Source organism: Pongo abelii, chromosome 4 (assembly GCF_028885655.2).
Source record: "Pongo abelii isolate AG06213 chromosome 4, NHGRI_mPonAbe1-v2.0_pri, whole genome shotgun sequence".
NCBI lineage: Eukaryota > Metazoa > Chordata > Mammalia > Primates > Hominidae > Pongo > Pongo abelii.
In genome coordinates, this window is record NC_071989.2 from 74,194,663 (window position 1) to 74,674,675 (window position 480,013).

At 37.7% G+C, this 480,013-nt stretch overlaps 1 protein-coding gene across 13 annotated transcripts; it reads right to left on the reverse strand.

Moving 5' to 3' along the window:
- Nucleotides 1-130,713: 130,713 nt before the first annotated feature.
- On the reverse strand, nt 130,714-462,398 carry ADAMTS6 (ADAM metallopeptidase with thrombospondin type 1 motif 6). Of its 13 annotated transcripts, none has more exons than XM_063724116.1 (25): nt 460,849-461,522; nt 453,851-454,225; nt 451,053-451,417; nt 440,397-440,565; nt 432,978-433,123; nt 432,405-432,488; nt 431,745-431,890; nt 314,406-314,449; nt 309,766-309,871; nt 280,540-280,686; nt 271,894-272,035; nt 253,873-253,980; nt 243,372-243,517; nt 241,151-241,214; nt 221,934-222,036; nt 202,616-202,749; nt 201,452-201,575; nt 200,847-200,927; nt 191,794-191,957; nt 191,263-191,401; nt 173,836-173,965; nt 165,531-165,735; nt 150,372-150,548; nt 146,502-146,658; nt 130,714-133,915 (listed from the first exon to the last, which is right to left on the reverse strand). In XM_063724116.1, exons 2-25 carry the CDS (start codon nt 453,945-453,947, stop codon nt 133,806-133,808), a joined length of 3,288 nt encoding a protein of 1,095 aa, XP_063580186.1. In that variant the 5' UTR covers nt 453,948-454,225; nt 460,849-461,522; the 3' UTR covers nt 130,714-133,805. The 13 variants fall into 13 exon arrangements, 10 of the variants coding, with proteins under 10 accessions (XP_063580186.1, XP_054412382.2, XP_024103073.2 ...); XM_054556407.2 differs by having other exon boundaries at nt 432,978-433,189; XM_024247305.3 differs by having other exon boundaries at nt 432,978-433,189; nt 461,043-461,520.
- Nucleotides 462,399-480,013: the final 17,615 nt, after the last annotated feature.

The window sequence follows — 480,013 nt, forward strand, 5'->3', positions numbered from 1 at the left end:
ATAATGTGGAAAAAAAGGAAACTGCCTATATAAAAATTAAGACACACAATTCATTATGATATATTGTTTATGAATGTACACATATGTAGAAAAGTATAAAAACACATGTGGAAATAGTGTTTGCCTCTGAGAAGGAATTCACAGGGAGCTCACTTGTGTTTGTAATGTTTTATTTTTTAAGTGCTGGATGGTAGATACTCAGTTCTCATTTTCTGTACATTTTGGAATACCTGAAATATTTCACAATTTTTTTATGATTATATCTGGAACCTGAGGTGAGAACACAGAAGGACCCCCAGTGCTAACAAGAACCCTTTCTATTTTGCTTCAGGAAGAAGGAGAGAGCTTCAAAGAGGAGGAGAGGGCTATGATTGAGGTGTTCTGGGAAAATGTCAACCCACTCAAATGCAGAGTGGTCAGACTCAAAGCCACCCCAAAATAAGCCAGTGCTTGGAAGTGTGTCCCATCTTCCCCTCACCATAAAGGTTATAATATTGGTTTTATTTCAGATAAAACAGAATTTTGTCTTCCGAACTCACAAAGTCTCTGTTGGTTATTCTGAAACGTATTACCACTAAATCTGTCTGTGTTGAAGTACCCTATGGTTTCTCTACCATTCCTCCTGGATTGTGTCCACCTTAACCAGTGCAGTGTTATCCTGGAACAGGAAACCACAGACCTCCAGGGCACACACTAGAGAATACTATTTGCAGGTTTAAAAAGATAACTGAATGACAAAATTAAAACCAGTTTGGTTGAATGTTTCTCATCCTGTTTTAACCACAAGGAGCAGAAAGATCTGAAATTCCACAGAGATTAGAATTTTGTCAGAAGAACTTCAACATGATAATAAAATTCACCATAAACTTAACTGAATAATAGCAATAATAATTTTTAAAAAGCTTAAAAATGTAGTTGAATTACCTGTTCCATATTGTATGAAATGTGTTCATAGTTAAACCTTTTGCAAATGTCACAGGAATGTGTGGGAGCCAAATAAATTCCCAAAACAAAAAACAAATTCAAAAAACATGTTAGAAAATAAGTCTTTTAATTTTAATTTCATATTTGGGATTTTTATTTTATGTGTCTTACCCTAGGGATGTTATCCTAAGACAAGGAAGTATGTTAGCATTGGTTTTTTGTTTGTTTGTTTTGTTTTTTACATTTCTTCCTTGCTATATGAGTTAGCATTCTTATTCATTGTCTGTGACAATGCTGCACGTTCTGGAGAGCAAAGAAAAAAGCAACTCCCAGCAATTTTTTTTTCTCATTTTATGACAAATCAGTTTTTCTCATGGTTGAAGTCATTGGCAAGGTGAAAGTTTAACCCTAGACCTCTCCATTCTCAATAGGTAATTGAGGCAAATGCAGATCTCTCTAGAATTTTTAATGATATAATACAAAATGCAAGGCTTGATGAAATTTGAATTCCAAGGGAAATAATGAAACACCAAATCTTACTATTAGAAGTCCTGGGTTTGTAGAAAGAAACATTTATTCATTTATTCCCCAAAATCACTACCACCACCATCAAAGCCATAGGTGAATACTAAATGGTGTAATAATACACATGCCCTCAGCACTCTGTATCCTCTGAGGCCACACAGTAATGCATCTGCTGCATCTAAAAATGGGGCTACCATAGAACAAGGTCATTAAAAAGTGTGAGGAGATGAGTGGTTTGCTGCTGTTTTTAGCACAAGTTCAATAAGCTATGATGTCCTTATCAAGCTGTCACTACCAAGTTCCTTGATAAGATCTGACGTGTGAGGTACATAAACCTGTTCTGTTGTAGCACTGTGGCCTGTATGGAAAAGGTTAGATAAATGCAAAATAATGCCCAAACATGCTGTTTAATCTTGGTGATAACAAGAAAGAAAATGGAGGTGTGAAGTGAGTTACCATTGAGGGTTGTATCAGTATAAGCAATTTGTCTGTAATGGGTGTAGAGAAGTTAAGAGAGGTTACATTCTTTAACACTGTCATTCACACACACACACACACACACACACACACACAAAAGCAGGTCTAGTTTCTCTATGGCTTTGTCTCTGTTCCAATAACTCTAAACAGTTTATCAGGTGGTATCATTTCTGCTTACTAGAAAGCAGGAAGTTTAACTGTCCCAAGTATATTTTATCTCCTTTCTTCTTTTAGCTTTTACTGAAGACAAGTGAAACAGGAACCATATTGTAGAGAAATCCTTTCTAATAAAGCCTTGATGAAATTTGAATTCTGAGAGAAATAATGAAACACCAAATCTTACTAGGATGGGCATTAGAAGTCCTGTGTTTGTAGAAATAAACATTTAGTCATTCCCTAAAATCACTACCACCACTACCAAAGCCATAGGGGACGATCTTTGTTACAGGTGCTAAGCGTTTCATTATTCCCTGTGGAAATCCCTGTGAAAGTTGTTTTCATTGGTAGGCTGGTAAACCAGCTTTCCTTAATAAAGGAAAGAAGAGCCCTCATTTGCAGCATGTACTGATTTCCACAACATAAGTCCTCTCACCATGGCTGATTTCAAGCCACCAAAAGTAGCTCCAGTAAACTGGTTATTTTTCCCATTCTGTTTTATTCTAGCTAAAAGCTTATACAGCAACTCTTGCATTGGCACTAAAGAACTTACACAAAGGTTTGAACCCTTTGCCAGGATCACAGTCTTCATGCATATTTCTATTTTATGTAATTACTTCACACCGTCCTAAGTTCTAGCAATACCTGTACCCTACATTTTTATGGCAGTTTATATCTTTAGATTCTCTCTTGACGGAGTTTTCCAAAACCACTTGCCTCACATTTATTTTTCCCCTGCTTCTTGTGTTTTTTGCCCCAATTAGTCATATGTCCAATTCAAGAAGCAACCAAATTTTACAGGGGGGAAAAAAAAACAGCGTTGGGTGGGGAAAGGAAAGAAATGTAATTATAGTTATTTGAATTATTCCAGGTAAGTGATAATGTATAAATTCATTATTTAATTTATTTTAAACTATTTTGGGTTAGGGGGTGAGAAATCCTACCTGAAAAGGAAAGATGACTGGCTTCTAAATGAAATGCAGACGGGAGTCTGGTCTCTGTCTTTTCCACATCTGCTGGGAATTATTTCCTTAAGATTAGATCATGGTGCTAATTCATGTTAAACATCTTCTGGAGGCTTTCTTCACAGCAGCAGTCAGAAAGAAGGTGTTCTTGGTCTTTTAGGAAATTATTATTTTCTCATTCTCGTGATGCCAAAAATGATGTCATTGCTAAAGTTATGGCACTTTTTAAAAGTAATCAGGATAATTTTAAAAGCAGGACACTCAAATGACTTTCCTATTTATTTTCTGAATTTACTCTAGAGACTTATTATGATATTCAAACACTTTAATAAAAATATATTTGAGGCCAGAAGCGGTGGCTCACGCCTGTAATCCCAACACTTTGGGAGACTGAGGCGGAAGGATCACCTGAGGTCAGGGGTTCGAGACCAGCCTGGCCAACATGGTGAAACCCCCTCTCTACTAAAAATACAAAAATGAGCCAGGTGCAGTGGCTCACATCTGTAATCCCAGCACTTTGGGAGGCCAAGGCGGGTGGATCACGTGAGGTCAGCAGTTCGAGACCAGCCTGAACAACACAGAGAAACCCCATCTCTACTAAAAATCCAAAATTAGCCGAGCGTGGTGGCACATACCTGTAATCTCAGCTATTCGGGAGGCTGAGGCAGGAGAATGGCTTGAACCCGGGAGGCAGAGGTTGTGGTGAGCCGAGATCATGCCATTGCACTCCAGCCTGGGCAACAGGAGCGAAACTCTGTCTCAAAAAAAAAAAAAAAGGAGCCAGGCCTGGTGGCACGCACCTGTAGTCCCAGGTACTCAGGAGGCTGAGGCAGGAGAATCCCTTGAACGTGGGAGGCGGAGGTTGCAGCAAGCCGAGATCGTGCCACTGCACTCCAGCCTGGGCAACAGAGCGAGAATCTGTTTCAAAAAAAATAAAAATTAATTAATTAATTAATTAATTAATTAAAAGGGCCAGGCGCGGTGGCTCATGCCTGTAATCCCAGCACTTTGGGAGGCCGAGGCGGGCGGATCACGAGTTCAGGAGATCCAGACCATCCTGGCTAATGCGGTGAAGCCCCATCTCTACTAAAAATACAAAAAATTAGCCGGGCGTGGTGGCGGGCACCTGTAGTCCCAGTTACTCGGGAGGCTGAGGCAAGAGAATGGCGTGAACCCGGGAGGCGGAGCTTGCAGTGAGCCGAGATCGCGCCACTGCACTCCAGCCTGGGCGACAGAGCGAGACTCCGTCTCAAAAAAAAAAAAAAGAATATATTTGAAATGAAGCATACCATGTATGGAAAATAAATGACTAAAGTATATGTTGTATGGTTCATTCTCAACAGCTATGAGTAAACTTACAATTTGAAGGTTTCCTTCTTTTTCTGTGGTGTGTATTATTTTTTAATTTCAATTTTAAGGAAATATTTTATTTAGAATAAGAGGAATATGACCATTTTATTTCTATTACAAAACTTTGTAATAATACTATATTATTGGCGTAAGTGAATAGACTAATTAAGAATGGGATACTATTTCCCAAGGAACAAAAGAGTTCAACAAGTGATTTTTAAATTAATTCGGAAAAGTTATACATGATATTATGTGAGGACTAGATCCATTTCAGAGTGAAATTCCATAATGTCCATCAAACCTAACATGTCCAAAATGTAACTGTCATCTACACTTCCCAGCCCTGCCTCCACCAAACCTGCTTCCTCTGTAATTTTCCCATCTCCATTATGGGCAACGCCATAATTGCATTGCCCATAATGCAATTTCCAGTTGCTCAGGCCAAATAGCTTGGATTCCAGTCTTTATCTCACACATTCAGTCTGTTATGATATTCTGTTGACTCCACCTTCAAAATATTTCCAGAATTTTACCATTATTTGCTACTTCCCACTGCTACCACCCTAGTCAAAGGGACCATCAACTGTCATGTGGACTGCTATAATAAACTTTCACCCTTTTTTTCCTATAATTTATTATTAACATAGAAGCCAGTTAAACTTTTTAAAACAAGTCATGTTGTTATACTTATCTGTTCAAAACCCTTCAACGGTTCCCCATTTAATTCGGAGTAAAAGCCTAAGTCCTTACAAAGGCCTAAGGCTCTTTGTAGTTACCACCTCTCCCTCTCAGTCTCTCTGACTTTCTCTCTTACTACCTTCTCCATCACTTATTCTGCACCAGCCACACTATCCTTCCTGCTGTTCATCAAGTAAGCTAGGTGTGTTCCATCTCAGGGCCTCTGCAATGGCTGTTCCCTCTACCCGGAATACTGCCCCCAGGATGTCCACATGGCCAACTCCCTCAGTTCCTTCAAGTCTTTAGTCAAATGGCACCTTCTCAATGAGGCCTACAATAATCACTCTACTTTAAAATTCCAGCCACCCCTCCCACATGCTCAGTCTCTCAATCTCCCTGTTTAGTTGTATTCAATAGCGCGATTAACTCCCACGTACTTTGCCTTAATTTGCTTAATTCTTACAAACAACCCCATGAAGTAGGGACTCTTGCTATCAATTGTACAGATGAGGAAACTGAGCCTTAAAGAGGTTAATGTATTCTTCATCATCCCTCTCCCGCCCTAGAATGACCTCCATGAAGGAAAGGATTTCTGTCAGTTTTGTTCACTGTTGTCCCAGTGCCTAGAGCCCTGCCTAACAAATAGTAGACACTTAATAAATATTTGTTGGATTAATGACTAAACCCCTCAGGATCCAATGTAGGGTTATTACATATATTATAGTTTAATGTCACCATCATTTCATAAAGACAGGACACGTTTACACTAAAAATGAAGGAAGGATACAACCTCACTTCAGGGACTGCTCTAACAATTGAATAAATGTAACTTTAGGGAAATATCACCACAGTCTTTTTCTCATTTAACATAAGACACTTTGTCACAGATGGGCTGTAAGTCCTGAGATTACGAAGAATTGAGGGCCAGCATGTGATGTATAGAAAGCAAGACTGTAAGCCTTCAGACCTGCAACTGATTTAATAGGCAAATGATACAACCTCTTGACATCTGTTTCCTCCTGTCTCAGATGGGAACAGTCACAGCTGCCTTACCTACCTGTCAAGGTGTTGTTACAGTGAAAAGAAAGAATAGACAAGAAAACCAAGCTTTTACAAAGGTAAAGCCCCTGTAGTGGTAAGTGCTAATGTTTAATGGATATTTACTTGATGCCAGACTCTTGTCTAAGCACTTTATCAACTCATTTAATCCCTATAAACAACTCTAGGAAGTAGGCTCTATTACTGTTTCCATATCACAAATGAGGAAGAGACTTGAGGCTTACAGAAGTTAAATAATTTGTCCAAGTCACATGGTAAGCAGAGGAGCTGGAGTACAAAACAAGACTAACTTCCAGAGTTTCTGCCCTTTGTCACTGGACTGCTGAGCCTCTCACTACACAAGCCCAGTTGTTTTCATTATATACCTTGGATTCACCTCTGGAGTTTAGGATCTAATGGGGTTGAGGAGGAGGACAATGCCCAAAAATAAAAAGACAAAACACAGTGATTTCAGTTGAAAAGTATTATACATGTAGAAACTAAGTGAATGCCAGAATGAAGCAAGAGATGGGTTTAGTGGGATTAATCTAGAACTGCTTTGTGGCAGACAGAATTCTGAACATAATTTGAAAGAAAGGGAAAACATGGCATTGAGGAGACAGGTCATGTTCCAGGTGGGGAGAAGGTTGTGCAGACAAGTTATTAAGACAAATGTCGGAGACAGCAATGTGTCTACATGATGCCAAAACATCTGGTCAACTCAGTTTAAAAAAAAAAAAAACCTCCATTAATGCAGCGAATTTCTTCAGTCAATCCAGATGTTTGGCATCTTGTAGACAAAACATCCAGATGATTAACTGAAGATTTGACAGAATTGACTGGATTAACCAGATGTTATAGCATTGTATAGACATAGTGTCAGGCCGTTTGCTTGGCTGAAGCAGAGTCCAGCTGTAGAGGAGATAGAAGGCCCAAGCAGAGAGGCGGGATTTGGAGGAGAGGACCTGGAGATTGGATTTGATGAAATTGGTAGCTGCTGGAAGAGGAGGGTGATGGAAATGATGCTTAAGGAAGAGAATTCTGTGTGAAGAGGGGAAAAAAATGCTGAAAGGAAAAGTTGTAGACAGGAAAAAGGATATTAGAAGAGTGCAGGTGTGTGTGAGGTAATTAAAGCCTGGACCAGACCTGGCCTGGGAAGGCAACAGGAAGAAGCAGATCTGAAAAACATTACAGAAAAAGAACAGGAAGTCATGATGGGCTAGACGAGGGAGTGAAACTGCACATCACCCCAAGGCTGGAAACTCTGAGGCCTGGGAAAGCAGTCGCCGTCAGCCTCATCACAGTAACGAACCAAGGGACCCCTCCCCACAGCCTCCCATCCAAGGGCTACAGCCAGGCCTACAGCCAGAGGGAACTCGGAGACCACAACACAACCCTCATATTCAGGTTCCTTAATTATTTTAATGCTACCTAAATTGATTTCCCTTTAAGCCCAGTTTCATGAAGTGATCAAGAATGCTAGATTAGGATTATCAGGTAGAAACAATTTCAGTGAAAAGTCTTAAAAAACTAAGATGTATAAGTAAATTAGATAAAATGAGATTATGAGAAATTGCACATCACCTGTTACCTGACAGATTAGCATTAGAGAAGCCTATTAACAGGCAGGAATAAAAGGCTGAATTCAAGAATTTATGATACTTTTTAAATCCCTAATTTATGAAACTTTAGAAGGTACAAGTCTTGGTTTAGATATTTCACAGAACTTTTTAAAATTCCAAATATCGTATTTGATAAGAATCAAGTTGATCTTGTAGTCACAAATTCCACTTTATTAGGATTTAAACTGTAATAGTTATATGATAGAGTATACTCCATCTTATTTTTTAAAATTCTCAATATCCATACACTTGACGGTTTTGCAATTTTGCAGTTTCAAATATTTTTAGCCCCAGGCCTATCAGCCCACACAGCCAGTTGTGTGCCCTTTATAAATACACCCAGATTTTCTCAAACTACTCCTTTGTTTATTTCAACAGAGAAAGAACCTTCAATAGAGACTAATCTCTCTTTGTTCATGGATTGGTACTACATTGAGAATCTTTCTCCATCCTGCTCCCGACAACACAGAATGTGAAATCGTAAATGTATTAATGTGCTTCAGAATCACCCTGCAGGAAGTGGAGGGGCAGGAATCTTGTCAAAATCAGTTTCCCAGGCCTCAGAAATGACAAGTCCGTTGATCTGGGTAGGGGTCCAGGAATCTGTTGCGTTTGTTTCTTTTTGAATAAGCTTACTCAACTAATTCTGATGCCTATTTTCTGAAAATCAGAAATCAGACTTAGACACTGCCCTAGAGCAGAAAGCTAAAAGAATGAAAAACATCGAATGGACATGAGAATCTTAGATGGCAAAAATAGGCTTTTTTTTTTTAATCAAAGACTCACATTCTTTTAGGTATTTCTTTATGTAATGAGCCCCTATGTAAACTTACCATATTCTTTGATATGCAAAATTTTTCACAGAAACTGCATAACATCAAATACACCTATACAATCAGAGAAGCCAAGGAGACAAGTAGGACAGCTTGTCTGTTCCCAATTCCCAGAACTGCCTACTACACCCCTTCCTGAACATAATGTTTACATGATGGGAAAATGCAATTAATGATCTTGGTAAGTCTTTCTAGTGCTCCAAGTTTAAGTCAGTCACTTATTTATAAGACAGAAAATAAAAAAAGTTCGGTTCACTGAAACAATGAGTGATTTCTCCAGGTATTTAAATATAGCCTTCCAATAGCAATTATTTTATAATAAAGACCTCAAACTTAGTAGACAGCAACTAGTTATTCGAAAAGCTAATCAGTGAAATGTCCCCTATCAAAGCATCAAGATTAGAGTATTTGTTTTCTACCTATAATCATCTAACTGCCTCTTTTTTGTCAACACAAACTATACCTACAAGAAAGATTAGTGGATTTTTTTCTGGTACTATAGCTCCATTTTCCTTAAACCTGACTCATTTTCCTAAACTTCTTTTTCCCAAAGATATAGGAAAGAAAATAAGAAATTTGGAGAATTTTACTAGAGACTCTTCATTACCTACGATGTCACAATTAAAAGTCTAATTTATCAACTTGCTTTGAATGATTCTTCTGAAACACATCAAGAATTTTATATGTAAGCCAAGTGGTTTTGACTTGAGTAGTAATTCTTTCCCACTTATCCATTCTCCTGCTACCTTCAAATCACATCTAGCAACCACAGAAAATGGTCTCATGCCTAGTGGGAGGGAGTTAGGACCAGATAGGATTGCAAAAGAAAACCCTTAGGAATTTTCAGAACATATACAACATCAGTACCTGTGTTCTGATACAGGTTAAAACAGAGAGAAAGATTCACTTCCACTGATCTTTCTTATCCCCCACATAAAAATATTAACCTTCAATATCTCCATCTGAACCATAATATTGATCAGGGAAAGAAATAAACAGAAGATTCTTCTTTCACAAATTTCATTGATTCTACTACTTTAGTAGAATCATAGAATGCCTTTTGAGGCTTTTGAGCTTTTTCGCATCAGGAGTATTGCTAGTCCATAGGCTGTCTTTGTATGAATTGGAAAACGGTAGCTGGTCCCCAAGGCATTTTACTTCTATATGTCAGAAAATTGTGATAATATACATACTTTGTTAAAAAGAAACACTACTAAATCTGCAAGAAAAAAATCATCATACTAAATATCAAAGCTATGTTGTTTGTGATGTGAATTATGTTTTTTAGACATGGCACCCTTATGCAGTGCTTACCTGTACAGCTCTTCCTCCCTCCCCCTTCACTGTCAGTCTTCTGCATTTGCTAGCCAGCCCAAATGCTCCTTAGACTCATACTGAAATTCTGTTAAACGGCTCTCACGAAAACCACTCATGCTGTTCTTCCTGCCAAATCCAAGTCTACCTTCTTGGAATTATTTGCCTTCTCTTAATCCTGATTCTCTTCCTCCCTTTCCTACCAGCAATTCTTGTCCTGCACCTGTTTTCTGTGGACTCCATTCTTAGACTTCAGTTCTGAGGAATCTGGTCAGTCCTCCCTGAGATAAAATGGTCCTCAGAGCTAACAGGTTTAGCATAGTGGAAGCTTCGGATGCTGTCTTTTCCACATGCCTTAACTTGTACCACTTCACTGTTTCCCACAGTGAAGATTCCAGTCAAATGCCTTCCTGTAAAAACTTACGGCACAGCCCTCCAGACTTAGTGACATAGTCTGTGACTGGAGCCATATGTTGTTCCATGTCATCTGCAGAGGCCCATGGCTTGTTCATAAAAAAGACCTAGAAGTCAGACTCCATAGGAACTAGAGTCTTCAGTGCAATTGAGAGACAGGACTAGCTGGATTTTCTAGGCCAACTAAGAATCCCTAAGCCTAGCTGGGAAGGTGACCACATCCACCTTTAAACACGGGGCTTGCCAACTTAGCTCACACCCAACCAATCAGGTAGTAAAGAGAGCTCACTAAAAAGCTAATTAGGCAAAAACAGGAGGTAAAGAAATAGCCAATCATCTGTTGCCTGAGAGTACAGCAGGAGGGACAACGATCAGGATATAAACCCAGGCATTCGAGCCAGCAACAGCTACCCTCTTTGGGTCCCTCCCTTTGTATGGGAGCTCTGCTTTCACTCTATTAAATCTTGCAACTGCACTCTCTTCTGGTCCGTGTTTGTTAGGGCTGGAACTGAGCTTTCGCTCGCCATCCACCACTGCTGTTTGTGGCCATTGCAGACCCGCCACTGACTTCCATCCCTCCAGATCCAGCAGGGAGTCCGCTGTGCTCCTGATCCAGTGAGGCGCCCATTGCCGCTCCTGATCAGGCTAAAGGCTTGCCCTTGTTCCTGCACAGCTAAGTGCCTGGGTTCGCCCTAATCGAGCTGAACACTAGTCACTGGGTTCCACGGTTCTCTTCCGTGACCCATGCCTTCTCATAGAGCTGTAACACTCACCGCATGGCCCAAGATTCCATTCCTTGGAATCCGTGAGGCCAAGAACCCCAGGTCAGAGAACACAAGGCTTGCCACCATCTTGGAAGTGGCCCGTGGCCATTTTGGAAGCAGCCCGCCACCATCTTGGCAGCTCTGGGAGCAAGGACCCCCTGGTCACACAATCGCTGAACTACAGCCATCTGCTTCTGGCTCCCAACTTTCTGAAGCACTCTGGGGAAGATGGTTCTTCACCAATCCTGCAATCCAACAACCACCCAGTAAAATGAGGAACAGACATTCTTCCCAGCCCTGTGGGCTAGTCAACTAGCTAGTGTCTCTTCTATTGGTTGGTAATGGTTCCAGGTTGTAGAATGAGGTCTTCATGACTTACTGGGCAGTGGCATCATTGGTTTCCTGGATGACATTCTAATATGGTCCATGACCTGCCTCAAGCTCCTGGGTAAACCCTCTCCGCATGCATAATGTGGATAATGTATTTAGCTTCTTTCTCCAAAGAAAATCTCTATGCTAACAAGGGTTAGTAGTGTGCTGGAATGGTACACTCACCTCTCTTGCGCATGGTAGCTCACCCCCTACTCCCTTTAACTATCCAAAACACTCGATGTCTCCTGAGGCTTGTTTAATAATAGGGCCTTTTTTCCCTCCTGACAATCCCATCAAGAACCACCTAAAAAAAAGACAGCTATTTAAACATCTGTGACACTCAAAAAAGCCTTCCAACATATGAATGCCAGATCTTTTTGTCTTTAATCCTCTATTTTTCTTACTGTTGGTAAGTAAAACTTATGGGGAGGGGAGGGGGGTTTGGTTTTATTTTATTTTTTTATAAGTGCACTTTTTCTTCAACCACCTTATATGCAGGAAGTGAAGTAAATATTGACCTAAAAACATTAAAGCACCTTCAAAAACCAAGTAGTTTTTCCCCTAGAATTACTGTAGAACTAGAAAATGGCCTTGGTTGTCATTGACCTTGGTTTAATGCCTGGTTAAACCCTAAGGAAACTGCTTCCAAGACAGGATTTAGATGCTCCAGAAGTTGTTGGAATGTGGTGCACAAAAAATATTTCATATCCTGGTTTACTTGCCTGAAGAACCTCCATGAAGTAGACTCTATACAGGAAACAATTCCATCTTCCAGAGTGAATATTCACTCATTTGCTTTTCCAGCCAGGAGACTGGAAGAAGCCAGCAGGCAATGTAGTCATTTGGTAATGTTCTTCCTACTGCCAAGATGGATTAATGCTGGGAGACCTTACAACGGGTGAGTAATCGGTAGTGCGTGCAGGCCCTCCAAGATCCCTGAGGTGTGATTATTTTCATGCATACATTTCTGTCATCATCCTCCAAAGGGTGCTTTGTCATTTCCTTCACTCTTTCCTCACTGGACTCTCAAGTCTGTATTACAAGGATGACATGATTTCCAAGTCATTGCCAATCTCCTCAAACTGAGTTGGTGAGCACTTTAAGGACATTGCTAAAATGTGAGGGTTGTACTAACAAGATTACTCTGGTTTCCCTTTAAATGATTCTGGAAAAGTATGAATAGTTGTTTATTAAAATATGATTTAGAACGTAATCATCCCCTAGGTCCACTGCCTTGTTTACTATGTTCCTACCTAATCCTCAGGTTGACATTAAGATGGCATGGACCTACTAAGATCTCAGACTATGAGCAACTACATTGAAATAACAATGTAAATATGTAAGATGTGAGTTTTAAAATTGCACTTTGCATTTTTTAGCATTACTATCATTTACTCCCTGCGCTGCTCTCACCGCCACCATTCCAACTCTTCAACTTGTGTTCAACTTCCTTCTGGAAGTAAACAGGCCTGTGAAATGGGAAATCAGACATCAAAAGAGCTCACACTCTAACCTTTTGTTCAAGTTCTGTCCCTGCCACCAACTAGCTGGGAGTCCTTAGAGGATAAACCTAAACTTTCTGAGTTTAAAGTATAAAATGATTAGCACAATGATCAATAAATGCTAACCACGACAGCATTAGTTTAGTAATGTCTATTATTATTTCCTCCTTCAGCCAAAGCTTGAGTAGTATAGAATCCTTGTCTAATATTGGGTTCCAGACTCCTATAAGCTTTACCTCACATCTCTTCTTTGCTGGCTGAGCAGGTAACCAAATGGATATATGCTAAGCAGAGCTGTGCAGCCATCTTGGATCCTCCTGTTATTCTCGCCACTGGTGGTTCTTGGACCAGAGCCAAAAACCCTCTCTCTGTGTTTTAGGTACCTGCTAAGCTTTTTCCTACTGGTTACTCAGGAGGTTAGATGCTTCTGTCCTCTTTCCAGATCCCTTCTGCTCTAAGTCCCAGGTATTAAGGCTATCTCCAATAGAAGGGCTAGAATTTTAGAAGACTGGGCCAAACGTATCTCTGAAACCTGGGAAGCTCTTAGCTTGATCCCTCAGAGGGCTCCCTAGGGATCAGTCTTCTACAGTTCTAAAAGCAACCCCAACCCCACGTATGTTGTGTCGCCTAAGCTGGGTGCTGCTGCTGATTTGAGGTGGTCCAAGCCATAAGCCAGAGTCCCTGCTCTGGCTGATGTTAGAATCACTCAAAAACTTCGAAAAACACAGATGTCTGTCCCACTCCCAACTCTGGCACTCGATATTTTTTAAAGTTTCCTGGGTAATTCTGATGATAAATGCCAGTTTGAGAAGCTCTGATTTGAGCAGCTACCAAACATCCCTATCTATTCCTCCCATGTCTTGGAACTGGACTATCTTTCTGAGCTACATAAACCTGCTGCTGTTTCTCCTAAATCCAGTTAGTTGTTGACTCTGGTTACCATGAGCTCCAAACAGGTGATAGGGAATCAAGCTGCTGATTCTGGCTTAGGAGTCTCTTCTCCCCACACTTAGACCCTTGAGCCCAAAAAACATTAAAGATATCATATTTCATCCAAAGAAATATAATCAAGTGAGAACAGGGGTTGTAGAATCAGTAGCAGCTAGTGTGGAACAATGGATGTGAGTTCAAAAGATTTAAAGGCCTGAGACTCCAACAGTGATCAAAAGCAGATAAAAGGCCCTTCTTCCTGCCAAGGCAATCTAACATGCTGTAGCATTTACTGTACTGGTGAACTTCATGAAGCAACCCTAGTGAGACCTTTGTTTTGCAAGGGAAAAGAAAACAGAAAGATTGTGACAAGACTTGATGTGATTAAAACCAATGAGCAGAGCAATATGTTTGTAATTATTGTTGAGAGGTGCCGGTGCTGCCCACCTGGCCCAAACTCCAGCTCTATCTCCGTCCATCTCTGTGTTCCGGGTACTTTCTTACACCCTGCCCACTGGACCATGGGCCTCTGTGGTTCACTGGTTAACACTTGCCTAATCAACTAGACAAACACAGGACGGGACAGCTGGGCGCTGAGCTGCCAGGACACATGTGGGAGCTGCTTCAAGACTGACCACGAGGCCAAATTAATCTAAGAACCTGTTGCAAGAGCAAATGCTGTGAAGGCAAGATGGAGGTGTCCCTCGGGGCCCAGTGGCTTCTCAGTGAATGGGCTTCCATTCTTCTTTTCTGCTGGACCAGCCTAAAAACAAGAGGCTGGCCTCACAGAAGATTCTTCTTAGAAGATATTGCAGAGCCACTTATAAGACCAACGTATTTCACAGCCCAATATCTTTACTGACATCTCAGACCACCCCTCTCCCCACCTTCTTTTAATCACTTCCTTTTCTCCTCCAGGGCACAAACAGCTTTTATGCAAATTATCTCTCAGGACAGGTGTGAGGGCTTTCCGCAAAGAAAGACTGATCGCATCCAAGGTCCTTTATCCCTTAGAGGGCTCCCCAGGGATAAGCAACCTATTCTGCCCCAGGGCTTCCAGACGCCCAGTTTTCCCTGCTGTCTCTCAACACAGGGGCGGTGGGGCGCGCCCGCCTCCAGCCTGGCTCCGGACCCGGGGCTCCGCCACCTCCCAGCAGCGGGCGCAGAGAGCCTTCCGGTTACCCCCAAAGCTGCGGATTGCAGTGTTCTAGCAATGGATAAAATCCTTTTTAACCGACTGTAATAAAAACAAGATTGTGAATAACATGTGACTGTAGTATAGACCTCCATAAAACTAGCGGCTGTGAAACCCATACTTTAAGAAGCATGGCCTCTCTCTCGAAGTGGCTTCCAGTGATGGTCCAGGATCTAATTCACCCTTTTTGGCTCGGGTACTGGAACAGGTCTCGGCCAAACTACTGTCTCACCGCCATAGTGATAATCATCTTTAAAAGCACAGCTAGTCGGTGCGCGACCACTGCGCGGTACAATACGAACCTGTCGGGGTAGGGACCACGGCAGGCGACTGGGACCTTGCGGGCTGCCAGGGTCTGGAGCGGGCCCGGCCAGCCCGCCGCTGCGCATGCGCCACCCACGCCGCTGGCCGGAGAAACCTCGGGGAGGCGGGAGGCTGGAGGCGGGAGGCTGGGAGTACGCGCGGGAAGCGGGAAGCGGGAAGCGGGGAGACGCGAGGTGGGGGCGGGGCGGGGCGGGGTGGGCCAGACATTGGGGGCGGGGCGGGCCAGACATTGGGGGCGGGGCGCACCGGCTTCCCGGCTGGGCGTGACCGGCCAGACCCCAGCCCGGTCGCGGCGTCTGAGATTGCAATCTCGTCTGGGGCACTCTCGCGCCTCGCCCCGACCCGACTTCTTTTCAGGGATTAGTTCTGACTTCATGATTAATCAGCACTTTCTGGCTTCCTTAGGGTGACGTCATCTCTGCTCAGAGATAAAACAGGCTCCTCTTTGAGGGCTGCGGGCCGCCTGTGGGCCCGGGTCCGGGAGGCTGTCCCAGGGACCGCGCCCCGCCCACAGGCGACAGCCAGATCGCTCTGCCGGCCCCTCGAACGCTGGGTTCCTTGGCCACAGCGCGTCTTGTTTATTGCTTTTGCGGACTGGTTAAATGCAAAAGCTCAAGGTTTTCTTTCTTTTTTCCGTAATTATAAAAGTAGGACATGCTCTTTTAAAGGGTGGAAAATTACAAAGAAAAAAGTAATCACCCAAAGCCCCACCCTCTAGACTCAACCTCTGTTAACGTTGATGCATTTCCTTCCTGTCTCCCCCCACAACCCCCTTTCTTTGCAGCAGATCTTCAGGTTTTTAACATCATTTAGTCATGATATATCATTTTGTAGCCTACCTTTTTCACTTATATTGTGGCAGAAACTTTTTTGTGCTTTTTTCAAACATTGCTTTAAAGATCATAAAGAGTCTCTTTAGTGGAGGTATCATCAAGTACTTAAATACTATTTCCGTTTATGAGCATCTAAGGTGTTCCCAGTTTTTACTAGTGTATGAGGTAGACCATCCCTTCACCCTTACTTACGTTTGCCAGGGTTTGATGATTGGTGGAGCATACAAGCCCAAACTAAAAATTTGATCAAATATATGTCAAATTGTGAGCAAAACTTGAAAGCTTCTGCCCTTTTCTATATTGCTAATGATAGAGAACCTGGGCAGAAGCTGATTATTTGCAGGATGAGCTTTTGTGCCTGTGAAGGAAGGCCCTGACCTGAATGGGACGTGGAGAGTTTTGCAGTGGAGATGGAAGCTGGTGGCAGAAGGCAGAATGAGAAAGAGGGGCCAAAGAAAAGAGAGTCAGCTGGCGCCTAAAGGAAAAACTCCCCATGAAGATAAATGGCTGATGATTTTTGGAACACTGATGTTGAACATGCTAATTCTGTGAGTCCAAGCTCCAGTCTCCTTGTTTCTTTTACTAAAAAACTAGAGAAGTACAGGAGAAAGATCTGGGCCTAAATGAAGAGAGAGTCACACTATTTAGTGCCTTTTCTGCCTTCTGATCTCTCCCCCTTCTCCAAAGTCCTTTTCCCATTTCATGAAAGGGTAATATAAGGTTTATGTAAGATTCTAGATATCCAGGATAAGCAGAGGACATGAACCACCCAGATCTTCTCTCTCTGTCTTTTTTAAGATGGGATCTTGCTCTGTCACCCAGGCTGGAATGCAGTGGCAATCTGGGCTCACTGTAGCCTTGACCTCCTATGCTCAAGAAATCCTCCCGCCTCAGCCCGCAAGTAGCTTGGACTACAGGCACACACCACCATGCCCGGCTAATTTTTATGCTTCTTGTAGAGATGGGGTTTCACCATGTTGCCCAGGCTGGTCTTGAACTCCTCCTGACCCCAGGCAAGCTGCCCACCTCAACCTCCAAAAGTGCTGGGATTACAGGCATGAGCCACCATGCTGGGCCCATCTAGAACTTCTCTGTGAGGTCTGGCATGAGCCTACTTCTATTTATCCCCTGCAAATCACTTTAACTGAATGCTGTTCACTTCTAAAATGAGGTTACAGGAAAAAAAAAAAAAAAAAAAAAAGTAAGTATGTTTTGGTAACTGAAGGTGATGGTGGGAGAAAGGCTGGTGGTTTGAGAATAAACTCAGCCTCCCAGGGCCTTTTGCCTAGAAGGTCTTACACACTCTTCCATTGGTTAGCCTGGTTAGTAAAGGGCATGCAACTCTACTGCTTCTAAGAACACTGTAGGTCCTTCCTGTGCTCAGAGTTGTGTGACCATCTGTAACTCAAGGGAGAAGCTGGAACAGCCAGCTTTTGACATCTCCCTTGTTGCTTGGTCTGGAGCAACTTTCCCTTTATGAGAAAAAGTGTGACACAAACTCTGTCTCCAACCAAGCCAGTTTTCTCCATGCTGAGTATCTGTAAGAAAAGCCAGATTGATCAAGAGGCATTCTCTGCTTGGTTTAAATTCGCATGACAAAGTAGGCAATTTTGTGTAATTGGCATGTGCTTTGCAAAGTAGCCGTCCATTCTTGAGCCACCTGAGAACTGGCAGTGAAGCAGTGATTTAACTTCAAAAGGGAGAAACTGGCTGTGGCGGCTTTCTTTTCCCTCTTAAGGCGGAAGAGGTGTCTGTCTCCCTCTCTCCTTCCCAGAACAGCTCCCTCTACTGACGGTACGGCTGTCATCCTCCCTCTAACCCACTTCCTCACCTCTGTGGTCTCCAACTAGAATGCAGGTGACTGTGTCTCCATAGGGTGAGATTTGCTCAAAGAGTAGAGAAAATCCGGCGTCCTGAGGGCAACACTCTAGACCTGGCTGCCAGCCACAAACCCACTAGCTCCTAGATCTCCAAATCTACTCCTTTGTTTTGTACCCAAGGATTCTCACTGTTTCCATTACTGGAGGAAGGTTCCCTTCTAGTCATCCAGTTCACATAGGATGGGGAAGAAGCTAGCTCCATTCTCATCGTAACCGGTGAGATCAGTCCCTCCAGGCTTGGGCTCCCAGCATCCTTTCTCCGAGTCACAACATTCTCTAGACACTTGCTGACCCTGCTATGTTCTGCCTGTTAAAAGGTCATCTGCTTTTTGAATTCTTTCCACTCTCCTCCCAGTTATTTGTGATAGTCTCTTAGAAGGTTAAAAATAACATTTATTTCCCCAGTGGTTTTGTATATTTCCATTTGGCAAACTTTATTTTGTTCCATGTGTTTCTAAGGGAACAGAAATGAAAATGGTTTATGTCCTACTTCCTACACTGGGCTCAATGATGTTGTCAGAAATGGAATTGTCCTTTGGTCCAAAGTGGGTACACCCAACCGTAAGCTAGGCTTTAATGCAGAAACTATATAAACTACAAAGACAATGGACATTGTTTGGCTATTGGAAAATCTACTGCGTTATATACTTCCTTTAATCAAGCCGTGAATTTTTTAATAGATTCAAGCCACTTTGCACGGGCATGATAACAGTATAAAACTGGGTCACATTATAAGCATGAACCATGACACTGTGTCCCATTACTGAAATAAAACTAGAGGCAACATAAGAAGTCAAGATGGAGGGCGGTTGTTACTGGAAGGAGCACATGGAGGGGCTTCTGTGATGCAGGAAATGTTCTATTTGAAATCCAGGTGATAATTACATGAGTATGTTCAGATTGTGAAAAATCACTGAGCTCTACATTTATAATCACATTTTTCTGTATTTATGTTCCACTTACACAAAACACTTAAACAGAGATTTTGTTGAGGTAGACAATTAAGGCAATGGGAGCAGTTGTTCTTTCATTCAACAAACATTGTTTTAGTTCCCACTTGGTGCTCAATGGTAAGCAAAGACTTTGTACATATTATAGAAATGAGTAAACTAAGGGCCACACAGCCTGATTTCAAGGATTTTACAGTAAATAGTCAGTTACAACGTAAGTTACAAGTGTTCAGTGTGTATACCAATATTAGATTCTTAGTTGGGACAAATGGACCATAGTAATATAAGATGTGAACGTTGGGGGAAACTTGCTAAGGAGTACGTGGGAAATCTCTGTGCAATCTTTGCAAGTTTTCTGTAAATGTAGCCCTCTTCTAAATTTGAAATTGTTTAAAAAATAGTCAATTTCATGAGCATGACTGTGAGGGAGACATTATTTTTGGACCAAGGAAATCAGAAGTGACTTTGTAGAAGAAAAGAATGATTGAACTGGACCTTAAAGGAAGAATGAGATTATAATAAAGGGAAATGGAAAAGAAGTTTTTTAGATAGGGGAAACATGATACAAGAAACTGCGGAATGTGTGAAAGGACAGGACAGGGACTGATAAATTGGGAGCATGAAAAGGGTTGTGTGCAATAGGACCCAAAGGGCAGAGGGCCTTGAAAGCAAATCGCGAAAGGCTTCAATTTTGTAAGTTAGCTAACAGACAAAAATTAAGCTCTGAATTGCTATAGAAATCCATTGTTTTACAATGAAAAGTAAATATATTAATTACAAAACAGGCCAGGTGCGGTGGCTCACGCCTGTAATCCCAGCAATTTGGGAGGCTGAGGCAGGTGGATCACATGAGGTCAGGAGTTCGAGACCAGCCTGGCCAACATGGTGAAACCCCATCTCTACTAAAAATACAAAAAAATTAGTCGGGTGTGGTGGCGCATGCCTGTAATCCCAGCTACTAGGGAGACTGAGGCAGGAGAATCGCTTGAATCTGGGAGGCAGAGGTTGCAGTGAGCCGAGATCACACCACTGCACTCCAGCCTGGGCAACAAGAGAGAAACTGCTATCTCAAAAAAAAAAAAAAAAGATAAAAATTAATATACTTAAATCATCTCCCCAAATCTCTGTATGTCTACCATAGAGCTAAAGGAATTAAGTCATAATATTTATAGAACACTTACTATATGACCACTACTTTATGTCTATTATCTTATTTAATTATCCTAAGATTCTTGTGAAGCAGTTCTTGTTTTATTTTACAAATAGAAGATTGAGAACTTTTTATTTCCAATAAGTACAAAAGAGTCATAATATAAAAAAACAGATACAGCCACCTGAGAACTTGTTTCCAACAAACACAAAGTCATAAACGTCAAAAAATAATAAAGGACTTAGTGCTAGGATGTGCTTCAGTGGTTGAAATGGAACTCTGAGTTGGAAATATGTTTACATTTACACTTTGTTTAAATTCATTTTTTAACTGAAAAGATAGTCATCTGGGACTAATATGAGTTATTCAAGATATAATGGTATTGATAAGCCCATTAATCAAGTGTGTTTTAGGGAATAATTCTGACAAGTGTGTTTGGCAAGGGTAATTATCACAGAGTACCAAAAACTGATAAAGTCTGGCCTACACAGACTAGACACAGTACAGGAGAACTCTCTTCCAGTTCAGTTAGAAACTCGTGTTTTCTGGAGTCAGAGACAACACGGCTAACTCCGTGGACAATAGAATGGACATCTCAGCTCCAAGCTATGAATGTTTCCAAATAGTTCAAAGAGAATGAAAAGAATTTAATCTTCCCATCTTGGGGTTTCCTAGAAGCATTGTGACTTGCCTTCAAAGCCAAGTTACTATGTGTTTGAGAGTCAAATGGCTCAATAGTCGCTAATGTCATTTTTCTCCCTACTAAATACTTGGATAAGACACAGTAAGAAGAAAATAGGTTTTATTTTGGCTTTTAATAATTCTCTAATCATGCAGAAATGAAAAGTTCATCAAAGATCCATAGTTTCCATTGAGAATTTCCTTCTTTTGTTTTTTCTAAGAGTTCTCTTCCCCACAATAAACCACAAAACAATTTTTCCTCTCTTTATATTTGTTGAAAGAATTCAATTCTTGAGTGGAAATTTTGTTTTCCTTTAATTCCCAACAAACTGCATCCCATACCTGACAGCCTCAAGGTAGGAAGGCAGCCGAGTTATTCAAAGAAGCATTTTGTTCTTGGTCTTGCCATTCAATATCACAGGGTGTGATGAAAACTGGAACAAATATGGAAATCACAGAGGTGCCAGAACATTACATTTAAAAAATGGAATTATTTGAGTCAATCTGGAATGTCTGGTTCTTTTGGTTTGGGCCTCATGGGTAGCATTGTGCTTCAAAAACAACTTGAATTGGCTACCAGGATTCCAGAAGGGTAACATAATCCTGTACCTTTGAGGAGAGATGCTTATCTTTATGTCTACTCTTAGCAGAAAGAGGCTGGATTCTTCCACCTTTTCAAGTTTCAAAACAAAAATTGTTCAAAAAGTTCCAAACCTGAATGGAATTTGGAAACAAGAGTGGGAGGAGGTACTTCCTCAAGTCTTTTTGGTTTGTGCTCTTTTTTATTTGAAATAAATGCTCCACCATGAGTCAATATCCTCTAGAGCTACAGAAATGTGGGGTTTGGGGAAGGTTCATCCTCACCACTTCCCCTTATGTGATTTGGAATTTAGAGAAAAGGTCCCAGAAAAGATTAGTAATTCTGAATACAGTGCTCATATCTGCCCAGGAGACAGAGACACTTAAAGGAGCAGGAGCTGGCAATAACTCAACTCCTGGCAAATGTAGCCCACAGCCCAGTGACCTCCACCCCTTGGAGTGATGGGGTGGAGGTCAGTGACCTCCACCTCTTGGAGCCCTGCAAAGGGCTCCACAGAGGGCTGTGAACACAAGGCAGGTCTCACTTTTCTCTTGTCAACAACACACAAAGTTGTAGGGGTGTGTCTGACCTTGATAAAGGGCTGGAGAGAACCAAAGGGAATTACAGCATATGAAGAAAGGAATTTTAAACTGTGTCATCCAACAAGAGGGAAAAAAATCCCCACCGAGTTTAGGGAACACACCCGAACTCCTAACCTGTTGACTTGCTGTCCCATAGTGGGAATGAATCCCTAGATATCTTCAGGACTCAAGGGCCTTATCCCTTGCGGGTTTGTCTACCTCCAGCATTTTTCTTCTTCCTAACGTAGTACACATCTCCATCCTGGTATATCCAGCCTAGAAGATTCTAATGGTTTCCACAGGACAATCCATGGTGCTACCCAAGAGTCTTGAATCCAGTTCCCTTGAAGGCCTCACCTTCAGGGTGTGGATTGCAGACTGAATTCTCCCACTTGGAAGGTGTATGTATATACACACACACACACACACACATTCATCACACAAGGACATTATCCTGCCATACCATTCGCACATACCAGAAATGTAACATCCACACAGTAATATTGTCTGATATAATATTTCTCAATCTTCAATGCGCGGATAAATCACTTGGATGGGGCTGGAATTATTCAGTTCCAACAAGCTCCCAGGTGACACTGCCACCACTGCTGGGCCACAACGCATACTCCAAGTAGCACTGATGTAATATACAATCCATATTCAACTTTCTTCAATTGTCTCAAAATATCTCCTACAATTCTTTTCTTCCCTCCCCATTCAGGATCCAGGCAGGAATGGTGTGTTGTATTTGGCTGTCACGTCTCTTTAGGCAGAGGACGTGAACTTTTTATTGGCTGCTCTCTTACTTATACAAAGACCCAGGAAGAGTGTGCAGATTTCCCCTTGTGAGACCCCCTCCTCCCAGTTACACTTAGAAAAGGACCACCCTCCTCACAGTCTCAGTAAATGAAGGGCAGAGAGAGAGTGGAAGGAAGCACCTGGAGATGACACTGTGAAGTGCTGAGAGGCTCTATGATGGCTGGGCTCTATGATATGTTTTTTTTTGCACATCACACACATTGACCACCAGGGATATGAGGCCTACCGCAGAATAACAGCACAACATTCAAAAATAGCTTCAAAGATGTTTTGCTATTCTTAGTCCCAGACTTAAAGGGTTGATTCCGTCTCTCCAGAGAAATTAGAGTCCAACACTATCAACAAGCATGATGCACTCCTGCGAGGTGGACAAATGTCATTTCCTATTTTCTAGGGTTTAGAGTCTAGATAGACATAATCCCTTCTAGAAGAACCCTCCAAAGGACTCCAAGCAGGATGGGCCATGGGGACCTGTAACTGTCCAAATCCCACTGCTCTCTACAGTGTGGGCGGCAGTCCTCTCTCGCTTAGTGTGCCCATAACCACTGAGCCCTGCTACCTCTTCACAGTGGCCTCTGTTAAAAGCAAATGTTGCCTTGAAAGAAGTATGCTAGATTAGTCCTTCTAGTCAGCTAGCTGATGGAGACTCTCACCTGAAGAATTGGGAACCACGATAGGTTATTTTTCAAGTTGACGGGGAGGAGTGTGTTATGTGGCATAAGGACTTCTCCAAATAGGAGTGGAGGGGCAGAGGGAACTTAGATAGCAGGAAGCACAGCAGATCACTGGGCATCTGCAACAAGAATAAACCTCTCAAGAAAAGAGATGGCACTGAATGGGGACTGAAGTTCCCTGTTCATCAGCCTCACACTTTATCCTTAGGTCAACACGTTGCACTCCCATGCAGCAGAGGGATTTTTTCATAGAATAAAAAAAGAATCCAAGATTAGGTGCTAGATCCAGCACCCCACTTTCACCACAATACGATATTCTACTCTCCCTACAACATTTTAAAAGAGTATTTTAGTCTCTTCTTGAGCATTTCCTCTGTGGGGTCCAAAATGTGCCTGCACTCTTACAGAACTTGTAACACTAACAGCTATCAGTTATTGACTGCTTTCAACACAAGCACCATTCTAAGGGCTTTACACACATTCAGTCATTTAATCTCCACAATAGTCCTAAGAGGGTAGTGCTGTTACAATTCCCATTTCACAGATGAGGACACTAAGACACTGAGAGATTTAGTAGCTAGCCCAAGATTACTTATTTCTATTCTGGGCCCAAGAAGTGGAGTTCCAAGGTCACTTCTCTAAACTACCTTCTAAGGAGACACAAAACGAAAACAACTGCTGCCTTACAGAAGTTTCTATACTAAAATAGGTAGCACATATCTATTAAGTACTCATTCAACTTATAATTTTTATTTTATTTTATTTCTGAGACAGAGTCTCGCTCTGTTGCCCAGGCTGAAGTGCAGTGGCACAATCTCGGCTCACTGCAACCTTCACCTCCCGGGTTCAAGCAATTCTCGTGCCTCAGCCTCCTGAATAGCTGGGATTACAGGCGTGTGCCACAATGCCCAGCAACCATTCAACTTATAATTTTTAAATTTATAATTCATTGCAATGTACTTGTCTTTAAAATTTCTTGCCTTGGTTTTCTGCTTTTTCTATTTTCTAAGTTTTGCTTGTGGTGGGCTCAGTACAGGCCTCCTGGGGAAAAACTTGTGCCAGAGAGGAAAGATAAAGGTTTCTTCCACAACTCACCCTGACAGGAAGCTTCCCCACAGCTGCAGGTGGGATTTGAGAAGGGATTTATGGGGGAAGGAAAAGGGAGGGAGACGGAGTTGGGAGGTTTGCTGGGACAGAGAGACAAACACCAAAACGTTAGGTAGATAATGGTATTTGTGAACACACTGAGGTAGCACCCTTGAAGCTCTCTTTTCCACATCCTTCTTATTACCCCCACCCCATCCCACTGCCATCCCCCACCCCAGCACCCACCACTATCACTGAATCTTGCCTCCTACTTCAGGGAGAACATAGAGGCCATCAAGTAAGAAATTCCTGCCTCTTGGGCCATTATGTGCATCTCTTTCCATCTTTGCCTCCTTCCTCTTACCTTGAAAGAGTTGTCCCTCCTTCAGGGTGAGTCCTCCACCCTGTGCTCTAAACCCTCCCTCTTCCATCCACCATCACCCTTTACTCCTGCACTTCCATCTGCTCCTTCCTCTCAACATATGTTTATGCTGAAATCCCTCTTCCTGAAAAATAAAAATTTACCTCAGCTGTGGCTCCTTATAGCAGTTTTCTCTTCTTCCTTCTCAAAGAGTGGCCTGAGTTTATTCTTTCCATTCCTCATCTCTGTTCCTTCCCCATAGAACACACCCTGGCCTCTACCTTTGCCACCATTGAAATCACCTCTGTTAAGATCACCAAGAACTTCTTAACAGCTAACTCCAGAAGTCCTTTTTATCTGGGCTACCTGCAACATATGACTTTGCTGACCACCTCCTCCTTACAACCTCTCCTCTCTTGGTTTCTGGGCCATGGTACTTTCCTGCTTCTCCTATCTCAATCTATCTTCTGAGGAAATTGTCTCCATTTCTTGATGTTTCCTAAGGTTCTATCTCCAACTCTCTTCTCATTGCAATCTACACATTTTCTCTGGGCAATCTCAACTGTGCCCCCCATTTCAGATACTGCCTTAACCATTTGTCTCCACCCATTGCATTGCCTCTTGTTAGAGCTCTGTTCTCACTGACCCCACTCTTATACTATCTACTCATTCTTATTTATTTATTTATTTATTTTTTGAGATGGAGTCTCGCTCTGTTGCCCAGGCTGGAGTGCAGAGGCGTGATCTCGGCTCACTGCAACCTCCACTTCCCGGGTTCAAGCCGTTGTCCTGGTTCAGCCTCCCGAGTAGCTGGGATTACAGGTGCCCACCACCACACCCGGCTAATTTTTGTATTTTGATCAGAGATGGGGTTTCACCATGTTGGCCAGGCTGATCTTGAACTCCTGACCTCGTGATCCACCCACCTTGGCCTTCCAAAGTCCTGGGATTACAGGCGCCAGCCACCGCACCCGGCCCTACTCACTCTTGAACCCACTCTAATTAGTCTGTCATCCCTACCACACCATCTAAACTGCACTTGTCAAGGTCCCAGCAGCAACCTCCACGTTCCAGTGGTCAGTTCTTAGAATCTTTCTTTACTCAATCTCTTAGCAAGATAAGAAATGATTGGTTACTCCTGGCTGGGCGCGGTGGCTCATGCCTGTAATCCCAGCACTTTGGGAGGCCGAGGCAGGTGGATCACAAGGTCAGGAGTTCAAGACCAGCCTGGCCAAGATGGTGAAACCCCATCTCTACTAAAAATACAAAAAATTAACCGGGCACAGTGGCAGGCGCCTGTAATCCCAGCTACTTGGGAGGCTGAGGTAGGAGAATCACTTGAACTCGGAGGGTGGCGGTTACAGTGAGCCGAGATCGCACCACTGCACTCCAGCCTGGGTGACAGTGTGAGACTCCGTCTCAAAAAAAAAGAAAAAAGAAATGATTGGTTACTCCTTCTGTTTTGAAACTACTTTTTTTTTTTGACTCGTGAAACACCACAGTCTCCACAGAAGGAGCTAGTTTTTATCAGTGAGTAAAAGAATACCAGGAGACTTGGTATTCTTTTATTCATTAATAGAAATTAGTTCCTTCTCATCTGTTCAAATGCTACCCATGGGCATGACTAAAAGGCTCAGTCCTAAGTCTTCTTCTCTATTCACATTTACTGTCTGGAGATTTCATCCAGTTCTGTGGATGGGTGTTCCCATCCTGTCCTCCAGTGACCTCACCTGGTTCTGTTTCTGAATACTGTTTCTGAATGAATGATTTCCAAATTGATAACTCCAGTCCTAGCTTTTCAATTTTGGTGTCTCATAGTCATTTTCAATTAATATTCAAGCCAAAATATTTGATTTCCACTACCAAGCCCCAGTCCTGCCCTCACCCACCTCATTAAATCACACCACTGGTCACCTAGTTCTTAGGCCAAAAACATGGGAGTCATCCTAGATTTCTCTCTCTCTAATACTCACAGTAATTCCATTGGCAATCCTGTTGGTTGCACCTTCTAAAGATATTTAGCATTCAACGATTTCTCACCACACCACTGTTTTCATCACCTTCTTAGTCTAAGCCACCATCATCTTCTGCCTAGATTAAGGTACTAGCTTCCTGACTGATCTACCTTCTTCCACTCTTGCGACCCCCAAAGACCCCACAAGACAGCTGTGAGAGTTAAAAGAATAAGTCACCTCATTTCTGTTCCTGCTCAGAGCCCCCTTATGGCTTCTTACCAAACTTAGAATGAAATGAAAATTGCTCATGCTGATTAACTATATAGACTCTGTGTCATCCGGTCCCTGCCCACTTCTCCAAGATTATCTTCTACCACTATCCTCTTACTCCACTCTGGCCACATTAGCCTTCTTGCTCTTCCTTAAACACCCTCAGCTTATTTTTCTCTTTGCATTTGCTGTTCCCTTTGCTTAGAATGTTTTCCCATGTCCTCAAAACTTGGCAGGGCTCACTCCCTAATTCTGTTTAAATGTCACCTCCTCAGAGAGGGATTCCCATGGACACTCTTTCTAAAACAGCTGTTTTAACCATCACCCTTTATCTCTTTATTCTGCTCTGCTTGTTTGTTTGGTAGCACTTATCACTCTCCAGATCATTCTTTTAAATTGTTTACTTATTTCTGATTTATCCCATTAGATCGTAAGTTTTATGTGAGCAGGGATCTTGTCTTACTGTTGTTTCCTCAGTGTCTGGACCATTATAAGTACTCAATTAATGTTAATTAATAGGTAAATATATTCTGACAAGTCCAAAATCTGATTTTAGCCCTCCTTGCAGATATCAAGGTTCATATTTTCACCACTTTTGACTCATAAGTTCCCAAAGAAATTCAAACTCAGTATTTCGAAAACTGAGTTTTCCCACTCTCTCCCCTAAGCTGCTCCCATTCTCTCTCCTAAGCTGCTCTTTCCCACTCATTCCCAAGCCTACTTAGCAGCGCTGTCATGCACCTAGGTACCTGAGAAAGATATGGATGTTCTAAATTTCACCCTCTTTCTTACTCCCAGTTTATCTCCAAATGCCATCATTTCTACTTGTATCAGATCATGTTCTAAGTTGCAGAAAACAAAAGTCATTCTAGCTAACTTAAGAAAAAAAAAGAAATGTATTAATTTATTAGGCAGCATGTAGAATCTTCAGGAAAGTCCAAGGGCCTGACTTGGATACTTTGCAGAGAGGAACAATGCCGAAGTCACCCTGCCAGGCTATCCAGTAGAAATCCTGCTGCTGCCACAGACTGCTATGCCAACTCTGGGGTGAAAAGTGACTGCTAAGACTATTGTGCCTCAAAACTCACACTCACAAGGATGGTCGTGTCTCACGACCATCCTTGTTCAGAATGAATTCCATGCAATATCTTCTTCACATCCTTCTCTTCCAAATCAAAGTCCTGATGGCATCTGATGGGCAGAGCTCAGGTCACACGCTTGCACCCTCCTGCCAGGGGTGAGAAAATGAGTTTCTCACTTCTTCCTTGAGGAGGACAGACTGTAATTGGGAAATTCCCTAATCACAGGAAGGGTGTTCAAGAAATACCCAACAGTTACAAAGCATCACAGATGTCAACTAACACTATGTTCTATTTACCAAGTCCACCCATGCCCCCACCACTGACTCAGTTCTAGTCTTTATAGTTCGTCGTCTTGACTAATGTGGTGACCATCTCCTATCTGGTTCCTCTGCCTCTTTTCTCCCCTCCACACCAATGCTAGAGCAGTATGTCTAAAAGCAAATCTTCCCGTGTCACTCCCTTCCTTGCCACACATTATTGTAAAACAAAAGTCCCTTAAAAGCTATTCATTGCCAATAGATGATGTCAAACTTACTCAAATTGGCATATAAGACTTCTTACAATGTGGCCCTGGCCCATCTTTCCAGGATCCTCTCCTCTCTCAGGATCCTGTGCTTCTGCTGCACTAAATTATTTGCCCTCTGCAAGTGTTGCCCATACTCTCTGGCTTCCGTTCCCTTGTTCATACTCCTTCCTGCTTGTTGGAATGGCCCTTTCCTCAACAAACTCTTACTCAGCCTTCAAAACTCATCTCAAGCATTACCTCTTCTCTGCATCTACCCTAATCCTTCATTCAAGATGTGAAACCCCCAACTAGGTTGACACTTCTCTCCGTATTTATTCTATTTTTAAAATAATTGTTAGCTTCCACCTCTGTCTTCAGTACAGGAAGGAACTAGACTGTAAGCTCCGTGTAGGCAAAAACCATTGCCTTGTTTTTTTGATTGTTTGTTTGTTGTTGTTTTTGTTTTTGTTTTGAAATGGAGTCTCATTCTGTCACCCAGCCTGGAGTGCAGTGGCATGATCTCAGCTCACTGCAACCTCCACCTCCCGGGTTCAAGAGATTCTCCTGCCTCAGCCTCCTGAGTAGCTGGGATTACAGGCGTGTGCCACCATGCCCAGCTAATATTTTATATTCTTAGTAGAGATGGGCTTTGCCATGTTGGCAGGGCTGGTCTCCAACTCCTGACCTCAAGTGATCTGCCCACCTCGGCCTCCCAAACTGCTGGGATTACAAGTGTGAGCCATTGAACCTGGCCCATTGCCTTGTTTTTGTATCCTGAGCATGGCGTCTGGCTCAAAGGCAGACACAATAACCTTGTATTGGATGAATAGTGATGCTGCTGCTTCTGGCGGCAGCAGCTCCATTTTTGGAATACTTATGTGTTATGAACTGTATTAAGCTATATATGTATATATATGACTATATATTCCAACACGTTATGTTACTTAGTCTATATAATGATTCCGCAAGATAGGAATGATTATCCTCATCTTATAAATGGAGAAAATGAGCCCTAATGAAAATATATAACATTCCTGGTATCACATGACGAGAAACCAACTGAGCTAAAATTTGAACTTGGATTTATTTGACTTCAAAGCCAATGTATTCTTAACCACTTAACCAATACATTCTACAGTCCCCTGTGAATAAATGAATATGTGAAAGAAAAATCAATAAATGTAAAGTGTCATATGATACTCTATAGTGAGAATTATGAATTCTGTAGCCTGCACAGCCAGAGTGCTTCCTTTACTTTTTGTTATTTTACTTATTTCATTCTGCTTGAAATACAGCTGTTTCTTTCCAGGCCTTAGGAAACAGTAAGCTCCTTGGGGGCAGGAAGTCATATTTTTTCTATGTCTTTGCCCATTTTTATCAGTTTCTGAGGGTTGCCAAAATAAAGTGCCACAAACTGGGTGTCTTAAGCAACAGAAATTTATTGTCTCTCAGTTCAGAAGTCTCAGATCAAGGTGTGAGCAGGGCCACACTCCCACTGAAGGTATGAGGGGACAATCTGTCTCAGGTTTCTGTCTTAGTCCACTCAGGCTGCTATAACAAAATGCTATAGGCTGTGTGGCTTATGAATAGCAGAAATGTGTTTCTCACAGTCCTGGAGGCAGGGAAATCTAAGACCAAGGTGCTCACAGATTTGGTGGCCAGTGAGGGCTCACTTTCTGGTTCACAGATGGTCATTTTCTTGCTGTGTCCTTACATGGCAAAAGGGGTGAGGGAGCTCTCTGAGATCCCTTTTATAAGGGCTCAGATCCCATTTGTGATGGCTTTGCCCGCATGATCTAACCCCTCCCAAAGGCCCCACCTCCTAATACCATCACTTTGGGAGTTAGGATTTCAGCATATGAATTTTGTGGTGATACAAACATTCCATCTGTAGCAGGCTGTCTCTTAGCTTCTGGAAGTTCTTTGACTTGTGGCACCATACCTCTAATCTTCCCATGGCATTCTCCCCATGTACTTGTCTCTGTGTCCAAACTTCCCATTTTTATAGGGACACCATTTATATTAGGGCTCACGCTAACGACCTCGTCTTACCGTGGTCATCAGCAAAGATCTTTCCAAATACGGTCACATTCACAGGTACTGGGGATTAGGACCTCAACAGCTTTTAGGGGGACACAATTCAACCCATAACGTCATGTGTCTAGCAAAATGTCCTGCACTTATCAGGTGCTCAGTTAAGGTTTGTTAAGAGACCTTGAGAGCCACCAGTGAGGCATGGCTTTCAGCCAGTGTGTTTGAGACCCGTGGGCAGGGGTGAGGTGAATGAGCTTTGCCTAGTGGCCGCATCACTTCCTGCTAAGTTTCTGCAGGGCTGATGGGTGGGGAGGGGACACAGTGAAGCAGTTCATCTTCTTTTAAAAAACAGTATTTTCTCCCATGAAGAATATAATGTCCTCGGGCTCATTAGTACCTAAGAAGAAAGGGATTTGGGCTGGCTGCCTTTATGGCAGCGGTGTCAGGCCAAGAGGTTGTAAACATGCCATCCTCTGGAATGCATCTGCTTGCTTCGCTTGGCAGATTCCTCAAGAGTTGGATGAACTCTAGTCAATGTCTGAGTCTCTGCATCCCGTGTGGGGCCCCATGAGAATATGTCCTGGTGTCTCCAGCCCACCCCTCTGTGCCCTACTGTCCCAACCCTAGTACTGGCCTGAGGTAAACATTATTTTATTCTATTTTTTAAATTTAGACACTTCATATTGAGCACTTCTTAGATGCTTGGCACTTTATGTGTCTTGTGTCATTCAGTCTTGGCCACAATATTACAAAGCTGACTTTTCATTTAATTGGGGGAATATATCATATATAAAAATGAATAAATGTTATCTGGAGAGTATTAAAAAAATAACGAAATGTGCAGCAATTACCCAGGATAAGAAACAGAACATTACCAGTACCTTAAAGACCTCTGTGTACCTCTCTCAAATTATAGTGCCCTCTCCTCCCTGCAAGAAAAACAGCATCTGAATTTTGTATTAATCATACCCCTGCTTTTCTTTATAGTTTACTAAGTATGCCTGTATCTCTTAGAATTTAATACTTAGTTTGGCTAGTTTTTGTTCTTAATGTAAATGAAACCATACTGCCTGAGTTTTAGTAGTTTATTTCTGTTGATCATCATTCATCTATGTTTTTGAGATTCATCCATGTTGATACATGTTGTAGTCATTTGTACTTTTTCTCTGCTGTGTAATATTCCATTATATAAATATACCAAATTTATCTATTCTACTTTTTATGGACATTTGAAGAGTTACCAATCATAGCTGTTACGCATAATACTGCTAGAGCATTCTTATGCATGATTTTTAACACACATATGCGATTTCTTTAAGCTACATACTTAGAGGGATAAGGGATGGGTTTCAGATATGCATGTATTAACTTTACTAGGTAATGCCAAAGTGTTTTTGAAAATGCTTACACCAGATTATATTCCTGCTAACAATGAGTTAGAGATCTTATTACTCCACATCCTTGCTAACATTTGGATTTATCATAATTAAATTTTTGCCTATTCGGTGGGCATGAAATTATAATTTTATTATGCATTTCCCTGATTACTAAAAAAGATGAGCACTAATGAAGTTGAACCCTCTTTCATGAAATGCCTATTTTTGATCATTTTTCTATTGGAATGCATGTTTTTCTCTTATAGAATTATAGGAATTTTTAATATACTCTGGATACTAGTTGTTTGTATATCTGTTGAAATATTGTCTTCATCTTTGTGATTTCTCTTTTTATTCTCTAGATAATGTCTTTCAATAGCAGACATCTAACAGAATTAGATTTTCCCATTTTTATTTTATGGTTTAGGTTTTTATATCTTGCTTAAAGAATTCCTTCTTTACATTAGAATATCATAACTATATTGTCCTAATTTATCTTCTAAAAGTATTATATCTTTGCCTTTCATATTTAAGTCTTAACTCCAGTTAGACATGGTGTTTGTGTATGATGTAAAGAGAGACCTAACTTTAGATTTCTCTATGTGGGTAACCAATTGTCCCAATACTATTTCTTTCTTTCTATGCTGATCTATTAATACAGTGGCAATTCAGTGTTTTTCTTGGTACAAACTTATGGGATACATGTGAAATTTTGTTACATGTATATAATGCATACTGATCAAGTCAGAATATCAAGGGTGTCCATCACCCAAGTGCAATATATTTTTGTTAGCTATAGTCATCCTGCTCTGCCATCAAACACTGAATTTATTCTTTATACTTTACTATATGTTTGTACCCTTTAACCCACTTCTCTTCACCCCCCTGCCAAATCACCCTTCCTGGTCTCTGTTATCTATCTTTTCACTCCCTACCTCCATGTGATCAAATTTTTTAGCTCCTACATAGGAGTGAAAAAATGTCTTATCTGTCTTTTTGTGCCTGGCTTATTTCACTTAACATAATAACCTCCAGTTCCATCTATCCTGCTGCACATGACATGATTTCATTCTTTATTATGGCTAAAGAATATTCCATTGTGTGTGTATATATACACACACATACATATATACACACATACATATATATGTATATATATGTATGTGTGTGTGTGTATATATATGTATATATATATATATATACACATATACACCATACTTTCTTTACTCATTCATCTTTTGATGGACACTTAGATTAATTCCATAGTTTTGCTATTGTGAATAATGCTGCAATAAAAGTGCAAGTGCAGGTATCCCTTAGATATAGTGACTTCTTTTCATTTGGGTAGATTCCAAGAGTGGGATTGCTGGATCAAATGGTAATTCTATTTTGGTTTTCTGAGAAAATTCTATACTGTTTTCTATAGTGGCTGTACTAGTTTATATTCCCACCAACAGTGTATAAGAATTCCCTTCTCTCTGTATCCTCACCAAACATGTTATTTTTTATTTAATAATAGCCATTAGGATAAGGTAATATGTCATTGTGGTATTAATTTTCATTTCTCTGATTATTAGTGATGCTGAACATTTTTTTCATATACCTGTTGGCCATCTGTATGTTTTCTTTTGAGAAATGTCTACTTATATCCTTTGCCTATTTTTAAGGGGAGTATTTGTTGTTGTTGTTGTTTTTCCTGTTGAATTGCTAGAGTTCTTGTAAATTCTGGATATTAGTCCCCTGATAAATGAATAATTTGCAAATATTTTCTCCCATTCAACAGGTTATCTTTTCTCTGTTGATTATTTCTTTACTGTGCAGAAGCTTTTTTGTTTAATTAAGTTCCATTTTTCTATTTTTGTTCTGTTGCCTGTGCTTTTGAGGACTTAGTCATAAATTGTTTGCCTAGACCAATGTCTAGGAGAGTTTTCCCTAGGTTTTCTTCTAGTATTTTAATAGTTTTGGGTCTTATGTTTAAGTCTTTAATTCATTTTGAGTTGATTTTTGTAAATGCTGAGATAGGGGTCCAGTTTCATTCTTCTGCATATGAATATCCAATTTTCCCAGCACAGTTTTTTGAAGAGAGTGCCCTTTATCCAATGTATGTTTTTGGCAGCTTTTTTGAAGATCAGTTGGCTGTAAGTATGTGGCTTTATTTCTGGATTCTCAATTCTGTTCCATTGGTCTATATATTTTTATACCAATACTACAATACTATAGCCTTGCAATTTTTTTTTTTTTTTTTTTTTTTTTTTTTTTTTTTTTTTTTTTTTGGGAGACAAGGTCTCACTCTGTCATCCAGGCTGGAGTGTAGTCTCAATCTTTTGGGCTCAAGTGATCCTCCCACCTCAGCCTCCCAAGTAGCTGGGACTACAGGCATGTGCCACCACACCACACCCAGCTGCTTTTTTTTTTTTTTAAGTAGAAACGAACTATCACTATGTTGCCCAGGCTGGTCTTAAACTCCTGAGCTCAAGCAATCCTCCTGCCTTGGCCTCACAAAGTGCTGAGATTGCAGGTGTGAGCCATCACACCTGGTGCCTTGTAATATATTTTGAAGTCGAGTAATGTAATGTATCCAGCTTTGTTCTTTTTGCTTAGGATTGCTTTGGCTATTTGAGTCCTTTTTGGGTTTCATATGAATTTTAGGATTTTTTTTTTCTGATTTTGTGAAGAATGACATTGATATCTTGATAAGGACTGCACCGACTCTGTAGATTGCTTTGGGTGATATGATCCTTTTAATGCTATTTATTCTTCCAATCCATGAGCATGGGATGTTTTCCATTTGTTGATGTCCTCTTTAATTTCTTTCATCAGTGTCTTATAGTTTTCCTTATAGAGATCTTTCACCTCCTTGGTTAAATTCATCACTAAGTATTTTACTTTTTGTGCCTATTATAAATTGTTCGGCCTTCTTGATTTTTTTCTCAGCTAGATAATTACTGGTGTATAGAAACACTACTGGGTTTTGTACATTGATTTTGTACCCTGTAACTTTACTGAATTCATTTATGAAAGCTAATAGTTTTTTGATGGAGTCTTTAGTTTTTTTTTAGGTAGAAGATCATATCACAAAGAGGAACAATTTGACTTCCTCTTTTCTAATTTGGATGCCTGTTATTTCTTTCTCTTGCCTTATTGCTCTGGCAGAACTTCCAGTACAATGTTGAATAGGAATGGTGAAAGTGGGCATCTTTGTCTTATTTCAGTTCTTTTTTTTTTTTTGAGACAGAGTTTTTGCTCCTGTTGCCCAGGCTGGAGTGCAATGGCACAATCTTGGCTCACTGCAACCCCTGCCTCCTGGGTTCAAGCAATTCTCCCACTTCAGCCTCCTGAGTAGCTGGGATTACAGGCATGTACCACCACACCCAGATAATTTTGTATTTTTAGTAGAGATGGGATTTACCATGTTGGTCAGGCTGGTCTCGAACTCCTGACCTTGTGATCCACCCTCCTCAGCCTCCCAAAGTGCTGGGATTACAGACATGAGCCACCGTGCCCAGCCTCAGTTCTTAAAGGAAAGGTTTTCACCTCTTCCCCATTCATAAAGACATTAGGTGTGTGTTTGTCATATATGTCCTTTATTATTTTGAGGTATGTTTCTTCTATTCCTAGTTTGTCCAGAGTTTTCATTATGAAGAAATGTTGAATTCTATCAAATAACTTTTCTGCTTCTATTGAATTTTATCAAATGAATTTTCTGCTTCTATGATCACACAGTGTTTTTTCTTGATTCTGTTGATGTGATGTATCATGTTTGTTGATTTGCATATGTCGAACCATCCCTTGCATCCCTATTATAAATCTCACTTGATTATACTCTATTATCTTTTTGATGTGCTGCTACATTTGGTTTGTTAGTGTTTTGTTGAGGATTTTTGTTTTGGTGTTCATTGTGGATATTGGCCTGTGGTTTTCTTTTCTGTTTTGTCCTTGTCTGGTTTTGGTATTAAGCTGGTGTTGGCCGCATAGAATGAGTTAGGGAACATTCCCTCCTCTGGAATGGTTCCAGGAGGATAAGTATTAGTACTTCTTTGTACATTTGGTAGAATTCAGCTGTGAATCCATCCAGTCCTGGACTTTTCTTTCTGGGAGACTTTTTATTATCACTTCAAACTTGCTACTAGTTATTGTTTTGTTCTAGTTTTCTATTCCCTCCTGACTCAATCTTGGTAGGTTATATTTATGCATTTCTGCTAGGTTTTCTAGTTTGTCAGCTTGTAGTTGTGCCTAACAGTTTCTGATGACCCTTTGTGTTTCTGTGATATCAGTTGTAATGTTTCCTTTTTCATTTGTGATTTTGCTTATGTCTTTTGCTTTCTTGGTTATCTAGCTATGGTGTCAATTTGTTTATATTTTCAAAGAACCAATTTTTGTTTCATTGATCTTTTGTATTGTTTTATTAGTCCCTATTTCATTTAGCTCTGCTCTGATCTTTATTATTTCTTTTCTTCTGCTAATTTGGGGTTGGGTTTGTTCTTGCTTTTCTGGCTGCTTGAGGTGCATTGTTAGACTGTTTATTTGTAATCTTTCTCCTTTTCTGATGTAGGCATTTATTGCTATAAACTTCTCTCTTAGCACTGTTTTTGTAACGCGCAGGTTTTTGTGTGTTATTTCCATTTTCAGTCATTTTAAGACCTTTTTTGATTTTAATCTTAATTTCTTTGTTGACTCAGTGGTCATTCAGTAGTATGTTAATTTCCATATAATTGTATAGTTTCCAAGGCTCCTCTTGGTATTGATTTCTAGGTCTATTCCCTTATGATCTGAGGAGATATTTGGTATGATTTTGATATTTAAAAATTGTTGAGACTTGCTTTGTGGCCTAACATATGGTATATCTTGGAGAATGTTCTATGCGCTGATGAAAAGAATGTATATTCTGCAGTTGTTGGATAGAAATTTCTGTAAATGTCTGTTAGGTTCATTTTGGTCTAAAATGCAGTTTAAATCCAATGTTTCTTTGTTGATTTTCTGTTTACAATCAATCTAATGCTGAGAGTGCGATATACTGTAGAAGTTCCCCACTATTATTGCATTGCAGTCAATCTCCCTATTTAGATCTAGCAATATTTGCTTTATGAATCTGGGTGCTCTGATGTTGGGTGCATATACATTTAGAATTGTATCCTCTTGCTGGATTGATCCCTTTATCATGATACAATCACCTTCTTTGTTTTTCTTTTTTTTACTGTTATTGACATAAAGTCTGTTTATCTGATATAAGGGTAGCTATTCCTGCTCCTTTTTGGTTTCTGTTTACATGGAATATTTTTTTTCATTTCTTTACTTTCACTCTAATTGTGTGTTTACTGGTAAGGTGAGTCACTTGTAAGCAGCATATAATTAGAGCATGTGGGTTTAAAAAAAAATTTTCATTTAGCCATTCTACATGTTTTTGTTTTGTGTTTTATAACTTTTAATTTAAAGGCTATGTGTGCATGTTTGTTATATAGGTAAACTCATGTCACAGGTGTTTGTTGTACAGATTATTTCATCACCCAGGTATTAAGTCTAGTTCCCATTAGTTATTTTTCCTGATCCTCTCCCTCCTTCCACCCTACCTCTTCCAGTAGGCTGCAGTGTTTGTTGCTCCCCTCTATGTGTCCATGTGTTCTCATCATTTAGCTCTCACTTATAAGTGAAAACATACAGTATTTGGTTTTCTGCTCCTGTGCTAGTTTGCTAAGGATAATGGCCTCTAGCTCCATCCATTTTCCTGTAAAAGACATGATCTCATTCATTCAACATGTTTTCAGTGGAAATTTTAATTCATGTTTCTGTAATAGTGTTCATTGTTTTCTGGTTGTTTTATGTATTCTTTGTTCCTCTCCATTTATTTTATTGATTGTTTTTGTGGTTAGGTCAATTTCAGTAGTGATACAATTTGAGTCCTTTCCCTTCCTGTTTTGTGTGATTGCTTTACCAGTGAATTTTATATTTTCATGTGTTTTCATGATGGTAGAGGGTCCCAAGAAACTGTTCACCTTCCCAGACCACTGTGGTCACTACCAGCATCCATGAAAGCTATCTGGAGTTCCAAAAATTGGTAACTACCAACATACACCAGCATATACCACCCTAGAACACAAAGATAAACATACTCAGTCCACTGTTGCCACCAATGGGGACTGAAGAATGGCTAATACAGTTTGTATCTGTGTCCCCTCCTAAATCTCATTTTCCATTGTAATCCCCAATGTTGGAGGTGGGACCTAGTTGGGGGATGATTGGCTCATGGGGTGGTTTCAAATGAATGGTTTAGCACCATTTCCTTGGTGCTGTTCTCATGATAGTGAGTGAATTCTCATGAGATCTGATTTTTTGAAAGTGTGTAGCACTGCCCCCTTCTTTCTTGCTCCTGCTCCCACCATGTGAGATGCCTCAATTCCCTTTGCCTTCCACCATGATTGTAAGTTTCCTGAGGCCTCCTCAGAAGCCAAGCAAATGTCAGAATCATGCTTCTTCTATAGCCTGTGGAACTGTGAGTCAATTAAACTTCTCTTTATAAATTATCCAGTCTCAGGTATTTTTTATAGCAGGGCAAGAGCTGGCTAAAACAGATTTTGTCTCAGAAGTGGGGTAGAGCTGTAAAGATACCTGAAAATGTGGAAGGGAAGCAGCTTTGAGATTAGGTAACAGGCAGAGGTTGGAAGTCTGTAAAAACTTAGAAGAAGACAGGAAGATGAAAAAGTTTGGAACATCCTAGAAACTTGCTAAATGTTTGTGACCAAAATGCTGATAGAAATGTAGACAGTGAAGTCCAGGCTGAGAAGGTCTCAGGTGGAAATGAAAAATTTATTGGGAACTGGAGCAAAAGTCACTTCTATTATATCCTAGCAAAGAACTTGGCTGCATTGTGCCTCTGCCTTAGGGATCTGTGGAACTTCGAACTTGAACATAATGATTTAGGATATCTGGTAGAAGACATTTCTAAGCAGTAAAGCATTCAAGATGTAGCCTGGCTGCTACTAACAACATATTACGTGAGCAAAAAAATGACCTAAATTTGAAGCTTATATTTATATTTATATATATATATTTTTTTGAGAAAGAGTCTCACTCTTGCCCAGACTACAGTGCAGTGGAACAATCTCTGCTCATTGCAACCTCCACCTCCCAGGTTCAAGTGGTTCTCCTGTCTCAGCCTCCTGAGTAGCTGGGATTACAGGTGCCTGCCATCACACCTGGCTAATTTCTGTATTTTTAGTAGAGATGGGTTTTCACCATGTTGGTCAGGCTGACCAACTCAAACTCCTGACCTCAAGTGATACACTCGCCTCGGCCTCCCAAAGTGCTGGGATAACAGGCACGAACCATCATGGTCAGCCCAGAACTTATATTCAAAGGGGAAGTAGAGCATAAAACTTTGGGAAATTTGCAGCCTGGCCGTGTGGTAGAAAAGAAAAGCCCATTTTCAGGAGAGAAATTCAAGCAGGCTGCAGAAATTTGCATAAGTGAAAAGGAGCCAAGTGCTGATAGCCAAGACAACGGAGAAGAGGCCTCCAAGGCATTTCAGAGATCTTTGTGTGGCAGCCCCTCCCATCACAGGCCCGGAGGCCTAGGTGGACTGAATGGTTTCATGGGCCAGGCCTATGGCCATGCTGCCCTGCACAGCCTTGTTGCACTCTAGGCACTTGAGCTCTGCCATGATTTTGTGTTTCCTGAGGCCTTTCAGCCATACTTCCTGTACAGTCTGTGGAACTGTGAGTCAGTTAAACCTCTTTCTTCATAAATACCCAGTCTCAGGTAGTTATTTATAGCAGTGTGAGAACAGACTCATACAGAGGACTTCCTGATGTAAGTCACATCTAAGATGAGGCTGAAGGCTAGCAGGGAGAATGAGTCTACAATGTTTCACACACAGAAACCAACTGCAGAACAGCCCAGGCTTTGAGGGGAAGGGTCGCAAGAGTCAAGGCTGGAAGGTGGGCAAGAGCAGACAGGAAAAGGGCTTATCAGTGTCTAAAGATATTGGAATTCTGTTTAGAGTATATTAGGGAGCAGTGGAAGTTTTTACGGAGAGTTTATTTGGAAAAATTGCTCTGGTTACATTATGGGGAATGGATTGCAGGAGGAAATGAGGTAACAGTGGCCTGTGGGACTGAGAGATATTTAGGAGTTAGGGCTTTGAATCCAGACTGCCTGGGTTCCAATCCCAGCTCCATCGCTTTTTAGCTGTGTGACTTCAGGCAAATTACTCACCCTCTTTTGCTTCAATTTCCTCATCTGTATACTATGAGAGACTCCACCTTCTGGGTTGTTGTGAGGCTGAAATGAGTTAACATATACCATATAGGACTTTTCATAATGCCTAAAGCATATTCAGTTCTGAGTCTTATTGTTATTTAAATACACAGGATTTAGTGGATGATTAAATAAAGGAGGTGGGGGAGAGAGAAAAGAGTCAAAGATGGTTGATAGGGTTGAATGATAAAGATGCCAGGTAAAGGCACAGGTTAATTTAGTATGAGGAGCCAGTGAGACATCCATGTAGAGATGTCTAGTTCACAGCCAGATGTCCTGACTTTCTTGTTCACCAAGTATCCCTGAAGCCTAGGACATTAAGAGCTAGAGAATGATAATAAAATTCAGTCCCTGCTTTTGAGGAGCTAAGTAAGCAGAATGGTAAGGGTTTGACAGAAGAATCCACTGGGTGCACATGGGATGGCTCCTGCCTAAGCTCAGGTCAGCAGGGAAGACCTTCCAGGGGAGAGGTACTGACCTTGGTTGTGAAAGACAAGTAGGAGCTGCTCAGCTGATGGGAGCAAGGAGAGGAATGAGGCAGGGGCTGTGCTGGGAGAGGGGACAGATATGCAACAGCAGAACAGCAGGAGAACAGTGTGGTTGGAACAAAGTTTGCAGAGGAGAACAGTGGGAGACAGAACAAGGAAAAGGCAGGGGCTGATCTTATAAATGGTGCTTTGGAGTTCAGACTTTACTTCCTCTTCACAACACGGTGTGAAGTTGACTTTTCTTTTTTTCTCACTCACTTTTTCTAGGAAATGCTGGCTTTTAAAAATGTCTCCAACACACAAAATGCTCTTGCCTCATTAGGAAAATAGTTCATAGTGGATCTATTTTATCAATGTGGTAGGTCGTTACACAGTCTTTTGTGGTCCTGGACTCCTCTGTAATGCTGCATCAAAGGGTTTGTTCAGGGTGGAGGCCTGGCTACCTTACTCTCTGTAGGACGCCCAGGGCAATTTGATGACAGTCTGATGGTAACAAGGAAGCTTCTCTGCTCCTCTTCATGTGTTAAGTTCATGGCAAAGAGCCAGCTAGCACCCAGACCTTGTTTCCCATCAAAGCGCCTGTCTCTCTCAACATGATTTTTTCCTTCCGCCTTTGAGGCTTGGTAAAGCCACCCAAAATTTCAGCCAGAAAAGTAGCTGCAGGCAAACGCTGACAAAACATCTTTGTGATTTTCCACCATCAGGAGCCCAGGTGTGCCGCTTGTGACTTCATGCCCTTCCTCCTTGCACTCCACAGACCTCAGTTACTGTTGACTGCCTGCAGCAGCACCAGGCCACCGAATCTGGCCTGAGGAGACACAGGCTGCTGATTTTCCAACCCCAGTGAAATTTCTTGAAATTTCACACAGGTTTCAAGAAATGGCCGTGTGCACAGAGCAGCCTTCTGAGTAGCTGAAGTTACTCCTGGAAGTCTGCTCTGTGCGCACGGTCACAGCCTTCCCAGAGTGGCTAATGTTTCCCCAAGGTATACTTCCTCCTGGCCCCTGGGGTTTACTGGAGATAGGAGAGGCAACATGTTCATTGGAAAGTTCTGTGACTCAGTAGGAAGTCAGATCTGGGTTCAAATCCTGGCTTAGCCACTCACTAGTTGTGTGATCTCAGAAAAGCTAAACATTTATTTCCTCACCAATAAAATCTTCTGTGAAATATGAGGATGATAATGACTACTTTGAAGAGTTGTTGAATGAATTAGAAACAGTTATATAAAGAGCCTGGTATGAGGTAAGCATTTAGAAACTGACAGCTACCATTAATAGTAGCATTTTGTAGCATTAGAACCTTAGGGTATTGGACTGCAAGATTTCAGAGTTTCTGAGAACAGAGGGTGGACGTGCACAGTTTCCTGCCAGGTCAGGCAATGAGGTAGGTTAGTGGTAGGGAGGTGATCATACCCTGGCCTCCAGGGATTAAGAGCCTCTCCCTGATTATTGACCTGTTCCCCATGGGGCAGTAGGGAGGTTAAAGGGTGTATCTTTTTCAGTAATTCACCTCTCCTCTGGGCAAGGGCATAGATTCCCTAGCTTCAGGGACTCCTCTGTCTTCTTTAGAAACCTCTTTTGCAATTTCCCCAATGCTAATATTTAATACATAATTTTACAATTAGCACGCCCCAGTCACCATCTCCAATGGTCTGCAACACCCTCTGAAACTTCATTGTGATGGAACCTGTACTGCTCCCCTGTCCTGCCTCCGCAGAGTTGGCTGTGAGAGTCTTTCTCCTCATTCCTATTAGGTCTGTTCCAGGCATATCCTCACTCACTGCCGGTTGGTATCTCAATCCAGCTGCATTCTTTGTTCTGGAATCATTCCAAACAGGGAAGGTCAGGTATAATGCACATACAACCTACCTTTCAGGCATATAAACTTCAAATCCCCTCTACAACTGTGCCTGAGCTGTAGGCGTGGCAGGAAAAAGCAGAATGCTGCAAGGCTCCTCGAGTCAAATCCTTTGGGATTTGAGCAATCTTCCCAGCCAGACGTTACAATATGCTAACACCCTTGTGAGTCATGAAGTCACTCATGGTCAATTCTGTTTGGAGAACAGGATGAATAATTGAAAGTAACTGGGTGTTTGCCTGAATCCAGGCCTAACCCGGTATTTATTCCGTTTTTTTGTCTCTTTTTGCCGAAAACAAACATGTCTGGTTTCTCATCTTCCCCCACATACCCTGCCTACCCCTTCACTGGATCCCAGAGGAAAGTTCAAAGCCTTTCGCACAGTTAGATCCTATAGGGTGGCCCTATCTCCTTCTCCAGCATCTCTCTACTTACCTAGAAAGACCAGACATGAGGGCAGCCACATCCTTAGGGTACGGACCGAAAAGCCATAAACTTAATTTTCTTTAACTTTTTCTGTTGGAATAATTTAAGACTTACAGACAAGTTGGAAAAATAAAACAGAACATTCCTCCATTTCCTTAAACTATCTTCCCTTGTTAACGTCTTATGTAACCATAGTACAATGATCAAAACCAGGAAAATAACACTGGTACAATACTACTAACTACACTACAGTCTTTATTCAAATTTCAACAGTTTTTCCACTAATATCTTTTTTCTGTTTTAATAGTATCCAATCTGGGTTCCCATGTTGCATTTAATTGTCACAGCTTTTTAATTTCCTTCAATCTGTAATCATTTCTCAGTCATTAATTATTTCTCATGACCTTAATGACCTTAACTGTTTTTTTTTTTTTGAGACAGAGTCTCACTCTGTCACTCAGGCTGGAGTGCAGTGGCATGATCTCTGCTCACTGCAACCTCCACCTCCCGGGTTCAAGCGATTCTGCTGCCTCAGCCTCCCGAGTAGCTGGGATTACAGGCACATGCCACCACGCCCGGCTAATTTTTGTGTTTTTATTAGAGATGGGGTTTCACCATGTTGATCAGGCTGGTCTCAAACTCCCGACCTCAAGTGATCCACCCGCCTCAGCCTCCCAAAGTGCTGGGATTACAAGCGTGAGCCACCACGCCCAGCCAACCTTGACTCTTTTAAAGAGTACTGGTCAGTTATTTTGTATAACATGCCTACATTTGGACTTGTCTGATATTTTATTGTGGTTAAATGGAGATTATATGGTATTTTTTAGCAAAATTACCACAGACATGAAGGTGTGCCCATCTCAATGCATCATATCGGGGTAAATGCTGTTGATAGGTCTTATTACTAGTGATGATAACCTTGAATATTATTGATTAGAATTATATTCTTTATGCTTAGCTCCTAAACATTTGTTCCTCTTCTCTAATTATCCTTACTCCCTTGGTGAACTCATCCTTTCTCATGGGTTGGAGTATCTTCTATCTAATCCCCAAAGATACCCAAATTTATACATTTTTTTCTGGATCTCTCCTCTGAGCTTTAGTCCATATATCCAACAGCCTACTCAATCTTTCCACTTGCTTATCAAAAAAGGGCCTCAAACCTAATTCAAAATCAAACCCCTGGCTGGGTATGGTGGCTCACGCCTGTAATCCCAGCACTTTGGGAGGCCGACGTGGTGGATCACCTGAGGTCAGGAGTTCGAGACCAGCCTGACCAACATGGAGAAATGCTGTCTGTACTAAAAATACAAAAATTAGCTGGGTGTGGTGGCGCATGCCTGTAATCCCAGCCACTTGGGAGGCTGAGGCATGAGAATAGCTTGAACCTGGGAGGCAGAGGTTGCTGTGAGCTGAGATCACACCACTGCACTCCAGCCTGGGCAACAGAGAGAGATTCTGTCTCAAAAAAACAAAAATTAAAATTAAAATTAAAAAATAAAACCATTGAATTTCCAGAAGTCTTCTACAGTTTAGTAAATGGCAATCCATCTTTCCAGTAGCTCAAACCAAAAGCCTTGGTGTCATCCTATTCCTCTCTTTCATTCTCACTATAACCAATTCATCAGAAAATGCTGCCAGTTCTATATTCAGAATCTATCCAGGACCTAGCCACTTCTCACCACCTTCTCAGCCACCACCTTGATCTAAGCCACCATCTTCTATCTGGATTATGGTAATTCATGGTAATCTGGATTATTGTCACCCAACTGGTCTCCTTGATTTTGGGCTTGTCCTCCTACAAGACAGACTCTGCCTGCTTCTCTAATTATGCCTTTGTGACTTTAACAGCTACTATGCTCCCCTTGCTCTTCCTTGAAAACACCAAGCATGCTTTTGCCTGAAGGCTTTGCTCATTATTTTCTCCTAAAATTTAGTTCCTTTTTTCAGTATTCCCCTGCTTGGTAAATTTGCAACCAATCCAGTTGCACAAATTGGAGTCTTGCAATTCACCTTGATGATTACCTCTGCCCTATTCCTCATGTTCAATCCATCATCAAACCTTGTGGTTTTTTCCTCCACATAAATAATACTCAAACCTGTCTACTTCTCATTTCCACTGCTGACACCCAGCTTCGCCGTTATCCTCCTATCTGATCTCTTTGGCCCCTGCTAATTGGTCCTCTCCACTGCAGCCCAAGTCGTCTTTTCCAAATGCAAACCTGATCAAATCACAGCCCTGCTTAAACACTCTTGAATGGCTCATTTTAATGGTTAATTGAGAATATAGACCTCAATTCTTAACATGAGCTACGTAGCCTTCCCGGTGTGGCCCTCACTCTCTGTGCTTCCAGCCATGCTGATGGTCTCTTCATTCCTCGAATGGTGTCATACTTCCCCCAGCTGCAGCCTTTCCTCTGATTGGAAAGCACTCCACCCACCCAACCCTGTGTATCCTCCCCAGCCCCTTTTCTGCCAAGTTGAGACCTGTGCATGCTTCACACTGCAACTTAATTATCATTGCCTTGGTGGAGCCTCTCCTGACTCCTCAATCTGGATGAGATTCCTTTGTTTCACACTACCAAAGAATCTTGCTTCTTTCCTACAGTACACTCTTTTTCAATAATTTGCCCCTTCTCTGGGCAAGGGCAAATACTCCACAGCTTCAGGCAACTCCTCTGTCTTCTTTATAAACTCCTGTACAATTTCCCCAATGCTAATACCTAATATATAATTTTATAATTAGCACTTCCCAGTTACCAGCTTCAACTGGTCTGCAACACCCTCTGGAACTTTGATGTGCTAGAACCTTTAATACTTTCCCCTTCCCCCTCAGCAGAGTTGGCTGAGAAGGAGGGTGCTGAAGAAGGGGTTGAAGAAGGTGCTGAAGAAGGAGGTGAGTTATTGAAAAAGAGTCTTCTGTAGGCAAGAAGCAAGATTATAATTGCTTATAATTGTATGTCCAGTACTGTGATTATTTGTCAAACATCTGTTTCCTCACTAGACTGTAAATTTTATTTATTATAGCAGGGAGCAAAGTGCTTGACACACAGTTGGCATTCAACAAATATTTGTTGAACAAATGGATACATAGATGGATTGATGAAAATCATGCTTTTGAAAGACAAATCTAGCAAATCAGTAGAAGGAAGAGAAAGTGAAGGGAAGGAATTCTGAATAATTAGGAGGCCGGTAGAACAACACAGGCCAAGAAAGAGGAAATGAAATCCTAAACTAGGGTGTTAAGAGAGGGAATGGAAAGTAACTGTCTTTTGGGGAACTGTATTGTGCTACTGATATTACCAGGTCAACCACAAATAGCCCAGCAATACCCAAGACTCTGCTCTGTGCCAGCTGCTCACCCCACAGGTGGGCGGGGAAATCAACAAACTCTTGGCCTGACCAGCAGTCTCAACACTGAGGGAAGTTCTGTGGCAAGGACAAAAGGCACTTTCTAGGACATCTTGTCTTTTAAAAAGACAAAGCCATTTGAACAACAAAGAAATTCCAGCACCGTTTTCTCATCCTCTGGACCTTAGGGGCTCATAAATAAGCTGGTTCTTGTGCTTTTAACAGCCTCTGATGTATTTGATTACATTTTCAATTCAGATGGTTCCATTACTACAAGAAGCAACTTCATTACCAGGAGGGCCCAGAGCCCAGACTATACTAGCTCTCTGTCATACAATTTAGCCTCAGTCATACCTCAGACAATATTTATACAAGGTCACTTCTTCAAACCATGTCTAGCCTTCCCAAATGACAATATTATTTATGCCAAATGCTTCTCCTAAGGGATGGAAAACTGCCAACTCTGGTTTAATAGGCTATACGGACAGGCTAGAAAAACATCATTTGTAGCACACACAGTTTATGTATTTAGTATATAACTAGGAGTACAGACTGATCATTGGAAACATAGCCGAAAACTGGCCTCAGGAAAAAAAAAAAAAAAGCCACAAAAGCACTAAGGTTTGGATCTTTCCTCCCTGATATTAGTTTTGGAAGCCCTAGGTTTAGCCAGAATTATGAATGCACAAGAGAGAGCTGCCTCAGACTTTAGTGGCTACCTGAATATCCAAAATAGGGAGAAAACCTGCAAAAGGAAATTTAACATGGGCGTATATGCCCAGCAGCCATCCTCCTGTGGTTGCAAATTAATGTGACCATCCAGTGGAACCGGCAGCCCAGGGGCCTCTGGTAACAAAGAACAGTCTAACCCATTGATGTTAATTTACCAAATTATTCACATCCCACAATCTGGAATAGAAATCAGCAGCCAAAAAAATGCCTCCTCTACACCTCAATCAAAACACCTATAAAAATCTAGATACCAGGAGGCAAAGTCTGGAACATAAACTACTTCATAATGTTGCCAATGAGTTATTAAAGTACAGAATGATGGAGCTGTTAGAGGCGTCTGGGCTACCGTCGCTTCCAAGCTCCATTCTTGGTGGTGTCTTTAATAAGGTATTTGGTCAAAATATATTGGTGACAACTCCTTTCTCTTAAAATCTAGTGAAGGATACAAGTCATACATTCCACTTAATCCTTTATAGATCACTAGAACTTAAAAATCTCTCTAGTAGAGAATGAAGAAACTTCAAGTACTGAGCTTTCAAATAAAGTGCAGAATGCCTGTTCATACTTGCATGATTTATTGATGACGAATATCACTAATAATTTATATATTAATGTCCTTTAAATAGATGCTTACAATTCCTGCATATGAATACTGTATCTAATTTAAATTTTAGGAAGCAAAAATGTCAGATTATAGAGCGGTTTCGAAATTCAAAATTATTCCATTATATTGATAAATTTGGTGTGGTTTTTGTTCCTTAAGATGCATTTTTTTAAAAAACTGTAAGTATCTTTTTGTTTTTAAAAGCTCTCTCCAGAGGAACTGCCACCCATTAACCCATATTTAGTAGTATTTTATACCCTTATCATTACTTATTTACAATAATAGCATTTACTTCTTATAATTAGCATAACCTATGGCCAAGTAATTTCATGCCCAAGGATTTATTTCAGGCCAATAATTTGAGATACATGCAAAGATGTATAAGCAAAGACATTCACCACAAAGTTATTTTTTATTGGAAGTAAATGTACAACAATAGAAGACTATTTAAACAAATTATCCATGTGATATAAACATAAACAATCGTGTTATGGAAAAAATATCTAACTCATTGGAGAAAGTTCATAGTAAACTACAAGTGAAAAAGAAGATGACAAAGCAATATGCATCAAATGTACGTTCATATGGAACGACATCAAAATATTAACCCAGGCTGGACAGTCTTGGGGACACTTGGAAATAATATAGGTAGGCTTTGAGAAGGGGGTTAAGGAATTGATACTGATGTGACCTCATTGACAGCTGTAGGCAGGTGATACTTAGGGGCATTTGAATATTAGAATTTTTACATGCGCTTTTATTATGGAAGTAAGTAGCTTTCTATGTGTTATTACCCAGCCGAGGAAGGGATAGCATGGACATTTTCTGCTGCTCCTAGCCCAGTGGTGGTTTGGACAGGATCTATATAAGACTCCCTCTTGTCCTCCATTTGAATCTCTTTCCTTAAGTCAAGTGAGAGAAACTTGACTTCAGCATCATGCAGTGAGGTCCCTGTGTCCTCAACAGTAAAGCATTGCCATCTGCTTCCTAACATTACAATACTCCTGGGTAACCCCTGAAACTGTCTACATGTCCATATGATCCTGCAACATAGAGATTTATTAGGATACTGTAAATAAAACTTGGATAAACAGAAGCAAGAAATGAGAGACCCCAAGGGCAAAAAAACAAAAAAAGAAAGAAAGAAACGACGTAAGAAAAATAGACCTGCTTCATCAGCTTCTCTGTCAAACAGATATGGCCCATGATTTATTAAAATAGGAGCTTTTTCAAGTCATGATTACAGGCAAGAGAAACCTGAATAAAGCTTTTACTTAACAGTGTCTTTGTGTGCACTGGGGGAAATGTTTCTGTTGGACTTTTCTATTTGGACATCCTGTGGGCTCCCCAAGATCAATGCTTTTGAAGTAGGGATCATTCACTTCTTTTTCTGAGCATTACTCTTTAGACAGCACCTAAATAGAAGTGACAGGACAAACAATATGGATGACTAAAATCTCTGCAGTGAGGAGAGATTGGGGAAGAAGACCAAGCATAGACCTTTGGGACAGGCCCACATTTGAGGGAGAGGAAGACAGAAAGGAAATACAAAGAGATCATCAAAGAAGTCAGAGTATGAATGAGTCTTTTCTGTATCAAACAGTATAAACATCATTTTCTTTAAGGTGAAAATTTTAGTCAAAAATATAGTTTGAAGACAACATAGTTTTGTGTGATGCTAAGGGATCTTTGCCTAGGGCTAAAGTAATCCAGATGTACTGGATAAAACAAAGCAGAACTATACTTAAATATTTCCAAGAGCTCAACTATTTCACTCTCCTGAAAACCTTAAAAAAATCCTTCTCAAGGAGGTAAGTAAATAATTACAGGCATATAAAGGAGAGCCAAAATCTTGAAAGTATCAAGAAAAATTTACAAATGAGTATACCTTAAAAGGGTCCTATTTGCTTGATAAACCAAAAAATTCTCATTCTTAAAGATTACATTGACATTTTTGCTTGAAAATACAGTATTAAAAGGTGGGTGCTAATGTGGGTTGACTTTTGTTTCCTAGGACTAACGGTTGTCTGGCTCACTCTGCATTGAAGTAACCAAAGGGCTGGCTTATTCAGCAGCAATGCTGGGAGCATCCTTGGGACTAGAAGATTGAAAACTGTTACCTCTGTGGTCTCTGAAGCTGGGTTCAGACTAGAGCAATTGTGCAGTGAATTTGGCCCATCATGGGGACTTTGGCTCTCAAATGGCAGGGACTGTTCAGACTAAACTAGAGGTTATTTTACAAGGACCATCAAAATTCTCATTTGCATGTGTGAAATTCCTGCGGAGAGGCTGACTTTTTCAATCAAGCTGGTTGGGCCAGATTACAAGTGGAGTCTGCTAGAGTGCATGTGAACAGCATCAGACAGCTCTCAGCCCTTCCCAGTTGGTCTTTCCCTTTTCTGGTGGAAATCACCAACAGTTCAGTGACCCCTAGCACCTTCTATTCCCCAAGTGGTGAAGTGGTCTTCTAGCTAACAGGAAGACATCAGGCTTTCTTAAAACAAATTTTTATCAGCAGCTACCACCACCACAATGATGTTCATTGAGTGCTTACATTGTGCTAAGTGTATTACATCCGTCATCTCTTTAGAGCCTCACAATCCTTCTATGAAGTTTGATATTTTTTATTTATTTATTTATTTTGAGATGGAGTCTCGCTCTGTCGCCCAGGCTGGAGTGCAGTAGCACAATCTCAGCTCACAACAACCTCCGCCTCCGGGGTTCAAGTGATTCTCATGCCTCAGCCTCCCAAGTAGCTGGGATTACAGGCACCTGCAACCACGCCTGGCTAATTTTTGTATTTTTAGTAGAGACAGGGTTTCACTATGTTGGCCAGGCTGGTCTCGAACTCCTGACCTCAAGTGATCCGCCTGCCTCAGCCTCCCAAAATGCTGGGATTACAGGCATGAGCCACAATGCCTGGGCGATATTTTCATTGCTTTTTTTTTTTTTTTTTAAAGGAGAAAGCTTAGTCTCCATTAAGGTTAACTTATCCCAGGTCACACAGGTTGAAGGAAATGGATTTGGATGCAGATAGTTTAAATTGCACATCCATACTTTTTAAGCCTTTTTACATGATGCCATGTTGCTTCCCTATTAGTAGGCTGGCCTCCACTGGCAATTAATAGCAACAGTGAACACTGGGCTCAAAACCAAAAGCCTGGGCGATATGGAGCAAACCATAAATTTGATTAGGAATCAGTTACCTGTATCATTTTTGTCTTATAATGGAGTTGTGTGGTTCACAGGAGCCCTAGCACTTCTAGAAGGTGTCATAATTCTCACAAAATCTGGACCTCATGGCAGAAGCCCTGCCCCATCCCTTTATTTTCCATGGCATCCCTTTATTTGATTGCAGCTGCTTGGGGATTCAGAGCTTTCTCCATAGAGGCTTGGGAGGGGGAAGAAAGCAACCTATAAACAAACTCCAAATTCAGGCTGTCGGGGTTGCAGGTGCACAGTCCACCCCCGACCACTGTTTCCGGTACAACTCTAGGGATTGTGAAGAAAATGGGCCAATTATTCTTCAGCTTGGGCATTCTTCTGAGGCCAGGACACCCTCGGTCTGGGAGCTGTGTGATTCAGGTCTCTAATGTCTTTTTCAGGGAGGGAGGCAGCACAGTAGTTAAAAATTTCCCAGCTCTCAGTCCCTCCAGATCATCTTCCACATGTGAAGGGGGGGTGTCCTGTACTCATCACCTGGACAGCAGTCTGGCAACCGCTGGCCAAAGTGGTTTATAACATCTGGATTATTGTTTCCAGATGTGGCATTGAAATACTTCATTAGAAGTTTCACACACAGCATCTTGTAATAACTGACATATGCACAGAGAGTTTCTATCATCTGGAGCCAGGGTGGAAACAGCAGGGACACTCAGAAGATGAGAGAGAGCAAGGACAGTTTCTAGGATCTAAGCGGCCTGAGAAAACTGTGAGGCTGAGTTTCTACTGGGTCCTCATTAAAGTCAAGCAAATGGAGTTGAGCCTGGTGGAAATCAAGTAGACTGGACAGAGCAAGGCCTCAGACAGATATGCATTCAAACACCACCTCCACCAATCACCAGCTGGGATTTCTGTGAGATACCTAACCTCTTGCCTCAGATTTCTCCTTTGTACGATGGAAATGGCCATACCTACCTCAGAGGAGGATTGTGAAGTGTCTAGCACATAGCAGACACTTAAGAAACAGTTGTTTCTCTTTTTTTTTATTATTAGTCAAGTCTATAAACACAATTAACTATTATACTCATTACAAAACTGTTAGCAGAGCACATAGGACTAGAAGTTCCTTTTTATTCTTTATACAGAACAATAACATTTTTGAAGGACAAACAATAGTAGCAGCTGTTTATAATGTGCCCCTTTGAGGAAGAGCTCAAACAATTTTCCACCAAGTACAAAAAGCTCTGCATTTGTCTTATAAACAGATTCAGACCAATCCTGACCCTCAGACTAAAATTCTGAAGTCCCTCACATCTTCTGGAGTGAGACATCTTGATGTTGCAGGGAAAAGGGAGCTCAGCTACAGCTAATGTTAAGATTCACAAGGTCTGAGAGTGTGTCAGACAAAGCAATCCTCATTTAATAGGTGTGGGGGGGCTGAAGAATTGGTCCAAATGAGTCAACTAATTTTATTCATTCCACAGCATTTTCCCTTTTAGTTTGAAAGACATTGCCAACATAATAATGGTTATAATTAATAGAGCATCTGCAATACTCACGGGTGGTGATAGGCACTTTACTTACACCATTCCTGTGTCATCTTCTCTACAACTTGCCTGTAAAGTAGGCATTATTATCACCCTCGTTTTCCACATGAAGAAAGTGTAGGTGAGAGTTAAATAGTTTACCACAAATCATGAAGCCACCAGCAGCAGACCTAGAATTTGAACTTATCAATCTAACTCCAAGGGCATCTCCCAACAGCCCTAAAACAACTTCACCTTACCATTTGGTGAGGAGAAAACTAGTGAAAATTATTTTTCTGCTCATCACTTAAAATCATCATGATAGTTACACCTGTGGTGTCTCTTGTTTAGCATGTCCACAACCGGGGCTCTGTCCATTGTACCACGTGGCCTCTAGAACACTTCAGTTTTTTGGTCCTGATGGCTGAACAGGTGTTCAGTACAATAGCTCCCTTTTCTCCCCATCTGCTTCTCCATGCACGGTGGGGCCCCGAGCCGTCACAGGCGGATGCTTCCCACATGTGCTTGCAGCCCCGGTGATGAGAAATGACAGAAGCAGGTATTAAAGGTGGAGGTTATGGCTTGTTACTCTGAATGTATTAAAAACCATTTCCAGACTCCACATAAAGAGTTTTACACACACAGCACATATGATACAAGGGAGACAGAGAAGCAGACATGGGGATAACCACAGTGAGACGTGTAACCACAACAGAAGTCTGGAGAGATGGGCTCAAGGAAAGCTACTTTCACAGACTGGGTGATGGATCATCTCCTCAGCAGACAGACAGACAGCTAGAGGTACTTATTTTTATAAAAAGTTGACAGAAGGAACTCCAGACATCCAGGCCTGCTGTCTTCTAATTCTCATGTCCAGAGCTGACTCAGCCCTGTCTGTTTCCCTTTGCAGGATGGTGAGTTATTCCATGCGCTCGTGCTAATTATCCACAACCCGCTCCTTTCTTTTCTCACAGGTCGTTTAAATGTCTACTTGTCTGGGTTAGAACTTGGATGGATGTTGAATTCCCCTCTGTAGTCCTCCCCAGTGATGAATTTCTCATACCTAGGGTATTGTTTGTAAAGAAATTCTTTCAATTTAAAGGCCCTTGAGATGGTTTTCCAAAGAATTTGTTTTATTAGGCTCTTAAAGAAGGTACTTACCATTTATTGAGTACATAGCAAGTGCCAAATATTTCCATAAGCTATCTCCTTTAATGCTCCTAGTAATCATAAGAGGTAGGTATTTGTCCCATTGTACAGATCAATAGTATATAGGTCAGACACAATAAATGAAAGGGAGAATAAAACCGGATTGCATACGAATTTCCTCAGGGTTTCCTTAGTGTCCAAGAAGCAGAGTGGCATGGTAAAGGAGGTGCACCTAGTCCAGGAGACCTGCATTTTTTTCCTGGCATTGCCACGAAACAGCTCTGTGATCTGGGCAAGACACTTTACCTCTGGGCACTTCTGCTTATCTAAAAAAATATGTATAGGTAGCTGGACTAGGTGATTTCCTCTACAAGACCCCTTCCTCCTCTAACTTTCTATGACTATTGCCTATTTTCATACCCGGTTAGTGTTAATAATGTCAGACTCTCCAAGAATAAATTACTAGAACATAGCTAATCGATTAGCACTGAACTGATGTCCACCATCACCCAGCTCTGGAGAATAGCGCATCCAAGCCACATCTGGATAGCAAATTAAAGTAGCTATTTTACCCTTTCTAGAGTAATTTAGCATGCCATATCTATTAAAGCCAAGTAGAAGCAGAACTTCCAACCCTGTGGCACAGTCACAGATGCCATTGCTTTATTACCTTGGATCTGAAAGGTTTTCTTACAAAAAATAGATATTTGGTATTCCAGTTATCTATTGATGTACACCAAACCATACCCAAAAGTTAATGGTTTACAGCAATAATTTAATATTATATTTCAGCTGGGTGCGGTGGCTCATGCCTGTAATCCCAGCACTTTGGGAGGCTGAGGCAGGCGGATCACCTAAGGTTGAGAGTTCGAGACCAGCCTGACCAACATGGTGAAACCCCGTCTCTACTAAAAATACAAAAATTAGCCGTGCATGGTGGCCAGCACCTGTAGTCCCAGCTACACACGAGGCTGAGGCAGGAGAATTGCTTGAACCTGGGAGGCGGAGGTTGCAGTGAGCCGAGATTGCACCACTGCACTCCAAACTGGGTGACAGAGCAGGACTCTGTCTCAAAATAAAATAAAATAAAATATTATATTTCATGGTTCTGGGGGCTTAAGGGCTCAGCTGGGTGGTTCTTTTCTGAGGTCCCTCATATAATTGCAGTTGGATGGAGGCAGAGGCTGGAGTCTTTAAAGGTTTCTTCACTTGTATATCTGGCATGTGGGCTGGGATGGCTGAGGGCTTATTGGTCATATTTTTGTTCATGTGGCTTATCCACGTGACCATGTTGGGCTTCTTCACAGCATGGTGGTCTCAGGGAAGTCTGATTTCTTATATTGTGGCTGGATTTTCCCGGAGTCAAAATTCCAAGACAGCCATGAAGAAGCTACAAGCTTCTATATTCTATTTATCATGGTATTCACAGACCAGCCCAGACTCAAAGAAGTGGAGGCATAAATTCTACCCTCGATGGGAGAAGGAATACAAGAAGGGAAGGACTTGATGGCTGCCATTTTGGAGACGAGTTACTCCACTTTACCTGTCTCAGAGCAAAATGAACTATAGGTAAAGGTCAGCTAGTCTCTCTCTCTCTGTCTCTGTCTCTCTGACTCTCTGTCTCTTTCTCTCTCTCTCTCTCTGTCTCTCTCTCTCTCTCTGTCTCTCTCTCTCTCTTTTTCTCTCTCTGTCACACACACACACACACACAAACACACACACTTACCAAACTGTTCCAAATGGTGCTTATTATAGTACCATGCTCAAACACAAAAGTTGTCTACCTAAACAAAAAGGGCGACTTACAGGTTGAATCCCATATGGAATAGTAGGGGAGAGAAAGCATGCTTCCATTTCTATATGGGATAACATTAAACTCTGTCACTGATGGAAAGGAGAGAGCAACTTAATTGGAGAATATCTGTTCAGAAGAAATTGTAAAAGCATGTAGGTGATCTAGTCAAGTCTGTCAGGATGGATACTGATATTCCAGTAATTTTAAGACAACCAGATGCCATTTGCAATCATCTCTGAATGAAGGTAAAACCAATGGGATGAAGTTGCCAGACTCTCTTCCAGACATCCACACAGATAAGCAGGCCTGACATGTGGCAGCTTTGACAGGCAGGCTTAAGAAACACTAAGAAACAAACTGAGGATCTGGATAATATCACTATCAAGAAAGCATATCATAAACTTCAGAATGTGGCATTGTCCCCCACCAAAAAAAACCCAGCAACTGAGAAGCCAGCTGAAAAACTGGAGATGCTGGAGGAGAAGAGCAGGTCAGCTGTGAAAGCAGCAGGGAGCAGAGAAAAGTCTGGACAACATGTTGGAACCCAAGGAGAATGGCATAAGCACTGGAATCACAGACCCCCACAGGGTGGAGATTATCTGTGAAAGAAAATATCTGCAGCTCCTGGGGAGGAAAGGAGACTTAGGGAACCATCAAGGAAGCAGCACAGTGATCCTTTGGGTTATAGATGCCAGAACAAAGCTAGAATTACTGTGGCTTGGAAGGTGAATCTAAAGGCCCCCGAAAGAAGCATTTCTTTTTCTTCATGACTCAGAGAAAGTCAGGAATGAATTCTCTAGACATGTAATTTAAGGAGGTTTCTGGCCTGTATCTGGAATATTTAGGAGTTGTCAGCTTTGCAATCTGATGGGCACTGCAAGAAGCTCTGTGAGTCTACAGGGCAGGGAGACGGAACAGAAAGTTATTTTCCTCTCTGGCCCTGCCTCCAGATGAGAATATGAGGCTTGCTCTTCAAATTACAAGACGTTTAAAGGCAGAGGGCCCCAACAGATCAATTATAATTCCCTCCCTACAGGGGGCACTAACTGAACCAATCCTCAGGTTATATAGCCTTTGGCCACACCCACCCCTCTGGCTCTTGAAGTACCCTCCTGAAATTCTGGCAAGCATACAAATCTGCAAATTCTCGGAACTTATAATCTCACTTCTGGGAATGGAATACAACGAAATCATCCCCAAGCAGGGGAAGTATATGTGCATGAAGATGTTCACAGCAGTGTAAGTTGTAAGCAGACTCTCAGTGTTTCTCAAACTTTGATGTGCATCACTTGGAGATCTTAAACGCAGGTTCAGTAGGTCTAGGGTGGGGCTTACAACTCTGCATTTCTAGCATACTCCCAGGTAATACCCATGCTACTGGTCTGCAGGCCATACTTTGAGAAAGAATGGTTTACTTTATATGCCGCAAAAAAAAAAAAAAAAAATCAAACACTGATAAGACATGACTAAATAAATGGTAAAGACATCTCCTTGGAATTATACTGAGATAGATGTTAACATGATCCTGAAGACTAGCCTGAATTCGTTGATGAATTTCATGTTAGATATAGGACATGTCTGGAGGCAGCTTGTGTACTTTCTCTGTCACTTTGAAGCATTTGAGAAGCTGAACTGAAGTGCCTGCAGGGAGGGTTCCGTGGCGGGGAGAGGTCATCTGGTGTGCCTGTTGTCTTTTGAAGGTACGTTTGGATTGTGGTATGAGGCCTTAACAGTGTATGCATAGAAAACATCCAACAAAATCCTGAAAGCTAGAAATTCTGAAACGAGGGGAAATCAGGTAAACCTTTGCTGTACTTTAAAAACGCTCTTTTTTAGGTAGCCTTTTTTTGACCTTTTCTCATTATTGTATACTACAAGTAATCTCATAAGCCAATGTCCCAGACGTTTCAGGGCAACAAATTTTTCTTCTACTGCTGCTGATTCTCTAGTAGGGTAATGTTTGAATCAGTTGAATTTTTTTTAAGGTATTATTTAAGGGAAAAACTTTAAAACACCAACTAAATTAACTACTACAAACCAAATTTGTACTTAGTTAATTGTACAAATTCCAAAGCACTATTCCAATTCCTCTATTGACTTGGAATTTTATTATATTAAATATTGTTTTAAAAATATGAGCCATCAACTGCAACTTGGAAAATATCTTGCAAATATGACTTCTGCTGTGTTTTATTAAAATTGAATTTAACTTGCAATGTTATTTCTTTTGTCCATGACATTCATCAATTTTCCTTTGTTCTTACAGAAATTATCTATCCCCCCACCCCACAAACACACACGCACGCACACACGCATCTTACTATGAAACACCTGAGTCCTAGACCTGGGGTGTTGTGCTGAGTCCTTTTTTGCTAATGGTTACATAGGTGGGAACCCAGAGAATGAGGGAGTCTTTGTTCTTTTGTTCTCCCTGGCATATATTCTATTTCACCTGAACAGAGCTAAGCTTACACCCCAAAGGACAATTGAGCTAGGTGGGTGACAAGAGAAGATTCTAATTTGAGAATAGCTATTCAGTACTAATGTAAGTCCTGATTGGTAGTGCTTTTAGAAACAAAAGAATCGGGGCCCTTGGGATGAGTATTGGACTTCATCTTTTGCGTCATTTTAAATAGCAATGAAAGAAAGACAGGGGAGAAAGAGACAGAAAGAGAAAGGGAGAGAAACAATAGTTCGCTATTCCAAGGAAATAGAAAAAGAAAAAAAGGCAGTGGATGGGGCCGAAAAGCCATGCCTTCTTAAAATACACATGAAAAAAGAAAGAAACAAAATAAGTAAAATGGAGTATCAACAAATGCAAGGAAAAGCGAAAAAATGTTTAGGGGACAAAGTGTTACTAAAGAAAGGAAATCCTAGCTTGTGAGACTTAACTTGAAACAGGAAGATAAGAATCCTTTATACAATCAGCAAACAAAAGCAAGGAAATATAAATTTTCAAATCCCATGGAGAGCCTGGAAGGGAAGTTACCGAGACAATGCTGAGCATACAGTTGAGAAGATAAATCATTTCTTTACCTCACTCTATGCAAAAAGAAGATAACAGACCAGGGATGAGATGCATTTTCCAGCATAAGCGTAGGGAATTGTTGAAATGCTTTTCTCTTACCACAAAAAGCTAACAGAACACCCAATTCAAATGAGCAGTATTCTCACAGACAGACAACATTCATTTCTGTTGTTGACGTGGGTGAGGTACTTGAGTATGGAGGAGAAAGAGATGGTCCCCTTCAATACCACATGAAATACTCGTTGATTCACTGTTCAAGGAAGATCAGTGAGGACATTAGAAATCGCTGGAGCAGCCTCTCTTAAGGGAAAATTTTGGGGCTTCCCGGGGGTGCAATCCTTGGGCGCCTGGAAACTTGGATCATTGAAGCACGAAGACTATGAAATTCTCACCCATACCTACATTTGTGAGAGGGAGATTTTCTTAAACATCTACTTAAAATAACACTTACATGTTTCAATGTTTACTTAAAAAACAACACACACACGCACACATGTGCGCACACACACACATCCTCCAAGACACTGCATTCCAGAAGTAGAAGTCCACTAAGATCTTACAAACTTAAGAAAAAAATGTCTGGCACAAAATCGAACCAAATATATTTTATCTTGGCCAAAAAGCATTTAAAGTTTACTTTTCTGATAAAACACAAGACTGAGGAAGAGTTCAGCACATATATGGAATGTTTATTTTTGAAAATGCTTGGAAAAACAGGTAACCAAAGCATGAAACATCAATGAACCTTGTACATCAATTGTCCGGGATCGGAGACAGGGGGTAGGTCAAAACCAGTGACATGAGTGGCATGTGTAATTAGATGGGAGCATTCTTGTAGTTGGATTTTAGAACCACTGGTAATTCTTGACTCTGACATACTCTCACATTCACCTGCAAAAATGGGCTCTGTAACAATACTGGCTTTTCTCCACACTGGCTTTTTATTAAAACTTCGGTTCAAATCTATTTTTAAACTCTCAGGAAAAGATCTAAGCTTCTTTGAGAAGCAGTTTTAAAAACAACTAGGAGCTTAGAAATTCAATACAAATTAATTTTTGTACAAAATTGGGCTTTGATGCTGTAGAAAGAGGAGAGAGTTTACAAAAAGGAATGCTTTTTCCTGCGAAATCTTTTCTAGTTAGGAAGAAACCATCATGGAGTTTTTACAGGCTATGGAAAGTCTCATTGACATCTTGATCATCCTGCTTTTTCCCCCTTGTTTTCTTATTTAGAAACTTCCAATTTGGAAAGGAAACATAACAGTATAGGCAAATACAAGTTACATTTTCCCTAGTAGAATGTAGGTTTCTCTCCCACAGCTTGGAAGCAGTCTAGATCCTTTTGGGGCACAAATAGATAGTTAAACCCTTTTGATGTGTATAAGCGGTAAGTTTAAAGGAGATTATTGTGAGATAATTTCCTGTTCTTCGAAGCACTGTGTGGAAATAGCATTTTCTTTAAATCAAAATAGAAAAAATAAGGTTGGTAAAACAGTGGTCAAAAATGACTGAAGTTTAAGAAAGTACATAATTTGCACCTAGGTAGTCATGTTTCTTTAAGAATTTGTTTAGATCTTATACATCTTATAAAAACATTCTTCCTTCCTTCCTTTCTTTCCTTTTTCCTTTCTCTTCCTTCTGCCCTCTCTCCCTCCTTTCCTTTCTTTCTTCCTTCCTTCCCTTTTCTTTCTGTTAGTACTATTATTGCCAAAGGAATGGCCTATAATTTTTCTACATGATAAACAGAAACCAAAGCTAACTATTTTACATTCATACTTATTTTATGAAGGCTTTTGCCTATTACATGTGGTTCTGGCTGGTAAGCTGTAAATATCTTTAAACTACATATTCTGCCTTGTGTGTTTAGCTCTAACTGCAACATATAAGCCTATTTCATTACTTATAAAAATTTTTTGAAACAAGAAAAAAATTACAAGAGGATAAAAGGTAAGAAAAGATAAAAGGTAGGAAAAGAGATATTAAAGGAAAGAGACGTTTGAAGCACAATTTTCTTGTTTTTATTAATGATGATTATTTTGTAATGAGAAGCTTCTGTTAAACCAGGAAAGCCTATTAGAACTGAGAAATTTGTTGGATTATCTGAGGTCAATGTACTTTTATTAGGTCAGTGCAAAAGTATTCACAGTTTTTGCCATTAATTAAGGTTTTTTGTTGTTGTCGTTGTTTGTTTGGTTTTTTTTGAGACGGAGTCTCACTGTGTCGCCCAGGCTGGACTGCAGTGGTGCAGTCTCGGCTTACTGCAACCTCTGCCTCCCAGGCTCAGGTGATTCTCCTGCCTCAGCCTCCCGAATAGCTGGGATTACAGATATGCACCACCATGGCTAATTTTGTATTTTTATTAGAGACGGGGTTTCGGGATTTTGCCATGTTGGCCAGGCTGGTCTCAAACTCCTGACCCCAGGTGATTCTCTCACCTTAACCTCCCAAAGTGTTGGGATTTTACAGGTGTGAGCCACAACACCCGCCATTACTTTCAATGTAGTAAAAGTACAATAGTTTGTAGTGAATCTCTCTATTCTAAGCTACTGGGAATGAAAGTCAGGGTCTAGAAAATAATCTTTATGGTTTGTTTGCATGTTCAAAATAACTAATTTGTGGATACTGAGCTCTTTCAAATGCTGGTTTTTTTAGATGAACAAAAGGGTCATTTGTGAGTAATAATAAGGAAGAGGCTGCCTCCAGGCTATGCATTCCATTCATTACCAGGCCATCCCTGCAGGACCTGTTCTTTGGCCTCCAGCCTGCCTTATGGCATCACTTTGAATTTTGATTTCTTTTTTCCTTTTCATCTTTGCTTGTTCTTCCTTTTTCCCTTTCTCATTTTTCCAAAATGAGAAACTGTAGTATATAATTTAAAAAGTATGGATAAAATTACTCTTCAGGTTTAAACTACTTCCAAAGGTAGAGAAAAATCTTAAATTGTTTAAATTGTGAAATGTCAAAGGGTCATTGAGATGACTCTTTAGCAGTTAAATATTTTATATGAAAATTATATATATTTGAAATATATGTATGAAAATTAGACTTTACTAATTAGGGATTTGTGATAATTCAACCTGGTAAAGACTAAAGTTAAGTTTTTCACTATTTAGAAATGACTTAACAGAGAAGCTATACTATACATACGATTATAGAACTAAGTTTAAATTACTTAAGACAAAGAGTATTTGAATATATGTTTAGAGCCAAAAGATATTGTTAACTATTCAACAGAATACATCCAACAAGAAGTCTTAGTACATTTTCTTAGCAGATAATTGGAGTCACTTTTTTATTTTGAAAGCAAGAGGCCCATATAACTTAAAAGAAATACTTCGTATGTGTGTGTGGAGACAGGGTTCCATTATATTGGCCAAGTTGGTCTCAAATTCCTGGCCTCAAGCAGTCCTCCTGCCTTGGCCTCCCTAAGTGCTGGGATTATAGGCATGAGCCACCATGCCAGGCAAAAACTACTGTAAATGAGATTTTAAAAAATTAATTCAGAATATCTTCCTTTTTGAGTTGTTCCATATTAGTGAGGTTTTACTGTAATTAGCTGTTCTGTAGGCAACAGGAATCCTTAAGAGGAGGTAACTATTTGCCTTCCACTGACTTCCAGGAAGAAAGCTAATATACTGTAAAGCAACATTACACTTTTATAGAGGTCATTTTCCAGATGATCTCAACTTCAAAATATAACGTTCAGAGCCAGGACATGAACATAAGTCTCCGAGCAGTCAAAAACAACTATTAAAAAGCACAAAATCTCATACCTTAACTCTGAAAGAGATCTCTTAGATGCTCAACTCATATCCTACTCATTTTTACTTTGCATATATTTCTAACAAGCTTCCATATTAGTTTTCCCCCCCTTGAGAATGAAATCAACACATTAGACATAACACAATGTTAGAAGCAAATTCATTGACAGCACCAAAAAGGAAGAACTCATAGTCTATAGATCAAAGGAGGAATTGAAAAAGAACTATAAGATCAGAAATATTTTCTCAAAAAAATCTGAGACCATTTAATGTAGGAACACACAGTTCAATATTTCAATAATACCTGACAATATGAATGAATTTCAGCATCATTCTGGAATTGACAATCCATGATAGTGGCCCTGAATCATCAAGAAAAGATAGAACTAATTTAAGGTAGCAAAGTAAGTATACTGTATTTTAGAATTATTCTACCCAGAATTATTACAATAATTTTTAAAATTTAAAGGCAGAATCATAGTTATCTGGAAAATGTTTATATTAAAGATTATGTTCCTTGAAAATGCCAGAAAAATGAGGCATCTCTGTGACTGTCAGATTTGGAATATTTTAGAGAGCAGCTGGGTAATTGCCTCTGAGCTATCATCTCTACTGCTTTCAAATTTTCTGCTGGAAGGAAAGAGGAAAGCACCACAGATATCTCAACTGTGTGGCCAGTTAGACCATTAGTTCTCTCTTTTTCAGCATTCTCTGTGTGATGGAAAGGGCACAGGCGTTGACGTTCAATCTGTTTAACCCCTGGTTCTGCCGCTCAATAGTTTGATAACGTTGGACAAACTAATTCCAACCTCAAATTTCTATCTGTAACTAGGGATTATGTTACCTACTCAGGGAGCTGTTTTAAGTGTACGGTGCCAGAGTCCACTTCTGAGCTTAATCTTGTACATTTCTTTCCTGTCGTTTTGCTCTCAGTGACCATCTTCTGGGCACTTACACAGAGAGCAGAAGTGGAGAAGAGTCAGAGGAAGGAGGTGGCTTTTGCAAGCTAGTGTTAAAGAATTGGTTCAAATACAGTTAATACAGAAAGATTAGCCCATTCAGCTCCCTACCATCACTGTGACATTCCAGAATGTCTTTCTTCAAATGCTTGACGTGGAGTTTCTTTTCCTTTCCAAGAAGAATTTTAAATGCATAAAAATGATGAAGCATGGGAAAGCTAAGAGGCCCTTCACAGTGCAATTATTGTATGCCCAACTTATCTTGGGAATTATTATGAACTGTTCAATACCAAAGACATACTCCTAAGAGCATAGACTCATTCATTCCTCATTCATCAACCATTCAACCAGCATTTGTTATGTGCCTGTCATGTTCCCAGCACTGCTGCAAGCACTGGGTATTCAAAGGCATAGTCTTTGACCTCAGGAATATTATAGCCTTGTAGACAAGTGCTCTAAAGTCTTGGCACTCAAAGTGTGACCTGTGGACCAGCAGTATCAGCATCACCTGGTAGCTTGCTAGAAATTCAGAACCTCAGGTCCCAACTCAGGCCTAATGAATCAGAATCTGCATTGTAACAAGATTACCAGGTAATTCACATGCACATTATAATTTGAAAAGCACAGCTTTATCATATTACACCTGATGGGATTGGGAGATATTCTTGGGACAAGCTAGGGTTCAATGGTAGGCTATTCATTTTGATGTTATGTGGCTCAAGAAAGGTTGTACACCAAAACTGACATGTATTAGTTTGCTAGAGCTGCTGTAAGAAAATATTACAAACTTGCTGGCTCAAGCAACATAACTTTATTGTCTCACAGTTCTGGAGGTGGGAAGTCTTAAATCCAGGTGTTGGCAGTGTTGGTTCCCTTTGAAGGCTGGGAGAGGGAATCAGTTCCATGATTCTTTCCTAGCTTCTTGTGGCCTGAGTCATTTCTTGGCTTATGGATGGCCATCTCCTCCCAATGTCTTCTCATTGTCTTCCTTTTATGCATGTCTGTCTCTGTGTCCAAATTTCTCCTTTTTGTAAGGACAACAGTCATTTTGGATTAGGGCCTACTTTAACGACCCCATTCTTGACTTGATCATCTGCAAATACCCTATTTCCAAATAAGGTTACACTCACAGGTACTGGGGTTTAGAACTTGAATATCTTTCAGGGGGATATATTTCAACCCTTAACATGACCCATGATCTCAACTTGGAAGATGATTAGTAGGCCAAGTGCAGTGGCTCACGCCTGTAATCCCAGCACTTTGGGAGGCCAAGGCGGGCGGATCACCTGAGGTCAGGAGTTCGAGACCAGCCTGGCCAACATGGTAAAACCCTATCTCTACTAAAATATACAAAAATTAGCCAGGCGCGGTGGCAGGTGACTTAATTCCAGCTACTTGGGAGGCAGAGGCAGCAGAATCATTTGAACCTGGAAGTCAGAGGTTGCAGTGAGCTGAGATCGAGCCATTCCACTCAAACCTGGGGGATAAGAGTGAGACTTCTCTCAAAAAAAAAAAAAAAAAAAGAAAAGAAAAGAAAAAAAGAAAGATGATTAGTAAAGCAAACTGGGAAAAAGAGAGGGATGGCATTTTAGGAGGTGGTGGGACAGCATGAGTAAAGGCGTAAGTGAAGCAGTCTGCTTAAGAAACTGCCTGCCTCTCAGTAGCCATGGCTGAAGGACAAGAGGAAGGACAAGGAGGCAGATCTACTAGGGAAGTAGGCAGATCTCAAAATACTGTGGCAGGGTTGAACTTTTATTTTGTAGGCAATGGGGAACCAAAAGAAAGATTTTAACTTTTGGTGATATGGCTATGTTTTCAGCTCCCTGGAAATAGGGTATAGGGTAGACTGAGTTTACTCTGGGGATTAGAGTAATCTCTGAAGAGGTCACCCCTCTGGTCTCAGTGATTGATGATGAGGGCCTGAGCTGGGGTAACATCAAAGAAGAGCATGGGAAATGATAAAAAGAAATGGTGCTGTATGCCAGCCCTGGAGTTTGTTTAAATCCCAGGTTCTCACCCAGTCTGCAGGTGTGGGGGGTGCTTAGCCTCAGGGGGCAGGGATTACCCTACCCACATGAGCCTTGGGATTTGTGTTGGCCCAAAAAGAAAGCAAGACAAAGGATGCTCCCTGCTCCATCTCCCCTACTGTCAGCCCTCTGTAGTCAGCCTAGGGGTACATCAGCAGACCGAAGATTTTCCTTCAAGATACCAGCAATATTCAGACAAAGGTGCAGCAGCAGAAACATTCATGACTCTCCTGGGATCCAGATCAAAGAACAAAGAAGAACCTGGACTGAAAGGCAGTCTCTATCTAACCAGAGAATTTAGGAATTAAGTTAGAATCTTATCTTTCCAAAACTTTGGAGGGGGGCCAGCTCTTAAAGAAGAGTATTAGAGGAAAAACACCAAAGTATTAAATGGCTCCAAAGATCTGATGAACATGTGTAATCGCTGAAAGGCTGGCTGTACTGGAAGCCCTGTTATGGTCTGGGGAATTAGAGGGGATCTTTCTAATTCATGTTCAGTGTTATTTCTGTAAGCCCTTGGTTCTCCATCTAATGACCTGCTGAGCACAAACATAAAGCACTGTTAGGTTATACTAAGGCCTACCTGAAAGTGGTGCAGGAAACCCCAAAACTACACATGGTTCTCATAGAATCCCTTAAGCCAAAGTCAAAGTCCTCTCCTGGGCCCAGTGACAATTCAGGTGGACTCTGAGGAAGACAGAGAAGTGGTATGGCAGCTAGAAATGAGAAACTTATCTTCATTATTGCACCCTATTGCTTAGACATTTTTACTGTAAAAGATCAGATAGTAAATAATTTAGGGTTTGTGGGCCACATACAGTCTTTGTCCCATATTCTCTGCTTTTGGGATTTGTGGGCCATCCAAAAACAGGCTAAAGGCCTTCATTAGCAAACCTTGGCTTAGAGCAGGCTCATGATGCCTAGAAAACAATAGATAAGCAACCTGTTTTACTTAATCATTTGAAGACATTTGTGTTTTTCTTCACACTTTTTCCGACCATAAAGTCTGATTCACTGGAGTCTTGTAGTTAGCTCACTTGTTTGAGTGCTCTCCAAGAATTCAGGAGTAAAGCTGTGTGGCCTGCTTTCTGCTGAGGCCTCAGGACCAGAAGTGATTGATTGATGTGCAAAAAGCAAATGGCCTCTTGTCTTCCACTGACTGCAATAAAACCATCAGCACTAATAAGAAAACAAGCTCCCTACTGAGAAGCCAAAGGAATGGGCCTGCCTCTAGGATGGTATGATTTTGCCTTCCCAAACAGTCATGGATTATACTTCCAATTAGCTCCAACCCTCATGGCATCCTGTACAGCATCTCTTGGGGAGATGTCTGGCCAGTTCACACATGTCAGGTGTTATATAAGTAACACACCTCCTGGTATCAATACAACATGCCTGATGTTTGCTTTCTGACTCATAGACATGGTTTCCATGGAACTGCAGTACATACCACCAACAATGCTCAGTCTGTTCCATGTATAGACCCTTTCAGAGTGTCTGGCCTAAAGCAGAATAGAAAAAAGGAAATAATCTGAGAAAGAATTTTTTAAAAACAAACTAACAAAAAACTCAATATAGGTGTATCTCAGTTGCAAATCCAAATCTCTACTCCAACATCATAAAATGCAGACAACTATGTACAATGATATAGATAGATAAATACTATGTACAATGATATACATAGACACAATAGAATGAATTAGGCTCTAACATATATGCAAAGACAAAAAAAATGGTGTGTGTCTGTGACCCCGAACAGTGGTAGTATTTTATTCCAGAAGCATTATTAAAGAAGTTGATTAGCATCTCCATAAAGATAGTTAGGTACTGACTATAGGGGAAATAAACTTCTGATGTATACTCCTCATGCTGGGGGAAAGAAGAAAAATTGTTTAGGCACTTTGTTATCTTCTCGTTTCCTTCTCACCCTCCAATTCTGCTTAGCATGCAAACTACTATAGTGGACAACCTGCCAATAAACAGAAAGAAAAAGATGTGTCTATCATTCAAGTGTGAGTTTTTTGTCATGTGAGCCCAGAAGAAAGTCACTCTCTTCCTAGCAGATAAAGTTGTTCCCTGGCTATATACATGGATGTTTCCCTGTGTGCCTTGAAATCCACACAGAGTGAGTTTGCAATTGTGTTTTCCAGAAAGGTGTAAGGTGAAAAATAAAAGCCCACTTCTCAGCTATTTTATTGCTGGCTTATTTTATGTGCAGAATATTATATTTAAGTAGAGCATTTGTAGAAAATTTTATATAACTTGAAAAATTCTCACTAGAATTTCTACAACAGCAATGTAAATCTCATGTTGGCTTAAGATTTAAACACACACGTGAGCTACTATTGAACTGCACAAGTTTAAAACTGTCTACAAACAAATATAATTGACTAATATAGAAGGAATATACAACAGTACAAATGATGTGAAGTAAATTGCCCTTTAAATTATATGCACTTTAATAACTAAAAACATTGTACTGCACATAAGGGATTTTACAAGTCATAGCATTTAAACTGCTGTTCCTTAATATATCTTCCTATCTGTTTCATCTCCTTCTAAAATGCCACAACCCAATGTCCTGCAAATGCTAAGACAGGACAGATTTTGAGTTATAATGTTGAGTTCTGCCACGCACAGCTGCCTTCTTAGAATAGTACAACCCACTGCCAAAATAAATGAACAGCATCTTTTTTGTGGGACTTAACTGTCAGAAATGCTCTAGTCTCAGGTCTGCAAGTTTGATTGGTAACAGAAGCAACCCAAGGAAAAATGTGTGATGCCTGCACCCTGCTAATGGTGCTGTCTGTGCATTTGTTATTTCGGATCTAGCTTTTCATAAGAACCATTGAATATGCAAAATGAATTTAGGGGTCCCAGAGTTAATTACACCAGCTCTATTTGATGGACAAGTTTTGTAAACAATCAGGATTCTAACTTCTCTAGACTTGAATTCGTATCCCTTTATCGAGTCAGAAATATTGAATAAAGTATAAATAGACAGATGAGTTCAGGTCACATTTACTTGTCCAAAGATGGAACACAGATTGGTAAAGATGCTTGCACATCTATAGGCTACTGAACGTAGAAGGATTTTCACTTTCTTTTTTTTTCTTTTTTTTTTTTTTTGAGACAGGGTCTCGCTCTGCCGCCTAGGCTGGAGTGCAGTGGTGCATCATGGCTCACTGCAGCCTCGAATTCCTGGGCTCAGATGATCCTCCCACCTCAGTCTCCTGAGTAGCTGGGGCTAGAGGCCTGCACCATCACATCTAGCTAATTTCTTTTTATTTTTCATAGAGATAGGGTCTATCTATGCTGTCCAGGCTGATCTTGAACTCCTGGGCTCAAGTGGTCCTACCTCTTTGACCTCCTAAAGTGCTGGGATTACAGGCATGAGCCACTGCACCCAGCCCAATTTTCACATTTAATCGCTAGCAGTAATATTTCATTTAAATTTGGAGAGATGCCCAGGCTTTCCCTCCATGGAAAGGCAATAATAAAGTTTAGTTCTTGGGCAGGCTCTTCAGAACTCCTAGGTTGTAACTGACTTTTGTTACATTTTCTTCTACACATGTCTTCAACAATAACTACCACTTTGTTGTCCTCGAAGTGACAAGGTAGTTAGTTGGATGCAACATAAAAAAGTTTAATTTTTTTCCATGTAATACACAGTGCCCTAAAGATATTTAGCATCATTGCATCTTGCCAAAACCAAATATTCTTCACATTCCCCTCAAGTTACTTACGACCAGCTCCATACACATCATCCCCCCATACAAATTCATCCACATTGCCACAAAAGTACTCAGCTCACATTTGACACCTAGCAATGGACACTCAACACTCAGAAGTTACAAAACCAGGCAGGTGCTCCTCTCCTAGATGACAGTAGACTCCAGTAAGTTTTCTGTTTTCTAGGGGTTGAATGTCCAGATTGCCACTCTTCCTTTGGCCACTTGCCTCCTGGCCCTTCATTACCCATTTGCACCTTCACCAGAACCTGTGCAAGAGAACTAAGTGAAGTTAAAATTCAGATCTGCCAATCTTGGTTTTTCTTAGATACTGCCTGGTAAAGGAGTTGGCCATGAAGAATGCTGAAATGTCTCGATCATTAAAAAATATGTAATCTACGGATTGCAGGCATTCGTGTTAGTGACTACAAAAAGTTACACTTTTTGTAAACAAGCAACATATTCCTACAACCTAGGAGGAATATTGGAGTCAGGATTCAAAGAAAATTAATCAAGAACCAGAATGTGGAGGAAGTTGAAAACCGTGTTACTGCATCTAGAAAAGAAAAGGCTCAATGTTGTCTCTCGATCTGCAATATGAAGGAGTTGTATTGGATGACAGCCGCAGTTCCCTCCAGTTGTAACTTTCTATACTTTTAATGGCTAAATATATGATTGATTATTATTTGTTCTGGTATGGAGTAGTAATTACGAGAAAATAACCTGGACATCAAGGGCAGGACTATCTTACTTTTTTCCTCTGCCAGGAAACTGCTCTAAGGTTGCCAAAAATATCCTAGCAGTCACTGTGAATCCATCAACCTCTATTTACAGGAACACCTACTATGTACCAGGCACTATTTCAGGAGCCCAGGATATAAAGATGAATAAGACCCAGTCCCTGCCACCCAGGATCCCAGAATCTGGCAAGGGAGACACATGTAAAACCCATCCCAGTAAGAGCTCTGCTTGAGATGATGTGTGAGATGCTATGAGTTGCATGAGAGTGCAACTAACTCTAAAAAGGATCTGAAAAGGTTTCTCCTGATGTTTTTGTCAGGTCTTAAGGAATAAGGCCAGGGTGTTCCAGGCAGAGAAAAGAAAGAAAGGGCATTCCTGGGAAAAGTGATGAGTGAGGAACGGCAGAAAGAGGGGCAGCTTGTGTGGCTGCCGTTGAGTGAGAAGGTGAGGAGAGCAAAGTGACCAGAAGGTGAGGAGAGAAAAGTGAAACGTTGGTTTCAAGAGTTTAAAGCATCTTTTATAGCCCACTAATTAATTTGATGTCATCTCTAAAGCCATGGGTCTCAATTGGTGGTAAGTAGTCATTGCAAGGCATTCACCAATCCACCAATCATTGTCTCCAGATTGAATACATGTTATCTTTCCAAATATATATTACTATTGGTTCAATGTATGTAAATTCCATGCTTATTAATCATAAAAAATTTAACATTATTGCTGGATTCAGAGTAGCTTTTGTTTACATAATTTCTCAATTAATATATATGTGGGTATTCACAATGTTTCTTGACATGAAAAAAACCAATGAACCATTGTTTTGGGTAACAGCAAATGGTTACACATTTTAAAACAGAAATGTAGGATGATCAGACTGTTATTTTAGAATGATCACTCTAAACAGATGTTGGCGATGGATCTGAGGGGAATGGAAGGAAAAGCAAGGATATTGGTTAGAAAGCTGATCAATGTGAACAATAATTAGGACCTCTGACAGTGAAGGGGAGTGAGAGAGGAGACAATCAATACAGGAGGTATGTAGAAAGTAAAAATAAAAAGAGTTTCAACAAATTTAACATGAAAGAGAGAGAAGAAAGGCGGAGTGAGGACCACCCCCAAGTTTCAAGTTTAGACTGTGAAATGGGAATGGAAATAGAATATGTAGGAAGTAGGATTGTTGGAGAAGACAATAAATTTGATTTGAGATATATTCATTTAGGGTTCCTGAGGGACAAAGAAGACGAATCCTTAGTAAGAGATGGGAAATGTGAGTTGGAACCCCAGGAAAGAGGCAGAGGCCACAGATAAAGATACAATAGAGTAATAGCTGTGATCTGTGGCATATACATGGAAGATGCACGAATCTCTTTTTGAAACAACTAGCACCTTTCTTTTTGCTCCCTTTTCCTCACCCCCTTTTCCATTCTACTGCCTAGCATTCTAATGGTTACTTTGGATTCTGATAATGAGTGCCACACCCTAGGGATGTGGAGCAGAAGGCTGGGGAGAGCCTGGGTTCCAAGGACTTTGTGGAACACAACTGTCATCTTAACCTTGGATGTCTTTGGATTCTTTTTTGAGAAAGAAAGGAATGTCTCTTTTGCTGTGATTTTTTCTTTATTTCATGCATTGAACCAAATCCTAATTAATTCATAGTATGTGCTGGGAATTATATTTTTCCTGTATCATATGTTCTCAGAATCAAGGAATCAGAGAGGAAATAAGAGTGTAACATTTCAACATTCTAGAAAACTGGACTAGAAAGTATACTGATATGGTTTGGCTCTGTGTCCCTACCCAAATCTCATCTCTAATTGTAATCCCCATAATCCCCATGTGTTGAAGAAGGGACCTAGTGGGAGGTGACTGGATCATGGGGGTGGTTCCCCGCCATGCTGTTCTCTTGATAGTGAGTGAGTTCTCACCAGAACTGATGGTTTTGTAAGTGTCTGACAGTTCCTCTTTCACATGCTCTCTCTTGCCTGCTGCCATGTAAGACATGCCTCCTTCCCCTTCCACCATAATTATAAGTTTCCTGAGGACTCCCAGCCATACGGAACTATGAGTCAATTAAACCTCTTTCCTTTATAAATTTTTCAGCCTCAGGTATTTCTTTATAGCAGTATGAGAACAAACTGAGTCTGTTGGCCAATACCAGATCTGGATCTATCTCTTCCTATTTCACAATAACTAAAAAGGTAAAATAAATAAAATGAGATAACTATTTATATAAAGTTTTAAACCAGGCAAAACTAATAGATGGTGACAGCAGTCAGGATATAGTAATTACTTTAGGAGTGGTAACTGGGAGAGGGTGTGAGGTGTGCTTCTCTCATGCTCGCACTGTGCTCTTTCATGATTTAAGTGGTAGTTACATTTTGAGAAAATTCATGGAGCAGTCCATTTATATGTTATATATAGTTTTATATATGTAAGTTATTAAGCAACAAAACATTTATAAAAAATAAATATAAGAGAAAGAATGAGAGAAAATTTTTTGCTGAAACAGACATCTGAAAACTATGAATATTTGATAAAGCTATTTGGCATCATCAGTAAGACATAAGGGGATATGTACTTTATGAAACAAGACCAGAAAACTATGAGTAGTAAACAGGCTGGGATGAAAAGAAAGCTGCTTGAGATTTTAAAACGTTTTAAAATAAAAAACGTAATAGTAGATGTGACATATGCATCACAGCCCCAAAAGTGTACAGTTGACATTCTTGATAACAGAGTGGGGGCAGAGCAAGATGGCAGAATAGAAGACCCCCACTGATCATCCCCCCTGCAGGAACATCAAATTCAACAACTGTCTACACACAAAAAAAAGCACCTTCATTAGAACCAAAAATCAGGTGAGCACTCACAGTACTTGGTAAGAGGCACGGAAGAGGGTAGGAAAGACAGTCTTCAATCACCAACATTATCCCTCCCCCATCCCCCACCCCAACAGTGGCAGCGTTGCATGGAGAGAGGTTCTAAAATTGGGAGAGGGAAGTGCAGTGAATTGTGAGGCTTTGCACTGAACTCAGTGCTGCCCTATTATGATGGAAAGCAAAACTGGGCTTAATTCAGATAATACCTGCTCATGGAGGAAGTACTCAGACCAGCCCAAGTCAGAGGAGAATTGCCCATCCCAGTGGTCAGAACTTCAGTTCTGGCAAGCCCTGCCACTGTAGGCTGCAGTGCCCAGGGGCCCTAAGTAAATTTGAAAGGCACTCTAGCCCACAAGGACTGTAAGTCCTAGTGCTGAGCTGGGTTGAGAGCCAGTGGAGTTGGGAGGCATGAGACTTACTGAGACACCAGCCGGAGAAGCTAAGGGAGTTCTTGCACCACTCCTCACCCAACCCCAGGCAACACAGCTAGCAGCTCCAAAAGAGATGTATTGCTTCCACTTGAGGAGAGGAGAGGGAAGAGTAAAGAGGACTTTTGACTTACGTTTTGGATATCAGCTCAGCTACAGTAGGATAGGGCAACAGTCAGAATCCTGAGGCCCCTATTCCAGGTCCTAGCTACTGGACAGCATGTCTAGATACACCCTAAACCAGAAGGGAAACTGTTGCCTTGAAGGGAAGGAACAAGTTTTAGCAGGATCCATCACCTACTGACTAAAAAGCCCTTGGGCCTGAATAACAAGCAACAATACCAAGTAGCATGACATAGGCCTTAGGTGAGACTCTGAGATGTGCTGTCTTCAAGTACCAGCTCAGCCCCAGTGGCGTAGAGAACCAGGCAGGCTCCTGGGGTCCCCGATTCCAAGACTTGGCTACTGGATGGCATTTCTAGAACTTCCCTGAGCCAAAAGACAGCCCACTGCACTGAAGGGTGAGTCCTGGGCCTGTTAGCATTCACTACAAGCTGCCTGAAGAGTCCTTGGGCCTTAAGGGAGCATCAATGGTTACCTGGCATTACTCTCAGTGGGCCTGTGGTGGTAGTGGCCATGGGGTGAGGCTCCTCTGCCTGTGCAAAGGGGAGGGAAGAGTGAGAAGGACTGTGTCTAGTGGTTTGAGGGCCAGCTCAGCCACTAAGGTTTTTAACTCCAGTCTCTAGCTCCTGGATAGCATCTCTGGACCTGCCTAGGACCTGGGAGAACTCGACACCTTGAAGGGAAGGACACAAGTCTGGCTGGTTTCAACACCTGCTGATTGTAGAGCCCCAGGGCCTTGAGCAAACATAGGCAGTAGCCAGGTAGTGGTTACAGCAGGCCTTGGGCAAGACTCAATGTTGTGCTGGCTTCAGATCTGATCCAACACAGTCCCAGTGGAGGCCACAGGGTGCTTGTGTCACCCCACCCCCAGTCCCAAGCAGCTCAGCACAAATAAAAAGACTCCATTTGCTTGGAAGGAAGTAAGGGAAAAGAACAAGACTCTCTGCCTGGTAATCCAGAGAACTCTTCCAGATCTTATCCAAGACCACCAAGACGGTACCTCTGAGTCTGCAAGAACCACAGCATTACTGCTCATGAGGTGCCTCCTAATGCAGTTACGGCTTAGATCACAATGCCCAATTCCTTTCAAATACCTGGAAAGCCTTTCCAAGGAGGACAGGTACAAACAAGCCCAGACTGCGAAGACTACAATAAATACCTAACTCTTCAATGCTCAGGCACCAGTGAACATCAACAAGCATCAATACCACCCAGGAAAACATGACCTCACCAAATGAACTAAATAAGGACCCAGGGACCAATCTTGGAGAAACAGAAATATGTGACCTTTCAGAGAAAAGGAAATCTTTATACACTGTTGGTGGGAATGTAAATTAGTACAACCACTATGGAGAACTAAAAACTAAAAATAGAGCTACCATATGATCCAGCAATCTTTCTGCTAGGTTTATACCCAAAAGAAAAGCAATCACATTACTGAAGATATATCTGCACTCCCATGTTTACTGCACAATAGCCAGTTTGGAAGCAACCTAAGTGTCTATCAACAGATGGATAGATAAAATGAGGTACATATACACAATGGAGTACTATTCAGCTATCAAAAAGAATGAGATCCCATCATTTGCAACAGCATGGATGGAATTGGAGGTCACTATGTTAAGTGAAATAAGCCAGGCACAGAAAGGAAGTCTTCACATGTTCTCAGTTATTTGTGGGAGCTAAAAATTAAAATAATTGAACTCATGGAGGTAAGAGACTAGAAGGATGTTTACCATAGGCTGGGAAGGGTAGTCGGGGATTGGAGGGAACTGAGGACGGTTAATGGGTACAAAAAGCAGTTAGAAAAAATAAATGAGTATTTGCTAGCACAACAGGGTGACTACAGTCAAAAATAATTTAATTGTACACTTAAAAATAACTAAAAGAGTATAATTGGATTGTGTGTAACACAAAGGAGAAACGTTGGAGGTGATAGATACCCCATTTATCCTAATGTGATTATTACACATTGCATGCCTGTATCAAAATGTCTTATGTAACCCATAAATACATACACCTAGTATGTTTCCACAAAAATTAAAAATTAATTTAAAAAATAAAAATAAGAAAACAGAATGAGAGGTATAGAAGATAAGGTTGTAAATTTTTTCAATTTTGAGAAGGCAAACTAACTAGAAAAAAATTTTAATTCCTTACCTTATGCCATTTGCCAAAACTCCTTCTAAATATACATTAAATGGGCAAACTGATAAAAATTAATGATTGATATAAAGGAAGAACCTGAGATCCAATCTCAAAACTAGTCATGTTTCTGAAAATGGATCCAGAGCAACTGTACAAAACAGACAAATATATAACAGAAAAAAACTTTCCTGAATTTAAGAGTGACTTAAATTTGAAGATTAAAAATGTCTCATTTTTTATCCAGGTAAAACCAATATAAAGAAACCAAAATATAGACATATCATGGCAAAATGTTTAAAAGTAAAAAAAAAAAAAAAAGACTAAATAATTAAGTTTGTTGGAAAAAGAGTAATGGACACAAGACCATTACTCAGGAGTAAAAAGTAGATTTAACACAGAAAAAAAAGTCATGCTTTTATCACAGAACAGAAGGACATTCTATAATGTGCAAAGGCTTAAATTGTTCATTCATGCATTTATTCAGAAAACATTTATTGAGTACTGACTATAAGATACTTTTTTGAAAACAGTTACTTGAGGGCATATATCAGTTATCTGAGTGATATAAAAAATTAAGAACTCGAGCCGAGCGCGGTGGCTCACACCTGTAATACCAGCACTTTGGGAGGCCGAGGCGGGCGGATCACCTGAGGTCAGGAGTTCGAGACCAGCCTCAACACGGAGAAACCCCATCTCTACTAAAAATACAAAATTAGCCGGGCGTGGTGGTACATGCCTGTAATCCCAGCTACTCGGGAGGCTGAGGCAGGAGAACTGCTTGAACCTGGGAGGTGGAGGTTGCGTTGAGCTGAGATTGTGCCATTGCACTCTAACCTGGGCAACAAGAGCAAAACTCCGTCTCAAAAAAAAAAAAAATTTAAGAACTCAAAAACAGGAGAACATATGAAAGGATCAGTGATGAGAACAAAAATCAATTTAGCAGAGTTAAGATTAAATCACAGTTACAAAAATGAATACAAAACTACATGCAAAATAAAATTGAAATGGTTAAAAAATTAAAGCTGGGACAATGATCTTAGGTAAATGCAGCCATCAAAACCAGAGGTGACGATATTACTTTCAAACACAGTAGAGTCAAAACAAAAAACACTACAGTGAACCAGAAGAATCATACTCTTTTACAAGTATCAACAATCCTCAACTGTTATGCGCTAAATAACACAGCATTGAAATACTTAAGATAGAAACTCTTAAAAACTCTGAGGAGAAATTAATAGACATACAACAATGGTAAGCTTTTTGATAAATCAGGTACACTTTTAAAATAATGTGATGAATTTCAGGATTAAATAATTGCATTACAAATGAAGCCATTAAAAAACCTGGGAGAGCCAGGTTCAGTAGTATGTGCCTGCTGTCCCAGCTTCTTGGGAGGCTGAAGCAAGAGGATCGCTAGTGGCCAAGGAGTTTGAGGCTGTAGTGTGCTACGATCATGCCTCTGAATAGCCACTGCACTCCAGTCTGAGCAACATAGTGAGGCCCTGTCTGTAAAAACGAGGGAGGTGAGGGGAGAAAATATAGGTGAAGAATTAACTATTTGGGGAATAGGTAGACCTAAAACAATGGAACAGACAATAAAGGGAAAGTGACAGATTCACCTACATTGTTTGAATATAAGTAAATAAAAAGAATAAACAAAATTAAAAGGTTAATGGCATATTGGAAAAACTACAACAAATAGGATAGACAAAAAACTAAATATATAAAGTTTCCTTATAAAAAAAATATCAAAAGCTCTAGCTCCATGCTAGTGCTGTCCAGTTGAACTTTCCACTATGATGGAAATGTTCTGAATCTGCACTGTCCGATATAGTAGCCACTACTGACAAGAGCACTTGAAATGTAGCTAGTGCCAATGTTGAAATGATAATATTTGGGGTGTATTTAGTTAAATATATTATATTATTAAGATTTTTATTACTAAAATAATTTTATTATTAAATTTTATTTTACCTGGTTTTTTTTACTTGTTTAATGTGGCCACAAGAAAATTTGAAATTACATACACAGTTTGCATTAGGTCTCTATGCAGTACTGTTCTAGAATAATGATCAAGGAAACAATGAGAAAATTCACAAAAGAAGAAATACAAACAGCCAATAAACTATGAAAAAAAGTTCCACCTCACTTATAATCCAAGAAATACAAATTAAAACAAGTTACTATGTTTTCTCTATCAAATAGACAAAGTTTAAAAAAAATACTCATTGTTGGCAAGCGTTCCATAAAATGGGCACACCCATACACTGCTGGTGGGAGTATAAATTGCTTCAACCTTTCTGGAAAGGCATTTGGCAATCTGAATCAAGAGCCTTAAAAACTCTTATATTCTTTGACCTAGTGTCTCTATTTCTAGGAATTCAGCCTAAAGAAATAATTTTTTAATGTGGTTAAAGTTTTATATATATATAAAGACAGTGCTATTTCTAATAGTGAAAGATTGGAAACAACCTCAAAAGCCAATAATAGAGAAATTGTTAAATTTTGGTACTTCTACTTTGTTAATAGTCCATAGCCTTAAAAAGTTTTTTCTAATATTTCCTAGTTATGAGGAAAATGTTCACAACAAAGAATGAGAAAAGCAGAGCTTATTATACAGTATAATCATACAGAATACTATAGCATATATAAAAATGCATATATAAACACTTTATTTCATAAAAGTAAGATCATACTTTCATATTTCCTAGCACATGTCATAGAGTTAGGATCAAGGTTAAGTAACACGAAAAAGGTTACAAGTGGTTATCTCTGGGGGGTGAGATTTTTAATCTCACCTTCATACTTTTCTGGGCTTTTTTTCCCCCAAAGTTCTTATGACTATATTTTTACTACAAAAATCAGAAAAGTATTAATAATTTCATTAAAGTATTTAATGCCACATCAATGCTCAACTTCTCTCTTAGGTTTCAGGTCCTCTATAAACTGGGTCCCTTTTCCCTTCCAAACTTACTTCCCACTGCTCCACATTAGTCATGTCCCAGTTCCCTCTATGGGGTATCTGTCCTCACCTCCTTTCCCTAATGTGGTGCCGTCTAACTTCCCACTGAGCACCAGGCAGTGTCGCAATGGAATGTTCACAGACACTCTCATTTATCCTGCCTAACAATCCTGAAAGGTAGAGATTATTATCTGCACTTTAAAGATAGAGGAAGGCAAGGAAACAGTGTTTGTTCCACCAAACGACAATTTTCCACCCACTTTTTCTCTTACTTTCTCCTATACAAATGTTTTTGGCTCAGTTGTGCCATTTTCTTGCAGGGTGACCTCGGGCAAGCTCCTTTACTTTTTTAAGGCTCAGGTTCCTCGTGTGTAAATGGGGGAAACAATGGTACAAATGTCATAGAGCTGATGTGAAGATGAACAGAAATGACCTACTCAGTCCATTTGGCACACACAGTGCCTGGCCTGCCATATTATCACTACTACCTCAGGTCCCTCCTTGCACTCCAACCCCTCAGACCCAGGCCCTCCTTGTACTTGGTACTTGGTTGTTTTGCGTGTATTCGCTTCAAATCCTCAACTAATCAACGAGTTTCCAACAGGAAGAGATAGTGCCTTCTCCTCCTCCTCCATCTCCCACCACATCGAGTGCTATGGAATGTTCTGTCTGGAATCAATAAATATCTAATTGTTTGAATAATCAGTAGCATTGTTTCTTATGCCAACTCCTGGACAAACTTTTCCATAAATTCTCTTACAGACTGAGCAGCCAACCATGTGGATTTGATGGGGGTCTCCCAGATATGTTCTTATTTGCCAGCCAAAGACGGAGAGGCCTGTCTACTTTATTCAAGCGAACTTAAACAACCTGCATGTTGTCGTGAGCTGGATACCCACACTGCATTCCTTAGTAGGCTCCCGACGAATACCAATTTTCTAGCTAACTGCTTTCCTTGCCTTCCTGTCCTAATCCCAAACATCACTTGCTAGATTTCAGTGAGATAGAGCATCTCCGTAAGGAAACTTAGATAAGCCATGTCTGACAAAATCCTTAAGGATTTCCCTTATTCCTTACGGGTTAAGAAATCCTTAACCCGTAAGGAATAAGGGAACTCCACAAGGAAACTTTTATAAGAGATTTCATGAGAAATGCCAGGCCTGCCTTTGGGTCAATGCACACTCACTCCCATCTCCTATAACCTCTGGCTGCAGTACTCACTACCGGCCAGTTGCAATCCAAGATCAGAATGTTGAGTCTGACATGCTGCGACATTTATAACCATCCAAGAAGAAAAATAAAATAAACCAAAAAACAGCTTTGTGGCCGGGCACGGTGGCTCAAGCCTGTAATCCCAGCACTTTGGGAGGCCGAGGTGGGTGGATCACAAGGTCAGGAGATTGAGACCATCCTGGCTAACACGGTGAAACACTGTCCCTACTAAAAATACAAAAAATTAGCCCGGTGTGGTTGCAAGTGCCTGTAGTCCCAGCTACTCCGGAGGCTGAAGCAGGAGAAGGGCGTGACCTGGGAGGCGGAGCTTGCAGTGAGCCAAGATTGCACCACTGCACTCCAGCCTGGGTGACAGAGCAAGACTCCATCTCAAAAAAAAACAAAAACAAAACAAAACAAACAATAAAACAGCTTTGTTTAGTACAAAACATTACTAAAGTAGTATTGTTGCCAGAAAAAGGTATCCTGATCCAGGCCCCAAGAGAGGGTTCTTGAATCTCACGCAGGAAAGAATTCAAGGCAAGTTGCAGAGTACAGTGAGAAGAGAGAGTTTATTGAAAGCTACTCAGATACAAAGTAGGGCGTCCTCAGAAAGCAAGAGGAGGAATACATCATCTTTGTTGTAAATTCTTCTATAGGGGTCTTATCTATGTAAAGGTTAAGCTAAGTTATATGTATGTGTGGGTGGGCTGACAATGTGACAAAATGTATTACTTTGTTGATATAATGAAAGTTATCCTTGGCATTTTAGTGTGTGGGCACATCAAAGCATGGCTATAATAATCTTAAAAGTATATATTATCCTGTGATATTGGTGCATCTGGGCATTTTGTTGTCATAGGAGTTCGTTCTTGCCGGTATTATGAAGCTGCTTCCTTAGCTGTAAACATCTTAGGACATGGTCATGACCCTGCCTTGTTAGATTTAAGATACAGTTGATTTTAAAATGGTATTCACCCTGGCTCTCCTATGCACCTGTTTACCTAACAGTATCGATAAAAGATACTTAATAAGTTGGAAAAAAAAAGTTGGCTTAGGAATAACATAAAGTCACCCAGAATATTTCATCCTTAAAGAGATTCAACAAGTATTTCCTGAGCACACCCACCTCCATCTCCTTTTGAAGTAAGAAACACCATTTGCAGTAGAATGCTTCATTTCCTGAGCATCTGCTTTGTGCCAGCCAGAGCGCTAGACATGGGCATACGGCAGCTTTACTGCTGCTCAGCTCCTGTGTGCCCATCCTCTCTCCTTGCCCTTCCCCATCCTCATCACTCCCCACGATGACTCGGAATTCCCCCTTCACCCACAAGCCTGCCTCCCTTGATAGCCTGGTGAGGAGTGATATGGACACAGCAGGTAATCAACAAATACTTGTTGAAGGAGTGAATTGGAGGAGAATCCAAATCTTCAGATTCCTCAGGCCTTCAGCTCATGACACATAAACAGTCACTGGTCCCCTGGGAAGCAGGGTCCTCCAAAGCTGTCCACAACACCACCTGGAAAGGGGGAAGAATTCCTTTCTGGATGAGCCGCACACCGACTTGCACCAGGGGGCAGAGTGAGCAGCACTTTTGGAGTTTGACCTGGAGCCAGGGCCTTTTCAAGGGAGTCCTCCCGGAGCCATTTGAGACCTCCCAGTAAAACAATATGTTTTCTGTGCTTCTCAGCACATTCATGTTTCTAGTCAAAGTGCTATTGGGAAATATTAACTTTTTCTACCCCTGAAGGAACAGTGGCCGCTGAGAGTGTGACAGAATTGTGCTGTCTGAGGGGTCTTCCAGTCTGAAAGGCCAGTTCCAGGAAGCCTACAGTGGGAAGTAAAGGCCAGTTACAGTAATCCCATCATTGAGAGGTATTCTTACTTTTATGTACCAAGAAGACAGTATAATATTTAGAGGACAGTAAACCCCAGACCCACACTGTTCCATTAGACTCTTCCTTACTAGGTCGGAGGCAGCACTCAGGCACTGTAAGCCTAGCTTTATCAAGACATAATTCAGAAATGCAAACGGAAGAAATTTTACTGCAAATGGTATTCCTTACTTCAAAAGCGAGAACTGTTTTCCCTTTTATGGTATCTTAGATATCCATTTTTTGAAAATGTTTTCCCAGCACATTACAAATTACTTCAGAGTTGGGAAATGCTCCTGCTAGGAAGAGGCTGAGTGCTCGGAGGCTTGGTCTCGAGTCCTGATCAAAACATTGTTTATTTGGGCAACTACATTCTTCTGTCAGTAAGGCCTGGGGAGTTTACTATTAATCCCAAATGTAAACCTCAGTTAGAGTTGCTTACAAAAGGCGACTACTATTTAACTCTTATGTTCACAGCACATCTTGATAATTCCTCCAATAAAGGAGAATTCAGCTCTTGCGTTTGAAATTTCCAATTTTTGGTTAGGTGACCTTAAACTACTTCACCCCTGTTCTCTACTCCCGTCTTTCTTCTCTCTCCACTCACGGTGGGACTTCCCTAGACAACACCTGAGGTGTACCAACTTGAGAGGGGACCGAAGAAGAGGCAGGAAACGGTGCCTGGTGAGAGCATGCTCCCTTCCCGTCTCAGAGGGTTGCTGTCTGGACGGGAATTGAAGAAGAATCAGAAATACGTACTGAATTAGGATTGCTAGAGTTAATAAAACAAACAAACGCACACGAATTTTTGTGTGGGTCATACTTATGCTCAAAATTTGTCGTTGTCTATCTGATACTCATATGGAACTCAGTGTGCTGTATTTTATCTGGCAACTCTTTACTGAATGGATAACCCAGACTTGGACAAAACAGTGGCTGGAAGGTGGAGGCCCTCAAAGTCTCAAAGAGAGAGGTCCTCAAGATTTCTTTTCTAGGGCATTCTCTAGTACTTAGGGTAGAAACACTGAGTCTGTGGTGGCCTTGGGGGCAAAGACGAATGGGTCCTCTGAGGCTGGCCCACCATGGGGAGGAATCCGTGTTGAATGGAGACAAAGAGAGGTGTTAGGAAGCAGCACTGGCGTCCTGCTTCCTCTCCCTATGGGTTCCCTCTGCCTTTCTCCCTCATCTCTCCCGGAGGGCTCTCTCTCTCCCCTCCACACGCCTGCTCCCCAAGAAACCAACATAAGATAACTCTCTTCACTTTAGTTCTCCTCTGCCTGGGTGTAGATGGGAATAAAGCGATGAACCTACGGGGCGAGCGGTGGGCAAAGCTTCCTGTGTATTTGCAGCTCAGCAGTCGAGCGTCCATCCCAAGCTGCATAAACTTGGGTGCCCTCGCCTCCTGCAACCCCGGTGCCTCAGTGCTCCCGACCTTTCTCTGCCGCCCCTCGCCTAGGCGGCCGCCGGGAACGGCTGTGGGGTGCGCCGGTCGCCCCGGGCTTGAGCGGGACGAGAGTCCCGCCCCTCCGCGCCCCGCCTCCGGGCGCCCCGACGCTGCCGGCGCGGACGCCATTGCCGCGGCCGCTGTTTGTTATTAAACTGCCCACAGAAAGGGCTTCGAGTAAAAATACCAACTTTCCAGTCGGGGCGGCGCAGGTCCCCGGGCCCTGGAAAGTTCTGGGACTGCCGAGGTCTCCCCGGACACCCGCACCCACGCCCCCGTCGTGCCCTTTCTGGCTTTTGGCTTCCTCTCCTCCACTTCCCTTTTGTGCGGCCCCGGGCAGCTTCCTCAGGCCCCGCCGCCCCCACCTGCCGCCCCGGGAGCTGTTCCTCCCCCAGCAGCAGGAGCATCCAGCTCGGGTTTTATTTCCTCCCGAGACACTCGAGGAAGCCTCAGGTGGGTTTCCATGTCAACCTTCACTGAAATCCAAACATTTGGCGTTCTCAAAGGCAGTTTAACCTCTGCCACCATTTTTTTTTCAAAGTTTAAAAAAAACCTAGAGCTTTCAAAAGCCGCAGGCTTCTGGAGGTTTCTAGTCAGAGGGCGATAACACATCTTGAGACAGGATATGTATAATTTGTTTGGTTTCACGTTTATCCTCACAAAGCTAAACAGTAATGACTGAGAGCTATGAAAACACTTAGGTAAGGAGAGGGGCTACAGCAGAGATAAAAGGGATAATTGGAAACAGAGGCGAAGCCTCCAAGTTGCACCTTCTTGAATACTGTCACAGCCGGGCAGGCGAGGGAGCTCATGGCAGGACGCGGCATCTCTTAATTCTGGGCACTCCGCAGCCTCTCCTCTTCCAAGGTTTACTTACGCAAGCTTAACTGCAATTTTCCACAGATACTCGTCCTGGTTGCGGGCCACCTTCGCCAGTAAGAGACCTCCTGAGACGGGAGCTGGGGGTTGAACATGTGGTGAACACAGGTTCCAAGCTTTGGAACAGGCCACCTGGAAATGGGAGATAACCTGTTGAGATAAGGGATTTACTGAGGCCAGGGCGCACTGTAGGGAGCGGGGAGCAGAAGGGGTGCGGCTCCACATGTCCAGTCGTGGGATGCAACTGGGAGGTAATATATGAGTCTAGTGAGACCACACGGGGAATACTATGTTCCTCATTGCCTCCCAAGGAAGATGCACATAATGAGCTGGCTGCCTTTCAGAGAAAAGCAATTAGGATGCTTAAGGGGCCAGAGGGAGTGACTTAGGGGGAGAGATTAAAAGAATTAAGTATGTATACCTTGGCTGAGCTCAAAGCACAGGGAATGTGGAAACTCTATAAGCATCCTCCGAATATAAACATAAGGAGAAGTGGAATTGTTTCTCATGGTCCCTGAGGGATGGAACTGGAAGTAATAGGATAGAAGAAAAGAAAACTTAACTACCTGCTAGAGAAAGCTTCTGAGCAGTCCCAGATACCAAAAGTGTCAGAGTCACACCTAATATTTTTTAAAATAAAGTCAACAAAGGAAGACACGACATGATAGAAGAGAAATACCTTTAGATAACAGGGACTGGTCTCACAGGGATGCTTTGAAGGGGTAAGAAAATAACACAAGTCAGTTTCTTTTAGGGAGTATCTGAAACCTTTGAAGGCTGCCTACTAACTAAAGTTTATTACCAGGTGTTTTTGCGTGGCATTCAAAGCCCTCTCCATCTGGCCAAGCTTACCCTCCTAAAATAATCTGTCATCAATCCCCAACATAAGCGCATCTCCTGAGTGCTCCTGGTGTAGTTCCTCCTTTGTGCGTGAAATTCCTCCAACCTGAAATTCCTCCAACCTGAAATTCCTCTAACCCGAATTTCCTCTCTCCAATCCCAGTGTCCAGCTATTCAAGTCTTACCCACTTTTTAGGGTCTATTTATATCCTACTTCCCCTGGCTACCCCAATCCATAATGCTCCTGCTCTCTTCCTCCTCCTAGAACTCATGTTGGTACCTGTCATACATTACTTGCATTGTTAGCTGATGTATTCTGATGTGATCTGGTCTTACAGATTGTGAGCTTCTTAGAAACTAGAGGGCATGTTCTCTCCCTTCCACTTCCCACCACTTTTTAATTCTCTGTGCTAGCTTTCATAACCATTATGAACCATAATTCACACAATAATAGGATTCTTTCCTGGTTTCTTCCTCTCTCTTGCTACTTCGTAGTTTTCTCTGATCCTCCTTTAGATGTTGGTGCCCCCAGAGTTCCTCCTCTTTTCTCACTCTCCATTCTTCCTGGAAGATCACATCCAATCCCGGGGGTGCAGTGACCCTGCCAGTGCTGATGATCCCCAAATCTCTGTCCAGCTTGGCTGTTTCTTCTGTGCATCAGGCCCTTATTGGGCATCTCAAATTGGCCGTCCCATGTGCTCTTCAGCACTCCGATGGTACAATTCGGAACTCATTTTCTCTTTCAAACCATCTCTTTCTATTCTTGTGTTTCCTGTCTCAGAGAATGGCTCCTACATCCTCCCATTTGCCCAAGCTAGAAATCTAAGTGTCATCCTTGGCTCATTGCTGCCCTTCCCCCACAATCAATCAATCACCAAATTCGGTTAATTCTACCACCAGAATATCTGAAGTGCTTTTGTGTCAGTTCTATCACCTGAATATCCAGAGTGCTTTTGTGTCTGCCTGGGACTGCTGGCATCTTCCTACAGCCTTCCTGGTAACAGACCTTACTTCCTTGACCATTGGGGTGACCATGTCCCTTAGACAATGCTCTTCTCTCTCCAAGGGGAGAGGTACTTTGGCCACAGAATTGAGTCCAGACATTAGCACATGATCCCAGCCCAGCCAATCCCAGCATTTCCTGGGAACTTGTATTCTGAATCTATTCTGAATTAGAAAATGTCTCCTTTAGTTAGAAGCTGTAGAGATGTGATCTCAGAGCCACCAACAGGCCATGTACCCTACCAGGCCTGAAAGATGAACAGCAAACTTTCCAAGATGCACAGAGATGAGGGCAAAAGTAGAAAAGGGGTCCTGGCAGCACTCCATTCCCCCATCCATCCCTTGCTGGCCAGCAGCTCCCTTGCCTTTTTGTGATTCAGTTACTGAAGCCAAGAAGTTTCTCATTTTTAATTGAACTTTTTGAGGTGGTTTCTGTCTCCTTGAAACAATTCTGATTAATAAATCAAATCTGTTGTTTTCTTCATTCCTTCTGTACGGGCTGCCGTCAGTCTCATCCAGGCCACTGAAAGCCTTCTAACTGATTTCTGCAAACAACATCACACCCTTCTATGCCGTTCTCTGGTGCAGCACCATGACCTTTCTAGAACTCAGTCTTATCAAGATACTCCCAACCCAAACACCCAGATTTATTTCCAAGGCTTATGAGGCCCCTCATATCCTCACTCCTGCTTGCTTCTTTTCCCCATCTCTTGCATTCCCCGCTCTAGTATTCCTGAATGTGCTTCAGGTCCTCAGGGGCAGTGCTCTCTCTCCTTTAGGCCTTTGTACATAGTGTTCATTCTGCCTAGTTTCTCATCTCCAGCTAATTGCAACTTGCCCTTAAAGTCAAAGTGGGAATGTTACATTGTCAGAGAGGCTTCCTCTGACTCCTAATCTGGGTTAGCTATTCTGTATTTCATTGATTACATCAATGAAATACACATCTTAACGTGTCTACTTGTGAAATATCTTACCTATCCCCACTAGTCTATAAATCCCTAAGAGCAAGTCCATGTCATAGCGTCATAGAACTTAATACCTTGCTGGACATAATGAATTAATGATACCAGCTACCACCTATTCTCAAATGTGTATTTCCCCATTGGGTTCCACATATATACAGGTGTCCTTATGTATCTGTGGGGGATTGGTTCCAGCACCTCCTGTGGATACCAAAATCTTTAAATGCTCAAGTTTCTAATATAAAATGGTGTACCATTTGAATATAACCCACGTACATCCTCCCAAATGCTTTGAATCATCTCTAGATTACTTATAATACCTAGTACAATCTAAATGCTATGTAAGTAGTTGTTATACTGTATTGTTTAGGGAATAATGACAAGGAAAAAAGTCTATACATGTTCAGTACAGATGCAATTTTTTTCTAATATTTTCATCCTGTGGTTGGTGAATCCAGGGATGTGGAACCTATGGATACAGAGAGCTGATTATATTTCTGACTGTATCCCAAACTGCTCCTCTTCCTGTGGTCCTTATCCTCCAAGGAGCACAATCTAGAAGCCTAGAGTCACTTTTTTGTTTTTTGTTTTTTTTTTTAAGACAGTCTTGTTCTGTTGCCCAGGCTGAAGTGCAGTGGTGCCATCTCAGCTCACTGCAACCTCTGCCTCCTGAGTTCAAGCAATTCTCCTGCCTCAGCCTCCTGAGTAGCTGGGATTACAGGCATGTGCCACCACACCCAGCTAATTGTTGTATTTTTATTTGAGACGGGGCTTCCCCATGTTGGATAGGCTGGTCTCAAACTTCTGACCTCAAATGATCCTCCTGCCTCAGCCTCCCAAAGTGCTAGGATTAGAGGTGTGAGCCACCACGCCCAACCCTAGAGTTACTTTTTGATGCCTCCTTTCTCTCCTCCAATATCCGTTCAATCAACAACATTTATCAATTACACTTCTAGTCTTCATCTATGCCAATCCTGTTGGTATAGAAGTACTAGCCTCCAAATTCGTTACCTTGATGAACTGCCTCTCACTTTAATCCATTCTGCCCATTCAGCCAGTTACCTTTCTAGAAATACAAAGCTGACTGCGTTCCTTTTCTTAAAGTTCTTAAGTGATATACTGAAGATGGAGTACTGTATAATGATCTGGCCCCAACTGACATTTTCCAGCTCACCTTCTGCCCCTTCTGGACATGCCCTGACCAGGTTACCTCAATGTTGTGTTCCTGATACAATATCATGTCATTATCTTCCATACTTTTGTCTCTTTGCATATGTAATTCCTTTTGCATAGAATGTTTCCCTTGTCAGCCTGGCCGGCTTAAGACAATTGAGATCTAGGAAATTTGCCATAAATTCCTTCAGCAGATTTGAGGTAGTTTTCTCTTATTTTCCCATACTGGCCAATCTATAGAAATTATGATAATAATGTATTACATGTATACTATATGCTAGTCCCTCTGAGGCTAATTATTAGTCTATGTAGATTGGCATCTCAATAAAGAAATTAGGAATTGAGCTGAAGAGAGGTTAAGTGACTTCCTGAAGTCTTCATGGTTAATACCTTTCCAGTGTCAGGAATCAAACCTAGGTCTCATGGCCCAGTGGTGCGATCTCAGCTCACCTCAACCTCCACCTCCCCGGTTCAAGCGATTCTCCTGCCTCAGCCTCCTGAGTAGCTGGGATTACAGGCATGCACTGCCACGCCCAGCTAATTTTGTATTTTTAGTAGAGACAGGATTTCTCCATGTTGGTCAGGCTGGTCTCGAACTCCCGACCTCAGGTGATCCGCCTTCCTCGGCCTCCCAAAGTGCTGGGATTACAGGCGTGAGCCACCGTACCCAGCCTAATCATCTATGTCTTTTTACCAATTTACCTTCATTCTGGGACACACTCTTAATGAATAGAAAGTCAGGTGGAATCACTGACTGTTGTAATTTTAAGTATGCTATTTGTCTAGCCTTTTTTTGTTTACCATATAATGAATCACCTTTATTGAAAATAATACAATTAAGTAAAATCAGATTGTTTCAAGAAGTTTGGAATACACAGTTTCTACACCTGTGTAAGTCACCCTAATTTGATTTGCAGCAAAATCTTCCTTTAACTTTGCAAGGTCAATTTTATAATGTGTAACAACAGGCATTGAGGATAAAAATGTCATTCTTATCTTTTAATTTTCTTTCTGAATCTGGATTTTAGTTTTTTTCCCCCCAAAAAATCACCATTTTAACCATTTAAAAGAGTGCAAATCAGTGGCTTTTAGTACATTCACAGGATTTTGTAACTATCATCATGATCTAATTCCGGAATTTTCATCACCCACAAAAGAAACTGTACCTATTAATCAGTCACTTCCCATTCTACCTTCCTTCCAGCCCGGCAACCACTCATCTGCTTTCTGTCTCTATTGCTTTGCCTATTCTGAACATTTCATATAAATGGAATCATACAATATGTGGCCCTTGTGTCTGGCTTCTTTCACTTAGCATAATATTTTCAAGGTTCATCCATACTTTATTCTTTTTTATGGCTGAACAATATTCCATTGTATGGATATACTATATTTTGGGTGTTCATTCATTTGTTGATGAACACTAAGGTGGTTTCCACTTTGTGGCTATAACGAGTTATAAACAAGCATGCACAAGTTTTTGTTTGAACACCTGTTTTTAATTCTCTTAGGTACATACCTAGGAGCAGAATTGCTGGGTCATATAAGTCCATGTTTAACCTTTTGAGGAACTGCCAAACTATTTTCCGTAGCAGCTGTACCATTTTACATTCCCACCAGTAATATATGAGGATTCCGATTTTTCCACATCTTCGTCAACACTCAATTTCCATTTTATTATTATTGCCATCTTAGTAAGTGTGAAGTGGTGTCTCATTTTGTGTGTGTGTGTTTGATTTCCCTAATGACTAAGGATGTTGAGCATCTTTTCATGTGCTTATTGATCATTTGTATATTTTCTTTGGAGAAATATCTGTTAAATCCTTGCCAGTTCTTTAATTGGGTCGCTCATCTTTTTTGTTGTTGAGTTGTAAGTGTTTATGTATTCTAAATACTAGATTCTTATCAAATATGTAATTGCAAATATTTTCTCCAATTCTGTGGAGTGTCTTTTTACTTTCATGGTAGAGTCCTTTGATGTATGAATGACTTTCATTTTTATAAAGACCAATTTATCTATTTTTCCTGTTTTTGGTGTCATATCTAAAAATCCATTGCTAAATCCAAGGTTGTGAAGATTTCCCATATGTTTTATTCCAAGAGTTTTAATCTTTATATTAAAGTCTTTAGTTTATTTGAGTTAATTTTTGTGTATGGTGTGAAGTGAGGATCCAAATTCATTCATTCTTGCATCTCATCAGTTAAATTTATCCAGTTGTCTCACCACCATTTGTTGGAATTATTTTCTTAATTTTATTTTTATATCTTTCATTGCTACTGTATAGAAATGCAACTAATTTTTGTATGTTTTCTTTAGAATTTTCTCTATATTAGATTATGTCATCTGTGAATAGAAATAGTTTTACAACCTCCTCTCCAAGTTGGATGTGTTTTATTTCTTTTTTCCCCCTTTTTTCCTAGTTGCTCTGACTAGAACTTCCAGTACAATGTTTAATAGAAGTGGCTAAAATGGACACCCTTGTCTTGTTCCTAATCTTAGGGGAAAGCTTTCATTGTTTACCATTAAGTATAATGTTAGCTGTGGGTTTTTTCCATATGTGGCTCTTATCTTGTTAAGGAAGTTTTCCTTTATTCCTAGTTTTTAAACTGTTTTTGTCATAAAAGAGTTACATTTTATCAAATGCTTTTTCTATGTCAATTAAGGTAATCATGTGGGTTTTCTCTCCATAATTAATATGGCATATTACATTGATTGATTTTCATACATTGAAGTACTTCTGCATCCTGGGATAATTAGAAATCAATGTTGATGGGCATAAAATATAGAGAGATGTAATTTGTCATAACAGCATAAGCAAGGTGAGAGAGGAGTGGAACTCTATAGGAGCAAAGTGTTTGTGTGCTGTTGGTATTAATTCAAAGTAGATTTTTATAAATTAAGATGTTAATTGTAATCCTCAGGGCAACTACTAGAAAATATTTAAGAAATATGTAGTAAAAGAAATGAGAAAGAAATCAAAATGGTACACTAGAAAAAATCTAACACAAAGAAGACAGTAGTAGAGGAACTGAGAAACAAAACAAAGTTATAAGACACATAGAAAACAAATAGAAAAATAGCAGAAGTAAGTCTTTCTTTATAATTAACTATATTAGATGTAGACGGATTAAACTCTCCAATTAAGATGCAGAGATTGGTAGAATGGGTGCTGTCTTTTAAATTATGTAGAAAAAAAGAAAGTTATGAGCCAAAAATAATTTAAAACTGAGTCTTCACCTATGTAGTTACCTTCACTGGTGTTTTTTATTTCTTTGTGTGGAATTGAGTTGCTTTCTGGTGTCTTTTCATTTCAGCCTGAAGGATTTCTTGTAGGGCAGGTCTACAAGTGATAAACTATCACAGTTTTTGTTAATTTGGGAAAGTCTTAATTTCTCCCTTATTTGTGTGAAGCATAGTTTTGCCAACTATAGAATTCTTATTGACAGTTTGTTTTCTTTTTTTTCTTTTGGTACTTTGAGTATGTTGTCCCACTACCCTTTAGCTTCACTGATTGCTGATTAGAAAGCTGTTTATCTTATTGAGAATCCCTTGTCCATGATAAGTCACTTCTCTCACACTGCTTTTGGGATTCTCTTATCAAGTTTGGGAAGTTTTCAGCCATTATGTCTTCAAATCAACATTTTCAGTATAGTCAATGTGCTAAAGAAAGCCGTGTACACAGAACTAAAGGAAAGTATGAGAATGATGTTTCACCAAATAGAGAACATCAATAGATAGACTTATAAATTATAGGAAAAAACCAGAAATCATAGTGTTGAAATATATAATAACCAAAATTAAAAAAAAAATTGATTAGAGAGGTTCAACAGCAGAATTGAGCAGGCAAGAGAAAGACAGTGTTGTAAACTGCCTGGCTGAGTGTTGAAGGCATGCCTCAATATACACACACAGCCTATTCACAAAGACTGGGAGTTTGGTTTTTGTTTTTGGCTCCAGTTATTTCAGGGAATCTCTGTTGAATCACTAGATGACCACTAAGCTAAATGAACAAAGACTTCTGTGGCCACACACAAACACAGACTTTACAAAATTTGTTCAAAAAATGACAACTGCAACACCACCAGCAACAAATCTCAGAGAGGAGAGAGAACCTGATTTCTGGAGTTGCAACATTGAAAGCTCTAAGATGTCCAATTTTCAACAAAAAAATTATGAGTCAGGAAAAGAAACAAGAAATTATGGCTCATACACAGGGAAATAGAAACTGTTCCCAAGGAAGCCCAAGCATTGAACTTACTAGACAAAGACTTGCTCCAGGTGGCAATGGTTAATACATTTGCCTTTCAGTATTTTCAGCAAATGCCCCCTGGGTAGCCACCTCAGTCCTGGAAGAGTTCCAGATTAGGTTACATAAAGGAAAGTCCTTTGAACTGGTCCTTCAGAGAACCCTGAGAGAGGTAAAAACCACTACAAATCTTTGAGAATAAGATCTGTTCTGCTCCCTTCAGTATTAGGAACCTATACCAGAAATGTGGGCTGTTGTCTTCAATTTTGCCAACAAGCTGAGGTATGGTGTCAAGGTTAAGATAAAATGCCATAAAGCTCTCTTATCAAGATTCAGGGCGGGGTACGGTGGCTCATGCCTGTAATCCCAGCACTTTGGAAGGCCGAGGCGGGCGGATCATGAGGTCAGGAGTTCGTGAACAGCCTGGTCAACATGTTGAAACCCCGTCTCTACTAAAAATACAAAAATTAGCTTGGTGTGGAGGCATGCTCCTGTAGTCCCAGCTACTCGGGAGGCAGAGACAGGAGAATTGCTTGAACCTGGGAGGCAGAGGTTGCAGTGAGCCAAGATCATGCCACTGCACTCCAGCCCGGGCGACAGAGCGAAACTCTGTCTCAAAAAAAAAAAAAAAAAGATTCAGCTGGGATTTTTTTTCTTAGCATTCAACTGCTTGCTGTAAACTTTTGATTTATTTCCAGAGTTCCAATAAAGTTGATTCTGATAGTTTTTGCTAGTTTATTTGCTGCTTTTAGGGAGGAACAAAACTTTGGCTTTCTCCACTCCACCATTTTCACGGATGTCACTCTCTTATCTAGTCTTTTGATAGCTGAATTCATGGGAATTACATTCAGAATGATGTGACTGCGACAAATTAAGTGCACTTCAAAGGGGAAAAGGAAAGAGTTTACCAAGTTCTCTTTGGGAGTGCCTAAGGGGTGGTGGTTAGTAACAGGTTAATTGGGCCGGGCGCGGTGGCTCATGCCTGTAATCCCAGCACTTTGAAAGGCCGAGGCAGGCGGATCACAAGTTCAGGAGATCGAGACCATCCTGGCCAACATGGTGAAACCGCATCTCTACTAAAATACAAAAAAATATTAGCTGGGCGTGGTAGCGCATGCCTGTAGTCCCGGCTACTCGGGAGGCTGAGGCAGGCGCCTGGGAGGCGGAGGTTGCAGTGAGCCGAGATCGCGCCACTGCACTCCAGCCTGGGAGACAGAGCAAGACTCTGTCTAAAAAATAAAAATAAAATAATAATAATAACGGCTTAATTGTTAACAATCTACTGTAGGGCAGTAAGGTAATGGCTACATAATGGGTGACCCTAGAAGGTTTACAAGGAAAAGTCTGTGGAAGTTACCAGGAACTGTGTGAAGAAGGGTGAGCTAAGGCCTGCTTGCTTATATTGAGGAAACTGCTCCAGGGACCTTACATTTAAGGACTCTGATTTCTACTTAGTGTAGTCCCTAAGTGTGTTCACTACAGATGCAGGCTGGTCTCTCTGCTGAGGCAGGCTGGTCTCTGCTGAGGGAAGCCAAAAGGCTCATGAGGCATGGGCCTATTCTCCAGCATACTAGAGAGGATGATGATTTTCTTGGCAGAATGGAAGAAATCTAGAAAATCAAAAAAGAGAAAAAAAAGAAAAGATGAAAAAGACATATAAGAAACAATCAACGTAAAGGAATGAATTAAATAATATGATCTGGTAGAAAACCATAAGGAAAATAAATTGTGCTTTCATAGTTACTAGTGGCTAGTCAACTAAAAATAACCTTTGCTTCAGTTTGATTTTAAAGCCTGGAATACTAAAGCTTCTCAGATATCATCACATCAGAAACCTCCTGGCATTTGTTTGGGAAGAGCACAGGGGTAATATTGGCTGATGACTCCCACTCTAAAGATTGTGGAATCAACCTTAGCTGTAAGCTCTGGAACTTGTACTTGAGCCTGTTCATGTCTGCTGATTCACATGTATAGAACTAGATAGAGTCAGAAAAAGTCTGGAACATATTTCTAATGACAGAGACGGTGGGTAGAAGATGGAATGATTTAGGAATCATTTTTTTTTTTTTTTTGAGACAGAGTCTCACTCTGTCACCCAGGCTGGAGTACAGTGGCATGATGTTGGCTCGCTGCAAACTCTGCCCACCGAGTTCAAGCGATTCTCCTGCCTCAGCCTCCCAAGTAGTTGGGATTACAGGTGCCTGCCATCATGCCTGGCTAATCTTTGTATTTTTAGTAGAGACGGGGTTTCACCATCTTGGCCAGGCTGGTCTTGAACTCCTGACCTCGTGATCCACCCACCTCGGCCTCCCAAAGTGCTGGGATTACAGGCGTGAGCCACCATGCCCGGCCAGGAATCGATCTTTTAAAAAAAATCTTTTCTGCTATTTTGTGATTCTGACTTTGAAAAGTAAACAAACAGCTTTGCCAGTGATGTCAAGAAGTTGTTGAGTTTCCTGACTGTGAGCCAGAAATCAAGGGACAGAATATGCCACAAAAAGTCCTGCAAGAATGTATTTGACAGAAGACTCACCAAAGAAATCAAAAGGGTTATAAATTGAATTTCAAGGGCAAATCATTTTAATAAAAGCTAATTTTTATTAAGCTCTATGTACACTGACCTCAACATTTTAGATGTATTCACTCATTTAATTTTTATCACTTTATAATATAGGTACTATTATTATTCTTATTTTATAGATGAGGAAACTGAAGCACAGAAAGGTAAAGTACTTGCTTAAGAAAACAAAACACTTAAGAAGTAGAATCAGGATGAAAAATGGACTTTAAAAGGATCTAGGCCAGGCATGGTGCCTCATGCCTGTAATCCTAGCACTTTGAGAGGCCAAGGAACAGTAGATCACCTGAGGTCGGAAGTTCGAGACCAGCCTGACCAACGTGGTGAAATCCCATCTCTACAAAAATTAGCTGGCGTGGTGGTGCACATCTGTAATACCAGCTACTCGGGAGGCTGAGGCAGGAGAATCGCTTGAACCCAGGAGGCGGAGGTTGCAGTGAGCCAAGATTGCACCACTGCACTCCAGCCTGGGCGGCAGAGTGAGACTCCGTCTCAAAAAAAGGTATATAAATAAAAAATTGTGAAAGTATACCCTACTGAGGAATACTAAGGTGCCCGAGGAAGAAAAAGCATAGTGAAAGTACCAACAAATTCACTGTTGAAGAGAAAAATGAAAGAAGGCTGAGAAACAACTTTTGGCTTTGTTATTAGTGTACTAATGGACTGAAGGTAAAGACAAGCATGGCAAACCAATAAAATACTAACTAAAATTTTTAGAAATGTAAGCTTATACAGATTTACTGAAAGTACAGTGGCTTTATATGAATAAATGGAATATTATACTGAACTAAGATCATTTGAAAGAGAAGCTTAAGATAGAATAAGGGTTAGGGAAACAGGACTTGAGTCACGAAGCTATGTACCTGTATGGGAATTCATAAACCTGAGGGCAGAAGCAAGGCAAAGAACATCTGGATGAAAAATAAAATAATTCAGAAATGGATATGATAATGTCACAGGAGCATATTGCAGACAGCCTGGCCAGACTGAGCATGTGAGAAATACTTTAGTTTTAAATAATATTTTCTTAATACAGGTTATTAAACTGATGTAATAGCAATAAAATGTTTTAACCATGTAGACATGTGTTAAAAGTATTATTCAACCAAAAGCAGAACATTTGATAACATTTTGGCCTTTCCTGCCTACAATTTCATCTCTTAAAAGAATGAGTAAACCAACAGGGAAGCTGCTAGTCTGGACTTAATTTTGGCCAAGAAGAATTTGGTTGACGGTGGGGAAATAAAGTACAAAAACTTGAAAGAAAGTCATAAAGTCATCTCATTTACTGCATATAAATGTTTCTTTTAGACTTTAGGAAATCAAATTTAAATTTATAATTGATTTCTAATTCTATTGGAGTGTGGTGAGAGGATGGGATAAATGTTATGTCAATTATTTGGCATTTGTTGATATTTATATTGGGGCTCAGTTTTAAGTATTCCCTTTTTGTCTAAAAAGACTATCTCTATCTGTTGCATGCAGGATTTGATCTTTGTCCATTGACATACATTGTGTGGTTAAGTGTGTGGTTCAAATCTTCTCTATCGTACTATTTTTAGTCTGTTTGATCTTATCAGTTTCTAAGTGATAAGATTAATATCTTCCCAATTTCTCCTTGAATGTTTGTCATACTTTGCTTATATGCAGTACTGTTAGGTGTGTATATAGGTTCAGGATTGTTATATTGCCCATAGTGTTATATTACTCGTAGTATTATTGTGTGAAATTTTTATATTTTCATAAAGCAAGTAAATTGTTTATATTCTAATTAAGTAGCTTTTTCATATTATATAGAAGTAAATTGTTTATATTATTATTTGAAAGTTTATATTATTTTATTCATATAATACCTTTTTGCTTTTCTTTTTTTTTTTTGAGACAGAGTCTTGCTCTGTTGCCCAGGCTGAAGTGCAGTGGTGCAATCTCCGCTCACTGCAAGCTCCGCCTCCTGGGTTCATGCCATTCTCCTGCCTCAGCCTCCAGAGTAGCTGGGACTATGGGCACCCACCATGATGCCCAGCTAATTTTTTGTATTTTTAGTAGAGACAGGGTTTTACTGTGTTAGCCAGGATGGTCTCAATCTCCTGACCTCGTGATCTGCCTGCCTCAGCCTCCCAAAGTGCTGGGATTACAGGTGTGAGCCACCATGCCCAGCCTACCTTTTTTTCTTAAAATCTATTTTTTTCAGATAGAATTCTTGCCACACTAGCTTTCTTAAATTTAAAATTTCCTGGTACATAGTTTTTCCATTCTTTTATTTTCAAACTTTCTGTGTACTTATGTTTTAATCAGTCTCTTGAAAACATCAAATAGCTGGATTTTGTTATTATAATAATACAGTCTGAGAATTTCTATCTTTCAACAATTAAATTTAAGCTACTTAGTCTTAGGATTACCAATATATTTGAACTTATTTTTACCATATGATTTTGTTTCATCTTTTTAACGTGCTGTTTCTTTCCTTTGTAACTTCTCTTTTCTTTTCTTTTAGATTGATACAGATTTGTTTCATTTTAATTTTTTATTTATTCCTTTTACTGGTTTCAAAGTGATGATCCTTTTATTATTCTTTTAGTGCTTACCTTCAAATTTAAATGGACATTATTGAGGCTTGTCAACTTCTACAAAAGTGTACTGGAATTTTGATTGGGATTATGTTGAATCACTGGATCAATTTTGGGAGAACTGACAACTCAACAATATTGAGTGTGTAGGTTTATATATGTGATATAGCTCTCCATGTATTTAGATTTTTAGTTTCTCTCAGCAATCTTTTATAGTTTTAATTAAAGAAATTGCACACATATTTTAAAAAATGTATCCCTAGGTATTTTATTTTTGATGCTATTGTAAATGCTATTGGGTTTTTAAAAAAATCGTTTCAATTTTCTGTTGTTTTTGTTAAATATAAAAATGCAAATAATTTGTGTTCATAGACCTTATATCTGGAAACCTTGCTAAATGTATTTTTTTATTCCATTAGCTCTTTTGCTTATTCCTTACTATTTTCTTTGTAGGCAGTCATGTCATCTACAAATAAACAGTTTTACTCCTTTTCAACCTATATAATTTTATTTCTTTTTCTTACCTTATTGCACAGGTTAGGACCTCTATTTATGTTGAATAAGATTAGGAAAAATGGACACTCTTGTCTTGTTGTTGATATTAAGGGAAAAGCATTCTGTCTTTCACCATTAAATATGATGTTAAGTGTAAGGTTTTTTCTCTATTGACTTTATCAGGTTGATGAAGTTCCCTTTTATTCCTTGCTTGCTGAGGGGTTTTCTTTGGTTGTTGTGTTTTGTTTTGTTTTCTTTAATCATGGATGGGTATAGAATTTTGTCTGATGCTTTTTCTGCATCTATTGAAATGATCATATGGTTTTTCTTTTTTAGTTTACTAATATAGTGAGTTACACTGATTGGTTTTCAAATATTAAACCAATCTTGCAATCCTGGGATAAACTTTGCTTGATCATAATAATGTTTTATCCTTTATATATATAGTTAGATTGGATTTGCTACATTTTTTTCTTCATGATTTCTCTTTCTGTGTTCCTGAGAAATATTGGTCTTTAGTTTGCTTTTTCTAGTAATGTCTTTGTATGATCTAGTATTATAAAATGAGTTAAGAAGTGTTTCATTAAATTTTCCTGTTTCTTGATCAACTGAAATGTCTCTTAAGCTTTGAGCCTTATGGAAGAGGATCAATTCTGACATGACCAAGGCTGTATTTCCTTCCAAAGCCAATAGAGTGTAGCACTGAGGGCCTTTGTGTTGAGGGTCTAGGGTCATTAGAACCTCATTAAAACCCTAGACCCTTACCCCAAAAGGCCCTCAGTGCTACACTCTGTTGGCTGCCAACATAGCAACTTTTAATTACTGCTATATTACATCAATTTTTGGTTATTATTATAGTTCATATTTCTTTTTATAGTGGAAGGGGTCTAATCTATGTCAGCTCAATCTGCCGTGTTGCCTAAAGTTAAGGAAAGAATATTTCAAAAATGTCAGAGGAAATACAGACAAGATTTCACAGTTAAGGCCAAAGAAGACTATGTATAACTTAAAAAGTATGAGAGGTTATTGAAAATTAAATACATAATCACAGAGGCCAGGCACAGTGGCTCATGCCTTTAATTCCAGCACTTTGGGAGGCGAAAATGGGAGGATCACTTGAGGCTGGGAGTTCAAGAACCATCTGGACAACATAGCAAGACCCCCATCTCTAAAAAAGAAATGTTTTAAAGTAAAAAATTTAAAAAGACTTTTAAATAATTGCAAAATCTTGATATTAACTCCTATGGTGACAAGAAAGAAATTGTCCAGCTTCTGGGAGTGCTGTCAGTGGACAGACTTCATTTGAGGGATCTTTGCCAAGGTATTAAATTCTGAATTTAATTGATAAGTCACTGCTAGGATAGCTCCTAGTAGCATGAAAAAAGTGATGGTTATGCTAAGTGAGGTTGAGATGCCAGAATTGCTGTAGCAGTTGGTGAAGGAGGAATTAAAAGACTTGGAGAGGTGGGCATGTTGAAGTAGATATACTATGTGAGGCTGAAAAACTTATCAATGATTATGTTCCATGGGAAGGTCCAGAGAATTCATCATCGTTATGGTTGGAATGTTTGCGTCCCCCTGAAATTCATTAGTTGAAATCCTCATCCCCAAGGTGTTAGGGGTTGGGGCCTTTGGGAGATGGTCATGGGTGCTTTGCTCTCATGAATGGAATTAATGTCCTTGTAAAAGAGGTTTGAGGGAGCTTGTTCACCTCTTCCATCATGTAAGAACACAGCGAAAAGACTGTTGTCTAGAAATGCCTGGCATAGAATCTGTCAGAGTCTTAATCTTGGAATGTCCAGCTTCTAGAACTGTGAGAAATAAATTTGGGTTGTTCATAAGCAACCCAATTTATGGTATTTTGTTATAGCAACCCAAATGGATTCAGACAATTGCTATCATTTGGATGTTTGTCCTCTCCAAATCTCATGTTGAAATACGATACACGTGTTGGAGGTGGTGCCTGGGGGAGGTATTTGGGTCATGGGGGCAGATCCCTCATTAATGGCTTGGTGTCCTCCTGATGGTAATGAGGTAATGACTGACTTCTCTCTTAGTTCAGACAAGAGCTGGTTGTTTGAAGGGCCTGCTACCTCCTTCCTTCCCTCTTGATTGCCCCCTCACTTGCCACGTGACACGTTGGCTCCCCTTCCCTTCTGCCATGACAGAAACTTCCTGAGGGCTCACCAGAAGCAGATGGTGGCACTGCGCTTTTTGTACAGCCTGCAGAACCCAGAACCAAATCAATCTCCTTTCTCTATAAATTACCCAGCCTTAACTTTTCCTTTATAATAATGCAAAATGGACTAACACAATAATCATTTACCAAGGCCAGCAGGGGTGCACTAGTGAGGAGGCAGCAACATCATTAGTAGATGTTTCATAGTGGCCATTACAGAACCAGATTCCCTGATAGCAATGAGGATGCTACAACCCTGAAACAATAGAGTTGAGACAGTGGCATGTAACCCTCAGAAGCCAAACAGTAATTATAGATCCAATTATTTTAATGTGATAAGACGGGAGTGGCAGCCAAGTGGGCCTGACTGTCAGAGAGTTATAGAGATAGATAATAAAACATGGGTTATATTAGTCAAGGTTCCCCAGAGAAACAGAACCAACAGCATGAGTACATATAGAGAAAAATCTATTTATTTTAGGGAGTTGGTTTACATCATTGTGGAGGCTTGGTCAGAAATCTGCAGGGTAGGCTGGCAGGCTGGAGACCCAGGGAAGAGTTGCAGTTTGAGTTCAAAAAACTCTGCAGGAAGAATTTCTTCCTGCTCTGAGGAGGTTAGCTTTGTTCTGTTAAGGCCTTCCCCAGCAGGAGCCAGGGGAGTATACCTCCCCTGAATTCTGAAGGTACTTGATTAAGGAGGCTAGAATATAAGATTGGATAAGGGAGAGTTTATTGACTGAGAAAGGAGAGCTTATCAATTAAATTCAGAATTTAATACCTTGGTAAGGACCCCAGGAGGTGAATGTACATCATCATCACCCCTGGGCTCCTTGCCAACATCACCTTCTGGGGTCCTTGCCAAGGTATTAAATGAGGCCTAACCACATTATGGAGGTTAATCTGCTTTACTCAAAGTCCACTGATTCAAATGTTAATCTCATCCAAAAAGACACTTTCACAGAAAAATCCAGAATAACATTTGATCAAATATTTGAGCACTTTGGTCCAGCCAAGTTAACACATAAAATTAACCATCATAGTGGGGCAGAATAGATGAGCAGCCCACAAGAGTAGTGTTCTCCTTGTACTATCAGAAGAACGAAGGATGGGTGATCAGGAAGCTGGAGGAAGTTGCCCTAATAAGAAGCCATTACCTTATCCAATTTCCAGACCTGAGCCAATTTTTAGGCCTGAAACCACTAAAAGGAAAAATAGAAAGATCCTAAAATACCCTAAGAGATGTACATGGTAATGATTCCACAAATACTCCCTCAAAGGGATCTACAGACATTTAATTGGTTGACCGAATGCTGGGGAAAGGGGAATGCCCAATATTTTGAGGACTGTTGGACAGGAGGTCTGAGCTCACATTGATTTACCTCATCGATGACATCAAGCCAGAGACCCAAAACATCATCATGACCCCCTATTAGTGTAGGCGTATTTAGGTGTCTTAGACCATTCATGCTGCTGTAACAAAATACCATAGACTGGGTGGCCTATAAACAACAGAAATTTATTTCTCATAGTTCTGGAGGCTGAGAAGTCCAAGATCAAGTTGGAGGCAGATTTTGGTGTCTGGGGAAGGCCCACATTCTGATTCACTGATGGTGTCTTCTTGCTGGGTCCTCACTTGGCAGAAGGAGCAAGCAAGCTTCTGTTGGCTTCTTTGGTAAGGGCACTAATTTCATTCATGAGGGGTCTGCCCTCATGATCTCATCACCTCCCAAAGGCCCCACCTCTGAATACCATCATACCCCATACAACTGGGGATACAGTTTCAAAACATGAATTTTGGGGGGACACAAACTTTCCAACCACAGAAATAAGGGAAGTAATAAATAGAATGTAATGGGCCATGGTCCCACTCACAGTGGGTCCACTGGGGCCATGGACATTTCCCCTGTTCCTGAATGCATAATTAGGAAAGATATACTGGTGATTGGTGTGACCCCAGATTAGCCTGTGGGATAAGGAATATCATAATGGGGACTGTGAAGTACAAATGTCTGAAACTTCCCCCCAAATAGTGAATCGAAGTCAATATGGAATCCCAAGATGATGGGAGAAATTCCTGGCATGCTACTGGGCCCTGATCAAGTATCTGACCATGGGACACCATGTGTCCAGAACTGCTCATCATGAGCTTCGTTACGTGACTCACCAAGTCATATGGTTGAGAGGGCCCAGCAGCAATCTACCCAGGGTTGAGCACAAATAGGACCAGAATGCATGTGCACACCCATGTGTCATCCACCACTGTTGCATCAGCTCCCCTCCCACACACCTATTGCTGCATGAGATAGTCCTTAAAACCAGCTCTCAGAGGAGGAGAAAACCCGAGCTTCGTTCACACGTAAATCTGCTTGATATGTGAGTGAAAGCAGAAAACAGACGCAATTATACTACAACCTGACTCACAAGTGGTCTTGAAAGAGAATGTTGAAAGAAAATGCTTCCAATAGGCAGGGATTTTCGTGATGTACCTGATCATCTACTTTGTGTAGATAGAGAAGTGGCCTCAAGTTAGAATATAATCTGACTGATAGGCAGTGGTGAATGGCCTGGCCAGCTTGTCAGAAGCTTGTCAGAGGAAATATTGGAATGTAGGGACAGGTTTTCTGGGATAGAAGCATATGGATGAATATATCGAAGTGGGTACGAAGAGTGCAGATCTTTAATATAGCATGTTTATTCTCACCAGAGAGCATCTTCTACAGTAGAGGCATTAAAAACAGACACATACATGCCAATGAGTAAATGAACAACGTGGTCTTAGTGGCAGAGATGGACACTATAAATGGACCCAACACTGTGGGCAACCACTTACCAAGATTGATTTAACTGTGCCTGCTGCTACTGAATGTCCAATCTGACTGCACCAGGAATCAATATTCAGTCATTGATATGGTCCCATCCATCAAGGAGACCAACCATCTACTTGGTGGCAAATTGACTTCATTGAGTCCCTTCCACTTAGGAAGGGCTAATGATTCATTCTGAAAGGAATAGATAGACACATAGTCTGCATATAGATTTGCATCCCATGTCCTAAGACCCTTAGCCCCATGATCTGAGAGCTTTTGGGGCATTTGATTTGTTGGCATAAGATCTACATAACATCATATTAGAGCAGGGGCCCACTTTATAGCAAAGGAGATGAGAGAATGGGTTTCTTAATCATGGGATCCACTGGTCATATCACCTACTATATCACACAGAAGCTCCCAGCCTGATAGGACATAGAAACTGCCTATTTAATACTGAATTGGAGTCCCAGCTTAGACACTTTAAGAAGATGAGGCCCCATCCTCTGTGATGCAATGTTTACTTTGATCAAAGTCTTTTATATGTATGTATTCCCTGAGAGGAAGAATACACGGGTCTGGGAATCAAGGGATGAAAGCAGGAGTTGCCCAGTGGCTCAGTGTTTTTAAAATATGGTGCCTAGAGGTTGGTCTGAAGGTAGCCAGTGATCTCAATGAATTGTACAGTTACAGATTGAACTCCTTGTTCTATCCTTCCCCCTTCTCACTACTGCACTTGACCAGATTTAAAAAATAAAATAGGCCAGGCGTGGTGGCTCACGCCTGTAATCCCAGCACTTTGGGAGGCCGAGGCAGGTGGATCATGAAGTCAGGAGATCGAGACCATCCTAGCTAACATGGTGAAACCCTGTCTCTACTAAAAATACAAAAAATTAGCTGGGCGTGGTGGCGGGCGCCTGTAGTCCCAGCTACTCGGGAGGCTGAGGCAGGAGAATGGCGTGAACCTGGGAAGCAGAGCTTGCAGTGAGCTGAGATCACACCACTGCACCCCAGCCTGGGCGACAGAGCAAGACTCCGTCTCAAAAAAATAAATAAATAATAAAATAAAATAAAATGTGGTGCCTAGAACGGTGCATAATATTCCAGCTCTTGTGTGGAGCACAGAGGGACCCCATGTTCTGTACTCCAAACAATACAGTTATCTTCTCAGAGTCTGCTCTCATATTGAGCTTGAAGCCAACTTTCTTTCTATGAACTGATATCAAGACATGTAACCCCATCCTGTACTTATTTTTAATGAAAAAATTTATATTTATCCATAGGAAATTACTCCTTGATGCTTCAGTCTCTTGTTTGTGACATCTTTTGCATTTGCTATTCTACTTAGTTTTGTTATTCTCGAATGTGACAAACAGGTCTTCCATACATATTTATCAAAAATCATGGCTAATATTGAGTAAGATATGGGCAATGCCTAATGTTCATAGCATGCCGCTGGGGACCCCCCTCCAGAGGTCCCTCTGTGTGCCACAGAACACCTGGAATATTGTGCTCAGTTCTAGACACTCTATTTTAAGAACACTGATCCACTGGAGTAGGTTTGGTAAATGGCAGGTAGGATGTGAGGGAACCTGGAAATCACACCATTTAAAGAGAGGTGGAAGGAACAAGGACCAGAACCTAGAGAATACAGAACCAAGAGAAACAGGGTAGTTATCCTTGAATATTTGAAGGCCTTTAGGTAGAAAAGAGTAACTTGTATTTTGCTCCAAATAACAGAATTAGGAACAATATCACTTGGTGATAAAGTGTGATGGAGTACAGTCACATAACCCCAAAATATGGCCCCTTTGCATACTGAGTATTTAAAGCTGGAGGAAACTGTAAAAAGCTCAGAAGCAGAAAGGTCTCTCTGAGCTTCTCCTGCTCCCTCTCTTTCAAAGACCCTCTCATGTGGCCAGTGTCCTGCCCTATGCACGAAGGGAAGGCATGTTATGCAGAGAGGCCAAGAAGCATCTGAACAAACAGACCTGGCTAAGGTCCCCATAGTTTATTACCATTAGGTCAGACCTCCTTTTTTTCCAGTTATACCTCCACATGGACTGTCCATTCCTTGCCAAACCTAAACATAAAAATTCATTATTTTCTTAAGGTCTTTGGGTCTTCATTTCCGAAGGCTCTCATGTCACATACAACTCTGGTTAAATAAATTTCTTATGTTTTTCATTTTTTAATCTGTCTTTTGTTATAGGGATATCAGCCATGAACCTTGTGATGGACAGGAAAAGATATTGCTTTTCTTCCCCTACAAATTCCAAAGAACAACCCTGCCACAGAACTGTCCCATAGACTGGTATTGTTCACAGGCCACTTAGAAAGGTATAATGTAGGAGTGGGACATTGGATTTGATTTCTTTCTTTCTTTCTTTTTGACACAGTCTTGCTCTGTCACCCAGGCTGGAGTGCAGTCATGCAATCTCGGCTCACTGCAGCCTTGACTTCCTGGGCTCAAGCGATCCTCCCACCTCATCTTCCTGTGTAGCTGGAACTACAGGTACACACCACCACATCCGGCTAATTTCTCTTATTTTATTTTATTTTTTTTGTAGAGACAGGATTTTGCCATGTTTCCCAGGCTGGTCTTGAGCTCCTGGGCTCAAGCCATCTGCCTCCCTCAGCCTCCCAAAGTGCTAGACGTGAGCCACTGCACCTGGCCTAGATTTGATATTCTTTCTGTAAACTGTTTCCACTCTAAAATTCTATGATTTTCTTCTATCAAAATCTGCTCTCAAATCTTTTATTCAGACTCAGGCATAAATAACAGATGATAAATTTGTAGCCTCCCCAGTCCCCTGGTAGCTAAATTTTAAAGAGTTAAAGACATATTGAAGATATAATTTGCTAGCTCGTGGTGTGAGGCATTTTGCCTATGGTTGGAGTGAGCCTGGGAAGGTCCGGAGTCCTTTCCTCTGCCTTGTGTTCACATGGACACAGCGGCTTTCTTTCCCCCATGAAGCTCAGAGCCCTTTGCTTTCCTGGCACAAGGAAAAATTCTGCAAGAATAATGTATTTGTTGTTAAATCCGCTCTTCCAGCAAAGGCTGTCATTGCTTCCCATGGAACATCTTTACATCACAAAAGCATCAGCCTCCTTTTAAAATGAATGAATGAATGGACCAAAATGTCAATGCTTTCATTTCTTTTGATCAAAAGCCATGCTTACAGTAATAAAGGACAAACCAGGGTAACTGAGTATACATGAAAGAGAAAGGAAGTACCTAGTAAAGCTTACATTATAAAAGCTCCTTTGGCTGACAGATATGCCTGTCTGGATACGAAATTGCCATTTCAGAGCCATACAATTTATGTAAACAGTAGCCACTAACACATTTTATCTTGGTCATGTGCCCAATCTGAAAAGAAAAAACTTGAGATTCTCTTTGAGGATAACTTTCTGCTTGAACTTTCTGGTGGATTTCTCATGAGACTGCACATGCGGCCACCTCTTTAGGTGGTGGACACTTTAGATGTCGTCATGACCACTATCTGAGCGCCACTGGAGTCTGGGCTCAGGGACCCCCTCCCTAGCCCCTTGGGCTTGCTGCCACCTCCTGAACAATGGGTCTGACAGCTGTCTCCACCCAGTCTTGCAGCATCCAGCTTCACTGGGAACGATTAGCCCTTCCTGACGAAGCTCTTCCCCCACTGAGACACGCTGGCAGTGCTTTCCTTTGGAGACAGCCCGTGTGTGCTCCTGGCTTGGCGTTTGCTGTTCTCATAGATGTCTGGGGAGCTTGGCCAGAACCAGCCAGGCCGGCAGTTTACAGCAGCGCTTCAGAACAAATGTGTGGTTTTTTGGGAGCTGGGGGGTGGGGGGCGTTGGGGGTTGTCTATACTTAGTATAATTCCATGCAGGGGTGAGAAAACAGTAGGTGTAGTGAGGAGGTTGGGAAAGAAGTGGGATAAAGATGAATCCCAAGCAGTGAGAGTGTCCGGGGCTCTCTCACTGTTCACACCCCCACAGGCCTTCAGAGGACCCGCTAGGGTCAGCTTCACTGCAGTTTCCTGGTGGCACTTTGACAGTCTACAAACCAGCTGGAAAGCAAAGACCATCATCAAGAAAAGGCCCTGGGCAGCAAACAGAGCCCCACCATCCATCCAGAGCTCAGCCTGAAGGAAAGCTCCAGCCAGAGGCTCCAGCCACCGTGTCTCAGAGCTACAGGCACTTTTACACAGGGGTAGACAGAGATGAGGTGGGAGCTGATGCATTATGCCTGGAAGGTACCAAGAAAATGATCATGGATATTTCTATTTGACACTTTATTGTGTTTTTCTTTTTAAAAGATTTGAAATCGTTCAGGACAATTTCTTATTTCTAGCAACAGAGTGATCTGAACCACTGATTGCTTGGAAATCAAGAGATTATGTTTATGGATCTGAACTTAGGTCTAACAACTCTGTTTCACACTATCGGCAGGCTTTAGCAGTGCAGTTTCCAGATAGTATCTGAAATTTAAAAAAAAAAGGGAGCGGGGGGAGAGAAAATAATTTGGGAGTAATCTGAGCCTCTCGGAAACGGATAAGATCCAAGAAACCTCAGTCTCAAATGACATGCAGAGCAACTTGTACATTCATTTACTGACTCCAAAATGGTCTCATTCTTACTGAATCGGTTTTTGTCCTGTTTCTTTTAAAACCTAACGCCCTCAGCTGTTAGCAACATATTTTTAAATGACATTAGAGTGCCCTTTTCTAATTGGTAAAAAGCAATCATCACGAGGATGAGTCACTCCAGGACCCAGACGTCCCCTCAGTGTCCAGTTTCCTCCAGAAACACTTAGGTACGAAAGTGGGTCAGAAGTGCCCATCATCCCAGGCATATTCCTTCTTGAATGTTTAAACCAACATTGTTTTGTACTTATAAGGAATTGTTATACTAATCATTTTTTTGCCAAATTGGCCATAATATAATCCACCTACCACTGACCAACTACAGAAGAAAAATTAAACAAAAGTTTTGCTGTTGTTACCCTTTTTTTCCTAGGGGTTGAGCTTCTGAAGCCAGGAGGTCACTTGGATTATGTATACAACCTTAGTAATTGCATTCCTACATTCTACGAAATGCCACAGCACTCACTACAGTCCAAAATAGCTGTTGCAAACAATGACAATTACTGCCCAGACATTTTCAAACACAGCAGGTTACTGGCTGAAGCTGTGATGGAAACCCTAAAAAAATATAAATATTTTGAAACGCTCTGTAAATCAAATTGATGCCCCAGACACAGAGTGGATTGTCTTGAAGAAAACTGAAGTCATTTGGAGGCTGCGAGGCTTTGTTGAAGGGTGTTGGAAAATGTTGAACTTGTTAATATGAAGCCCAAATGTCATAATTAAATGATTTTTAAGTTTTCTTTCTCTCCAGGAATAGAGATCTCAGTTTTGTCTGATCACCGTCACCCTATAAAGGCCCCTACTCTATTGGAAAAAAGATGACAAACCCTTAAATTCCCCCACTGCTTTCATATGTTCAGTAATTGCAGCATCTGATGAGTGCTAATGGGTGACTGTGACAAGTGTTTATGGAAGGGAGATCTGAGGCCACTGCCTGTGGCGATCTGAGAGGCCTTGAGGATAAGCAGCCAGGGCCAGAGAGCAGCAACAATGGCTGCCAAGGGGCCAGAACCACAAGAAATTTTGCTTAAACATTCCAGCAGCTTCTGCCGCTCTGGGCCAGCCTGTGGAGGTTCCGCTTGCAGAGTCCTGGGGCTTTCTGTCTGGTCGGGCTGATTTTCCCATGGTGACTTTTGGAGGGAGGCTTCTGTGTCTGTTGGGGTTGAGGGGTAAGGTAAGAAATCTGACACCAATATAATCCCTCTGCCAGGGGCCAACCTGCCAGAAGGGCCAATCTCATCCTGGGACATGAAAGAACCTGCTTCAGACACCCATATAGAGCAGGCCTCCCTCCACTGCCCTAAGCAAATGGGAAATTAGAATTAAATCCAGGACACAGGGCCATCTCCTCCAGGGAGGAGTGCACCTAGGGTGAGTCTAGGGAGAGTTTCTTGTCCTAGTGAGTATACTTGGATGTTAGATAAATCTCTGAATTCAAGTAAGTAAGTTCCTTTAAATGCTGCAAATTATTAAAACAAAAACAATCCACCTATATTCTAATTTATTAAGAAATGTTTGTGCTAGGTGTTGGCACACAGGAGATAGCTATTAAATAAAGATAAGATAAGTAATAAATTCCCATTGTAATTGAGTATAGTATTAATTTATTTACATGATTTACTGGCTTTTTATTTTCATATGGCATGTCCAATGCATCGTTTTCAGCTTCCCAGTAAATAAACTGCACGGAGAATGTTACTGTTATGCAGTAATTAGTAGGTGAGGAGGGGGCACAGTTAGTGCAGACAACATCTTCTTGGTTTTTCACTCTTTTTTTTTTTTTTTTTTTTTGAGATGGAGTCTTGCTCTGTCGCCCAGGCTGGAGTGCAGTGGCACTCCACTCAGCTCACTGCAAACTCCACCTCCCGGGTTCAAGTGATTCTCCTGCCTCAGCCTCCCGAGTAGCTGGGACTACAGCTGTGCACCACCATGCCTGGCAAATTTTTGTGTTTTTTTGTTTTATAGAGACAGGGTTTCACTACGTTGGCCAGGCTGGTCTCAAACTCCTGACCTCAAGTGATCCACCCGCCTTGGCCTCCCAAAGTTTGGGAATTACAGGCATGAGCCACCGCACCCAGCCAGTTTTCCAATCTCTGAAGTGACCTCATGAAGCTACTTCTTGGCTCTCTGTGATCATGCCGCATGGTGGGAACTCACTGCTTAGAAACTGCCTGCTTCTTGTCACATCACTTAAAAATCCTGGGCAGGACTCTTTCAGTTGCTTGCAACACGGATCCAACTTGGCTTTGCCAGGAAAATGAAATTCACAGGTCATGCAGCAAACAATAGAAAGGGACAAGGTATACATTCCCTGAGAGGCCCTGCCTCTTGGGTCATAGGCCCACTGTGTGGCACTGCTACTAGAAGAGGTAGAAAAACCATAAGAACTATGTAATGTTGGGACAACAACAATGTTGTTTGTTTCAGATGAAAAATATGTCCCTGTGGTTTATCCCTCTGGAATAATCCATGACAAGCTTAATTTCTCCCCAACTTGAAAATCTTTAAGATATTTAAAGATATTTAAGCTATTTAAAGACAGGTATAAAGATAACCTGCAAAGGTTATCTTAGGACTGCTATAACAAAATACCATAGGACTACTACAACAAAATACTGTTCAGGACTGCTATAACAAAATACCATAAATTTGGTGGCTTTTAAGCAACATAAATTTATTTCTCACAGTTCTGGAGGCTGGGAAGTCTAAGATCATCAAGGCACCAACAGATTCTGGCGAGGGCCCTCTTGCCAGATGGCAGTCCTTTCTGTGTCCTCACAAAGCAGAAGAGGGCAAGTAAGCTCCCTCAGGCATTTTTTAAAAGAACACAAATCCCATTCAAGAGAGTGGACCTAATCACCTCTCAAAGGCTCCACCTCTTAATACCATCACATTGAGGATTAGGTCTCAACATATGAATTTGGGGCCCGGGATCCATAAGCATTAAGACTGCAGCAAAGACATCTTCATGCCAAATATTCTTTGATCCAGGACCTTGTTCTTCAATGTTGTCTCCTTACCATGGTATTTTTATGTGTTCATTCTCTAGTTTATCTGTGTCCATTACTCTGGGGTTTCGAACACAGTCTCCAAATACAGCATGAGGCTGGGCCTGGTGGCTTACACCTGTAATCCTAGCACTTTAGGAGGCCAAGGTGGGCGGATTACTTGAGTTCGGGAGTTTGAAACCAGCCTGGGCAACATAACAAGACTTTGTCTCTATTAAAAATAAAAAAAAAATTAACCAAGCATGGTGGTACGCACCTGTATTCCCAGCTCCTCAGGGGGCTGAGATTGGAGGATTGATTGAACCTGGGAGATCAAGGCTGCAGTGAGCTATGATCATGCCACTGCACTCCAGCCTGGCTGACAGAGCAAGGCCCTGTCTCAAAACAAGCAAAATCAAAGCTAGCATGAGTGAAGAGTTGAGAAGTACTGCATTGCTGGAAAGGAAATATCTAGGTTTCCTCTCTTAGCATTTTTCTAATATTTATATGTATTTGGAAAATACCTGTTCCTGGAAGTATTTTGTCTGTAATTACCATACAGAAAAGAAGACCTCATTAATGTTGCCTTTCTTGTGCTATCTAAACACTATTTGATGCCAGAATATATACACATATTCTGAAAAATATACTACTTAGAAGAGATGAAGCCCCTGCCATTTCCTAAATAAATAGATTATTTAATTATTAGGAAGATTAGTGAGAGGTCTCAGCAGTTTGTTTTCATTGTTTTGCTCTCCTTTACTAAACTACAGTATTAGTCCTGCACATGACTTATATCCTATCTTGATGTTTTAATTCAAGGACTATATATTGAGTGACCATTATGTGCAAGATGTTGTGTCAGACACATTTCAGTGTTGTATTTAAGTGATAGTTTGAGAAGCTTCTGCTTTACTGGCTGTGTACTGTCCCCATTGCTTATGAGATAAGGGCTAAGATTTTTCATCTGACCTGCAAGGTTCTTGATGGTTAGCTAAGGTTATTAGAATTGCAAATAGAAGTGAATTCAAATCTAGTGTGAGTTTAAAAAAGAGAACATGGTATAAGAATTTAGGAGGGTCTCATGGAATAGCAGTGAAAGAGCCACGATTAACAAGGGACTGGACTCAGACTCTGCGATGCTGTCTGGAACAAAGGCAGCCACTCTCTCTGTGGGGCCAGACAGACTCTCTTCTTTGGCTATCTCTCTGTGGCTGCTTTCTCTCCTATTTATTTTTTTATTAATTTTTTTTTTTTTGAGGCAGGGTCTCGGCTCTGTTGCTGAGGCTGGAGTGCAGTGGTACGATCATGCCTCACTGCAGCCTTGACCTCCCAGGCTCAAACGATCCTCCCACCTCAGTCTCCCACATAGCTGGGACCACAGGCATGCACCACCACACCCAGCTATTTTTTTTCTTTTTTGTAGAGACAGGGTCTTGCTTTGTTGCCCAGGCTGGTCCTGAACTCCTGGACTCAAGTGATCCTTCCCGCTTGGCCGTCCAAAGTGCTGGGATTACAGTCATGAGCCACTGCACCTGGCCTCCTCTCTATTTAAATCAGCATTCTCTGTGCCTCCACACACATGGCAGATGTCCACCCCACAGAGCACAAGTGTATGGGTCCTGCAGGTGCAGCCATACACATAGATGGGCTGCATCCTTGAATCCCAATTCCACATTCCCAGGGAAATTCCACTGGCTTATCTACACCAAGGTTCCACACGATTAGCTGTGGGTGAAGTGGAAGGCCAAGCCCCTACATTGACAAGGATGGTGGGACAGGGCCACCTTGAGGTCTACAACAAGCCATGGTAATGGTGGAATAGCCCTGGGGCACCCACAACCTTACATCTGACACGTAGAATGTCATTCGAGCCTCAAGTCAACATACAGGGTAGGGAAGTATGAACTCTACTTTACCTAGAGGGAACTGAAGCCAGTGATGTACAGACAGGTTGCAGAAGCAGGCGTAGGACTCAGCTCTTATGATCCCTCATCCAGTGCTCTTTCTGCCAGTGTCACCTTGGCCCTCTGGTTAACCATGCTTGGAAGATTCTTCTCAAGACAGGGCCACTGTGCTTCCGAGGGGACTGCAGCCAGGTTTCTGAGGCACAGGGCTTGGAATATAATCTTGTGTAATATTCCAAGGAACAGATGTAAACAACTGTGATCATCCCAGAGCAATACCATCCAAACCCATCTCCCTGGAGGACTCTCCCCATCAACAACAATCTTGTCATTTTGGCCAGCTGGTGCCACATTCAATATGCCATGTCTCTAAGGACTGGCAACTCCTTCTGGCTTTGTAGTTTATCCTCTTTGCTGGCTTCTAGTGAATTTTTAAAAAACTGAGTATTTTGCCTCTTCGATTAAACTAGTTGGCTTCCATTTAATTTTTTTTAAAAATAATTCAATATATTGATTTTTCCTTTTACTGATGATCTCTTTGGCATCCATGCTTGTAGAGAAGCATTTAGTTTTCTGGTTAAGTTGGACTAGGCGTTTCAAACTGTCCCAGACTAGCAGCCCCTGTGGGTACTTCCAGGGGTTCTCAGCCATGCGCTCATTTTCAGAGATGGGGCTGGGCCAAGCCAGCCAAGTGTGGAACCTGTTGTTCACCCCTGTGTTAGCCAGTGCCTCAGATGGCCAACAGAGCACTGAGGGGTGAGTCTCTCCCATTTGCCAGGCTTGGCGTTGTCTGTGGGGCCCACTGGGGAGAGCAGAGGTGTCTAGTGTCTATCCACTCCCTCCAGCAGAGGACACTGGGGAAGTGGAGCCACACTCACCTCCTGCTTGGCTGTTTCCCTGCCCCTTTTTGGAAAGGTCTCCATTTAACATTGCCAATCATTTGCCAACTTAAGTTCCAAGCCAAAGCCATGTTGGGCCTTTGAATTTTTTGGATGTTTGGCAGGTGACATTTGTATCAGAAGAGTCCGTGGAAGAGGCAAGAGGCCTGAAACATGCGTCCCTTGGTTGCAAAGCAGGAAACCTAATTCTGGGGCTATTTGCACCCTACAACCATAGAAGAGCTGACTCACACCTCCATAACTCAACCTCTCCTCCTCAAAGATGGGGATGATGTGGTCAGTCGGAACTTTCTGAGGCCACTGGACACATTCAGGAACTGTGTTCAAGAGTACCTTTGCCTGTAGGATAAAAAGCTCTCTGATCATAAACAAGCATGATTACTTATCATTTTGTTACAACTTCTCAACCAGGCCAGACTTGGACTGCTGGCTGAATCCCATTTCTCTCCTCTTGGACTGAGTGCCTGAACTATTCAGATCCAATGTGTCCTTCCCTCCCGACAGCCTACCAGATCTCCAGTGATATTTATTGACCAGCCTGGTGCACGGGGCACACCATTGGCAGCTTAGACTACAAACTCCCCCAGCACAGATTGTTTCTCACTCTGTGTTCAGCACAGTAACTAGAAATTAGCAATCAAAAATAGTTGAGATCATCATGTTGGGCTGTTTTCTGTCTGGCAAGTGTGTGCATCCTGATCTCTGCCACAGGCTCTCCTAGGAAAAACCCGCTCTCATTCCTTCTGTCTGTTCCATAGCCCAGGGGACAGCAGCCTGCATTTTGTGGGCAGCAGCAGTTCTCATGACTGTACCTATTTTGGTCAGACACTGAGGGAACAGGCAAGAATTCCTACAGAGTTACACAGGGGAAGAAGGGATCTGCCCCACATTTAGCAACTTACATATCTCAAGTGAGATGAGGAGAAAAATTCTGAAGACTGGAATAGAAAAGAAAACCAAGAATAATGGAGAATGTATTCACACGGGCTAAAGACAAAAGTTCAGGGACCAGGCTATGGTCAAAGAGCATTCTCCCTCCACTCTGAGTTTGGGCACTCTCCTCTGTCTGGAGCAATGGCCTGTCCCTTCTAATGCTCTGGCAAGAGCTCCAGGATTTTCCCATAGGCTATGAGGATGAACCCTTTTCATTTCTCTACGCAAATTTGGAGGAAGAAGATTTCACCACAGAATCTCAGAGTAGTCACCCTCAGCTAGGACCTTACTCACAAGATAGGGAAGCCAGGCATGTGATGGAAAAGAACACTCTATTTAGGGCAAATGCTTTCTGGAACCATTCCCCCTACTGAGCAAAGTGAGGTTGAGGATTATGGAGAGAAGACAAGGCAGAGGATGCACTAAAATGAGCCTTCAAAATGGAAACTATCCAAGCAGTGCCTATTTGGGAGAAGCTGATCTCATGGCAGAAGGAAAAAAGAAAGAGTCAACCACCAATGGCCAGGATACAGAGTATATCACATTTGCTTACGTTCCACTGGCCGAACACAATAAGTAGGATGGCCAGGCCAAAGTCAATGGGGCAGGGAAACAGGCTCTTTTCCATAGCGGGAGCCACTGTAAAGCACACGGCAATTAGCAGGGATGAGGAAGGCAGGGAGCAGCTGGGAGCAACCATGCATCCCACTGCAGGCCTGTATCATGACCGCATACATGTATGCAGCTGGGAGATCCCTTTCTTGTGGACATGGAAGCTTTTCCCCAATCTGCACAGTGCCTTTGGAGATGGCAAGTCCTTGTGGCTTGTCTTTCTGTCTTTTTTGTGTGTGGTACCATATACATAACATAAAATTTACCCTTTTAACCATTTTTTAAAATTTTGAGACAGAGTCTTGCTCTGTCACCCAGTCTGGAGTGCAGTGGCGTGATCTTGGCTCACTTCCGCCCCTTGAGTTCAAGCTATTCTCTTGCCTCAGTCTCCCAAGAAGCTGGGATTACAGGCATGCACCACCATGCCCAGCTAACTTTTTTTTTTTTAGTAGAGATGGGGTTTCGTGCCATGTTGGCCAGGCTGGCCTCGAACTCCTGACCTCAAGTGATCCACCCACCTCAGCCTCCCAAAGTGCTGGGATTACAGGTGTGAGCCACCGCGACTGGCCATTTTAACCATTTTTAAACATAGAGTTCACTAGCATTAAATATATTCACACTGTTGTACAACCGTCATCACCATCCAACACCAGAACTTTTTTATCCTCTCAAACTGAAACTGTATACCCATTAAGCGGTCATTCCCCCTGCCCTCTAGTCCCTGGCAGCCACCATTCTACTTTCTGGCTGTATGAATTTGACTGCTCTAGATAGCTCATGTATGTGTTAGCATTTCTTTCCTTTTAAAGGCTAACATTCTATTATATATGTTATATATATATATGCATAACTTTTTTTGTTATATATATCACATATATATTATATTATATAGATTATATATACCACATTTTGTTTATCCATTTATCTGTTGATAGACACATGGGCTGCCCCACCTTTTGCCCTTGCGAATAATGCTGTGAACATGAACATGTAGATATCTCTTCAGGCCTCTGCTTTCAGTTCTCTTAGGTATATACACAGAGGTGGGATTGCTGGATCACATGGTAATTCTGTGTTTAATTTTTCATGAGAAAGGCCCTTACTGTTTGCCATAGATTGTGGCCTTTCTTGTCTCTGAAGTGCAGCAGACAGGGGCTTCTGCTTGTGATAATTTTTTCTTGTTTTTGCCAGAGCCACCTATGCAGTCCCTCGGTCTGCTTCTTTCCCCATTTGAGTGCGTTAGTGAGAATGTTCAGGAATCTGTTGATTCATCTTTCCTAAGTGCCATTTTTTAATACTGACAGCAGAAGGCTATTCTGTGTCTCTTGCTTGTTTACTGCTGGTGATTTGGGGTGTGGGGGTCTTTTTATTCTTTTTTGTTTGTTTGTTATATTTTCTTAAGTTGTGCGGAAGAGAAATTCTATATTATTGTTTCATTCTGTCATCTTATCCAGGAAATCTGTTTCTTCAGTTTTTGCTTAATATTATAATGTATCTTCTATCCAATTTCAGTGATGGTGCATGTCATGAAAGAGACAGCTACTGCAGGCTAAAATGCTGTTTTAAAATCACTATGTGTTATGGCACTTTCCGTAGCTCTTCAAGATACTAAAAAGTTCCTTTTAATTATACCAACAACTCTAATTAGGAGCTGTTACAATTTCTTTTATGTAGCAAAGGAAAGCCGATTCTGAGGGTTTGAATATCTTTGTTTTCATGAATATTCAATAAGACTCTTAATAAAGAAAATAATTGTTAATATGCAATTGGGGATGAAATGATAGGAAATTACTCAAGCTTTTCTCAACAGAGCTGTGATATCATCTGGCTAGGCTTCTTCAGGCTCCCTTGAAATGCAGGAAGACTGATAGTTATTTTTACAAATCTTTGCTCTAAACTTGGATGAGGCTAAATAAAAGATGTCTTAGATTGTGGATAGATGCTCAGCAGGCACTGCAGGCCTCAGCATGGGAAGTTCTAATTGATTCACTGCTAAATATTGGGCTTGCTAGCCCCAGATGAGGCTTTTCCAGACCTGATGTGATGTCCTGGTCTCTACTAACAGCCATTCCTGTCTTCCCTTTGCAGAGGCAGCTTCCAGTACAGAGGCAAAAATACTGCAGATCTTCTTAGCCTCCCTCGTGCTAGGGTGTAGGCATGTGGCTTGGCCCTGGCCATTGTGTCCTGAGGGTAAATTTACTGGGGTTTCTGGAAACACTATTTGTCCAGGATAGAAAGTGACACACATGCAGAAACAGCCTATCCTCTTTGCTAGCCTCGGCCTCTTCTGCATGTGTCCCTGGCACTGCTGCTGCCATTGTGCAGATGATGGAAGCTACACATGAGGGTCGGTGGGGGAGACGGAAGAGGATCACCTGGCACCTTGCAGAACAGGGACCTGTTTTAGTGTCTAGGTCACTTGTTCAGTCTTCTACTTTTGCAGCTAAAATCCTTATTTGAAAAAGACGCTAAATAGAAAAATAAGGGCAATGTAGTAGCTTCTACTAAAACAAAAATGTACACACTTTGTGATGGTATTATAATGTACTTTCTTTTAGAAAGGTAACTTTTATAGTAATAATAAATGAAAGATTTTTTTTTAAATGGTATTTGGCAGAGCAAAACATTAGCAACCCTACATTAGTCTCCAAAGTATTTTTGAAATTTTACTGATCCATGAAATCTGAAAGCTTGGGAACCACTGCTCTAACTTGAGAAAAACTCATTCTTGGACTAAGACTCAGATTGGTTTGTAGCCCAGCAGCTCTCCTTTCTGGCCACTCTTTTACAGGAAAGGCTTGTGATTCTCACAGCTGCCCTTCATTCGGTTTCCTGCTAAGAGAGAAGGAAAAAAAGAGGAAAGAGTTGTTCACTGAGCTTTCACTTTTTTGACTGAGATACCAATAAACCCTTGGGTGCCCTCACACACTCTCTCTCTATACACACAGACACATAGACATGCACACACTTTTCAACTTGCTGATTGTAAAGAAAAATAGAGCTGAGGGCATCTGCATCAACAAAGCAGTTGCACCAAGGCAACACTGTCTTATGCAGCTAAGACTTGATCCAGCCATGACCCAAAAGGCCAAAGAAGGAAGATTTGTTTTCTTCATGAGTTACTTATTTTTATAACATTCTTCTGGGCCCAAGAAGCAGAGGATGATGTTGGATGTTTGTCTTCCTGAGTATGATTTGCACTGGAAAAACAAGACAGGCACTGGTGGTAGAAAGGTTTCCTTATAAGTCTTGATCCTCTGCAGTCCTGTTGGGCTGGGACTTGCCAGTGGATGAGTGCCTCAATCTCTTAGCCTCAGTTTCCTTTTCTATAAAATCAATAATGATGATGATGATGATAAGATAATGGACAAAAAGCACCTACGACTGGGAGGAGGAGCCAAGATGGCCGAATAGGAACAACTCCGGTCTACAGCTCCCAGCGTGAGCGACGCAGAAGATGGGTGATTTCTGCATTTCCATCTGAGGTACTGGGTTCATCTCACTAGGGAGTGCCAGACAGTGGGTGCAGGACAGTGGGTGCAGCGCACCGTGCGCGAGCCGAAGCAGGGCGAGGTGTTGCCTCCCTCCGGAAGCGCAAGGGGTCAGGGAGTTCCCTTTCCTAGTCAAAGAAAGGGGTGACAGACGGCACCTGGAAAATCGGGTCACTCTCACCCCAATACTGCGCTTTTCCGAAGGGCTTAAAAAACGGTGCACCAGGAGATTATATCCCACACCTGGCTCGGAGGGTCCTATGCCCACAGAGTCTCTCTGATTGCTAGCACAGCAGTCTGAGAACAAACTGCAAGGCGGCAGCGAGGCTGGGGGAGGGGCGCCTGCCATTGCACAGGGTTGCTTAGGTAAACAAAGCAGCCGGGAAGAACGAACTGGGTGGAGCCCACCACAGCTCAAGGAGGCCTGACTGCCTCTGTAGGCTCCACCTCTGGGGGCAGGGCACAGACAAACAAAAAGACAGCAGTAACCTCTGCAGACTTAAATGTCCCTGTCTGACAGCTTTGAAGAGAGCAGTGGTTCTCCCAGCACGCAGCTGGAGATCTGAGAACGGGCAGACTGCCTCCCCAAGTGGGTCCCGGACCCCTGACCCCTGAGCAGCCTAATTGGGAGGCACCCCCCAGTAGGGGCAGACTGATACCTCACATGGCTGGGTACTCCTCTGAGACAAAACTTCCAGAGGAACAATCAGACAGCAGCATTCGCGGTTCACGAAAATCTGCTCTTCTGCAGCCACTGCTGCTGGTACCCAGGCAAACAGGGTCTGGAGTGGACCTCTAGCAAACTCCAACAGACTTGCAGCTGAGGGTCCTGTCTGTTAGAAGGAAAACTAACAAACAGAAGACATCCACACCAAAAACCCATCTGTACATCACCATCATCAAAGACCAAAAGTAGATAAAACCACAAAGATGGGGGAAAAAACAGAGCAGAAAAACTGGAAACCCTAAAAAAGCAGAGCGCCTCTCCTCTTCCAAAGGAACGCAGCTCCTCACCAGCAACGGAACAAAGCTGGATGGAGAATGACTTTGACGAGTTGAGAGAAGAAGGCTTCAGACGATCAAACTACTCTGAGCTACTGGAGGAAATTCAAACCAAAGGCAAAGAAGTTGAAAACTTTGAAAAAAATTTAGACGAATAAAGGGCTAATATCCAGAATCTACAATGAACTCAAACAAATTTACAAGAAAAAAACAACCCCATCAAAAAGTGGGCAAAGGACATGAACAGACGCTTCTCAAAAGAAGACATTTATGCAGCCAAAAAACACATGAAAAAATGCTCACCATCACTGGCCATCAGAGAAATGCAAATCAAAACCACAATGAGATACCATCTCACACCAGTTAGAATGGCAATCATTAAAAAGTCAGGAAACAACAGGTGCTGGAGAGGATGTGGAGAAATAGGAACACTTTTACACTGTTGGTGGGACTGTAAACTAGTTCAACCCTTGTGGAAGTCAGTGTGGCGATTCCTCAGGGATCTAGAACTAGAAATATCATTTGACCCAGCCATCCCATTACTGGGTATATACCCAAAGGATTATAAATCATGCTGCTATAAAGACACATGCACACATATGTTTATTGTGGCACTATTCACAATAGCAAAGACTTGGAACCAACCCAAATGTCCAACAATGATAGACTGGATTAAGAAAATGTGGCACATATACACCATGGAATACTATGCAGCCATAAAAAATGATGAGTTCATGTCCTTTGTAGGGACATGGATGAAGCTGGAAATCATCATTCTCAGTAAACTATCGCAAGAACAAAAAACCAAACACCGCATATTCTCGCTCATAGGTGGGAATTGAACAATGAGAACACATGGACACAGGAAGGGGAACATCACACTCTGGGGACTGTTGTGGGGTGGGGGGAGGGAGGAGGGATAGCTTTAGGAGGTATACCTAATGCTAAATGACTAGTTAATGGGTGCAGCACACCAGCATGGCAAATGTATGCATATGTAACTAACGTGCACATTGTGCACATGTACCCTAAAACTTAAAGTATAAAAAAAAAAAAAAAGCACCTACTATTCTGCCTGGAATATAGTATATACCAGGTGCTCATTAGGTGGTATATACAACTACTATTACTTTCCCTAAGTTTGGTGACAGTAGTTTAAAAAAGAGCAAACTCAATTCTAGAATAAAAATATGAATTAACAGTAGCGTAGTTTAAGAGTCCTTAGCTTGTAGGAACGCGTTTCAAAGTATTTCATGATGAAATGATATAATGATGGCCTAAATAATCCAGGGTAAGGCAGTATAGTTGGAAACAAGATTGGTCACATGTTGATTGCAGATGCTGGGTGAAGAAAGAGTAGTCATTAAACGATTCCCTCTACTTTTGCATATGTTTGATAATTTCCAAAATAAATAAAACAAAACAAAAATAAACAAACAATAGTTGATAAGTTCTTGCCCAAAGCAAAGAACACCAAATTAAAATTTTCAGTGGTGTAGGAAACACCATTTGTTAGCATCCCATTCCCTCATAAGGATATTGCTTTAACTAAATACATAACCTCTCACTCTTTCCTGCATTAGAACTCCTTGAAGGGACCCCATCTGTCTGTCTCATAGGACTTTTCTCTTAATTAGTTATTGGCAATTGAATTATTATGAAATTGATGGAAAAGAATGATCTGATTAGAATATTTTGATGTGGAATTTTTTTAAAAAAAATTTCAAGTTTCATTTTATTTTCTTTCTTTCTTTCTTTATTTGAGCTAGAGTTTCGCTCTTATCACCCAGGCTGGAACAACGGTGCAATCTCGGCTCACTGCAACCTCTGCCTTCTGGGTTCAAGTGATTCTCCTGCCTCAGCCTCCTGAGAAGCTAGGATTACAGGCACCCGCCACCACACCCAGCTAATTTTTGCATTTTTAAAAGAGACAAGGTTTCACCATGTTGACCACGCTGGTCTTGAACTCCTAACCTCAGGTGATCCACCTGCCTTGGTCTCTCAAAGTGCTGGGATTACAGGCATGAGCCACTGTGCCTGGCCCAACTTTCATTTTAGATTCAGGGGGCACATGTGCACATGTGTTACATGGGTATATTGCATGATGCTGAGGTTTGGGGTATGATTGATCCCATCATCCAGGTAGTGAGCATAATACCCAATACATAGTTTTTCCATTCTTACCCTCCCCCCTCCAGTTGTCCTCAGTGTCTATTGTCCCCCCTCTATGGCCATGTATAACCCAGTGTTTGCCTCCCACTTATAAGACAGGACATATATTTGGTATTCTGTTTTTGTATTTGGTTTTCTGTTTCTGTGCTAACTCACTTAGGATAACGGCTTCTAGCTGCAATCGTGTTGCTACAAAAGACATGATTTCATTCTTTTTTGTGGCTGGGTAGTACTCCATGGAGTGTATATACCACATTTTCTTTTTTTTTTTTTTTTCCAACTTTTAAGTTCAGAGGTACATGTGCAGGTTTGTTACCTAGGTAAACTTGTGTCACGGGGATTTGTTTTACAGATTATTTCATCACCCAGATTAAGCCCAGTACCCATTAGTTATTTTTCCTGATCCTCTCCTTCCTCCCTTCCTCCACCCTGCAGTAGGCTCCACTGTGTGTTGTTTTCCTCTACATGTCCATGTGTTCTCATCATTTAGCTCCCACTTATGAGTGAGAACATGTGGTATTTGGTTTTTGGTTCCTGCATTAGTTTGCTAAGGATGATGGCCTCTAGCTCCATCCATGTTCCCACAAAGGACATGATCTTGTTTTTTTATGGCTGCATAGTACTCCATGGTTTATATGTGCCACATTTTCTTTTTCTTTTTTTTTTTTGATACAGAGTTTTGCTCTTGTTACCCAGGCTGGAGAGAAATAGCGTGATCTCGGCTAACCGCAACCTCCGCCTCCTGGGTTCAAGGATTCTCCTGCCTCAGCCTCCCGAGTAGCTGGGATTACAGGCATGCGCCACCATGCCCGGCTAATTTTGTATTTTTAGTAGAGACGAGGTTTCTCCATGTTGGTCAGGCTGGTCTTGAACTCCTGACCTCAGGTGATCCACCCACCTCGACCTCCCAAAGTGCTGGGATTACAGGTGTGAGCCACCACACCCAGCCTATATGTACCACATTTCCTTTATCCAGTCTATCATTGTTGGGCATTTGGTTTGATTCCATGTCTTTGCTATTGTGAATAGTCCTGCAATGAACATATGCATGCATGTGTCTTTGTGGGAGAAAGACTGATATTCCTTTGGGTGTATACCCAGTAATGGGAGTGCTGGATCAAATGGTATTTCTGTTTCTAGGTCCTTGAGGAATCACCACACTGCTTTCCACAATGATTGAACTAAGTTACACTGTCACCAACAGTGTATAAGCATTCCTTTTTCTTCATAAACTTGCCAGCATCTGTTATGTTTTGATTTTTTAATAATAGCTGTTCTAATTGGTGTGAGATGGTATCTCGTGGTTTGGATTTGCATTTCTCTAATAATCAGGGATATTGAGCTTTTTTTCATATGCTTGTTGGCTGCATGTATGTCTTCTTTTGAAAAGTGTCTGATCGTGTCCTTTGCCTACTTTTTAACCGGGTTATTTGTTTTTTCTTGTAAATTTGTTTAAGTTCCTTATAGATGCTGGATATTAGACCTTTGTCAGATGCAAATTTTGCAAATATTTTCTCCCATTCTGTAGGTTATTTACTCTGTTGATAGTTTCTTTTGCTGTGCAGAAGCCCTTTAGTTTAATTAGCTCCCATTTGTCAATTTTTGCTTTAGTTGCAATTGCTTTTGGCATCTGCCCATTGCTAGGTTCAGAATGGTATTGCCTAGATTGTCTTCTAGGGTTTTTATAGTTGTGGGTTTTACATTTAAGTCTTTAATCCATCTTGAGTTGATTTTTGTGTATGGTGTAAGGAAGGGGTCCAGTTTCAGTCTTCTGCATGTGGCTAGCCAGTTCTCCCAGCACCATTTATTGAATAGGGAATCCTTTCCTCGTTGTTTGTTTTTGTCAGCTTTGTTGAAGATCAGATGGGTGTAGGTGTGAGGCCTTATTTCTGGGCTCTTTATTCTGTTCCATTGGTCTATGTGTGTGTTTTTGTACCAGTACCATGCTGTTTGGTTACTGTAGCCTTGTAGTATTGTTTGAAGTTGGGTAGTGTGATGCCTCCAGTTTTGTTCTTTTTGCTTAGGATTGCCTTGGCTATTGGGCTCTTTTTTGAATTTTAAAATAGTTTTTTTTTTTTTAACTATTTTAAACATACACATTTTAAAATAGTTTTTTTCTAGTTCTGTGAAGAATATCATGGGTAGTTGGATAGGAATAGCATTGAATCTATACATTGCTTTGGGCAGCATGGCCATTTTAATGATATTCTTTGTATACATGAGCATGAAGTGTTTTTCCATTTGTTTGTGTCATCTCTGATTTCTTTGAGCAGTATTTTGTAGTCCTCATTCTAGAGATTTTTCACCTCCCCAGTTACTATGTATTAATACCACATTTTCTTTATCCAGTCCACCATTGATGGGCACCTGGGCTGATTCCAAGTCTTTGCTATTGTGAATAGTACTGCAATGAACATATGAGTGCATATGTCTTTTGGCAGAATGATTTATATTCCTTTGGGTACATACCCAGTAATGGGATTGCTGGGTTGAATGGTAGTTCTATTTTTAGTTCCTTGACAAATCTCCAAATTGCTTTCCACAGTGGCTGAACTAATTTACATTCCCACCAGCAGTGTATAATGTTCCCTTTTCTCTGCAGCCTCACAAACACCTGCTATTTTTATTTATTTTTTTAACAATAGCCATTCTGACTGCTATGAGATGGTATCTCATTGTGGTTCTGATTTACATTTCTTTAATAATCAGTGATGTTGATCTTGTTTTCATATGCTCGTTGGCCATTTGTCTGCCTTATTTTGAAAAGTATCTGTTCATGTTCTTTGCCCACTTTCTAATGGGGCTATTTGTTTTATGCTTATTGAATTATTTAAGTTCCTTCTGGATTCTGGATATTAGACCTTTGTCAGATGCATAGTTTGCAACTATTTTCTCTGAGGGGGAGAAATTTAAACATTACATTTAAGGTTAAGTTTTCATCTTGATTTAGGGACAATCAACTCCAACAGTGTCCATAACCATAGCTGTCATTGCTAAATTTGGCAAATAGGAATTCCTGGCCACCCATGGAGCCTTTAAAAGCTGTTTAGAGGGGCTGTGTATTAAAAAGGTTCTTTCAGGGAGAAAAAGATATAAAGATTGTGGACTTTAAGGCAAGTTTCCGCAGAAATGTTAGGAAAAAATGTTTGTGTCTTGAGATATATATATATAATTAAAAAAAAAACTCATGATGGGAACTCAAACTTCAAAGTTAAATAAAGGAGTAATTATCCTCTCCAAAAGATTCACTCTTGGAATTCCTTAAAATAATAGTATCCTACCCATAGGTTTAAGTATTTGTTTACATATCATTAACAACTTCCTTGAAAACTCTGGAAGGAAAGCAGGCTGAGGGAGAAGACACTCAATGCTGGAATGTCAGTTGGTGCACACAGTCAATTAAGGGTCAAAAGACAGGCTCATTTTGGAATTCTCATGTAAGTAAATGGGAAATGATTTAAGCTACAGAACTTGAGCAAACATACGGTAGTGTGAAAAGCGAACATCTGTATGGTCCCATCTCCCGACTCTGTAGTCAGGAAGCAGACTCTGGGGCTTGCATGCTCCACAGTGGCTTCATTAAAGTTGCTGACAGACTTCCCTTAATTAGTCCCTTGGGAAGGAGACTTTGTACTCCAGGGACTCTAAGAAAGAGAATTCTGTAAGGACAGCTGTTTGCCCATTTCCAGTTTCTGGAGAAGTGGTTTGTTTTCCTGGCTTTAAGGGTTACTCAGTCCTCAAAGAATCTCAGAGATCTTTCTTTACCCTGACAGACAGATAACGCCATTTAGGTGGTTCAGGTTCCAGCTAATTTTAGAATTGGAAATAACAGTACATTTAATGAAATGTTGTATTATATGAATTTTAAGTAGAATAATGAAGACATCCTAATAATTTTTAGACAAAAACACCAGCATTTTTTTTTAATCCAAATGAACAAAATCCTTTAAAGGTCACTTATTCAAAGCATATTTGGAATACCTTTCATGGTATTACCTTGGGTCAGTTTGTAAGACACATTTGGGGCCAAAATGATTATATGCAAATTACTTACCAGATTTTATTTTGAAAGAGTTTGGGCTTTTGTGAAAATCTAATTTATCCTACCCTGGGAGACAGTCTAAAAAGCAATTTTAAAACTTTCTTGAATGATGATTTTACTCTTAGGATGAGTACGGAGTGATCTCCAGTTGCTACATGGAAGGAGACAACATTCATTTGGAAAGTGAAGTTCTAATGTGTTGATTTTAGAGGCCAGTACACGATAGTTTGTACAATTATTTCTGTAATTGAATTTAAATGTGAGATAAAATGAAACAGTTGGTCCCCCTACTACTTCCCTCTAGCAGGAGCTTTCCACATTGGTGGGGACCTGGACCCTAAGCGCATGAGGTGGGGTCCTGGCCCTACCTACACTGAGATACTCCTCAAGCTAGATGTGCCCGCAGCTTATTATCTTATTTTATAGTTTCAACACAGAGTCTCTTTTAAATCTCAAAATAAAATATTTAATTTCTCAGTTTTGCTTTTTTCCTATTCTAAACTTCATGAATAGAATTATTTCTTATTGCAATTAGCCTGGCTGTGATAACATGGATGTTGCTACTCTCTTTCATTCAGCTCATATTATATTTTAGCCACTTCTGTGGGTGCTTTTTCAGTATATCCAATCATGCTCCTGTGGTCGATATTATCTGGGCACCTAGCATGGTCTCCCAGATAGCATTTTGCTGAAGTTGGGATGTAATCCTTACCTTCATATTTATTATAGATACATAGCAACAGGAGAAGATTTTTTATTCTAACAATAATACAAACAAGAAACAGGAACTAAAGTTCTATGCATTTACATAACATTAATTTGAAAGAGTAAAAATAAAATACCAAAATTGATGATATTGAAAGAAGTATTCTCTTGTTTATTGCCTTTGGGCCACGAAACAGGTTTATGAGTGCATTTAATACACAGTGTATCTACCCTTTGGCTTTCCTTCTCCCTAGTCCCTGAGTGACCTGGCTCAGGGAGAAGTTGGGGCACAGAGGCAGAGGCACAGGAGGGTCCATCTTGCCAGGATGAATCAGGCCAACGCAGCTGCTGGCCTGGGCATAAGCGTGGGTGGCCACCTGTGTCTCCCCAAACAGCTGTTTGGTAGAGGGCCAGCAAAAGCCCCGTTGGTGGGGTGGAGGCAGGCAGCCAGTTGGGCGGCCAGTACATTCTGGCATGGGCTGAAAGAACACCTGGTTCCACTCTGTAGACCCACCACAGAAGGTCAAAGAATGTGCTTGCTGGCGGCAACCTGATGGCCCAACTTTTCAAGCCCTGATGGTCTTGCTGTGATTGAAACAGAAAGAAACCCACCTTTCTTCCTTATAATGTATCCTAGAGCCAACATGGAAATCATTCTGTTCCAGTTATGTTGAAATAGGTTAGCTAGGCCATCTGTCTGGCACGTCTGGAAATGGTGCAGTAGACTATCAGGCAGGGATAGGCTCCATGATTTACAACAAGGTATTTCAGGGGAGATGAGAGCTCCCTACGCTGTGTTTGGTTGCTAACTGCCATTGAGACATCTTCCATCCTAGAATGTTTCTGACCTTCCTTTTCCTCCTCTTGCCATTAACTCTTAGAAACCACTTTAGGTCCCCACTTGTAATTCTGTTATCACACACTGAGATTCCCATAGTCAATACCACCAGCTACCAAGGTGGGAGCCCAAAGCTCCCTGTTCCCTGACTCCTGAGGCCCCTCCCAAGGCCTCAGGACCATTGTTCCTCAGGAAAGAGGACGTTATTTCCTGTGGTTTGGTGAGTGGGTATCTCTAGCCAACGAGCACCCTTCCCAACTTCCTTGCCCCAGATGCAGATCCAGCAGCTGCCCCTCTGTGTGCTGAAGAGGTGATACTTCTCGTATTGGTCCTGTGACCCCTGGCAACTTAACCTCTCTGTGCCTCAGTTTTGGCACTTGTTAATGGGGACTGATAGTACTGTCCTCCTAGTTTTTTTGTAAAACACTCAATGAGACAGCATATGTTAAGTGCTTAGCACAGGACCTGGGTGCAGCAGATGCTCAGCAAATATTAGCTGTATGAATGAATGACCATGATTGATGCCACTCTCCAGACACAGAGGTTCACACCTGGCCTGGAGTGGCCCTGGACTAGGACTTCCTGCTGCCACCTTTGCTTGGAATTTCAGGGGCCTCATCTCACAATTACTGCTCTGCCAGCAGGAATTTCAAAGTGAGCATAGTTCTGTGGGCCCATAAAGGGACTTGCTATCCACAGCTCCCCTTGCTGGGGGGCACAGACTACACTCCTCCCAGAATCCTATCAGCCTTGAGCTAGTAGAAGCCATCTAGTGTTGAACCATCGAACTGAGGAAAGCACTCTGACTTCTGAGAGGCCTAAAGTTGGTGGGATAACTTGTGCCCTCTTACAGGAGAACTTTCTGCAAGGTAAGATATCCAACCCAAGAAGAAACCTCTTGATTTTCACAAGCCTTAAGGGCTGGGCAATGAAATCTGATTGGTTAGGCATGATGTCGTGTGCCCTGAGGTGAATGGGAATATTCAGGCTCCCCAATCCCTGGAGTCAGGGACATCATGTATTATTGGGCCCTTGTGCAAACCACACAGTGTCTTTCTGGTGAAGACAGGACATGGCTGTGGAAATTCACTTCATTACCTATGCAGCTGAAGGCTTTCAGTGGGCTAAGGGGAGCCACTGATCAAAAGACAACACGGGCATAACCTTGGTTTCCCCACAAAGTGGAGCCAGCTTTCAAACCACAGTTCCATTTCAGGCCTCAGATATCATCTGTGGATGAAATGAGGGACAATGAATGCTAGAAATAGCCCTCTGAGAAAAAGACAGGAGAAAAGACCATTTTCTTTTTAAGTTGAAGCTTGAGGTTTTGAACTCAGGCACAAAACCATTGTGAACAGCTGTTCTTTTTAAAAACGTATGTTAGTTTATTCCACACATTCTGATGATATGAATGAGAGAGAATTCCAAGCAAAGCTTATCTGTCACTTTTTTTTTTTTTTTTTTTGAGACAGAGTCTTGCTCTGTTGCCCAGGCTGGAGTGCAGTGGTGTGATGTCGGCTCACTGCAAGCTCCGCCTCCCAAGTTCACACCATTCTCCTGCCTCAGCCTCCCTAGTAGCTGGGACTACAAGCGCTCACCACCATACCCGGTAATTTTTTTTTTTTGTATTTTTAGTAGAGACAGTGTTTCACCATGTTAGCCCGGATGGTCTCAATCTCCTGACCTCGCGATCCACCTGCCTTGGCCTCCCAAAGTGCTGGGATTACAAGCGTGAGCCACCGCGCCTGGCCACTTATCTGTCACTTTTAAATGCAGCAACTTTCCTGTGACCAATTAGAATTTTTCAGTTCTCTGGGGCTGTGACTTCTTTTTCTACCTGAACAAGATTTCTTTTTCCTTCTTTAAAAAGTAATAAGTCTTATACTAGCCATGCAAATTCATGTTTTTGCTCCCAACACCTAACTTTTCCCAAATTTGCTTGGAAAAACATCTGGCGTTTTGGAGGATAAAGGCTTAAGGATGATCCCCATGCTCCCTGAGGAGTGGCTGAGTCTCCATGGAAGGCAGAGTGTCCTTGGAGTCAGTACCCTAAGCAGGATAGTGTCCTTTTGATACGTCCAACGGAAAAAAAGGCATTTAATTGGAAACTTGAAAACAACTGTAGCTGAAAAGATACTAGACTTGATACTTAAGAATCTAAGCTAAAGTAAATCTTGTTTCTTGGTATTTCTCCCTCCCCAACCCCAGCAGAACTATCCTTTGCAACTGCAGTGGGTGGTTAAAATGGTTGGTATCCATGGTCTTCTCATGAACTGAGTATTCATAATTAAGCAGCTTTTGGCTGCTAGGGTAACCTTGGAGAAATAATCTTCTAAGACTATCTTATTGTCTCACGTGATGCAACCTGATTTCTTCTAATGAAGAAACAACTGGGTAAGGTGTGTATGAGACATCAGAGTGGGTAGAATAAAGCACCATCAAGCCTGGACATTTCACATCTTTTTTTTCTTTTGGTAGAGATGATGTCTCACAATGTTGCCTAGGCTGGTCTCTAACTCCTGGCTTCAGGTGATCCACCTGCCTTGGCCTCCCATAGTGCTGAGATCACAGGCATAAGCTACTGCACTCAGCCAATTCCACTCTTCTTATGTAACTGATGAAGTTGTCATTATGAAAGTACTCCAATAGCTGGCTGGGAGTGGTGGCTCATGCCTGTAATCCCAGCACATCGGGAGGCCGAGGTGGGCAGATCATGAGGTCAAGAGATCGAGACCATCCTGGCCAACATGGTGAAGCCTCATCTCTACTAAAAATACAAAAACTAGCTGGGCGTGGTGGCGTGCGCCTGTAGTCCCAGCTACTCAGGAGGCTGAGGCAGGAGAATCGCTTGAACCCGGGAGGCAGAGGTTGCAGTGAGCCAAGATCGCGCCACTGTACTCCAGCCTGGTGACAGAGTGAGACTCCATCTAAAAAAAGAAAAGAAAAGAAAAGAAAGAAAGTAAAAGAAAAAGAAAATGAAGTACTCAAGTAGCTAAGCATGCAAGAGGGTCACCTTCATATTCAAATTTTTTTCTGAGTTCCTTTGCATATCACTGTATTCCTCAACTCAGCAAAGACTACAGCAAAGACTAAGCCATTAGTTCATCTTCAGCCCAAAAGGAAATGCTAAAGTTAGAAAGTGAGCTCATCATGCTTCTTTGCCCTGACTAGAAAAATCCCTCAAGTATGAATTATTTGGTTTAGTGACCTTGGCACAGTGAACTATCTTGCATACTCTAATATACTAAATAATTTACACGGAAGGCAAGAAAAGGAGAGCAGGGCCGGGCGCGGTGGCTCACACCTGTAATCCCAGCACTTTGGGAGGCCGAGGCGGGCAGATCAGGAGATCAGGAGATCGAGACCATCCTGGCTAATACGGTGAAACCCCATCTCTACTAAAAACACAAAAAATTAGCCAGGCGTGGTGGCAGGCGCCTGTAGTCCCAGCTACTCGGCAGGCTGAGGCAGGAGAATGGCGTGAACCCGGGAGGCGGAGCTTGCAGTGAGCCGAGATCGCACCACTGCATTCCAGCCTGGGCGACAGAGTAAGACTCCGTCTCAAAAAAAAAAAAAAAAAAGGAAAGGAAAAAGAGTTGTGCACTAGCAGTTGAGGGGGTGTGGCAGTGGCCAGTCTGGACTTCCTTTCGGGCCTTAGAAGAGTGGCTGATGATGACTGGGGATGTAGCCCCACCAGTAATACCTGACACTCTTGCATTTAGATAGGACTAAAACACACAGAAATAGATGCAATCTCTGAGGAGGGTAATAAGGATACAGCAAATCATCCCAACCGAGATACTACTTGGATAATTTGAATAATGTAGGTGTGGTATCCCAAGGGAATTCATTCCTGGTACTACCAGTTTAACACAGACTTTTCAGGGAATAGAGAACTTCAATCTGTATCATTATTATAAGCTGAATTTTTATTTTACTAAATTATCTATGTCAAAAAAATTCTGTGCCTGGCGTGGAATTTCACTCCATCAAGTGTTACAATGATTTTTTCATTTTCATTACAAGCAGGAGAATGAATGTAGGACAAGTGTTAGGAAACATGGCAATAAATTAGAATATAATTTACAAAAGCAAAAAAATTAACAGTGTACCACATTATTACTGAGTATAAAATAATAAGCAACAACTAATCACAATAATACAAAGGTAATTTCGTTCTGTGTTACTGAGGATACCTATGTGACATTCATTCAAACAAAAAAGTTCCTAATGAAATGGACTATTTGGAAATCATATATATCTCACGGGGTTTAATCATTAGGGTACATTTACGTTTCCTTTTTTAGTAGGCCTTTATCCCAGTGGCAGATACTGCTCCCAGGTGTAGGGTACCAGTTTCCCTGGGGTTCCCTAAGTAGTCTATGTAGCTCACTACTTTTGGAAGGTCTGCCACGGTGGCCCAGCCTCCACTGACAATCCTATTGTTATTATTTAGGAATAGGGCATCATGTAGCCATGGGGGTGGCTACAGAGTAGCAGCAGTATTGTGATGTGCTATGAAATAGAATTGTTTTAACCTACTCAGGTTTCAATTCAAGGCTTACTTGAAACTGTTTCATCCTGTTACATTCTGTGCTTGGCTCCCTCTAGAAAGGCACTCTGATGCTGCCCCGGGGGGTGCCTGCATTTTGTTCTCAGTGCTGGGGCACATCCTGGAAGTGACGCTGGCTGCCCTCCTCTTCCAGCATCAGCCAAGGTGCTGTGCAGTGCCTGGGGGATGGCCCTCACAATGGTAGTTTCCAGGTGAGGTAAAAAATAGCTTTTAGTCGGTAATAAGAAATCTTTTTGAAATAAGAACATGAGCTGATATTTATGTTGGAGAAAATCAGATCTGGATTGCAAACCGATGCCTAAAATGCCACAGAAACCACCCATCTTTTATTTATTTCACCAGGGCACATTAGCACCAAGTTAACTGTTCTTTGAAAAGCCCAAGGGAATTCAGTGCTCGGGACATGCTGCCCATGGGCTGTTTGCCCTTCACTGAATGGCTAAGATGGCACTTGGGCTGGTCTTCTAAGGGCATCTTAGATCCGGGCCCTGGTGATTCCTCTTGTATCATCAATAGCTCTCTCTGGAAGGCTCAGGGTTGAGAACTGTGGTGTTGAGAGAGCAAGCAGGTAACAAGATACAGATGGTCATGACTGAGAGTGCAGAAAACATTCCATGCTGATTGTCCACAGCAAACCTGGGAGTTTAGATTGGCTTTTGGTGTCTGAGGGTCTGTCTTCCTTTTGGAAGAAGCCTAGTCATCTGCATTAGATCATGACATATGTGATGCACTGACATGTAATTTAAGAGCACCATGATGGAATCAAGTCAAACATGCTGTTTAACTGAAAGTATTAACCTTACAAAATAGCCATTTAGTTTTGAGTTTTAGGTGTTGGTGCATGCATGGTGTACACCTGTGTACAATGGGGAGGCATTTTGGACACAAAGCACATTCATCAAGAACCTGCTGCAAGCTACACGTGTTCAAGTAAAAAATATTAATATAAACAAGTACCCTTTTTCATTCTAAGTCTTGCTGTCGAGTCTTTTGATGAGCAGGATGTGAAACTTGAAGATAGGGAAAATACGAGCTAGTCATTTTAATTTAGGTGGATGTGATTCCAGAATTTGACCTGCCCAAGAAACTGGGTTTCACATTTAATTGCCATTCAGAGTATCCATAAAAAATAAAAAATACTTGGTTGAGTGACTATTAAAATTATGCTTTATGATGTCTAGTCTTCATGAAATTTTCTTCTTTGGTTATTATCCCTTGCCTACTTTAAAACTCACAGAAATAGCACACTATGTGCAAGCACACTCATCTATCCACACACTTAAAAGCGCCCGCACACACACACACATTTGCTCTCATATAAATAAATGCCCTTCTACCATATCAAAGAAGGGACATCTGGAACTCATCGTAATTGTCAACAAACTGCAAAAGGGTCTGCCTGGTTACCGAGCCAGTCTATCTTTTGCATGGTATCATCTCAGTAAGCTCAACACACGTGCAGCAATCCAAAGGGCAGAAGCCGTGCTGTGGCTGGAGAGGATGTAAACACAAGTGAGTTGGGGGGACTCAAATAAGAACTAAGGCATCCTGTGTGGTGGCAGCAAAGGGCCTGGTCCTTTGGTCTCTACCATACCCCAGGTCTGGTTTCTGCATGAAATTGAAATGTTTTTCTCTTAAAGTTTTAATGGAAATCTCAGCTTTACTTGCACAATGGCAAGTTGGCCACAGTCTTTCAGCACTGAGTTTATAGACTTGCACAGCTGCAGTAACTGATGCACTGCTTTAAACTATGTCCCTCATTATTGTTCAGTTTAATATCGTTTTATATATGGCTCACAGCAGTGTTCAGAACCGGGGGATTATTCCTAAGGAAATTAAGTGGAATGAAGAAAAATAATACAAACTTTCATTACTTTTGATTTATAATTGCTCCTTAAATTATAGTTCAAAGCCCGTTTTATAATTTAAATTGTGGTGCTGTTGTAGTGAGATAAAGTACAGTAAATATTTTTAAGCTATGACTTAAGAATTCTGAACCTTCTTCACTTCCATAGTTGACCAAGTCATAACAGCTACATTTTAAACAGTTTTAAATACAAATGGATTCAGTGTCATTGCTAAGTCCATAATAAAAATTATCTTAATGGTCCAAGGAGGTAAACAGGCTATTGGATTTACTCGAAAGAACACAAACGCTCCACAGTAAGCAAGTCTCCCTGTGTTGTTTGGATCTCTCCAATCTGGCATTCCCTCCTAATACCGTGTCCAGCACTTTGGATCAATAAATCCCACTTCACAGAAGTTAAAATAATATTGAAATTTTGTCAGCTAGGGCTGACCAGTGGTTACGTTTTCCACAGGGTAATGCATTTGCAAGGACATCAATCCTCTTCCTCTGGGTGGCTCTCTTTGATGGATGCATTTCCATGATGAAATGACAAGGCACTCTCTCTGGCTTTCTGTGGGTCAGTGTCCTTGGCAGGTCTTACAACACATCTGTCTGAAGTATGCTCGGCTGCAGAACTTGAACTTCAGCACCAGTGGGCAATAAGCCACTTTATTCACATCTTTGCACTCTAACGAATGGGGGCAGAAAATGGAAAACAATTAGAGGCACATAAACAAGTACATAAACAAGCCGATGTGCCTGCATGTTCAGCAAGGACCCCCTTTGGGCCAATCCACCTTGGCTTCGACCTCCATGTGGTTTTTGTTTTTGTTTTTAAGCATACCCTGCCTGGTACAGTCTACTAGAAACATTCTTTTGATATATTTTAACACAATTTTTAAAAAATGTTTGCAAGGCTTTCCTTCCAGATTTTTATAAGTATGGTGTATGCCCACTGTGTCTTGAAAGAATTACCATTTGCTAGGATAAGTGATCATTTTAGACAGCTTGGAAACATGAGTCATTTTTCTTACAGCGCTTTTATTGCTTCTTTCTCAAGGGTTATTTTATTCAACAGTGCAAGGCTATCCAAAATCAAACATGAGTTGCATTGTTTGATACCAAAGTACACATGTCTCCAGAGAATCTCTGCATCTGTGAGGCGTGGGGATGGGCCTGGGTGAATGAAAAGGATTGCTGAGAGTGGCCTAGATTCAGCAACTACACTAGACAAAGAAGAAAGCTTTGAGGGGTTGGCCTCAAATGGCAACAGTCTGTGGGTTATGGAAACATGTAGAAATGTCTTTTTTTAATTTGGAAGTGAGACATGGTCTTCTTTTTTCCTATGTGTATTTTCTCCTCAGTGCTAGAACTGCCACAGTTGCAGTCTGCAGTTCTTGCAGCCAGAAGGTGAATAAATGATTCTTTCTCCATCTCCCCTTGAGGCTGGTTGCAGAAGGTGGGATGAGGGTCCAGTGTAGAGAAAGGGATATGGGCCTTTGATTCTCGGAACTCCCCCTGGCTCCATACAACCCCACTGCTAGCAATAATATTCTTTTCCAGTATTCTGGTCACTTTTATTTGGAGATTTTAGGATACTCTGTAAACTTAGTAATGAAATTTTCACATGCCTGCTACAACCAAAGTTCCACCCTCATTTTTCCAGGTAGTTATACTGAAGCATCCTGGGTAAATTGTTGAAGGTAATTAGGAATCAGGCTGGGCAGTGGGTAATGTTCAGTGTTACAGTTTTTGTTTGCTTGTTTTTTCCTGGCTTCAAAAACCCACTGAAGTTCTAAGAGATCAGATACATTGTAGTTTATCATATGAGCCATATGATAAACATGGAAAACTAAGTACAAAGAAATGGAAAAGTTCCCAGTTCTTATTATTGAAGATTAAGATAACAATCTTACTGTTCTCAATTTTTAAAGGCTCCTTTGGTGAAAGTCTTAAAATTTGAAACTGGAACTCCCAAATCCACTGAAAACATCTCTGCCACCACCCAGCTCCCTTACTCAACATTTGACTTACAAAAAGATTAATAGCTAGAAATATGAATTAAAACTTTTCACACCAGGATTCTCAGTAAATTTAAGTTTTAGCTGGAAGAAGGTAGAAGAAGGACAAATCACTTAACCTCTTTGTGCTTAAGTTTTCTCATCTGTAAAACAGAAATGATTAGAGAACCCACACTCACGTGTAACATGTAAGACTACACGTGTATCCTTATGAACATCAACTAGAGCAGTGCCTGGAACACAGGAAGTATGGGATAAGTGTAGGATACTGAATTGCTATTATTATTACAATTATTAGTTCTTAGTATCTTTATTGCCTGACAGAAAGGAAGCAAGGAGTTACACTCCAAATATCTCAATGAGGATGCAATATTTGAACTACTACTGAGAAAATACTGCCCTAAAGACACGAGTCAGTTTGAAGACAAAACAAAGTGGAGTATTTCCTGGGGAACAACTTCATTAGATTTACTACTCCATTTTTAGAAGAGTAGCTGGACCAAGAAAACTCTGAGTTGAGCAAATTATAAGTAAATTCACCAATTTAAATTATAATACATAATGAACGAAATAGAATATTCATAAATTGCTTCTCCCTTCACCTGCCTACCCACCCACCCATTAAGGCTATTATAAATAGTTGGCCGGGCACAGTGGCTCACATTTGTAATCTCAGCACTTTGGGAGGCTGAGGTGGGTGGATCACCTGAGGTCAGGAGTACGAGACCAGCCTGGCCAACATGGTGAAACCCCATTTCTACTAAAAATACAAAAATTAGCCAGGTGTGGTGGCATGCACCTGTAGTCCCAGCTACTCAGGAGGCTGAGGCACAAGAATCACTTGAACCCGGGAGGCAGAGTTTGCAGTGAGCTGAGATTGTGCTACTTCACTCCAGCCTGGGTGACAGAGCTAGACTCCGTCTCAAAAAACAAACAAACAAAAAACCCAAATATGAATAGTCAGGGATTCTGTTCCTTAGATGAGTGCTAGAAATAAGACTCTTCTCTACATGCAGAGGCCCAGAACACAGCCTTTTGTTCAGAGCAGTATCTAGCCTGTGCGCAGGCTGGAGGCCAGCTATCAGGATGTTCCTTTCTGAACTTCGCAATACCCTTGTTAAGTTAGTTCCCACTTAACTTGATTGAAAGCAGGAAGTCAGTAGGTTCTGGGAACAGGATCGAGCTTAGGGACGTTGGGATTATGAGTGTCCCCTGAGTTGCCTGTAGCGGCAACACAACCCAGTAGTTAGGGGCAGGAGATCTGGATTCAGGTGGGCCTGGGGGTGAATTCTGGCTCTGCCTCTTCTAGGAGTTGATTGTCCTCTGCCAAGTTACTTCACCTTTCTAAATCTCAGATTCTTCATCTCCAAAATAAAGACTATGATAAGGTCTGCTCATAGGATGTTGTGAGGTTTGCATGAGGTAATGCAGATAATGCATATGCCATGGCACCTGGCTCAAGAGTAAGCATTGTTCATTAGTTCTCATTATTAACAGCAAAACATCTGCCTCTGAGAACAACCATCATGTATTATTTCTCTGGGATCCCTGCCAAAATAAATATAGTCTCAGAAAGGGTTACACATTTATGCGTTTAAGCAAAATATCAGAAAGCTATTAAACAGAAAGCAAGAAAATTATGATGAGGGCAGGAGTGGGGAAAGACCGGCGGGAGATCTGGAGACTTCAGGACTCAAACATTAATATGGAGATTCCTAGGCTGTATGGAAGATCCAGTTCCTACTTCTTGGTTTTGCCTTCTAGGAACTGGCCTGACTAGAAGACTCAGTTCATTACATCTTTAGATTTGATGAAAATCTATTCACCAACCACGACTCATCTTTTATTCTCTTTTAACTCCACAAGACCTTAATTTAGTAGTGACAGCATTAAAAATTATAATTTATCAAGCATATCATTTGTGTAAGGCACAACATAAACATATATTTTATATATATATATGTTAATCCTTTTAAGTTCAGTCATGTGTTGCTCAATGATGGGGATATTCTCTGAGAAATGCATTGTTAGGTGATTTTGTCAACGTGCAAACATCATAGAGTGTACTTTCACAAACCTAGATGGTATAGCCTATTGTACACCTAGGCTACATGGTATAGCCTATTGCTCCTGGGCTACAAACCTGCACAGCATATTACTGTACTGAATATTGTAGGCAGTTGGAACACAATGGTAAGTATTTGTGTATGTAAATATAGCTCAACATAGAAAAGATCCAGTAAAAATATAATATTATAATCTTATGGGACCACCTTTGTATATGTAGTCTGTTGTTGACCAAAACATCATTATACAGTCCATGACCGTATATAAAATGTCAGCTTTATATAGACAGCAAAACATAAGCTCAAAAAGATTATGAAACTCATGCTGGGTCACATAGCTAGTTGGTCTAAGAACAGGTTTATCTGACTCCAGAGCCACTCTATTTCAACAATATTCTTAGCATCTAAATGCAAGAAGTTTCTACCTGTCTCTGACTCTGTATTCTTGGCTGACACCACTGATAACTCAACTTGGAGCATCACAGTGAGGTTTCATTTCTTTAAGAGTTTGCTGTTCCACCTTGGAGAAGGGGATCTATGTTTTTTAAAAGGAGGTTTCCAGAATGGCATCTGAATTATCTAGAATAGCCTGAATTATCCCTTTATACTTTCTGTCACTATATATTCCTCCTCAAATTTTGTAAAAGTACACAAGTGAAAAGGTGATTTTAGACACACCAAGAAGTTTTAAAGCCCCATTATTACAGAAAACTGAATGTAATCTTCAAAATATTAGTACCAGTTTTAAATTATATTGGGGCATTCAACCCATCTACCACTTTTAGCTTAGCTAGAGAGGACTGATTTGCTGTGCTCATTGAAATTATGCTGATGTCATTGAGAGGCCTTAATTATAAAACTTATTTCATTAATCTGCCTCATCCTTAAAGCCCAGTGAAATTATGAAAGCCTTTTCTCTTCTACCCTTGAGCAGTACAACTTACTATTGTTTAAAAAAAACACACAAAAAAACAAAACAAAACAAAACAAACAAACAAAAAAAACAAAAAACACCAAAAAAAACCCAACAACAACAACAAAAATACTCTGGAAAAGTTGTATATAAGTTAAATCACACATCCCATTGAAATTAAAACAATAACAAATGTTCTGTTTTAATTTCTGAATGATTTACAGTTGGCATTGATTTCTAGCTGATACTTAAAATGTTTAAAAATTCAAAATTCCTCTATACCCAAGTAGTGCATAATGTACAAATAAATAATACTAAGAGATCCATTAAAAAGAATTACTTAGTTTGAGTTTTTTTTGGTATTATAATCACTCTGTAGTTAATTTGTTTTGAAGGTTTGAGCTTTACTGTCATATTTTCTTCATGCAAACACACTTATATCTATCTACTTACTGCTTTCTAAGTAGTGGAATCTGAGCCAGTGGGTCAAGGATTTTAAGATGAAGGAGGCTTATTTTCTCTTCGACTATCATCATGTACCAGCTAAGTACTCTCCTAGGAGAAGAATGACAAGACACCCTTTCTACTCTTTTCCTGTGAGGATATCGGAAAGGTAAGAGGTCCTTATCATGTGGTTTCTAGTTAACATTTTGTAAACCTAATTATTCTCTCCTCTTTTTACACCCCACTCCACCCCTGAAAGAAAAGTTACACTTTACCCAGGACTAGAGACTTCTGGTGGGAATGACTTTAAGGAGAATTCCCAAATTCTCAGGGAGACTTGGGAAGACATCAAGGGCTGAAAGCCAGCCCCTAGGCCCTGCAATGTGAACTGGATCCATTATTAGAATCTGAAGTAATTTGCCAGGCATGCTGGAGTGGTTCTCATTGGTAATCTGGGTTTTGGTAGAGTTGAATGATAAAATTACACAACCTGTTTCATAGGCAACACATGAATCTACTTAACATTGATGTCCCAATGAGTTTTTCCCCAGGTGCTTTACATTAATCTTTCAAAACTCTGACCTAAAAGACATGCTTTCAAAATATACTGAATAGAGGTTTATGAATTTAGAATGCAATTAGATTCAGATTAATTGTGACTTTGAAGGCTTGATTTGGTCCAAGAAATACAAGACCAAGTCCTCAAATGCAGGGCTTTTGCATTTATGTCATTGAGTGTTACAAAGCTTGCCTACTTGTCTCACTGGAGTTGGGAGATATCCTTCATGACCAGGTTGGACCATCAGCATCTCTCTTTGGAGAATGCATGCCCTCTGTTCCTGTAAACTCCTTATGTGGTTCAGAAGAAGAACACAGTAAGTGAAGAGTTATGAGTTAAGCACCTAAAGGTCTATCTTTTGGATTTAAAAAGTACAAACAGCTGTGCTTCTGACAAACTGCCCGTGGAAATGCAGAACCTGATGAGAAGTGAGATAGCAAAGGCTGTGCATGCGTGGCACAGGAGTTGGGGTGGGGAATGTGAATTCAGTGTCCTTCTCCTAATAAAGTTGTACTTGATCCCTTGACATTTTACATATTCAGACTAGAAAAGGATGAAATGGCAACTTTTGCTTGGGAACCTAACATTATTCATTGTAACAGAACAGTCCACCAGCTTGTTTTTATCTTTGAAGCAAGATGATATCGGCTACCGAACTTTACACTGATTTCAATTTCCCGTAGACTAGACCGTTCCTTTCTCTCTTCGCTTTCTCAAGTTTCTTTTTATTTAGTCTTATTCCCTGGATGCCACCCACATTCAACCTGGAGGTGGTATAATCTCAACCCAAATCCAGGGTTCCCTCCAGACCAGACAGCCAGGAATGCGAACTTGCATGCTAAGTGAATTATGAACTCTTTGAAGTGGTAAAGAAAAAAACTGGCCTTCCTCACCTCTTTGAAACCAAAGTCTTCAAATGACCTTTATCGTTCCTTGGCTGATATTAATACATCAGGTTCCACATTAAAACCCAAATGCAGTAGCTAGTTTGACCAAAATTTTCGGTTTGAGATTTCTGGAGCTGCCTAAGCTTTCCCAGAGCTATTTACATGAGGGAGTCTGAGAGCCACCAAAGCCACCATTAGACATCCTGGGCTGGTAAACAATTGTATACTAACCACACCTTTCCTGGATTGGTTACCAGCCCATGGCACACCATGAATCATGACCTGTCAGCAATAAATACTCTGTGACAGAGTTCCTTGTGCTTTTGAGAAGCTGAAAAGACTCACTATATAAACTACAAGGGAACTTGAAACTGCATGAAAGATGAATAAAATGGCATTTTGGATAGAATTTCAGGTGAGCTTGAGTAAGTTAGTCCCAACTGACATATGTACTTTAAAAAATTACTCTGAGTAGTATTGCAAATGTACTGATACCCAGGGTGTCTTTAATTCACTTTTAGCAGCAACATAGTGTTACCCTCATCAGTGGCAGTCTGTCAAGATCACGCCTATAATGTTTTAACCCTTTGCCAAAGGCTTTCAGAAACAAAAAACTAAAGCAGATGTTGAACACAGCAAATTGTATCTCCCTTCTTCTTCCTCCCATTTCCCTCTTGCTATTTTAATTTTTTGAAACCCTTCTTCTGATTCCCTTGTTATCATTTGTTCCTTGACCTCCCTCCATTTCTTCAATCTCTCTCCATTTATTTTATTTTTTAATCTTATTCAAATTCCATTATCTTATTAAAGCTTCAGAGGACTAATGTGTTTAATTTCCCTACAGATGCCTGAATTCCTTCATGATTAATGATGGTACACAGTTTCCTAAATCTGAAATGTGGGAGTCATCCTGAACGCCTCCATATCTCTCATCTCCATGTCTAATTGTTCATCAGGCTCTTTTTATTCTCCTTTCATTTTATTATTTTTCCCCCAGTTCATCACTCTCCTTTTAATCCCTACAATATCTGCCTTAGTTCACGCCTCCCTCCTCTCTTGCCTGGACTCTTAGAAAAATTCTTTCTCATTCTACTCCCACACAAGGCTGCCCTCCCTCTGCTCCATTACCCTTCTGTCATCCTGAGCATATCATGCCCCAGTTTTTTTTCACTTGTTCCCTATAACCCAAAGATAGAGTCCTAGCTTCCTTCCACTACATGTGGAGTCTCCAAAACCAAGTCCCTGCCTCTCTCTCTGTAGCCTCATCTGCACTGCCTGCTCATCTGCCAACCCACCGCAGCGATAGTGAACTGCCTCTATGCCCCTGTGACTGCACACACTTGTCCTCTGTCAGGAATGCCCCGCATTTCAATGTCTTCTGGGTAAACTGTTTCCTACCTTCCATGTCCAGCTCAGCTTGCCTTCTCTGTGATGCTTCTGCTGATTACCTGCTCCTCTGTGCACTCATGGTCACTTCTTCCCACGCCTGGAACAGTACTGCTCATATTGTCAAAATTATTTGTATGTTGCCAATCCTACTAAACCTTTGAGAACAGGGAACCTGTTGTATTGCGTTCATAGTCTTGGTTCCTAGCACATGGTAAGTATGTTTGCTAAGTAAATAAATTAATGATTGGATGAATGTAGGATGTTATTTAAAAAATCGTAAGCTTGAGGAATGGACAGGCGGATATATGCACATATATGAAAAAGCGTGTTCAGTCAATGATAATGCTATGGTTTGGTGCAAAAGTAATTTCAGTTTTTGCCATTAAAAGTAATATAATCTAGATGGTGGATGTTCATTGTAAAATTCTTTCAGCTTTGCTATATGTTTGAAACTCCTAATTTTTTTCATAATGAAATACTGATAGGAGGGAGACCATTACCTAAACCTTGATAGTCAAAACAATTCTCAACATTCTATCTGTGGCCCATTTAATTCATAGAGATTCAACTGAAAGATTATTTTAGATCCCAGTACGTCTCCCCAAATCCTGCCCTGTCTTGGGGTAGGGCTGAAGTGGTTTTTCAGTAGCCTCATACTATGAGTCATGGGAATTTGACTGTGCTGGAGGAAAGGGGATCCTCTTCCACCTCTTCCAGTCTCCTGCATTAACCAGAAACCGCTCCTTCTCCAACTTTCTTTTTTTTTTTTTTTTTTTGAGACAGAGTCTTGCTTTGTCACTCAGGCTGGAGTGCAGTGGCGCAATCTCGGCTTACTGCAAGCTCTGCCTCCCGGGTTCACGCCATTCTCCGGCCTCAGCCTCCCGTGTAGCTGGGACTATAGGCGCCCGCCACCACGCCCGGCTAATTTTTTGTTTTTAGTAGAGACGGGGTTTCACCATGTTAGCCAGGATGGTCTCAATCTCCTCACCTCGTGATCCACCCGCCTCGGCCTCCCAAAGTGCTGGGATTACAGGCGTGAGCCACCGTGCCCGGCCTCCAACTTTCTTCTTAACTTTTCCTTGCTAAAAGGCATTTCTTTCCTCCATTTTTTTTTTTTTTTTTTGAGACAGAGTTTCGCTCTTGTTGCCCAGGCTGGAGTGCAATGGCGTGATCTCAGCTCACTGCAACCTCTGCCTCCCAGGTTCAAGCGATTCTCCTGCCTCAGCCTCCCAAGTAGCTGGGATTACAGGCATGTGCCACCATGCCCGGATAATTTTGTATTTTTAGTAGAGATGGGGTTTCACCATGTTGGTCAGGCTGGTCTTGAACTCCTGATCTCAGGTGATCCGCCCACCTCAGCCTCCCAAAGTGCTGGGATTATAGGCGTGAGCCACCACGCTCGGCCTCTTTTCTTCCTTCATCTGCCTCCTACAAACCATAACGGACCACGTTTGCATTATTTTCACACTAGAACCTCTTCTCTCTTTTTATTTATTTATTTATTTTGAGACAGAGTCTCACTCTGTCACCCAGGCTGGCGTGCAATGGAGTGATCATGGCTCACTGCAACCTCGACCTCCCAAACTCAAGTGATCCTCCTACCTAAGCCTCCCAAGTAGCTGGACTACAGAGGCGTGCCACCATACCCAGCTAGTTACTAAATTTTTTGTAGAGAAGGAGTCTCCCTATGTTGCCCAGGCTGGTGTCAAACTCCTGGGATCAAGCAATCCTCTCCCCTTGGCCTCCCAAAATGTTGAGATTGCAGGTGTGAGCCACCGTGCCCAGCCTCCTTGTCTCTTTTGAAATCTATGTTATCTGTCCATTCCATATCTCTATGGATGAAAACTTGTAATTCAGCTCATAATATTTTACTCACTTTTCCCAAGGTACACACTGGGTTTTTCCAACTATGTGTTACATAGATGGCTTACTGATTACTTAGTCTATGAAGCCTGCCTTGATGGATAATGTTAAGTCATTGGTCCTTCATTTGAGCACTTGTGTAAACTGCTCCACACAACACATTTCACCTTCCTTTCTTAAATTTTTTTGAATTAAAAAAATTTTCATTTAAGTATTTGCCCTGAAAGACTATGAACTTATAAATATATTTAAATTTTCCATAATAAATAGCAGAGGCTGGCCACAGAAAGCATTCAATAATTAGCTGCTGATTAAATGAACAAATAGTTTCAGATATTTAAATGCATTCCATATATGCTATTGGGAAATTAAAGAGAACACAAAACAAGTTATGACAGACGTATCATTTGTACTTTAAATCTAATTTTGTAAAGAGAGTTATCTTCTTTCTTTTAAATGAGTTGACAGGTTTAGATAATAATGATTCTAACATGAGTCATACTTTGCAGGATTAATAATTTCCTAAAAATTTCCTCCTTTACTGAGAAGTCTAAATATATTGTTTTTACTGCTTACTTTAGAATAATATTAATAAAAAGCGATTTAGCCAGGTAGATGAAATAACCATGAGGTGTTTCTCCAAATAACCCAAGAAACCTCAAATTAACACATATCCATTTTAAGACAATTCCCTTAAGGCAGAAATTAGCACAGGTACAAATGATATTCTGCCTACTCTGAAAATAGTTTTGAAACTTATTAAACATAAACTGCAAAGTTTATCTATAATGATTATGCATTATAGAGAAGATTTTGGAGAAATTATTAAAATTGTCTGAAATGAAGCTATGAGCATAACTCCCACAGACATATTGTTTTAGGCATGTCAAAAGGCAGTTCTTTCAGCAATGACTTAGGCTTAATCTATTGAATTAGGCTGACAGTCATGCCAGAAATGTTTTACTTCAAAATCAGAAACTCTTGCTTTTATGTCAAAATACCCTACTTTAAAGACTAAATTAAGAATAGCATGTAAATATAGTTGAAATGGACAGGTACTTGGACCCTACCAAATGTGGGTTCAGATCCTGACTCTACTACTTCCTAATCTTTAAATTAGGCAAATCACTATCTTCCCCTGTGCCTCACTTTCCTCATTAATAATACCAACTCTTAGAAGCTTGTTGTCAGGATTATATAAGATACTACACACACACACCCACACACACTTGCAGAGAGAGATCTATTTGTGTATGTGAGATATATAAGACAGATAATATATATAAAGGGCCTAACATAATACCCAACATGGAACAATTTAATATGATAGTTATATCCTGTCTCCTACCTTAACCTTGTATCTTCCAATTCTGAAAGAAAAAGAGAACCCCAAACTCATGTGATCTATTGCTAACTTACAATGGATAAAAGAAATTATTTGCTGGAGTCTTACAGAAGACAGATTTTGTTCTGTTTTGTTTTGGGGGTGTTTTTCTGAGACAGAGTCTCAGTCTGTTGCCCTGGCTGGAGTGCAGTGGCATGATCAGGGCTCACTGCAGCCTCAACTTCCTGAGTTCAAGTGATCCTCCTGCCTCAGCCTCCCAAGGAGCTATGACTACAGGCACATACCACCATGCCTAGCTAACTTTTTTATTTTTTGTAGAGACAATGTCTCACTATGTTGCCCAGCATGGTCTTGAATTCCTGGGCTCAAGTGATCCTCCCACCTCAACCCTCCCAAAGTGCTGAGATTACAGATGTGAGCCACTGCACCCAGCTGAGAGATTTTTTTTTAAAGATAATTTAAAAGACAATTTTTTTCCAAGAAAAATACTTTTGTTTGTTATGGATTTTGAGCCCTTCTCAAGAGAGGGAAAGCTAGATTTCCAGAATCTAAAGGAACAAAAAAGAAGTAGCAGTAAAGCCAGAGATTCTGCAAAATTTAAAGCCGTGATTTTTAATTAATGTAGCATAGGGTTATACATTTTTGAAAGGGTAAATTATGTGTATAATAAGTGCATTGTGTTGAGGTTTAAGTATAAAAAAACTGACCATTTGCAAAGATGCAAGGTGTCTGGATCTTGTCATACAAGATCACTTTCTTAAAACAAAATTCCCAAGAAAACACTTTTAAATAGTGAGTATAATTTTTAAGAATCCTTTGAATTAGACAGAGTTGATCAAAAGAAAGAGATCTCTCTTGAAGATGTTTATAAACATATAGTTTTCACTTGAAAAATATTAACAAATTATTTGACTATATATTAATGATAGGTTTTTTTCAGGGCCTTATAATTTAAATTTGTGGCTTCAGCTGTTGTTCATGTGCATATATTTGACCCTCCTGTATTTTCATGTGAGAAGGCAGTCTAAACTTCTGCACTACGCCATCTTTGTCTTCACATTCCTGATAATTTCTGTCATAGTGACTCGCACATAGTAGCATTCAAGCAATTCCTAATGAATGGCTAAATGAATAAAGAAATTACTTTCATTTAAATAACAGATTTTAAAAAGTCACGATTGTGGCCGGGGGGTGGGGCATCTGCTGTTAATAAAGGGATTTCCCAATGAATAAAACACAGAAAGAGAAATTCCAGAGCACAAAGACCTTTGTCCTCCTTTATAAACAGCTACATAATTATTTTTCTACTTTTCTACGATAAGAAAATTAGCATTTAAAATGCAAGTAGTTTCAAACATATGCTTTCATTATATGTATAACAAGAATGAATTTAAATCTTCAGAATGATAGAGATCCACTGTCATATCCAAAAAGAAACAGAAGTTTGCACTTCAAGAGTAGTTCATTAGGAAACAGCTCTAAAGTCCTACTATAAATCAAACAGAATACACGGCTGGATATGATCTTAGAGATTATCTACTCCAATTTCTTATTTTATAGATAAACTTAGCTCCAGAGAGGTTAAGTGACTTAACAAGGTCATAAAGTTACTTAAAAAGTCAGGAAAAAACTTTGGTTTCCTGATTGCTGTCTGCATATAAGCAGCTTTCACAAATGCTCTACTCAAACTACACTACAGTAGTGGGTTTATTGTGCTCTTCAAACCCTGGGAACAGTAAAGGTGGGTCATTAGAGACTACAGGCCCCTCCTCCATGGAAAAACTCACCTTCAGTATTAGAAATGGGGGTACTGTCACATTTGCTTTCACACTGCTGCATTGATGGAGGCCGAACGGTTTCTGGACAGTCACTAGATGCCTGTCCGGTGTAGGAGAGACACTGCACAGTTCTCATCTGCTGTCCAAGGCCACACTGAGCAGAACACTAAATCCAAAGACACAAAGAAACAAAACATTAATCTCAACAATTTTCAGGAGGTAAAAAATACACTATGTCATTTCAAATACAACACAATATGAACTTTTTTTTTTTCTTTTGAGACACAGCGTCTTGCTATGTTGGCCAGGCTGGTATCAAACTCCTGACCTCAAGCAATCCTCCTGCCTTGGCCTCCCAAAGTGCTGGGATTACAGGCATGAGCCACCATGCCCAGCCACAATATTAACTTTTTTTTTTTTGAGACGGAGTCTCGCTCTATTGCTCAGGCTGGAGTGCAGTGGCGCAATCTCAGCCCACTGCAAGCTCTGCCTCCCGGGTTCACGCCATTCTCCTGCCTCAGCCTCCCGAGTAGCTGGGACTACAGGCACCTGCCACCACATCTGGCTAATTTTTTGTATTTTTAGTAGAGACGGGGTTTCACCATCTTAGCCAGGATGGTCTCCATCTCCTGACCTCATGATCTGCCCGCCTCTGCCTCCCAAAGTGCTGGGATTACAGGTGTGAGCCATCGTGCCTGGCCACAATATTAACTTTTAAAGCCCACATGTGGTTCATTTTTGAGAGGTGTATGATTAGGTCATTCTACTATCAAACTGGTTTGGAAAGTCAAAGATCATGTTATTACCCTAGCAAATAGACTCAATATACTTCCCAGAAGATAATACATAGAGATTTCTTGCTATCACTCCAACAATTCCCAGCAAGGCTGGTGAACTCTAGCAGGAGTGTCATGAGAAAATCCTTGTGATGAAGTAGAATAATGAGAGATTGTAGGGCTAGGAAATCACTATTGCTCCCTATTTATTATAGGTGTGCAGGTAAATAACCTGATGGCTTATTGGAGTGTCCTGTATGTGATTAAACTATTAGTTCAATATAATAGCAGTGACAGCCGTGGAGCCTGGTGATGGGGTCATTTAAAAAAAAAAAAGAGCTTAAATAAGTCCCTCAGGTTTTCTAAGGGATTGCCAGCCACACAAACCTGAGAAGTAGTCTGTGTTCTCAAATGAGCGTGTCTCCCTCTCCTTTTGCATCTACTCTGGGATTCAGTCACTTCAGGACTGAAGTTACTGTCCAAGAGGCTTAGTTTCATTTGGGACTGATCAGCTGCTGAGGGTGAAGAATGAAGCTGGGTTAATCTATGGGCCTGCCATCGAGAATACCAGAAAGCCTATGAAATTTGGAATCAAAGGCATGAGGAAGTAACTGGTGCCAACACAGGGAATGGTGATGTTTACAGAGTCAACACATTGAAGCCCTGTTGGATTTGTTTGCAAAAACTCTGAAAGCACCCACAGGACTTGTAAGGATATTCATGACGAGCCTTAAAAATATATATATTTTTGGCCAGGCGCGGTGGCTCACACTTGTAATCCCAGCACTTTGGGAGGCCGAGGCAGGCAGATCACGAGGTCAGGAGATCGAGACCATCCTGGCTAACATGGTGAAACCCTGTCTCTACTAAAAATACAAAAAAATTAGCTGGGCATAGTGGTGGGCGCCTGCAGTCCCAGCTACTTGGGAGGCTGAGGCAGGAGAATGGCGTGAACCCAGGAGGTGGAGCTTGCAGTGAGCCGAGACTGTGCCACTGCACTCCAGCCTGGGTGACAGAGCAAGACTCTGTCTCAAAAAAAAAAAAAAAGTTTTCATACAGGATGACAAATAAATGTACTATAAAATATATTAAAGCATCTTTGAAAATGTATTTTCACTGGTTATTTTGAATTTTAGGAAACTGAGTTGAAATTGTAAATGGGAAGAAAAGGACTTAACAACATTTAAAAGAATAATCTCAAATTGACAATGGTAAATTCAGCAAAATTACTAAAACACAAAAACTTTCAACTGACTTTTATACAGTAGACTGCAGCAAAGAATATAGAGAAGGAAATGCCTGCCTGGTTTAAAATAAAAATCATGTAGCATGTCTGCTCTGATTCTTTAATAGCATCATATCAATCATGTGTTGTGAAGCTGTCACACTTCTATAGTGAAACATAATTTGACACTTAACTGTATACAGTGCTTAACACTGTCATGTGTATTCTACTTGAGCATTTTGTAAATTAAACTAAATACTGCTATAGAGAAGCCAAGCATTACTTATTTTATGATTATATTTCTTTTGTCTCCTCAAAGTGCAGAGCACAGAGCAAGTATACTTAATTCCCTTCATGGGTACTGAAAATCTTTGCCCTCTCCAAAATGAAACAAAAGAGGTGTCTAGATGTTACTGTACTCTGGAAATATTGAATTTTGGCCAGAGTTTTGGCAACTACTTATATGAAATGCCATTTTTAATAAGTAAAGGCAGACCCAGAGCACAAACAAAATCATGCTGGCATAAATCACAATATGCCATTATGATTTATTTGAGTCTCAAATATTAGAAAATGACTTGCTACAGGTCAGTTATGAAACTACAGGATAAGGGCATTGATTATGGTTAGATATTTACTTTCTGGGGCATTATTTTTTAATGTAACCTAATAGATTTCTTCTTTGACATTTAGAAGAACAATACTTAATTTTCCTTCTATCTAAGTATACCAACTTGGTCTTTTTTATTAAGAATTTTTTTAATTGGAAAATAAAATTATGTCTGTTTATCATGTATGATATGATGTTTTGAAGCATATACCCACTGTGGAGTGACTAAATCTAGCTAATTAACATATTACTTCACAAAATTTTAATATTGTGCTGAGAACCGACTTGTTTTTATAGAATTTAAGGTGGCCTACAGAAAGATAACACAATTTAAAAGTAGATAAGACAGAAAAAAGAAAAAATAAGAACTGGAACTTAAGGTGGAAATGAGTCTAATATAAAAATACATACCAAAATTCCTATATACTGGTTTCCCAATTCATAGCGTCCATCAGATAAAAACAAATCAATTCATGAATAAGTATTAATAATATTTCAAGGATTGTCAATCACATCATCAAACTAATTAAAAACCCCACAACTTTTTTGTGAGTTTAAGAGTAATTTTCTTGGTTGAGTGCGGTGGCTCATGCCTGTAATCCCAGCACTTTGGGAGGCCGAGGCAGGCAGATCACGAGGTCAGGAGATCGAGACCATCCTGGCTAAGATGGTGAATCCCCGTCTCTACTAAAGATACAAAAAATTAGCTGGGCATAGTGGCGGGCACCTGTAGTCCCAGCTACTCGGGAGGCTGAGGCAGGAGAATGGCATGAACCCAGGAGGCGGAGCTTGCAGTGAGCCGAGATCGCGCCACTGCACTCCAGCCTGAGCGACGGAGCGAGACTCCGTCTCAAAAAAAAAAAAAAAAAAAAGAGTAATTATCTCTATTTTGCAAGTGGGAAAATGAAGACACTGGTGTTAACAGATTTGTTCCTTTTCAGTTGAGAGCTGGGACTAAAATCCAAAGTTTTGGTAGCTTGTTCAAATCTCTATCGGTTATTCTATTTCTCTTTTAATTTTAACCTACAATGGATCTGAAGTATAGAATCTGAAGTGGGAAGTGTGTGGGTGTGGGAGAATCACTAGCTCACTCTGTATGTGTCCACATGTGGCGGCTGTGGTTTGTGCACTGTTTCACACTCATGCCTCAGACTTCTACGTGTTAATTCTTACTCATCTCTCAAGCCCTTACAATGACCACACAAGGAACCTCAGGTTTGTGTCTCAAGGTGCTATTTTAGCAGGAGCCCACAGTACAAACGCCTTACCTGGCCCCAGTCTCCTGTGACCCAGCGAGGAGGAGGGCAGCGGCCCAAACTGCAGCGGATGCGGACAGGAGGTTTGCTTTCCTCTGGACATTGTGTAGCTGGGAATGTCTTAGAAAGGTCACTGCTCTTGCACAGAACAATCCGATGCTTGAATCCTGGACCACATTTTGGAGTACACTGGAAATAAAACAAATAGTAATGAATCACGACAGTTTAAAGACAGGAAAATTTGAGGAAAGTCTTTCTTCACGTAAATGTGTTTCAGTATAGAATATACACATATACTAAGTTCTAGGCAAAGTCTCTCAGATACAAAGTTCTTTAAAGTTTTTAAGCAGAGGTACTTTTATCTTTTTCTTAAGGTCTTGAAGAGCTAAATCCAACATTTGCTTTTCTTGGCTAACTCATTTTCTTGCTCTATTGGGGATAGGTTGATTCCTCTATTCCTCTCTATCCTTAGCCTCGTCAGCTGCGATAAGATTCTGCTAATTTTTGGAATGTGGAAACCTTCGTTTCCTACTTGGTGGGCGTAGTCTTCTAAAAGGAATTTGTATGTTATTAGTAGACCAAAAGAACTTGTCTCTGTGAAGCAAGTTCAGGGTTGATTTAGATAAACTATTCTTATGTCGGGTCACTAAGAATACTCGGTCACAGGTGAAGATTTCTTGCACAGAAAATCTCTGGACTTTTCCCTGTCCATCAGTTACAAATCTAGGGAAGTTGTTCTTTAGAATTGGGTCTGTTTGTTCTTCATACTGAGGGAAGGATGTTTTTCCCTATGTCACAAATCTTATGTACCTCATCTCCAGGTGTTTCTAGAAGTCACCTATTTAACATGGTAGCTGACTTGAGTCTTCCAGCTTTCTCCCCTGTATGTCTGGACCCTTCCTTAAAATATGTAATTCAGGCTGGGCACAGCAGCTTACACCTCTGGGAGGCCGAGGTGGGCAGATCATGAGGTCAAGAGATCAAGACCATCCTGGCCAACATGGTGAAACCCTGTCTCTACTAAAAATACAAAAATTAGCTGAGTGTGGTGGTGTGTGTCTGTAGCCCCAGCTACTTGGGAGGCTGAGGCAGGAGAAGTGCTTGAACCAGGAGGCGGAGGTTGCAGTGAGCCGAGATTGCGCCATTGCACTCCAGCCTATAGACAGAGCAAGATTCCGTCTCAAAAAAAACAAAAACAAAAACCTATACTTCCCCTCAATCAAGTGAGGACTTTACCTGCAACATCTGGAAGCACTGTATATATACCTTTCATGCGAGAAACATTTCCAGATCTCCTACAGGAACTACACTAGACTGGAGAGATATAAAAATGAATGAAATAGGAGCTCAGCTGTTGGAGACGTGAGTCTTGCCGAAGCTCCTGGCCGAATAAAGCCCTTCCTTCTTTAACTCCGTGTCTGAGGGGTTTTGTCTGCGGCTTGTTCTGCTACATTTCTTGGTTCCCTGACCAGGAAGCAAGGTGATTAATGGACAGTCAGATGGTCGAGGCAGCCCCTTAGGCAGCTTAGGCCTGCCCTGTGGAGCATCCCTATGGGGCACTCCAGCCAGCTTGAGCGATGCGGATCCTGAGAGCACTCCTGGGTAGGCAATTGGCCTGGTGGAACGCCTCGCCAGAGGAGCACGTGGCAGGCCCCCGTGGAGGATCAATGCAGTGGCTGAACACCGGGAAGGAACTGGCACTTGGAGTCTGGACATCTGAAACTTGGTAAGACTAGTCTTCGGAACTTGCCCACTCCATTTGAGGGGAAGCGTGGCCTGATCACCCACGGTCTGCCTGTACTGGTACTTTGGTTTTTGTTTTTGACTTGACTTGGATTGCTTGATACTTTGGTTTTGGTTTTGACCTGGCTTGGATTTCTGGATACTCTTGATTTTGGTTTTGATTCTGGGTTTGGTGTAAACTGTAAAAGTGTGTGTGTGTGCCCTTTTTACTCGTTCTTTGTTTTGTGGTGTGAGCATGGTGTTTTGTCTCGAAGAAGCATGGGTCGGGCACAAAGTAAGCCCACCCCACTAGCAACTATGTTGAAAAATTTCAAGAAAGGATTTAAGGGAGATTATGGTGTTACTATGACACCAGGAAAACTGAGAACTTTGTGTGAAATAGACTGGCCAGCATTAGAGGTGGGTTGGCCATCAGAAGGAAGCCTGGACAGGTCCCTTGTTTCAAAGGTATGGCACAAGGTAACCTGTAAGCCAGGGCACCCAGACCAATTCCCATACATAGACCCTTGGTTACAGCTGGTTTTAGACCCCACAACCCCCCACCAGTGGTTGACAGAACAGCAGCATAAGTGGCTGGCAGGGGCAAGGAAAGACCAGCAGAGAGAGACAGAGGAGAAAAGAGAGAGAAAAACAGGCAAAGAGAGGGAGAGGAAGAGACAGACAAAGAGGGAGTCAAGGAGAGAGAGAGAAAGAGGCAGAGAGGCAAGAAGAGGCAGAGGCAAAAGCAAAGTCAAAAAGAGAGAGACAGAAAGTCAAAGAGAGAAAGAAAGAAAGAGAAATACACAAGTAGTTAAGAAAAAAAAACAGTGTACCCTATTCCTTTAAAAGCCAAGGTAAATTTAAAACCTATAATTGATAATTAAAGATATTCTCCGTAATCCTGTAACACTCTAATACCACTTTGTTGTCAGTGTAAACAAGGGCGTATTCCCAAAAGCACTGAGGCCTTCCTATCAAAAATCCTTAACCCAGTAACCTGTGGATGGCCCAGAAGCATTCAATCTGTAGGCAACTGCTTTGCTAACAGAAAAAAGTAAAAAAAAAAACTTTTAGAGGAAACCTCATTGTGAGCACATCTCACCAGTTCAGAAGTATCCTAAGGAAAAAAAAAAGGATGATTTAACATTAACCACTGAAAATTCCCTTAACTCAGCAGGTTTCCTAACAGGGGATCTAAATCTTAATTACCATACAAAGGTCTGACCAGACCTAGGAGGAACTCCCTTCAGGACAGGACAATCGATGGTTCCTCCCAGGTAATTGAAAGAAAAAAAAAAACCATCTATACCAGTTCTAAGTTAATTTGGGCTGAACAAGGTCTTATTAATAGCAAAGGATAATTGAAATCCAAAACTTAACAAGGTTTTCAACAAAAGTAAAGTTGGCTAAAAGTTAACAGTGTAACATGTATTATAGTAACTTCTAATCCGTGGCCTTAGACAGTCTAGTCCACAGACATAAAAGAAGTTCGCTTTGGAAAAGAATGGTTATCATCTTCGAAAAAAAAAGGGAAAAAAGGGGGGGGGGAGGGCAGAATTTATGTAAAAGGAGTGTTATATGGGAAATTCTTGTCCTGAAATAAATTAACTGGTTGTTTAAAGAAAGAAATGTTTGTAATAAGTCAGAAAGTTGAGGCATGTCGAAAAATTGTCTGTGAAAGTCGTGAAAGAAAAAAATGTTATTAAAAAAAAGAATTTATGCAAGAAATGTTGTATAATTTAAAAGTAACTAGGCCTCCTGAATGTAAAACAAAACAGTTTATGTGCAAGGTGTATAAGGAAAGTAAAATATACCTTTGGTAAAAGGATTATAAGGAGGCATAAGAATGTAAATTTTTACCTACATTAAAAGGTTAAAAAATATGTATCGTTTTGAAGATTTAAGCAAGTTTTAAAACGTTAATTGTAAGGAAAATTCTGTATGTAAACATATTGGCTAAAGTTAAAGGGGTATCATCCAGTTTTTCTGTGAACTGGACATTAAAGTAAAAACACAATGGGTTTTTCTTAAAGCACTAACCTGCTCTTTAACAAAGATTATAAAAGGTTAAAAAGAGTCTATAAAAATCTTACCTTATGGTCTGACATTAAAAATTGAATAAATGTCTACAAAGTTTATTAAAACTAAGTTTAACATTAATAGCACAGTAATATAAAGGTGAAATTTAGCTTATCTGGTATAAAAATCATACAGGAAGCATTGTCAGATATAAAATGGTGTTTGGCTTCTTTGGTCTAAAAACTAATAAAAATAGGTGCTAAAGGAAATTTCTCAGTAGAAAGGCACTGAGAACTATAAAGTCCGCTGCTGATGTCCCCACATTTAAAACAAAAGGTCAATTTCTTAGAAATTATATACTTAGTTTATCTTCCACTTTCCTTTCCCTCAAAACTAAAAGTCTTTTAGCATGGGTACCACCCCTAGAATTTCCAGTAAACCAGCACCAGCCTGAAGATCACCTTCTCATCAAAGGGTGGAAAGAAGAAAAACTCGAGCCAGCCTGGGAAGGACCCTACCTTGTGCTGTTAACCACTGAGACTGCCATTCGTAGAGCGGAAAAGGGATGGACTCATCACACCAGAGTCAGAGCGCCCCCACCTCCAGAGTCATTGGCCATAGTCCCAGGGAAAAAACCTACCAAACTAAAGCTAAGAAAAATTTAACTCTTTCATCTATTCTATTACTCTTCTTCCCTCGCTCTATTGCTGACCATCTAGTTATTAACATAACCAAGTCAATTTCGCCTCAAACTATTGCATTTAATGCTTGCCTTGTTATACCTTGTGGGGACCTGCCAAGTCAAAGACAGCTTTCTACTTCAGAAAAGTACCTCTGTCCCTCCTGACTCTCCTCAGACTGGGCATTAGTAAATTAGGACCATTTAATCCGGGGAAATTTCAATAAAGACCCCAGTGTCAGCCAGGATTCTTGCCCCCCAAGGTAGAGCTTTTATGCCGTAGTTGGTCCAACGTTCTGTGGACCGCTAAAGAGCAAGGATGGACTGCCCCCACCAGTTTTTGTAATTTCCTAAAATCATACATTCATCTTACTAGAGGATCATAAAAGTTAAAGACTTAAACTTTGGCAATTAAAACAGGATACCAAGATGCAAATGCCTGGTTGGAATGGATAAAATATTCCATCTGCACGTTAAACAAAAGCAATTATTATGCTTGTGCACACGGCAGGCCAGAGGCCCAGACTGTCCCCTTTCCACTAAGGTGGTCCTCCAGTCGACCAGGCGTGGGCTGCATGGTAGCTCTCTTCCAGGATTCTACAGCCTGGAGTAATAAGTCGTGCCAAGCTCTCTCTGCTATATCCCAAGTCCAGCACCTTGCAGGTCAGTCCCTGAGGGCCATCCAGCCTCCATCTTCCAACGCTAAGTTCACTTCGTGTCTCTCACGACAGGGAGGAAACTTAGCTTCCTTGAGGACCTGAAGGGATGCAGTGAGCTTAAGAAGTTTCAAGAGCTTATCAATCAGTCGGCTCTTGTTCATCCCTAAGCAGATGTGTGGTGGTATTGTGGTGGACCTTTACTGGGCACTCTGCTGAATAACTGGAGTGGCACTTGTATTTTAGTCCAATTGGCTATCCCTTAACCCTGACATTTCATCAACTAGAGGGAGGAAAAATAAGACATTGTGCGAGAGAAGCCCCTTATGGGTCTTTCAACTCTCATGTCTATTTAGACGCAATTGGAGTCTCACGGGGAATACCAGATCAATTTAAAGCTTGCAATCAAATAGAGGCAGGATTTGAGTCAATATTTTGGTGGGTGACAGTTAATAAAAATGTCGATTGGATAAACTACATCTATTACAACCAACAGCAACAAGCTTTTCATGAGTTAAAAGAAATCTCATGTCGGCCCCAGCCCTGGGGCTACCTGACCTGACAAAACTCTTTACACCCTATGTGTCAGAAAGAGAAAAAAATGGCAGTTGGAGTTTTAACCCAAACTGTGGGGCCCTGGCCAAGGCCAGTGGCCTATCTCTCAAAACAACTAGATGGGGTTTCCAAAGGCTGGCCCCATGTCTAAGGGCCCTGGCAGCAATGGCCCTGTTCGCACGAGAAGTAGATAAACTAACCCTTGGGCAAAACCTGAATATAAATGCCCCCCATACTGTGGTAACTTTAATGACTACCAAAGGACATCATTGGTTAACAAATGCCAGATTAACCAAGTACCAAAGCTTGCTATGTGAAAATCCCCGCATAACCATTGAAGTTTGCAACACCCTAAACCCCACCACCTTGCTCCCGGTATCAGAGAGCCCAGTTGAATATAACTATGTAGAGGTGTTGGACTCAGTTTATTCTAGCAGGCCCAACCTCCAAGACCGTCCTTGAACATCAGTAGACTGTGAGCTATACGTGGACGGGAGCTTCGCCAACCCCTGCAAAGTGACTCTGAAAAAGACGGCAAGCCCTGCTCCAGTCACACCCAGAAGCTGACTGGTCCACACACGGCTGAAGCATGAGAAAACTCATCACGGGACTCATTTTCCTTAAAATTTGGACTTGTACAGTAAGGGCTTCAACTGACCTTCCTCAGACTGAGGACTGTTTCCAGTGTATACATCAAGTCACTGAGGTAGGACAAAAAGTTGCTACAGTCCTATTATTTCATGGTTATTATAAGTGTACCAGGACTCTAAAAGAACTTGTTTGTATAATGCTATTCTATACAAGGTATGTAGCCCAGGAAATGACCAACCTGATGTGTGTTATGACCCATCTGAGCCTCCCATGACCATAGTTTGTGAAATAAGATTAAGGACTGAGGACTGGTGGGGGCTCATAAACGATACAAGTAAAGTGTTAGCCAAAACAAAAGAAAAAGGGGTGCCCAAACAAGTCACCTTGAAGTTTGATGCCTGTGCTGTCATTAATAGTAATAAGTTAGGAATAGGATGTGGTTCTCTTAATTAGGAAAGAGGCTATATGGCAGAAAATAAGTACATTTGTCATGAATTAGGACTGTGTGGAAATGAATGCGGATACTGGTTTTTTGTCATTTAGGCTACTTGGATAAAAAATAAAAAGAATCCTGTCCACCTTCAGGAAAAAAAAAATGAATGAAATAGTCTCTACCCTCAAGGAGCTCAGAGTCTTATTTAGGAGACAGACATGGAAACAGGTTAATGTTAAAAGTACCATATAAGTGGATGTAGAACACATAAATTATCGTGCCCCTAACACCATCAGCCTGTTTTATAATTATGTATTTACATGTCTTTTCATCTCTACTAGATTATAAGCTCCTTAAAATTACTCCATTTGTTTCATCTTTGCATGCTTGTGTGCATGAAAACACACACATGCGCACATAAACACACGCATGCACATGCATGCACGCACACACACACACACACACCCCCCCCAGGAGCCAGCTGAGGACTCTGAGTAAACACTTGATAAATATATGCTCTTGTTTATCTGGAAAGGTGATAATTTTGATTTACCATTGGGTAAATCAAGCTGTACTAGTTGTGGATGGGGCTATCTAGGTGAACACCGTGCACATGTACACACATGGATTTTGTTAGGGGCAATCTTTGAGCCTGGTGTATGTCATAGAAAGACAGAAAAATATTAACAAATTTTTCAGATGAACATCAATGATTCAATGCAAACTCTTTATCACAATGAATATAATCACAGAATGCATTTCCTCCAACTTAGAAAAGGTTTCATTAAGATGCATTTTGAAGGGGGATAACACAGTTTTTTCAGTGTAGCTCGAGAAGAGGCTTTAGTTAGGGAGTGAAGATCAAGACAGAAATTCCTGATTCCTTTTATTCCTCTTCATAGCCAAATCAATATCCTCGTAACCTGGTGCTACCTCACTCTACCCCTACAATCCATCACTAGATCTTATTAATCCAACTCCAAAATCTGTCTCACACCTGTTGATTTCTCTCCATCTCTACTGCCACTAACCTTACTTCAGACAAACATCATTTCCCATATGAAATTTTGTAATGGCTTTCTAGTAGGTCTCCTGTTTCCTCCTCTTGCCTCACTCAAATCCACTCCCTAAACTTTAGTCAGAGGGATCTTTCTAAAGCACAAATCCAATTATACTGCATTTTGATTTAAAAAAAAAATCCCTTAATGGCTTACTATTGCCTTCAAGATAGAAATTCAAACTCTATATATGCTTAGTACACCACAGTAGTAAGGCTCTACTTATCTCTTGCGGCTCATCTCTCTATATGTCAGCCATATAAAATAATTTCCAATATTCTCCAGTGCTAGCCCAGTGTCAGGCACAAAGCGAGTAGTGTTGCTGTTGCAGCTACAGTAACTACTACTACTACTGCCACTAATAGCATCTGTCATTTAATAAATACTGTATATACCAAGTGTGCTAAATGCTATAATTTATATAGTCCTTACAACTCTCCTATGAGGTGGCAATTATTATTCTGTTTTTAAAATGAGAAAACAAACTTAGAGTGACTGGTAAAAAGTCACATATATATTAAATGGTGGAGCCATTCTAATACTAATTCTTGCTAAGTGTTTTCTGGATGTCAGGCACTGTACTATGTACTTTGTATGTATTGTCTAATTTAATACAACAATCACTTATATTTCAAGAAACCAAGACATGCAATAATTTCTGTAGAATGAATAAAGCCCTAATCCAAGTCTTTGAGCTTGCCTCACTTGTGTCGAGTCCATTTCTATCTCTTGAACTTGTTCCACTTATTTCAATCCTCTTCACTTCATGCCAAGTCTCCTCCACTGTTCAAACCAAAGACTTAAGAGGATTTCTGCCACTCTCTTAAAGCTTAATATTATCATTGGTAACAAAAACACTACTATACTACTTTACATTTCATTAAAGATGAACGGTTCAGAAAATATTTTCAAATATTAAACATTATTAAACAAATTTTTAAGAATTATTACAGATGAGGAAAGCTTAAGAGACTTCATTAAGGATAAACAGCAAATGGTAAAGCTGGAACTAAATCCTAGGCCTTGTGACCCATACTTTAGGGCCTACTTATTATCCATTTCTCTGTTATTATTGTATTCACAGGCTGCTCTTAGTACTGGCAGAAATAAACTCATGACAATACATAGTAAACATGAATTATTATAAGAATAAGTTGAGGTGAAGTACAAGAGGATACAAGGCCACTTCATCCACATGCTAGGCAAAAACATATAGGATGTATAGGGAACTCAGTTTTTGTATTTCGAGGCTATGATTAGTTTTCTAACGGAAGCATTCATCAAAAAATGCACTTGTGCCACTCCCCTGCCTCCTTCACATTTTATAATCATGTGTATGCATATTAAAGTCTGGGACATACATCTCTTGTTTATTCTAATAACTTTTTCCAGTGGCAAGAAACTTCTGTTATTATTTTAAGAATGTAGTAGTATCTAGCTGCCTTTCCTAAAATCATATGCCAGGTCGTGCTTACAATTAGGGGAGACAAAGAATGCGAAGACAGACAATTCATTCATCTCCATCTGAGAAGTCCCCAGGAAACCCAAACCAAAACCAAACCAGATATGATTGATAATAAGAAGGATAAGCCTGGGTGCGGTGGCTCACGCCTGTGAACCCCAGCACTTTGGGAGGCTGAGGTGGGTGGATCATGAGGTCAGGAGTTTGAGACCACAGCCTGGCCAACATAGTGAAACCCTGTCTCTACTAAAAATACAAAAAAAATTAGCCAGGTGTGGTGGCACGTGCCTGTACTCCTAGCTATTTGGGAGGAAGAGAATTGCTTGAACCCAGGAGGCAGAGGCTGCAGTGAGCCGAGACCGTGCCATTACACTCCAGCCTGGGTGACAGAGCAAGACTCCGTCTCAAAAAAAAAAAAAAAAGAAGGATAAGAAGACAAAGCAGCACAATATTTATTGTGTCAAGTAGTGTTCTAAATCCTTGGCATGTAATAATCTACCTAATCCTCATAGAAACTCCATGAAGTGAGTACTGTTACACATCCATTTTACAGGTGAGGAAACTGAAATGCTAAGAGGTACAAACAAATCCTGATGGCAGTTTCCTACTAAAAATAAAGCTCTGAAAGATACATGCACAAAGACTAACCCTCTGTAGAACAATGTGCAGTTATGTGTAAAGCTAAACACATAATGACATTTAATTAGGCAAGAAATCATTTTAGAAAAATTACACCTCAAAATTCACTATTTTAGCCAAGGATATTTTATCTTATAGTAACAGAGGTACAGAGATTTTCAACCATATTTTCAAGAAAATGACAGAAAATCAACCAGATTTTCAAGACAGTGAATGACTGAAAACTACATTTGTTACTCAGTAAATACACCAGGCCTGAACCCTGCAGATCCAGCCACAAATATTACATGTCTACAGCCAGAGTCTCAACTCTGTTCTCTGCAAATATTGTACTTCTTACAGGTGATTATAAAATTAAATGTTTAAAAATTGCTTGTAAAAATAATAAAGGCACAGGAATGCCACTTAAACCAGGTTCATTTAAGTAGAACTCTACCAAGTCCTTCTGACCTTATGTCAGAGATGTTCAAGCAGAGAAGTCCTCAGTTTGTTTTTATATTTACTTATTCCTTCTGCTTTCTTGAGCCTAAATTTCATTTTTCCCTCTTTACCCTACTGATAAATACAGAATCCCTTCCTTATCCACAGTTTCATTTTCCAGTTTCAGTTGCCAACAATCAACTGAAGTCTGAAAATAGATGAGTACAGTATAGAAAGATATTTTGAAAGAGACGTTACATTCACAGAACTCTTATTACAGTATGCTGTTATAATATTTTAATTTTATTATTATTATTGTTAATCTCTTATTGTGCCTAATTTATAAATTAAAATTTATTATAGGTTTGTATAGATAGGAAAAAAGTATATAGTATATATAAGATTCAGTACTATCTGCAGTTTCAGGTATCGACTGGGGGTCTTGGAACATGTCCCCTGTGGATAAGGGGGGACTACTATTAACGTGTTTGTCCATCTGAAGTCCTCTGTTTTATTTAGCTATGTAAAAAATAAAAGTAAAAATAAAAAATAAAATAAAATAAAAAAATAAAAATTTCTAGAAAAGCAAGATGAGCCACGGTTATGTATGTATAGACATGTATGTTATGTAATGTATAGACATTAATTTAATTATGAATGCTTCAGAGCATTCTCCAGAGATAATCATTGGCCTATACCCATGCAAAGAGTATGTTTTTGTGTAACTTTTGAGTGTGCATTAAAATCTATTAGTAATAATTAGAAATTGGGATATTTAGTTCAATAATAATTTTTTTAGATCAAAGAGTAGTTATAAACATCAAAATTCATCTCATTCTTTCTCATAATAAACCTTTAGGTAGCAGGGTAGAAGATATTATAAAATTTAGAAGACTAGTGGTCAGTCTATTCTTTAGTAAAATTATTTCTCATTATTTCTCCTTATATGGGTAAATGCCTATTTTTTCCTCTTTATTCATATAATTAGAATCTCATGATCATTTAAAATCCGACCAGACCTTCTGTTTTTTATTTTCATCTCAGTGATACAGGAGGTGACTTTTATGAGAGATGCATTTATGCTTCAGCTTAATGTTCCATGATTAAGAAGAAGCAAAAATATATTTTGCAGAAAAAGTATTTGAAACCAACCAGGGAAAACAATTTGGCCCTCACTTGTAAAGGACAGAAACATCAACATTTCGGGGTTACACTGAGTTCTCCCTGGAGAGATGGGTTTAAATTACTTAGTCAAAGGACCAGAGTAGAACCTAGGAATATGCAAGGTGCTGACACAATTGTCTTATCAAACAAAACACAGTCCCTTGCAGGTAGATTTTCCCCATCTTCCTTAAGTAATGCTATCTAAACATAAGTACTATAAAGTCAGTTGATTAAGATGCCAGTTACCCACTTGCCCACGAGTAAGTATAAGAAATGTATCTTTTTCAATGGGCATTATTCTATAGGAGTCAAATAAACCATTTTGATACATCAAAAGCATGGGTTAGGGCTGCTGGACCCCATCCACAGTATGCAGCAATGCTTTCAAGAGCTACTTGCCAAGTGAGGGCAAAAACAGAAAACTATTTAAAGTCCAAATAGCCTGGGTGATCCCAAGTATAGATTATAGGACATGAGAAAGCTGTGGCTTCATTAGTTCCAGAAAAGGCTGCTGATGAGCCATTTTCCGCCAAGGTAATTTAACTTTTTTTTTTTTTCCTTTTGCCATAAATACTGGGTGGGTTTCACTGACGCTGGCTTTATAACAATGGAAATTTTATACTAGAGTAGCCGGCAGAGAAAAGGAAAGGGTCAAAGGGCAAATTCCTCTTTCTGCAATATGTTTTCACCAGTTGAACCTCACCCTTGTGATTAGCAGAGCTCAGACAGCTGAGAGTTGGAAGTGGGGAGGGGGCAGAAAGGGGAGGTTTTCATGGGTGTGTCAAAAAAATTGTGTGAAATATTTGCCAAAGGTTAACCGAAAGAGACTGAATACCGCCTGATCTTCTGCTGGGACCTTCTCTTTTCATTAGTGGGAGGTGTTCCATTCCTTTGGGAAGAACAGGCTCCTTGTTCTCATTTTGTTCGCAGTAGCTACTCAGACATCTATTTCATTTAACGTTATTTATTCTTACTGATTGTTAACCCATCTAGGGAAGGAAAGAGGCGGGCTGCCTAGTAAACTACGGGAATGGAAGTGTGAGAGTAAAGACCCCGCACATACCCCCCTTGGGGAAATAAACAGGAGAAACAGTATGGGGCAAAAACCATCTTTCCTCTTGAACAAAGGATGATGACAGTGGTAAAGATGGTGCTCAACTAGAAATTTTGAGACGGTAACAGCAGCAGTTTTCGACCTGTGCTTACCCCAGAATTGTTTCCTGTCTGTGGAAAGACAACAGCAGCTCCCTTGGACAATGCTTTATCTGAGGTAGTAGTCCCCACATGTGTACTCCAGCCCCTCAGCATGGTTTCTTGCCCCTAAGCTTTGATTCAGCAATGTTAAAGAGTATTGCAGAAATGTGATTAAAAGTGTCCTCAGCTTAGATGTACATCTTCTGGCAGCCTCCAAAAATGCCTTAGAGCCTCTTAGAGCCATTTGAGTGAGTCACTTCAAAGACGGGATAGATAAGAATCAAAATTCTAATAGAGGGGTAAGATCAACCTATGTGAAGTTGAATTCTGAAGGAAACTTTAAAATAGCATTTGGAATGGAAGCATATCAGTTAATATACACAAGCTATCTCTCAAGGTGATTATATGTGGTTGTTTTATTTAAAAACAGAATAGTGTAGGTCAGAAGATCAGTGTGAAATGAGGCTTACATTAAGTTTTGATATTTTAGTGGTTGGCAGCAATTTCTTTTAGAAATTTCTCAGAAGGCATTCCTTCTCCTTATGAAGGGTGATATAGTATAGAGTTCTGTATTCAAACCTTCCTAGTACCTATCACTATCAGTCTTTCATTTATTCTTAAAAACAAACCCTTTTCTCTCACACTGCTTTCATCGTCCACTCTTTGTGTTTCTGTTCAGTCATTTCTCTTTTCAGGCATCCTTTCTCCAGCTTCCCTATTCTCATCCCTACTCCCAACTCTACACCCCTCCATATTCAGCTTAAATACCATCAACTAAAAAGCCTTCTGATCCTACTCCAGGCTATTCTGCCCTTCTCAGCTCTGAATTTCCATATGAATTATACATTTATACCTCACAATCCACTGTTTTATTACACACTGCCTTATATGTATTATTCTCTAGTTGTTTCATGGGTATTTTTCATTTGCCCAAGCTTATAGGATTCTTTCATATTTACCATGGTGCCTATCCCAGTATGTTTAGTAATCACTCAAACTTACTGACTTGACCTGAAGCCCTCAAACTGTGGCAGCCAATCATCAGGTCTCCTATTATGATTTTCCCATAACAAATTTCTCATACCAATGAATATTTATGGATTTCTATAAGGGTCCTGGGCACTAACATGTGTACAACTCTGCAGAATGTCTATTCTTTATCAATGGATTTTATCTTTCAAATCAATTTAGGAGTTAATGCATCCCGTTAGGGAACAGAAGAGTCCATACTGTTTTCCATAACCACTGACAGAATAATACCAAGGATATCTCTATATATGATTGAAATATATAACTAAAAAATCTAACTTAGGTAGGCAGAATGTAATTACTGAAGCTGGACTATGGCCAGGAAACTTGGAAGAACACTCCCAATTCCTGTCAAAGATTCCATGGATAACCACATGGAATCTACCACAACTGGTCAGAATCTCCACTTCCATGTACCATCTTAAACACAGTGCTTCTTTCAGTCCTGTGCTCCAGCAAAATAAGGCCACTCAAGCAGTAAGATTCACAGGGGAATCGTTACATCCAAAAATTCCTAAAGAACAACGTTTAATATTTTTGTTTGTATTTTGACAAATGTATGAGGTCTACAGGAAATACCCAAAGCAAGTACCACAATGTTTCCGGCAGGATATATTAGAATAGAGTCTGAGATGCATCCTGTTTTGCTAACTTGAAAGAAATATCTCTGGTTATATAGCAAGGTACTCATTCTTAACACTTAACACACACTACAGAAGGCTTCAGCTCTTCTTTGGGCGATGTAGAAAATGATATAGTATGCATATGTATCTGTCTCATGGATACTGAGGAGTCAAAAATTAACTACCTCTTACCTAATTTTTCATAAGATAATTTCTCTGAGTGGCTCCGGATTTTATTAGGCTATTTTGTATACATCTGTGCCAAGAAAACATTATCTTGGTCAGGTCTTCCTCATGTAAGTGAACGGAATGATCAATTCAAATTTGATGTTTTCCTATGTTATAACCTTCAGCTCCATGTTTCTTCCACAGTTGAAGTAGAAGACATAAAATATATAGATATAGATATGTCATAAGTGATAATGAATTGATAACAGTTCATACCTAAGAGTTATGTAATTAGGCTGCTACATTACGTGAAAAAAGATATTTTAAAAATTGTGCTTTCCAAATGAGATCCTAGAAAAGGTCATTCTAGGTCTTCAATAACTTTTGGGGTAAGAAAGGTTCTTGACTCTCCTTTGGAACTTCAATTTTTAATCACGTATCACAAATTCTAAACTTGTGATGTGCTCAATAGTAAGAAGGAGAAAAACCACTTATAAGAGTACCCACTATAATGTTATTTCAAATTTACTTTAGACTTATTTTTAATCAAATTGATGACAAGTTTCTCGCTGATTTCCCTTACGCACCCCAAAAAAACCCTTATTTCCTGACAAGCAGCAATAAAATATAACATGGTCACTATTACACAGCCCTTACTTGTTGAGTTCTAAGATGCTCAGGTGTCCTTAATATTAACTGCTTTAGGATGGGTAGTTAGGACATTTCAAAACATATACATATAGCCTCAGATTTCCTTACCTCAGACCAGTCCAAAGCCACCCACTGTGGTGGACATGACTGGTTGTTGCAGGGCTCTTTTTCGACAGGCCGGTGTGTTAAACAACCACTGTAGTCCAGCGTCTCCTCCTCAGAAGGTCCGATCTTCCTGATGCAGAGCACTGCCCTTGTGCGCATCCCACCATCACAAGTCTTGCTGCACTCCAACCAATCCCCAATGAACCACCTGCAGTAAGACATGGAAGAAACACAGAAAAGCATTTCCTCAGTGCATCCAGAGATTTTTAGCTAAGTGAAGGCACTTTCACTGATGGACTACGAGCTGACATTTCAATGTTGGTTGATAAGACAAATGGCAAATGAAAGAGCTGCTAAGGAAAAGGCCTTTACTGTCATTTGCTCTCTAAAGTGTAGTGTGTGGGCAGAACCCAGGTTCAAACAAGTGCACTATGTCTTTAAACCTCTTTTATTTTTCTGCTTTTTAATTACATTCTAAAATGAGGATAACAATGATCAATCTCATACAATTGTCACGAGGGTTAAATAAGGTCATATATATAAAGCTCTCAGTGGTGTGCTAATAAATGTTTAACCACTGGCTCCCCATGGCAGGGGGTGGGGGAGTTCTGATTTGTGGCATTTGCCAATTTTTGTGGTGTAAAAACCTCACTATGGCCAATTTCAAGCTACCAGCTTGATATATTAAAGGTGAACAGGAGAAGATATGCTAATAATAGGGTCCTATGAACCAATACTAGCTGGCTCCAGCACACCACTGAATGCTTCTAACATAGTGTCTGTCATATAACAAACAAGAAATAGTAGGTATTTTTATTATTATCACATTGAGGTAGGTTCTCCCATAATTAAAAATTTTATGCTAAAACCACTCTAAGGAAGCTGGGGATTTGTTTTTCAATTTCTAGAAATAAACCTCTATGAAGATAGGACTTGAATGTCCTTACAAGGACAGAGAAGGCCAGGTATCCATCCTAAGGACATGGGAGTCTTAAAACACCTTCAGCAAGAGCAGAGCTCTGAGCTAGCTCTATGAAAACAGGCAGATCTCTTGTTTCAACCTTTTGGCTCCTAAAAACAGCTTCTACACAGCTAACGTGGAAAGAAATGCAAATGTCTTAGAAAAAAATAACATGTCTCACATTTGTAGGTATACTACACCTTTACCCTAAAGTCATAAACTTTCACATACATAATTTCAGGAGGTTTGTGGGTTTTTTTTATTTTTTTATTTTTTATTTTTTTGCAACACTTCTGCAGGATTCACTCTTCTGGACACATTAATTAGTCTAAGGGATGTAACTCATGATCTAAATCAGATCAATGAGAATTCTGGTTTAGAATTTTTATATCTCAACTAGAGCAAAAGGGACCCTTTCCTTTCTGGTCACAAAGGTGCATAAGAAGATGAGTCCAGAGCTGCAGTGGCTAGGTTCCCTGTCAAGTGGAATTAGCTGATTTCAAAGAATGCACAGGAGCTAGAAAGTCTGGATGGTGTGTGAGTCTTTGATTCCAGCCATTTCTCAAGCTAGGTTCCCCCTTACACTTCCCTCAGCTGTGTTACGTAAATCTTATGTGCTGAAGCCAGCTCGAGTTGAAGTTTTGTTATCTGTAACAAGGGTCTTGACTGACATATTGTATTTCATTTATTAAATATTTGCTGAATGTCTACTCTGTTCAAGGCATTGTGCTTTGTTTTATAGAAGGAAGTAAGATCCAGTGTTAGGAAAACAGTTCTCCAAAATCATGAAAAGAGCAATGATGAAATCAGGACTAGATTCCCCATTGATTGCTATTTCAATCGAAATTCATTTTAACATTGCTGAATAGTAAAATATAGGTTACAAGCACGGGATCACAAGACATTTTCTTCAATCCATAATTACAAATCATGCAGTTATTCTCAATGGACATGCTCATGCTTTTCAGGTGGGAGACTCCCAAGAGAGAAGAATATGGAAAGCTTAAGAGCAAATTTCTCACTATTTCTGTGAGCATAGCTCCATTGTGCCACTTTTGTATACGGAAGATAATACTTAATGAAGTCAGAGTACTAGTATCCTAAATTTGAGCCTGCATTAAGCCAATTAAGCAACACTGGCCTTTGTTCATCATTATTTGTATTGTCTTTACGTATAAAGAAAACCAGCATTTAGAAATATAGTTAGCCAGTTTTTCAAATTTAAATTATATTTTATCAACATCTATAAATTTTCAGCCTAAAATTCATTTGAAGAATGATGATTTAATTTTGAATTTTAAAAATCTGACACAAACATTTTTCCTAAGTCATTTTCCCAGGGAGATTTAAAGTAATTTTCATATTCTTTCCTTTCTGTTTTCTACAGATGAACATGATCCCCAGTTGTTAGTACCATTTTTGGTAAGGAGGAAAGTGTGTACTGAAAATAATAACTTGCATGCCAGCCATGGTGAAACTCTGATTCAACTTTGCAACAGTGATTTCATCACCAAGATTAGGGGATAAAACAGAAATGTGCATTACAGTCACAAAAAGTTCAGTCACACCACCTCCAGCCATGATCTCATTAGTTCTCATAATGTAAGAGGGATGGAGGTCTTCAAATTAAACACAGGTGCCCCGAGTAACCACAATGATTCAGAAGTGTTGCAAAGGGTCAGGGACACCTCTGTGTTTTTATTCTTTGTCGTCTCTTCCATTCCATCTCTCCTCAGAAACTTAACCTAGATGTATCACTCTAGCCTTTAACTTGGAATATATGAAATTAAAAGTATTAATCACCTTCCCAATTTCCTTTCTGACTTTAACTCTCATTTCAGGCTTCACACTCAGTCCCTGTTGCATCTTTATTGCTCATCATATCATCCCTTCCCATGTCTCTCTGAAGGATGAAATCACACCCTAGTTATTTAAATAGTTTTGCAATTCTACCACTGCATCTGCTTGTCTCAGTTTCTCCACTCTCCCACCTAGTTTAAGACATACTGCTTTCCCTTGTCTTCCTTCTCCACGTATTTGACTCTCTGATGGCATTCTTTCTCTGTCTTCTTTCCCTCCTCTAGACTTTGTGGTAAAAACATGAATACAGAAATTCTCTCTGGGAATATAAATTGCTGAATCGTTATAGCTGGAACAATTCTGGGGCTATTTCTTTCTGAGCTTTTCCCAATACACAAATTGTCTTTATCTTCACAAGTCCTTCATAGCCATTAGACATTAACAATTAGTGGGATTCATGTTCGAGTGTCTGAAATAAGAGTGGCTTGCTGCAGCCTGTGTAATCTGACCTACAGTCCCAATCTCTTATTATTACAAAAAATAGTATAATTTGGAGAAGGGAATAAGAGAGACAGTATAAAAAATTTGTCCCAACCTTGGTAAACCAGAATATTTTTGAAGAAATAATCATCATAAAAGCAGAATATTATTTTTGCTTTTTAATTTAAAGGAAAATGGCAGAGCATACGAAAATAAACTGATATTAAATATTTGGATTAAGAGAGAGATTTCCTAGGCTTTGTCCCAGAGTCAGGGGTCTAATCATCAACTCTTTTTACAAACACAACATAGCAAAATTGTAAAAATCTTCGGAATTTGACAATAACATCTTTACTCAAAGAGAAATTCAGTTATATAACCTATTGTCTACTTACAAAGATAAAAAACTTTCCTACATTTTAAATTAACTTAAAAATATCAAAACAAAAAGTTGTTAAAAAAATAAAAAGAATTTTTTTTTCATTTCTCAGCTAATTGGAAAGTGAAACTAATATTAAGCAGAACACTCTATGCCCTAAACATTATACAGTCAACGTTTTTCTAAATTTTTAAAAATCAACATAATAAACATCTCTGAAGTTGTAGCAACTGAGAATGTGTCAATGAAACAAGCAAAATTAGATGTATCAAAATGCCACCAGACATTTGATTTGTACCTTACAAAGCTGGTGATGTCTGATGTAATGGAAAAAACATCACTGGATATTAGCATACCTCAGTCTGTGAAATGATGGGAGTTGACCTAAATAATTTCTATGATTCTTCCTAGGTCTTAAATTTTGGAGTTTTATAGATGACTCTGATGAATCTTTTTCTAAACTTAAAATAAGAGATGACAGTTGTCCATGGGTGAGGTCCAATGACTCAAAATAATGATTATTAAACATTATACCTTAAAATATACCAATTAAATAAAACCTAGCCACTGGATAAAAATTAATCTCTTCCCACCCTAAGTTTCCTTCAGCACTTTTGCTTATAACTCTCTTATTGTACTTAACAGATTTTGTCTTGTACTGTAGTTATTTTTGTATATATTTGCCCAATTAGATTACCCTCCGGAAAGGGAATCATTTCTCCCAAAGTACAGTGTCTTCCAACTTGAAGTTGATTAATAAATGTTTTTAAATTCTTGGTCACAATATTATTAAAATGAATAGTTCTCTTGTTTTCACCTCTCTGGTTTTCACAATTTTAAAAACCACAGTATCATACAGGAATAATATTTATCACTCAAGGATTCTTCACATGAGGTCATATGCAGAAATACTCTTGCTACTAAAACACGGCATGGTAAAAACTGAACTCAGCCTTTCTCTTTGGATTCCAACTTATTTTTTTTCCTTATGGTTGGGGATTAGCTTCTTACCAATCATATCCTTTAATATTAATTCTTTTCCTTTTTTTTTCCCAGTTATTTAAGGCTATGTCATGGATCCCTCTACTTTCATTCATAGTCACTTTACTACCTTGACTACTATACTTTCTTATAAAAAGAGTTGCTGCTATGAACATGATAACTTTCCCCAGCAAGGCCTCCTCTGGGTCTTCAAAGTCTTCCAAATAAACATAATATTATTTCTCTATCAATGCCTGTTTTGTCTATTTTTCCTAGTCCTCCGTCATTTTCTCTATAAGGACAAATCTTACTGTTCTCCCTTTTTGTACACTGTACTTATAAATTCTCTCAATATAACTAAAGACATTTGAAATATTTCATTATTTGAAAAAATACTTTCTGATCGAAAATACGATTTAGAATTTTAAACTTATGGTATAGGGAAAACAATCGTAATTGAAAATAAGTATGGATTCCTTCCTCAAATCAGGCAAAACATTTCAGATAGATCAATGTTTACACTAAAAATAAAAAAAGAAACTTTGAAAGTATAAGAGTGGGGAAGACCTTTCTAAACAGTATACCAATGAAGAAATAAAAGTTTGACAGCTTTCTTAAATAAGATTTTCTAAATTTTATAAGTAAAAATAGATCAAAACACCATAAATAACATGGAAAATAGATGACAAACTAGGAAAAAATATTCAGAACACAGACAAAAGAGTTCATACCCTTAATACATTAAGAGTTCATGCAAATCAATAACAAAATAATAAATACTTCAATAGAAGTATTGATAAGTAGTTCAATAGGACAGGCCATGATGATAAAAGGCAAAAGAGAAGTAGTACAAACAGCCACTAAACATAATTTTTAAATGTTCAGTCCCATCAGCAGTCCTATATATGCAAAATAAAACAGCAATTAGATATCAGGGCTTTTCCCCTATAAAATAATGAAAGATTGTTTTTAAAATAATAATACCCACTGTTGTTCACTTTCAGGAAAAGGCATTCTCATAGACTGTTAATAGGAATATTGATTCACACAATCTTTCTGGAAAGTAATTGGACAATGTGATCTCAAAGACTAACATGTGCTTCCATTTGAACTATAAATTATTTTCTTCTTTATTTAGCATATATAATTATAAAGAACAGTTTCAGAAGCAAAAGTGGTTAATGCTGCATTATTGCAGGGGATCAAAATAAAAAATACAGCCAAAATTGTTCAAAAGTGGAATACCAATTTAAATAAACAATCACATATCTACTAAATGTTGTCAAAGAGTTCAAATGTTCAAAATGTTGAGAACTGACTATAAAGTGTCATAAGTAGTATAATACAATTTTTTTATATACACATGCCTCTGTATACATAGAAAAAATACTGGAAATATATACATCAAAGTATTAACAGTGGTTTATAGGTTTTTTTGTTTTCTTCTTTTTGCTTATCTGCCTATCACATGATCATCTAAAAAAAGCCTATCTGCTTTCTTCACACTCGTAAAGTTTTACTGAATTCAGTAGCCTTTCTATGATTTCTATCTCTATAATACCAATGTCAACTGGGAATCTCAGATGGTCCCTGATGTTTGATGGTTTGACCTAACGATTTTTCAACTTTACAATGATATGAAAGCAATACACATTTAGTAGAAACTACTTGAATTTTTGAATTTTAACCTTTTCCTACCCTAGCTATATGAGGTACAATAGTCTCTCTAGACGTTGGGCAGCAGCAGCAATCTGCAGCTCCCAGTCAGCTACGCTATCACGAGCGTAAATGACCAATACTCTACAGTGTACTGTGTTGCCAGATGATTTTGCCCAATGGTAGTGTTCTGAGAAGATTTACGGTGCACTGGGCTATGCTATGATGTTCAGTAGGTTAGGTGAAGTAAATGCATTTCAATTTACAATGTTTTCAACTTTGTATAGGTTTATCAGGATGTAATCCCACCGCAAGTCAAGCATATATGATAACCATTTTGAAGAATTAAAATTTCCTTTTCCATAGTCTGAATTCAAAAGACTAAAGAAGAAATTAAAAAGCAACTAAGAGAAGTATGCTAATAATGAGTAATATTTTAAATATCTACATTTAGGTCTTTAAAAAAAACCCATCAGACTAAACTTTCTATTTTTCCCATATTCGCTGTATCTTTTCTTTTCAATTCCATTCCCCATCTCCAAACTTAAATAAGTAACTTCACTTCAGAACTACATAAGGAGACAGAAAGCTTAATTTTAATAATGTACATCAATATGTCGATTATCCTTAAACTGTTAAAAAACAAAAACAAACCTCCAATGTAATACTCAAACACACAACTTATGGGATGAAATGACCAACAACTGAAATCTCTAAGGACAATGGACATTTAAGTTTTTAAGCTTAAACAAATGAAAAAGCTTAGGCCAAAATGGAATAGGGTGTGACCAGGCTCACTCAGATGCCTTCAAAGGCTGATCAAATGCCAAATATACTACTTAAGATCCTGAAGGTCAGAGAATTAACATAACAGACTGAGACAATGACATGAAAATATGCTGAAGTTACTCGAAACATAGAAAGGGACAAAATTGGCCCATGGATTTTGAGCATCCCATTGCTTTACAGTTTCTCAGTTTTAAAATGAGAAAATGTACCAAGACCTGAAGACTTTTAAAATGGTTTAGAAATACTCTGGAATAGAATATCAGGGCTTTAATTTGCTGACCTAGTTTAAAGTTCTGTTGTTGTAAGGCATCCTATCTTCTGAGTGTTGGGTACAGGCATAGAGGTATACTTCAGTCTCTTTCTGTTGATTAATGCAGCAATACAACTCACTGTAAAGGGATTAACAAGAAGAGAACCCATTCATTTTAATGATGGTTTTAAATGAGACCTGCTCTCGATGAGCCACACATTATACTCTGGTACAGTTTCTCATTTTAAAAGTCTTTAGGTACAGGCTCATGCCTGTAATCCCAGCACTTTGGGAGGCTGAGGCAGGCGGATCACCAAGTGATCCTGGTTGACGCGGTGAAACCCCGTCTCTACTAAAAATATAAAAAATTTAGCCGGGTGTGGTGGCAGGCGCCTGCAGTCCCAGGTACTTGGGAGGCTGAGGCAGGAGAATGGCGTGAACCCTGGAGGCAGAGCTTGCAGTGAGCCAAGGTCGCTCCACTGCACTCCAGCCTGGGCGACAGAGTGAGACTCCTGTCTCAAAAAAAAAAAAAAAAAAAAAAAAAGGTCTTTAGGTCTTTAGGACAAATATGTAGAAAAGACAGGAGTGTAAATAAATCACTATATTTTATTACATCTAAGGCTTTTTTTTTTATTTGCCATTAAGAGAGGGGAAAAATGTCAGTTATTATGGTAGGACACCATTAGCTGCAAGTTGAATCCTAATTTCAGAGATGTTAAAATATGAAAAGATGTGTGCTTTAGAATTGATGAAATATGATCATTTCCAGCATTGTGTCAGAACAAAATTCATTGAAGTTCCTGCTTTAAAGGAGTTAATGACTGAAATCTATGGACAAATAGGAATCTTTGCTCAGTAAAAGAGACATCAAAATTCCTCCCTCTCAGGATGTTTTCTACCTTTTTTCAGCCTAATTTATTCTCATCATATAAATATATTTCCAAACATGAATACATAAGGTTTTTCTCTTTGCACCTGAAGAAAATAATTCTCATTTCTTTCCCTTACTTACTCAGGTGGGCAGGGCTCAGTGTTGCAGGCTCTTTGATTTTCAGGTGGCTTACTGTCAGGGTCACAGTAATTGTTCTGGACAATGGAGTTGTCATCCAACCTTTTACAGACCACCTCCTGTCTTTGGACACCTTGAGAAAAGGAGGACATCATTAATTGAAGAGAAGTTTACCTTCCATTAAGTTAGGTATGCATAGCTTTCCTCTGTGGGGAATTGGCCTCACTGGATCGCTGCCGTCTTATCTGTTCCACATTGGACTGCTTCTCTAAAATGGAGAGAAGACCTGGTCATTATACCGAAATTTTAGGCAAAGTTATTTTTCTCATATTTAGAAATATAACTATTTCAAGTCCAGAAAAGAAACTATTGGTAATCTTAAACAATTTTATTCACATTTGTAAATTCTTCTTCGTGCTTCCCTTAACAAACAAACAAAACAACAGATTACAATTTCCCAAAATAATATTATCAAATAAAATGTACAAATATGCATTTCAATGCAAAACAATGATTGTATATTTATTTAAAAATAGAACAATAGGGACAAATTTACTTTTTGATATTTTGTAGAACAAATCCCATCTATTTAGTTTTTGTTAGGAATACATCACATCCACACATTTCATTTTTTCTTCCATTTATATATTTATCTCTCTAAAAGTCCATTCATTTTTTAGAAATTAGAGACTGCAGTGGGCCTCTTTTGGACTGTAACCAACTAGTCTGTTTATTCCAACAGAGTTGACCCCTGTTGATTATACCACTGTCAAATACATACATACATAGTTCATTCAAATATTAACTTATCTCATTTTAAAAAATTAGTCTATGTGATCTGTTTACCACAGCTAAAAATATTCCCATACAGTTTATAAAATATTAAATATATGTCAATTAATTATTGGCAAAGATATTCACCATAACTTGCTCACATTTCACAAAATATAAAGACACACACAAACACACACTCGTATTTGTAAATGTTCCTGGTGAACAGATTTTATGCATACTCATTTTCTCTTTAGTGTCAAGTAATCAAAAGCAGCAGATAGGTATATCAAGATATCAAAGAGAAACAAGTCAAACTGCAAGACAATGCTAAATGTTTCAGATCATATAGCAGTAACAGGTTACTCCTGGCAATAGAAATAAAAGCACACACTAAGCTATTCCCCCACTCACCCACCCCATCTCTATAAACAGGTAGGCTAAATTACCCAGAAAGAGTTGTAAAAGCAGCATTAGCAGTATCCAGGAAACCACAGCTTCACACCTAGCTAATCCCACACAATCCTTCAGTTGTTTTTCTTTTTTTTTTTTCCCCAGTTGTTTTAAGTAATAATGCCCTAAAAAAACAGTGTGATCACAAATTAGGGAAATATATGTGAAACAGGATCATTCAGTGAAAGAAACTGTCACCTAAAGAGCTAGACACCAAATGCTTCCCCCAAGTTCCCCCAAATCATAGAAATTCTGCAGGTGGGAGTGCCTCCATTATCATGTTATGCACACCTTTAACTAAGCCCTTTAAATTTAAAGACTGACAGGGCAAACTATTAAATCCACCAAGCTCATGACACTTAAATCCTGTAGCCTCCATGACAGTGGTGAGCAGTTAAAGAAAGTCTTTTTTATTGCTTGCACTGACCCAGGGCTCTTGCTGATCACCTTCTGCAACCATTTTTTATGTTTTCCTAAACTTAGGGGTCTTAAACATAGTCAAATAACTTACTGGCAAAATGTCCCAGAGTATGTTTTGTATTCCTTCCCTCCCAACCCCTAAAATAAGCCAAATGACGAAGTTTATGTGACGACAACAGTTTGGAATTTTTTAACTATTAAACTTTAGAATTTTTGAGGGAAGAATGATTCACATCAGGCATAGTTGTGATCCATTCACAGATGTTCCATGATATTCATCTGATATCTCCCCATTGTGTCATTCCAGTGGGCAGATAACTAGGTCCATGTGGTCCACCTAGACAGATACCTCTACCATTAGTCATAGGAGTCAACTACCAACTGCAACAGTGGCTCAGATTATCCATCCACCCTGGTTCAATATTTTGCCTCTATCAGGGAGAGCAGGGCATTTTTTTTTTTATCGGTTAGTGTGATTATTTTTTTTTTAAGTCATTCAAACATGACTATACTTGAAACAAGAACATTGGCATTCAATAACATATCTTGGTTATTTCTCAGGAAAGAATAAACATTCTCAACACTACAAAATACAACTGATCTGGTTTTGTTTCAGTGGCAGAAACATTAATTCAGTTTCCTAGGGTTAAGTTAAAGAAAGGAGAATTTTATCTTGACTTGTAGAAACTGAATTAAGTCAAGATAAAATTCTTCTTCCTCTAAATTAACCCTAGAAATGTTGTTTGGCTATAATTACATTTGTTTTCAAAAGCAGCCTTTATTGCAAAAGCAGGGCCTCTGCAATTTGAATCATAGATGAGATATGAGTTAGTAGAGTTGCGATTTATATTTCATTTTAAGATAAATTCTAACAATGTATGTATCTTGAAAAAAATTTGGTACATAATACTTGTTATCAAAAATTTGGAAAATTACACAAAACCACAAGGAAGAAATAAAACTGACCCATAGTCCAATATTTTGTTTCAGACCCCTTTACTTTCAGGGCTATTTTGCTCTTTAGTGGGATCCAGTAATTAGTTTAAAAATTACATATATACCCAAACTAAAACTGTCAGCTAAATGCAGTTGGCAGGTCATTCATTCATTTACTCATTCATTCATTCAACAGAGATAGTTACTAAACCAAAGCATTGTGTTTATGAGATATAAACACAGTATCTCTTAGGAGATATTGGGCCAAGTGCTAAGAATTATGAATTGACTTAATTTTGATCATGCCTTCCTTCCATACTTCTTAAAAACTGGGAATCAAGAGTACTTAGGGGTTCATTTTAGCTTCATGATTTCAGAATGCTATTTTTTTATGAAGTAAAAATTAAAGTCCTTGAATAGACAGCTGAAATTGCTTATATTTTATGAAGATGCATTTTTTCCTTACATGTCTTTTATTAATTTTCTTCTAGAATGTTATATTAGACAGTGTGGTATTTCACACTCAAGAGTTGACTATATCAGTAATCTATTCCAAATCTTCCTACAACACTGTACTATCTTCCTCCAACAGCATACAAAGCTCCTTCCAACTATTACTCCCACACTTGGCAGGTTTACAGATTTTTTTTTCTTTTTAAGTCAGTAGCAACAGGATAACTCTATAATGCATCTAAATGAATGGATTTTTAAACACATACTTCTGAATTAAGGAAAATGAAGCTTTTAACTTTAGAAAGTAGAAAATACAGATCAACTGGAAATAATCTAAACTAAGTCCACAAGAGAAATGATTGAGTTTAGATTCTTTTTATATGATCAAGCCTCTTGTACATAACTTCTTTTAAAGTAGTCTGTAAAACATTGCTAAGATGTTGATTTTAAACCCGGTTGGGAATAATTACATCCAGTTACACGAAACCACGATGCTTTCAAATCTAAAGACTTATAGTTTATAACCAAAACATAAAATGTCCACATGACCAGTCAGTGTGTACCTAATCAAAAGCAAAATTCTAGTGGCTTAGTGTCCAGATCCCCTGGAGATAAGCAGATGTTCTGCAGAATTTAATAAAAATGCACTAATTATATTTTATTCTTAAACACCTAAAGTTACTGGCATGCAAACTGTATGCATATTTTTTTTTAATGCAATCCTTCCTCCATGCTTAAAAAAAGTAATGGCTTCATATTATGAAAATTAATTATAAAAGATGATATTGCCAATATATATTTACTTTAAACCCTCTACAAAAGGTATATTCTGTTTAGAGACTTTTAATTTGCTTAGCTTTTTATTCTTTGATACTAAAGATTCAAATATGATGGTCCTTACCATGGAAACGTAACCCTCACTTTTTGTCCGTAAGTTTAAATGTCAGATCCTATATTTAATTTTCTCCCAATAGTTAAAAGTTAAAGATCTATTTTCCCATCAAAGGTTCTTTTATACAATGGGAAGAAGGCATATTCCACTTGAATCACTGCTCTAGCTACATATCAAGAAATGGCTTTAATGGCATTTTTATACAGTATATACCAAAGGAAAAGGTGCAAGAAGCCCATCAAATGGCAAATGAGTCCTGGATGGAAACCATCTGCTGTTCTTACTCTAGGGGGTGGTGATGGTTCAAGTGAGTCCCAGTCTGGGCAAAGAGTTCAGAGACCATCACTCCTCTTCATTTCTTCCCTCCATTCCAGTCCCTCTATTCCTCTTATCAGCTGCCCAGTGTTCTCATGTGTTCCTATCTTTCTCTTCTTTCAGAGAATTAAATAATTTTGTAAACTCATTTGTAACGTAGTATTTGGCAATATATTGCTTTTCTCAGGGCAATTTACCATCTTAAAAGTAGAAAGAAGGCACTCAAGGTACAGAAATTACAACTTGAATTTAACTTGAAAGGGTGATATGTGTTAAACCAAGAAGGATGGGTCGGGGGTGGTTAAGGGCAGGAGAAAGACCTTCTAAGTCTTCTCAACTCTACTCGTCAGTCCCATCATTTCAGTGATAGACCATGAAATGGATAAATGGGCATTCTATAACCACCTGTGAATGAGTCAATAATAAAAAGAAATAACTATAAATGTATTCTTGGAATTGATGGGCTAACCATCATCTAAATAATTTAACCTAGTGACACAGCACATCATATCTACCCAAGAAACAGTTTTCTGAAGAGAAGGGGGGAACATTAAAAAGTCAGAGCTTGTACTAAAAATGTGTCTGGTGGCTAAGGCAACAATTTGCTTAACCACAGCATCCATAGTAGCTAGCAACCAAGACAACATTATATAACTACAGTATACAGAGCATATGGCCAGCGATATTAATTTAATTTAAATCTTTAATGCAGATAGCAACCAAAGAGTGACAAGTGCCAGGAAAAAAAAATGTCTCTCCGCTCTGCCTTTCACTGCTGGAATCTGGCTGTTGTGCCGTGTGATTGTTGGCCAGACACAAGCATTTGCAGGGCAGAGCAAAGCCCATCTGCCTTGGATCTAACAGCTGGAACCCAGGGTACCAATCAACTCCACTCATATGGTTCCTTCTTCTGATGAGCCTCCTGCTAGTTTTTATTTTTCAAAGGCTTCCCTTCTCTTTTCAGTGTCTTTCCTTCTGTCCTTTTCAGTGTATTTCCTTCTGTCCTAAGCAAAACTGGATGTCCCAAGTAAACATAGGATGATCAAAAGCAAAATGTAGCTCTAAAAATATTGTATTTTTCTAGAACAACTGTGTTTAGTAATGGTAAGGTAGGGTGGAACATACATATACTGAGTTTATCCCTGGAGAGAATTCCTATTACTCCTTAGCTATTAAGAGTAATCTTTTCCATATAAAGTATCTAACTTTTTAACTAATTTAGTTCCTACTATGTCTAATGTATACTTTTTTAGTACTATAAGGGAGAAAGTTACTGAGTAAGACAGTCTTGACCTCAATGAGATTACATTAAAATGGGGGTGGGGTGGAATAGGGCAAGTACCATTATAATTATATTACATGATGGAAGATATCTAATAAAATAGTGCATTTTCAGGTCTAATATTTTTAGTTTATAGTTTCCCCATTTTATCTTATTACTGTCTGATTTCTCTTTTCCTGATCCTCACTGATCTGAAGAACTCTTTTCATAGCCAAATTTCATAGCCAAACTCTTTTCATAGCCAAATGATATCATTACCTTTCACTTTATCTTGTTCCTTTGTTTTTTCTCATCCCAAATTCGGCCATGTTTAGTTACCTCTTTTTGACTTCTTAGTGGTTTCGGTAAATGACCTAAGGCAAGTTTTCATTCTTCTTTGTAAAATGAGGTAATCAAATACATAGAGATAATTTAGAATGCTTCTTCCAGATCCAGAATTCTATAAAAGTTGCCTTCTCTTCTCTTCCTCCACATTTCAATTGTTCAACATTTTTTTCCACCAATTCTCTCTCCCTTATGTGTCTGCTTTTCCTCTGTATTCTACAGAGTAAGTCTAGAAAACAGGCATGTTTCTTTTCATTTGGTTTTGCAGTCTTGTTTCAGTGCCTAAGTTTGTACCAGTGTGAGGTACATGTCAAAGGGGTTACACATGTCAAGAGGCAGAATACTAACTAGAAATAGGAAATTGTGAAAGGCAAGTTTCCTAATATAAAGAATGAAATCATGCTGGTACACCCAGCATGGGTGTACATGCTCACGCCTGTAATCTCAGCAACTCGGGAGGCTGAGGCAGGAGGATCACTTGAGGCCAGGAGTTCTAGGCTGCAGTGAGCTATTACTGTGCAACTGCACTACAGCCGGGGCAACATAGCAAGACCTGTCTCTAGAAAAAAGAAAGGATTAGTTATATTATACTAGAAAGTAATCTCCATGACCTTAATTAAGAGCTTGTTTTTGGTATTTTATTTAAATTTTAGAGGAATATTGTTGAGAGTACAAAGGCCTTGAGCTTCTTCCACACAGTGTGATGTATTTATCATCAATAGACAAGCTTTTCTTTAATCATACACAAACTGTATAGCTTTTAAACTAAAAATCTTCATTTTCTTCAATTAAAGATGGAAATAGTAATAAGTTCCCACAAAATCAGGATGATCATGTTTACCATAATAAAAGGGTTTATTTTTAAAAGGCTTTATTTTTTCCAAAAGTATTTTATGCATTCAAACATGTAAAGATGAATAATGTTATGACTGTTAAAAATACTATTTTGGAAAGAATTTTTGTGAAGTGAAACATGACCTGTGATATATAGATCATTAATACAATAGGAATGCACTCAAACTGTGGTTTCAGATTCACCTAAGTTTTTCAACGACTGAATATGTATCCAAACCCTGCTCGTGTTAGGGAAGAATATAATCACTAAAGCAATAGAAATGATGAAAGAGGACTGATGAAATGATGAAACTAGGAGTACTAGTTTCATGATAGATTTGTTAAAAGTAATCTGAAAACTGTGTTATTAATAAATGCAATAGTATAGGTTATCACATAAACTTGTTAGCTGTCAGGAAAGAAGTTGCTAGCAATTTCTCCTTTAAACTAATGATGAGTACTCGGAGAATATTTTGGCTTAGCAGATATTTCTTGCCTTCAGTTATAAATCTTCACATTAGAGAAAATGCAACCCACAACATGCAGAGGTAAACAGCAAAACATGTCAAGAGTATCAAAATAACCCTTCATATGTAAGACTTTAAGCTTAAGTTATATTGAAAATACACAGGATAATTCAAATAATTTTTGTAAAAGTAGTTATATAGGAGAAGCCATATGCTTAAGGGAAAAAGATAAATGAAAATTATTATAGATAAATAAATGAACACACATATTAGCTTCCAGAAGTGTGAACCAACCACGAACATGAGTTGGTATAGAAGAGTTACTCTGCAATCTCAAGAGTCAAGTTATATAAGAGCTAACCCAGTAAGGTTAATGATTACAGAGCCTAGGATCTTGGGGGCTGTGATGTTCACAGGTGCCCTGTTATGATGCTGGGTACAGCTAATCCCAGGTTAAAGGACACTCTTCCTTCACAACACTGAAAGTGACCTGAGAGGAGGGAATTGTGGGAGAGAGTGAATAGGGGAATGTTATGGTTAATGCAGTGACAGACCATTGTCTAGTCTGATAAATATATTATTTTTCAAAGACCAAAGTGAAAACTAGGGAATAATGATGAACAAAGCTGAATGCAAACCTTTGTTCTTTCTAAACTCAAGTCATTTTTTATAGGGGATTTGTATTATTTTAAAAATCTCAGTGATAGGTTTTATATCTAAGTTTGATATATACAGGACTCAAATGTAAAAGGACCTTCATGATTTCAAAAAATAATAGTATATTGTACAACCCCACCAGAAACTATCTTTCACAGGGAATTTTTCTTTAAAACCAACTATATAACTATGTTTCTTCAGAGGGAAATGAATGGCATTGAATAAAGTGCTTTTAACTATTCAAACTAAAGTTTCCCTCTGTAATCTTTTATTTAACTCTGAAAATAACTTCTGGATTGGTAACTCCTAAGTGAAAGATAAGCACATTTAGTTGTAAGATTCAACCTTTTTTATGTCTTTCGCACTTAATTTCAATCAAGTCTGTTTTGAATCTTGAAAAAAAAACAACAACTGGACTTTGTTTTCCTATGCTCCATTTGGGGCTCCTCTGCTTTGAGTTTCTGTGAAAGTTACAGTGAATGTGTCCTTTATAAGCTGCAATACAAGTGTTAGTCATTATTTTTGTTATTATGTCCGTAAAATGTAAGTCTCAGAACCCTTGTTTGTTTGAAGCACATTCTGTTAGTTCACTAATAATGTGAATTAACCTCTTAGTGATATTAAATATGTTAGACATCTTAGAATTGACAAAAAATTAAAAGGACATCTGTGAAAATGTTAAGCATTTATCTCTGTTTTATCTGGTACTTTGAGAACTGTTCTCTTTTAGTCAGCTATTAGTACTGGCCTAAAGACTGTACTGCATATTTTCTAATAATTACTTTTTAAAATAATTTAAAAACTGTCATTTTAGAATGGACTTACTATACTTTTAAGTCAACATTATGCTTTGTTGTATCATTCCTGAAATATATAACATGAACAAACAACATTTCCATAGAAACAATGTAGAAATACCCAACTTTTTAAAGGGGCCAAGTCATGATAGATTTGTTAAAAGTAATCTGAAAACTGTGTTATTAATAAATGCAATAGTATAGGTTATCACATAAACTTGTTAGCTGTCAGGAAAGAAGTTGCTAGCAATTTCTCCTTTAAATATATAGTTCCTTCTTTCCTTCATTTCTTTTTTTCCTTTGCTTTAATCACCCACCATTCTTACCCCAAACTAACAGAGACGGAGGAAGGAAACATATTCAGGAGGACGCATCAGAAGGAATATAGATATGAGAGAGAAATTTACATATTATTCAAAACCTCCAGTCTCTTAGCTAGAAGTACAGAAGAGTCTCCAGTTTTAAATTCTGAACATCACCAGCACCCCGAATAATGAGCAGCTTATATGCATTTATTTTCTCTTCTGAAATGAAATTCAACATCTAGTGAAAGCAAGTTAGGTGACATTTTTAATCCAACTTTAATGATACTCATTTTACCCTAAATCAGGGGTTCTCAAACTTTTTCAGTTCACAGTATCCTTAGTATCTCTAATTTTAAAAATAACATCCCCAAGACAGAAAAAAAAGACTAAGAGTTTTACTTGTAGTTAGTTCCAAATAACTTATTTGTAATGATTTGTATGCTGTAAGATCAATATCGCTATGTTTCCCCTGAAAATGTACAATGTTCTGCAGTGCCCTTGGGCACCTTCGTACAGTTTGAAAAACATGGTCCCACATCAGGAGAATTCAAAATAGTAGTTGGAAATCATATAAATCATCTTAAAAATCTCAAAGAGTAGAAACCAGCCACAACATGTATAAGAATCCAGATGATTTTGGGAGGCTGAGGCGGGTGGATTGCCTAGGTCAGGAGTTCCAGACCAGTCTGGCTAACATGTGAAACCCCGTCTCTACTAAAAATACAAAAAAATCAGCTGGGCATGGTGGCATGCGCCTGTAATTCCAGCTACTTGGCAGTCTGAGGCAGGGGAATTGCTTGAACCAGGAAGGTGGAGTTTGCAGTGAGCCATGATCGTGCCACTGCACTCCAGCCTGGGCAACAGAGCCAGACTCCATCTCAAAAAAAAAAAGAATGAGGTAAAGACTCAAAAAGTAAAATAAAAAGAATTTGTCCTAGCTCAAAAAAAAGAAAGACATAAATATCTTCTATGTTTATATGCTGTTTTCTCTCTCTCTCACACACACACACACACACACACACACACACACACAAATACACACACACACAGACTCATAAATTAGGCTTAAAATGACATTCTGGGAAGAAAAAGTATAATAAAAGAAGCATCAAACATACAAATAAATTAGACTATGTAAATGTAAATGTAAAAGTAATAATAGCATTTTAAATAGTCAATGATGATTGATCAGAAACATTCCTGTATAACCATATAGTATATGTAAAATAAAATCTGTGCTCTTTGATCTTCAAACAAAATAAAAAAATCTCTAACAGTAAATCTGTCTCCTTTCTAACTCCTCAGTAATCTAAGCATAGCTTTATCTCTTCCCCCAAAGACCTGCAAAGCAATGTTTGGCAGAGAGAAGCTTTTGTGTATTAGCAGAAACTTTGGCAAAGCAATGTTTGGCAAAGAGAAGCTTTTGCGTATTAGCAGAAACTTTGGTACACAATTTTGCACTTCTATTCGAAGAGGAAGAAAGAAAAATCTAGGAAAAAAAAATTGGAGAAAGTTATCAGGAGTGTCAATAGAGCCAATGGCAGGACAGACTGTATATTTAGAGCATAAATATAAAATTGTAATAAATACAAAATATCATATGTATTTCTGATATTTCTTTGTACTGCAAATAAACTATTCTTAAGGTTTATTTTCTAACAGAACAGGTACAAAGTTAAATATAACACTATAGCATCAATTATCAGTTAATGGGCTTTGGAAGGTTTCACTTTAAAGCCTAAGCATTGTATAATATTAAATAAGAGGAGGGGATGGGAGTGAAATGAGAATGGTATGAACAGAGGGAAATGAGAACACACCCAGAAAAGTAGGGTAGAAAATTATCATGAATATTGCTGCATTCTGCAAAGATTCATTCTCTTAAAGAAAGTAATTTCCTAAAAAATAGAAAGCCTTCTCTGATTAGAACTGTAATTTAAAATAAAACAAATTGTATCAGTGTTCATAATAACTGAGTTCAAACAGGGGCCATATATGCCTCTTCTGTTCTGACTTGTGCATCTAAATTAAAGTTGGTTGATCCATCAAGTGAAGGAAGACTGTAAATATATAGGCATGCCCAAGGCCAAAGGCCATATTAAACAAAATTATGAAATTAAGTGGCATGCTATCCCTTCTTTCATTCCCTTCTCTGATGCTCCTCTCTACTTTCCCATCCCAGATACTCATTCCTAAGCCTCATAACCTTAGAATTCAACTAGTAGCCACTTAAAAACAGAGATATGTGTTAGTAACGCTCCCAGAGGTATTTGCATCTGAACGTTAATTTTTTGAAGACTAAAACTTTTAATCAGTTTCAAAAGCAGTACTTCTCAACTATGGCTGTACATTAGAATTATCTATGGAACTTTTCAAAGCCTGATGCCCAGGCCACACCCCCAGCCAATTAAAGAAGACTCTCTGGGGGTGGGGACAAAGTATCATCATTGTTTAAAGTTCTCCTTGGGTATTCCATTGTGCAGCCAAAGTTAAGAACCATTGCTCTAAGGAAGGCATTTGAAAAAATGAAATTTCAGGCCAGTGAAGGAGATCTTTATGGGTGGGGATATATCATGTTTCCCTACTGAGGCAGCCAACTGGTGAAAAAGCTCTTTTTATTACAAAAGAACACCTCATTACTAAATTAAAAAGGTCACTAGAGACTAAATTGCTAGGTCTTGATTTCAGCAAATTATTTGAATTCTATTTATAAATTATGACTAATAATTTCAATGCCTATCTTATATAGCTACTGAGGATGATCAAATGAAATACAGTACCAGAAAATGTTTTAAACTTTATAATTTTATTATTGCATAGCTGAGCAGTAGAACCACCTGTCACCAAAAAGATTAGTGATACTATGGTTACAACTATAATATGGATTATTACTTAAAAGACTTGTCACTCTGTTTAGTAGGCATTTACTTTAGGAAATCTAAGTGTCTACCCCAGAGCCCCGAAGTATAGTTCCTGAGCCAGTGGCAACAGCAACACCTGGAAACTTAGAAATGTAAATTCTTAAAGCCTCCCCTAGACTACTGAATCAGAAATTGTTGGTAAAACATTGCAATCTGTGTCCTAACAAGCCCTTCAGGTAACTCTGATGTGTGCTTAAATATGAGAAACACATATCTAGCCAAACATCAGTAAAAAGAGAATATGTATGAATAAAATCAAAGGATGAATATACAATATTTGTTATTTGAAACTTTAGAAATCACAGTGCATAGGTATACTGGCATAAATTACTACTTTTAAAAATCTCCTACAGCTTTGTATTTTAAAACAATACAACTTTCCCTACCCAGCCAAGATTTATTAATTAGCACCCATTATAATCACTAATTCAATGGTAGCATATGAATTTGGGAGTCAGTAAATTACAAAGTATAAATATGTTTGGGTAAGGAATACAGAAACAAATTCTAGTAGCAATGGTTCTGGACATAGTCATGTTTTTGGGCTTGGATTTCTCTCTGAGGAAGAGTCGCAGCAGTATCTCAAAAATCACACATATACTGAAGACAACACCCCATGGCATCTCAATGTTCCTTATGAGGCAAAGGAAGTGTTTCATTACTGACTCAGAGAAAAGACCATTACTTGAACTGAATCACCAATGTTTCCTGTGGCATTAGATTTGTCACTGGATCTGCTAAGCAACAGAAAAAGTCTCAAGCTTCTTATCTTAAAAGTTCTCATAAGAGAAAGCTATCATTATTACTCCCAAACTCAATTAAAGCCCAAAGGTCTGGATATTAATAAAACATATGCAGGACAATAACAAGTGAGAACACTGAAAGATCTTGTGAGACTGCCACCGAAAGTTCTTTGAGATCTTTCTTGTTTTCTCTTTGCCACTTAAAAAAGAATTTTGACAGCCTCAAGACACCCAGCACCTCCTTGGAGAGATGAACATGGAGTATCCCAGTTAAGAACTGACTTTATCCCTTTTTCCCACCTAGCACTGCTGGGCCTGCAGGTCTCTGTCAAGTGGCAGACAATAAATAAATAAAAAACACACACCCAAATACAGGTTGATAGCTCATGTAACAAACAGAGATACCATTTGTCAGATTGCTTATGCCCATATATAAGGGGATATGATAGTTTACACAGCATATGCACATGAACTGCCAAAATATGGTGTGAAGATTGGCCTGACAAATGATGCTGCAGCGTATTATATTGGCCTGCTGCTGGCCCACAGGCTTTTCAATAGGTTTGGCATGGATAAAATCTATGAAGGCCAAGCGGAGATGATTGGAGATGAATATAATGTGGAAAGCATTGATGTTCAACCAGGTGTCTTTATCTGCTATTTGGATGCAGGCCTTGCCAGAACTACCACTGGCAATAAAGTTTTTGGCATCCCGAAGGAAGCTATGGATGGAGGCTTGTCTATCCCTCACAGTACCAAACAATTCCCTGTTATGATTCTGAAAGCAAATAATTTAATGTAGAAGTACACCAGAAGCACATCATGGGCCAGAATGTTTCAGATTACATGTGCTACTTAATGGAGGAAGATGAAGATGCTTACAAGAAACAGTTCTCTCAATACATAAAGAACAGTGTAACTCTAGACATGGTGGGGAAGATGTATAAGAAAGCTCATGCTGCCGTAGGAGAGAATCCAGTCTATGAGAAGCCCAAAAAAGAAGTTAAAATGATGAGGTGGAACCATCCCAAAATGTCCCTTATAAAGACAATAGACTTAATGACAGCAAAAAAAAAAAAAAACCCAACAACAACAAAAAAAGAACTGACTTTAGAATTCATCCTTAGTTTCTGAGTGAAAGGTAAGTAGAAATGACTTCTTGAAAGGTTTCTTAACTATAAAATGAAGTTTCATTAAGGAGAAGATGACTCTGGCTTTTTCTTGGGTCAAAGTTCCTAAACTCTAAAGGGACTTTACTTCCCTCAATCATAAGCTTCTTAAGAACCTGGGGTTAAAAGTGAGGGTATGTGCAAGAAGAGCAACTTCAATAATTGATTCCTGCACTCTGTATCCTAGGAAATATTTTCCACTTATTCAAAGTAAGCAAGATTGCTGGGTGTGGTGGCTCACGCCTGTAATCCTAGCACTCTGGGAGGCTGACGCCGGTGGGTCACTTGAGGTCAGGAGTTCAAGACCAGCCCGGCCAACGTGGTGAAACTGCGTCTCTACTAAAAATACAAAAATTAGCCAGGCGTGGTGGTGGGCACCTGTAGTCCGAGCTACTTGGGAGGCTGAGGTGGAATAGTCGCTTAAACGCGGGAGGCAGAGGTTGCAGTGAGCCGAGATCACACCACTGCGCTCCAGCCTGGGCGACAGAGTGAGACTCTGTCTCAAAAAACAAAAAAACCCAAAACAAAACAAAAAACAAAGTAAAAAAGAGAGGAGCTTGGTTTTACTTACCTATGCTAATTAAAATTATACTGTTTTTCCTTGGCAAAGCTTTGCCCCACTCTATAAGAAAAGTAGCAACTCTAAACTTTCATCTCCCACATTAGAAAGGACAAGCACAAATAAATAATTGCCAAAATTAATTCCTTTTACTCATTCACTCATCTAGCATTTTGGGAGGCCACCATTGGCCTCATTAAGGTGCTCAATAAGGTGCACTTACTGGGCACCTACTATGTTTCAGATATTGTTCTAGGGGCAAAATGAGTCTACAAAGATGCACAGGCTTCAGGGATGAAGACACGGATTCCATGTGTCTAGAGTGCTGGGTTTGGTTTCTCTGTCAGCCAAGACCAGTGGTACGCAAACTTGAGCGAGCATCAAAATCACCTGCAGGGCTTGTTAAAATGCAGATTAATGCACTCCACTCGAAGAGTTTCTGTTCAGTAGGTCTGTAATGGGGCACTCAAATTAGCATTTCTAACAAGTTTCTAAATGATGTTGATGCTGCTGGGGGCGGGGACCAGACTTTAAGAACCACTTACCAAAACAAATGGCAGCTCTTTACACCATGCCCTCTATATCCCTCATTTGAAGAAGGCAATAGCCTCAAGAATGCTCATAATCACCCACAACCAAGCCTAACGTGAGTTCCCAGAACCACCTCCAGTATCTAAGACCAGTAGCTCCAGATCATAGAAAGAAGAATAAACAACAAGGAAGAGAAAGCTCTCCCTTCCAGAGGCTTTTCTCTCTCCCTGTCTTTTTTTTTTTTTTTTTTTACCCTCTACCACAAGAAATCACTTCTATTTCTCAATACAAGTGTTATGGAAAAAAATAACACTCATTTAGACTTTTTACTTTCTGATTTCAACAAAATTATATTTTTTTCTTCCAAATTCAGTTCTCATGGCCTTTTTCCTCTTCTTCTTTGTTTTTTTGTTGGACTATCTCCTTTCTGAACAAATAGAATCACAGGCTTGAAGGAACATTGAGAATTCATTTAATCCCTTCTTGGTCTCAGACAAGACTGTGTCTAAACCATCCCCAAATATAGCAATTTCAGTACAAAGATGAACCGGCTCTAAGAATTTCCCATTCAACCTTCTGTCGCATACTAATATGCATCCCCTTAGCTTTCTTTTCTCCAAGCTAATCCACTTTAACTTTAGACTATCCTTATTAGATTTCCTAAACTTTAAATTATTTTAATTATTCTTTAATAAGTTTATCCCACCTTGCCTCAGGGCCTGAATTATGTATGTATTGTTCTAGAAGACTTTTTGTTGGAATATGCAAAGGGAAAAGTTAATTTATAGAATAAAAAGAACTGAATTGGATAAAAGAAAGATATATGTATAAATGCCACTAAAAATAATGCAATGGCATATACTTGATCAATTAGTTGCAAATATTTCTTTATTTAAAAATGGTAATGTCCTATGGCTTTAAAAACTTTACATTACAAATCACCAGCCATTTTACACATAAAATGGATGGGAACTAGAGATCTTTTAAAATATGTCACAAATTATACATAACTATGTTTCATGATAATTTACACAGTAGAGAACATTAATATATTATTATTCATCTTCTTTTTTGTTTTTTTCATGTTGTATAGACTTTACATTGAAATTGGAGTTGTAGTTAATCATTGCTTTAATTCTGTATGAGACTAAAAATACTGAATTAGGCTGGGAGTGATGGCCCATGCCCGTAATCCCAGCATTTTGGGAGACTGAGGCAGGAGGAATGCTTAAGGCCAGGAGTTCAAGACAAGCCTAGGCAACACAGTGAGATCCTGTCTTTACAAAAATTTTAAAAATTAGCCAGGTGTGGTGGCGTGCTCCCTAGCTACTCAGAAGGCTGAGGTGGGAGGATCACTTGAGCCCAGGAGGTTGAGGCTGCAGCGAGCCATGATCGTGCCACTGCACTCCAGCTTGGGCAACAGAGCAAAAACCTGTCTCCAAAAAAAAAAAAAAGTAATAAGTGATAAAATAAAATAAAAATACTGAACAGATTATATGATAATTATTTCTCTAAAAATAACCTCTCTGATTTAAGACTTGAAAATCAGAAGATGCAAATACAAGACAGGATGAAGTCTATATAAAAATCATATATTTCTGCATAGTTTAAAAAAGGAGTATAGGTAATATATTGGATGATTTACTTTATTTTAGTTTTGCCCAAAATAAATATCACTATTTAAAATTTCATCTTTGCTTCTGGAATGGTGAGGTGATCTAGTCCAGCCTAGGCCTGAAGGACAGGTTTGTTTCCTTGCCTATTAGGATCAAGGTGTACAGTGGAGGCGATGCATTTAGTCTCCAGAGAGAAGGAAGATGCTGCTTGCACAGCACTTCTACTCACCAGTCCATGCAGCAGCAAGGGTGTTGGCTTTGAAGGAAGCCAACTGTCCTGCTCTCCCAGCCAGAGGTAAAGAATTGCATTGGTGGCCACTAGAGGGAGGAGGATTAGGAATAGAGTAAATTGTAGGGAAAAGGCACCCATGAAAAACGCACATGGGACAACCAACACATCACCAACCACTGCCTAGCAGCTACCTCTGAGGGACTGTAATGGGGTCAGTATACACCATTAACCCAGAACCCAGATACCAGTAATTATTGTAGCATCCCAGTATACAGCCCCTTAACTTTGATGGCAGGAGAAGGGAGTTTGAATAGGATTGTGGCAAACACACAGGCACACAAACACACACAACAAGCACACAGCCGTACATTCTCATCTCCCATTACAAGAAGTTGCATCTGTGATGTCTGATTCTTGCTCATTTTCTTTTTTAAAACTTTTGATGTTCTTTACCAAGAATGTGTTCACGAAAGGCAAACAGCCCACCTTCAAGATAGTCTTGGGAGAAGCACCAGCAGAGACACTCATTGTGCCAAGATGTATTTTACCAACAAATCTGCACAAATTACATGAGGTTGAAAACAAATGGAATATAATATAATTAAAGCAAAGTTTCTTTTGCTAAATTACAGCTTGAAGCAAACCTGCAAGAAATGTTTCCAATTAGCTTTTTTAACAAACACAAAGCATAGCTCAGAATGTGTTTTGTTCTCCATCTTGCCCTCTGGGTGGGCTGCCTAGTGGGCATCTTACCTCCAGCACAAGTAGCTGAGCATTCTGACCAAGGCTGATGATTCCATGTAAAGCCAACTTCATTATCTCCACTGCCAGTTCGAGTGATGGGAACATTGAACTTATACCTAATTCCCAAATTCTGTTCTTGAAGCAGAACCTGCCATTGAAAACAACTGGTGAAGACAATTAAAATACAATGAGCCTTCATTCAGATATTTATTATTCCTTTTGAAGAAGAAAATGTCAAAACAAGTCTTATAGGAAACTTAATATAAAACACATGCATTTATATCAAATTTTCTCCTCCCATTTTCATGGGTATTTTGGAGCCATTGCTTTCATCTGTCTTGTTTGGTTATAAAAACACTATTCAAGCAAGAGCAATATGGCCTTAACTCTGCACAGTTCTAACACCCTTGGGTAAATCATTTTATCCTTATTTACCATAATTGCATCACCTGTAAAGCAGAGATTAATAAAACCTGCCCCTTCCTACCTCACAAGGGGGAATTAAAAACACAAGAAATACACTGGCAAAGACGCATTTACCATGATGATGAGATTTTCTGAGGTAGGACCTAGAGCTTCCAAGGATTCTGGTTCATCAGTTGGTCTCTTGTAGTGAAAAGCTGTCCCAGCGACATCAAATTTCCTAGGCCAGTCTATAGTCCAGGCACCATTAATATAGTAATCATCTCCTTCAGATTTTAAAGCTAGAAAACAAATCACAATTCACCTAAAAATGCGAAATTTCATTTACCAAAGTGTCACTGATTAATTACTGCAATAAAGTATACAGTGAATACCGATTTCCTTTTAGAGATGTGACTCTTGACCATATTCTTAAGTACAAATTAAAGTGGCATTTTTCACGTGAATGGTAAGAAGATATTACTTAAGTATTTATAATGTCACTAATAGAAAGCAACAAAAGGTTAACCTGGAGGAATAAACGTGTGGAACTAACAAGGAAAATTATGAGAAAAGGAATAACTAGGGATGAGAGTTAACATGAGGGTGCGGAGCAGGCTTTCCTTTCCAAATATTGAAATAGTAATTAAATGGATATGGGATGGGGACAACCTGTTGCACTTGGACACAGACTGATCGACAGAACACGAATCAAACAGATTTAAGAAACAGACCCAAGTTCATATGGGAATTCTGTTTATGATAAAGGAAGTATCTTAAATTAGTAAAGGAAAGAACAAGAAATGGGGCTAAGGCAAAAGACTATTCTTTTGGCAAAAAAATGCTGAATTTATATTTCCTTCTTTATATAAGAATAAATGCCACAATTCAACTCCTAGGCACATATCCAAAAGAATTGAAAACAGGTACTCAAACAAATACTTGGACACACATATTCATAGTAGCACTATTTCCAATAGCACCAAATCAAAACAACACAAATGTTCATCAGTGGATGAATAAATAAATTGTGGTATTATAATGTAACAGAATGTTATGCAGCCATAACAAGTAATGAAGTATTGATAACAAGCTATAATGTGATGAAACTGAAAAACATTAAATGGAAGAGACCAGACAGGAAAGATTACATATAGTATTGGAAGAGACCAGACAGGAAAGATTACACATAGTATGCTTCCATCTATGTAAAATGTCCAGAGTAGGTGAAAAGCCACAGAGACGGAAAGCAGATGGGTAGTTGCCAGGGTATGGGGAATGGGGAGAACGGGGAGTCACCTGCTTAATGGATATGGGTTTTTTTTCTGGGGTGATGTAAATGTTTTGGAATGTTCTAAACGCCACTTAATTGTTCACTTCAAATGGTTAATTTTATGTAATGTTAATTTCACCTCAATAAAAACAAAGTTAAAAAAAGAGAGAAAGGATAAATGCCAGATGGGTAAATATTTAAATATAAAAATAGTTAAATCTTAAAATGTCAGGAGAAAATATAGAAGAACTTTTCTTTCTCATAATATTGGGTTATGAAAAGTTTTTCTAAGCATGACAAAAAACTCGGAAAAAATGTTGATAGATAAACATGCATACTTTAAAAAAAATCTCTTACAAGAAATACACACACAAACACACAGAATTTAAAAGCACATGTAGCTGAAAAAGTATTTTTAGTACTACCATACAAAAACTCCTATAAACAAACAGGAAATAAATAAACATGTCAGTTTAATATTTTGTTAGTATGCTAGCTGACTGCAAAAACTTTGATTCGTCAGACCTGATGAACAAGCAGCCCAAAAGGACTAAAGAGTCATGGTACGGAGTCTCTGACTCCCTAGACCTCCAGCTCTTGTCCTTCATACTACAGACCATTGTCATCTCCCGACCCCCATTTGCCTGGCAAAAATATTTGTAGTTTCTTAACTTCAGATGTGTTTCGAAGATTCATTTAATTGCCAAAAAATAAATCTAATTAACCTTTTGAGATAGGAACAAGCAAATAGAAGAAATACCTGGCCTTGAACTTTTTGTGTACTTAAAAATTTTTATTTTCAACTCTCACTTGCAGTGGTTTTCTGTCTAGTTTAAAACATTTGGTTTTATAAGGACATCTGAGACTGTCATATATGAAATAGTAAAAATAAAGATAACAACTATGCGGCTTTAAATTCTCCTTCAGTTTGAGCTCTCACTTCCTTCTTTTTTTTTTTTTTTTTTTTTTTTTTTTACAACTACTAAATGAAGGAATTCTAACACCTCTTGGCTGTTAGGAACATATAACTAATGGTGCCATAATGTAGCTCAGAAAAACACCAACCATTTAAGAGGCATTAAGGAAGAATGACTAAAGGAAGACGATGTGCATTATGAAAAGAGAATTACCAAAGGGGGAAAAAGCTGAGGCTAGAAATCTTTCTGTTTTGAGTATTATTGATGCAGAAAATAATTCAAAATTATGGTGTAAAAATAAAGGAGTCTTCTTAAATAAAAGAAAAGCCTGATGATACTGGTGTTCTGTCTGAAGACACACTCTGGATATTTTTAAAAGCTTTAAGAGAAATGGAATGATATTTTAACTAAAATAAAAAATCATTTAGGTCTCACTAAGGGTTTCTGGAGAGACTAAAAGTATCTCAAAGGATTAAACATCAAATAAACAGAACTTCTCCTCACTTTCATGTTGAAATAACTGGTATTAGACTTGCCCTCCCATTGTAAATAATCAGAAAACTCATAAAATATATGAATCAGCTTTTCTCATGCATTGAACAGGACTGTGCAGAGACCATGATCTCCACAACTTTCTGCTTGGAGACACTTTCTTTAGGTGGAGAACCCAAGCAGAACACAGTGGTCTCACCAAGTGAAGAAGAGAGATCAGAAACTGGGAAGGCTGACATAGTTGGAATATGCAGGACCAGAGAACAAGACAGGAGGGAGGAAATCTGTTGCTGAATATTGATCTGCATATGTATAGGATAAAATTACATAAAGTCAGGCAAAAAATCTACTGTGGAGCTGTAAGCAGAACTACTGCATTTCAATTACCAGGCCATTCAGTAGAGACCCAAGAAGAATCATGCTTTTGTAGGAGGGCTGAGCAAGCTCTAGAATAAAGAATATTCTGGATTTACCCAAACAAAGCTCAAAAGCAAACATCAAAAGGATCAAGCAGATCTACAAGTTACTTAACACCCTTTAAAGAAATAAATCAAAATCCAGGCTCTCAACAAAGAAACATTCACAATGTACAACATCTAATGAGAAATTACTACCAATGTGGAAAAGAAGGAGAATGTGATTCAAACAGGAAGAAGGCAAAGCCAAAGAAACAGACCCAGAAATAACAAAAATTATGGAATTAGCAGAAAATAATTTTCAAGTAGCTATTATAAATATATTCAAGAACTTTAAAGGAAAACATAAATATAATGAGAAGAAACATGATGACATTACATGTATATACACACATATTTATAACAGATGGAAACTGAGATCTATACAAAGAAAGGAAGTATGCCAGATAATGGTAAATATGTGGGTAAACACAAAATAATTTTGCTTGTTTTAAAATTTTTAAAAAGGATAATTGGCTCTTTGAAACAAAAATAATAACCATATATTGTGGGATTTATAACATATAAAGAAGTAGAAAGTATTAAAAAAAACAGCACAAAGAATGGAATGGGACAATGGAAGTAAACTGTTGTAAGGGTCTTACATTATACATAAAATGGTGCAATATTATTTGGAAATGTATTATGATAACTTAAACATGCATTTTGTAAATCCTAAAGCAACCACTAATTAAACAGAGCAAAGAGGTATAGCTAATAAGCTATTTATTAGAGATTAAGTGGAATACAATAAAACCCATGGTTAATCTAAAAGAAGGCATGAAAGGAGAATTAAAAGGAAAAAAAACACACAGGACAAACAGAAAAACAGCAAGATGATAGGCTTAAACCCAACGATATTGATAATTACATTAAATACAAATGATCTAAACAAGAAGTCACCAAACTTATGACCCACCTCCTGTGTTAGTAGATAAAGTTCTATTGGAACACAGTCACACCCATTTATTACCTATGTCTGCTTTCACACTACAATGGTAGAAGTGAATAGTTGTAACACAGACTATAAGATTTACTGTCTGACCCTTAACAGAGATAGTTGCTGACTCCCAACCCCCCCACCAAACTAAAGATTAGAATTTAAAAATGCAATGATTGTTAGACATAATAAGAAATCAAGATCAAACTACATGTGTTCTACAAGAAACAGATTTTAAAGACAGACGTACCTACATATGAAAAGTGAATAGATAGAAAAAGATTTACCATGCAAACACTGATCAGAAGACAGCTGGGGTAGCTAGATTAGTATCAGATAAAACAGACTTTGGGTCAAAGAATATTTTTAAGAGATGGGTATCTCACTATGTTGCCCAGGCTGATCTCAAACTCCTGAGCTCAATGATTCTCCTGCCTCTGCCTCCCGAGTGGTTGGAATTACAGGCATGTGCCACCATGCCAGACTGGTCATAGAATATTATCAGGAATATAGAGGAACATTTGAAAATCATAAAATGCTCAATATATCAAGAAGATGTAACAATCATAAATGTCTATACACCTAAAACATAGTTTCAAAATAAGTGAAGCAAAAATCTTACAAACTATTGGGTTGGTGCAAAAGTAATCGTGGCTTTTGCCATTAATAACAACAGTAAGCAAATCCACAATTCTAATGGGAGATATCAACATAATTATTTCAGTAATTCTTCAACAAGAAGGCAGCAAATAAGAATATAAAAAATGTGAAAAAACTATCCAACCAAAGGGTAGTTGTGTCCTTTAATTTAATGAACATTAATGGAGTACTAACCCAAAAATAGCAGAATATGCATTCTTCACAAGTGCACATGTGCTAGACTATAAAACAACCTTAACAAAAAAACTAAAATCATATAAGGTGTGTTTTCTGTCCAAAATAGAATTAAACTAGAAATCAGTATCAGAAAAGTATTTGTGAAACACCAAAATATTTGGAAATTAAATAATACCTTCTAAGCCATGAGTCACAAGATAAATAAGCAAATATTTAAACTTCATGAGGAAAATACAATGTATCAAATGTCTGACAAAATTTATAGTAAAAAAATGCTTGTTTTATAGCAGAAAAAAGACTTTTAATCAGTAATTTAAGTTTGTATCTTGAGAAGCTAGAAAAAATAAGAACAAATTAAAACAAAGTGAATAGAAAAAAAAGAATCAAACAGAAGAGTGGGAATCGGCCAGGTGCGGTGGCTCATGCCTGTAATCCCAGTACTTTGGAAGGCCGAGGGGGGTGGATCACGATGTCAGGAGATCGAGACCATCCTGGCTAACACGGTGAAACCTCGTTTCTACTAAAAATACAAAAAAATTAGCCGGGCGTCAAGGCGGGTGCCTGCAGTCCCAGCTACTCGGGAGGCTGAGGCAGGAGAATGGCGTGAACCCGGGAGGCGGAGCTTGCAGTGAGCAGAGATTGCTCCGCTGCACTCCAGCCTGGGCAACAGAGTGAGACTCCGTCTCAAAAAAAAAAAGAAGAGTGGGAATCAATGTAATGCAAAATAGACAAACAATAGAGAAAATCATTTAAACCATAAGCTTGTTCTTTAAAAAGATCAATACAATTAATAAAGCCCTCATTAGGATTATCAAGGTAAAGAGACACAAATTTTCAATATGGAAAATGAAAAGAAGAGCCATTGTTACAGATCCTACAGATATTAAAAAGATAATAAGAAAATATTATGCACAATTTTATGCCAATAAATTTGAAAACTTTGTTATAAAAATTGAATTTTTCATTAAAAATTTTCCACAAAGACCACTCCATTCTAGATAGTTTCACAGTTGAATTCTATCAAGCATTAAGAAACAATTCTCTCCAGACTCTTCCAGAAAACAGAGGAGAAAGGAACACTTCTAAAGCCATTTCATGAAGGCAGGCTTAACCTGATACAAAAACCAGCAAAGAAATCACAAGAAAAAGACTCTAGAAAAATATCTCTCATGAACATAGGTCCAAATATTCTTAATAAAATATTAGCAAATCAATTCCAGCAATATATAAGAGGAATAATAGATCATGAAAAAGTGGTTTATATCCGAAGAATACTAGATGGATTTTACATTTGAAAATCAGTCAATGCATTTACTATATTAACAGGGAAAGGGAGGGCAAAACCCCACCTAATCATGTCAATAGATTCAGACATCTTCAATACCCATTCATGACTAAAACTCTAATAAAAACTAGAAATAGAAGGGAACATCCTCAAACTGACAAAGGGTCATTACATAAATCTTCTAGCTAACATTATATTTAATGGTTAAAAACAACAACAACAAGGAATGATTTACCCTTATGATTGGTTGAAAACAAAAGGCTGCCTAGTCTCCTCATTTATTCAACATTGTACTAAAGGTCATGAACTCTATTATAAGGCAAGAAAAAAGAAATAAAGGGCATAAAGATTGGAAAAATAGAAGTAAAAGAGCCTTTGTTTGAGGATGACATGATACTCTATAGAGAAAATCCAAACGAATTTACAAAACAACTGTTAGAAGTAATATGTGAGTGAACCAGGTCTCAGGACATCAGGGCAATATAAAAAGAAATAAACTATATTATTACATAACAACAAAAAACTGGAAATTAAATTAAAATACAATAGTATTTACAATAGCACCAAAAAGCATGATTAGATTTAACAGAACATGTGTGCAAGACCTATATACTGAAAATGAAACATTGGTGAAAAAATTTTAAAAAGACCTAAATAAATGTAGAGGTAAATCTTTTCATGTATTAAAAAACTCAGTATTTTTAAGATGTCAATTTTCCACAAATTAACCTACAGATTCCATATACTCTCTTTTTGTATAAAAAGACTTGTCTCAATTGACAAGGTCATGCTAATATGTATATAGAAATATAAAGGACCTAGAAAAGCAAAAATAATGTTGAAAAAGAACACATTCAGGGACTAATGCTTCTGGATTTCAAGACCCACTGGGAAGCTCGATTACTCAATACAGTGTGGTGTTGGTTTAAGGACAGAAACCTAGCTCAATGGGTGAGAACAGAAATAGACTCATCCATGTATGCTTAATTGATGTCTCACAAATGTGTCAGGGTAATTCAATGGAAGAAGCGATAGTCTTTTCAACAAATAGTGTTAGAGCAATTGAATATTCATATGAAAAAATGGAACATCAACCCTTACTTTATACCTTATATAAAAATTAACTTAAAATTGACTGTATGTATTTGTTTTTTGATTTTATTTCTGAATTTCATGCATCTTACATTTCTTATAGTTTTAAGTCTTAAGTCATTACTCTAAGTGTTAAATCAGAGGATAGGGTGTTATTCAAGTAAACAAATAATTGATCTTCCCCAAATAGATTTGCCTGGTTTTCTCTCCCCATCATAGGTATCAGTCATAGTATGCACAATACATGTCTTTAATGACTATATTTTATATTTGTATTTTACATTTAATAAATATATTTTATATTTTGTAGACCATATATTTAAACATAAAAATAAAAACTATAACTTCTTACACACTGAAAACTATCTTTGCAATCTTGGAGCAGGTAAAATTTCTAAGATAGGATATGAAAGCACAAACCATTAAAAGATTAATAAATTGAATTTCATCCAAATTAAAAGACACTTCAAAAAATGAAGACGCAAGCAGAAACTAGGAGAAAATATCCATAAAATATATCTGACAAAGACTTATATCCAGAATACATAAAGAACTCATAACTCAAAAAAAGGAAAAAAAAAATTTTTAATGGGTAAAATATTTGTGTAGACACTTCACTAAAAAAAAGTCCATATGGGTAAAATTAAAAAGACTGACAACACCAAGTATTGACAAGGATGTAGAGCAGCTGGAACTCTTCTATATTACTGATAGAAATATAAAATTATACATCCATTTTGGGAAACATTTTCTTACTTTCTTTTTTTTCCAGCTTTGTTGAGGTATAACTCACAAATAAAATATTAAGTTTAAGGTGTGCAATCTGATGATTCAATATACATAAACATTGTGAAATGAATACCACAATCAAGCTAATTTACATATCCATAACTTCCTACAGTTGCCTTTTTTGTATGTGGTGACAATAAGATCTATTCTCTTGACAAATTTCAAGTATACAATACATTTTATTAACTAAAGTATATTAGATATGCAGAACTTATTCCTCTTATAACTGAAAGTTTGTACTATTTGACCAACATCTTCCCATTCCACCTCCTCCCTGCCCACTGGTAAATACCCTTACACTCTGTTTGACTTTTTTAGAATCCACATATAAATGAGATCATGCAGTATTTGCCTTTCTGTGTCTGGCTTATTTAGCTTAGCATGATGTTCTCCAGGTTCATCCATATTGTTGCAAATGAATAGTTTCCTTGTTTTTTTAAGGCTGAATAATATTCTATTGCATATAGATAAAATAAGTTTTTTATCCATTCATCTGTTGACAGATATTTATGTTGTTTCCATATCTTAGCTATTGTGAATAATGCTGCAATGATCATGTGAGTGTAGATATCCCTTTGAGATAGTGATTTATTTATTTATTTATTTTTGAGACGGAGTCTCGCTCAGTCCCCCAGGCTGGAGTGCAGTGGCAGGATCTCCACTCACTGCAAGCTCCGCCTCCTGGGTTCATGCCATTCTCCTGCCTCAGCCTCCCGAGTAGCTGGGACTACAGGTGCCCGCCACCACACCCAGCTAATTTTTCTGTATTTTTATTAGAGACGGGGTTTCACTGTGTTAGCCAAGATGGTCTGGATCTCCTGACCTCGTGATCCGCCCGCCTCGGCCTCCCAAAGTGCTGGGATTACAGGCGTGAGCCACAGCGCCTGGCCCGATTTTTTAAATATATAAAATAACCCAGTGAAGAGTAAGCTATAAATTCTAATTTTTCTCTTTAGCATTGTACATGTGTTCCTATAAAACTTGGAGCTTACTTCATTTTAGCATGAAAGTGATCTACCTCAAAGCAGCATGCCTTTTCCTTCATGATACTGTGCTATTTTTCCTCATTTACTTTTAAAATCCAGCAAACTAACATACCAGTCTAACATACCAATATAGTTCTTTGACATGGCAACTTCTCTGACTTCAATGTGAACCGAGCCTCTTGGTATCTGCACCACTTCCATGTAGCCTGGAACACAGAAGATAGCCAGTATTAAGTAGCCTTGGTCAGGAAACGAGTATTTGGTAACCATTCAATACTAATAGTTGCCTTATTATTCCATTCTTTCTTTGACTTTGCATTTTATGAATTATGAAATATGGGCAAATTACCCTTTGGGTTCATGAATACATTTTAGAGAAACAGTATTTAACAGTCTTTTTCTCTAAAATTATCTCAAGATGTTTTAAAAGCCTCAACACGTATAATAATGGTTCCTTTTCTTCCTCAGCACATGCCCCTCATATCAATGCTCTGTGAGAATGTACACCTTAAAGAAACATGGCTAAATGAAGTTAAGTAGAGAGAGAGAATATTTCCTTAAAATGTCTTACATGAAGCCACATTTAACACTAAAACGACTGAAAGCAATTTGGGGAAGAAAACATTGTCTGCCTAAATAAAGAAATCCGAAAAACGGGGAGGCGAAACAAGGGTTTTGGCTCCTCCAAGTACACCAGAGGTGTGAGGAAGAGTTCTCTCTACATACTCACCTCCCCTGGGCAGTGAATCATTGAAGAACCCTTCAATGGCATCACATGTGCTTCCGTCCCCTCCACAGACTCGACATCTATCTTCTCTAGCATCAGATCCCAAAATATTATCACAACCTACGTGCTGAAAACAGAGAGGAATATTCAGTGTGTCAAGAGAGAAATTCTTGGAATCATAACTAATGAAATACATATAACTTATTTATTTGCTTGTTTTTCCAGTAAAGAAAAGAAAAGTAAGGTAATCCGTGAATAAAAACCATACTTGGGTCTTTGTTATTTGAAAAACCTGAATACTACCACAAAAATAACTTTTTCTTCAAGAAAATAAACTACCGCTTGCCCACAGATACATAAACACACACAAATATCATACACAAACTGAATCATCAGATATATTTGTAGACAAGTAGCCAGAAGGATAGAAACTTTTCCAAGAAATTATGAGACTAAGTAAAATGGTGCTTTTTATCTTGTCTTTCTCAGTTTGAAGCACTTAATTTGTCCTTCTCTTTAAAGTAAAACAAAACCAGACAAGTAAAAAAATTTACGAAAATAGTGGTTTTTGTGGCTTTTCTTATTATGTTATAATCATACACAGGTCTAGGAAAATAGCATGGATTTGCTCCTACAATTCCCAACTAGTCTGACTAGTTCTCTAAAGCAAATGCTTTAATAAGATAAAGACTAACTCTACAGTGAAAACCATTGTAAATCCTTCAAAAGGAGATAAAGTAGGAGGAGCACGGCTGTTTCACACTTTGAGGAAAATTTATGCTATCAAATGTATCAAATAATCTTCCAAAAAGAACATATGGTAGGCGTATGAATAAGAGCTGAATCCTCATTCTCTCTCTTTTTCTATCATCTTGTTTGTAAACAGAACAGAAGAATAACGGAAATTAAAATCCAAAATATTTTCATACTTCTGGCAATCACTGTAAAAATAACTAGAATACCAGAATAAAGCACATTTGTATGGTGCTTGAATATGAATGGGTCATTTTACCTTTACATATTTTATTATTCTTAATGGAAATTGAATTTCTCTAAAATGTGGCCCCCTTTTTTTAAAAAAATTAAACATAGTATTTAAATAGGAGTTAATGAGAAAAAGATAAAAGTCTCAAAAACCTCAACAGAAAGGAGTAAAATCTGAGCAACCTTGCATTCTCCATTGATGCAGATATCCAGTGAATCCGCATTGCACTGCGTCCCATCGATCACCGCAGGAGCACGTTCAGTGTAGAAATTATAACCTTCAGCCAAGCAGTTTAATGCACAAGGTTTTACCCCACCTGGACAAATACAGTAGAAGAGAAATAAGTGGAGTGGTTGTCCTAATGAACAGTGATTCAGTATTATCCACGGCAAATTTATAATTCACGTAGACATCATTCCCTGCTTATATGCCTGATTGTGTAGGTTTCTTTCCTCCTTTTCTAAAATTTCACCTTTATTTTAATTGGTTGTGCAACTTAAAGGGGGACTTGCTCAGCAGTTTTCAGGTTTAAAAGTTTCAGGTATTTCCATTATTTATTTATAACATAATTATATATTTATAATGTATTTTGTATTTCTATATTCCATTATATATTTACAATTTAGGTAAAAAGGGATCATAGTGAAGGTAATTGAATGTTTTTAAAAAAATAAATGAAAGAAAAACAATTTTTTTTTTGAGATGGAGTCTTGCTCTGTCACCCAGGCCGGAGTGCAATGGCGCCATCTCGGCTCACTGCAACCTCTGCCTCCTGGGTTCAAGAGATTCTCCTGCCTCAGCCTCCGGAGTAGCTGGGATTACAGGCACCTGCCACTATGCCCGTCTAATTTTTGTATTTTTAGTAGAGACAGGGTTTCACCATGTTAGTCAGGCTGGCCTTGAACTCCTGACCTCAGGTGATCCACCTGCTTTGGCCTCCCAAAGTGCTGGGATTACAGGCGTGAGCCACTGTGCCTGGCCAAGAAAAACAATTTTTTAAAAAGACCTAAGAAAATAAACTTCAAGGATGCTTGAAAAAATAACCTTGTCTAACAAATAGAAGTTTCTGCTACATATGTTACTGAAGCTGATACAAAAACTCTGCCACATCAAGCAAGGATATGGTAGTTATAAAATAAAACTAAATTTGTACCTGCCTTAAGCATATCATAGTCTGTGAACTTGGCTTTAGCATGGATATAAATTTTTATGAGCTTAGCAAATCAAAACTAAAATTAATTATAGCTTTAAATTTGATTAATTCTTATGAAATTAATCAAAGATAAATATAAAATATAATTAATCAAAGATAAAATATAAAATATTTGAATAATTAAAACATCAATTTTGTTTGTGAATAAATACATACAGCAACTTGAGCATTTTCATTTTGTCATTGAAATTTGTGTTTTTTAAGGCTGAAGTTAAAAACAGGCTTAGGTAACTGCAATTTTAAAAAACAGAGTACATATCATAACTATCGTATATTGGAAAAATAGCAATAAATGTGGACTTATTGTATTAAAAGCAGCACAAGATAAAGCTACTATTTGTAAGTATGTAATTATTGACTAAAATCATGACTTAAAATATTTTCTTTTGTAATTCTATTTCATCACTTTGACCATATCTAATTATGCTGCTAAAATTTCTCTTTGAAATAAAGAGGACTACTTCTAATAAAGGAAATAAAGCAGAAAGATGAAATGACATGCCTACATCGCAGTGAAGTTCTTAGAAATCATGTTTCTGCAGGTTGACGGTAAGCAAAGAAAAAGAAAATAGACTGGGTGGTAGAGTCAATGATAAATTAGAGAGAGCACATTCTAGTACAGGAGATCACTGCTACAGTTGAATGCTGTTCTGCAAGAAGATAGTCCAATATTGTCAGTCTGTTTTTTCAAGAGAAGATAAAAACTTAAGTTTTTTTTCCATCTAAACTCTTCTTGTTTTTAAATGTATCAACTGATTCAAAGTTTTGTTAAAAAAATATTGTGGGAGGCTAAAATATGTATGTAGGTAAAAACTGGTCCCTAAATTGCCAACTTACAACCTCTGGCCTGAGTCTATGTTTTCTTCCATTTTCAATGTTTCTAGGCTATAGAGCTTCTATCTAACTTATAATGTGATTTTTAGCGTTAGGTTAATGATTAATTTTGCCATACTGAGTATAGAAATAACAAGTAATAAATAAAATAATTTCTTCCCAATCTGATAATAAAACTACTTGTATTTATTTTTATATGATTCTCATGAATTAAATTACCCTAAATGTCCATGAATCTTACTGGAAATTTTTTCATTGTTACCCAATACAGTTCTTCTCTCATTTTTTTATTGTAATGCTTTGGAATTTAATATAGCATTTTATGCATTAGGCTTTAAAAAGAGAAGCTGAGTCTTCCGTTTATTCAATTTTAACATTAATTATGTAACATAATATTTGATAGGCAGGACATATAAATACTATGGTTATATTCCTTAGCCCACAATACTATGTGATGAAAACGGGAATAAGTTTCTTATTTACTGCTGAAGATGTGTTCAGCTTCTTCTGATACAATGAGCTTTCAGAAAAGGTACCACTACAGTGACATCAGCAAGATGGTGGAAGAGGAGCTTTCTACTATCATCTCCCTGCAGAAGGATCAATTTTGACAGCTACTTATAGACAAGTGTACCTTTATGGGACTCCAGCAGAAAAGTTCCAGCACGCCAGTGGAGAAAGAAAAAAATCCCCAAACAGACAAATTGAAGAGGTTTAAGACCAGTTTCATTTCACCTGTATCACACCTCCCTCAAGGCAGCACAGCTCAGTAAAAAGAGAGACTCCTTGCCACCCTCCCCCACCTGTGATTCTCCCACAGGGGAAAGTGAGAGTATAGAGAGTAAGCACCAAGCTTCCCTAGCTGTGTGGGATGCTGCCCAAGAGTCCTACTGTTTTCTTGCCTCATCCAGAATACTGAGGTGATCAGCATGGCTGAGTGGTTGGAAGAGGCTGGGAGCAGAGAAGAGAGGCCATAGGCCCAAGTACCACTCCATGGACTCTGTTGGGAAGCCAACTCATGAGCCATTTGAGATGTTTTGCCTATGGGCCACCTCACAACTAGTCAACAGTTGCCTCAAAAACTCTGCATGCCCCATCCTCCCCCAACTGCTGTAGGCCAGCAGCCCAAGCATGCTCCCATGGACTGAAAGTAAGCATTTTATGCAGACAGTCAACACAACTTTGCAGGATTGGGAGAAGTCATACAACTTGAGCATTTAGGGAACCACCCTAGAAAAAACAAACAGGAGGCTCTCAGCACCTGGTCCAGCTTTGTGGAATCCAGAGAGGGATACATTCTTAAGAATTCCTCCCCAAGAGAGAATAGGAGGTGTGGAGTAGGCACATCCATAGAAAAGGTCTGAGAGAGCCTCAGAATCTTTAACCTGGCTGTTTGGTGAAGACATTTTTCTCTGGAAGCCAGTTAGTAAAGACTGCATTCTCCAAATGCAAAGACAGCAACACAATACTTCAAGGAACCAGAAGAAAAATCAAGAAAACATGATACCACCAAAGAAACATGGTAATATTCCAATAACCAACCCCAAAGACATGGAGATCTATGAATGGCATGAAAAAGAATTCAAAATAATTGTTTTAAGGAAGCTGAGGGAGCTATAAGAGAACACAGACAACTTAATGAAATCAGAAAAACAATACATGAACAAAGTGAGAAGTTCAATAAAGAGATAGAAATCAATAATAAAAACAGATTCTGGAGGTAAAGAAAACAATGAATAAAATGAAAAATGTAACAGAGAGCATCAACAGTAGACTTGATCCAGCAGAAGAAAGAATCTATGAACTTGAAGAGGGGTCATTTAAAAACTTCCAGTCAGAGGAAAAAGAATAAAAAGGATTTATGGGACATCACCAAGATAACTACATTTTCACATTATAGGAATCTTAGATGGAAAAGAAAGTGGAATAGGCTTATTTAAAGAAATAATGGCTGAGAAATTCCCAAATCTAGAGAGCAACATGCACATTCAAATACATGAAGCTCAAAGATCTCTAATAAGGCTGAACCCAATGAAGACTTCACACACATTATAATTAAACTGTCAAAAATCAAAGACAAAGAATTTTGAAGGCAAGAGAAAAAGATTCAAAACATACAAGGGAACTCCATAGGTCTATCAGCAGATTTCTCAGCAGAATCCCTGCAGGCCAGAAGAGGCTGACAGCTACACTAATTTGTGAATGGACTATGATATAAAAAGATGTAGACTGTAACATGAAAAATATAAAATAGAAGAGTAAAAGTGTCAAATTTTTGTATATGATTGAAGGTAAGTTGCTAACAGCTTAAAACAGACTATTATAACTACAGATTTTTATATAAGCCTCATGGTAATCACAAAGCAAAATACCTATAGCAGATATATATATATATATGAAATCAAAGCATACTACTACAGAAAATCATCAAATTATAAAGGAAGACAGCAAAGAAAAAGGAACAAAAAAAGTCTACAAAACAGCCAAAAACAATTGACAAGATATAACTAGTAAGTAATTATTGAAAAATAATTACTTTAATCTACCAAGCAAATGGAAAACAAAAAAAGGCAAGGGTTGCAATCCTAGTCTCTGATAAAACAGACTTTAAACCAACAAAGATCAAAAGAGACAAAGAAGGCCATTACATAATGGTAAAGGGATCAATTCAACAAGAAGAGCTAACTATCCTAAATATATATGCACCCAATACAGGAGCACCCAGATTCATAAAGCAAGTCCTGAGTGACCTACAAAGAGACTTAGACTCCCACACAATAATAATGGGAGACTTTAACACCCTACTGTCAACATTAGACGATCAACAAGACAGAAAGTTAACAAGGATACCCAGGAATTGAACTCAGCTCTGCACCAAGCGGGCCTAATAGACATCTACAGAACTCTCCACCCCAAATCAACAGAATATACATTTTTTTCAGCACCACACCACACCTATTCCAAAATTGACCACATACTTGGAAGTAAAACTCTCCTCAGCAAATGTAAAAGAACAGAAATTATAACAAACTGTCTCTCAGACCACAGTGCAATCAAACTAGAACTCAGGATTAAGAAACTCACTCAAAACTGCACAACTACATGGAAACTGAACAACTTGCTCCTGAATGACTACTGGGTACATGACGAAATGAAGGCAGAAATAAAGATGTCCTTTGAAACCAACGAGAACCAAGACACAACGTACCAGAATCTCTGGGACACATTCAAAGCAGTGTGTAGAGGGAAATTTATAGCACTAAATGCCCACAAGAGAAAGCAGGAAAGATCCAAAATTGACACCCTAACATCACAATTAGAAGAACTAGAAAAGCAAGAGCAAACACATTCAAAAGCTAGCAGAAGGCAAGAAATAACTAAAATCAGAGCAGAACTGAAGGAAATAGAGACCAAAAAAACCCTTCAAAAAATCAATGAATCCAGGGGCTGTTTTTCTGAAAGGATCAACAAAATTGATAGACCGCTAGCAAGACTAATAAAGAAAAAAAGAGAGAAGAATCAAATAGACACAATAAAAAATGATAAAGGGGATATCAGCACTGATCCCACAGAAATACAAACTACCATCAGAGAATACTACAAACACCTCTATGCAAATAAACTAGAAAATCTAGAAGAAATGGATAAATTCCTTGACACATACACTCTCCCAAGACTAAACCAGGAAGAAGTTGAATCTCTGAATAGACCAATAACAGGAGCTGAAATTGTGGCAATAATCAATAGCTTACCAACCAAAAAGAGTCCAGGACCAGATGGATTCACAGCCGAATTCTACCAGAGGTATAAGGAGGAACTGGTACCATTCCTTCTGAAATTATTCCAATCAATAGAAAAAGAGGGAATCCTCCCTAACTCATTTTATGAGGCCAGCATCATCCTGATACCAAAGCCGGGCAGAGACACAACCAAAAAAGAGAATTTTAGACCAATATCCTTGATGAACATTGATGCAAAAATCCTCAATAAAATACTGGCAAACCGAATCCAGCAGCACATCAAAAAGCTTATCCACCATGATCAAGTGAGCTTCATCCCTGGGATGCAAGGCTGGTTCAATATACGCAAATCAATAAATGTAATCCAGCATATAAACAGAACCAAAGACAAAAACCACATGATTATCTCAATAGATGCAGAAAAGGCCTTTGACAAAATTCAACAACTCTTCATGCTAAAAACTCTCAATAAATTAGGTATCAATGGGACGTATCTCAAAATAATAAGAGCTATCTGTGACAAACCCACAGCCAATATCATACTGAATGGGCAAAAACTGGAAGCCTTCCCTTTGAAAACTGGCACAAGACAGGGATGCCCTCTCTCACCACTCCTATTCAACATAATGTTGGAAGTTCTGGCCAGGGCAATTAGGCAGGAGAAGGAAATAAAGGGTATTCAATTAGGAAAAGAGGAAGTCAAATTGTCCCTGTTTGCAGACAACATGATTGTATATCTAGAAAACCCCACTGTCTCAGCCTAAAATCTCCTTAAGCTGATAAGCAACTTCAGCAAAGTCTCAGGATACAAAATCCGTGTACAAAAATCACAAGCATTCTTATACACCAATAAAAGACAAACAGAGAGCCAAATCATGAGTGAACTCCCATTCACAATTGCTTCAAAGAGAATAAAGTACTTAGGAATCCAACTTACAAGGGACGTGAAGGACCTCTTCAAGGAGAACTACAAACCACTGCTCACTGAAATAAAAGAGGATACAAACAAATAGAACAACATTCCATGCTCATGGGTAGGAAGAATCAATATCGTGAAAATGGCCATACTGCCCAAGGTAATTTATAGATTCAATGCCATCCCCATCAAGCTACCAATGACTTTCTTCACAGAATTGGAAAAAACTACCTTAAAGTTCATATGGAACCAAAAAAGAGCCCGCATCGCCAAGTCAATCCTAAGCCAAAAGAACAAAGCTGGAGGCATCACGCTACCTGACTTCAAACTATACTACAAGGCTACAGTAACCAAAATAGCAGGTACTGGTACCAAAACAGAGATATAGATCAATGGAACAGAACAGAGCCCTCGGAAATAACGCCGCATATCTACAACTATCTGATCTTTGACAAACCTGACAAAAACAAGAAATGGGGAAAGGATTCCCTATTTAATAAATGGTGCTGGGAAAACTGGCTAGCCATATGTAGAAAGCTGAAACTGGATCCCTTCCTTACACCTTATACAAAAATCAATTCAAGATGGATTAAAGACTTAAACGTTAGACCTAAAACCATAAAAACCCTAGAAGAAAACCTAGGCATTACCATTCACGACATAGGCATGGGCAAGGACTTCATGTCTAAAACACCAAAAGCAATGGCAACAAAAGCCAGAATTGACAAATGGGATCTAATTAAACTCAAGAGCTTTTGCACAGCAAAAGAAACTACCATCAGAGTGAACAGGCAACCTACAAAATGAGAGAAAATTTTCGCAACCTCCTCATCTGACAAAGGGCTAATATCCGGAATCTACAATGAACTCAAACAAATTTACAAGAAAAAAACAAACAACCCCATCAAAAAGTGGGCAAAGGATATGAACAGACACTTCTCAAAAGAAGACATTTATGCAGCCAAAAGACACGTGAAAAAATGCTCACCATCACTGGCCATCAGAGAAATGCAAATCAAAACCACAGTGAGATACCATCTCACACCAGTTAGAATGGCGATCATTAAAAAGTCAGGAAACAACAGGTGCTGGAGAGGATGTGGAGAAATAGGAACACTTTTACACTGTTGGTGGGACTGTAAACTAGTTCAACCCTTGTGGAAGTCAGTGTGGCAATTCCTCAGGGATCTAGAACTAGAAATACCATTTGACCCAGCCATCCCATTACTGGGTATATACCCAAAGGACTATAAATCATGCTGCTATAAAGACACATGCACACGTATGTTTATTGTGGCACTATTCACAATAGCAAAGACTTGGAACCAACCCAAATGTCCAACAATGATAGACTGGATTAAGCAAATGTGGCACATATACACCATGGAATACTATGCAGCCATAAAAAATGATGAGTTCATGTCCTTTGTAGGGACATGGATGAAATTGGAAATCATCATTCTCAGTAAACTATCGCGAGGACAAAAAACCAAACACCGCACGTTCTCACTCATAGGTGGGAATTGAACAATGAGAACACATGGACACAGGAAGGGGAACATCACACTCTGGGGACTGATGTGGGGTGGGGGGAGGGGGGAGGGATAGCATTAGGAGATATACCTAATGCTAAATGGCGAGTTAATGGGTGCAGCACACCAGCATGGCACATGTATACATATATAACTAACCTGCACATTGTGCACATGTACCCTAAAACTTAAAGTATAATAATAATAAAAAAAAATAATAATTACTTTAAATGTAAATGGATTAAATTCTACAATGAAAAACAAAATGAATGGGTTTTTTTTAAAAAAAACAAGACAACTCCATATTGCCTACAAGTGACTTACTTCAGATTTAATAACACACATAGTCTAAAAGTTAAGTGATGGGAAAATATATTCTATGGAAACAGAAACCAAAAGAGAGCTGGGAGAGCTATACTTATATCAGGCAAAATAGGCTATTAGTCAAAAACTGTAATAAGAGACAAAGAAAGTCATTATATAATGATAAAGGAGTCAATTCATGAATTCAGTACAATTTACCATTGTAAATATGCACCCAACATTGGAGTACCTAAATATATAAAGCAATATTAAAATACAATGAGAGAAATAGACAGCAATTCAATAGGAAGATACTTCAGTAGTCTACTTTCAACAATGGATAGATCATCCAGACAGGATACCAATAAGAAAAAGATGCACTTGAATTATACTTTAGAGCAAATAGAATTAATAGACATACAAAAAATTCCATCCAGAAGCATCAAAATATACTGTCTTTTCAAGCCCACACAGAAAATTTTCCAGGATATATATATGTTAGGCCACAAAACAAGTCTTAACACATTTAAGATTGAAATCATATCAAGTATTTTTCTGACCACAGTGGTATAAAACTAGAAATCAGTTAAAAAAAGAAAACTGGAAAATTCACAAATATGTGGAAATTAAAGAACATGCTCCTGAACAATCAATGGGCCAAAGAAGAAATAAAAAAGTAAATCTAAAAGTATCTTATGACCTGGGGCTGGGTGCAGTGGTTTACACCTGTAATCCCACCACTTTGGGAGGCCGAGGTAGGTGGATCACTTGAGGTCAGGAGTTTGAGACCAGCCAGGCCAACATGTTGAAACCTAGTCTCTACTAAAACTACAAAAAGTTAGCTGGTCATGGTGGTACACGTCTGTAATCCCAGCTACTCGGGAGGCTGAGGCAGGAGAATCACTTGACCCTGGGAAGTGGAGGTTGCAGTCAGCCAGGATTGCACCACTGCCCTGCAGCCTGGATGACTAAATGAGATTCTGTCTGAAAAACAAACAAACAAACAAACAACAACAACAAAACAAACAAACAAAAAATCTTATGACAAGTAAAAATAGAAACACAACATTCCAAAACTTATGAGATGCTGCAGATGCACTTCAAGGAAAAAGGATTATAGCAATAAATGTCTAACATGAAAAAAGGAGAAAGATTTCAAACAACTTAACTTTACATCTCAAGGAACTAGAAAAGGAAGAACAACGTAACCCCAAAGTTAGAAGAAGGAAGGAAATAACAAAGCTCAGGGCAGAAATAAATAGAGAAAAGAAAATAAATTGAAAAGATAAACAAAATTGAGTTGATTTTTTTTGAAGATAAACAAAATTGACATACCTTTAGCTATACTAGGAGAGAAAGAGAAAAGCCTCAAATAAAAATCAGAAATGAAAGAGGAGACATTACAACTGACACCACAGAAATGCAAAGGACCATGAGACTACTATGAACACTTATATGTCAACAAGTTAGATAAACTAGAAGAAATGAATAAAGTTCTAGAGACATACAACAAAGACTGAATCACGAACAAATAGAAAATCTGAACAGAGCAATAATAAGAAGAGAGGTTGAAACAGTAAAAAAAAAACCTCTCATCAAATAAAAGTGCGATACCTTATACTTCACCAGTGAATTATACCAAACATTTAAAGAAGAATTAATACCAATTTTTCTCACACTTTTTCAAAAACATTGCAGAGAAGGGAATACTCCAAATACATTTTATGAGGGCAGCATTACCCTGATAACAAGCCAGACAAGGATACTAACAGAAAAGAAAATTACAGGCCAATATCCCTGATGAACATGGATGCAAAAGTTTTCAACAAAATACTAGCAAATTAATTAAATGGCAAATTAAAAGGATCATTCACCATGATCAGGCAGGGTTTATCCTGAGGATGCAAGGATGGTTCAACATACACAAATCAGGCAGTGTAATACACCATATTAACAAAATGAAGGACAAAATCCAAATGATCATCTCAATAGATGCGAAAACAGCATCTGACAAAATTCAACATGTTTTCATTATAAAAATTAAGTACAGAAAGAATATACCTCTACACAATAAATGTCCCATATGACAAGTCCATAGCTAACATCATACTCAGTGATGAAAGGCTGACATTTTTTCCTCTAAAATCAGGAACAAGCTAACGATGCCCATTCTCACTACTTCTATTCAACATAGTACTGAAGTCCTAGTCACAGCAAGTAAGCAAGAAAAAGAAATAAAAGGCATGCAAGATGGAATGGAAGAAGAAAAATTGTCTCTGTTTGCTGACAACATATTCTTATACATAGAAGACCCTAAAGGCTCCACCAAAAAACTGTTAAAACTAATAAAAAATTCAGTAAATACAGATACAAAAATCAACATACAAAAATCAGTCCATTTCTATACACTAACAATGAATCACATAAGATAGAAATTAAGAAAACAATCTTATTTACCATAGCATAAAAATACTTAGGTATAACACTGATGAAAAAAACTGAAGAAGACACAAATAATGGAAAGATGTCATGTGTTCATGGATTGGAAAGATCAATATTGTCAAAATGTCCATACTTCCCAAAGTGATCTATGGATTCGATGCAATCTCTATGAAAATTCCAATGATACTTTTCACAAAAATAGAAAAAACAATCCTAAAATTCGTATGAAACTAAAAAGGACTCCAGATAGCCACAGCAATCTTGAGCAAGAACAACAAAGCTAGAGGCATCACACTTCCTGATTTTGAACTATATAACCTGTAGCAATCAGAACAGTATAGTACTTTATTAAAACAGATAAGTAGAGCAATGGAACAAATATTAAGCCTGAAAATAAGCCCATGCATATACAGTCAACTAATCTTTGACAAAGGTAGCAAGAAAATAGAGTGAGGAGAGGATAGTCTCTTCAATAGGTGGTGCTGGGGAAAATAGACGTTCACATGCAAAAAAAAAAAAAAAGAAGGAAAAAGAAATTGGATACTTATACACAAAAATCAACTGAAATGGGATTAAAGAATTAAACATAAGACTACTAGAAGAAAATATAAGGGCAAAGCTCCAGCACAATGGTCTTGACAATGATTTTTTGGATATGACACCAAAAGCACAGACAAAAAATGCCAAAATAAACAAGCGGGACTACGTCAAACTAAAAAGTTTCTGCACAGCAAAGGAAACAATCAACAAAATGAAAAGGCAATCCACAGAATAGGAGAAAATACCCAAAACATATAAGGAACTCATACAACTCAATAGTTTAAAAAAAAAATCTAATTAAAAAATAGGCAAAGAATGTGAATAGACTTTTTTTCCCCAAAGAAGAGATACAAATGGCAACAGGTACATGAAAAGGTGTGCAAAATCACTAATCATCAGGGAACTGCAAATAAAAACTACCATGAGATATTACCTCACACATGTTAGGATGGCTATTACAAAAAAGTCACAAGATCACAAGTGTAGGTGAGGATGTGGAGAAAAGAAAACTCATATACATTATTGGTGGGAATGTAAACTGGCTGTGCCATTATGGAAAACAGTACGCAGGCTTCTCCAAAAATTAAAAATGGAATAACCATATGATCCAGCAATCCCACTTCTGGGTATATATCCAAAGGAAATAAAATCACTATCTTGAAGAGACACCTACACTCCCACGTTCATTGAAGCATTATTCACATTAGTCAAGATATAGAAACAACCCAAGTGTCTGTCAGCAGATGAATGGATAAGAAAATTATTTTATATAGACATATATAATGAAATATCATTCCATCTTAAATGAGAAAGAAATAAAGAAATCCTGGGGCACATAATGCTAAGTGAAATAAGCCAGATACAAATACTGTATGATCTCACTTATATGTGGAATCTAAAAAAGTCAAACTCATAGAAACAGAGAGAGCTTATCAGGGATTGGGTGGAAATAGGGAGATGTTGCTCAAAGGGTACCAGCTTTCAGTTATAAGGGGGATCAGTTCTAGAGATCTAATATAGTGTAGTTACGAATAATGTATAGTATACTTTAAATTTGTTAAGAGAGTAGATCTTAGGTATTCACGTCATACACACAGAAAAGGTAAATATGTGAGGTGACGGATACATTAATTAGCTTGATTATGGTAATCATTTCACAGCATATATGTATATCAAAACATTACATTGTACACCTTAACTGTATACAATTTTTGTCAATTATATCTCAGTGAAATGGGGAAAAAAAGGTAAGGCTGTTGTGATGGTTAATACAGAGTGTCAACTTGATTGGATTGAAGGATACAAAGTGTAGATCCTGGGTGTGTCTGTGACGGTGTTGCCAAAGGAGATTAACATTTGAGTCAGTGGCCTGGGAAAGGCAGACCCACCCTTAATCTGGTTGGGCACAATCTAATCAGCTGCTAGCTAGGCTAGAACATAAGCAGGCAGAAAAATGTGAAAAGAGAGACTGGCCTAGCCTCCCAGACTACATCTTTCTCCCATGCTGGATGCTTCCTGCCCTCGAACATTTGACTCCAAGTTCTTCAATTTTGAAACTCAGACTGGCTCTCCTTGCTCCTCAGCCTGTAGATGGCCTATTGTGGGACCTTGTGATCGTTTGAACTAATACTTAATCAACTTCCCTTTATATATATTCCATCAGTTCTGTCCCTCTAGAGAACCCTGACTAATACAGTTGTTAATTTCAGAAAGAATTTAAAATGATTTTCTAAATGAAAGGTCATATTAACCAATTACCTTAAGTTAATGCTTAGTATGAACTTAGGATTAATTCACTATGCATGAAATTATGTAGATGGTAATTATTAAGTCTGTAAATTATTTCAGACACTTCTTCTTCTCCTATACTATGGCAAAACAATCTCAAAGGTATATGCACCTAATAAAAAAGATTCAAATACATGAAGCAAAATCTTTTTAAAAATGAAAGCAAAGCCATATAATAGTTGGAGATTTTAACACAGCACTCTCAATAATTGATAGAATGAGAGTAGAAAAAAATCAGAAAGAATATAAAAGATTGAAAACAACATTCTCAACCAAGTTTATCTCATAGATATCTATAGAACACTATGTAGCCAATAACTGCAGAAAACATTACTTTCCAAGTATACATAGAACATTCACCAAGAAAAGAGTATTCTCTAATCATTTTCTTTCTTTTTTTCTAAGACAGGATCTCACTCTACAGTGGTGTGATCATAGCTCACTGTAGCCTCCACCTCTTGAGCTCAAGTGATCCTCCCACCTCAACCTCCTGAGTAGCTGAGACTACAGGCATGTGCTACCACACCCAGCTAATTTTTTATTTTTTGTGTGGACAAAGTCTCACTATGTTGCCCAGGGTGGTCTCCAACTCCTGGGCTCAGGAAATCCTCCCAACTTGGCCTCCCAAAGTGCTGAGATTACAGGCATGAGCCACCACACCTGGCTTATTCTCTAATCTTAATGCAATTAAATTATATATGAACAACAAAGAATTCTAGAAAATTTCAAATATTTGGAAATTAAAACAAAACAGTTCTAAGTAACCCAGAGGTCAAAGAACTCACAATGTGAATAAAATAGTTTGAACTAAAAGCTATAAAATATAACATCAAATTTTGGAAATGGAAAAGAGCAAAAGAAACTGAAAATAAATAAGAAAATAATAACTGTAAGAGCAAAAATTAATAAGCTAGAAAAAAGACAAATTACAGAAAAGAGTACCAAAGCCAAAATTTGGTTCTTTGAAAATATTAATAAAATTGATAAATCTCAAACAAGACTGATGAAGAAAAACAGTGAAAACACAAATTATCAATACCAGAAATGAAAGCATACATCACTACAGATTTTATAAATATTAATATTAAACGGCATAACAAGAGAATGTTATGATCAATTTTATGTCAATAAACTGGACCACATGGATATAACATAAATTTCTTAAAGACACAAAATAAAAAACTGAAACAAGGCCAGGCATGGTGGCTCACACCTATAATCCCATACTTTGGCAGGCTGAGATTGAAGAATCCCTTGAGCTTAGGAGTTTGAGACCAGCCTAGACAACACAGGAAGATGTAGTCTCTACTAAAAATAAAAATTAAAAATTAATTAGCCCAGCGTGGTGGCCAGCTACTCAGGAGGCTGAGGAGGGAGGATCTCTTGAGCTCGGGAGATTGAGCCTGCAGTGAGATATGACTGGGCCACTGCACTGCAGCCTGGGTGACAGAGGGAGACCTCGTCTCAAAAAAAAAAAAAAAAGAAAGAAAATCCCACAAGAAATTAAAACAAACAAACAAACAAACAAATAGCCCTTTTCTCTTAAGGGAGTTAAATTTTTAATAACAGGTTTTCACAAAGAAAATATCAAGCCTGGCTGGTTTTACTAGTGAAATCTATTCTAAGGAAGAAATAATACCAATCCTAAAATTCTTTTAAAAATAAATAAAGATTCTATTTTGGGAAACCAGAATGCATCTGATACCAAAACTTATCAAAGACATCACAAGAAAAATATTTACAAATTACAAGAAAAATATTTACAAATTTAAACACAGATGCAAATACCCACAATACAACATTATCAATTAAGTTAAATACAATAACACATAAAAAAATACATCAGGATCACATGGGGTTTATCCTAGAAATATAAGCTTGGTTTGAGGTTGGGCCCGTTGGCTCACGCCTGTAATCCCAGCACTTTGGGAGGCTGAGATGGGTGGATTGCTTGAGCTCAGGCATTGGAGACCAGCCTGGGCAACATGACAAAACCCCATCTCTACAAAAAATACAAAAATTAGCCAGGCATGGTGGCACACACCTGCAGTCCCAGCTACTCAGGAGGCTGAGGTGGGAGGATGCTTGAGCCCAGGAGGTTGAGGCTGCAGTGTGCTGTGATCACACCACTGCACTCCAGACTTGGCAACAGAGCAAGACCCTGTCTCAAAAAAAAAATCTTGGTTTGAGATTGTCAAATCTATCAGGTCACTCAGCATATTAATAGGATAAAGAATAAAAAATACAATCAATACATGTACAAATTATACTCTAGGCCCAGTACAGTGCATTAAAGCAAGAAAATGAAATAAAAGGCATAAAGATTCAAATAGATTGTCTCTATTTCACGACAACATGACTGTTTTATCAAAAAAATCCTGAGCATCTGTAAAACAATTAGAATATGGGAATTTAGGCTGGATGTGTAATTCCAACACTTTGGGAGGTCGAGTCATGCGGATCACTTGAGCCCAGGAGTTGGAGACCAACCTGGGCAACATGGCGAAACCCTGTGTCTACAAAAAGTACAACTAGCTGGACATGACAGTGTGCGCCTGTAGTCTCAGCTACTCAGGGGGCTGAGGTGGAAGGATCGCTTGAGCCCAGGAGGTGGAGGTTTCAGTGAGCCGAGATTGCACCACTGCTCTCCAGCCTGGATGACAGAACCAGACCCTGTCTCAAAAAAGAAAGGAATATGGGAATTTAGAAAGGTCACAGAATACAAAGTTAATATACAAATATCAATGGAATTTTCAAAAGTTTTATTAACAATAGTGTCAAAACCATAAATTACTCAGGAATTGATTTAGTAAAGTACATGCAGGACCTTACACTTAAAAGTACAAAACATAGCTGGGAGAAATTAAAGACATAAATAAATTGAGGGATATACCATGTTCAAAAATTGTAAAATTCAATAGGGTTTAATACTCAGTTTTTCCCTCAATTGATCTATAGATTCAACATAACACCATTCGTAAGTCCAGCAGGTTTTTCTGTGGACATTAACAACTGATGCAAACATTTACATGAAAATGCAAATCAGCTAGCATATTGGAAGAACTCTTATAAAAAACATCAAAGTTAATGGAACTTAAACTACCTGTGTTCCTGCATATTCTCACTCATAGGTGGGAATTGAACAATGAAAACACTTGGACACAGGGAGGGGAACATCACACACCGGGGCCTGTCACGTGGTGGGGGGAGGGGGAGGGATAGCATTAGGAGATATACCTAATGTAAATGGCGAGTCAATGGGTGCAGCGCACAAACATGGCACACGTACACAAACCTGTACGTTGTGCACATGCACCCTAGAACTTAATGTATAAAAAAAAAACCAAAAAAAACCTACCTGTGTTCATGACTACACTCTATAGTTACAGTAATCAAGTCAGTGTAGTACTGGCACAGGACTGACCGATCAACAAAACAAAACAGAAAATCCATAAATATACTACAGATACAAATCATACCAAAAATTATTTTGAGACAGATCATAGATGTAAATGTAAGGACTAAACAATAAGGCTTTTGGAAGAAAACATAAGAAAATATTTTCTTAAGTTGAGGTAGGCAAAGATTCCTTAGGACACAAAACACAATGACTAGAAAGAAAAATTATTTAAAAATTGGAATTAAAAACAGAAAAATTAAAAGCTTATATGGATAAAAACACCATTTAAAAAGCAATGGGAAAGCCACAGAACGTGACAAAACATTTGTAAAACTTATGAATGACTACCACTTGAAAAGGTAAACAACCCAATTAAAAATAGGCAAAAGATTTGAATAGACAGTACAAAAGGAGATATATAATGGCCAATAAATGTATGAAAACATGTTTAACATTATCATCAGAAAATGGAAATGGAAATTTCACTGAAATACCACTCTACTCCCACCAGAAGAAGACTGAAAAGACCAAATATTGACAAAGATGCGCAGCAAGTAGAACCCTCAGACATTGTCAGTGAGAGTGAAATATGCTACAATCACTTTGGAAAAACATCTGGCAGTTTCTTTTAAAACTAAACTAAGTTCACATGTAATCTATTGCCCAGCAATTCTACTCCTAAGTATTTACCCAAGTAAAATGAAAACATATGCTCACAAAATGATAGTACACATATGTTCATAGCAGTTTACTCATAACAGCTAAAAACTAGAAACAACCCAGGTGTCCATCACAGCAGAATGGAAAAACTGTTTATTATGATGGAATACTGCTCAGCAATAAAAAAGAATAAACTACTTTTTTTTTTTTTTTTAAGAGAACTCCTAGACTCAAGTGATTCTCCTGCCTCAGGCTCCCAAGTACCAGGGCTTACAGGTGTCTGCCACTGGCGCTTGGCTAGAGTGAACCACTTCTGTATACAACAATGTAGACAGATCTCAAAAACATTAGGCTTAAAGAAGATTTACAATAGAGTATGAGGTTCTGGAACAGGCAAAACTAAACCATGGTGAGAAAAAAAATCAGAATGATGGTCGTCTCTTAGGAGGAGTAGGGAGAGGCAACTATTGACTGCAAAGGACTATAATGACTTTTATGGACTGAATGTTTGTGTCCCCCCAAAACCCATATGTTGAAATCCTAAATCCCCAATTTGAAGATGAGGCCTTTGGAAGGTAACTAGGTCATGACAGTGGAGCCCTCCGAATGGGAATAGTAGCCTTCTAAGAAGGATCCCAGAGAGCTCTTTTCCCCACTCTTTCTGCCACGTGAGGATATAATGAAAAAACAACAGTTCACAACCCAGAAGAGGGCCCTCACCAGACTCTAACCATGCTGACACTTTGATCTTGGATTTCCAGCCTCCAGTACTGAGAAATAAATTTCTGTTTTAAGATCTCCAGTCTATGGTAACTTGTAATCACAGTCCAAACTGACTAAGGCAAAGATTAGAGGAATTTTGGAGGTAAAGCCAATGTTCCGTATCTCAATAGGATTTTTTAAGTGTGTGCATTGGTCAAAAACCAGAGAAAGCATAGTTAAAATTTTGCATGTCACTGTACATAATCTTGCCTTAACAGAAAAAAGTAAACAAATAATTGAACTGTGGATAATGTTACCATGCTGAAGTACTTAGAGGAAAGTACATTAATGACTGCAATTTACTTTGAAATAATCAAAAAATAAGATGGATTAATAAATGGATGGAGAGAAGAACAGACATGTATGAAGAAAGTATAGTAAAATGTTAATGGTAGAATCTTGGTGGTAAATATAAAGTTGTCACTATAAAATTCTGTTAATATAAGATACTGGAAAAGCAAGCAAACAGTAAACTTATCTTAAGAGTATGTTTCCTTTTTTTTTTTTTTTTTTTGAGATGGAATCTCACTCTGTCGCCTAGGTTGGAGTGCAGTGGCGTGATCTTGGCTCTCTGCAACCTCCGCCTCCTGGGTTCAAGTGATTCTCCTGCCTTAGCCTCCCAAGTAGCTGGGACTACAGGCACATGCCACCATGCCCGGCTAATTTTTGTATTTTTAGTAGAGACGGTGTTTTGCCATGCTGACCAGGCTAGTCTCGAACTCCTGACCTCAGGTGATCCACCTGCCTCAGGTGTCCCAAAGTGCTGGGATTACAGGAATAAGCCACTATGCCTGGCCTCCAAGAGAAATTTTCAGCAAAATGTAATTTATATTTTGGGAATATAAAATATTTCTGCTTATTGAACGATCAGTGCCTGATACATGCCCAAATTAAAGAGCAAAAATGTTTTCTAACTCTGAAAAAGAATAACAATAATCTTGGCCTTTGACTAAGCAACGACACAGAGTTTCCTGATTCATATTCTTATAACTTGTTTTAGGGTGATATTTGCAAACATTTAAAGATTATAATGTAACTTACATATACCCCAAGGAAGCCTCAAGCAGAGCTCAAAAAATACTACATGGTTTTGATGTCCAGATATCCTTTCAAGGAATTTTATACCTTGTTAAACATAATTAGGTTTTAAGAAATGATTTCCGATCATTTGTACTAATATATAAACCTTATTACAGGGCAAATAAACCATGAAGCCTTTATAGTACTATAAGCATTTCCTTGCTTTTGTTGGCAAACACTAATTTTAACTAGTATGTACATGAATGTATGCATGTGTTTGTATGTATCTGTATATTCTTTGATATTTGCAAAGTGCTCAAGCATGAATGCTCTGTCAGGTTATACATTACCTCCAGTATAGGGTTTCCAGTTATAATACTTTCCTCGGAAAGGCATATTGTCAAAGTCTGCACACTGTTTCTCTCGAAAATCTCGGGAACCCAAAGGGCATGGCTAAAATAAAATAAAATCATAAATGGTACCATTGTTGGAAAATACCAAAAGCAAGGGACAATGTCCCTAAAATGAACTCCATCAAGTTAACTCACTACCTTATTCTGTGGCTATAATTCTGGCATTTACTTTACTGTTTTACAATCAGTATTCAGACTGAAGTGTGTGAATTATAATCTTAACTATAGAAGATATAACTGAGGTAATTTAAACAAAGCGTTACACAATTTCCCTATAAATTTACAGTTGGATACATGTCATAATCCTCTTTGTAGTCCATCAGGTATCTCCTTATAAAGACACATAAAACCTAGATGAAGAAATTAAAACACAAAATCCTTTGTGGTAACAGTATTTGAGGTCCAATTGCCATAGCAACTCCCTGATCTTTATTTAAAAAAATCAAGAAGTAGGTTTGTAACGACATTCAGCCCTATTAATTGTGGTTTGGACTCCTACTACTATAGCTATTTACTGTTTAGCCTTGACAAAAACCATACTTTAAATGAGGAATAAAGTAGGCAAAATGCTAGACCTCAAGTATAAACATCTTGAAATTAAAGGGATTTGGACTTATTAAGATTTACATTTAATTTATTAACATCACAGAAAATAAAATACAAAATGGCCCAAAACATGTACATTTGTTTGAGGTGTGGAGAGGGATGTTAAGAGGGTGAAAAAAGGATTATCTGTTTTTAAAAGTTGGAAATGTTCCTTCATTCAGAAATGCTTCTGAAGTTTTTTAAAGACAAACATCCTAAACTCAACCTTTAAGTTCACAAAGAATTATAAAGCTCATAGTGTTTGAGTGATGTGACTTAATTTGACTTATCTTGTAAAGTTCAACAGCTGTAGTACTTAAAAACTAAAAATATTGATTTTGAAAGACTGACTGAGAAAATATTCTCCTTAAATATGGAAAAAGAGAATATGTCACTAGAGAAAATTCTGAATTGGGAATAAATAACAAGTATGTTACAGGCACACCCAGAGATTGTTTTGAGGACTTTTTACTACCCTCCCTTAGATCTCTGTGTTTGCTTTATATAGTTTTCTGAGGACAGTACATTGTAAATGGTCACTTTGAAGCATATGCAGTAACAATAGACCACAATGTGCAAATATTTGCATGGTCATCATTACTTCCTATATAATACAGTTCAATTTTCACCACATTAAGTCCAAAGCCTCAGATTCTGAAAATAGTGGCAGCAGGTCCACACTCTGTTATGAGCCCTGCATTTAAAAATGTTTTTAGCACATTAAAATATGACATTCCAATGCCAAATCTAGTGATTAATCTTGTCAAATTACCTTCTTGCTTGCCTTTAAAAAAAATGAAAAATATTTACCATAGGCTAGTAGGTGTATCAGGCTGGAAGGATATGTTTTCAGGGTCTTTTTTTTCCTGGTCTGCTAATCTTTAGATCTTCAGAGTGCTCTAGGTTAAAGGAATCCTTGACTTTTCAAGCTATTTTTAGTGAATCCCACACAAGGACTAAAGTTGTTAGTGACTTTTGTCATGCAGCAAGACTACTTTTAAAAGCAAATAACGATTTCAAAAACAAACAGATAATTTGAACTCTAGCTATAAGTTTTCACACAGCACTTAAGTATTTGTAAAGCACCAATCACCTAAAGTTCATCCAAGCATGGCTTTCAACTTTGTTGGAAAAACAAGACACAAATGGAAAAACGACCATGAAAAAAGAACCATCTCGAGCAATATATATGGTATATGACAGCATGTTACAGATTGTCTATATGTGCTGGATACAAGTGAAATATAAATGTGTCCTATGATTAGCTAGGGATATATCAGTTAAGAAAAAAATCTTCAGCGTGTACCAAAGTATTATAGAAATTGTTCTAGTTAAGAAAGAAAAAGGACTTGTCAGGGAGTGGGAGACTATTAAGAATGAAGCCAAGAAAAGCCATGGGAATAGGAAGGAAAAGGTCACATATTGGGAATGGTTGGAAAAAGGCCAACCTAGATGAAAGAGATGAACTATATAGAAGCATAAGAGGAAATGGTATTTCACATGTATAAGCACTGGTACATTAAAAAGACCTTGAATTAAGAAACTAAGACATCATGAGGGCTGTTCGCTTAAAGGCAAACAAAACAAAAATGCAATTTTTTAGTATCTTCTAACAATTCTCCTAAATGGAAGAAAAATAAAATGTCCAATATGAGGATATTACTATTTAATGAAGCACTTGATAACATTTCATGACATTTTTGATCCACTTTTTTCCTGTGATAACCACTCTCAGGGTGAGCATAATAAAAAGATTAACAATAACAATAGCGAGCTAGTATTTACTAAGTACTTATTATGTGGCACACTGTTCCGGGATCTTTAGATATATCATCTACATACTCCTTCTCAACACTCTTTTGGGGTAGATATAATTAATAATCCCATTTTACAATGAAGTAAACTGGGGTACAGAAAGGTTGCTTAGTAATAGTTTCAGCATACAAGGATACTTTCACGATAAGTGTGGGAGTCTCCTCTGGACACTCTCCAAATGCTACAATAATAGCATTACAGATTTTAGCTTCCTTAAAATGTACAAAAACCTAATGGGAACAATTTGGGTTCTAGACTTGGCCCTGTCATTGACCAGATGCAAGTTTCTTATCTTTCCAAATTACGTTTTTTCTCACTTGTAAAATGAGAGGGATAAAAGCAAGAGTTTTGGAGTAAGGCAGACCTGGATTATTTCTAACTTGGTCATTTATTTAATTCATGACCTTGAGAAATTTACTTGTCTACGCCTCATCTATAAACTGGGGGTAATACTCGTATTTACTTCCTAGGCAACATATTCACGCAAACTGTTTAGCTCTGTACCTGGCCTAAGGTAGCACTTAATAATTATTAGCAGCTATGCAGATGTCCTTACACTCATTCCTTACTCTTCTACTCTGCTCTGTATTTTAGGGGAACAAACCCTGAAAGCTCCATTTCCAAGGCTTTTTTGTCAGCTGACTTATGGTTGGGTTCGGGTAATGGGAGGCACTAGTTGGAGAAGCCAGGGTATTTTTCTCCTTTCCTCTGTGCCTTGGGCAGCATCTCAGGCAGAAGAAGAATCTTTTTTGTAGCTCCACCTTCAGGTAACAGTTCCATCCTCCCTATCCTTCTACCCTATGATTCCAGCTTCTGCTGTGTGATTCTAGCCTCTGGGCTCTGACAAAACTACCTCTTACGTATCTTCCTGGAAGGAACTAGTCAGACTCTCACCATCCATGTAATCAATTTCCTGCATTAAATTCCCTCTATTTTAATATTCAGAGTAGTCTATTATATTATAGTTAAATCTTAATTGATACAACAGTTATCGTCATCATCATCATCATGAACTACTTGGAAAACAGAATAAAGATAGGTTTCCACATAATATTTTTTCACTTTAGGGCAGAAGTTGTCAAACTTTACCTCTAAAGGTCCACATGGTAAATATTTTAGGCTTTGCAGGCCATGTGTCTTTGTTGCAACTACTCAACTGTGCATTATAGTGTGAGAGAAGCCATAGACAGTATGTAAATAAATGGCCATGGTTGTGTTCCAATAAAAATACTTACAAAAAGAGTTAACCAATAAGATTTGGCCTGAGAGGTACAATTTGTCAACCCCTGGTATAGGGTGTTAACATAATATAGATATATCTGTTTGGCAGCATCTCACAGAAGAACCGAACTCAATTATTAATTTCTCAGTCAATATAGAATCATACCTTTTAAGAACTCAGGTTAGAAGTGACATAATCTAATTTCCATAAGATGCTTGAATTTCCTCTATAATTATCCCCAAAGTGGTCATACAATCTATATAAACGTCTACAGAAAAAAAGATCACTTTTCAAACAGCTGCAATTATTCACAGGTTCTTCCTTACTTTCAGTCAAAACCTGCTGTCCTATAACCGAATTATCTTTCTCCTTTCTTCTGGATCCACACTGAACAAATCTTACCCTAAACTGAAAGGTATCTGGACCTTGATGGCTTTCCTAGGGGCACATCATAACTTATTGTTAGTCCTCTTAAAACAAGGCAGCAAGAACAGGCCTTAAGTATCTTTTCATTTTAGCAAGTATTAATACAATGCTTAATATCTGGCAGATATAATCTAGGCTGCAGGGTTACAGAAAAACAAAACCCAAATAGATTAGAGTTCTGCTTTCATGGAGTTTACTCTAGTTGGAGATGAGAAAGAAGAAAAATAAAGCAAGATAAAGAGATTGACAGTGAGGTGGGAGGGAAGTTGTTTTAAATAGTGTGATCAGAGAAATTTTCTCTGATAAGGTGGCATTCAAGTGGAGAGTGAAAAGAAACTGAAGGAATGATTTATGTACATATCCGTGAAAAGAATCTTCCAGAACACAGTAAATCCAAAGGCCCTGAGGCAGGAGTGTATTCAGGGTGTTCACAGAATAGTATAGAGAATGGAAAGGCTTCAGGGAATTGAAGTAGACTTGTGGACTTGATTCCATGTCATTGTTTCTAGAATACATCAGCCAGTATTCTGCTTTCCTGATTTCATTCCATCAGGGAATGCTCTGAATTTGCATTGATTAAAAATAGACTCAGTTGGAATTATATATGCTGGTTTGAAAAAATGAGAGTGAAAGAGGAATTCCTTAAGGAAAAATTATGTAAAATACATTTTTGTATTGTTTAGGAATAGTAGAGGGTTTAAAGAATAATGCTTTTTAAATTACTTAAGGATAATAAATGCTGACACTATGGAAACCATAACAGAAAGCAGTGGGCATAAGTAACAGATATTTAAAGTAAAAGCCTGACGGATTTTCAGCCTTCTAGTGCTAACACTCATCAAGCATCTTCTCCTTTAAAAAACAAACTAGCAGGGCCCCACATAAATCTGGAGAGCAAAGCTGCAGGTCTCAGCATCTTTAGATCTTAGTATTTTCAGAGAAATAAATTAATAATAGCATCTTTATCACCACTCTCTTTCCCAGAGATCTGTATAAGTTAACAACAGTCTTCCAACTATCTTGTTTAGAAGTATCTCCTTCTGACTAAACTCAATATTCTGCACCGGTAGATAAATCTAAAAAAAAGAATAATTCATTGAGGCCTAAAAGTTGCTACAGAAAGAAATCTAGCTTCTGCTTACAAACTTTTTAGTGGCATTTCTACTACTGGGGTTCTAATCCTGGTTTTGTCCCAAAGAATAGGGTGACGTTGGCAAGTCCCCAATCCTTTTTGTGCCTTCTTTTTTTATTTGCAAAATATACCCCCAAAACTCTTACCTTCAAGAGAAATACACATCAAAATGTCTTGCAAATGAGGAAAATTCTGAAAATGATGTATCATTTCTTATTGGTAATATGATAAGAGAGCCAAGAATGAAAACACCTTTGTCCCTTTCCCTTTTCTTTCCTCTCCTCTTCTAAAGGAAGATATGCAGGCTGGAAAGATAGAATGACTCCTATGGCCTCAGGGAAAATTGCAAACTGAGCAAAATTGGCCTTCTGTTGTTCATCTGCTTCCTTTCTCCACTCCTTTTCCACCTTCTGCTTCTTCCTTTTTGCTTTCATACCAAATTCACTCTTGCGTCATCCCTGTTACACTAGATCAACCTTCAACACTTCCAAAATTTCATTTTCTTCTTCCTCTACAGGAAAACAACATATTCTTAGTAGATTGTACCCTGTTTGTTGAGGGAGTTTGAAATCCAACCCCTGCCCTGCTTAGCAAGTCATGCACTTGACAAGGGACTGTGAAAGGATACATTTTTATGTGTTCACCCAGATGGGCATCTTTTTATAAATTACACAAAGGTACCATACGCGCTAACAAAAGCCTTGCTTCTATACCCTCTTTTAAAAGTTGCAAACAAATTTCCTGATTCCCTAGTTATCAGATAGTACTGATTAAGTAATTCATACTAGGGCATTCAAATAAAGTTAAATTTAGTGGTCAATGCCTGTAGTGAACCATCTCAATCTCAGTTTTTATTCAACTTTCTTGTCTTTTTTCTCCCAAATAGTTTCTGATTTTTTTTCACTATATATTTACTTTTAAAGCAAAAGAAAACAAAGGGCAGATAACCCACATTGTCCAGACAAATTTGAATCCAGTGTCATGCTTGATACCATAATCTTTTATGCAGGTTTTAAAAATTAAAGTTACTTGTATATGCCTTAAATAGTCTGAATTTAATTAAAATGCCATCTACCTATAGCAAAACTCTTTCCCCGAGCTTATAAACACATTAAAAAACAGGTCAGGCATAATGGCTCACTCCTGTAATCCCAGCACTTTGAGAAGCCAAGGCAGGGTGGATTGCTCAAGTTCAGGAGTTTGAGACCAGCCTGGACAACATGGCAAAACCCTACAAAAAATACAAAAATTAGTCGGGTATGGTGGCGCATGCCTATAGTCCCAGCTACTTGGGAGGCTGAGGTGAGAGGATTGCTTGAGCCTGGGTGGCAGAGGTTGCAGTGAGTCCAGATCATACCACTGCACTCCAGCCTGGGCAACAGAGCCTGATCCTGTCTCCAAAAAAAGGTTAAGAAACAAACTTTTACTTTGTAATTTTTAAAAGTATTTTTAAAGCACAAAATAAACAAGCTCTATTTTGTGCTTAAAACCTAGTCCTTATTTCTCAAAACATAAGAAATACAATATACCATAAATATATAAATATACAATATACCATAAATATATAAATATAATACACCATAAAATTCATATTAACTTAAGAAAGATTACCAAGATATTGTTCCTGTTTTTTGCCGCGTGTGTATGTGTGTGCGCGCGCATGTGTGTGTGTGTGTATGTTACAGGTAGTTAGATAGGCACGAGCAGGGTAGGAAAGGGCTCTCCTCCACCCACTAGGAATCTCAGGTGACAGTTTGGCAATTATTATATTGCCTCTCTAAAAGTGATAAATTGGCAGCTGGCGCCAGGGAGAGGCCATTTCCTGATGGTCCACACCTGTTGCACTAAAGTGTTAATTGAATGCAAGTGTTGGGGAGAAGCAACTTCCTGGGCATGCACATTAAGAGACAAAATGGTGGAGTATGACCTTCCAGGGTCACTCCACCAGAAAAGGGAAGAAAAGCTTCAGATGGGAATGCGTACAACTTCCTAAACACATTGGGAATGCTCACCTCCCAAGGGCAAGAGGGTACTGCACATGTGGGCAGCCCACCCTAAGGGAAGAATCATGAGAAAGGGGCCAGCCTATTAAGTTCTAGGATGAAGGTTAAACACTGCACTTGACCTTGGTGCCTGCTTGAGTCTCTTCCAAGCACCCTTTCCTTTCCTTTCTTTCCTGTTCTAAAGCCTTTTAAATAAACTAAATAAACTTCTACTCCAGCTCTGAAACTTGCCTCAGTCTCTTTTTCTGCCTTATGCCCCTCAGCTGTATTCTTTCTTCTGAGGAGGCAAGAATTGAGGTTGCTGCAGACCCATAGGAATTCATCACTGGTAACTCGGATACCTTCTACCAGTAACATATATAAAGTATGTTTATAAGAATAAAGTGGTTGACACATATTTGTTTTCTAATTACAATTTAAGACATGATTATAACACTGTTCGTCAATGGATCAACTCTGTACCTTGTCTTCACTTACTCTGCAACTGTCCCTGAGGGCAAGATGTGTAGTTTCAGAATGTTCTCAGCTATCTGGTTCTCAGCTATCTGGTGAGGTTAGACTGGAAGTAAGACAATGTCTAAGGTGACCCAATTCTTTCAGAGAAGCTTACCTTGCCACACCCACCTCCCAAGGGCTTCATCTCTTTTAAGAGCACTAGATAGAAATTCCATGCTTTATTGGATCTCTTTCACAGCACTAGCCTGTTGCTAAGCTTTAGTTTCCTCTTTTTAAAAATACTTGTCTTTCCTCTTCAGAAAAGTGATTTGAAGATTTGATGAGGTATTGAATACCAATTAGGTACTAGAAATAGCACTAGATGTTTTATGTATGTTACTTCTTTTAATTGTCAAACAACTGCAAGTTTCATAGAGCCTATTTATATAAGAGTCAACTGAAATTTAGAGAGGTTAGGTGATTTGCCAAGGTCAAATAGCAACATGTGTCACAGTCAGGATTCACACTCAAGTCAATTTAACTTCCAACTTCATGCTTTCATTTTCACCACAATCCTACTTCCAAATATATAATTTTCCTGTCTGCCACAACCAAAGCAAAAACACTGTTTAATGATCTTAGGCAATGCATTGAAAAGGAAAAAAAATGCTGAATAATATACTCCTCTAGCAGAGCTGACTGAGAACACACCCAAGTACTACATAACCTATACTTAAATCTTAGAACAGACCACAAATGACCTGGAAAACCCTTTTCCTCCAAATATTTTTAATAGCTTTTATGCATAAAGAAGGGAAATCAAATGTTTAATATGCAAGAATAATGTGCCTTTCCATCTCAGCCAAAGCGGAGCTTATATGTTTCACCAGAAGTTCTATCATAATCATATTATCAAGTAAACACCAAATCACAAGTAATATGGAATAAGAAAAATAGAAAGATCATTTTGGTTTTGGAAAACAACTAAGCACCAGGAAACTCCTTTTAGAAATGTGGAAAAGTCCTTTTCATAGTAGCTAATATTTCTTCCTTAGGCTTTGATATAAAATTTGGTTTATAACCTTTATATAGCCATATTTTTGCTCTTTACAAAAATTAAGTTTTCTAGTATTCACAACACTAACCTTTAACTTCTGCTACTTAAAATAGTTACAATATGTACATCAATTTTTATCCTCTTAGAACATTCTGCATGATAGTTTTAAGTCATTTGAATGAAAAATTGTTCAGAAAAACAGAAATGCCTGATTAGCAGTCAGTGTTCTTTAGGCCAGTAAAAAGAAGATTCCATATACATAATAATTAAAAGTATATTTTTGAGCAGCTCCTAAGCAAACATTTTTCAGAAGATTGAGCACAGATCTGGGGTCTTCACTTTTCATAATGGCTCTGCCAGAAAATCATGTTAGTTTCTACCTTTGCATATTTATAAAAACTGTCAGGACCTAATCAACCATTTATCTCTATGTGCAAAAACGAGAACTGTGTCCTCAGCCAATGAACTCTCAAGCATTATGAGTTCCATAAAATTCTGCCCTCCAAACCCAGGTTCCACAAGGCCATGTCTATTAGATTAGCTCATGATGCCAAAAACTCTATTGTAGTTCCTGGCTTAATAGAAGGACCAAATTTTATCCAGTTCTCCTACATGTCTTTAATAAATGCTCCTAGTTTCTCAGTAGCTTCAAGATGAAAAGTATATTAATTTGTTCCTACTGCAGCTATTGTCTTTACCTGTTATTCCAGCCTGGAGACCATAATGTGTATATCAAAGAAAGGGTCCTTGTGTAGCTGCTTTTGAAGACTTTCTAGGGTGAAAAACAATGATGCAGGAAACAAACTGCCCATCCAACACATCCTGATGCAACTAATCAGCCTCAGAGTCTAGTAACTGAATACCTTCGGCATCTAGGCTAATCATGTTGCTGTTGAGAGTGGGCAGGCCAATTTTACAGCTTGACATCCTTTTCTGATCTATTCTTAAATTCTTAGAATGAAAGTTTTGTCTTCATAAGTTGCTTCTTCTATCTCTATGGATCTTTTCTTTGAAATCGGGTTAAGAGGGATAGGAGTTAATGGCAACACTGTTCCCTTTCCACCAAAGAGCTCTCTTCTCTTCCTACCATTTCTATACCTTTTAAGTGTTTGGGGTAGAAATTAAATCAGCATTAGAAAAAAACTGCAGATATACTGTTTTTGTGCTTGCTACTTTTTAAGACTACTTGGCCTATGTTGACTCTAGGTCCTAATTTCTCCATTAACCTAAGCAAAAAGAGTCCTATGAGCCTTGTATGTTTCAATCTGATTCACCAGTGTAGGGATCCACATAGGAGGAATATCAAAGCTTCAAAATAATAAAGTATTCCTGTTTGGTTGTGAATGTATCTCCTTTTCTCATGACCACAAGACATTATGAATCTTAGAACTGATAACATTTGTCTCTTTACTTGGGTTACTAGGAAGCTCGGAGCAAAATTTGTGATCAACCTTTTTTTTTCTTTTTTTGAGATGGAGTCTTGCTCTGTTGCCCAGGCTGGAGTGCAGTGGCGCGATCTTGGCTCACTGCAACCTCTGCCTCCCAGGTCCATGCCATCCTCCTGCCTCAGCCTCCCGAGTAGCTGGGACCACAGACGCCTGGCTAATTTTTTGTATTTTTAGTAGAGACGGGGTTTCACCGTGTTAGCCAGGATGGTCTCGATCTCCTGACCTCGTGATCCGCCCACCTCGGCCTCCCAAAGTGCTGGGATTTTATAGGCATGAGCCACCGCGCCCAGCCGTGACCCATCTTTTTTAAGTGGAAGAACCTTGTGGTACATATTTAACATAGTGCTTAAAATATATATATATATACACACATATATATACACATGTATATATATATTTTTTGAGACAGAGTCTCGCTCTGTTGCACAGGCTGGACTGCAGTGGCACGATCTTGGCTCACTGCAACCTCCACTTCCTGGGTTCAGGCAATTCTCTGCCTCAGCCTCCCGAGTAGCTGGGATTACAGGCACCCGCAACCATGCCCAGCTAATTTTTTGTATTTTTAGTAGAGATGGTGTCTCACCATCTTGGCCAGGCTGGTCTTGAACTCCTGACCTCATGATCCACCAGCCTTGGTCTCCCAAAGTGCTGGGATTACAGGCATGAGCCATTGTGCCTGGCCAATTTTATATATTTTTTAAATTATATATATTTATATTATTTTCCTTTTCCTCTGATCTTCTAATTTATTATATTTTTTAGTTTTGATTTTAATATAGTGCTATAAGCTAACAACTCTAATCAGAGAGTTATAACTAACAACAATTATTATAAAACCATGAGAACCATGCAGTAATCCATAGCACCAACTACTCAACCACAGAAATGAGAGGATCAAGACTACTACATTACATGGGCTATGTAGAATGGGTTGTAAGGTCCTAAAAGGAATTCAGGTAAAATCTATTAAACACAGTTGAATCAGCCTAATATTCTGGATTTTCTATTTTCTTTTCTGTTTCTTTTTTTCTATTTTTTATTTGTTGAGACAGGGTCTCTGTCACCCAGGCTGGAGGGTAGTGAGCCTCTCAGCTTACTGTAGCCTCAACCTCTCGGGCTCAGGTGATCCTCCCATTTCAGCCTCCCAAGTAGCTGGGACCATAGGCATGCACCATCATGCCCAGCTAATTTCTGTATTTTTTGTAGAGATGGTCTCTTGCCATGTTGCCCAGGCTTGTCTCAAACTCCTGGGTTCAAGCGATCCACCTGCCTCCGCCTCCCAAAGTGCTGGCATTGATTACAGGCGTGAGCCATGGTACCCAGCCAATTTTCTATTTTCTATTGTAACTTACACTTTGAGCATACATTAGAAAACACGCAGCAAGTCTCAAAGATTCATGGCAATAAATAAAGAACTCTGGTTCTCCAGCTGTTTGTCTATCTGACATTATCTTATTTTTTTGGGCACTAATTAGAAAATTCTTCCAGGATCATTTGAACTTATTCTTTGTATTACTTCTAATTAAGTTTCAAGAAAAGTTTTGGGATCGCAAATGACCAAGCCAAAAACGCTTATGAGTTGTTATCTAGTCCTTGACTGTCAAATTAATTTTAACTAGTTGGAAAGTTTTCTTTCAAATCTTATTTATAAGACCATTCAATGTGATATGCATAGTATTAAATAATGTAAAATATGTACTAAGGCAGGAAGCTGGTTTGATAAAAGAAAGGTATATTCTTTTAAATCGTTTAAATTGGGGTGGCTCACACATAACAGACACCTGGGCATCATTGGAAAAAAGAACATTTAAACTATTATACATTTAGAAAAAGCATCAAAGTTAATTTAAAGAACACAGACATAATACCATACTGTTCCAACAGTAACACCTATTCTTTGTTAACTGGAAAATACTAAAGTCTTGCTTACATTACTCAATCTTTTTTTTTTTTTTTTTGAGACAGGATCTCGCTCTGTCATCCAGCCTGGGGTGCAGTGATGCGATCTCGGCTCACTGCAACCTCCGCCTCCTGGGCTCAAGCGATCCTCCCACCTCAGCCTCCCAAGTAGCTAGGACTACAGGCACACATCACCATGCCCAGCTAATTTTTGTATTTTTTGTAGAGAAGGGGTTTCGCTGTGTTGCCCAGGCTGGTCTCGAACTCCTGACCTCAAGTGATCCGCTCACCTTGGCCTCCCAAAGTGCTGGGATTATAGGAGTGAGCCACCACGCCCAGCCACATTACTCAATCTTAACTCCAATCACCTCACCTTTTATGATTTATTATTAAATTCCATAGGTTATATAATAGAAGCTGTTAGAATAGATTTTTTAAATGTAGACGTTTCTGCTCTAATATGACACACGCATTCATGAAAAATCTCTTTCCGCAAAATTGCACACTAAAAATAGCAGGCATATGGGAAAAATTGGGTTAGAGGCAGACGATTCAAAGACAGGGCATTAAAACAAAAAGAAAAAAATTCTAATAAAATGCTAGCACAATATTTTAAAAACATGGCAAATTCCTAGCAAAGAAATACTGGAGTAAATGTAAGATTTTATCTTTTTAAAAACTTGAAAAAATAAGGAAAGCTTATCAGTTGAGACTGCTGAGTTAGAGAAACAGGAGGCCAGTGTAGGAAGAACAGGCAGAAACACACAATAAGGGCTCCTATGATGCTGCACGTGGCCAAACTGAGCAAAAAAAAAGAATGTGGGGTGAATGGTCATCATGAGCAGTACAATTTTCCTTTGCTCCTCAGCTATGCTGATGTTGTTTGACTCCCACTGCTATATTACTTAACATCACAAAATAACAATCAAATATAAGATAATTTGTGTTGCAGAAGCAAGTTTGTAACAGAGCAAACTATACCAAAACTTTATATTATCGTAGTTTTTCTAGATTTATGTTGAAAGAATGGAAATATAAAATACTCCACCAAACCAACTCACTACTGACAAGAAGGAGGAGAACTTCTCTCAGTATGGGAAGAGAATATGATTATAATAGTATGTTCGGTACATAGTAGTGCTCAGTAAATGTCAGCAGCAGTTGCTCCCACTACTAGCACCACTTCTGTGGCTACTACTTCTACTAGTAAAGATAGAAATTAAAATAGCTCTGAGGTAGATACCTGTGGCTTACCCAATATCCACTACTCTCTGCTTTCTTGCTAATAGAAGTTCAATATTTTGCTTACGAATCTACCTCTCAGGAAGGGTGACCCTAACCCCATTTTAGGGCAAATCACTATTAATCTAAACCAATTCTGGTAATCTCATTCCTTTTGTCAATGGCTGCTTTAAGGGTGGCTACAATGACCTCCTGGCAAATAAAACCTGAAGAAAATTTTTTTTTAATTTTAATTTTTTTATTTCAATAGGTTTTTGGGGAACAGGTGGTGTTTGGTTACATGCCTAAGTTCTTTAGTGATGATTTCTGAGATTCTGCAGTGGACACTGCATCCAATGTGTAGTATTTTATCCCTCACTCCCTTCCCACCCTTTCCTCCAAGCCCTCAAAGTCCATTGCATCATTCTTATGCCTTTGCATCCTCATAGCTTAGCTCCCACTTATGACTGAGAGCATATGATGTTTGAAAACCTGAAAAAAATTTGCTGAGGAGCAGGGGAGGAGATCCGGGAACAACTTTTGTAATACTTAAGAAACGACATTGGAACAGTTTATCTTTTCTCTTCCTCTCAATATCGTCAGGGCAGAAGTACTTCAGGTGCTTGGATGCTCTATCTTTTTATGTTCCCCTTTCTCATAGAATTTGACCTCCTGACATCCCCTTCGTTATCTTGTCAGTTCTTTGCTAATTTTTAAATGAAAAAAAAATATTACTGAGCAATTAAAAAAAAATTTTGTCAGAATAACCCAGTCTGTCAAGACCAAAAATGGAAGTCTCTCTACATTTATTTATGTATTTATTCATTTTTTAATTTAATTTTTAAAATTTATTTATTTTGAGTCAGGGTCTCACTGTCACCCAGGCTGTAGTGTGGTGGTGTGATCATAGCTCACTGCAGCCTCAAACTCCTGGGCTCAAGTGATACTCCCACCTCAACCTCCTGAGTAGTTGGTATCACAGGCGTGAACCCTTTATGAGCTAACAGTGATTTGTTTTGAGAATTTTACACATAAAATTTACAATCTTCTTTATAACAAGAATTTTTCTGTTGCATAGCTAGACTGTTGAGCTCTGTACTGTCCTGTATGGTTGCCACTAGCCACATGGGGCTGTTCAAATTAAAACTAATTAAACTTAGAATTTCTGTTCTTCAGCTGCACTAGCAACATTTCAAGTCCTTAATAGCTAATTTGGCTAGTGGCTATCGGGCTGGACAGTGCACACATACAATATTTTCATCACTGAAGAAAGTTCTATTAGACAGTGCTAACGTAGATTAGGTATTTGGGAAATTTTTATATATTAGATTACATTAAAGAAAGCCCCAGCTTAAACAAAATTACATTCAGACAACTTTATTAACTTGGATAGCATGAAAATACATTTTTGTATGACAGCAGAATTGCCTCAAGTTCTGAGCTAGTAGAGACAATATTAATGAAGAAAACGTAAATATGTATGTATCCATAATATAGCTATGTTAACTGTATCTCCTTATAATCTGCTGAAAGATGAAACAGAAGACAAAGATAGTAATAGAAATCTCAACCCACCAATAGTAAGTTCTATAATCTGAACATCTAACACATAACTCATGAATAAAATGCAACAAGCTGAGACGTTTGGCATTTTTTTCCTGTTACCATTATTCACATTACAGTATATAATACATGTATCATTAGAGTCTAAATGTATGCCCAACCCTGCGATTATATAATAACGGAATGAGTTGGGAATTGAGAGGTGGGTTTGATTTTCTCACTCCTACCTAAAAGTGTGATATATTGTAGATAGGTATTCAGTTCTTCTACCCTTATATAAAACTTCCATTCTTCTGAGATTCACACCATTCATCCAAATCACTATCTGGCTTCAAATCACTATCTGGCTTCACCCCTATCTGGTTTAATAAATAAGGGTCACTTTCTCTCTCTCTCTCTATCTTTTTTTTTTTTCTTTTTGCTTAAGACAAGTTTTCACCATGTTGCCCAGGATGGTCTTGAACTCCTGGACTCAAGAGACCTGCCTGCCTCAGCCTCCCAAGGTGCAGGGATTATAGGCCTGAGCCACTGTGCCTCGCTTTCTCAGTTATTAAGGAGTTTGATAGCCTGTTCACGGTATTACCCTATATTTTAAGTTCCAGTAGCATCCTGAGTGACTTTAACATCCATGTGTTAAAGGTCCCCCTCCCAAGACTTAAGTTCTTTGAACTCCTTTACCTCCAGTCAAGTTAGGCACACACTCCCATGGCCACACTCCAGATTTGTCATCATTGAGAATATTCTCACTTGTCTTATCTTTAATTCAAATACATTTCGTTCTCTGATCTCCTCACCTTCTATCTCTCTCACCCTGTATTTCCTACTATTTTGGTTCTTTGATTTTTATGGCTTTTTAAGTTAGGTCCTTAATTTATTCCCTGTTAGCCCTCTTTGTTTTTTTTTTTCAGGGTTTTCTCGCTCACTCTTGTTTATTTTTCCATTGGAACTTTAGAATCAACTAATTCAGCTTAAACCGTTAACATTTTCTTGGTACTATAGTACACTTACTGATTAGCAAGGAGAGGCCCGATAGCTTTATACGTGTTACCTTCATAGTGTGGTGGCCCTGACCCTTGGTTAGTGTGATCCAAAATCACTAATCAAACATACCACTACTCTGCCTAAGAGGCCAAGTGACGGAGGGGGAAGAGGGACAAGCTGAAGTTTACCCGTGCCACTGCATCCTGGGGAGTAGTGCAGGAAACCTCTCTTCCATGGAAACATGAGCAACAAGTGGACTAAAGATGCTCACCATGACAGACTCCACTGTTATTCCTAGCGCAGAGCCCATGGCTCAGCACTTCAATCATTCTTTCTAATACCCCTACATTTTTCTTGATTTATTGTTCTGTTGTAATCTTGTCTTTCAGCAATCCATTCTCATCTAAAGCATCAATCTGAGGCTCTTTCAATGGTTTCAAATGTCCCAAGATAAAGATCACACTTCTTAGCCTCTAGGCCTTGCACTTAATTTTCCTTCTAAGATGCTCTCATTGTCACTTTTTTCTGGTCTCCTTAGATTTGCCCTTCATGTCTCTAGCTTCCTGTGGGACAAAGTCCTTAAGTCCCTAATTAGGTTAGGTGCCATTCTATGCACTTTTATACCATCCCATACTAATCCCGTCATGTCACTTACCACTCTGTATTATAATTTTCTGTACCTAAGTGATTTCCCAATAAATTTATAAGCTCTTTGAGGGCAAAGATTGTCTTTCTCACCCAATCATGGTCTAATATACAATAGGCATTCAATTATTTTTTAAACAAATGAATAAATAATACTGGTAACTCTAAAAGATCATCATAATTGAAGCTACGTGTAATTATTCCAAAATACTCCAAAATACAATTTTAATAGAATTAAATATGACAAATCAACTATATAGGTGATAGAAGGGCAGAAAATAGAGTAGGGTAAGGAAGTTTAGGAGTCCTAGAGTTGTAGGGAGTGGAGAGGGTTGCAATTTTAAATTCAGTACTCAGAATGGTCTCATTGAAAAGGTGACAGTTGAGTAAAGGTGAGGCGAGAGAGTTAACCACATAGATATTTTGGGAGAAGAGTACACAAGGCAAAGGGAATAGTCACTGCAAAAGCCCGAAGGTAGGAGCATGTCAGGCATGTTTAAGGAAGGAGACCTATGTTGCTGGAGCAGAGATAACGAGAAAGAAAATAGTAAGAGATGAGTTCAGAGAAGTAATGAAAGCCAGATTGTGTAGACCTTGCAGGCCATTGTAACGACTTTGGATTTAAGTAAAATGGGGAGCCATTGAGGGGTTTTGAGTAAAAGATAATCTGATTCACTCTGCCTCCTATATTGAGGACTGGATAGCAAAGGGGAATCCTCATAAAAGGCTATTAGAGTAATCCTGTGAAAGATAATGGTAACTTAGACCAGAGCAGCAGTAGTGACATTAGGCAGCACCTACCATATACTTTGAAGGCAAAACTAATGGGATTTCCTGAGGAACTGGATATAAGCTATGAGACAGAAAAAGGTGTCAAGAAAGACTCTAGGATTTTTGGTGTAAGCCAAATGGAGTTACATCTGAGATGGGAAAAACTGCTGGAAGAACGAGTAGAGAAAATGTTTTGGGGATAACAGTTGGACATGTTAAACACTAGATGTCCATTAAAAGTCTATTTAAATATAAGATATGAACCTGGAATTCATGAAAGAAGTACAGGCTGAAGATATAAATTTTTGGGTCAAATGGCAAATAAATGGTACAAAAGCAATGAAACCAGGTAAGATCACCAAAGAAAGGAGTATTGGTAGAGCAGAGACACAGGCCACTGACTAACTCCTGGGTACTCTAACATTGAGGTCAGAGTAAAGAGTAGTAGGAACTGGCCGGGTGTGATGGCTCACACCTGTAAACCCAGCACTTTGGGAGGCCGAGGCGGGTGGATCACCTGAGGTCAGGAGTTTGAGACCAGCCTGGCCAATGTGGTGAAACCCCAGTCTCTACTAAAAAGTATATATATAAAATTAGCTGGGTGTGGTGGCACACACCTGTAATCCAGCTACTGGGGAGGCCGAGGCAGGGGAATTGCTTGAATCTGGGAGACAGAGGTTACAGTGAGCCAAGATGGTGCCACTGCACTCCAGCCTGGCCTGGCTGACAGAGTGAGGCTCTGTCTCAAAAAAAAAAAAAAGAGTAGGAGCCAATGAAGGAGAAAGAGGAGTAAGCATTAATGTAAAAGAACAACTAAAATGTTGTAGTTTCCTGGAAGCCTATTGAAAGTGAAGTAGTAAGCTGAAGACTCAGAATTGACTATTAGATTTAACAGCATGGAAATCATCTGTGACTTAACAAGAGTATTTCCATAGAATGATCAAGGCAAAAACCTGATAGGAGCAATTCTACAAAAAAAAAAATGTGAAGAGAGGAAATGGATTCAGTAAGTATAGACAAATCTTTTGAGAAATTTTGTTTCAATGGGAAACAAGGCAATGGGAAAATAACTAGCATGGTTTTTTGGTTTGTTTGTTTACAGATAGGAGCATGTTTGTATGTTTATGAAAAAAATCCAGAAGAGAAGATGTTAGGACAATCATCTGCATATTTATAACATCACCAAGAATTAAGACAGAAATAGAGGTGGAGAGCATGAAACTGTTAACAGTCTAATGACATTAATTAAAAGCTGTGGTTTTTAGATAGAGGGAGGAAGAGTGATCTGGAGGAGTAATGAGATATAAACATTGTCAATCCACTTTGAGGCTCAGTCATTCAAGGGCTAAGAGAGAAAACAAAAGCCTACCCAGTTTGAAGACTATAGGAGAAGCAATATCTTCAGAGGAAGTTTCCATTAAAGTAAGAAGGTGAAAGGAAGGAAAATTCAGAGAAGTGAGTATTAGGGGTTTTGAATTCCTGAAGGTATAGAAGAAGTTTCAGTAGTTGGACAGGGATAGAAAACAGAACAGAGGAGGAAATATACAGCATCTTATCTATTGGATGAGGGATAATGTAGGAGTCTGGGGCTTCTTGCAGTGGCAAACATAAAATGGAATAAAGGGCATAATAAGATTAATTCTGTGGAGTCAAGAAAGACAGTGGTGTTGAAGTTGTGAGTGTGTGGGGCAGGGCAGTTCAGGGTGTGTGTGCCCCTCTTGATATCTGTTGGGGAAGGATATACTTGTTCCCAGTACTGGAGCTCCCCCTTGACCCTTATTAATGGAATTGATGGAGCTGAGGCCAGCTCCATTCATTATTAACAATTTAGAAAATTAATGTGACCTTCACACACATGTATTTCTTATCAAATAGTTTAAAATTAAAAAAATTTCCCTACTCTGGGGAAAGAGTAAGCTAATTTTTCATAGCAGAGTTTGGTTTTACTTACATCTGTGTTACAGGAGCGATACCGTTTCCTTTCCCCAAGGCAATATTTTCCACCTCCTGAAGGTCTGAAAAAACATTGTGTTTAAAATGTGAATATAACACATCTGTCCATACAAAGAGTATATATATTACTTGATGAAAACATACTAAAGTTTACTTTCCAAAAATATATCATTTGACATGTTTTAATTATTAAAGTAATTATGCTGGTGATTGTTAGCAATAATTATGGTTGCTGAACAGAAAAATTAAGGCAATTTATTATTAATTTGTATTAATAGTACTATTAATTTTGTATTAATTTATGAGTAATTTATAAGATTCTTAATTGTCATGATTTACATTCTCAAGAAAATCAACTGAATCAATATATTTTCTAATTATCACAGTAAAAATCACTTACTTATAATGAAAAGCCATTTAAATCATATTCAACAAAATCCATAATCTGATGCTATATGTTCACCAACTAGGAAATGGAAAGTTTGTTTTTACTCCAGACAGGAAGCAAGGAAACATGAAATAACTCCTTGGAAATAGCTTTCATTCAAAGTGAGTAATGCAAAAACAAATTTCCATCTTATTTCAAAATAGTCCATGAAGTTTAAAAATTTAAATCTAAAAATCAGATGGCTTTGCATTATATAAATACTAAATATTTTATATGTCACCAAAATTAATGAAACAGTAAGATGTCAAATATTTGACTAATATAAGTTAATCTTTAAAGGATTTAACATTAGGGAAAACCATTGCTATTATTTGGGCATACTACCATTGAGTGATAAAAACAACTAATTTCTTCTTTCAAAAGAGGTCCAGTTTTTTCCCTTAAGTATCTGGGTATATTATTTATCACAGGGTTTTTTATACTTTGATTAATTTATAGCAGCTTTCAGTTTAACTTATGTTAGTTATTCTGTAATTTTTTTAAAAAGATCAAGTCTAAATTATAATTTTGGCTCACTGGTATCAATGGGATCATTAAAGCTACATTTTGAATATATTTTGAATGCCAGTGAATGCTGACTCTAAGTAAGGAAGGGAAATGGCTCAGCTTGAACCAGCTTGAGAGAAATGGGTTGGTCAGACAAAAACAAGATAGTGGGGATGGCGGTAGCATGACTGGTTTATGAATGGGTAAGAGGAAGCTCTGTTTAGCAAGAGGGGAATAATTCATAGGAAGTGGGAGAATGGAAACACAGAACTAACATAAAGCAAAACAAGCTAAAAAGAGTAAAAGAAAAGAAAAAGGACAGTCGGAGACAGGAACCAAAGAGAGGGATCCTGAGTTAAAAATGGAAAAAAACTAAAAAATAAAAATAGACCATCTTTTATTTCAGAAGGAGAAAAAATAAAGGAAAAGCTGTTATCATGACATCATTCTCCATCAAATACCAGCTGGGAAAGAAGGTCCTCAACCAGCGTTCTAGACAAAAATGGACACCTGACATGCGGCAGCCAAAGAACAGTTTAGCCTCAGGGAGGACAAGAAAGTACAACTAGAGGAACCGTCCACCTGTAATGGGCATGGAGCACTGGTAGGAGGGAGAAGCAACAGAGCTAGCAAAGAATACTGATGGCGCTGGCCTTGTGCCAGGGGGACTCTGGCTGGAGAAAACAGTGGTGGGAGAGGTGCAGTCTGACCTGCACAAAACAGTCATGGAGAGAAAAGTGGTGGCAGCTCCGGAAGATGATTAATGGGGGCATATGAATGGAAACTATTTTAACACATGGGCAGTATTCTTTTCATTGTGATTTGTGATGCGAATCAAGGCATTTCAACCCTTGAAGTGCTCTCATTGGTCCTTTTAATACTAATGTAGCAGTAATAATTTTATGTGACATGTGAAAAGACCTTAGGTTTCCTGGGAATAATAGTAATGTAGCTAAGACCAGATCTGGATTCATCCATAATTCAGTAGTTTTTGGAGGAGGAAATCTATCTGATTATTATTAGATTAAAAGTCTGGCTTATCTGGGACAGATACACAATACTTTCTATTTTTTACATTTTATTTTTAGTTACACAATAAGGGGAAAGGCAGAAAAAGAAAGTCTGTCTAACAAAGCTCCTCCACTTTCCTGTGCCTATGGCTTGTTCTGAAGACAAGTACTTGGCTCACTAGCGAAACATTTTTACAGATAACATGTGAAACCACAGCTTTGAATCATTTCCAACTGTGTCTTTTTGTTGGCTCCGGCTTACTTTAGCTACTTACGCTGGACTGTCACAGTGTCTTAGGGATGAGGAGACGCCTCCCCCGCAGGTCCTGCTGCACTCTCCCCATAGTGACCAGGGACCCCAGCCCCCATCTATGCTCTGGGGCCAAGTGCCAAAAGGAACACAATCTCCCTGATAACACCACTGCAAGATTTCACAGAAAACACAGAATTAGCTTTTAGGCAGATAGAGCTATCAGGATAGAAATACATAAGGGTCAGGTACTGACCAATTATAGGCATTAGCAGTCTCCCAATAGATAACAGACAGATAGTTCTCTGACTGTGTTTAGACACTGGTGAAGGTGCATGTGACTTGCGAATTATCTTAGCTAGACCATGATTTATAAGCCTCTAACATGTATTGGGAGTTCTAAAAAAAAGTCACATTGCTTCTTTTCCCTTGTTTCTACTCCTCTTGACTTTTAGTGTTTCTCATTATAGAGCTAGCTATAGACCTCAAAGTCTTTTTTAGATATTTTAGTATTTTATTTAAAATTTTTCTTTATATTCTACTATTATTAGACCCACGGAATGATAACGCAATATGGAAAGTTCCCCAGTAAGGAATTTTTATGATGGTAATTGCTCTTTCTTAAAAAAAAAAAAAAAAAAAAAAAAAAACCGGTTGAGGCTACAATAGTAAAAGAATGTGTTGTGGCATTTCATCTACATGAGCACTGCAGACATAATAAAAGTAATGCCAAGACATTAGGGACTGGGTACAAAAAAACCCTTATATACACTGACTAGCCATATGTATGGCCCCCACATGAACATATGTACTGGAATTCTGCTTAGCTCTACTCTCCATAAAAAACCACACATACTGCACCTAAGTAGAAAGCCAGGAATAATTTATCGAGACACCGACATCACAAAATCAACTCATAACTCTAGCATGATAAATCTTATTTGCAGAATATGGCAAAATGAAAGTCTTTTTTAAACCAAGCATTTGTAGACTTTTGTTGATGCATTTTTCAAATTATCAAACTTTGACAAACCAAAATAATGCTAGTATGAAAGTCATTTGTTTGTGTGAATAACAATAAGGAACATGGTTATCAGCAAAGTTGAACAAATGTCATCAATGTTAGGTTGTTTAATAAAAATTCAACCTTATATTAAAATGAAAAGGGATCATGATATGGTACTTAGAAAGTGATCAGTTTATTATACTAATTCTATCACCAAGCTTTGTTGGTTTTATCTCCAGAATATCCCTGGAATTCTTTTACTTTTCACCTTCTTCATCGTTATATTCTAGATCAAACTGGCAAATGGAGTAGCTTCTTACCTGATCATTGTGCTTCTACTTTTTTCTCCTAGAATCTGTTTTCCAGAGAGCATTTAGAAAGATCTTTTAAAAACATGTTATCACATTATGTCACCTTTTTGCTTAAAAAAAACTCAGTGGTTTCCTACTTCCATAACACTGATCAACAGTAGATTTAGTGATCTAGCCCCTGCCTCCTTCCTCAGCCCCATTCTCTCTTACACAGATTACTCCAGACACACTGGATTTCCACCTTCATACACTAAGCATGTTCCTCCTTAGAGCATCTAAATTTACTGGTCCTTCTAGTAATGCTTAGTTCCCAATTCCTTCTACTGCTGTCTTCTCATCTTTCAGTCTCAGGTCAAGTGTCATTTCAACAGAGAGATCTTTCCTTGACCATCCTTATTCTAAAATGATACCTCAATACCCTTTCCTGCTCCCAGACCATGTAACAGTGATTCTGTCCTATTGCTTTAGTTCCCTTTTACCACTTACCACTACTTTAAATTGCCCTGTTTACTTATCAAATTACTTCTTTGTAATGTAAAAGCCTCAAGAGTCACTTGTGGCTATTTAAATTTAAATTAATTAAATAATTCAGTTCCTCAGACCCACTAGCCACAGGTAGCTAGTGGCTACTATGTTGGACAGAGCAGATGCAGAACATTTGCATCACCACAAAACGTTTTATTGGAAACAATGAATGCCTAGAATAGCACTTGGCATGTAGTGTGTATGTAACAAAAATTTATTAGATTAATTGGCACATAGTATGTATGCAACAAAAATTAATTAGATTAATTAATAAGTAGTTAAATTAAGGAATTGTGTCCTATTTTGGTTATCACATGTCAGGAAGGAACTGGAGATACTGGAGGGTAAAGAAACCAAATTCATATTTGTTTCCTAGTAGGTGGTACCAAATTGACAATCAATGAGCTGTGGTAGTTGTAACAGCATAACGGACTTTTTAGAGCAGTGCTGGGCAATTATTTGTCTATAAAAAATTAGGCAAGAGGAAGTTAACATTTCCTTGGCTGTAGGGAAGAATATCTGACCCTAAGTCTGATAAATATTAAAAGAGGATATTAAGAAAGATTATTGAGTTTTGAGCAATAAAAATTATCATGAAGAAAAAAAGATCATCTGTCCAGAATGATGAAGAAGAGACAGCTGGCTAAACCAATAATATAGTATCAACCCTGTGATCAGGGTTACTGATAATGTATACTTGAGAAGGAAAAAATGTTCCACTTGAAAACTTACGACTTAGCTAGTTGGTCTTGAACAATAATTTTTATAGTGATATGTTAATTGTATCAGATCTGCACCTACACAAAAGTCACAACATCTGGCCAAATAATCTCCAGTTTTGTGGTTTTCTTACTACAAGTTAACTGTGTGTAAAAATATTTATGTCTGCACCCAGTTTTCCTATGCAAATAACTGAGCAGTATAGTCCTGGCCAGCAATTAACTGCTTTTTTTTTTCCCTGTCTGCAATTAATGAAAATCGACACTTTCAGAAACTTCAAATCTTAAAACATGCCTATTTTTTCAAATTGGAAACTTAGCATTATTGATTTCAAATAACATTAAAACTTGATTTTACATTTGTTTTATATAATCAGAGTTGAATCTAAAGCCCAAAGGAACTTCAGAATTCATAAGGCCTAAGCACTTCAGTTTTTCAGATGAGGAAACCAGAACCTAAAGGAATTGACTTGCCCAAGATCACATACTAGTAGAAAAGGGATTATCTGTCTAAAATACATTAAAAAATTAGCGGTAAAAAAAATCCATTGGAGGTGTATGATTATGTATTTGAAGACATTAAAGAATAATATACTTTACTGGATTTTTATAACTACATAAAATACAAAATAATACTAGAGTTTTTTTTTTACACACAGCTGTAGATACGCATGTTATTTCAGACCTCTTTGTATATACCTATGATTTGTAGAGAAAAAATAGTCAGGTTTTTTCATTTGTCAGGTGACAAAAGAATTGTGAGAGCTACAAGAATACTTAAAGATGTAGGTTCCAAAGTATTTTTTATTAATATTATTACACATTTCTAGAATGCTCACAAAATGTAGGGCAGTGAGAAAAGTCACATGAACTAAAGTCATTCTTTAGGTAAAAGATAAATACAATATTCACTTTGTAAAACGCTGCTCAGTGTTCATCACTAAAGTCCACACAGCAGCAGTATTTCATAAATGGTTTGCTAAAAGGCCTTATACTGCATAAATTCATGCTTTGGTTATATCTATTCCATGGAGCTATATCATAATAGGTAATTTTATCAGAAAGTTAAGTAACAAAGATTAATGGGTAAATAATTCATAATATAAGTATCAGTCACCTAGCAGTTGACAAGAGTGTAGTCTCTAATTTAATACTAGTTAACAACTTAGTTAACTAGCTAACAAGTTAACAACTTTGGTCTGTGTAGGACTTTATGTTACAAACTTCAGTTCTAGCAATATCTTTGGTCCAAAGCAAGTCACTTTTCTTTCTTCTCTTTTGTTTCCTTAACTACAAAATGGAAACTAATTTTAGTTCTTGATTCCAATATGGTTTAGATTAGGAAAACTTTTAAAATAGTTCAACGCATACATACCTTCAAAAAAGTTAAAAACCTACGGAACAACTTGTTTGATTTTGATCTCTGCAGAAGTGTTCTTTTGTGTTTTGTTTTCCTCCTTTGTTATTTATAAAAATGGATCTCTTTATAATTATGGCTACTTTTCTCCTTTGGTAGTAGTAAACATCAATGTAGTATATGATTTTGAGAGAAGAAACTTATTTAACTTAACAAAAGGGCTTTAAGAAGTCCATGGGGACTTCATGTGGATCAAGTGATTTGAATGACTCTTCTAGCTGATTGCATTAATCAATACAAATTAAGAGTTTAATGTGTGTAAATAACGAGTAGAATAATTAGATTACACCAAATAAAGCAACTTGGAATATATAAATCTTATAAGCACATAATAATGAGATTCTGAGTGTTGCGCCATCTGTTTTTACTCTTTCTTTTACCTGAAGTTACCAAACCTGTAAAAGCTCTATTTACAGACATAGAATTTTACTTTACATTTTAAACTAGAAAAGTTAAATATGTAGATGCAAACAAGTTTCTAATCTTTATTTTCAAAGGTTATCCAATCTAGTGATTTTGGACTATTCTAAGTAACAGTCATGTTACTTTAGTCTAAATTATCCAGATAAATTGGATAAATTTGGCCTTCTTCTTGCTAATTGGGATATGTTTAACCACATTCATAAAAGTGAAAGGAGTGAAGCCATCATATTTTTTTTCCAAGAATAAAATCTTATATTGTTCATTATTGCTTTTCACATTTCTTCTAAATTAAATAAATGTTTTCAACACAATCTAGAAAGATGGCATATTCCAGTCAGGCTTTAAGAGCCTTCTTTAGAAACACTACTTATTATTAAACAACATCTCTTGCTATTATACTACTAAATATTATGATCTACATCAAGGGACTTTAAGAAAGATACATTATAAATCAAATAATTTAACTTTGAAAATTTGTCACATTTCCAAGAAGGAAAACTTCAAGATGAGTATATGCAGTATTTTTTAAATTTTTTTTTAGATGTGATTATGGTATATCTTTTAATATCCAGTACTGGGTCCAGGCAGCATCTGGAATAAGAGACCTCTAAGGAAATTCTAAGATTTTGCAGGAAGTAATATTAGTGATTCAATACAGAACACTCTTCCCAAGTCAGAAGAGCTGAGTGTTGGAGCACAACACTATTAAAAGCCTTATCTTTCCACCGTGCAGGTGCAGGAATGCTAAAGCTACATTTCAGCCCAAATTCTAAATCAGAAGTTGTCATCCCATACTATTTAAATTTCTACAGCAATTGGAAGAACTATTCTTTCTTCACTTCCTGTGTTTATAGTTTGGGAACCAGTCAAAACATACTGTATTCTACCCTAAGTAAATTAAGATCTAAGGCTGCAAACGTCCTATTATATATCCAGTGCTTTAGAAGGGCATTTTAATAATACTACTCTAATCCAGACCTATGTTTCCTATTGAAAGATATTAGGAATCAATGTCACTTACATGTAAACCCAAATGCTGGGCTATATCTCTAATTGGGTCTTGTAGAGTCATTAAATCAATCTATTGGCTATAAGCCAGTATTTGAAGCCTTCTTTGTGGTCACCAACAGGGATTACAAGGATTGGGTTTTGATCATCCTTAATATCCTGTTCAGTAACAATGCCAACACTACTATCAAAGTTTTTACAATCTAAATCCTTATTTACTATTTCGTCAATTATGGCATTGCTCTGATTCCTGTCCAAAGGGCTATTGCTGATGCTGTATCCAAGGAAAGCTCTCTGGCTGAAAGTTATATTAATTGATTTGTAGGAGACTGACCCATAGACACACAGTACCAGCGCACCGTCTGGGCTCATCAAATTTCCTCCTTTGGTTAATGCTACTGTCCCTGAGCACGTCCATTCAGACCATATGGTTCTTATTCAACCCTTGAATGGCTTATTCAGGCGAACATCCAATGGCTGTAATAGCGATGTCAGACCCCCCAGGACTCACGCAAAGATCAGTTTTTAATTTTTTGGCCATATTTCTTACTCCATCTGTTAAATGTGCATGGAACAGTTCCCATACTTACATGGAACATTTGTGGAACTGCGCCCCTGGGCAGGGATCCCATATCTTTTGCAGCCAGAGTTTGACGAGATCATCATGGATTCAATCCTTTGGATATGTCTATGGTATCACTCGAGCAGTATTTCTACCCCCTCCCTTTTTAAAAAAGATTTATTCAGAAAACTATGAGTAGCTTTGGTTTTATTCTGCTGGCTAGACAGTGTATAGGTTCTTTCTTGTTCCTTCTGGTGAGAGTAGTTTTGAAACTCAGAGTTAAGATCAGATGTTGTGAATATTTCATCCATTTCTCGGAGACACACAAACTCATGCTTATACTCTCTACTGCCAGCTAAGGCAGTCTGCCAAAGAATTTTCTGCCCACCATCATCTAAGGTTGACAAATAATAATGAAAAGTATTGATGATACTCTAGTAATATGTTAGCACTTTCCCTCTGAGGAGGCCCGCAAAAAGCTCACTGAAATATTATCTAATTCTATCCTCATATTATCTCTATGAAATATATAGAAATTGGTTGTCTCCCATTTTAGAGATTCATTATTTTACCAATTGTCACACAATCATATATGCTTAGCTCAATGTTCTACTCACATTGCTTTCTTATTGTGATTCCTAAAAGGAGATACTGTTTACAGGTAGAAAATGAAAAATATATTTAGTACTAAAGGGCGAAATACATTGTCACCACCTAGATTAGGCTTAGTGACCCACTTGATTCCCGTGACAATGAAAATTGCTTTTTTACTTTGCAAAATTTCTCATGTGAAGATAAAGTAAAATTAGAGTCAGCATAGAGAGGCAAAGATTTCAACTCTGAAATTAGAAAGACCTGGGCTGAAATGTCAGCTATGCCATTAAATTACTGTTCAATTTAGGGCTGGTAAGTCTTATTTTTCTCTTCTGTAAAGTGGAGTTAAAACTGTACCTACCTCATATGATTTCTCTTAATATTAAACAGAAGAATGATTGCAAAGCACTTAGCAACATGTGCTGGGCATAGTGTAAGTACTTTTTTTTTTTTTTTTTTTTTTTTGAGATGAAGTCTCGCTCTGTTGCCCAGGCTGGAGTGCAATGGCGCGCAACCTTGTCTCACTGCAACCTCTGCCTCCTGGGTTCAAGTGATTCTCCTGTCTCAGCCTCAGCCTCCTGAGTAGCTGGGACTACAGGTGCCTGCCACCACGCCCGGCTAATTTTTGTATTTTTAGTAGAGACAGGGTTTCACCATGTTAGCCAGGCTAGTCTCGAACTCCTGACCTAAGGTGATCAGCCCACCTAGGCCTCCCAAAGTGCTGGGATTGCAGGCATAAGCCACCAGGCCCGGCATAAGTACTTCTTAAATATTCATGATCTTTGTCATTATTGTTACTGGGACGTCAATTATTTTTAGATGGCAAGTATACAAACTAACCACAGAAAGTTGACCAGATTAATTGAAAATTCCACTTTAATTTTGTCACTAGCTCTTTGCAGGGCTGTTTTTCTTTGGGTCAAAATTCTGAGGTCTGGTTTACTTTCCAAATATTATAGCCCTAAGGGCAAAATCTCCATTTGGCAACAGTAAATATTCTTCCTTCTTAAGGAGAAAAAAATAACAAAAATTAACAACAAAAATTCATGCAAGAGATAACATGGTCAGTACAGTTAGTAAAAGATAAAAAATAAAGAAGTGTTTGGCTCACATGTCTAGTTCTTTTTGTTTGTTTTTTCTGAAAGCTTCTTCATAAGTTCAAAGTTAATGATAAGGTTATTCTGAGGACCATCTACTGCTCTATCCTTTTCCTTTCTAGGAGTCTGCATTTGTATTTTTTTCATTCATTTATTCATTTTTTTAAGACTTATTAGTGTCATTCCTAAAACTTTATCTATCTTCCAGGTCTCTGGAAAAACAACAAAGATTTGTTTTGTAGATAAGTTTTAGACAGTGATATCCGCTATATTGGCCTTCTGATAGTACACTCTTATGTTGTGAATATAAATGACCCCTTGACATATAAACTTTGCCATATTTACAAGGTTTTTAAATAGTTTTTCATGGAGGCCTTTGGAGGTATGTCAGAAGCTGGCAAAGGTCCAAAGACAGGGTAAAGGGCAGGCAAAAGGCTTTTTAAACCAGAGCATTTCCATTTTTTTCAAATGTATATATATTAGAATTCTGTAGACTTCACTTAAAGAAAGGGTTTATGGATCAAAAAGTTGATGATTAACCTAGATTAAAAACGTGAATCTTTAGAAATCAAATATATTTTGCCCCATTTTATTCACTTTCTCTTGTCTGTGATCATTCTTATTTGTGCTTAGAAGTAATTATATTTGGCTGGGCACGGTGGCTCACACCTGTAATCCCAGCACTTTGGGAGGCCGAGGTGGGCGGATCACAAGGTCAGGAGATGGAGACCAGCCTGGCCAACATGGTGAAACCCCATCTCTACTAAAAATACGAAAATTAGCTGGGCATGGTGGTGTGTGCCTGTAATCGCAGCTACTCAGGCAGGAGAACTGCTTAAACCCAGGAGGTGAAGGTTGCAGTGAGCCGAGATAGTGCTACTGCACTCCAGCCTGGTGACAGAGCTATATTCCGTCTAAAAAAAAAAAAAATTACATTTCCTCTCTATTTGCTTATTGAAATTTAAATTCAATACTGCTAGCTTTAAAATTGTCTGAGAGTATTTCTATTTATCCCTCAAATTGTAATTTCCAAGAAATTTATCATCTCTATCATATATATGCACATATGTGCTATAAGATATGACATTTGATGGCCCTGCTTTAAGCACAAATGATTGGTATTAAATATGTATTTACAATATAATTTACTGGTGGAGCTGAGCTATGTGTTCTCAGATAGCCACTACTAGTGGTTTACTGTGGACCATGAACTTGATCATGAGAATAATAATAAATCAATGGCAAATAAAGAAACAGATTCTCCCTGTGACTCTCCCTCTTTATGGTTGTGTATTTCTTCTAAGTAGAGACTGAGGTAAATTGACAAGAATTATTGGTTCCAAAGTAAATATGGATTGTTGTTTCAAGAATGCAATTCCTAATATTTTCTATCACTTTAGTGAAAAAAAATAGAAGGAATTTTTGTAGTGCATGAATTTCTTCGTATTTTTATTGGCTACTTAACAATATCTTAAAAAAAAAGATTCTAAATCCTTTTTAAATTACCCTATGAGTTCATATATTTAGCATAATTTACCAACATTTCCAAACTTAGCATGGAAAAGCCATCAACATGGCACTAGGTCATGGGTCCTGAATGAAGCCGTCAGCAAGGATTAATAAACTGTGACAGCTGCCCAAAAGCTTTCATTCCTTTTTACTTAACCATCAGATTGCAAGCTGAAACTCAGTATAATCCTTGTTGAAACTAGCCCAGCTAACATGGAAGAAGTCAGAACTGAGAACAGATGACAGTAATAGTTATCGCAAATTCAGTCTATAGAAAGAAATTCTAGAATTTAAATTTACATAAATAGCAATTCCTAGAAAATTTTAAGAGTAGTACACAAACTGCTACTATCTGTTTCAACAATTGTTGTTGTTTTTCCTTTTTTTAGAGACAGAGTCTCTCACTTTGTTGCATAGGATGGACTTGAACTTCTAGGCTTGAGTGATCCTCCCACCCGAGCTTCCCACTTAGCTGGGACTACAGGGGTGGGCCACTGTGCCAAGCATGTTTAAACAAGTCTTAATAATTATATTTTTGAAAACTAGATTGATGAATCTAAAATTATTTGCTCTAATTTCTATGTTCAATAAATTATTTAATTATTATTTTTCTACTAGTCCCTTCTCTCACACTGCAATCTAAAAGTGACTTTAGATGGGGTGTGGTGGCTCATGCCTATAGTCCCAGCACTTTGGGAGGCTGAGGTGGGCAGATTATTTGAGCCCAGCAGTTTGAGACCAGCATGGGCAACAGCAACATGGCGAAACCCCGTCTCTACCGAAAAATACAAAAATCAGCTGGGTGGTGTGTATCTGTAGTCCCAGCTACTTAGGAGGCTGAGGTGGGAGGATTGCTTGAACCCCAGAGGTGGAGGTTGCAGTGAGCCAAGATCGTACCCCTGCACTACAGCCTGAGCAACAAAATGAGACCATGAGACCCTGTCTCAAAAAAAAAAAAAAAGTGACTTTAGTAATACTATAGTTACAAAGTCTACTTCTGGGTCGCATAATTTTCCAGGGAATTATTTACCAGAAAAACTAGACTATGTTATATGAGTAAACAGACTAAATTACATAACAAAAAGATTGTTGTTGCATTACTTTTGGTACAAATATAACATACATACACCAAAATAAAGGTGAAACTGACCTAAAAGATAGTTACCAACTGTAATTTCCTAAATAATGCATATTTGCAGCTACCAAGGTATGACAATTAACCTATTGTTCTAGTAATTAATTATTTTTAAGTAGATTTTAAATGAATATATAAGACTTCCTGGTGGTTGAATATTAGCACCAGCAATTTATCACTTTTGTATACATGTCAAACAGGTAGTAATCATTGAGCTTACCCCTTTTTCAATATTCCCAGTTTGACACAGTGTCCCCTCAGCTGCTGGAATACTGTTGGTGACACAGCGGTTGCTTTTGCTGAGACACCAGAGCTCTCTACACACTTCCTAGGAAAGAAGGCAAAAGCAAGTTGATCAGAAATAGAGTCATGTCCAATTCTTCCATAAAATACACTACAGTTACTCTGCATTACTTTCAAGAGAACCTGGGTACCTTTTGCTGCTGAAGCATCAGAGATGAGGATTTTGGAGGAGGTTTTTATGAAACATCTTGCAGTATCATTTAACTATTTGTCTTTATAATTCTTATTTTAGCAGATAAAGTATATCTTAGCTTTTAATATTAGGATCTTTTTACAATAGTGTATAGAAATTTCATTAACATAGATGAGTAGGGAGAAAAAAATGACTATGTAGAAAGGAAATATATGTTTATTACACTCAAGAATATACAATAGTACAAACTTACCAATTACTAATAAAGAGATGCCAGGAAAATGACTTCTTAGATCTACCATAATATTCAAATGGAGACAATTTTAAAACAGGAAAATAGACCATGGAATGGATAGGAATTTAATGTATGAATTTTTAAAATTTTGAAGTATATTTTGGAGTAATTTTTAACATTCATATATGCCTAGGCACAATCTAACAACGTTATTTTCAGTACATCAATATAGCCTACCTCCACGAAAGGAAACTTGGTTTTGAACAAATGCTGCTGTTTATAGAATGCTTTGGGTATGTTGTGTGGAGTTGTCCTGTCTCCTTTCTTATGATTTTCCATTATCCTACCTCAGCATAGGAAAATTACAACACTTATTCTAATATTGACAATATAAAATACTTTTTTGTTAATACTATATTAACATATCAGATTTTAAAATAAGCTGTCCAATATTCTTCCTACATAAAGCGTTTCAACAGCCCCCAAAAAACTTCCTTTTGAAGAAAATACTCAAATTTTCAGTTTACTTTTATGTATAATCACCAACTAGCATCATTACCAATGTTACAAGTTTTTAATTTAAGCTAGAACAACTTAGTATAACATATTTATAATAAAAATATGATTATCTGAAATGCAAAAGTAAACTAACATGACATTTAATCCTTTTGCTTTTATTCCTCAACTGATCTTTTAACTCCCAAAACATAAGAACTCACATTACAAACACAATCAGAATTAAGGCAATGAAATATCAATGTCACTAGTTAACTGGTCCTACAAATGGAAGTGCCCCACAGAGTATAACAAATTGAGGGGATATCTTTGGGTTTCTCTTTAGGGTGCCTCCTACCAGGCAGAGAGGAGACATATAGTGTCTATTAAGGTTTTTTTTGTTTGTTTGTTTGTTTTCTGAGACAGAGTCTCACTGTGTCACCTAGGCTGGAGTGCAGTGGCACGATCTCAGCTCACTGCAACCTCCACTTCCTGGGTTCAAGTGATTCTCTTGCGTCAGCCTCCCAAGTAGCTGGGACTACAGGCACCTGCCACCTTGCCCAGCTAATTTTTGTATTTTCAGTAGAGACAGGGTTTCACAATGTTGGCCAGGCTGGTTTTGAACTCCTGACCTCGTGATCTGCCTCCCCTTGGCCTCCCAAAGTGCTGAGATTACAGGCGTGAGCCACTGTGCCTGGTCCTATTAGGCTTTTAAATACCTAAAAATGTTTAAACTCCATTTGGAGAACTAGTGGCCTAGAGAGAGATAAAATATTAGAGAAGAAGAGCATGGGCCAGGCGCAGTGGCTCATGCCTGTAATCCCACAGTTTAGGAGGTCTAGGTGGGAAGATCGCTTGAGCCCAGGAGTTAGAAGTTGCAGTGAACTGCGATTGCACCATTGCACTCCAGCCTGGATGACAGAATGAGGCTCTGTGTCAAAAAAAAAAAAAAAAAAAGGAAAGAAAGAAAGAGAGAGAGAGAGGGAGGGAGGGAGAGAAAGGAAGGAAAGAAGTTAGGAAGGAAGGAAGGGAGGCAAAGAAAGAAAGAGACAGAGAGAAATGAAGAAAGAAAGAAGAGAAAGAGAAAGAAAGAAAGAAGGAGAAAAGAAAGGAAGAGAAAGAAAGAAAGAAAGAAAAGAAAGAAAGAGAAAGAAAGGGATCATGTACTGCGGATCATAATATAAACATAAAACGTTCTCATGTTTATAATCCAATATTACAAATTCACTTTTCTTTCAAAGCTTTAGTTTATGTTTTAAGGGGTTATTTATACTACTTTATTCTTTTTCTATAGAAGATGGCTTTTAAACCTGCAAGTTCTGCACATGTATCCCAGAACTTAAAGTAAAATAAAAAAAAAAAAATAAATAAGTAAAATAAAAATAAAATAAATAAAAATATGGTTTTTTAGTTTATATTCCTTAATATATTCTTGTAGTTTAATATTTAAAAAGCAGTAAGAGTAACATTTAAGGGCTTTGAACTATTGCTCCATGTATCAAAAATCTATCCAAATTCAAGGAAAAATGTGTTCATAAAAACAGAGGAGCATTAATAGAGATTAATATAGAGATTATGAAAAATTTTCATCCATAGTCCTGGATGATACTCCTGATCTTTTGTGATCTTTATTAGGTTGCATTCTTACTTTAGACAAAGGTAAAAGAAGCCTAAAGTTTAGACAAAACTAAGCGTTGAAAGTTCTATTACTGAAAAAGACGATACTTATTGCATCTATCAGCAAAACACACTATTTAGTCAGGTTACAGAAACTTTATTTTCCAAAAGTGCCTTGAAAATCTCTACTCAAAGTAGCAGGTGCTTAAGATACTTTTTTCAAAACGTTAATCTGAAGATTCACAATAGAGCCCTCTTACCTTTTAGAGAATGATGCATTTTGAAAACTAGATCCCCACTTCTAATGCATTTTGTTACCTTGGTGGGCTCCTGGGGATTCAAATTTGTTACCACATTAACTTCTCTGTTTACAGTAAAATCACTGTTTAAAGTATGGGAGTGGAATTCTATGTTGAGGAACACTCCCAAAACGTAGAACTAGTCACGGAGAAGGCTCTGAAGAGTTTTCAGATAGATCTTGCAATTGTAATCTCAACTTGAATAAGAAAGATACTGATATCCAGTTTAGGAATGTTTCCCAAGACTTTTTTTTTTTAAAGGATATTCTCTTGAAAGATAAAAAGAAAATTTCATTTCGTACAAAGTAAACAAGTACACTTCCTGAATGAACTTGAGATCAATTCCACACTTTCAGAAATACACTTCTTTCTCTAAACTGCTAAATCCAGAACATGGATGATATATTTGCATAGGTATGTCAGTTTCATTTGCACATGCATATTAGTTGCTGAATAAGCAGCCTAACATAGGTTCCAGGCTCTAATAAAGTTAAATGGATGCTGAAATTGTTTGCCTCTTGGGGAATTCACATGGCAATCATCATAGTAGGCAGATTTCCCTAAATAAAATATAGGAGGTGCTGAAGTATAGTGAGAAAGAATGATTTTCTTTTTTTCTTTTTACTATCCACCAGCTTAGCTTTAGTTCTCTTTCACATACTCATGAATCCTGACAGAAGTTAAGATTTATTAAGATTAGTTTCATAACCTCTGTGAATTAACAAATCAGTGCCTGTGTGTTAGAATCCCCTTGATAATCCTAAATTTTGTTTTGGGAAGACTCTGTAGGGGAAATTTGGGTCTTTGTGCTTGCTCTTGAGTTTAAGGAAGGAGAGAGAAGTTATCCACAGTCCCCACTAAAGGACATTTCTGTTATATGACACTGGAAATTTGAATTGGAATCTCTAACGTTATGGGGTCAACTTCTAATCAGTTAGGAGGAATGCCTGGCAATACAAAAGTAATAGCTTTTTTCCAACTCATTCAAGAATATTTATCAAGAATCTGCTATGCACCAGGCATTATGTTGGTTTTATAAAAAAATAATAATCACTTAGAATTCATGGGCACTTCAGAGGAAAAGGTAGGTTATAGTCAGACACGTAGCCCAAATGGCATGGACTGGTATTGCTCTATAATAAAGTTTGTAATGTTCTTTGACAAAATTAGAAGGATGATGTCAATGTGAACAGGTGCTTGCTTTATTTCGTTTTGACGTCTCACTGCAACCTCGAACTCCTGGGCTCAAGAGATCCTCCTGCCTCGGCCTTCCAAAGTGTTGAGATTACAGGTGTTAGCCACCATACCAAGCCTGGACAGTTTTTTTTTTTTTCCATAAAACTAATGCTTTTTATTTTAATGGACTGTCCTTATTTGTTAAGTTGTAATCTTTTTACTTTATTGGTGTTACAGTAGACTGTAAAATTCCCAAGGGCAGGGTCTGTATGCTTATGGCAGGCTTTGCAAAATGTTCCTTCCTGGCAAAATTAAGAATTGGCATCTCTATCCTTGTCTGCTAGTTTTTAGAAGGAAATTTTCCCTGCCTACAAAAGTCTAAAAGTTTCTAAACTACCTGCTGACCAAGACTTTTTTTTTTAAATTTTTTATTTCAATAACGTTTGGGGTACAAGTGGTTTTTTGTTACATGGATGAATTATATTGTGGTGAATTTTGATATTTTAGTGCACCTCTCACCTGAGTAGAGTACACTGTAACTAACGTGTAGTTTATCTCTAGACCCCTCCCACCCTCCCCCTTGAGTCTCTAAAGTCCGTTATATCACTCTGTATGCCTCTGTATACTCATAGCTTAGCTCCCACTTATAAGTGAGAACATACAATGTTTGGTTTTCCACTCTTGTGTTACTTCACTTAGAATAATGGCCTCCAGCTCCATCCAAGTTGCTGCAAGACATACTTTGATCTCTTTATGGCTGAGTAGTATTCCGCAAGGTACATATACCACAGTTTCTTTGTTCATTCATTAGTCAATGGGCACTTAGGTTGGTTCCACATCTTTGCAATTGTGAATTGTGCTGCTATAAATATACGTGTGCAAGAGTCTTTTCCATATAATGACTTCTTTTCCTTTGGGTAGATACCCAGTAGTGGGATTGCTAGATCGAAAGGCAGACCTACTTTTAACTCTTTATGGAATCCCCTTTATGCTTTCCATTGAGGTACTAATTTACATTTCCATCAGCAATGTGTAAGTGTTCCCTTTCCCTCACATCCATGCCAACATCTATTGTTTTTTGACTTTTTAACTATGGCAATTCTTGCAGGAGTAAGGTGGTATCTCACTGTGGTTTTAATTTGCATTTCCCTGATGATTAATGATGTTGAGCATTTTTTCCATTGCCCAAGACTTGATAGTCAATGTTTGTTTAGTTGTATCTATGTGTTTACCAGTGCTTTTAATGCCAATTTCTTCTTATATCTTACCACTATCTTCTGAATCCAATTTCTTTCTTTTTGACATACATCCATTAGCAGTTAATTTAGCAGGGACACTTTTTGATATTTTTCTGAAAATATCTTAATTGTATTGTCATTTTTTAATGATATTTAAATTGAATATACTAGGCTGACATTTATCTTACCTTAGCATTTGAAGGTGTTAAAATTCACTGTCATTTTGACTTCTGTGGAGGCTGATGAAAAGTCAATTGTCAGTCTAACTGCTGTTTCTTCTTTACAGTCTTTTTTTTTTTTTTTTTTTTTTTTTTTTTGAGGCAGGGTCTCACTCTGTAGCCCAGGCTGAAGTGTAGTGGTGTGAACATGGCTCACTGCGGCCTTGACTTCCCAGGCTCAAGTGATCCTCCCACCTCATCCCCCAAAGTAGCTGGGACTACAAGCACATGCCACCATGCTCAGCTAATTTTTGTATTTTTTGGCAGACACAGAGTTTCACCATGTTGCTCAAGCTGGTCTTGAACTCCTGAGCTCAAGGAATCCTCCCATCTTGGTCTCTCAAAGCACTGGGATTACAGGCATGAGCCACCGCACCCGACCTTTATAGTCTTTCTTGTTGCTTCCAATATTTTTTCTATCTGCTTTGGGACAATTTCATCACTGTATCTTTTATTTATTTATTTTTTTGTGAGACATAGTCTCATTCTGTCACCCAGGCTAGAGTGCAATAGTGCGATCTAGGCTCACTACAACCTCCACCGCCCGGGTTCAAGCAATTCTCCTGCCTCAGCCTCCCGAGTAGCTGGGATTACAGGCGCCTGCCACCATGCCTGGCTAATTTTTGTATTTTTAGTAGAGACAGGGTTTCACCACATTGGCCAGGCTGGTCTCGAGCTCACGACCTCAAGTGATCCGCCTGCCTCGGCCTTCCAAAGTGCTGGGATTACAGGCATGAGCCACTCTGCCTGAGCTTCATTACTGTATCTAAGTGTTCTTTTTATTTATCTACTGGAGATTCATGCTCTGATTTCTATGTCTTTCTTTGATTCTAAAAAACTATTAGTTATTATCTCTTTTAATGTGTATCTTTCCTATTCTTTCTTCTAAAGCTCCTATTTAACTTACATTAGACCTTCTCGTTTCAATCACCTATTTCTTAACCTCTCCTAGATATTTCCCTATCTTTTTCTCTTGGGTCATTAATCTTCCTACCTGTCAACTTCATGGTGGATTGTTTCCTCGTGTTGTTTGTTATTTTGTATTCAAGCTCATCTTCAGTGAATATTATTTTTTGTTTGCGTATTCTGTGCCTCTTGAATTGTAGAAGTGCACCTTCATTTATTTCTATCACACATCCCAAGGTTTTCACTGAACCAATTTGTCATGTTGATTTATTTGGTCAGCACCATGTAGGCTGTATATGGTTTTACTTTGTTCTTATGTGAGGCACAAGCCTGGGGCTTCGGTTTCTTATGGGAGCCATTTTTTGCCTCATTAAAGCATTTGTACAGTTAAATCTCTGCTGGCATTTGTTCCCAGCATCCCAATCAGCTGATCCTTTGCAGCCTTAATCTCTGTGGTTTGTAATGCTTCCTTCTTAGAGACATTGGCTTTTGAGGACATTTGCCTCCAATAGAGACCTCTTTCATAAAAATTAAGAATTGGATCCAGACTTTAGCTTTATCAATCAACTTTTAAACTATAACACAAATGATATAAAAGATGTGTATCCTCACAGCTTCTTCATCTACCCTCATGGCTGCAATAGAGAGCTTAGTGATTTGGAAATAAAGCCACTAAGCCAACCACCATGTTGAATTAAAAAAACACCTTTCTTTAGGCCTTTCTAAGAGTCTTTAATGCTATAGACTGTATCTTTAAATATGAGAAAGCTTGCCTGATAGCTTCAAATCATTAATATACTAGGAAACATTCACACATAAAAAAACAAGGCTTGTGCATTATACTGGCATCATTCCTCAACTGTTCCTATGTCCTTTCTGATCACATAAATACATGTTGTAGCTAAATGAACTAAATTTAGTTGAGTTTATTAGTTTTATTTTATCTAGCATTTTTGTTTTCATACCTGAAGGAATGATTGTGTTTACTATTTGTCCTGTTGTTGAAACTGGAACTATTTTCCTAGAGTTTAGAAAGTCAATTTTATAAATGATTGGGGAAAAAATGTGCAGGTCATCCTAGAAGAGAAGTCAGTTCAATCAATGCGTAAAAGCAGATTTCAGTTCTATATACGGAAGAATCTTCCAAAAGTCAGAGTGAACCATGATGAACTAAAACTGAATCCCCATCACTGTAGATACTTCAGCACATATTTCATGATCACTTAGCAGGGATGTTGTAGGAAGGAATAAAAGAAAGGAACTAATGATTTTTTCAGGGTATACTATCAACTACCATGTCAGGCATATTCATATTTGTATCTCATTTATTCATCATGGTAATCTCTTTAGAAAATGTGAGAAACTTTAGGTTCAGAATCATTTAGCAATTTGTTTCAATTCTAACTAGATGTAGATTTGAAGCAGCTCTGTTCGATATCAATGTCCGATAATCGCCACACACCTAAGCTACTTTCCCATTTCTCTTAAATGTACCAGAACTGAATAATGTCCCTGGCCAGTTAAGGCTGATTAGTAATGGTTTACTTTCGTATTCCAATAAAATATAAAACCTCACTAAACTTAATACCCTCCTATTTTTTACTTTGATTTTAACGGACAATATCTCCAAATTATAACTATTATGTACTAATTTATAACATCTTCACTCAATATATGAGTTTAGGAATCAACTTATGCATTATTATTACTGAACTTCTAAATGTAATATCAACACTTGTGTGTGGATTTTAAAAAGATACTGTTAACATATTTCACAAAAGTGTTTCATGGCCTTCCAAGAAACAAGACATTTAAAAATACTCCTACTTATTTAAAATTTTAGTATCAATTCACAGATTTTCGGTTTACATGAGTTTTGAAATGAACAACACTATTTGCATATATTAACAATAATTTAAAATATTAACAAATATAAGTGGGTAATAAAAGTATATTTAGAAAACAGTTTTATGATAATCATCTAATGTAAAATAACTTACCTAATATGCAGAAAACAACCTTGTAAAGAACTAAAATAGGGCTTTTTTGATCAGAATAGAATGATTGCTTCACAAAGACTATAATTTCTAAATAATGTTAGAATTACCTTTTCTAATGTTTTCATTATTTTTAAGAAACTATATATGTTAAACCAGACTAAAAAATGGGAATAGAAACTCTCCTATTTACCGAAGAAAATTAAAATTAGCAGCTTACACAAGGGGAGGAGGTGACATCATGAAAGTACAAAATCATTTTACAATTATTATGTCATTAAGGAAAGCAGTATGTGAAGAGAAAATGGTGTCTTTATGGTGTTGGCAAAAAAGTGTCAAACTCTGTAAAATATTTGAAGAGATTTATTCTAGGTCAAATATGAGTCATCAATGGCCCATGACAGGGCCCCAGGAGATCCTAAGAACATATGCCCAAGGTGGTCAGGCTACAGCTTGGTTTTATACGTTTTAAGGGGTGGTGAGTTACAGGTCATAGATGGAGTAAAAGATTTTCTGATTGGCAATTGGTTGGAAGAGTTATTATCTAAAGACCTGGAATCAATAGAAGAGAATGTATGGGTTAGGATAAGGAATTGTGAAAATCAAGGTTATTATTATGCAGATGAAGCCTCCAGGTAGCAGGCTTCCCAGAGAGAGTAGTTTGTAAATGTTTCTTATTAGACTTAAAAAGGTGCCAGACTCCCAGTTAATTCTCTCCTGGATCAAGGAAAAGACCTGGAAAGGGAAGGGGATTCTCAGCAGAATGTGTATTCTCCCTACAAGAGACAGCTCTACAGGGCCACTTCAACATATGCCAAATAAATAGATTTTAGGGTAAAATTCTCCCATTTCTTTCGGGGACTGCTATCCGTCATGTGATGCTATACGAGAGTCAGGTTGGAATTTGGTATCTTATTGCTACAAAGAATCTGTTTCATCACTCTTAAGATCTCTGTTTTAATGATAATGTTGGTCAGCTGTACCTTCCAAAGAGAGGACAGTATAATGAGGTATGTCTGACCGCACCTTCCCATCATGGCCTCAACTAGATTTTCAGGTTTACTTTGGAATAACCTTGGCCAAGAAGGAAGGCAGGGGTCTAACAGTTGGTTGAGGAGCTTAGGATTTTATTGTTGGTTTACAGTTGCTGACTGGTTTTAAAAATTTTTTTAATAAAGTTTAAAGACTAAAAAAGAGACATGCGCACACTTTTGGCCCTTGGGAAACTCTAAATTCTATGCATGTTGGGTCCTTGATTCTAAATATGAAACATCCTCTTTGTCCACATTAGCCTATCAGTAACACCTCTCAACAGCTGCTTGCAATAAAGGATCCTGAAGGTAAAGAGGGAGAGCAGAGCCCTAAAGGTCAGGAAGGAGCATCGGTGCTTAGAAAGGTTACTTATCATTTGATCACACAAAGGAAAATTGAAAACCAACATATGGTGACCTTATGGCCTAGTTTCAGGTGTTTAGTAGCCATCTGAAGAAAGAGGATAATGTACCCTTATTTTTGCCTTAAATAGTTTAATCCTGTTATGTTACAGGTAATGGGAAATTTAAGTGCAACAGATCCTAGAAAGGCAAAAAAACAAAAACTAAACTAAAAAAAACTCTTAATCCACAAATCCCATTTATATAACTAATCACCAACTTAAAAGTATTCAAAACTGACTAAATGGTTAAAAAAAAGAAAAGAAAAGACCTCTAAGAAGCAAATGCAGGGTAAAAACTAGTAATCTTTAAAGATACAAGTGATCATGGACTTATGATTTTAGCTTAGAATTTAAGAAAAAAATCAAATAAACTTCTTGTCAAGTATATGCCTGATAAATATGTTTGGATTTCAAAAGAATATTGAGGTGCTAAAATAATTACACACCTTTTATTCCCTAAACCTGTATAAAACGACACTGTAGAATATTTTTACCACCTTAAAATCTTCAAGGAAAGTGTGATTCTATAATCTTTCTCAGTTTAACATTCTAATATTTAATAACTTGAAATTCTTCCTAATACCTAATCTACAACCTTCCAGCTGTAAAAATTAAGACAACTGTGGGATATTTTATGCTCTTGGTAGGGAAGCAGAACAATTTGTTACCAGCAATCAAACTGTAATAAGTGTTCCAAAACCAGAAAATGGTTTTTGAGGCCAACATTTAGCTTTCTTTTTTACAGGCTACTCAAACTCATTTTCTCGTTCCCTTATATGTACTTCTCAGTATTTCCCTGCTATCCTCTCCCAAGTTGTCTGTATCTCTTAAAAAAGTTGCATAGGTGGCCAGTGATATCTCCAAAAGACTCGTACAACTAACATACAATTATATGAAAGAATGATTCTCAATAACAATGCAATAATAACTGAATCTTATTTAATTGGTGGTGATAAAATAATAAAATAAACAAAAGGGAATAAGCATGAGTCTGAGAGACAAAGTATGCCAGTTTTTATTAAACACTCTCCAGGGAAAGGATACCCTGATCAGAGAACTCAACTATCTTGTCTCTAGCAGTTACCCTGACATCAAAGAGCTATATTCAGGTAGGCACAGCTTGATGGCATTATTATTATAGTTATTAATTAATATATTAAGAAAATATGCACTACCCCGTATTTTTATTCAATGCTTACTGAATAATTTTTTGATAATAAATTGGCCTACCGGGTAGGTTTGTTTCGGTGAGAAAATATGCAGATTTCAATAGAATTGAATGAATATAAACTATGTGGCTCGATTTCTTACTATAAATTAATAAATCCAAATTCATATCTATATTTACTCTCTTGATCTTCATTTCTAATATTAAATCCTAAAATCTCTTATCACTTAAAGTTTGGAACAAATATGGTACTCAACCGCTTGTAGATTATTCTATCATTAATCATCTAATTGAGGTAAGTAGAAGAGAAAACTTTCAAGTTTGGTGATCTGTAAGTAAAATATAACAATGGCCACAAATATGTTTCCACTGGAAAGAGTAAGAATTAATGTGAAGTCTTAAAGTTATGTCATATTCTCTTTTTATAAGTTATTTTATGTTTCCACTACAACACACTGGGATTCTGCAATCTTAAATCAAAATTATGGAGCCCACATACCTTTACACACAAACACCTCCATTCATCTCATTTCAGAGTTATGAGCACCATCTAGTATAAAAAGAATAAATTCTATATTTACCTAGAAAAGTAAGGACATTGCTACACTGGAGAATCATTAGTGGCAGAGCTCTAATGATTTAGTACTCTGCGTAGGGTGTGTTTGGAGGGCAAGAGAAAAGGGAAAAGAGGACACCACAGATCACTTTACAAAAGTCTTTAATTTTCTAACATGGGTTTTCCAGATTACAGAATTACATTTGTTTCCTAAGACATAATATGCCTTAGACATTATGTTATTTTCTGGCATCTTGCTGCTTTTAAGATAAAAACTTAACGTGGCCTACAAGGTGCAGTTACACTTGGCTTCTACCTTTTTCTCCTGTTTCTTCTGTGTGGTGTTTATTTGAGAGCACTGGGCACAGTGGCTTTCTCTCAGCTCTTCAAACACACAGGCTCAGGGTCTTCCCAACAGTCCTCTCTCCACTCTCTTCACCAGATAACTCTTCTCACTCATCTATTTGTCAAATATTTATTGAGTTCCCATATGAGCCAGGCATTGAGCTAGTCACTACACAAATAGCCATAAACAAGTCAGGTGGAATCCTTCCCCTCATGGCAATTACACTCCCTTTATAATTATCAGCTCATTCATTCAACAAATATTAATTGAGCACCTACCATGAGCCAGGTACTGTTCTAGTCACTGGGGATACAGCTGTGAATCAGACAAAATATCTGCCCCTAAGGAAAATAATTCCTAGGGGGGAAAGTAGTAATAAGCAAGATAAACAAGTAAAATAGATAGAATGTCAGGAAATGATAAATATTGAGAAATATAAGACAAGGAAAATGATAGGAAGTGTGTGTGTGTATGTGTCTGTGTGTGCACGTGGATGTACAATATTAAGTAATGTTGTTAGAAAAGGCCTCATTTACATGATCACACTTAATAAGTAACCAAATAAGCAACATGATTATGGATTTTTAAAAGTGCTATGAAAGAAATAAACAGTATAATGTGAAACAGAGTAACTGAGGAAAGCCTTTTTAATAACGAATGATCAGACAGAGGGCCTGTCTGAAGAGAAACTGGCATTTGAGCTGAGACTGAAGAGTGAAATTGAGTCAGTATGTGCGCCTTGGAATATCTTAACATGCTCCCCAAAGTACAAAAGGTTCAGATTCTCCTAAAGCAGTACCAGCATTATCAGCTATACTGAAATGTCATCACGGATGACAGAGATTCATAGAGGAAATGAAAACATTTATTGAATGTCATGTGCCAGGTAAATAAAAGACAATTTGCATGCTTGTCATACCTTTTTGCTATCTGAAGTTTACAAGAACAACCTGGCTGCTGTTCACTGAAAAAAGGGACCAAAACTGAGTAAAATCTATTAATGGTCAATTTTAGGTCATAGTAATAGTTTATGGGGAACAGATTTTTTTAATTTAGAATATTCTGATAAAAATATGCTGTTCCATCCATCATGACACCATGTATTAGCTCATGTGTTCCCATTTATGGTTCAGGATATATGGCCTACTGATAAAACATTCTTCAGTTCTACATTTAAAATAAGCAGTAACATGTACAACACACTATTATGCATTTATGTGCTAACACTTAAGTCTATGTAAACAGTGACAAACTTCATAGACAATAAAAATTTCCCATAAATAAACAAAGCTATGAGGTCTATAAAATTTCTTTGATTTTGTGGTCTTAAATCTACCTGTAGATGAACAATCAGCTCTTAATAATTAACAGTAAATTATGTACTGGATATTGTTAACCTATACTGAACCATTAAGTGTACTGGAAAACAATATTTGAGATATGATTTAAGTGACAGAATAAAAAAATAAAGAGCTAAAGCTGAGGCTGAGCCTTGAATTAATCTATGCTTTTTGGGAAGCAGTCAAAAGATTACCCACAGCCCCTACATTATATAGGCTCATTAGTGACTTCCTTCCTACGTTTAAACTTATTGTTATTACTGCACTATGCTTTTTGATAATTCAGTTTTTGTAATTCTTTTCTAATAAAAAAGAGGAGATTAATGGAAAATGGAAGAGACAACAGATTCTCCAGAGTTTTACAGGAAAGAGCTTATTACTCTAAAAAGCCAAAGAAACATTTCTTGGACATACTGATACTGCTGTTTTATTCGCAATGTATTTTCATCCAGGAATCATCCAAGGCCTCTTAGAAACCTACAACAGAGCTAGCAGGTATTTTCAGATGATCTAGTAAGAATCTAGCTTTGCAGGTTACTTGTCTGTACTTGTATTTTACCTTGAAGACGTCCTATCTTTTTATATAAGGTAAAAGAAAAGAAATTCACTCAAATCCAGGACTCAAGAGTTTCAGACATCTGATAACTTATGACCCTAAAAAATGACTTTAGAGAAGGTCTCCCGACCACCTCTCTCCCAAAAAAGACTGGGACAATATAGGGACTTTAGAGAAGATTTTTAGTAACAGACATTACCTGATAAAAATTTAATAACAAGTGTCTTGTGAAACAAAATACATCTGCTACCTGTGTTTCATTAACATAATTACTATTCCTAATAGAAAACAGAACTGACATCAATTAGGACTTTATTTATTTATTTATTTATTTATTTACTTTGGAGTAGGTATATCATACTCTGTATTTTTAGTTTCCTCACCTATAAAATATTATATAATAATTATGATTTGATTGTTTGTTTTTTGAGATGGAGTTTTGCTCTTGTTGCCCAGGCTGGAGTGCAGTGGCATGATCTCAGCTCACTGCAACCCCCACCTCCTGGGTCCAAGCCATTCTCCAGCCTCAGCCTCCCAAGTAGCTGGGATTACAGGCATGCGTCACCACACCTGGCTAATTTTGTATTTTCAGTAGAGACAGGGTTTCTCCACGTTGGTCAGGCTGGTCTCGAACTCCCAACCTCAGGTGATCCACCTGCCTTGGGCTCCCAAAGTGCTGGGATTACAGGCGTGAGCCACCGCGCCTGGCCAATAATTGTGATTTTTATCAACTCAATCTGAAGTAGCTCAGAAAAAAGTCACTACATAAATACCAGAAACTATATATCATTTATAGAATACTGCATTATACAACTATATTGCTCTGTATTTTGTACTGTACTGTTTTGTTTTTTGTATTTATAGCCATTACAACCTCCTCACAACTTCTATAGGAATTTAAGAACACTTGAAAAATAAGAAAAGATGATATGCAAGAATAATAGTGAAAAATGTTGCCCTGAGTAAAATAAAACAGAAAAATTTTCATGTAAATTTCCAAACATAACTAACATGTGTATTAATGAGCCTACTCACTAAGAATTCAGGCAAGATTTTTCATAACTACAGATGTAATCATTGGTAACCCAGCAATGACTACTTCATGGCCAAGTGGAAGAGATGGAAAGCTGATCACTTCTGCAGTATAGATCCTTCGGTAGTCCTTTTCTTTTCTTTTTTCTTTTTTTCTTTTCTTTTCTTTTTTTTTTTTTTTTAAGATGGAGTCTCCCTCTGTAGCCCAGGCTGGATTGGAGTGCAGTGGCACTATCTCGGCTCACTGCAACCTCCGCTTCCCGTGTTCAAGTCATTCTCCTGCCTCAGCCTCCTGAGTAGCTGGGACTACAGGCATGCGCCACCACGCCCAGCTAATTTTTGTATTTTTAGTAGAGATGAGGTTTCACCGTGTTAGCCAGGATGGTCTCAATCTCCTAACCTCCTGACCCACCCACCTCGGCTTCCCAAAGTGGTGGGATTACAGGTGTGAGCCACCACGCCTGGCCCATTCTGTAGTTCTTTTAAAATCTTTTCTGACATCATGAGAGACCTGCTAGTTGAAAGAGGAATCATTTCATGATTTTTCAACACCAGATGTATCCCCTCTCAAAAATTCTAAAATATTCTCCTAAGTCTACAGCAACTGTATTTAGTGTTCATTTCAGCATGCTACACTCAGACAGCTACATAAATCAGGGCTGGTTTGTTTTTCCCTTCAGCTGCCATCTGAAGTATGATTTGCTTACCCACTGGACTCTGACCTTTGAAGCCACTATTGTTTTCCAAAGTAGTATTTAGAATTGTTTAAAACTTTAGGGATTCACCAGATATAAACCAGCGTAGATTTGTGTAAACCGACACAAGTTCAGAGGTGGGAGTGATTGTAAAGAATCAATTATGACTCAATACACTTTGTTAGTAACATATAGAACTTAAAAAAATAACACAAGCATTTTCATATAGTATACGAATCTAGGGAAACCATTATTTTGCTACAAATCGAAGTGAAAAGGATTCACGATAAAATACTTAAAACTGTAAAGGTCTGTAAGATGCTAATGTCTCTCTCAAAGTTTTCCAATTTTATTTTGTATCTATTACAGAAGTCTTTATAAACAAAACATATTCAGAATATAAAGGCAAGCCACGCACGGTGGCTCACGCCTGTAATCCCAACACTTTGGGAGGCCGAGGCGGGCTGATCATTTGAGGTCAGGAGTTCAAGACCAGCCTGGCCAACATGGTGAAACCCCATCTCTACCAAAAATACAAAACAGCCAGGTGTGGTTGTGCACACCTGTAATCCCAGCTACTCAGAGGCTGAAGTGAGAGAATAACCTAGGAGGTGGAGGTTGTAGTGAGCCAAAATTGTGCCACTGCACTCCAGCCTGGGTGACAGCGCAAAACTCCATCTCAAATAAAAAGAATATAAAAGCCGAATATCAGGAACATAAAGTAAAAATATGTAATTTTGTATTCTTTATCTCATTTCAAATCAATTAGTCTGAACTGAATTAGATATATAGATATAGCAAGAAGAATTAAGTCAATTTTTTATTAATTTATTTGAGAGAGAAAAAGACTATATAGTGTAGCCATAGATTCTATAAAACTGATAATATAAATTATCTAATGTAGAAATTTGCAGGTGGAGTTAAAACCCAGTTTCCAATAGAAAACAAAAATATAGATTATTTCACTTGCTAACAAAGAAATGAGAGACATAGATACGAATAATCTAACAGAAATTTTCTAAGTTCATTTGATCATGAATTTCAATGTATCAATCCACAAGTATATATAGAAAGACTATGATTAAAGTTTGACTGACTTTTATTGAAACATAAACAACCTAAGAACAAAAGAAACTAGAACCATACAAAATAAGATTAAGGATAAGCCAAAGTTTTACACGAGGTTCTACATATCATATAATCACACACAGTCTTTAAATCTAGTGCACAAATATGCTGCTAAAGCCTAACAAGAATAATAAAAATACACTTGTCACCCAAGAGATATTTAAGAAAACACTTCCCTTTATTCTGTACCTAAAGAGGATACATACAGAGCAATGATACAGTACAATACTACCCTAACACTTAATTATTATTATTTCTAAAAGAGGATTTAAAAGACTATTTGCACAAAAATAGAAATCAGGCCAGGCGCAGTGGCTCACGCCTGTAATCCTAGCTCTTTGGGAGGCCAAGGTGAGCAGATCACTTGAGGCCAGGAGTGCGAGACCAGCCTGGCCAACATGGCAAAACCCCGTCTCTACTAAAAATACAAAAATCAGCCGGGCATGATGGTGCACGCCTGTATTCCCAGCTACTCAGGAGATTGAGGCAGGAGAATTGCTTGAACCCAGGAGACAGAGGTTGCAGGGAGCCAAGATTGCACCACTGCACTCCAGCCTGGGTGACAGAGTGAGACTCCGTCTCAAAAAAAAAAAAAAAAAAAGGAAAAAAAGAAAAAAAAAAATCAAGGCTTTCAACTTATTTTTTAAATCTGAATTTTTTTGGTAAGCAATTTGACATATTAAAAACCAATTTTTTCATTCACTATGCTTATATTGTGTTCTTAACATGTCCACTAAAATCTTGGTCTATGAAACTTAAAAATAATTTTATTCATTTTCTGATGCAGACACTGTGACTTTTTTTTAAGGCAGACATGCAGAATAAATTATGATGCCTACATTTTTTTTCTTTCATAGCAATTTTCCTTGTTTCACTACTTGAGCTAATGTCATCTTGTTCCTGCTTGGTTGTGGTGCTGGAATGTAGGCAGTGGATGAAGCAACATGAAGTGACTTAGTACTATCAAGTATGAATAAAAGTAAAGCTGTCTAGCTAATGTAAAAATGCCCTTTAGCTCAATTATATGAGTATCAGAAAAGTGGCAGAGGGATTTTAAAGCCATAACATTTCAAAAGATGAAATAAAGTTGGCATCATAAATTCAAGATTTAAAGAAAAACACATTAAGAATTACTAAAATTCTACCTGCATCCCTCACAAGAAATCTGTAATGTGCTTAACTTAGGATTATTGAAACATTTAGAAGAAATATTGTACATATGATATCAGAAAAACTGCAGTGTCAAAAGCCATATTTAAATTAAAGATATTGCTAGAGGGAACTGACATTCATCATAATTCCATCTTAACATTTGTGTCATGGAAGAACACGTATAAATGACGAAACATAAGGATGAAGACTTCTTACCCCATATTTACATTGGCGGGAGGTTGCTCCATACTGGAAACGACATTGCTCATCAGCATCATACACCTGACCTGGGGCCACAGCTGGATAAAGAAAGTCACGCTTGGGAGGCTCATTATCAAGGCAAGTACCACGGCCTGAACTGTTCAACATAAAGGATCAAAGGAAATTAGGTACTCTATGGACTATTTCAGTCACAATTATGAAACCATGTGTTGAGCTTTGTTTTAATAACTTGATGCATGAAAAACAACACATTCTCCGAATAAATAATCACATGGCAGAACAGAATAGTTTTACTGAAACCTGAATAAGAGCTCCAAATAATTCATTTCAGCACCAAGACACAATAAAATCATTTCAGACAACAATCTGAAAATGTCACGTTGGCCTTGATTTAAACTAATTTCTCAAGGAATCAAAACAGAATTTCATATTGCTCTAAGCTTCTTGTTTGTTTTTATTGAAAATATAACCACATCTGGTAGTAGAATTAAAAACATGAAATGCAGAAAATTAAAAAAATAATTATGGTTATAATCCTTAAAGACCTAATTTATATAGTTCCACCTTGGGCAGAACAATAGACGTTGTGTTAAGGCATGTCCATAGGTTCTTGAAATATTTCACTAATAAATGGGTTGAGTGACAGATGAGGCCAACGACCAAAGTTTTCCTCTCAAATATATTAGAAGTGTTTAGTCTCTCAAAAATTTCATATTTCATCTAGGATCATCAGAATTGGAAAAGAGAATGTTCTCTTCTTTGTATAATTTCTGCGTTTCAAGCTATGCCTGCGCTCAAACATAATATTTTAATTCAGTGGAACAAATAACATAAAGGTCGCCAAAACCCAGACAAAATACCTTAGTTTAAAGAGCTTTAAACTTTGCTAAATATAATTGTTCATTTTTATTTAGTCGGTGTGCATAAAATAGGACAGATGCTTTTTTACTTTCATTTCACATGTGAGTAAGTTAGAATTTTTAAAGAATTCCTATGCCAACATTTAAAAATTTTTTCCAACATTCCTGTCCATTGTGCCAGCACTTGTGTTTTTTTTTTTTTTTCCAAATCTTTTCCATCCACTTTGCCAAAGGAAAATAATTTCACAAGTAGAAGTTCCTCAACTGTTATTTAGGACAGTACAATTTTTCATTTATAGATATAACTAAGAAAGAACTATGCATAACAATGACTTTGCTATTGACTTAAAAGTTTCTCATATTCTTAACATGTCAAAGTCAATGTGTTCTATAAAAAGGTATGTTCACACACAGCAGCAAATTAATACCTTTTAAAAACTGAACCATACTATTCCTAAGGTGATATAGAGTTAAAGACCAAAGAGACAGACTACTGTCTTCTTTATATCCTTCTCCTTTCTTTCATGCCCTCCTAATTTTTTAATCAATAAGAAATATTTAGATGGAATATTAAGTATGGTACTAATATAGATGGATTTTACCACTGGCTACTACAATCATTTCATTTGTCACTGCTCAAGGTATCTAACTAACTAACAAAGAACAACCTTTTTTCACCCAGCTATCCAGTTTTCATAACAGAACACTTTTTTATTTCCTTTTTATTATACTTTTAGAAATTGACATGTACCTCAGCAAGAAAAATTACCTCTAGATGAATTTTTTAAATAATGCTTTTTTGGTTTTATTAAGTAAAATATCTTTAATCTATAAGGATATGCAAACTTTAGGCAAATGTAATGCTACTAGTAAATTTTAAATTATATATTAAGAGTAATGACAAAGAGGTCATATTTGAATAGTATAATGGAAAAAGAACCATTTTGATAATATGGATATTGGTGAGATAATTGAATTAGTAGTTTAATTCCCCAATTTTCTTCTAAAATATCTGTTTCATTTCTATTGACAATAAAATTATAAATATCTTTATGAAAGGAATTAAATATGTAATAAAAATAAAATAACAAGTTAAGTACTACTATAAATCTTTTTTATGGAAAATATTTATTTTAAATTGTGTACTGAAGTAGGTATCCAATAGGCAAAAAATATTTACAATGGCATAACCAAAAAAGTGTAGGATATATTCACCTAAGTGACACCAGCATTTGGTGACACCAACTTATTTTATTTAATTTTAAAATAATTACTTTTAGTAATACATAAAATTAACCCAGAATCACAGGAAGAACTGCGTAGATCCCAAAGAAGAGTTTAAGAATAGATATCCTGAGGAAAAAATTCTTTTCTGATGGCAAATTGGAAACTGACTTAACCCAGAAGGAAGCAAGAATAATTGCTTCATCTAAAATTATTGTTTTAATATATTAATATTAGTGGTTTTCTAATCACGGTTCATGTTCTTTAAAAAATACCAAACCAGAGGACAACTGCAATGGCCTTCATACCACCAAGAATGCCATGAACTGCAGGCACCTGTGGTCAAAACTCTTCTAAGAAAGTTTATCCCAAAAGTGTATTTTTGTTTTAGTTCTTTGGAAGCACCTATTGCTTTGTATTAATGTAGTCTAGACAAGTCTTGTTCTCCTTTTCCAGTATATTTTTACAGAAGAATAAAACACCATATGAAATAAAATATAAAGGAAAACCATATGGATCTTTAAAAATGAACCAGCATTTAGAAACGTGGAATAAACAAAGGACTTTTGAAATGGATTTGGCTATATTTGTACAAATTAGCAAGGTTTACAAGTCAAGTGTCTTCCAGTAAAGCAAATGTGGGGATGTATCTGCAAGGTGGATTTAAATTGGTTGTACATTTCTACACATGTTTACTACATGTGTAGTACATTTTCCTTCTAGTAACCATATCTGGTATATACAGTAAAACCTTGATTTAAATATTTGAGGGATGGGATAGTTTTCCTGTTTTAATTCTTTTGTTTTTGTTTTAAGATGGGATCTCGCTTTGTCACCCAGGCTGGAGTGAAATGGCATGATCACAGCTAACTGCAGCCTTGAACTACTGGGCTCAAGTGATCCTCCCACCTCAGCCTCCCAAGGAGCTGGGACCAGAGGCATGCTTGGCTAATTTTTGTATCTTTTGTAGATACTGAGTCTCACCATCTTGCCCAGGCTGGTCTAGAACTCCTGGTCTCAAGAGATCTTCCTGCCTTGGCCTCCCAAAGTGCTGGGATTATAGGCATGAACCACTGCATCTGGCCTGTATTTTAATTCTTAACTAAGGGTTAAGCAAGAAAAATGCTTTTTGCACTATGTTAACCAAAATTTGTCTGCTACTTTCCTGCTATGTTCAAGTAACTAAAGTCTATAGACGATAATTATTAGTTACTAATTAATTCTTAAAATAATTCTGGATATTTTCATGCCTCTGAGTCATCAATTACCATTATGAAATATTACAGATATAGGTACAGAGGTAGAAGACATAGATGTGAGCAATGTATATTTAACCCTGAGAGTGCTTTTCCTTATTTTTTTCCTATGAAAATTCTCAAGTGCTTTATTCCAGTAATATCCCTCATTTCCCCCCACTCCCAAAGGTAACTACTATTCTAACTTTTTATAATAATAATTTCCTTGCTTTGCTTAATAATTTTACTGTCTAATTATTCATCTGCCAGTTTTGAGACTCTATATAAAAGCAGTCACACTGTGGGTAGTCTTTTGTGACTTTATTCTTTTGCTCAACATTGTGAATATGAAATACTTCTATGTTGATGTGTGTAAATGTAATTGTAGCCTGTTCATTTTTATTGTTCTTTAATATTCCATTTATAAGTATGTCACAGTTATTTATAATTCCTCTACTAATAAACATCTGGATTATTTCCAATTTCTAAGAATTGCAAATTATGCTGATATGAACACTTTTTGTATGTCTCCTGGTATAAATGTGTAAATCTATTAGGTCGGTGCAAAAGTAATTGTGTGTTTGCAATTACTTTAATGGCAAAAACCACAATTACTTTTGTACCAACCTAATATTTCCTTTCATAAAATATTAGATATAAGTTGTCTTATAGCTAATTGAGATATAACTATACAATTCTTACAATGTCCAGTGTTATTTATGCTACTATCAAAATTATAATAGTACTGTAGTGATATTATATACAAATCTTCTCATCAAATAATAATTTTAAACATAGATGGTTTGTATGTTGGTGTAATATGCAAATTTTTCCACTCAGAAAACATGAACCTCACTCATTATTAAATGTAGAATAGTGTTAGTCTCCATCTATGATATGTAGTTACAACTTATTATTAAACATATACTTGTCAGATCAAAATTGTACATATAAAAAGTAGACTTGTGATTATTTCCCTAGCAGCATATAATCACAACTAAAAACCCAAACCCTAGTTAATATCTACAGCAACACAGATAATTATTGAATTCCTAGACTCTATTTTTGTTTATGCTTCTAAGACTAAGCGAAAAAATGCATTACTTTTAGAATATACTTCTCCCTTGATTATGAAATTCACAGTAAATCAAAGTATATTTACATTTCCCAAAATGTCTGCAGTATGATGAGAAAGTCATATTTTATGAATTCTACTTCTAATTTAGAGAGGTCTTATTTACATAATCCAAAAATTAGCCTTGAATATAGGAATATGAGTTAGAGTTCGGTCATCAGCAAAAATTTACAGATCCCTATGTAAAATATGCACTCATAGCTTTGTTTCCAGAACACATTAGGATATACTCTTAATTGTGATTTTAGATGTGTTTTCACTAAAACAGTTATACCATAAAATATGAATTTCAGTCTATAATACAGTGGGTCAATCTAAAAAATAAATCTTTCTATATAACCCTGTATATATCTTAACAGTCTCTTAACAACAACAACAAAAAGTTAACACTTAATGCCACCTCCTATTTTTATTCCACTAAGTTGTGCTGATTCACATAAATTAAGCAAAATAGAATTGGGTTGATATCATCTATAGTAAGTCAACTGTCTTACGTACTATAGTCTCATAAACTGCTTCGTCAGTCTTCTCAATGAAGCTAACAATGTACTGCCTTTAAGGCAAATCTTTTTCTCTCACCCTTAATATAACTGAGCTTGAAGCTTTCAAGACACAAATACTGTATTGAGAATGGTTTTACCCTTTTCCCCCACATGTAATTATGACTTATCAAAGTTATTATGGTTAGAGTAAGGTTCCCCAAATGTATCAGATAAACAGAAGGAGGAGAAACCTGTTTTGCCAAGTTCTTAGATTCTACATTTTTTAAAAAACGTCCCATCTATAAAGATTGTTTTTTATATAACAGTCTGATGTTGACCTTTGAAGGTCATTGCTAGAGAGGAAATGTGAGTGCTTTGGTCATCTTGCTCATCTTATGTCAGTTCTCTTGTAGATCTACAGTCACCTTTCTTCCTAGGTCAACTCCAACTGTAACATTGCTTCTCTTAATATGTTCAGCTTCCATTCTTTCTGTGAAAATGTCTACTCTGTATTTAATTTGGAACTGTAGGAAATTTTGCTATGGATCTTTGACAGTTCAAAAAAGTTAACAGACTTTAATTTTAATAGAGCAAGAGTTGATTCACAGAGCCCCCATAATTTTTGAAACCTTTATGAAATTATTCTTTACTATTGCTAAGTGGTGGAAAATGTATGAAAAACTGGCTTAAATTACTTCTGGCTGTCTTCCACTGCCTGGTAAATTGGCCCATAGTCATCAATGAGTGTGAGCCATAATACCAGGTTCACCTTTCTCTATAGTCTAAATAAATAAATAAATCAGTCCCGCAGGCAGATAGGAAAGACACTACCTGCAAAGCCGTCGCCGGAAAACATCAGAAGCTGGCATAACACGTCCATTTTAACGGAAATGGGTTCTTTATTATTTAATCAGGACGGCTTCTGGGCGATTCATGAACCACTTATTGAATCACCGAGTTTAAGAAATCTGAAAAAAAATATTGGGAGTTGGTAAACACCATCTCCTGATTGATCAATAGCACCTAGTGTTTTAGAATGACACAAGAGACTTTGTATTCTATTGGCCATGGAATCGTTTTCAGTTGAACATAGTGAATAGTGAATCTCTATAAATCATAGAAAGCTCATTGTTAAAATCCACCATCATCTTTGGCCTATACAGCTACTAAGTAGAGAAAGGTATGCGTTTTGTTGGCTGGGCTGCAGTTCCTAAACAATTCATCTTTCAAGATTCTTTTTCTTGAGAAGAGAAGCTAAAATAAAATGTTATGAGCCTTTTCGAGCCAACTATAAAACATAAATGTAACCTCAATCCCTGATCAAAATAGCACTGGATTTTAAAAAATATCACGCATAGCTGTTAAAGCAATTAAGTTCACTGCATTAATAAAAAGGAACAAAGAAATTCAAGAAAGTTACTGTTATGGTCTTTGTGCTCCGGTGAACTGACCTTTTAAAAGAGCCTTGTGTTTAAAAACCCTTTATTGCTTGGTCAGATTATAATCAGATTTGTTTAGTTTTATTATTAAAGAGGAGGGAAAGCCAAGTTTTCCCCAAGTCTCTACCCATTGTGCTTCACATCTATCTTTCATTAACAGTTTTAACCTTGTGAGCATTCCCATGAGGATGTACATGAGAAATATTTTTATAAAATACAGGATAAATAAGCCCATTAGAACCCTGTCAACACTAATCATGCTTACACATACATGCAATAAAGCTTAAATAATGCTTTTTGGATCAATTCTTTTAATTAATTCAATGGAACACTTTATTGAAACTAGTAATACTTTTATGTCCCTCACCAAACCAGTGGGTGATTTTTAAACTGCATTTTACCAGCAATTTAGGGATTCCCTTTTGGAGTGTCTTAGCCTCAATATGCTTTCAAGTAGACAAGATCTAGTAGGAGATCACAACTGGTCCTTGTATTTAGTATACAGAGATGGTACTAGCAAATGAGCTGTGCAATATAGCCAATGGGACAGAAACAAGATAAAGGAGAAAAGAAAACGGTACAAAAACAAAACAAAACAAAACAAAAAAACAAGATAAGAGCAACTATCAGAAATGCACAGGAATCCTGAGCATGTTATACAGTTTGTCTTTCTGGTGATGGACATTAAGACTCCATTATAAAAACATAAGCCAAGTCAAGGGAGAAATTCCAGATCTGACTTGATGTCTAGGGAGAGCGGATCTTCAAATATGTTTAAAATTTAGGTAAATGATCTCATTAAAACCATCTTAGAAAATGATATTGCTAGTGCTTTGTATTAAGAATGACCAAAAGATATCTTACAAATGCTCTGTGATCTACCTTTATAGCACTTCAATCAGTTTTCACTGTATGCAAGTATAATCTTATAATTTTCTGTTACTAAGATTAAAAATTATTAGGTTATGATATGGTTATCAGAAGAACTACCTTCTGAAATAAATTTCAAATTCCTTCACCTTTATTATTACATTAAGTTAAAAGAGCTTATTTTAAACATTTATCTTTTGATTTGTTTTTTAATAAAGCATTGTGCTAGGTAATTTAAAGTCTCTTGTTTGTGACCTTTTAAAAATATCTAATCATAGTTTTCAAAATATATGCTCTGGCTATTAGTAGATATGAAGGAAATTTTAATAAATAATGTTACCCTATGTAACTTGTTTGAATTTTTAAAATTTTACAATATAATCGTTTTAATATAAACTTTGAACAGAGCCAATTTTTAAGAAGAATTTCCATTGCTGGCCTGTGCTTTATGTATACCTTCCTTTTTCACAGAGTATTTAATGTCTCCTCCCCAAAGAAAAAAATGGCACAAAACAGTTAAAAATAATGGTAAAGCAATAAAGCACTGAAATCTTGATATTATTTAAAATAATATTTACCATTTAAAGAATGTCTGTTATGTATTTTATATACATTATAGCATGACATATAATCACATATATAACACCTGATGACATAAACAGTATGACTTAAATTCATTTAACAACTTAGGACACTGAAGATTAGAGAAGTTAAGGAACACGCACTTAGAAAGTGAGACCCAAGTCTATCAGTTTCCAAAGTACAATCCTGAAGCCCTATGCAAGTGAGATGTGGAAGAACATCTGATTTTCTTAACATAGTTATACCTGAGCTAATTTGTATTCTTCACATTTAAATAACCAGACTCTTGGAATATACATTAAAGGACCAAAAAGTTCTCAAACTGTAGAAAAATGGATCGCTTAATACATTTTCAAAAACAAATCTTTTTCTCAAAGTGTTCATTTCCTTGGTGTTTGTTTTTTTGTTGTTGTTGTTGTTTGTTACTATTAGATACTTTGGCTTTCCTATAGAACTCAGTTTTTTCACCGACAAAATAAAATATGTAATCACTGAACTCAAATTTGGCCTATGGGCTATTAAATCATGCAAATCTGAATGCTTTCTGAAATTGTCTCCCATTTATTAAACAACTGTAACACTCACACCATCAGTCCCACTTACATCCTTGCTCCACTTCCTCTATTCTATAAATTCTATATGAAGAAAAAAAAATTGCCACAATGATATATTAAAGTATTTAGGAAACAGTTGAAACATCAGTAGGCCCTATAAAACTTACTCATTATGCAAAGTTGAAAGCACTACATGTTAGGCTTCTACCAGTGGCTTACTTCTGGAGCAATTTATCATCACTCTCCAGAGATTACTTACTCTAGAAAGCTGGTGATGTAGTCTCGACTGCACGCAGACCAGGAAAAAGGATTGGTATTCGCAGTAATGTGAGCTGCCATAAGTTTTGCTGCTTCATGACCTTTCGTCCCACAAGAATTTCCAATTCCATCATGGTTCATACCAAAACTGTTTTAATGAGGAAGAAACATAGAATAAATAAATAAGAAAAAAACCCCAACACATCCCTTATTTCCTTATTTGGCCATTTATTAGCCTTATCAACATATGCCTTCCATCAGGATAGGCCAGATCCTCTAAAGAAATTTAGGATTAAAATTAAAGAGACTGAGGAATAAGGAATACTTCAGTGATACAATACATGTCTAAATCTCTTTAAATGTAATCACATACTCTCACCTGTTATCCCACGTTTCAATTTCTCTTTGAGCCAAATATATTATATATCAATCCTTACTTTATAAATTAGAAAACAGATTTAGCAAAGATAAATGACCTGCTAAAGATCACACAGTTTGTCAGTGTTGGAACTGTTAGCAGAACCTGCCTTTTAACATGTTAGTGTTCATCCTACCTCACTATGCTGAATCCAAAAGAGAACTACAAGAAGATAGCTATGATCAGTTGAGTTTTAGGTTACAGGCCAAATACATACGTCCTTTTTCTTTTTTTTTTTTTTTTTTGAGACGCAGTCTCGCTCTGTCTTCCAGGCTGGAGTGCAGTGGCGCAATCTCGGCTCACTGCAAGCTCCGCCTCCCAGGTTCACGCCATTGTCCTGCCTCATCCTCCCGAGTAGCTGGGACTGCAGGCACCCGTCACCACGCCTGGCTAATTTTTTGTATTTTTAGTAGAGATGGGGTTTCACCATGTTAGCCAGGATGGTCTCGATCTCCTGACCTCGTGATCTGCCTGCCTCAGCCTCCCAAAGTGCTGGGATTAAAGGCGTGAGCCATCACGCCCGGCTGTAAGTCCTTTTTCTTATTAATATTAATAAAACAGAATTTAACACACATATAATTTGTGGTCATTTGCATGTACGTTTCAAAACACCTTTTGAAAACCATTGATATACTTAAGGATTTTGGTTTTTCTTTATCGTGGCCTCCTTCATTTTTAAAATATTTTCTTTGTCATTTTTTTTCCTATGTTATATAGCCATGCTTAGTGCTAACAATGTGATCTAAAAAAATTTTTTACAATAAAAATGTTTTTCTGAAAAGGATATACCCACTACATACCATATATATGTGTAGGTGTTTATACAATGTATGTGTATAAACAGATTACATATACATTTTAACGTTTCTTCACAAGTAACCAGAAGTTTAGGTTGAATATCACTAAGAAAATAAATTTATGTGTCTGTTACGACATATATTCTAATAAGTGAACCATGATACGTGTTCAAGAAAATGTCACTAGAGTGTAAAATAGATGAGGATAGTTGCTGGAGAAAAAGTCTGGAAAAGTAGTTGGGAATAGGTAAGTACAAGATAATTAATAAAAGTAAATATTAATATGAGTCCTCTTGGCAGCATAGAAACAGGTTAGACTTGTAAGTAAGAGCAACGGAAGATTTCTGAGTCAGGGAATATGGAATTGATCGGTCTATTAGACACGAAATTATAGTAACTCCACGGTGGAGATCCCGAAGTAGGAAGAGAATGGAGCCGGGGAGCAGTCAGAAGATCATTACCAACTGAGAACTGATGTTGGTCTGAATGAGAGTGCCGGATAAACAGGTAGAATTAGATCTGAGACATGCTTAGGAAGCAGAATGAATTGACTTTCATAAGTACAATATAAAAAGAGCTATAATAAAGACATATAATATGTCCTCATAGGCTGGGCCGGGTGGCTCACACCTGTAATCCCAGCGCTTTGCGAGGCTGAGGCAGGAGGATCACCTGAGGTCAGGAGCTCGAGACTAGCCTAGCCAACATGGTGAAACCCTGTCTCTACTAAAGATACAGAAAAAATTAGCCAGGGGTGGTGGTGTGCGCCTGTAGTTCCAGCTACTTGGGAGGCTGAGACATGAGAATCACTTGAACTCAGGAGGCAGAGGTTGCAGTAAGCCGAGACTGTACCACTATACTATAGCTAGGGTAACAGAGCAAGGCTCTGTCTCCAAAAAAAAAAATATATATATATATATGCGTGTATAATATATATATTTACATATAATATATATTATATTAGACATATATTATATACTTATACGTATAATACTTATACATATACATTATATGTTAATATATATAAATTATTATATATAAAAATATTAATATATAATATTAATATATAGTTATTATATACATATACATGTATATATTATATACATATAATGTATGTATTATATATATGTTATATGTAAATATATATATATTATACATAAATATATATCTTTTTCTCCCAGCCCCATATATGTGCATATACACATATTAGGAAGAGCTAGTAATTCAGGTGGAGGAACAAAAATAAGCAAAGAAAGAGAAATGTATGAGAGTATCCAGAGCCCTAAATTAAAACATCAAATAACCTTTCAAGAACACCAATATTTTGTATTCTAGTCTAACCTCAACACAGTGGAGTAAGTCTCTTTGAATGGTCTTCAAGGAATGTGAAGGTGAAGTTTCAAGTGTGTCAAATCAGACATATATTCTGTCAAAATAATCAACTACGGATTTACATAAAGTCCTCAGTAGTGTAAATGTGTAATGTTCCTTATTTCTCTGAAAGGTTGATGCTACTGTGTTAACACTATGATTCTTTTCAAGTAACGATAGCTTTAAAAATACTATTTCCTTTTAGTGGCAATTTTATACGTATCCCTGTTTCATGTTAAGATAGGCGTGTAGACAGGCTCAGATGGCTTTAAGAGAATCAGTTTTGAGATTCTCGACTCCTTAGGCACTCTTTTCTAAAAAAAACAAGCTTCTACTTTCAAAATCCTATCTCCTGTCTTACAAAGAAAGGCATATCTTTCACCCATCTATAATTTTATAATAGCGCATTGCCTTGGAATATAAAAACATGGTGCCAAGAAAAGAGGCAACTGAACATTTGTGTCAATGTTAAGAGAATAACTTTTGATGGTTGATTTTAATTAAACCATATCAGGTAGTTTCCAATTCCTCACTTTTATCAGGTTTGCATGAGCATATAATCAAATAACCAGCTGATCAATAGTTAAAACTATTCTTTGATGATAGATTCCCGTGGTTATATTTTGACAAATAATTCAAAAGGAGTTCAAAGAGTTGAGTGGTATTTCTATAATAAACTCCTTTTATCCCTGTCTACTTCTTATGTGAACAAATTTTCTCAGCATTCACATCTATAGAAATTGAATTGATGCTGAAATCCTGCCTCATTATAGCAATACAGAGATAAATGCAATAATTGAAAAAATACATCCAATTAATGATACGTCTTCTAATAAAAACCTTACTTATGTATTTATTTATCATAATTTGTAATATGTATATATTCTTCCAATCAGTCACTGAAACTAATAATTATTGTAATGCAATGAACATTAAATCCAGAAGAAAATTATTTTCTTTCTGATCATAGAAACAAATTAATAAACTTTAATGTACATGTTTTTGCTGTAGAGATATATAATACAGTATATAATTTTAAAATACTCTTAAGCATAAAATATCTTTTAAAATATATTAGGATATATTAAAATATACATTAAGATAAAGTTCTAAAGGGGAATGAGCACACTGAATTAAAAGAGGGGAAAATGATGTAAATTTTGACTATAGAACCTGCTCATGTATTTTTTAAATGCATAATGATAATTACCTAATTGCTATGGCATTTAGATTAAACTGTATATATTTAAGAGAGGGATATATCAATTCTATTTTTAAATAACAATATTTGCAACACTGGAAATTCTATCCTTTGCAGTTACTTAGACATAAAAGGAAAAATTTTAGACATCAACTGAAAAATACACAATAAGGTACATGATTTTTTAAAAATCCTTTCAGATGTATGTAAGCCAACAGATTTTAAAACCAATGAACTCAAGTACTGAAGGAGAAAATCCTGAGTTTTATTTCTACTAACAATCTTTATAGTTTAGGTGTCAGATGCAGATAGTTGTCTCAAGGATTTAGATTTTAGTCATCTAAGAGAATATATACTTCTGTAATCTACATTTCAAACATAAGAAATCCCAGAAATGATTTGGCAATGTCAAATAGTTCCCTTTCAGTGAAACAAAGTACAATGTAAGTTTACAACTGACATTCATGACATCAGCTTCAAAAGATCCCTTTAATAGGACGTTCAGGCTGGAGTATAAAATATATTTCTTTTTTGGCAGATGTACACTGTGGAATACTAAGCACAAGTTAGAAGCAACAAACAAGATAGATGTCTACACATTAATATGAGTGGATCTTTTTTGGTGCGAGGGGGCCAGGGTCTGGCTCTGTCACCAAGGCTGGAGTGCAGTGGCGCAATCATGGCTCACTGCAGCCTCAACCTCCTGTGCTCAAGCAATCCTCCCACTTCATTCTCCCAAGTCGCTGGGACCACAGGTGTGCAACACCAAACCTGGAAAATTTTTAAATTTTCATAAAGATGGGGTCTTTCTATGTTACCCAGGCTGATCTCAAACTCTGGGCTCAAGTGATCCTCCCATCTTGGCCTCCCAAAGTGCTGGAATTGCAGGCATGAGCCCCCATATCTGGCCTATATGAGTGGATCTTAAAAACAGTACACAAAAATTAAGAAAGGGAACAAGATCTTTAGCACTGCACCACATAAGTAAACAAAAGTAACATACAGAATCTTGAATAACAAAAAAATCTGAAGAATTATTCCAGATTAAATACTCAAAAGATAACAAGTAAATGCAATGGAAACTGGATTAGGGAGAAAAAAAATGCTACAGAAAACAAACATTGCTGGGGACAATAAATGAAATTGGAGTATGAACTGTATACTAGATAATAGTAGTGTATCAATGTCAAACTTTCTAATTAGACCATTGTATGACAACTATATAAGAGAATATCTTTTGTTCTTAGGAAATACATGCTGAAATGTTTAGGAATAAAGGATATAATGTCTACAACTTACTCTCAAAGAGATCAGAAAAATATTTATGGACATATAAATAGAGAAAGATAAAACAAGTGTTGTAAAATCTTTACTATTTTTGAATCTGGGTAATGAACACATGGTAAATCTTTCTACCATGGCAATATTTCTGTAAATGTGAAATCATTTCAAACTTAAAAAGTAAAAAGTAAACACACATGCAAAACAACCTGCAATATTTTATGAGGATACATAGGGATTCAAATATACATATCAAATTTATCTGAGTAGCTGTCTGAGAGGGGGTAAGTGGGACTATAGAAATATAAAAACTAATACAGGTATTAAATAAGAAGGGTCCCTGCTTGAACTGATACTGATAATGATGCTGTGCCTTGAACTAAGTATAGATAAATAAATAGAGAGAAAAAAAACTAACACAACTCTCTGCTGTTGAGTTTCAAAAATAATAATTTAAAAAAAGAAGAACAAAAACAAGAACAAAGGAGTGTTTGGCAAACCTCGGGCCCACCCCAATGGATGAACAGTGTGTAACAAGAGAATATCTTCATTGCCAGTTTTATGTGTTTAGTAAACATTTCAGATTACATCGAGTTGATGATTCTCATTTGTGGAGGGTTTTAGGAACACACACACAGAGACAGAGGAAAAGAGTCAGAGGGACACACACACACATACGCACACATGGAGACAGATACATATTGGGAGAGACAGTCGTCCTTGGGCCTTCTGTGATCCTCCACATCTTGCTGCAGGTGCCTGATCACTTGTTCTTTTACTCAGGCCATTTGTCCGGGTAATTTTGAGAGATGAGGTAACATCTCTCCTCTTGGACAACGAACAGGTTAACTTATTACTTGCCATAAAAGTGGTAGATTCCTTAAGCTCTGTGTTTCTCAGTTGCAATGCAAACTCACTGCGTGTGCAGCATTTATATGGCCCATATTGCGTCACCCTTGTGGAATTTGAGGCCAAGGGGAACCAATGTAAATATGTTGATGCTTATGATGCTTGCTGTGGTGTAATAACATCTTTTGCCTCTGACCCAGAAATATCAGGTAGCCAGCATTCATGCAGCAGTAATGGGTAACACAGACTATTAAGAAGACATGAACTCAAGGGTTGTGATTTAATAAAACTAATAATTTTGCTGCTTCATCAAGGACACTCTTAAGTGAAAATGGCGTGGGTTTTATTGTGAGTGTATGGGAGTTACAAACACACTGAATATTGGTATGGCTGTCATGATTCATGCTAAGGTGTCAGCATTTATTCCCGCAATTGCTTTTGCACAATCAGTGCAAATATCAATATAGTTTTTTTTTTTTTTTTTTGAAGGCAAATGAAGTGTTAGTACTACTGTGAAACTAGCTTTGATCTGAAAATGCCTCAGACATCCCAGGGATCACTGCTTAGAATAGATGTGCAAAATAGATTTTTGGGTCATAAGTTGTGTAAAATTTCAAATTTACTAGACAATGCCAAACAGCTTTTCAAAGTGATTGCACCAATTTACATTGTCACCTGTAGTGTGTAAGAATCCTATTTGCACCACATCTTCACCAATATTTAGTATTTTCAGATTTCTTAATTTGTGCCTAACATAGTAGGTATAATTTGCCTTTCTCTGAATATTAATTAGGTTGAACATCTTTTTACATGCTTATTGACACCTCGGATGCCTTCTTTTGTAAAGTGTTCAACTATTTGCACATTTTCTATTGGAGTATTTGATTTTATTAATTTGTAGTTCTTTATATATTCTTGAAACTGGACTGTGTCAGTTAAATGTGTTTAACTGTAACACAGTAGCAAACACCTTTTCCTCCACTGTGCTGTTTGTTTTATGGTATCTTTTGATTAAACTCTTAATTTTAATGTGGTTGAACTGGTTAATCACACATTTCATGTTCCTTATGTCTTGTTTTAAAAAAATCCTTCTTTACCCTAAGGTCATGGGGATTTACTTCCATATTATCTTCTGAAATCGTTAATAGTTTGATTTCCACATTTAAGTATTGCTGGATCCTATGTTAAAAGTATGCTTAGTTTTATAAGAAATTGCCAAAGTGTCTTCCAAAGTGGCTGCTAATAATAAATTTTTAAGCCTATGTGTATAGCTTGACACTGAATTCCATTTTTACTAGTTATCCCACTGAGCAAAAAGTACGTTTTATATTTCATTTTATTCACTGTACCTAGCATATAAACAGTCTAACAATTGGTGATGAAGGCTTAGAGGTTTAGTGAAGTGAACTGAATCTCAGTGGAAGTCGATTTATTTCATTTGGATAAACTGAGGAGACTCACGAGGTTAAAATGCAGACCTAATCAACAGTCTCTTATAAAACGTGGGATCCACAGGATCTGCCATGAATTCTATTTTCACTATGATGAACTTTGCCCTTTTTTCTGCCCGTTTGTTCCTGCAATTACCATACGAAGTTACACAATTCACATATACAGCAAGGCTCCACTCTGCTTATGGGATCAGGGACCAATTTCATTCATTGTTAGAGAGAATTTAAAGAGATGGAGGCCATTAGCTTTGTAGAGCAGCATTAAAATATGGCACATTGTTGGTCCAGTTCTATTCTAGTTTTCAAGTGAATTCTAGTAGTTAGGCTCTGGTCCTGTTTCTTGTGAACAAGACACTCTTTTATATCCCAGTCTGAGAAACTAAACCACTTGTCTAGTTCCCCTGCTCCTGAGACTCTGAGATCCTGGCCAGTACTTCATTTCTTTTTAAGCAAGGATCCCATTTGACTTTGGGGTATTAAAGTCGCAGCCTCCCTTGTTCTCCAACCTCTGGGACATACACTTACAGCAATCCACAGGACTTCCATGATGTTGACAATTTCCTTACTGAATCTTTATCTAAGCTCTGATGCCAGACTAAACTAGTAAAGTTCTCATAATGTGAATTGGATATAATGTGCTTAATTCATTAGTTTAACATAATTTGCTTTAACTAGACCCCTGTTGGTTATACAGCAGGGAGTATTGGGAACTAGACCAACTTCGAAGAAAAAAATAAAAAGCCTATGTCTGTAGCATAGGAACACATGGTTGCTTTAGTCTAGGTACTTCATTGGAGTGTTATTTGGTTATGTGTGCTTTTGTTAAGAACTACTGGTGCCTATGCGTTGTGCTCCATGTAAAAATGCCAGGTCAAGGCCAAAGGAATAGAGAAGACAGTGTTAGTGGAGTGTGACTTAAAAGGAAAAAATGATGCAATTATGTTTGTTTTGTTAAGTTTGATTGAAACCTTTAATCATTTAATTTCTGCAGGAAAACTAACTATAAAATTGTGAACTGGAAACTGGCTGGTAATCAATTTTTTTCATATGCAAGTAATACTTTTAAACATAATTTTAAATAACATAGGATCTTAAGATTTGCAGCTATTCTACTATAGGGGAAAAAAAGACATTCTATTCATTTGGCCTTATCTCATCACCCGTCCTCTCCAAAGGTTTCTCTCTTCCCTGGAGCATAACTCTCCCTGGATGGCCCTATCTAGGTTCTTACATTACCTTATGTAAGAACAGGTCTTCATTCAGTGCATGAGAAAACACTTAGGAATCATGTAAATTTCCTGCAAATCCATCATCAAGCCTGAATGAATAAGCAGCTTCATTAAAATTCTATCAGTTTTTTAAATAGAAACTGACACGAAGATTCCAAAATTAATATAGGAAAGTAAAGAGTCAGAAAGGGCCAAAATAATTTTGAAGAAGGAGGGGAGAACTTCAATACCTATTATAAAACTACGGTAATTAAAAGCAATATGATATTGGCAACCTTTTCAAGGAACAACAATAAAAGCCCCAAAACAGCAACGGGACAATATTAATATTTGTTAAATCTGAATGGTGGACGCATGGATGTATGATATAACAGTGGTCCTCATCCTTTTTGGCACAAGCGACCAGTTTCATGGGAAGACAACTTTTCCACAGACCAGGGTGGGGTTGGTGGGGGTGGTGGTGGTTTCAGGGTGATTGAAGCACATTGCATTTATTGTGCACTTTATTTCTATTATTATTACATTGTAAGATATAATGAATTAGTTATACAACTCCCTACAATGTAGAATCAGTAGGAGCTCTGAGCTTGTTTTCCTGCATTTAGACAGTCCCATCTAGGGGTGATGGGAGACAGTGACAGATCATCAGGCATTAGACTCTCAGAAAGAGCGGGCAATTAAGAACCCTCGCATAAGAAGTTCACAAAAGGGTTCTCGCTCCTATGAGAATGTAATCCCTGTTGATCTGACAGGAGGTGGAGCTCAGGCAGTAATGTGGGCAATGTGGCGGCGGAGGGGTGGGAGGGGGCAAAGGGGGCAGCTGTAAATACAAATGAAGCTTCCCTTGCTTACCTGCAGCTGACTTCCTGCTGTGTGGCCTGGTTCTTAACAGGCCACGGTTGGGGACCCCTATTATAATACACACACACACACACACACACACACACACACACACACACAGAATATTTTAAAAGAAAGTTTCTATGTAGTTAAACATACATACCTGAATATATACAGAATACTTTGTTCTATAATTTGGCAATTGATTTCTCCTCTCAGATTAACTACACAAGACAGCAGACTTGGCTTTGTAAATTGATTTGGTTCTCAAGTTTTGAGGCTCATTCTTGGAACCCTGAAAAAATTTGCTCTAAAAATAATGGTATAGCTGGGCGCCGTGACTCATGCCTGTAATCCCAGCATTCTGGGAGGCTGAGGTGGGAGGATCACTTGAGTCCAGGAATTCCAGACCAGCCTGGGCAACTGATATGGTTTGGATCTGCGTCCCTGCTCAGATTTCATGTCAAATTGTAATCCCCAGTGTTTCGGGGGGGCGTGGTGGGAGGTGATTGGATCATGGAGGCAGTTTGGTACCACTCCCCTTGGTACTGTCTTTGGGACAGTGAGTGAGTTCTTGTGAGATCTGGTCTTTCAAAAGTGTGTGGCATCTCCTTCCTCTCTCTCTTGCTCCTGCTCCCGCCATGTGAGATACCTCACTTCCCCTTTGCCTTCCTCCATGATTGTAAGTTCCTGGAGGCCTCCCCAGAAGCCAAGCAGATGCCAGCATCATGCTTTCTGTACAGCCTGAAGAACCGTGAGCCAATTAAATTTCTTTTATTTAGAAATTACCCAGTCTCAGGTATTTGTTTACAGAAATGCAAGAGTGGACGAATACAGCAACAAAGTGAGACCCTGTCTCTACAAAAAATCAAAAAGTTAGCCAGATATGGTAGCACATGCCTATGGTCCCAGCTACATGGGAGGCTGAGGCAGAAGGATCACTTGAGCCCAGAGGTTGAGGCTGCAGTTAGCTGTGTTCATGCCACTGCACTCTAGCCTGGGTGATAGAATGACACCATGTCTCAAAAAAAGTTAGATTGAATCGAATTAAAATAATGGTATAAATTGTTATTTTATCTCTGAGAATGGCTCAAATAAGCCTATTTAACCTATTTTGCACACTAAATCATTGTCTGTGAAATGAGGAATAGTATATGACAATACTGTTGCCATTAGCAATTTAGCAGAATGAAATATATTTTAAAGTTTTCTATAGAACTAGTGGTATTTAAAGAAAAGCAGATTTAACAAGGAAAAGGTAAATGAAAATAACTGAAGAAGTTCTAAAGGGGACTTTTTTAAGTATTATCAAAAAGTTCCATATGTAAATGACTCTGATCTTATTTTATGTTCAAACTTAAAATTGTGTATTGTTATTTTTCTTCATAACACTACACATCCCTAGCCTAGTAATTCTGCTTTTTGTTTTGGCTCATGAATGCAAGCGGGTTAGAGGAAGATGCTCTTGAAGTAACTGATCAAGAGTTGGAGAAAGAAAAAGAGAAAAGTGGAAAAAAAAAAGATGTTCTTCCAGGATAAGACTTTCGTTTTCATCATCGCTATATCCACAATGCACAGTATCCCTTGTAACCATCTCAGTAAATCTCTGGAATTAGGTGCTCAGTAAATCTCTGAATCCAAATAAATTGTGCATCAATGAGAGACTACCTGCTGACTAACTGTAAACCATGAGAGGCAGAATTTTGGAAGCATCATATGTGTACATACCTCCCTTAATGGTGGATAATGCAATAAAATATATAATACTATATAATAAGTAATAAAAGGGTAAAAGGGAAGAGTTTTTGGTCAAAACAAGTGGCATCATCAGTCAGAGACAAAGTGGTTACTATACAGAGACTGAGAGAAATTGTGCCATAAGGGTTATTCATTAAATTAAGCTTCCGTAACTCAGCATCTATCAGTCTATTGACATGCATGCTTTTCTGAAATATTTTAAATATTAAAGCAGATCATTTTCTATGCAAATGATATTTTCCTTTGAAATGTCATTTAACAAAACAAAATTTCCTTATATAGGGTAAAAGCATGCTATTATAAAGGACAGAATTTATCGTGTCTTTTCATTTTTTAAGATATATGAGGCAGCCCATTTGTGATCATATTTTGTGTCATTTCCTCCTATATTATATGATCCCCCTTAACAGTGTGAAAACAACATAATGCATTTTGTACCACAAAATAATAGCTTACTCTTGATTTAGGTACACAATTCTTATTGGTTCTGTTGGGAGATTTGTAAGAATGGAAAGAGCAAACATAGCCTACTGAGTATAAATTTAATTTGCATTTAGTCTGGAGATTCTTTTTAAAATCATAACAGATGTTTTCAAACCAAACAGAAGATCTGTATAGCGAAGGAAAATCTTAAAATGCCTCGTTAAATTCTTCTGTCTAAGCAATCTTAATTTTTAAACTGAAGATAATCGTGTTGCTAATATATCAACATCATTGTTTTTGTTAGATAATCATGGTACTTTAAACTCTGTCAAGCATTTTGTTAAACAATCACTAGTACATAGAACATGTACTTTTAAAGTTTGCCTCCAAAGGAAAAAATAAATAGATGATCAGTCAGTTCTTCAAAGAGATAACACACATAAAATTACCAGATTAAAGAACAGTTTCCTAATGCTGTTTAATATGATTAATTTTTTCTTTAAGAAGCAACTTTTTAAAATGATGAGATAATGATAGTCTAAATTGTGCCAACTGTAAAAATCTCAAAGTTAAGCTTTCTCATTGGAGCAAAAAAAAAAAAAAAAAAAGAAAAGAAAAAAAAAAGGGAATAAAATGACATTCTTAATTTAGAATGATTTTCCATTAGAGAACTGTTCTTATACATAACTGAGCTTGGCTATGAATCACTTGTTATAGTAAAGACAAGACATAATTTAAGGGATGTACTCAGTCAGAACCTTCTATACCCACATCTGGCAAACATTTTTAGATTTAGTATTTACCCAATAGGATAATTATTACAATTTGCTCATGTGTTTTCTAAAACAGAGTTTGGGATTTAATTCTACTTTTGAACTTTATATGCAATCTACTTTAAAAAGTGAATTCAAGATACTGAACTTAGGTACGAATGTATTTAATAAGGGTGGTGCCTAGCAGAATCTAGGACCTAAACTCTCCCCATACCATACACAATAATGATCACATTTGGTATAAGCACTTCTGAGTTGAAGGTTAAGTTTCTAATGTCAAAGAAAGTACCATAACTTATTTATATCTTTTCTGCTACTACTTTACACATTTTTCTTTTCATGTCACTGTAAAGATGCCAGGTACCAGAGGAAGCTAGCTATTAGAGATATACTAACATGTTGTGGTGTATGTATGTGTGTGGGGGTATATATAATAGTCATTGCAAAGATAGGGAAGGCAGCTGGAACAAGGAAACTTTGGCCATTGTAGTCTTCCTTAGTACTATGAGAAAAATGTTGCTCAATTAGTTAATGATAGCTAAAACTCTTACCAGTCAATTAGGACAATGGTGTCTGCCTACAAATTAACTTCTTTATTTTTCCAGCAAAATGAAGAAAATCTCTCATCAAAGTTCCAAAGTTTGAGAGTGACAAAATCTATTTCAGTAGTTTTATTATTTCTGCAACACACACAAACACACACACACACACACACACAGAGTTTATTCTGAAATTCCAGATACTTAATGCAGTAACCAGCAGACTGGACTTATCTATTTTTTGGCATTAGTCCATACTATGGCAAAAGCCTAATTATTGAAATAATTTAATTGTTAGACTTTATTTTAATAACTTTTCTAAAGAATGTCTTTATGTTATTGTTTTAGCTACTACGTGAATATGTCTACATTATGTGAATGTCTACAGATGAAAATTTATATATATTGTATATATAATATGTATGTGTGTATATGTATGTACATTTATTTATGTGTGTGAATTCATAGATAGCATAATTTTGGCATCTTACTGGCCCTGACCAAAATTTAGTATTTATGAAAAGACAATATGGAGTACTACTTTAATAATAATAGCAATATGTTCTAATCTGAAAAATCTAAAAATTTTAAAGCGATTAAAACTTATAATGTAAATGCGGAGACATAAGAAAATAATATTATTAAGCATGATTTTACAAGTTTGGATAAAAAACTATGGCACTATATAGCTTTGAAACTTAATCAACTGACAGAGTAAAATGCTTCAGTCATGCTACATTAACTGAAAATGTTTCCATACCAGAAAAAACTGAGTCCATTTGGTTCTTCCAAAGAGTATAAAGACTTAAAGGAGCCACAAGTTTCATTTTAGAGTTACACTTTACAATGCAAACATGCATCATTCATTAGCAATTATTGACAGAATACCTACTACCACACATTAAAAGACTGTTTACCTCAGTTCCCATTACCCAATACATCATGTCTGGCTTTCAGTAAAAAAAAAAAAATATGTAAGACATACTGAAACATGGGCAAAAAAGATAAAACAACCATCAGAACTAGATTAAATACGACACAGAGTTTGGAATAGACAGGGAATTTAAAATAACTATGATTAATATGTTAACAGCTTTAAAGGAAAAAGTAGACAACACGCAAGAAGAGATAGATAATTAATGTATGCAGAGTGATGAAAACTCTAAGAAAAAAGCTTTTTAATGCTAGATATCTGAAATGATGAATGTCTGAACATGCTAAGGACTGAACACGTGAAGGAAAGAACCAGTGAACTTGATAATAGGGTGAATAGAAACTTCCCAAACTGAAATACAGAGAGAAAAAAGAATCACGCACATACACACATACACGCACACATCCACACGCGCACCCCAGAATAGACCATCCAGGAATTCTGAGACAATATCTGAAGGTGTGACTTCCATGTAATTGACATACTAGAAGGAGAAGAAAAAGAGAAGGGAGTAGAAAAGTATTTGAAGTAATAATGGCTAAGAATTTTTCAACATCAATGACAGATTCCCAACTACAGATCCAGGAAGGGAAGTTCAGAAATACCAAATAGGTAAATACCAAAAAATCTGCATGTATGCATATCATATTCAAATTGCAGAAAATAAAAGACACAGAGAAAATCTTGAAAGAATACAGAGAAAAAATACACCTTACTCGTGGAGAAACAAGAATAGAAATTTCAGCTATTTCTATCAGAAACCATGTAAATTCTGTGTCCAGTGAAATTATCTTTCAAAGATTAAAGAGAAACAGAGTTTCTAAGATAAACCTAAACTAAGAGAATTCATTATCGGCAGACCTGCACTACAAGAAATATTTTTTTTAAAGCTCTTCAGGAAAAGGGAAAATGACATCACTCAGGAACTTAGGTCTATATACAGAAAGGAAGGACATCAAAAAAAAGAATATCCCAATCACCCAGATTTGATCATATACCTTGTATCCTTGTATCAAAATATCACACATACCCCATAAATGCATACAACTATTATGTATCTATAAAAACTAAAAATTAAAAAAGACTAAGGCTAACATAAATTATTCTTATTCTTAACTGATATAAAAGATAACTATTTAAAGTAATAATAGTAACAATGTATTAGTTATTATAGTAAGTGGATAAATAAAATGAAGGACAGCAATGTCATAAGGAACAGGAATGAAGAATTGGACATACATTCTTTAAATGAGCCTGCATTACACATGAGGCAATTTAGTGTTATTTGAAGGCAGACTTAGATTAGTTACAAATTTATATATATGTACACATTAAATATATTTTATATATAAAATTGTTATATTACAAACTCAAGAGCAGCAACTAAAATGTTTTAAAGGAAGTATAATTGATATGCTAAGAGAAGAGATAAAATAGAATCGTAAAATGCTCAGTTAAAACAAGAAAAGGCAGAAAAAGATAAAAAGAAACAAAATACAATAAATAGAAAAGTTACACACATGACAGATATTAATTCAATTGTCTCAATGATCACTTTAAATATGAAAGTTTTAAATATGCCAATTAAAAGCCCAAGATTGTCAGAGTGGTGAAAAATATAAGACCCAACTATATGCTGAATACCATAGAGACCTGCTATAAATATAAAGACTCAGCTAGGTAAAAAGTAAGGGATGGAAAAAGATATACCATGCTAACACTAATCTAAAGAAAACCGGGGTAGCTATATTAATGTGAGACACAGCATGCTTCAGATAAAGGAAAATTTTAATGGATAAGAATGACATTACATAATGCTAAAAGCATCAATTCTCTAAGAAGAAGAAAAAAAATTCTTAGTGTGTATGCACCTAACAACCAACTGTAAAACAAAAGTGAGTCAAAAACTTATACAACTGCAAAGAGAAATACACAAATCCACTATTACAGTTAGAAACATTTTTTTTTCCTTTTTGGAGACAGAGTCTCACTCTGTCGCCCAGGCTGGAGTGCAGTAGCATGAGCTCGGCTCACTGCAACCTCTGCCTCCCGGGTTCAAGCAATTCTCCTGCCTCAGCCTCCTGAGTAGCTGGGACTACAGGCACCCACTGCCACACGCTAATTTTTTTGTATTTTTTAGTAGAGACGGGGTTTCACCATGTTGCCCAGGCTGGTTTCGAACTCCTGAGCTCAGGCAATCCGCCCACCTCAGCCTCCCAAAGTGCTAGGATTACAGGCATGAGCCACCACGCCCAGCCTATAGTTAGAAACTTTTACACCCCTTTTCAGTAATTGATAGATCAATCTTAATAAAAAGTCAGTAAGGACATATAGTTAGTTGACCTGAACAGCACTATCAATTAACTTAATCCAAATGACATTTATAGAATACTCCATCCAAAAACTGCAGGATACACATTCTAAAATGAAATATTTTTTAAATATTTAATTAATTGAAAAAGAAAATGGAACCAAAACAAATGAAAAAAGCTAGAAAACAAACAGCAATATTATCAACTAAAACCTAGTTATATCAGTAATTACAACATATATATAAGTGAAAGAAATAATACAATTGAAAGATGAATACTGTCAGACTGGATTTAAAAAATGACTAAACAACTATAAGCTGCTTAAAAGAAATTCACTTTAAATATAAAGATGTAAGAAAGTTACAGACAGAAGAATTACAAAACTTGTAACATGCAAACAATAAAGTGAAAGCTGGGGCCACTATATTAACAAGACAAAGAAGATTTCAGAATAAGTAATATTATTAATGATAAAAATAAACATTTCCTTTTTCTTTTTATAATGATAAAGAGGTTGATTCATCAAGAAGACATAATAATCATTTTTTTTTTTGAGACGGAGTCTTGCTCTGTTGCCCAGGCTGGAGTGCAATATCGCAATCTTGGCTCACTGCAACCTCCACCTCCTGGGTTCAAGCCATTCTCCTGCCTCAGCCTCCCAGGTAGCTGAGACTACAAGCATACGCCACCACGCTGCCTAATTTTTGTATTTTTTAGTAGAGACGGGGTTTCACCATGTTGGCCAGGCTGGTCTCGAACTCCTGACCTCAAGTGATCTACCCGCCTTGGCCTCTCAAATTTCTGGGATTGCAGGTGTGAGCCACTGCGCCTGGCTGACATAAAAATCTAAAATGTGAATGCACTTAATTTAAAAACTTAAAACATATGAAGCAAAAACTGACAGAGTGAAAAGGAGAAGTAGACAAATCTAGATATGCATTTGGAGTTGTCAACACTCCTCCCTTAGTAATTGATTGATCAACTATAAAGAAAAGGTATAACACCAAACACTTGAAAAACATTATCAACAAAAGGGATCTAACTGACAATGCTAGAACACCAGGCCCAATAAGGGCAGATATACTTTTCAAGGATGAAAGATACACCTTATCTCTCACCACATACAAAAATCAAATCAAAATGGATTAAACACTTAATTAAACCTAAGACCCCAAACTATGAAATTATTACAAGAAAACATTAAGGAAAATCTCCAAGACAGTGGTCTGGGCAAAAATTTACTGAGTAATAGCCCACAAGCTAGGCAACCAAAGCAAACATAGACAAATGGGATCACATCAAGTTAAAAAGCTTCTGCACAGCAAAGGAAACAATCAACAAAGTGAAGAGACAACCCACAGAATGGGAGAAAATATTTTCAAACTATCCATCTGACAAAGGATTAATAACCAGAATATATAAAGAGCTCAAAGAACTCTACAGGAAAAAAGTCTAATAACTGGATAAAAAAATAGGCAAAAGATTTGAATAGACATTTCTCAAAAGAAGATATACAAGTGGCAGGCCAGGCGTGGTGGCTCATGCCTGTAATCCCAGCACTTTGGGAGGCTGAGGTGGGTGGATCACGAGGTCAGGAGATCGAGACCATCCTGGCTAACACGGTAAAATCTCATCTCTACTAAAAATACACAAAAAATTAGCCGGGTGTGGTGGTGGGCCCCTGTAGTCCCAGCTACTCAGGAGGCTGAAGCAGGAGAATGGCGTGAACCTGGGAGGTGGAGCTTGCAGTGAGCCGACATGGTGCCACTGCACTCCAGCTTGGGTGACAGAGCAAGACTCCGTCTCAAAAAAAAAAAAAAAAAAAATAAGATATACAAATGGCAAACAGGCATACAAAAAGGTGTTCAATATCATTGATTAGAGAAATGCAAATCGAAACTATAATGAGATATCATCTCACCCCAGTTAAAATGGCTTATATCCAAAGGACAGAAAGTAACAAATGCTGGCAAACGTGTAGAGAAAAGGGAATCCTCATACACTGTCGGTGGGAATGTAAATTAGTACAGCCACTATGAAGAACAGTTTGGAGGTTCCTCAAAAACCTAAAAATAGAACTACCATATGATCCAGCAATCCCTCTGCTAGGTATATATGCAAAATAAAAGAAATCATGTTACGGAAGAGATATCTGCACTCCCATGTTTATTGCAGTACTATTCACAGCAGCCAGTTTGGAAGCAACCTAAGTGTCCATCAACAGAAGAATAAATAGAGAAAATCTGGTACATATACATAATGGAGTACTATTCAGCCATAAGAAAGAATGAGATCCTGCCATTTGCAACAACATGGATGGAACTCGAGATCATTATGCTAAGCAAAATAAGCCAGGCACAGAGAGACAAACTTTGCACGTTTTCACTTATTTGTGGGAGCTAAAAATCAAAACAATTGAACTTATGGACATAGAGAGTAGAAGGATGGTTGCCAGAGGCTGGGAAGGTAGTTGGGGAGGGTGGGGTATGGGGGTAAGCTGGTTAATGGGTACCAAAAAAATAGAATGAACAAAACCTACTACCTGATAGCACAGCAAGGTGGCTATAATCAATAATAATTTAATTGTACATTTAAAATAACTAAAATAATATAATTGGATTATTTGTAATACAAAGGATACATGCTTGAGGGGTTGGATACCAAAATTCTCCATGATGTGATTATTACGCATTGCACACCTGTATCAAAACATCTCATATATCACATAAATATATATATCAACTATGTAAACACAAAAATTAAAAATAAGGATGTGAGACACATTCATCAAGGTAGAACATATGATAGACCATGAGGCATATTTCAATATCAGAAAGATTAAAATCAGAGTATATTATCTAATCACAGTCCAAGAAGAAATCACACACAAAAAATTTTTAACTGAATGAAAATAAAAATACAGTATAATAAAATTTGTGAAATGCTGCTAGAGGGCATACAAAGAAATTTACAGCTGTTAAGTGCTAATTTTATGAAAGAAAAGAGGTCCAAAATCAATGATTCAAACTTCTCTTTTAAAAACGTTTTTAAATAAAGGACAAATTAAACCCAAAATAAGAACTAGGAAGGAAATAATAAGGAGTAGACAATGAAATAGAAAATGAGCAAACAGGCTAGGTGTGGTGGCTCGGGCCTGTAATCCCAGCACTTTGGGAGGCTGACGTGGAAGGACTGCTTAAAGCTCAGGAGTTGGAGACCAGCCTGGGCAACATGGTGAAACCCGATATCTACCAAAAAATATATATATATATGCAAAAATACAAGGAAACAAAAATTAGCTGGGTGTGGTGGCACAAGGCTGCAGTGAGCCGAGATTGTGCCACTGCACTCCAGCCTGAGTGACAGAGCAAGACTCTGTCTCAAAAACAAAAAAAAGGAAGGGAAGGAGGGAAGGAAGGAAGGAAGGGAGGAAGGGAAGGAAGGAAGGAAGGGATGGAGGGTGGGAGGAAGGAAATGAGCAAACAATAGAGAATATCAAACCAAAAGGTTTTTTTGTTTGTTTGTTTTTTTGAGAAGGAGTTTCACTCTTGTTGCCCAGGCTGGAGTGCAATGTTACGATCTCGGCTCACTGCAACCTCTGCCTCCTGGGTTCAAGTGATTCTCCTGCCTCAGCCTCCCGAGTAGCTGGGATTACAGGCATGTGCCACCACACCTGGCTTATTTTGTATTTTTAGTAGAGACGGGGTTTCTCCTTGTTGGTAAGGCTGGTTTCGAACTCCCGACCTCAGGAGATCCACCCGCCTCAGCCTCCCAAAGTGCTGGGATTACAGGCGTAAGCCATCGTGCCTGGCCACCAAAAGATGTTTTTTAAAAAGAGAACAATAAAATCAATAAACCTATAGCTAGACTGATCAAGAAAAAGGGGAGAAAACACAAATTGTACATATCAGGAATAAATGAGGGAATATAATTATTTACAGGCATTAAAAAACAATAACAGCGTATCACAAATGTTAATAAATTTGGCAATTCAGCTGAAATTGAGTAATACTTGAAAGATATAATTACAAAACAAGGACTCAGAAGATTTAGAAAATGTTATCCTATATCTAATAAGGAAATTAAATTTTTAATTAAAAATCTTCCCACAATAAAAATTCTAGGCTCCAATGACGTCATTGATGAATTCTAAAAATATTTAAAGAAAAAATAACATTAAATATACAAACTATTCCAAAACATAGAAAACTTAAACCATTTTATTTTCTCTCTTCTTTTTTTTTTACTTTTATTTTAAGTTCAAGGGTACAAGTGCAGGTTTGTTACATAGGTAAATTTGTGTCATGAGGGTCTGTTTTACAGGTTATTTCCCTGACTAATACATCCAGGTTTAAAAAGCCTAGTACCCATTAGTTGTCTTCCCACTCTCTACCCTCCAAAAGGCCCCAGTGTCTGTTGTCCCCCTTTATGTGTCCATATGTTCTCATAATTTAGCTCCCACTTATAAATGAGAATATGTAGTATTTGGTTTTCTGTTCCTATGTTAGTTTGCTGAGAATAATGGCCTCCAGGTCCATCCAAGTCCCTGCAAAGGACATGATCTCATTCTTTTTTATGGCTGCATAGTATTCCATGGTGTGGATGTACCACATTTTCTTTATCCAGTCTGTTATCGATGGCCATTTAGGTTGATTTCATGTCTTTGCTATTGTGCATAGGGCTGCAATGAACATACATGTGCATTTGTCTTTGTAATGGAGTGACTTATATTCTGTTGGGTATATACCTAGTAATGTGAATGCTGGGTTGAATGGTATTTCTGTCTTTATCTTTGAGGAATCGCCACACTGTCTTAGACAATGGCTGAACTAATTTACACTCTCACCAACAGTGTATAAGCATTCCTTTTTCTCCACAACCTCACCAGCATCTGTTAATTTTGATTTTTTAACAATAGCGATTCTGACTGGTTTGAGGTGTTATCTCATTATGGTTTTGATTTGGATTTCTCTGATTATCAGTGACGTTGAGCTTTCTTTTCATATATGTATGTATGTATGTCTTGTTTGAAGTGTCTGTTCATGTCCTTTGCCCAATTTTTAATGGGGATTTTTTTTCTTGTAAATTTGTTTAAGTTCCTTATATATGCTGTATATTAGACCTTTGTCAGATGCATAGTCTGCAAAAATTTTCTCCCATTCTGTACACTGTCTGTTTGCTCTGTTGGTAGTTTCTTTTGCTGTACAGAAGTTCTTTAGTTTAATTAAATCCCATTGGTCAATTTTTGCTTTTGTTGCAATTGCTTTTGGCATCTTCATCATGAAATCTTTGCACATGTCTATGTCCTGAATTGTATTGCCTATGTTGTCTTTCAGGGTTTTATAGTTTTGGGTTTTACATCTAAGTCTTCAATCCATCTTTTTCTTTTTCTTTCTGCTTTTTTTTTTTTTTTTTGAGATGGAGTCTCACTCTGTCACCCAGGCTGGAGTGCAACGGCACGATCTCAGCTTACTGCAATTTCTGCCTCCCAGGTTCAAGCGATTCTCCTGCCTCAGCCTCCCAAGTAGCTGGGACTACAGGTACGTGCCACTATGCCTGGCTAATTTTTGTATTTTTAGTAGAGACAGGGTTTCACCATCTTTGCCAGGCTGGTCTCAAACTCCTGACCTCAGGTGATTCACCCGCCTCAGCCTCCCAAAGTGTTGGGATTACAGGTGTGAGCCACTGTGACTAGCCTTCAATCCATCTTGAGTTAATTTTTGTATATGGTGTACAGAAGGGGTCCAGTTTCAATCTTCTACATATATGGCTAGCCAGTTATCCTAGCAGCATTTATTGAATAGGGAATCCTTTCCCCATTGCTTGTTTTCGTCAAGTTTATTGAAATCAGATAGTTGTACGTGTGCAGCCTTATTTCTGAGATCTCTATTCTGTTCCATTGGTCTATGTGTCTGTTCTTGTACCAGTACCATACTGTTTTGGTTACTGTAGCCCTGTAGTATAGTTTGAAGCCAAGTAGCATGATGTCTCTAGCTTTCTTCTTTTTGCTTAGGATTGCCTTGGCTATTTATTCAGGCTCCATTTTGGTTCCATATGAATTTTAAAACTGTTTTTTTCTAGTTCTGTGAAGAATATCAATGGTAGCTTAATGGGAAAAGCACTGAATCTGTAAATTTACATGCAGCATGGTCATTTTCTTGTTATTGATTATTCCTATCCATGAGCATGGAATGTTTTTCATTTGTCTGTGTCATCTCTGATTTCTTTGAGCAGTGGTATGTAGTTTTTTTTTTGTAGAGATCTTTCACCTGCCTAGTTAGCTGTATTCCTAGGTATTTTATTCATTTTGTGGCAATTGTGAATGAACGTTCATTCCTGATTTGGCTCTTGGCTTAACTGTTGTTGGTCCATAGGAATGCTAGTGACTTTTACACATTGATTTTGTATCCTGAGAGTTTGCTGAGTTGTTTATCAGCTTAAGAAATGTTTGGGCTGGGATGATGGGGTTTTCTAGATATAGGATCATGTCATCTGCAAACAGGGATAGTTTGACTTCCTCTCTTCCTATTCGAATGCCCTTTATTTCTTTCTCTTGCCTGATTGCCCTGGCCAGAACTTCCAATACTATGCTAAACAGGAGTGGTGAGAGAGGGCACCTTTGTCTTATGCCGGTTTTTGTGGGGAATGCTTCTAGCTTTAGCCCATTCAGTATAATGTTGGTTGTTACTTAACCCATTTTATAAGACAAACTTTATTCTGATACCAAAACTGGACAAAGGCATTAAAAGAAAATTACTAACCAACCAACTTTATTTATTTATTTATTTTCAATTTTATTATTATTATACTTTAAGTTTTAGGGTACATGTGCACAATGTGCAGGTTTATTACATATGTATACATGTGCCATGTTGGTGTGCTGCACCCATTAACTCATCGTTTAGCATTAGGTATATCTCCTAATGCTATCCCTCCCCCTTCCCCCACCCCACAACAGTCCCCAGAGTGTGATGTTCCCCTTCCTGTGTCCATGTGTTCTCATTGTTCAATTCCCACCTATGAGTGAGAACATGCAGTGTTTGGTTTTTTGTCCTTGTGATACTTTGCTGAGAATGATGGTTTCTAGCTTCATCCATGTCCCTACAAAGGACATGAACTCATCATTTTTTATGGCTGCATAGTATTCCATGGTGTATATGTGCCACATTTTTTTAATCCAGTCTATCATTGTTGGACATTTGCGTTGGTTCCAAGTCTTTGCTATTGTGAATAGTGCCGCAATAAACATACGTGTGCATGTGTCTTTATAGCAGCATGATTTATAATCCTTTGGGTATATACCCAGTAATGGGATGGCTGGGTCAAATGATATTTCTAGTTCTAGATCCCTGAGGAATCGCCACACTGACTTCCACAAGGGTTGAACTAGTTTACAGTCCCACCAACAGTGTAAAAGTGTTCCTATTTCTCCACATCCTCTCCAGCACCTGTTGTTTCTTGACTTTTTAATGATCGCCATTCTAACTGGTGTGAGATGGTATCTCATTGTGGTTTTGATTTGCATTTCTCTGATGGCCAGTGATGATGAGCATTTTTTCATGTGTTTTTTGGCTGCATAAATGTCTTCTTTTGAGAAGTGTCTGTTCATATCCTTTGCCCACTTTTTGATGGGGTTGTTTGTTTTTTTCTTGTAAATTTGTTTGAGTTCATTGTAGATTCTGGATATTAGCCCTTTGTCAGATGAGTAGGTTGCAAAAATTTTCTCCCATTCTGTAGGTTGCCTGTTCACTCTGATGGTAGTTTCTTTTGCTGTGCAGAAGCTCTTTAGTTTAATTAGATCCCAATTGTCAATTCTGGCTTTTGTTGCCATTGCTTTTGGTGTTTTAGACATGAAGTCCTTGCAAACCAACCAACTTTTTAAAGCAAATTGTGCTGAAATTACTGGATATTCATATGGAAAAAAGATGAACCTCAACCTATACCTCCTACTATACATAAAAATTAAAATGGAGCATAGATCTAAATATAAAAGCTAGAAGTATAAATCTTCTACAGGAAAATATCCTCACAATCTTGAAATATGCAAAGCTTTTTCAGGACACAAAAAGCAAACCACAGAAGAAAAATTTTAAGTTACACTTCATCAAAATTTTAAGTTTCTGCTTTTCATAAGGCAACAATCTAAAAAGTAAACAGGAAGCAACAGATGAGGAGAAAATATCATGATATATACACATATATAAACTATATATGTTTTATGTTATATATTATGGATAAATATACATGTTACATGTTATATATATTATGGATAAAAGTCTTCATCATATTTATGTGTGTATATATACACACATAATATACACATAAATATGATGAAGACTTTTATCCATAATACAGTCAATAAGAAGAAAACAACCCATTTTTTTAAAGTGGGAAAAGGATTTGAACAGACACTTCAAAGAAGATATATGAGTTATGTATATGAAGCACATTAAAAGACGCTCACCATCACTAACATCATTAAACACCATGCTACCAACAGTATCATCCAAGAGAAATGAAAGCTTACATCAGTACAAATAGTTACGAACAGATGTGCATAATAGTTCTATTCATAATAGCACAAAACTAAAAACAACCAGAAAAGTGATATGTGATATGGATTACTATTCAGAAAAAAAGTGAACTGCTGATAGACACAACAACGCAGATGGCTCTCCAAAAACCTTATGCTCAGGGGAAATACCTAGACACAAAAGAGTACCCACTGAGTAATTCCACTTAAATGAAACTATAGAAAAGCAAGCCTAATCTATAGTGGTAAAAAGGAGATCCATCGTTGTCTGGGGATGGAGGAGTGGGGAGGAGGGTAGAAATTAACTGTAAAGGGGAATTTTTCAGGTAATAGAAATGTTCATATCTTGATTATGGTGGTGGGACATGGTCATACACCTTTGCCAAAGCTCACTGAACCATATACAGAATGGGTGCATTTTTAATGTATGTAAATTATATCTAAATAATGTTTTAAAACGTACTTATGGGAAAGCAAACTATTCTAGAAAATATTTCCTAATTCATTTTATAAACCTAACATTAAAACTCATCTCCTAACTAATCTACAGAGAGAATTCCTATGGTTGAGACAAAATACTGATATTTACTTCCTAAAGCAAGACCAATATATCCCTATAGCTTTCAATATAGCTTTTTTTTTTAAAAAAAAAAAACAGGGTCTTGGCCTGTCACCCAGAATGGAGTGTGGTGGCATGATCACGGTCATGGTTCACTGCAGCCTTGATCTTCTGGGCTCAGCTATCCTCCCACCTCAGCCTCTTGAGTAGCTGGGACTACGGTGCATGCCACCAGACCTTGCTAATTTCTGTATTTTTTGTAGGGACACAGTTTGGCCATGTTGCCCAGGTTGGTCTCCAATGCCTGGGCTCAAGCAATCCTCCACCTTGGCCTCTCAAAATGCTGGGATTACAGGCATGAGTCACAGTGTCTGACTATAAATTGCAATACTTTAAAAATTCTCTCAATATTAGAGTTAAAGTTCACTCAATTATAATTAATAAATGAGTTAAGCTACACCTAAACAATGTATGATCTTAGAACTCATTCTGTGGAAAAAATCAGACATATACAATAGTAGAAACAGTGGCTTAATGAACTGCCGTAAACACATCATCAAGATAATAAAATTCAAGATGGTGCTATTCTTGTTATCTCTTTCTTTTTTTCCTTTCTTTTAAAAGAAAATCCTGGACATCATGTCACTTCAGTCTCACATACTTCAATATGCATTCATAACCAAAAAATGAGTATTTTTAAGACCCCTTGTTAAGATTATTTGTTTTTGTACAGTTTAGATACACTAGATAGCTTTCTCAATATACTAGATGTCTGGCTGAATTCTTGCCACCCCTCTTTGACATTATAATCTTTTCAACTTATAAAATTCGTGGCAACTACATAATTAATTTTTAAAATCTTTCAAAGAACATTCTTTCCTATAAGGTTTCATTAAGTGCCTTTGGCTTATAGCCTATATTAAACCTAGACATGTCATTTAAATATAGTATAAACCTCAATTTTTCATTTGACAAGGAAACAAATTTCTTGTTTTCACAAAAGGATGGAGAGGATGGAGAGAAATAGAAGTGGTCACTAAGGCTTAGCCAAAGAAAATGTTATCTCACAGCTATTTTAAATAGATATTATATCCCTACACAAGTATACACTGGGTGCAAAACCATATTCTACACAATTTAAAGAAAGGGAGAAAATATTCACACAGTCTAGTTACTCAGTAGGGGCTCTTCTCAGTAGTTTATGGTCAAATATTCTTCACTGTAATTAATCTGCTGATATCATCATGTCACTTAACATCCATTCTCATAAAGGATACAAGTCACAAAAAATCAGTATACTTCACCTGAAAATATATTTGATATATTTACTATGGCTACTGCTTTGGTTCAGGAAGAATAGAGATCACTGTATTTTAATGATGACATGAATTGTGCCAGAGTTGACCGCTAAGTCCCTAAAGGCTAAACCCTAAGATCTTAAAAGCAAGTAAAGGGATCTTCACATATGAAACAAATTTTCCCTAATTGACCAAATAATAATTTGACATATTGAAAAAAATAGTATGTTGATATAGTTTGGATGTTTGTTCCCTCTAAATCTCATATTGAAATGTGATCCCAAATACTGGAGGTAGGGCCTGGTGGAAGGTATTTGGGCAATGGGGGCAGATCCCTCATAATTGGCTTGGTGCCCTCCTGGAGAGAATGAATGAATTCTTGCTCTATGAGTTCAAATGAGAGCTGGTTGTTTAAAAGAGCACAGCATCTCCCTTGCTCCCTCTCTTGCCATGTGGTGCACTGGCTCCTGCTTTGCCTTCCACCACGAGTGGAAGCTTCCTGAGTCCCTCACTAGAGGCAGATGCTGGCATTATGCTTCTCATACAGCCTGCAGAACTTTGAGCCAAATAAACCGCTTTTTAAAATGAGTTACTCAGACATAGGTATTCCTTTAGAGCAACACAAAATAGACTATATATGCTAAACACATCTGCCCAGTTGTCTGGGGAAGAAGGATAGAAACGTGGTAATAAACTGGACATGGGGAAAAAGCTGTATTTTTTTTGTCTGTCAAACAACATTTTTAAATGGAAGCATTTTTCTGGCTCTCAATCCAAGGATTTTGTGGAATTTTTTCCCCATTTTTAACACTCATACTTTCAAACAAGAGTTAACTGTGAAACAAAGTTACTCCAAGATACATAAAACTTCAGAGGTATATTCTATTTCTCTTTCACAATTTTTCTACATAAGGTACAAGCCATTCATTGTGGGAAGAATTGAAAGGATTCACCTATAAGGCCAACAACAACAACAAAATCTAGGAAACCTGGGAAGTTGCCCAATCAGAATCTTTATAAAAGATACAAAGAAAGATAAACCCTCACCTCAGCTATTTAAGTACGTACATACAAGAATGGAATGTGAAATGTGTGTGTTGACATTGACTAACTTGTGACTACATAAGATAATAGTGTTTTCACATACACAGTGTTCACCCACTGTATGTTACTTTTCCTAACCTTCCAATTTAACTGAATCTAACAGAACCTATTAAATTCAGTTTGATTGCATAAGAGTATGACAGTCATTAATTAGCCAGATTTTTAAGTGAATTAAAGATAAACTGCTTGGTTAAGAGGGCCTTTTCCTTTTATTCACCTGATGTTTATTACAATGGAAAGTAGAATACCAATATTTTTAAGTCTTCATTAAGAGTGTAATACTGACTTTTCCTGTGTCTGAATCAAGCCAGGTTTGAAACTTGCTGTTTATTTAAATTTACACCTAAATCATATCAACTTGATAAAATTTGATTGCAATTTTGAAATAATTCAGCTGACTGACCCAATTTTACTCTCCACTTCAACAACAAAAAAGCTGAACTACAGATTTACCTCAGGAATTACCTCTGAGGTAAGTATATAAAAAACATTGATTTTTATTTGTTCTTTTTCCCCTATCTGTGTCGCCACCAAAAAAGCAGAATATAAAACTTAAATTATACAAATGTCAGGAGTTCTTGCAAGTAAGCTGGTTGTTTTAGCTAAAAATGCTTGACTAACATTTTAAAGTTTTCTCTCATTTTTTGTTAGCAGATATAATTAGTCATTTGCTAAATGTTAACTGTTCCTGTTTTAGAAGAGCTTTCCTGCTAAAAAAAAAAAAATGCTGTAAGTAAACTGGAAGCGCTTTTGTTTAGTTTTTACCTTTATAAAAGCATCAGAATCAGCTCAGAAATTGATTAATTGAGGCAAGTCATCTTTCAGTCAAATTTCAACACAAATGTTGAAATTTTTTTAAAAAGTATTATCAAGCTTCTCTGCCTCCACATGAATAGGCTTTCATATTACTACTGCCTGTTGTTTAAAATTTTAAAAATGGTATTTTTTGCATGGGTCGGGGGCAGGGTGCATAAGATAGTTTTTCCTTTGGCACAGGTTACTTAAAACAAACATTAAAACCTTCAGGTCCTCCTAGAAAGAAAGGAGGATGGTATCATGTACTTCTTGCAGTTTTTTTTTTTTTTTAATCAATGACATACAAATGCACCTGAAAATACAAGTTACACAGCAACGTCTGCACAAACTTTATGCCTGGAAAAGGGATGCTGACAGCTGTATGAAGAGTGAAAACTAAAAGTACATTTTATAGTAGTGATGTCAATGATTTTAAAATATATATGCATTGTCACTTGAGGAAAAGAAAGATCATTTAAACAACTGGACTTTATAAGGAAACAGGTATTGAGGAGACTGAACAAAAACTTGAATGTGGTGCATTCACCACTGAGGGTACTACTCTTTGAATAACAAAGATTATCTAACAAGTCTCCAGTTCTTAAGATGATTTATCCCAATACCCACAATAATAACACCCTCTATTGGAATCAGACAAAAAGGCAGTAAAATAAGGTTCAGCACAGCCTTTCCATACAGTAGTTACAAGTTGCTCAAGAGCGGAGTTCTAAAATTTATTTTGATTTTCTTAAACTCACTCACTTGTGACCAATCTCATGTGCAATGGTAAAAGCTGAACCCAGGCCAATGTCTTCATTAATGCTGCAGCTCCTTTCAGGCTCACACATTCCAGCCACAGAGGCCAAGCCTGAATAAACAGAAAGAGACACAAAGGGTCAAGCCAAGGTGTTTCAGTCTTTAAAAGCCTATACTTATAAATGCCTGGATTCTTTTTAATAACCTCCATGCACAGAAGGAGCCGTTGGCAAAAGGTTAACTTTCTAGTCATTTGCAAAATCACTGGGGGGAATTTCACTTTGCCGGCTAGACATTAATATTTTTTGAACTGCAGTCAGTGCTGGAAAATGTCTAGACTAGGGGTTAGATTTATAAATTTTACTTCTGGTAACTTGGGACCACCTAGTAACTTGAGCCAGAAGAGGGAATTCAAGAAAGCATTTCTATTTTAACATTCTTCAGGCTGCAGAAAGCAAAATATATCCACATTATTTTTCTAAAGAGATCTGTTTAAGTTTAGTGGGTTCATAAAAATATACAAGCAACTTTCTAGTTACCAAAAAAAGGGGGAATCCCAAATGATTTTTTAAGTGATATTTTTATTAAAAATAAAATGAATGATTCAAAAGATGGAAAGGAGAACTGTTAAAGATGGGAGGTTTTTGCATATTTTTTTAATCTTCTCAAATTAATCCTGACAGTGATGCAACAATTTCTTTTAGTATTTTAATAGGAGGAAAGTCATTCACACATTCAGTGTCATTTTCCCTCTCTCCTATCCCTTACTCCAATGCATTAGAGTTTTACTAATAAAGCAAATACTATAGTGTTAATTCGCTGATTCCAGTGAAATGTTATGTTACTCAAGGTATTCTCCCCTTGGGGATTTTAGCATGTAAAAGTTTTAATATTTACTTTCAAATGAATATCATGCTGTGTGAAATACTACAGAACTTTAAAACGGTGCTTAAAAAAAGAATTTTTGTGCAAAAGTAAAAATGTCATCTCTTATAAGGAAACAGATGCCAAATCATACTTCATGCACATAGAAACAAAAAGTTATTTAGAAGAAGTTGAAGGGGAAGTAGGAAAAACATTTTTTATGGTCAGTAGTCTACTATTGTCACCCAAACATTAATAATTACTTTCCCACCAAAAGTGATTTCGATTCAATTCAATGAATATTTATTGAATACAATAAGCAATGTTCTGTGCTAGGTATAATTTCCCAGCTGCACTAATTAGAAACAATAAATGGTATTCAATCCATATTTTTACTGACAAGAAAGCTCTAGAAGTTGTGTTTCTCTGTATTTTCTAATATGAGTATCAACAGCTACATTGGAACAGAGATGAGATTAATGCTGGATTTGCTAATAGATTGTTTGCTTTTCCTACTGTTTTATGAGAGAGGCAGGAGTTGGGGAGGGAGTTGATTTCTGCCTCACGGAGTTATAAATACTGGTGATACCCCTGGGCTGCCCTTCCATTCATTAGAGGTATTGGGACCTGAAAAAGAGAATGTAAAAAGTGGAGCAGGATAACTTATTTTTTTGTTTCAGTTAATTTTTGGTTAATATTTAATATTTGTTTAAATATTTAAAATATTTTAATGAATGTCATTTCCAGTCTCCACTAAGAGAAAGAGACAGACACACACAGTGAATTTTACTTTTATTTTGAGAAAAATAAAATGAGAAGTAGAATAGGAAAATACCTGAAATCTTTTTTAAAAAATTGCATTATATTATCTGGCTTTAAGTTATTTGGTTCAATGTGGCCTATTATATGGGAAGAACAAAGCCACTCTGAATACTGTTTCTGTTTTGACCTTTATGAAATGTATGTTTTTTCAAAAGAAAAGCAGAATTACTAAGAATAATTATTGTTAAATTAATGTTTCTTACATTTCCCAAAATCTATTATTCCATGGGTTAGCTTTTGGGTTTTGTTGTTGTTGTGTCGTTTTTTGGTATGTGCCATGTGGCTGTATTTTCAATTGAGAATTCTCAATGACTCTTCAAGGTGTGTTTACAAGCACAGATTTACTTCTGTCATCTTATATAAAATTATTATCTCTGCTAAAACAACAACTTCAGAAAGAATATACTTGGAAAATTCCTACTTATTGAAATATAAAGCTAAATCTTAACTAAAATGAAAGTATTTTAAATGCTAATGTATTTTCACCACCCCCCACAATTTTCTGTATACCTATAAAATTGAGACTGTCAAAATTCTTATGTGTGATTGTGTTAATGGCGATTTGATAACTATTTGGGTCATTTAGGTTTCCTCAGCTTGATGGCCACAGTTTGCACCCTTAATCCTACTTAGCCATGTTACAATTGGTCATCAGAATTATTAAGCAAAAGACTATGGAAAAATCAGTATAAAAACCAATATAAAAGTGACTAGAATACAACTTAAAAAGTAATCTGCTCAATTCTGTACTGATAATATATTTTCCATAGATGAAGTTAAAATGTGTGTGTGTATATATACATATATATGCAGCTCATTCAGTTTTCACAAGAAGTAGTATAAAAACAATATACAAGTTTATCGTTTGAAAAATAACTTATATTGAGCTTGAAAGTGCATTGACACATACCTATTAATGTACTGATTCTATAAATTAATAAACTATCAAAGTTAGAACACATTATTTTGAGAAAAATAAAATGAGAAGTAGCCTAGGAAAACACCTCAAATCTTTGCCAATAATGACAATCAAAGTACTAGGCAGTACTCAAAATACTTTATTTCTCAAAATACTTTATTTATCAAAATAAAAGTAAAATTCACTGTGTGTGTGTCTTACTAATGTCATTAGGTTGGTGCAAAGTAATTTGCACCAATCTAATACAATGAAGAGCATATGTAAATAACCTACCTTCAAAAAGGGAGAGAGAGTGAGGGTATACACACACACACACACACACACACACACACACACACATATATAGAGAGAGAGAGAGTGTATATGTGCAAATGTGTATATGTGTGTATATACACATTTCTTCAAATATAGATACACTAGGAAAATACTAGCTCTGGCTAATATGTGCACCTGATTTGAGGTCTAGTGTCTATTATATCTAAAATTGATTGAACACTTAATAAATACCTAGAGAATCTGTGAACAGTAAATATAGGGGGTAAGTTTAAAAGAATAGGCAATTTCTATATTAAATAATACCAGTTCATTTTTATAAACCTCTTTACTAAATACATCTACATTTTTTTCCTTAAATGATTTTAACAATGTCCATGTAGCATAAGGGCAGATATTACTCCTACATCATAGATAACAAAATTGAGGAACAAAGAGCTTAAATACACTGTAAAAGTTAATGTACTGAAACTGTCAAAGCCAGTTGTTAGTTCCCAGTTCAGAGTTCCCTCTGTTGGATTATGTTGGTCTTGTTAGCTTAAAACACTACAAAGTAAATCTTTTTGATGTGAGCTCGCTCAGCAAAGAGAGCTCTGTCTCCATTATGCTTTTTAACTAGCAAGCTTCTCCATAGTTAATACTCAGCATTGGCTATTTGAGATTTCTTCTTCAGCCGTAAATCCTAAGGGAAATGGGTAGGAGAAGTCTGGGAAGTCAGGTAAAATTATCAAGAGAAATTTTAGTTTCCGAAGAGATATTTAACTGAACTTCCCAGGCAGTTGGATAACACTTTTCCTCCTACATCTACTTTAATTTGATCTTTGCAAAATGCTTATGCGGTGCATAGGAATCAATTTCATAACTATCATTTTACAGATAAGAAAATTGAGACTTGTCATAAGAAACTAGAGAATTCATCTTCAGTTGTTTACCTTCTGAGTCTGTGAAGTCTCTATGACCTTAAAAAATTGAGAAAAAAAGCTTCTGTCCTTTAAAATAACTCTAGTCGCTTAATAATTTAGACTACTGGAGAGCTACCTTTTTTGCCCATTTGTATTTGCAGTTAACTATGAAATTATGCTCTGTAACAACGTGTAATTTTTAAAATTCTAGAATACTACAAAAATGCTTTTAAAAAGACAAATGACCCTTAGGGAGCAAAAGAAAGATAATCCTGTCCTCTCTTTTCACCTGTGGCTATAATATTTTATAAGATTATTTTTTGTTGTTGTTGTTTGGGTAGTATAAAATTTCCAATACTATCTTAATTTATGGGGCTATACTTTTTCCACAAAATTGTACCAAAAGAAGTATTGTTCTTGGTGCCTCCTCATTAAGTATCTTTAGTCGTTTTTTTTTTTTTCCTTTCCTTTTCTAGCCTGAAATTTCACGATGTTGACTGCTTTCATTTACTCTCACAATCTTGGTATTTCTAGAAAATACATTACAGAGATGGATTATATGAACATGAGTGATAACCTCGATTTATAATTCTTTAATGATTTTGAATCATATTCTAAGTTAATTTTAATAATCATTCCAGTTGTCAAAAAAGCCAATGAAATTTATATAATATTTATGATGGTAATAAATATTTGTTTCCTAGTAAATGACGTATCCACAAAGGCTGGGTGTAACAAGTTTTAGGGATTTCAGATGTACAGAAAAGAAAATGACCAAATTAATAATAAAGATTAAAGTCATTGGTCCAAAAAGACAATGAGAACCATTCTACATTTATTAAAAAAAAAAAAACAAAAAAACTTACCCAGTGTTCCACAGGGCTTATTTTTATAAGTGCAGATATCATATCTATGGAGAAAAAAGAGATGAAATTTGTAATCTGATCAAATTTGTAACATATTTTTCTATATTCATCATACTTCTCTCCTGAAGTTGTCAGACCACAATTAATGCAATTATGAGCAGTCAACTGGAGTGTCGGCATTTTCAGCAGTCTACAGTGCTGAGGGACACCACAGGCAGTGCTACACTCACAGCCTCTGGCTGCAAGCCAATAGAACACCTGTCAGTAAGAAAGAAAGGTTAAAGTGGATTTTTGTAATCGCAAGTTCCATAAAACTATCTGCCATACTGTTTTGAAGCTAGAGTACCTTGTCTGCAGACTGTTACTACTTCTGCAAAACGCATATAGGTGGCTTCTTATTTCCAATCTACTTTTAACCTGTAGGAATAGGGTTTTGTTGCAGACACAGACTGTATTTTATACTTCTGAGCTATAGGCACTATTTGGAGTTGCTTTAACTCTAGCACAGGTTCTTGTTAAAGAAAAAAAGATATTGTAATACAACAATGGGAATAAAATTGATATTACATATTTCTCCTAGTTGTATACCAGCAAATTAGCATGGCTAAAATACAAATATTTTTAAGTGATTTTACCACAAGCTAAATGAATCTCTCAATAGAAAGCTTCCCTAATGTTGATCAGATTTATTCTATACCATGCTGCATTATAACTCAATACAAAAGATTGAGTCCATAATGTTGCACATTTTAAAAATATTACATTTAGAATCCTGTCAATATTGATATAAACATTTATTTTAAGCATTTTTGGTATATCCTTGTAAACATTTTTAAAACCAAAAGTATTTAAAGTTTCTGAAGTGAGAGTAAAAAATAAATGTAAAAGGCTAAAAATTTTTATTTGCCTCTGTTTTATGCTAGAAGCGAAAAGATTTTCAGTTAAAAAGTAAAGCTTCACAAACTACAGGGAAATTCAAGTTGTAAAAGTTCTCTTTTATTGTATATAAATAACGATTAGTCAATATTAGTAGGAGAGAGGGTTAGTAAATAATCCCATTCTTACTTATCAATCACCAGACTAAATTGTATATTATAACCAGCCATATCACTGGGTTGTTGAACTCATTAAAATTTCTGGAGATACCCTCTGTCTATCTTTAGAATTTCAAATTCTTCATCCTGCTCATTTTACATTTGAGGAAAGGGATTTTCTTTTCCTCTTGCATAAACTTCTCTTCTGACCATTCACATATTCATCCTCTCTATTTCTTCTTTTGTAATTGGTAAGCCATGGGACTCCAATGCTTGGAACACCCTCAAATGTAAGATATAGAGAGGGTACCAGTGTACTCATCGAAGCACCATAAAGTATATTCTTGGTGTCACAGTCAATTTATCTTGCAATCATAGTGTGTTATGCCTATTGTTAAATAGCCACAACCCTTTCTAGCAGTCTTCAAGAAAATGTAAAGGAAGACTTTGCATGGTAATGCAGATACAGATGTTTCAATAGAATCTATTTCTAAATCTCCAAGTTCCACAGTGCCCTTCCTAAAACTGGTCGACCAGTTTGCTGAACATTTATCATATGCCAAGGTATAGTGCCATACACTAGGAATAGAAAGATAAATAAGTTACTTTTGGTCTATTTGGGGAAATAAAACACAAGTGATATATTACAGAAAAATGTTGAAAAAAGATTAAATAAAATAAATGTAAAAATAGTTAGAGTTACACTATGCAATCAGTATTTGTTAACTACTATCATGATGATTATTGCCATAACCTACTTAAAAACAAAATATAGAAATACAGACAAAACAGTGAATACACATAGAAAACTAGGAAACAGATTCATATAGGACATACATCTGAAACAGGTCTTAAAGATTAAGCCAGATTAAAAAAAAGAAAAGTAAAAGCATTCCAACCAAAGAATATTCAAAGGAACAAAGTCTAGAAAGAGTATGGCATATCTGAAGAACTATGAGAATTTCAGGGAGGCTGAAACATTGAATGCTAAACCAGATTTGTTTTTCTTATAGACAAAAGCAACTTGGAAAATAGTTTGTTTAGTAGAAAAGGATTTTTTCAAACCATGAGTATATATACAGATTGAGTTTATATATAGATATAAATCTGGAAGGATAACAGTGGGTATCTAAGGGAGAGGTGGGAGAGTAGGGAGAATATACATACATATATACATTTCTGTACAACCAACTTTAATCAGAAAGTCTTTAAGCTATGCCTGTCTCTGATGATAAACACAAGAGAAACTTGATAATTAGCCAATGAATATCTAATGAATGTTAAAAATGTGTTTTTCATTGCATTGAAGGAAAAAATTAGTGGTGCTCCAGATCTGTAGATTGGCCAAAATATTTCAGAAGCACTGCCCCACTTTGCATGAACCCATAAAAAAACCCCGCAAGCTTTGCAGGATGTACATTTAGGTAACACATCTGAGATTTGTCCTGTATGCCCACTCAATGGTTTGGAGTATTAGAGTTCCTGATAACAAATATAAGGGTAATAAATTCTGTCCCCAAAATATTTTCATATACAATATACATTTCATATACATATGAAGAGGGCACTCTTCATGCAAAGTATTGTCAGAGCACCTAAATAACAGAGTTGGAATGTCATCAAGCTTATAAAATAAGGAATATGAAATATTTGTGCCTTCCTGCTTATTTTACAAATATTTATATTTATAATGGAATTTGATCTAAAACTTCCCTTCATTATAACTGATAACCTTTATCCACCAAATCCTAAGGTTTTGCCTGAACATACTAGCTTAGGTCAGTTTGCAACAATAAAAATTCCAGATTGATAAATGGAAGGCATGACAAGGTAATAAAAAAATAATTTATATGTGGCTATATTTACCATGATACCTACTTCTAATAGATTTATCTTCTTTAGGCCATTCTTATAATCGCCTTCCCTGAATATGTGTCATGGAATAGTAGAAACAGACTGTGGGCAGAAGAAAGACTTCAGTCATGGATTAAAAAGTACACCATCTTATCCATGAATTATATAATATAGAATCAAGTTGTATTTATATTATAAATTGGGAATAATAAATCTCAAACATTAAAGTTTCTATTGAAGGTAAACTTCTTCAACTATATTGAATTTCCATTCAAATATAGAATTGATGAATACAAATATTTTTCCATACTTTGTGTATACTTGCTCAATATCATGTTACCTGCACATAACAAAATGTTCAGCAGAAGTGCAAGGTAATCATTTGAGACATTTTTTAAAACTCAAAATTGCTTTTAGTTTATTATTTACATATTTCATAAACTTACTATTATCTCATATTTTACCTTTTTCAATTTCTTTTTTGTGGGATATTTCTTATTCTATTCATTCTCTTATTCCTATTTTCCTTCTTCTTCATGTATAAATTCCTGATTCTTTCCTTTCCCACAAACTATTCTCTGTGCTGTCAGCTCCATATTTCTAACAAATGTAAAAATCTTGAGAAATCATTTAACTCAAGCTGTACTACACTTAAGCCATTGTCTCTTAAAGTAGGCCAGATATGAACCAGCTTATTTCAGTTCCTCGATATAACTCTCAGTCGTCTCCCATCTTATATTTAAATATCATTTTTTAATTTTATGCCATAATAATAATCTTCACTAACTTCACACCCTCTTTCTTTCTTTTACCTAACTTTCTCAGTTTTACTTTGCATCATATTCACTCTACATCCCATCAACTCTTCTCTGCCATACTGTGGGTTTGCCTTATTTTCCTCCAGATCCAAGCCACTTCAGTAAAAATTACAAAGAAAAATAATGCAAAGAGTCTTGCTTTATCCCAAATATATAATTGGTATACTTTTAGGACTTTTATTGCAGCAGTACAAATTGAAGAAAGAAGAGATTGAGGAAAAGGAATTCTGATTGCTTACTCTCAACACCCTTTACAAAAATCAGTCACTACTAAATCCTTACCAACCCACAGGTGGCAGGAGCCCCCAAACTTAAGCCTGTGATCCTAACTTCAGACTAGGCTAAGAAGTACACTGGAATGCTAAGAATTAAAAGAAAAGCTGAAATAAAATTGGTAAATGTTCTTTATTCTGAATTTGGATAGAAAAATAGCACCTTATCCCTATGGCACTTTTTTGGTTTTCTTTTCGTGAAAGTGTAATAACGGCTTCAGATGAAAAAGAATTAAGAAAGATGGTCACAGGGAATCTACATAAAGCCCAGTACTTTAGGGAAATCAGGGTTCCACTTTTGAGTGAGTAGATGAATGCATATGTTGCCATTCTTTTACCCTAAATTCATAATGAGTTTGGACAATTGAGCAAGATCAAAACAAGAGAATTTGGTTGAGACTGTAACGTTGGTATACTTTTCGGGTATGGATACTTTCAACTCTTTAATCTTCTAGTCACTTTTGCCTAGGCATGGCTATCAGAAGAAACTGACCAAAACACATGATTAAGTTGCATTTTAAGATCTCCAAAATATAGCATTACCTTCCACCACCAGCAGACATGCCCCCGGGGCAGCCAAGCAGCCTTTTGCCTGAATCCCAAGCCTGAGAAGCAGCCCCATGGGCTGCCCCTGAAAGACACACCCTCCCAGCCAGCCAAGCAGCTGTGTGCCTGAGCCCAGAGCCAGGAATATAGCCCCATGGGCCACCTGCAGCAGACACCCACCCAGGTCAGCCAAGAAGTCATGTGACCACATCCCAGGCCTAAGAAACAGCTGTGTGGGCCACCACTGGCAAACACGCCCTAGGCTAACCAAGGAGCTGTGCAGCTGTGTCCTAGGCAAGATAAACAGCCTGCCCCCAGCAGACTTGCCACCAGGCCAGCTGAACATCCTCATGCCTGCATTACAGGCCTGAGAAATAGACCTGTGGGCCAACCCTGGCAGACACATCCCCATGCCAGCCAAGCAGCTGTGCACTCATGTCCTGGACCTGAGAAATAGCCCTCCAAGCCACTCTTGGCAGGCACACCCCCAGGCTGTCTAAGTAACTGCATGCCTGTGTTTCCAATCAGAGTAATAGCACGATGGCCCTAAACCTAGTGAGGCAGACTGCAAGCTAGCCAACCCACCATGTGCATACATTTCTGACCTGAGAAACAGCCCAGCAAGCCCACCCCTGGCAAAGTTATGCCACCATCAAAACAAACTCTCTCAGCCGAGGTCACTGAGAAATTCACAAATACCACTGATGTGAATTACGGCTGAAGAAACTATACACAGACAATACTACTGTGTCTATCTAGAACCAAGGCTAACAGACCCCACCAAACTGACACCCCAAGACCTATTTATATGGATTAATCTTTCCCTATGAAACCTACTCCATAAAATTAGAAGAGGTAGCTTTTCTACCAGTTGCACAGAAATCAATATGGGAACATGCCAATCATAAAAAAAGCAAAAAAAAAAAAATGTAACCCACAAAGAAAAACAATAATTCTTCAGTAACAGAAACCAAATCATAAGGAAATATATGAAATGCCAGAAAAAGAATTCAAAAAAATAATCTTAAGGAAACTGAGATATAATATAGACAGACAATTTAATGAAATCAGAACAATTAATGATTTGAATAAGAAATTCAATAGAGATAAATATCAAATAAAAAATAGAAGAAAAGAGAAATACTAGAATAGAAGAATTAAATGAAGGAAATAAATACAATCGAGTTTCAACAACAGACTAGATCAGGCAGAAGAAAGAACTTCCAAACAGAAAGACAAGTATTTTGAAATAACACAGGCAGAAAAAGTAAAGAAAGAAAAAGAACAAAAAACAATGAAGAAAGCCTATAGGATTTATGGAACACCAATAAGTTAACAAAAGTTTGTATTATGAGCTTCCAGAAGGAGAAAAGAAGGAAAAAAGTGAGGAAACCATATTTTATGAAATAATAACAGAAAACTTCCAAAGACTTGGGAAAGAGATGGACTTCCAAAGTCTTAGGAGAAAGTCCAGAAAGCTCGAATAACTCTAAATGGATTTACTCCAAACAAGTCCTCTCCAAGGCACATATAGTCAAATTGTCAAAAGTCAAAGCAAAGAATTTTAAAAGCAATGAGAGAAAAGTGTCAAGTCATATATAAACAAATCACCATTAGACTAACAGCTAATTTCTCAGCAGAAACCTTATAGGCCAGGAGAGAATGAGAAGGTGTATTTAAAGCACTGAAAGAAAAAACAATATGCCACCAAAGAATATTATACCCAGCAAAGCTATCCTTCAGAAATTAAAAAAAATATTATTTCACAGACAAGCAAAACCTAAGGAACTTTTGTAACACTAGCCTGGCCTTACAAGACATGCTCAGGGAAATCTCACATCTGGAAATCAAAAAATAATAACCACCATCATGAAAACATGTAGAATTATAAAACTCCCTGGTCAAGCAAATACACAAAGAATAAAAAGAAAGGAATCAAACCTCAGCATTACAGAAAACCACCCAATGGCAAAAGTAAACAATAAGAGAGGAAGGAAGGAGCAAATGATAAACCAAATAACTGGAAAATGATCAATAAAATTACAGGAATAAATTCTTATTTATTAATAGTAACCTTGAATGTAAATGGATTAAATTCCCCATTGAAAAGACATAAACTGGCTAAATAGATTTAAAAAAAAAGGACCCAATATAAATTGTCTGCAAGAAACACACCTCACCTGTAAAGACACATAGAGACTGAAAGTGAAGGGATAAAAACAGGTATTCCATGCAAACCGAAACCAAAAGAGAGCAGGTATACCTCTATTTATATCAGATAAAACAAACTTGAAATTAAAAGCTGTAAAAAGAGACAAAGTATTATTTAACAAATAATAAAGGGATCAATTCAGCAAGAGAATATAACAATTGTAAATATATATACACCCTACACAGGAACACCCAGATACATAGAGCAAATATTATCAGATCTAAAGAGAGAGATAGGCTGCAATAATATGTCACTGTCAGCATTGGACAGATCATCTAGACAGAAAATCAACAAGGAAACATCAGATGTTCAAGAACACTCAAAACTATACAAATGTGTGAAATTAAACAACATGCTCCTGAATGATGAATGGATGAAGGAAGAAATTAAGAATAAAATTTTAAAATTTGTAGAAACAAATAAAAATAGAAACACAACATACCAAAACCTATAGGACATAGCAAAAGCAATATAAGAGGAAAGCTTATAGCAATAAATGCATAAATCAAAAAACTAAAATGATTTCAAATAAACAACTTAACAATGCATCTCAAGAAACTAGAAAAATAAGAAAAACCCAAACCCCAAATTAGTAGAAGAAATAACATAATCAGAGCAACAATAAATGAAAATGAAACTAAAAAATATGAAAGATCGATAAAACAAAAAGGTGGTTTTTTGAAAAGATAACGAAAACTGACAAGCCATTTGCTAGACTAAGAAGAAAAGAGAGAAGACCCAAGTGAATAATATCTCAGAAATAAAAAAAAGTGATGCCACAACAGATACCACAGAAACATAAAGGGTCATTAGAGACTACTATGAACAACTATATTCCAATAAATGTGAAAACCTAGAAGAAATGGATAAATTCCTGGACACATGCAACCTACCAAGGTTGACCAAAAAGAAATAGAAAACCTGAACAGACCAATTATAAGTAAAGAGATTGAATCAATAATAAAAAGTCTTCCAAGAAAGAAAAGTCCAAGACTAGATGACTTCACCACTGATTTCTAACAAATCTTCTAAGATGGGTAAAAACCAATTCTTCTCAAACTACTCCAAAAAAGTGAAGCAGAGAGAAATCTTTCCTAACTCATTCTATGAGGCCACCATAACTCTGATACTACCAGACAAGGAGACAAGAAGAAAAGAAAACTCCAGGCCAATATCCCTGATAAATGTAGACACAAAAATCCTCAATAAAATAGTGGCAAACCAAATACAACAGCACATCAAAAAGATAATACACCATGATCAAATGAGATTTATCACAGGAATGCAAGGATAGTTCAACATATGCAAATCAATAAATGTCATATATCACATGAATAGAATGAAGGACAAAACCCACATAATCATCTCAATAGATGCAGAAAAAGCATTTGATAAAATTCAACATTGCTTAATGATAAAAACTCTTAATAAATTAGGTATAGAAGGTGTATTAGTCCATTTTCACACTGCTGACCCAGATATACCTGAGACTGGGCAATTTACAAAAAAAAAGAGCTTTAATGGACTCACAGTTCCATGTGGCTGGGGAGGCCTCACAATCATGGTGGAAGGTGAAAGGCATGTCTCACATGATGGCAGACAAAAGAAGAGGGCTTGTGCAGGGAAACTCCCCTTTATGAAACCATTAGTTCTCATGAGACTTATTCACTATCATGAGAATAGCATGGGAAAGACCCGCCCCCATGATTCAGTTACCTCCCACCGGGTCCCTCCCACAACATGTGGGAATTGTGGGAGCTAAAATTCAAGATGAGATTTGGGTGGGGAAACAGCTAAACCATATCAGAAGGAAAGTACTTCAACATAATAAAGGCCCTATGTGACAAACCCACAGCCAAAATCATATTTAACAGAGAAAAGAAGAAAGCTTTTCCTCTAAAATCTGAAACAAGACAAGCATGCCTATTCTCACCACTCTTGCTCAACATAGTACTAGAAGTCCTAGCCAGAACAATAAAGCAAGAAAGGGAAATTGAAGAGCATCCAAATTGGAAAGAGGATGTCAAATTGTCCCTGTTTGCAGATGACATAATCTTATATATAGAAAACTTAAAGACGCTACCAAAAAACCTCTTAGATCTGATATACAAATTCGGTAAAGTTACAGAATACAAATTTAATATACAAAAATCAGTAGCATTTCTATACATAAATAAACTAGGTGAAAAAAATCCAGAAGACAATCCCATTTACAATAGCTACAAATAAAGTAAAATACTTAGGAATAAATTTAACTGAGGAGGCAAAAAACCTCTACAAGGACAACTACAAAACACTGATGAAAGAAACTGAAGAGGATACAAACCAATGGAAAGATATCCCATGGTTATGAATCAGAAGAATGAATACTGTTAAAATGACCACACTTCCCAAATAAACCTACAGATTCAATGTAATTCCTTTAAAAATACCAACAACACTCTTCACAGAAAACAAAAACCCTAAACTGTGTAAGAAACCACAAAAGACCCTGAATAGACATGGCAATCATAAGCAAAAAGAACAAAGATGGAGGCACCATACTACCAGACCTCAAAATACATTATGAAGCTGCAGTAACCAAAACAACATGGTACTGGCATTAAAAACAGACGTATAGACCAATAGAACAGAACGGAGAACACAAAAATTAGTCCACGTATATATGGCCAATTGATTTTTGACAAAGGTGCCAAGAACACTCATTGGGCAAAGGACAGTATCTTCAATAAATGGTGCTGGGAAAACCAGATAACCATATGCAAAAGAATGAAACCAGACCCCTACTTCTCACTCTATACAAAACTCAACTCAAAATTGATTGAAGACCTAAATGTAATATCTGAAACATTAAAACTACTAGAAGAAAACGTAGGGGAAATGCTTCAGGACATTGGTCTGAGAAAAGAACTTTTACAAATAAAACCTCAAAAGCACAGGCCACAAAAGCAAAAATAAACAAATGGAATTACATCAAACTAAAAAGCTTCTGCAGAGCAAAAGAAGCAATCAACAGAATAAAATGCCAACCTACACAATGGGAGAAAATATTTGCAAACTGCTCATCTGACAGGAGATTAACACAATACCTAGAATATATAAGGAATTCAAACATTTCAACAGCAAAAGTACAAACAATCCATTTAAGGAATGGGCAAATAATCTGAACGGACATTTCTCAAAAAAAGGCATTCGAATGGCCAACACATACGTTTTTAAAATGCTCAACATCACTAATCATCATGCTTTTGCTGACAGCATGAATTAAAGATTTACTATTTGTAAAATATCTCCCTGGCTAGTCACATAATAATTTGAGTTTTACATTCATTCTAATGTAGGGTATTTTTTATTGGAAAGCATAGAGATAGGCAGAAATGTCTTTTGCCCTGGCAAAACTGTCCCCACACCATTTTAAAATATTGATTTAGCTAACAAGAGCCCAGTTACAAAAGCCTACGAATAAAGAGTTTTCACTTCTTTGCCATCATCAATAACCCCAATTCAACAGATTATAACATCTGTCCTCTGGGCCTTTCTTCATTACTATTCCAACCCTTTTCTTTCTCCTGGATAACAAAATAACTTTCTCTTTGATTGTTTTGTCACTAAATTATGTTACATATTTATTTACAATAAATAAGTTATTACTATATTTCTATACATCCACAAAAATGGGATATTACATCATTTGCATCCTGATTTTTAGTTACCAACATATTTTGAAAATCTTTCTATGTCAGGAAAGATATATGGATATCATTTTAATGGCTTTATCATATTTTACCGTATGGATGCAGAAAAGTGTAATTGAAGAATTCTCTATTGTTGAAAATTTTTGTTCCCAAGTTTTCACTGATACAAAATTAATCACAGTGAACATCACTACATTTTTATATATTTGTCTGATTTTTCCATGATAAATTCCAAGGAGTGAAACATATTTAAGGATTATCTTTTATATTGTCATGATCTGACTCCTATCCAATTCTGTTGCCTTATGTCCACTCTGTCCTCTCTTTTCAGTCTCAAGACATATTTGTCTTATTTTCATTTCCCAAACAAAAATGCTTTGTTCTATTTTATGTCATCTGACTATGCTATTCATGCTATCTGGCTCACTTTTCTACTAACTACACTTTCTTCTGCTAGGTTATTCCTACTAATTCTTTGGATCCTTTTCAATGGATTTCCTGAAGGAAATGTTTCCTGAGATTCCCCTAATAAAATTTAGCTCCTTAAATTTTTCTTACATATCTCTCATCAAACTGGTAATTTTTACATATGCGTTTTTTTACACTAGACTGAAATTCTCTGAGATTAGGGAGTGGTCTCTGTTGCTCTCGATTGTATCCCAGCATCTAAAAAAATTCCTGGAGCATAGTAAGTGTTTATAATGTTTATAGAGTTAAAGCCCTCTAGAAAGGTATATCAGCTTATGATTCCACAAATCCATTCTCAATATCCTTAATTTCCAGTAATCTAATAACCTTCCAATTTCCACTCCCTATTTCCATTTCCCAATTCACAGAAAACGAAAACCCTAAAATGTGTAAGAAACCACAAAAGATAAGAAAAAATAAGAAAAAAATTATTTTTGAAGTATCAAAATACAGATCATGAAGTTGTTGTATGTTTGTAAGGGAATCAAAACAATTCAAAAAGGTATATTTAATATAGTATAGCCTTGGTAAATAGATAATGGAATACATTTGATTGATGTAAAAATTCACCTAATAAGATATTCTTTCATGATTAGTGAATCAAAAAAATTAAACCACTTTTTCAACAAATACCAGAGCTTACCATGTATCAGGGAAAGAAAAAACACCTAAGACTGACATAATCTCTCAACTTAGAAAATTTACAAACTTTTCTATAATCAGGAAAGGTTTGATTATACATTACCAGAATAAGAAAGTGTTTTCATTCTTTTACACCATTGGAGTACAACTTATTAGACTGAACTTTGGTCACTCTGAAATCACTTTTGAGTCTTCCCTTTCCTTTCTTCTTTCATACGAATGAAAAACCTTTCCTCAGTGTAGCTGTATTTGTCCTTTCAATTCTGACCTTATTTACAAATCTCTAATTTATACCTTTAACTGTGTTAGGATTAATGCAAACATCTTTTATTCAAATCTATCTTATACAGTACATAGCTTATTATTCCTAAAGAAAGTACAGTTGTGCTCATGCCATTCTGGCACTCAAAAACTCAATTGTCCCCAAAATCTAAACACGTTAGCCTGAAGTTCAAAATCCCTAATAATCTAGCTTAAATTTACCTTTACAAAATCTGCTGCTGCATCCAATTTTGACTTATCTAAAAAAGAATTTATACCAATCCTTCTCAAAGTTTTCTAAAAGATTGAAGAGGGACTACTTCCAAATTCATTTTATGAAGCTAGCATTATCATTGATATCAAAGCCAGACAAGAACATTACAAGAAAAGAAAATTACAGGCAAATAACACTCATCGATATAGATGCAAAATTCCTCAACAGAATACTAAATTCAACAGCACGTTAAAGGAATCATTCATCATGATCAAATGGGATTCATTCTGGAGATGCAGGATGGTTCAACATAGATATCAATATGTGATACATCACATTAACAAAATGAAGGACAAAAACCATATGATCATCTCAATGGGTAAAGAAAAAGCATTTGACAAAATTGAATAATCTTTCATGGTAAAAATTCTCAACAAATTAGGTATAAAAGAAATGTATCTCAACACAGTAAAGATCCTACATGACAAACCCACAGCTAACATCATACTGAATAAAAAATAGGCGAAAGTTTTTGTCTCTAAGATTAGAAAAGGACAATGATGCCCACTCTTACCACTTCTAGTCAACATAGTACTGGAAGTCCTAGGCAGAGCAATTAGGCAAAAAAGAAAGAAAAAAAGGAAAAAGAACAAGAAAAAAATAAAAGACACAAAAATTTGAAAGGACATAAAATCGTCTCTGCTTTCTGGTAATATGATCTAACATACAGAAAACTCTAAAAAAATGTTAGAACTAATACATAAATTCAGCAAATACAGAAATAGACTCTACTAAAAAACTGTTAGAACTAATAACATAAACTCAGTAAATACGGAATACAAAATCAACGTAAAAAGATTAGTAGCATTTCTATACACTAACAATGAGCTACCCAAAAAAGAAATCAAGAAAATAATCCCATTTACAATAGCATTAAAATAAAAACCTTAGGAACACATGTAGCCAAAAAGGTAAAAGATCTGTGCACTGAAAACTATATGACATTGATTAAAAAAATTAAAGAAGGCACAAATAAATGGAAAGATAGGCCATGTTCATGGATCAGAAAAATCAATATTGGCAGAGAGTGTCTGCACTTTCCAAAGCAATCTACAGATTCTATATAATGCCTATCAAATTTCCAATGACAGTTTTCACAGAAATAGAAAAAACAATTCCTAAAATTCATGTGGAACCATAAAAGACCTCAAATAGCCACAGCAACCTTGAACAAAAAGAACAAAGCTGGAGGCATCGAACTGCCACATTTCAAAAAACAGATACATAGCCCAATGGAACAGAACAGAGAGCCCAGAAATAAATCCGTGCTTTATACTCAATTGATCTTTGATAAAGGTGCCAAGAACAAGTAATGGAGAAAACACAGTTTCTTCAGTAAATAGTGCTGGGAAAACTGGATAGCCACATGCCGAAGAATGAGATTGGACCCTTAACTCACACCATATACAAAAATCAACTCAAAAAGGATTAAAGGGTTAAACATAAGACCTGCAACCATAAGACTACTAGAAAAAAAACATAGGAGAAAAGCTCCACAACATTGGTCTGGGCAATGATTTTCTTGATATGACTTCAAAAGCACAGATTAAAAAAGCAAAAACAGACAAACGGGATTATATCAAATGAAAAACTTCTGCACAGCAAAGGACATTTAACAGTGATAAGACAACCTATAGATTAGGAGAAAATATTTTAAACCATACATGTCATCAGGGGTTAATGTCCAAAATATATAAACAACTCAATGGCAAGAAAACCAATCACCCTATTAAAAATGTACAAAGAATCTTCTGATCCATAGAACAAAAAGTGGGCAAATGACATGAACAGACATTTCTTAAAAGAAGGCGTACAAATGGCCAAGAAACATATGAAAGAATGTTCAACATCAGTAATCATAAGGGAAATGCAAATTAAAACCACAATGAGAAATCATCTCATACTTGTTAGAATGGCTATCATCAAAAAGACAAAAGATAACAAGTGTTACAGAGGATGTAGAGAAAGGGAGCCCTGCTACACTGTTAGTGCGAATATAAATTAGTATTATGGAAAACAGTGTGGAGGGCCCTCCAAATTTTAAAATTATAACTACCATAGGATCCAGAAATCCCATTTATGAGCACATATCCAAAGTCGGTATGTCAAGGAGCTAGCTGCACTCCCATGTTCATTGTGGGGTAATTCACAGTAGCTAAGACATGAAATCAATCTCTGTCTAGCTACAAAGAATGGATAATGAAAATGTGTTAATATATACACAATGAAATACGATTCAGCCTTAAAACAGAAGGAAATCCTGTTATTTAAGACAACATAGATGTACATGTAGGACATTATGGTAAGTGAAATAAGCCAGGCACAGAGGGACAAATACTGTATGATCTCACTTATATATGGGATCCAAAATATCTCTACTCATGGAAGTGGAGAGTTGAATGGTGGTTACCACAGGCTAGGGATGGGAGAGAAGGGAATGGGGAGATACTGATTACAGCATACAAGGTTTCACTTAGGAGGAATAAGTTTTTGAGATCTATTGCACAGCATGGAGACTATAGTTAAGAATGTAATGTATATTTAAAAATTACTAAGGAAGTAGATTTTTAAATGTTTGTACCACAAAAAAAGTATGTGGGGTGATAATTATATTAATTAGCTTAATTTAATCATCCAATAATGAATATATACATATATCAGAACATAACATTGTACACCATAAATATACACAATTATTGCCCATTAAAAAAATTTTATAACTTGTCAATATACAATAAAAACAATAAATTTTTAAAATACAAAAAATAAATTTAAAAAGGAATTAAAAACTATACTTGATACCAGCATATAATGAAAATGCTTTATGAACAATAAAAAATTGATCAGTCCATTTAATGTTACTTGTAATATAAAGACAGTTTATACACTTTACTATATCTAAAATTTTTTCTTTCCAAATTTTTACTACAGTATCATTTTAGTTTTACAGAACATGGTAGACCACAACAGCTCTTTGCCTTAAAATAAAGTACACAGCTTATTTTGTCTTCTTCCTCAAAAACCTCAAAACCAAAGAAGCTATTTAAGTCAAGGAAGAAAAAGCATAATATACATGTTACACATTGCTCAATAAAAAGAAAAATTTTTCTATTGTTAGTAGGGTCTTTTAAGTCTAGCTTCAAGCAGCCAATAGTCTAATTCTGTTAGGCAGTACCTTGGAAGTTGGTTTGCAAAGTTAAAGAATTTTCATTTACAGTCTGGCAAATTATTCAACAACACTGATTTTGAAAACTGGACTTCATAATAAAAATGCAGATGAAAAGGCTACTCTTTAAAAAAATCACCACAGCACTTTAAAATTTTTAAATATGTATATAAAAATTAAAATTTAGAATTAAAATATATTTAAATTTCAACATAATCATTTATCTTTTTTACTGGTATTTATCATCAAACCAACTGATAAGAAACAGCTGTCCTTTGCCTTTTAAAGTTTTGTGTAGTTAAAAGAAAGTGGGTTTAAAAAAGACTTTGAGGCCAGGCATGGTGGCTCACACCTGTAATCCCAGCACTTTGGGAGGCTGAGGCAGGTGGATCAGCTGAGGTCAGGAGTTCGGGACCAGCCTGGCCAATATGATGAAACCCCATCTCCACTAAAAATACAAAAATTAGCTAGAAATGGTGGTGGGCACCTGTAATCCCAGCTACTTGGGAGGCTGAGGCAAGAGAATTGCTTGAACCCAAGAGGCGGAGGTTGCAGTGAGCCGAGATCGTGCCACTACACTCCAGCTGTGCAACAGAGTGAGACTCTGTCTCAAAAAAAAAAAAAAAAAGACTTTCAGAGTTTAGATTTTCTATCCTTCTGATTTAATGGAGCAGCACACTACAGTGTCTTATAAAAAGAATTGATTGTAACTTTAATTACATTACTTCCATGAAATCAACCACATTTTCCATGGAACTGATCATAAGTCAGAATGTCCAGATCAGCTGTTAATTTTCTTCACTCAGAATTCAAAAATGCTAAATACATGCTAAAATAATGAGCTACTAGAATGATAAGTGCATCAAATGAATGCCCTTTGAGCTCTTTGATGTTGTCAGTAAGTATCTATAGTGTTGTAAAGGATGTCACATGTTCCATAGTGGCCTATTCTAACATTCTCAGTGTAAAATTTTCCTCATATTTAACTTAAATCCTTCATGCTGCAGGTTAAGTTGATTTCTTTTTTGTCTGACCTTCAGTGATGATTGAGAACATCTGGCCTCCATCCTTTAGGCATAAGTTAAATACATCTAAGTCTTCTTTTCTCTGGAATAATAATCCCAACTACTTTAATTTTTTTCTTTTAGCTTTCTTTTTCAACCCTTTAATTATCTTTGTGGTCCTCCTCTGAACTTTCTCCAGCTTTTCCACGTCCTTCTTTAGCGGTAGTGCAGAGAACTAGAAACAAAGCTCATGTAAGGGTCTGACCAAGTGACAAGAACAATGGAAAAATAATCTCAAGTTTCCTACATTTTTTATTCATATTTATGTCACAATGTATTATGTTTGCTTTAACCACATTATATTGTGAGCTAATGCCAATACTTTACTACTAAGGGAGTTTCTAACTTTTTTTGGGGGGTGAGGGGGTGGGGAGGGTGTCTCACTCTGTCACCCAGGCTGGAGTGCAGTGGTGCAATCTCAGCTCACTGCAACCTCTACCTTCTGGGTTCAAGCAATTCTCCTACCTCAGCCTCCTGAGTAGATGGGATTACAGGCGTGCGCAACCAGGCCCGGCTAATTTTTGTAGGAAAGACAGGGTCTCACCATGTTGGCCAAGCTGGTCTCAAACTCCTGACCTCAAATTATCCACCCACCTTGGCCTCCCAAAGTGCTGGGATTACAAGCATGAGCCACTGCACCCGTCCTCTAACTTTATACATAGTCAGTTACTCATCCTCTGGACTTTATGCTATTTTCCCTCTCTAACCATAATGCTTTATGTTTGTCTCCTACTATATTTCATAATTCTAATTTCAAGTCAATATTCTAATTTGCAAAATTATTTTAGTATAACACTAATCTCTTTTATGATATAAAGCTTTGATGGCACCATATTTCTTTCCAATTCCAGTTGCCAATAATTTAATATTGGAAATCTAACCATCACATATCTACAAGAGATGTTTAAGTGTTCTACAAGACTGAGTGCCAGAATTCACAGTCCTCTGGAAAATATATAATTATGAAAGACTTATTAAATTTGCTCCATCACTTTCAAGTGACTGTCTTAAGTGACATTGACTGTCTCAAGGGCTATACAGCATAAACAACCAAAATGTTTTTAAAACTCCACAAAGTCTCAAAGAGTTAAGTTTAAAATTTCCCAAAATGCTGACATTTCTTTTTCAGAAAACAATGAAAATCTTGGGGAATCACAGTATGTTATAACTCTTTGGGTTACCTTGGTCTACTAGGCATTTGATTCTGTCATTAATTGAATAAATATGTTTGAATGTTTATGGATAAATATCTAAAAAAGAATTTTTATAATGACCTTATTATATGTGGAGCTATGCCAGATAAAATACCAAGAAAATTAGCCAGGCACAGTGGTACAGTGGTGTGAGCCTGTAGTCCTAGCAACTCAGGAAGCTGAAGTGGGAGGATGGCTTGAGGCCAGGAATTTGAAGCTCCTGTGAGCTATAATCACACCTTTGAATAGCCACTGCACTCCAGCTCGGGCAACACAGAGAGAACTCGTCTTCTTAAAAAAAAAAAAAAAAAAAAAGAGAAGAAGAAGAAGGAAAAAACATCAACAACAACAAAATTAAACTGACCTAATTCCCACTGGGTAGAAACTTTGACACATAAATCACTTGCTAACATGGAAGTACACATAGCCAGATAATATCTATCAAGTCACCCACTACTATCACAGATATGAATTATATAGCATACATAGTTCAGAAGTAAATGTACTTAAGAGATGGAAGACAAAGATCAGTACTCAATTGCCATGGTGAAGAAAAGTAATCTCGATGTTCTATGCTCCATCTGAACAAAGCTGTTCTAGCCAACTTGTCAAAATATCTAGTAGGCACTGATACTGCCCTCTACAAAGCATAGATGCAAAGATGTTTATAAGTGATAAAATAAGAAAAAAGGTGAATCTGTTGCTTAAAGTTAAAATGATAACCAAAAGAAGAATTTAAAATGATTAAATATATCAGGAAGATAGGCATAGAGTCCGTTCTTTAAATTAGTGAAACTCTTACCCATAGAGAAGCAAATAAAAAGAATGTCTCAAATTGACAAATCAAAAACTAGTGGTAAAAATCATGTTATTTAGAAATATGGCACCAATTTCCAGAAGTAATGGTTTAAAAAATTAACAGTGGTTTTCAGCTAAGCTACTCAACTCTGAGTGGGAAGGGACAGGGCAAGAAACTGTTGCTTATCACCATAATTATATACTATAATACTTTGGTAAAAAAAAAATTTTAACGAAGAAAAATCCTATCCTACACAAGACTAATTAAAATATAATTCATGGCCAAATGAAATTTAGAATAGATCAGATGACTCTAAAATAAATTTAAGGTAAGACAGAGTAATATCATAACCATTACTGTTTTTACTTAGCCTAAAAAATGTGCAGGATACCACAGAGCATATATATAACTGCTCATCTCTCATAATCCAGTTGTGTATATACATATAAGTTCTCTTATCTTGATTTCTCTTCCAATTAAAAAGTAAGATGACACTGCCATCCTCAGTTGAAAACTACTATATTTCAAATAAACATAATGATATATATATTTACCAATAAATCCACCCTACTTATCATGGCCTATAAGACCCTAAATGATATGTAAATGATCTAAGAACCTAAACGACATATGAGACCCTCCAGCACTACGTTCCTTCTCATTCACTATTGAGCACAATGGCCTACATTCTTTCCTAAATATGAATAAGTTCTTTCTACCTGAGGATTCCTCCTTAGATCTTTATATGAATGAATGAATCTTACCCTATAGGTATATACATACATTCCATAATTAATGCTATAATAATAACAGGCTTAACATTATGTTGTTATCTATGAGGTGTGTCTTGGCCAGAAACACTGTTAATATTAAAGAAATGATTCAAAACATGTAACATTTCTACAATATGTTAATGGTTCCCCCATAGAAATTATCTCATTTGGATCTCATAATAACCTCTGCTGTACAGGAAGCAAAAAGGTTATTTTCATTCTACAATTTCAATCTATGATGAGCAAACTGAGATTTACAGAAGTTAAGTAACTTACCCAACAGCATAGGGCTAGGAAGTAGAAAACTTGGTGGGATTCAAACTCAGTAATTTTGAAAACAGTCTAGTGTTCTCATCATTTGTTGAAGGTAACATAATGAAAACTTTTACTTTTGGAAGAGAGGAAATGTGAAGATTCTTGTCCCTAATATTGAATCACTATGGAATGCTGGGTAAACATTAACTCTCACTATTCTTTAGTTTCTAGTTAAATAAAATTACTGTGATATTTATCAATGATTAACATTTGGAAAAAGCTTAAATGTTCTCAGATTTAAAAACTGTGATGTTACTCACAAATTCTATATATTTACATATTAATTCATTTATTCAACAGATAATTAGTGTGAACATAACATGTGCAGGGAGGCACTGTTCTATATTTTGTGAATACAGCAGTTAACAAGACACACAAGCTTTCTTTCTTTGGCTCATCTAAAGGGAGTTAGTCTCTTCCAACATGTTTAGGCAATGAAAGCTTTAGTGAATATTGACACTATAACAAAAATATATGCAAAAAAACCCAAAGCTTCTCTCTGGAAGACTATTTAAGCCTTTTCTTCAAACAGATTATTAAATTGTTGCAGTAGTAATGACTGACATATTAGTTCATTGTTCTTTTTGGACTGGTATCAAGTGCAGTGTTCATGGATTCTTCCATATGTGTTATTTTCTTTCCCCACACCTCCTCTACCATCTTTCTATGTAAACATGAGATATCCAAGATTCACCTCATACATGAAGCATTTTATGCCTACTCTTCTGTTGATCTCTTCCTTCAGCTCCAGCTGCTCTTAAATTGTGCAATTAATTCTTTATTGCTTTGCATTTTTCATTTAATTTTATCTCTCCAACTAATTTGCAATCACAGTGAGAGCAGAGGCAATGATTTCTACTGCTTCTGTGTCCTCCATAATAGGGTTCTAAAATGGGTTCTAGTTTCAGAATTATCTCATCCCTCATCAACTTATGTAACTTCAGTTTTCTTATCTATAAAATGGGGAAAATAATGGCTACTATAGCTCCTTATGATTTCTACAAATAATACAAATAATGTATATATACATTATCTAGATAGACTTAGATAATGTATATAAGCTGTGCATTCATGTAATAAGGCTTAACAAATATTTTTGACATTTTAATTATTGTTGCTTTTGTTAATATGAGTAAATGTAAGCTAATTTATTAGATTAGCCTAATTCAGTCGTTAATAAAATCGTTATTTTGAATTGATATTTGATAATACTACTAACTTTATTCTTCTATTTCTTTACTAAAACCTAATTACAAATTTCAAATTTCGCTCAGTAAACTGCTTTAATTTAGGAATAATACCTCTTTTACTAAATATTATGAAGCAGCTAACAATATTCTAATTTCTGTAGAATCTCACTTAATTGAATTCAAAAAATAGACACTGAAAGATGGTATTTGTGGTATTATAATGTAACTAATATCAAGCCTTGTATTTTATTCCGAATCTTCAACAAGGTTTTCCTTGGAGGTTGCCAACCTAAAAACTTATTAGCCCTAATATAGTTAAGATAAATGAAGTGTCGGGAAAGGTATTGCGGCAACTATGAAGGCATATTTGGCTTGTAAATTTTCTTCATTTGCCAATTCAAATATTCCTCAACCTTTCTTCCAAAAACATTAGTATTCTTTTAGTCTCATGAGTCCTGTAAAAATAGTTAACTTTCATTTTTAAAGAAGTTATAAATCAGATTTGAAATCCCTGAAGTACTCTTGTTGTTTGTTGGCCAAATCTAGTATATCTTCTAATTTCTTCCTCTAGTTCCTTAACACTGACACTGCTTCTAATCCTAAACATTTTTCTGATAAAATAGTTAAAAGATGTGATGATAATGGTATGTTAAAACTGTACAAGGATGAGTTTTCCAAGGTGGTGACTTTTTTAGACAAGAAGGGCAAGATTCAATAGCTCAGAATGATCCTCCAAATAACAAATTAGTAGGAAAATTTATCTTCACCTGAGGTTTCAACTTCCATCATCAACTTACTCAATTCCTATGTTATATAGGACATGACTCTCTCAAAAAAAATCATTAGGGCAAAAGGGAAATTGAACTGTGACACCCACATCTGGCATTATTGAAACAAGAGAAATACATTTGACCAAAGTAAAGATAACCTTTCTCTCACTCAAATCACATGCCTTCTCTAAATCCATCTTTAGCCCGTCATGGCACTTAGCCACTTAGATTTCAAAATAATGACTGTTTGAGAGGTAAAACACAAAGCTGATTTGGATAAATAGAATTGGATTTACTCTATCTATGGGAAATAATAAACAAGGGAACCAAAGCATCTTATCTAAAGCATGGCCAAGAAGTCTAATCTAGAGCCAAAACTATTTTAATTATATTAACATTATCAGCTTCATTTTAATTAATTTATTAGAGTTTGTATATTATAATTGGATTAGGAATTTATGTAAAACTAATAATACACACTCTTCAGGCATAAGATTATTTCAGAAAATATATTCTGGAATTATAATTGCTGTCATAAGGTTGGTTTATCTACTCTAATTGTTTCTTTATTTTTAAAATTGTTTCCTGTTATCCCCTAATTTTATTGTTTCATTCCTGTGCTCCTAGCTCAAACATAAGCACACACATTTGTACAGTAAAGTAATGCTAAGAAACAATTCATGTTCAGACTTTTTTTTCCTTTTTCCTTTTAGACTACATTTAAATGACTAAAAAAAGTTCCCCATTTTGAATTTTTTCAATGTATTTCATACATTCAATTCACCAATATGGTATTTATTTTGCAAGCTGAGAGCCAGAAAAATGCAAACAATCATAAAAATGTTAGATGAAGACAGACATAATAATCCACTAAAATAATCTCAGGTGCAAATATTTTATCTTAAAAATAAAACATTTTTGTGGGTCTCTTGAAAACTAGTGTCATCAATAGAAAGATCCCTAATCTTGGTAAATGGGAGAACTCCATCCTGGTTCTGGTTGTGGTGTGTCATTGAACCTCTCCACAATTATGTCAAATGACAACTGCTATTCTTTCCCTCTTGTTTATCTCAAAAGCATATTTCATAAGACTGGAAGGCATGCAATATAACAGGAACAGCCAAACAAGAGGATCAGAGAGCAGCTGGCCAGCTCCAAAGAGCCATGCTTTTCAGTTCTTTTCTAGGAAAATATTTTGCACCTTTTCTTGTTTAGCATTTAGCATCTTTTGTTTATATGCATTATCATTACTGCCAAGGATCCCCTCTGCGTATGTCTCTCCAAATTAATTCAAGCCAATAATACCATACTAACATTTATCACTTTGCTCAAACTCTATCTTGCTGGGAAGTTGGACTCTACTGGGGATTTTAAGTTCCAACTAAATATTGATGCAGCTGCTCTCTGAAGTTTTAGGATATCTTAAAATTATGTGTTTCAGAGAATAAGCATTGAAGGTGTTTAGCTTTCTACCTCTACTTTCCTTCTATACCTCAATTCTGTTTTATTTAGCTTCTTATTTTATATGAAGGTATTTTTCAAGGGTAATGATATTATTAATAAAATATCCTCTAGAGCAGACAGGAAAATGCTAACTGGGTTTGATAAAGAGTTTGCCGTGAGGTATAACGGGGTGAAGACAAAGGAGGAGAGGAGTGTCAAATAATAAAAGCATAAATAATAGAATTTACTGGACTCAAAAACTGTGTAAAACTACTTCATGTGTATCAATGGTATGAAACTAGAAATAAGTAATAGAAAAAAATTGGAAAATTCACAAATATGTGGAAATTAAACAATACACCCCTGAACCACCAATGGGTCAAAAAAGAAATAGAACGTAAAATCAAAAAATATCTTGAGACAAATGAAAATGAAAACACAACATACCTATGGGATGCACATTCTTACATTTGTAAGATATAATGTGAAAACACAACATACCAAAACTTATGGGATGCGCACTCTTACATTTATAAGAGGAAAGTATATAGCAATAGATACTTACATTAAGAATAAAGAAAAATGTCAATAAAAACCAATTTTGCACCCCCAGGAACTAGAAAAAAAAGAACATATTAAGCCCAGAGTCAGCAGAAGAAAGATCAAAGCAAAATACATGAAATAGAGACTAAAAAAACAATAAAAAAGATCAATGAAATTAGGAGTTGGTCTTTTGAAAAGAAAAACAAAATGAATAAATCTTTAGCTAGACTAAAAAATAAGAAAGTTTCAAAAAAAATCATAAATGAAAGAGATGGCATTACAATTGATACTGTAGAACTATAAAAGATCCTAAAAGATTACTATGAAAAATTATATGGCAGCAAATTGAATAAGCTAAAAAAATGGACAAATTCTTAGAGATACATGACCTATCATGACTGAATCATGATGAAATACAAACTCTAACAGACAAATAATGTAAAAGGAGATAAAATCAGTAATCAAAAAAACTCCCAGCAATAAAAACTCCAGACTAATGGCTTCACTAGTGAATTATACTAAATATCTAAAGGCTTTACATCAATCCTTCTCAAAATTTCCAAAAGATTGAAAAAGAGGAAATACTTCCAAACTCATTTAATAAGGCAAGTACTATGGTACCAAAGCCAGGCAAGGACACCACAAGAGAAGAAAATTACAGACAAATATCACTGATAAATGCTAATGTAAAATTTCTCAGTAAAATACTACCAAAGCAAATTCAACAGCACATTAAAAGGATCATTCACCATGAGTAAATGGGATTCATCCTGGGGATGCACGATGGTTCAACAATAAATGTGATACATCACATTAACAGAATAAGGAACTAAAATCAAATGATCATCTGAATGAGTGCATAAAAAGCATTTGACAAAATCAACAACCTTTCTTGGTAAAAATTCTCAACAAATTAGGTACAGAAGAAACGTACCTAAACACAATAAAGATCCTATATGACAAGCCCACAGGTAACATCATATTGAGTGGAGAAAACGTGAAGGTTTTTCCTCTAAGATCAGGAAATGTCCAATCAATATTGTCAATCAATATTGTCAATCAATATTGTCAAAATGTCCAATCAATATTGTCAAAATTTCTGTACTCCTCAAAGCAATATACAGATTCTATACAATCCTTACCAAACTTCTAATGACATTTTTCACAGAAATAGAAAAAACAATTCCTAAAATTCATATGGAACCACAAAAGACCTCAAATAGCCACAGCAACCTTGAATAAAAAGAACAAAGCTGAAGGCATCACACTACCTCATTCAAAATATACTATAAAGCTATAATAATCAAAACACCATGGTACTGACACAGAAACAGATACATAGCCCAATGGAACAGAACAGACAGCTCAGAAATAAATTCATGCTTTTGCACTAAATTGATCTTTGACAAAGGTGCCAAAGACAAGTAATGGAGAAAACACAGTTTCTTCAATAAATGGTGCTGGGAAAAGTGGACAACCAAAGGCAGAAGAATGAAATTGGACCCTTAACTCACACCATATACAAAAATCAACTCAAAATGGATTAAAGGCTTAAACATAAGACCTGCAACCCTAAAACTACTAGAAAAAAACATAGGAGAAAAACTCTACAACACTGGTTTGGGCAATGATTTTCTGGATATGACTTCAAAAGCACAGATTTAAAAAGCAAAAGCAGACAATGGGACAGTATCAAATGAAAAGGCTTCTGCATAGCAAAGGAAACAATTAGCAGAGTGATAAGACAACTTACAGAATAGGAGAAAATATTTGTAAACCATACATTTAATGGGGGTTAATGTCCAAAATATATAAGCAACTCAAACAATTCAACAGCAAGAAAACCAATCAGCCAATTAAAAATGTACAAAGAATCTTCTGATCCATAGAACAAAAAGTGGGCAAATGATATGAATGACACTTCTCAAAACAAGGCACACAAATGGCCAACAAACATATGAAGGAATATTCAACATCACTAAACATCAGGGAAATGCAAATTAAAACCACAATGAGAAATCATATCATACCTGTTAGAATGGCTATCATCAAATACACAAAAGATAATAAGTGTTACAGAGGATATAGAGAAAGGAAGCCCTGCTACACAGTTAGAATATAAATTAGTATTATGGAAAACAGTGTGGAGGACCCTCCAAATTTTGAAATTGTAACTACCATAGGATCCAGCAATCCCACTTACAGGTATATATCCAAAGTCAATTCATTGTGGCGTTATTCACAGTAGCAAAAATATGAAATCAGCCTAATTGTCTGTCTATGATTAATGGATAATGAAAACGTTCTACATAAACACAATGAAATACTATTCAGCCTCAAAACAGAAGGAAATCCTGTGATTTAAGACAACACGGATGAACCTGGAGGGCATTATATTGAGCGAAATAAGCCAGGCACAGAGAGACAAATACTGATTCATGTAGAATCTAAAAAAAAAAAGTGAAACTCATAGTAGAGTTGAATAGTGGTTATCACAAGCTAGGGAGAGGTAAGGGGGAAGTTGTTGATTAAAGGATGTAAAGTTTCAGTTAAGATAAATACGTTTTCAAGATCTATTTTACAGCATGGTGACTACAGTTGATAATAATGTATACTTAAAAATTGCTAAGAGAGTATATTTTCTGTGTTCTCTACCACAAATAACTGTATGTATGTATATCAGTATGCTCTTGCACTGCTATAAAGAAATACCTGAGACTGGGTAATTTATAAAGAAAAGAGGTTGAATTGGCTCATGTTCCACAGGCTGTACAGGAACATGATGCTGGCCATCTGTTCTGCTTCTGAGGAGGCCTTAGGAAACGTACAATAATGGCAGAAGGCAAACGGGGAATGAGTCACTTCAGATGGCCAGAGCAGGAGGAAGAGAGGGAAGTAGGAGGTGCTACACACTTTTAAACAACTAGATCTCGTGAGAACTCTATCAAGAGAACGGCACTAGGAAAATTGTGTTAAACCATAATAAATCACCCCCAAGATCCAATCACCCACCAGCCGCCCCCACCTCCAACAATTGAACATGAGATTTGGGTGGGAATACAGATCCAAATCATATCAGCATGCGAGGTAACGCATATGTTAATTAGCTTGATGTAATCACGTCACAATGTATACATATACCAATACATTGCATTCTACACAGTACATATATACTATTTTTGTTTGTTGATTATACCTCAATAGAGTTGAAGAAAAAACAAGAAACAAGTCAATGTGTTATAATTAAGTGTAAAAAAAAAAGGTAGAAAATGTAGGTAACTGTGTAAAAAATTAATGAAATTGTAGATTGAAGGCAATATTGTATTTGTAATCCAAAATTCAAGACCATTTTTCTTATTTCATTCACACATTGGGAATTGACCATTACAAAGCAATGTGATCTGATTCTTTAATCTGACACCTAAGAAAAAGAGTGAATGTTATAAGAGTTCAAAAGAAGAAGCAAAATATGTTCTTAAAACAGCTCCAAACTTATCTACCTCATGTAAGTTGCTTACTGCTGTATATCTTATAAAACTTTTTACTGATTTTTTTAATAGTTTATCATGCTGGTCTAATGCCCTATAACATGGGCTTTCGGCAGGCATTGATCATATCTTCTCTTTATCATGTCAGGTCTCCTAAGAACTTAGTGAATCCTGTGGATCCTCAATATTATTTGTAAATAAAGATTATAATGGATTTAGTGTAACAGAGTGGCATGAACCTCTCTTAGGATCAGTATGGAAGTGATTTAGCAGGCCAACTGAATATGAACCCTACAGTGAAAAAGAAAAAGCTAGCCTTAAACACAAAAATACAGACTACAGAAAGAAATTTTAGTAAGATCAAAATGGTTTAAAATAGTTTAGACAAACATGAAATGAGTTTTGTTTGGATTCTAAATTTACAGTGAATTTACAACCCATCCTGCTCCAAAATTCCACTTTATCAGATGTACAATTATGCCGAATGTCTCAGTATTCCAAAGACACTCAAATAGCCACCACTACTATCCACCTTTAAAAAAATGTTTTAAATATATACATAAATCTGGTACTCAAAGTTCAGTACCAATACCACTTCATAGAACCAGGCACCTCAGTTTCAACCTACAACTCCCAAATTGTTTCCGCTTCTACACCACTGCAACTAACAATCCTGCCAGACTACACAAAACCATTCAGTGGTTTTGTCTGATGTGGAAAAAAAGTCCATGAGGGACTAGGAGGTGCCACCAAATTCAAGCCAGGATAAAGATCTAAATCAGTTGGGCTAGAAATGGTACCTTAGCTGGGCTAGGAAATGGTAAGTCAATGCATCACCTTATTTAGTCTCTACCTTTTTGGGTGAAAGTTATTTTTACTACGGTAATTTTTTTTCTTTTTTTTTTTTGAAACAGGGTCTCACTCTGTCACCCAGGCTGGAGTGCAGTTGCACGATCACAGCTCACTGCAGCCTTGACCTCACAGGCTCAGGCCATCCTTCCACTTCAGCCTCCATTAGTAGCTGGGACGACAGGCATGGGCCATCATGCCAGGCTAATTTTTGTATTTTTTGTAGAGAAAAGGTTTCACCACGTTGCCCAGGCTGGTCTCAAACTCCTGGGCTCAAGCAACCTGCCCACCTTGCCCTCCAAAATGCTGGGATTACAGGCGTGAGCCACTGCAGATGGCCTACCATGGTAATTTTTAATTTATCACTCAAGAAAATTGCTTGGTATTAAGCAGTGGTAGTATACCTGAAGGAATCATTCTGGTAGATTTTTGAAAGGGCCAATCTCTGTAACATTAAAACTTTGCCTTCATAGTGATCAACAGATTATAAAATGAGGCTGTGGTAGGCTGAAGAGAACATGAAGTTAGCCTGTCAGGCGATGTGAATTCTAGTCCTGGTGATACCCAGTCAGTGGTAACTAGCTATATATACCATTTAGCAAGCATCTCATTGTACTGTAATTTTCCCATATCGGCTATCTCAACTTCACAGCATTGCTAGGAAGGCATGTGAAATCTTCTACATGACAGAAAAGTACTTAAACTTATTAAACAATCTAATCAAAACTCATTTCATTTCATTGTTGTTGTTTTGACCAGAGACAATTTTGTCAAAGAATATTGTTTTTCCTCCAAAAAATTATCCAAGGTTAAGTACTTCTCTGAGACTGTTTCTTAAAAAATAAAATTATAAATCTAGAAAAGTAAACACTGCTCATAATCATATTCTACAAATATTTCTATATTAATTCAACAATGAGAAGTAGAGCTTGAAGAGTACTCTACATGTTTCAGATGTAAGCACCATAATGGCAAGAATTATTGGGCTCAATTCTTTCCATCACATATTTTTCTTTTCCCCTGTTAACCTTTTATTGACTTCAGAAGAGATTTCTGCCTTCAGTGGTGTGAGAGACAAATAGAGTTTAGTCTACAATTTTCACTCCAGTAGAGGAATCATTCATAAATGCAATCAAATAGAGCTATCCTATTTCTGTTAAGAAATCTTTTTAAAAAGCAAATTTGAATATCACTGAATAAAAATAATTTGCTTCTTAAATTTCTGCATCAAAGAATATAGCAGGAATATATAACAAACCCCAGTTTATCCAAAATCCAAAAGGCAAAATGAGAATGATTAGCATTTTTCCAAGGTACTATATAATATCTAAAATTCATAAAGATGTACCCCAAGATACAGCAGAAGCCTGCCACGGTTTCACATTCATTGTATATTAAATTATATTCAAAGTAGCGTTTGTATTAAATATTATTGTACTATAGTTCTGTGAATACATACTAACCCATGGATAACATGTAATTCTCACGTAAATAAAATAGCTAATACTCAACCTTTTGGGGGAAATAATCAGAAAATACTATAGTATGTTACCGATACAATTTCAACATAAGCTGCTTCAAATATGGTTATTTCTATTTTTCTACTTTTAGGTTAATATGATAACATACTAAAATGCTTTAATCTACGACCAGCAAGGTTGTAACAATAGCTTCACACCCCTTTTGTGCTACAAAAATTACACATCCCTTATGCATAGACTGAAAATAATGCTATGTTGACATTTTAAAATTAGCATTAGAAAAGTAAAAGAAAATGTTATCATTAACATAAATTTGAAAAATCTTTACCTTTTCATCCCAAAATGGTACTTTCTGGTATCAAATAAAACGTTTACTTTTAATTCATTTCAGACCAATATTTCTTCTTCTTTTTGGCAATGAGTGTTTCAACATCTTGAAAATGCATTTAAGCTTACTCCTTTCATCAGCTCTAAAATGGGGTTATGCATAATCCACTAAATGCAAATAATTTTTGGAAGCATTGCTTAGTGGACTTCTATGCTGTGTAACATATTCAATTAAGAATAAGAGACTTTTAAATAATCTTTAGGGAAAACTACCAGCCAAACAACACAATGTTCACGGTAAGAAAATTATCTTTGGGATTTAGAATTTCAAATCAAAATAAATCACCAACTATTCAAAAAGAATGATTTTTCTGTATCAAATAGAAATGTTGTTAATGTTGTGAAAAGCCTGTGCCTAACTATAAATCATTTAAAGATAATCCCAGGATATTTAATTTGATCTAAGCCATAACTTCAAATTCTCAGAGCCAGCTGAGAACTATCTTCACAATCTATTTTGAATTTAGAAAAACTGAAGCACAAAAATCACATGAAGATTTGATAAGGACTCTAGTGTCCTGAACTCCTGTCACCTGGCCAAACACAGTTCATCCATCTAAAAAGCCAACCACTCTGTGTTTGAAGGGGCAAAACTACCCTCAATTTGACTGCAGGATATGGCTCTCTCTTCAAATATTGATTGAAAGGTTTTTGGCTAAGTACAAGGACTATTTTTCCCTGGAGAAACTGCAGCTGTGACAGTTGACCTCAGCCTTTTAAGACGAAAAGATTCTCTCTGGGAAAATAACTTACTGATTATCAGAGTTAGCCAGAATAAAAGATCTCAATCTTCAGAGCTCTTTCATTAAACAACTCTCTTTCAATATTCTTAAAATATCATGGAGTATCATCATGTTGCACAACTCCAGAGGATAACATAGAGAATACAATATGAGTATGCCCCCTGGAGTTTTGAAACACAGCGCTGGTAACACCATCATCAGTAAAGCTTTCCTGCTGCCTTATGTTAAGTTATTGACTATGGAATCCTGATTGAATTTCTTTCTTTTTTTTGGTAGGGGGAGACAGATTCTCGCTCTGTCGCCCAGGCTGGAGTGCAGTGGCGCGATCTCGGCTCACTGCAAACTCCGCCTCCTGGGTTCACGCCATGTTCCTGCCTCAGCCTCCTCAGTAGCTGGGACTACAGGCGCCCGTCACCGCGCCCGGCTAATTTTTTGTATTTTTAGTAGAGACGGGGTTTCATCGTGTTAGCCAGGATGGTCTCGATCTCCTGACCTCGTGATCTGCCCGCCTCGGCCTCCCAAAGTGCTGGGATTACAGGCTTGAGTCACTGCGCCCGGCCTGCCTGATTGAATTTCTTACAGGCTACTTATTATAGATATCATGCTCAAATCAGATCAACTTACAAGGTTATAGATCTTGCCAGACTGATGAAGATCTGCATCATTTATAACCTAACACCACCTATTTCTGTCCTTTTAAAAGAGGTTTTGCTTGCTCAAGGCCCAGGCAGACAGGAACTACTTAACTTGTACTGAAACCAAAACAACTGATCATCCACAGTAAACAGTATGATGTCATCCACAGTAAACAGTATGATGTAGCAGAAAGACCACTGGAATCAGGAGATCTATCATTTGTTAATTATATACTCCAGACCACTCATCTGGAGTATACGGACAATACCAAGATTAGGGACAATAATATGTCTTAATAATTCCATAGAATTATGCTAATCAAGTAATAAAAAAACCAAAGTACTCATAAGCTGAAGCATAGTATTCACATATGATTTTGCAAGTGGGCAAACTTAGAAAATTCTTCTCAATATTAACTGAACAGGCTGGGCACAGTGGCTCACACCTGTAATCCAAGCACTTTGGGAGGCCAAGGCAGGCAGATCACCTGAGATCAGGGGTTTGAGATCAGCTTGGCCAACATGGTGAAACCCCATCTCTACTAAAAGTACAAAAAATTAGCCAGTCATGGTGGCACATGCCTGTAATCTCAGTTACTTGGGAGGCTGAGGCAAGAGAATCACTTGAACCTGGGAGGCGGAGGTTGCAGTGAGCCAAGATCATGCCATTGCACTCCAGCCTGGGCAACAGAGTGAGACTCTGTCTCAAAAAAAAAAATAAAATAATAACTGAACAAAGCAATATTCAATAAATTATTTGGAACAGAATTTCTAAGGGACTAGGAACCCTGTTATAAGGACCCTATTTAGTATATCTTTTATAGATGGTCATATTTTTATGTAAAATTAGCTCGAATACAAACTATAAAACATCCTATATAAGCTCTTATTTTACAAAGTAAAATGTGTCTTCGCCTGCCAATTGTTTCACTTGAGTACATGCTTTTCAGCACTTTACAGATTTAATACATCTATGGTTCCAGGAAATGAGCATTTCTATATAATCAAATGCTAAGAGAGAAGTTTCTGGTTCTGTTTTTGAACTTTATAATCATTAAATAAAACAAAAAAAAATCTCTTTTGGTACCACAGGTACAAAGTCATTGAATAAAACCCCCAAAACAAAAATCCATTTGTTCTGGGTTTAAAACCAATCATTGCATCAGACCTCAGAGAAACTTGTTTTTAAAACTAACCTGAAGCAAACACTCCTAACCTGATAAATGCAACCTCCTAAGGGACAAAGGAATGCAGTAACTTTAGTTTTAGATAAAGGTAAAAGTAAAAATTATGGTTCAGAGAATCCTATATAAAATATTTTAAGTTATTTACTAATGGTAATGGTAAAAAAAATGTTGGCAGGTCTTATAAAAGTACTATCTATAACATTTTCATTCTGATTATGTCTTAAAATAGTCAAAGAAAAAGAACAATGGGAAGGAGAAGAAAATATTTAATATAGAATTCTACCAAAATCTACCAATGATATTTGAATCCAACCAAGACCAGAAACACTTGAACCAAGAAGTTAGTCACAATGCCCCTGGTAGCTGAGTAAAATGGTGCTTAAACTATTACTGATTTTTTTAGCCTTGTAGATTTTCACTCCAAAAATTCTAATTCTACTATACAAGATGTGTGAGACCATCACATAATTAGTGTGTTCATTATAATCTAATTTCATAAAAATCAGTGCTCCTAAAGCTATCATCTTGCTGACCCCAGATTCTTACTAACTGTTCATGGATTTAAAGTTCAGATTATTCTAAGTATTAAATCAGTAAAATCTAAATTCAATCCATCTGACTGCTGTTCTTGCAGTAAATACACACTCCAGAGGATACCCTCCCGCCCTCACCCCCTGCCATGTCCAGTAGTAGAGCTGCTCTGTTCTATAAATACTGTTGCTTCTGGATGACTTTCAGGAAAAGGCCAAAAGAAAATAAATTTTAGCAGTCTATCCAAGAGACAAGGAGGCATGGATAACAACCAAGACAGACTCTGTGCTTTCTGAGCTCTCATTCCAAGAAAAAGAATGGTGGGGGGGTGGGGGTGGGGGTGGGGGGAGACTTTTTAAATAAAAGCCAGTTATTTTATGAAACAGGACAAGGGAATCAAGAATTATGCATTACATCAGAGTCCTTAAAAATATTACAGAGATAATCATGGAGCTGTACTGAAATGAAAATTCCCATGATCAAACTGAATTAAAAAATAAAAAACTGAATAACAACTCACTATTCCTCTTTAGTATTCGGCATACACAGGATGCTGTTACAAATAAGTGACTTAAACAGAATTAACTTAATATTTTTGGAGGTGGGAGGAGTCTCAAGTGGAGCTTCCATATTAATCTTAAAAGAGCATTCTTTATCCTGAGCTAGAATAAATCATCTTTAATACTCCAACCCTAGAGGCTTGAGAACACATATGGGTACAATATTGCACTTACCATGGGTGATATTCCTAAAAAGTAAGATGTAAAACTAAAATTTATAAGTTAAATCTGATTTTCCCAAGATACAATTAAGTTTGGAGAATTTATTTCTCAACTGCTGTCATCCCTCAGCTATCTAGTCCTCTCTGGGAATTACCCTCAATTGTACAGTTTACCTTGCCCAGGATCACACTATCTCCTAGGGGCAATTTGCATCAAATGACTGGTCAATACTGGGGTACAAAGGCTCAGCCTCCTTACTTCAACCTGGAACAACTCCAAACAGCCTTCCCATGCAGCTGGTTGAGGCCTTTCTTCTGACTGCATCACGATCCAACTTCTCCTTTTGTCCAATCTTGCTTCCATCCCTTTCCCTACAGGTGTAAATCCCAAGAGTTCCCACTTACAAACTTCCTGAATATTAATCTTGTTTCCTGGGGAACAAACTGGCAACTGTTGTATATAAACCAAAAAGTACTACATATATATGTATCTATATGTATCTATATGTGTGTGTATACATATATATGTGTATATATATGACCAATCATATAAAATTCTATTTGTGATTGTACCATGTCATATTTTACTACAAAAAAATTATCTTTTTTAATTCATTATTTTATTTCACAAAGTAATCAAAGGCTAAAAGTCTACTGTCACTAAGGTCACAAAACTCAGAAGATTTACGGGGCTATATTTTGAAAGGAAAGATTTAATAAAGACTAAAGGTTAGTTAACTTTTATGAATGGGTCCTAGTATGTCTGTTTTGCCCTCTTATTCTAATTTCACATTTCCCTGTAGCAAGATGGTTATCAGAAATCAATTTGTCTCTCTACATTTAAGAATAGAAACTCCTTTTGCTTATTTAAATGATCATTTCACCAGCAACAGCATTTCTTTTGGATCCTGATGCTATTCAAAGCACACTTGCCTTTAAAATACAAAAACCAACTCAATTGGCCTACAATTTATTAGTCTTGAATGGCTTAGCATTTGTTGCTTCAAAGTGTCCCTCACTTTGCTTTTCAATGCCTTTTTCTGTGCCTTCCTCTACTGAAGAGACATAAAGCTAAAATAGTTAACTGAAATACTCTCAGGGAGAAGCCCCTCAAGATAACTTCCCTTCTTTGTAGGCAATGGGAGGAAGCCTCAAAAGAATGAGGCTTTTAATCCTTCTCTTCTTCCTGCCTAGAAGGTAGATGTAATACCTGGAAAGGCGGTGGCCATCTTGGGTCTAAAGCAACACGAAAAAGAATGAAAGCCACATGCTAAGTATGTCAGAGTAGAAATATAGAAAGAGCCTGGAACATCAATGTTATTGTGAAGCCACTACACCTGCCCTTGGACTCGCTACCTCCAAACTTCTTGGTGCATAAGAAAAACAATGACTTGGCCAGTCTTGGTGGCTCACATCTGTAATCTCATCACTTTGGGAGGCCGAGGCGGGTGTATTAATTGAGGTCAGGAATTCAAGACCAGTCTGGCCAACATGGTGAAACCCTCTCTATACTAAAAAATACAAAAATTACCTAGGTATGGTAGCACATACCTGTAGTCCCAGCTACTTGGGAAGCTGAGGCAGGAGAATCGCTTGAACCCGGGAGGCAGAGTGGGCAGTGGGCTGAGATCGAGGCACTGCCCTCCAGCCTGGGCGACAGAGTGAGACTGTCTCTACAAAAAATTAAAAAACTAGCCAGTTTTGGTGATGCATGTCTGTAGTCCCAGCTACCCCAGAGGCTGAGTTGGGAGGATCCCTTGCTCCCAGGAGTTTGAAGCTGCAGTGAGCTATATCACACCACTGCACTCCAGCCTGAGTGAGATCCTCTCTAAAAAGCAAACCCTAATAACAAAAAGTAAAAACAGAAATAATTACACCAAAATTTGTATAAATTGGATAAGTTTATAGCCCACAAGTTAAAGTTGTATGTAGAGCTGGCTAGGGCAGAGTAGACTATAGACATTATTATTCTAAATCATATACAGGTTGAACCATAAAAAGTTGTCTATTTGACCTACAAAAGTGGCAATTTCATATAGTTCAAACTAAGAAGTACAGAAACATCAGAAAGAAAAACTATCTTTTTTTTTTTTGGCTGGGCATTCACGTCTTTCTTATGTTCTTAGCTAGCTAAACCATTAATCACTGTTATGCTTCATTAAAAAAAAAAACACTAGAATCTTAATACAGCAAATGTGAACTACAATTACAGGCACTCAGATTTCACAGAAAACAACTAATAAATCAAGAAATTGTAAGCACTCACATAGCCTTATGATATCTCATGAGACAATATTAAAATATTTTGACATCTTATTTAATAAAATTGGCAGTAATAGGGATATTAAGTACTATACATTGGGTATATTATTAGCAAGCTATATAAATATGAGCTATCTGGCTTCTTTTTAACCCTTATATTTTTCCATATTGATACATTTTCTCTTGCTGTGATTAATTCTGCACCAACGTAGCAATTCTAAAAATCATCTGAAGTAACAAAACTGTAGAGTCACTCAGATTTCACAGCTGATAATAGAACTAACTTCCTAGGGAAGTTAGTTTTTTTTTTTTCCTTTATTTTCCTTTATTTCCTAGGGAAGTAAAGATTACTGATTATCAATATGTTCAAAGGGAGAGTTTTACATGGAAACCAAATGAACAGTATATACTCTTCTGGGAAAAGGAAACTATATTTTAAGGTCAGTGAGCCTCAAAATCTATGTTTTCATTTAGAAAGAAATAAAAGCGGCCAGGCACAGTGGCTCACGCCTGTAATCCCAGCACTCTGGGAGGCTGAGGCAGGCGGATCACGAGATCTGGAGTTTGAGACCAGCCTGGCCAACATGGTGAAATCCCATCTCTACTAAAAATACAATAATTAGTCGGGCATGGTGGCACATGCCTGTAGTCCCAGCTACTTGAGAAGTTGAAGCAGAAGAATAGCTTGAACCCAGGAGGTGGAGGCTGCAGTGAGCCAAAATTACGCCACTGCACTCCAGCCTGGAAGACAAAGGGAGACTCCATCTCAAAAAAAAAAAAAAAAAAAAGGAAGAAGAAAAAGAAAAGAAATAAAAGCTTATGGCTTAGGCATAGTTAGTTCCCCCAAATTCATATATTCACATGCACTTAAAACAGCTTTACAGGCTGGACGTGGTGGCTCATGCCTGTAATCCCAGAACTTTGGGAGGCCAAGCCAGGTGGATCAATTGCCTCAGGAATTCAAGACTATCCTGAGCAATGTGACAAAACCCCATCTCTACAAAAAATACAAAAATTCGCCAGGCATGGTGACATGTACATGTGGCCCCAGCTACTTAGGAGGCTGATGTGGAAGGATCACTTGAGCCTGGGAGGTAGAGGCTGCAGTCAGCCATAACCACCACAGCACTGCACTCAAGCCCAGAAGACAGAGTGGGACCCTGTCTCAAAAAAAATTAAAAAGCTAAAAAAAAAAAATTAACAAAACAGCTTTACTTTCCAGATTATGTAAAATATTTGGTTTCCAAGTTATGTAAAATGTTTGGTAACCTAATTGACCAATCTCTAAAAGTTGTTGATTTAACAGTAGAAAAAGGGGTGAGAGTATCCCCTCTACCTCATGGAAGACTTATATATATATAAATATACTCAACAAGAAAAACAGATTAAGAAAAGAGGGAATACTTTCTGAAACAGAATATGACTCTGATCTCATTTCAATCATTAAAAATTTGAAAAAATCAGTAAAGACAACAACATTCATACAAATACTCAAGTGAGAAATTTCTGGCGGGAGTGACAGAGACAAGCACTTCCTTCTCTCTCCATTTTTATATTTCCTCTTACTACAGTGGGTCCTCAAGGCATTCAAGCATATGCCTTTGCCCACGTGCTCTATGACCCATACCGCCTTGCTTACTTTGTGATCCCGTATTCTTCCCGTTTCCACATGGCTAAGTTGTCACTTCATTCTGACTCTGATATTCTTGAATAAAAAGTTAGGCAATGGAATTCCAGACTGCCAGACAAGCCGGAGAGACATTACTATCTTTAAATACCTCCTAAAAGGATATGCAGAGCACACACTCCAATGAGCTATGCCTGCACAATCCAGAGAGATCATTTAAGAATGATAAAGAGAATAAAATACTAGTAGATACAAAATATTACAAAATGTTAACACATTGTTCACTCTAATTTTGACTCTATGTACCTCATTTGTGTTTTGTATAGTTTTTTGCTTTATTTTGTGTTTATAAATTTTTTCCAGGGAGAAAGTTTCAGTGGGTGGGAGGGATGGTAAGAAAGAAGAATGAAAGAATAGCACCAGCATCGTAGCTTCTCATGTCAGCCATAACAAAGTACCACAAATTGGCTAGCTTAAAATAACACAAATTTATCATATCACAATTTCTGGAGGGTAGAAGTTTGAAATGAAGGTATCAGCAGGGCCATACTCTCTCTGAAACCTGTAGGGGAGAATCCTTCCTTGCCTTTTCTGGCTACTGGTTTTTGCTGGCAATTGTTGGTATTCCTTGACGTGCATCATTCCAGTATCTGGTTCTACCATCATGTGGCCATATTCTCCATGTATGTCTCTGTCTCTGTATCTCTTTTCTTCTTATAAGGACACCAGCCACATCAGAGTAAGGGTCTACCATACTGGAGTAATCTTAACTACTTACATCTGCAAGACCCTATTTCCAAATAAGGTCACATTCTGAGGGAATGGGAGTTAGGACTTCACCATATCTTTTGGGGGGTATACAATCCAACCCATACAGCATCTGACAAATGGACATTTCAAATTAGATGCAGAACTGTTGCTTCAAATATAAAAAGCATTATTTTATTCTACAGATTTTTCTTTCCTTTCATTCTTCTCCCATACCTCTTGGAATAATCTTTAACTTATCCTTCTCTATCTTCTCCCAATATCCAATCAACCATCAATGCCTATCAGTCTTTCTCTTTATTCTCATGGTACTAATTCAGTTTAGTTCTTTGAGTTTCATTTGTTCTCAAAAGTCTCCGAATTGGCCTCTCTACTTCCAGGCTCTCCCCATCAAAGGAATCCATTCTATATACACTGCTTTCTTCACTCCTCTCAATATGCGTGAAATTATATAATTCCCTTAAAAACTCCTCCAGTTTCATTTTTGCCCCCCTGCCTTGTCTTATGATGTTACACTCATCTAAAGGGATTTTCATCCACCTAAAGAAGCAACATCCAAAGCTAACCCCAAACATACTTCTTCTAAATAACCTTTCTTGAACTTAAGAATACCCTGAGTTCTTTCTCTGTTTACTACAGCACCATACTACACACTGTAATCTCTGGATATATATCATTTGCTTGTATCATTCACTGCTATTTCATATAAATTAAGCTTGTAACTCTGAATATATTATAAACTCTTGAAGACAAGGTCATTCTCTGTGCTTCTTTCTGTATTCTCCGGAATAGAAAAGAGAACATAGTAATAAACTTCTGCATACACTGATTAACAATAAAACAACTGGAGATTTTAAAAAGGAATCTCAAGAGAATAAAAAAAAGTCATGATCTTATTGTAAAATCAAGTCTTCAAAATCTGTTTTTGATAACATTTTTTCATAATTATAAGATATATGTGTTCATTAGAAATATCTGGAAAACACATGTAATCATTTAAAAATAAAGCCAGTCATCAAATAACCACTTTAAAAAATCGTTTTAATCCTCATTTAATCCTTTGTTTTAGTCCTCATTTACAGCTGTGTAAGAGTAAATACAAATTATTTTCCCAATTTATAAAGGGCAAAGAGGACATTTTTTATCCCTCTTCACTTTTGTAGAGTTTTTCCTTGAAGACATAGTGAATCCAAGTCTTTAACCTTTGGAATATAGATAAATGTCTCTAGGGATTGAACCTCATCTTTGCTCCATTTTTATAGTAAAGAGATACATGAAAGTTTGTAAGACCAAATAACTCCTACATATGTAAACACATACTGCCAGAATTAGCCCAGGGCTCTCATGAGATGTACAGAGTGTCACAAGGTGATAAAAATTATTGTTCTTTTCTCTGCTTTGCCATATAAATTATGTGAGATTTCATCCTAACATTGTAGTCTCTAGCAGGCTGCCTATGTGCATATTCTGTTATGCTTACTTAATACTAAACTGATTTTCTTTCTTTTCTACATTGTCACAGAGAAGACTCTGTTGGTAGCACTTTCATGTCCTCAATACCTGGCAAACAGTGTCCCCGCTTTCTCCTCTCACCCCTCCTAAACACATGCACACACACGTACATAACTTTGAAACAAAATTGGGATCACACATATGCTTGTGTGTTTATATATAATTATATAAATAATTATATATGTACAATAAATATTTGATACATACATTTGCCTTTTAACTTAAGGTTAAATCAAGAGTAACTTTTATATTTATTTCTCAAATTCCTAATATATATACATTATACTATTTAACAGTGTGCTGGAGTCAGTTCTTACAGACTCATGACGACTGATTATCCATGTCTCTTTCCATCTCCACTTTCAGTGACAGCATATCAGTAAAAAAATAGGCCATGGTGGAATTAGTTACACCAAGAAAATATAAAAATAGTATAAATCAGAACTTTTTTTTCTCCAGGCAACCATTTCACCAGCATACCACTAACAATGCTGTATAGGTTCTGCACCTTGCTCTTTAAATTTAGTTATATATCTTATAGATTATGTATATCAGTACATATGGAATTAACAACTAGCACTTTATACTATACTACCTTTAAAAGTATACTGGGGGCCGGGAGTGGTGGCTTATGCTTGTAATCCCCACACTTTGGGAGGCCAAGGTAGGCAGATCACTCGAGGTCAGTATTTTGAGGCCAGCCTGGATAACATGGCAAAACTCCATCTCTACTAAAAAAAAATACAAAAATTAGCAGGGTGTGGTGGCGGGCACCCATTATCCCAGCTACTTGGGAGGCTGAGGCAGGAGAATTGCTTGAACTTGGGAGGCAGAGGTTGCAGTGAGCCAAGATCGTGCCACTGCACTCCAACTTGGGTAAAAAAGTGAGACTCTGTCTCAAAAAGCAAAAACATATTGGGAATATGACTTATCACTTCTGAAATGCCCCTAAATTGATGGGCAAAATTTTTAAAATTTATTTTTGCATTTCTTTGTTTGCTGGTGAGATCTAACATTTTTTCATAACTGTATTGGCCACAGATTTTTTGTGTGTATTAAATTATCTACCCATGTCTTCCATTTTGCTTCTGGAATGTATAGCTTTTTCTCATTGGTTTGTAAGAGTTTTTTACTATTAAAGATATTAAACACTTGTCCAATACATATGATATAAACATTTTTACATTTTGGCCATCTCTCTTATAATTTTTCTAATAATGATTTATGACATATAAAATTCTATATGAAGTAACAGTTCTATAAGTATTCTGATTTGAAACTGTGGAAATTCTGGCTACTGATTGAGGAAAACTCAATCAATGTAAATTAAGCAAAAATACAGAATTCTTAGAAAAATATTTTCTAAATGATAAACATAATTATAACCTTATAAATACAGTAACAGCACTTGAGATAACTCATGTATTTTACAAATGTTAATTTTCTTTCTTTTCAAAAACAATCTAATGAGGCATATACTAAATGATTCTCTCTCTCTGTCTCTCTCTCTTTCTTGTTCTCTCTTCCTCACCAAAAGGTCAGCAAAATGAAAATTTTTAAATGGTCAAGTACAGAAAAAAGCAAATATGCTAGCTTTATTGTGATGGTTAAAAAGGCAAACATTGTATTAAACATTAAATTTGGCTATAAGCTTCTAGGTAACCAAAGCAAAATGGAAACTATGAAGGATTTTATCTTTTTTTTTTTTTTTTGAGATGGAGTCTCACTCTGTCACCCAGGCTGGAGTGCAAGGGCACCATCTTGGCTCACTGCAACCTCCACCTCCTGGGTTCAAGTGATTCTCCTGTCTCAGCCTCCCGAGTAGCTGGGATTACAGGCATGGATCACCGTGCCTGGCTAATTTTTTTTTTTTTTTTGTAATTTTAGTAGAGATAGGGTTTCACCATCTTGGCCAGGCTGGTCTCAAACTCCTGACCTCAGGTGATCCACCCACTTTGGCCTCCAAAAGTGCTGGGATTACAAGTGTGAGCCACTGTGCCCGGCCTCTGGATTATACCATTTTTGTTGCTGATAAAAGAAAACATAGCAATCCTTTGAAAGATACAGACTTTTCCTATAGAGATTCTTCATAGAGTTTTAAAAAATGAAACTAAAGAAAAGTTATAGAAAACTTAATTTGGGTTAACACATGATATCTTTAACAATAGTTTTATAGATACAGAGTAAAAGCTCACTTGATAAATGCCATTCTGTGAGGAATTAAGGTTATTTTCAAATTAGCATTTGTAGAATGTATAAAATGAATCACATTAATATAATTCAAACATGGTAATATATCATAATGCTAAAAACAGACTTTTGTATAACTAGAAGAGTAGACAGCTAGCAGCTCCCTTGGACTATTTTTCTTAAAAATTATTTCAGCTAGACTTTTGCTTTTTGGAACACACACAATTTGAGGTTGAAGTCTTTGGAAAAAGCTGGGAGCACAGGAGTTCTAAATGAAGGAAACTCTGTAACTCTTGGATTTTCTAATATAATAAAAAGTCAAAATGGTATTGTCACCTCAACAGAAAGTAAGGCATATCTGCAGGCAAAGCTAAGATTTTCCTCAAAGATCAACTTTGGATCCACTGATTAAGATTTCTAATAAATGTTTAGATAAGGTATTAGTCATTACCTGACTTGGCCATATAAGAAGTCTCAATATTACTCCTGTGAAATATCTGATTTGAGCCCCACACTCTCCTGAAATACAAGTAATTGAACAAGTTGAACTCCGAAAGTATTCATTTGAAATTGGATACTTATATTTTGGGTCATAATTGTCAAATTCAATTTTAATTTCTATGTATTGATGTTGAGCCATCAGGTTGTATCCTTGCATAAAGCACTTAAGAATTTCAAGATGATGACAAGACAGCATTGCACAAAACACAGAGCCTTTCTAAGAATGGGGACCTGGCACTTTATTGAACTTCAACCTCATTTCATACTTCATTTTTGCCTTCCTCCTGCCACAGGGCATATGCTATTTCTAGGCCTGGAATAGTCTTCTCGTTGCCCTTCACAGGTGATGCCTCATCTTTCAGATATTTGCTTAAGTGTCACTCCTCAGAGAGGTCTTTCCTGACCACCATATCTAAGTATGCCCTCTACTGTTCTCTTTCATGTATCTTAGTCCATTCAGTCTGCTATAACAAAATACCTTAAACAGGGTAATTTATAAACAACAGAAATTTATTGCTCACAGTCCCAGAGGCTGGGAAGTCCAAGGTCAAGGCACAAGCAGATTCTATGTCTGGTGACAGTCCACTTCCTAAATGGCAATTGTTTGCTGTGTTCTCATATGGTGAAAGGAGAAAATAAGCTTTTGGGATCTGTTTTATAAGAGCACTAATTCCATTCATGAAGACTAAGTTCTCAGGACCTAGTCACCTCCCGAAGGCTCAACATCTTAATATCATCACCTTGAGGGTTAGGTTTTAACATATAAATTTTGGGAGGACATGTATATCCAGAACATACACTTTTTGCTCTGACCCCACAAAATTCACATCCTTCTCACATACAAAATACATACATTCCATCCCAATAGTCCCAAAAGTCTTAACTCACCCTAATATCAACTCAGAAGTCTAAAGTCATCAAATATTGGTGAGACTCAAGGTTTGACTCATCCTGAGGCAAACTGCTCTCCAGTTGTGAAATAAAACAAGTTATAACTTCCAAAATACAATGGTGGGACAGGCATAGGATAGATGTTCCCAAATCAAAAGAGAGAAATAAGAAGGAAGAAAGGGGTAGCTGGTCCCAAGTTCAAAACCCAACAGGGCAAACAACATTGAATCTTAAGACTGGAGAATAATTGACTCCATGACTCACCTTCCAGACATACTGGGACAGGGATTAGGCCCCCAAGGCTCCAGGCAATCCTACCCTCACGGCTTTGCTTGGTGAAGCCCACACTGCAGCTCTCAGCAATTGTAGTCATGTGCCTGTGGCTCTCCCGGGCTGGAACTGCACTTTGGTTCCTCTACTGCTCTGGGGTGTTGGGGGCATTCCCACCCCTACAGCTCCACTGGTCATTGCCCTAGTGGAGACTCTCCAAAGCTCCACTAGGTATTGCCCTAGTGGGGGCCCTCTGTGGTGACTCCCCTCATAGCAATTCTCTGCCTGAGCCCCAAGGCTTTCTGTGGCATCCTTTGGAATCTAGGTGGAGGTACCCATGCCACCACAGTTCATGCTCTCTGCACAGTCATGAAGATGCTACTGCATGAACACCAGCATGATCTACCACCCATGCCTTTTGGAGAGGCAGCCTGAGCCACAACTAAATCTGTGAAGGAGCACTGCATCAGAACTCAGGGAGTAGAGCCTTAAAACGTTCCACCTCCAAGGCCCTGGCATTCTGACCCTGTGATGGGTGCAGCAACCCCAAAGATTACCAAAATGCCTTTAGGGTCATTCTTTCATTGTCTTGATGAATAGCATCTGGCTTCATTCTATCCATACTAATCTCCTTATCAAACGTCTGATGGGCCACACCCTCAGTGTTCTCCCCCAAACATTTTTCATTCTTTACCATATAGCCAGGCTGAGAATTTTCCAAGTCTTCAAATTCTGCTTCCTTTTTGATTATAAATTCCATCTTTAATTCATTTCTCTCTCACACATTTTATTATAAGGAGTCAAGAGAAACTATGCCACAAGAGAAACCATGCCACATTCTCAACACTTTGCTTAGATATTTCTTCTGCCCAATATCCTATTTCATCACTCAGAAGTTCCATCTTCTACAAAGCAGCAGAACACAAACACAATTCAGCCAAGTTCTTTGTCAATTTATAACAAAGATCATCTTTCCTCTAGTTTCCAATAACATATTCCTCATTTCCATGGGAGACCTCATTAAGATGACCTACTTTATCCGTATTTGTACCAATATTCTGCTCATAACCACTTAAGTAATCTCTAAGAAGACTGAGGCTTTTTCTGCAGCTCTCCTCTTCTCCTGAGCACTTGCCAGAATTGTCCTTAAGCCTCCTTTCACAGCTATGTACCACAAAACTTCCAGCCTCCACTCATTACTAAGTTCCAAAGTTGCTTCTACATTTTTAGGTATTTGTTATACGGCAACACCCTACTTCTTGATACCATTGTCTGTTTCAGTCCATTAAGCTTGCTACAGCAAAATACCTTAGACTGGGTAATTTATAAGCAACAGAAATGTATTGCTCACTGTTCTAGAGGCAGGGAAGAAGATCAAGGGAGCAGCAGATGTGGTGTCTGATAAGGGTTTTCTGCATCACAGATGATACCTTCTTGCTGCATCTTCACATGGTAGAAGGCAAAAGCGGTTAACAAGCTCCCTCAGGCCTCTTTTATAAGGGCACTAATCCCATTCATGAAGGCTCTGCCCTCACTATTCACTTCCTCAAGTCCCCACCTCTTAATACCATCACCTTGGATACTGGGTTTCAAGATGTGAATTTCAGGGGCAGGGAGGGACATACATTCAGATCATAGCACATTGTATCTTGTTTTCTCCTGTACAGAATTCATCACAATTAGCAAATATGTATTTGTTTACTTGTTTATTGCCTATCTTTCCCCTTTAGAATAGAAATTCCAGTAGTACAGACAGTATGAATTTTTTATTCACAAATGTAGAATCACTTCATTGCACAGTAGCATGAAATAAATACTAACAAATATTCAGACAACAATGACTGCAAACTAAACTCAGAGAGACCCAAGTTTGGACTTCAGCTTTGTGATTTTTTAACTGGGTCTTCATGATCTTGGGTAATCTCCTTTGTACTTCAGTTTTCTCTACTGTGAAGTGAGATTATATTAGTATGAAATCAATTGCTATGTATAAAGAGCTTAGCAGAGGACCGATTCATAGTACCACTTAGTAAAAATTATTATCATTTTTTATTTTATTTATTGTTATATTTTAATTTCTTAAATTATTTACATTTTGAGCCACTCTATATGAAGATCAATTAATTCTGATTCCCGATAAATTTCTAAAGCATGAGGATAGAAAGATGCTTGTAATTCCTTTGCTGTGGCATGATCTTATCTCAGATTACAGAGTATTTTATAAAGAAAGGGGCAAATACAGCCAATTTCGTAATACATGAGAAGAAGCAATTGTAGGAATTTAAAATTAACATAAGAAATACATTATGTGAACTATCTCATAAAGTAAAAGCACTGACCAAATGTAAGGTTCAATGTGGTCATTACAATTTACCATTGCTTATTTTGGCTGAGCATTGGAGAAGGGACTAAGAATTAAGAAGCAGTGATGTCTTCTATGGTTAGAGAAAAGATAAGCTGTTTACAACAACTAAATTTTATCAGAATCCCTCCAGCCTATTATTGAACATTTTAACAATATAGGCTCTCTAATTTACTAAATAAGCTATAATTCTACCAGAATTATGAGTCCTCCACAAAGAATACCAATGATTTCTTAACTACATCTTAAATATATTTTTCTTCTCATTGAATTCCAGGCTATATATTATTATGTCATGTCTAACATTGATAATATTTCACATTTTTCTTTTTTAAAAAAATGTTCCGGAGGAGCCAAGATGGCCGAATAGGAACAGCTCCGGTCTACAGCTCCCAGCGCGAGCGACGCAGAAGACGGGTGATTTCTGCATTTCCATCTGAGGTACCGTGTTCATCTCACTAGGGAGTGCCAGACAGTGGGCGCAGGTCAGTGGGTGAGTGCACCGTGCGCCAGCCGAAGCAGGGGCGAGGCATTGCTTCACTCGGGAAGCGCAAGGGGTCAGGGAGTTCCCTTTCCAGGGGTGACAGACGGCACCTGGAAAATCGGGCCACTCCCACCCGAATACTGTGCTTTTCCGACGGGCTTAGGAAACGGTGCCCCAGGAGAGTATAGCCCGCACCTGGCTCAGAGGGTCCTACGCCCACGGAGTCTCGCTGATTGCTAGCACAGCAGTCTGAGATCAAACAGCAAGTCGGCAGCGAGGTTGGGGGAGGGGCGCCCGCCATTGCCCAGGCTCGCTTAGGTAAACAAAGCAGCCTGGAAGCTTGAACTGGGTGGAGCCCACCACAGCTCAAGGAGGCCTGCCTGACTCTGTAGGCTCCACCTCTGGGGGCAGGACACAGACAAACAAAAAGACAGCAGTAACCTCTGCAGACTTAAATGTCCCTGTCTGACAGCTGTGAGGAGAGCAGTGGTTCTCCCAGCACGCAGCTGGAGATCTGAGAACCGGCTGACTGCCTCCTCAAGTGGGTCCCTGACCCCTGACCCCAGAGCAGCCTAACTGGGAGGCACCCCCCAGCAGGGGCAGACTGACACCTCACACGGCCAGCCAGGTACTCCAACAGACCTGCAGCTGAGGGTCCTGTCTGTTAGAAGGAAAAGTAACAGAAAGGACATCCACACCAAAAACCCATCTGTACATCACCATCATCAAAGACCAAAAGTAGATAAAACCACAAAGATGGGGAAAAAACAGCAGAAAAACTGGAAACTCTAAAAAGCAGAGTACCTCTCCTCCTCCAAAGGAACGCAGTTCCTCACCAGCAACGGAACAAAGCTGGACGGAGAATGACTTTGACGAGCTGAGAGAAGAAGGCTTCAGACGATCAAATTACTCCGAGCTACGGGAGGATATTCAAACCAAAGGCAAAGAAGTTGAAAACTTTGAAAAAAATTTAGAAGAATGTATAACTAGAATAACCAATACAGAGAAGTGCTTAAAGGAACTGATGGAGCTGAAAACCAAGGCTCGAGAACTACGTGAAGAATGCAGAAGCCTCAGGAGCCGATGCGATCAAATGGAAGAAAGGGTATCAGCCCTGGAAGATGAAATGAATGAAATGAAGCGAAAAGGGAAGTTTAGAGAAAAAAGAATAAAAAGAAACGAGCAAAGCCTCCAAGAAATGTGGGACTATGTGAAAAGACCAAATCTACGTCTGATTGGTGTACCTGAAAGTGATGAGGAGAATGGAAACAAGTTGGAAAACACTCTGCAGGATATTATCCAGGAGAACTTCCCCAATCTAGCAAGGCAGGCCAACATTCAGATTCAGGAAATACAGAGAACGCCACAAAGATACTCCTCGAGAAGAGCAACTCCAAGACACATAATTGTCAGATTCACCAAAGTTGAAATGAAGGAAAAAATGTTAAGGGCAGCCAGAGAGAAAGGTCGGGTTACCATCAAAGTGAAGCCCATCAGACTAACAGCGGATCTCTCGGCAGAAACCCTACAAGCCAGAAGAGAGTGGGGGCCAATATTCAACATTCTTAAAGAAAAGAATTTTCAACCCAGAATTTCATATCCTGCCAAACTAAGCTTCATAAGTGAAGGAGAAATAAAATACTTTACAGACAAGCAAATGCTGAGAGATTTTGTCACCACCAGGCCTGCCCTAAAAGAGCTCCTGAAGGAAGCGCTAAACATGGAAAGGCACAACCGGTACCAGCCACTGCAAAATCATACCAAAATGTAAAGACCATCGAGACTAGGAAGAGACTACATCAACTAACGAGCAAAATAACCAGCTAACATCATAATGACAGGATCAGATTCACACATAACAATATTAACTTTAAATGTAAATGGACTAAATGCTCCAATTAAAAGACACAGACTGGCAAATTGGATAAAGATTCAAGACCCATCAGTGTGCTGTATTCAGGAAACCCATCTCACGTGCAGAGACACACATAGGCTCAGAATAAAAGGATGGAGGAAGATCTACCAAGCAAATGGAAAACAAAAAAAGGCAGGGGTTGCAATCCTAGTCTCTGATAAAACAGACTTTAAACCAACAAAGATCAAAAGAGACAAAGAAGGCCATTACATAATGGTAAAGGGATTAATTCAACAAGAAGAGCTAACTATCCTAAATATATATGCACCCAATACAGGAGCACCCAGATTCATAAAGCAAGTCCTGAGTGACCTACAAAGAGACTTAGACTCCCACACATTAATAATGGGAGACTTTAACACCCCACTGTCAACATTAGACAGATTAATGAGACAGAAAGTCAACAAGGATACCCAGGAATTGAACTCAGCTCTGCACCAAGCGGACCTAATAGACATCTACAGAACTCTCCACCCCAAATCAACAGAATATACATTTTTTTCAGCACCACACCACACCTATTCCAAAATTGACCACATACTTGGAAGTAAAGCTCTCCTCAATAAATGTAAAAGGACAGAAATTATAACATACTATCTCTCAGATCACAGTGCAATCAAGCTAGAACTCAGGATTAAGAATCTCACTCAAAACCGCTCAACTATGTGGAAACTGAACAACCTGCTCCTGAATGACTACTGGGTACATAACGAAATGAAGGCAGAAATAAAGATGTTCTTTGAAACCAACGAGAACCAAGACACAACATACCAGAATCTCTGGGATGTATTCAAAGCAGTGTGTAGAGGGAAATTTATAGCACTAAATGCCCACAAGAGAAAGCAGGAAAGATCCAAAATTGACACCCTAACATCACAATTAAAAGAACTAGAAAAGCAAGAGCAAACACATTCAAAAGCTAGCAGAAGGCAAGAAATAACTAAAATCAGAGCAGAACTGAAGGAAATAGAGACACAAAAAACCTTCAAAAAATCAATGAATCCAGGAGCTGGTTTTTTGAAAGGATCAACAAAATTGATAGACCACTAGAAAGATTAATAAAGAAAAAAAGAGAGAAGAATCAAATAGATGCAATAAAAAATGATAAAGGGGATATCACCACCAATCCCACAGAAATACAAACTACCATCAGAGAATACTACAAACACCTCTATGCAAATAAACTAGAAAATCTAGAAGAAATGGATAAATTCCTCAACACATACACCCTCCCAAGACTAAACCAGAAAGAAGTTGAATCTCTGAATAGACCAATAACAGGAGCTGAAATTGTGGCAATAATCAATAGCTTACCAACAAAAAAGAGTCCAGGACCAGATGGGTTCACAGACGAATTCTACCAGAGGTACAAGGAGGAGCTGGTACCATTCCTTCTGAAACTATTCCAATCAATAGAAAAAGAGGGAATCCTCCCTAACTCATTTTATGAGGCCAGCATCATCCTGATACCAAAGCCTGGCAGAGACACAACAAAAAAAGAGAATTTTAGACCAATATCCTTGATGAACATTGATGCAAAAATCCTCAATAAAATACTGGCAAACAGAATCCAGCAGCACATCAAAAAGCTCATCCACCATGATCAAGTGGGCTTCATCCCTGGGATGCAAGGCTGGTTCAATACACGCAAATCAATAAATGTAATCCAGCATATAAACAGAACCAAAGACAAAAACCACATGATTATCTCAATAGATGCAGAAAAGGCCTTTGACAAAATTCAACAGCCCTTCATGCTAAAAACTCTCAATAAATTAGGTATTGATGGGTCGTATCTCAAAATAATAAGAGCTATTTATGACAAACCCACAGCCAATATCATACTGAATGGGCAAAAACTGGAAGCATTCCCTTTGAAAACGGGCACAAGACAGGGATGCCCTCTCTCGCCACTTCTATTCAACATAGTGTTGGAAGTTCTGGCCAGGGCAATTAGGCAACAGAAGGAAATCAAGGGTATTCAATTAGGAAAAGAGGAAGTCAAATTGTCCCTGTTTGCAGATGACATGATAGTATATCTAGAAAACCCCATTGTCTCAGCCCAAAATCTCCTTAAGCTGATAAGCAACTTCAGCAAAGTCTCAGGATACAAAATCAATGTACAAAAATCACAAGCATTCTTATACATCAATAACAGACAAACAGAGAGCCAAATCATGAGTGAACTCCCATTCACAATTGCTTCAAAGAGAATAAAATACCTAGGAATCCAACTTACAAGGGATGTGAAGGACCTCTTCAAGGAGAACTACAAACCACTGCTCAAGGAAATAAAAGAGGATACAAACAAATGGAAGAACATTCCATGCTCATGGGTAGGAAGAATCAATATCATGAAAATGGCCATCCTTCCCAAGGTAATTTACAGATTCAATGCCATCCCCATCAAGTTACCAATGACTTTCTTCACAGAATTGGAAAAAACTACTTTAAAGTTCATATGGAACCAAAAAAGAGCCCGCATCGCCAAGTCAATCCTAAGCCAAAAGAACAAAGCTGGAGGCATCACACTACCTGACTTCAAACTATACTACAAGGCTACAGTAACCAAAACAGCATGGTACTGGTACCAGAACAGAGGTATAGATCAATGGAACAGAACAGAGCCCTCAGAAATAATGCCACATATCTACATCTGATCTTTGACAAACCTGAGAAAAACAAGAAATGGGGAAAGGATTTAATAAATGGTGCTGGGAAAACTGGCTAGCCATATGTAGAAAGCTGAAACTGGATCCCTTCCTTACACCTTATACAAAAATCAATTCAAGATGGATTAAAGACTTAAATGTTACACCTAAAACCATAAAAACCCTAGAAGAAAACCTAGGCATTACCATTCAGGACATAGGCATGGGCAAGGACTTCATGTCTAAAACACCAAAAGCAATGGCAACAAAAGCCAAAATTGACAAATGAGATCTAATTAAACTAAAGAGCTTCTGCACAGCAAAGGAAACTACCATCAGAGTGAACAGGCAACGTACAAAATGGGAGAAAATTTTCGCAACCTACTCATCTGACAAAGGGCTAATATCCAGAATCTACAATGAACTCCAACAAATTTACAAGAAAAAAACAAACAACCCCATCAAGAAGTGGGTGAAGGACATGAACAGACACTTCTCAAAAGAAGACATTTATGCAGCCAAAAAACACATGAAAAAATGCTCACCATCACTGGCCATCAGAGAAATGCAAATCAAAACCACAATGAGATACCATCTCACACCAGTTAGAATGGCAATCATTCAAAAGTCAGGAAACAACAGGTGCTGGAGAGGATGTGGAGAAATAGGAACACTTTTACACTGTTGCTGGGACTGTAAACTAGTTCAACCCTTGTGGAAGTCAGTGTGGCGATTCCTCAGGGATCTAGAACTAGAAATTCCATTTGACCCAGCCATCCCATTACTGGGTATATACCCAAAGGAGTATAAATCATGCTGCTATAAAGACACATGCTCACGTATGTTTATTGCGGCATTATTCACAATAGCAAAGACTTGGAACCAACCCAAATGTCCAACAATGATAGACTGGATTAAGAAAATGTGGCACATATACACCATGGAATACTATGCAGCCATAAGAAATGATGAGTTCATGTCCTTTGTAGGGACATGGATGAAATTGGAAATCATCATTCTCAGTAAACTATCGCAAGAACAAAAAACCAAACACCGCATATTCTCACTCATAGGTGGGAATTGAACAATGAGAACACATGGACACAGGAAGGGGAACATCACAGTTCGGGGACTGTTGTGGGGTGGGGGGAGGGGGGAGGGATAGCATTGGGAGATATACCTAATGCTAGATGACGAGTTGGTGGGTGCAGCGCACCAGCATGGCACGTGTATACATATGTAACTTACCTGCACGTTGCGCACATGTACCATAAAACCTGAAGTATAATAATAATAATAATAATAATAATAAAAGGAAAAAAAAATAACTTGTTAACTATTATATAGCATTTGTTTCCAAACATTTAAAAAACTCTAATAAAGATTCTAACACAATTGTAAAAAAAAAAAAAAAAAAAAAAAAAATTTTCCTTTTTAAAGTTGGGTGATGAGTACATCTATCCTATTTTTCACATATTTGAAAATGTATATTTAAACATTCCCCTTTATTGGATATTTAAGTTGCACCTGATTTTTATCTATAATAAATAGTATGGAAATATCCTTGTACACAAATCTTTGATGATACATTTGTTTGTGTCCTTATAAGGCATTTCTAGAAGTGTACCTGATAGATCAAAGGTAAGTTTGAAAAATGTTTAACACCGTTGATTTACATTAACAACAAGATGCAGAAATATTACACTAATTTATACTACCAAGCACAGGAGATATGAGGACCTATGATACAATACCTTAACTATTAACTTCTTTTTTGGTTGGTTGGTTGTTTTTGAGATGGAGTCTCACTCTGACACCCAGGCCAGAGTGCAGTGGCCTGACCTTGACTCACTGCAACCTCTGCCTCCCAGGTCCAAGCAATTCCCCTGCCTCAGCCCCAAGAGTAGCTGGAATTATAGGTGCCCACCACCACACCCCACTAATTTTTGTATTTTCAGTAGAGACGGGGTTTCACCATGTTGGCCAGGTTGGTCTCAAACTCCTGACCTCAAGTGATCCATTCGCCTTGGCCTCCCAAAATCCTGGGAATACAGGCATGAGCCACTACACCCAGCCAAGTATTAACTTCTTTAATCAACATCTTAACAAGCATTGACTGTTCATTTTTTGCCAAAGATAAGCACAAAATGATTATTGAAAAACAAAGATGACTTCACTGTATTTGGTATGGAAAGAAGAACAATAATGCAAGCCAATTTATATTTCAGTCATTTAGAAATGACACAATTTTAAAATTATCTCATGTTGGCCTTCTGTGGTACCTGAAATTCCATGAGTAGAGAGTCATTCTTTGGTTCAAATATAAGGCAGAATTATTGATATCAGCATAAGTGCTAAGAAACAAAACCTACACTATTAGTCTGAAGTTTAATTTGAAAGCTAGAAAACTAACATTATATATACAATTACCCATGAGTGCAAATATGTACTCATATTCATATTCACATTTAAAACATATTCAAAATAGGAAATAAAATGTACTTCATAGATTAATTATTCCTTTATTCTTCAATCATCAAACTATTGTAGCTAAGTGATTAATATCACATTTTTAAAATTTTGTAATTCTATAACCAGCACAGGACTAGGACTTCACACCTTATATATACTTACAGTGTGCCTTTTAAATTAAAAGTTTAAAATGTCTGACAGGTTGACAGTAAGGTCGTCATTAACTTCAGATTCATGGTTGGGTCAAATGAGCCTGATGTCTGACGGATACAACAAGACACTGGATTGCATGAATGAGTTTCTTACTCTCCGAGTAGGTAATAATCAGCAGTTTTACAGTGGTGACATTTATGGTCTCAGAGGGTGGTAAAGAAGGAGAGCATCAATAACTGATTTGATGTGCACCTCATGTGGATTTTCATGGGTCACTCTGAAAATTTCCAGAGTGAGGTTTGTTGGTTAATCTTCTGGCCAAAAAAAAGAAAAAGCAAGTGGGGGGAGATTACTATATACTACCACAAATGAAAGACTATTCAGTGAATTGAAACAACGGTGAACTTAAATACCATAGCATTCTTATGCCTTAGAATACCTATATAAGGTATGAGACTAAAGTAAATAAACAAATAATAGAATTTGTACAATAGGCCGGGCACAGTGGCTCACACCTGTAACCCCAGCACTTTGGGAGGCCAAGGCAGGCGGATCACCTGAGGTCAGGAGTTCAAGACCAGCCTGGCCAACGTGGCAAAACCCTGTCTCTACTACAAATACAAAAATTAGCCAGGCTTTGTGGCAGGTGCCTGTAATCCCAGCTACTCGGGAGGATGAGAAAGGAGAATCGCTTGAACCCAGGAGGCGGAGGCTGCAGTGAGCCAAGATCGCGCCATTGCTTTCCAGCCTGGGCTACAGAGTGAGACTTCATCTCAAAAAAAAAAAAAAGAATTTGTACAATAAATGTTTTCAGATTGTCACACTAAATATATCATGCAACCTGACTGTTACCATTCCTACAACTACCATCCTTCTGTACTCCACTGCATCTGAAGGTTCTGATGAGGTGCAGGGGATGAAGTTATAACACTGAAACCCTCAGCCTACACTCAGTTGAGCTCCTAAACTTTTAGTTTAGGCAAGTTGTTTTAACAGAAAGAGCATGATGTTTGGAGCTAGAAAAGCACGGGATTAAATGCACTTTCTCACTGCGTGACCTGATGCAAGTTACTAAATTTTCTAGACCTCAATCCCCTCATCTGCAAGATTAGATCTGATAATACAGTGTCACTCATCCTAGGAGTCTATAAAATCCTCCTTTTGATAATTACTTATTTCATTTAGATTTGAATCTTGATGACGATCTTTTAAAAAATGAACATGAGTATATTCTCATAAAAACAAACATAATGTGAACATGTTACAACAAAATACTGCTACATAGTGTCAGTGCCTGCTTTGGCATTTGTGTTCTGGGTGGCACTGTCCCCAATTATTACTACTTTAATTGTCAAAGCCATACGAGAAACAGAGAAATACTTACATAAAGAATGTTTTCATGTCAAGTGAAGGCTCAAAAAAGTCACAATGCTATAGAAATGAAGGTTTCCAGGCCGGGCGCAGTGGCTCAAGCCTGTAATCCCAGCACTTTGGGAGGCCGAGGTGGGCGGATCACGAGGTCAGGAGATCGAGACCATCCTGGCTAACACGGTGAAACCTCGTCTCTACTAAAAATACAAAAAAATTAGCCGGGCGTAGTGGCGGACGCCTGTAGTCCCAGCTACTCGCGAGGCTGAGGCAGGAGAATGGTGTGCCCGGTAGACGGAGCTTGCAGTGAGCCGAGATCGCGCCACTGCACTCCAGCCTGGGCGACAGAGCGAGACTCCGTCTCAAAGAAAAAAAAAAAAAAGAAAGAAAGAAATGAAGGTTTCCAACACTTGGAATAAAGAAAAATGATGGGAGAATAATTATCATACAGTGGTACAGGCATACTAAGCCTCAGAGAAACCTGTGTCATACTCACTTTGAGAAAGCAATTTAATTTCAGTAATGATTTCTGCCTTCCTAGTAAGGAAGAACTTCCTAGTAAGGTGCAACTCCTATTGGTTTTGTACTTTTGTCGTTATTAAAATTATAATTTATTATGACTTTATAATTCTGTAAGAGCTATAAGCATAAAAACATATTTTGTTTTATATTTGTACATATTTAAACAAAACAAATAATTTAATATTGGAGGATATGAGAGTATATTTTTTTCTTTACAAGGAGTCTGTACATTTCTCTTTTGAAACTGTGATACTAGATACATAGTACCTAGCCCAAACCAGCTGTTAGTAAAATTTAGTACCCATCCTTTTTTCCCCCGTATACATTTATTATCACATAGCTATCTGGCATTTGGCTGGGCTTATTTGTTTTTTCCAGTTCCTGGTAATAATTGGGAGGTCTAATGAGCAAAATTTGATTTCAGTTTTCAGGCTTTATGTGGCAAAATTAATCAATGGGCGTAAAGATAGGCCAATTTAGCAATTACTGCTTATGCAATGTCATTTGAGTGACAATAAAGAGAAACCTTTAATGGCCATTTTTGGAATTTTGTCATTAGAAATGTTTTTCTTTGATTTAATGAAAACAACAGGATGTAGAGTGTTCAAGACAACTCTCAAAGCCCGAAATCACAGTGTCTTAGAAGTATAAGTAATTAGGGCTTAACAGATGTATAGTAATTCTAGCACTCTTGAACAATTCTGAAAGTAGAAATAAGTCATTGAAAAAAACTATTTAGTTTTATTCATTTATATATGGCCTGTCGGTTTTTCACAATTTGATACAAGCATATTAATATTAATAAGGTCATAAAAATATGACAAATTTTAGTATAGACCAGGTCCACTAAAGTGAGAGATTCCACCTGGTGTTGTGACTTGCTCACTCGAGCATTTTAAATTGTCTGAATGTGTCAAGATTCCTCCTGACTAAACAGTTCATAAGAGGAACTTTATCATCCAATCAAAGATGAGAAAAAAAAATAAGTAAAAAAGGCATTGATAGAGTAGGCTGCCAGAGATTTCCGTGAGCTGGTAAAAACTAGAGTAGATTCGAGGATTAATGAATCTAATTACAAAGCTTCAGGACAGAAGGGAGCTTTCAAAGCAAGATACAACAGAATGGTTAATATACCAGCAGAGGTCAGGCAACTATTTTCATGAGTAACAGTATAAATTCAGTCATTCAGGCCATTGAAAAGAATGTATGTTATTTCTTCTCTAATTCTGCATATGTTCTAACAGGAAAGACAATAGTTTAGGTCCTTTTTTCGTACTGTACACGTGAACAGTCCAAAATAACAGAAACAATAAATTAGGATATTATCAATAAACTCACTGCTATTTTGTTTCATCTTTACTACAACCTTTCTTTTCTCACATCTTTGGTTATATCGGTTGAAACAGTCACAGAGAGAAAGAATTATAGACACCAGAGCTAATTACATCATATTGTTCACTTTGGTGCTTATAAAGAATCTCCTTCATGTCTTTATGTGATATACTTTCAAATGTCTCCAAGTAATGGATCTTCTACTAGTTTATTAAATCATGAAACTGTGCCTTGGGAAGTTGGTTTTGTTTGTTTTATGAGGGGTTTTTTTTTTTTTTTTTTGAAAGGTTCTCATTTTGTCACCCTCACCCAGGCTGGAGTGCAGTAGCACGATCTCTATTCACCCACCTCAGCCCCCCAACTAGTTGAGACTATAGGCACACACCACCACAGCTGGCTAAGTTTTGCATTTTTTGTAGAGACAGGGTCTCGCCACGTAGGCCAGTCTGTATCGAACTCCTGGGCCCAAGCGATCTGCCGAACTTGGCCTCCCAAGTGCCAGGATTACAGGTATGAGCCACGAAGCCTGGCTTTGTTTGTTTGTTTAATTTCAAAATGAGGTAGGTGTTTTCAGGTTCCTTAAAAAAACTTCTTATTGAAAACAATTTAAATTAAAATAAAGTTGCAAAAATGAAAATAGCACAAGGAATACCCATATTCCTTTTACCCAGACTTATCTATTGATACTTCTAACATTTGCTTTATTATTTGCAGCCATGTTCTCTGTCTCCCTCCACACACACACACACACACACACAAGCACTTTTTTTTCTCAACCATTTGAAATCATGGCCCTCTACCCCTTAATATTTCAGTATGTAAATCCTAAGAAATCCACTTAATGCATACCTTAATGCATAAATTTACATTACAACACTTTTACCTACTCTACCATCCATATTCCAATTTTGTCAGTCTTTTATAGTATTTATTTTTTCTCCTCTAGTACAGGACCCAGTTTAGGGTCAGACATTATATTTAGCTGTCATATCTCTTTAGTCTCTTTTAACATAGAATATTTCAACGGCCTCTTTGTCTTTTACGACATTAACTTTTTTTTTTTGAGACAGAGTCTTACTGTGTCACCCAGCTGGAATGCAGTAGCATGATCTTGGCTCACTGCAACGTCTGCCTCCCAGATTCAAGCAATTCTCGTGCCTCAGCCTCCCAAGTAGCTGAGATTACAGGCACCCACCACCACACCCAGCTAATTTTTGTATTTTTAGCAGAGATGGGATTTTGCCACATTAGCCAGGCTGGTCTCAAACTCCTGACCTCAAGTGATCCACCCGTCTCGGCCTCCCAAAGTGCTGAGATTACAGGCATGAACCACCGCGCCCAAGCTGACATTAACATTTTTTAAAGGACACCATCTTCCTTCCTTTCTTTTAATAAAAAATTCCTCATTTTGCATTTGTCTGATATGATTAGCTTGAGGTTATACATTCTTGAGAAGAAAATCACATCTGGAGAAATATCAGATCTATCTGTTCTTCATTCACTGCATAAACTTTTATCACCTGGTCAAGATGTTATCTGATTTCTCCACTACATAAATAGTAGACTTTTTTCTTTACTGCAATTTAATAAGCAGTCTACCACTTGAAGTTAATCAAATACCCTGCTCCTCATCAAAATCCTCCCCCCAAATTTAGCATCCATACATGATCCTTGCCTAATATAATCTTTATCATGATGATTTTTCAACTCCAGGTCTCTCTATATATTAATACTAGTCAGCCCTCAGTATTTTACTATAAAGAGGAACCTCTCTTTCTCATCTATTTATAGGCCTATCAATTCCTAGTTTTTCAGTGATTTACAAACTATTACTATACTTTATATTTTTGTGCTCAATTGGTCTCAAGTTCACCAGTGGGAATGCCTCCAATAGGATCCCTGTGTCCTTGTTATATGACCCCATTGTTTTATTTAGCACTGACCCTAACCTATACTCCTGAAATCAGCCACTTCTCTGAGAAGCCTCCTTTTCTTTGCAAAGTTAAATTATCTTTAAATATTAGAATTTAAAGGTCACTGTCAGAAGGTTCTAACACTTTGGAAAAACCAACATTATAAAACTGACTCGTGATTTAACATAAAAAATCTCTTCGATTGTTTAAGAGTTTAAATGTTTTCATTATCCAGCAATCTTACAGCCATCTGAGACATGATAATCATGAAATATTAAAATATTATATTTTATATGTCTTTCTAACTTATCTAGAATCTTAAGATGTGAGTAGTATACTCTAAATACTCCCTGCCAACTCTACCAAATTTCCTCAACATTTGAAGTTAGCAATGCTTTTATTTTTCCTGTTAAAAACTGATTTTCAAAATGTGCTCAGTAGATCTCATTTATAGTCATTCATTGCAAGCCAACTTTGAAAATTAGTTCTAATACTAAAGCCAAAAACATTATTTACCAAAACTATCCTTTCTCCATAGAACACAAAGGTAGGAAGCTAAAAAGAATGTCTTATTACTCTCTAGGCTTAAAATATTACATGTATTGAACATATGGAAAGTTGGCCAGTTGAACAATTGCTTAAAAAAGTGTGTAGGAAAAATGTCATTGCAAACTCCTTTTAAAAATGTGTACCCCTAAAACTGTTTTATTCCAATCATATTACTTTAACATAATCCTTCCATGAACATATGCCCATTTAAGTATATTAATGCATGTTTGTATCCATACTTGTTATGCAAAAGGTAATTTTTATATCCATAATTTAACACTCTGACCTAGCTCTCATCATTTCTCCAAATGGCTGAATTATCATCTGAAAACTTGTAATTCCTTGAGGTGTATTAGGACATTTCATTATGTAAACAGATCTCTACAATTTTTGAATTTTTTCTTACACAAAGACTCAGCCTATAAAAAATCAGTGCCTTGGGAAATAAAGTTAAACATCCTCAATGCCTGTCAGAGTACAAATGATTCTCTGAGCATGAATTTCTGGAGTTTTAATGCAAGTCAGTAGCAATGCTTTTTTTCTATTTAATACGAGCTTTCCAAAACAATATTTAGGAGCATATCTTTTGTTAAGAAAGTAAGATGTCAAGAAAAATTTTTTTCATTATATGTGTCAAACAATCTTTCCAAAATGACGTTGATTTTAGGTTTAAGAGGATATAAAAAGAGTAGTTCTGTTACTTTTAGTTAGCTTTTATTTCTTTCTTGTTCATTTGTGACAGGAAAACTGTGTAGCTGCAAAATAAAAGGAAGAATAAATCATTCCATACAGTGGCCCTAGAGAGGTCAGGTAAATAGGGAGCAAAAGCTATATATGAAGTGACAAGAGTTAATCATTCACGTGGCAAGTTGTTTTTTCCAAAGATGGTCACAATAGCATCTCTCATCCACATATAATGTGACTTTGACATTCTCCTCAAGAGGCAGGATCTATGTTTCTTTCCCTTGATTCTTGGCAGGCTTGTAGTGTCAGAGGCTAAGTCTTACATCACAGTCCAGTTCCCCTGTTTCTCTTGCAACACTGGCCTTTGGAGCCTCCAACTAAGCAGGCTGGTTGCCCTGAAGCCAGCATGCTGGACAAAAGCCCAAACTAGTCCACTTGGAAAAACCACATTAGGAGAGAAAGATGGCCAGCCATCTCCCAGCTGCTTCAGTCCCCTGCTGTTTCACCTCCAGTAACAGTCTAACTGCAACTGCATTAGAGACCTAGCCAGAACTGCCCAGCTGAGCACTTCCCAAACTCCTGACCCAGAGAAACCATGAGCAATAATAAAAATGATTGCTGTCATTTTAAGCCACCAAGTTTTGGGGCAACTTATCATGCAGCAATAGAAAGCTGGACATGTCAGCATTCCAGATAGTGAATACTGAATAATAACATGGATTGGGTTGAGGAGGATTGCTCAAGTAGGGAATTAAGGTATAGAAGTCATATTGAATGTTCACTTAATTCTCATTCAAGTTTCCACAGGGCTCTCAGTTTTCTTCAAATTCTATTCAATGATATGGATCTAATATAAAATCCAAAGGAAAAAAATCCATGATGCATGTGTGGTAAATCTAACTTAGGTCTACTAAAAAGAGCAGCAGCATTAAGTAGAGCTATGTTTCCAATATTTGAGCCTCCAAACTTACAGAGTCTTAGCTTCTATCTTATCTACTCTAATCTAATAATAATATTATATATGGTAAGTTTAACACTTGATAATTTCCAAAGTGCTTTCACGTACCTGATTTCATATGATCTTATAAATAATCCTATGAAGTAGCAGAGCGTCATAGAGAAAAAAACTGAGTCTCAGAAAAGTTACAAAAATTGCTCAGGATTAAGGAACTAGGGGAAAAAGTATTTAATTCAAGCAAGTAGAAGACTAGACCTGCTACCCTGATTTGGGAGCCAAGATCTAAGTATGTGTATGGAACACACATGATACATTATACTCTAATCACTGACCATGTGACACAGAGTCTGTGTGTGCCACTCTCTAAGGAACCAAGATTCAGGTGTATATTAAACATTATGCTCCTAAGTGTTACACTATTTTGCTTTTTAAATACCCTCTTCTGAAAATCTTGCATTTTTATTATACTCTGGATAATCACTAAAGACTATTCCAAGGACTAGTCTCGGGAGCCTTGTAATTTTTTAAATGTTAAACAAAGTAGGTGTTATTTCAAAGTCCTTTAAGGTTTGATTTAATGAATGCCAAGCATCTCAAATCCACAGGAAATTTTTTTAACACAACACTGTTGGATATCTTCTGAAAAGGAAAGTTAATATATGCACCAAATGGAATTCTCATTTGGTGAGCTCCAAGATACTGCTTGTCAGACAGAGGAGGTTTCTTGCTGTTGCTGTTGTTTAGTGTGCCCAAACACTGAATATTATTTACACAAAAAACAAGCTTTTAGAAATTTTCTGCCCTGTTCTTTGCCACTAACCATGCCTCCCCAACCATTGGAATAGTTCCATCTCCTTTTAACAACTTCCCGTTAAACCTCATGAACCATATCCTGTACTTAATGGGCTGTTAATATTTTAAAGCTTCTGTAGTTCTACTGTAAATCCCTGGTCCCATTTGCAACATTGAAAAGATATACCAAAAAAATCTTCCCAGCCAATGATACAAAGAAACCATATAACTTAAATTTTGACATTCAGCAGTAACTTGTACCATTAACAATAGACTCAATCATAACGGTGTAACAGGCACAGTAACTGTGACAGCTATACATCTGAAAACACTAAGTAGGGTTGGGAACATACAAACATTTAACTGGCTTCAAGCCACATACTTGTCACATTAGCCCAGCATAAGCCACAATACACTTGCTTAATCACTAACATGGCACTTCAGTTCTTAAAAAATAAATACATAAAATTAAGGTAATATGCCAATAAAGTTTAACCTGATTATTTATTTCATCATAGGAAATTTACAGAAATAAAAAAATGAAGTCAACTAGTTAATTATCTCAAAAAAAGCGAACTAGAACTCTAAATACATTTTGTACAACCTTCCTTTTGGGGAGAAAGTGAATAAATAGTCCAAAGGATATCATTTCTTGTTTCTACTCCTGTTTTTATGCATGCATACAACCCTTTTAATAATTCTTGCCAAGAATTAGAATGCTGTAACAGTCTTCATCTAAATTCAGAAAGAAACTTTAAAATAAAGTTTACAGGATTTCAAATGTCTTGATTATGCGATAAGAAAGAAAATGACACTACTATCTGATTGAAACAGACAGATATTTTCTGTCTATGGCCACCCAGTTTCTCTCCTGGTTACTCTTAATCTAACCCATCTCATCCGTGCTGTCAAACCGTCACCTCTTTCCCACTCCAACCCTCTGGCTACCTCTCCAGCCACTAGAGATTTAAAAGCAGAAAGCATCTTATTGTCCATCGGGTAAGTACTCAGAAACTTCAGTCTTCACTGATTCTGCCTTTAGAAAACACTAAATACATCTTTTAATGGCTAGGACGCTGTTTCAGTTAGAACAGAAGACTAAATGGTGCAGTATTCAAGATTTTCCCACATGGTCATGATATGTCATTCTTTTTATACATTGCTGGATTCTATTTGCTAATATTTTGTTAAGAATGTTTGCATCTATGCTCATAAGAGATATTGGTCTGTGGTTTTCTTATAATGTCTCTGTCAGTTCAGGTATGAGGGAGATGCTGGCATCATAGGATGGGTTCAAAAGCATTCTGTCTGCTTCTATCTTCTGAGAGATTGTAGAGAATCAGTATAATTTCTTTTGTAAATATTTTGTAGAATTCACTAGTGACTATCTGGGCCTAGTGCTTTCTGTTTGGGAAGATTAACTGTTGGTTTCATTTCTTTAATAGCTAAAATGTCTATTCAGATTGTCTATCTCTTGTGTGAGTTTTAGCAGACGGTGTCTTTCAAGGAATTTGTACATTTCTTCTCTGTTATCAAATGTGAAGGCATAGAGTTGTTCATAGCATTCCATTATAACATTTTTAATGTTCACAGGATCTGTGGATGTTCCCTCTTTCATTTCTAGTATTAGTAATCTGCGTCCTCTCTTTTTTTTCTTAGGCTGGGTAAAGGCTTATCAATTTTATCTTACCAAATTTTGGTTTTGTTGATTTTCTTTATTGACTTCCTGTTTTCAAAATTATTGATTTCTGCTCTAATTTTTATTATTCATTTTCTTCTGCTTACTTTAGTTTGCCCTCCTTTATCTAGTTACCTAAAATGGAAGCTTAGGTTTTTTAAGTCTATTTCCCTTTCTAATATTTGCACCCAATGTTATAAATTTCCCTCTATGCACTGCTTTTGCTGCCTCTCACAAATTTTGATAAGTTATTTTTTCATTTCATTTAGTTCAAACTATTTTTAATTTCTCTTCAGATTTTTCTTTTGACCCATGTGTTATTTAGAAGTATGTTGTTTATGGCCAGGCGTGGTGGCTCACACCTGTAATCCCAGGATTTTGAGAGGCCCAGGAAACCAGATTGCTTGAGCTCAGGAGTTTAAGGCCAGCCTGTGCAACATGGAGAAACCTTGACTCTACAAAAAAAAGAAAAATCAGCCAGGTGTGGTGGCACATGCTTGTAGTCCCAGCTACTTAGGAGGTTGAGGTGGGAGGATTGCTTGAGCCCAGGAAGCAGAGGATGCAGTGAGCTATGATTTTGCCACTACACTCCAGCCTCAGTGACAGAGTGAGACCCTGTCTTAAAAAAAAAAAAAAAAAAAAAAGTATGTTGCTTAATCTCCTCCACATATTGTTTGGGGCTTTCCAGTTATCTTGCTGTGATTGATTTCTAGATTAATTCCATGTGGTTTGAGAACAGATATTGTATGATATCTATTCTTTTAAATTTGTTAAGATGTGTTTAATGGCCCAGAATGTGGTCTGTCTTGGTGACTGTTTCATGTGAGCTTGAGAAGAACATATATTCTGCTGTTATTGGATAAAGTAGTCAATAGATATCAATCATATCCAGCTGATTGACGGTGTTGTTGAGTTCAACTATGTCCTTACTCATTTTCCAGTTGCTGAATTTGTCCATTTCTGATAGAGGGGTGCTGAAGTCTTCAACTGTAACAGTAGATTCATTTATTTCTCCCAACAGTTCTTTCAGTTTTTGTCTCCTGTATTTTATTCATCTGTTGTTAGGCAAATATACATTAAGGATTGTTATGTCTCTTGCAGAACTGACTCCTTTATCATTACATAATACCCTTCTTTATCCCTGATAACTTTCCTTGCTTTGCATTCTGCTCTATCAGAAATTAATACAGCTGGCCGTGTGTGGTGGCTCATGCCTGTAATCCCAACACTTTGGGAGGCCAAGGCAGGCAGATCACTTGAGGTCAGGAGTTCGAGACTGGCCTGGCCAACATGGCAAAACCTCATCTCTGCTAAAAATAAAAAAACTAGCTAGGCATGACAGCACGTGCCTGTAATCCCAGCTACTCAGGAGGCTGAGGCAGGAGAATCGCTTGAGGTTGCAGTGAGCTGAGATTGCATCACTGTACTCCAGTCTGGATGACAGAGTGAGACTCTGTCAGAAAGAGAGAAAGAGAGAGAGAAAGAGAGAGAGAAAGAGAGAGAGAAAGAGAGAAAGAGAGAGAGAAAGAGAGAGAGAGAAAGAGAGAGAGAGAAAGAGAGAGAAAGAAAGAGAGAGAAAGAAAGGAAAAAAAGAAAGAAAAAGAAAGAAAAGAGAAAGAAGCAAGCTAATTCTGCTTTGTTTTGCTTAGGACTGGCATGGTAAATCTTTCTCCATCCCATTACTTTTAATCTATATGTGTCTTTATATTTAAAGTGGATTTCTTGGCTGGGCGCAGTGGCTCATGCCTGTAATCCCAGCACTTGAGAGGCCAAGGTGGATGGATCACCTGAGGTCAGGAGTTTGAGATCAGCCTGGCCAACATGGTGAAACCCCGTCTCCAATAAAAATACAAAAATTAGCCGGGCGTGGTGGTGGGCGCCTGTAATCCCATCTACTCGGGAGGCTGAGGCAGGAGAATCGCTTGAACTCGTAAGGCGGAGGCTGCTGTGAGCCGAGATTGCACCACTGCACTCCAGCCTGAGCCACAGAATGAGACTCTGTCTCAAGAAAAAGTGGATTTCTTGTAGACAACATAGAGTTTCACTGGGTCTTATTTTTCTTATTCACTCTAACAATCTCTGTCTTCCAGTTGGTGTGTTTGATATTCACAATGTTTATTAATATGGTTGGATTAATATCTACCATATTTGTTGCTCTTGTTCTTTGTTCCTATTTTTGTTTTCCACTCTGTCTGCCTTTTGTGGTTTTTAACAGAGCATTGTGTATGATTCCACTTTCTCTCTTATTTTCGTGTATCAATTATGCTTCTTTTTTTTTCCTTTTTAAGTGGTTACTCTAGAGTTTGCAATATACATTTACAACTAATGCAAGTTCATTTTCAAATAAAACTATACTGCTTCATAGGTAGTGTAACTTATAATAATGAAATAATCCTAATTCCTTCCTCCTTTCCCTTGTGATATTACTGTCATTTATTTCATTTATACATGAGCATATATATAGATACAGATGCATACCTATGATACATAAGCACACATAATCAAATTGTTGCTATTATCATTTTTAACAAACTGTTATCTGTCTGATAGATCAATCAATAATAGTAAAATTGAAGTTTTAATTTTACCTTCACTAATTCCTTCAATGATGCTCTTCAATTATTTACATAGATCCAAGTTTCTCATCTATATTATTTTTCTTCTGTCTTTTAACATTTCTTGCAAGGCAGATCTATTGGTAATAAAATTCCTCAGTTTTTGTTCATCTGAGAAAGTCTTTATTTCCCCTTCACTTTTGAAGGATAATTTCACAGGGTACAGAATTCTAAGTTGGTGTTCTTTTCCTCAAACCTTTAAATATTTCACTCCTCTCACTTCTTGCTTGCATAGTTTCTGATGAGTAGTCAGATGTAATTCCTACCTTTGTTCCTCTATAGGTAAGATTTTTTTTTCTCTGTCCTCTTTCAGGATTTTTTCTTATTTTTAATTTTTAAATGTACATTTTATTTTATTAGATAGGGTCTCACTCTGTGGTCCTGGCTGGAGTGCAGTGTGGTGATCATAGCTCACTGCAGCCTCAAATTCCTGAGCTCATGAGCTCAAGCAATCCTCCTACCTTTGCCTCCTGAGTAGCTGGGACTATAGGTACACACCACTGCATATGGCTTTTTCGTTTTTTGTGTTGTTGTAGAAACCAGGGTGTTGCTTTGTTGCCCAGGCTGGTCTCTAACTCCTTGCTTCAAGCAAGCCTCTTGCATGGCCTCTCAAAGTGTTGGAATTATAGGCACGAGCCACTGCAGCCAGCTAGGTTTTTTCTTATTCTCTGATTTTCTATAATTTAAAAGTGATATGCCTAGGAATAGGTTTTCTGTGGTTTGGTGTCTGACATTAATTTAGATAAATTCTTGGTCATTATTGTTTCAAATATTTCTATTCCTTTTTCTTTTTGCTTTCTGGTACTCTCATTGCACATGTATTACATCTTTATAGTTTTCCCACAGCTCTTGGATGTTCTCTTCTTTTTTTCTTCAGTCTTTGTTCTCTTAGTTTTTGAGATTTAGAGTCTTTTATTAATATATCCTCTAGCTCAGAAATTCTTTCCTCAGTCATGTCCAGTCTACTAATAAGCCCATCAAGGCATTCTTCATTTCCGTTACAGTGTTTTTGATCTCTAGCACTTTCTTTTTGGCTCTTAGAATTTCCATCTTTCTGCTTACAGTTCTTATCTGTGCTTGCATGCTGTTTACGTTCTCCATTAACACTTTTAGCATATTAATCATAGTAGTAAATTCCATCTGACAATTCCACCATCTCAGCCATGTCTGCTTCTGATGCTTGCTCTGTCTCTTCAAACTGTGTTTTTTGCCTCTCGGTATGCCTTGTAATTTTTTCCTGACAGCCAGACATGATATACTGGCTAAAAGCAATAGCTGTAAATAGGCCTTTAGTAATGTGGTGATAAGGTGTGGGGAAAGGGGAAACATTCTATAGTCCTACAATTAGGTCTCAGCCTTTCAGTGCACCTATGCCTCTGAACTCTTGAGCAAATGTTTTCTAGTCTTTTTTCTCCCCTTTTAGGTGGGACAGGATGACTAGAGTTGAGTATTTCCATTCCCCCAGATCAGTTAGGCTCTGATCAAACCCCACAGATTAGGCTCTGGTTAGCTAGTTTCTCCTGAGGTCAGACCTTATTAAAAAGAACAGAGTGCTCTGGCAAATTCCCAGATAGATCCCTTTCCCCTTCTGCTGCTGGGAACACAAGGGAGTTTTTCTCCAATATTTACTGTGAGAACCTAGTCAAGCTCCTACAGGTACAATTCTCAAGTGTGAGGGTCCATCTAAAACTAGGTCCTCCTGGAGTTTTTAACTCTTAGACTTGTCCACACAGAGCCTCCAGCAATTTGTCAATTACAGGTCAGGTTTTCCTATCCCAGCACTGGTTTCCATGGAGGTTTCTGCTCTGATATGTTGTGATTCTCTGTATTTGTCTGTCACTCCAATTTTGGGAGACGCTGTTTGTCCTGTGATCTCACTTCTCTTATAGATGTAAGAAGAGTTGTTGATTTTTCAGTTTGTTCAGATTTTTGTGTACTGTTAGGATAGAGTGGCAACTTCAAAGCTCCTTACCTGTAGAAACTGAAATTCTTTGATTTTTCCCTTTTTCCTTCTTCAATCCTTCCTTCTTTCTTTCCCTCCCTTTCTGTCTCCACTATCACATGTCATAACTCTCAATGATTTCAATACCAACTTAAATCATCCTAATACACTGGCCTCTCATTTATATAACATTGTTATTTCCAGTGGTTGTTTCCTCCTTCTGCCTCAGCTATCTACTTCCGTAATCATATCCAACACCTTGTCATTACTAATTTCAAGCGTTGCACTCTCTACCATTGCTCATCTTCCAAGCTTACCACTTTTCACTGTTCCTCACCATCTTCACATAATTTTTTTCTCTCTTTACCTGGCTTACACTCCATGGTTAGTCATTCTTACCACCTTCTTGCATCTACTCTTATGTCTCTTTCTCTTCTCTCTCTCCAATGAACTCACTTGCAAAAACACATATCCTAGGGAAATCCAAATCTCTACCTATCCTGCACTTCTACCCAACCGGATGAATGTGACTGAAGACAAAATACAACCATGCTGACTGATTTCACTTTAAAATCAACAAGTGACCTCAAGTAAGACCTTAGCAATACCCAACAATGCTACTACATTTCACTAAGGACTTTCTCCTACTTTCATCAATGATTACTTCATACTTCTTCTCTCTCCTCAAATCTATAACATCACCTTCTTATTATTTACTCTCAGCTAATGACTGCTTTCTATTTCACTGAGAAAACAGAAACAACCAGACGGAAACTTCCAGATGCTCACACACCAAATCTGACCAATTATATTTTGATGCATATACTCTGCCCTCCTTGCTATCACAATGAATAAATGTCCAGGCTCCTATCCAAGGACACCCCCCCATATTTGGCACTGGATCCCTTCCCTTTAAGTCTTCTTAAGGACACTGTTACTACTGTTTTCCCCCGTCTCTCCTACATCATCAATTTTGGTCTAGCTTTAATAATTCTCACTATCATACAATATATGATTCTAAAAAGCAAAACAAGATGAAATGAAAAAACTTCATGAACTCCATGGACTCTTCAGCCTGACTTCTATGGTCTGCTTTATGACAAAACCCATTGAGTAAGTTGTGTATATGCACTGTCTCTACTTCCTTTTCTTCCTTTTTTTTTCATAAACCCATTCCAATCAATCTTTCTGCTTACCCCTCTGTTAAAATAACTTTTCAAAGTCATCAATAGTTCCATCCCTCCTAATACAATAATGAATTTTAAGGCCTCATTTTACTCAAACTATCACAGTCATCTGATATAGATGATGATGCTTTCCTCCTTGAAACAATTTTTTCACTTGTCTTTCAGAGCAACACTTTCTCGTGATTCTCTTTCTATCTAACAAGCTGCTTTTTCTGTCTGCTTTCTTGATTTTCCCTCTTCTCTCTAATCTTTAAACACTGAAGGAATCCAGACTCCACCTTTGAAACACTTCTTTTCTGAACATACATTTACTTCCTGTATGATCTCATTTAGTCTAATGGCTTTGAATACTATCTATGTATTTATGTCTCCCAAAATTTTAACTCCGTTTCTATCTTCCCTTCTGAAATCCAGGCTCATCAACAAGCATCTTAAAATTAGCAAGATCATGATCAAGAATTCTCGATCTTCCCCTATAATCCTGTTCCTCCAGCATGTTTTCCCCTATCTTGTAAGAAGCAATTCCATTCAAATAATTGGCGAGTCTAAAACTTTCACATTTTCATTTATTCCTCTTTCTCTCATACTCCTATACAATAAATTTTGAAAAATATGTTGGCACTCTCTTCCAAGTACATATTTAGAATGAGACAACTAGTTGCCATGTAAAATAGCAAGACAACAAGTTACCGTGTAAAAAAGTTACATGTAAAATAGCAATTCCCATACACGTATATACACATAACATAACTCTCTAGACTCCATTATCTTCATGGATTTATTATCACTACGTACCTTATTCCATATTTCTTTATCTTTCTTTTCACCTGTGTCCCCTAGTAAAATGTAAGCTCTTGTATGTTCATTCCTATATTTCAGTGCATAGAATGCACAGAAAAAAAAGAGTGCCTGATACAAATGAATAACTTCATGAATAACTTTCTCCCAATATAAATCAATGCTTAAGAATCTTTGCCCAAGTTGTCAATTAAATCCAGAGATTATATACCAAATCCTGAAAAAACTCCAATAAACTAAGACAAAATTTTAGTATTGTATAACATTAATTCATTAATGAATTAACAAAATATAATTCACTTAGTTTTTTTTTATACTTTAAGTTCTAGGATACATGTGCACAACATGCAGGTTTGTTACATATGTATACATGTGCCATGTTGGTGTGCTGCACCCATTAACTCATCAATTACATTAGGTATTTCCGCTAATGTTATCCCGGCCCCCTACCCCTACCCCACGACAGGCCCCAGTGTGTGATGTTCCCCATCCTGTGTACAAGTGTTCTCATGGTTCAATTGCCACCTATGAGTGAGAACATACGGTGTTTGGTTTTCTGTCCTTGTGACAGTTTGCTGACAATGATGGTTTCCAGCTTCATCCATGTCCCTACAAAGGATATGAACTCATCCTTTTTTATGGCTGCATAGTATTCCATGGTGTGTATGTGCCACATTTTCTTAATCCAATCTATCATTGATGGACATTTGGGTTGGTTCCAAGTCTTTGCTATTGTGAATAGTGCCGCAATAAACATATGTGTGCATGTGTCTTTATAGCAGCATGATTTATAATCCTTTGGGTATATACCCAGTAATGGGATGGCTGGGTCAAATGGTATTTCTAGTTCTAGATCCTTGAGGAATCACCACACTGCCTTCCACAATCGTTGAACTAGTTTACAGTCCCACCAACAGTGTAAAAGTGTTGCTATTTCTCCATATCCTCTCCAACACCTGTTGTTTCCTGACTTTTTAATGATCACCATTCTAACTGGTGTGAGATGGTATCTCATTGTGGTTTTGATTTGCATTTCTCTGATGACCAGTGATGATGAGCATTTTTTCACGTGTCTGTTGGCTGCATGTCTTCTTTTGAGAAGTGTCTGTTCATATCCTTCGCCCACTTTTTGAATGGGGTTGTTTGTTTTTTTCTTGTAAATTTGTTTGAGTTAATTGTGATTCTGGATATTAGCCCTTTGTCAGATGAGTAGATTGCAAAAATTTTCTCCGATTTTGTAGGTTGCCTGTTCACTCTGATGGTAGTTTCTTTTGCTGTGCAGAAGCTCTTTAGTTTAATTAGATCCCATTTGTCAATTTTGGCTTTTGTTGTCATTGCTTTAGGTGTTTTAGTCATGAAGTCCTTGCCCATGCCTATATCCTGAATGGTACTGCCTAGGTTTTCTTCTAGGGTTTTTATGGCTTTAGATCTAACCTTTCAGTCTTTAATCCATTTTGAATTAATTTTTGTATAAGGTGTAAGGAAGGGATCCAGTTTCAGCTTTGCACATATGGCTAGCCAGTTTTCCCAGCACCATTAAATAGGGAATCCTTTCCCCATTTCTTGTTTTTGTCAGGTTTGTCAAAGATCAGACGGTTGTAGATGTGTGGTATTATTTCTGAGGCCTCTGTTCTGTTCCATTGGTCTATATCTCTGTTTTGGTACCAGTACCATGCTGTGTTGGTTACTGTAGCCTTGTAGTATAGTTTGAAGTCAGGTAGTGTGATGCTTCCAGCTTTGTTCTTTTGGCTTAGGATTGACTTGGCAATGCAGGCTCTTTTTTGGTTCCATATGAACTTTAAAGTAGTTTATTCCAATTCTTTGAAGAAAGTCATTGGTAGCTTGATGGGGATGGCATTGAATCTATAAATTATCTTGGGCAGTATGGCCATTTTCATGATATTGATTCTTCCTATCCATGAGCATGGAATGTTCTTCCATTTGTTTGTGTCCTCTTTTATTTCACTGAGCAGTGGTTTGTAGTACTCCTTGAAGAGGTCCTTCACGTCCCTTGTAAGCTGGATTCCTAGGTATTTTATTCTCTTTGAAGCAATTGTGAATGGGAGTTCACTCATGATTTGGCTCTGTGTTAGTCTGTTATTGGTGTGTAAGAATGCTTGTGATTTTTACACATTGATTTTGTATCCTGAGACTTTGCTGAAGTTGCTTATCAGCTTAAGGAGATTTTGGGCTGAGACGATAGGGTTTTCTAAATATACAATCATGTCATCTGCAAAAAGGGACAATTTGACTTCCTCTTTTCCTAATTGAATACCCTTTCTTTCTTTCTCCTGCCTGATTGCCCTGGCCAGAATTTCCAACACTATGTTGAATAGGAGTGGTGAGAGAGGGCATCCCTATCTTGTGCCCGTTTTCAAAGGGAATGCTTCCAGTTTTTGCCCATTCAGTATGATATTGGCTGTGGGTTTGTCATAAATAGCTCTTATTATTTTGAGATATGTTCCATCAATACCTAATTTATTGAGAGTTTTTAGCATGAAGGGCTGTAGAATTTTGTCAAAGGCCTTTTCTGCATCTATTGAGATAATCATGTGGTTTTTGTCTTTGGTTCTGTTTATATGATGGATTATGTTTATTGATTTGTGTATGTTGAACCAGCCTTGCATCCCAGGGATGAAGCCCACTTGATCATGGTGGATAAGCTTTTTGATGTGCTGCTGGATTCTGTTTGCCAGTATTTTACTGAGGATTTTTGCATTGATGTTCATCAGGGATATTGGTCTAAAATTCTCTTTTTTTGTTGTGTCTTTGCCAGGCTTTGGTATCAGGATGATACTGGCCTCATAAAATGAGTTAGGAGGATTCCCTCTTTTCCTATTGATTGGAATAGTGTCAGAAGGAATGGTACCAGCTCCTCCTTGTACCTCTGGTTAGAATTCAGTATGATATTGGCTGTGGGTTTGTCATAAATAGCCCTTATTATTTTGAGATACGTCCCATCAATACCTAGTTTATTGAGAGTTTTTAGCATGAAGGGCTGTTGAATTTTGTCGAAGATCTTTTCTGCATCTATTGAAGATCACATGAATGAAATGAAGCGAGAAGAGAAGTTTAGAGAAAAAAGAGTAAAAAGAAACAAACAAAGCCTCCAAGAAATATGGGACTATGTGAAAAGACCAAATCTACGTCTGCCTGGTGTACCTGAAAGTGACAGGGAGAATGGAACCAAGTTGGAAAATACTCTTCAGGATATTATCCAGGAGAACCAGCCCAACCTAGCAAGGCAAGCCAACATTCAAATTCAGGAAATACAGAGAATGCCACAAAGATACTCCTTGAGAAGAGCAACTCCAAGACACAAAATTGTCAGATTCACCAAAGTTGAAATGAAGGAAAAAATGTTAAGGGCAACCAGAGAGAAAGGTCGGGTTACCCACAAAGGGAAGCCCATCAGACTAACAGCAGATCTCTTGGCAGAAACTCTAAAAGCCAGAAGAGAGTGGGGGCCAATATTCAACATTCATTTTTTTTTTATTATTATACTTTAAGTTTTAGGGTACATGTGCACAACGTGCAGGTTTGTTACATATGTATACATGTGCCATGTTGGTGTGCTGCACCCATTAACTCGTCATTTAGCATTAGGTATATCTCCTAATGCTATCCCTCTCCCTCCCCCCACCCCACAACAGTCCCCGGTGTGTGATGTTCCCCTTCCTGTGTCCATGTATTCTCATTGTTCAATTGCCACCTATGAGTGAAAACATGCAGTGTTTGGTTTTTTGTCCTTGCGATAGTTTGCTGAGAGTGATGGTTTCCAGCTTCATCCATGTCCCTACAAAGGACATGAACTCATCATTTTTTATGGCTGCATAGTATTCCATGGTGTATATGTGCCACATTTTCTTAATCCAGTCTATCATCATTACTGGGTATATACCCAAAGGATTATAAATCATGCTGCTATAAAGACACATGCACACGTATGTTTATTGTGGCACTATTCACAATAGCAAAGGCTTGGATCAACATTCTTAAAGAAAAGAATTTTCAAACCAGAATTTCATATCCAGCCAAACTAAGCTTCATAAGTGAAGGAGAAATAAAATCCTTTACAGACAAGCAAATGCTGAGAGATTTTGTCACAACCAGGCCTGCCTTACAAGGGCTCCTGAAGGAAGCACTAAACATGGAAAGGAACAACTAGTACCAGCCACTGCAAAAACATGCCAAATTGTAAAGACCATCGATGCTAGGAAGAAACTACATAAACTAACGGGCAAAATAACCAGCTAACATCATAATGACAGGATCAAATTCACACATAACAATATTAACTTTAAATGTAAATGGGCTAAATGCTCCAATTAAAAGACACAGACTGGCAAATTGGATAAACAGTCAAAACCCATCAGTGTGCTCTATTCAGGAGACCCATGTTATGTGCAGAGACACACATAGGCTCAAAATAAAGGGATGGAGGAAGATCTACCAAGCAAATGGAAAACAAAAAAAAGCAGGGGTTGCAATCCTAGTCTCTGATAAAACAGACTTTAAACCAACAAAGATCAAAAGAGACACAGAAGGCCATCACATAATGGTAAAGGGATCAATTCAACAAGAAGAGCTAACTATCCTAAATATATATGCACCCAATACAGGAGCACCCAGATTCATAAAGCAAGTCCTTAGAGACCTACAAAGAGACTTAGACTCCCACACAATAATAATGGGAGATTTTAACACCCCACTGTCAACATTAGACAGATCAACAAGACAGAAAGTTAATAGAGATATCCAGGACTTGAACTCAGCTCTGCACCAAGGAGACCTAATAGACATCTACAGAACTCTCCACCCCAAATCAACAGAAGATACATTCTTCTCAGCAACATATTGCACTTATTCCAAAATCGACCACATAGTTGGAAGTAAAGCATTCCTCAGCAAATGAAAAAGAACAGAAATTATAACAAACTGTCTCTCAGACCACAGTGCAATCAAACTAGAACTCAGGATTAAGAAACTCACTCCAAACTGCTCAACTACATGGAAACTGAACAACCTGCTCCTGAATGACTACTGGGTACATAACGAAATGAAGGCAGAAATAAAGATGTTCTTTGAAACCAATGAGAACAAAGACACAACATACCAGAATCTCTGGGACACATTTAAAGTGGTATGTAGAGGGAAATTTATAGCACTAAATGCCCACAAGGGAAAGCAGGAAAGATCTAAAATGGACACCCTAATATCACGATTAAAAGAACTAGAGAAGCAAGAGCAAACACATTCAAAAGCTAGCAGAAGGCAAGAAATAACTAAGATCAGAGCAGAACTGAAGGCGATAGAGACACAAAAAACCCTTCAAAAAATCAATGAATTCAGGAACTGGTTTTTTTTAAAAGATCAACAAAATTGATAGACCGCTAGCAAGACTAATAAAGCAGAAAACAGAGAAGAATCAAATAGATGCAATAAAAAATGATAAAGGGGATATCACCACTGATCCCACAGAAATACAAACTACCATCAGAGAATGCTATAAACACCTCTATGCAAATAAACTAGAAAATCTAGAAGAAATTGATAAATTCCTGGACACATACACCCTCCCAAGACTAAATCAGGGAGAGGTTGAATCCCTCAATAGACCAATAACACGCTCTGAAGTTGAGGCAATAATTAGTAGCCTACCAACCAAAAAAAGTCCAGGACCAGACAGATTCACAGCCGAATTCTACCAGAGGTACAAGGAGGAGCTGGTACCATTCCTTCTGAAACTATTCCAATCAGTAGAAAAAGAGGGAATCCTCCTAACTCATTTTATGAGGCCAGCATCATCCTGATACCAAAGCCTAATGGAGACACAACAAAAAAAGAGAATTTTAGACCAATATCCCTGATGAACATCGATGCAAAAATCCTCAATAAAATACTGGCAAACCGAATCCAGCAGCACATCAAAAAGCTTATCCACCATGATCAAGTGGGCTTCATCCCTGGGATGCAAGGCTGGTTCAACGTACGCAAATCAATAAACATAATCCATCATATAAACAAAACCAAAGACAAAAACTACATGATTATCTCAATAGATTCAGACTTAGTTTTTTTATCATATGCAATATAAGTTACATAAAAAGTTTGACCGCTATTAAAATCACATACTGTAGAAAGAAAAAACACAGTATTTGTAATTTCACAAAATTATTTCCAACTTCATTTGATTGAATTCATCATATTCTTTCCTAAAAACACTTGTGCTTGAGAGAAAAGAAGACGGGCAATACTGAGAGCAGAGAAAAAGTGGGAAAACGCATCAAAAAGAAAAGTTGGGACTTCCAATGACAAACTTAACTCATGTCATAAATGCTCAAGTCCCAGAACTTGCAGATAACCAACTATGCAACAAAAGTCAATGTATTATGAAAAATAACATTTCTTCATATATAAATTATTGTTAGATACAAATTCAATCATGTTATACTTAACAGTTTACATTGAGCTACTCATAACTCAATCAGTTGAATAAATTATGGGTAAAAGTTACAGCCAACAAGAGTTAGCATTCTTTCTTTAACTGGCAAGTAAAAATTATATATATTTATAACATACAGCTTGATGTTTTGATATATGTATACATTATGGAACAGCTAAATCAAAATAATATATGTATTACCTCAAATATTTATTTTCCTATGGAAAGAACACTTAAAATCTACTCTCTCCTATACCATTGCAATTTTCAAGTATGCAATATATTAATATTATCATTAACTGTAGCCACCATGATGTACAAGAGATCTCATGAATTTATTCCTCCAAATTGAAATTTTGTGTCCTATGATCAACATCTCCTAACCCCCACAACTTCTGGCAACCACCATTTTACTCTCTGTTTCTATGACTTTGACTTTTTTTTATATACTCTACATATAAGTGAGATCATGCAGTATTTGTCTTTCTATGCCTGGCTTCCTTAATATAATGTCCTCCGGGTTCATTCATGCCATCACAAATGACAGGATTTCCTTTTCTTTTAGGAACTCATTCGGTCACCAGGCTAGAGGGCAGTGGTGCAATCACAGCTCACTGCAGTCTTGAGCTCCTGAGGTCAAGCAATCCTCCTGCTTCAGGCTCCAGAGTAGCTGGGAACACAGTCGCACACCACCATGCTCAGCTAATTTTTTGCATTTTTGGTAGAAACGGGTCTTGCCATGTTTCCCAGGCTGGTCTTGAACTCATGGGCTCAAGTGATCCTCCCACCTCAGCCTCCCAAAGTGCTGAAATTACAGGTGTGAGCCACTGAGCCTGGCCTACTTCTTTTTTAAGGGTAAAGAGTGTTCTATTATGTGTATATATCATATTTTTAAAATCTATTTATCCATCGGTAAACAGTGAGTTTGATTCGCTATGCTGCAATGAACATGGGAGTGCACGTATCTCTTCAACATACTGATTTCATATCCTTTGGATATATACCTAGCAGTGGGATTGCTGGAGCCTATGGCAGTTCTATTTTTTATTATTTGAGGAACCTTCATACTGTTTTCCATAGTGCCTATACAGCTTTCCTTCTCTTAATAATTTTTTAATAAAAAGTCTTTATTTAGAAGTGGAAAAGTTTAAGAGCCAAATTTCTATAAATGACTGTAATCTAATGGAATCCTATTATCTCCTTCATCAGCATTTTCCTCCTACTCCAGCTGTCTTCCATTTTTGTGTCAATCCTTCCCCATAGTCTATCTGGTCCCTGTACGTCTCAAACCGGAGTATGAGTGACCTGGGAGTTTGATAGGTTGTCACAGGTAGGGAAAAACATAAGTTAAAACATGCTGCATCTTCTTGCTGATTCAACTTTATTCAAAGATAAGTGTATAAAGGGAAGGAGGAAGAGAGAAAAACAATTTAGTCACTGAAAACATTTATATTAAATAATATTATGTAGTAACATTTAAATATAGGTCTTTGAAAAATTATGCCTTTGTAAAAGGCTGACACAAACTAAACTTCTAGAGTGCTCTTTAGTTCCCTTTACTACATCCTTAAGTATAAAGAAGTAGGGAATTAGAAATGCCATACTATGTATCCCATTAAGTTGTCTACCAAGTCAGTTAGTCCCACTACAGTACTAATGTTAATAATAGCTATCATTTATTGAGTCATAATTTAAATCAGGCACCATTCTAAGACATTTACATGAATTATTTCATCTTCACAACCATTATATAAGGTAGGTTATTATTATACTCTCCATTTTATGGGTAAAGAAATTTAAGTACAAAGTAAAGTAACTTGCCTCAATTTCACACAATAAAGTGGCAAAATGCAAGAAAAGATCTTTAATGCTATAAATCCCTAATATGTGATATATTCTGGAAGAATATACATTTTAAAAATGAAAATGGGAATGTTAAATACTAAAAGCCTTTAAAAACCAAGAAATTAAATTGTAACAGTGGAATGACTAACACTAATGCAAAGTCTCACCTGTTCATAGTTAGTCCTCGGAAGAGAGGATTAGGATTACAGCATTATATAGAAGTACTTTTTTAGTGAAAACACGTACACACTTGCATACACACATACACACATGCACACATGCACACACACAATACTTGACCAAATACACATGATTTGATATCAAAACAATGCCCTTTAAGTATTTCTAAAGCAGTAATCGTATTACTCTTACCTTGACAGTGTATTATAAGCTATTTTCACATTCATAGGCACACATCACTGATAACATGTCACTACACAAACAAATTTGGAGAAGACGGCATTTTGCATACATCTGCATTAGCAATAAAATGATCCATATAGGAAATATAATATATGACAATTTGGTTATTAGAAAACTTTGGTCAAAAACAAAAAAAATGCTTATGCAAAATACATATTTGATATCAAATAACAACTAAAAACAAAATAAATGATGAAACTAAATTAAAAGTAATAATATAATTGAAAATTAGCAGTTGAAGTAATTGAAAACCATAACTAATTCAAATAATACTGATACCGAAGAGTTTTTTAATCCAATTATTTGTAGTTGAAAATGTTAATAGTACTTTACAATTCTCTAATTATATGCACTTCATTACTCTTTGCTATACTATTTAATCTTATGAATATCAAGATTTAGCAACCCTCTATAGCTTGCTTGATAGTTTACTAACAAACAGTTCTAACCTACATATCAAAAATCAAAGTTCATGAAACAGCATTTACTTCTCTGTAACACCAAAGGAAGAACTTGTGTTTTTGATCAATTTCTAGCCTCTCAGAATGGCCTTATAAGACCTAGCAACAGGCCTCCATATCTTAAAGAATCACAGACTAAAACAGGCTCAGTGGGGCACCTTCTCACATGAAAATAGTTTCTGTAAAGGAACTCTGTGGTAAGCCTATGTTTTTCTAAATTTCTTTCCACATTCAAGAAAGTGAATAAATGAAAACTTGGCATGATACCTATGCAAGATTGCAAACCTTAACATAAGCTGTCAATCACAGTTTTCCCAGGCAATTTTCTTCAGTAGGACAATGTAATACTCAGATTTTCCAAAAACATTTCTCATAACAAACATGGCAGGGATTTTTTAAGGAAAATTCTTTTAATAATATTATAAACATCTAATTGTAAAAAGATTCAATATTTAAAATATGACTTAAAATATAAGCAATATTATTAATCACTCCCAATTGGCCATTTAAATTATATAATGCAGCATTCCTCTCTATCCCTAAAGAATGCTTTTATCTAATGTCTGCCATTTCAAATCCCATCAAAAACTGCACTTGTAACCTGATGCCATAATGTTAACGTCATTTTACAGTAAAAATATATATCCTGTTCTTAAAAGTTTAGAGCAATTAAATTAATAACATATAATGTACATTAATAAAATAAAATATACATGTTATATATTCACAGTGGTCACTGAAGATTGCTACTCTACTGGTGTTTTAGACTAAACTTACTCTGTCTCTAAACAATTATAATTTCCTTTTGCCCCCACTACACCAGAAATCTATTAACATAATTAAATCAACAGACATATACTAACTGCTAATGATGGGGTTCAGGACACATTGCTCCAAAATATGATCCTTTGGCATACTGAATATGTTAAACTGAACGAATCTGAGAAACAGCAGGTGCATGAAGTACTCTCTGACCACTCCCTTTTCCTAGGAAGGAAGTCATAAAACCCTCATGTACAAAGTGCCCTCCCTATATCCAGAGGAAAAAAGCATCCTTATCTCTGAAGAAAGAGAAGGGAATCCATGAGGAATCTGAATAAATAGGCATTGCTAAGTTTTCCCCAGTTTACTACTCTTAGCTTATACCCCTTTGTCTATCACATTTTCTTACAACTTTCTATTCTTTATCAAACCTAGTATAAAAACACTCAGGCTTTTTAAATTATTTTTTATTATTTTCATTGTTTATTTTTTATTTACTTTTGTTATTTCTTTGTGTCTTCATTTCCTTATGAAGACTTCTGCGTCACATAAAACTTAAATAAATTTGTGAGCTTTTCACTTGTTAACATGTCTGATTCCATTTACTCTTCAGACTCAGCTGGGAACTCTAAGAAGGTCAAGTGAAAGGTTTTCCCCCTCTACACTAAATGATGAAAACAAATAAAACTATGAACTTTATCTTAGGGAAAAAGTGCTAATATATTTACATAAACAGCTATAATATTAGATGGAAAGTGACAAAAGTGCTGTAAGAAGGATATATATAAAGCCATAGGAGAGGTAAGATTATTCTTGGTTTCTTGGCAGTAAAGGAAAGAAGTGTTAAAGGAATTTCTGGGCATTTGAGCTAGAACATTAAAAAATAGAATTTGGTGATGATTTAGAATAGGGGAAGACTAGCTCAAGTACAGGAACACTTTTAAGTAACAGGACAAATTGTGAAAATGTGTTTTGTATACAGAAGGACAACAAGTACTCTTTGTCTCTATCTCACATCATATGCAAACGTTAATTCAAAATGAACCCAAAGACCTAAATGTAACAGCTAAAACTACAAAAATCTTAGAAAAAAACATAGGAGTAAATCTTTACGACTTTGTATTAAGCAATGATTTCTTAGCTATGACACCAAAGGCACAAGTAACGAAAGAAAAAAACAGGTAAATTGGAATTCATTGAAAATAAAACCTTTCACGCTTCAAAACACACTATCAACAGAGTAAAAAGTCAATATAGAGTATGAGGAAAAATATTTGCAAATCATATGTGATAAGTCTAATATTCAAATTTATTTAAAAAACTATTACAAGTGAACAATAAAAAGGCAAATAACTCAATCAAGAAACGAGTAAAGGATCTTAATAGACATTTCTCCAAAGAAGATATACACGTGGCCAATAAGCACATAAAAAGATCGTCAACATCATTAGTCATTTGGGAAAATCAAATAAAAACCACAGTAAAATACCACTTCAAACCCACTAGGATGGCTATAATAAAAAAGACACAATAACCTTCTCTGAGAAAATACCAAATGGCGGATGATGCCAGTGCAAGGGTGCATCCCGGGGGCCCAGGGATGGGAAACCGCAGTGGCTTCTGTGGAGGCTTTGGCAGTGGCATCTGGGGCCAGGGTCATGGCCATGGTCAGGGCCAGGGCCGAAGCCACGGAGCTCACAGAAGCAAGGCCTTGGACTAGGAGTGGATGCCTGTCACCAAGCTGGGCCAGCTAGTCAAGGACATGAAGATGAAGTCCCTGGAGGGGATCTATCTCTTCTTCCTGCCCATCAAGGAGTCTGAGATCACTGATTTTTTTGGGGGGGCTCTCTCAAGGATGAGGTTTTGAAGATTATGTCAGTGCAGAAGCAGACCTACGCTGGCCAGAACACCAGGTTCAAGGCATTTGTTGCCATCGGGGACTATAATGGCCAGGTAGGTCTGGGTGCTAAGTGCTCCAAGGAGGTGGCCACTGCCATACACGAGGCCATCATCCTGGCCAAGCTCTCCATTGTCCCCGTGCGCACAGGCTACTGGGGGAACAAGATCGGCAAGCCCCACACCATCCCTTGAAAGGTGACAGGCCACTGCAGCTCTGTGCTGGTGACCTCATCCCTGTGCCCAGGGGCACTGGGATCATCTCAGCCCCCATGCCCAAGAAGCTGCTGATGACGGCTGGTATCGATGACTGCTACACTTCAGCCAGGGGCTGCATGGCCACCCTGGGCAATTTTGCCAAGGCCAACTTCAATAACATCTCTAAGACCTACAGCCACCTGACCCCTGACCTCTGGAAGGAGACTGTATTCACCAAGTCTCCCTATCAGGAATTCACTGACCACCCCATCAAGACCCATTCCAGAGTCTCCATGCAGAGGACCCAGGCTCCAGCTGTGACTACAATGTAGGGTTTTATACAAGAAAAATAAAGTCAATCAAGCCTGTTTTTGTTTTTGTTTTTTTTAAAAGACACAATAACAAGTGTTGGTGATGATGTGAAGAAATTGGAACACTTAGACCCTGAAGATGGAAATGTAAAATAATGCAGTCACTTTGGAAAATAATTTTTAAGTTCTTCAAAAGATTAAACATAGAATTACCATATGACCCAGCACTTCCATTCCTAAGTATATATCCATGAGAATTGAAAATAATATGTCCACACAAAAACTTGTATGACTATTAATAGCAGCATTATTCATAATGGCCCAAAGGAGGCATCAATTCAAAAATCTATCGAGGAATGAAGGAATAACTAACATGTGGTACATCCCCAAAAATCAGCCAGGCATGATGGCAGGCACCTGTAATCTCAGCCTGGTGGGAGGCTGTGGCAAGAGAATCACTTGAGCCCAGGAGGCGGAGGTTGCAGTGAGCGGAGATCACACCACTGCACTCCAGCCTGGGCAACAGAGCAAGACTCCATTTCAAAAAAAAAAAAAAAGCAACAACAACAACAACAAAAAATAAAATATAAAATAAAATAATATAATATAAAATGTGGTATATCCCAATTCTACTGAAATTATTCCAAAAACTCAAGAAGGAGGGACTCCTCCCTAACTCTACAAAGCCAGCATCACTGTAATACCAAAACCTGGTAAAGATACAACAAAAAAAGAAAACTACAGACCAATATCCCTGATTAACACAGGAGCAAAAATCCTCAACAAAATACTAGAAAACTGAATTCAACAGCATAACAAAAAGTTAATTCACCATGATAAAGGAGGTTTTGTTCTTGGGATGCAAGGTTGGTTCAACATACACAAATCAGTAAATGTGATTCACCACACAAACAGAATTAAAAACAAAAACCATATGATTATCTCAATGGACACAGAAAAAGCTTTCTATAAAATCCAACATCCCTTTATGACAAAAACCTTCAAAAAACTAGGCACTGAAGGAATAAATCTCAAAATAATAAGAGCCATCTACGACAAACCCACAGTCAACATCATACTGAATGGGCAAACACTGGAAGCATTCCCCTTGAGAACTGGAATAAGACAAGGATGACCACTCTCACCATTCCTATTCAACATAGTATTGGAAGAGCTAGCCAGAGCAATCAGGCAAGAAAAATAAATAAAAGGCATCCAAATAGCAAAAGAAGAAGGCAAACTATCTCTGCGCATAGGATGATATAATACTATATCTGGAAAACTCTGAAGACTGCCAAAAGGTTTCTGGAACTGATAAACAATTTCAGTAAAGTTTCAGGATACAAAATCAATATACAAAAACCCATAGCATTTTTAGACACCAATAACATTCAAGCTGAGAGCCAAATCAACAATGCAATCCCACTTACAATAGCCACACGCACAAAAATAAAATACCTAGGAATACATCTAAACAAGGAGGTAAAAGACCTTTACAAGGACAATTATAAAACACCATTAAATAAATCATAGATGACACAAACAAATGGGAAATATTCCATAATCATAAATTGGAAGAATCAATTTGTTAAAATGGCCATACTGCCCAAAGCAATCTATGGATTCAATGCTATTCCTATTAAACTACCAATGTCATTTTTCACAGAACTAGAAAAAACTATTCTAAAATTCATATGGATCCAAAAAGGGCCCAAATAGCCAAAGCAATCCTAAGCAAAAAGAACAAAGCCAGAGTCATCACATTACCCGGCTTCAAACTATACTATAAGGCTACAGTAACCAAACAGTATGGTACTGGTACGGAAACACCTAGACCAATGGAATAGAATAGAGAACCTAGAAATAAAGCTGCACACCTACAACCACCTGATCGTCAACAAAATCAATGAAAGTAAGCAATGGGAAAAGGACTCCCTATTCAATAAATGGTGCTAGGACAGCTGGCTAGCTATATTCAAAATGAAACTGGGCACCCACATTTTACCATATATAAAAATTAACTCAAGATGGATTAAAATTTTAAATGTAAGACCTCAAATTATAAGAATCCTAGTAGAAAACCTGGGAAACACCATTCTGGACATTGGCCTTGGGAAATAATTTATGACTAAGTCCTCAGAAGCAATTGCAACAAAAACAAAAATTGTTAGTTAGGACCTAGTTAAACTAACAAGCTTTCACACAGCAAAAGAAACTATCAACAGATTTAAAACACTCCTCTGCCAAATAGGGGCTTTTTCCCTATTGTTTACAGAGTCAGATGAATTAAAAGATGTGGAAATAGGCAGCTGTAGAACTTGATCTTCCAAGTACCCCACATACATTTATTGAGCTTAATAATAATAGTCTGGGTTTTTTTTAAATGCAGTACAATAAACAATTTAATAACTTTAAAAAATGGGAGAATGGAAGAAAATATTTGCAAACTATGCATCCAAGACAGGTCTAATATCCAGAATCTATCAGGAACTTAAACAATTCAACAAGAAAATAAATAACAGCATTTTAAAATGGGCAAAAACATGAACAGACACTTCTCAAAAGAGGACATACAAGTGGCCAACAAACATGAAAAAATGCTAAACATCACTAATCATCAGAAAAATGCAAATCAAAACCACAATGAAATACCATCTCACACTAGTCAGAATGGCTATTATTTAAAAAAACCAAAACAACAAATGCTGGCACGCTGTGGAGAAATGAGAATGCTTCTACTCTGCTGGTGGGAATGTAAATTTGTTCAGCCAGTGTGGAAAGCAGTTTGGAGATTTTTCAAAGAACTTGAAACCGAATTACCATTTGACCCAGCAATCCCACTTATAGGTATATATCCAAAAGAAAACAAACCTTTCTACCAAAAAGACACACTCAATCTCCTGTTCATCACTGCACTATTCACAATAGCAAAGACATGTTATCAACTAGGTGCCCATCAATGGGGGACTGGATAAAGAAAATGTGGTAAATATACACTATGGGATACTACACGGCTATAACAAAAGAATAAAATCATGTCCTTTGCAGCAACATGAATGCAACTAGAGGTCAGTATCCTAAGCAAATTAATGCAGGAACACAAAACTAAACACCACATGTTCTCACTTATAGGTGGGAGCTAAATATTGGGTATTTATAGACATAAAGATGGCAACAATAGAAATTGAGAACTACTACAGGGCAGAAGGAAGGAGGGGAGAAAGGGTTGAAAAACTAACTATTGGATACTATGCTCACTACTTGGGTGACAGAATCATTTGTACCCCAAACCTCAGCATCACACAATATACTCAGGCAACAAATCTGCACATGTAACTCCTGAATCTAAAATAAATGTAGAAAAAAATTTTAAAAAGAAAAATATTTTTGAATTAATGAATAAATCAATGAATAAAATAAAATAAAATGTGGTATATCCATACAATGAGATATTATTCAGGCATAAAAAGGGATGAAGTACTGATTTATGCTACCATATAGATGAACCTTGAAAACATTATGCTACAAGAAAGAGGTCAAACACAAAAGGCCACATATTGTGTGGTTCCATTTAAAGGAAATGTCCACAATATGCAAATTGATAGAGAAATAATGTACATTAGTGGTTACCTAGGGCTGGAGAGAACGGAGAAAAACAACAAATGGGCACAAGGTTTCTTTTTGGGGTAATGGAAATGTTCTGAAATTTAGATAGTGGTGATGGTTGTATATCTTTGTGAATATACTCATATTAGCCCATTCTCACATTGCTGTAAGGAAATACCCAATACTGGATAATTTATAACGGAAAGAGGTTTAATTGACTCAGAGTTCAGCATGGCTGGGGAGGCCTCAGGAAACTTACAATCATGACAGAAGGTGAAGGGAAAGCAAGGTATCTTCTCAAGGCAGCAGGAAGAAGTGTCAAGCAAAGGGTGTAAAGCCCCTTATATGTAATAAAACCATCAGATCTTGTGAGAACTCACTCACTATCATGAGAACAGTATGGAGGAAACCACCCCCATGATTCAGTTACCTCCACCTGGTCTCTCCCTTGACACATGGGGATTATAGGGATTACCATTTAAGATGAGACTTGGTTGGGGACACAAAGCCTAACCATATCAATACTAAAACCACTGAATTGTACACTTTTGAAAAGTGAATTTTATGGTATATAAATTCGGTCTGAATTTTTTTTTTCTGACGGAGTTTCACTCTTATTGCCCAGGCTGGAGTACAATAGCACAACCTCAGCTCACCACAAACCCCGCCCCCTGGGTTCAAGTGATTCTCCTGCCTCAGCCTCACGAGTAGCCTGGGTTACAGGCATGCATCACCACACTAGGGTAATTTTGTATTTTTAGTAGAGATGGGGTTTCTCCATGTTGGTCAGGCTGGTCTCAAACTCCCAACCTCAGGTGATCCGTCTGCCTTGGCCTCCCAAAGTGCTGGGATTACAGGCGTGAGCCACTGTGCCTGGCCTCTGAATTTCTTAAAAAGGAAAAGAAAGAAAAAGGAATGCCCTTTGAAGACAATATAAAGTATTAGATGTAGCCGGAAAAAAAGCTAGAAAGGTAGACTTAGAGTCAAATGGTAAAGTATTTTTGAATTCTAGTCTAAAGTTTGAACATTATTTAAAGGACAAAAGAGCATACTGACAATAATAGGAGGATGGATAATTATAGGAAGAAAAAAATCAATAGGCCATTTAAAGAAAAAAAAACTTGTTCTACTCCTTTACCTCTAGTCTGTAAGAATTCTATGTTAAATGAGTCTCTTGAAAAAAGCAGATGTTTGCTTTGTGATTTTTAATCCAGTCTGCCAATCTGTGTATCTTTTAAGTGGAGCATTTAGAACATTTACATTCAATGTTAATATTGAGATATGAGGTACTGTATTAGTCATCACATTGACTGTTATCAAGATACTTTGTTTTTTTCATTGTGTTATTGTTTTATAGTCTCTGTGAGTTGTATGCTTTCAAGAGGTTCCATTCTCTTGCATATCAACCTTTTGCTTCAAGATTTAGAACTCCTTTCAGTATTTCTTATATGTCTGATCTAATAGTGACAAATGCCCTCAGCATTTGCTTGTCTGAAAAAGACTTTATTTCTCCTTCATTTATAAAACTTAGTTTTGCTGGATACGAAATTTGTGGCTGACAGTTACTCTATTTAATGAGGCTAAAGATAGGACCCCAGTCCCTTCTGGCTTGTAAGGTTTCTGCTGAGAAGTCTGCTGTTAGTCTGACAGGTTTTCCTTTATAGGTTACCTTGATGCTTTGGTCTCACTGCTCTTAGAATTTTTTCCTTCACATTTACTTAAGATGGCCTGAATAAAGGCTCTTCAATAAACAAATCTGGAAGCATCATATTACCCAGCTTCAAATTATACTACAAGACTACAGTAACAAAAACAGCATGGTATTGGTATAAAAGTAGATATGTAGACCAATGGAACAGAATAGAGAACCCAGAAATAAAGCCAAATACTTAAAAGCAACTGCTCGTCAACAAAGCATATGATAACATAAATGGTGCTTGGAAAACTGGATAGCCACGTGTAGAAGAATGAAACTGGATCCATATCTCTCACTACATAAAAAAATCAACTCAAGATGGATTAAAGACTTAAATCTAAGACTTGAAACTACAAAATTTCTAGAAGAGAACCTAGGAAAAACGATTATGAAAATTGGCCTAGGCAAATAATTTATGAATAAGACCACAAAAGCTAATGCAACAAAAACAAAAATAAATAAATGGGACCTTGTTAAAAAGCTTCTGCACAGCAAAAGAAGCAATTATCAGAGCAAACAGACAACCCACAAAATGGGAGAAAATATTTGCAAACTATGCATCCCACAAAGAACTAACATCCAGAATCTACAAGGAACTCAAAACAAATCAGCAAGAAAAAAAAAATCCCATTAAAAAGTGGGCAAATGACATGAATAGGTAGTTCTCAAAAGAAGATATACAAATGGCCAAAAAATATATGAAAAAAGTGCTCAACATCACTAATCAACAGAAAATTGACGATCAGCAAATTAAAATCACAATGAGATAACACCTTACCCCAGCCAGAATGGCCACTATTAACGAGTCAAGAAACTTAGAGGTTGGTGTGGGTGTGATGAAAAGGGAACACTTCGCCAGGCTTGGTGGCTCACGCCTGTAATCCCAGCGCTTTCGGAGGCCAAGGCAGGTGGATCACGAGGTCAGGACCATCCTGGCCAACAGGGTGAAACCCTGTTGCTACTAAAAATACAAAAATTAGTTGAGCGTGGTGGTGCATGCCTGTAATCCCAGCTACTTGAGAGGTTGAGGCAGGAGAATCACTTGAACCCAGGAGGCGGAGGTTGCAGTGAGCCAAGATCATGCCACTGCACTCCAGCCTGGCGACAGAGCGAGACTACGTCTCAAAAAATAAAAAAATAATAAAAAAATTTTAAAAATTAAAAAAATTTAAAAAAAAAACAAGAAAAGGGAACACATACACTACTGGTGAGAATGTAAATTACTACAAACTCTATGGAAAGCAGTATGGAAATTTCTCAGATAACTAAAAATAAATCTATTATTTGATCCAGCAATCCCACTACTGGGTATCTACCCAAAGGAAAAGAAGTCATATCAAAAATACTCCTGCATTCATATGCTTATTGCAGCACAATTCAGAATTGCAGAGATATGGAACAAGCCTAAGTTCTAAGTTCCCATTAAACGATGAATGGATTAAGAAAATGTGATATATATTTTCACAAACACACTGGAATACTATTTAGCCATAACAAAGAACAAAATAATGTCTTTTGCAGCAACCTGGATGGAGCTGGAGGCCATTGTTCTAAGTGAAGTAACTCAGGAGTGGAAAACCAAATACTGTATGTTCTCAATTATAAATTGAGATACATTTATCTCAATGTATCCCAAGGAAGGATAGGAGGAGGGTGAGGAATAAAGAAGTACATATTGGGTACAATATACACTCTTCAGGTGGTGGGTGCACTCAAATCTCAGACTTCATCCCTATACAGTTCATCCATGTGACCAAAACCACTTGTACTTCAAAAGCTATTGAAATAAAAGGTATATATAAATTTTATATATACCTTTTATATATATAAATTTTAAAAATTCCTCTAAGTAAGTATCAAATAAATTGAGTGACTTACTGGACTAAGAATAAAGTTCAGCTTAGGTTCCCCAATTTTCATTAATAGTAATAAGGTAACATAATTTGGATAAAACCCAACTAATATAGTAGATGGTAACTTACTTAACATTAAAAACAATTATTCTATTCCCCTTTAATACCTATAATTTAGCATTTTAGATGTAAATCTTCAATACCATCAGCTGATAATCAATAGCAATTAAAAGCAAAAGCCTGTGTAAAAGCTATTAAGATAAAATATTTTCTTCTTTTTTTTTTAATGCCAGTAAAACTAATCTCAAATTCATACTAGGATGAAAAACATTAAAGAATAAACAAAAGTATGACATGAATGTACTTGAAGTTATATTCTCTTTTTGGATTGCTGTCTAATTTTAATCACAAAATACAGAATGTAAACTATCAACACCATTTTGCCTACTATGCATTTTGCACTTTAATAGCTGCTACTTCAAAAAACAGAACTAAAAACCCATTCTTTGGAACCATTTCACATTTTACAACTAAGAAGCAATACCAAGAATAAACAAATTCATATAACTCATCAATATGTATTGACTATCTTAATTTTTTTCTTTCTTAAATATCACGATTAAAAAAAAACATTGGCAGCATTTATAAGAACTAAGTAGTTATAAGTAGTTCACTAGGAATGACCTCATCACAGGTTTTAGCTGAAACAATATAAAACTAAAGAGGTCAAATTTATTCTCCAGGCTGCGACTACTTTTTCTTTTCTTTTTTCTTAAAGCATAGCTTACTTTGATTTTACCCCTTCCTCACCACCCCTCTTCCTCTAAGTGTAATCAAGCAAGGAAAATTCCACTTTGAAGTACGGATCATGAAAAGAGAATAAATCAAAGCTTTTCTGAAACCCTCTGTTCCCCAAAAGATCTACTACAGAACTCATGAAGTAAGCAATTAAATGGACAGTTTTAGTTAGAAAATCAAATTTATATATAAAGATTAAGTGTGTTCAACCTCATCCACCTATCAACCAAATGTATTGTTTGTAAATTGGGACTTTAAAAAACTGTTTTATTGTATTGTCAATGGACATTGGAAAATAAGTACGCAAAGTTAACAAAGTCTCTTGATGTTACTACATCAAGACTCTTGAAAGTAAATGGATTGTACCTTTAAAGGCTAAATGAGCATAGTTGAAGGGGGGTGTCATTTCCATTACTGCTGCATTTCAGATTAAAGCTCTGAGAACATCTCACTAAAGATCCTATGATAGTATATTCTGAAACATAGTAATGGATCAAAGAAGCACTAAAGTTGCATCTATAAGGCAAAAATGGTCTGTTTAGAAAAAAAAGTACACACAGACAAAAACCTCACGTCAATTCTATTTTAAAAATAATAAAACTTACCATTTCAATAAATTTAGCCATTGTTTCCTGATCTTATTTATCCTGGCTTTTTAATTATGCTGTTTTCCTTGATCAGTGGACTCTACATCAATTTCTAGGACCTAATTTTGATTATATTTCATTCTTAACAGCCTAGGACTTTGTCTTTTCCCTTTTGAATTTAATTCCTCTGGAAAATTTTTTACTCCCTTGGTTTCAACTCTCCTTCTCCTAGTGATATACAGATTTTGTTTTGTTTTGTTTTGTTTTTGTTTTTGTTTTGAGATGGAGTTTTGCTCTGGTCGCCCAGGCTGGAGTGCAATGGCACAATCTCGGCTCACTGCAACCTCTACCTCCCAGGTTCAAGCGATTCTCCTGCTTCAACCTCCCAAGTAGCTGGGATTACAGGCGCGTGGCACCACGTCCAGCTAATTTTTGTATTTTTAGTGTATTTAAAAATTTTGTATTTTTGTGTATTTAGAGACGGGGTTTTGCCACTTTGGCAAGGCTGGTCTTGAACTCCTGACCTCAGATGATCCGCCCGCCTCAGCCTCCCAAACTGCTGGAATTACATGCGTGAGCCACCGTGCCCGGCCAATATATAAAGTTTTACTTTTTGAATGATAGACCTGCATTTTTTCCTACCTAATGGATTTTTCTATCCTAACATCCTACCATCCCTCTCATATTCTGAAGCCAATAACCTCATCTTTTCCATACCTGTAAATGCAAGAAATCATTCTCATCCTGCAAGTTGAAACTCAGTGTTATTTTTGACTACTCCCTCTTGGCTTTCACGTAGAATAGTCCAGACTTGTCTTTGTGATGTTCCTGCTTAACGTAAATTTCCCACTCTCAAATCCTACACTATGGTATTTATGTCATATAGATACTTCCTAACTGGTCTTTCTGTCCTTAGTGCAATTTAGCCATTATTAGTTATACCTTCCTAGGACATTATTATCTTATTATTAAGAACAAATAAACTAAACCTAAAAGAAGAAAGACAAATGTATTGCATAAGTTCAAGTAGTGCTGCTTCTTATTTTTTTTTGAGACTAAGTCTCACTCTGTCCCCCAGGCTTGAGTGCAGTGGCGCGATCTCGGCTCACTGCAAGCTCCGCCTCCTGGGTTCATGCCATTCTCCTGCCTCAGCCTCCCCAGCAGCTGGGACTACAGGTACCCACCACCGCGCCCGGCTAATTTTTTGTATTTTTAGTAGAGACGGGATTTCACCGTGGTCTCGATCTCCTGACCTCGTGATCCGCCTGCCTCGGCCTCCCAAAGTGCTGGGAATACAGGCGTGAGCCACCGCAACAAGCCCTTTTTTTTTTTTTTTTTTTTTTTTTGAGACTGAGTTTCGCTCTTGTCTCCCAGGCTAGAGTGCAATGGTGCAATCTTGGCTCACTGCAACCTCCGCCTCCCAAATTCAAGTGATTCTCCTGCCTCAGCCTCCCAAGTAGCTGGGATTACAGGCACCTGCCACCATGCCTGGCTAATTTTTTTTTTTTTTTTTAATTTTTAGTAGAGACGGGATTTCGCCATGTTGGCCAGGCTGGTCTCGAACTCCTGACCTCAGGTGATCCACCCACCTTGGCCTCCCAAAGTGCTGGGATTACAGGTGTGAGCCATGGTGCCTGGACTAAGTTGTGCTTCTAAATTAACCTACTTTTATCACTTCTCAGCCTTTTGGCTAAAATCAAGTTTAGATTTATCTTCTTTTTATTTTACATAGGGGAACTGGACACTTGGGGAAAAAAATGAAAGTAAAAGCAAAATATAAAAAATTTAAAAATACTTAAAATATTTTAAAAGCAAAAAAAATTGTCAAAAATGGACACGAAGATAAAAACAACACTTTCAAAAAAATGTATAATTTTAAAACAAAAATTTAGTGGAGTTAAGTGGCAGATTAATCACAGCTAAAGAGATACTTAAGAACTTGTAGATATGAAAAAATTACCCAGACTGCTGCATAGAGTGACAAGTAAAGCTTATTAAAAACAAAACAAAACAAAAAGTTTAAGAGAACTGGAGGATAAATGAGAAAGTCAAACATATGTCAAAAGAGACCCAGGAGAAAACAGAAAGAACTGAGAAGCTATATTTGTAAATCTAATGCTGCAAAACATCTAGTATTGATGAAAGATATGAGCCCACAGATAAAGAAGGCACATTATATATTAAACAGGATAAACAGCTCTACACAAGATTACAGAAGCCTACTCAAATACATCAAAAATCACACTAAACGGAAACAGAACAAACTTCACAGCTGAAAGATTGAGGTTGTCAAAAAGGATGAAGAAATAAGCCTCCTAGTGATTTGCTATTTAATAGAGGCACGCCTACGATAAATAATAGAAAAGGGTTAGAAGTAAAAGGATAGAAAAAATACCAACACTACCTAAAAGAAACTTGAACTATAAAAATGCCACTTCAAAATATTAGCAACTTGTTATGGTTATATAAATGTATTGAATAGCAACATAATTGAATAAATTTTCTATTTTTCTATTTTTATTTTTATTCTATCATTTGACATCAAATTAGGAAGTTGAATCAATCACTTAATTTTATTTTATTATTTTTATTATTTTTTTTTAGAGACTGGGTCTCACTCTGTCACCCAGGCTGGAGTGCCAAGGCATGATCATTACTCATTGCAGCCTCAAACTCCTGGCCTCAAGGGATCCTCCCACCTCAGCCCCTCAAGTGGCTAGGATTACAAATATATTATTTGGTATACATATAAACTAAAATTTAGAATAAAAGCAGATAAACAAATTCAGCTAAATGCAGGTATGAGTCAAAATGCCAGTATGGTAATCCCAGCACTTGGGGAGGCCGAGGCAGGCGGATCATGAGGTCAAGAGATCGAGACCATCGTGGCTAACATGGTGAAACCCCGTCTCTACTAAAAACACAAAAAATTAGCCGGGCATGGTGGCAGGCGCCTGTAGTCCCAGCTACTTGGGAGGCTGAGACAGGAGAATGGCCTGAATCCAGGAGGCGGCGCTTGCAGTGAGCCGAGCTCACGCCACTGCACTCCAGCCTGGGCAACAGAGCAAGACTGGGTCTCAAAAAAAAAAACCAAAAATGCCAGTATGACTCAAAACAGTATTTGAAAAAAAAATTATTTAATTTAAATCCAAACTTGTAGAAAAAAAGGTAAGTTTGGAAAGTAAAAAATCATAATCAAAAGTCTAATCACGATTAAGTTAATAAAGAAGGCCAGGCACGGCTCACACCTGTAATCCCAGCACTTTGGGAGGCCGAGACAGGTGGATCACCTGAGGTCAGGAGTTTGAGACCAGCCTGGCCAACATGGTGAAAGCCCGTCTCTACTAAAAATACAAAAATTAGCCAGATGTGGTGGTGCGTGCCTATAGTCTCAGCTACTTGAGAGGCTAAGGCAGGAGAATCACTCGAACTTGGGAGGCAACAGTTGCTGTGAGCCAAGACTGCACCATTGCATTCCAGCCTGCGCAACAGAGCGAGACTCCATCTCAAAAAAAAAAAAAAAAAAAAAAGTTAAAGAAAGTTTTATTACATTTTCCTTGTTTTAAGAAATCATTTGTGAAACAGGAGAAATAATACAACAGGTTCACTTTAAAAGCTCAGAAACCATTATTTCAACATGGATTCAATTGTTGCCTCTGTTTCCAACAAAAAAAGGTTCACTAAGAAAGTGTTACCATTTTTAGTCTTTTTTTATTTAATAAACATTCAAACTCATGAATATAATCATTATTCTTCTACAACTCTATTGAAAAGTAAAAGTATTTACATGCTGAAGGATCAGATTTAAAAGACTTCAAGGAAAAAACAGGGGGAACTTCAAGAAGTACTTAACTGCCAAGCACCAAAATGGCTCCTCAGTTTACATGCTACACTCGAGTTGCTTACTTTTCTCTGCAAACCATTTAAGAACTTATTTTACATATTTGAATTTTCCTGGGGACCCTGATACACAACAAAGTACCTTGCTGTCTGGCAATGATGATGACTTTCTAGAACGTTTATCTGGGAGAAGTCCAAAGGGCATGTTCAGTCTGTATTAAGTCAACCCTTGTATGGAAATCAAGGCTTGCTTTCTTACTAGACTTAATTAAGGACCATACAAAAATACTACAGAAAAAAGTTGAGGAAATGAGGAACTGCCATTGGGAGAAAAAGGATTAACAGGAAGAAATAGTCAAACATGAAATTGAAAATAAATTTACATTGATGGGGTTCAGGATATGCTATCCCAAAATACAGTACCTGGGCACACTGAGTATTTTTACTTGAAGGAAATTGAGAAAACTGCAGAAACAGGAAGATCTCTCTGACCTCCTCTCTCCTAAACCAGTCCACAGAAACTGGAAAGAATTTCCCTTGCCCCTTCTCTACTGAAGCAGGTCATAAAACCTAACTGATATTTCCCTGAAAATCAGCTATTAGACCCTTCTTCCAGAGGGTCCTCCTTATACTCAGAGTAAAGGAATGTCCTTAACTATGAAGACAGACACAAAGAAGAATCTGGATAAACAGGACTTGCTGAGTTCCCCCCAGTTTATTACCATTGGATCACTCCCCTTTTGTCCAATCATGTTTCTCCACAATTATCCACTTCTTTCTTCATCAGACTTATCATAAAATGCACAGTTTTCCCTGTTTCTTTGGGTCACCATTTCTGAAGCCTCCAGTGTCGCATAAAACTTATATTAATGATGTGATTAATACGCATTGCCTGTCTGTATCAAAACATCTCATGTACCCCATAAATATATATGCCTACTATGTACCTACAAAAATAAAAAATAAATAAAAATTTTAAAAATATATTAAACTTGTATGCTTTCTTTTGTTAATTGGTCTTTTGTTATTAGGGATGTCAGCCATGAACTCTTAGATGGGTGGGAAAAGAAATCCTTTCTCCCCTATGCTTTGTATATGATATTGTTTACCATCATACTACTGAACATTTAATCAGAAGAAGCCAGCACTAAATAACAGTACAGCATTAAAATTAAATCATTAAATTGCAGAAGTTTTAAAAGAAACTCAATAAAATACAGAGCTAGTAACATATCTGACATAGAAAATATGCACAATAGTTCTATTTGAATAATCAAGAGTTCACAAACAAAATTAGAAAGTATTACATACTATGTACCTCTATCTTTTCTGTTTTATGGGTAGTATTTTAAGAAAGTAGGCATTCTAACAACTATCACTTAACAATTAAGGTGTTACCAGAGTACACTCCATGAAGTTAAAATTATATTCACTAATCTGTCTTAAATTTAATAAAATTTTGTCTACTCCAATAACATTATTATCATTTCAGCAGATAACTTCAGTTATCATTATAATAGCTGATAATTGCAACTATTATTATCAACATTAGTTTTTTATTTCTGAATGAAGGTGAAGTTAATTTAAATAACAATAAAATTATCTTTGTTAAAAAAAAAAAAGACGGAAAATCAAGAATTAACCACCTTTGAAAGGGCTGAGATATAAGGCTGAAAACAAAGATTGGTTCAAGGATTATATACAAAAGACTTGGTACCCCTACAAACCTAGACAACTGCTCTCTCTTCCAGCTCTGACCCCAGTTTTATTCTCTGGAAAAACAGAATTAGAGAGGCTCGGTTTCAAGGACACCCAACCCAGTATAAGGCAAAGGTGAAGCCCAAGGCTGAAAACAATGACAATGTGCCTACTTGGAACACTCCCACACTCCTTTCCCATCTTACTTTCAGAACATTTAAAACCAAGCAGGACGCTACTGGATTATTCTTTGGAGAAACTGGATGGCCTCACAGACAAGACCTATAAACTTTTTTGCTCCCTCAGGAAAAAAGTCAACCAATATCCAATCGCCCTAATGGAAGCCCTCCATAACCAAACTTACCCAATGTAAATAAAGCTCCCAGTTAGCAGTTTTTCAAAATGAACAGACAGGCAAGGGGGTTCAAAGAATAAGAGAGCCAAAATAAGCAGGGGCAAAAAAGAGCGTGTTTTCAGACTCTTGTAGCAAATATTCTCAAATAAGCCAAGCTCTGTCCCATCTCATTTACACGTTTTTTTCTTTGCTTAGAACACATGCCATTGTTATTCTTTGTTGACTCCTCATTATTCAGATGTTTTAAAAAGTTATCTCAACAGACTTCTCTACTACTTGATGTAGTTACTGTTTGTCTCTACCCCTAGATGCATATCACACATTAAAATTGTGTACTTATTTACTTATTCATAATCAAGTTTCTCTTGAGTGAAAGCTAAGAGGTGAGATTTTTATCACTTATTCAGTTGTATAATCCCAACAACTTACACGTAGTAAGCACTCAGTAAATGTTTGTTGAGTGTCTCAATGAATGAATAAATGCAGTTTCAAGGTATTTCTTGGAGGACATAACTATTTCTATAGCCTCAAAATTATTTTTTAATAATTTCCCTATTACTTTTTCCAGTCTTTCCACTGCAGCCATATAAACATTATATGTCTCATAGGCTTTGGTTTCTCAATAGCCTTTATAATTGGTAAAATGAAGGAATAAATGTTTATCTTTCAAGGGAACTTTTGACGCCATATTGTATCATTTTAAGTATGTCCTTCAGGCTCTCCAAACCTATATGGACACTTAAATAGATAACTCCAGAGAAATACGCTGGTAGGCAGAATCCCCTAAATATTTCATTTCATATGCCTTTTCAAAAACTGTAACTCGTCTTCTTCCATCTTAATTGTACTTTTAAGTATGTGTGTTTTGCTAATTTAGCCCATGATATGTGTAAACTAACCATAAGACAGGACCAAAGATATGAGACACAGGCAAACAAAAAATACCAATGTAAAACAAGGTAACAGAGGAAATGATTAAATATTCTGTGGGAGCTGAACCTAATATATATTAATTTCCCAATGTCAATTTCCTGATATTAGTTTTCTAACTGAAACCACTTTTGCATTTTGTATAACAGGCAAACATAATTGCCACATAGAGAAAATCTGAAATGAGAAAAACTGCAGAAAGGGCAGATTTGAGGGAAAAATTGGGAATTTGGTCTTGGACATATTAAGGTTGAGATGCATGGAGATGTCAATTAAGCAAATGGATATACAAACAGAGAATTTAGGGGAGGTGTCAGGGCTAGAGATGTATATTTGGATATAGATAATTCTTAAAGCTGTATATACTTAACTATAGATGGTACTTAAAACCATGAAAATGAATGAGATCACTAAAACTGAATGAAAGTTGATAAGAGATTTTGAGAGAGGTGGGTAAAATACTCAAACATTGTTTTCTCTTTGTCTAGAAAGACTTTTTAGAATTATTTCTATCAGCATTACTTTAACATTGGCCTATTATTAAGGTGTAGAGAACTTATGAAATAAGAATAAAATTTTTAAAGATGCTAGTTTTTGATAAATTTGTAGTGGGGTAGGGTACGAAAGATAGCTGATTTAGTAGATATCATCTCAAAATAATCCACCATGAAATTTTAACCAAAAAAGAGGAAAAACTTCTAATACATAAGTTTCTAAATGGAGTTTTCACTCTCTTTATTCCCCAAATCTCCTCTCTACCTCACTCATCAAAGTTCTACCTCACTCATCAAAAACTCCCCATCTCCCAACATCAGAACTCAACAATTTTTGCCTGGCATCCAATTCTTTGGGATAAAAGAAAAAAGAAAGTGAAATGTTAATTCAAATGGCTCTTAAAAGCCTTTCTGAACTAGAAAGAAAAGAGCCATTGAATTTTTTCCACCCATTTTTCACTGCTTTGCATACATTAGCACTTAATCACACACACACACAAAATCTATTCTCCACACCCCTGCCAGGAACATTTTTCGAATCTGATCATGTCACTTTTCTGTTTAAATTTCTCCAATGCCATCCATTATGTAAAGTAATTAAAAGCTAAATTTCTTTTTTTATTAGTTTTGTTGAGTTTGTTTCAACATAAAAGAAATGTTGTATGATTTATTCTATAACTTTTTTTGCTTGTTTTACTTTATATTATGTCACATACTGGCCTCTGCAACCTCTCTAACATTATTGCATATCATCCTCCCCTTTGTTCACTACATGTCACTTCTTTTCCTCAAACCCAGTAAGCTCATTCTTTAACTTACTTCATACTGGTACCTAGAAAATAACAGCACCATGACATATTATCAGTTCAATACATATGGGCTGAATGAATGAATCAATTAATGAATTTCTACTGTCCAGTCATATATCCTATAATTCTTTACCCACTCTTTCCCCTTTAAAAATACTGACCATTTAGTTCCCCAAATGAGGCCATTTTCTTTCTCACCTTTTCCATATCATTATACATGCACTGCCTTCTTCTTGAGCAGGCATCTGTCATTTATCCAAATCCCTATTCAACTTTCAGATCCTTGATAAAACATCACACCCTAATGAAGTTATGCTTAGAAGCTTCTCCATGCAAAATTGGGTGCTGCTTCTATGATTCCACCATATTTTTTCTTCTCAAAACCTAGTATGTGACTAACACACAGTTAATAATAGCTCCAAATTATTAATATGCCTCCTTACCAGGTGCTTGGCACTGTACCAAAAACCTCACACATGATGTCGTAACATTATAATCATTCAACAAACTCAAAGAGCTTTGGTGTTCAGCCCCAAATACCAACAAACAGATGGCAAGAGTAGGATGCAAGGTTTGCGTGACTATAAAATCCACTTATTTTCCATTATGCAGCATATCTATTGAATAAATACTTGAATAATTAATATAGTCCAAGGGACTACTTGATTTTTCATAAAGTTGTGTTCATTTTATATAACTTTTTATATAAATGTAATACAGGAAATACAATCTAATCAAGTAAAAGTACCTTACATATTTCTTGAAAAATGATATACAAATAGACAATGAATAAATTTTAAAATGCTCAATATAACTAGCTATCAGTGAGCTGCAAGTCAAAACCACAGTTAGGTATCACATTACACCCACTAGAAAGATTATAACTAACAAGACAGACAATAAAAAATGTTGGCCATGACACAGAGAGATTGCTGGTGGCCATGATGTGGAGAAATTTCTGGTGGTAATGTAAAATAGTGCAGCCACTTTGGAAAACAGCCTGGTAGTTTCTCAAAAGTTAACACAGCGTTATCTATGGGCCAGCACTTCTACCCCTAGGTATATACTCAAGAGAAATGAAAACACACATCCACACAAAAACTCACAAATGAATGTCCACCATAGCATTTTCCACAATAGTTGAAAAGGAGAAACAACCCAGTCCATCAACTGATGAATGAACAAATAAAATGTATATCCACATAACAGAATATTATTTGACCATAAAAAGTAATGAAGTACTGATACATGCTACAACATGGATGAACTTTGAAAACAACAAGTAAAAAGAAGCCAGTTACAAAAGATCTCATATTTTATGATTCCATTTATATGAAATGTCCAGAATAGGCAAATCTATACAGACAGAAAATAGGTTTGTGGTTTCCTAGAACTGGGGAAATGGAGGGTGACAACTAATGAGTATAAAGTTTCATTTTGGGGTGAGGAAGATGTTCTAAAATTAATTGTGGTGATGGTTGTGCAAGTCTATGAATAAACTAAAAAACTGTTGAATTATATTCAACTAAAAACCGTTGAATAAACTAAAAACCGTGAATTATACAATTCACTCAGGCTAAATGGGTGAATTGTACGGTGTGTAAATTGTATGGTATGAATTTTATGGGTGAATTGTATGGTGTGTAAATTGTATGGTGTATAAAGCTGTTATAGAAAAAAGAAATATAACTGGAACTACCCTTGATTTTATTCATCTACGACATGAGGAGGGAAAAGTACATTACAATAAGACAGTAAAGCTAGAAGACAATGACAAACTAAGTTCATAACAGATAAATACACAAATTACTTCTCTAAGTCTTCCCTTATTGTTTACTAGTAAAATTTTTAAGATAGTAAAATAACATCAACTTGGGTCCAATAATAATAAAAAAACTAATAGCTACTTATTGACTATTTACAAGGTATTAAGCATTTCAAAGCAAGCTGGGACAAACTGGAACTCTTCTACACTGCTTTGGGGTATGTGAATTGGTAAAATCACATTGTAGAGCATTTAGTCAGTGCTTAGTAGACATAAAATGATTATCCCTTATGACCCATCAGCTCTACTTCTAGGTATTTGCCCTAGAGAACTCCTAAGGAGACAGATACAAAGATGCAGATTGCAGCATCATTTAAAATTGTTTATAATAATGGAAAAATGATAAATAATCTAAATGCTCATCAGTAAAAGTCTGAATATATATCCATATTACACAGCAACTAAAGAGACCTATGTCCATCAGATAGCTAAATCTTGAAAGAAAAGATGAATTTAAAAAATCAAATTAGAAAGGATAACTGCAGTTTTTTAGATAGTATAATTAAAAGACAAAATTAAACACAAAGTTAATTTTAAAAATAAAACAAAATAAAAACATATTCTATGTATTGTTATTCCTTAACCTTTGGGTATATGCACTGATGGAGCAAAAGAATACAAACGTGGATATGGAGGATACATACAAATTCAGGATAGTGGTTACCTCAAAGCAAGGAATTAGGGGGAAAAAGTTGGGTGCAGGAGAGCTTTCAACTGTATGAGTAATTTTTTAAAATAATTCAAAGCAAATATGATAAAAATGTTTACATCTGCTAAATCTACATGGGTTTCTTATATTTCCTCTGTATTTTCTTTCAGTTTGGAATGTTTTAAGTTACTTAATGATACTATACGAATGTTAGTTTCCTGTTCCTGATAACTGCATTATTGTTACATAAGACGTTAACATTAGGAAAGGCAAGGTGAGGATCATAAGAGAACTCTGCACTTTTTTTTTGTAATTCTAAAATTAGTTAAAAATTATATTTTAATTTTTTTTTTTGAGACACAGTCTTGCTCCATTATTCAGGCTGGAGTACAGTGGCACGATATCGGCTCACTGCAACCTCCGCCTCCTGGGTTCAAGCAATTCTCCTGCCTCAGCCTCCTGAGTAGCTGGGATTACGGGCACGTGCCATCACTGTACACTAATTTTTGTATTTTTAGCAGAGATGGGATTTCACCATATTGGCCAGGCTAGTCTTGAACTCCAGACCTCAAGTGATCCACCCGCCTCAGCCTCCCAAAGTGCTGGGATTACAGGTATGAGCCACTGCACCTGGCCTTAAAATTTTTTAAATAAAAACAATAAATATTTTTAAAAATAAAATGCACTTTAGAGGTCAAATAAATGGTGATGGTAATCCGTATTGTCTATTATTCCTAAAAACCATTATTATTTAAAACATCTTTGCAAACTTTTTCTAAAGCTTAATTAGGGGGCTGGGCACTGCAGCTCACACCTATAATCCCAGCACTTTGGGAGAGGCCAAAGAATTGCTTGAGCTGAAGAGCTCGAGACCAACCTAAGCAACATAACCTGAACAACATAGACCCCTATCTCTACACACACACACACACACATGCACACACTCACAAAGCCAGCCACAGTGGCGCAACTGCACTCCCACCTGGGTGACAAAGTGAGACCCTGTCTCAAAACAACAAAAAAGCCCAATTAAAGGATTGAAGGCCACCGATTTACTTCTTATCAAATTTGCTTCTTCTTCAACAAATTGTGACATTATTTCAAGATGTGCTTTATTTTACCTTAGCATGAAATAATAAAATTAAAAGAACCCTGAAAATTAGTCCTTGCTCCCACCTCAAAGCCAGGCTTCATTCAAATCATTTAAGAAAAACAGCTGCAAGCTGCATCCCTTTATTTAAAAAAAAATCTTGGCCGGGCGCAGTGGCTCATGCCTGTAATCCCAATACTTTGGGAGGCCGAGGTGGGTGGATCACCTGAGGTCAGGAATTTGAGACCAGCCTGGCCAACATGGTGAAACCTGTCTCTACTAAAAATATTTTAAAAAACAAAAAAACAAAACAAAACAAAACAACAATTGCCGGGTTTGGTGGTGGGCACCTGTAATCCCATCTACTCAGGAAGCTAAGGCAGGAGAATTGCCTGAACCCAGGAGATGGAGATTGCAGTGAGCCAACACAGTGCCACTGCACTCCAGCCTCGATTACAGAGTAAGACTCCGTCTCAAAAAAAAAAAAAAAAAAAAAAAAAAACTTTCAAAATGGAAATACCACTATCTTTATTAACAAGGTGTATTAGTCAATTTTCACGCCGCTGATACAGACATGCCTGAGACTGGGCAATTTACAAAAGAAAGAGGTTTAATCGACTTACAGTTCCACATGGCTGGGGAGGCCTTACAATCATAGCAAAAGGTGAAAGACACGTCTCACATGGCAGCAGGCAAGAGAAGAGAGAGCTTGTGCAGGAAACTCCCTTTTTTTTTTTTTTTTTGAGACAGAGTCTCGCTCTGTTGCCCAGGCTGGAGTGCAGTGGCACGATCTCAGCTCACTGCAAGGTCCACCTCCTGGGTTCAAGCCATTCTTCTGCCTCAGCCTCCCGAGTAGCTGGGACTATAGGCACCCACCACCATGCCCAGCTAATTTTTTGCATTTTTAGTAGAGACAGGGTCTCACTGTGTTAGTCAGGATAGTCTCGATCTCCTGACCTCATGATGTACCTACCTCAGCCTCCCAAAGTGCTGGGATTACAGGCGTGAGCCACCGCACCTGGCCCCGGAAACTCCCATTTTTAAAACCATCAGATCTCATGAGACTTATTCACTATTACAAGAATAGCAAGGTAAAGACTCGCCCCCATGATTCAATTACTTCCCACCGGGCCCCTCCCACAACAGGTGGGAATTGTAGGAGTTACAATTCAAGATGAGGTTTGGGTGGGGACACAGCCAAACCATATCACAAGGTATAGTCATCCTTTGGTATCCTCTCAAGATTGGTTCCAGGACTCCTGCACATACTAAAATCCAAAGATGTTCCAGTCTGATATAAAAGAGTATAGTATTTGCATATGACCAAATAGTGTAGTATTTGCACATCTTCTTGTATACACTAAATCATCTCTAAATTACCTATAATACCTAGTATAGTGTAAATGTTATGAAAATAATTGTTATATTTTTATTGTTGTATTGTTATTTTTTATTGGGGGTTTTTCTATGGAATATTTTCGATTCACAATTGGTTGAATATGCAAATATGGAACCTGCAAATCTAAAGGGCCAACTGTATTTCAAACCTCTCAGTCAAAAAAGTATTTTTAATATTCAAGTGAATGCTTTCTTACTATAATTTAAATATTACCCCTTTGATAGAGTGATGTTATTAAAGGGCAAGAATATTTACTCAATTTTCAAAAATAGTTCCTTGACAATTTGAAGACTATTCAGAACTAAATCGGTTTTGTCACCTCCAAAGGTAAGTAAGCCTAAAAGGATTAGCCTCTCAACACAAAACCTATTTCCCAAGGTTTTATTCATTTTGCTGTTCACCTCAAACTGATTTTCAAAATGGAATATAATATTTTACCAGAGGCTTCACCAATGCTCAGTATAAAAAAAAAGATTCTGGCCGGGCGTGGTGGCTCATGCCTATAATCCCAGCACTTTGGGAGGCCAAGGCAGGTGGATCACCTGAGGTCAGGAGTTTGAGACCAGCCTGGCCAACATGGCAAAACCCATCTCTACTAAAAACACAAAAAATTAGCCAGGCGTGGTGTCGGGTGCCTGTAATCCCAGCTACTTGGGAGGCTGAGGCATGAGAATTGCTTGAACCAGGAGGTGGAGGGTGCAGTGAGCCAAGATCACGCCACTGCACTCCAGCCTGGGTAACAGAGTGAGATTCCATCCTATAAATACATACATACATACATACATACATAAAAAAACAAGAAACAGATTCCTACGTCATACCTATATATTTTAACAGGTAGTGTCAGAAAACTATAGTTGAATCCATCTCCCACACAAGAAAATATCTGCTATTATATCTTGGAATACTTGTTTTTGCTGTTGGCTATCTTCTCCCTTGGACAGTGCTGCAGATATAGTACGTACTTTGGGGTTCACTTAATTTGCCTTTACGTTAGCTACTTCCCTTCATTTAATATATTTTTTATTCAGAACATAAAAATATAATTGAAAAGATTTTATAACCATTTATTAGACCAAAGGTCATAAAGATTTGGCAGAAATAAACTATCAAACAAACAAAAACACAAGGTGCGAACTCTAGAATTTCTGTACAAGAAAGATTAAGAGGAGGCAATCTGTTTCATTTAGCTCCCTCCTCTCTTCCCTATCCTCAGTTTATTGAAGCTATTTACTGGCAGGTTGGTAAAATATAAAGCAGAAGATGGCAGTCTTCTGATTTGAGGAATCAAAGGACAGAATGCTATAGAAATGAGAGGGCTGCTGGAAAGTGATGGGAAATCCCAAAAAGTAGGGAGCCCTAGAAAGGAAACCTCCAAATCTGTATTTTTTAAAAAGTGTGAGTCCATATTTAAAGAAAGAAAGAAAAAAAATTCTATTTACGTAGAATGCCAACTACTTAATATTGAAAGAATAACGAGAGTTAGAATATCATCACTGGATGCCAAAATTGGAGGGTAAAATTTTCATAAGAAAGTAGATCTTTACAGTCTCGAGGTAACTTGCCAAAAATTACTTATTAATTAAAATGGGAAAAATTACAAAGGAGAAACATGGTGGACATTAGATGAACCAAGGGATCAAAATAAACTTTTCCAATATTTGGAAAACCCAGTATCAAATGTCTTATGATACGAAGTATTTAAAAGGACATAATGTATAATCCTAATTTAATCCTGAGGAAACATCAGAAAACCCAAATGAAGATACGTTTCATAAAATAAAAAATTGCTATGTACTCTTTTAAAATGTCAAAGTCAAAAGAGACTCTTGAACAAGACAAGTAAATACAACGTGTGATCCTAGATTAGTTAGTGGCCTGAGGGGGAAAATAGCTATAAAGAATATTATTAAGACAACTGATAAAATTTGAATATTAACTGAAGATTAAATAATGGTACTGTATCAACACTACATATCTTGATTTTGACAACTGTACTGGGGTTATATAAGAGAATGTCTTTGTTCATTTTTTTGTTTTTTTGAAAGAGTCTCACTTTGTCACCCAGGCTGCAGTGTAGTGGGCGCGATCTCGGTTCACTGCAACCTCCACCTCCCGTGTTCAAGCAATTCTTGTGCTTCAGTCTCCCAAGTAGCTGGGACTACAGGCATGCGCCACCATACCCAGCTAATTTTTCTATTTTTAGTAGTAGAGATGGGGTTTTGCCATGTTACCCAGGGTGGTCTTGAACTCCTGACCTCAAGTGATCCACCTGCCTCGGCGTCCCAAAGTGCTGGGATTACAGGCGTGAGCCACCATACCCAGCTGAGAATGTTTTTGTTCTTAGAAAGCACAAACTGAAGTATTTAGGGGTAAAGAAGAATGATGTCAACAATTACTCTCAAAAGTAAGACAGAAATATTAAAATGTTTGCCTGGGACTTCTGCTTCCAGACAAAATGAATTAATAGGGATCAAACGTACCCTGCTTTCTCATACAATTTTTAAAATGAACAAATTATATGAAATATAAATTTGCATTACACTAGACATCAGGAAGCAAAGGACAGTGATCCCTGAGAAATGGGAAAGTAAACAAAGTGACCCCTAAGATTGCCCCCAGCTTACTACCTTGAGAAATTCAATGCCATGAAACAGAGTGGGGAAAACAAAGTAGAGCCCAGTGGACTCTCTGAGTTGAAAAGACAGAACAGAAAATACAGGAGACAAAGACATTTAAAATTTACAGGACTAAGTACAGCAGCAGAGGCAGCTACACAAAGACACAATTGTGTAGATTTGCAAAGGATTCCCCTTAACTATTCAGTTGAGTGTGAATCTGGCTCATATGACGTAAGAGAAGCACTTAAGGCCAGGCAAATTATCACCCAAAAGGATTAGAGGTAATAATGCCTAGCACTTACACAACATTAAATATAGGGCCTATATCCACCCAGACCAACTGGGAAACCACAAGATTCGCAGGGCAATTGGGTAGAGTACCCAGAAGGGACTTGCCTCAGTATTGGGGAATAATTAGCCCTAAACTGAACACTGAATTGGTTCTACAAAACAAATTTTAAAAGCAAGAATCAGTTTCCAAGGAACTTAACTGCACCCCAAGAAAAAGCTCAAGAATAATTACAGAAACACAAAAATATCTGACACCCAACAAGGTAAAATAACACAATGTCAGGCACCCAATCAAAGATCACCAAGTATGCAAAGAAGCAATAGAATACAGTACATAATAAAGAAATTGTCCATTGAAACCAATCCAAAACTGACACATATAATAAAATTAGTAGACAAAATGTTTAAAATAGTTTTTGCATTTTCTAAAGCCTAGAGATCTGAAAGATTTTTTAAAAGACCCAAATTAAACCACTACAGATGAAAAAAATTATACTACATAAGATGAAAATACATATTAGATCAGACTGATGGATTACTCATTGTAGGAAAAAGTCACCTTGAAGACATAGCAATAGAAACTACCCAAAATTGAATACACAGAGAAGAGAGAATATAAAATCATAAACAGAGCATATGTGAGTTGTCTTCAAGCAACCAAATATATCTGCAATTAAGGTCACCAAAGCAAGCCAAGAAGGGCAAAACCAAAAAATATATTGAGAAAATATTGCCTAAAATGGTGAAAATTTGATTAAATTAGATCTAAGAAGCTCAATGACCCCAAACATGATGAAAACTACTCCAAAACATATCATAATCAAATTGTTCAACTCAGTAAGGGCAAAGAATAATTAAACACCATGACCACCCAAATTAACCTAATTGATATATATAGAAAATTCCATCCAACAATAGCAGAATGCACATTCTTTTCAAGCGCACCCACCTGGAACATTTACCAAGAGAGACAATATTCTGGGCCATAAAGCAAGTCTCAATAAACTAAAAAGCATTCAAGTCATGCAAACTATATTATCTGACCATAGTGGAACTAAATTAGAAATTAATAACAAAAGAATTTCTGCAGTGGGGGGGAATTTGGAACTAAATAACACAATTCTAAGTAAGCCATGAGTCAAAAAAAAAAAAAAAAAATACTCTAAAGGAACATTAGAAAGTATTTTGAACTGAATGGAACTGAAACTCAACATATCCAAATTTGTGAGATGCGATAAAGCTATATGTAGGGGGAATTTTCTAACACTAAATACTTATATTAGAAAAGCAGAAAGGTCTCAGATTAATGACACAACTTCCGCCATAAGGAACCACAAACAGAATAAGCCTGAACCAAGTAGACAGACGGAAACAAATCAATGAAACAGAAAACAGAAAAATGAAAAAAAAAAACTGAAACCAAATTTGAGAAGATTATTAAAATGTCTAGACACAGTGATTAGAAAAAGACAAAAGACAAGAAAAAGACATAAAAGACAAAAGACAAAAACTACCAATACCATAGAGGTGATTTTACTGTACATTCTACAGGTATTAAAAGGATAATAAGATATTATAAACAATTATGCCAATACACTTCACCACCTGGAAAAAATAAACATATTCCTTGAAATACTCAAACTACCAAAGTTCACTGAATAAGGTAACCTAATTAGCCCTATATTATTAAACAATTTTAACTGGTAGTTTAAAAAAATCACTCCACAAAGAAAACTCCTAGTGCAGATGGCTTCTTGTCAATTCTACAAAACATCTGAGGAAATAATATCAATTCTATAAAAACGCTTCCAGAAAATTGAAAAGAATGAACTATCTCGTAACTCATTCTGTGAGGGCAACATTACCCTAATAACAAAATCAGGCAAATACAGTCTAAGAAAAAACTACAGAACAACATCGCTCATAAATATAAATCTAAAAAAAAATAAACACGATTTTGGTAAATGATATCTAACTATTTTTTTTTATTACGTTCCAGGGTGCATGTGCAGGATGTGCAGGTTTGTTACATAGGTAGACATGTGCCATGGTGGTTTGTTGCACCTATCAACCCATCAGCTAGGTATTAAGCCCAGCATGCATCAGCTCTTTTCCCAAATGCTCTCCCTCCCCTTCCCCTACCCTCAACAGGCCCCAGCGTGTGTTGTTCCCCTCCCTGTGTCCATGTGTTCTCATTGTTCAACTCCCACTTTTGAGTGAGAACATGCAGTGTCTGGTTTTCTGTTCCTGTGTTAGTCTGCTGAGGATGATGGCTTCCTACTTCATCCATGACCCTGCAAAAGACATAATCTCGTTCCTTTTTATGGCTACATAGTATTCCATGGTGTATAGGTACCACATTTTCTTTATCCAGTCTATCATTGATGAGCATTTGGGTTGATTCTATGTCTCTGCTATTGTGAATAGTGCTGCAATGAACATGCATGTGCATGTATCTTTATAATAGAATGGTTTATATTCCTTTGGGTATATACCCAGGCCACACCGTCTTCCACAATGGTTGAAATAGAAACAGTTTTACACTTGTGGTGGGAATGTAAATTAGATATCTAACTATATTAAAAGAATAATACATTGATGACAAAATTGAGTTCATTGTAAGAATGAAAGGTTGTTTTGGCCAGGCACAGTGTGGCTCATGCCTGTAATCCCAGCAGTTTAGGAGACTAAGGTGGGAGGATCACTTGAGCCCAAGAGTTTGAGACCAGCTTAAGCAACATAGTGAAACCCCATCTCTACAAAATATACAAAAAATTAGCTGGGCATTGTGGTGCACGCCTGTAGTACCAGCTACTCGGGAGGCTGAGGTGGGAGGACTGCTCGAGCCTGGGAGGCAGAGGTTGCAGTGAGCTAAGATCACAACACTGCACTCCAGCCTAGGCAACAGAGTGAGACCCTGTCTCAAAAAAAAAAAAATGTTGGTTTCACATTCTAAACCAATCATTGCAATTCACTGTATTAATCCACTTTAAAAAAGATAAACTATATGATTATCTCAAACAATTCAGAAAAGGCATTTGGTAATATTCCAACACCCATTCCTGATTTAAAAAAAAAAAAACTCTCGGAAAACTATGAACAGAAGGAAATTTTCTCAACCAGACAAAGCGCATCAACAAAGAAACCTATAGCTAACATCATACTTAATGGTGAAAGATGGAATTCTTTCCTCGCTGAGGTCAGGAACAAAACAAGGATCTCTGCTCTGACCACCTTTATTATACATTGTATTAGAAGTTCTAGACATTCCAATAAGACAAAAAATAAATAAATAAATAAATAAAAGTCATTCATTATTAAAAGGAAGAAGCATAATGTCTTTCATCTCAGACAACATGATCATCTTTATATATGGAATCTATTAAAAAGCTATTAAAACCAGGCCAGGCTCAGTGGCTCATGCCTGTAATCCCAGCACTTTGGGAGGCCAAGGCAGGCAGAACACCTGAGGTCAGGAGTTCAAGACCAGCCTGGCTAACATGGTGAAACCCCATCTCTACTAAAAATACAAAAATTAGTAGGTGGCAGGCACCTCTAATCCCAGCTATTTGGGAGGTGGAGGCAGGAGAATCACAAAGCCGAGATCGTGCCATTGCTCTCCAGCTTGGGAGATGAGACAGAGACTCTGACACACACACAAAAAGCTATTGAAACCAATAAATGAACTTAGCAAGGTTACAGGATACAAAATCCATATAAATATCTATTGCATTTTTATATACCAGTGAAAAACTATTAATATTGAAAATGAAATTTTAAAAACAGTACCATGGACAATAACATCAAAAAATATGACCAAAGGTATAAAAACACTGAAAACCACAAAACACTGCTGAGAGAAAGTAATGAAAACCTAAATAAATGGAGAGGTAGACTTTGTTCATGAGTTGGAAGACTCCATATTGTTAAGATGTCAATTCGCTAGACCACACTCCGGAGGAGATTACATAAAGTCATGAATACCAGGAGACAGAGATCACTGAGGACCATCTTAGAAGTCTGCCTAGCACAGATGCCAATGTTATTAAAGGATACCACATTATTTTTTTGTTGCATATCCTTATAACCCTTCTAAAAGGACTTTGTAGCCAGACTGCATGGTACAAATCCTAGTTCTACTAATTACTGTGTGACCTTGCCAATCAATTTACTTTCCTATGCTTCAGCTCTCTCTTCTGCAATATGGAGAAAACAGCAGTACCTATCTCATGCAGTTATTTAAGATTTAAATGATTAAGTATCTGTAAAGCACTTAAGTATCTGGTACTTGGTTATATACATACATCAATACATCCATAAAACCAATATAAATACTTGTTACTATTTCTTAGAGTTTAGTACAATCCATCCTTCTTTAACTGTTTAATGATGCCTACTACAAATAAGGTACACTATTTATTCAAGGTGTGTATAAAGATAATTGATTAAATTTGGGCACTGAGGAAATAGCATCTTCTTGTTTCCATTTTTATTTGAACTTCAACAAACAAACATAGGTAATGCCTGAGATAACCATAATCCTGCTTCACCAGGTCCTAATATGTGCCTGTTTTCCAGACATAACTGTCAATGGCACGCTCTTTCAGTTTTTTTGTGGTTTGTTTTTTGTTTTTTAAGACGGAGTCTCACTCTATTGCCCAGGCTGGAGTACAGTGGTGCAATCTCCGTTCACTGCAATCTCTGCCTCTAGGGTTCAAGCGATTCTCCTACCTCAGCATCCTGAGTATCTGGGATCACAAGCGCGTGCCACCACGCCCGACTAATGTTTTTGTGTATTTTTAGTAGAGATGGGGTTTCGCCATGTTGGCCAGGCTGGTCTTGAACTCCCGACCTCAAGTATTCCTCCCACCTCAGCCTCCCAAAGTGCTGGCATTACAGGCATGACCCATCGCACAGAGCCCCCCTCTTTCACTCTTAAAAGTGTCCCAGTGTACACAAGAAATTAGAGTTACTCCAGTTTGTCACAGTCTAGATTGAAATGGTAACTGAATCAAGATAAACACTTTTGAGTAAGAAACCAACAAGGCACAGATAAAAGGAAAGGAAATTGAAGAGGAGGAATATGGGCAATGGGGGTGGGTAGATAATAGTGGGCAACAGAGTGAGACCCTGTCTCAAGAAAAAAAGAAAGAAAGGTTGGTTTAATATTCTAAACCAATCATTGCAATTCACTGTGTTAATACACTTTTAGAAAGGAACTATATGATCATCTCAAACAATTCAGAAAAAGCAACATGGTAAGAGAAAAATAAGTGCTTCAAAATGTCCACATACCAAAATTAATTCACCCACAATCTGAATTCACACTTCCTATAAACCAAATATATTCTTTAAAAGCTTAGTGAAATAAAATATTTAACTGGTCATAAAACAGGTAACTGGCATTTCTTTAAAGATTTTTAAAAATCCATAAATGAATACCAAATAAATGTTAATATATCACATTTAACTTCCCTTTTCTCTATGTTCTAATACATTACCATGAAACCAATATATAATCCTGATAAACACATTATTTAAAAAATAAGAAAACTTGTTTAAATGCACACACTGAAAGCCAAATTTTAACAATAAACCATTTTTATAGCTATTTTTGTACTCCCAACTGAAAACATTAGGTGACTTTGGAAATTCTAATTCCTTTATAATCCCGCAGCACCAAAGCAAACAGTCATGACCCCTTAAGAGGATAAAATGCCCATTTTAATTAAAGACTAAATTATTTGACTTGGTGTGCAATTTTTGCATCTGTATTTTGAGATGTATTTATAAATCCTGTGCTTTTCATTAATGAAAAACTGTACAAGTGTAATAATTGACAAATAGCCTATAGAGGCAGTCTTAAAAGGTGTCTTGAATTCTGAAAAATTTAGGCTAATAAGAGGAATGAAGTACTGATATATGCCACATTATGGATGAACCTTGAAAACACTGTGCTAAGTAAAAGAGGCAAGTCACAAAAGACCACATATTGTATTATTTCATTTGTATGTATGGTCTCAAGTAGGTAAATCTATATAGACAAAAAGTAGATTAGCAGTTGCTTACGACTAGGGTAGGAGTGGGGACTGAGGGGAATGTAGGGAATGGAGGATGACTTCCTTTGGGAGTGATGGAATATTCTAAAATTGATGATAATGATGATTGCTCAACTCTGTGAATATACTAAAAACCAGTGAATTGTATACTTTAAATGGGTAAATTGTATGGTTTGTGAATTATATCTCAATAAAGCTGTTACCATAGAAAGAACTTAGGCTATAATTCCTACCCTAAATATAAACTGTTATGTATTATTATCTTAAAAATGGAAAAACCTGATTCCAATACTTTATAGGAGAGAAAGCCAAGAAATATATGCAGTAGTCTGTTCATGCTAATTGCTAAACATTGATGCAAATACACTCCATGTCTTTGAATTCCTATTGGATTTCAGACAACAAATAGATTGCTTGAGTATTTTACCACAAAATAGATTTAGATATTGGCTTGACTTTAAACTTGTGGTGGATATTTCCTGACTTCATCTGAAAATTAAATTAAATTAAATAATCTGTCAACTTGCAGGTTTTTATTCCTAAGTAGCTATTAATTTGGTTTATCAATACAAACCTTAATAAAGTATGGGAGGCAACACATATCAAGCCAGTGCTAGATTTAGCCATTTTACAATGCTGAGATATATCTAAACATCATTTGTATACCATAAAGACACACAATTTTTGTCAATTTAATAATTTTAAAACAACAAAATACAAAGCTTAAAAGACAATTTGCAAGTTTTATAGCAAGTTAACTTTTTAACTATATATATACAGCTGTATTTTGCATTCGAAAATTCTGCTTCTAGAGTGTCAAGTAAAGAATATTAATCATTTCTTGACCTAGGTATATAATGTCATATTTCACCACTGATATATTGTGAATTTGATTCACTAATTTAGGTGAATATTAATAATCATCAAATAATTCTAATAGATCTTAGTCTATGAAAGCAATCAATACCAGTTACTAATACTGATATTTTAACTAAAATTATAGATCACAAAAATGAAAGATCAGTTTTATTATTCTACTATTAATGTATATTTATAATATATGAAATATAATAAACTATAGAAATATTGCCACATTTCCACAAATTTATACATTATAGCACTAACTTTGGTATTCAGAGCTAAGATGTCAGGTAGTTAATACAACATAGAGAGGTAATCATCGTTTTAGGAAGTGGCCTAAAGCTGCTCTTTGGTATAGCATAAAGTTAAGATTTGATAAATCTAGGTAGTGATAACAGATATTCATTATATTATATATTAGTTATTATGAATAATTATATAGAACATAGTATACACACATATGTACATATAAAATACACATGTATAACATATATAAATAATTTTAATATGTTCTTTGGTGTTCATTCAATATTATTGATATCAGATAAAACAACATTCAAAATTCCTTTATTTTCTTCCTGTCTAGTCAGAGTGATCTGATAGCTTTGCAGAGCACAGTTCGTTTTAAATGTAAATCAACAAAATAAAACAATAAGATATAATTTGTAAAAAACAGGATAACATTTTGAGTTTTTAAAAGTAACTATTGTTACTTAAGTAACTACAATCTCAAATGGTTGTCTGCATAAACCTTTGAGTCCCTGGGACAAAATTTAGCCTAGTGGAAATAAACATACCCATCATTTTTCCTCTGGCATTCTTTTTTTTTTTGCTCGCTCTGTCACCCAGGCTGGAGTGCAGTGGTGCGATCTCGGCTCACTGCAAGCTCCACCTCCCGGGTTCAAGCCATTCTCCTGCCTCAGCCTCCCGAGTAGCTGGGACTACAGGCGCCCGCAACCACGCCTGGTTAATTTTTTTGTATTTTTAGTAGAGACAGGGTTTCACCGTGTTAGCCAGATGGTCTTGATCTCCTGACCTCATGACCCGCCCTCCTCAGCCTCCCAAAGTGCTGGAATTACAGGTGTGAGCCACCACGCCCGGCCCTGGCATTCTTGATAAACACATTCTCCCTAGTAAGTTGACATTTCAAGCAAACATGCATCATGATCTCACCCATAAACAGTGAGGTCACACCCCCGAACATGTTAATAAGTGAGTTAGATCAACCAGTTTTCAACATTAATATAAAATCATCTGTGGAATTCTCAAAAATATTTTTACAAAAATTAGCAGTATGATTTAAACTCATGTTGGATTTCAAAATAAAAAATATATAAGAGAGAGTCCAACACTGGTACCTCTCCTCTGATCCTCAAAAAATAACAATTTTTAAATATTAAAGATGATACTCCTCCCATTTTGTTAAGTCACTCTGTGGCCCTAGTAATTCAAACATAATTATAGACTTTTAAATAGGCTAGAAGTTACTTTGAAACTTTAATAAGAATTCATAAAAGAACTCTACACTGCTGCAAAAAGCATTTTTCTAACCTCTGTAACATTAGCCAATCTAAAATAATATGATATGAACTCTTCGAACTACTACTCTTATTAAATCCTGATATCATTTCTAGTACTAGTCTGATCATTAGCAGACAAGTTTAAAAAGAAAATTTTGGGTCGGGCGCGGTGGCTCACGCCTGTAATCCCCAGCACTTCGGGAGGCCAAGGTGGGCAGGTCACGAGGTCAAGAGATCGAGACCATCCTGGCTAACATGGTGAAACCTCATCTCTACTAAAAATACAAAAAATCAGCTGGGCATGGTGGCACGCACCTGTAATCCCAGCTACTCATGAGGTTGAGGCAGGAGAATCACTTGAACCTGGGAGGTGGAGGTTGCAGTGAGCCGAGATGATGCCACTGCACTCCAGCCTGGGCGACAGAGCAGGACTCCATCTCAAAAATAAATAAATAAATAAAAATAAAAAATAAAAATTTATGTTTAAATCTCAAATATCAAAAAGGCACTCAAAGTAGCTTACAAAAGCAAAGAAGAGCCCTGCAGAGAATCAAGAAAATATCCAGGCGAATTCAGAGTAAAAAGTTGGACAGCTGAATGTTGCAGCCAGTGCAAAGAAAGGTGGGCTAATTGCCCAGATGTACTCTACTACTTGAATACCTATATATGTGCTTGGTGTAACTTCTGTCATTTGAGGCAAAAGGTAAAAATCCAATGGAGATATAATAATGCAAATGTGAAGTACTGGGAGCCCACTGTGTGTCGCATTTGGGAAGACAGAAAGGGCTTTACAAATATAAATACAAAAGCCATGTAAATATTTATGATCATTTTGTTAGCTATATACAACAGACATCTTCTTCTAGTAATTTCACTGACACTAATCAATGTCCATATTTTTTAACAGAAAGGTTTCTACATTCGCACAATTCCTAGTATATTTTTAATTCCTTAAGTATATTTAAGAATATTCCAGACCACAAGACTCTAAGGTGCTGCACATTTTATCAGACTAAAATGTCAACATATATTAATATAGAACCATATGATTTTATTCAGCAAGCAATGTCGTAAACCAAATTTTCTCACCAATGATGCCAGGTAGATAAAGTCAATTAAAGTAAGTATAACTATTTAAAAAACTCAGAAATTTCACTGTATGACTCAGTTACCAGGGAACTTTTTCTAAAGTTTACATTATCTTACTGGATCTCAAGATTCTAACTCATATACTTTGTATTCCCTCCCTAGAACCTAATGTAGAGTCAATGAACATACCACAGATGAAACGTATGTTAAATACTGCCTTGCAAATTGAAATAACCATCATACCAAAGACTATTTCACCTAGCCAAGAGAGAATAATGCTTCCATTTTGCTTATTGTTTATTGTTACTTTTTATTTTAAAATATTGATAAGAAGTCAAAAGGCACACTTATCTTAAAATAATTTAAGTATAATGTTTCTAACCAATTATAATTAAGAGTATAATCAAAGACAGGATCACCAGGATCTGAGCCCTATTCTTTCACTTATTAGCTGAGTAATCTTGAGAAACTTACCTATCAGTTCCCTCATTCCTAACATGAGTAACATAATAACACTATCTACAGAATTGTTGCTGGAGAGTAAAGAATAAAATGGATCTCAAAACAGTTTTGTAAAACTGGAAAGCAATATAAGAATTCAATGGGTTATCATCAAATAATAATTTTGCTTGAGAGACAAGCTGTTCAACACATAGTGTAATCAATCTGCTTCTTTATGTTTATATACCTTAAAGTATTTCGAATTAAATAAACCTTCAAGTAAGTTGTATAACTGCCAGTCTCCGCCTCCCTTTTAATAAACTTTAACACAACTGAAAGGTAAAAATAGTAAATATATTTTATAACCGATAATGGTCACTTTATTTTTAAGATATATATTTTCTCATATGTTTTAATCTTGTTTTAGTATGTATTTTGTTCAGTTAACAAATCATCTACATGCTTTCGATTAAATATTATGAATAGAACTTATCAGTAGGAGGAAAGTTATTTATTAAATTTCTAAGTCAAATCTTAATATTTTCTTTTTTCTTATTTGGTTCATTTGATGCAAACACAATAATAGTGTAATACATTCTTTCTCAATAGTGAAAAATAAATTACCATTTTGCTTTCTCTATACTCATTATCTGAATGAGGCTTTAGATAGAACCAAATTTATTACAATAGTGAATAAACACAACAATCAATGGAAAAATACTTGCAACAAACCATACCTAGTAATAAGAACTGCATTATCGTGGTGGGCAATCCCATTTTCTGGAATGGTGTTTCCATCACTTTGGTGGGAGAGAATGGATTTCTGCCATTTACAGAAGCTATCGAGGGACTTGTCTGCATGGTGGTTTATCTCCAAGTTTGGCTGCAATACAACATGCATACCAGAAATGTTCCAAACAAATTACTAAGGTCAGTTGTTAAAACTTTTGAAGACTAAAGTGGGACTATAATTAGAAGCAGTGGTTTCTAGGAATAATCTCTTGCCAATTTTTATCTCTGTAATATCTGACCTAGAGCTCATTTGGTATATTATTGAACTGGTATTTTTTTCCAGTTCCAGCTTTAATGATAATGTGAACATATGTGAGATTATCAACACAAAAACTAATGAAAATCATTATTATAAGATATGCCATGCAAATGTTCACCCTTATACTGAAACATAGCTAATCTATATAGCTTTAACATAAAAGGTATATTCTTGCAATGTATTTAAAATTTGCTTAAGATATTAAATGTGTAGAGCTAAAAATCATATCCAACTAGAATTTCCTAATAGAAGCAATAGTGAAACCTATTATTTAATAATAAGTAATTCTATAGCTCTATAGCCTGTCTGTTAACAATCTTGGATTTATAAACTAACTCATTCTTACCTGGTCTTCGGTGAGAACAATTAAGCGGGCCACTATAATATTCACTACGTTTCCTAGGCTGGAATCACGGTAAAGTTTGGCAACCTGACCTCCAGAAAATAAGAAAAGACACAAAGTCAGACAAAAATTATAGGGTGATAGTTTGGTTTTTTAAGTGCTAAAACAATTTTTTATAAATTTAGCCATTGTATACATTACCCCATATCACTTAGAACTCTACCCTCAAGGTGCCTTGGTAAAAGGTTTTTATACAAGTCTACCTCAATAAATATTTTCTCCTAGACATGAAGTACAGCATGCAAATTAGAGGGTGAGCTGATGTTTCAAGTCAAAAAAAAAAAAAACTCTTAAACAAGACTTAGCAATCCACTAAAACTGTCGTATTATCTAAAAATGAATGATAAGGTCATCTTTAAATGTATTTTTATGGAACTGAAACATTACTAGACCAATTTTTTACCATTTTAGACAGGTAAATTCTTATCATTATTTACTTCACAGCAAACATTTATGACCTTAGTCAAAAACACAACAAATATGAAGTAAAATATTATATAGAGGGATCAAACTTACAATATTCATCACACTCAAAATGTAATGTTCAATGTCTTTGCGGCCATGGTAGCCCACCATCATTTTGTCTGCCACTACCAATGTCTCCACAAACCGTTCAATGCTCACTGATCTCTTCTGTCTGTGGTGGATATGTGTGTTGTTAACTGGTAGTGAATAAGAAACAGTGGATGTGTCATTCAGCCACCAAGGTTTGCCACTTCTTGTGAAATCTACAATAAAAGCAGCCAATTCAGATAAGTTCACTAATTAAAAATATTTATTTATAGATCTTTCATGTAGACATGCTTCTCATAAATTCTCTAATATATTAAGATTTTTCAAAGAGAAGAGAATGAGAAAATGCAGTAGTGAGAAAAAAGTCTGTAAATTTTTGAAAATAATCACGTTATCTGAAAAAAATTAAACATTCAACTGCTCATGAAAACAAAACAAAACAAATCTAAGAAATGAATTAATTAATAAAAATAATTTTCAAATAGTCATTTCATATTATTCCAGTAATTACATCTTAATACATTTAAATTTAGGATATATACTTTAAAGAATCATTTAAAGTTATTTAAAAAGCATCTAGAGTATGAACTTTTCAATCAGTCTAAGACAGCTCTGATAGAGAACCCTGATTTTGCAAAAATCTATTCCAAAGATACTTTTGATCATTCATTTTAAAATAAGATGCTTTCATCAAGCTATTTTAATTAGAATCAATTCTACTGCTCTAGAAATCTCAATTCTAAAAGGCAATGAATTACTTTTTTCACTTAGGTTGGCAGTCTACAACTATTTATTCTGACAGAGTACTCAAAATATTTCTTTTCCAAAGCCTAGAGGTAAGAGACATTCAATTAGAATTGAAAGATCACGATTCCAGCATAATTTGCTTTGAACCACGTTTAGCATGGATTGCAACGTATCCTTTGTTTTCTAGACATTTGGTTCTTCAGTATAGAAGCAGCCTTTTAGTGCTATGGCATTTGTAAACACCTGCCTCACTGATTATCATCTTCATTAAATAAACTTGAGCATGTAGAGGTTCTCTGTATATCTCACTTCCACATCCTTATATTGAACAGGAAATCTTTCTCACCCCCACTTATTGAAAAATTTAGTGAGGAATAATTAGATTAATATATATGATACACTTGACAGAAAATATAACTATTCTCATTTTTCTAACTTCTTTAGCCTTTCTGTTTTAAAAATTGCATTGGTAGGTGCTATGGTTTGAATATCTCCTCCAAAACTCATGTTGAAACTTAATTGCCATTGAAACAGTATTAACAGCTGGGGCCTTTAAGAGGTGATTAGAACTTGAAGTCTCCACCCTCATGAAGGAATTAAAACCATTATTGTAGGAGTGGGTCGGTTATTCTGGGACTGGGTTCCTGATAAAAATAATGAGTTCAGGCCCAACTTCCTCTCTCTGTTGTGTGCACTCACTTCCCCCTCTTGCCTTCCTCCATGAGACGACCCTCACCAGATGCTGGTGACATGCTCTTGGACTTCCCAGCATCCAGAACCATATGCTAAGTAAACTTTCATTGTTCTTAAATTATCCAGTCTCAGGTATTCTGTTACAGCAGCAAGAAACGTGCTAAGACAGTAGGATGGATAAATTTTGAGAAATGAGGTGGAAATGATCATGAGACCCATCAGTTAAATACTCCTGAAACTCCTAAGTTAAATGAGTGTCTTCATCCCTAAAGATGAAGAGAAGCAAAGACATAAACATCACTTCTTATTTCGATAGTATATCCTCCAGATAGTGTTTCTCTATATCCAATTTTGGCAGACAGACTCTCCAGATGGCCTCCATGACCTCTGTCTCCTGATGTTCACATCCTTTTGTGATTTCCTCCTTTTGAATATGGGTAGGACCTGTGACTTGTTTCTAACTAACAGAATACAGCAATGATGAGATGCATGTGATTTTCAATATATTAGTACATGATTATGTTACATAATATTGTAGCATTTGTCTAGAGTCTCTCCCTTGCTGACTTAGAGAAAGCAGTCAATCATGCTGGTGAACTGACGCTGGCATCTGAAGATAATCATCCAAAAACTAAAGCTACACGTAACCACAAAGAATTGAATGCTGCCAACAACTATGGGGGTAGAGAAGTGGATTCTTCCCCAGTCAAGATTCCAGATGAGAATTCAGCCCTGGTTGAGGCTAAGCAGATGACCCATCCATGCACAGACTCCTGACCAACAGAAACTGTGAAATACTAAAAGTATACTGAGTAAGCCACTAGGTTTTTCTGGCTAATATTGTTACAAAACAGCTGAAAGCTTTTCCACATCAATATAACTCCAATTTCTCCTGCTCAATCCTCTGTGATCATAAAACCACTCACATATTCAAGTCATGCCTAGTCTCTTAGTCTGGCTAAACAGCTTAAATGTCCAAATATAGGATTTTATTTTCATTCTTTTGATCATTTCCCCTTCTCTGACCCAATTTCTTATTTTTATTTAAAATATTGTGAAAATAATTAGACATTATTGTGCAATAAACACGTAGCAATGGTAGTAGTTCTCATTTAAAATGTATTCAGGTCGGGCGTGATGGCTCACACCCGTAATCCCAACATTTTGGGAGGCTGAGGCGGGTGGATCACCTGAGGTCAGAGCTTGAGGCCAGCATGGCCAACATGGTGAAACCTTGTCTCTACTTAAAATACAAAAATTAGCCAGATGTGGTGGCAGGCGCCTGTAATCCCAGCTGCTCAGGAGGCTGATGCAGGAGAATCACTTGAACCTGAGAGACAGAGGTTGCAGTGAGCCAAGATCACACCACTGCACTCCAGCCTGGGTGACAGGGTGAAACCCCATCTCAAAAACTAAAAAATTAAAAAAGAGAACAGGTTGGTAAAATATTTCAAATATTTTGTCCAGTAAAATATTTCAAATCCTAAATTAATGTTTCTACTAAAAAAAATAAAATAAAAAAATTAGCTGTGTGGTGGCACACATCTGTAGTCCCAGCTACTCGGAAGGCTGAGGCAGGACAATTGCTTGAACCTGGGAGGCGGAGATTGCAGTGAGCTGAGACGGCACCACTGCACTCCAGTCTGGGCAACAAGAGCAAAACTCCATCTCAAAAATAATAATAATAAAAAAAACAAAAATGTATTCAGTGTAAGGTAATTGCTGTTATCATCATCTTTGTTATTGTCAAAATTTTCAACATTTTAGTTTTTAAAAATTTTAGTTTGCTTGGCTATCACTCTAACAAACTACAAATTATTTGAACGTTAAAACTATATATTTTTATTTATGAATATCCATCAAAGGTATTTTATATATATCATATATAATTATATATTCAATATTTTATACATATACACATACTGAATAAAATCAAGAGAGAGAACATCTTCAGTTTCATTTTAAAAATTAAATTAATCCAGCATAATTAGCTCATTATAAAACTATGCATTCTATAATTGCCAACTGACTTCTTAATGTTAAGCTTAATGATCTGTAACTACTATCTTTCTTAGTTTAAAATAGAAAACAAGATTGACTTGTTTTATTTCAAAATAAAGATTAGTAGTTCTTCAAATGATAACTGTTACAGATGCTTTGCTCAATTTAATTTTGATTAGATTATAGCATGTTACGAAAACATTGCTCATAAACACATACAACACAGTAACTTTTTCCCAAAATCAATATATGGATTTCATTGCCATCTGAAATAAGATTTTAACTTTTTGATCAATATCAAAGTGTTTGAATATATACAGCCATTCACCATTATTTCACTGCCCTGCTTTATTTTTGTTCATAGTACTTACTACTTCTGGACAGTTGGCCATATATTTATTTGTTTGTTTGTTTGTTTATTTAGTTAACTGTCTTTCCTCACTAGAATATAAACTCCATGAGAGCAGGGACTTTTTCTGTTTTATTTATTGCTGCATCCCCAGCACCTAGAATAGCCTTGCATACGGGTACGAAATGAATATTTATTTAATGAATACATAAGTAGATAATGAAGATACAGAGACATAATAATATCTATTTCAATGGACTAGAAGAATACTTAGTTATCTCTGGGTATTGGAATAAGTAATTTTCAGTTTCTTCTTTTCCTTTTTGTCCTGTATTTTCTAAATTTTCTAAAAGGAACATTTATTACTTCTATAAAATGTTTAAAAATTCATAGTTTGAATCTAATTAGAATGGAAAAAATTAATATCTGAATATAAGATAAATATATCCAGTGTCAAGGGGGTTTTCATATCTTATATTTTGACATAAACTTGAATTCCAGGTAATAGGCTAACTGGCAGTGTATGCCTATAAATTCACATCTCTCATTGACCTACGCTGTTGAAACAGTACTACAATAAAATGTTAGCCAGACATCTCTCAAATTTACTACTAAACACAAAACTTTTTTTTCCCCAGTAACACTTGCCCAGAACATAGGGAAATACTATTATATTCCCAGTAATGGGAAGCCAGTGAAGTTTTTCAAGGCATGTGATACAGCCAGATTTAGGGGACAGATTTTACTGAAAACAAGAACACAAACCTGGAGACAGAAAGCATAATTAGAAAGTCAGTATAGTGGTCTCAGCAAGAGATAATGAGGGTCTGAAATAAATAGACTAGAGTTTGGGGTAGTAGAAATGGCAAGTGAATTAAAAACATTGAAATGGAACACTTTAGGAAATTCTCACAGTAATCCAAATGAGAGATGGTAAGAGAATATCTTTCCCCAAAAGGGCAGAATTTTATGATAGCCATAAGAATGGATTGGAGAAGTGTTTGACTAATGCGTAAACCATTAAAAAATAAGGATCTGCCTGAGTTAAAATAATGTGATACATACTTCCAAAAACAATAATTTAAATATGAAAGTATTAAGAGATAGGCTTTTCAGAATATGGTAAAATCTTTAAATATTTTTGCAAAAAGTGATCTTCTTTACAATCATACAGTGAAGGTTGGCATATTATGGAAAAATGATAGAATAATTACATTGTAATAAACAACTGAATATTTGAAACCTAGTTTTTTTCTTTTTTTTTGAGAAGGAGTTTCGCTCTCGGTGCGATCTTGGCTCACTGCAACCGCTGCCTTCAGGGTTCAAGCAATTCTCCTGCCTCAGCCTCCCGAGTAGCTGGGACTACAGGCACGTGCCACGACGCCCAGCTAATTTTTGTATTTTTAGTAGAGACAGGGTTTCACCATGTTGGCCAGGATGGTCTCGATCTCCTGACCTCGTGATCCGCCTACCTCGGCTTCCCAAAGTGCTGGGATTATAGGCGTGAGCCACCGTGCCCAGCCTGAATCCTAGTTTTTAAAGAATTTACATATAGTTATACTTACAGTCTAAATGTTGTTAAATATAAGATAAACTTGTTTCCATAATGGTTCGTTTCATTACTCAATATAAAGACCCAACAAACCTTTTGTTTTCATTATTAACTAAGGAATTTTATTTCATGTTTTAAGTAGATTCACAGTTGTCTTTTTCCGGTACCAACTATTCTTGACCAACAAGGACCTAATTAACAGCCTCAGAGATTACTCAAGAAGGAAGTGTGTAGAATGGGAACAGTAGATTAAGAAAAGAAGACTTAACACTTAAGAAGAAAACAAGCCCAAACAAAAGGATGATGCATATCATACACTAATTCACAAGGCAATCCTTTCTTTCTTTTTTTTTTTGTTTTTGAGATGGAGTCTCACTCTGTCACACTGGCTGGAGTGCAGTGGCACGATCTGGGCTCACTGCAACCTCCACCTCCCAGGTTTAAGCGATTCTTCTGCCTCAGCCTCCCAAGTGGCTGTGACTACAGGCAAGCGCCAACACGCCCGGCTTATTTTTGTATTTTTAGTAGAGACAGGGTTTCACCATATTGGCCAGGCTGATCTGGAACTCCTGACCTTGTGATCCGCCTGCCTCGGCCTCCCAAAGTGCTGGGATTACAGGTGTGAGCCACCGCACCCGGCCAACCCTTTCTGTTTTTTACTAAATCTATTTGTTGGTGACTTTACCTCTGCATTAAGCTGAAATCTCTCTGAAACATTCTGCCCCTGGTTCTAGCTACAGGAACTACATAGAACAAATCTTTAAAAATTTTTGTTAATATAATAACACTTTAGTGTACTAGAAACAGTCATCTTAATGATAGCTACAATTTGATTGGGTAACTAGTATGTGCTGAGATGAGCACTCAGAGAGGTTGGGTAATTCGTCCTATGCTATACCAAAGTGCATGTTCTTTTTGCTGTGCTATCTTATATCCACTGTTTCTCTACATTTTCGTCTTTTTTTTTTCTTTCCTTTTTTTTCCTTTTTCTGGAGAACAGGGTCTTGCTATATTGCCCAGGCAGGTCTCGAACTCCTGGGCTCAAGCTATCCTCCCGCCTCTTGCCTCCCTGAGCTGGGATTACAGGCGTGAGCCACCGCGCCCGGCCTGTTTCTCTACATTTTCTCACCTTTAGACTAACATCCTCCTAACTCCTTAGCTCTAGTCTTGCTCTTCTCTAATTCCATCTCCATATTGCTGCAAGAGTAGTCTTCCTAAAACACAAATCTGATCATGTTATTCTTCCTGTCTAAATCCTTTCAGTGGGTTTCTAGTGCACTTAGGATAAACAAACCCCTTAACATGGTTTATAAGCTCTTCATGATGTGGCCTCTGCTAATATTTCCAGTTTCATCTCTCACAACCACTTCCCCCAACCACTATGAACCTCACCTTTATCCCTCCAGCCCACATTCTAATACCCAGTTACATGAACTGTCTGTCAATTTATAAAACATGACATTCTCCCTTTTGGTTTAGGAGCTTCATAAACACTATTTCCTCTATGTGAAACACTAATAGCCACTGCTTTCTCCACTTCTACACAGCTACCTTCACTTTTCCCCCAGCCCTCAGCTTAGAAGTCACTTCTTCCATGAAGCTCTCCTTGACCACTGAAGTCTAGGTTTGTTGCCCGTACTACATATTTCTATAGTATCCTCGCTCAGCATTAACACTACTTTTGAATACTACCTTAAGACTCTTCAAGTCTTATTCAAGTGTCTAGATTCCTGCTACTAGCATAAAAATATCAGGCTAAACAAACACCACAGAGTACTATAGTATAACTGTGCAAAAAAGCTATAGCTATTACCTAAGTAAAATAAGATGGTTATTTTTTTCCCTTCAACCAAAAAAAGAAAATGAATTTTATACAAACTTACAGCTTAAAAACTTCTCAAAGAGCTCCCAAATTGATTTAAAACTACTGGTAGGTGACATCTACTAAAAGGGCTCTGGACATTATAATTGTAGTCAAATTCCTACTTACTTTTATTGCTAACCTTACTATACTTGCCAGAAGAAAGAAAAAGCAGCAATCCAATACAATACGCTTTGTAAAAGCTGCACCCTCACTCACCCGAAACCCCACAATGAGAGTGATCATACAGATGTCGTTGTTGAAGGGCAGACTTTTTGTAAATAACATGAGGGTGGCCATTTTCATAACTAAAATGCTTGGAATCCTCTGTGGTATTCTTTAAAGGTTCAATAAAATATTCTTCATCTTCTGTAGCAATAACACCATGCTAAAAGAAAAATAAACAAAGAACTTACCAAAGAGAATCATTTTAAATATTAGTTATCATTATTACCAAGAGCTAAAAGTAAATGGACACTTCTCCATTTACAGGGTTAAAACACATGTTAATTAAAAAAATTAGCGAAATTATCTGTACTCAGTTAAAACATTATATAAATGTTCCTATTCTTTAAAAAGGACATTTAAATACCTCCATATGCTATGCACTGTACTAAGCATGTCACATACATGATTTCCTCCACTCTCACAACAGCTCTGAGGTAACAGAGATTTTATGTGAACACTAAAACTTATTTCAGTTCCACATTATGCACATAACTATGTCCTCTGTGTTTATATATAGCTTTGTGATTGAGTTTTGCACAATAAAAATATGGGCAGAGGGTTATGTAACACTTTCAGCCCAACCTCTGAATACCTCTGCAGTGGAATCTTCTACTCTCTTTCCCCACTGAACGAAGAGAACTCCAAATACCCAGGGTAGGTAGAAACCAAAAAAGAAGGAACCTGGGTCCCTGTGTGACCTCTTAGAAAGATGTCTGATGTAGACACAGACATGCAGAAGAAATAAGCTTCTATTGTGATAAATCATTGACATTTTGAGGTTTATGTTACATCAATTAATATGTTCTTAATTAACACACATCCCATACATCCCCCATTCTGCAGATGAAGTAACAGGCTCAGAGGACTTGCCCAATATTACACAGAGGTAAGTGAGGGTACTGGAATTCAAAGTTCTGCCCTTACGTAGAGTATTATATCACCTTATCCCTATTTACTTAGCCAAGTGCTACTCAGTTTAGTTATCTCTCCTCTTTAAAAACCTTCTCTAGTCCAAATGGAGTAGCTTCACCCTCCAGTGAGCTCCAATAGAGCTAATTCTCAGTATCACTTATTTTCAATTAATTCCACACTGCTTTGTTACATCTCAAGTCTTGAAGTCTTATTTAAAGTAGGTATAAGTTTTCAACTTCATGTTTTAGCTTCCCAATTAGATTATTTGCTTTTTAAGGCAAAGGGTTATATCTCATATTTCTTTGTAACAGTTGCAACCATAGAAAGTGTCCCACATGTAACAGGTATAAATAAAACTTTGTTGATGAAAAAGAATGAGATGGTAAAAGTTATCTACATCTGAAATAAGAATTTCCACCCTTGTCTAATAGTGTTTTCCTAAGTATAGCACATGGGAGGACTGCTCTTAATCCAACTAATTTACCCTGTAACACCAGATAAAATAAAAACTCTCTGGGTGTATTTCCTCAGCTGGAAAAATGAAAGAGTTGGTCTAAATTAGTGGTTTTAAAACAGCACTCTGGGGAGCCCTAAGGGTTCCATGGAAGTGCCCTCAGGGGATTGCCCCAGACAACAAAGGGAGACCTACATGGCTTGGATTCCTGGGTTTAGGAATCAGCTGTGCTATTTATTAATCTATATATTAAGTTTCCACATAACATTTCATTTGAAAAAGGGTTTTTGCTGCTTTAAAAAGAAAGCTGAAAACCTCTAGTCCAGATAATCTCTAAGGTCCCTTTGAATTCTAAATCTCTACGATTCTGTTTAGGGAAATTCATGTTAAGTACCTCATGCTTAGAAGGAATGATAAGACACAATCAGAGTTGCTCTAATTTATAGATTAAGTTGGCAGTCACCTACATGAAATGAGCTGAGGAATGCAAACAAAAAAAGCAGCTCTGAGTCACTTCATATAATTTTCACCATTGTTTGCTTTAATTTAAGGAAAATAGTCCCTATATTAAATGCAAGTACTGGCAGAAATAACATAATATGCCATTAACATATTCTAATACCTCACTATGAAGTACTTTACCAGGTAGATCAACAATGTGCTAAAAAACTGAACACAGTTCCTGCAGAATAAGGGGGAAAATATAAGTTTTGATAAGAGGGATATGTAGGAAGCAAGGTCTAGGCTACAGTCCAGAAAGGCTAGAGACTAAAGTCATGCTGGTCTGTGGGCACAAGAAAATTGAAAGTTACCAGACAAGAGACTTGATTTGCTGGGGAAAAATGAAGTCAGAAGCCTGGTAAGTAAACACAATCTCTAATTTCAAGAATGAAAAGACTCTAGAAGAACAATCCAGAGATTTTATATGATAGGTACTTTGTAAAATGTTTATAACATTATCTCTTCTTAATAGCTCTTTGACGTACCACTAACTGTTCCACTTTGTAGATGAGAAACTGAGATGGAGCAAAGTTAAACAATGAACTCGTGATTGACTTTGGAGCCTGAACTCTTAAGCACTATACCATAATTCTCTTACCCTCTAAGGGCTGTTTCTGTATTTATTTTTTTTTTCACAAAATATGCTTTCTCAAGTGCCTATCACAAGGCAGATACTATGCTACGTGGTAGGGATACAACAGTGAACCAAAGTTCCAGCTGTATCATGTTGCTTACATTTTGGTGGGAGGAGCTAGAAAAAGCTAATTAGGTTGGCGTGGTGGGTCATACCTGTAATCCCAGCACTTTGGGAGGCTAAGGCAGGTCAATCACGAGGTCAGGAGTTTGAGACTAGCCTGACCAACATGGTGAAACCCCGCCTCTACTCAAAATACAAAAATTAGCCAGGCATGGTGGCACACGCCTGTAATCCCAGCTACTTGGGAGGCTGAGGAAGGAGAATCACTCGAACCTGGGAGGCGGAGGTTGCTGTGAGCTGGGATCGTGCCACTGCACTCAGCCTGGGCAACAGAGCAAGACTCCGTCTAAAAAAAAAAAAAAAAGCTAATTGATTATACAAATAAATGATGAAGCAGGTACTGATAAACATTAAGAGGGGAGATAAAAGCAATCAAAAAGGACAAAGAATAATTAGAAGTGAGAGAATTATACAAACTATATTGGATAGTTGCAACCATCCTCTCTAATAAGGTGGTATTTGAGCAGAAACCTGAATAAAATGAGGGAGCAAGCCAAATATGTATCTTGGGAAAGGGCAGACCAGATACTGGGAATAGCAAATGCAAAGGCAATGATGTAGGAGCATAGTTAACAGTATTTCAGAAACAATCAGGAGCTACAGTGACTGAAGGGAAGGAAGGGGAGAGTGATTATGAGATTAGAAAGGGTCTGAAAACCAGATGATGGAAGGCCTGAATTTAGTGGGAATACCAGAAATCTATGCATGCCTGGCAAAAGCCTTGCTCTCACTTACCTCAGTACCCCTATTCACCTTTACACTATCTGCCTCAGGACCATTAGGGCTAATTTCACCATGCCTCCTCTTTCCTTGCGGTATAAATTCCTATGAGAAGCCCAAACCTCACCCCCTGAATTCTAATTCTCATATGATTATGTACATCGTGTTTTCTGATCCCATCTCCTACCTCTCCCTATTATTTGAAACACTTCTACTGTGTTCTCTCAAACTCAAGGTCAATCATCAACAAAATCTCCTCTACCGCCAGCTTCATCTCTGAATATTCACTTCATCTTGCTCTAACAAAAACCTGAAGCTCCCTAAATGACACTCCTTTCCTGTAGTCCTCTGGAACGGTGGCTGCTTTCTCTTCTACATGCCTCCTATTGGACCTGAAGGGAGGGTCAGATGTTGTTGCAACTCACTGTCATTTCCAAACAATTCTTTCTCCTTCCTCAACAAACAAACACAAACAAAAACAAGCATTGAACCTCATGCCATGATCTTCTCCCTCCTTTCCCAGTTGCATTTATCTATTGATCCCAAGTCAGTTCCCTCATTCCTTAAAAATAAGAGATTCTAGATCACCGTCATTCTCTGCAACATCATTCCTGAAATAGTTGTTGATTTCAATATCTTCATATATCACAGGTTCTTAAAATACGTGTATGTGCATGTGCACATACCCTGAATCCCTTTGGAAGTCTAAGGGTGAAACCTAAGGACTCCTCCTCAGAATATTTTAAATGCAGAAAAAATATATAGGATTATAAATAAAACCAATTTAGTAAAATACAATTATCAAAATATTTTTAAAATATAATACATATAACTTGTGTAACACTTTAAATAAGATATTCAGTGGCTCTAATAACTACCACAATTTCACAATTAGTGATGAATAAAAATATTTTTAAAAGAATTCAAAAACTGTAACGATATGAAAATATCTGTGGTTTCTATTGGAGGCAAAGTCACAGGTACTGCTATCTACATATTGGTTTGTTACCTATATTTAAAATTGAGAGAAATGTTAAATTTCCGTTAAGAATTAGTAAAGACAAAGATGTGATATTTGCCCATTTCAGTTCACAATCCCTCTGAATCCCATCCATGGACCTAGTTTAAAAACTAATGACATAGATGGTCTCTTCATTCCCTGCCCTCTCAATTCCTTGACCTCCTCCCCTTCAAATACCTTGTCCCTCACCTTACCTTTTACACCATGCCCATGGTCAGTCCCTAGACTTCGAGCATTATCAATACTTGGAGCCTTCCATAATCTTGATTTCAAGAATCCCATTCTTCTATCTTTCTAAAACTGTCCCTCTAATACGCCGACTCCAAGGGATAGTCCTTTTATCCCCATGAGGTCCCATAATCCATTGATCCTATCACCTTTTCACTGTCCTTTACCCACCTCATGTCCTCACTTCCCTCACAACCTAGCTTCAATTCCACCTTCGATTCCCTTACCTCTTTCTCACTTCATGGAATCCAGCTGGCTAAACCACAACCTTAATAAGATTCAACTTTCCTGGGCCTGCACCTTTGCAGCTGCATTTAGCCAGAGAAAAATACACCAAAATGCTGACTGGTCTCACTTCAGACTCATTAATAATTTTAACTGTAACTGTAATGCTTCACAGAAATTATATACTTATCAAGTTCATTCAGTATCCCATTCTCCTGGATAACTATTTCATGTTTTCTCATCTCCACTTAATCCTCTAAAACCTTCATATTCCCCTCCAATAGACATTGCAAAACCTCCTACAAATTCCTACAATCACAAATACCCACCTACCTGCATCTTATGTCCACATAATCTATTTTTCCCTATTATTATGGATGAACTATCTATTCCCCTAGCTAAAGATAATTATTCTATTTGTGTGGAAAATTCTATCCTTTCTTACCTATCAAGAACTTCATTCCAGCACCCCTCACTCTACCTAATCATTCCCATCTTCAAACAAAACCAAACCTCCTGTGACCACACTTCTGCCTGCTACTGAAAATTTTTTTGCTTTTGCAGAAGTCCTTGAAATAACTGTCTACATACTCTTTTTCTCTCCTCCCACTCCATTTTAAACCTACTCCAATCATGTCATTGCCTCTTCTTCAAACTCTTCTTCACTGAAACTGCTTTTGTCAAGGTCACCAATAACCTCCTCAATGATAAATTCAATGCAATTTGCAGTGCTACTCTTATTTGGACTCATCAGCAGCATTTTCCTCTTGAAATATTTCCTTCTGGCTTCCAGAACATTTTTCTGATATTCCTTCAACTTTATTACTCTGTTCTCTGTTGTTTCTGCTACATCTCTCTGACCTCCCTGACCTCTTGGAATGCCCAAGGGCTCAGTCCTTAGAGCTCTTCTCTATTCTACCTGTGCTCCCTTCAAAGTAATTTCATATAATCTCTTGGCTTTAAATGGCATCTATATACTGATGACTCCCAAATTTATAACTTTCTAATTCATATCTCTCCTCTGAACTCCAGACTGACATATCCAATATCCTATACAACATCTCACGTTTAACACCTCCAACTGAACTCATGATATACATCCCCTTACCTACTCCTCGAACAGCTTTTTCATCTCAGTTAATTCCAGAGTCTTTCTCATCTTAGTTGACGGCTGCTAGATTATGTTAGTTTCTCAGGCCTCGAACTTGTAGTTATCATTGATTTTGTGTCCCCTAAAGCCTTTACATCTGGCTCCCAGTTTCCTTTCTGACCTCAACTTCCATTACTCTCCCTCCCTTTCTCTTGGCTACAGCCATGTGACCTCCATGCTGTTCTCAAACACTCTCACATCATATCTTTGTACTTGAAAATTTCTACCTGAAAATCTTATCCTTCAGATGCCAGCATTTCCTTCCTCCTTTCCCTTAGGGTCTTTGCTCAATACTTTTTCCTCCTTGGCATTTATCACTACCCAATATATTATAGTTTTTATTTATTTATCTTTTTGTGTGTATACCCTACTAGAATACAAGCTATATAATAGAGATTTTTATTTTTCACTATTGTAATCCTAGCACCTACAACAGTGCCCATTATATGGAAGGTACTTATAAGAATTAGTGAAATTAATGAATAATGAAAAGGGGAGAATGACAACTGTGGACATGACTAAATGAACAGAAAGTCTAATGGGATCATTGAGCTTTTCTAACTAGCTATATGGTCTTTATAATATTCAGAGGGACTGAAGATAATCAGTTTTCATGAAATAAGAACAGAACAGGCCAGGCGCGGTGGCACACGCCTGTAATCCCAGCACTTTGGGATGCCGAGGTGGCCGGATCACGAGGTCAGGAGATCGAGACCATCCTGGCTAACACAGTGAAACCTCGTCTCTACTAAAAATACAAAAAATTAGCCGGTAGTGGTGGGCGCCTGTAGTGGCGGGTGCCTGCAGTCCCAGCTACTCGGGAGGCTGACGCAGGAGAATGGCGTGAACCCGGGAGGCGGAGCTTGCAGTGAGCCGCGATTGCACCACTGCACTCTAGCCTGGGCAACAGAGCCAGACTCTGTCTCAAAAAAAAAAAGAACAGAATGCAAGAAAATCCAAGAAAAAGAGAAAGAACTTTTGAAAATTAGAAATATGACTGCTATAATTTTTTAATCAACTGAAGGAAAAGAAGACGAAATTGGGGAAATCTCATAGAACTTAGAACAAAAAAGAAAACAATGGAAAAACAGAAAAAGATAAGCGAAGCAGAGAACCAATTCCAGAAAGAGTGCAGGGAGGAAGAAAAAATTAAGAAGATAAAATTATTAAGGAAATAATTTTTTTAATTTCTCTAAGCTGAAGGAGGGTCTTTATTAAAAGCACCCATCAAATACCAAGCAGAAATTAGGAAAGAAAACCCATAGTTAGCCATGTTATAAATTCCTGAAACAGGAAGGATAAAAGGAACATGCTTTCACTGAGGGAAATTTTTTTAACTAAAAAAATTTTTTAAAGAGTAAAAAGACAAGAATCAGACTAGCAGCAGACTTATACCTGTGAATCAATGCTAACTTTTAAGACCTTTAAGTATTTTTCCTTTTTTAAAGCTATAAAACCATATAAATAAATTTTATGCCCTATATATTCCCTTTCCCAGTACCACCATCCATCATTCTTAAGGAAGATGATTTTTTGAACCCAGAATTTCACATTCAGCTAAATTACTAATCAAACATGAGGGCTGCATAAGGTCCCTTTCAAATAGACACAGACTCAGAAACTTTCCTTCCCAGTAGCCTGTTCTGAGGTAATTATTTGAAGACATTCTCCAACAAAACCAGGATGTAAACTCAGAAAGAGAAAGATGTGGAACTAATTTAGGAAAGAAGTCCCAAAATGAGAGATGTTATGGAAACTAACATCAAGAAATTAGCCCAAGAAATTAATTAAATGGCTCCATGAAAAATGCCTCCAAAGAAGAATGGAATGTATTTCAAGCAATAGATATAAGGACTAACGAACTGGAAAATATTAAATCACTTGATAAAGAAACGATATGTTTTTTTCTCAATGAGAAAAAGTAAAAGTAAACAGAAACTCCAGAAAAAACAAAACCTGAGTAAGAAACCATGGTCCAAATACACAGCAAATTAAAATATGACATTATATGAAGCTGACAGACTACAATGTTAGGAATTTTGTCTTTTGAATGGTGCAAGAGTCCCAGCACTAAAACTATGGGTGAGGAGATACGATTAGAAAACACTAATGATCTCTACATTAACAACTGTTTTATATAGAATGATTAAAAACGCAGAATTTATTAAAAGTGGTGGCCTTTGAAAAGTAGAATTTTTAAAAAAACACTTGTTTACATATTCCATTTGATTAAAAATGTAACATCCATAGGAGGTGGAGGTTGCAGTCAGCCAAGATCACGCCACTGCACTCCAGCCTGGGCAAGAGTTAGTAAGACCCTGTCTCAAAAAAAACAAAAAAAAAGTAACATTATACAAAATAAGAATGAAGGTAAAGTTTACTAAAACTGGTGTGTAAAAGTGTGAAATATCTGCTCACAAATTCCTTACAAACTGCCAAGAGAAAAAATAGTAACTTCAGTGGACAAACCTGGCAGATGACAACTTAATCAGATAATCAAACTTAGTTAACACGGACCATACAGTGTCAATAAGAGAAGAAGTAAAATAGAAAGGTGTTAACAGAGGGAAAGGTTACAAGAGACAGAAAGTCTCAATAAGGATGAATAGGTGACATTTTGTCATCTTCTTAATTGTAGAAAAGGTTCCATTTTCAACTTTATTCTCACTTTTGAGTCATCAAACAGCATGTTGCACAATTTCATAAAGTCACCTACATTAATGGCTCTGAAGTTACTTGTTTCCAGAATTGAATTCTTTTCTAAACTTCAGAGCTATATTTCTCAAATACCATTAGACATCTTTAACCTTTATGTATTCAGATTCCTCACATTTGCTATATCAAAGGCATGCTCTTCAAATTCCTCTCCAACCTAGTTCTCCTCTGACATTCGTTCTCAACTCATAACATTCATATATACTTTCATCCAAAAGAGATATCTCAGCCATCTTCAATTGCTTTCTCTCCTGTATCTCACAAGTTCAATTCTATTTCAATTTTTAAAAATATTATTAACTACCTACTATGTATTCTCTGTCTTATTATATGTCAGGAAAGAAAAAATTAATAGGATGCAAATATTTTAAATTTTGTCCCTAAATGTGGTTCAAATTCATTGTCTTCTTTATTCTCAATGCCATAGTCTTCGAATAGGCCCTTATTGTCTCCTACATGTTCTAAATTATCTTCATGTCTACAATCTCTCTTCTCTCAAATCCCACAATGGAATTAGTTTTGTTTTGTTTTTTTCTAAATCTTGAATTTGCTCATTTCATCACCCTGTTAAGACTAGCAATGGCATAATTAATGTTAATGCCAAATATAAATAACCTAGTCAATGACTAGGAATAGTATTTTTCTATGATAATGAATAGTGTGTCATTTTAACATATGAGAAGTTTTAGAACACATTTTGGATAATTTTATTCAAAAAGATAAATCTGTTTTATAGATAAACTCCTAACACTGCTTATAGAGAAACTACTAATGAGTATACTCAATTTGTCTATTTATAGAAATTAAACCTAAATCTTACAAGCTAAGTAAATATTTTGGTTCATTTTACTTAACAGTGATGGAAAGTAGACAACTGGAGCACATTCCTATATACATCTACAGTGAAATGTTTTTCTCCATTGTGTAGTTCTTGATAGTCTTTCCAAATTTAAAACTTATTTAAACCCAACTCGAATTACAGTTATTTTATATTGAAACAGAAATAAGAATATAGGTATATTATAACAAAAAAGAAAAAGTTTCTGAAAATATTCCTTGAGCATCAAAATGTTTGTACCCTTTTCACAGATACAGCTTTAATGGAACAGCTACATTAGCCTGAACAGGGTAAACACAGAAGAGAAAGCATGGAAATTTGCTTTGTTTTGCAATTATTACTAGTGCAACTTTGAACTGTGTATTTACCATTAGACTAGAATGGATTCAAATGCCCAGGATAAACCCTGTAGTCTTGAACCCATTTTCTTTTTTCTATTCTTTCTTAAAAATATATTTTTAGAAATGGGTGCCTCGCCATGCTGCCCAGGCTGGTCTGGATCTCCTAGCCTCAAGTAATCCTCCCATCACAGCCTCCTAAATGGGATTACAGACATGAGCCACCTCACCCAGCCTAGAACCCATTTTCTAACTAAAATAAGATTTATATCAATCTTCATATAAATGTATAAAAAATTATCTCACAGACACTGGTATAAAAGATTTTACTTCGAGAACTTGTAACTATAAGTAGGTCATAAGAAATTTTAAGATATGTTACCTACCGAAGAAAGATATTATAAAAAGAATCTCAGTGTTGTGGCTTCCTGACATAATACACATATACATACAAACATAACCTAAAATTCTTCAGAAATGACTGAGTTTTGTTTATGCATAAAAGATATCTTATTTGAACAGAAAAACATAAGTCTAAAGGGAAATCTGAAGTTTTGTTCATTCCTCTTCTAATAATCACAGAGTTTTAAAAGCTGCCCTTTGAAAAGTCAATACATTATTAAAAAGAAAATCAAAATCAAAGGCAGCAGAAATAGCAAAAAATTTTAAACTATTACCTTCCTACTTAAACTACCTATATATATATATTTTTTTTTAATCTGAGGAAAGACGTTTACATTGCAAACTTATTTTCCCATCAGAAGTTTAAAATTATAGCATCTACTTACCAACCCAACACAGTTGCTTAAAGCCACTTTAGTTGTACTACGTTGATCTTGCAAATATCCTGTGTAATGACAGTTGTCTAAAAAATCATGTTTCCACTGGGGTCCATCTTTCCCCCAATATTCTACTGTAAAATGTTTGGACACAAAATCTGTGTTGAGAGTCAAGTTTAGATGAAAGTGCTTGCCATAGGCTGAAAGTTTAAAAAATAACTTAGATACTGCCTGCTGTGGATCAATAGGGTCCATACTCCGTCTTCTCCTTGAGTGTTTATCATTTTTCACAGTAAAGCTGAGAAATGCTCCATTTTGATCAACCCTTATTGGAATAGTTAGCTGGTAGTGTTCAAGATAAGTCAGGAATTCCTCTTTGTAATCACAAGGCAGAAAATCCAGAAAAAAAACACATGGAAGAAAAGAAAATTTAACGGAACAAAGAAGCAGCAATATAAACAACAACTATGTCAATTAAAACTATGAATCATTATATGTGAGGTATGTACAAAAAAAGTTACATTAAACAAAAATGAAAGAATAAAAGTTTAAAATCTGAAGATTAAGTTGCAGTCATTTTAATATTACTTGTGAAGGACTATTTTACTTTTTTAATTTTTAAAACATGGATCCTAAGAGCTAAATTCTACAAGAAATATGAAAATTTTACTTTGAAATAAAAAATGAGAAGCACACATATGTAAAAGAAAAGAGTTTAGCTCAGAATCTGTTTTTGAAAGTTATCCAAAAAAGAATCTCTATAGCCTTGTAGAAATTATTATTTTTTAATAAATCATCATACGGTGAAACCCCGCCTCTACTAAAAATACAAAAAATTATCCGGGCATTGTGGCACACGCCTGTAGTCCCAGCTACTCTGGATGCTGAGGCAGGAGAATCGCTTGAACCTGGGAGGCGGTGGTTGCAGTGAGCCGAGATTGCGCCACTGCACTCCAGCCTGGGCGACAGAGCAAGACTCCGTCTCAAAAAAAAACAAAACAAAAAACAAAAACAAAAACGCGTCAATGGGAATGTAAAATGCTGTAACCACTTTGAAAAACAGTCTGACAATTCCTCAAAATTTTAAACATGGAGTTAATCATATGATCCAGCAATTCTACTCTCAGGTATATACACAATAGAAATGAAAACGCACATTCACATAAAAGTTTAGATGTGAATGCTCTTACCAGCAATATTCATCATACTCAAAAAGGGGAATTAAACCAAATTTCCATCAATTGATGAATAGATAAACAAAATGTAGTATATCCACACAATGGAATATTATTTTACAGTAACAAGGAATGCAGTACTGATACATGCTATGACATGAATGAACCTTCAAAACAACTGTCTTCATAATCAAAGTTCATTATCTAACATTTAAAACATTATGTTAAGTAAAAGAGCAAGTCACAATATGCCACATATCATTGCATTTATACGAAATATCCAGAATAGGCAAATCTCTACAGACAGAAGGTTTAGTTGCCTACAGCTGGAGGTGAAGGCTGGTTTGGAGGGAATTTGGGAGTGACCACTAAGAAGTATAGGCTTCTTTTTGGAGTGATGAAAATGTTCTAAAATTGATTATGTTGGCGATGACACTAGTGCCAAAAAATAAGATAAGATAAAATAAAATAGGTTATTGTGATGGTTGTACAATGCTGAAAATACTAAAAACCACTGAATTATACACCTTAAATGGGTGAAGTCTATGGTATGTGTAGTAATATCTCAATAAAGCTATTTTAAAAACAGCTTGACTAAAATTTCAGAGAACTATTAGACATATTTTCCTCATTTAGATGTACTAAATATTTTCCATCTACCTTCTTAGCTGTACCTTCTTTCAGCTAGATTTACCACTAAGGTAAACCAAATGTCTGCTTATTTGCCTCAGTGTCTATACATGGAGTTTACACACTAATATAAACTCCCATAAAACCATAACCAAATGTAAATAAATTAAAAGACAGTGTTTATTTCACTTCTTATAAATAATTAGAGTTCATACTAAATATCATGGCTTCATTGATTTACTTTGACAGCCACACTTTTTAACATGGATTTCTAGACACATACATCAATCTGTAATAGTCTTGAAAATCTGGTTCATTGGCACCAAAAAATTATCTATTACTATGTATTCATGGGAAGGAAATCCAAAAGGTATGCCTTTCAATAATTCTCTAAGGACTGGACTGTCCATGGCAAACAAAATGACATTTACTCCTGGGCCTGCTTTGTTAAGATCATTTCTATGATATAAAGCTCAATTCTATAAATTAAAATTATAAAGATTAGAATGTGAAAAGTTGCACTTCTTACAGTTCTCATTCTTACACTCAGATTCTAGTCTTTAGATCAGAATTCTTAGGTTTGGAAAAGTATTTTTTCACAAAGGGTCCATATTAAAAGGGTCCTGTATCATAATTTATCTGGTTTCTTCTTCCACAGCATAAATGTTTGGATTCTCTTTGAACATGTCCTTGCCCATAAACTCTAGTAATGAACAAGCTTATTAAAGTTTAAGTTTCAGAAGAACAAGGCCTGGGGTCTATCATTTTCCAAGAAAGACCAGGCAACTCTAAAATCCACTGGATGTTAAATACTAGTAGGACAAGTTAAACGACGCATAGCCCTTAACATTTATGAAACTAATACCGAATTGACACAGTAGGCCTCTATTCCTATCACTACATATCCCAAAAAAACCTATCCACCCAAACTAAATATGCAGAATCTTTTCTTGTCCAATTAATAGCAATATTTTGTGTCAGTTTCAAAAGCAAGAATCCTACCTTGAGAACTGTATGAAAGCCTGTGGTCACTATGAAATTCCGATGAAGCCATGATGAGGCTCAAAATCCAGGTCAACGTCTTCCACAAAATTTCCATAATTTAGAAAACTGGATGATTTTTTTGAGGGCTACCTATGTGCTAAAGAGTCAATACCATACCAAAATCGAAGCATAACAATTTTATTTCTTTAAAACTTCTTGTAAATTAGTTATTGGATGTTCCACTGTTTAAGAGCCACTTTTATCCAACATCCTGCACTTTCTTCTATATCTGGATTCATTTTCTCAATCCAAAATGAAAAAATAATGATGGTAAAAGTTTTCATAAGCAAAGCATTAGGCTGATTAGTTACTAAAGTATGGCCATTTTTTAACCTAGAAAAAAAAAAATTTAAGTTAACTGAAAAATATCCAGAATGGAAAAATCCAAGTCCTATATAGTACTGAATCCTTGCCAAAAGACATAACTACAAAATAATACAGTTAAACTAGACCATTGTTATTCTTTGTAGTCTAAATAAACATTCACAAGATTAGACACAGAATTAGAGACCTAAATGGTTATCAGCATAATGCCAGAGCTACTTAACAATCAAATAAGGAATCTAAAGAGAAATCATAATTCTTTTTTAAAAACTTTGAAGATAACAATGATGGGCAATGAGTTAACTTCCTTTTGATAAAGTAAAGTCGGCTGACTTCACTACCTCAGTTCATTATATGTAAGTGACAAACAATATGTAATCCCATTCCATAACATGCCTTTTAAACACACTCATATCCAGATATTGTTGTGTTGCTTTATAAGGCACCTATTATTTTTTTTCTGACAAAGTAGATATACAAATACAGTGACATTTAGCAGCCATCTGTGAATACTAAGACAGTATCAGAAGCTAAACTTCTAAAAAGTTGAACCATATGTACTATAACCCTTGACTTTACTTGGAAGTCTCATGTGACTTATAAGGCAACTCATGAGTCAATTTCAACTCTCTAGAATGTAACTTAAAAGAAATTTTTAAAACTTCAATTCAGGTATTACAACAGATTTCAAGTCCTATCTCATGTACTTTACATGCAACTAACAACCTCACTCAGAGTCTCCATTCACACTTGATACAGAATAGTATATTTGGCTGCCTGGTTTCCCCACATACAGCAGATCAGAAGAAGAAAATAACTAAGAGACTAAAAACTAGCCACAAACAGCCAAACTGTGACCAAAAACAAAAACAAAAAAGGATAAAAAATGAAAATGTAGTTTTAGAACCCCAAAGTAATATAGTTTGGGGTAGAGGCAAATGGGTCTTACATAGTTTAACAGTTGCTGTTGTATGTATAAATGTGTTATATAGTTCAATATCTGATATTCATAACACTATGCCTGAGTCCAAAATAAGAAGATAAATGCTTTTAATAAGATAAGTTACTGTTAATAAGTTAGGAAAGTACACAAAAGATATTAGAAAGATTTTCATTCCAAATCCCTAATATATGAAATTTTCACATAATAAATTCTTACTATATATTTGTTGGTTGAAAAAAATGGATGAGTAAAAGAATGAATAAATGAATAGTGGTTAAAATAAAATCACTTTAGGCTATAAAAAGTATTTGTAGTTAACTGTAAAATTAACTTATGTGAAACACTTCATTCCCTACGGTGCTAGAAATATTGGTATATACAACATATAAAACAACAACAGCCATTTAAATCCCTTACATCTGTCTCTACAAGTTATTAAACTGCTAAGCCTTGGAAAAGCTAATTCATTAATCAACAAATATTGTCCTACTATGTTAAAAAGATGATGTTATAACAACATCAGAATACAGAAAAGGATTAAGGGAAACAGAAAAGATTAAGATTCAATCCTTGCCCTTGGAGAGCTCATAATCTAAGTAACAAGGAAAAATGTAAGGCAGACTGACAAATGCCGTAATAAGGTAACTGACAAAGTTGCTGCAGGAGATTAGATGAGGGAGATGACTTCTGGGTCAGAGAAGAATGGATCAAGGAATGTTTATGGAAAAAGCAGCATTTCAGATAGATCCTGGAAGACGAATACAATTTTACAAGTCAAATTGCTGGAGGTAATCATTACAAATAGAAGAAATGCATTCCACAAAGTCCAAATAACCAGAAAAAATGGGAAATAGTAAACAATATTAGTAATAATAGCAATAGCAAATTTTGTTCCTGTGCAAAAAAACTAACAGGTAATAACCAGAAAGGTAGTTTAAGATCAGACCAAAAATAAAAAACTTTAATATATATTGCTTCTTTTAATCTCCAAAACCATCTTGTGAAGTAAATATACTCTGCCCCTGTGGCAGAGTAGACTCTGATGAGCCCAATAATCTGGCCTCCTCATATCCATTCCCTTGCTCCCCTCCTCTTAATTTGATTCTAACCAATAGAATACCTCAACACTGAGGGGATGTCACTTTCGTTATTACATACAAAAGATTCTGACTTCCATCTTGCTAGCCACATCTTTCCCTAATTGATTTAGATGAAGCAAGCAAGCTGTCATTTGGTGAGGCCCACATTGAAGAAACTGAGAGCAGCCTCTGATATAACTAACAAGGAACTAAGGCCCTCAGTCCAACAGCATGCAAGAAACTAAATCCTATTCAGTAATAGATGAGCTTAGAAACAGGTTTTTCCCCAGTCAAGCCTTCTGTAAAGACCCTAGTCCTTGCCAACACTTTGTGGCTCGTGAGATACCCTAAAGCTGAGGACATAACCACTAGATTCCTGACCCAGAGAAACTGTGTGATAATAAATGTGTATTGTTTTAACTCACTAAGTTTGTGGTAATTTGTTACACAGCAATTGATAACTAATACAGCCAACCAATTCACAAATAAAGAAGCTGAAGCTCACTGGTCAGATAGGTATAAAACAGTAGAGCCCAGATTCACACAAGGCTGTCTGGTTCTAAAGTCTAAATTTTTGTACTATATCACAATTCCAGTTTAAGGCACTCCAATTTAAATAGTCAATAGTAGTTAATAACAACAAATGTCAAAGAAGATTTTTTTTTCTTTTTGAGACTGAGTCTTGCTCTTGTCACCCATGCTGGAGTGCAGTGGCATGATCTCAGCTCACTGCAACCTCCACCTCCCGGGTTCAAGTGATTCTCCTGCCTCAGCCTCCTGAGTAGCTGGGATTACAGGTGCGTGCCACCATGCCCAGCTGATTTTTTTGTATTTTTTTTTTAGTAGAGATGGGGTTTCACCGTGTTAGCCAGGATGGTCTCGATCTCCTGACCTCCTGATCCGCCCGCCTCAGCCTCCCAAAGTGCTGGGATTCCAGGCGTGAGCCACTGCGCCCAGTCAATATATTTATAAGTGGTATTGGCTAGTTAATGTGAATGGTTTTTAACAACTTCACATACAGTCATTGTTTCTTCTTGAAATTACTTCTACACTAATTTAGGCAAGATAGCAAGTACTATATATCCTTTCTCAGGTAAAAATTTATAGAGAGATTAAGTTATACCATTATTCAATAACGGCAATAAGAAGAATTCCATTATCTTGGTTTCCAACCTACCTATATACAGATTCCATACTCTAAACCTTCCCATGTAATATTAAAGTATAATTGTCACCTCTTTAACAACATTCATTCTCATTGTTTTAATTTTTTTAAATCACTGGAGTGTTTTGAGTAATAACATCTGACATTAAATTAGTCCCTCATATACTTTAGATTATAATATTCCTTTAAAAAACATATACTTAACATATTTGAGTTAATTTTCTAGCAATGGAGATAGATTTGATTGAATCATTCATCCCTTTTTCTCCTATTTTTCTAGGTTTTGAAACTACTGAGAAACTTACAAGATAGTTGACTGGATTTAGGGAGCAACTATTTTTCCCTCTTGAGAAATGTCCTGCTCTTTTTGTAAATTGTTACAGTTTCATAACCTTCACTCTTACCTACTCTCCTGTAAATGCTCAAGTTAACTAAGCCAGTAGCATTGAGAAAAAAAAGTAATACCTATTTGGCCAGAAGTAGACTACTATATGATTTAAGGATTTGCAATAAAAAAGGCATTGATGCATAGTTGAAAAAGCAGGAGCTTTGAAGTTAAACAAACCAGTTATACTCTTGGTTCCAACACTAGTTATAATAGCTGGCACATGAGTTTCTTTCTTCTTTATCACTCCCTTGCTCCCTCCCCACTTCTTTTTTTTTTTTTTTTTTTTTTTGGCCTCCAGTGCTCAGTGAAGAAACTTAACATTAAGTAAATAAGTCTAGATAGAATTCAACTAAAACTGGCCAGGCATGGTGGCTCATACCTGTAATCCCAGCACTTTGGGAGGCTGAGATGGGCAGATCACCTGAGGTCCAGGAGTTTGAGACCAGCCTGGCCAACATTTCGAAACCTTGTCTCTACTAAAAATACAAAATTAGCCAGGAGTGGTGGTGCGCACCTGTAATCCCAGCTACTCAGGGGGCTGAGGCAAGAGAATCACCTGATCATGGGAGGTGGAGGCTGCAGTGAGCCAAGACCACGCCACTGCACTGCAGCCTGGGTGACAGAGAGAGGCTCTATCTCAAAAAAAAAACCCAAACAAACAAAAAAGGAATTTAACTAAAATCAACACAACTAACAAATCTAACTGCTCTTAGTCACCTACCCAATAAAAGTGAATGAGTTAACCCACTTTCTGACACCTGGTGGGGAGGTTAATCTGGACACCATAAATATGTAGAGGCTGTGACTTTTCCAGATATAGTTTCCAAAGTTCAGACTAACATTGAAATACCAAACAGTTGTCCAAAAATCACAATGCATTGACCTTTTAAATTGTATAGCAGAAACATCATTATGTTGTGGAAAGCACAAAGGCTTTGAGTCCTGGCCTGACCCCCAGTTACTTAACCTCTCTGCATCTGCTTTCTAATCTATAAAACCATGATACTGATGTCTATCTCACAAAGACTTGTTAAGAGATTAGATTACATATGATGTAAAGTGTCTCTGTACTTCACTTTAAGCTAAATAATATTAGCCCTCCTTCCTTCATTATCTAACATCACTTTTCAAAGGCCTTCCTTCAAAAATAGTTTCATGTTCCTCTTTCCCTCAAAAATGTGAAATAATAGATATGATGATGGAGTCAATCAACTAGTTATATTGTCTTTTACAGCAAGGAGTTAAGAACTTTGGTCACGATAATGATACTTATAACTACTTTAAATTTGAAAACAGAACCAAAACGTCCATTTCACTTTGATTTCACACCTGCTTTTTTCCCTAACACAAATGCACCAGGCAGTAAAGTTAAGGGATCATTTACCTGCTTCCACAGATCAAAGCTACACTACCTAAGAAGAAAAATGATCAGACAACTTGCACTATAGTGATTTCCTCAGTAGTCTGCCCTGATTGGAGGGTATTACTTGTCTTTTTTCCTCTATCATCTTTACTTCCCACTCAAGTGATCGGGGAGTAGCCAAGGTAATAATTTCCTCTTGTGAGCTATTATTATGAAGCTAAAGAATATGTATAATGTTCTTCTCAACTTCTTTCATCCATCTTAAAACTGGTTATTTATTTAAGGCTGATTTGGTCTCCATGGAAGAAACAACAATACCATGCTCCTTTCAGGTATTTAATTTTTATATATGAAAATTAACTTCTTTCATTTTCCATTTATTCTCCCAACAAATATTTATTATCACCTACTGTATGCTAAGGACACAATTAGGCTCTAAGTATAAAGGTTTCTAGATCATTTATAAAATTTGTGAGATTGGTTTCCAAGGAAAGGTGAAACTAAACACATAAATTACTCAAAACATATCTATCAAGAAAAGCAAATGAGCTAAAAGCAAAAATGCAAACCATGATTTATAAAACTCAAGCCCTAAATTACATGTAGTCTCACACTTTTTTCCAGATAGCAAGTAAATGCACATTATCTGTATTATAAGTTTTTTCTCTTGAGGTTAGCTTGATAATCAACCATGTTTTTTGGCAGAAGCAAGAGAGCTATCCACCTCTTCCCCTCTTTTTCTCCCCACTACCCCCAACACATAGTCCAAATATGCTGTTAACTATCTCTTAATATGGTAACTCCCTTCATTCACTCACTAAAGTCACAAACTTGATAAGATTTGGCATAAAGACCCATCCTAGTTACTACTACTAGTGATTACTAAGGAAAGAAAGAAGAAGTGCTAAGAGTAGACAAGAGTAGGAATTAATCTTACAGGTATTGGGACCAGACATAAGGAGTATTACAGTATTTTCAGTCTTGAGGCTAGAAGTTTTTCTTCTTGGGAATCACAAAAATATTAAGACCACTACACAGATTTCATTTGCAGCTGTGGCAAATGAATGAATTTGATGTGTTTGAAATCAACGTATTTGCCTCTAAATGCTATTCTTCAAAAATTCAAAACACTAACGATCACATTTAAGCACAAAATTAACATAAACCAGACTGCAGCTACCACTTTGCTGCAACACAAGAAAACAATTATCTCCAAAATTAATTTTCTTAGTTTCTTTCAACTACACCAATTTTGTGTTACGTTTCTTTTCCTGTCATGAATTCTGAAAACTGTCATCCCCACATCTAAACATTTCAGTCTAATCAACAGAAACTAAAAAAGAAAGAAAAAAGAACAGAAAATTAGTCCACGCCACTTGAACATAAAAAGAATATGTTGAAAATCACACTCAAGTGTCTTTTTTAAACTTCCAAGCAATGGTTCAGTTTCCCTTTTTCTCTCTGCTCTGCACACCCTCACCTCCCCCCGCCCCCACCATTCCACTTCGCCCAGACAGAGGGTAACAGTCTGAGCTGCCCTGGTTGAGTTGATCCTAAAGTTAACATTCAGCAGCCCATTTCCAGACAGCAGCGCTAAATCTATTTGGATAAAACGCGTGTGACCCAGACAGTTGGCATCTGGCCCAAACGCGTTGCACCGGCAGCTCAAATAAAAACAAGAGTAAGAAACTCACTCTCTTGTTCCCTCTCAGTGCGCTTTCTCAATCTCTCGCTCATTTTTCCTCTAGTACAGGGAAAGAAAGCATCAAAGACAGGAATTGTAGCACGTATTATCAGAAAGAGGCTTCCCAATATCCCATTCCTGCACTCTCGCTCTCCCTCCTCAATCCCTGAACTTTGGTCCCATACACCATATATACAGACATACCCCGATAAACAAGGCTCCGGAGGGTTGTGAGTCTAGCACGTCCCAAGTGGCCAAAAGTAAATCAAAAACACACGCTTCCATCTCTTTGATTAGCCTATTAAGAGCTTAACATGTCCTAGAGCATCGGGGCTACAGCTAGCACATTAATGCTACCCTCTGAGCCCAGGCATAAAATATGCACTTGTCTGAAGACTTAACGACACTGACATGAAACTACAAAATGCAGAAGACTTTTCTTTAAGAAAACTGGAAATCAATTTAAAACACACACATCATTATTACCTTCCGGATTACTATTTGGTGCTCAGTTAAAAGATTACAATAATCATAATCAAGTCCACTTCACAAAATATGTATTGTATATTCATAAAATAAACGTATTTTTTTGCATCATAAAATAACTGCAAGTCCCAGAATTCTACAATCCCCGACAAGTCTGGAGTTAAAAAGATATCTATTTGTAAAATGAGTTCAGTCAAGCTCACTCATTGCCATTAAAAAAAAAAAAAAACACACACACAGAAAAAAAGTTTTCTAAGCGTTATTCGGAAGACAAGCAAAGCACAAGTTGTTGGTTTAAAAAAAAAGCTTCATTGAATATTGTTAAGTCTTCCTTACCGTTTTCATCTTCAAATTCTGATAAAAAGTAAGTTTCAGACAATAGAGATTGCACTGGACGACTCACGTACTCCCTCTCCTCACTAACTTTTTTTTATTTTTTATTTTTTTTATTTTTTGCCCCCCTTTGCAAAGCCACACCAGCCAGTTATTCTGCAGCCAGAATAAAACCCTATGGTCTGGCTAACCTGGGCTTTAGAGAACTGACTTTCCGATTTGGCAGAATAAGAGATGCCTTCAATACATCTAGGCTATCACTCTGAGATGCTGCCTTTGCAAACCCCTTTCTCTCCCTCCCCACCCCCCAAAAAAGGAAAAGAAAAGAAAGAAAAGACGGGAAAAAAGACTTATTGGGGGTGGAAGTGGTGCCCTCTCTTCCTGGAAAGCTTAGTGCCTTTGCTATGCAAATAACATGTGCAGAGCATCAAAAGGTATCAGGAGAAAAGAAGACAAGAGGAGCAGGAAGGGCAGCAAAGTTTTGTTGAAGTAGCCCTAGATCTCACTACCGGCCCCCAGCCAACTTGAATTGCAGCAGGAGAAAATTTTGGCAGCTTTTCCTCGGAGGCAGAGCACACTGACGTCAGTCTGCAGATGTGCCTGGGCTGCGTCGGGTGCGCATGTGTCCTGGGTCGTCACGTGGAGGGGGAGGGGAGGTAGAGGTACAATCGGGGTAACCAACTACCAGCCATTCAGAAGGGCTTAGACAATGTCAACTTTTCCACACTGTGAATGAGAGAAATTCTGGCCTCTCTAACCTCTCTGTCCTATCTCACTCCGCCTCTTTTCCTCCTCCTCCTCTAAGCTCTCTTAGAAATTCTAGCCTGGTTTGCTATTAGTTGTTTCTTGGAAAAATGAAGGGGGAGGGAGAAGGATGAATGACTTTAGATGGACTAATGTCACTGTTAAGATCTCTGGTGTCATTCTCCGTGTAATTTTATTTTTAAAATCCACACAATCAAAATGTTAAAACTTGCACGTAAACAGTGCCTCTGAGGAAACTTAAAGCTTAGATTCGTGGAGCAGGCACAAGACTCAGTAGCTACAAGTGTACAAAATGCCTGTGTTTTATACATACTTCAGCAAGTAAGGTTAGCACCAAAAGGGAAAGTCAACTAAAGTAAACTAATACCAGCACATTTTCTATCTGATTATCGACTTCAGGTTATGTGGAGCTTTAAAAGAAAAAAAAAAAAGTAGGGGAGGAGGGAGCGGGGGAAGGAAGAGAGAAGCTTGCATTATTTCCAGATGAGGGTGAGACTGGATGGTGTTTTAAAGTGCAACCGGGAAAAGCCACAAGTGGAGTGTATTTTTTTAAGTCAGTCCATTGAATGAAACTTCAATGACTGCCCAAATGAAAATAAATCCGAAGTAGGACCCCACCACCACCAAAAAAAAAAAAAAAAAAAAAGGAAGGGAAAAAAACAGGAACCCTGCTGCGATCTCAAGATAAACAAACAAAACCTCAAAACTGGTTCTTCAGCCTTCCCAATCCCACCCTCCCTCCTCCCTACACACCAGCTGCCGGTCCAGACTTTAAGGATAAAATACCGCTACAATGTAGCACTTTCACTTTCATTTGCTGAGAATGAAAGCCACTGGGGAGAAAATGCCCAGTGTTTTCCATGTCCTAAGCAAGCAAACAAAGTCTGGCACATACATCGGAAACAGGAAAAAATGTGAAAATAGCTCAGGACAAATGTTGCCTTTCAACGGTGTAATCTGCTGCATCATTTATCTGTCTCTACCGTTGAGTGTAGAATAGGGAGCTGTTTAAGAGTTTCCGAGGTTGGGGGCAGGGGAAAATTGACGCCTTGAAATTCCAGCCCTTAGTTAATGCCAAGTCGATTTCCGATGGCGAGAACCAGAAAGGAGAACTGGACCGGAGGGAAGCGGGTAGGAAGGATGATCTTTCTGAATACCAGCTCTTAAATTTCAAGCTTCTGCTAACATTATTGCCCATTTGATTTTTTTTTCTTCCTACGCCGGAGGTAGTAGGTGTAATTCTTCTGGTGAATCTATGAATAGTTGGCTAAAAGGAGGCATGAATCAACCGAGAACGTCCAAGAATACAGTTATTTCAATTCTTCAAGGGTTGAAAGTGGAAAGCATCTGTCCACAGAGTCAACAGTCCTCATCCTGACCTTAATCAGTAGTATTTGGCTAAATGCCATTTAAAATGTAGAAATCTGTTCAATAGTGGGCATTGAGTTTTAAATAAAGATGATTCATATGTATGTATGTGTGTGTATTTGTATGTGTATATATGTGTGTACATATATGTGAAATACATGAGGTAGCAAAATATAGCAATAATTGTAAACACCGAAAATAAGAAAAGTAGGCATCAAATGACTATTTAAATAGTGTTGAACCTTAACCTTCCTTAATTTTTCAAGTACTGGCAGTAAATAGGGACAGCCAGCACACACACAAAAAATAAAGGTATGAGCAGTAAACATCTATATGAGCTCTCTGAAAAGATTTTACCCTCAACTAAGATAAACTGCCCTACAAAGTAGCAGCTTGTAGAGGAGTTTCTTAGTGGGAGTGGACTTTGGCTAATTACTTATTCAAAGAGTGCCATCCTGTGTCTAAACAGAGTAATGAAATTTTTCCAGCAGATTCTGTCTCCAAGTGATTGGGTCAAGAATACTGTGAATAATTGGTGAAAATTGATTAGGGTGGGAAATGGCGAACTGTCAATTTAACTTTATATATGTGTATATATATGTGTTTGTGGTAAATATTTTAACTGCATTGCAGAAAATTTCAAACATATACAGAAGTAAAAAAAAAAAACAGTATAATGAACACTCATGTAGCCATCATCCAGTTTCAAGTGTCCAAGAGTGACCAACTTTGTTTCATCTATCATTTCATCAGATATCATTTCATTCATTATTTCCCTGTATTTCTAAAATGAAAGTACTAAAAAATAAATACACACCACTGTTATTCTTAAAACATTAATAACTCATGTCATCAAATATTGTACTCAGATTTCCCAACTGCAAAAAGGGCTTTAAAAAATGCCTCTTTTTATTAGAATCAAGATCCATACATTGCAATGGCTCGATCTTTTAATAAACTTTCAATTGAAAATATTCATGCAGAAAAATGCATAAATAATTACACAGTTTGATGACAAGTGTCCAGTCTAATGAATTTTCACAAGTCAACTGGCCCATGTAACCGCCATTCTCTTGTCTCTTTTTAAAATTTTTATTATCTATTTACTTATTTAAATTGACTAATAAAAAATATATATATTTTAGCTGGAACTACAGGCATGAACCACCATCCCCAGCTAAGTTTTTATTTTTGTAGAGATAGGGTCTCCCTGTTGCCCAGGCTGGTCATGAACTCAGCCTCAAGTGATCCTCCTGTGTCCGGAATTGGTGGGTTCTTGGTCTCACTGACTTCAAGAATGAAGCCACGGACTCTCGGGTGAGTGTCACAGTTCTTGAAGGCAACGTGTCCGGAGTTTGTTCCTTCTGCTGTTCGGATGTGTTCGGCCTTCTGGTGGGTTTGTGGTCTCGCTGGCTCAGGAGTGAAGCTGCAGACCTTCACAGTGAGTGTTACAGCTCATAAATGCAGTGTGGACCCAAAGAGTGAGCAGCAGCAAGATTTATTGCAAAGAGTAAAAGAACAAAGCTTCCACAGCGTGGAAGGGGACCCGAGCAGGTTGCGACTGCTGACTCGGGCAGCCTGCTTTTATTCTCTTATCTGGCCCCACCCACATCCTGCTGATTGGTAGAGCCGAGTGGTCTGTTTTGACAGGGTGCTGATTGGTGTGTTTACAATCCCTGAGCTAGACACAAAGGTTCTCCACCTCCCCACCAGATTAGCTAGATACAGAGTGTCCACATATAGGTTCTCCAAGGCCCCACCAGAGTAGCTAGATACAGAGTGTCTATTGGTGCATTCACAAACCCTGAGCTAGACACAGGGTGCTGACTGGTGTGTTTACAAACCTTGAGCTAGATAGAGTGCCGATTGGTGTATTTACAATCCCTTAGCTAGACATAAAGGTTCTCCAAGTCCCCACCAGACCCAGGAGCCCAGCTGGCTTCACCCAGTGGGTCCCGCACTGGGGCTGCAGGTGGAGCTGCCTGCCAGTCCCGCACCTTGCGCCTGCACTCCTCAGCCCTTGGGTGGTCGACTGGGCACGGTGGAGCAGGTGGCAGTGCTCGTAGGGGAGGCTCCGGCGGCACAGGAGCCCGCGGCGGGGATGGGGGAGGCTCAGGCATGGCGGGCTGCAGGTCCCGGGCCCTGCCCCGCGGGAAGGCAGCTAAGGCCCAGCGAGAAATCGAGCACAGCAGCTGCTGGCCCAGGTGCTAAGCCCCTCACTGCCCGGGCTGGTGGGGCCAGCCGGGGGCTCCAAGTGCGGGGTCCGCGGAGCCCACGCACAACCGGAACTCGCGCTGGCCGGCAAGCATGGTGCGCAGCCCTGGTTCCCGCCCGCGCCTCTCCCTCCACACCTCCCCGCAAGCTGAGGGAGCCGGCTCTGGCCTTGGCCAGCCCAGAAAGGGGCTGCCAGTGCAGCGGCGGGCTGAAGGACTCCTCAAGTGCCGCCAAAGCGGGAGTCCAGGCAGAGGAGGTGCCCAGAGCGAGCGAGGGCTGTAAGGACTGCCAGCAGCTGTTACCTCTCACTCCCACCTCGAGCTCCCAAAGTGGTGGATTTTAAGCATCAGCCACTGTACCCAGCCACTAAATCTATTAAATCTTGTTTCCCCTTCATTTCTTCTTTTTCTTGCAATATAAATCCTATATAAATATCCTCCCTTTTTTTTTTTTTTTTTTTTTTTGAGGCAGAGTCTCACTGTGTAGCCCAGGCTGGAATGCAGTGGTGCGAGCTCTGCTCACTACAAGCTCCGCCTCCTGAGTTCATGCCATTCTCCTGCCTCAGCCTCCCCAGCAGCTGGGACTACAGGCGCCCGCCACCACACACGGCTAATTTTTTGTATTTTTAGTAGAGACGGGATTTCACGGTGTTAGCCAGGATGGTCTCAATCTCCTGACTTCGTGATCCGCCTGTCTCGGCCTCCCAAAGTGCTGGGATTACAGGCATATCTTGCCATTTTTAATACCGTATTTAGCACTTCTGTTACTATGGAAATGTATGTACTATACCCATCCATTTTTTTCTTCATAAACTAAACACTTAATTTTAGTTGCAGGAAAAATTCTTGAAAATTATTATAGAGACCAATTTTTTCTCTTTCAAAACTTTTCCCTCCAGCTTTTCTTTTCCTTCCTCGTTTAAGAAATGAAGATTATGGGCAGAATAGAGTTGACAGGAAACTCCTTAGTCACATCTAAAAAAAAAAAAAAAAGCTAGCAGTCTTTAGAAAACTAATATACTTAAGTGAACCCCATTCAGGAAACCAAAGGTGAAATAAATGGAAATTGGGGAGGGGAAGAAATTTGTTTATATGTATATATTTCAAAAACCAAAAAATAGAAGCTATATTAGTCAGGGTTATCTAGAGGGACAGAACTAATAGGATAGCTGTATATATGAAGGAGAGTTTATTAAGGAGTATTGACTCACACGATCATAAGGTGAAATTCCACAATAGACCATCTGCAAGCTGAGAAGCAAAGAAGCCAGTCGAAGTCCCAAAACCTCAAAAGTAGAGAAGTCAACAGTGCAGCCTTCAGCCTTTGACCAAAGGTCCAAGGGCCCCTGGCAAACTACTGGTGTAGGTCCAGGAGTCCAAAAGCTGAAGAACTTGGAGTCTGATGTTTGAGGGCAGGAAGCATCCAGCAGGGGAGAAAGATGAGGCTGGAAGACTCAGCCAGTCCAGAACTTCCATGTTCTTCTGCCTGCTTTTATTCTAGCCATGCTGGCAGCTGATTAGATTGTGCCCACCCAGCTTGAGGGTGGGTCCTCCTCTCCCAGTCCGCTGACTCAAATGTTAATCTCCTTTGGCAACACCCTCACGACACAGCCAGGAACAATACTTTGCATCCTTCAATCCAATCAAGTTGACACTCAATATTAACCATCAGAAGTCTACCTTTTGTCAACTTGAACCCATACACATCTCCTGAAATCTTACATAATCTTCAAATAAAGACAATAATAAGGTCATAATTATGCCTAACATAATACAGCTATCCCTATCCTTTGTAAAACTGGAAGCGCACTAATCCTTAAACTAAATGCTATTACATAAAGTTACCACCTAAATGCTGATATGAAGTCAATAAATTTTATGTCACACGATAAAGGAAAAAGGAAAATGAAGGTATTTTGTTAGTACAACTGTATACATGCATAAACATGTTCTTAACAAAATAAGGAGGAAATACTCATGAGAATTACAGTTCTCATTTCTGCAACCGGTAATGGTGGTCATAGCCGGTACTGATAACAACCTTCTTCTACTACCCATTCTGTATTCCCTGTGTCTCTTCAGCAAGCACCTCAGCAGGTTGTGGTTTTGTACCTGGTAGAGTGACCCAAACCTTCATTCCGGAAGGGTCTAGGTCATTTTTAGTCCTGCTTGGATTGGGTTGTTGTAGTTTCCCATTGACCTTAATCACTGCGCATGGTAATACTAAGAGAGGCCCTAAAGGATCTCCTGTATTCCATGCATACTCTTCCTTACCTCCATCAGGTAAGGAAGAGTAGACTGATTTCAAGATGAGTAGTAGACTGATGTCATCTTGATAGTCCAAGCCAATCACCCCAGGCAACACTGTAACTCCCTTCTTAGCCTGTTGACTTAAAGGTAGGAGGAGCTCAAAGTGTCCAGGTGGTAATATTAACTTCCAGTTTAATGGAATCATTGTTGTGTGTCCTGATGGCAGCACTCTCCACTCTGGACCTAAGACCTTTAGGCCAGCAGAACGTAATGTTGTGGGAACAGGAAGCAAAAATTTTTCTAATGGGCCACTAGGGGTGATGGTGAGTGGTGCCACTTCCACTTCCACCCCTTGATTCCTGGACCCGTGAATCCCGGCTATGGGAGAAACTGTACCATATATTGGACACTGATTCAGAGCATACACAGCCTTCTGGAGAACTCTGCGCCAGCCCTGCAAAGTATTGTCACCTAGTTGATGTTGTAATTGTGACTTTGGATTTTGGAGGCAACACATTCCTCATTTTGGTGTGTTACTCCAGCCCATTTATCGAGTGACCTAAAAGGCTGCCAGTTTTGAGTAGGGTCCAGAACAGGAGAAGGCTCTGCAACAGGTCTAGGCTGTTGTGAAAGCTGCTGTGCTTTCAAAAGGCCATTCCACCATTCTATCAATCCAGCTGCTTCAAAATGATAAGGAGAAGACCAGTGAATTCCAAGAGCATGAACATACTGCTGCACTTCTTTAGCTGTAAAGTATGTGCCTTGGTCAGAGGCAATGCTATGCAGAATACCACGATGGTGGATAAGGCATTCCGTGCAGGATAGGCAAACCCATATCTGGAATAAGTGTCTATTCTGGTGAGGACAAACTGCTGCCCTTTCCATGATGGAAGAGGTCCAATATAATCAACCTGCCACCAAGTAGCTGGCTGATCACCCCAAGGAATGGTGCCATATCAAGGGCTCAGTGTTGGTCTCTGCTGCTGGCAAATCAGGCACTCAGCAGTGGTCATAGGCAGGTCAGCCTTGATGAGTGGAAGTCCATGTTCCCAAGCCCATGTGCAACCTCCATCCCTGCCACCATGGCCACTTTGTTCATGGGCCCATTGGGTGATGACAGGGGTGACTGGGGAAAGAGGCTGAGTGGTGTCCACAGAATAAGTCATCCTATCCACTTGATTATTAAAATCCTCCTCTGCTGAGGTCACCTTTGGTGAGCACTCATAACAGATACAAATATAGTTTTTAACCACTCAAAAAGAGAGGTCCATCCACATACCTCTTCCCCAAATTTCTTCATCACCAATTTTCCAATCATGCTTCTTCCAAGTTCCTGACCATCCGGCCAAACCATCTGCTACAGCCTATGAATCAGTATATAATCGCACATCTGGCCATTTCTCATTTCATGCAAAGTCCACAACCAGGTGCACTGCTCGAAGTTCTGCCCACTGGGAAGATTTCCCTTCACCACTGTCCATCAAGGATGTTCTAGAAAGCAGCTGTAGTGCTGCAGCTGTCCACTTTTGGGTGGTGCTATCATATCGTGCAGAACCATCTGTAAGCCAGGCCCTTGTCTTCTCTTCCTTTTTCAACTGTTCATAGGGAGCTCCCCATGAGGCCACTGGTGCAGCCTGGGGGAAAGAGAGCTAGGTGGCAGGAGCAGGGACCATGGGCATTTGAGCCACTTCCTCACATAACTTACTTGTGCCCTCAGGACTTGCTCAAGCCTGATCACATATATACCACTTCCTTTTGATGATGGAATGCCGCTGTGCATGCCCCACATTATGGCTAGATGGGTCAGAAAGCACGAGTTTATGACAGGCAGTTTAGGTTACATGGTGACTTGATGGCCCATAGTCAAACATTCAGTTTCTACCAAAGCCCAGTAACCAGCCAAGAACTGTCTCTCAAAAGGAGAGTAGTTATCTGCAGAAGATGATAGGTCCTTGCTCCAAAATCCTAGAGGCCTCTGCTGTGATTCACCTATGGGGGCCTGCTAAAGGCTCCAAATAGCATCCCTATCTGCCACTGACATCTCAAGCACCATTGAATCTGCTAGGTCATATGGCCCAAGTGGCACAGCAGCTTTCACAACAGCCTAGACCTGTTGCAGAGCCTTCTCCTGTTCTGGACCCTACTCAAAACTGGCAGCCTTTTAGGTCACTCGATAAATGGGCTGGAGTAACACACCAAAATGAGGAATGTGTTGCCTCCAAAATCCAAATAGACCCACTAGGTGTTGTCCCTCTTTCTTGGTTGTAGGAGGGGGCAAATGCAGCAACTTATCCTTCACCTTAGAAGGAATATCTTGAGAGGCCCCACACCACTGGACCACTAGAAATTTTACTGAGGTAGAAGGTCCCTGAATTTTAATTTCCCATCCCCTGGCATGCAAATGTCTCATCAATAAGTCCAGTGTGTTGGCTACTTCTTGCTCACTAGATCCGGTCACATACTGTCATCAATGTAATGAACTGGTGTGATACCCTGTGGAAGGGAAAAGTGATCAAGATCTCTGCAAACAAGATTATGACACAAAGCTGGAGATCTGATATACCCCAGAGGTACGACAGTGAAGGTATATTGCTGGTCTTGCCAGCTGAAGGCAAATTGCTTCTGGTGGGTCTTACAAACAGGAATGGGGAAAAAGGCACTTGCCAAATCAATGGCTGCATACCAGGTACCAGGAGATGTATTAATTTGTCCAAACAATGAAACCACATCTGACACAGCAGCTTTAATTGGAGTCACCACTTAGTTAAGCTTACGATAATCCACTGTCATTCTCCAAGATCCATCTCTCTTCTGTACGGGCCAAATAGGAGAGTTGAATGGAGATGTGGTGGGAATCACCACCCCTGCGTCTTTCAAGTCCTTGATGGTGGCACTAATCTCTGCACTCCCTTCAGGGATGCGATATTGGTTTTTGTTGTTGTTTTTTGTTTGTTTTTACAATATTGTTTTTGATTTACTATTTTTCTAGGTAGAGGCAGCTCTAATGGCTTCCATTGGCCTTTCCCACCATAATAGCCTTCATCCTACCAGTCAGGGAGCCAATGTGCAGATTCTGCCAGCTGCTAAGTATGTCTATGCCAATTATGCATTCTGACACTGGGGAAATGACTACAGGATGAGTCCAGGGACCCACTGGACTCACTATAAGTGGGACCTGAGCTAAAACTCCATTAAGTACCCGACCTCCATAAGCCCCTACTTTAACTGGAGGACCACAATGATGTTTTGGGTCCCCTGGAATCAATGTCAGCTCAGAGCCAGTATCCAGTAAGTCCCGGAAAAGTCTGATCATTCCCCTTTCCCCAGTGCAGTTACTCTGGTAAAAGGCCAGAGGTCTCCTTGGGGAAGGATGGGAGAAAGATTAACAGCATAAATTGTAAGTAGTGTAGTGGGGTCCTTCCTCAGGGGACCCAGGCTCCCCATCATTCATTCCCTCCAGCTTTTCTTTCCTTTCTTCATTTAATTAAGAAATGAAGATTACGGGCAGAATAGAGTTGACAGCAAACTCCCTAGTCACACCCCCCAAAAAAAGTTAGAGGAGTCTTTAGAAAACTAATAAATTTAAGTGAACCCTGTTCAGGAAACCAAAGATGGAATAAATGGAAATTGGGGAGAGGAAGAAATTTGTTTATATGTAGGTATATATTAAAGAAACTGAAAACTAGAAGCAAAGACAGAAGAATTTGATAGCCAAAGAACAGGGATTGAGGAATTTATAGAGGTAAGAAGAAACCCTTAACAATTTTAATACATTAACCTATAAATTAAACTTAAATGTTTAAGTTGAAAACCAAGCCATTTCTTAAAATTAGACTGCTCGTATTTTCAGAAAAATGACATGAAGAACTCTGATTATACACTTGCTTGGAATTAATTGCTACATTGAAGCAGGCGACTCTCTCTAAAGATGATGAATTATTAATTCAACTCCTGAGATATTAAAACTAGATGTAAAACATTAAAACCAAACTCCCACGGTGACTCATACCTGAAATCTCTTGCTTTGGGAAGCTGAAGTGGGAATTGCCGGCTTGAGGCCAGGAATTAGAGATGAGAGTGGGCAATAGCAAGACACTGATTCTACAAAAAAAATTTTTTTTTAAAGTAGCTAGGTATAAAAAAAAAATTAGCTGGGTATATTAGTGCACACCTGTAGTCCTAGCTACTTGAGAGGCTGAGGTAGGAAGAATGCTTGAGCCCAGGAGTTTCAGGTTACAGTGAGTTATGATGCTGCCACTATACTCCAGCCTGGGTGACAGAGCAAGAACTTGTTTCAAAAAAAATAAAATGTTAAAACCAAATTCCATATACTTTTTTTTTTTTTTTTGGTGACGGAGTCTCACTCTGTCGCCCAGGGTGTGATGTCAGCTCACTGCGACCTCTGCCTCCCAGGTTCAAGCAATTCTCATGCCTCAGCCTCCCGAGTAACTGGGATTACAGGCTCATGCCACCATGCCTGGCTAATTTTTCTATTTTCAGTAGAGATGGGGTTTCACCATGTTGGCCAGGTTGGTCTCAAACTCCTGACCTCAGGTGATCCACCTGCCTCTGCCTCCTAAAGTGCTAGGATTACAGGCATGAGCCACCACGCCTGGCCAAATTGCATACACTTTCAATATGATACATTTTACTCCTTCAATACGATGGGATTTGAATCTCATATAGTAAAAATAAATATTTTCTAATTATTGTAGAATTTCTTTTTTTTTTTTAATTAAGTATTTATTGATCATTCTTGGGTGTTTCTCGGAGAGGGGGATGTGGCAGGGTCATAGGATAATAGTGGAGAGACGGTCAGGAGATAAACACATGAACAAAGGTCTCTGGTTTTCCTAGGCAGAGGACCCTGCGGCCTTCTGCAGTGTTTGTGTCCCTGGGTACTTGAGATTAGGCAGTGGTGATGACTCTTAAAGAGCATGCTGCCTTCAAGCATCTGTTTAACAAAGCACATCTTGCACCACCCTTAATCCATTTAACCCTGAGTTGACACAGCACATGTTTCAGAGAGCAGGGGGCTGGGGGAAAGGCCATGGATCAACAGCATCCCAAGGCAGAAGAATTTCTCCTAGTCAGAACAAAATGGAGTCTCCTATGCCCACCTCTTTCTACACAGACACAGCAACAATCTGATCTCTCCTTCCTTTCCCCACACTTCCCCCCCTTCTTTTCAACAAAACCGCCATCGTCCTCATGGCCCGCTCCCGATGGTTGCTGTCTCTTCGGAGCTGTTGGGTACACCTCCCAGACAGGGCGGCCGGGCAGAGGCGCTCCTCACCTCCCAGACAGGGCAGCCGGGCAGAGGCGCTCCTCACTTCCCAGACAGGGCGGCCGGGCAGAGGCGCTCCTCACCTCCCAGTTGGGGCGGCCGGGCAGAGGCGCTCCTCACTTCCTCCCAGATGGGTGGCAGCCAGGCAGAGGCGCTCCTCACCTCCCAGACAGGGCGGCCGGGCAGAGGCGCTCCTCACTTCCCAGACGAGGCAGCCGGGCAGAGGCATTCCTCACCTCCCAGACGGGGTGGCCGGGCAGAGGCACTCCTCACCTCCCAGACGGGGCGGCCGGGCAGAGGCGCTCCTCACTTTCTCCCAGACGGGGTGGCAGCCAGGCAGAGGCGCTCCTCACCTCCCAGACGGGGCGGCCGGGCAGAGGCGCTCTTCACTTCCCAGACGGGGTGGCCGGGCAGAGGCACTCCTCACTTCCCAGAGGGGGCGGCCGGGCAGAGGCGCTCTTCACTTCCCAGACGGTGCGGCCGGGCAGAGGCGCTCCTCACCTCCCAGATGGGGCGGCCGGGCAGAGGCGCTCCTCACTTCCCAGATGGGGCGGCCGGGCAGAGACACGCCTCACCTCCCAGACGGGGCGGCCGGGCAGAGGCGCTCCTCACTTCCTCCCAGATGGGGTGGCAGCCAGGCAGAGGCGCTCCTCACCTCCCAGACGGGGCGGCCGGGCAGAGGCGCTCCTCACTTCCCAGACGGGGCGGCCGGGCAGAGGCGCTCCTCACTTCCCAGACGGGGCGGCCGGGCAGAGGCGCTCCTCACTTCCCAGACGGGGCGGCCGGGCAGAGGCGCTCCTCACTTCCCAGACGGGGCGGCCGGGCAGAGGCGCTCCTCACTTCCCAGACGGGGCGGCCGGGCAGAGGCGCTCCTCACTTCCCAGAGGGGGCGGCCGGGCAGAGGCGCTCCTCACTTCCCAGACGGGGCGGCCGGGCAGAGGCGCTCCTCACTTCCTCCCAGATGGGGTGGCAGCCAGGCAGAGGTGCTCCTCACCTCCCAGACGATGGGCGGCCGGGCAGAGGCGCTCCTCACTTCCCAGACGGGGCGGCCGGGCAGCGGCACTCCTCACTTCCCAGAGGGGGCGGCCGGGCAGAGGCGCTCCTCACTTCCTCCCAGACGGGGTGGCAGCCGGGCAGAGGCACTCCTCACCTCCCAGACGGGGCAGCCGGGCAGAGGTGCTCCTCACTTCCCAGAGGGGGTGATGGGGCAGAGGCGCTCCTCACTTCCCAGACGGGGCGGCCGGGCAGAGACGCTCCTCACTTCCTCCCAGATGGGGTGGCAGCCAGGCAGAGGTGCTCCTCACCTCCCAGACGATGGGCGGCCGGGCAGAGGCGCTCCTCACTTCCTCCCAGACGGGGTGGCAGCCGGGCAGAGGCACTCCTCACCTCCCAGACGGGGCAGCCGGGCAGAGGTGCTCCTCACTTCCCAGAGGGGGTGATGGGGCAGAGGCGCTCCTCACTTCCCAGATGGGGCTGCCGGGCAGAGGCGCTCCTCACTTCCTCTCAGACGGGGTGGCGGCCAGTCAGAGGCGCTCCTCACCTCCCAGACTGGACGGCCGGGCAGAGGTGCTCCTCATCTCCCAGACGGGGTGGCCGGGCAGAGGTGCTCCTCACTTCCTCCCAGATGGGGTGGCGGCCAGGCAGAGGCACTCCTCACCTCCCAGACGGGGCGGCTGGGCAGAGGGGCTCCTCACATCCCAGATGATGGACAGCCAGGCAGAGAGGCTTCTCACTTCCTAGACGGGGTGGCGGCGGGGCAGAGGCTGTAATCTTAGCACTTTAGGAGGCCAAGGCAGGTGGCTGGGAGGTGGAGGTTGTAGCGAGCCGAGATCACGCCACTGCACTCCAGCCTGAGCAACATTGAGCATTGAGTGAGCGGGACTCCGTCTGCAATCCCAGCACCTCGGGAGGCCGTGGCGGGCAGACCACTCCAGGCCAGGAGCTGGAGACCAGCCCGGTCAACATGGCGAAACCCGGTCTCCACCAAAAATACAAAAACCAGTCAGGCGTGGTGGCGCACGCCTGCAATCCCAGGCACTCGGTAGGCCGAGGCAGGAGAATCACAGCAGCCTGAGGCAGGGAGGTTGCAGCGAGCCGAGATCAGGGCAGTACAGTCCAGCTTTGGCAACAGAGGGAGACCGAAAAAAGAAGGAGAGGGAGACCGAAAAGGAGGGAGAGGGGAGAGGGGAGAGGGGAGAGGTTATTGTAGAATTTCTTAAATAAGTGCAAAGACTCAAAGCATAAAGGAAAAGACTGATGATTTCTACTTTATTAAATGAAAATTAAAAGATCGTTAAAAAGTGAAAAATATAAACCAGAGACTGGGAGGATTTGCAATATATATAATTGAAACAGAATAAATATCTCTCATTAAATAACTCTCACAAATCTATAAGACAGACCAAAAAAATTGGAAAATGCCATAAATAGGCAAGTCACAGGAGAAAACAAGCTAAGACCAATAAATAAATAATGAAGTGTTCAATCTCACTAGCAATCCTGACTATGTGGTATGCAGCGGAGTACTCCACAATGAAGTTACTCTTCAGCCATAAAAAAGAATGAGATCCTATCATTGGCAACAACATAAATGGAACAGGAGGTCATTATGTCAAGTGAAATAAGCCAGGCACAGAAAGACAAACTTCAAACAAGCCAGGCACAGAAAGACAAACTTCAAACATTCTCACTTAATTGTGGAAGGTAAAAATTAAAACAATTGAACTCATGGAGACAGAGAATAGAAAGATGGTTACCAGAGGCTGGGAAGGACAGTGGGGGGCAGGGGGTTGAGGAGAAGTGGGGATGGTTAATGGGTACAAAATAATAAAGAAATGCATGGCTGGGCATAGTGGCCGTAATCCCAGCACTTTGGGAGGCCAAGTGGAAGATTGCTTAAGCCCAGGAGTTCAAGACCAGCCTGGGCAACATATGGGGACCCTGTCTCTATGAAACATAATTTAAAATAAAATTTTTAAAAAAGAATACATAAGACCTAGTATTTGCTAGTTCAACAGGGTGACTACAGTCAAATATAATTTAATGCTACATTTTAAAATAACCAAAAAAGTATAATTAGATTGTTTGTAACACAAGAGAGAAATGCTGGAAGTGATGGATATCCCATTTACCCTGATGTGATTATTACACATTGCATGCCTGTATCAAAATATCTCATGTGCCCTATAAATATATACACCTACTATGTGCCCATAAAAATAAAAAATAAAAAATTAATTAAAAAATAGAAACAGAATGAAAGATATAGAAAATAAACGTGTATTTTTTTCAGTTTTGAGAAGGCAAGCTAATTAGAAAAAAACTTAATTCCTCACCTTATGTCATTTGCCAAAAATCCTTCTAAATATACATAAAATGAGCAAACAGATGAAAATTAATTATTGATATAAGGGTTAGAACCTGGGATCTAATCTCAAAATTAGTCATATTCCTGAAAATGGATTCAGAACAACTGTACAAAAACAGACAAATACATACCAGAAAAAAACTTTCCTGAATTTAAGAATGACTTAAATTAGAAGATTAAAAGTCTCATTCTTTTCCAGGTAAAATCAATGTAAAGAAACCAAAACCTAGACATGTCCTGGTAAAATGTTTAAATGTTTAAAAGAAAAAAAAAGCTAAAAAATTAAGTTTGTTGAAAAAAAAGAGAGAGACATGAGACCATCATTTAAGAGTAAAAAGTAGATTTATCATAAAACAAAAAGTCATATGCTTTTTACCACAGAACAGAAAGACATTCTATGATGTGTAAAGGCTTAACATCCTTCCTTCCTTCCTTCATTCATTCATTTATTATTTTATTCAGGAAATATTTATTGAGTACTGACTATAAGATAAGTATTTGAAAATAATTACTGAAGGCATGTATCAGTAGTCTAAGTGATATTAAAAAAAAAACTCAAAAATGGGAGAAAATGACATATAAAAGGACCAGCAATAAGAAAAAAAATCAATTTAACAGAGTTAAGATTAAATCACAGTTACAAAAATAACTACAAAAGGCTGGGTGCAGTGGCTCACGCCTATAATCTCAGCACTTTGGGAGGCTGAGGTGGGTGAATCACTTGAGGCCAGGAATTTGAGACCAGCCTGGCCAACATGGTGAAACTCCATCTCTACTAAAATTGTAAAATTAGCTTGGCATGGTGGCAGACATCTGTAATCCCAGCTATCTCAGGAGGCTGAGGCAGAAGAATCACTTGAACTTGGAAGGTGGAGGTTACAATGAGCCGAGATCACGCCACTGGCACTCCAGCCTGGGAGACAGAGTGAGACTCTGTCTCAAAAAAATAAAATAAAATAAAATAATTACAAAAGTATATGCAAAATAAAATTGGAAGGTTAAAAATTAAAGCTTGGGCAATGATTTCTTAGGGAAATGCTGCCACCCAAACCAGGGGTGACAATATTAATTTCAAATAAAGTAGAGTTGAAACAAAAACTACTGCAAAGGACCAGGAGAATCATAGTCCTTTTCAATGATCAACAATCCTGAACTGTTATGCACTAAATAACACAGCATCAAAATACTTAAAATAGAAACTCTTACAAACTCCAAGGAGAAATTAATAGACATGCAACCATAGTAAGCTTCTTGATAAATCAGGTACACTTTTAAAATAATGTGATAAATTTCAGGATTAAATAATTGCATTACAAATGAAGCCATTAAAAAATCTAGGGTAGTCTGGTTCAGTAGTGTGTCCCTGTAGTCCTAACTTCTTGGGAGGTCAAGGCAGGAGGATCGCTTGTGGCCAGGAGTTTGAGGCTGTAGTGTGCTATGATCATGCCTGTGAATAGCCACTGAACTCCCAGCCTAAGCAACATAATGAGGCCCCGTCTGTAAAAACATGGGGGTGGGGAGACAGAAGAAAATATAGGTGAAGATTTAACTATCTGGGAATAGGTAGACCTAAAACAATGGAATAGACAACAAAGGGAAAGAATGACAGATCCACCTATATTGTTTGACTATAAGTAAATAAAAAGAATAAACAAAATTAAAAGGTTAATGGCATACTGGAAAAAACTACAACAAATAGGATAGACAAAAACTAAATATATAAAGTTTCCTTATAAAAAAATATCAAAAGCTCTAGCTCCATGCTAGTGCTGTCCAGTTGAACTTTCCACTATGATGGAAATGTTCTGAATCTGCACTGTCCAATATGGTAGCCACTACTCACAAGAGCACTTGAAATGTAGCTAGTGCCAATGTTGAAATGATAATATTTGGGGTGTATGTAGTTAAATAAATTTTATTATTAAGATTTTTATTACTAAAATAATTTTATCATTAAAATTTATTTCACCTGTTTCTTTTTACTTGTTTAATGAGGCCACAAGAAAATTTATTATAAAATTACATACATAGTTTGCATTAGGTGTCTATTCAGTACTGTTCTAGAATAACGATCAAGGAAACAGAAAATTCACAAAAGAAGAAATACAAACAGCCAGTAATCTATGAAAAAAAGTTCCATCTCACTTATAATCCAAGAAATATAAATTAAAACAAGATTTTTTAAATCAAATAGACAAAATGTTAAAAAAAAATACTCATTGTTAGCAAAGGTTCCATAAAATGGGCACTGTCATACACTGCTGGTGGGGGTATAAATTGCTTCAACCTTTCTGGAAAGGCATTTGGCAATATTAATCAAGGGCCTTAGCAGCCAGGCAAGGCGGCTCACGCCTGTAATTCCAGCACTCTGGGAGGCCAAGGTGAGTGGATTGCTTGAGCCCAGGAGTTTTAGACCAGTCTGGGCAACATGGCAAAACCCCGTTTTGCCACACAAAAAACACAAAAACTTAACCAGGCGTGGTGGGGCACACCTGTAGTCCCAGCTACTTAAGAGGTTAAGGTGGGAGGATCACTTGAGCCGGGGAGGTTGAGGCTGCAGTGAGCCATGATTGCACCACTGCATTCCAGCCTGGGCTATAGAGACCTTGTCTCAAACAAAACAAAACAAAACAAAACAAAACAAAACAAAACAAAACACTTATACTCTTTGACCTAGTGTCTCTATTTCTAGGAATTTACATAAAGACATTGATCATGGTGCTATTTCTAAGAGTGAAAGATTGGGAACAACCTCAATAGCCAATAAGAGAGAAATTGTTAAATAAATGATGGTACTCCTACTTTGTTAATAATCCAGTAGCCTTAAAAATGTTTTTCTAATATTACCTAGTTATGAGAAAAATACAACAAAGAGTAAAACAAGCAGAGCTCATTATATAGTATAATCATAAAGAACATTATAGGCATATACATAAAATGCATACAGAAACACTTCACTTCATAAAATTAGGATCATAATTTCATATTTTCTAGCACATGTCATAACAGTTAGGATCAAGGTTAAGTAATAAAAAAAGGTTACAAGTGGTTATCTCTGGGTGGTGGGGTTTTTAATTTTCATCTTTATACTTTCCCGTTTTTTTCC

What these genes read in the sequence shown, in the direction of transcription:
- ADAMTS6 (XM_054556407.2), bottom strand. Translation starts at nt 453,947, where the DNA reads ATGGAAATTTTGTGGAAGACGTTGACCTGGATTTTGAGCCTCATCATG. An exon ending in TGATTCACTGCCCAGGGGAG is followed by an intron (nt 200,928 to 201,451) that starts GTGAGTATGTAG and finishes TCTGTGTTCCAG; the next exon opens with GCTACATGGAAGTGGTGCAG. An exon ending in TGGCTTTGGACTGGTCTGAG is followed by an intron (nt 150,549 to 165,530) that starts GTAAGGAAATCT and finishes TTTTATTTCCAG; the next exon opens with TGTACTCCAAAATGTGGTCC.